Source organism: Martes martes (genome assembly GCF_963455335.1).
Source record: "Martes martes genome assembly, chromosome: 4".
NCBI lineage: Eukaryota > Metazoa > Chordata > Mammalia > Carnivora > Mustelidae > Martes > Martes martes.
In genome coordinates this window covers 123,606,904-124,183,619 of record NC_137891.1, presented here as the reverse complement: position 1 = coordinate 124,183,619, position 576,716 = coordinate 123,606,904, and the positions used below count along the sequence as shown (strand labels likewise).

Sequence of the window (576,716 nt, the reverse complement as noted above, 5' to 3'; positions counted from 1 at the left end):
TAAATAATTGTTCATTTCTAGAAGGTATCGAATCTAGATGAAGGTACGTACAGGATCTTTGATATCACCTACAGCGAAGTGGTGAGAAGCCTGAGCTTCAGAGCCAACCCAAATTCAAATTGCGGTTCTGCCATTTGCTGGCTATGATACAGTGGGCTTCTATTTTCTTAGTGACAAAGTGGGGGAAACCATAATACTCGCTTCCAAGAGCTGTGGCATAGTATAAACAAACGAGTAAACACAAAACATTTGAAATATTGCCTAGCACCTAGTAAACACTAAATTTACTGCTTAATGAAAGGGGTTTCATTCTACCTCCTCATTTTGTTTCAGCTTCTTAATTTTCCTGTCCAGAAACTTGGTGGTTGTGGGAATTACTAAGGGAAGCAAACTCCCAATTCCCTCTTAGCAGCCTTTCTCCTAAAGGAGATATATTATACCTTTCATGTAAATGCCAGGAAGGGAAATAATTGGCATCCCATTGCCCTTTGAATGGGTCCCTGGCTAGCCGTAGGTGGTGTGACGTGTAAAGTGACCTGAAGGCAAGGTGCCTGTCAGCTCACCAGCGCCAGCACGGTGGAGTGAGAGAATCAGTTAGAAGACTCACAGCCATTTCAGAAACATGCAAACATCAACTGGCATAGAGTTTCAGGAAGCAGAATAAAAAGGGATCTACAAAACAAAAAGCCTTTCAAAGGGATGGAGGCACCTTCTTTCAAATCACAAACGGATGATTATGATCACCATTAGAGCTTAATGAGCCTATATATGGCTAATGACTACATCTCTCCAGTAGATCTGCCAGTAGTCTGTGTTTCCACTAGTATCCATCCTTCTCTTCTAATAAACGTAACCATCCTGCTAGTTGGTCAGAACAAGTCATTGGATTTCTTCCTCCTCCATGAGCAAGAGCATGTTTCTAAAATCTACCATCCCCCTGTTTCAGGACTGAAAGGAACAGAACACAGAAAAGAAAATAAATAACATCAGCGTATGGTTTATGGAACCCTGGAGCACCTAGCTTCAGTTCTGGGTCAGTAACTGCTCTCTGACCTAGTTTTCTCAGCTCCAAAATGCAATTGATCACTATCCCATTTCTGAAGATAACTTGAAAAATGCAAATATGTGCAATTGATCTTTTAACACACATAGGGGAGATGGTTTATTTAACATAATTTATATATGTCTTACAAATGCCATCATTGATTATGGCTATATTTTTATTTTAATGACCATATGTAGAAAATGGTAATTATAAGTTTTAAACAAGTTATCTGCTGAACCATTTAGACTATTAATTTGAAAAAGAAGGAAGACCTGAACTGAAGTTAGAATCTTCTTTTAATTAATCACACTATTACAATAGTTCACAGTGATACTTAGTGTTAAATCATTTAAGTGGGCAACATTTGGCAAAGTAGAAATAACAAGGTATCTTTTAAAGAATAGATATTAATAATAGGCAGTCTATTGGAAGAGAAAATTTCTTGTAAAAATAATAGAGACCATTCCGCATCATGATTTTTACTCATATGTTGGTATGAATAGTTTTTTCATTTTCCTATTTTCAAAATATACCCAATAAATACAGTAGATCTCAATCTAGTCTTGAATAATGACCACACACATATTATTGTCTTAACATGGTCTTGAAAAAGATCACATCACTATAATATTGAAAGTAAGGCAAGTGACAGTTATGGTGGAAGCAATAATATTAAGACAATGCTTTAGTGTAACACTTCAGAAACTTTAAATTGTTTTATCTTAAAATATTCCAGCATAATTTTGGGGGGTCTTTATGTTACAAATAAAGATTGATTGCTATGGTGATGTAAGAGACATGAGTGGATAATGTCTATTCCCTGTAACCAGCATTTCAGGTAAGTGTCATTGTGAAATCTACATGGCTGGGATAGCATTTTTTAGTTCTAGTCCCAAATCTTCTACTGAATTTCCCGAGTGATCTTGAACAATTAACAATGATCTAACAAAAATTTTTAATATGAAATTTGAAAAAATAAATAAAGGAGTTTCAAAAGTGAAGGCTGATTTTTTCCCCAAGGATTTTATTTATTTATTTGACAGAGAGAGAAAGAGACAGCAAGAGAGGGAACACAAGAAGAGAGAGTGGGAGAGGGAGAAGCAGGCTTCTGAGTGAGCAGGGAGCCCGATGTGGGGCTCCATCCCAGGACCCTGTAGTCATGACCTGAGCCGAAGGCAGCGGCTTAATGACTGAGCCACCCAGGCGCCCCTGAAGCTGATTTTTAAGAAAAACTTTCAAGCAACAAAACTGTTTAGTGAATTCTAACAGGCACCAAATCCACATTCTGTTCTCGGGCTTTCCTTCAACCTCTCTGCCCTTTCCTTTTGCGCCCGGATCCCATCATTTCAAGTATGAAAGGGTTAGTTTAAAATGAACCCTGTCCACATTCATTAGAAACCTTAAAATCACAACAAGTACAAGCTAAATGTATTATTGTAGTCTCACTGGCTGGATGTTTAGAAACTGCTTTTTTAAAGTAATTTAACTGATTTTATTGAGGGTCTCTAACATCTCCTCAACTGCCCCACAAGGGAGTACAAAAAGAGTATAAAGTGTGATCGTTGCTTTCTCCAGTGTATTGATAAGAGTAAAATCAACATATACAAAATAAATATATCATCACAAAAAAATATATGTATGTGTTCATCCCAGTATTATAAATGATAAATTCTGTAGGAGTTATGATGGAAGAGGTGGGATCCAAGATGGGGATTTTAATAATGAATAGAGCTTGGAGACGTAGTTCTTCTCAGGGCCAAATAACCAGTGGTCCTATATTTACATTATCCAGGGTCTATATAATGAGCTACTTGACCCCTAAAAACAAGGCAAATGAGTAGTCAGATGAAGGGGCTGATTAATTCACCATGAAAGCCGGGTAAATCCAGAAAACAGGTCTTTCTTTCACTCACCCGTGCCCAGTGAAATTGAGAGCGGACATCCTACCAAAATCCCAAGCTTACCTGGACTATGAGACATGCCCATCACATTGCAACTGCAAAGATCCAATTGGGTAGAAAGAATTCCTTCCCCTCAGGAAGAACTACAGCTATTGTAGCTGAGTTCAAGTCTTTAAGACCCAAATGTTGGGCTTGGGTGTAAAGCTTACTGAGTAACCCCATCTATTCAAAATAAAAACGCGGGGTCTCAGAGGCTTATCAAGCATAAACATTCTCTCCCTGAGGACTCATTCTCCTCAGCTGTCCCTGCTGGCCCATCAGCTGCTCTCTTTGGGTTTCTGACCAGCCCCAAAAGGAACCGATTGAGAAAGAGAAAGCTAATACCATTATTGACATTCATAGAGAAAGACTGGAGAATACGGAAGATGAGTCCCTGAATTAGTTCTATGTATTAACCATTTGCCATCTAAGGAAAAAATGAGAACATTTATATTAATAATCCAAAACTTGGCTCACACAAAAGAAATTAAAATTAGATACTGTTCTTGAAACTCCAAGTTGCATTGTGTTGTGAAAGTAAACTGTGAGTATGTTGACGGCAGTGATATTTATAGCTACTGTGGATAGAGTGTTTATTGCATAAAGCATTCTGTCATATGCTTTAATTTATGTGTATCTCATTTAATCCTCACAAAATTTATATACAGGAAGAAGGTATTGTCCCTGTTTTAAAGATAAGAAATGAGGCTCAAAAATTTAATTTGATCAGATTTAACAAGGAGCAAGCAGCAGAGTCAGGACTCGAACCCATGTCTATCTGAGGTCAAAGGGCATGCTCTTTCCATTATGTGTACTATCTCTCAGACAGTGCTGCCTCACTGTCTAATGCTGCTTTTCTTATATACTCAGGTATACCAGGAAGATGACTAAGTTGACAGTTTTATTGCATGTATGTACATTAACATCAACCAATACTTATTATTTAGTCCCATGAAGTCAATGAATGTTTCACAAGCAGATACGCTACAGATTCAGAAAAATCAATGAGTATTTGACTAAGCAAGTGAATTATGAAGAGTAAAAGCATCATATGTGCTTTTTCTTGGAAGTAAAGGGAAAGCTACAATGTTAATAAACTGGGCCCAATGCTAGTAACTTCAAGTCCCTCTTCCCCAGTAGAAATCAATCTAACTCTAAGGTTGATTTTGCTCATTCCATAGGCTTATTTCCCAATGGAGTTCCTTAATTTTGACATTCAAAATACAGAGTCCTGTTGTGGCTCTTTACTTTCAGATTCAAGGCCAGTTTACTTCCTAATCTCATCTCATTTATTATTCACTTTCATATAAAGCTCACTTTGTCTTGTTTTCACATTCTTCATGTTCTTACCCACTCTCTAACCAGCAGTTCCCACTGTCTGGAAGATCTTCCATTGATCTTACCTTTTCTTCTCGTGTCTCTTAAGTCTTCACAGTATTCAGTTTCCAGGATCAGTAGTTCTGATTTTGCCTAAAGCTTTCCCAACTAATTAGTTATAAAACACTGTAATCCTTTTATGGAAATCATCTTTCCTCTATAGCCAAAAGCATTACCAGTGGTAAAATGCATTCATTTTGTATATAACAGTAATTTCAACCACAAGATTGTGATTTCCATTGATCTATTTTTTTCTGGGTAAAATAGAAGTGCTATTGTTGAAGATTTATAAATTTCAAAACATACGAGGAAGAAAATAAAAGTCATTGTTTGTGCCAACACCTCAAGAAAAACACGGTTAACATTTTGTTATATTTCTTTCCAGTTTTTTTTTCAACACATTTGTTTATACTTTATCTTATTTTTTAGATTTTATTTATTTATTTGACAGACAGAGATCACAAGTAGGCAGAGAGGCAGGCAGGGAGAGAAGAGGAAGCAGGCTCCCCGCTGAGCAGAGAGTCAGATGCGGGGCTCCATCCCAGAACCCTGAGACCATGACCTGAGCCGAAGGCAGAGGCTTTAACCCACTGAGCCACCCAGGTGCCCCTCATTTCGTTATATTTTAACTTCAATTTTCCCTGCCTTAATATATTTTTATCCTGCTTTGTTTCTCCTAAAATTAGAGCCTCTAAGATTTGGATTCATAAAAGCCAAGTGACCAGTCGGAGGGTTGACCCTTAATGCCTAGTGAAGCATTGATACGTAGAGGTCAAGAAGTAGTCCTAATTCCAAACTTGTTTACAAAGATCAGATCTTATGTGAAACTCCTGGATAATTCTCTTTGCTTCCATTATGTGTTAACCTTCTGTTAAGTAAAACTACTCTTGTTTTATTGCACAGAAACTAGAAAAATATATTAATATTAGATTATATAAGACATGGTATTATAGGGGTGCCTGGGTGGCTCAGAGGGTTAAGCCTCTGCCTTCAGCTTAGGTCATGATCTCAGGGTCCTGGGATCAAGCCCCGCATCATGCTCCCGGTGCCCCTCGCCTGCCTCTCTGCCTACTTGTGATCTCTGTCTGTCAAATAAATAAATAAAATCTTTAAAAAAAAAGACATGGTATTATAAAATAATACATTGGTCTTCTTGATTTCTAAATTAAATTAAAGATCTAAAAAACTATTTTGTGTTCATCTAATGTTGTAAATGTTCTCTGTGGGTTTTATCTCCTGCCTGTAGGCCCATCTTAACTACATGGAAAATGAAATTTTCTTGTTCAGATATCTAGCCTTTTTATCATCTCAGCTCATTTTATCAAGAGTGATTCATCGTTTTTTTTTTTATCTGGTGAGCAGACATTGTCTGAAAACTTAACTTTTTCCATGCAACTTACCTGCCCAAGTTTTTGGGTTCAAATTTTTATCCTTTAGACAGTTAGGAAGGACTTTGCCCTTACGTAATTGCTAAGCATCTCATTTCTTCCACCTATTAAAAATAATATTTGATTATTCTCCCCAGGTGTAGACACTTATCCAATTTGGGTTTTTTTGGTAACTAAATTTGTAAGGACACTAACCAACATTTCCCCAAAAAGCATTAAGATGTGACCTCATAGGAGAAACAGCTTTTCAGTCTTACTGAATACCTTCCTCACAATTCCCCTGCTATTATAAGGTGTATCCTTAGCAACTAGCATGAATTATACCATCATCAACTATTTGTAAACAAATAGCTTTGAAGCAAATGCTTTTCAAGGCATCAAAACCCATCCCCAAGCTAACAGGACAAAGGTTATGAAGGCTAAAAGTTTCCATGGCTTGCAAAATCTTTTTGTTCTAAAAACTACTTCCTCAAATGTTACCTATAAGCCTCTTGTCCTTGAGAATAGCATTTCTCACCCTTCTCCCACCCCTCACACCACCTAAAAGAGATAAGAGGGACTATTCAACCTAAATCCTGAGTCTAAAAGTATTGAGAAACAGCTAAGTATATTATTGATGGTTCTGTAGTGTAGATTCTACAGACAATAAAGTATCTTCCCCAAGATGGCCCCATTTTCCCCATGGATGAGGCTGAGAACTGAACAGGTCTGGGTGCTGAGGTTCCCCAGGCAATGGGGGTTCAAGGGCACTATCATGAGTTGTCAGAATAATCAAGACACCACAATATTTTAATCTGCACACGTTCGACATCAGAGCAGATACTGCCTGCAAGAGGTCTGTGTTTTATTAAAATCTAAACTAATTCCCCTTGTTTTATGCTACTGAATGGTTCATTTGCTGTGGGACCCTCAGGGGGTAAACAAATTAAGTCAAAACTGCAAAGACTTGTTAAGACTACACAAGATATATCTAGCTCTCTTATTGTTACATGATATGTTGGGAGAAAAAAAAAAAATGAATCTGTGGGAAACCCACCCTGACTGATCAAGGCAACCTTTGAAACCTGCAAGAACACTGAGAAAACCATACATAGTACACAATAGCACAAAAAAATCATTGTTTCACTTTCTGGAAATGGTGCTGGCACTAGGATGAGACGTGGATGAAAAAATTCCAAGAAAAGCAAAGACATCTCTCAGTAAATCAGTAAGTTTATTGGTTAATGAAGAGCCAGGCTTTGCTCTTTAAGACTTGATGCTCAGTGGCTATGAGCAGGTCTTTCCATAAGGGTTGCCACTGACGAGTGCTAATGAGGGACTCGTATATGTGCCTGGAGAAAGAAGGAAATAGAAACATTTATGACTTTTGCACCACCCAACATACACAAAAACACACCCTCACCTAATCCCTGTCTATAAAAGTTTATTTATGTAGTTGTAAATTGGAAAATCTCAAGCATAAAACTCTATATCTATTAAATATACAGTGGTTTAGTGTACTGGAGACAGGGCAGCCTTGCTTATTTGTGCTTTTTCTGTCAGTGATGACATGAGATCATAGGGAATCCATATCTCTAAAGCCGTAGAATAGCTCCCAGTCATTTGTGGCTTCATTAGCAACGTTGTGATGTCCCTTAAGGACAAAACACATAAATGTTCTCCTGTCACTTACAATTGTGTCAAGGAGAAAACCAAAATGAACTTGCAAAGTCATGCACCAGCTCAATTTTGGAAGGAAAAAAAAATCTTCTTTGAAGGAAACGAAATCAATCCCCAGTTCAAATTAAATTTGGACTATTCTGTGAAGCTCCAATATGTAGCTCCAATAACAATCAGTACTTATGGACTTAAAATGCAGGCAAATAATGTTTCATTTAAAAGAAATTGAATGAGGATTACTGACAGAGAAAGTTTTAATGCTATTTTATCATTAGTTAAAGTTAAATCATGCCATTATTGGCTCAGTCCTGAACATCTCAATCCCCACTCCTTCCCCCCCCCCCCCAAATGTTACTAGAAGCCCTTTGCCTGGTTGGGCTTGTGTTTTCATCTTATTAAAACCTTGTCATGCGAATGTATCATAAGTGTAGCCTGAAGACTTCTGTCTCATGCAAAATTTAGCTTAAATTCTACTGGCATGAGATACTTTGTTATGCACAAACCTTCTGTTTGGTTTGCTGACATTCTTCTTAGTCTGCTCTCATGGTGATTCATTATCTTGTGATATAGATTTCCAAGTATCATCTTTGTATTGATTTTTATATCTTTAATAACCACTCCACAGAAGATGGCTCCACTGGTGTCATTGATCGCATCAAAAATTCAAGGCTTACAGAAATACTAGAGGGCTAATTGGTAGCAGAACATTTCAGACTTAATCTTAATGCAGTCTTAATCTTCTGCATTAAACCTACCTGAAGGTTTCCTTTTGGAGTCAACGAGGGGAAGTTTAGTGCTTCGTTGAAAAACACCTGGTGAGAGCCTGCCAGAACAGAGCAATAATAAATGGACTACAGACTTGGGAATGTCACTTCACAAACACTCCGAAATTAAGAGCACTCCCTTCATCTGGGGCCTTCATCATCAGAATGCTTTTTGCTTTCCCTTTCCCTCCGTAGAGCCAGGTTTGCTCATACGTTTCTGTAGCAGAAAAGTCGCCATGATTCTGAAGTACTTGTGCCTCTGGGATTTGAGAATTTCCCAGTTTACCAAGAGAAGGGCTTCCTCTGCAGAATGGAATGAATATCCTGTTTGTGTAAATGACTTTAAACAAGAAATTTAGGACTGCTGGTATGGGTCTGTTAGTCTGGAGTCCCCGTATATGACCAGGTATATATCATACTCTTAACTTCCTTCTCGAACCCCGTGCGTAGAGCATGCAGATCTGTTTGAGGTAACAAGAAACTGAAACAGAAGATGTAGGAGCCTTCCGCAAAGCTTAAGGGTAGCTTGATTATAAAGCTGGAACTGGGTTTACTGTATTCTTGCCAAAAAAATTTTTGCGAACCTCCTCCGTGACCATCTCTATACCAAAGCACAGCTGAGTATAACCTGATAGCGGCCCTAGAGAACTTTAGCTTCAGAAGCCTATAGGTGGAAGATGGAGGCTGACTGAGACATATGCGATAGCGACCTAGAAGGCGGAATATATAAAGATGTGGCTTTGTAACTGGCCACACCTAAATTCTATTCCACCTCCAACACTGTGTTGTGTGACACTCGCTGTCTCCCTGAAAAAGGGGTGAGAGTTAAAAGTTCCTTTCTTGTGAGAATTAAAAGTGACAGTGCATCCGATGTGGATTAGGAGGGACATCATCCAGGCACCTCAAAGGCATGTTACTTATTAGAAAATGATAAAAGAAGAACCCAGGTGTTGTTGTTTTACCCTTTGTGTGGGGATTGGAGAAGTCCTTTAAGAGCAGGTGGAAAAGAGACCATTTCAAAAAATTGTATATATTCTTCTCTTTTGACGAAGTTTAGAAGAAAGAACTAAACGTATGTGTATACATAATTTCAGCACTATGGATGTAGCATCCAACACTGAAGAATAGAATTTTTAAGACTTTTGAAATTTGAGTCAAGCCTTTAGAAAGGCTGGGAAGGAAAAGAGATGAATTAAGAATGGAGACCATCGTGAGATTTCCCTAAAGTCATGGTGTGTTTTTGGTGTGTAGCACTCAGGTACTTGAACCTTGAATTCAAATAACTTTTAAACCACCAGATACTACAGTCACAAATTTCAAAGTTTCTCATTTTCAGAATGAGCTGTAAAAATCTCATAAACAAAAGAGTAAATGTAAAGTTTTGCAGGCGAGATAAACACAACACCAGGCGAGGTAGGCACAAGGCAAGATTTATTAAAGGCACTCTCTGGCGAAGTTTCAGGGCTCAGGAGAAGGGGAGCCAGGAAAGTTGGGCCGGGAGGAGGTGGGCACCCTGGGGCGAGGTTCCTTGACTCCGGAGAGGGGCGTGGGGGAAGTCGCACTGGGAGGGAGTTGGCGGGGGTCTTTCATCCGGCCAAGGTAGGCCGTGGGCTCACATCCATATTTGGTGATTGGAAGTATGGGGTGAGGGCGGTCCGCGATGGGCAGTTCCCAGTTTGGAAGCTCCTGGGTGGAGAGTCTCAGTCTCCTGACGGTGACACGGAGGCCGCAGTGAGGGTGGCGGAAGGTCCGCCATCTTGGAGAGGGTTGGCGGGAAGATCCGCCATTTTGGAGCCCCGGTTTCCCAGCAGGCCCATCAGGAAATATATAAGGGTCTAAGCAATTGATTTCAGTGTCGACGTACTGGTAGAACTTATTGCTGAGATTATCTTCAAAGTATTACATTTACAATGTAAGTGTGGATTTCAAGTAATTTACCTAGGACGTGACACATAAAGAAATAGCAGATGCTTGTATGATACAAATTATTTTCCTATTCCAATCATTATTCACGTTGTGTAGGTTATTTGCCTCACAGAATTGAGTTGTGCCCCTGGTCCAAAAATACTCATTTGTTGATGAAACTCAGTTGGCACTTGCGTGGCACCCTCTTTCCCAAATAAGGAACAACTTTTAACCTAGGACAGTAAAACATTTTCAAGTGGCTTCTTTATGGATGTTTTTATTTCGTTGTTGTGTATCTGCCTTTCAAGTTGCCTTCCCACAAAATAGTTCCTAATTTTATAGTTTCCCAAAGAATTTATCCCACTTGCTGCCTCCTTCTTTTGCCTTTTATTTTCTTCCTTTTTGCTCCCTTCTTCTCCTTTCCTTCTTTGCTACCATTATTTTTTCTGTTACAACTGCTTTTCTCCACTTCACTTCCCTTCCTCTGCTCCCTTCCTCCCTTCCTCTTGCCCTTAGTACATTATTACTTGAACTGAAACCCAATGCACAGAACTGTAAGTTTGACTCACACTTTATTTATCCTTTCATTATTTTATTTTTTAAAGATTTATTTAGGGGGTGTGTGGGTGGCTCGGTCATTAAGTGTCTGTTTTTGGCTCAGGTCATGATCCCAGGGTCCCGGGATGGAACCCCACCTCCGGCTCCATACTCAATGGAGTGTCTGCCTCTCCCTCTCCTTCTCCCTCTGCTCCCTCTCCCACTCATGCTCTCTCCCTCTCATGCTTTCTCTCTCTCAAATAAATAAAATATTAAAAAAAAAAAAAAGATTTGTTTAGAGAGGAGAGTATGTGCAGGAGCGTGCAAGACCTAGGGGAGGGGCAGAGGGAGAGGGAGAGGGAATCTCAAGCAGACCCCTGCTGAGTGTGGAGCAGGACATGGGGCTGAGATCATGACCTGAGCTGAAATCACGAGTCAGATGCTTATCCAGCTGAGCCACCCAGGTGCCCCATCGTTTGGATATTTTAAATAACAATCCAAGGAGACCCCCAGTGTGGTGCTAAATTCATTTTCCATCTATCACAAGAAAGGATTGATACAAGAAGGGGAACAAGAATTCTACCAAACTCATAAGCCGCAAAATGCAGTAAGGATAATTTCTTTTTTCCTTACCCTTTACCTTTTTTTTTTCCTTCAGTGTAACAAAAATTCAAGGTCTTCGAGTCTTCAGTGCAGACAAAAAAAGCTTTTACTCAATAGTAAGTTAATATGGAATACGAACAGTAATTTTCCATTCTCTATTCTTAAAAACATCAAAATATTACAGAAGGAAAACATAGGTCTCTACTTTAAATACGCTAGAAAAAAAAAGATATTAACCAGCCTTTTCTGAAAGTTTTTTTTTTAAATAGTTTTATTCCTTACCATTGTCAGGGAATTAAGTTTTTGTTTATTAATAAAATATACTGTTAACAGTATTTGATTCTTGAGCAATAATCAAAAGATTGGAATACAGTAAAATATCACTGACAAAAAATATATTTGTAATTCTTCCTTTTTATTACTTTCCTTTGTTAATAATTATAAAAAAATTAAAAAAAAACTTATGAAACAGACTTAACAGAGATTTCCAGCCAAGTGAATTTTTTAAAAAATATTGGGCTTATATATAAAATGGCCCAGAGGTGAAATAAAAAAGTTTTGACACTTTCAAAGTGTTTCCTTTTAAGGGCTTTCTTCTTCTGATCACAGCTCAGTACTGGTTACAGTCTCCAAATGGAGGCCCTGTATCATTCCACAATGGGAGCCACCTTTGCGATCATTATTGACCCTGGGCCTGAAAGCATACCACACATGCCTTTCAATTTGCCACCGTGGAGCTGATGGAACTTCAAATTATAAATTGAATGCCCGATGGACAAAACTGGCTTCCTAACTTTTAGTCACATAGTAACAATAACTGCCACCTTTTAAGCGACCATGATGCTTTTACTTGCATTATATTGAATTCTAACAAAGACCCGATATGAGAAATAGTATTGCCTTTATTTTACAGATGAGAAAACTATGAATCAGATACATAAACCAATGTCTTCCAGTTGCACACAATCAATAACAATCCTGCATAAACTTTCGGTTCTATGTGGCAAACAGCCATGTCCCGCAAGATTGCAGTTGGCCAACAATTAGTGAATGGCGTGGTCTCATTGGTTTCATTATTGCAGTAAGAGCATTTAACATGACATCTGGCCTCTTGACATATCTTTACGTGCATAATACAACAAGAGGCACAGTGTTGCACAGTAGACCTCCAGAATTTACTCTTCCCCCTAAACTGCATCTTAGGCAGCGCGATTGCTCTCTTCAACATGTCTCCCCCTACACAGGGTGGATTTCCCTTAGGGGATTGAAGAATCACTCCTTTCACTTTATAAATGATGAACAAAATGGTCCAAGGTGGGGCTCAAAACATTTTCTCTCCTGGGTCCTGCGACTTTCCTCTGAACGCCATTCTAACCAGGTAAAAGACCGATCCGGACACAAGCTTTTCGACACATTTCCATGGCTTCAGTCTTCCTGCGAAACTGCTGGAGCTTTCGCGGCTTTGGGACCATCTATCTTGCACGCCTCAGTCAGGTGTACATTTTATGTCCAATTCAAGAGGCAATAGCAGTACTTCCACAGATGTATGACAGCATATGGTCAGGATTTAGATGAGTGAATACTTGCACCTGGAAATCAAATACGAGCACAGGCAGCCCCCTCCCGCTTGCCCAGGGCAGCAGCCACCTAATCGGGAGAGAGCCGTCGGATCAAACGCAATCCAGATGTCTATCCCGTCTCCTCCTCATCCCACACAGCCTTCCATTGTTTCCCTTGTCCTTTGGCAATATTTCTAATTTTCTAAAGGAATCAAAGGGCCCAGAAAATCAGAAGAAATATGAGTGTAAAGCCGAACAGACACACCACCCATCGTGCAGTGAAGGCGTTTTTGAAAAATAAGTTGTTTCAGCTTTTTAAAAGGTTTGTTTTCATCATCTTTTCCAAAACCATCCGATTTTTGTTGCAGTCTTTGGTCAAAGATTTAGAAGAAGAGTATCCTTAGCTTAATTTTCAGATTGCTAAGGCAACTTTTGTGAATGTGCCATTTTGGATGTCACTGGAGTCAATAATGGCCCAGCCACCCGCCCGGATTCTGATGTTTGCATATTGCTAACTGCCCGTTTATTGCATTTTACTCGGAAATCTAGTGTGTTTCTTGGGGTTGCCCTCCAGGGAAGGACCTTGTTTTATCTTTTCAAACACTTGTTGTTGTTGGTTTTCTCCTGAGTCTTGCCATGTACCCTCTTTGTACTTTAATATCTCTATTTATACTTCAGAGAGATAAAAAAGTGAAATATTGTAAATGTGTTGAGAGCTTCTGATCACTCCGAAGCTAATTAACCATTCAAAATCTCTGATGTAAAGATAGATAGCTTTATAAAACGGGCCAAAACAGGGTGGGGGGAGGGTGGACGTGCCCCAGAAAAGGAATAAATAAAACTAGCCAGTAAATGTGAATTCTTCAGAGCATAGCCTTGCCCAAGAACGGAAGAAGAAGGAAAGGGGAGGAGGAGGAAGGGGTGGGGGGAGAGGAAGAGGAAGAGGAAGAAGCAGAAAGTAGAGAAGAGGAAGAGAGAGAAAGGAATGAAGAAAGGGAGGGAGGAAAGGAGGAAGGAAAGGGGAGAGGAGCATGCAAGCAAGGAAATGTCATCTTTCTTAGTCCATGACTGCCCTTCACAGTATGTGGACAAAATGCCCACTTAGAAGCAGACTTCAAGTAATGAGAGGTGGCAGCTCCTGGTGATTAATTTTTTCCCTGTGTGATCTACAAATGTGGCATTTGACTTAGAGTTATCAGGTAGAGTAGTCTGTCTAATTCTTACTCAATTATTCTGTTGCTAGAAATAGGCCTTGTTCATATTAGCACCTCGCTCCTGGATTAACTGTTTAAATATTTGATTTTATGACTTTCTGGTTAGTCAAGATCTAAGAAAGCTATATTCTCAAAAAAAGCCAGACTCTTCTATTTATTCTGTAGAAAATGATTACGTGGTGGGAGGGCAAAGAAAATTCATGTAGAAAAACAAAACAAATTGTATCAACTGTTATAAAATTTTAGTAACCATTGTCTCCAGGATGAGGATGTAGCAGGGGGAGAGTTGGTGTGGACAGACATAGATTGATTTCTTAACCTGCTCCTTCACTAGCTGCACTGTTGGTCTCTCTGAGGCTTGATTTTGTCCTCGGTAAAATGGTAAAATGGATATAAAATTTTTGTGTAGGTTCGATCAAGCAGGAGAACACAAACTGCTTGGTACTTGGTTCACTCCTGTTAAACGTCATTTCTCTTTACTAATTTTTTTTTCTTCAAAATATTTCTGTATGTTAGAAACATGGTTCCCCAAACTAAGAACTTTTATTACAAAGTTGTTCCAAAGACAGCCCTGGGAGCCCCAACCAGCAGCTGTTGTGTGATTTCAAAATGAACAGAGGTTCTCCTCCAGCTTCGTTCCCCACCTCGCCGAGCAAGGAGGGGTGTTGGGAAGAGCTGAGTCTTGTTTTTATTTGTCATGGATTCTCTTTTTGTGAGATAGTTACCTAAATTAGCCCGTAAAATATACAGCCAGCAAATGAACCAGAAATGCAATAATCCCCTGTCCAATCAGCCCCGAGCTACTTCATGAGGTGGCACGGAGACTGTAGCAGGAGATTGATGTGTGTGAAAACAGTTTAAGTTCTTTGCGGGAAAGTGTCCTCCGTGTCACTATTTATTACTAGCAGGAATGAAAATATCACTAATGCTCTCATTAAAGAACTTTGCATTGAAGCCCACTTTAAACCTGTTTCTTGGATTTGTCCTGATATCGTGGAATTGGGGGGAAAAGGTTTTTGTTTTTTTTTCTTTTCTTCCTTTGCGCTCTCTCTCTTTTTAATACAAGCATACCTAAATAAACCCTATTAGTGCTCCCATATCCAAAGGAAAAGAATTGCACACATGCGTGCTCCTAAACACACACACACACACACACACACTCATATTGGTAGTAGTTCCCATCAGGAAATCTTAAACTGATTGATATTTAAAGTGTTATCATCTCAGGTGGAAGCTCCTATCAAGTACACATTTATACAACAATTGCATTTTTTTCCTTTCTCTTTCTTTTCCGCAAACCTGCTAGCCAGCTTTCTTTTTTCTCTATTCATTGCCTTCCTCTTCTCCCCTCTCCCCTCATTACGCAGCCCCAATTTGTACACACACTCCGTCCTGCCCCACCCCCACCCCCATCTCTAGTGGTGTGAAAATAGAAAAGCATCTGAGTATCTGGGCAGCCTATCAGTTTGCTAAGGTTCATTTTAGCTAATCCAGACATCCCGCACAGCAGGGGGAAAACTGCTGTATCTAGTGAAACAAGAGCATGAATAATTAAAACTCTGTTATTAATGAACTTCCAGTCGTTATGTAAATGAAACTGATTTCAAGTCTAATTTGTCAGCCTGAATTCTTTTTCTGTTCTCCCTTTGTCTAGGACAAGAACTCATCATAATGGACTTGATAATAAAACACTAGTAGACAAGCTGTGTGTAGTGCCCATCTGAGTTAGAGCTTTTAGCCTGCTTAATTGATACAGTTACTCCAGAACAAGTCTATAAGGCATTTTGTATGGCTCTACGTTTAAAAGCCGCTCTTTTTCCCTTTGACAGGGCTGCCTATTATTCGCACATACCTCATTATCATTTACCTTTACACGAGGGGTGGCATATAATTACTGCCTAGTAAATAGTTTCTTTTGCAATATCCATGATGTTCAAAGACAGCAGAGTTCAAAAAGGTCCAGGGGAAGGGAAGTCTGTAGTCTTCGGAGAATAACAAATAGCCACCAGGGAGAGAAAATAAAAGGAAAGAAAAAGGAATACTTGACAAAGCTCGAGACCATTAAGTACCAGTGGCCCAGTGTTCCACCGTCAAGTGTCACTCATGCTATTGGTGGCATTGTCCAAGTGATACCCCGATGTCTGTGGCTACATATTTCAGCGGCATTGTTTAGGTCCACCGTATTGTTTGTGAAACCGTTCGCTATTAGGGAGACAGCTTCAAATTCTACGATCTGACTTCCCAGAGTTACAAATATTTTACACAACATAAAAGCAATCATTATTTTGACAGAGAGCTACCGGGCAGTGTCGACTCATTGAGAATTTCCTGAGCCAGAGTCTTTACATTCGAATTTGGAAAATACTCCTATATTATTTTTAGGGAAATGTGTAAGTTAGATATCAGAATTATAGTTTGGATAATTGGCAGCTGAGTTTATTTCTATAAGGCACTGTGTAAGTAGGATAACAGGAATTAACTCCTATTTTGTATACCTGTTCCCCTAAAATAATCAGTTTTGGTCCATGTTTAGAAGGAGGGAAAAATTCATTCTAAAAAATCCTAAATCTTTTAACCTGCAGATGCTAATGGCTACCATGATTCTTGCTAATCCAGTAGATTTTTCATTAATGGAATCCTAGTTCACAAGAATATGAAGAACTCAAAAACTTCTTTAGTCCCTCCAAATATTGACTTCCTAGCTCCTAGCGAGTTTTGCATGCCCACACCAACATCTGCAGCTCTTTGGCACCAGTGAAATTAGAGAAGTATCGAAGGCATTGTTTACTTCTGCTATCTTCTGTTATTTTGTAACATTGCTTTGTTTATACACCAAAGAATAAATATTATCCTAATTGCTTTTGTCCAAACAAAGAAAAAACGGACATCTCAGCATCTGCCCAAATGATGTAATCAGTCCTTCAGGAATCAGAGACTCACAACACACATTTTCAGTCCCCTAAAATATGCCAGACACAGGGCTAAGCAATGGAATCAAAAATATGAAAAGGGAACAATTGTTTTCAAAAAGGGGGAGAAAAGTCGGTTAACCCATATTTATTACTTGTTGTGAAAGGTAATACACATATACGCACACACACACATATATATGGTATGTATATATATACGGTATGTATACATATATGGTATGTATACATAGGTATATATGTATACATATGAATATATAGTGTATAAAGAATGTGTAAATTGTCAGAGAAACCAAAAGTAATTTAATTCCCTGGGAAGAGAGGAGACTCGATGCTTCAGAGAATACCATTCTCTCTACTTAGCCTAGTCTCAAAATTTTATCTAGTCCAAGCTGCTGTCAGTGTTGTTAAATGCAAGGTCTGGCTTCATTTGATTCCTTTTCTTCTAGATGCATTACATAGCGAACTATGCCTCAATTTTCCAGCCAGCAAAAGACATACAGTTATTCCAAAACAAGTCTGATTTTCACAATGTCAAAATATAAGTCGATGGTCCCCTGCAATTTCACAGGGACGTGACTAGAGCTGTGTCATCACAACAGGAATGGCACAATTTAAGGCCTGATGGCACCCAGCTCCACCCTGATCAAGGGACTGTCCCACAACATAGGTCAGGCTTGCCTGCAGGCGATCTTGTTCCCATCGTGCCAATGCCGGACCTGGCTAAAACCACTGATCACTTTGAAATTTTGATAAACCTTGAAATTCCTCTGAGGCCATCTAAACCTAAATGAGTACCTACATGAAAAGACAAAAGCAACCCAGTGATGAGCACAAGATGTGTGATGACATACGACATGCGAGAGTGCACATGCACGCACATGGGCACACACGTCTCTGCCTGCCTTCAATGGGTAATACGGCTCAGGGGGCTAGCAACTCTATTCATCCCTAGCCAACTCCAGAAGAAGTCATAAAAATACGTAATCTGGAATTAAAGTCAATTAAAGTACGTTGCTTCTTCGGAAAGTTAAAAGGAAAACACACATAAGTAATAGAAATCAATTATTGTATATTCCCAGGCCTATTCTTATAAGCCGGAGAGGTAATCAATCACTCTAGAGATTTCTACAAGGTAATTACTGTTTATTCTTTAATGATACTACCGTCTTCCTCTTCTTTCTTCACACCAGCCCCCTGCAGCTGCCACCTCCCAGAAAGCAAATAAGCTGCAGTTAAAAAAAGAGAGAGAGAGAGAGAGAGGCTGAAAGAAAGTTGGTGTTCTGCATAATGTGGACAGTAAGCCTGCCGACCTTCATCCCTCTCTGTGACCCGAGGCTACAATACTTTATGGCCCACGCAGTATGTACACATCATAACTGCTTTTTAGTAATAAATGTGGCCATGGCGTTGAGAGAACACTGCTGCACAGGGAGAATTAATGGGAAATATCTTTCTTGTGGATGTCTAGTCACTCCAAAGAACGAGATGTCAAAATAATGAGCAGCTGAATAAGAACGTGGACCAATTAAGAATTTAAAACAACTAGCTTCCAACTGAGACTCTTTCCCCCTCTCTAAAAAGAAGAGGAGAAGGGGCACCTGGATGGCTCAGTGGTTAAGCGTTTGCCTTCGGCTCGGTTCGTGATCCCAGCTTTCTGGGATCGAGTCCCGCATCAGGCTCCCTGCTCAGCGGGCAGCCTGCTTCTCCCTTGCGCACTCTCCCTGCTTGTGTTCCCTCTCTCCCCGTGTCTCTGTCAAATAAATAAATAAAATCTTAAAAAATAAAGAGGGGGAAAAAATAAAGAGTAAAAATAAATGCTTCTGCTATTATCAAGGGCCAGAAACACTAACCAAGAGGTTTCCCAGTGCTTCAGTCAGAGCTAGGCTAATGAATATAAGTTACCTTTGCTGGTTTTAGCTGACTTTGAAATTAAAGTTCCAAACCCTTGCATGCAGGGAGAGCTGGATTTGAGCAAAATGGACTTAATAAACTCCATTGTGCGGTTAGATCCCTAGTGAGATTTCCTGCCCATCCATGACCAATCGGTATTATTTTTCAGTGACTGGTACTTTTGTGAGCAAGATTGGGGTTTCTGGGAGTGATTAGCACTTTTCACCATTGATTGACAGGTTCAAACAGAAATGAGACAATAGGAGGAGTCATTAGGAATTCAAATGTAAGGTTAGTGTTTGCAGGCTTTGCGATTGATTTTAATAGGAAGAAAAAACCCTGTATGTAAGGAAAGGAATTAATGTTTAAAATGTTAACTTAGGAAGTATAAATCAATCTGTTCAATTTCAAAAAAATTCAGAACTGAAATTAATAAAAAGGAGAAAATGAAATAGCAATATTATATTTTAGGCATTCTTTCTAGAAATGTCTTATGTTGGCCACAGAAAACTAAAAAACTAAAAACTAAAAAAATTTAGTTTTTTACTGTGGATATTTAAGACCCAAAATCTAAAATCTTAGAGACATTCACAGTAGCAAAGGTTTAGATTTGGTTTTCTCATACATGAAAAATCTTGTAGAAAAAAAAAAAAAAACTGTTTTGCTAAGAAAAGAAAAGTGATGAAGCTTTCCATTATATCCAGGGAAGATTCCTCAGGGAAATAATTACGGTGAATGATTCTAGCATTGACCAGTAATTGATAATTGGCCACAAATAATTAGGGTAGAATATCTTTACTGGTGTAAATTATGCTAATAGCTCAGCCTTGTCCCTAGATGCTGATGTTGGTTTCTTATAAGTAATTTTGTTTTAAATTCACATTATAAATTTAGCATACTATACTTGAAAATTTAATCTTGTTTGGCATCAAAGCAAAGGCAGATAATACAGAATTAAGCAAGCCTAACCAAAGAAGAAAAGTAAGATGCACAACATCATTTTTCAGGATGTTTTGCTAAGGGTTGACTTCTCGTGGGAAAAGAAGTGTTCTATGACAAAAATGCACACAAACTTATGTTTCTAAAAAAGCAAAACCAAATCGGAGCAAACTGTGTGACTTGGAGTCACCTCACAAATTCGGATAGAAGCATTCCCAATACCTTGCAAGTTGTTACTATTTAAAGGACGAACGCATAAATCCAATACCCCATGCTCGAGATAATCACTGCTTCAGATTTTTATGCATATCCTGTGCGCAGCTCAGCATTCAAGCTGCATTTTTTGAATATGTTGTGACTAATTTATGCCAAGTTTTCATCAACCTAGCATTTTTCATTTTTCAATTGACATACAAAGTCCTGTAATTTGTGTGCTCAGTATGTTAATATACTGAGATAGGAAGAGAAAATCCAATGCATCACGATAACAAAAATAAACTGTCAGGGAACCTCGGTAGAAGTGAGAGATCAAGAAAACAAGCACAACCCCGTGAGTGGCTAGTGTTAGGATTTGCGTGGGTCATACTTCATGCACACTTCCATATCATGAGATGATCTTGGTCATTCTTTTTTAACCAATTCACTCACCATCTGCTCTTCAATTTCCCTCCAAAAGTTCAAGGCATGCTCTGTAAATAAGTGGTTTTCATACTTTGCTGCAAATTGGAATCACCTGCTGATCTTTAAAAACTGTAGAGGCGTGGCTCCTACCCCACACGCTCTGATTTCTTGGCGTGGGGCTCCACGGAAGCGTCAGGAGACTTCTCGAAGCTCTCCAGCAGATTCTAATGTGCAGCCAAATTTGGGAAACAGCTGTCAAGGCTTTTCTGCCTCAGTTTTCTCTGATTTGGTCTGAAGAGATGCTGATATCCTCTCTCACACATAGTTTTAAGAAAATGCTTTTCCATCTTGCTGTTGGTTTCAGGCACACAGCTCCTTGATCTGCTGTCTTCTGAGAAGGATCACAGCAGAGTGCTCCCTGCTTCTGGCAAACCTGCTTACAGCCCCTCATCTGCTCTCGACCTCCTTCTTATTTTTCCTTTATACTCTTTCATCCCCAAACTACTACAGATCAACTGCAATCCTCTGAGTTTCCAGTTCTTATCCAATTTCCTGTCTTTAGCTATCTTTGGTACCTCATTGCCAGATTAAGCATGAAAAGGTTTCCTTAGCAGTGTTACCCATTTCTTTCTCGTTATCCGAAAACCCACAGGCGGGCTCTACTCCTGTCTTCAATCTTCACCCAAGATCAAAGTCAAGACTCTTAGTGATTTTTTTATCTCATTAGAGTGAACTTCTCTGTTCCAGACTGTAGTTTTCTATCTGTCTCATCCCCAAATGCTCATTGTTTTCTTGCACAAAACACTACTGTCCGACTTCTTGTCATTTCCCTTGCTCATTATGAACACCTTACCAGTGTGTTTCTTAAACACATCCTATCCAATTTGTCTCCCTATTCTCTTTCCCAGAGCCTCCTTTGGTTTCAAGTTAACCTCAGAATTATAGATCGGGAGGAGTGTCTGCTTTGGGAATTGACAGAAATACTTCCTAAATGCTTGTACACCAAATGGAGGCATACAGAGGACTGTTCCATGACAGAAATGACCAACAGCCTCTCTAGATTTCCTAGAGTTACTGTAAACCTTAGAAATGCAATTGTTCCTCACCCCTGTTCTTCCATTCCTCAACACATTTCATCCAGATTCACACAGCTGACATTGAGCTGGGATCACCCAAAGGGGCAGGAAGGGCTACATTGAACAGAGAGTTATACACATCTATGTCTGGGCGAGGGGACTCAGCCCGAAGTTGCAGCAACCCAGCCTCTGTAGCCACTCTGTTCTGTCTTCAGGATGGTTCCCGTGGCCAAAAATGCTCTAAGTCGTCTCCAACTTCAAAGCATTCAGCAAACAATGGCAAGGCAGAGCTGCCAGAAACAGACACCTGATTTCCATGACAAATATGGTAATGCTGTATTCGCTAATGGAGCCACTTTCTGTGCTGCTGTATGTGCATATACAGCAACACACATTGGAATAGAATGGAACCTGTCCCCTATTAGCAGAGGCACCCCAAAGGCATGGAGACACCAGTAATCAGCCCAGCTGGTGTAATACTGAATTGTTTCAAAACCAATTCAGAATTGATTTCAAGTAGAAGCACTGTGCACCCTTTAAAATAGGGCATGATTGAAGAAATAAAGTACATTTGGAACCTTAAAAAAAAATATATATATATATATATATATATATATACATATACATCTAAGTGTGTGTTCTAGTCTTTGTCAGATTATGCAAATTATACACTTATTTGAAAAACTGTAGAAGGAAGGGGTACCTTTTTGCCTTCCACCTAAGGGCCTGTTTCCCACAAGAGCTGAGTTTTGTAAAATCCATCGCTACTCCGTTTCTGTCCCTCACCGCTGCCGCCCACCATTTCCCTCTCATCAGATTCTACACTCAGCTTCTTCCTGGCCTCCTTCTTCCCTTTCATGTCTCCATTACCCTCTTTCAAGTTTTACACTCTCATTTAGCAGGTCACCACCACCTCGTACTTCTCAACTCCCTCCTGTAAATTTACTTCTTGCCATGACACTTTTCTATGATAGTTTTTCAAAGAAGTCTTCTTTCAGAGAAAAGGAAACAATCTTTTTTTTTTTTTTTTTTTAAGTCCAAGAATCTATACCAGTGAGGAGAACCCTATCTTCTTTCTGGATGCACGGCGTTTCAAAGTTATTCAATGCACACAAGTCAAATGATTATGAATGTCAATCCCGGAGGTAGAAACAAGCTCAAAGTAACACCCCAGAATAATAATGGCTTAAGAATCAATAGGCAAGATTCGGTTGTCACAAAATCACAGAGTGGTTTGTTGGTTTTTTTTTAAAGTGAGTTAAAACAATGAATATGATTATTTTTAACTTGTTCATTTTAAAGGAAGTCATTAGCATGTAGAGTTGGGTATTAATAAAGCATGGTTTCTCTGAGTTTGGACTTGGGAAGGGGATAGATTTGTTTCAAATCCTGATTGCACTTGTGCCTTCAGCAGCAATTTAACCTCTCGTGGTCTGTTTCCTCATTGGTAACCTAAAGGTGTAAATCATATCTCCTCTTCCGAGGGCTAAGTGAGAAAAGATCTGTTAACCGTGTTGCAGGACTGGGACATGCGAGGAGCTCCTGTAATGGTTGTTGACCCCATTACTGTTGATGTACCTTATTACACCTATTACCAAGAATCTACGTGTTTTTCCTATATTTCCTGATCAGCTGTGATAGGATTCTTTTTCAGACCATCCCAGATCCATCCCTAGCTTTTAACATATCAACACAAAGAAATTTTATACTTTCTTACCCATACTTCAGCATTGTTCAGTATTAGGTATACTTTGCCCATTTTTCATTTAAGAACATTTTAAATGGAAAATATTAATACTCCATGAGCTTTCAAAATAGTGTATCTGTTATCAGCCTCTATAACCACTAGATGTCAATACAATGTTTATCTGGGAAGTTTAATAAAGACTCATTAGTATCCTATTTAATGATTAAGTAATGTATTTCTTTTGCAAGATATGTTAATATTGAAGTGTTTCAGAACATTTTGCTGTCATATTTATGGAAATCACTCCACCAACAAATGAAATGCTTTGCCTCATCCCGTCACAAATAGTTGCTGAATAGAAAGAGTTTTAAGCCTGAATCAAATTTAAATCGCTAAGAAAAATGTATATAGGCAGAATATAATTGCCCTAATTGGATTTTCTCCAGGTACTTTACTTGCAGAAACACAATGAGATCTTTATTATTCATAACTGGATAAGACCTACATTTTATATTGCATTTTAAAGGTAGCATCTTAACCTTTCATAGTTACAATAGTAATTCTGAGAGAAGAAATACTAAGGTATTTCTACAACCATTTCCTTCAGGATGTTGGCTATTTTACTATTTGGCTAAAGATCATTTAAATTCCTGTCAAAACTGAGCTTGGGAAGACTTGAGTATTTACTCTTCAATCTTTAACCCTCAAATTATAGTCAACAACTTTTTCCTGAACATACTAAATAACTATTATTTTTTGAAGCCTCTTACTGATGTAGAGAAATGTAATTCAAATTTCCTTTCCTTTGACATTAGAGTGTCATGACTTATATGTAAATTAGAAAAAGTTCTCAAAACAAATAAAAAATAAAAATCAGATAAACAAAGAAGAAAAGAAGCCATATTATCTTTACCTGGGAACACTATTAGATGTATGGTTTTTCCCCCAGTCCCAAATTTTTTGTGTTTTTTCTTTCAATCTGTCATGTACCTTATCTGTTCATTTTAGGGGGGGAAAAAAGGCTAACAAAAAACTTGGAAGATCTACTAACCTAAGACAAATTTTGAGTCTAATCTTTAGTCTCAATATTTCTTATTGTGTATCCTAGTAGTATCCAACATTGCTAACCCCGAGCCTTAAACAAAATTGTATTGTAATAACATTTTAAGACAGGAAATGAAATTTTAGGACAACATTAGGAAGTTTCTATTTTTCCTTGCCTGTCTTTCCCCATCTACACTGCAAGTTGGCAATATTTTACATAAGATTATAACTTAACATGGGGTGCCTGGGTGGCTCAGTTGGTTGAGCGACTGCCTTCAGCTTAGGTCATGATCCCGGACTTCCAGGATCGAGTCCCACATTGGGCTCCCAGCTCTTTGGGAAGTCTGCTTCTCCCTCTGATCTTCTCCTCTCTCATGCTCTCTCTCACTCATTCTCTCTCAAATAAATAAATAAAATTTTAAAAAAAGATTATAACTTAAAATATTAAATATTTTAGAAAGGAAGAAAGAGTAAAAACATTAGGGAGGAAGGGAGGGAGGAAAGTGAGGTCAAGAGGTTCCATCTGAGACCACTCATTAATTTCCCAACCATTTTATGAAAATCCTCTTTACAATGAGGAGCCCAGTGCCTGTTATGTGATGGATCACAGTAAGCTGAGCAGACACAGGGAGAGTAGAGGAGGAGGAGATGTAGATGTGGAACATACAGGGAGTGACAGAGGGAATGGTGTGGTAGGCAGGAAAGATTTGTGTTGCTTCAGAAATTTCAATTGACCTAAGTGCCCCAGAGTTTTGCCTGAGGTTCAAAAGGCAAGAATAAAAAGTGATAGCCTGCTTTTAAGGGAGGGACTAGCCCCTTGTCCGCCATTGTAGGTACTAGGTACATGAACCTATGGAGCACTTGGAATGTGGCTAGTTGAAATGAGATGTGCTGTATTTGAACTGAGATGTGCATACCAGCGTTCAAAGATGTGGATGGAAGAAAGAATATGAACGATCTCATTAATATTTTTGTATTAGTTATGCATTGAAATACAATTTTGGATTTATGTGGATAAATAAAATGTATTAGTAAAATTAATCTCATTTCTTTCTTTTGACTTTTTCACTGTGGCTACCAAAAGATTTAAAATTATGTAAGTGGTTTGCACTGAGTTTGGACTTGGGAAGGGGATGGATTTGGCTTTTTGTTTCATTTTTAAGATTTTATTTATTTATTTGACAGAGAGAGCTCACAAGTAGACAGAGAGGCAGGCAGAGAGAGAGAGGAGGGAAGCAGGCTCCCTGCTGAGCAGAGAACCTGATGCGGGGCTCGATCCCAGGACCCTGGGATCATGAACTGAGCCGAAAGCAGAGGTTTTAACCCACTGAGCCACCCAGGCACCCCGATAGATTTATTTTAAATCCTGATTGCACTTGTGCCTTCAGCAAGCAATTTAACCTCTCATGGTCTGTTTCCTCATTGGTAACCTAGAAGTGTATATCATATCTCCTCTTCCGAGGGCTAAATGAGAAAAGATCTGTTAACCATGCTGCAGGACTGGGACATGGGAGAATCTCTGTAATGGTTGTTGACCCGGTATTTCCACTGGGCAGCAACGCATGACACCATCCAGGAAGGCCTTTCTATCAGATAACAAAAATGATTCTGTCACCTTGTAGCTTTTACCATCACTCACCTCCACCTTAACATCATGAAACTAATTAGGGAAAGTGAAAAATGCTTTGTAAAGGAAAAATTAAGGCCTGTCATCAGGAGTGACATTGTGGCATCTTCCTTCCATGGAGCAAGGGCTGGACTTTCTCCCCACTTCAAGTCAAACAAAGAACTTCAAAAAAGATCCATTTGTTCAGATCAAGATGTAGATCTGAAGAGGAGACCAACTCCTCACTCTAGGGTGCTGAAATGTTTAGGCAGCTCTTTCTCCTGGTACCTGGAACTGAAGGTGGTAAGAGGGCTCTTAGAAAAACCACCCAGGCTTCTTACAGTTGGAGGAAGTCAGAAGCTGAATTAGTGATGGGAGAAAGGAAAACGAAGAGGCAGAAGGAAGAGGCTAGGTCTCCTGTCCCTAGTGGAGGTCCTGGTGTAGGCAGGCTTGAGTTGGGGAAGAGAAAAGAGTTTTGAATTGGATGTGAAAGAAACATTTTGGCTTGCACAGTACTGTACTTTTTAATAGCTGAAAGTGACATGTCTAATACATGTAAAAGCAAAAAAACCTATGGAATATGTCTGAGTTCTAAAGCAGGAAAAGACCTATTATATTTCTTGCCTGTCACTCCATTAGAATTTAAGCTCCAAGAAGGCAGGGTTACTGTGTCTGTTTTGTTTTATTTTCACTTGCATAACCTAAGGGGCCTAAAATAGTATCTGGTCACACAGTAGATATGCAATAAATATGGGTTGGACAGATGAATAAATTGGAGAGAAAATTCTTCCTTTTGTACCTATAGAGTTTTGCACATTCAATAAACTCAACACTTGGGTTAAGAAAAGCAATGCCTGTGTCATTTAATGAGCATGAAGTTGCTGGTGGATAAGGGGAGGGATTGCTGGTCAGTTCAGCAAATGCAGTCCATTTCAGAAATTACAGAGTATAGTCAAATCACTGCGTGATGCTCTATCAAGAACTCTTTAAATTTTCCTTACCAACACTCTCACATTAAGGCTGGTGGTGCTTAAAATATTTCCAGTGTTTTAGAGCTATTGAACTTCTTTCAGTCAGTAAGCTCCTTCGTGAAATTTCTTCTATCATTCATGGCCAATTACCTTTGTTTTTTCAATTACTGGTCGTTTTGTTTGAGATTGAGTTTTGAGTATGATGAACACTTTTCATCATTATTTTATGTAGATTCAAGAAACAGTGAGAAAGACTGTAACTTTGGTGAAGATAGATGCTGCCACCTGCATGCTTCCTAACCTTCTCTAACAAAGCACCTTGTTAGATAGTATGTGATTGTTGCCCTGAGGACCCAGGACCTTAAAGCAATCAGCACCAGCATGCTGGGTTCTTAGGTTTCTAAGACTTTAGTGCTCTACTTCTTTAGTTTTCTGGAACTCATGGACATCAGTTTTTATACTTCAAAGTCAATAAGGGTATGATAAAACATTAAACTTCTAGTTGAAAAAGGTTTGTGCCTGAACAGTTTTGAAAAATATACTTATGGGCATAAAAATATACTCATGTTCTATTCATGGCCATTATATCTCAAAGTATGCCAAAAAATGGTGACGATTGTTTTACCTGGGTGTGGGAACTTACCTAAAAATATGTGTGCACAGTCAGCCCCTACCCCAAGCACAGGTTGACCATCACAGTTTCCATGACTTTGGTCCATGTCCCGATATCACCTTCCTTTTCTTTCTTCATTGCCTGGCAACTTTGTTCAAAGGTAACAACTTGCCTTTAAGCTATATCGATGAGATCTTTCTCCAAAGATTTTAAAAGCATTTATGCATATTTTCAAGTATTTTATGAAATGGAATTAGGATTCTCTATTTTTCTATTTTTTGAAATAAAAATGTGACCAATTTTAGTCTAATTGCTGTCCTCATAGACGGTGGGAAAAGGATGTTGTAATCTTTAATAATTTCAGAAATGATTTCATCTTTCTTAAGGAGAAAAATGACAGGGAGCTTTCACACTAGAAAGGATAATCTATGAGAGGAGATGGGCGGAGTAGTACAGAAGACAAGGACAACAGTAAAAGGATAAAGATTGGAGGACATAGATCAAATGGATAGAAAAGGAGCCAAGTATAAGGATATCAAATTGTTGTCAGCTCAAGCATCAACTTAGAGTAAGAGTGACTTTCCTGGAGCAGGTTGTTTTGAAAATTTTTAAGACTATTACAAGCTGGGTAGGAAAGAGAGTCTGGATCACAGTGCAGGAAGGGGGAGCTGGGTCACAAAATCCATGTACTTCCAGACTCACCGCCAATGTCAAAGAATCCTAAGAACTAGTTCCAAATTTACTTTTTCCATTGAAAAAAGAAAACTCTTCCCACTAGGCATTTAAATTTAAAACAAATCTATGGTTTGGAAAGAACATAAACCAAAAAAAAAAAAAAGATGAAGGAAGAGAAGGAGGGGAAGGCGTGGGGAACGAGGAGGAGAAGGAGAAGAAGAGGAAGAAAAAAGGAGGAGAATAAAATCATTTGACGATTTCAGACTAGTTCACATCTCTGAGGTCTCCATTATTATACTTTAAAGTACTGAGAGAGCTTGAATAGATGGGCCACTGAAAGGAAGAAAGAAAGAAAGAAAAGAGAGAAAGGGAGGGAAGAGGAAAGGAAGAAAAAAGGGGGAGAGAGAGAAGGAGGGGTGGGAGGAGGGAGAGAGAGGAAGGAAGGAAAGAAAGGAGGAGGGAAGGAAGGGAGAGAGAGAGGAAGGAAGGAAGGAAGGAAAGAATGAATGAATTATGGTGGTACAAAAAGTACTATAAATCTAGGTATAAGGCAAATATTCTTTCAGTGCTCAAAAAGAGGAGAAAAAGATGAATTGCATTTACCAGGGAAAACAATGCCCTTTCTCTTCAAAGTGAAGACCTCCACCTGTGCTCCCTCTTGTCATGCCAAGATCCTTCCTTCTTCTCTAACTAAGCAAATTTAATGAAAGAATGGTATGCCCAGTTACCTTCCCTTTTTCATCTTCTAGGACCTCTTAATTCCTTACAATGGATTTCATTTCATTCCACTGGAATCTCACAAAATTCCTACATAAAGAATTGCTAAATGTCCGGTTTGCAGCACACCGTTAAATATCTTTCATTACACTTGCTTTCGGATAACATTTTGTTACTTTAATGTACAAGACCATATGTTTGCCTGTAGTCACCTTGTGTCTTTCTCAAGCTCATCTGGCCCCTCCTGTTCTGACTATAAGTATTTTCTTAGATTCCATCCTCATTCCAAATGTTTGGCCTCAGACACTGTATGTTCATAACAACCATGAATTAAACCATATTTTTATATCACCAATACTCACGTCTACCTGCTTAGTCCAGACCACCTAAATGTTGACGTTGTGTTTCAGCTGCCCACTAGAAAGATCCACGGTTGTCCCACACATACTTCAGTTCAACTTGTCCAAAATCAAATATATCTTCTGTGTTCACAGACCTGCTTTTCCCTTTGTTCTCTAGATTGGTTGACCATTCCTGGTGAACTACTTTTGAACCGATACTTGATACCCACTGTGCATTATGCTAAGGTTTACTTGTGATGTATCATAGAAGAGGCACAACAACCCTCTGAGAGGGATTATGATAACCATTTTACAGATGGGGAAATGGAGGCACTAACTGCGTAAGGAACTTGCCTGAGAAAATACTAGGTTATTATTAGGTTGTAGTGTCAGAATTCCTACCAACAATTACTATCTTGAGGGACAATAACATCGTGTGACCCTGAAGGAAACGTGTATGAGGAGAGGTGGGTTTATTCTGTTTCCACAGAGGGCAGAACTGGAACAATGAATAGAAATTACGTGAATAAGGACTTCAACCAATTTATCAAAGAACTTCTTTAAAAGTGGTATTATAACACAAAGAAAAAAGTTTGTAGGCAAAATAATGGTTCCAGATTTAGCACTATGGGGGGGGGGGAAGTGTTTGGGACAGAGAAGAAATTTAGATCGCACAAACTCCTAAAATTCACTATAAAATCTTGTTTCCTCCCTCCTTTGGATAATAGATTCAATAGTCTGCTTTACTAGTCACATGAAAAACTAAACAGATGCCCATGAACATTTAATAGATATAGTGTATATTGGATAATCAATGTACTGTGTACTCAACAATCTTAATAATTTTAAATAGAAAAAAAGTGATTTTTTTTTTCTTTCTTATTTCAGTGGTTCAGCTGCTTTAGTTCATGTCATGCTCTCTGTCTTTGAAAAGCGGCTCCCACAGGCTGCTGCAAATGTTTCTAAATGCTCCCTCCCTATAACGTAGCTCTGGCTGCAGCATCGCCACGCTGTGTGGTTTCAACAGGAAGAGGGCCGAACAGGGTGAATGGAACAACTCTGAAACTGTGCTGGGAAATTGAAGAGAACATTCCTTGTGTGTTTGGGTATGATTCCTGCCCCCACCCCCCAGGTGCAGTGTATCTGCATTTTATGCAGTTTGGGGTTTCATTTGTTTGTTTTTGTTTTTTTGAGACTTTAATCTAGTTTTTATTGTTTTACTCTCGGCTGGCAGCAAGGGTCTGTGCTTAACACTTCGGATCATGTGATCATTGTTACTCAGGAGAGTAGGTAAATAGGGGGAGGGGCGAGAGGAGTCATCGTCTCCAACTAAAACCATAGCGGGATAAAATAATGAAAGGTAAGGTGCCGGAAGAAAAATGCCGAAATTCACGTGGTTCCCATGGCGCGGCAGGCCGGGCGGGATGCCCAGGGCCTCTGGCTGAGTCCGCGGAGGCCACTGGCAGGTGCCTACAATAAGACTGTTCATCCCCTTTAATTAGCACCTCATCACTTACACCGGCTTGGTGTCACCCAGCTGGCTAGAGCACGACGACACCTCCAGCTTGAACTGGGCTCCATTCCATTTTCTTGGGGCTGATGGAGACATGTGGTGCTTTCTTCAAGTGCAGCTGGTGCTGGCACTTTCATTGTAAATTTAAATCTCTGTTTGGAAAAAGGTGATAAGAACAGTTTGTTTCAAGTCCCTGGTGTTTAAGCCTTAAGCAATTCCCAGCAAATACATTCAAGGCTCCTTCTGGTTTGATCGGCTACAATTTGTAGTCTTATTAATAGTAGCAGTGTCCCGATCCTCCTTAATGATATGCACCCCAAAGGAAGGCTCTACACAGCCATCGCTGTTTCTCTGTGGTTCAAAGTTTGTGCTGATCGCTTTTAGCATTTTTGGTGGTGCTTGTTGATCAGTGCAAGTTATGAGAAAAATGCTGGCATCTACGTGCATTTATTGGAGTTTTTTTTTTTTCTTGTTTCAATGGGACAAAAATGGGAGGCTTTCTAGATGCACTCCATTTCATTGCAGTGCTTCCTAAATAACACAGGTGCTAATATCCAAGACTGCACAATGAGCATATAAGAACTTTAGGTCTTCTATTTTTCTGAACTGTATAGTGCCATCATTCTTCGACTCATTTCTTATAAGTTATCTTGATGTGTATTTCACTTGAAAGTTATTACATAAATAGCATTTTTATCTGTTTTATAATCAGCCTGTATGTCTCTAGGCTTTGGTCCCCAAGACTGGAGTTGTTGATTAAAATATTTGTCTTTTCTTTGATTTCTTTGAAAACCTTTTTGTATGCTCTTGGGGTATCAGGTAATAACTGAACTTTGGAGGTAAAGAATGAAACCACCTAAATAAAACAACTTAATTTTTTATATGATAGTCTAAGCTCCCACCAGATGTCCTTATTTATTATCTCAACTTCACGATCACTCTTTTTGAAATTATCATTCCATGTCATAATGATACCTTAAATTGTATGCCTAGTGTTTTATGGACACTATTTAATTTGGGTCTCATGACAATTCTGAATGTTACGGGTAAGGAAACGGAAATTCTGGCAAGCTGCGTCATGGGATGGGGTCCCCCAGCTGATGACAGAGTTGACAGATCCCAAGTCCGTGCCTGTTCTATAACACAAGGCTAACCCGCTAGGTGGCTCTAAATAGATCTACTTACCTTCATCCAGAATCTCTTGCTTAGTAAACCTCTACCAAGGGCAACGAAATAGAAGCCCTCACGCATTAGGAGGGGCCTCACACATCATCAACCATGTTACCTTGGCCTAGTAATTGAAATTCTCAGACTCTAGCTTAGTATTTGTAAAATAGAGAAAATGCCATACTCATGTAACTAAAGACTAAATAAGGTAAAAGAGCAAATATTCAGCTTGGTAACTGTTTGTTAACTTCATTTCTCTTTTTATACCAAAAACCTAGATGCCCAACCTAATATTACTAGGTGAAACTGAAATTGTCTCAGTTGTTCAGCTAAGAACTGTATGACATTGAACTTGACAATTTGTCCTGAAGCAGTGTGAAATAAAAGTTTTATGTCAAATAGAAGTTTTATTTTAGAACATATAGTGTAAGACCACCCTGCCTCTGTATAAAACAGATGAGAAATATTTTTCTAAAGAGCAGAAGGTATAGGGGCACCTGGGTGGCTCAGTGGGTTAAGCCTCTGCCTTTGGCTCAGGTAATGATCTCAAGGTCCTGGGATCGAGCCCCACATCAGGCTCTCTGCTCAGCGGGGAGCCTGCTTCTCCCTCTCTCTCTGTCTGCTGCTCTGCCTACTTGTGATTCTGTCTCTCTGTCAAATAAATAAAATAAAATCTTAAAAAAAAAAAAGAGCAGAAGGTATAGATAAACATATTGGGGGAAAGGAAGTAAACAGTTTTTAAAGCTTTATATAATTAATAATAATAACGGTAGACTAGTAACAACAGCCAACACTTATTATGTAATCACAAAGTGCTTTTTACGAGCTTATTTTATCCTTCTAACAAAATTACCTGATGTGTAGTTTTTATTAAGCCCCTTTTGCAGATAAGGAAACTGAGGCACAGAGGCAAGGCCATCCAGTGCAGGAATTTACACCAGTCTGTTGATCATGCCCATATATGTCATTATAATATATTGCCTTAAAATAAATAAACTATAACTAATAACTCCTCATCAGCATATAGATTACAGTAATGAAGAGATGTGCTGAACTCTTGTGTTCCCAGATTAGAATTTCAGTGTATTGCAGCATTTATGTCATTTCTTTACTTGTTAACATCAGTCATTGTCAATAGAACTACTCATTAAAGTTGAAAATAGATACAGACTAAAGACATTTAATTTGAACTTTAGATAACACTAAAAATATTTGTTCATTAAATATTTTCCAGTTATTTCTATCATTATCTGGTGACAATTATTTTAAACATACGAAAAATAACTGCAGATATTGGAAAACAATTTGTGACAATAATAAAGGAGCTAATTGAGATTTCTAAACCGAGAAACCCAATAAACTGTCAATAGGGAAATAATTTCACAAAATTCAAGGTATAAGAAACACAACTTTCTTATTCTAATTCTCCAAGATGTAAAATCCCATGAGACATCTTGTCCCCATGGAGGTTACACATGAATTCCATAAAGAGAGAGAAGAAATTTGGAAGAATACAATATTCAACATCACTTTTCAAGCTTCAGCCATCCTTTGAGGTTGTCTCCACTGCCATTGGTGAGGTTGCAGAAGGCACTGTGGCCCTTAGCTCAGAAGCCCCTGGGCAAATGGGCAATTGCCCAGGGCTGAACCAGCTCGGTCAGCCAGGAGACTTCCTCTCCCTGATTTGGAAGAGAACCAAGAGTTGTGTTTTGTTAATCTGGGTAACCTCATTTTCCTCTCATTTAACTAGTGGGAGTTAATTGAACTACCTGCTGAGATCTCTGGCACATAGCTAAATAGGGTGAAATGAGGTTACAATGTTCCCTAACCCAGTTTTGGCCCCATTTACAGCATGGAGTGGTTTTCAAAGAGGGTCAGAAAACACTTTGAAAAAGGCAGATCACATGCAACTACTTCATAGCTACGCCTGTAGAGATCCCTTGTTTTCCTCCTCCTTCACTCCACCCTCCACCCTCAAGGTTGAGTCCTTCCATGTTGCTTCCTTCCCTCTCACCCATGTCCACTTCCCATCTTTCCAAGGCAGTTACTAGTGAATCCTTAAGACCTTCCCACATCTCTGTGTTCCACTGAGGTTTCCAGACACACTGGGTCCAAGACTTATGTTTTCTGCAGCTCTCTGTCTCCCAACAGTCCTTACTAATCCTTCTTTCAGCCTGCAAAGACTGAATCTATACAAGGTTGAATGTTGCCTTGGGGGGTGGGGGGAACCCAACCCACATACTGCTTATATTATTTTAAAAATATCGAACCGTTTGATATTTTAACGGTGTTATGAGTGCATTAATCAATTATCTGGGGTTCAGTAGAAACAGATAGTGGTTCTTTCTTTCTTTTTTTTTTTTTTTTAAGATTTTATTTATTTATTTGTCAGAGAGAGAGTACACACAAGCAGGCAGAGAGGCAGACAGAGGCAGCAAGAGAAGCAGGCTCCCTGCTGAGCAAGGAGCCCGACTCGGGACTCGATCCCAGGACCCCGGGATCATGACCCGAGCTGAAGGCAGCGGCTTAACCAACTGAGCCACCCAGGCGTCCCGATACTGGTTATTTCTGACATAAAGAGCAGAATATAGTTTGTGGTCCCCCCAAAAAGTCTGAATAAGGCATTGCATGTTTCTGCCTTGTTTTCCCTTTGGGAAAGTGCTAATGGATCCATTTCAGTATCTCCTTAAAAATGTATATTCTTCTTTTACTACCCAAGTAATGCATGTTGATCAGAAAAAAATTAATTAAAAAAATACATAATCACTGTCTTTTTTTCTTGTCTTGAACTGGCACATATAAATTATTATAAAGAAGTGAGACTGATAGCCGTTTATACCTTGTTTGAACTGTGTGATTCTGAAGATGAAGCCCAAATACCTGAAATTTCTGGAAATTCCCACTTCATACTGTGAGAAGTCACTGAGTATTCTTCCTCTACTAAAAAAAAAATATATATATATATATTGAAGTATAGTTGACATTCAATGTTATATTAGTTTCGGTTCCTTTACTTTTAACTTGTGTTCCATCACTATCAGTGTTTTTTGCTAGGAGAATAGTAGCAATTGTAAAGCTATTAAAATATATCACTGCATGAATACATCTTTACTTCATACTTATGAACCAGCAGATATTAGCTAGTGTTCTCTTTCTAGATGTAACAAAATTCTTTCTGATGAATGATCATTCTAAGCCTTACGCCTACATTATACACATCCTTACCTTTTATACTGACCACATAGAGATTTATTATATACCACTCTATTTTTGTTTAAACTGGTTACCATCTCCTCCTTGACTCCCCCCTATCTATCTACCTATATTGAATTTGCCCAAATTTGTGGGTTTCCTGTGCTTGTTTGGCTTGTCTCCAAGCTCCCTGTAGAAAGTTGACTACCACATGACACCACAAAGGGAAACAAATTGTCATCCTCAGGACCTAGACTTGCCAATAAAACAACTCTCCATCAGGTGTTTTATGAAACCTGAACTCAAACTAATGGGAATGTCATAGAATTGTTCCTAAAACTACGTCTGTTTCATGCAGCCCACCACGGAACATTCTTTAGACCTTTAAGTTTAAGTTAGGAGTGATCAGTGCCTTGCATATTGCATGTTATTTAACCCATTTAAAAAAGATTCATGGTTGTTACATCCTAGCAAGATAGGACAGATGAAGCCACCAGGAAGAGTAAAGAGCAGCCAAGACAAATGCCCCAGCACTTTTGTGCATTTAGAAGCAAAGAAGTATATTGACAAATAATAGAATATTCCTGGGGCAAATTTAAAGGGCGAGGGAGTTGAGGGAGGAAGCAGAAGAGGGAACAGAACAGTATATATAGAGCCAATCAGTATCTGATAGCTATTTCTGTTTCAGGGTAATTCATTCTTTCACTGATAACCCTAAGTAAAACCCAAGCCTGCATAGGATTATATATTCTTTTCCAGAAGAAAAAAAAAATAAGTCTTAGCCATGTGTAAACAGAATCAAGACGCCAGGCATAGTGGTCTTACCGACATTTCCACACATACTGTCAAGCACAGCATGATTAGAGTATAAAAATAAGAGAGAAGTTGATCAGCCTATTTTTCACATTGGATGTGACTTGAAGTTAGAGTTTAAACAAGGTATTTTCAAACATATTTCCTTTCATAAAACTTTTTAAAGCCATATGGAAAGACACATGTTTAACAATTATAAGATAAGTTCATTTGAAACTCTTTAGAATAAGGCTGAACTTCCCTAAGTCATGGTGTCTCTGATTTTCAAAAAATGAAATCAAATCCCGAAAAGAAAGCAATTGTGATGGAGTTAATTAAGACAACTTTGTGGCTATATTTGATCATTTTTAAAGAGTATAAGTTTCTAAAGGGTATAGGTTTTCATGTTTTAAATTGTGTATGTCTTCAGTATAAAAGGGCCAGTTCCCCTCACCAGATGTTTGTGTATACCCGCCAGGGGCTACTTACACACGGGTAATGTGGGGGACCCAATCCCCTGATGATCTGGCTTTTACAAATTTAAATTTGAAAATAAATTTAAAGATTAATTGAGCAAAATCACACAATGAAATAAAAAAATGCATCTGTGTTTCCTTGTTAAATCTGATTCTTTACAGAACTTTTTTTTTTTTTTTTTTAAAGAACACATTCTTAAATCTTACTCTCTTTCCTAATCCAAAAGACTGATTGGACCACAGAGGAATGAAACAGCTTGCCCATGTCATCAGATCATTTTATTTGGGCTCCAGGTTTCTGAATGAACTTCCACACATGCCCTTGCAGACATCTGAACTGCATAAATCCACAGGTGTTTAAGGAGTCCTAAAGCCTGGGTCAGATAGCAGACATGCTCCACTATGACTCTGTAAGGATTTCGTACTGTGTAAACAACAATTGCAAGGATTTCTCTTTACTGCTGGATAAAGTCAGTAGCAGGAGAGCCATGTTTCGTTTTCTTCCTTAACTATGATGTTGTTCAGTTCAGTTGTATTTCCATTATGAACACTGTAGAGCAGATTATCTTATCCACAGTGTAGGCAGCATTTTCATTCTTTACTTCACAAACAGGATAGCCTGGCACAACACATCTTAAAAGGAAAAAAAAAATAGCCATCTTAGAAGAGAAAATGTATTCTGATGTGCTGATTTTCCATCTTTCCATGCACTATACTAAGAAAACAATTTTGAAATGCCCAAATACCATTTATTTGTTGTTCTTTAACACTGGTAAGTTTGCAAATCTCAGATACCCTTTTCATAACGGAAATTTGAGTAAAGTTAGTGTAAGCAATTGACAGATTATACCCATAAAAATGTCTGAAAAATCTAGTTTTGTTTTGTTTTAGTAATTATGCCTGAAACCAGATTTAGAGGAAAAATTCAGAAGAAAAACAGAGACCTTCATAGAACAATAAATTTACGATATGCCCTGAATGATATAACAAACTATAACATTCAAATGTTGCTCAATATAGCAGTATTAGTTCAGCTTAGACAGAGAAATTGAGTCTAAAGAAGAAAAGCAAGGAATTAAAATGGGGAAAAATATGCTTGAAGAATGAAAATAAGGTTACCTACCTTTGTGACATACAGTAATTAGAAACTAGGGGGGAAAATCAAAATCTTAAGAGGATTTTTAAGATCAGAATAATTTAGAGGGGAAATGATAAATGTCTATAAGAAGAGGTTACATAAAAAGGCATAATTACCTCAAATATAAAGCCTGGAGTGTCCATATCGCTCCTGTTTTAAAATTTTAAATAATTTCAGAAATCTGTTTATGATAAAAATTTTCTGTCATATATTACTTTGAAGTGTATTTTAAATTGAAGCAGAATAAAAACAGGAACATCAAAACGTTCCTCTATATGGTCTAAATGGTATTTCCGTGCTTTGCTTTAAATGCAGTATTTTCTTTTTAAAAAGATGTTTCTAGGATGCCTCAAGAGCAATGAAGTCAGTCTCCTAGGGAAATGATAATTTCTTAGACAGCATCACTGTAGAGTACACACAGGCATCAACAAGTGCCAAAGAGTCTTGTGACCTCTCTGCGAGAGAAGGTTGCCGAGGCACACTGCCCTTGCCTCCATGATGAATACACAAACATTTGGGAAAGAGAGAATCAGATCCACTCAAGTAAACATTGATTAGCAGTCCAGCCTGATTCACCTATCAATGAATCATGTATAAATGATGAATCAAGTGAACAACTAAAGATCAAAGGCCATCAGCACGTACAAGTGAAAACTCAGAGTTAAACTCCACGTGAGATTAGACATCTACTGAGCCAGCACCTCTGCCCTCCGCACACCTTCTTCATGCTTTGTGCCCGTGGGCAGCCTTGATAGCTTTCTAACGCCTTCTATATTTAAGTCACTGTGCTAGCTTTCTTAGGAAAATGTGCCCAAATCTTTCCTTTGAACATCCTCAGCAGGAGGAGGTGGTAATTTCTGAGAGGAGTTTGGTTTTGAAAACAGGCAAGAGTTACTTGTACCCTTGTTTAGGGAATCAGATGAGAAAACAAACCAAACAATGCACATGGGACCAAAACCCCTGTGTGTACGTCCTTGTGTCAGCCTTCACTGTAGCTGATTGATGTCTTCCATTTAAAACATCACTGATATTCCCTCTAGACCATGAACTTCTCAAAGTCAGAAATCAAACTATTGCCATCATTCTGTATCAACTCCTAGCCCATTGCTCATTGGTTGAAAATAACTAATCTGAGGCACCCGTTTGGCTCAGTGGATTAATCCTCTGCCTTTGGATCGGGTCATGATCCCAGGGTCCTGGGATCCTACCCCAAATAGGGCTCTCTGCTCAGCGAGAGTCGGCTTCTCCTTTGGTCCCTCACTTTGCTCGTGCTTGCTCTATCTCTCAAATAAATAAACAAAATCTTAAAAAAAAACAACTGATCTTTTTGTATGGTTCATAAACTGCCTCTGAAGGCGATCCAAAAGAGAATCATAAAACATGAACATCTTTGTAATAAGTATTAACTATTTGGACGAGTAAAACAACACATGTTCTGAAATTTTAAAAGCGAAATCCAATTATTTATAGATCAATGCAGAATATCTACTACAAATTGATAAAATTTCAATAAAATGTATAGTGCTGTTGCAAATTATTTAAAATGCATATCAAGTTCTATATCATTATTTCTTATTTCTCCCCAAGTAGCATGTATAACTCCAAATTCATCTCTTACTTCCAGAGTTATAGAAGTCTTCCTTAAATTGCTTTTTGTTCATTTAGACAACACAGAGATGTAGATGTGTTTCTCATGCTTTGCATATATGAGTTAGAAAACCAACCTCACGTTTGGCAGACTTACAAGTGATAAATTTCTTATTTCGTTTCTAGTTCTTATTTAATTTTTAATTCTAATTTGTGATTATTGATTCAACAGGGAAAAAGTAACCTCATCAAAATGTACACCTCTTTGAAAATATCGTAAGTCTTTTGGGGCACCTGGGGGGCTCAGTTGGTTAAGCATCCAACTCTTGATTTTGGCTAAAGTCATGATCTCAAGGTCATGAGATAGAGCCTGGGGTTCTGTGCTCAGTGCAGAATCTGCTTGGGTCTTCCTCTCTCCCTATCTCACTTTGCCCCTCTCCCCACACTTTCCCTCTCTCAAATAAATAAATAAATAAATCTTTTAAAAAAATTGTCTTAAGACCTTAGAAGGGAGGGGTGCCTGGGTAGAACAGATAGTTAAGCGTCAGATTCTTGGTTTTAGCTCAAGTCCTGATCTCCAAGTCATGAGATCAAGCACCTGGAGGGGTTCCATGCTGAGCCCAAAGTCTGCTCAAGTTTCTCTCTTTTTCCCTCTGCCCCTTGCACCTACACACTCACATTGCACACACTCTCTCTCTAAAATAAATAAAGGTCTTCAAAAAAAAAAAAGACTTTAGAAAGGAGGCTGGAAGTGATAGGGCTACCAGAAAGAAGTAGCAGGGGGAGCTAATGGTTTTATCAATTTAAAGCTGAGTAAACAAATAAATGAAAATAAAAGGGGCCTAATTACATCTGAAGTTCTAGCAATAAAAGTCCATTTAAAGATAAAGTAGAGGAGTGTCTGGGTGGCTCAGTCTTTAAGTGTCTGCCTTCGGCTGGGGTGGTGATCCCAGGGTCCTGGGATCCAGCCCCGAATTAGGCTTCTAGTTCCGCGGGAAACCTGCTTCTCCCTTTCCCACTTCCCCTGTTTGTGTTCCCTCTCTCACTCTCTCTCTCTGTCAAATAAATAAATAAAATCTTTAAAAATGCATTAAATAAAATTTAAAAAAAATAAAGATATGTTAGAAAGTGAGGAATATTGCTGGGGTACAAAGGAGCTGAAGTTGTTTATTCAATAATGCTGTCAACTCCTGTGATCATTCAAGGTTATACTCTAGAGTTTGAGGCAGAGGTTATCTGAATAAACCTTTACTTGAAAAATGGACAGGCTTTAGGAGATACAGAAAAATGTACACAAATGTCAGTCTAAAGTATATTTCCCTCACAAATGCTTAGCTATTGCTGGATTTTTTAGCTACACATGGTAATATCTTTATTCAATTCAGTGAAATAGTTCGGTAAAGAGCACATGCCTTTTGTTTCCAGGAGGATATAAAACCGCAAATCTCCAGTGATATTCCTTCCATCTTTTCCAATAATATTTTGGTTATCTTTACCTAAAAGGCTGACTTTGCATAGGTGGTTTGAACTACTTAAAAAAAGAAAGACAGACAGAAAGAGATGTGGAACATACATAAAGGCATTTTTACATAAATGTCTTTGTAAAATGACCAAAGAAGTGAAGAACACTTTAAATTCTACTCACCTTTTCATATCAATTTTCAAGTAGATTTGTGTATCTTTCATAAGTTCAAAATTCAGTTAAATATAAAGAACTTTATTCTGATAATGACAGTCTATTGACCGAGAGCACATGGGAGTAAGAAATGTAATACGACCTAGAAATACTTAGATTGTTGCTGGAGAAAAATGGGCTATAAATGAGGGATTCTTGGGCCCAGTCGTGCTATAGTATGAATGTGTTTCTAATCATTGAAAATCATCACTGTGCGACATTCAAAGTAAGAATGCTTCGTTTCTAAACTTGGAAAAACTGATTTCATGTGAATAAAATCGTCCTCAAAATTGGATATAATGTTCAATAATCTGTGTTCAGAAAGACATTTTAAACAGCAAGGCATTTAATATTGCCATCCAGACACTGTCCTGATGTGCTGAGAGCAGTGTGCAGAGTGCGCTACTGACGTAGATCCGAAATTTGCTGATGTAGGAACTGGTGAATAGACTTCCTTTCTGGATTTCTTCCTCATCCAGAAACAGAACAGGAAGATCATTTGCGGGGGGTGGGGGGGGAAGGAGGAGGGACACGATAGGGAGGCACAATAGAAGAGTATGTGAAAAGTATAAAATGACTTCTTTGGATTATGATCTCTTCTGACATTGAATATGTAATGCATATTTTTTAATCTAGAAAGAAATATAAAATATATGTAAGTGGTAAACAAAACCTGCAAAAAAATAAAAATCTGTTTTAAACAATATATCTCTCTATGTAAGCCTAGTGCTAGTGAGAAATACCAACATCTAAATGTTATATGCTCTAACCATTACGAGAGGCAAAGTCATTCAACCTCAAGGAGATCTATGAACTATATTTTAGGAGCAAGGAAACAAACAAAATCCTAAAAAAGTAAATGCAATCACTTGATAGCTAAGCAGACACCATATTAGGTTGCCCAGCATGTCACAATTCCAAGACAGTATATTACAGTAACCAAAAGCTAAACTACTAGCAAAAGAATATTTGCTGTCCATCAAACATAGGCCGATGGTTGCAATAAACATTTCTCTCCATATATCACTGGCTACCTGCCTATCTTTAATTTCAGGCCTTTGAAATTTTATCTCATGAAATATTAAGATATGCTTGTGCTCTCCTATTTTTAGTCCTATTTCTCAAAAGCATTCTATTTGTATAATACGTCAAAAAAAGAAGACAGTGGCTCTATGTTTCTTCCCTTTGTTGGGATATGTGGAAGGAAGGGAGTGGAGGTTATTTTGGGCATGAGTTTGTCTCTGGTCAGCCGAAACACATCAGTGAAGTAATTTCTATTTAAGTCTTGGCTTTGCCACTCAGTCTGTAACACGCCAGAACTATCCAACAGAAATCAGGACCCCAATCAGTAATGGTTGCCAGAGAAAACACACAGAATCAGAAGAATTACATGTATAAGGTGGAGGGTGTGGTCAGTGGTCATTCACAGCACAAGCCAGCAGGCTCAGCAGAAGGGAAGGTCGGTGGATGAAATATCCTTATTCAGAAATCTCATAACTGTAAAAGACGGGGGCAGCTGGGTTGTTCCCCATCTCATTCTAGATGGGGAGAGAATAAGAGGTATTATTGGGTGAGGAGGACAAGATTGAGGCGCTTTCTGGAACAATTTTACATTAATAGCTTGCTTCACTTTTAAATGAGCTGAATACAAGAGAGTGTCAACATTCCCAAACTCACGACTCCTTCATGTTTTGACAATGTTCACTGACCTAATAGCATCAAGTTTTGCAAACTCTCTTGCCTAAATGGCAACTCTGCATATTAAGTTGGCTCTGTTTTGCTAGGGGTGTCAGAATCTTGCTGATTTTCTCTCACTGAAGGAGAAGACTTGCTTCTATCAATCAGCAACACCCTTAGCAATTTATCCCTTCCGTGTAAATTGAAGCAAGATATGGTGTCCCATTTTTAAAATTTCATCCATACTCATCATTTTTAAAAGTGTAATCAGGAGGCTCAGAGCCCCTCTTCTGAAGGTGGATGATTTATTTTGAAATGGCTTTTCCCTGGGCAAGATCAAATGCCCATGCGAAAACCAAATCCATAAAGTAACTGTCCCATCATCTGCAGTGTGTTTCATGGGAATAAATAATATGGCCACACAATTTCACTGGTGGAGGGAACCTTAAATATCACCTATGACATTCATTTCATGTCACTGCAGAAGAATATGACATTCATTTCATGTCACCACAGAGGAAACAGAAGCTCCAAGAAATTAAGTAACTTTCCTAAGAGAGAGTAAATCATGCTTTGGTGGTGGGGTAAGGACTGGCACCCAGAAGTCTTCATTCTTAATCTGGACTTGTTGTCTGAATTCCTACAAATGTTATCCTAAAAAGTGTACATTATGACTGCTTTTTTTTTTTTTTTAACAAATTCGCTCTCCTCTCTCTCTCTCTTTTTCTCTCTCTCTCCAGTTGTCCAGTTTCACTTTTTCTTCCCCTTGAGAAGTTTAGAATCAACAATTCTTTTCCTGGAATATTTTGTTTCAACACAAAGTATTACAGTTACCTTTTTATATTTTCAGTGCCTGAGCTCAAGGCCATTAATAATAAAAGTGTTCAAAATGACACATCCCACATGATGAAGCTGCTAACCTACATTACCATTTTTTACTTTAACAAAATTAATCTGCTCATGTAAACCCTGGGTAGGTAAGTTTGCACTCAGAACCCATCAGAGAACCACATTGTGACATAGATAGATAACTATTAACTCCTTTTAAGCTTTCAAATGCCTCTGAATGTAAGAGCAAAGGATCTAAAAACTGCAGATCGTATTCAAATGAATCAGGATAGAGCAGATGGTTGAAGAAGGCATACAAGCAAGAAGGAAATCTCCTGTTCTCCCTTTCTGATTGCTTTGCCCACAGAGGAATAACGATTCAAAGAAAATCAGTAATCATGGCGGATGTCATTAGCATATTCCCAATAAGGGAGCTTACATAAAAATTCCCAGAGAAAAGGAATGACTGCTTGAAGATCAATTGCAAAGAGCACATTTCCAGCTGCCTGCCTTCTTCCGAAACGTGAGCTATTTAAGACTTTTAAAAATTAAAGTTTGTAAAAAGTGTGGGCAAATACTGAAGGTTGTTTAAATTAATAATGATGATGGTTGTAAACAAAATAAAGCAAGTATATTTGCAAGTTGGTCAATGCAATGATTAGAATGCTTTAGTACTTTACCCTTCACATTTCTTGACTAAATTCCATTTGGGGCTGCAGCAAAGTCCAAAGACTTATTAAAATATTGAATATCCCTTTTCTTCTCACCCCTGTGTAATGGAGGATTAAACGAGCTGCAGTGAAGCACCTTCATTGCTTTATCGTGAATCCATGTGGCAAAATGCGTATTCCCCCTCTTGACTGATGAGCAGAAATCATTGAAACGCACATCTACTCTCAATAAAAACTTGCATGAAAAACTTGCATGAAACAATTTTAAAAGGGGAAAAATTCTAATTTAGATAACTATGGATCGAATGTGCCAATATTGAGAAAAAAAACCTTTTGGAGGATATGCCTTTAATGAAATGCTAAGCAAGAAAACAACAGGTGCTTAATTAGAGTCCTATCTTACACACCTGATGAGATCTTGTCATTGGTATACATTCCTTGTTGCTTTCTTGTAGAGTCCCTAGATTTCTAGTTACTGAAGGGATACAAATATCCATGTTTTGTCAAGGGGAATATTTAACCCTCAAAACGAGACTAAAGTATTTCCCCTCTATAGGAAGAACAGCAGTCCCCAAATATATAAACACCTTAATCAATAATAAATCTCCTCATAAATTAACCATGAGACACCATATTGGCAGATCTTCTTGTTGACTGGAGAGGACCTAGGTAATGCTACTATTGATTGGACCAGTGGGAGGTAGATGGTTAAATAACACAATAGGAAATGTCACAATAGTCTTAATTTTATTATTGAAACCCAAACTTTCAATGGCGGTAGACAGATTGCCTTCATTTTTCATCCATAAAACAGCCATCTTGAGCATTTCATCAAAAAGAACTTTTCTTACACTGGCATTGCAACCAATAAAGCCTTTTATGCATGGCAAGTTGGCAGAAACTATTAATAAAATGTCTGTCAACTGCACATCTCTCTTTTTTTCCTTGAGCAAAAAAGGGGGGAAATCATTAATTACAGTTTCTGTCACACACAAAAGACGCAATGATTGTTCTGGTTTCTTAACAGCTTGAATTCACCTAGTGACCACCTCTTCTGTTGCATTTGAAGAGGGACAGGTCCTTATCCATCTAAACAAAAAGCTACAGAGCCATCGGAACACATTGCCTGTGTCTGCCTGGGCAACAAATGTGGTATTTTAGGTTGACTCTGAAAGAGGATTATGAATATGGATAGAATGCAAATACTTCATCTATCTTAATCAGAATACAGGAATTCAAGCTGTTGGGGGAAAAAAAAAAAAAAAAGACCTTAGAATTCCCATACAAGGAAAGAAATTTTATAGTGCTTATTGAATTTAGAAGACAGAGATTAGAAATGAACTTAATGAATCCGTTCATCAGAAGGCAAGCAACAGACTTAGCAACAAGTGTAGCTCAATTACCCTGATGACAAATAAATATAATGAACTTTCAGAGAGGGAAACAACTGTTTAGCACAATTAAAAAAGAAAACGATTTTTTTTCTCTTTGGCACATGTGCTTTGTCCTTGCCTTCCTACCTGACACTAGGTTTTTTTCTTCTGTCCCTCTCCATCCTCCTAAAATGGTGTTTTCTCACACAAGTTTTGCAGTGGAAAACAGAAAGCACAACTATGCGATTTCTGTAACGACATAGAGAACAAAAGGGCCAGGAATGACTTGCAATAGGTTCCTTCTGAATTTGCAACAAGGTTGTAGTAATAACACGGTGTAAAGAGCTGCCAGTTTCTTTATTATTTCAATTTATCTGCTCAGAGTAAGTCAACCAAAAGGTCTAGGTAGCCAGGTTCAACTTGTCTGGGTTCCCTGTTTCCTTCACATTTGATGGATGCATTTGCTCCAGGCACTGGACTATTGAAATGCAAGAGCTTTTTCTTTGTTTTTCCTTTTTTTTTTTAATTAAAGAAACTTTTCAATTTAGTGCACTTCTTAATATAAATACTAATAATTATCAGTCCATGATGCTATAGGCTTTTAAAATATACACTATAATTATTTTATGAATTTTATGCATCAGTCTACAGGTTGGTGACAACTTTATGTTATAACAGATCTGTATTAAATTTCCAGCTCAACTCATTATTAGCTGTGTGACTTTCAGCAAGTCATTTAATCTTTCTGGGCCTCAGTCTCCTCATCTGAAAAGGAGGAAAATACTAGTAGCTACATCATGTAAAGATTAAATGATTTAAGTTATATAAAGTGCTAGAACACTACTGGGACATAGTGTGCCATATAATCATTAGCTATTATTATGAACCAGTCCATTTTCATTTGATCCAAAGCCAACAATGAAAAGATGTGAATTCATTTTAATGATAACAAGATTAGTGCATACACTAAACCTTTTCTCATTCTTGACTATTGACAAATATGTATGTTAAAAATTTGAATAAGAATTTTACAGAATAAAAGTAGGGACCATTCAACTTGAAGGGGATATTGTGAGCAGCTATTACATTGGGAGATTGAAGACAACAGAGGACTATAATATTGGTAATGTTCAAGGATGTGTTGTTTCATTTCTGTTAGAAAAAAAAACAGCTATAAAAACCTATCAGTATCAGAACTGATATTATCTTTTTTTTTAAGATTTTATTTATTTACTTGACAGAGAGAGAGAGATCACAAGTAAGCAGAGAAGCAGGCAGAGAGAGAGGGGGGAGCAGGCGCCTCGCTGAGCGGAGAGCCCAATGTGGGGCTCAATCCCAGGATCCTGAGATCATGACCTGAGCCGAAGGCAGAGGCTTAACCCACTGAGTCACCCAGGTGCCCCTGATATTATCTTCTTTACAAAATTTGAATCCAAGTTAGGAGATGATTGTGCTGTTTCTTGCTCTATCTAATATATGCATAGGTATATATGATACATATATCATGCCTCTATATAGATATATACCTCTTTTTATCTATAGAGAGATATCTATATCTATAGATATAGATATCTATATTTATATCTATAGAGAGATATCTATATCTATAGATATAGATATCTATATTTATATCTATAGAGAGATATCTATATCTATAGATATAGCTATAGATATATCTATAGCTATAGATATATCTATAGCTATAGATATAGATATATCTATATAGCTATATAGATATATATATAGATATATATATCTAGTTCTATTCAATGGAGGTTTTTGAAAAAAGATTATAGAGATGACATATATATATCATGCCTCTATATAGATATATATCTCTATAGATATAGATATATCTATATAGCTATATAGATATATATATAGATATATATATCTATATAGCTATATAGATATATCTATATCTATAGAGATATATATCTATATAGAGGCATGATATATATATGTCATCTCTATAATCTTTTTTCAAAAACCTCCATTGAATAGAACTTTGTTACCACCGGTTAAAAATGTCATATCACAAGAATCTGGCAAGCATTCAGAACAGTTTAATCTTTCATCAAGGTTTAATCAGAAGAGGTTTATATCTCTTTTGTGCATTGTCAAGTGCCCACCACAATTTGTCTCCCCCATACTGGACTGACAGATTGAGTGAATAAGCAAAGAGCCGGAACATTCGAGTATAATTGCAGTGTCAGCACTGTTAACTGTATTTATGAGAAGAGAGTTAACACTATGACATTAATAATTTCATCAGATTACACATGTTTGCTTGACAAACAAGCAAGCTATTCTCTTAAATTATCTGTGACTAGTGCCGTTTTCAGCTGGAGAACAGCCATGAATTCCAGTTTAAAAAGAAAAATAAACTCACCAAAACACCATTCAACTTATTTTGTTATGTTTTGGGAGAAATGAAAAAAAAATTAAGTCTTTAAATATTTGCATTGAGCCAGACTTCATAAATCCTGGTTTCCTGTCAATAAGAAAAAAAAATGGTAGGAACGTACAATAAAAAGGAAGGGCCAGGAAGTATAATAATTGTGTCTAGCTGTACTGTAGTTCAAAAATAGCTTCAGGCAGAGACATGAAGTCTTTTAGTTTGCCTTGACTTTTTAAACCACTAGATGCTCACCTGCAGTGGTTTCTGTGATTTGTGGCAGCTTACCAAAGGCACAGGATAATAAAGACAGTTTGTTACCCTCTAATTTTGGAGGGGCATAACACATGAAGCTTGTACAGCAATCTCTTACCTACATATTTCACTCCATAAGGGGAAACAATAAGAGAGAACATGACATGTATTAGAGAAGTAAATTACAATGTTATACTCTTTGGTCCAATAAACCATTGTGGGCTGTCATGCTCCTGACTACTGAAGTGTTGTTTTATGCTACAGCTTAATCAGCTGGGTGTAGGCTGTGCTTTCATATGCCAGTGCCTTAGGCAGCATAAATGCTATGATTCACACACATGATCGCAGGAGCCTATGTGGTGAGGTCGCAAGACCGGCCATGAAATTATTGGCCAGGGTGATGAATCTCCTTGCACTTAATTTAGAAGAGAGAATGGACTTGAACCTGATTGTGAAAATTATCACAAAACATCAAGCTACCTGTTTGTCTTATTTAATAGGAACATCTTGCTGGTGTTGGTTCTCACAAAGGTCATGTTTCATCATTGAAGTCTAGAATCTATGCCCTTGTGAGAACCTCTCAGGCAGAAAGCATCTGTATTTATGAAGCTTGTGTGAGGCAGCATAATGTTGGCCTGAATGCAAAAAGTTAAAAAGAGATATATTGACTGCATTGCTAGTGAGCCCCAAAACAAAACACAAAAACCCACCGCTTCTACAAATACATACAAAATCAAGTGTCCAAAGAAAGTGTTTGGAGTACCCTTTTTATAATTCTGATAGTAGTTTTATATTCACTTTCATTATTCTTATGCCGGTAAGTATTGATAACATACCAAAAACAACATGGTAGTAATTAATTATATATTTATTAGACACAAATATTACACACACACACACACACACATAAACATAATCCCTGTTACAGACACATAGAATATTATCATGCTGTCTTGAACAAAACTAATAGATCTGGTGAGAAAGAAGGAATAATACATTTTTGGACTGGAAAAAAAAATACTCAATTCAATATCAGTAACTTAGAAATAGTATCACCAGAGTTTTATACAAAATGAAGAAAAATATTTATGAAACACAAAGGTAAAACAAGGTTTCCAACTAAAATGGCTATTATAAAATAACAACAACAACAGAAAACAAGTGGTGGTGAAATTGTGGAGAAATTGAACACATCGTTGATGGGAATGCAAAATGGCGTAGCCACTGCGGAAACAGTATGGTGGACCTCAAAAAACTAACCATAGAATTGTACATATGATCTAGAAATTCCACTTCTCAGTCTATACCCGAGAGAACTGAAGGCAAGAACTTGCATGGATATTTCTACACCAATGTTTATAGTAGCATTATTCACCATAACGAAAAGATGGAAACAAATGTCCATCTACAGAGAAATGGACAAACAAAACGTGGTATATACACAACATGGAGTATTATTCAGCCTTCCAAAAGACTAAAATTCTGACACAAGCTACAACATGGACAAACCTTGAAGACTTTATGCAAAGTGAAATAAGCAAGACACAAAAGGACAAATGTTGTATGATTCCACATATACAATGTAACTTGAAAAATCAATTCATAAAGACAGAAAGTAGAATGGTGGTTACCAGGGGCTGGGAAAAGGGATGAATGAGGAATTATAGTTTAATGAGTGCAACGTTTAAGTTTGGGTTGATGAAAAAAATTCTGGAGATGGGTTGGTGGCAATAGTTGGCAAAACAATGAATGTACTTCATGTCACTGTACACTTAAAAATGGCCAAAGTAGCAAATTTTATGTTGTATGTATTTCACCACAATAAAAAAGTTCGTTTCTTAAATATATAGAGTCCCTACCCCACAAAACTAGTTGATATTGAGAGCTAATAATTTAACTCTATCAGAAAGGAACTCATATAAACGTACTGACTTTAATTATAGTAAAATCTCACAGTTGTGGATTGTCAATTGATGGTAATATGTTCGAACTAGATCAAAAATTCCTTGTTTTGGATTCATACCCTTTGTCCTAGAAACTAAAGGTGCTCTTTAGTACCCTCAGGATTAGTCTCTGCAGTGTTAATTGATTACGGATAGATTTGATGCCCATATTAGAGAAATGCCAGTATGAAAGTATTTATATTTATAAAATTGATTCTGTTCACTTCTTTTAACAAATGCAACATTTTAGCCCTCAAATTATGAGCAAATTTTTATGGGTTTGACTACAGACTTATGATGATTTGTCTAGAAGTCCCTCCTAATAACTTATTGGTTTACCGTTCTGCTATATTTCTGCTATATGATTTTTACTAAGTCTCTGGTCACCTCGTGTGTGTGTTGAGAGTGCAAGGCAAGTTATTTCGGCTGCTATAACTTGACATCTGGCTTCAGTAATAGTTCACTCTCTGTTCTGAGAGTGAACTGTATACCTTATCATGTTTGTATTTTGGTTCGCTCATCTAGGTACAGAGCGTGTCTCTGTTTCAACATGAACATCAATTATAACAGCAGGGTCCTGAAGCCTAGAACTGAGAAACCCTGACTTTTTATTTTCTTTTGTTTTTTTACTTTCTTACATCTACCTCCACTGCTGGTCATTAATAGGGGATCAATATCATTATGCCATTTTCATTAAAATCATTTAGAAAGCACCACATTGTGCACAAGACCTAAATATTGTGCTAAAGATCATTACAGGTACAAAGGGCCCTTTCCTTCTGCCTGGAGGCATTTCCGTTCCTATTCTGAGAAATCCAGGCTGATAAGCTTGCAGAATTATAGGAAATGCAGAAAACAGTAGGGCACAGTAACCAAGACTGTGGCATTTACATCAAATACAGGTTAAGAGTAAACTTCTTTTAGGGTGAAATGCAAGAATATGATGAATCTGGAAAGAGCGGGGCCCCTTTCTAATCAGTACCCTGATTAGAAAGGTACTAATCAGCCCAAGAAAGGCTGTTTCCAAAAATATTAAGAACTTGAAGGGAAGAGGTGAATTTACTCTGGTACAATGTTCATTTACAATTCTGTGAGGTCAATAAATTACCACTTAAGATGACATTTCCCAAAATGTGTTCCACAGAATATTGTTCTACGTGGGGGAAAAAAAGAGTCCCAGGGCCCAGCTGAGCTGTATATTCTATCTCTGTTAGAGATTGACAATGAACATTGAGCTATCAAAGGCCTATTAAGTCCTGCAATAAAGAAGATAGTTGTGTTTTGTTTAATCCAGGCTTTCCCAAACTTCTTGGACCTTCAACCATTCCTTCTCTTCCCCCACCCCCGTTCATCAAAGATAAAATAATTTAGAAAACTGGAAAGTTTACCTTATGGTACCTGGGGACACATCCCACTTTCCATTTCCTTGGTAGAAGAATCTCCTAGTTCATAGAGCGCCTACTCCAACCAGGCAGTGTTCTAGGCTCTGGGGATACAGCAGTGAACAAAAAACAAAGACTTTGCTTTGTCCAACTCTATTATGAGGAGAAGAATGAGACTGAACAAAACAAGTACTGTATATAATGTGTCAGAAAGAGTTAAGTGCAATTGAAAAAAATTTCAGGGAGCAAGGGGAAAGGGTTGCTTGCTTTTTTAGAGAAAGTGGTCAAGGTTGAGAGGACAGGAGACACAGGGGAGATGTGCTGATCTGATCAGTTTCTGGGGGACAAATGGCAGCACACGAGGAATATGGGAACTAAACACTCCCTCTAGAGGAAGCCCCTTCGCACTTTCTCTTCAACAGAGGAGACCTAATTTTGATAAGGAAGTTCTACATGGACACACTAGCTTTAAGCAATTCTATTAAGGGACCAATTTTACCAATGTGGATGGGTAAATGGCTTATCTCCTTGTGGTAAATTAACTATTTGGGGCTTCTAGGGCACTGTTCATTTACTAATTAATCTACGAATTGTTTGTTCCTTGGATTCTAATTAGTGACAGTTTCCTCAGTGACTGCATGTTCTGGAAGCGTGCTTCTTTCAAGTCCTCTATTTCACATTGTACGATGGCCATTCATCTTGCTCCTCACAAAGGAGGTAGCACATAGGAGCCACTGGTCATACATTATTTGTCATAACCAGAAAGGTAGCTATCAAGTTGCTGAGCTGTGTTGAGTGGAACGATGATAGGGCACTGACATGTTTGCTGCCTGAGTTGATTCTTGAGACCAAAAGAAGGGGTTCCATTTACTACTGTTGTGATCAAGATTGAATGACTCCTTCCAAGATAAAATAATTTAGAAAGCTGGAGAGTTTGTCTTATAGTACTTGGGGACACATCCTATTTTCCATTTCCCTGGTAGAAGTATCTCCCAGTTTCAGAGCCAGCCACGTAGTTTGTGGAGTTCTGTGCAAAATTAAAATATGGGCATATTGTTCAGAAAACTGGAGAAAGTGGTAGTAAAGGTCCTAAAATACACAGATTTCTTTTCCTTTTCTCCATAGCCCCATTCTCGTGACTTACATTGGTGTTTATTTGCTATTTCGTGCCATTCTAAGTAAATTTTAAATTAGCATGAATTTTACCACTCAATTTTATATTGTGCAATGCCCATTTTAAATGCATATATAAGAGCATTTAAGTCACATGGAAACACTGAAATCACACAATTCCTATTTTGTAGCTTAGATATGTATATGCATTTTATTTTTACCAGAACAGTGAAAACTAACTCAATTGTTTTCATTTCACTTCTTGATACATGCACGTTCTACAGTCACTCTGTATCTTACTGAAGAGTAGGAAAGGTTGAACAGGAAAAGAGCTACGTGTTGCCCTATAATTTATTTCCTTTCCATGTCATCGTTATCACCAGAACCTCAGTGACAGATGTAACCCCCTTACCTTGTGCTCACTTTTAAATGCACTATTCTCCCACACATTATGGGTCCACTGGAATTCTGTGCCCACTGGGGCACCACAGATGGTCTATGTGCATGGGAGATAAGGAACAACAGACTCACGGACCACATACATCTCCTCTGGTGTTGTTCATGCTCCATCGTTCTAGCGGAGTTCACTTCATACAACACAAGTTCCAAGATAACATTATTATTATTTTTAAAGATTGTATTTATTTATTTGACAGAGAAAGAGAATAAGCAGGGGGAGCAGCAGGCAGAGGGAAAGGGAGAAGTAGGCCCCCTATGGAGCAAGGAGCCCAATGCAGGACTCTATCCCAGGACCCTGGGATCATGACCTGAGCCCAAGGTACATGCTTAACTGACTGAGCCACCCAGGCACCCCCAAAGATACAATTATTAAGAATTTCATACAACAAACTAAAAACTTTCTGCACAGCAAAAGAAACAATTCACAAAATGAAGAGGCAGTAGGAGAAAATATTTGTAAACCATATGTCAGTAAGGGTTTAATATCCAAAATATATAAGGAATTCATAAAACTCAATAACAATCCTCCTCCTCATCATCTGTGTGAAAGATGGACAGGAAATTCAACTAGACATTTTTCCAAAGAAGACACAAATGCCAAGAGTACTTGAAAAAATGTTCAACATCACTAATGATCAGGGAAATGTAAGTCAAAACTGAGATTTTGATTGAGATATCACCTCACACCTATTAGAGTTCTAGACAGTTATCAAAAAACTAGACATAATAAGAGTTCACGAAGTTATAATAAAAGGGCACCCTGGTGCTCTGTCTGTAGGAATCTGAATTTGTATGTATATTATGTAAAACAGTATGGAGGTTCCTCCAAAAAGTAAAAATAGAGCTGCTTTAGGAGCCAGCAATTCCACTTCTGGGTATGTATCTGAAGAAAATAAAATCACTATCTCAAAAAAAAATCTGTGCCCTGTGTCCATGGCAACATTATTCATAAGAACCAAGACATGGAAACAATGTAAATGACAGTGGAAAAAGAAAGTGTGATATCTGTATATATGCTAGATAGATATCATATCTATATAGCTATGAAGATACATATATGGGATACATATTGGAATATTACTCAGCCATAAAAAAGAAGACAATCCTGCCATTTGCAACAACATGGATAGACCTTGAAGGCATGATGTTAAGTGAACTAAGTCAGGCAGAGAAGGACAAATACTGTATGATATCACTTCTATATGGAATCTTAAAAAAAAAATACAAGCTCATAGAAACACAAAATAAAATGGGCTGAATGGACTGTGGGGTGTGGAGAAAATGGGGGGATTTTGGATAAGGGTACAAACTTCCAGTGAGAAGATAAATGAGTTCCAGGGATCTAATACTCAGTGTGGTGACTATTGTTAAGAATACTCTATTATGGGGGTGCCTGGATGGCTCAGTGCGTTAAGCCTCTGCCTTCAGCTCAGGTCATGGTCTCAGGGTCCTGGGATTGAGCCCCACATTGGGCTCTCTGCTTAGCGGGGAACCTGCTTCCCCCTCTCTCTGTGCCTGCCTCTCTGCCTACTTGTGATCTCTGTCTGTCAAATAAATAAATAAAATCTTAAAAAAAGAAAAAGAATACTCTATTATGTACTTAAAAGTTGCTAAGAGGGTAGGTCTTAAATGTTCTTATCACACACAAATAAAGCACAATTATGTGAAGCGATAGATTTCTTTACTAACCTTATTGTGATAATCATTCCACAATATATACATATCAGATCACCACACTGTACATCTTAAATTTAGACAACGTTCTAGAGCAATTATATCTCAGGAAAAATGGAGGACGGAATGAAATTTACAGAAAGAGGCAAAAAAGAAAGCCTAATTAATGGGGAATATGTCCTGATAAATTAAACTGATTCGAATCTTAATAGTCAATTTATTTTTTTAAGATTTTATTTATTTATTTGACAGACAGAGATCACAATTAGGCAGAAGGGCAGGCAGAGAGAGAGAGAGAGGGGGAAGCAGACTCCCTGTTGAGCAGAAAGCCTGATGCAGGGCTCGATCCCAGAACCCTGAGACCATGATGTGAGCCAAAGGCAAAGGCTTAACCTACTGAGCCACCCAGGCGCCCCTTAATAGTCAATTTAAATAATGGAATTGGTTAATAGCATCAAATTTGGATTAAAGAAAGGGAGAAGAAACAAGTTGTTTCGATACAAGTTAATCACTGGCTGATGCCATATTATATCCATCCAATTATACCATTTGTAATAAGGCACAGTCCACAATTATTAAAAAAATTTTTTTTGGATTAAAGAAAGGGAGAAGAAACAAGTTGTTTCGATACAAGTTAATCACTGGCATATTATATCCATCCAATTATACCATTTGTAATAAAGCACAGTCCACAATTATTTAAAAAAAAAAAAAAAGGAATTTCAAGACTGTGACAGCAGAGCATTAAATCCAGAGGCCATGTGCCCAGGTCATATACCCTAGAACCCGGCCCTGCCAACTTTCTCCAGTGCAATGTGGGGACCACAAATGAGGGTATAGACACCTCACAAGAAATGTTGCACACTCCATTCTTTCATTAATTTTCCAGATCTACCTCTGACATAACCTTTAGAAGGTGAAATACTCACCAAGAATATATATTAAATATTAGTTTGAAAATAGCTTCAGGACTTAGTTTGTACAACTAAGCTCAAAACGCTCCCCGCCCATGTGCCCTTTTCCTGGAGGCTCAACTCAAGAAATTTTTGATCCGCTAATGGAGCAATTCTTCCATCTTTTAATGTATGCGATATCATAGCTCCTCTTTCCCTCTTCTTCTGCTAAAATCACATTTTGATTAAAGTCGCCCTTTGCTTCCTCCTTTCTTTCAACCACTGCCACACTCCTTGTGTATCAAATCCCTGTCTTTCAGGATGATTAAAATCTAGAGTAATGGAGTGCCGCAAGTGCCAAAATGAATCGGAGATCAATGCACAAAAACACACAAAGCCAACAAGCCTGCTCGCAACTCTGACACCCCATTAACTGCATCTTAAGGTCTGGTGGCCTCTGCTTCTCTTGGGGGACAACATAGCCCTTGTTCGGCTCAAGGTGTATTGTCTTCCTTTCGTGGGAAATCACTTAGAAAAAAAAATACATCAGTGACACGGCAAAAAAAAAAAAAAAAAGAAAAAGATGCTGCCTCTCTTAGGAACACACAAAAAAGCTGCTTCCCGGCTCTTTCTCCACCACTCTATCTGCCCACCAACACTGTACTGACCTTCTGCCCCGTCCCCATACGTGCTTTGTCACCGAAGCGGAAGACCCAGCATTTTGACAGACAGCTCCCCGCATTTACTGTAAACCTGGGGCCTGCCTGCATCGTGGTAGAAATCAGATTACCAGATTCCTAACAAGAAGGATTATGAGGTTAGAAACTGTTAAAAAAAAAAAAAAAGAATGAAAAAGGACTCCTTCACACGGAGCCCCAAGAACCAGCTCCCGCAACAAAGCCCTATTTTCCATCTTTTATGTAAAGCAAATGGATTAACAACGGGCACGAAGCTGAGCTGCCGCCCCGACTCACTGTGCCAGGCAGGCTCTCTGCGGAATTGTTTGCACCAGCCATGGCTTGTGTGCAAACAGGAGGAACGTGTCCAGGCAGCAGCCAGTCGCCACGGTATGCGAGGAGTTAGCGAACGACATGCCCGGGACGGCTTTCTTCCCCCTGGCCAGTCCGCCCGAGCCAGGGCGTGCCAGGGTGACGACGGATGAAGGCAGACCCCAGGTCTGTCTTGGCACCGACGCTCAAGTCCGGGGGAGAAAGCCGGTGGGGCTCTGGTGTGTATGCAGTTTCTGTTCACTCAACAAACTCCACCGCGAGGAGCAAACCTGAGACGCCTGATGGTAGTAAACGCGCGGGGACGACCCACGGGTGCAAGCATCCTGATACCTCTTTGGAAATCAAAGGAGTTACCCTGCTAATGAGCTAAATTAGACTAACCTAGCATTCGCCTTAATAATTATTACTTACAGAGAGCTAGCTGTGTTCGGCGTGGTAACAATAATGCCAGGGCTGAATATAATGCTATTTCTCAGGTGCATCTCCTCCAGCTGAAAGCCCCCTGGACGAGGACCCGCGCGGCCCACTCCTGCGGACTGGAGGGAAGTTTTTCAGAGTCTGGACGGTAGATGAGGTCCTAGGTGAGCAAGGAAAAGAGGGCTGAAAAACAAAATTCCTTATTAAAACCAGAAGTGTTAACCTGACAAACATACTCATTCAAACTCTTTAATACTATATATGAAATACATATGGTACTCATTTTCCCTTAAAATGAGCCATGATAAAAAACAATTTTATATTCTCAAGGCCAGAACCAGAGAAGATATGCATTGGTGATAATATTGATTTTTTTTTTTTTAATTCTACTGAATGGCTGTTACTAGACATAGGTTATAGTTACAGTGAAAACCAAGAGCTGCTTTTAATCCGCTGGGGGGGGGGGGCAAGTGATGTTGGCTCCTTTTTGTCACTGTCAAGGTGTAGAAAGAATGAAAAATACTTTGGTGGATTTCATTATTAGTACACATGAACAGTCTGAACTCTCCATTATTGGGTTGCCTTTTTTCATAGTCAGTGCCTTTTTCAGGCTCCTTTAAAAAAACTATTTGACAAGGAAAAAAAATAGCCTTCTGGGTTTGATATGTGAGTACCTACAAGTTTTCACAAGTTTTCACGCGAAAGTAAATGAGGAGCAGGTCCTGCAAGCTTAATCATATTAACTCGGAACACAATCAAGCTTCACATCTTAACCAAAGCTCGGTGCTTCATGAGAGTGTGAACAAAGACTGGATGGAGTTCTTTCCTGATCTTGGACAAAAATAATAGTAATAATAATAATTAATAAAAATAAATAAATAAAACAGATCCCTACCTTTAAAGGAAACATTCTAGTAAATCTAAAATAACATGAAATGTCTCAGGTAGCTGCAGCCAAAATGAATAATCATTGGCAATCAGAATGCTACCGGTACCTGGAGAGAGATGTCGTATCCCTTTCGACTAAGGGCGCAACTGAAGAAGACCACAGACTTTTCAGTACACGGACGACTAGGGACTTCATCTCTCGGTCCTCTAAAAACATTACTGTTGATCGGTATCAGTACCCTGCACCTTTTATTTGCTTTGCATTACAGAAAGGGATTTTTTTTTAAATTAGTAATCTCACTTTTTCCATCAAAGTTTAATTGTTTGATACGATTATACTTTCCACATGTTTCTTCTGTGCTGCTTTGTCTTTTAAGGCAGGCAAGGTGAGGCAGAAAGAAAAACATATTTCATGTGAATATTTAACTTTGACACTATTTGGACCAAATTATAGAGAAAACAATGTTCTGGAAATGATTACTTTTTGTTAAACTTATGAAGTGTCGGGATAAGCCTGAGTGAATCAAGCAAGCACATTTTTCAAATTATTTCAGTAAAGGATGGGAGCTGTAAAAACAACTTCTTAAATCTCAACGACTTGGGATAGCTTTTTCCATTTTGGTTATAGAGGAAAAGTTATCTCTTTAATATGGAGGTGTTTGTCCATGATGCACGTCTGTATGAACTCAGTATGGATTTTACCTCATCATGCTAAATGAGTAAACCAAGTGATTTTAAACATGTGAGCCTCCTACATTTTAATATGTGAGTTTCCAGCCTGCTGCGGGTAGTCTCCCACAGTTTATAGTGTGATGTTTCACATCAATTTAAAAAAGATCAGAGAATGGGTTTCTTGAAGAGTTTGTTTCCTTGTAATCAACTGTAAAGAGACCAAGGTCATGTAACAGATTTCTTCTCCTTTCTGTCTTAGCCGGGAAGACTATGTGAATGCAAATTGCTTTATTGGTGAAGGGAATTAAGATTATAAAAAGCTAGGCTTAAAGAAGTGCAAAATCAGGGCTGTGTCAGAGCAGGGACAACATAATTGTGGTATGGATTCCCATATGGGACTAAATTATCTAGATTTTAGTAATGTCAGCAGTTCTGTGGAGTTGCTGGAATGCGGCCAATGTGCCATATTTGCTTCATTTTTTTAAGATGGTTCTGATTCTACACAATTTTAAATATGCACAAAGCTAAAATTGTTTGGGTATTTTGGTGGCACTCCTCAGATATATGTCTGTGCCTGTCAGGAATTTTATTTGACTACGAAACAGGAAGTGACACTGACGTGCCTTTATTTTTCTAAACAAAATGCCGTTTATTGTCATTTCTATCCAGGCTATCAAATCTTCCCAGTAGGGGGGAAAAAATACCCACTTCTGTGAGTACACATCAAGGTTGTCTTCCTTTACCGTGTACCATTCAGTAATACTGTTCTGTAGCAACTCAATAAAGCTGATAGTTTTTCTGGGTAATTACCCACAGCCCCCTGCAGGACAAATTAGCATTCATGACCTGAATAATGCTTACTAGAAAGAGTTCAATGGAATTTACTTAATCAGAATCATTGCTTTCTCTTCACTAATTTTTTTTTTACCTAGTCCCCAATGCCTGGTAACAGCAAATATCTCTCAAACCAGTGCTTGATACCCAATGGGGGTGGGGAGCATGAATCTTTAAATTTGAAATGCAATTGTGGCCTTGGAAAAAAAATGTATATTTGTATATGAATAATTAAAATATCTACCTTCCTTAAAATTTTCTATTGTTTTCTCTTTTTAATGCTTACTGGTTTTTGAAAAAGAGAGGTTTTTTTTTTCATTTTTCTAATTATTCACAACAGTTTTCCCATTTTTGAGAATAAAACTTTACAATTGGTCATGATTTTGGAGTGGATGCTTATATAAGCTCCATATTGCTGGGCATCAAAAATCAGATAATAGCTCAACAAACTATGGGTATTGTTTTTGATGATTTTTTATTCATTTTTTATTATTTATTTGATGATTTGTACCAAAATACCAGGCCATGTGGTTATTAGAATATTCAAAGAAATGAGAAGGAAGAATTAACATTCACTGAGCTTCTACTACGTACAAAACACTGCCAGGTAAACTGTTTTTTCTCTTTCTTATTCTTTTTTTTTTTTATATAAGATTTTATTTATTTATTTGACAGACAGAGATCACAAGCAGGCAGAGAGGCAGGCAGAGAGGACGAAGCAGGCTCCCTGCCTAGCAGAGAGCCAGACTTGGGGCTGGATTCCAGGACCCTGGGATCATGAGCTGAGCCAAAGGCAGAGGCTTTAACCTACTGAGCCACCCAGGCACCCCTCTGTTTCTTATTCTTGAAACAGTGCCGTGAAGGAAGCACTAGTAGGTCCATATTTACAAAGAAGGAAAATGAGCTTCATGATTTAAGGTAATTCTTCCAGTGTTTACACAGAGTTACCAAAATGTGACCCAAGAGCTAACACTTTTTTTGTTTTGCTTTTGTGTTTATGTGTAACGATTTCACATTTTTTGGAAAGTCAAGCAAAAGGCAGTCTTAAACCAATCCCATGTACTGAATCTCTAATTTGGAGATTTCTAACCTGAAGAAGGAGATTTCTGAAATTCTCTTGCAAATCAATGTCTTTGAAGGACAACCGCAGTCCCATAAGGGTAGAAGGGTCCACAGCAGTGCAACGTCCTGCAAAGGCTAACGTCCCGTTAGCCCACTTCTTCTCTCCGTTACCTTTTGTGAGTCCCCTGACCCAGCAGAGCCACAGAAGGATGTGAACTGCTGGAACATGGTTCCTCGATGGAATTTTAGTAAGGGTTGGAAAGCAATGCCCTTAAATCAAGCGAAAGGATTCAGGTCAGAGATAAGAACCAAAATAAAACAAAGCAAAATCAGGGTGGTCGTCAGTGTTTCTCTGTACTTAACTCGGTGGAGACGCAAGAATTTCTGTAGGATCGGGAAACTTGTCTGGAGGCTTGGTTTGTGTAACAACTTTGAAGTTTTTACGTACATGGTATGGTTGTTTGGGTTTACATATTATGTTTGTTTATTGTTTATTTATTGTATGTTTATTGGAGGTGACTTGAGGGGAAGCTGAAGGAGATTATAGGGGGTAGTTAGAGCCCCAGAAAGAAACCTCTTGGCTCTGCCACTGATTAGATTCCATACTTCCAATGTACTAAAACCATTCACTAGAACTGCAAAGGGGGGGTTCACTCATCCGGGCCCCTGTGCCACACAGCGCTGAACTGAATTTGGTACCTAATTAAGTTTCCTGGGGTGCAAAATGGTTATCCCACTTCTAAATCTAAATAAATCAAAATGTTTTTTCAACTTTGGGGGTTTCAGAAAACCCGCAACACATTTCTGCACAGATTTTCCTTCCAAACACTAGAATATTGCAAGGAAAATTCGATCCATATGTTTCAGATTTACTTAGAGATGTATCAGAATCTTGTGTTGCAATTGACATTTGATGTTCCTGAGGTTTTCTGAATGCTTTCTATTTGCCTTTAACTCAAGAACAGAAAGTTGATTTGTCAAGCTTATATGTACCAAACCCCCAAAATATTAAATTTGGGTGGAAGACAACAAACTTTTAAAAATTGGCATAGGGCATAAAATTTAATAAGGCATGTGTCTTGCCGTGTCTCCAGTGTTGGGGACGTGCAGATATGCCTCTCTCTAGCCATATGCTCTCTATAGATACAATTTTGATATTGATCCGGTGAAAAGAAAGTGGGACAAGGAAAAGAAACAAGGTCAAAAAAAAAATTTTTTTTTATTCCGGTACTCCTACCTGATGTAAATATTAACAGAATATTATCTGTAATGGGAGGCAAATGATATATGCAGTGACAGCCTCTCCCTAATTTTCTTCCATCCTTCAGACAATCTCCCCTCAGTCTCTGACCTGCACTGGAGCTCTACCTCTCCCACCCGGATGCGGGAGATGCTAGATTTTCTGGTCGGCAGTGTCCCTCCCCATCACCAGACAGATACCAGTGGAAGGACAGGCAGGAGTGAAAATAAATAATTTAAACTGCAGCATTACTGTCTTAGGGGAGGTAGTATAAAAGAATCTCCATTTGTGGCTGATAGTGCTATTTTAAGGGCTTCTAAAATGATGACTTCCCTTTATTCATGGCTAATAATGTGGTTCTGCCTCTGCTTAGAACATGACAATGGTGCCTTCCAACCAGAAGCCGTTTGGAAAGAGGCATAGTGTTTCCAAGGAGCCAAGTACCTCAGGAAAAAAAGTTTTCTGTTAGCAGAAAGTAAGTCACCATCTTCTGGTGATGGTTGATGGCAGTGTCTACAGACAGTGTGGGAGTGGGCCATTCGCTTTGTTGGTTGTGCAATCTGCATGTGCGCTTTCATTGTTTTCACAATTTTTACTTCCAGTGTGTCCTCTCTTAGAACAAAAATGATATGGAGAAAAATAATTTTTCAGTGTAGAAACAAAATGAATGCAACCAGAAGAAAATAAAAAATCCTGAAACCTCTCTTCCCCAAATAACTGTCACTTATACTTGCCATATATAGGTCTGTCTACCATATTTTCTATACATAAACATGCATGCATTCTGTTTTTTACAGAAATGATATCATATGGGGGCATGGGGAGGAGTGGTCTAGGGGGGCAATAAACCTCTTTCAGGCCACAAAAAAAAAAAAAAGAAAGAAATTATATCATATAGCCCATACCACCTTATTCACTGACTGTACAGAGTCATAGACTATTATGCTATATTTTAAATGTCTCCGTGGTATTCCACTGTTGGAATGAACTATTTAATCATCCAACTATTCAAATATGATTATTCCAATTTAATGATTCAAAATATTAGTTTTCAGGTTGTTCCAATATATTGGCTACTGGTCATATAAATAGCACGACAAATACCATCTTTACTTAAAATCTTTGCCCATGTCAATAATTATTTCTTTAGGATAAATGTCCAGAACTGAGATGACTATTCAAAATGTTAAGGCTTATGAAGTATATTTACAAAAATAGAATGGACTTTTTTTTTTTCTTTCAAAATGACAGTGGATATAGGGGCCTGTCTCCATGACTTCATCTGATCTTTGTCAGGACCAATCACTCGCCTTTGCAAGATGGCCAGAAGGTTGGGAAGGTAGCAGGTGGTGGGTGGTCATCAAGTCCAAAGAGGCTAACACAGTGTAGTTCCAACACTCCCTCTTGATACTTAGAGTCCTGTGCTCCTTCCTTCATCTTCCTGCATTATTATTTTCTTTTATCTTTCTCAAAACCATTATCACTCCTTCAAAGTATTACCTCAACTTTAAGGTCTATTTTAAGCTACCCATGAGTCCCATGGGTTTTCCATGAATGCAGACCATTTTTATAATGAACCCTGATGGTTTGATAAAATAGTAGTTAATTGTAAGGAATGTCTTCATTTCATAAAAATTCTTTTTTGACTTTTTTTTTATATTTTGAAAGAGTTTATTTATTTGAGATAGAGAGAGTACAAGGACGAGGAGGGGCAGAGGGAGAGGCAGAGGGAGACACAGATTCCCCATTCAGCAGGAAGCCCCATGTGGGGCTTGATCCCAGGACCCTGAGTTCATGCATGACCTGAGCATGACCTGAGCTGAAGTCAGACGCTTAACTGACTGAGCCACTAAGGCGCCTTCATAAAAATTCCTTTAAGTCCAGCATTGACCAGCTTCCATGTGGGGGTGTAATCTTCTGTGACATCACTGGGGTGAACTGGAATGAAGTCATCAGGGAATTCAATCACTCTATCCCTGCCTAGGAGACAGGACAGGAGAGCCTTTCAGAAAAAGACCCAGTGTTGACACTGTGTGACTTTAAGCAAAAGGCTCAAGCTATCTGAGCTTCAGCATCCTCTGTCAGAAGCTAATAATATCATCTTCATACCATTATGTAAGAAGTCAGTGGTGCTAGAGAAACACCTTGTATGCAATGAGTGCTTAATCAATAGCAGACCCTTTAGATATATTTAGACAGGGAAAGTGCAAGGTAGTCATCGAAGGCCATTTTAAATGCCTTTAGCCCATTTCAGCCAGAGGTCATATTGATTAAGAATTGTATTCTGCTACAAGTAATAGAAAAATAGTAACTTAAATAAATAAGGGACTTTTTCTTTCCCACATAATTCCACTCTCAGAGGTAGGGCTTGTTGGTGTTGATTAGTGGCTTAAGGATGTCAGAACCAAGCTGTTTGGGATTAATTTAGCCTTTTCCCTCAGCCATCAACATATGGCTGCTGCTGCTGTTTTAATCCCATGTCCTCATTTCTGAAAAGGAGAGGAAAGAAGTGACCAGAAGGGAGGTGAAGCACCCACATGAGAAATCCAGAGCAGACTGTGAATGTCTCATGGGCCATTGCCATTCCTCACTGCAAGGGAGGTTTGGAGAGCTGGCATTGGCTTTCCCAGAGAAAACCAGAGTAATTGTCTGCCTGCCAGAAATGTCTCTTCCCCTCCCCCCACCTCATCCTTTTTTTTTTTTTTTTTTTTTTTCTTTTTGCCATATCTCTTTCTTTTACTTGCTTCCTGTCTGAGACAGAACAGGCTCAGTTGTGTGAGTTGAAGGATATTGCAAATCCCACCCAACAATCTTTCCTCACCCACCAGTTTCTGTGAATGCCCTAAATTTTATCATCTGTGAATTAAACTATCACCCCTATATGTCCAAATGCATTTATCTCTGGAAAGAAAATCAGCACCTTGCTTCATTTCTGTTATTAACACCTTACCTAGTCCATAAGTTCATTGATGAGAACCCTTGGAAGGGAAAACTAATAGAAACTGTGTCTTTAGCCAGAAGGATGTACAGCTTAATTCTGAGCAACAGGCATGAGCCAGGCAGGTACCAAGCAGGGAAGAGAGCAGGTTGGGAGATGTGAAGACCCAGAGGGATTGGAGCTGCTGTAAAACAATAGATAAGCTCATCAAAGACAAGTGCCACCTTCTCCACAGTTGGTCCTAGGGATAGATTGATGCTCTTTTCTCGTCAGTCCTCAACATCTGTGAACATGTGCGATCACACACAAAAGAGAAAAGTAGCCCAACAGGCGTCAGGTATCCCCTTAGCTCCTGCTTCAAGTTCATATGGCTGCATTCAGGCCCCTCTGTCCAGGGGAAGGGAAAGTGTGGGCTCCGCAAGAGGCTACTTAAGTCCAAGTCTTCTGATCTGATGTTAAGGTATTGGGAAAGAGACGTTCATCTTAGCATTTTTTTAAAAACATACGGAAACACTGTAGTATTGTGGCTCAGCCTAGGCTTTCTGGAATCAAACTGCCTCTATTCAAATTAATAGTGACTGTGGGAAAGGTATTTAACATCTTTGCACCAGTTTCTTCATCAAAATGATCATAATAATGGTATTTATCTCCTTAGGGTACTGTGAGGATTAAATGAGGTAATAGCATTGATGTCCTGAGAACTATGTCTGGAAGGTAGAAGTATTTGCTTTATGAAGTTGAAAGCATTCTTCTTCTTTTTTAAATTTCTGACCTTTTCCATAGATACTAAATAATCATCTCTATATCTAGATTCTTTTACAATTTCCAAAGTGTTGCCTTACATATTTAGTCATTGCTGTGTAGGTAGGTAGGCTGGTTCTATCACCCCCATTCTACAGGTGAGTGAATGGAGTCACAGAGATTATGCTCTTGCTCAAACTTACACAGATGGTGACAAGGCAGAAAGTCCAACCCAGAAATCTGAAGACAAGTTTGATGAACTTTCTGTTATGCCACACTGATTTCTACTGATTTCTGCATGGCATGATGAACACATTTTAGGATTGATTCTGTTTGAATGTATTAATGATTCCCAGAAGCTGAATCTTCCTATACGTGTAGCCCAGTATTCTTGCCAAGAAAGTGTAAGGAGTATTTGACTTCCTGATTTCTATGTAATTTTTGTGGTATCTCAGAAGGGCCATAATTTATTCCACCAATATTGAATGACCCAGCATTATACTTCTAGTAGTATACCCAAGAAAACAATGCTAAACAGAGAGAGGGAAAAAAACAGTTGTATAAAAGATATTAATTTTAGGGTTATATGTAATAGCCAAAAAAGCAAAAACTAACCCTAAATATCCTTGGCATAAGATCAGATACATCAACTCAAGGAAATAATAATAATCATGATAACTACTGTATCTTAAGCACCCAGTATGAGCAGCACATTCTACTAGCTCCTTTCAAATAACATCCCTTTTGATTTCCTAGGACTTGGGCATCATTGTCACCCTGTTGCATAGATAATGCCACAAAGTCAAGGTCATACAGCAAGTGTGACAGATGCAGCTAATGACTCATCCTTCAGCCATTCTGTTTATTGTGAATGGAGTGCTGATTTTATTTGAGAAGAAAGTTAAATAACCAGTCCAAACTGATTAGAGTAGTCCCAACCTCCCAACCTCCTTTGCAAGTGGTAAGTCTAGGGATGTGCATATGATATAATCCTAGTCAACGAGATTTAAGAACAAATTTGCTGGGGGCTTCTTGAAAACAGCTTCCTATGACTTTTTTCCCCCTCTTTTCTTTTCTTTCTGCTCCCTTTTGTCTTGTCTTTATACATTTTTATGTAAGTAGATGATGCTAGAGTCTGAAACAGCCATTTGGGGATCATGAAGGGATTAGAGAAAAAAAATGAGAATGATGAAATAAACAAGGAAAATAATCTAGGTTCTTGCCAATTGCAGTGAGCTGCCAAGCCACACTGGTATTGCCTGCCTTTGAGGTTTTTTTGTTAGTTTTGTTTTCTTTTGTTTTTATGGGAACAATATACATCTTTTTGGTGTAAACCACTGTTCATCTGTTATTTGGCACTGAAAGAATTGTATTAGTGAAAATTCAATAAGGCTGCGAGTGACTTAGAACTTGTCCAACTTAACTGGGACTTAAACATGTATAGAAGTCTCTATCAGAAAAGCCCATGGTGGTAGGCAGCCTGGGGTGAATATGGCACTCCACAAAGTCCTCAGAAACCCAAGCTTTTCTAACCTTGCTCCATCCCAGGAGTGAGTTTTGCTACTGGGATCAAGATGGCTGCTTGAACTCCAGCCTTCATACATGCATTCCAGCCAGCAGAAAAGAGGAAGGGGCAAGAAAAAGCATGCTCATCCTTGCTTTTAAGATAAAATCTTACTTTTAAGATAAACTTGAGAAATTTCATACACCATTTCACTCACATCGTATTGGATAGAACTGCTAGCTCTAAGAAAGGGAGAACATGTTATCCTCGTCTTGGGAGGTCATATACTCAGCTAAAAATCAGCAATTCAATCAGTAGGGATAAAGTGTAAAAAATACAGAGGAAGACACATATGGTTGATGAACCCACATCTGTCTGACTCCTAAGCCATGCTATATTCTACTGTCTCTTGTAGCTAATTAGACTGTATAATGATGGAAGGAGTCTGTTATTTTATATACTTTATTTTTAAACTATTTTACCATTCAAGTGTACCATAAAAAGGAAAATGGCTTTAATATGTTATGCAGAATAAAGTTTTATATAGAATATATATGGGTAAAATTATGCTCTCAAAATATTTGAAAGAGAGGTTGCATTTGAATTTAGGAACATGAATGAATCAGGGATTTGTTCCTACACTTCTCTATTTTTAAGTCTTCTTTAATAAGCAAGTAATAATTTTATAATAAAAAGATCTTACACTCATGTATGTGTATATATATATATACCATATTAAAATCATATGAACCACACAGAGAACATTTTTATATAGCCACTAAGCAGAGTGTGTAAGTGTTGAATTTTATGAAGAAGAAAAATGATAAATAGCATGTCATTTGATGCTTCATAATTTTTGGTTTGTAACTTTCTGGGTCACTGATTTCTCAAAGAGTTTTCATTCTTTCCGCACATTAGTTAGGTGATTGAAGAAGGTGTCAGGCTACTGAGACATGGGAAAAGATGATGTGGAGGAATTAAATCCTTCTTTTCTTTTGGCTGAGTATACAAAATGTGCAGTGTGATTTAGTAGTCCTTCCCCTGTGTGTGTTCACCTCTGTCTGCTGCGGGCAGTGTTGAGAAGACATTGTCATTGGCATGAGATACATGCCAATGAGATACATCCTTTTTTTTTTTAAGTCTATGTGCTGATTTAATAAAATCAACGCCAAGACTTGGTGGAATGGTAAGGACCAAGAAACTTGAGAAAATGTTAGAAAAAATTGCTGGTTCATTGTGATTAAGGAGTACGTTGACATAGGAGAAGGAAGAAACATTGGAGGAACACTGTGAATATGCTGGGTCAGCTCAGGAGATCTTCATCTCCATTCAATTAGTGCATGCACAAGGTTGCCCAAGTGGTAGCAGGAGTGGTCACAGCACATATTAAGAAGGAGTAGAATCCCTAGATCGACCTGCCACAAAAGTGATACACACCTTAAAAAGGGTAGGTATGTGTAGTTTAGGCAGTGCTTTTCTTGTCTTCTGTGTTTGCTTGCTTGCTGACTTTTTGAGGAAAAAAGGCACAAAAATTTAACATTTAAAATGATTAAATCAGTGAGCTAACATGTAATTATAAGAAAGATATAATTGATATTTTACCTTGTAAGTTGTAAGGATGATAAAACTAATTCATGTGTGGTTTGTAGCCATTTTCCAGTCCAATAAACAGAATAGAAACTTGACCCAACGAGAAGTCTATGGCTTATTTCTAGTCATTTATTTACATTAAAGGCTCAATAGAAATTTCATCTCTGAACATGTTCTGAGGAAGATGCCCTACTTTTCAATTTTCCAATTATGTCATTCAAAACCTATAAATTGTAGTACAACAAAAGTTTGGCTTCTCAATAGCAACAGAAAAAATCCAAAATATCTGGGAAAAACATTAACCAAAAAAAGAGGCAAACATCATATGATGAAACTTTAAAAGCTACAGAAGAACAGAAATGACTTGAATAAATAAAGAAGCATACAATCTGATGTTCTTCTATAAGAAGACACACATCATGAAGATGTCCATTATCCTGTTTACCTGTAAATATTGATCCTAATATAAAATATTAATCCATGGATCTTTGAAACAAGATAAACAGATACCACAGTTCATGTGAAAAAATACACAAATACAGCCATGAAAAGTCTTTTTAAAAAATATTTATGTATATTTCCATGTATGTATGTAAGCTCTACACCAACCCATGCTTGAACTCACCAACTCAGGACTCTACCAACTGATCCAGGTGCCCCACATTAAAAGTCTTAAAAGGAAAAGTCATGAGGGGGAACTCCATCTTCCAGTTATCAAAATGCCTTATAATGCTTTAATAACTAAAACAGTATAATATTGGCATGCACATGTATACACACACAAATGCGTGAACATGTGCAAGCATAAATAGAACAGTTTTAAAAGTTTAGAAAGATACAAAACCATAGAAGAATTTAACATGTAAAGATGGCATATCAACCTGTGGAGAAAAGAGTGATAGTTAATAAAGGACATTGAAAAAGTACAATAGTCACATGAAAAAAATAATAATTTGGATACATAACTTATCTTTACCATATATCAAGATTTAAGGTGCGCATAGGTCGCTCAGTCGGTTAAGCATCCAACTCTTGACTTCAGCTCAGGTCATGATTTCAGAATTGTGAGATTGAACCCCACATCAGGCTCCATGCCCAGTTTAGGAGTCTCTCTTCTCTCTCTCCCTCGCCCCACACTGGTGTTCTCGCTCTCTCTCTCTCAAAAAAAAAAAAAAATTTATATATATATATATATATATATACACACACACACACACACATACACACACACATACATATATATATATGTATGTATAAGAAAAGAAAGAAAAAGAAAGGAAAAAAGAAAAGATTTAAAAATTTCACAGTAACTATAATGTACAGAAACTTCATAGAAAAGCAAGTACTTTTAAATAAAACGAAAGATGGTCAGTATCACTCATAATCTGGGAAATAAAAATCAAAGTCATCTTGAGATTTTTGTTTTTCCAGGTATAACATTAGCAAAGATCCAAGTTTGGTAATACTGAAACTGAAATTACACTTCTAGGACTTAATCAAGAACGTATTTAAGACTATACATACTCATATGCAAAACCACACATATAAAATGCCATAATGGGAACTTTGTGTGTGTCTAAAAGCAAAAGATAGGAAATAACCTAAACAGGTGCACATCAATAGGAGACAGTTCAGAAATATAATGGGACAGCCATGCTATTTAATATTTATGCAGTTTTTAAAAGGACAAGGAAGTTCTTCCAGACGCCTGGGTGGCTCAGTCAGTTGAGTATCTGCCTTTGGCTCAGGTCATGATCCCAGAGTTCTGGGATCAAGTCGTGCATTGGGCTTCCTGCCCAGTGGGGAGCCTGCTCCTCCCTCTGCCTGCTGCTCCCCCTGCTTGTTCTCTCTCTCTCTCTCTCTGGCAAATAAATAAATAAAATCATTTTTAAAAAAGAAGAAGAAGGAAGCTCTTCATATATAAATGTGAAACATTTATCAGTATGTATTAACAACAAAAGGTGAAAAACAGTATGTATAGTGTGTTACCACTGAAAAATGAAGGAATGGGCTATATACATTTGCATAGAATATTTTTGTGTAGATACACAACACAGATACAGAAACTGACAACATGGTTCATCTCCAGGGAATAAAACTTAGTGGCTAGGATATGGGGGTGATAGACTTCTCACAACTTTTGCATCTTTTGAATCAGAATCTTTTGAATATATTAATATTTAAAAACTAAATTGAAATATGATAAACTTTAAACACCTTAGCCTGTGACTAACAGTTATACCCCATAACCCAGTGAGACTGGTTTCAAGCACATATTTCTTAAAGGGAGAATGGCCCAGTGGTGTGTTGGAACCAGCTCCCTTCAAATAGGTAGACTTGAAATCTACATACCAATTAGAAAGGCAGGGTCTAAAAAGCGTCCAGAAAGAACCTAATATTCTACGCACAGAAAAATGTCAAAATAGACATCCTAAGTATACTTTTTGACATAATTTATAAAATATCTTCCCAACTCAGCACTTCAGTGACACTGATGGACGCATTTATCCCAAGGAAATCAGCAAACACTACAAATCAGGGTACTATTAGCGCGAGGGACAGAGAAATCCAGTGGTTAGACACCTCCCAGCACAGCTTTGACTCAAATGTTCTAACTCTTGCCATGATTTTCTTTGAGACTTTCCGATTACGTGACATTCTTTCCTAATAACTGGGTTGATATCTACTTGATAATGGAGATGATAAGGAAGGATAAGCATGGAGGGCTCATAATTACAAATATATCCCCACCTTGATGCACAAGCAGGGGCACTCATTGAGAAGAATGAGAGTGTGGAGATGCTATTCGCTGTGCCTTCCCAGTTTAAATGTACAGAGAATGCTCTATGTCCTATTTGTAAGCAAGTATATAAAAACTAAAGAGAGAAAATGAAGCAGATTTGCAAGCTTATTTTGTTTCCTTGTATCATATAGTGCATCTCATTTAATATTTGCTTGTTTTATTAATAATTGAAAGCAACTTTGCAACACATAGGCATGCAGAATAACTTTTGACCCTATGGGAATTAATGTCTAGTGACAGTGGTCCAGAAATGATGCAAGTTATGATAATAAAAACCCTGGTCAGCTATTTTGCACTTTATGTACTGTAGATATTTTCCCTACAAGAATGCCCCCTTTCACATGGAATTCGCACAACCAATTTATCTAGATGTAACAGCTTGATAAGCAGCAGACTACTTGTAAAGAGACGGATGCCCATAAAATAAAATTAACCTTTTTAAAATAAATGTGATGAAAGAGAAAGCAAAATGTCCTATACATCTTCAAAGGAAAATTACTTTGAATGTGTAAAAAAAAAGGAAATGTAATGTTTAACATCATCCTGTGTTAAGCTTTTATAAGCCCCAATTAGGAGTCCCTTCTACTGAGGTTTTTCTCTGAAGTAAATACATGTTCAAGAGGGAAAAGATTTTGTTTTGGGTGGATGTTTACTTTTTTCCTGCTTCAAAAACAGCTCCTGCTGATGTAAACATGCCTACCTTGCCATTACCTACAAGAGCACTGTCCAAAGGGCAGTCTATTTCAAATATATAAATTCTCCATATTTGGGAAATAAAAATTAAATTGAACCCATTTCTATTTGTTTGTTACTAAAATTCTGGAGTAAGTTTGCCTAAGGACAAAGCTAATACAAGTTCACCTATTCATACGGCTTAACGTACGTACGTACTTACCTTCTTTGAAAGAGCTGTATTGACTGTTTTGAGACACCTCTGACTCCGACATTTCTTTGGCTCTGGGGTTAAAGGATGTGTTTCTGGGGTATTAAAAAAATCAAAAGCCAATGGTCTTTCAATCACTTCTAGCTGTAAAAGTTGCAAAAGCAAAACCAAAAATCCATTTACAAAAATCCAGATGTTTTTATTCGAGAAATTTGAATTGAGCACTTAACTCTCTCAGGTACTGTTAGCATCACCAAAAACTCTGCTAACCATGGATCTACCCGCCCTTCAGGAACACTCAAAGTAGATCATTTGTCAGCGGCATGAAGCCGATGGAGTCGCGCGGCCACCCTAAACCTCAGTTTCCTCGTCTCAGAGTGATGTTAATGGATAAAATAAGCAACGTGTGTTTTGTACCGAATTAGTGATGCAGCGAGTACTGTGGGGCTTAGAAAGGCGACAACTGAGACTTGTTAGAATAGGAACAGAGCCTTGTTGTCCCCGGTAGTCGAAGGCCTCCGCATGGCGCCTGGCACGTAGCGAGCGCTCAGACTGCTGTGGCAGGTCCAAGCCGTCGGCCATTCATTGCTGGTTGATATAGGAAGAAGATCTATGGGTAAAATAGGATTTTAACTCCATCTTGAAGGATGGGCAGGATCTGTATTGATGAGGAGAATAGGAATGGATATTCTAAGTGGGGGAAATGGCAGAAGCCAAACTCTGGCAAGGAGATGAAGAGCGTGCGTTACAAGAACAATGAGTAATTACGGTTTCCAGACTAGAATGGAGAGCACGTGGAGCTAAATGTAAACGTTCCTCGGAAAGGTGAAAAGAGATTTATGAAGAGCGTTAAAAACCAAGTGGAGGAGTGTGGGCTTTATTGGGTAAGTAAATGAGCAGTGGGGGGAAGACAGGATGAAAACTGCTGTTTCAGGGAGTTAACCTAGCGGTGGAGGTGGGGACGGAATCCAGGAAGGAAGTTGGAGCTGCCAGCCCACCGGGGGAGGTTGGAGCAGCAAAACAGCTGGTGGGGAGGTGAAGGGCAGTGGAAACGACAAGGGAGGAAGAGATTTGGGAGAGATGCTCAAGTAAGAATCCAGAATATTCAGTGACTTGTAATATGAAGCCCAGGGATGAGGAGCCAGGAAGATTGGATGAAAGTGATGCTAATAACGGACCACCACAAGAACAGACAGCACGTTTCAGATGGGCCCTGCGACACTCTTCGAAGAATAACTGCATTATTTGTTACAGCGAACCATCCAGTATATGCTGGACACAATTATGGGTTTATTGGATGATTACCCTTTGTCCAGTCTATACGAGGTGCTATGGGGAACAGCAAGGAAGTGCGCCAATGATGTGGATGACCTCAAGATACTGATGAGGAGGAGTATTAAGAATATTAATAGCCGTGTGGGTTGAGCACACAGTACGGACTAGCTCCATTAAACAGACTGTCTTATTTAATCCTCACAACAACTTTATAAGGAGATACTACAATTAATCTTTGATATACTTATCCAAGGGGGCACCTGTCTGGCTTTGTCGGTAGAGCATAAGACTCTTGATTTCAGGGTTGTGAGTTTGAGTCCCATGTTGGGTATAGAGATAACTTAAGGGGAAAACAATATATATATAATATGTAATATATACATATATATATATGTATACATTTACACAGAAACTGAGTCTTACCGTGGTGGGTTAACTTGCCCAATATAACAAGCTGGAAGATAATAGAGTCGGGAATAAAATCCCAACAGTGTGACCCCAAAACTCTCAATCTCACCATGGATAGAAGTCGTTAATGGATGACAAAAGACTGGATATGATTGAGGAACACCTGAATCATGAATTTTGGTTCAGGACAAGAAGGAGAGAGATAGGGCTTACAAGAGAAGTTACATAAGAAACTACACAGAAAGGAATGAGTGTGGAAAGATTGGCCTGACTGTTGCGTGAGGGTGAGTCATGAGGGGGAGACCGTGGAGGGTATAAATCGGGGCCACATGATGGCTGAGGGCTAACTGCCTGGCACAGAGCTGTGCCTCAGCACACGCTGGAATCCATCGACTCATCGACACTCCCTGGTAACGAGTCATCTTTCCAATGGAGACAGGCCCAGGAGTCCAGGATGAACAGGGCTTCCTTTCCCATTTCCCAGGCTCCCGCTTTTCCTGCACATCAGTGTCGCCTCAGGACACCATCCATCCAGGCACGCGCCTTATTTCAGATCATTTCAAGCTGCTCCTTTCTCCAGATGGCACCAACTCAAAAACGTCCTTGCCATCTTCTTCCTCACACTCAGCCTCATTGCACTCAGCCTTATTTCACTGGAACAAAACCTCTAAAGGCTCTGCGTGACCAGAGGAGAGTGTATTTTCGGTGTATAGAATGGATCGGAGAGGAAAAAGAAGAGCGCGTAGAAGCAGAAGTACCTCGCACTCTATCTGGTGCATACCTGGTATGAAATAAATATTTGCTGAAATAAGAAAAACGAAAGAGATGTATTCTGATAATCAGAGTTTGAAGACACAAGGACTTGTGCTAGCAGAAAAGAGGAATTAGGATTGAATCAGAAGACATTTTACAGGGAAGAATAAACACAAGAGACTAGATATGTGGGGAAAGAAAGAAAAAAGTCATGGATTCCACTAAGGTTTTAAACCTGCCTATTTGAGAGGAGATGATGTAACAAACAGAAATTCCAAGAATTAAAAGTTTCTTTAGAGTAAGTTTATCTCTGTGGTTCTGTGTTGTAATCTAGAAACTAGCAGCATACTTAATACATGCTAGACAGGCAATAAATAATTAGGGCTTTGAATAAATAATATGCAATACGAGTTTTAAGAAGAAAACCATTCTCATATTCTGATGCTGTGAGTTTCGCTTCAGAGCAATGATATTTACTGCCAGGAATTCATGTCTTAATGAATCACTGTCATGGAAAGGACCTTGTTATATCCTTTCATAACTTAGAGCAGAAAAAAACAAAATAATAATAATAATAATAATAATAATAATAATAAGTTGAGGACCGCTGTCCTAAGGCCTAGCACAAATACTTAGAAGTATTGTTGATTTAAGGTTAGGATGAGAATCCTAACAAGAATGAAGGGCCTGGGTGAGGAGTTAGCTGTATTCCTGAAACCAAGTAACTCCAAGATAGATTTATCAGGAAGGTCAATGGATCCCTCACTTGCACAAGCCCCTATATCTAAATTGTTTTAGTTTCTTAAGTTTTTATAGGCTTCAGATCCCACCATACCTGGACCCATCTTTGAACCACAGCCACATATTAGGTTCAGCTGGTGCAAGAAACTGTTTGAATATTTCTGTTGCCATTTCATCATCCCAGATAACTGAAGTTTGCACCCTGGACTTTGGGTTGAGTTAGAACTCAATATGAATTCCAGTTATGCCATTTATGAGCTCCATGGCTTTGGTCGACTATTTCTAATTTCCTCATCTGCAAATGGGAATACTAATAACTGCCCTTCGGGGTTATTATAAAGCTTAAATGTACATAAGAGTTCAATAAATTGTAGCTCTATTATTATTACTAATTAGTCCAGTGATTCTTATCCTCATTTTTCCCATTTCCCATTTAAAATTTTATATATAATTGACATTTTGTTATAAATCCTTAGAAGCCCATTAAATAAGATTACCATAACTTTTCCTTTACTTTTCAAGTTCTCCTGCTAGGAGAGCTTCGGGATATGTTGATTTGCAAGAGCTTTGTATCAAATTCAGAAAGCACATTTCCTTTTCTTAAATTTTTGCAATCTTAACATCCACTGAGTAGAAGTCTGAGCTTAAGCACTAATCTTTTATGAATAATAATTTGGCCTGCAGATTTTACCCTCTCGCCAAACTATTCCAAGGAATTTTCAGACTGAAGGAAAACTAAAATCACAAAATAATTTAGTGCTTACCATCTGGAAACCCCAAAAAGCTATGTGAAATTAATGAATAAAGGAGTAATTTGTATCACAATAATGACCCACTGAAGAGTGATTAGAATTATTTGCATAATCGTCTTTTAAAGAAATGTGGACTACTCACACACCTTTTAAAAAAGATTTATTTATTTATTTGAGAGAGAGAGAAAGTGCAAGCGGGCACACATGAGTGTACAAAGGGGCACAGGGAGAGAGAATCTTCAAGTAAGAGAAGTGAGGTTTAGAGATTAAACAGCTTGTCCAGGTTAGACTAAATTAGTGTTTGAGGCCAATACCTAGTGAGGTCTTCTGATTCTTGAACTCATCAGTTTCTGGCTACACCTCACTGATGCCACTTCTGTCAATCTAGGATTCTAGCAGTCATGTCCCATCTTTACATGGTTTATGCCAGAGAATATTTGGTGTCTGGTAAGAATAGAAAAATGCTGCCATTCTTTAAATTTTTTTCAAAGGTTACAGAATCACATGCAAGTTATTTTTAAAGATTCTTTATTATTTCAGATATTGGGTGAAAGCTGTGATTTTTTTAAAAATTTCAATGACAACAGCATACATTTGAGGAGCTTTCCTTTCTCTCTCTTTCCCTTTTTTTTCTCTTAACCCACAATCAGGACTTGCTGGTTCTAAGCTTTTTGGCATCTCTGAATGAATCTTAGTGATTTGAAATCGCCGCTACTGAGCTGTTGCTTAGTACTTGAGTTCAAGTCTGCTGTAAGTGTGTAGAGCATAGAAAGAGTTCTTTTCTGAGGATTGGGACTCTAAGCTTCGAGAATTGTTGAAGGGTTTTGTTTTCCCAGAGCTGTCAAGTTTCTTTGAAAGAACTGAAAAGAAGCAACAAAGGAAGATGTGAGAGTGATTTTAAAATATTTTAAATATCTCTGGTTTTCCAATCTTTTTCAAATTAAAGATCTGTGATTAACCATTCCATAGCTAAATGTCTCTATCTTTGGAATGTTGCTCTGTAATGACGTACTGTTCTTTACTGTACTTGTGTGTGAGTGTAAGAGTGTGTGTGTTCTGTCCTATCCTTTTGTTTCCTTTTTTTCTTTCAGCATTTTCTCTGAATGTTAAAGTTTTATCAGAGACCAAAAACTTATCTTTGTGAAGAACTGAATTTGTAGTAAAAATGGTTTGATCTAGACACAAAGAGGGAGATGCTGTGAAATATGTAACATTGGAAAAAGAAGAAGAAGAAGAAATAGACAGCAGATCCAAATGGTACAGCAGACCATGTTTAAGTGATTTACTTGGGGTTATGTGTTTTTAAAAGCAACATATAAATGCATAGCAGGGTTTTGGCAGATGAAATTGTGCTGTGTTTACTTTAAGGCACTCGACGATGATAAACAGTTATTTAGTACAAGTAGTATGCCTATGGTGCAAAGAACACTGAATTAGATACAGTTCCTGCAAAATAGGTTTGAAATCTGAAAACAAATTGGAGAGGCAGAGTATAAAATACCCAGAAAAAGCCTAACATTCTACACATGTAAAAACGTCATCGGGGCATTCTAAGTGTACTTTCAGACCTAATTTGTTAAATCCCTTAACCGTACATAGAGACATTGTAAATAGAGTCATACTTACACAGATCTGATATGTGTACAGATGTAAGCACGTGGGTCTCAGATGTGCAACTTAAGGGTGATACATTTAGCTGCTAAATGCAGGCATCTACCTGATAATTGCTGTCTTTACTGCTCATCTACTTTACATTTTTAATTCCTTCCAAATTCTTTTTTAAATTACGAGTTTGCATTAACATGCAAACCTTTGTAGTTTCTGAATAATGTATGTCAAGTAGATACTTGAGTGACATTTACTCTAAATAATTTTAAAATTTTGTATTTCATCTCTGTAGTTGCTGTTTGCTTACTTTATGAAAATTTTTACTTTCTGTTTTAATTGGCAAAATGGAAAATTGAAGAGCTATTGAGAAAAACAAACCAAATTCTTCATGTGAACAATTGTTTCACATTGATGTCTTGAAACAAGAAAGATTTCTGCTATTTATTTACCAGAGATGAGTACAGATAATTTCATTGTGCATCGATTTTCTCTATGGAGGGAGGAAGTGTGGTCAGCTAAAACAAAGCACTGAAATGGGGAATCAGCAACCACGACTTCTATTCTCATCTCTGTCTTCAGAATTTGCTCTCTTAGAAACTCACTTGATTACCAAGATTCCAGTTTTTTTCATTTCTTTCTTTGTTTCCTTTGTTATGTCTCTGTGTTTTTTTAATGGACAAGATCAGACTTATAAATAGAATCGTTTGAGTGAAATAAGTCAATCAGAGAAAGACAATTATCATATGATCTTTCTGATATGAGGAATTTGAGAGGCAGGGTGGGGGGTTTGGGGGTTAGGGAAGGAAAAAATGAAACAAGATGGGATGGGAGGGAGACAAACCATAAGAGACTCTTAATCTCCCAAAACAAACTAAGGGTTGCTGGGGGGAGAGGGTATGAAGAGGGTGGCTGGGTGATGGACATTGGGGAGGGTATGTGCTATGGTGACTGCTGTAAAGTGTGTAAGCCTAATGATTCACAGACCTGTACCCTTGGGGCAAATAATACATTATATATTAATAAAAATAATTAATAAAAAAAATTCTGGGGCTCCTGGGTGGCTCAATGGGTTAAAGCCTCTGCCTTCAGCTCTGCCTTGATCTCAGGGTCCTGGGATCGAGCCTCGAATCTGGGCTGTCTGCTCAGGAGGGAGCCTGCTTCCCCTCTTGTCTCAGCCTGCCTCTCTAACTACTTGTGATCTCTGTCTGTCAAATAAATAAATAAAATAAAATAAAATAAGAATTCTTTGAGTTCTTTTGTTAGAATATTTTAATTGGTCTGTTCTATAATCAACATAATGATAAAATGGGAGCCAATATGATTGTACATCATTCAGGAATAAAATCATTCAACATTCATGTATCCAAATATTTAGTGAGTGCCTACTGAGTGCCAGGCACTGAGCTATGCACTGCATAAATATATTTGGTCCTTAAATCACAACATAATTATGCAACTGTCATTATGTGAAAATATGAGTATCCCAGTAGGCCAATACTATATGAATTAAGGATAATTATCCAAAAAAAAAGATCACTAAATATGAAAGAACTTTATTTGTAAAAAATACTTGTTAAACACTTAAAAAATTCCAAGTCCCTTAACCTGCTTTTATTCTGTTTTCAAATTACTGTTTTTAAATTTGTGAGATTTATCTATTGTATACGTTTGGAAACTTGGCATGGTAGTGTGTCTATTTGGGGATTTGGGATGCTTATTTATGTAGTTACATATGTACATAAATAGAAGCATCATGCTTATGCCTGAAACACATGTGTCTGTACCTTTCTAAATTATGAGTTATAACTCATAGGAACACTATATCTAATTAAGATTATTTTATCCTTATAAGAAGTGAACCTGTTATTTTACCTATTTTCAATTTTTTTATGCCAGTTCCATATTCTTGGTTACAGTGAAAGAAAACATAAATTAATTAATTAAAAATGTCTTTTTTCAAGTTGTTGGTATTATATTTTTGCTGACTTTTTAATTTATCATTGAAAATGTTTCCAGGATTGGATATTTAACAAGAAATTCTATGACTTGTGCTACATTTTACTTATATTTTGCTCTTCATGTCTATATTAGATGAAAATCTACTTAAGCTGTTACAAACAACAAAAAGACCAAAACACAGAGGTTCGAACAATATAAAAATTTGTTCTCTCTCACAGAACAATTTAGATGGGAAGCATATATCGCTTCTCGGCCTTTTGGCTAAGATCAAGTGTAGATGGGCAGCATATGGCTGCTGTGTAGTATCAGGGGCACAGGCTCTCTCTAATGCTCTGCCATCCTCAGCTGTGACTTTTGTCTCCTGACCCAATGTGACTGCTCCAGCTCCAGCTATCACGTCTGCCTTCCACCAACAGGAAAAGAGAAAAGGGTAGAGGAATTCATGCTTTCCTTAGAAGGCATAATCTGAAATTTTCACACATAACTTCTGAAATGATTCATAGCTGGTGTTCAGGTGTAACCACACTAGAAGGCAATATGAAGAAGTGAGATGCTTAAACCAATACAGAGAATCTCTGTGACTACAAGAGCCAGAAGTGCAGCCTCATGCCGTGATATTGAGTTATGTTGAGGCACATTACAGTGGGTGATTTTCTGAAATGGTGTGGCATTCTTAGTTAAGTTTGGAGTAAGATAACACAAGTGCTCCCCTCAATTTATAATGTCTTTGTATTTCTGAAAAAAAATCATGAAGTATGTCATGAGGGATATATAGATAGTTCTTACTGTGTGGGACTTTTCTCTACATTGCAGGATATTTACCATCCCTGGCCTTGACCTCAGAATTCCCTCCTCTATTTATTGTAACAACCCAAAAGAGCGCCACAAATTTCTAAAACATCTCCAAGAGACAGTGCAACTCATATACGCAGCTCTAAAATGACAAGCTGTGTTGACAATTGGTCTAACTTCCCACATATCATAGATAACAATTTTACCAAATATTTTGCTGTGGTCTAATGAAGGGTCGTCAAATTTCTAGCCATGACTATCATTGCCACCCATCACCCAATGCTGCACAATCAAGATTTTTTTTTAGGACACCATGCCACTTACAGGTACCAAATCGTGTACTTGTTATAGAAAGGAGCCCTAAACTGGACAGATGTGTATTTCCCTCTCATGGAAAAGTTTTCCCAGATATTCCAGGACTGATAAGGTGGATTGATAATCTGGGGACCCAGGTTGCTGCTCTCTTTTTGCTCTGCCATTCTCAACATATATGGTTTTCATTTCGTGGATCCAACATGGCTGCTCTAGCTCTAGCCATCACATTTGAATTCCAGCAGTGAAATGGGAAAAGATAAAGAAAAAGGCATAATCCTTCCCTTCAAAGGCAAATCCCCAAAGCCACTCAGACAACTTCTGCTTCCTCAAAACTCAGTAATTTTATTTTTGAGATCCTGAAATTATAGATTGTTGGTAACTCTAAACATCTAGTAGATACTGTTCTACCAGACAAGCGGCATGGTGAAATGAACCCCAAATTAGACACTCTAATTCTGGCCCTGCTGCTAATCAGCTTTGAGATCTCAGGCAGATCATTTTACTTCTGTGATTCGGTTTCTCTTCTGCAAAATGAGGAAAGGGGAGTTGAATAGGTTATTTCAAATTTCCACATTCCAGAGTACACTATAAAGCTTAGGACATCTTTTTTTTTTTTTTTGACAGAGATCACAAGTAGGCAGAGAGCAGAGGCAGGCGGGGGGGGGGGGGGGGGGGAGGCAGACTCCCCGCAGAGCAGAGAGAACGATGCGGGGCCCTATCCCAGGACCCCGGGATCACGACCCAAGCCAAAGGCAGAGGCCTTGACGCACTGAACCACCCAGGCACCCCAAGCTTAGGACATCTTATGACTAAACTCTGTCTTAAAACTTTTTTTTTTCCCTAAAATTTTTCTAGTTCATTCATTGTAGGTTATTGATTTGTATTTTCAAAAGCCATGCCAGTTTTACAAAGTACATTAAGAAACTAGACGTTTTTGTTTTTTTCATGGCCACTGCCCAAGTCTATTTTGATTGGTCAGTATTAGGCTGGAGCAGCTACTAAATATACTTTAATGTCATCACACCTTTGTACCAGATTGTTGCCATTTATGTCCAATAGGGGGCTGTTTTTTGTTTTTTTTTTTTGTTTTCTGGTTTTTGTTTTTTTAAACCTGTTCCCCAACTCAGTCTCATCTCTCCTCAACTACAATCCTAGTTGGAATGGCCACTGTCTCTTTTGTGTATTACTGCATTAATCTCCTATTCAATTTCCTGCTCCTACTTTTGGTTCTTCTTAATTCACACTGCACAAAGTGACCAAATAATCTTTTTTTTTTTTTTTAACCTCCTTCATGCATTTTCCCCACCTCCTCCCTGTCTCTGGCAGTTACAGTTCCATTCTAGCTATCTCTTGGCTTGTTTAGTCCCTGCTGTTGTTTTATTGAAATATACTGGACACAATGTTAACATTAGTTTCATGTATACAACATAGTGATTCCACAAACTTATTCCTCATCCTATGCTCAACACAACTGTAGTTGCCATCTGTCACAATGCAATGCTATTATATTATTGACTTTATTCCCTATGCTGTAATTTTTATCTTAGTGATTTATTCATTCCACAACTGGAAGCCTGTATCTCCCACTTCCCTTCACCCATTTTTTGCCCATTCCCACCACATGTATTCTTTTTTTAGATTCCGCATATAAGTGGGAGCATACAGTATTTGTCTTTCTCTCTCTGACTTATTTCGCTTAGCATAATAACCTTGAGGTCCATCCACATTGTCACAAATGGCAAGATTGTATTCTTTTTATGGCTGAATAATATTCCACTGTGTGTGTGTGTGTGTGTGTGTATTGTATCTTCTTTATCCATTCATCCGTCAACGGACTTGTAGGTTGTTTCTATACCTTGGCTATTGTAAATACTGCTGCAATGAACATGGGGGTGCATATATCTTTTTGAATTAGTGTTTTCATTGTCTTTCGATAAATACCCAGGGGAATTGCTAGAATTATATGGTAATTCAATTTTTAATTTTTTGAGGAATCTCCATACTATTTTCTCTACTGGCAGCACCAATTCACACTCCCACCAAAAAGTGTTCCTTTTTCTCCACATCCTCATCAACACTCGTATTTCTCATCTTTTTGATAACAGCCATTCTAACAGGTATGAGTTAATAGATCATTGTAGTTTTGGTCTGTATTTCCCTGATGATTAATTATGTTAAGCATCTTCTCGTGTACCTGTTAGCCATTTGTATGTCTTGTTGGCAAAAACGTCTATTTGGATCTGCCCATTTTTAAATCAGATTGAATGGTTTTTTGCTTTTGATTTTATGAGTTCTTTATATATTTCAGCCATTAATCCTTATTAGATACATGTTTGGCGCAAGTTTTCTCCCACTCAGTAGGTTGTGTTGATTTTCATTGTGTTGATAGTTGCCTTTTCTATTCAGTTGTAGTTCAGTTTAATGCAGTCTCCTTGTTTATTTCTGCTTTGTTCTCTTCATTTTTTGGTATCAAATTAAAAAAAAAAATCATTACCAAGACCTATGTCAAGGAGTTTATCACCTGCATTTTCTTCTAGGAGTTTCATGGTTTCAGAACTTACATTCAAGTCTTTAATCCATATCGAGTCAATTTCTGTTCAGGGTATAAAATAAAGCCTAGTTTCATTCTTTTGCATGTTGCTGTCCAGTTTTTCCAGCACCATTTGTTGGAGAGACTATCCTTCCCCCACAGTACATTCTGCCTCCCTTGTAGTAAATAAATTCATCATTTATGCATGGGTTTATTTCTGGGAGAAAGACAGAATTTAATGAAAAAAAGATTTACTCTATCTTTGTCATATTTCCTTTAAACAAGTATGTATTGAACACTTACCATATGCCAGACACCGAATTACACACTGGAGATATAATGGTGAGCGAGATTGGCACAATCTCTTCTCCCATACAGATAAACAGACAGAATACAATTGTAGTTTATGGCAAGTGCAATGAAAGAAATGGTTAAATGTCTAAACAAGAGACTAACAGAGGTGACCAGCTTTACATAGGGCAATCACAAAAGACCAAACAGAGACCTTTAGATGAGAAGGAGCTGGCTATGTAAATCGTGGGGATAAGGAGAGCATTCCAGGCATAGAGAACAACCTGTATTAAGGTCCTACAACCTGGGAGGAGGGGATGGGGCTGTGGAAAGAAGGACCGGTGGGGCCACTAGTGAGGGGAAAGGGAGAGGGAAAGTGACTCAAGAGTGGAAAAATAAATAGGGACCAGATCATACTGACACTGATAGGCCCTAGTAAGAAATTTGGATGTATTCTGATTTATTTCCAAGGAAAGGTTAAGACATTGAAGGGATTCAAACAAGGGAATTATGTGAATCAATTTTCTTTTTTCTTTTCTTCCTTTCTTTTTCTTTTTTTTTTTTTCCCCCTGTTTAAAGATTTTATCCATGTATTTGACAGAAAGAGTGCACAAGCATGGGGAACGGCTGGCAGAGGGAGAAGCAGGCTCCTGGGTGAGCAAGGAGCCTGATGTGGGACTCGATTCTAGGACCATGGGATCATGACCTGAGCCAAAAGCAGTCACTTAACGGACTGAGCCAAACAGGCACCCCTCATTTTTGAATTTAATGTCACTTTTGCTTTTGGTGGAAAGGAAACAAAAGAGAAACCAGAGAAATCAATAATCCAGGGAGAAACGGTAGCAATTAAGACAGAGAGGTGGCAATAAGAGAGAGAAAAAAACAAAAACAAAAAAACTTTTACAAAGTATAATTTAAATGCTTAATTATACTTAATACTACATACAACCGACCAACAAATAATCACTTTTTGAGGGCACACCATGTGTCCAGATGGAAATTATATGATGTATTGTGCCTGCCCTCTGAGAACTTATCATTTATTTGGGGGGGGTGGATTAACACATAAAAAACTGTATCAGTAATCTCATAGAACCTCTACCTGACACCTTATGCAAGGTTATTCCTTTAGGTTAACAGGGAAAATATGTAGAAATCTGAAGATAATGTTTTAGGGTTAGGTCACTGCTGTTACTTGTGATATTTGTAGCCTGATTTTCCTGTGCTAGTAACCAGAATGTGAGCAATGTCCAAATAGGCTATTTTGCTATTTCCACCTATCATATTTTTCTTCATTTAGACCAGGTTCTGGACAGGGGGTAGGTCCCAGATTTCAGCAGGCAGTGGAAAGATTAAAAGAACATTGAATTTGGACTTTGCCAGTATATTCCAAGCTCTCACTCACACCTGCCTACAGAGATCCTGAACTCTGGCTTCTTCACAAGACCCACTTTTTGCAAAGACTTCTGCCTAAAGAGGAGACTGATAGCTATTTGCTTTCTAAAATTATAAAAAAAAAAAAAAAGAAAGAAAGAAAAGAAAAAAAAGAAAAAGAAACTGATTTAATTGAAATAAGCAAAGAAGATCAAATGTAGCAAATGATCTCGTTTAAAATAATCGTGAGCCATATTAAGAATACCTTTCAAAGCAATATCTTGAAATAAACTGAGTAACTTGTCTCAGACTTAAAATTCTTAGGACAGAAAGGACTATACTTTGGCTGCTTAAATTATTCCTTGAGGGAAATTTTCAAAAATTACTGACTGACATTGGAGAAATTCTTGTGATAGCCTCACATCAATGGTGTGGGAAACTACCAGACTTTTGCATTCTTCCTGGTAATCCCAGTTCTCGTCCCTGGACTCCATCACGGGTAACTGGAACAAGAGAAAGAAAAAGAAGCCACTTGTGGCCATTACCAGAGTGCCTTTTGCAGGAGAAGGGAATGCAAATTCTGATATCCTGGAAACATTTGAAACTGAGTAATAACACTTTGCCTACTTAAATGCCCCCTGTAGTTTCAATTAGCTGGGTATCATGCTTCTGAACATTCTTTTGCTGTTAGGCGAGGCATGGACACAGCCAGCAAGTGTTGCTTCAGCAGTGAATGAAAGGGTGTTGTCATCTAGAACCAACTTTTCAAACCTGTGCAAGGACAAGGATATCATTTAAACATTTAGGTCCTCATTTGCAAGGACATTTTCAGAACAGTAGGGTCAATAACCCTTGTATAACATTTCTACTCCTAGAAGAGGTATAAAATCCAAGAATAGAGTGGCCTCATATTGTGATTATCAATTCAATAAATGGAATCACGGCATTATTGCTATTGAATGCCTAGTTAATAGCCACATGGTAATACTCCAAAGCTCAAAAAGAAATATGAAGGATATTCATGTCAATGGATTAGTCATATTGGATAGACGGTATCTCTCAGAAAATAATACATGTTATAGAAATCATACTTTTCTAACTCAACATCGCTCTCACAGAAAACCGGTGTCCTTAGAGAGCTTTGTAGAAGTCCATCACAACAGTTTATGTCACTTAACACGTTTGAGATGTGTGCATTAAAACAGTTAAAAGTGCTTTATTTTTGTTTCACAATGCTTTAATAATGTGCTAAGGTTTATTTTGACTCCCAAGAAAGGAGATCGAGTAGATAGGACTGTCTTTCTGCAGTTCATGGGATTCTAGAACCCTGGAACGTATGTTACCATGTCTGGGATATATTTGCACTACTTATTCTCTCTGCTTGGAGGGGTCTTTCCTTGAGGTCCACTGGGTTTGCTCTCATTTCCTTCCAGTCCTTCGCTCCAATGTTACCTTCTCAGTGGGACTGATTCTCACTTACCTATTTAAAATATCAACGTCTGCCTGCACCCTCTTAGGCATTCTGATTCCCCTTATCCTGCTTTACCTTTTGCCCATTGTACTTTATCATCTACATAAGTAAGTAATTTATTATGTTTATTTTCTTACTTCTTCCATTAGGCAGGAATTTTTACTTTTCTTCTACTTTTAGTTCCTAGAATAGGGACTAGCATATACTAGGTTCTCAGTAAATATTTGTTGAATGTTGGAAAAAAGGAATATCTTCCATATGTTTTTAAAATCAAGATGTGTCATATAAATGATATGTTTTCTTTTTTCCTGTTAGAGAATTTATGATGTATGTTAGAGTTATGTCTTAGAATCTAGGAAATATAAATCAGGGGACATTTGCATTGTTCTGAACTCATTGCTGCCAGAGTTAATTTAATATCTGGTAAGAAAGAAACAGCTTAATGTCATTCACGACTTCTCTTTCTCTAATTTTATCACTTGCCTTCCTCCACCTGAAATTAATTTTTGCCAAGTTGCAAAGACCTTCCAACTCTATTTCAGTAATAACTTCCTCATTAATTTCCGTCCCTCCTTCCCTACTAGGAAAGGCACATAGAGGGGGGCAGCTGGCAATCATCCTGAAGAGAAGGCCGGAACCTTAACATAGGTGGTCTTCGAGGCAATTAGACTTTCTCTGGGAAACAATAGAGAACCGCGATCTGGAGAACTTTTAGAAACCTTAGAACTGGTAGAAAGATATCTCTGACAGTGATGTATCAAGTGACCTGGAAGTCAGCATGATTCTCAATTCTTTTTTTTTTTTTAAGATTTTATTTATTTATTTGATAGAGAGAGAGAGAGATCACAAGTAGGCAGAGAGGCAGGCAGAGGGAGAGGGGAAAGCAGGCTCCCTGCGGAGCAGAGAGCCCAATGCGGGACTCGATCCCAGGACCCTGAGACCAAGACCTGAGCTGAAGGCAGAGGATGATTCTTATTTCTAATTCCATACTAACTCTTGGTTTCCCTTCTTGTGATGCTCTTTCCATCAGTTTTGCATCTGCTTTCTCTGAGGTTACTTAATCCCATCCCACGCCTGTTAGTTCTCCAAGAGAGTCTGGATATGCAACAAAGACACAGGCCCAAAGACATCCCTATTACCTCTCTTCCGAGGTCTTCTGGACTTCTTAACCACACCGAACAGAAGACACGGGTCAAGGGAAGTAGGGGAAAGGTGATGAGCTTGGCATATATTTCTTATCATAATCTCTAGACACTCTCACGTAATGTGAGTTAGTCCCACTTTACAAACGAGGGGAAATTAGTTTCAAAAAACTTAAGTATTTTATGCGGTTTCATGTAGGTAGTCAGGTTCAACCCTAAAGCTGCCCTAGAGGATAAACAAATAAGACTGACTGATGAATCCATTCTCAGCTCTAGGTAGTGTGACACCTACTTTCCATGAATTGTCACATTTCACTTCCAACAGCCTCATGAGAAGCTTCAGTTCTTTTCCCCATTTTACAGGAGGCTAAAGTTAGGAAGATTTCCACAATTCGTCTAAGTTCACACAGCCAGGAGACTGTGCCTCTAAGCAGGGCAGCCCATTCCAGCGGACTGAAGTGAGAGGTCCCACGCCCACATTGTCAATAAACTCCACTTCTTTCCACTGTATCATCTTGCCTCCAATGGTATAAAAAGCAAGGACACATGCTAGCTAGCCCTGACCTGCACGATGGTCTGTTGGCCTTGGGTGTCAGTGAGCCCTCTGCTCTCTCTGCTTATCAAATGTCTGGGCAGCCATAGACTCTTCCAGTTGTGGGGGCGGGGGGGGGGGCACGAATAGCTCTGGATGAATCAGTGCCCTGAACATAGAAGGTCCTTTTCCTGTTCCATTTTAATAATTTATATCCCCTCTACCTCCACCATCATCCTTCCTCTACAACTGTGGGGAAGAGACTAAACTCTAAAGGTCAAGGCACAAAAATTAGAGTTGAATTTCAACTGACTATCAAGGCAGAAAGGTCCTCTGCAAACTTAAAAAAATTTACTATTAATTTCCTGTCCGTCACTGTGGATTACACTGGGGCTGGGCATCATTTTATATGGAAACTCAGATACTGGCTTCCCCCTTTTTCTTTCTTCAATATTCATTTGAGGTTGGTTCTATAGTTACAGTTTGGGATAGAGACATCTTAATTAGTGGTTAATCTGTATCAGAGAAGCTGTTACTCAAAATACTCCATGACACAGAGACTGGAGCAAATAAAGACTTAGAAAAAGTCAATTCCCACAGATATAATGATAGAATGCAATAATGATGATGAATCAGAAAAATCAGAAATGTGTTTTCACTATGCTCAGATGTGCAGAGAAATGAGGATTCCTTACTTCTTTTTTAAATGGTTGGATTTTCTCCACAATCCTACACCCACCAGGTAGTTTAGAAAAGTTGTTTTAAATTATCAATTCAGTCATCCTTGGTAATTCAGCCCATCTCTTTATGTAACCCAGTTTCTGCTTAGATGAGTCAGGGAAACACTCGTCAGAGTTTTGCCCTTTCCACCTGCATATCTGTAGGATGACTGAGGTGTTTGTTATCTTAGGGGAGGAGGAGTCCTGGAGTGCACGAGGGATCCTCTTGGTTCTCCTGGTTTGGCCTACTCCCACAGCTGGTAATATCTCAGGAGTGACTTGTGCATACCCTGGGCATTCTGATGCACCCACTGCTAAAAGCTGCTTTTCGAGGTAATGGGTCTTCTTTTGTTCACTCAACTCTGACAATGCTATGGGGCACCATTACCTCTTGGAGATTGGGCTCTGTCTCCACTTTCCCTAACAATGTGTATCCCTGACAGAGGACGGGACTGTGACTCCCAGCTGGACTTCAGTCTGTGGCGGATGGCTTCATTCCCCTTAGGCAATCTCCTTAGGTGAAGTTGCCAGGCAGGTCCTTCAATTACTTTCAGCCAGATCCTTCTAGTTCATTCCGTAGGACGCTCAGGAAATTCTGGATAGCTTCACATCCCACAGGAACTGAGTGAGACTCTAAGAGGCTTAAACTTAGACTTTTCTGTACAAACCTAGGTAAAGCCACTGAATATAATTTGATATAACAGCCCCCAAGTTTAAGCAGAAGCCTGTAGGCAATATCTTCCAGTAGCCTCTTAGAGGGCGGCAGCCACTTTCTCCTCATCATTCCCCTCAGGCTCCCTAGAACAACTCTATACTTCTCCTCTTCCACTGAACCCTCACCTCCAGGAATTTGTGAAGAGTAGAAAAACATGAAGCCATGCTTTCCTACCTCTCTGCCTTCTTCTATCCAGACTCCTGTGGTACCTGAGAAGCCAGGACGTCCCACCTTCTTCCTAATTTACCCTGCCCCCCTCTCAGTTAAGATTCTCCATTGTTGTGTGTCTGGCCAGCTTCTCAGTATGTTAAGGAAGAGGTAAAACAATTTAGAAAATCCTTTTCTTTGTTATAACACAAATTTCATGACTGTTGTTTCCGAAGAGTCAGTTTATGAGATCTAAAACTGATCAATGGCTTCTTTGTTCTAACTTGGGAGAGCCCAGCTTCTTTCCTGGGGCTATATGCTCAGTAGGTAAAAGTTGGTAAGAGATCTTGATGTAAGGGAGAAGTGTGAGTACTTTGATTTATTATTTCAAATGATTCAAACATGATTTTCAAATATAAATTGTACTGAAATAACAACAATATTTGTTTTTCACTATGTCAGACACTGTGCACCAGCATTATTTTGTTTCCTAGTTAACTCTTACAACAACCCTGTTCTATCAGTCTTAGTTCACACCTTTTCAGAGAAGAAAACCGAGGCACAGAATGATACACACAGCTGGTAAGGAGCTCTTGCCCTTATCCTCCGTGGTCTAGAATAGCGTCTCTCAGACTGACTACAATGCCAAGAAGAAAGACAATTTACATCACAGTCAAAATACACACAAGAACCAAAGCAGAATTTCACACAAAACTTAACCATCGCTCTTTTCCTATATTCCATGGGACTGTATTTCTCTCTCTCTTTCTCGCTTTCTGTCCTTCTTTTCTTTTTCATGCCGGGCACAACCAACGAAATCGATTTTACACTGTACTAACGAACTAGAATTGACACCTGAAAAATGCTGCTCCAGCCTCTGCAGTATCAATATTACCGAATTCTAATAGAAATTACATCAAACTATTTAGCCATTTAGAAATAAACGAAGGTAATTTTTTGTGTACATGTTGTAATTGGAGAGCTTGAGTACAAAAGACTTCAAGCAAGTAAAATAGTGAGTAAAATGTCAATTAAATACTGTTAAGTAGCTTTAAAACTACTCAGTAAGAGGAAATCCAGAAGCTGAACAAACATAGATTTGTGGTTTAAACATTTACCACTTTCACAAAGTCTTCTTCAGTTTGGCCTTCAGAACTTCTACCTAGAGATTTTCACCCTTCACTTTGATCTACAGGACTTAATTATTATACCCCAGAATTTTAATTTATCTTCTAAGGATTTAGATGAAAACATAACCTTTGTTCCTTCAATATTGTATTCAAAATCTCAAAATAGCTTCAAAAAAGAAAGGCTTTCCTGAGTTCCAAATTTATAGATGACCAATAATCTGAGTCAACAGACATTCTGCACTTAGAATTAGCAAGGCAAACACAGGACTGAGGATGGCAATGAAGAATTTGCGGACGAATGAGTGATTTTTTCAGGAAACAGAAGGTTCAGAAAATGTTCAAGAATGTCAAGATCATAAAACCTAGAAAAACTCAATAGATTTCTGCCTTTTTCGGCAGAGGATCATTAAAAGGTTGTGTGCTGAAGCACTTTGCTTTAGGCAACTTGCAAGTAAATCAAGAAACGAGGCGTCCCCCATGTTTATTGCACTTTCTAGTTCTCACTAAATTATACCTTTGACCTCTGAGACATTTGCAATGGCACCAGGATGTGGTTACAAATTGGATTAGTATTGCCAAGCAGATCCTCTCTGCAGGCTGGAAGGTCTAATCCTTCGGTGATCTACGGAAGCCCACGGATGACATTCGTAGCTCTCAGGGTTGGGTTTTTTTGAGACGTACACATGTACTTTTGAAAATAGGGAAAACACAGTAAAGGGCCTTGAGTAAACCCTGGAAGACCTGGGTTCTAGCCCTGCAACCACGGCAGCCCAGTTTTGAAAGTCCTCTGGTTGGTGACTTGGCCTTTTAGACTTCAGATTTCCCACCTGTATGATCCCCCATAGCTTATCACCTGTCCATGGTCTCATAGTGACCAAGGTGAGGCCAAATAGTCAGGATCCATTTAGTACCCTCACATGGTACATGAGATCAAAATCACCGCTGCTGAGTCGTTTTTCTCAGTATTTCAGAGAATGCTAGAAATAACCATCTTCCTGGACTCCAGCAAATGGAGAAAAGCCTAGCACTCAGTCCGTTTCAGGAGAGGGTTAAAAAAAAAAAAAAAAAAAACAGCAAAAAGTATCAAGATTGTGTGAGGAGAAACTCATATAGCCTGCAGGGGGCACTAAGTTCCTTTTAGAAAAGGAATTGTGCATGGGCAGAAGTACCTGTTACCCCAAGTGTAAGGAGGCATGGGAGAAGAAAGGAACAGAGAGATACCTTCATTTATCATTCCTCATATGGTTCTGTTACTCCCTGCCTTCTATCTCAAGTAGACCGCCTAGACAGCAACCTGTGATTATAAAAGATAAACTGCTAACTGATAGGAGAAGGAAAAAATTCCAAAAAGAGAAGCCACTTTCTAAGGGTTTGATGGATGAGTCTTTGCTATCTAATAACGTCAGGATTTACCATTTAATCAGGATTAGGAAATCCAAGAAGAAAATGTTCAGTGCTCATGACATACGATTATTGGCAGAGCTGTGTGGTAAATTACAGAGAGAATTCTAGGAGTCTTGATTCTTCCTTTATAGGGTAGGGTCAAAAGGATATCGCAGAAGGAAGACTCCAGTCAAGGCCTTTATATTGCGGGATTGCTTCCCTGGAAGGAATGAATCAGATTAAGAATGATGCCCAGAAATGCCCTTAACGTTTGTATAATACTTAACAATGTGTAAAGCCCTTTTATGTAGAAATTATCTCGGTTGATCCTCATGATGACCATTTTATATTTGAAGGTTTAGGGAGGTTAAGTGGCTTTGCCCAAAGTCATGCAGTAAATTTCAGAGAGGAGTCTTTAATGGAAATACTGATTGCTGGTGATTTTTAACAGATTGTTGGACTGCTCTGCCAACCAAGTGTGTTTTGGGGGACTTATTCACAATGGGAAAATTCTGTTACAAACCCAAGAGATGTCAGTTTATGTTTTAGAGTGAAAATCAAATGGCAGATAGTCACAAAGCAAAATAAGGAAAATTTCTCATCACATGTTTTGGAGTTCCAAGAAGCTAACAGGAGTTTTCACAACATCGTGGAGCCAACACAAACGGCTAATCTTAACAGCACGCTAAATTGGCAGTCATGTCGTCTGCGTGATCAACAAGATGCTACGCTGCTTTAAATTTATCCTGTTGCAAGTCCTCTGGGTAAAGTTATCGTTTCCAAAGGTCCCTCTCAGAAACGAAATAGAATTCTGGTAATAAAAGTTAATAGAAGGAGAACGGTGTACGCCTTCCATTTCCCACCCTCCCCCCAACACCGCACCAAAAAAATTAATTGCTGTCTGTCTTCCAAAGCCCCACAGCCCCAAAGCCAAAGGGAATCAGGAGTCAAAACAGGAAGAACAAGTTTGGGCGTGAACTCCACCTGGAAGTCTCCGGTCTCGGATGAGACATAATGATGTCATGAGCTGAAGGAGGGGCTTTGAAGTAAGACCTGGGGTAGAAATCCAGCTCTCCCCCTTGGAAGTAGTTAGACTTAATGAGCCTCATTTTCATACCTGTGAAATGGAAATAAAATACTGATCCTGCAAAGTCATGTGAGGATCAGAAACAGTACGTATAAATGTATGGCACCTAACAAATCCTTCACGATGGGTAATTAGAATCTTAGGATCCTGGTGCTCGGTGGGAAATGCGGCAGAGAGCAATGTTGAAAGGCCTGAAGACAAGTTTGACCGCCTTCCAAGCCTACCTAAAGCTAGCCCTGACATCAGGTCTTGGGTGGGTCTGCATATTCTCCAGGCCAAGAGCTCTGTCAGTGCCATTTTATGTTCCCAAGTGTAAAGATTTATTGTACTTTGATTTGTACTAGTCCTCCAAGATCAAAGATGGATTCTGAATGTTAGTTGTCAAATGAACGAACGATTGTGGAAATATAAAAGCAAAGCAATTCATGTTGCCTTAGGAATAGCTCATTTGCACAATCTAATATGCTATTACACTGACATAGTTCCTCATTTCATCTATTAAATCTTCCATTTTAACAAAACTAGTTTGTCACAACCAAATGCTACAATTATGTACACTTATGGACACATTGTACGTCTATAGTCTGCCTAAAGTGTCTAACAAATGCTGGGATTTGGGGGAAAAAAAAAAAGGAAATTAAGATCCAAAGATGAATGACAACCTCTGTATCTCAAATATCTTTGAGTGTGGCTACATTTTTAAAAAGTGCTTCCAAAATGTATAGCTTTCTAAAATTTTAGTTCTAGCACATCAATCCACTAAACTAGAAATTGTTCTTAAAAAATTAAATAAATAAAAAGTCCAGCTGGAAAAGCTATGGACGTGGACATCATGAATTGAAATGCCTCAGTTTAAATGCAGCTTTTAAATGGGCACTGCTGTGGGATATGGTCCAGGAGCAAGGGACTCGCTTTCCTGTTCCCGGAGCTTTTGTTCTAATCCTCCAACCAGGACTTGGCCGATTTTATTTGAATTTACTTGCCTGTGGCCTGGGAAAAATGTTTATGTAAAGACTGACCTCTCTCCGGGTCTCTCAGCAGCTTGTTTGTGGTGTGGATGAGGGCGCTCATTCAACCTCCTGTGTTCACTGTTGACTAAGACCTTGAAGGGTTCTTCAGGCTCCACTAGGCCCGAGAAGAGCCTATTGAGACTTTCAGCTTTTTTCTTACTGCCAAGTTACTTTTTTATTAGGCTTTTAAACTCCTGAATTGTTGAAAAGCAGCTGTTCAAAAAAAGATTTAGCTTATTCTTATGGGGTTTCTGGATGTCGGGGAGATAGATTTGTGACTGGGATCCACTGGTCCCCAGCACAGAGCTCTACCACGTCTCCTTCAGACTCTGACAAGGTTTCTGGAATGTGATGGAAACACAGCACCGCTTTTCAGAGAAAGCCGTAGCCACTCAATCACTTTTCTTTCTGTGTCCCATGTCAAGGCAGATATTTCTATATACACGCTAGTCTTTAAAATTAAGATTTCGGTAATTTGGTGTTCACCAGGTGAACGCTAACCAGATAGGGTAAATACAGCTTTGCCAAGAGAAAGAAGGGAAAAGAGAAGGAAAGAGAAGAGAGAGGGTCAGGAGAGGGTTGGGAAGGGAGGACAGGGGAGGGGAGGGGAGGGCAGGAGAGTTAGGGGAGAGAAGGCAGGGAGGGAAGGGCAGGGGAGGGCAGGGGCAGGAGGACAGTGGAGGGAGGAGTAGGGAGGGAAAAAACAAGACAGAAAGCTCAGCCACAGTCACGTGAGTCCTGACTAAGGCTAAGTCTGGTCAGATGCCTGAAAGTCTTTAAACTGTTAATTTTCACATATTGCTCAAGTAAGCAAAACTAAAAGCATTTAATTTTTCTAATAATCTCAGACATGGTTTCCTCCTAATGTACTACACAATCTGTATTGATTACTCTGTCGGCGAGATACGCATTTAATAAACATGTATTCCAAAGTGAAGCGTAAAATCAAAGTTTAAATTACTCTTTTTCCAAGCCACTTTTTTCTCCCAGTGTGTCAAAACAAAATGTAGACTGGTGGGGGCAGGGACAAAGACTTACATTTCAATTGTTTCTTGAGAAACTAATTCATAACAGACATTAATATGAACAGGGCACAAACAGGAAGCAGAGGACCATAGGAATACACTTTATACTTTTTCAAACAAGTTGGATGTAGAGGTGTCGTCCGCGAGGTCTTTTGAGGACAGAAAAGAGCTCAGCTGGAAGTTATAAAAGAAGAATAGACTTTTATGTTTCTGAAAAACAAATAAATTTTTCCAGTAATATTTTAAAATTATTGACTTGATAAAGGTATTTAAATATTGATCTGCTAAATATGCCATTTGTATGCATGTAATAAAGATTAGATTATAAGCTTTTAGCATTATTTACAAAGGGCAGTATTTACATATAAGAGCAATTACTTTGCCAACTTTAAACAACCAGTTTCTGAACTTTTGTATCCCCCCAAAGCAATATATGCAACTATGCAAAAATTTTACACATTTTTAATGCCCTTGAGAAGAGTTCTATAGGAAAGGAAATTGTGAATGTGCAAATTGGTACATAGAAGGGGTGATTAAGAGGAAAAGCAAATTTCTATTTGTAGTAGTGGAGGGTACCGTTGTTTTTGATTTGGTATATGCCTTAATCTGGCTGCTATTTCACCCTTCATGACACACATCAATACCTTCTTTATGTCTGGCTATTACCACTCATTTAAAAATCTATTTTACATGATTCTTTCAGCCAAAAATGGACCATAATGACACAGAATACAGCATGTGCTTCATAAATTCTGTAAGAATCAATACTTTGGCTGGAAATTTGTCAGTCTCTCCAAGTTATGCATCATTAAACTTTACTGTTATTACAGTGGACTCTTCTTCAAAGTTCAGTACCTAGCTCGTATTGGAGAAACACTTTCAGAGCCAAGAAAGGTTGAGAGAAGCAAAAGCTACTCGCGACGGGATAGATACCCAGAGAGGATGCTTAATTTGCAAAATGCAAATAGAACAAAAGCTATTTTGCTTCTGTACGGACTGGGAGTTTAGAAAATTCAGGTTACGTATACATCAAGGTCACAGAGATGATATGCAAACAAGTTTGGAGAAGCTGAAGAATATTCATCTACTGAGCAGATTCTACCTTTCTTCTAATACTCTCACAATTATAGCATACAGGTCAAGAAAGAGATGGCATCTGGATCCTTCAACCATTTTACCCCACTCTCTGACTCACCTGGATATGAGAACGCCTATTGTTTTGTCCTCCGTGAGAGGCCCTTGGTGTTTGTCATGATGACTGGCCTGTGTAGACACCTGCTTTTTAGGCACACCTATAGGGATTCCAGCTGTAATCATGTCACCTACCAACGGCCTCAGGAGCATCACAAACAAATATTGGTGCAGTCGCCTTCCTGAGCTGTCTCCTGCTTGCCTCTCCACTCTCATCAGGCAAGGTCTCACCATACTAACCAGAATGAGATACTGGAAGTTCCCAGAACAGACTGCACTCTTGCTGATGGGTTCAAGGCCTTGGCTCCCGCAGTAAATTTCACCTGACCTGCCCTTTCCCCTCTTAACTATTATTTTCTTTATGATTTAGAATATTTGTCACCTTCTCCGGGAAGTTCTCCTGATCCACTTAGATTGAGTTCAGTACCCCTCTATTCTGGTGAGCACCCCTATATTGCCTTAGACTGTATTTATACCTACTGAAATGTATTTATTTATTGTCTGGCTTCTCCACAACAGTAAAAACTTTGGCAAAAGCTGTATCTTATTTACCTTTGTACTCCCTCAACCAGTCCACCGCCTGACACATAGTAAGTACTCAAAAAATCACCACTTAGTAAATGAATGAAGTCTTCCATGCGTCAAGTGAAAGGGTAATCACTAAAAATCTCAAAGAGGTATAAAACTGAGCTCCTATTCTTGAGGGGCCTCCCATTGCTTGAGGGGCTTACAGCAGGGCAGGGAAAACAGAGTCCAGACATGGATTTTTTTTTTTACAAGAGGGAGAAAAAACTGAGAAGATATTATAAAAAATGATTTTTATCAGCTTCGAGAAAGTCTTACTTTCTTTGTAATGATAGCCCCCAAAGATTATTTCTCACACCAGTCATTTAGAGACTGCATGAATAAGTAAAAAATAAACGGCCATTTGAATGAAGGAATTATGTGAAGCCGCAGCAGCTTTCATAAGCATGTTTTCGCTTATTCCCGTGGCTGAAATGTCTCATCCACTGGTTTGTTGACAATGCCTTCAGGGCCACATTGCTACATGGGAGATTTGGAAGTACAACAACTCCTCTATATTCATTCCTTTACCCAAACTTTCAGCTCCAGCTCTATTTCCAAGTTGGATCTAAGCTCTTAGGATTGCTTCTTAGGAAAACACCAAAACCCCCCCCCCAAACCCCAAAAACCTGATTCTCACTCCTTCTGTGTGAATTTAACAAAGTGCTCATGATAGTATCTGGCACCTCGTTAACTTTCCATATGTGTTTGTTTTTCTCATTTCATACCCCCTGATATCTTCAAATTACCCTTTCAGAAAAAAGGCTCTAAGCTTAGAAGCAATACACATGGGAAAGGAAAGGGATCTAATGAACCTTGAAGCCAATTCTGGGACTATTTTGTGCATTTGAAATTATAGTTCAGAGCTTAGTCATTTGAATTGGCTGCTAAACAATAGAAGGTGCTCCTGGCCTGGGGAGGAGTAAGCAAGCTGGAATCTGGCACAGAGAGGATCCTCACTGGTCCATCATTCTGGCCGTGTGCCCTCTTACTTCCATAATCTTCACCTCTGATTCTTCTATCCCCCTGTAAGGGGCCTGAGAGTAGGTCATCCTCCCGCCATATGCTGAGAGGCAGCCTGCCATGGTGGGCTTGGGAGTCAGAAATTCCTGACTCAACCTGGCCCTACTATTTAGCCTCCCCAAACCTCCTTTTTTTTTTTTTTTTTTTTTTAATTATTTGTGAAGACACAATTAGTAACCAGTCAAACTTCAAAATCTTTTGAAGATAAGTGCTAATTAATATAAAAGTAATGGCATAGGTATGCTCTGATCTTGATGAGAGAAAATCCTCTTCTAAGTAGGTAACTGATTAATGTCAGTTGTGATGGATATAAATACTAGAAAAAGTTGGTATCATGTACAGTTCGATACCATTCTCATGCATAACAGTATACGGTCTGTGGCCAACAGACTATTGTCTGTATTTTTAAAAATATGCTCACCTGGGTACCTGGGTAGCTCAGTCTGTTAAGCATCTGCCTTTGGCTCAGGTCATGATCCCAGGGTGCGGAGTGCTGGGATGGAGCCCCACATAGGGCTCCCTACTCAGCGGGAAACCTGCTTCTCCCTCTCCCATGGCTCCCCCTGCTCTTTCTCACTTTCTCTGTCTTCCAAATAAATAAATAAAATCTTAACAAATATGCCTACCACACAATTTTGCACTTGTTCAAAATTCAACACATGTCTTTTAACTGACTAGAATTGATAAAATAAGAGTTGATTCTCAAAGAATGACAAGAATACACTCCCTAAAACTTTAGTGTCTTATTACCATTCAAATAATAATTTTCAACTTTGGTGAGTTACTGGAGTTCACATGGAAGATTTTGAAAGAGTCTATCAACAAAGCCCCAAAAGGTCTTATAGAAAAGAAATGAGTTTTCTGACCTACTGTGAGTGTTGTATTTTTCATCTCTGGGGAGCAATGTTTTATTTTCTTTCATTTGGCTCATATGATGGTGTCGTGCACACCACCACGGACTTCACTAGGGCATCACATCTAAGGGATAGTATTTACATTGTAAACACCTTTAATATCTTGACTTTCATATATATCCTACCTGTGCACCTGCAAATAAATTTGTGTATCTATTATGACCATTTCTCAGCAATAGCAGTTAGATGCCTTGCTCTTCAAAGATCAGAATATTACAGTAATTTTCCACCAGAAGAAAGTAAAGTGCCTTCAGGAATAGACACATTTTTCTAATTCACACAAAGATATCTTGGAGGCCCGCAGCTGCCCTCTCTCCTCAATGCCTAACAGCACTGAGAAGACAGTAGAGTGGTAATAAATACTTGGTGAATGAACAAGTGGATAAAGAAAACATCTCAAAGAGTATGAGTATTGTGAAGGATTATAACAATAGAAGGCAGTATTGTGAATGGTTAAGATCCTAAACCGTGGAGTCAAAAACACCTGGGAACTTTTAGTTTTGAGAAGTTTTAGCTCTGTAGCTTGCTGTCTGCCGATTTTGGATGGGTTATTTAATCTTCTCATGTTTCATTTTTCTCATCTTTAAAATGAAAAAAAAATAATAGCATCCATTTTATAGGTTGCTGGGAGGACTGAGTGAGATAACACATATAGAACGCTAAGTATTGTATCGTGTTCAAGGGTGGTCCAGAGGACCATATTCTATTGTCAGAGTCAATAGGCTGTACTGCCTGACACACTGTTTTGCACACATTAGGAATCCAACACATATTTTTGGATTGAATAGAAATGATGAGAAGAAGAAGACTCTGGAAATACATTCCTAGAACTTTAGAATCTTATTATTGTTCAAATCAAGACAAGTGTTCAGTAAATAAATGCCTTGGCAATGAAGGTGACCTTGGTGATGGAGGAGGAAGCAGAGGAAAATAAGGTAAGGACAAATATTGGCCAATCAGGAGTCATCCAAAATCAGTCTTCACAATGGCTTACAAGTCCCTCAAGATCCCTTCTCCCCCTCTTTCCTGCCTCCATTCCAGCCATATTCACTTTCTCACTGTTCCTTGAATGCATCACACACATGCTCTTGCCTTAGGGCTTTCACTGAAGTTATTCTCTCTGCTTCAGACATATTTTCTTCAGATATTTGTTGGGATAATTTCCTTCTTTCTTCAAGTCTTTGTTCAAATGTCACATTTTCAGCCTCCTATTAATACCAGCTGGGTCATGCCAACTCTCACCTTGCCCCCATACACACTTCTGTTCCCTGGCTCTACTTTTTCTTTTATCTTTGGCACACCGCACCTTCTAACACATCATATAGTTTATTTGTTATGTGTGTTATTTAGTGTCTCTCTCCCTTCACTCAAGCGCCCCTCTCCCCATGAGAATATAAGCCTAAGAAGGGTGGAGTTTTTTATTGATTTTATTCACTGATATAATCCAAGGACCTGGCACAGTACCTGACTCATAATCAATGTTAAATAAATATTAGTGGCACAATTTCTCATTTTTTAAAAATCCTTTTCCCTCTTGCTATTGTTTTTTCTTGCTGTTTAAATCCAATGAGAATTTTCATTTTGCACGAGTATTACTTTGGTTATAGGATTTCCATGAAACAATTGACACTCTGTATTCTGGCCTAGTTCTAATATGAGCAAAGATCATACACAGCTTGAAAGAGCAAGATTTTGCTTTGCTTTGATTTGTTACGTTCAGCCAAATTTCATGACTTTCTGGGCAAATCACAAAATACAAAAGTTTGTATTACCTATATAAAAACACTCCTGATTCAAATCTTTCTTGAAGAAGCTGAAATAGTTTAAAAATCTTATACCCAGGAAGAAGAACAAGTGCATAAATGGCTTTTCAAGGAACCTAATCAACATTCACAATCATCAATATGTATTTCTGGTTGTAAAGAAAAGTACAATGAATAAATAATAGAAGATACAACAAATATGAATAGATTAGGGAACTTTTAGGAGGCGCTGTTTAGTTAAGATACACAGTTATTTAAAAGTCTTGAGACTCTTAGATAGGTAAGAAGGGTAATTCAATTGGAAGCACCAATGACTTTGTTCTGTATATACATTCTCAAGTGTATGTGTATGTGTGTGTATATATATATATATATATATATATATATATATATATCTCCACTCCACCCACACATATTTTCATTAAAAGACTAGGAAATAATTACACCCAGACTGTGTATGTTTAGTGTACTAAATAACAAAGATTGAGACATTAACCCCTTTTTCCTAATGTGAACGTTTCTCTATATTTACACTTAAATTTTTTCTTGCTCGATAAATGTGAATAAGTTTTGTTTCCACTTAACCCCAAATATTAAATTACACCCTATCAGCTGGAAAATAAAATTTATATAGAGACTTCATTAATTTGCTACTATTTCTTAGTAGATATTTCTATCTAAGAGTTTAGCAAATTTCATTTTTAATTTTTTGTGAACTGAATGAGTTTTTCAGTTTTTTGCTTGTTTTTTAAATATTTATTTATTTATTTTAGAGAGAGAGAGAGCATGAGCAGGAGAGGCACAGGTAGAGGGAAAGGGAATCTCAAGCAGTCTCTGCACTGAGCACAGGGCCCAAGTTGGGTTTCCATCTCAGGACCGTGAGATCACGACTTGAGCCGAAACCATGAGTCAGAGGCTTAACTGACTGTGCCACTCAGGTGCCCCTGTTTGTTTTTTAGACTCCATTTTTAATCTCTACACCCAATGTGGGGCTCAGACTCACAATCCCAAGATCAAGAGTTGCATGCTACAGTCACTGAGCCCAGCCAGGCTCAGTTTTTCAATTTTCAAAAAAATATTTGATACCCTGATTCTGTGAATCTTAGGAAATGTTTTTTAAATTTACTATTTGTCTAGTAGATTTGTTTAGGGAATTGTTTTTTTATTCTGGGTTAACTGTTATTTAGTTTCTAAATCCAAGGGGTTAATGCCTAGAAACTTAACTATTATGAAAGAAAAATGAATATTCAAATTAATATTATTTCTATAATATTTCATACAAACCTATCATCCTGGAAAGCATTTCATTCATTATTCATTCATTCACCCATTCAACAAATATTTCTATATTCCTTTTTACCAAAGCAAAGCTTGACTTTTTGACTTTGATTTGTGGAAGTTCATTGTTAGGTAGATGCTGCATTGTTCAGGAGGCTGTGATATGTTGTATTTAGCTGTCAATATCTATAAACATTTCTCAATATGACCTGTGAATGTTAAGCTGTTTACAGTATTTCCTGCAATTATCTCTTCAGAAATGTGACAGAGGAAATGGGTTCATGTCACCCATAGGATTTGAGAAGCATCTAATGAAAATCATTGTCGTTTGGCTTCTATTTTAAGACATTACATGCCAGTTATTATCATGCACTTACATTATTTTCATGTCTTACAAAATATTTTAGAATGGCTTCATTGTTATTCCTTGACATCCTCCTGGTGTTTAGGACATTATTATTTACATTTTTAGTGGGAGTTTTTGATTACCAGTTTCCTCCTATCTAAAGGAATGGCTTATATGTGTTCACTGATATTTACAAAATGCTTTTGATTGATCCTTTCCATAAGAATAAGAATGTTAGGAATGTAAGACCAAATGGGTAGATGTAGTTAATATCTTTAAATTCAAATTAAGGAATAATTATTATAAAAATAGCTAATACTTTCTGGATGTCTACTAGATGCTAAACATTTTTGTTTTGTTTTCATGATCTAGCTTTATAAAAAGCACTATGAAATAGTATAGACAGATAGTTTTACAAATGAGGAAAGGGAGGATCAGAGATATTAAATAACTTCTCCAGTGTCTCAGAGTAGTAAATGGCAAATCCAGACACAGTCCAGATGTTTCTAATCCCAAAGCAATGATTTTATCCACTGTGCAGTTTTCATAGTTACTGACATCAAATCCATTTCCAGAAGTTATCTGGATAGTAGGATGGGCATTGTGTGCATAAAGGGTAGGAAAAGGAATTCTATTAGTCAGTGCATTTGTTATATATCACTGTGTAGCCAATTCCTTTCACAACCTAGCAGTATGAGGCAACCAATACTTCATCTCACAGTTTCTGGACCAGCAATTGGTGCCCAGCTTAACTGGATCTTCTGGATCAGGTCCTCATAAGTCCACAACCAAAGTGATCCCCAGAGCTGCAGTCACCTCAAGGTTAGATTAGAGACTCACTCTGATGGTTGGTGACAAGACTCAGTTCCTCGTGTGTTGTTGGACTAGAGGCCTCCGTATCTCATGAGCCATTGGCTGGAGCCCCTCTCAGTTCCTTGCCATATAGGCCTCCCCATAGGACAGGCAGCCTGGAGAATGGCAGCTGGCTTCCATCAGGATGAGCAAGCAGAAAAACAATAGATCGAGGATAAGACAGAAATCAGTCTTTTTGTAAACTCACTCCAGAAGTGACACACCATTTCATTTACCATATTTTATTCAACAGAAGTAAGTCACTAGGTCCTTCCTCATTCTCTAGAGGAGGAGATTTTTACATGAGTACTAGGAGAAGGGCATTACTAGGCGCCATCTTAGAAGTGGCCCACCATAGTCAAGAAACGGTTCTCAGAGGATACTGAAGATCAAAGTCTCTGTTGACTCTGGTCTACGTCTAGCTGTAGCAGAACTCCTGAAGCAAATGTCCTTCAACAGCCTCCATCCAAATTCACACAGAGTTTAACGTTATGCAGATTACAGCATATGGACTTCCAGCATACCCTGAGAAACACTGTAGGTCTGCCTAGGAGTCACATGGACCAAAATTCTTCTATTTTTCCAGAACTAAATATTCATTTAAAATATCAGAAAAATAAAACGGTAAGTGTTAAGTAGCCATTTTTGGTATATTATAATGAAAAGCAGACAGCTTCTGGAATCTTCTGTCCATGTTTAAAGATACATCTCTGATATGCCAGCTGTTTGAACACAGGCAACTCCCTTACCCAACAGAGCTTCAGTTTCTGGACTGTGGTTCAAGGACATGCTAACTCTCACAGTGCTACTATGAAGATTAAATAAGATTATCGGTAGGAGATCATTTTGTTAACTGGAAAGTACAACATATAAATACAAATTTTGTCAGTACTCCCCTTAGCTACAGAACAGGACAGATTGTTAAGAACAGCTGCCTGGCATGCTATTTAACTGTCTTATTAGAGCAATAAATATTTCTGGAATATGGATAATAAATGGACTATGTTTTTGCCATATTCAAAATGTACCATTAGTAGCCACATTTGCTGTTGATTTACTAAAGAGAGAGGGGGAAAAAAAAGATTTCTAGCGTTTTTTGCTTCAGAGGCACTTGTGTTTTTAGAACTCACTTGCCTGACCACACTGCAGAGATTTCAAGGCAATGCATAAACTTTCTAGTGTCAAAACAATCCGGCAGCTTGCACTTCCTTCAGCCGCTTTCCTTCATTCTACGCTGCCCCTGCGCTAAAATGTTCCCCTCATGTGTGTGTCTTTGACTTGAGAGAAAACATTTTCCCTTTTCATGTAAGAACTACATGGAGTTTATGCCCCTGATGGACCAGAAGAGTACATTAGCCTTTCTTCTTTAGTGGCCCAGATTGAAATCTCATCTAATGTTTTCCCATTAGAAATGAGATGGCGAGATATTTTCTGGGAAGTGATTTAGGTATACTAAAACAATCTATAAGGATCTATTGATTAGAAGTAGACTTGACTCAAACTTGATTTGTGTGCAGTGAAGTACCTTGGGAGGGGATGTGATTGGCAGTGCAGAATAGATTCGGGCCTGGAATAGTTAAGATACTGCAGCTCTTTATGGGGTACATGGACAGGGCTTATCTGAAAAGAACCAAAATTGAGAAAGAAAACTGAGGGATTTAGAGTACTGAAATATTGCATACGGTGTGGATTTGGTTGCATATATTAATTCAGACAAACAAACAAAAAAGGAATTTGCATACAGAGTTATAAGAGAAAGGAAATTCAAGGGTATTTCAGTGAACTTAAAAAACTATTCCTATTCCCACAAATAGGTATTGGTTGCCATTAGGTTATTCTTTTTTTTTTTTTTTAAGATTTTATTTATTTATTTGACATACAGAGATCACAAGTAGACAGAGAGGCAGGCAGAGAGAGAGGAAGGGAAGCAGGCTCCCTGCTGAGCAGAGAGCCCGATGCCGGGCTCAATCCCAGGACCTTGGGATCATGACCTGAGTCAAAGGCAGAGGCTTTAACCCACTGAGCCACCCAGGCACCCCGCCATTAGGTTATTCTTAACTGGCTTTGACCAATCACATAGTTTTAAAATAACTTTATCATTAGATAATAATGACATTACCCATTTAACTGGAATCAAACAAACAAAAGACCTTAAACTAAATGGTCTGCCCATAATCTTGTAATACAACGTAGTAGAAACTAAAAAAAGATGAAATGATGAATTAAGAAGTTCACAACTAGAGTAAAAGGATAAAATGTATATTAACATAATACTTTAAACCCAGCCAATTATAGAAATACAGGAGTCTGTTGCAAATTTTGTATTCATTCTTTCCTTTCACTCCACAAATTTACTTGAACTCAAGTCATCATGTAAGCAACACTTGAATAATATGATATTATGTATTGCCAGGCATATTTTGCCTGAGACAAAGCTGAAACCAATATTTTACTTTTCCACATAACTAGAAATTAAGATCTCATAGTATTTTATTTATTCTGAAGATAATTCTGAAAACTTGTTTGAAGAAATTTTAAACTAATCATGACATTGAACAAGACAGAAATGCAGTTATGTAAATAAATAATAAATTTGAAACAATTAAATGTAAATTTAATTTTATTTGAGAAGCTCAACTTTTTATAGAAAGCAGTTAAATACATCTTGTAGTGTCTGTATACACAAAGTACCTCAAAAAACAGGCATTCTCCAGCAAATTTAAACCTACAGTGTTTAAACACCCCAAAACAAAAAATTTTAAAAAATTAAAATAACACAAAGGTTGATCTTTTTAGACATTATCTATACAGGAAATAAGAATGGCCGGAGCCACAAATTAAGATAATCAATTGTTGTGGAAATGGCTGTCCTTTCGGAAAATCTGGTCAGAAACGCACTGCTCCCTGCGGTAGGCACGAACAACATGGGGCTATTTAAACTGAAACAAATTAATGTAAGTAAATTCAAAAACCTAGTACCTCACTTGTACTAATCACACTTCAAGTGGGCAAGGGCCACCTGTGGCAGCTGCGTTCTGGGCCAGCACAGCGACAATGCATTCCCACCATCACAGGGTGCAATCAGACAGCACCAAAGTCTACTTCCCATTCTCCATGACCCCACATCTAGTCTGTGTCATGGGTAGAATCAGAAAACAGAAAACTATGAAGAGCACCTTATATTCTGGCCCAAGTGCTGATAATTAGATAGCATATCTCTTCCTTTTTAAAAGTTAATGAACACAAAATACTTCATGGCCCAAGGTGTTCCATTAAACTATGAAAGTCATAACAAAATGAGTGTTGAAAACACATATCGGGTGCAATGAAGCGCTGATACATGCTTATCAAGTCTCCATTTGTCCTCTGTGTTTGGAAAGAAGTTAATGGAAAAGAGCATGTTTGTTAAAATACATTTTACACTAATGAAACAATATTATCAAAGAAAGTCCTTAATGTGTATAAAGATTAGAATGTCACCGAAACAAAATATCTGAGAGAATGGAATCCCGTTCGCTTTACTTGGGGGGAGAAAAGAAAAAGCTTTTTCCTCCTCATATTCCAGTATTTTGTTCTTGTAAGACTTAAACTGAATGTTTTTCAAGGTTCAAAGTCATCAATAATAAGATAAGTCGTAGTATTTTTTTGTATCTGAGCAGTTGCTATCTGAAGATCTCAAAGTAATACATTGTCTTGCTGTAAAACATTTAAAAAAAAAGTCAGCAAGCCCAATTTTTTCCCAGCCTTTGCTGCTGGCTGTGGTGGTAAGTGAAATACAATGGTTTCACAAAGAAAATCAAGAATTCTGAAACCTCAAATTTAACCATTAATATGATGACTTAAAGAGAAGGCAGATTTTTGTCCGAAAAAAAAATACAGTGGTGTTTTTCAGTGTCAAAAAAAGAACAGCTGAGGCAACGACTTTTCTTCGTGTTATGTATTTCTAGAAACAGGGATCATTGTCTCTGAACTTTCTTGACCTTAGCCTGTTCTTTTTTGCTAGTCATTAAAATGATTAGAACCTCAAGGAGGGTTACAGTGTTCTATTCTTTCTTTCTTTTTAACTTATACTGAACTGAATCAACCAGCTTTAAATCCTGCCTACACCCTATTAATCCCATCTAGCTCTTCTGTCTGTCTGGATGAGTTTCTTCAACAGATTCCTTGAATATGCGTTAAAAAACATAAATCACTGGATTAAACTTGTAGAGAATGATGAAAGCTAAATTCGTGTATATACATGTGGTGGGACAAATGGACCCTTTTATTATTTAACCTGAATGAAAGCAATAAATTTGAAACAGGTTTAACTGATGATATTGGTAATCCACAACAGATTTCCTAAGTGTTTTTGAATGAACATCGGTTTTGTTCAATAATCCCCTGAATTAAAGAAGGGTTAGATAACTCAAACAACCTGCAAAGCATCATATTATTTTGCTATTTATCTTTTATTTTTACCAAAAAACATCATGTGTGGTTTATTTTTTAGCAAGTTAGACCAAAAATTTCATTTGTCATTGTGTTTTTTAAAATTTGTGGTCAGGGTTAGACTATAGAATTTTACCTGTTTTCTTGGGTAACAGCCTGTTCTTCATCCTCTGTTGTTTTTGTACATAATATTATGTAGAACTAGTATATATCTTAGTTTTCCAATATAATGACAATGGCCTTTTCTTGTAATTACTTGCTTTACTGACGCCCCCCACCCCATATCTAGTTGAGTTGTTCTAAATCGTATAAACTCTAGGATGTGCGATAAAAGTCCTTTAAAGTTCTACTATGGATTCACTTAGTTGTCAAAAAAACCAAAAAGAGGTTTGAAAGAATTCTTACTTGTAACTTGGAGCCCATTCTAATGGTAATTAAAAGCAAATAATTGCTAACATTTATGCAACAAATACTACCTCCTAGGAAGTCTTTTCACTCATTACCTCATTGAATTCCTCACAACAATTCTATGACATTGATGTAAATTATACCCCCATTTTTCTAGATGAGAAAACTAAGTAACAGAGCTAATAATCTGCCCAAGGTCATGCATTTAGTAAGTGGTAGATCCAGGATTCAAACTCAAGTTGTGTGACGTCAGAGCCCACATTCTCATACACCATGGTAGATTTTAAGATTTTTTTATTTTAGATTTATTTATTTTAGAGAGAAGGAGAGAGCACGCCCTCACATGTATGCAGGTGTGCAAGTGGTGGGGGAGGAGGGCCACAGGGAGAGGGAGAGAATCTCAAGCAGACTCCCCACTAAGCACAGAGCCTGATGTGGGGCTCAGTCCCAGGACCCTGAGATCATGACCTGAGCAGAAACCAAGAGTAAGAGGCTTAATTGACTGAGTCACCCGGGAACTCCCACCATGTTAGTTATCCATTGCTGCATAATGAATTACTCCAAAATTAGTGGCTTTAAAACACTAAACATTGATTATCTCATAGTTCTGAGGGTCAGAAATTCAGGAGTGACTTAGCGGGATGGTTCTGGCTCCAGGTCTCTTAGGAGGTTGTGGTGGAAATGTCAGCAGGAACTGTAGTCATCAAGGCTCAACTGGGACTTGAGGGTATGCTTCTAAGATGGCTCACTCACTGGATGTTCATGGATTGCCTCAGTCTCCTCATTGGCCATTGGCAGATGGCTCAGTTCCTTGTCACATGGAACTTTCCAGGGAGCTGCTTGAGTGTCCTCCAGACATAATAGCTGGTTCTTTCAGAACAAGACAGAAATCACAATGGCTTTTATGACCTAGACTCAGAAGTCACACTCCATAATTTCCACAAGGTCCTATTGATTACACAAGTCAGCCCTATTCCGTGTAGGATGGGATGACACAAGAAAGTGGATATCAGGAAATAGATCACCTTGGAACCTGTCTACAATATGTACTGAAGTATTCTGCCTGCAGAGACAAGTCCTATATTCCCAGCATAGAATATAAAAACTTAGACATAAAATTCAAACATTCTAGTTTTTCATGTCCATACTTAATATCGAACAAAAGAGCAGCAGTGAAATGGAATTCCAACTGCTACTGACTTAGATCTTTAAGAATTTCCAGAATAATATTCTCATCACACTCCAATATAGGAACAAAATATATCCAAAGGGAGATGTTAAATGTATTTTTAGCGATCCACCATTTTGCTCCTACCCAAACTGCCAAGGGTTATCTATGCTACTTCCATAAACGGCCAGATAGTCAATATTTTCAGCTTTGCAGGCCATACAGTCCCTCTTGCAGCTACTCAACTTTCCAGTTGGAGCATGAAAGCAGTCACAGATGGGATGTAAGTGAGTAAGTGTAGCTGTGTCCCAATAAAACTTTACAGATTTGGCCCACGGGACATAGTTTACCAACCAATGGTCAAAACCATTCTTTAAGTGGACTTTTGAACAGTTACTACTTTGACTTAAGGTAACTAAATTTACTTTAAATTTTATGTGACAGAATCACATTACATGGTTTTGTCCTGGCCCATAAAATATTGTGCAATCTCAGGAAAGTTGGCAGCATTGTCAAGATAGAAACAGAGCAAAATAGGTAAGACAAACAATTTACACATGAAATCATCACTCTAAAAATACCAAGCCATTCTCTAGCATGAACTAACTGGAGGGAGGGGATATGAAATTTTGAAAATTCTTAATTCTGTTGATACCTGTCTGATGAATATTTCATATTTTTGTCTGACTTTGAATTGTCTAGACTATACTCTGTGCCCAGCATAGGATAGGCATTCAGTAAATATTCGTCAAATGAATTAAACATCTTACCTCTTTCACCTCTTCTGTACCACACACTCACTCCCACACCTTCACTGTCTTTTCTCTTCTCTTCACTGTGAAGTTTCTCAGAGCATATGATGATACATGAAGTTCACTATGAGTCTGTTTTTAAGAAGTCATTCAACAAAAAGTAAAGGGCAGGTAAAAAAATAGCTATTGGAAGATAATTGAAGATATAAAGACTTAAAAACAAATTGGAAAATTACAGAATAGAATGAACATTGACTTCAAACAGACCGGCTAACAGAAGCAATGAAGCATCAGACAATAGAGTAATTGGTGAGGAATTTACTGGCCTCTGACAAAGCTATTAAAGACCCGTTCAGTTTAGCCATTCTCACTTTTACTTCTGTTACTTTTACTTTGAGGCCAAAATTACATTCTAATGTGGTTATAACCAAAATGTAAAAAAATGTCTACTACAGTGTTCATTTATTCATTCGAACAAATATTCTCTGAGTGCTTACACTGTTCTAAGCACCATGCAAGTTCTCATAGATACAATGGAAAACTAAATATGGACCCTAAAACACTAAGGGGCTGAATACAGAAAAACAGGCATGGTAAACACAAACAGTGACATAAAGTACAAGGTTCATACCCAACTTCAATGAATTGTGCATTAAGCAGATGTATTAAATTTTAATATTCTGGTCCCAAAGTCAACACCAACCGTGTAATTCAGCTATTTTTCTTCTTCAAAACAAAAACAACAACAACAAAATAATAAGTACTAATATTGGAATACACTGCTTTATAACTGTGTTCCAGAAAATGCAAATTATTAACAGTGTTTTAAGGAGAAAAAAAAAGTTTCATAGCCTGTGTGTGTGTGTGTGTGTGTGTGTGTGTGTGTATAAAATGCTGGATTCAACATAAACAGGTTTTGTTTTGTTTTGTTTTGTTTTTTCCCATGCCGGACTTCACAGTGCCTATAATGTGGTAATAAGCATTGTGACTTCCTTAGAGGGCAAATATGGTTTGGAGTCTTACAGTGTTATTTGATGAGAGCATGCTTTTTTTAAGGAAGCATCAAATATCTAGCAGGACATTAGTGTTTCTTAGAACATAGTTTGAGAAACACAACCACATTTAATTTCACAGACTTTAATCAAATCATATTTATTATATTTTAGGACAGCTAATTCTTAAACTGAAATATTAAATAAATCTTTTTGTTAGGTAACAGACTGTTTTTGCAAATTTCTCTAATTCTGCATCTTTCAAATCCAGAATTTGGTTGCTTCGGTCTTTTTAAAAGAAACATTTGCGGGGTGCCTGGGTGGCTTAGTAGGTTAAAGCCTCTGCCTTCGGCTCAGGTCATGATCTCAGGGTTGTGGGATCGAGCCCCACATCGGGCTCTCTGCTCAATGGGGAGCCTGCTTCCTCCTCTCTCTCTGCCTGCTTCTCTGCCTACTTGCGATCTCTGTCTGTCAAATAAATAAATAAAATCTTTAAAAAATAAATTAATTAATTAAAAAAAAGAAACATTTGCCATGGTCCCATTAAAGACGATCAATTTTGCTAATCCTCAGCTAATTATGAAACAGCATTCAGTGGAGTCAAGCTAGGTAGCAGAGGCATTTGTGATCTCAGCCTGCAGAGGATGAGTGAAACAATGAGCTCATCAAGCCAACTGATGGTAGCACTCAACTTCAGCACCCCTTTTCTTTGCCTTCCTCCATTTTTTCTCTCTTCTTATTAACTTCTTTTCTTTCTTTTCCTTTCCTTTTCTTTATTTTTGATTGTGTATTTTGTTTCATTTTGCTTTGGTTCTTCTTCCTTTTACTCACTTCCCTTAGGAATGACAAGTCCATCTATGGCCACCAAAGGTTTAAATTTAATCCTAGGGTGGTCATCACAACAACAATATTTCAACAGCATTTATTTTATTTTATTTTTAAAGATTTTTATTTATTTATTTGACAGACAGAGATCCCAAGTAGGCAGAGAGGCAGGCAGAGAGAGAGAGGAAGGGAAGCAGGCTCCCCGCCGAGCAGAGAGCCCTATGCGGGGCTCAATCCCAGGACCCTGGGATCATGACCTGAGCCGAAGGCAGAGGCTTTAACCCACTGAGCCACCCAGGTGCCCCTCAACAGCATTTTATAATTCATATGTGGGAATGGAAATAGTGAGGTAGGCAGCTCATTCATAGCGATGGAAGGGATAAAGACACTGTCATTATCAGCACAAATGGACATCTGGTTTCCCAATCGGCTCTCTACGGCTCTGTTGGTACTGGCTGAATCTTAACACAAAGTACTTTTGGAAGATAAGACCGCACCATCTCAGTGCATGTGTGTGGAGGGGAACTTTTTTGGGGGATAGGTTTTAACTTATACAACATTTGCCTCCAAATTTGGCACATGATACTTGAGTTGTTTGTATTTTAAGGTGCTTTCTCAAATATTTATTTTGAACCATAAAGCACTGTTTAGAGAAGACACAGAGTTGTAAAGATAACTCAAACAAAAATCATTTCTGAATCGTTAGGGAAGTCTTTAGTTGAACTGGTAAAAATAGGAAACAAAGAAAGCTAATGCAGAAAATATTTCTGGGGAGTCTCGCTTCATAACCGCAAGTGGTAGATAAGGTAAACAAATCTTTATTCAGGTTACTTAAAAAAATATAATAAGTTATTATGAAATTGAGATCAAATGGATACCTGCAAAATGATTTTTTGAAAAAGTTATATGCACTTTTTAAAAAGAAGCCTATGGGAATCCCTACAGGCTTAAGCAGGAAAATCATCTAACATGTGGTGAATACTTATAGAAGGGGGGGGCGGGGGCTATGAAAATGAAAATGGCTTAAGCTAAAGAATGAAGGAAAATCAGGGATTGGTAACTGACCAAAGGAAGCACCTGCTTTCCGGAAATTAAAATCATGTATTAGGCAGCTCTGACTTAATTGCCAAATGGGGTGCAGCCCAGTCTCTAATGTAAAAGGGTCCCAAATTATAATTGGGCATCATGGATTAAAATTCAATACCTGAAAATTTCCTCAGAAATGAATAGGCTACTGGGACAGACTGCAGAGCCCAGTACAATATGCTTCCCGCAGCTGACACTGGCAGGTCACTTTATTTGGCACCAAATAAAGTTCCCAAGTGGTCTTTAAGGGCATTCAGCTGCTGAGTGCTTATTTCATTCATCCCTTATTGTGCTGCCAGTAGCAGATCCAAAGAAGTAGCATGAATCAGCTCTGTGGATGAAATTTTCTCAGGCTGAGGGATGGAGAAGCAACTGGACTAACTTCCCTGCTGTAGCGGGACCTCTGCTAGCCGCAAGCCCAGCCTTGTGGGAAATGCCTTTCACACAATACTGGCCATTCAGGGAGAATTCGGGGAACCGCAAGATAAATGAACTCTAGGATACTTCCAAACACATATTGCTTAGTGAGGAAAAAGTCTTTTTAATGAGAAACTTCATATCAATTTTTTGATGATGATCACGTAACTTAGAAAACTGGGAAACAAGGCTGTGGTCCCCCTTCGTGTGCACCTCCAGACACACGGGAGAGGCTGACCCCTCCCATTTCCTGCTTTAAGACCAGAACTATGGCATTATAGTTAGCGCTTTTTAGCTGTTTCTTTTTAAGGTACCTAGAGGATGAAAAGTCAATCCTCAATATCTGTATTTTTATATGTGCTCATTTCGTAGCATGTACTCAATATGGGAGTGTGTTCCCTTGTTTCTGTCAATTCTGGTAGAATTTTCTAATCATAAAATAGTATTTTGTGTCTTCTCCCATGCCGGCTTAAGAACTGCAGGAGCTACAAGCAATTCCACTGAGGTCATGAACCTGTCTGATGAACTACAGATGAATGTAAAATATTCTTCGAAGCTTAACAGGCCTTATTAATGTGCAATTCCAGTACACATTTTTTTATTTAAATTCATGGAAAGGTTAAAAGGCAGTAGTTTTTATTATTGTTTTGCCTTTGGTTTAGGACAAATTCTGCATGTATCTACAACAGAAACAGTCTGCTAATTATTTCATATAAATCACTGTTAGCAGCAGTATCTAATGGTGCTACTATTACTGAATATTAAGAGTCTTACATTTCCATTAGAATTAGGACCAAGGGCTAATTATTTTAGTTAAAGCTAAATTTGATCTAAACGGGAAGCATATTTGGCATTCAGTCTAGAAACCCAGGGCTGTTATAAAAAGACTGGTTGTAAAAAAAAAAAAAAAAAAAAAAAGACAGGTTGTGAATGTGGAGAGTAGAAAAGTATATACAGATCTTTTGGTTTTTCCATTTTTAGGAGAATAGTATCGTTACAGTGGGATCATTAACATAAATACAGTAATATAATATAATTAATGTAAGATGTTCTGTTCTCCTGTTTATAGCCAAATTTTGCAGCATAAAATGAATTAATTTCCCCAAATAAATTTGTACAAGACCTAAAAGCCTCTCCAAATTAAATTTCTTTTAAATTTTTCTTTTTTAAAAAATATTTATTTATTTATTTGACACAGAGAAAGAGAGCGAGAGAGAACACACAAGTAGGCAAAGCAGCAGGCAGAGGGAGGGGGAGAGGGAGAAGCAGGCTGTCCACCCAGCACAGAGCCTGATGCGGGGCTCGATTCCAGGACGCTGGGATCATGACCCGAGCCAAAGGCAGCAACTCAACCAACTGAGCCACCCAGGCACCACTCTTTTAAATTTTTCTTATGGAAAATTCAAAATTTACACTAAAGTAAATAGAATAGTATCATGAGCCCCGATGTACCCACTATTCAAATTCTTTAATCATCAACACATTACCTTGCTTTCTTTGCACCCCAAACCTTTCCTTACCACATTTTTCCTCTTGAGCAGACAAAATGTGCAAGACAAATAGTAGGGGATCCTACAATTGGTGCAGCTTAGTTTTAAAACTGATGTATTTCAGTTTCAACCATTTTACTTAAAAATATACTTTTTCCCAGTTTACCGAGGAAAGGAGTGGTATATTACACCCACAACATGAAGGGATGGATGAATGGAGATTTAGTAAAATCATACCACAAACACAAGAAATTCGATGATCTGGGTTTTCATTTCCTATGAGTTTTCTAGGTAGTTGATATGATGCGCTTTTTTGCCAGTGGAATTTCTAGTCTTTAAATTATACCGCTCCAAACCTCTCAGCCTTTCCTTTTTTCTCCTTATTTATTTTTGCCTCTCTATAAATCATAGATAATAATAGTTCCCACATCATAGCTTGTTAGATTTTAATGACAGCCTCCAAGGACAGGTGTCAGTTAAATGAAACATATAATTAAAATTTGTGCTATTCTAAAATTGGGTTACTTGGCAATACTCCAGTCAGAGACTAACCCCATTCAGATGACAGGCATGCAGTACTCATCCGGGTTACAGAATCTATGGCAGAGTCCATCGAGGCCTATCTTTTGGTAGGTGCCAAAAAATATGATGGAATGCCCAGTACCACACACCCACATTTCAGGTGTTTCTACCTGGTCCCTAAGTAAGGGTTCTATGCCTTGGGACTTTGGTAACCTGTGCTCTTGTTCTTGATTAACTCAACATTGGAATGAAGCCTATATATGCTTAACAAGCAATTAATTTAGGTGTAGAGATATATGTATGTATGTATGCAATCCCCATACTTGTGCAGTAAGTATGATATTATGAAGTTCTTTAACCTCTAGTACTTCTTCACTAAGAAATAAAGAGGCACGGTCTCGGGATCAGTCTCATACACCCACATCATCTTGCTGGATCCCATGCTTATCATTTTAGGCATGGTTTTCCTTTTCCTACAAGGAATATCTTTTGAAATGTCCCAGCTTCCAATAGCTCCTAAGACTCTTTTGGCATTTGCTCAAAAGTAAGCTCTCTGACTTTGTTACTATCCCTGTTAATTTTGTTCATGTAACTCTTCAGCCTTTCATTGATTTTCTATATCTTTGGGTTTGTCATTTTTGCCCTGTTCCACTCTGCTGAGGGAGAAAGACATAATCTCTAATAAGTGGGAAAAGTCATGATCTTGTTTGTCATCTGTAGCCCTCAACTATTGACACCCTGTATGAATCTGTGCTGGGTTTTCATCCTCTTGGTCCCATTAACCACTGAGATGCATTCCCTTCTACTTATGGATTCCTGGGTCTTCAATCTGTCTGCTACACACGGTTCTCCAACAAGAGTCACCTCTGCCTATACAGTATCTCAGACAATATGCCAGCAGACCGGCAGGTCTTCTAAATATTCTCGCCATGCTCCTTGGTGATACACAGGCTGGCAGACACATCAAGCGGGCTCAGCTCTATTTCGTAGCTGAATCTTGAGTCTCAATGTCTCTGGCTTGCCTTAATTCTTAAGCCTGGGCCTCTACAAATTAGCAGTCAGATTAGGACAAATTCTTTTCCTCAATGAGGTGTCACTTGCAGGATTATCCTGTTAGGAAATTAGCCCCATCTCTATGTTCATGTATGCAGTTTCCCATTTCAAATCCTTCCCTTCTCCCACAGCTCCGGGCAAAAAAATTTTTAGGGGAAAAAAAAATTCAAGTTCCCACTGTTCAACCAGGAACACCTTTATTTTTAAATTATTTGAATGTTCAATCTTTCCTGCCTCACTGTGTGTGGGTTCATTCTAACAAATGCACTATAGAAAAATCTAGATGTATATTTTCTTTGATTTTCTTTTGAATACATCTGGATTTTTTTTTTTTTTTTTTTTTTTTTTTTAACCAGCAAGAAAAGGCACAAACCATTAGGAAAGCATTCAGGGTAGATTAATTGCTTATCAAGTTTTCATTCTCTCTTCAAACTATTTGGAACCACTTGTTTTACATGAATTCCAAAGGCTGCCACTAGCTTTCACTTCAGGAAATAAATGACACAGGGTATTATATTTTAAGGACCATTAAAACTTTGACATTGCACAGTGACTTAAAAAACAACAAGTTTTTTAGCCTGGATAGCTTTGTAATGGTTATACAATGGAGAAATTCATTGTTAAATGACCCTCCCACTCTAACTTCACATACACTGCTTGGCAGGAAGAGGAAGGAGAAAGGAGACTAGCATCCGGGTACACAGGACGTAATGTAAATGGCGGAGGAACATTCTGGGTCTGCGTACTAAATGGCTCGGGGAGAATGTTCCAAGCCTTCCTCAGAATCTTGAGTTCATCGACCCACGGTTGATGATCAGAAACTATTTTTGCCCAGATTAATGAGGCTGTTCGCTGCCGTCGTCATAAATCCAAAGCTCTATACCCGGTTCCAGAAGTTGCTCTCACCTAAATGTAACGTGTTGGAGATAAACAACAGAAAGGAGCTGTAATATTGTTACTGAAACCATTCTGACACATGATTTTGGAATTATAGTAAGTGGCATTTGAATCTGATGCTTCTATTGTCTAATTTATCACCTTTCTAACCTTTTCTTTTACACCTTCATTAGAACACCTAGGAAGGTAATGAAATCTAGCTACCAGATTAAAGGCAGAACATGCCACATCCTAAAATAACAAGAACTCTCGAGAACATAAAGAATTCTTTCCAGCAAAATTACAAACCACCACCAACAATAAACAAGAGCAAACCCCACCTGTTTTTATGATGAAAACCAAACTGCATTTGGGTCTATAAAGAAGCAATAATTGCTTAACTAACCAAAGTGATACAGTTCATTATTTTTCTATTGCACGTTTATGTAGTTTTTCCCCCCTGAAGCACACATACAATTTGGGTGGGTGTTGGGTTTTTTTTTGTTTTTTTGTTTTTTTTTAATATGATCTACATATGGCACTTAAGGAGAGATGCTTTAGAAAACCATAAAGTGTTCTTCCTTGTAAAAGCAATGTCCTTTCTTGTTAATGCCAAGGATGCTTTTCCCCAAGCTCTCATTCCCTGCTCAAGACAGTGTAGCTGCTAATGAGGAAAACACAGCAAGTACCTCAGTTGAATGTTTCCCTTTGTTTATCTACAGGGAGTTCATTCTGCAATGGGAAGAATCCCTTAGTATCAATGAGTCTGAAAGTGCTCAAATTCTGCCAAAAGGAAAGTTATAAAGCTTTGGATACCCACAGTTTAAATTAATCTAAAGCGATGGAAAGGAACTCCATCATCCTAAAGAACATCAGCCACATTGTTTCCATTGTCTCCATTTATAAAATACATTCCTTCTTATTTACTTACATAGGTTCCATTTGGGGTTATAGGGTCACTAGGCTGGCAATATTAGAAGCTGTACAACTAAAATGACAAACGCTGTTACTGGCACTTGCCACTATTAAAGGGATATGATGCTTTTTAGTCTATTGGGGGTTTCCAGAGTAGTTCCAGTTACTGGCAATCAGTCCTTGAAAAAGGACTCTATGCCCAATAATAATGAGCACCTTCAGATGGATTTTTTAAAAAGATGGCATTAATTCAGAATATAAATTAAGAGAACACTTTTGATGGCAAAAAAGTACAAACTTACCCACACATTTTGGTTTCATATATAAAATATAAATAGCATATGAACTCTCCCTCGTGTCCTCAAAGAGAGCTGCAGCTTTTTTTTTCCTTCTGAAGAGTGTTCAAAATATGCTATGTTAAACATAATAATCCATAAATAAAATACAGTGCTTGCCAAAATTATTTTTTCACCCATATATAGGGCCTTTAGACACTGTTCTGAACTGATTTTCTCCTGAGATACAATTTAAAAGCTTAAAAAATGTCTTTAAAAGACTTCCTATGAAATATGCAGAGTTTTTTTTTTTAATTTGTGTTTCTATATGGCCAAATTGCTCTGTTGTTATAAATACTGTATGTAAAATTACCAGATTTCCTGGCATTCCATTTTTACAGGGGATACTGCATCATTAAGCATTGAAAGAATATAATATAACTATTGAAACTGCTTAACATATTTTGTAACCATAAATTATTATCCAAAAATATTTTTCAAGTAGATAAAAAGAGTTGTCAATTCTGCATAGTGAATGCCTCATAAGGGGCTCGTTTGTGGTTGAAAACTGAATAAAAGCAGTAAATTAGGACCAGACTTAACCATAGAGAAGCTGTAATCCACTGCAGATTTCCTTGGTGAATGAAGTATTGTTATGTGGATTTATCCTCTTTGCTTGTACAGTTAACCAGGCACATCTGGGGCCAAAGTGCTGTCTGTGCTCACAGACAATGTGGGTTCACTAACCCCGAGGAGGTAAGCCCACTCTGGTTTGCATTGTACTGATGGGCGCAAAATAAACTTCACAGCCGTTTCACACGGGGGCTGCCTGAGCACAGGCGGAGAGGATATTGAACTGCGCTATTATTAAGGATGAGAGGGGTATTAGAAAATGAGCAGGCCCCAGAAAAACAGCAAGTGACTCTGGGTGTCCAGTTTTCTGATGGGATGGTGTTAGCAGAGGGGGCCAGGATGGAACCGAGAGAAAGGTGGGTGTGAAAGAAGCACCGGGTGCGTCTGGGCTTCCCAAACGCAGGCACAGCGGAGAGCTAACGGAAATATGGTATACATTAAAGAAGCATCACTCATCATAAATATTCAATTTCAAGAATTTAAATAGTTTACAGACATAGAAGCCCTTGATGATTATTTTATCCAGCATTGTTGATTTTCCTCTGTTGTTTGCTGGCAGCCACCATAATTAATGAATAAGACCCTGGAAGTCTTGACAATGAGTCGGTTTAGTCTTAAGTCTGTGTTATTTTTCTTTGTGATTACATGCCAATAACATAACTGATTTGCCTTTTTGTAAATTAAACTAGGGGGAGCCAAATAAGTCATATTTCTGCTATTATTTTTTTTTCCTTTCAGAGCCCAATGTTTCCAAAGGACATTAACTTTGATTTCTCTGATGAAGTCTTTTGCCTGCCTCTCATGCTTTACAAAATACTACTACGTCAGAGCCGAAAAGAAAACCGTAAGTGAATGTTATTTCAAGAAGTTATTTTTCATTATTAAGGAAAAATTTCCCAGATTTCTCTATAATTCATGCCAATAGGCTCACTTGGTAAGAAATGTGGGAAAAGAGGAGAGACAGAGAATGCACACATGAACACACCTTTTTATGCTATTGAGGATTGATATTCAAGAATCATAAGACCCCATTTTTTTAAAAACAGTATTTTATTAATAAGGTCAGCTTTGCAAGGGGGAAAAAAAAAACTTATATTGGAACATAAGCAAGTACTTGTGCCTTACTGTTCGGGTAAAATGTATGTCAAGGATGGACATACTAGGTTATTCCAGGACTTGAATCCTTCAGATCAAGAAAATTTTCTCAGAATTTCTCAAAATTGGAATATTGCTTTTCTTTAAGAAGGAAAATATTTGGCTGATGAAACCTTGAACAGATTCGGTAGTTCTACGAAAGTATAAATAGGTTACCTGTTCCAGGAAAGACCACTGGGACTTAGAGTAACATGAATTTCCTTACATTAGTAAAGAGATCCCAGAAAACATCAACTCTTTCGAATATGTGCTAGATTTGATTTGATTCCTGAAGAATAAGATTTATAATTTCCAGCTCTATTTAATAAAGAAAACCATGACTTGATTACACCCATTACATCTTACAAAGGTGCCTGTTTCTGAGGAAGGCATAATCTTAAACTCCCTAACACCACAGGAGATATACATATTTCATACACGTGTGTGTGTGTGTGTGTGTGTGTGTATACACTCCATCAATAATACTTCTGAAATTTCAAAGCTTTTCCTTCTAGTTAGTGAAAACAGGTGCTGTGCTAGTTGTCTGTAAGTTAGTTCAAATTGCCTGCAAATATTTGTAAGTGCCTGAACCTAAAGATGATGTTTTTAAGTCAAATACCACTGTTTAAATACCCATCCCCTGCCCCCACCCTCACACACACACACCCTGGAAGCCAAAGGGGGAAAACTTCAGTAGAAACTGTTATTAGCAGTAAATTACACTTTGGTGCCTTGGAATTCTATTTTCTAAAATGGTTTCAGCTTGATCAAAAAAATAATGATTTGTTGTTAGACTTTCCCATGGCTTCTGTATACTGCAACAATTTAATAAAGTAACACGACTTCCCCTTAAAAGAAAAGGTGCTCATTAGCGTTTGTAATTCCATGTTGTGTGGCATGGTAAGTGTTGTGAAAAGGTTATGGATCTACTCACTGTAGCATCCAAAGTGTAAAGGTGATAGGTGAGATTCTCTTTGTTGCAAGTGCTGAGAAATAATCATTTAAAGGTCAGTTGCACTCAAAAAAAAGAACATTTGTTTAATAAGTAACTCATTTGGGGATATGCTGCACTTTTAAAGGTTACAGAGTAGACCAATTTGCCAGTGATGTCATCAAGAAGGACTATTAAAGTCATTGGTCCTATTAAAACGATCCTTCGTAAAATTCAGATTGCATGCCTTCTCACATAGCCCAGCACACATCAAAAAAGTGCCTAAGCTGTTTATCATGTAGTTCCAAGGGGACATTGCCTTTTGTACTTCACCTTAAGTACTCATCTCTTAAAAGCAACAAAGGAGTATTAGGTGGGAAAACATGTTAGTGTACACACACACACACACACACACACACACACACCCCACTGCCCATCAGATTCAATTTTGCTTCATTCTTTCAGTTTTATTAATTTCTATGAACATGCCTATGTGTCATGAATGATAAGAATTCTCACTGTGTCATATACCGATAACCATCTTGCTAGAAACTCTTATATAAACGAAATAACTATTGAGTCAGCTATATATATGAAAAACTATTTCTGTCCTTTCCTATTCCAAGAGCAACTTCCCTCCTCAAAAAGACAGAGCATTTGGTTGGGCAATTAAATGGGATATTAATCTCATAGGGAGACAAAAGAGAAGTAACAATAATTACAATATGGGTAAAATTTGTTTAATATCAGAAGAGTTTGTTTGTGTGTGTTTGTTTCTTTTCAAGATCTGAATGAAGGTGGTGGTTTATTCATATAGCTTTTGTACTATTAAAATCTTTGTCTTTAGGGAACTGACACACAAGAAATAAAAGTTATTTGTTATTTTTATATTTAGCATTTTCGAAGTAGTGTTTTAACCTGGCAGTAATTTTCTCTGGAAGGTTAGCTCTTGCCTTGAGATGAGTATATGAATAAAAAAGCTTCAAGAAAAACCTCTGCAGAAAGCAGCCCCTCTGAACACTTGATTGCTTAAGACTTACATTTACTTTTTCACCCATTACATAGGTTGCAAAGCTTCCTAATTGTGTCATTTTGGTGGTGGTGGACAGTGAGTTCTTTATAAAACAGTGAGTTATTTTTAAGATGTTGATTTTTAGCATATACTCAATAAGAAATTAAATTACAGTTTAAAACAATGCATTTTCATACAAACTTCTAAGGTTCGTTATTTAGACCAAAGGGACTAGAAACTTTATAACCTTATCCTAGAGTAAGAACCATCTTTAGGTACAGAAGACATTTGCAATTAGAAGAAAATACGACACTCTTATTTCAAGCAACTTAGCTAAGCATCAAGTTATTCTCTTAATTTGCCTTGCTTTTCATTTGAAAGAGAGCAAAATCTATTTCCTGAGCAATTTTGCAGAGCAAAGATATTAATACGTTGGGGTTTAATTGTATCCTGTGTTTAAATACACTGTGGGTGAAACCCCAGACCTCTGCTTAATTGCTGTGAGAAAATAGCCTGATTTCTCTGAGATTAGGCACACGCTTATGTATACTTTGACCCAAGAGTGCCTCCTTCAGAATTAATCTTCTAAGGTAGAGGGATTTGCTTTTATATGTGCAGCAGGGCCATTCGTGACAAACGGGGCCTAATAAACTACCTTCACCCCCTCAGACCTTGCTTTTGCTGTCAACGTTTTTCTTCATCTATTCATTTCACACATCTCTTGTCCAGTGGCTTATTAGCAAAACGCTAAACAGGGCAGGAGGAATAATTTTTAATGGTGTTTTTAATTAGAGGACTTTCAAATTTAAATAAAATACTTCAGAACTAAAATTGTAAAAAAAAAAACTTTCATTTTTACTAATAAAACATAAAGTGTTCTAAAATAACTCCACTTAGGTAAACATCATAGCCCTGTGAAAAGACAAACAATTCATATTTACTTAAAATTTTGTTCTGCAGCTGTATTTTGTTGGATTCGTCTAAGGCATGAAAGCACTTTTTCTTTCCCATCAGCTACATCAGAATTGTTTTTGTAAGATGTAACAGAATGTTCTGGTTTTTAAATATTTATATTAATCAAAGTTAGGGCTGTTTATATTTTTTGGCAATAGGGCTTTTCTTTAAAAGTGATGCACTTCCATTTAACTAAACAAAAGTGTTGAAATGGCCTGTCATATAAACTTCAACATAGTACAGTTGGTAATAGAAATTCTGAAGACAGGAAGAAAGGGGCACTGGTTTCTAGGCTTCAGGTTAAACACGGATTAATAAAACGTGCAACACTGGTAATTTCCAAGATTTTCCTGAGGAAATGTCATTCATTGCCACTTATAAACTATAGAGTTACCTGGTTGAAAGGTTTGCATTCAAGTTTCTTGTTCTGTTTTCTTGGGGCATTGGTAGTCAAACCTAAAAACTGGCTAAAAACTGACAAACCACTAAAGCTTGGGGCTTAATAAATCATTCAATTCATTTAAAAAAAAAAACACCTCTTTTATATCTTATATATTTCTAAACTATTTTAGTAGTGAAAATTACTTCACATTATTTACCTGCAATCTGCTCTATTCATGAGCAGAAATAGTTCAAACTGAAGCATTCTTCAGGTCAAATCTCCAACTGTTATTATTGCCATAAGGTATGTCTGGTTAATACAGAACAGTGTGGTCTATCTAGACTCTTGTAAGGAAATGGAGTCTTTATTAAAGGCATCTGAACAGCAAACCAACCTGGATGAAATTCATTCATAATTACATATAATTCTTTTGTAGTTCGGACAATCCCAAATATTTTGGAAGCCTAATAAGACAGAGCTTGAAGTTGATTGGTCCAGTAAGGATTTTGTTTTTGTTGTTGTTTTCACTCAGTAGTTGGAATTATATCGATTCACGTCTGTGGACAGCCATCCTAAACAGGAAGAATGGGACCAGAGTACTTAGTTTCTAACTTGAAAGTTATAAAGGCTTTTATGTTCAGGGAGCGCACCTATCAAACAAACAGGAAGTATTATTATGCATCGCAGGCAGAAAGGCTAAAGGTCTCCTGTTCGAACTTTTGGCCCTTCCAGAATCCTGATCCTTCATTATTTTGTTTAACTTGATGTAAGTCTTGACCAGTAGCTGACTCTGAGAAAACATTTCCTGACATCATTTTCACAGGTGATAAGGGATTATTATGCTTTGCCTTTTCATTTTGGGTTGAGAATGAAAAGTCCTACAGTGTTTCTGATTAGTACTTCATACATGGTCTTTTAATTACCAGGTCAGGCTAATTCACTCGTTGGACCTTTAGCACTACAACTTTGTTTTCAAACATTGGTTAAAATAATCAATGTACATACACACACACATTCACAAACACACAAATACATTTCAAGGGGCAAAAATGGGCCATAATGGAATAAAAGAGAAGAGGACTCTTTTTAATTACCTCATTCATAATATAAAGTGGTGAGAGAAGAGCAAAAAAGGTCAGGGTATAATAAATATAAATTTAAATCTCTAAACTAATTTACCTTTTTTTATTATACTGGCTAAAGCCAATGAGAATAAACATGTATTCCACTTGGTCACACCATTATGGATTATTATTAATACCTTGTTTCCAATTTTATGCAATTTTGGTATGACCCAAATCTGTGTATTAGCCTGAGTAGGGGGTTTTCTTGAGGTAATTGACATTACATAGTCCAAAGCACAGAAAGAAGAAAACATATCTATAATCTTTACCCATTTCCAAACAGAGGGGGATAATCAGACCAATTCTTCTATTGTGTGCCCTCCTTCTTCATTCAGAGTTTCTTTTGAAGTCGGAGGGAGCTGGAGAAGCCAAGACTGAGAAATGTGGCTGGAGGAAAAGAATGAAAATTATCAGATCAGATCCTTATAACCAGGTTTTGTGCCACATTAACCATTGAGTTTCCTATAACACAGAGGCTTTTATTATCATATTTACCTTCTTGTTTATTTCAAGATCACTAATACAATTTCTAATCATATACTGGGGATTTTCTTAAGTATATTTATTTAAACTTCCAGCCCCTCAAAGATATAAAGAGATAATGGTTCTTCTAAGAAAACTCTGAAAACTTAAAAAGCACCATTTGCTGTATAAATGGAAATCTAGATGAATCCGAAACACTAGTCAGACAAACTGGCCTCCAGGCTGACTACGGTGTAAAGAAGTTATGAAGTAGGTGGGGGTTATCCTGGTAAAGCAGTGTTCTCTCTGTTCTCCTTTGCGTGCTACCTCTTTCAAGCAGAGATCAAATATAGGATTGCACTTATGTTATCGAGCTAAATTTCAGGCTTGCTCTTGCCCTTTGGAAGTGTATTTCTTGGCCCTGTTTGTTACAAATCACAGGGAACATGAACTTGTGTGAATGTGTACCAGGTAAAGTTACCTAGACTCATACAATAATGGACTGAAGGTGTGAACAGCTATTTGGTTTAAATGAACAGCCAGTTGTCCAAAGACTCCCTTCAATTTCCAAAACTCCAACAAGAGGAAAATGATCAAAGGTAAGAACTAGAATAGAACCGACCAGGGATGCCTGGGTGGCTAAGCTGGTTGAGCGTCTACCTTTGGCTCACGTCATGATCCCAGAGTCCCCGGGATCAAGTCCCACGTCGGGCTCCCTGCTCAGGGGGCAGTCTGCTTCTCCCTCTCTCCTCCCCTCAACCTGCTCTTGTGCTCTCTCTCTGTCTCTCTCTGTCTCTCTCTCCCTCAAATGAATGAGTAAAATCTTAAAAAAAAAAAAAAAGAAACAAAGAAAGAAAGAAAAGAAAAAAACAAGAAGAACTGACCAGCCTGTCCAGCCTGTCAGGTTGAGGAATTATCTAAGAACCAGCCAAATTTTTCTTCATTCATATGTATGTATGTGTGTGTGTGTGTGTGTGTGTGTGTATATGTATATATAATATAAATTTATATTTATTTATATTTATATAACTTATATTTATATATAATTTATATATAAATTTATATTTATAAATATATTTATATATATTTATATAATATATATTATATATGTTATATATTTATATAATATATAATATAATATTATATAATATATATTATACATATAATATATATAACATAATATAATATATAATATATATTATATATGTCATCTGTACTAATGATCACATTGTTTAACATAGTACTCTTAATAGATATATAATATATATGTTATATATTTATATAATATGTATTATATATTTATATATTATATATTTATATAATACATATTATATAAATATATAACATATATAATATATATCTATTAAGAGTACTATGTTAAACAATGTGATCATTAGTACAGATACAAAAACAAATTACATGGCCCTTGAAGAATTTTAATTTATTTGGGGGAGAAAGACATGTTAATGTTTATTAATGTTTAATCACAAAAAATCGGACAAGCATCATAACACAGGTGAGTACTTAATGCTGTAAGAGCACAAAGAAAGGACTTACTAATTCTTCCTCGGGTTTGGAAAAAAGTTTGGAGTTGGTCAATAACAGCTTCACAGAAAAGTTGATAAAAAATCTGTGTCTTAAAGTATAATCAGGCATTCACAAGTAGAAGAGGAAAGAGGAGCCATCCCAGGCAGAGGAATTAGCATGGATTTGAATCAGAGCATTCCTTATTCAGGGAAGAAGACTCTTTTCAGTCTGACTGTAGCATGTGGCATGTGAGCTCTATGGTAGGGGGAAGAGTCTACTACAGTTCAGTTCAAAATTGCAACCCAATAAGCAAAGCCTTGTATGTCATATTAAAGACTTGAGACTTCATCCAGGAAATAGTGTAAGGTCACTAAATGTTTAAAATGTTTAATCAGGGGAGTGACATGATGAGAATGGCATTTTGAAAGATAGTTGACATCAGTGTAGAGAAAGCCTTAGAGAGTAACAAGAATAGAATAATGGTCATCAGTTATAGTAAAGTTGAGAGTTGAAAATGAGTGAGAGCTTTGTCATGTTAATAAATTAAGGGGAGACTTTAAGAGGTCATTTTTTTTAATTGGCAACCTCAATCTATATAACTTTTCATGTGCGTACTACCAAGTTTGAGTCAGAACAAAATGGGTGAAGAAAAGATTGTTCCAGCAGGGTTAATAGTAGAAGATGGTATCTCAAGTCAAAATTCCTAGAAATAGGGCTTGAGATTGAAATACTTCTGAAAATGATTTATCAAGGGAGTGCTCTCAGAAGGGGAGCAGGAGAAGTCAACTAGGCAAAAGCACTTAGCCAAGAAGGATGTGGTCTCTGCTGAAAACCAGCGTTAGCTTAGCCGGGTCCCTCCGGGGACTCTGGAACATAAATTGTACCACAGAGTTAACGCCTCTCATTCCCAGGAAGTGTAATTCTCAGCTGAGTTGGCACTGTTCAGCTGAGGGCAAATCTTTGTGACGAGTAGAGCCATGAGCTGTTAGCAGCCAAACACAGCCGCTGGTGGGTGGAAAAGATGCCAACAACCACCCCTGCAGTCCATCCCTTACGTGGCTCAGACCCACTTGCTTCTCATATCAAGCAAGCTCCTTTCAGGCCCAGCTGCTTAAGGATTCTGGTTAGCCGCATTTACTGGGCTGCCGAATAAGAGAAGAGGTAGCAGAACCAATGAGAGCTTCCCCAGCTGTGGTTTGTTCTAAGGTCCAGTCACGGTCATGATCTCCCTCCTCTATCACCCTTCTAGATGCTCCTCCTTATGGGTTGGTACTTCTGCAGGTCTAAGTAGATTGCGGAAAAGTAAGCCGGATGATCAATTCTGAGGTCTCTGAGCCCTGGGCTATCCTGCCCTAATCAAGCTGTGGTTGCTGTGCTTGCCCTCTACAGTTAAATAAGGTATGGGGACACCAAAATATGTCCCAACAGATCACTTGAGTGACAAGCACTTTGCTCCTTGCCTCTGATGTGTGTCATCCCTGCCACCTTCTCATGATAATCAGGTCAGTTTCTCTGCCAAAATAGTAACTTTTTTGTGGTGCCGGCTTATCTCCTGGCACAAGGAGCCCAAAGTAATGTGGCAATAGTTTTATGTTTACTGAGAATCTTGCTGTATTCCCAGGTGCAAGTTTCCCTGCACTGGGGCCTAGAAGCTCTAGGCTCACAAAACCTAAATTTCCCGAGATGGCTTTCCCGAACTGATAATGAGTTAGGTCCCTTTTATATCTACCCTTTAATTCCTGGATTCATGTATTCTATTGGGGATAGAGCAACATATAATAGCTACTGGTTTAAAGTGTATACAGGGGCTCCTGGGTGGCCCAGTCGGTTAAGTGTCTGACTTTGGCTCAGGTCATGATCTCGGGGTCCTGGCATAGAGTCCTGCATCGGGGAGGGGGGATTCCTTCTCAGAGGGAGTCTGCTTGTCCCTCTCCCCCAGTCTGTCCCCCCGCTCATGCTCTCTCTCTCTCAAATAAATAAAACCTTTTTAAAAAAGATTTTAATATTTTATTTATTTAAGAGAGACAGAGATAGTGACAGAGAACATGAGCCAAGGAAGAGAGGCAAAAGCAGGCTCCCCCCTGAGCAGGGAGCCCAATGCAGGGCTTGATCGCAAGACTCCAGGATCGTGACCTGAGCCTAAGGCAGACACTCAACCAACTGAGCCACCCAGGTGCCCCTCAACTAAATAAAATATTTTAATAAAAAATGGAGTGTGTACAATACCCTGAAAGATGTTACCCATCCTCACAGGATATCATCTCTAAGTCAGTGCCTTTTTTACACCAGAGTATAGTAGGGCCAGTGAACTTTATGCTCACTATGTCCACTTCCGTACTTCCTTTGCCATAAAGTGAGTTCCTCGGTCCAATTAACATGATGTTATCCATATAGTGCACACACATGATGCTCTGCAGAATGTCCAGACAGTTCCAGTTCCTTCAGACTATATTTTGATTAAGCCAAAGAATTAACATAACACTAAGACAAGACCATGACTGCTGTTGTTCATCCATATGAATGCAGGCTGCTTCTGATCCTCCTTCTTGATGGGTATTGAAAATAATGTATTTGCCAGAACAATAACACATACCTCGTATCCAGTTAACTTGCCCCAGTGCATATGTCACATACTGCACGGCAGCTGCAATTGAAACTACCACTTGTTAACTTGGCAGCATTCCACTGTCATCTGCCGTGATCCGTCTAGTTTGTGTATCATCTAGACCATTGAATTGCATGGAGGAATGATGGGGATCCTCACCCCTGCATTCTTTAAATCTAGGAGAATGGTACTAATCTGTGCAATTTTCCCCAGGATGTAATCATTGATTTTGATTTACTAACTTGGCAGACGAGATAGTTTCAAGGACTTCCACATGGCTTTTGCTAATGCAATAGCCAATCAAGAAAACAACAATAGAATTCTTCCAATTTCTAATGGATCGCTTCAATTATGCATTCAAGGACCCTGTAAATGACCACTGGGTGAGCATGTGGACCCAGCTGACCCACCAGGAAATGAATCTGGGGCATGACTCTATTTGCTTCCCAACATTTATGTATTCCCACTTTAACAGGGACCCATGAGGTGCTGTAAACCTCAACTCGTGCCTTGTATCTAATAGTCACTGAAAGGTCAGGGTACTCCTTTTCCCCTAGGGTACAGTTTCCTGAGTAAATAGCTCTCTCCCCTTGGAGGAAGGACTAGGGAGCTACACTTGCCATAATGTTGCAGTTCCTTTCACATGAGACCCAGAATTTCCTTCAGTCAGTGGATTCTGGGTCTTAGAACTGGCTCAGGTCTGAAAACAGAGCAAGAGATTAAGACGTTCATTCAGTTGCCTGACCTCAGCCTTTTGCCAATCTACTTTTTTTTTTTTAATCTCTTGATTATATATACAGATAATACCCTGGTTGGCTGCCCACCCTCTTGCCCCAGCATAAGGTAACCATTTCCATAGGTACTTTGGAACACCTTCCACTCCCACCCACAGGACAGCCATCCCAGGCTTGCTTCCCTTTGTGGTGATTGCACCTACTCTGCTTCTGACAATTCAGTGTTGCCCTATCATCTCTGGTAATCTGGAACCTACCATCCGCATTGCTATTCCATGTACTCCGGTCCCGTAACAGCATCTCTAACTATCCCTGGCCTAAAAAGAATTGTGCTTTTCCAGTGTTGGAATCCCCTTCATCAACAGATTCTTCAGCATGTTAATAAACAGACTGTCCCGCAAGCCCTCCTGAGGAACATAGTCGAATATGGATTTTTCGGTCTTACTTAATGGACCCATTTTTCATGTCTATTTCCTATCTGTTTTTTCCCTTCTTCCACAATCTATTACTGGAGCACTGGGATCCCTAATTCATTTCATGTGAACCATCACTTTTTCCAAGCAACCGAGAGCTCTCCCAGCCTTTATTAGACATATCATCGAGGGCTTTGCCCAGGTGTTAAATTCAGTGTCATGGCGGAGTAAGCCCGTATCAGTGAACAGCCCGTATTGTGCCCACTTCCACCCACATCCCTCAGGGTCCACTTCCAGGCATATGTGTCAGCCAATACCTGGCACTCCCTTGGTATGTAGCTTGACTCCTCCCCTAGTAGGCCATTACTTTCCTAGTCAAGATGCTGAGATACAACCCAAATTATCAGTCTGATTCTTGTGATGGAAAGTACAGACGGATTCTGAAGATTGTCCTGTAAGGAACCTGCCTCATCTGAGACTTCTTTATAGTCTTTAAAACAGAAGGTCCCTTTTCCAACAAGAGAGGAGGGGCTTACTAGTCACTGCTGCCAATCCAGTGTTCAGGAGAACATATAGAGGAAAGGTTCTCAACTCCCCAAATCCTCTTATCCCAAACTTCAAGATGTTACTCCTTTTCTTTCAGGTCTCTGACTTCTGCCTAAGAGACTTGCCAAGGCTGAGAATTAAGCTTTTTTTTTTACTTTTTTTTTTTTTTTTTTAAGTTCTGCCACTTTTACAATTATGATGTGGGCCTTATCTTCAAATGTGTCTGCCCCCTAGGTACAAAAGATGAGTGTCTCCTTAAATGCTTCTAATGAATCTTTCTGACTCCCACAGTTTGCTTTAAAGTCTGAATAATAGATCTGAGCCTATGTGGCAAAGAGACTCTTAGATGGCTCCCAATGAGCCCTGCCTCCTGGCATTTATATCATTGTATAATCTACTCCTTTGGGTATGGTCTGGCCTTGAGACTTGTCTTTAACCAACAGAATATGGCAAAGGTGATGGGATGTCACTTCCATGATTAGACGACATCAGATTGTCACTTCCTTCTTACTAGCATAATCCCTCTCTTGCTGGCTTTGATGAATTAATCTGACATCTTAGAGAGGCCCATGTAACAAGGAACTAAGGATGGCCTTCAGCCAATAGCTCCCAAGGATCTGAATCCTGCCAAAAATCACGGGAGCTTCCAACGGGATGCTTTCCCAGTCAAGCCTTCAGGTGAGACTGTGCCCAAAATGACACAATCATTGTAGCCTTCTAAAAGACCCAATAGCAGAGGACCCAGTAAGCCATCCCCTAACTCCTGATCCACAGAAACAGAGAAATAAGTGTGTATTATTTTAAGCTGCTAAATTTGTAATCATTTATTATACAGCAGTAGTAACTAATAGAGCATGTCCTTTTCTCTCTTTAATGCATCAGTGATACTAACAGTTACCAACTCATAGTTTCAATTTCCTTATACCTTTCAAAGCCAAAGACATTAAACTAGCTACAGCAACCCCTTCTACCTGTATCTCAATCCAACGTACCACCATGAATGAAAACTTTAGCCTGGAGCAATTTTTTTTTTTTTTCTAAAGAGGAACTGATAATTAATATTTTGGGTTTTGCAGGCCATTCGGTGTCTCTCTCAGATACTCAGCTCTACTAATGACACTATACAATACTAAAGACACAATACAATACTAATGAATGTGCGCCACTGAAACTTGATTTACAAAAAGCAGTGAGCTGGATTGAGCCCAAAGATCATAGTTTGCTGACCTCTGATCTTAGTCACACTGCTACAGAGCATATCTACCACCGGTGACATAGAGGACTCATCTCCATCCACCTCCAGGATCCCATCTTAGACTCTGCCTCTTGGGACCACTTCTAGTATAATCCATCTTGGCTTGGGTTCTCTCAAAGCAGAATCTAAGAAAAAGATCCTTACAAAAATGATTTATTGAGGCAGTGCTCTTAGGAGAAGTTGATGGGAGGAGCCAGAGGAGGGCAAGGGAGGAAGCTAAGCAAAGTTGTGTGTTCAGCTGGAAATTGTGAGAGCCTGGTCCTACAGGAAGCCCTAGAGCACCAGAGTTCAATTCACTCTGCAATCCACCTTTTACATTCCATATATATCAGTTAATCGTGGCTGTTGGCTGCCCCCACGGGGGAACATTCCAAGCAAGGCAGCTTCCCTTCTCAGAAAATAAAGGCAGTTGTGAACTTTTAGTAACCACCCCTCCCAGCAGCTGGAGAATGGGTACTTCTCTGTTCCTCCCCTGGGGCAACCTTTACCCCAAAATCTTCTTAATAGCATGGAAACATCTTTCATTAATTTCTAAAGGATAGAAATGAAATGATTATAATACAAAGAATATTAATGATGCTTAAATGTATCCAAAAACATTTCTGTTAGTTTTTGTTATATATTTTATAGTGTTGATTATCACTTTCCTTGGCCTTCTGTCAGACTACAACCAACATAGTCAAAGTGGATAGAATTGAGATGACAGTTTGGGGAGCAATTAAGGAAAACATGGGGAGTACCAAGATGTAAAACAAATAGCTCAAAGTTCTCATATCATCTGGTGTTCACTATCACATAGTATAACAGCAATCACCATGGAAACCAGCTGCTTCAGTTTCTCTCCCACTCAATCCCATACTAGCTGCGTGAACTTGAACAAGTTACCTAAATTTTTATGCCTCCATTTCCCATCTGTAGAATGGCACTAATATCACTATATAGCACCTATGGTCACTGTAGGGGGAAAAATGAATTAATATATGGACTGTTACAATAGTACTTGGTACATAGTACACACTTAGTGAATGTTCACTTTATTATTATTGTTGTTGCTATTATATTTATTGTGATCGCTAACTTTACTGTTATATTTAAGTAACTTTTTCAGTGTACCCTTAATTTCACTGTGCGTTATGAGCCCTATTTCTTAGTCCTGCACTTCAGAATGCTAGAAAAGAGAATTAGATTAGTCTGCTCTCAAGCAAAACTTCAAGTCTCCTTTCTAAACCCCAAGGGAAATTCTGCAAAGAACCATATTCTTGTGTCCCTTTTGTAGAGAAAGCTCTGGAAGTGCACCCATGCTTCTAAGTGAAACCGAGAAAAAAAATTTTTTCTCTATCCACATCTGAGATAATTATGCTTTAGTAATAAAACTTCAAGAGCCTCCAATTTTGGTAAGGTAAAATTATGACTTAATTTTCTGATCCTTATTGTCAGTCTAGCATTTGTACTTCTTCTCTTCATCTTTATAAATCACTACCTCTCTTCATCTTCATAAATCACTGCTCAATAAACAAGAAAATAGGAACCAAGCAACCAGGGAGATTTGGAAGAAAGATCACAATTATTTGACGAGTGAAACATCTGGAAAGGGATCACGGCCTCATTATCTTTCAAAAATAGTTAATGAATCTCTTCTTTTAGTTCACCGAAGAATTGTAAGTGGAAGTGCTTCATCAAACATTAACTAAGAAAATGTATGTCAATGCTTTGGATAAGTCAAGTTGTCATTCTGCTCCATAAATATTTATTCTGCAGATGGTTTTTAAACCAACCAGCTTCCTTTTTATAAGGAAAAGTTAAGTTGGTGTATTTATTTTAGATTATATTACAGAACTTTTCAACAGTTGGGATTTTTAAAAACATTTATTCAATTCCTTTTCCTATTGAAAATCAGTGGCTTGAACTGAACAGGTCATAATGTAGTAGGAATTCTCTAACTTATCAGGTGAAAGATTGGTCTCACCTATTACAGGTCTCACTGTTTCTTTGGCAATGTAAAGATCTCTTTTTTAAAAAAAAATTAGAATCTTTTGAAATCCTGCTCTTCAGAAAGAAAACATTTAAATCAATAAGCCATTGGACACAAACAGCCTTTGAAAGATAATTCAACTAAAGAACTAAATTATTTCAACCTCAATGTGATTATGCCTTTCTGGTTTAAAAATTCATTCTTTTAATAAGGACTTAAGTATAATATAATAGGGAACAACTGGTGTCATGTGAGCCAACAAACACATTAAACTTCAACACACTGCGTTGTGTCTATTTGATTCAATCACCAAACACTTATTGAGCCCCGACTAAATGCCAGGGACTGTGACAGGTGCTAACAATGCAAAAATGAAACAGTGGTTACTGCCTTCAGGGAATTCATAGTCTAATGCAGGCGACAGCCACTGCGGCAACTATCTGTAATCCAGTATGACAAGTGCTGTACTAGCAGCACCAGTTAAATATTATGGGAGCAGGGGCAAGAAAGTGACTGCCCAAATGTGGTTTAAAATCGGGAAATGCAGTAAGAACTTTTTAAGAGCCAAGGATCACCAAAAAAAAAGTGAGTAAATGAACGAAGATTAACAAAAGCTAATCTTTGTTCCTGGGAACAAAGAGGAAAATTCTTCACTGTAACCTCCCAGGGAAAGCAGGAGTAAAAACACTTGAAGAGGGGGCCTGGGTGGCTCACTGGGTTAAGCCTCAGCCTTCGGCTCATGTCATGATCTCAGGGTCCTGGGATTGAGCCCCACATGAGGCTCTCTGCTCAGCAGGAAGTCTGCTTCCCCACCTCTCTCTGACTGCCTACTTGTGATCTCTCTCTGTCAAATAAATACAATCTTTAAAACACACACACACACACACACATACACACACACACAAAGAGCCACCAGATTATGAGCACTGTCCCTACTTTAACATCTCAGGAACGTTTTGATGGGAACTAAATTGTGATTCTAATGACCGACCTCATTCTGTGCAACAGTATCCCTGTAACTATGAACACATTAAATTTCACTAAAATCATTAACAATGACAAAAGATCATTATTTCAACATGGCAGATGACCACATGCTACAAGTAAACTAGCACTGTGGTGTATTCAATTCTGGGATAAATGTGGCCACAATGGATTGATATCAAGAAAGTTACAAAAAGTGACGTGCTCAGCTCTTCATTCAGTTAATAAAACTCATGTAGTTGGCAAGATTTAATTGCACGAACCTGTAATATGAATGTTTTGCTTTGGCATTTGCTTTCATATCTTTGTAGGCTGTTAAATAGATGACCACCAAAGTTCCTTATCTGATTTATCTTCTTCTCCACTTTGCTCACAGAATGCACAGATTTTACTTCTAGATGGGTTTCTAAGCAAGATGGCTAAAGGGTATTAAGCGATGAAAACCTCGGGGTTGACAATTTTTTTTTCCTGAAAAATTTCCCATGCATTTTATTTGGGAGGTAACACACAAGGTTGAATAGTCTTTAATTCTCTGCCTCAATGGTCAACTTGCCTTTTGGTTGATAAGAGGTCACTGCCATCTAAAACCGCAGCTTCTTAAACTCTTCCCTCTGTCTGTCTCCAAACCGTCTGGTTTTGGTCAGTAAGTTTTGTGTGTGTGTGTGTGTTTTTTTAATCTTTCTGAATATTTGAATAACATGATTAACTTTTAAAAGCACTCGACAAAATAAAGATTTAAATACAGTCCCTGCCCCGTGAATTTATAACATAATGAAAAGGCACCTTCCAAACAAAGAAAAGATGGAAAGATATTCTTCCCTAGAAAAGTAAGTGACAATAGGGAAAACCAGTTGTCTCTTTTTTAATCCTTTGTCTTTGACATCTGTCATTTTGGGGAGAGGGTTATGTGGGTGTTGGGTGGTATTACAGTAGTAGTTGAAAAGTTCTCTTCGCCTTATGGTACTAATTCTCTACCCTTTGTCAATAACTTTCTTTCCTACATTATTATTTTCAGATATTTTTCTCTTTAGCTCACGTAAAGATTATATTTTACACACCTGAATTAAAGTTTGAAAAACAATAGCAATGGCAATAATAATGATTAAAATTTTAGTATGAATTTATTTAGAGTTGCACAATTTTCAAAGCGCATATATACACACACACACACACACACACACACACACACACACACACTCAAGGGCAGTATAGTAATTGCCCCTTATCTGAGGAGGATATGTTCCAAGAACCTCAGCAGATGCCTGAAATCATGGTAGTACCGAACCTTATGGAGAATGTTTTCTGCCACGCAACATACCTATGATAAGGTTTAATTTATAAATTAGGCACAGCAAAAGATTAACAACAATAACTGATAATGAAATAAAACGATCATAACAAGATCCTGTAATGAGGGTTATGTGAATATGGTCTTTCCCTCTCAAAAGACTTTATTGTACTCACCCTTCTTGTAAAGAGGTGAGATGAAACACCTCTACGGTGAGCTGATGGGACGTGAGTGGGTAGGCACTGTGGCAGGACGTTAGGCTACTACCGACCTTCTGACAGCCCCGCAGAAGGAGTATCATCTGATTGCCATTGACCGCAGGGGATTGAAGCCATGGAAAGTGAAACCCGGATGAGGTAGGGGGACCGTTGTAATTTATTTGGGAGCTGGTCCCAGGAAACAAGGACAGGGTGTGGGGAATGAGACAGAGAATGGAAGAAAGCCAATAAAAAGTGCATTTTCAAGACACTTCCAATTTGGCAACTGGAGCTTAGTCCTGCTGGGGCCCCCTAAAGGATGGTGTAGAGCACAGTTTAGTATCAACCCAGCCAAGGGGCAAAGAAGCTAGTGTATTTATCTACCAACTCCCCGTCCATCTTTGATTGAAATTGGCCTCTGGAGAAAACAATTCTAGGGCATTTCCGGCTTGCTTTATTTGCAAAGCAAGCTTACTCTCAGAGGAAAAAAAAAAAAGTCCTCCACCCCAGAGTCACAGGTGTTCACAGTAAGTAAGCTGTCCGTCTTCAGGTGCAGAGGTGGATGCTGAGTGAACATGGACAGGGCAGGACGAAGTCTGCTGACCAGCCTCCGCAAGAGTGGGGTTAATCAATCCCCAGCCACACAGTTGGGGTAAGCAAGGCCAGGAAGGGATTCCCCCATACTGTCAAAAAGAGGGCGGTCCTTGTGTTCCAAGTATAGGTTAGGAGAGAGGAGATACTATACTAAAACACGGAAAAGTATTCTTTGCAAAGGTCTTCCAGTAACTGAAAGTTTAGTCACCCTGTACATATAATAAAATTATTCAAAACCTGCAGCTTTCATAGAATGCAAATATCAATATCAATACATGATCCTTTACGTAACCAACATACTAATACTCTGCCAAGATACATTGCCAAGGTTTTCAGTCCATTGGAGGCATTTTGCCAAGGACACTGGAACCAATTTTAGTGTTTACAAGTGCCATAATACGTTTAAAGGACACGTATATTGCAGAAAAATTATGACACACAGGTGGTTAGGCAAACACGTTGTAGACGAGTCACAGCCAACGTATATGTGCCATCGCTTGATGGCCTCTTCACACCGGCAGCACTCGCTCCCCGATAGTAGTGGGTTTTCACAGTTGTGAAATATTTGCATACAGATGTGAAGGTATTCTTGTGGCTTACTCAATAAACCAGAATGGGGCTTTATGCACCCCTGAGTTTTCAATTAATGTTGTTGACAGAATGAATGGCTATTTATGCCCACCAGCCTTTCATGTTCATTCATGGTATACAATACCTAAGTCTTAAAGACCTCATCTAAATGCCTCCCCTCCTAGGAGGGTGCTTATGGATTCCATTGTATATATAGGGTAGCATAAGGTTCAATGATTCTATCTAATCAGCAGAGTGGACCTTACATTTTAGCAAAGCCTGCTGAAGCCTTTGTTCTGCAATGGGGCATTATCCTACAATTTCTACAATAAGTCGAACGTCTGTACAAAGATCTGAGGCAACCAATGCCTGAACTTAACTTTCCCAAGTATAAATACCCCATCCTCACCATCTCCCAGTACTCAGACTTTTGGGGGGGAAAAAAGATACCTACACAGCAAAACTGTTTTCCTATGTGTAGTAAATCCTTAGTCCACCCATCTATCCGACTGTGTGAATAAGGGACGAGAACATAGTTGGCTGAGCACATAGTGGGAGTCCAATAAATGCTTGCCCAACTTAACAAGCAAGTTGCAAGTTGCTTTCTGCAACATGGTACAGTTCTGGGACAGGAAAGGTAAAAGTGAAGACCCTCCTTCACCCCACCCATCCCACAACCTTTTTAAGCATGGAAAGTAATATGGAAATGTGATCTGAGAAAGGTATTCATGGTAGGTGAACGAAATACCACTTTTCTACTTGGGTTAGAAACGTAGAATTCCATTGGGTGTAGTCATTATTCATATGTCAATTAAAATCCAAACAATAATTTTCCTTCTATACAAATTTGTTATTTTAAAAAGCACGTTCACAAATATATGATGTCTTTTTAGTGGTACATCAGCCCTGTGGAGTGACTAAGGACCACTGTCTCTATTCTTCAGATGAGAAAACTAAGTCACTGAGCTTAAGTTATGGCCCCATACTTACATATTTAAGTAGAAGAAAAGTCAGAATTCCATGCAGATGACATCAGAGACTGGGATACTGATGCAAGCTTATCATACATGATCAAAAATAGCACATTTTAGAAGTTCACACTATGTTTCCTAAGTTTCGAGATGCCACATAAAAAATGCAGACATGTTTGTTTACTTCTGCAAAGCAAATTAAATGTGTAGTCCATGCATTATTGATGTCTATTATTTTAATTCCTAAGAAGTATGTGTATCAAATTGCCTTTACCAGAAAAACTGTTAAAACAACTTGTATTTACATGCCTTTTTAGTTTACTCTCAAGTATTTATTTTACTGCTAACTTTAGGACAGTGATATAACGTGACACTATTTTCAATATAACGTGACACTATTTGCAATATCCGATGTGCTGTTTCTGCAGCACAGATCAGTGCTCGCACACCAGGGAACCCCAGCCTGGGATGCGAATATATAGGGCTGGAGGCTCTTCCTTAAGGGTTCATGGGCAACAAGCAAAAGAGTCAGACTACATGGTCACCAAAGGCCTTGAACTGTTACCTAACCTCAGAGGACTTTTTTTAGTCTTCACAACATTTGCCCAACATTTCTAGAAAAATCGCAGTGGTTCTAAGCCATCTCTAACTTCTTCTTTTCAAATATAGTTCATTCCTCTTGAAATCTTTCTCCTGCTTTATGGCCAGCACAGACAAGTAGGGACAGACAGGCCCAACATAGACCCCAGGCCTCTTAGAGCTAATTTAGGGCAAAAGCAGAAAGATGCCTTAGGCAAATATTCACAGGACTCTCAGGAACTCCAACAGCAGGAGAAATCACTGCCGGATTTACAGTTATACACTATTGACTACCAGAATTTCAACATGAAAGAGAAATTAGAGATTACTTAAAATAATATACTCGTTGACTAGATTAGGAAACAGGTCTCTGAGAACATCTATGACTTGCCCAAGTCCATGGTAAAGCTAGAGATAAAACACACCACTCAGGGTGAAATAAAATATATCTATTTCCTTAAAAACAGAAAACATAATCAAGATAGACCAGTGGGGAAGCTGGTGGACCAGACTAAAGAGCACAAGATTTCCCAGTAAATCTTGATTTACTTAGAAGCCTTGAGACAGAATACAGCAAGTCGGTTTGGCCTCCCTGCCTAAATAATGAGGTTAATATTTATTTCTGAAAAGGCTTAGATCTATCATCTCAAGCCTTAAATCATATCCATTCAATGCCAGGCTTAAGCATCATAGTAATGAAAAGGAACATCCAGTCTGAAACACAGAGGCTGGTGATAGATGCTAAAATAATGAGTATGCTTCCACCCTGTGCATAGGTGATCATCGGTGAGGGAAGGGCATGACTAGCAACCGCTTTCTCCTTGGTGCCATGTAGAGTCGAGCGGGATGATTTATAAACCTCAACACAGTGAAGACCAAAAAAATAAATCATTAAGTAGCATGGCTCATGATTCAACGTGCTTTCTTTTTTTTTTTCCTAACATGGGTAATAAATTGTGTGGGCTTTAATAATTTATAGGAGATGTTGTTATAATGTGAGAATATTAACTTTGGTGGGTCTTTTAATTTGCTTGTGATGTCAATAGTGGGCTTCTTCGGCACGACGGCAATGCCACTGGTGCACAATTGTATTTTGACACTTCCGTCAGAGGCTCCCAGGGACTAGATGAGACAGTTCACTTTAGCACTGAGCTTATCAATTTGGTGCACGTCCCTCAGGAATTACATGCCACAAAGAGAATTAAACAGAATGGTTTGAAAGCACTTAGAATCGTATTAACACATTCACATACAACCCTTCCCACCCCCCCGCCATGTCCTTGTGGAAGCACAACCTTACAAAGGCCATTTTATCTCTGCCCAGGACTATTCCTCGTGTTTGCAAGGAAAAAAATGGATAAAAGAGAAAATTTAAAAACTAACAGAATGCAATACCAGGAAAGCCATTGAAATGTTCTAGATTCATCTGGAAATGTGGCCAATCTCTTTCCAGTGAATAATGTACTTCACAGATTCCCTCAGATGTGTGAGAATAGTGACCCTCTTTTACTTCAGACATCATTCCTCACTGTCCTGCCTATGTTTTCGGTCTGGAAGGGAAGAGCCATGTAACCATTTAGTGAACATCAGAGCCAGAAAAACATACACACAGAGGAAAAAAGAGGCAGAAGGAGAGAAAAAGGAAGAGGAAACAGTTCAAGAGTTAACCTATGAGAAAAGAGAGTGTCTGGACAGTGACAGGACTGAAGAGGCTGACAGAGCCTGTTCCCAAATTCGAACTTTAATCTCGAAGCCACGCCATATAAATAAAGACCTACATCACTTCCTAGTCAAATCTACTTCTCTTGATATATAGACCTGAGAGATTAAAAATGAGGAAGAAACCAGAAAAATGACCAGCACAGGAAGCCTTGGTGGTGAAGTGAGGAAGGCTGGTGTTACAATATCATGAAGGTTTCAACACCACATGATGGTAGGAGGTTAGTACGCAAATGGAAAAATGAACAGAATCAATGCCTTACACCTGGGTGCTTCCACTCTTTTATGTTCCTAAGGGCTATTCCCGTGTCTTTGAATTTTCATTAGAATATTTTTTCTTTGACCTGAAATATTTAGTTTCTCTTTCCTAAACTGAACCTAACCTGAATTTAGGCTTTTCTCTCGTAACTTAACCCCAAGAAATTCTCACCAATCTCAGTTGGCTATTTGTTCTTCCATCTCAGCACTTTGTCCTGCTTTCTTTGTAGGGTCCAGCTTAAGGTTTGGTTCTTTCCAAAGATGGGGCATGTGACTGTGTGTGTATGTGTGAGTAATGATAAATGCATTACAATATGGTTACTTGTTTTCCAGAAAATATAGATGCATTATCTATGCAATAAATCCCTTTCATAACTATAATGACATTATAGTTATGTGATTATAGTAATCACAACCTATAATAACACTAGGTTTCCCTGCCAACAGCCGGGCTGACCCACAGGATAACATATATTTCTGACACATTAAGGAAAACTTTGAAACTGCAAGTTTTTAAAACTGTTTTCTCATACTTGACAGTCCTATCCCTTAATGAATCCCCGACATCCTGAAGAATGCTCACAGTGGACTGTTACATGGTAACCTCTGCCATCAGAGAGAAAGGGAAAGATGCTCAGGAAGAGGGGACATTTGGAGAAAATATTTTACTAATTGCCAACATTTGACTACTAATGCACTATTTTTTTTATACCCAACAAAAGAAAAGGGAAAAGCAAAGGTCCTCCTATCAAAGGCTAGTCCTACTCCTTCCCTTTTCTTAAAGGCCAGTCTGGATTATTTATTAAAGTCTAAATAAAGTTAGCAACTTAATTAGGTCTATGGTTCTTAAACTTTGTTTAAGGAACATCTTTTTTTTTTAAATTTTACTTTTAAGTAAACTCTGTACCTAATGTGGGGCTCGAACTCACAACACCAAGATCAAGAGTTGCATGCTGAACCAACTGAGCCATCCAGGTGCCCCTAAGAAACTTCTTTTTGCTAGTCAATGTAATATAGAACCCAATATCTTACACAGAATGTGGAGGAGCTACATTGGTTGAAATGGTGAGAGGAAATCTGGAGCTCTCAGTACCTGACTTCCTGTGGGCAGTGCTCTCCATGGACTCCTGGAGTGCAGTGGGGTATAGTCTGAAAACCCTCAGGTTAGAACCCAGCACAAAGGTAAGCATAAGTTGGGTTCCAGCAGAATCAAATTAGTAGGTAAGGTCAAAGCAGGTTGTCAAAGCAACAGGCAAGAGTGCCAACTGCAAGCAACCACCTCACACTGGTCAGTTTTCTTGAGCAAGCGCTAAGAAATGAGAAGCAATCAAGCCCCGAACTGTGGGGTTTGGGAATGAAAAATTTTCACTGCTAAAACTGGGACTGTCTTGGGCAAATCAAGACAGTTGGTCCCCCTACCGAAGGGATCCTCTATGAGGGTCCAGATAACAAGTCAACTCATGTCTTTCGATGTTGAGAGGGTAGAAACAGCAAGATTTTACCACAGAGAACACAGCCCATTAGGATTCCTCTGAGCCATGTGTGGTTGGCATTAGAGAGCTCTAGATTCTTTGATAGGGAAATGTGGGTGGGGGGGGACACAATGAAAAGGTACCCCTGTTATAAACCACAGCAGAGACGGCAGGTATACAAACACGCTCACACACTTTGAGAAAGTCTTAATGCGTTTATTCTTATCACCAATTGGTTCTTCCTGAAACAGATAAATGTGTTGTTATGCACACATCATTACACATGCGCGCCCACGGGCGCGCACGAGCGTGCGTGTGCACACACACACACACACACACACCCCAAAGACCAACTGGAGACCTTTTCACTCCAAATTTAGTGCCCAGTGTCCTACTAACCACATAATGTGGAGATGTGATTTAGGGTCACTGATGAGAACGGTGTAGGGGCAGCAATTCCCTCAGATGCTAGAATGTCTGCCATCCAAGGTCAACACAAAGAGCCCTTCCCCAGGCTGCAAATCCTTTTGTATCAGCCCTGCCTGAGGAGACTGGGCTCTGCTTAATTACAAGGCTGAATTCTAAACGTGCTTGGTGTTTGTCAAGTCAGGAAGAGAGAAAACTATCGTGTCTGTGATTTATGTGTGCCCCATGACAAACTAGATTATTCAAGTGAGAAGAGCAGATGGCCTCAAAACAAGACAGTTATGGCCCACAATTATAATAATTATAGCACCCAATGGATCTCCAGGATATCAAGAGAGCAAGGAATCTAACAGTCACCCCAAAGACACTTAAAGGAAAAGGAGTTTAAACTAAGCCACAACTAATAAAACATGTCGAGACCCTTCTTCATCAAGATGAAAAGGTTTATCTCCTCACAGTAGAAGACAGCACCACAGGGAGACTCAGCCACGAGTAGACCATGGCCCCAGGCAGGACTTGCAGTTTCTCTGGGAATGTCATCAGCTACTTCTGTGAACATCAACTTTGTGAGCAAGGACATTGCGCTGATTTGGGTTATCTTGGGAGAAACCTAACTTCTCAAGGGCTGATTTACATCAGTCATTTTTGTCCCTTATTTCCATTGCCGACAGTCTGGTTCTATTGTCTGTGACGATTAGATTTTGCAGTCTTGAAAATAGCCATGCAAATTACCAAAATGTTTTCCATTTGAGACCTTATACATATTTGAATAAAATCAACTCTAAGCTGTTAAATGGAATTAAATGAAATAGGCTAAATCCGATGACTGAAATTTTAAAACTTCTGCAAGCGGCTCCCCCATCCCAACCCGTTTATTAATGGCCAATTGTAAATGACTTTTGCAAATGGAAACACCATTTGTCACTTTTTTTTTTAAACAAGTATTGCTCTGTACTGTCTCAACTCCCCCCACCCCCACTCAATTTAAGCATCAAGATTTATAGCTCATCGTGAGCTCCTCTGTCTTTCTGTTCCTTCTTTGTACCTCTCCAAATGCTCAAGCAGCTTTTTTTAGAATGAAGTGAAGATAGTTTGTACTGCACTCACACTGAGCATTCTGAGACTTGACTTTCAAAAATTTGTATTCTCCTCCGCAATGTAGTTTGTGCTCCTTCTCTCCTGCCCCGGCATCATCGTATTCTATACAAGCCTATGTTTTCTTTCAAAGTTCCCACTCTGTATATTCTTGGGTTTTGTTCTGGGGTTTTTGCTACTTTGAAACCATTCTGTGTGTACAATCGTGATTGGCCAGTAAAGATTTACTTGTCACATAGCAACCAGTTACAGTAAAAATTCCATACTATTCTATTTCACTTCATCTTTCTGCAAGGTGTGACCACATTCTGGTCATCAGCAAATTGCTTTAGTATTTATTTTATTTGTACAGAGGAGAATTTTATCAAAGATTACAGACTTCTTTTTTTTTTTTTTTAGATTTTATTTATTTGTCAGAGAGAGCGAGCACAGGCAGACTGAGTGGCAGGCAGAGGCAGAGGGAGAAGCAGGCTCCCTGTCGAGCAAGGAGCCCAATGTGGGACTCGATCCCAGGAAGCTGGGATCACTACCCGAGCCGAAGGCAGCTGCTTAACCAACTGAGCCACCCAGGCGTCCCAAGGATTACAGACTTCTGATACAAAGTGTGCATAAGCTAATGAACACAGTGCGTTACCAAGAAAAGGCTCCTACATACATAAACAAACACACACACACACACACACACACACAACATACCTGAGGCTTTAGTTTAGCTTGTCTCAATCAAGTATCAGTTTTATTTCATTTAGTTAATGTATTTATACCAGGAACCCAGAATTCGGCTACGAACCCAAGTTTTGCTCTTTCTGCCTGCCTCTTTATTTTACCTTTCTTTATTTCTTCCCTCTTTTCTCTTTCTTTTCTCCCTCTCTATACACCCTAATATAGCCATGCAAACCCACATGTAAACAAAGGTCTCAAGAAAAAGAACGTGTGTGTATGTAACCTAGATCGTTCATCTGTTTATTTATTTATTCTGTAGCTTTCACATAAGTATGTGACATCTATAGTCATGTGACTACAAAATCACAGAGCAGACTGTACATTTCAATGAAGCAAACATCTTAAACAATGAAATACTCTCAATCATCTAACTTAAACTTTATAACCAAAAACAATGGTTTCATGAAGTGCATCAATTTCTACAAACTTGAGAAACTCAAGATTACTTTAAGAACGTCATCTCTTAAGTTTTTAATTTCTAATTTCCATAATTCTTAAACTAAGCTTTTCTTTGAATTCTGGTTAAATTACCCTGGAGCTGGGGCGCCTGGGTGGCTCAGTGGGTTAAAGCCTCTGCATTCAGCTCAGGTCATGATCCCAGGGTCCTGGAATCAAGCCCCGCATCAGGCTCTCTGCTCAGCGGGGAGCCTGCTTCCTCCTCTCTCTCTCTCTGCCTGCTTCTCGGCCTACTTGTGATCTCTGTCTGTCAAATAAATAAATAAAATATTTTTAAAAATAAATAAATAAGTAAATTACCCTGGAGCTAATCCCAGGAATATATCTTTTTCTGCTGGCCAGTAGATATATGAACAAGGAATTCATATTTATTCTGCTGTAAGTTTCCCCAAATGCAATTTTGGATATCAAAATGTACCTTATATTCTAGTTAAACAAAAACTATAGAATCAACCAATTTATTAAGCATCTATTTTCTGCCAGACAATTCATTAGGCTCTGGGTACTAACCAATGAATGAGATATATGTGGTCCCTGACATTTTGGAGTTTATAATCTAGCAGTGAGTGGGCAATTAAATACACAACCAAATGTGATAAGGGAAGTTACAATGGAGACATCTGACCAGGTTCTTCCAGACTTGATGGCTGGCTCAGGAAAGACTTGTCAAAGTAAATGTTATCAAAACTGCAGACTGAACGATGAATGGTAATTAGTGAGACAAAGACAAGACCAAAGAGCTCCAAGTGGAAAGAAAAGCTCATGTGAAGTTTGGGGCCCAAGAAAGAGCACATTATTTTATTATTGTTTCACCTTTCCACACATTCATATGTCCCTGGTGTTATTCAAACATTTAATGGTTTAGTCATATACCTTTTGGAGTATTCATGTTTTAGGAATCTCTCCCAAAATATATTTCCTTAATTCTCTGACTTGATTTGATTTTTAGTTAACTATAGATCATAAGAGAAGGAAAATAGTCATCTCTTTTTGGCACTTACTGAGTCTAGAAAATTTAATTCAAATGTTTTAATTGCAATATTATGGAAAAGAGATAGAGACAAAATCCATTAAAAGTGATTTTTCTTTTCCTCTCTCTCAATCCCTAGAGTTTATTCTCAAGGGCATTCTCAAGGCCATAAACTCATGAACCCTACTAAAGTGAAACACCTTCATAATATTTCTCCTAGGGCCAAGAAGAGGAAGCATTGAGCATGTGTGAGCATTAGGCTGATCTTTAAAAGGATGTCGTAAGTGGGTTTCACTGTACTGGCAACTCTCATGGGTTCATTTTTTCTGCTACACTGGGTAGCACGTTCATATCTGATTTTCAGTGCATGGTTGCTCTTAGTTATCTCTCCGTATTCCTGCTTCGGGAAGGTTCAGCCATTCAGCCCATCTTCCTTTCTCTGGGTGAAGGGTGGGTCAGAAGGCAGAAGTAGACTGAGAGTTGCTTCCCTGGCTGCTTCAGAACCCAGTTGCTGATGCCCTCCATGCCTGAGGCATGTGGGAAGGGAAGGTTAGACCCTTGCCCCAGAACTAGCTTCACAGGATAATGAAAGCACTGGTATTTTCTTTGCCAGTTCCCTATCTACCACCTTTATGTTTCTCTAAAGCCCTTTTCAGAGTTTGTTAATAAATGTCACAGAGGAAAAAAGAACCCCATGTTCAAATAAGTTTGAGAAATGCAGGGTAAAACAAAGTTAACAAGGTGTTTTGGTGTGTATATATGCCTGTGTATGTGTGTGTGTGCCTGTGTTCCCTAAAATGCCTCTCGGAGCCATTAATATGCTAATGTGCACTTGTGGATATTTGAGGGAATGATTTATGTAGCCCTTATCAATCTTATTGATCTACTCAATATGTTTTTCCTCATAGCATCTCACAGAGCCAGTATTCCAAGAAACGCATGTTTTTCCTCATAGCATCTCACAGAGCCAGTATTCCAAGAAACGCATGTTTTTCCTCATAGTATCTCACAGAGCCAGTATTCCAAGAAACGCGTGTTGGAACCCTGGCTCTACCACTTTTCTCCATTGCCTATTTAAGACTAGGGACACTTTTGTCCTCTCCATACGTCTATTCTTCATTCTTCTCTCCAGTTTCCCTTACCCTTGTTTCTCTGTTCTATTCCCCTTTTTTTTTTTTTTTTTTTTTTTTTTTAAGAGAGAGAAAGAAAAAGAGAATGTGAACAAGTGGGGTTGGGAGGTCCTGGTATGGGCAAAGGGAAAGGAAGAGAGAGAATCCCATGCAGTCTTCATGCCCAGGTGCAGAGTCCAACTCAAGACTCAATCTCATGACTCTGAGATCATGACCCGAGTAGAAATCAAGAGTTGGATGCTTAAGCCACTGAGCCACCCTAGCACCCCTCTGTTCTGTTCTTTTCACTTTCCTTCTCCCTTCCCTTTATTCTATTTTTGGAAATCTAAAATAGCCACTGAGTGACTGAAATAGTGACTTGGGTTCCAGGTTCTTGTCAAGGCTCTGGGAAGAGATCACCTAAGACCTCTGCTCTTGGGAGATTTACACTGGAGTCAGGGGTGCAGCGAGGAGATACTTAACAAGTAAACAAACATGCAAGTGAATTTTACCTACTAATTCTTATAAACCAGGCCAAAGTCCATTTGGGATGCCCAAGTGTTGGGTTCTTTTTGATAGATAGCAATTACCATCATAAGCTTTGAGATACATAAGGGCGAGCTACTCCCTCTACAACCTTGCCGTTAGGTTATAAACAAAAGCAAGATTCACACTAACTCCTACCACACACTAAGAACTTTATTAAATAAAATGGATTAGCAAACAGGCTTCCCACAGTTAATGAAACCTGTTCTGTGGCTTGATGGTGTGCCACCTCTCTGTCCTTCAGATATTCCCATCACCATCTTCCACGAAAGGTTTCCTCAAGATGGATGTGACAACATCCCAGAAGTAGGATTCTGGTACCCTCATGATTTGCAGCAGGCACTCAAGTCTTCTAAACCAAAAGCTAGACGTGGGAGATTTCAAGATCAAGTTCTGCATTCCAATTCCAAAAAGAAAGTGTTTTCTAGTTTTCTAGGCCTTGTGCATGCCAGATTGGGAGATATAACCAAAACGTTTTTGATACATCCACCTTTAATTTTACCAGAGTCTATCTCTAGCATTCATCGTGTTAATTAACAAGGCACTAATTTCACAAAAAAAAAAAAAAAAAAAATCCAGTTCTTGGGGCCCCTGGGTGGCTCAGTCGGTTAAGTGTCTGCCTTCAGGTCAGGTCATGATTCCAGGGTCCTGGGATTAAGTCCGTCTCTCTGCTCAGTGGGCAGCCTGCTTCTCCCCCTCTCATTCCCCCTGTTTTTGCTCTCTCTCTCTCTGTGTGTGTCAAATAAATAAATAAAATCTTTTTTAAAAATCCACTTCTTAGATTTACAATCTTAATTAGCAGAACATTTTTAGCGTGAAGATAGTGAAGTGCTGGGAGTAGCCTCCTCTGGAGTGTGGCCTTTTTGAACAGTGTTAGCTAACAGCCTCCCACCCTCCTCTGGGAGTGTGAATTCCTGATGAGAGTGCTGTCTGCACCTGGAGTGTAGCTTCGACTAACTCACTGTTAGATCACAACACATAATCAAATACATTTTGTGTAAATTACAGTGTGACCTCTCTCAGTCCTAGAAAGAAAACAAAACAACTTAGGTACTTGGAGTTTATTTGAGAAGGTTCCTGGGAGGAGAACAGGTGATATCTAAAGATACTTAAATAATTATTTGAAGGAGAGCAGCTAGACTTAAGAACATCTTGGGGAAGTGCATTCCAAGCAGAGGAGAGAGAGTACAGAGTTTCCCACGCAAAAGGAAGCCTGATGTGTTCAGAGCTGAAACAAGTTCCATGTGACTAGCATGGAGAGATGCCATTGGGAATGAGGGGAGATGAGGGGAGAAGGACCAGGAGAACCTGGACTGCGGAAGGACACATGTTAAGGAGTTTGGATTTTATTCCAAATGTAATGGGAATTCATCGCAGAGTTGTAAGCAGGGAATGACATGGGATTTACATTGTAAAAGAGGTCTCTCAGCTAAGTGAGGAGAATGGACTGGGGTGGGGGGGCGGCGGCAAGAGAGGAATCTGAGAGCCCTCTGTAGGCAGCCCAGGCAACTTATGGAAGAGATTATGGGGGTCTAATTTGAAGAGGAGGTAAGAGAGGAAGGTAGAGAGAAATGGAAAAATGTAGGATATATTTGGACCTAGAGCCAATTGGACTTAGTGATTTACAAGAATTAGGAAACAGAGTAAGGGTAAAATGAGTAAGAACCTCAGTTTGGACTGTCCAGCTAGACTGCTTGTGGTTCCATTTGCTAAAATGGGGAGGACTGAGGGACAAATACAATCTTTCAGGGAGCAGATAGGAAGCAGAATCTAGAACGAGATCTTCAACATGTAGATCAGGATCTGCCTGTGGGGCCACAAATGCTAAACCAGTGGTTCTCAAGACAGTTTCATCCAATGAGCCTGGCAGATTTTTTTCAGGTTTGTGGAAATTGCTAGAGGTATACAAAAGCCTTCAGCAGCATTATGCCATCCACTCCGTTCAGCAGTCTTGCAATAAAAAATCCTACCCTTCTTATCTAAAAATCTAAAAGCTTTGTGAAAATGAAATGTAGTTGCCTTTCATATAAAGACTGCACGTTCTACTGTGACAGTCATAGACCACAAGGCAGTTATTGAGGGACTGAATATGTCATGGCCTTGGGACTCAGGAGACATGAGATCAAATTCTGGCAAAGCTCCTGATTCACACTGTGACTTTGGACAAGTCCGGCCGCCTCAGTTCTCTCATCTGTAAAAAGGAAATAATCGGTGACGTGAACATGAATAAAATAATATATGCGAAAAATTTTAAACTTGGTAAAACTTCTATGTAATATTAGCCATCAGTTGTATTATTATAAAAAAGAACATTCCACATAACACAGAACTCCTTTGTGACTGTAATAAATATGAAACTCGTTCATTGAGCCTACTACATCTAAAGCCCTCATTTTACAAGTCTTTGCCATGAATAAGTTACCAATTTTAACAAAAATACATTCTCCTGAGCCTCCAAGAAGTGAGCCTGGATAATAAATGACATTCTCTCTTGACTAAAGTCATTTCAGTGGTATACAGAAATTCACTACAGCAAATCACCTGGAGAGATTTCAAACGCGCTTGCCCTAAAACTGCAGAATCTGACTCTGTGAATGGAACCCAGGAATCAATATTTATCAAATTCTCCCCTGGCGATGGTGATACAGCTAGCCCACAATCCAACACGTGGGAAGCCAGTTTATCGGTGAGATAACTAAAATGAAGAGAAGTAAGTTGACTGACCCAATTACACGTTTGGATTGAGAGCCTTGTTTTCTAGTCTAGACCAACATGACTCCCATTGCGTGTCAGGGGCACCATCCAGGGCCTGGGTCTTGCTGATCCTTCTAAATGAAAAAACCTTGAGAGGTAACAATAGTAAGAGCCAATCCTCTATGGTACACAAATCTCTCTGTTTCATTTAATCACAAAAATAAGCAGGGACCCATGAGATTAAAGCTGAAAGTGAATCGGAATGGGCTCGAGTAAAGTAGATCAACAGGCCCAATGAAAGTTAGAGAGCTTGCCCATGTTTATGCATATATTTGGTCTCTGTCTTGCATTTAAGTTGGGGTTCATTGACAATTGCTGGAGAATCCTACAGACATTTTATGCCTATTTGCTGTCAGAGGAGAATGCAAAAGGTACCTCAAAAAGAGTGGGGGCTGGAGAGACAGATCTGTATAATCTTAAAAAGTTTTCTCAACACTCTAAGCCCCAGGTTCCTCAATATAAGCTAAAAATGATTTTACCTGCTCTGCAATGTTTGTGAATAATGTGCACAAAAATACATGCAAATTCCTAAGCACACAATCAGCACTCATTAAATATTAATTATCCTTGTCCTTGTTGTTGTTGTTGTTGTTACTATTATTATTATCAAGCTGTGTGTACCATGCAAAGTACTGTAGATGTTAGGTGATTATGACACAGTCCCTAGCCTCAAGAAGTTTACACTAGTAGGGGAGACAGACAAGGAAACACATTTTTTAAGACTTATTTATTTGGGAAAAAAAAAAAAGATTTATTTATTTGTGAGTGAGAGAATGAGAGGGGAAAGGGACAGAGGAAAACGGAGAGATACCTCAAATAGACTCTCCACTAAGTGCAAGCACAGACTGACACAGGCTCGACCTCACTACCCTGAGATCACGACCTGACCCGAAATCAAGAGTCGGACATTTAACCAACTGAGCCACCCAGGAGCCCCAAGGAAACAAATTATTATAAGAGTATAATTTTTTAAAATATGGACTCTGGAAGCAGTTTGAATCCCAGCTCTGCCACTTACTGGCTTGGAAATTTTGGGCAAGTTACTTAACCAAATGTGTAATTTTCTTATATATGGAACAGGTGATTATATTCATCTCCTAAGATTGTTGTGATGGTTACAAAGACAATGCATGAAAATACATAGCACTGACTCTGGAACATAATTAAGTGCTCAATAAGCATGGCCATCGTGATGGTCAACCGGTTATGTTAGAGGTGGGCAGTGTGTGTGATGGCAGTGCCAAAGAACCAAACCAAACTTGGGGCTGGGGCTGGTTTATGTGTACAAAAGCCCATGAAAGAGGAGAGGCCAACACTGAATCTTGAAGGTCATATGGAATAACCCAGAAAAGAGAAAGGAGTGGCACATTAAGCAGATGGTGTGGTTAGTAATAAGGTGGGATGCAATCAGGGAGCTACAAATAATTCTGCCTGGATGCAGTAAGGAGTTCAGAGCAGACAGATATGTGAAAGAGGCCAGGAAGATGGACAAAAATAGCAAAGGAAAGGTTTCCTATAGCCCTAAGGAGCTTGGATTCCATCCTGTAGAAAACCCAGAGCCTTTCAAAGATTTTAATCAGAGGAATGACATGATCAGATTTGTATTTTAAATGCTAAAAATAAACAATATAATCCAGTGGAATAAAAATAGCTGGGAGTGGGGAGGGGTTAGCACTTATAAATGTGAGCAATGTCTATGAACATTTTCTGAGCTAAATGACTTTTAAAACAATTTCCATTGCTGATTTAAGATACTTTGCACAGATGTGAAAGCGCATTTTTTTTCTGATGGAATCTCATTTCTGTTCTAAATTCTTTATATCCTTTTGTTTGCCCTCATTTGTGTTTACACCACCTGTCAATTTAGTATAATCTGTGATTTTAATGTGTTTTCTCCCTCTCCCAGATCATTATTAAATGCGCTAAATAAAACCAGACCCATCACTGCCCCTGGCACTTCCTTCCCTGAGCACTTCCACCTAGTTCAATATGCTGATTGCTACTGACATAATACTTCTAAACTCCTTGAAATTTGCTTAGTACACTCTAGTCCGTATCTATGAACTAGATAGATTTCACTAGGCAAGACCAGGGCTCTCTCTAGGTTGGTCCTATGAGATCTGGTCATCTTGATTTAATCTCAAACAAGGGCACATATATGAAGTCCAAAAAAGATGTTACTTGATGATGCATATGTAAATCAATGTCTTGCTCCGTGTCTTCGATGCAAATGTCCTAATGGATAGACCTAATCAGTATCTTTACCCCATAGTACAGTGATTGAGGAGTGTGTGTGTGTGTGTGTGTGTGTTTTGGGGATATGAGCTTCCAAAGCCAGATTTTATGGCATCAAAATCTCTTCTTTGCAGAAAAGACAGCTTTCTCCTCAGTGGCCCAGATATTTTTTTTTTTTTAAATTTTTTTTTCTTAGGTGAGTCTGGAAATGCATGAGTAAGTCACAGACAGCTTCTCTAGCATTCCAGTCACTGCTGCCTCTCCATCTCTCACCTCCACCTCCAGTTCTACTCCTAGATTCCAGCTCTTTAGGAAGTCAAAGCCGCCGGTGTTTATGGGCATACTGGAAGGGCATAAGAAATGATGTAAGAAAAGAGGGGAGGCTGTCTGCATTGCAAGAGGCAATTCTCAAAATAGGTATCAGTAAGGCGGTAAACATAAACACCGAATACTGCAGGCCATTCTAATCTTGACTGCTCGATTTGACCTTCCCATTCATCCCTTCAACAAATACTTTTTGAGGCCCAGTCTAAGGGTTAGGCCTAGTGTGTGCTCTAGGAAACCCCCAAAAATTCAAAAATCAAGATTGAAAAATGAAGACTAGCTGGTCTCTAGCTTCAGGAAGCTAAATCTAGTTGGGAGGAATAAATGGGGAAAGCAATCCAGAGCTTATATTTTTGAGCGTTTTAATTTTTTCCCATAATCAAAATGTCTCTATTTTGGACATGCTTTCGCCTAGGGGAGTTGGGAGTTTCAAAGCAGACAGCTTCAGATCGCCTATGCCAATCATTCATTCCACCATGCCAATACCTTATCTTTTTGCATACCCATACCTAATAATTTCCCACTTCTGACCAAAGTCAACACCTTATACAGTCAACCTTGCTCACTGGTGCCCTAGTCAACTACAGAGCCATCCCCAGAAGCATTTGGAGCCTGAACATCTCAACCAGTCCAGGGCTGACCCCAAATCATCAAATGTAAGAGGAAGCCACGCTGTACACAACTCCTGCAGGCTCCCTAAGAAACTTTTGTAACTGAATTTTAATGAAGCTCAGAAAGGAGGAATCAGGTATAATGCGCCCTCTTTTCCACATCTCTCTTCCAACAGACAACAAGCACAGGACACAGAGAAGTCGCCTCAGTTGTCCAAAACAAGAGGCAGGTCTGATCACCCGAGTTCACCTACTATATTTGGAATTTTGCAAAGTCTGACTGTTTTTGTCTGTAGTTGCCTATTTTTCTCTTTTTGCCTACAGTTTCTCTTTTCAGGTCCTCCCCCTTCACATTCACCTCAGGGAGGGTAGAGCAGTTTTTCAGAGAAATGGTGCTTTCGTGGTTGTTGACTCCTTAAGGTCAATTTGCCTCAAGTATTCTATTTTATAATGTTACTGCTTCTAAGTCTTTAGCACTGTGAGCCCTTTCACTTTGTGAGGATGCCTACACATTAGTACACAATACTAGTTTTCAAAGAGGTCAAACACTTACTACCGTGGGCAAGTTCATTGAACATCAGTCTATAGGACTACTGGAGGGACAGCAGGCAATACCACTCTCAGGCATCTTCCTCCTGGGTTACCTATTGCCAATGTCCCAGATGACCCCCAGAGCAGCTTTCTTTATTGGCTTTGGTAATCATCTCAGTTTTTCATTTCCCATTTTGCTTTTAAGTACTTCATCTCCACCTGGGATGTGAACAGCCATGGGTTTACAATTGTGTCATGGATTTACAACTATGTTATTGATATGGGGCTCACAGTCCACACAAAGAACATTTTCCTTTTCAAGAACAAACTTAACTTCTTAGTTGTCCCAGAAAGGTAGCAGAGCTCAGATGCTATGTCAATGTTTCTTTAAATGGTGTTTTTGTTGCAAGCTCCATTCCTGTAGCATAATCTAAAATAGTCCCTGTGGAGTTACCTCCACAAACAAACACACTTCAGTAAGTAGCCCTTTGCCAGGGTCATTGCAACTAAAATGAACACAAAAATTCCACCCACTCTTATTTCTGATGGCGACCTAATATTACCCTTGAAATGTGGAAGGAGCAACACCCCAGAGCATAACCTTAGTTGGTTATGGATTCCCCCTCTGTTATATCACTCCTTTATTTTCAATTGCTGAATTTTTACAGCCACATAACAAAAAGCTTTATGGTTAAAGGCCACATTGCCTGTTTTCCCTTCCAATTATAAAGACTATATCTTTGTCTTTGTAGCATAGGAAAAGTAGAGAGAGGAAAAGAGCATTAAGTAGGTATAGTAAGTGATTTATTTTTATCATAGGTAGTTTGGATTATGGCACTTGACATTGACATTTGACTATATCAAAGCATCCAGAAACAAAGCTTAAATAGTAAAGTTTTAGTAGAAAAATCAGTTCTTGGTCACCATATAATAGTTTTGTGGATCCCTTGCCCCTGAATCCCTTGCCATCACTCATAATACACTGTTCCCAGTCCACTCAGAGGCTACTGTCTAAACAAGATTGACTATTACAAAAGGAAGAACAGAAAGTTTCCCATGTAATGTCGCCAATTTTTTTTTACATTCTGAGAATCCTTCCCCAGGCACCAGCACAGTTTTAAAGGCAGAAAGGTGACCATATATTTATGACAGGTTTTTTTTTTTTTTTTCCCTTGGTCTGAGGTTGGAGCACAAGAACAAAATAGCTCTTTTTGTTCATTGTACCAAGAAATTCCCTCCTGGATCTATCAAGTGTGACTGTTCACCTAGCAAATAGCTTGGACATATCCAGACATAAACACCATATGAATAAAACATGTTGCAATTGTTGGATATAGTTATGTTTTTACAAAGACAAGGTGTTCTGCTCTACCCGATCTGCAGAAGTTCAGGGTAATCATTCTCAACTGTGACATTTTGTCTTATTAGCTGAATAAAAATACTTTTAATTATCTCAGTTAACTCTGTTTATTGTGACAGTATATGCATCATTAATTTGGAAAAGTTTTTTTTTTTTTTTTAAACTGTTACTATAACATAATGACATTCTGGGTTGGGTTCTGAATTCGTTCTTTTAAAAGGCTGAACATTTGGTTTCCACATTTCCACTCAGATGTTTATTTATATATTTTCTTTTCTGTTAACTTGAAATGAAGTCCTTTAAAATGAAAACTGTTTGGAGGGGAAGGATCATTAATTAGTCATACCTTGATGTTTTACTGATAATCAAAAGGTCCGGAAAATAAACAATTCTGTCTAATCCGAATTGCTGTACCATATCTAAAGAAAATATAATCCCTAAAAGAAAACTAATCTGGGCCACACAGCGATGTACAGGCTGAGATCTGCGTCTTCATTTGCTTGACCAGGCTGAAGAAGCCAGAGTGTATCACCATTTATGAGTGGACTGCCAGAGCCCAGCACAGTTGTGGATTTTTTTTTTTTTTTTTTAAGTCTGCCTTCAAACCACCTGCAGTGCCTTTAGTACCTCATTGCCCTGGGCACTGACCCAGTGGAGATTTCCCTATTCACCAACGATCTAAAGCAATTTGCACTTATTGACACCATAGCAACTAATTGGTCTTCATGACCTGCAAACTTTCAGGAAGGTCAATTTAAGCCACCTTTGTTGTGTCAGGGATCAATGTAAAATTCCTCAAATCAGATGCACTTCTGCTCTCTAACCCCCCTGGAAAGTTGTCTGAAGTTGTTTTAGTTGCCTCCAGGAGAAGGCAACAGACGTATCCAGTCTGAGGCTTAAAGACTGATATAACACATTTTGTGATCCCTACATAAGGATGAAACAAAATATACCAATCTATCTTCTAGAAAGATCACTAAATTGTACTGAATTCTTTCTATAAATTAGGTCTGGTGCTAGGTAAGGGGTGTGTGTGTGTGTGTGTGTGTTGTATTTTGCTTTGCATGTAATCTTCATAATATCGGATTAAACCAGGGAAAGTAGTGCATGAAGTAGTTAAGGGAACTTCCTCTGGAGTCATACTGTCTGGGTTCAAATCCCGGATCCCTGCTTAGCAGGTGTGTGACCTTGAACAAGTTACCTAACTTCTCTGGGCCTTCATTTCCTTGTCTGAAAAAACAAAATGGATAATGACATAGGATTGTTTGGCGGATTTAATAAATGAATATATATAAAACACTTAGAGATTTACCAGGCACCTAATGTTTAAGGATAAACACTAATTGTTACTACTATTGTCCTTATCCTATATTTTACTGGCTCAGAGAGCTAAGATCTAGAGCAGATAGAGCCCTATTATGAGACTAGAAGTGTTCTGCACTGTGCAAGTAATACCCCACAGGTTCGAAAAGCACTGTTGGTGGTATGGGAAACATCTGTAGGTGGTACATGAATGATACTTTATTTCAATATTAAGTACTTTCCTGGGAAGTTGAAAATATAAAATGTGTAAGTAGCATATGAAGTACATGGCTTCAATGTTTAGATTAAGGTCAAGTAATTAAAATATTATTTAAAGAAAAATAGTATTTAAAATGTAGCATAAGATAAACACAAATATGGTCCCCAAATTAACTCACTATCCACGAATATCTAGAGTTCAGGAATACTCCACTGGAACATACTGTTACATTCTCCTCAGAAACAATAGTCTTCTGAATTCGAGGTAAGTACCACTAGGGAAGTGTTCCATCCCTATTTTCTGAGTTTAGCCAATTAATGAAACTAAATTATGCACTTGTGATATACTCAGAAATCTGGTTTGTGATAATGTAAGAACTCTGTCCTTGAAGAAGGAATACTTCAATTGAGGAGAAAGACCCAAAAGAAGTGAAAGGGAACTTACAAGCTGACTAACCTGCGAGGTAGTATTATTCATCAGTCAATCTTCAAATAGAGAAGTTCAGGGTAGGGAGACATTAGCATGTTCTGGAATAATCGGAAAAGGCTTCATGTGAACACAGAAGCAGAGTGGGGCTTGTAGAGGCTCTAAATATGTAAGGCTGAACGCAGGTGGCAAGGTTTTCCACGTTAGGAAGCACGGAGAAGCTCACCAGTACTCACTGTGGAACTTTGAAAAAATGGAAATACCAAGGTTGTACTTTTACGTCAGAATCTCCCAAGGTGTGCAGTGGGATGTTGTGTGTCTTTTTTTCCTATGCGCTGGTGGTTTTGTTGTAGATATAGCTATTCTTTTCTTGTTATTCCTGCTTTCTGAAGGCTGAAGAGCTTCTTCTCTTTGGCTCCCAAGGAGAGCAACCCCTACCTGAGAAGGCCTGAGGAGGGAAGGGACTGGCGTTGGGGTGAAGTCCATTTGGCTGCTCCTTCTCTTAGTGTTTCTCAGAGACTCGCAGTGTGCTTTGGTTTGTGCAGTAGGCAGAACTCCAAGGTGGTTCCCTGATCTCCGTGCTCTGGTGTTATGATCTAACTCTCCTTGAGTGTGGGCAGGACTCTGCCTTGCTTCTAGCTAATAAAATATGTAAACATGATGGCATGCCACACCTCTCTAACATTCTGCCTTAGCAGATTGGAAAAAGAGGTTTTCCTAGAAGCCTTAGAGAAGCAGACAGCCATGTGTCTGCTCCCTGTGGAGAGAGCCAATGTGGCAGGGGACCGCAGGCGACACCTAAGGCCCGAGGGCACCCAGCTGACAGCTCGTGAGAAGCCAAGGCCCTGGGTCATACAGCTGCAAGGAAATGAATTTTTCCAACAACCTAAATGAAACTGGAGTAGGTTCTCCTTTAACTGAGCCTCCAGATCAGAATGCAGCCTAGCCAACACCCCAATTAAAGAGTAGTGAGACCCTCAGAAGAGAACCCCAGTAAACTATGCCTGGACTCTTAATCTACAGATAACCTACAGATATATGAAATAAGAGATGTCTGTACTGTCTTAAGCCTCAGAGTTTGTGGTGATTTGTTATGCAGCAACAGGAAATTAACACTCTGACTTTAGCCTGAACAGAGAGACAAATGACACCGGTATCTGAATCTAAGACAGCACTAGACTCCCTCACTCTCTCCTCTGCAACCAGTTGCAATTCACCATTCACTGGCATTTTTCCTTTGATGATGCAAGAACGAGTAATTCTGGGGTGCATGGCTGGTTCAGTCGATAGAGTGTGCCACTCTTGATCTTGAGGTCATGAGTTTGAGTCCCACATTGGGTGTAGAGTTACTTAAAAAAAAGAAAGAAAGAAAGAAAAAAGAATGCATAGTTCTACCATAGGTCAAAATCGTCTTCAAGGTGTCTTCAATTACCATTTTAAAATCCATTTCATTCCCAATATGCAAATAAACCTTAAAAAGCAGAGAAACATACATTTATATAGTTAGGATTTTTGATAACTTCCTTTCTCGTTATGACAGAACACATATGTGATCATTGAAAGAAGTAAATCATAACAGGAAAGGAGTCATCTAAAACAGCAGCATGAAAAAAATGTCCACTGTTAACATTATCCAATATTCATTAGTCTTTTTATATATATCTGTACTCAAAATTGGCACCATGTATCCTTTAGAACTAGCATTTTTAAATTAGCAATACACCATGCATATTTTCCAAGTTATTAAACAATCTTTGACATCATTGTTAGTTTTGTAATATTTTTTATATGACATTCCATTTTACATATTTTATTTAACTTATTTAACCAATCTAGATAGAGGTAGATTTGAAAGGACTTTAAAATTTTCCAAGGGCACCCGGCTGGCTTAGTCAGAAGACCATATGATTCTTGACCTGGGGCTCATGAGTTTGAGCACCACATTGGGTATAGAGATTACTAAAAAATGAAAAATAAAAAACGAGCTTAAAAAATAAAATTTTTCGGGGCGCCTGGGTGTCTCAGTGGGTTAAAGCCTCTGCCTTCGGCTCAGGTCATGATCCCAGGGTCGTGGGATCGAGCCCCGCGTCGGGCTCTCTGCTCAGCAGGAAGCCTGCTTCCTCCTCTCTGCCTGCCTCTCTGCCTACTTGTGATCTCTGTCTGTCGAATAAATAGATAAAATCTTAAAAAAATAAAAAAATAAAAAAATAAAATTTTTCAACAAGAAAGACATTGGAAAACTATTAAATGGATATCAATTTTGTCCTAACCTACTTCAAGTTTGTCAGACTCTAAAAGAACTTCACTTGGTGATCTCATCAAAATGCAGATTCTAATTTAGAATCAGAATCAGGTCTAGGTAGGGCCCAAATTCTTATTTCTACCAAGCATGTAGCTGAAACTAATGCTCCCAATCCTTGAATTACACTTTGGGTAGCAAAGGACTAGGTAAGGGAGAGGCTAGAATCAATAACTAACTTGGAATCAAAGGCCTGGCCCAGGACAGACACAGCACAACAGACAGTAAAAGAAATTGATGAAGATGGCAAAAGAACAAACAATGTAGCCTTATGACAAAGTGAATCTAGAGCATAAGAGTGGTAGAAGCATCCTAATCATGTGTTTCTTGTTCCCAAACACTTCAAGATTAGTGATACCATTCCACAGAAATGAAGACAATCTCAAAAGACTGTGGTGAAGTTCATTTCTTGATATGGCATAAAAGTAGGTTACTGTGATGGGTTGAATTGTGTTCACCCAAAAGATATGATGAGGTCTTAACTTCAGGTACCTGTGCAAATGATCTTATTTTGAATGTGGACTTTGCAGATGTAGCCAAGTTAAGATGAGATCATACCAGATCAGAGTGGGTCTAAAATCCAATGACAGGTGTCTTTCTAAGGAGACTGAGATTTAGAGACATGTATATACACAGGGAAGTAGGTCATGTGATGACAGAGCCAAAGACTGGAGTGATAGAAGGTGCGAGCCAAGGGATGCCGAGGATTGCCGGCAACAGTCAGAAGCTAGGAAGATGCAAAGAAAAATGTCTTCCCAGACACTTCAGAGGGAGTGCTGCCCTACCGACACCTTGATTTCAGACTTCTACCTACAGAACCACGAAAGAATAAATTTCTGTTGTCTTAAGCCATGGAGTTTGTGATATTTACCGTGGCAGCTCTAGGAAACTAATATGGTTATCTAACTGTTAAGGTGTGAAAACAAATAGAAGTATGAGATTGAAGAACACACTTGTCGGAGATAGTGGTGCCAATTTTAGAAACTTCAGAATGGAGACTATAGTTCAAGTTTAAATAGTTCAAGCCACTAAGAAAAGAAGTATATACAAAGAATTGACAACCTAGTCTTGAAAATCACTCACAGTTGAGGAAACTGAGCAGGGAAGTATAGTACCCCAAAAAGTGATTTAATGTCTCTATCCCACTATCCAATTCTGTATTTAAAAAAAATAATAATAATAAAGGCTGAATTCAACAGCCTTTAGTTCTTTTGCAGCTCTGTTATTTTACACTCCTCATTAAACTACCGCTTTGGCTAGACACTGGGAAAATAAGAAGCAATAAGAAGGAGTACAGAGTATGTTTGGTGATAATGACAACAATAGGAATCCTTTGTATTGTGTCTTTCCGGGAAGTTCAAAACATTTTTATCTGTAATATACTATTAGTCCTAACACCTTCACTATGAAACAGAACAAGCATTATCATCATTTAAAGGATAAAGAAACCGAGACACAGGAGAGTTAAATGAAAAAGAGTCTTCGGTGTAATATATTGTATGAATGAGGCAGGATGCTTATCAGGAGAAAAACTAATGACAATATAAAGAGCATAGAAATACTGTTAGAGAACGCATCACAATCCCCCACCTTCCCTCCCTCCTCTCCTCTCCTCTCCCCTTCTTCTCCCTCCTCCCTCCCTCTCTCCTCTAAATTACCTTGCCCCTATTTGTAAAAATAGATTTTTTGTTACAGAATTATTTGACACTCCACAAAAGAGAAATAATTGACATGTTGGGTGATCAGGAAAATAGGTATTTTTCTTCCTGGTTATTTCAAAGGTTCTCCTTCTTAGGGTTAATGAATAAAGAATAGGTATGTTAGATACTCTATCATTTCTGTAAAGCTGTCAGTTTTTTCCAGTCTTTAAGGACTAGAGCAGCTATCAGTGGTTCTTTACTTATGGAAAGAAACTACAGAGCTGCCAAATCTATGTCGTGAGAGTTGGGCCTCATTTTGTGCTTAGAAAAAGTCAATTCCTAGGCTGTCTCACCCCTTCAAAAGAGACATTCCTGATGTGCTTCCACAAATATTAAAATTGCATCCTTTCTTATTATAGTTGCATTCTTTGGGGTGCTGCTACCGAAAAGTTGAAAAACAACAACAACCAACATCAAACAATTCTTATGAAAACACACAGGCCATCAGCAACCACAACTTCCTATTGGAAGAACCATCTTAAGAGTAAATTACACATAAAAATAATGGCATGGTTTGCATGAGCTAAATTTGGACTAGATATAGTTAAAAGTTCTTTGTTTAAAAAACTGTCAGAGAAGAATTTCCTTCTTTCGTTTGCCTTTGAAGAGAGACTAGCCTGCAGCAATTTCAGCTCTATTTTTCCCACTATGACACAATAAAAATCCCAAGTGATACACCCCCCCAAATGATTGGAAATTGGGTTAGGCTGCAGGAACTTGAGACCCAAAACCCAATGGCTTAAACATCCTGCCACAGAACCCCGTCAGTGATGGATGGCTTCCTAATGTAGTTTTCTAGTGGTGCTTCCCTGGAAGAACTCCATTCTTTTCCACCTCTTGACTAGTAAATGCCAATGACCAATAAACACCACCAAAGACCAAGGTAGTGGTGTTGTCACCAATCAGTGAACTGTTGTGTCAGTGACGTCCTTCACTTTCATAAAAGCTATAAAATAAGACAAATGTTATCATCATTTAAGACATGTAAAAACTGACACATGGGAAATTTGTGTGAGAAGATTCTTCACTCTAACTTAATGAACTGGCCAGAGGAGTGGACCTAGTAGACATCCCAAGGCCTCTGAACTAGAGGGTGCAATAAGGAATATTTCACTTCAGTTTTTTGACCAGTCCCTCTGAGAATGCATTTAATAAATATGTGCTGGTGTGGAAGTGAAAGCATTTGTATCTATACTTTATCAGAAGGAAGAGAAAATTGGCAGTTACACAGTTTAATGATGCCTTACACCCTCATGAACTGGAATAGGGAAGGGCATGGTGGGTGGAGAGGCAGGGAGAGCTGAGTTAAGGATGGGGGAAGGGATGGCGCTGCTCTTTTTGCTTTGATATTGTATTCATTACAGTGATGTCAAACCAGATATACATACTACTTGGAGGGTTTTTATAGTACCCTTAGTAATTATCAGTAAATGTTAGCTATTATTCTTATTACTGTTATTATTATTCTAGAAGTGGGTAATGGGTTCAGAAGTCATGAAAACCGAATCCATCTTTCCATAGCAAATGTGACTATAAAGGCACATGACCATTTAAAAAAAGTACTTGAATGTATATATCCAATTTATCCAACCAGTGTGGTGCCCTTAATGTCTTTCTCTTCTCCCACGGTATGAACTCAGAACACTCTACAAAAGGTTTCTTACCCAATTAACAGTTGTCGAGGATCCCGTTTTTTGATAAATATGCCTCTAATTGAGCTGGGCTTCCTAGGCATTGAGCTGGGCACAGAGGTAGATGGGGTTGCTCTGAATAATAGTAATAGTAATAGTAATAATAATAATGATCTTTATAATCTATTAAGAGTTTACTATGTGCCAGGTGTCCCATTGCCCACTGTATTTTCATTATCTTATGTAACCTCACAACCACCCTCCTGGAATGCATTATTACTACTTTCACTTTCCATAAGGAATCTGAGGTTCAAAAAAGTTCAACAGCTTTTCCCGTGATCATCATGGACCTGTCTCGTTCCGAGTAAAAGCAGACTCTGAGATGCAAGGGCAAATTTAAAACAGTAAGACAGAGAGCTTGAACCGGGCGAGAACTGTAAAACCAGCTATATCTTAGCTAAGACAAATTCTGAGCGGGGACCCTTGAGAGGTCCCTTAAAGCTCTAGATTTATACAAGCTCCCAAGCCTCACGCTCTAAGCTCTTGGCCTCAGTACACCACAAGATTTCAGAGCCTGGCTCTGACCTGCAGCTGGGGTATGACCCTGAGCAGCTGGGAACTGTCCTTGGCTTAGTGTTGAGGATCACCTGCAGTCGTTTTTATCTCTTCTTCTTTTTTTTTTTTTTAAGATTTTATTTATTTGACAGAGATCACAAGTAGGCAGAGAGGCAGGCAGAGAGAGAGGAGGAAGCAGGCTCCCCGCGGAGCAGAAAGCCCGATGTGGGGCTCGATCCCAGGACCCTGGGATCATGACCTGAGCTGAAGGCAGAGGCTTTAACCCACTGAGCCACCCAGGTGCCCTTATCTCTACTTCTTGACAAGCCAAGCTGATCACCTAACGATCTTGTTACTCGCAGAGAATCAGAGTATTTTTCAGAGTTCCTCTTTCCATGTTGCCCTCAGATCCTGTATCATAATTTTTTTCCCAATGACTTAACCTTTTAAGGTTGAATTGGACTTTCAGAACCATGTAAACTCATTGAGATCTAAGTCTGATGAGAAAGGTACAGCTGGATAAATACTGAATAACATCACTAATAAAATGTGACTATAAAGTAAGACTTCCTCTGAAGGCAACTCCCGAAGTGGAGTTTTGAAGATGTTTGGAGGGAGAACATCATGACTGGGCTCTACGAGTGGCATCTCAGAGCTACTGTTTGGATACAGAAGTCTCAGTGGGTATGTTAAACAATCAGAGAATTTTCTTATGGTTTCTATGACTTCTTTTACCATGCGAGCTAAATGTCCTCTCTTGATGCATCTTGATTGATGTAGATTAACATTTACTGAGTGTCTACTGAGTGATAATGAGCAAGACATTCAACTTACCATCGTATATTTTTCTCAAAATAACCCTGCGAAGTTAGCATCATTATCCCATTTTACAGAGAAGGAAACTACAGTTCATAAGCAAGCCCTATGCCACACACTTCTTTGGTAGAATTAATATTTAAATCCAGGTCACGCTTGGGAGGGTGCTTTCTTTCCACCATTCACAACGGCTTCGGCCTTGGCCTTTCTAAGTCCCTCTCCAGGAAGAATTATTTGTAGAAGTTACAAAACTTCATCATTTCTCAATCAATCAAGTGCAAACATATGTCATAACCTCTTCTCAAGAAGAAAATGATTTTTTCAAAAACTGAAGTTCTTTTGCTTCACAAATATTTATGGCCTATATTAGATATCTTTACTTCTCAAAGAAATAACAAGAAATACTGTGATTTATTTTAGATAAGGTTTTAAAATTGTTTAAAAGCTTTTACATTTAGAGGATAATACCTGAATCACAGATTGTATATTATTCCCAGGTCTCATTAGAGTTTTCAAGGAGAAAGTCATCCTTATATCTACCAGCCAGTAGAGTATCTGCCAATAGAATTTATAGTGCAAGAGTGACCATTAACACCTACTGCTTTAAAGCACATTTTCTCTTAGAGACCTTGACAGTTTAGACATAGAGCAAAAGCCCCATTTATTGACTTCTAGTTGAAGAAGATGAAAAGGGTATTTTGAAAAGAAATACTAATAAAAATAAAGGTTGAATCATATAAGCTTTCAAGAAAGAAGATAATAATACCATGCATATGTCAGTTACATATTTTTCCTCCATATTAAGTGTTATATCATATTAAATGCCTGAAGGTATTAACAAAAACATCCTTAAGCCTTATAAAATCAGGCTTGACACTATCTAAGGCAATATTTTTAAACTAATGGTTACAAGTCTCAAGCACATTGTTAAATCAATTTAGTGGATCATGAACAGCATTTTTTTTTAAAGGAAGAGACACAATAGAGTATAAAAGAAAATATTAGAGTAGAATACAGTATATCAGCCTACAGATTTAACATGGTAAAGTTAAGTCTTGTGCTACAAATGTAAACTCCATTTTTACTGCTATTTCCCCATCAAATAGAACAGAGAACAGGGTTTGGCACATAATAGGAAATAGATATACATTTGTTGCTAAATGAATGAATATGTATGTGCAGGTATATAGATTTGTATTAACCTTCTATACTGGATCAAAATGTAAAATGGACTTCTTAACCTAGGGCAGGATAAAAATTTTAAAAATTTTGTGTGTTATATACCCACACATACATATACTTGCATATATACACACATATTTTTATGTATGTGTACATACATACATAAAATATATGATAGTCATGCATACAGTGTCTCAGATCAGATTTCCCAGAAGCAGAGTCTGAGACAGGAGATCCTGGGCAAATGATATACGGAGAGCGTTTTTAGGAGACACCTCTAAGGAAGGAGGATGAGGAGAACAAGAAAGTGGAGAGAAAATAAGGCAAAGCTATGGTTTCAGAAGTCTAGCCTCCCAGTTTTCTCTAGGAAAGTTCCCATCAGCCAAGGGCATCCCCCTTCCAGAGAAGGAGGCAGTGACAAGCTGATAATTATCCATTCATTTATTCAACACATACTTACTAAGCACCTACTCCATGCCAAGAATGGTGTTAACTTTTGAATCTGATCTCACCTCATTGAGATTATAGTTTAGTAGGTCAGTGCCCAACTGTAATTTTTGAAAACATAGACTACATATGATAAAATACTTTATAATAGAAAAAGGGGCCATTTACATTGCAAATCAGATTCCTTAGATAATCCTTACCTTTCTCTCCTTCCTTAGTTTTCCTGCATTTTCCTCACCCTTCACAGTGAAACTAGCACATGCATTTAGAATGAGGTGACACGAATGTGAAGGTATATATTAAGCTTGATTAGCAGCCTAGAGGAATTTCTGAATATACCAATACTTTCTTAAAATATGTAAAATGTGTTACAACTTTAAAGTTTGCAATTGTAAGAATAGTTATATGAAGTGGCAAAAAAAAAAAAAAGTCAACTATGCTATTGACATGGAAATAATAAGTTATATTTCTGAAGAAAGGAATTTAGCAGCATCTTAACAAAGCTAACCAAGCAAAACAATTTCTAATCTACTGTTGGTTTCTACATGTTCTCCTAATTTTAGGTGATTTTTTAATATTTGGATGATTAAAATAATAAGCTACACAATCTAATTCTGAGACTTGTGGACATACTGTAATATTGAAGAATAGTGAAAAAATTACTACTTATTCTCATTCTTTTACTATCTTTATCTCAATATTGTCTTTTTTTTCAGGAGAGCATCAAGAATTTCTACCTAGTCAATCTGAATCTAAAATATCGATTCAATCATGTCACTCACCAGCTCCAACACCATCACTATCTGTGGCTCTTTTACATTCTGGAACCAACATATCTTTCCAATGCCATCTCCAACCAGTTGTCTCACACTGCATTTAAACCTTGCCTAGATCCCTGTTCTTTTAACTGACCTCTTCTAGGGCTAAGACCATTTGTTTCCATTTGAATGACCCCTAACCCCACCCCCACTCCCAGGCTCTGGAACTAACTCTTACCAAATCAGAAAGCAGAGTGAACATAGTGGGTTTATGGTCCTCTAATTCACCTCAGGGACTTGAGGATTAATGACCTTATCTCCTGCCTAGTTCTGACCTTGTGGTCTATATTAGTGCTTCTCAAATTTCAGTGTGCACCTCCAGTTAAAAATGCAGATTCTTATTCAAGTACAGAGGGATGGAGCCTTCAATTCTGCATTTCTAACAAGTTTCAGATAATGCTAGAGGTACCAGTCTGGGGACCAAAATTTGAAGAGCAACCACAAGTTTACTGCTCCTCAAATTTGTCTGCACCTTGAAATTGCTCACTGGACCTGCGTCCTATCCCTAGATATCCTGACTTTAATGGTATGGGGTGAAACCTCATGATGGAGGGTTTTAAAAGTTGTCTAGTAGATTCTAATGGACAAGAAAGTCTGAGACACTAATATTTACCCTAGTTCTGATAATTAGGTCTTTGATTGTTCTACTTTGCCTGAGATCTAGTTTCAACAGTCCATACAACATTATTATTACCATTCTTTATTTTTTAAGATTTATTTATTTATTTTTTAGAGAGAGAGAGTGCGAGCAGGGGGAGGAGCAGAGGGAGAGGGAAAGAGAATCCTTAAGCAGACTCCCCGCTGCCCAAAGTGGGGCTCCATCCCAGGACCCTGAGATCATGACCTGAGCCAAAACCAAGAGCTGGCCACTTAACCAACCAAGCCACCCAGGCGACCATGATTATTATCATTCTAACCTCTACCCCTGAATCAGACACTGGAGCTCTTTCCCTGAATGGCTAGTGGCAACTCACTAAATTTTGAGAGATTTCCTTCCTGATTATAGGGCTGGCCTGCCTGCCTAGATCTTTGAATCTAGGCTCTGAGATTTCCTATGAAAGCAGATTTCTCCTACCCATCAAATATTTTTATGTGGATTTCTATAACATTCCATAGTCACATAAGAAATATTTGATGATATAAACTTCAAAAGAATCATTTTTTCATTTATTTATTCAATTAAATCCTTACCAAGTATATTTCATGTGCCAGGCAATTTTCCAGGATCTGAAGATACAGCATTAAACAAAATAGACCAAATAAAGTCCCTAGCATATTGGTGCTTACATACTAAAAAGAAAGACAGGCAATAAGCAAATAGATACATAAACTAAATTCAAGTGGTGATAAAAATTATGAAGAATAAACAGAGTAAATGGAAAAACAATGACAGAGTCTGATATTTCACATTGAATGGTCCAAGGACCATCTCCTATGGTGGAAATATTTTAGTAAGACCAGAATATTTGAGCAAGGCTAGGGGAAAAGCTACACACATATCTGGGAGGAAGAATGCAGTGGGAAGTAATTAGGGCAAAGGGGAGTGGGCAACTTGGAGAGTTTAAGGCAGTTAGGAGACTAGTGTAGGTATAACTGAGTGAGGAAGGGAGCTGTGCTAGAAAAGGGTATAGGTGGGCAGGGATCAAGGGTGGAGACAATCAGATCATATATAGTCAGGACTTTTATTTAAATAAGATGGGAAGGCTCTGGAGGTATTCACGCAGAGGATTTAAAAAGGACTGACTTGGGGTACCTGGCTAGCTCAGTTGGGGGAGCCTGCAACTCTTGATTTTGGGATTGAGACTGAGTCCCACCTTGGGTGTAGAGATTACATACATACATACATAAACAACAACAACAACAAAACCTTAAATAAATAAATAAATAAATAGGACTGACCTGACTATCATAGATTTTTTTTTTTTTCATCAAAATGTCTTTAATAAGGATACCCTACTGTTTTGGGTGGCTAACCTGCCTGTGAACATTTTAGGATATATGTATGGGAATGTTTTTCAGCCCATACCATCTTCTCCTCTTTCCCAAGGGTTTAATGGTTAGACAACTATTCAGTTCTGCAGTCCCAATATACAGAGAGAAACAGAGAGTCTTTATTTTAAATCTTTGTAAAACTCTTATTTAGCTTTAAATTTTTTTTTTTCCCAGAATTACTCGTTTTTGAGAGAGAGAACATGCAAACACACACACTGGGGTGGGATTGAAGGGGTGAAGGGAGAGGGAGAGAGAGAATCTCAAGCAAACTCCCCCACAGAGCACAGAGCCCGACATGAGGCTTGATCTCACAACCCTGCGATCATAACCAGAGCTGAAATCAAGAATCAGCTGCTCACCCAACTGAGCTACCCAGGTGTCCCCTCATTTAGCTTTTTAAATATAACTGTGGGTGATGGAGCCTCTCCTTTAGATGGAGCACCCCAATACCTCACACATCCTATTGGATACTTAATAGGCATCTCACACTTAATGCAGTCAAAACAGAACCATTGATTTTTCTCTGACAAATCTACTCCTTTCCATTTCAGTAAATAACACTATTGCATATCCAGTTGTTCGGGCCAAAACTAAGTTGCCGTCTTAGATTCCTCCTGGTGCTCATATCTAATCCATCATTAAGACTTGTGGGCTATTCCTCCAAAATATTTCACGAGCCAACCACTTTCACCACCTCAACTGCTATAACCTTAAGCCCTACCACCACTTGCAGGGCCGAGGAGAATCAAGGGTTCCGTTTTGTTTTGTTTTGTTTTTTTAAAGATTTATTTATTTATTAGAGAGAGAGACAGATCACAAGTAGGCAGAGAGGCAGGCAGAGGGGTGGGGGAGCAGGCTCCCCACTGAGCAGAGCCTGATGCGGGGCTCGATCCCAGGACCCTGAGATCAGGACCTGAGCTGAAGGCAGAGGCTTAACCCACGGAGCCACCCAGGTGCCCCAAGGGTTCCGTTTTTAACATGTTAGGTTTGAGGGGTCAGTCAGACCCCCAAATGGCAATGAAGCTGGTAGTGACATAAATGACTCTGGAGTTCAAGACAGAGGTCTGGTCTATAGATATACTTTTGAAAGACTTATGGGAGCCAGTTTAAAGACTTCCCAGTATTTAAAGCTAGAAAACTGCCTGAGATCACCCGGGGAGTATATAAAGATACAGAAAAATGTCCCAGAACTGAGTCCTGAAACACTCCAAGAAAGGAGACTGAGGAAGACTCCCAAAGAAGTGGTAGAAGAACCCAGAGAAAATGGTGTTCCAGAAGCTAAGGCAAGAAAGTATTTCAAAAGGAAGTGATCAATTATGTCAAATACTGTTTATAGATTGAATAAAAGGAAGACTAATAATCTACCACTGAACCCAACGGACTATGACACTTGCCTGGACTACTGCAGTGGCTTCCTAATCCATCTTCCTGCCTCTTGCCTTGCTTCCTTATAGGCCATCGTCCACAAAAACAAACAAACAAACAAACAAAAACCCGCAGCTATCGCTCTAAAGCTTGATCTTATCAGATCATTTCCCCACTTCAGATCCTCCAATACTACTCCTTGCACATAGACTTAAAACTGGCAAATTTTAGACATATCTGACATCTGCCTACCTCTCTGAACTCATTTCCCTTCATATTCTCCCACTATGCTATGACCAAGTGAGCCTTGACTCATACTCCGTGAATGACAGGCGTTGTTAGTGGCCTGCCTCATCCTCGCTGCAGCTGAAGAGTTCTCAGCACACTGACAGTTTCCTATCTTTGGCACCCATGTTTCCTTTTATTTGCCTGAGGACTTTCTCTAGTTCTTTAGGAGTTTGCTTGACCTCCTCAGGTGCAACCTAAAAATGCAAGAGAACGAACACCCTGAGGTTAATACTCAGTCAGTAGGAAATGGGAGAAGGCAGATACATGGCTCAGCCTCCCAGCCCTCTGGTTAGGATGATTGTGGGGTGAGTTCCAAATGATTTCTCTAAAGGGCTCCACCCCAGGGGAAATAAGCCCCCATTATGCATAGCAATGAACCTCGGCTAACATAGCCCCTATTGGTTTTTCTCTCTCTTTGCCTATATTCTCCATTTCCTCTTTGGTGCTTCCTGGGGTGACCTCCCAAATAAACTTGTACCCTGTCCTTATCTCAGGGTCCACTGTGAGAAACCCAAGCTAAAACACAAATCAAGCCACTTCTCATCCTCTGGCTTTTGCAAGTTGTTCTGCCTTCAACTTAAAAATCTCTTCACTCAGGGGCGCCTGGGTGGCTCAGTGGGTTAAAGCCTCTGCCTTCAGCTCAGGTCATAATCCAAGGGTCCTGGGATCGAGCCCTGCATTGGGCTCTCTGCTCAGCAGGGAGCCTGCTTCCCCCTCTATCTCTGCCTGCCTCTCTGCCTCCTTGTGATCTCTCTCTGTGTCAAATAAATAAATAAAATCTTAAAAAAAAAAAAAATCTCTTCACTCAAACCTTTGCGTGGCATCCTTATCAGTGGGCTCCAACCTGAATGCTTCATCCTCAAAGAGCTTTCCTGACTGTTTAGCTCAAATTAACTTCCACCAATCACTCCATCACTGTCATATCTTCTTTATAACATTAAAAAATAAAAGTTATCTTATTTATCATTTTGTGAGTTTATTGGCAGTCTCACTTCTCCCCTCCTCAAGTTCAGCACACAACTCACCCCAACCCATGCATCCACGACACAAAAAGCTATAAGAATTCCTTAAAGGCACAAACTCCTTCTGCCTCCTTGCTCAGCTGCAAAAACAGTACCCAGACTAGAGATAGCAGTCTGACTGGCTGACTTAAGGCCTTCCTTCTCACCCTGGAGTACATGCTTCATATTATACAGGGATTCTGTGTTTATATACCCAATAAGCATGAAATATAACACATCATCCAGGAATATGAATTAAATCAGAAAAAAGTACATGTATGTATATGTGTAGGAAAGCACTAAATCATTTACTTTTCAATAATTAATATTTTTATTTTTTTATTTAAAAAAACAGATACCTTATGAAGTAACATGGGAGATTCTCATGGGTTTTCATGATAAAATGAGTGTTCAATGTCCCTTGCTTTAGGGGTACTTAGATGGGAAAGTCTGAAAACCTTCCTCTAAGGGACCCATAATCTAATTGGAAAAAGAAAGGAAACTCTAATGGGAAAGGACTGTGACACAAGCTATCCCTATTTTTTTTTCTAAGCTTTTCCCCTGTTCTTAGGAGCCTTAAAGCCATTACCCATACTTCCCCATTTTCTGGCCCAGTTTTCCCCAAACTGAGTTCCCCAGAACCATTAACTTACGTTCTCTAGAGATTAAAGAAAATCTGTGCTCAAAGAAGATTGGAAAACAACACATTAAGTCTCCTTAGAACCTTTAATATACTAATGTGCATTTTCTTATCCCAAAGAGAGGGACCAAGTATGTGGTCTTCACCCAAACTTACTTGACTCTGAAATCCTTTTTAGAGTTTTTCGAAATGAGGTTGGGAAATACTATGCTGACCCACAAGGAAGAAGATGGTATTTCAAATCCTGAGCACATTTCCTAGTCAGGTACCATGCTAAATGCTTTTCAAAGGAATTTGTATACCTATAAGGTAAATGAGTGACTATTTCTCTTTCCGTTAATCCTAGGGGGAAAAAAAAAAAACCTTCCAGGTAGAAATTATAATTTTCAATTTCTGAAGAGAAAATTGGGAAGTAAAATAATTTGACCCAGCTAGAAAGTAGTGGGGAAAGAATTTGAAACCATGTTGGTCTGGTTCCAAGGGCCCTTTTTTCAATTTAACACAGTTGAAAAAGACCTAGAAGGAGCATCTATTGAAGATAAAGAATAGGATTGCCAGATGTCCCCCTCAAAAATAAGAGACTTGGCAAAGGGGAGGTGGTGAATAAAAAATTTAATATTTTAAAACTATTGCTTATTTCAGTTGATATTTTTATTTGCTGTTTGTAAAATATTTGCTTATGCTATGTTCTTCCTAAAAATAATTATTTTCAACAATTTCATAGAATTTTGAAGAAAAGTCAAAATTTCAGTTTGAATTTATTTTATATAATCAGTCCACACATGGTTTGTACATTGAAAATTGAATTTTTCCCCCATGGAAGCATGTAAGAGTGAAATCATTAAGATTTCTAAAGTAATTAATTAAATATTAACTTAAAATTAAACATACAGTGTTACTAGTGTAGGGCACAAGGGCAGTTCACCCCAAGATGGGCCACTTTGGCATGAATATTATTTTGAGTTAAAAGAAATCAAAACTTAGCAGATTCAGGAGAAGTTCTTTACCTCCCCCTCAACTACCTACCTATATTAAAAAAAGAGCTATTAACAGAAATTTCTCTTTATTTAATAAATTTATCCACATAATAGGGCAACCTATGTTTTCCAAACATCTCCTCTCCTCTTTCCACGAATGGTCTTTCTTCCTTTCGTATCCTCAGATCTCTACTCCTCTCCTTAGCTCATTTAAGCATCATGTTATCATAGTGTCTTTAGAATTTCCCTGTCTGGGGGCACCTGGGTGGCTCAGTGGGTTAAGCCTCTGCCTTCAGCTCAGGTCATGATCCCAGGGTCCTGGGATTGAGCCCCGCGTCGGGCTCTCTGCTCATCAGGGAACCTGCTTCCCCCTCCCCCCCCCACCTTTCTCTCTGCCTGCCTCTCTGCCTACCTGTGATCTCTGTCTGTCAAATAAATAATAAGAAAAAAAAAGAATTTCCCTGTCTGTGTGGATTCCATTAAGCTTGATTTTTCTCCTGTTAGTCTGTCACACATCAACTTGATTCTTAGTCCTGCTAGAAGGACCTTGAATGATAGAGGAAATTCTTCCTCCACAACAGTAGTGAATGCATTTTGTTGGCCTAAGGAAGAACTTTATGAAAGGTACCACATTTGTCTACATACCAAAGTTATTATCATATACAGGTTTTTAATTCAAATTTTTGAAAAGTCTAAATCATTTTTTTTAAAGATTTTATTTATTTATTTGACAGACAGATCACAAGTAGGCAGAGAGGTAGGCAGAGAGAAAGAGGGAGGAAGCAGGCTCCCCGCTGAGCAGAGAGCCCGATGCGGGGCTCGATCCCAGGACTCTGAGATCATGACCTGAGCCGAAGGCAGCGGCTTTAACCCACTGAGCCACCCAGGCGCCCCCTAAATCATTTTTTAAAACTTGACATGCTCTGTATTTTTTTTTTCATTTTACCAGAAAAAAGCTAAAATACAGGACTGTAAAATTCTAGTTACTGAACATCTGGCAACCCTACTGAGAAAAATTAATTGTTTGTTGTTGTTGTTTTTTTAAATATGAAGAGCAGTTTTCTGGTGGTAGAATAAGCTAGGTGGCTTCACTGAATCAGCCCAAGTTCCATTTCCAAGTCTTTAACTTTTCTTCTTCCACTCCTATTTTTAACCAGGAGACCTTGAGATAGATATATCCCTGTCCCTATTGGTAGTAAGAGCTGTAGGTCAATTTGATGAGCTAACAAACAGTTAAGGAGTTGATAGCACATTGTTGGGGTAAACCATAAAATCCTCCCCCTCACTGAGCAGCCATTTATACACAGTTTCTCAGTAGATTATTTTCTGGCATCCTTTTGGGAAGCAAATAGGATGGCTACATTCTTACTTTCAAAAGAACCCATCACTAAACTTCCTGAAAAATAAAGCAACTGAATGAAACCATGGAGACCTCCCTATCTCCAACTGAGTGACTTTAGGCAAGTCATCGAACCTCTCAGGCTCCCCATTTCCTTATTTGTAGAAGGAGGCTGTTGGAATCACTAAAAATGTATCTAAATTTCTGTAAGTTCCAAAATTCTATGATTCTTTGTCTCAGTTCTCCAAAGTGTGCTACAGCATCTCTGTTATCCTCTCTGTATCTCATCTTCCTCTTTGTTTTTAATTTGCAGAAGTTCTCACACAAGAGTACTGAGGAATAGCATAATAGAGTTCAATTCAACAAGAATTTATTGTGCACTTTTATCAATGTGGCAGCTATTGTCAAACATTTTATCATATTTATTTTTACCAGCAACCTGGATAAGAAAATATCATTCTTCCTATACTATATTCAGATTTTTCATGCAACTTTTAAGGGGCAAACTGGGATATAACCCAGATTTCTTTATCTGGAATGCACTTTCCACTACATTACCATTGAATGTCTTTTAGCTCTTTAATTAAACAAAATTTAATAAATTTTCTTTGCAAAAGCCATTTTCATTTTGTTGCTATCAGAGCTTAGGCTGGTATTATTAAAGTGGAAAAGCCACAAAGAAGACATCTAAGAGCCATTCTTTGCCTTAATCTCCCACACTTCTCAGTAGTCCCTGCTCTTATAGTTGAGAATTTAAAAGTAAGGTATAAAATAGACTCTTCTAACCAGTCTGAAAGTGTGTGAATCAGGTTGTCAGCTTTTGTCCTTGAAGTCACCCTTTCTCACAAGTTGTCCCTGCCCTAACCCCTCACCTTATATCCATAAGAGTAATAGCATCTTGCATTTGCACAGCAGGGGATTTTAGCAAGATGTACTGGCATCCTAAGAGTGAGCCCCAGATTGTAGAAGAGGTGCTAGAACCAAAGTCAGGAGATCCAAGATAGCACTCCATTTGAAGCACTAATAAGCAGTGTGACCTTCAGCAAATTCTTCATACTTAAGAAAGGGGTAGCTTGTGCTTAAAACCTTTTGAGCCCCTTGTAGCTCTCACATTCAATGATTCACTTTTGATTTTTCAGAGTGCCTATCAATTAGGTGTTAATACATGTACAGTGCATTCCTTCTTTTTTAATATGTGAGTACATTCTAATAGAAAAATCAAACATTACAGTTCTAAAATCTCCCTCAACTACTACTCCCCAATCTTAGACCTAGAGTCATCACTTTTATCTATTTTAAGTATGTCTTCTAGTATATTTCTGTGCATTTCCATACACTTATAGATATATAGATATAGATATATAGATATAGTAGGATTTAAGGGAGAGATACCATTTTTTTTAAATTTCACAATGTGTATTAACTCTCTTTCCATATCAGTATATACTGATTGTCTTTATTCTCTACAACTACTACTTAGTATGTCATAATGTGAATGTGCTCTATCCCATGAAATTATCTTCCTTTGCTGGACAGTTAGACTGTTCCTTTTCTCTTTTCCTATAATAAAAAATGCTGCAGGGATGCCTGGGTGGCTCAGCCAGTTGGGCATCTGCCATCCTGGGACTGAGCCCCACGTTGGGCTCCCTGCTCAGCAAAATGTTTGCTTCTCCCTCAGCCCCTTTCCCCCATTTGTGCTCTCTCTGTCTCTCACAAATAAATAAATAATTTTTTTTAAATGATATATTGGACATCTTAGCATGTGTGACTTTGGTCATATGTATAATATTCCTTTGGTTAGATATTAAGATGAAATTTATTTTTAATATACTGTCAATTCATCCTCAGAAGTCACTGAACCCGTTCACTCTTCTCACTAGCAAAGTCTGAAAGAACCCCACATCCTAACCAGTATCTGATGTTATCAAATAAGTCAAACTAAGAGGTAAAAATGTTATCTCATCCTTGATTTCAACCATTCTTTTCTGTACTAGACCTTCCCATCAGTTTCTGGTCTCTATCCCTCCCAACTCCCCTGAAGAAGTTTGGTTAGTTCCCTTTTAGCAAATTTTTCCTCAGGAAAGAATCTGGTATCACTTGCCTTCTTACAAATGTAAGTCAATTAGCTACTATTCTGATAGATATTTGCATTCCAAACTTCATATCTAATTGCAAAATAAAAGACTGTGGAGTAATTTTAAAAATTATATAAGAGGAGAATTATTTCTTGGATGAGGGGTTTTTCATAGCTCCGGAAATCACACTATTAAAGGTCTTAGACAAGATCCACTAAGAGTGACTTATTGATGTGTGGAAAATCATGATGTTCTGGTTAGAAAACACTTGTTTATGCCGATTGCTATTCAGATCATCTCAGTATCAGAGAATTTTTCAAGTAGCAAATGCACTAAATTCTTTTCTAAAAGGCAACACGGTATGACTATTGAGGAAAGATGAGATGCTAGAATTCTGCAACAAAATCCATTTGTATTAACAGGAACCCTGTTGAGGTGTGGTTGTATATTTATAGATCAGAAATATTTTCTCCAAGTTTATAAGAGGAGACAAACATTTCAACCACTGAGCAGGTCCATTCTTGGATTTATTAATAAAGTTCTTCCAGGGCTTTATTATCTGTGCCTGACTGGCTCAGACAGTACAACATGCAACTCTTGATCTCAGGGTTGTGAGTTCAAGCCCCACTCTGGGTGCAAAGATTGCTTAAAAATAAAATATTTTAATAAATAAATAAATAAATAAATAAATAAAACCTTAAAAATAAATAAAGCTTTTCTGAATCTTTTGTTAGCAAATATGCTACCTCTGAGGACTGCCTTTGGGTCAAGGATTCAGTTTGAAGAAATGTCTGACTCCAATCACTCTGGACCTCAAATTTCTCTTAAATGAAGGTAAAATGCCTTATCAGCCCACAAGGTGGTAAGAAATTGAAATGTCGTGCAATATGCAAAAGTACTTTTATCAACTATAGATAGGGGCTGCAATTATTATTAAATAAATAAACAAATAAAACAATATTTTTGAATATCCACACAGACCTGAGAGTCATATTTATATTCACAAAGATCCTGTGAGGTAAATATTATTGTTCGCAAGAGAATGTGGAAGCTCAGGGAGATTGAATATCATATTTAAGGTAAACTTAGCACCAACAACAAAATTTACATAAAATCTTTGAGTCTAAAATCTAGATTCTATCCTGCACGTACTCCGCCTTCATCATTTTACAGTATATCACACCTAATAAGTTGAATAACTGTATTTTAAGTGAATACATAAAGGAAAGTTTAATGTGTTTAAATGCAGAACTCTGAATGCCATGAGATTTCACTTTATTTAAATATGCAAGTATCTAAGTTATAACATTAGTCGTATCAATATCCCTCACAGCGTGTAAGTTTCAAGGTTCACTCCCAACAAAATGGCATCTATCGATAGGTAAGGTACTGGAATTTGGACTCACGAAATGGATGGTCGGCCTGACAGAGCAACGAGAAAGTTGCTATTCCACACAATTTCCCCAGGCTGGTGCCAGTACACTTTCTGGGGAGACGCGATAACAGCACATTTTACATCTTCGTGTGTTGAAACCAATAAATCTTAGTCCTTGCAGAAGCACAGCCCTGCTCTGGGGTGAAATTGCAGCCACTGATCTACAGTTCGGCTATGACTTCACTTTCTGCCTTTTGTCATGCCACCTCCACCGATTTAGATGTGGGTCACTGGGTGGCAAAATGCAGAGCACACTAAACGTGGGGGATGATAAGAGCAGTCAGTAAGTTAGCAGGTGGGGATTTCGGCTTCTAAATAGAGACTGAAAGAGAGGGATTTCAGAGCAAATGCTTGTTATATGCCAGAACCTGCAGTGAGATAAGAATCAAGGGGCTGTGCCCCTAATTTAAAGCGGAACTGGGAACCACCTTGATAGCTATGGATGACTGGGTCTTGCCAACTCAGAGGATTCAAACTACAGACCAATCGAATCCGACACCTTCATTTTATAGATCAGGTAGCTGAAGTCCAGATAGGAGACACAGCTGGGGGGATTCAAACCCAGAACTCTGGGCTCAGTTCAGGGATCTCTGCCCCACAGTGCCGTTTTCAGCCACCCACCTCGCTCTTAGCTGTGGCTTCGCACCACCGATGTTGGAACCTAACACTTTATAAATCATTTCTGTTTGCTGAGGCAAAACAAAAGAAAACCACATCTTCTTCCTCCCAAAAGAATGGGCACAAGATCTCGCATAAATGCTATGGTTAATTGCAGTTAAAATGTAATGTCATCGAGAAGGATTGCAGTAGATGGGAAGAGGGGAATGAAGAGTTAATAAGCTCTAAAGAGAACCTAATTTCTGATCTTCCTTGAATGATGGGTTAGCAGAGGGCTTCCCGCAGCTCTTAGGATACATGTTACATAGTGACATTTCCATAAGCCTCCAGTTTCGTTCTAACCAAAGCTTTTAGTAGTAGTGGGCAGTGGGTATTCCTGGGTTTCCTAGCTTGACATATTTCAGAGAAGATATGTAAAAGTATAATTTAAATAATGAATGCAAGCAGGTTTCAGGGAGAAAATCAGTTCTGCATTCCCCAGGATTCTGATTGTCCTACTGGACAAGTGTCTGTCTGCACAGTCCTTGGAGTCCTTGGACACTTGGGACCAGGGTGTTGGGCTATACCGGAGGGTTTGCTCTGACCAAGTATCCCAGCTCAGGCATCAGCACCATGGCAGCAGTGCCAAAGGGAAGACAGGAGATGATTGTTACTGACCAAGCAGTTAACAATCCCAACCTCAATTGCAAAACAAAGGAAGTTTATTTTGAGCTCTCCCACATTTTCCAGATTCTTCTTCCCTCCTTTGGAATGCCCCGCCTCATATCACCAAGCACCTGGGGCCCTCAGGCTTCCACCATCCTGGCCAGAAGCATTCTACCTTCTATTCAGTTCTCTCTCTTCTAGATCGACCCTACCCAAAGTGCAGAAAAACCCTCTTCCTTCTCCTTGTTGTGCAGGAGATCTCAAATAAGATATTATTTGATTAAAATAATTTATAACAGACCGATCACTGACCAACACTATCCCTTTGCTCCTCCTACTCTCAAAGATCTGCATGTTAAAACATCTGTTGATTTATCCTAAAGGAATCTCTCAAAGGGTTAAAAAGGTATTTTTGTGCTGAGATTCCAGATTTCCTTGGATACCCCTACTACTCCCAACACTTGTTCTGACCAGGAAGATGCACTAAGTGGTGAATTTCCATTTCTCTTTTCCTAGAACATCTCATTTCTTTTAAGAATTCCACTCACCTGGGGCGCCTAGGTGGCTCAGTGGGTTGGGCCGCTGCCTTCGGCTCAGGCCATGATCCCAGTGTCCTGGGATCGAGCCCCGCATCGGGCTCTCTGCTCGGCAGGAAGCCTGCTTCTCCTTCTCCCTCTGCTTCCTGCTCCCCCTAATTGTGCTCTGTCTTTCTCTGTAAAATAAAATAAATTTAAAAAATCTTTAAAAAAAAAAAAAGAAAAGTGATTTACAAAATGGTACCAATTTCTCACAGATGTAAATATGGTGCCTATTCTTCTTCTTCTTCTTTTTTAATCACCTCTCCCCAAAGGAATTTTTTCTATGTTTATGCGAATTCTACACCAGATGAACTTGGAACATTGAGGAAGATGCACACTGGGACCCTCTCTGTCTTGTTCTTCACTCAAGCTCTTCACTCAACAAATACTGGTTAAATAAGGGAATAACTGATTCTTGCATGGAAAACAAAAGAGGAGCATGACAGGTGAAGGGAGAAGGTTTTCTTAATTGAGAAATTGTCACTGGTATAAGGAAACGCTATTGACTTTTACGGAGCCCTATGTCACTAAGTAGTAATAAGATACACTCTGATATCACATTAAAATGAATGAGATCTTGTGTTAGTTTTTAACAAATCGACAGGGTTTTCAAGGTTTGACTTGTAGCCCTACTTTGACCTGTGTTTAGCCCCATTTAGGCTTGCTAAAGCTACCTTAATCCTACTTGAACTTCTGTACCCCATTTCCCAGTGATTTGCAAGTCTTTAAAAATATGGCTGTATGGAGAGTGTGTTTGTTTAGTCCAGTTCCTTTCCCCACCCCCACTCCATTTGCTATTTTCGGCTTTCACCCTCCCTTCTTGTACCTGGCATGTTTCCCAAGAAGTGCTTCAGTGGCAAAGAAGGAAAATACTGACAGTGCATAATTTAAATGAGAGAGATGTGCCATGCCACATTTTCATTAAAATTACAGAAAAATCCAAGCTGTGTGGAGTTTAAGGGAGATCAGAATAGAGTCCAAAGTGCTATCATTACATTTTGTAGTGTTTTTTTAGCTCAATAAAGCAGCTGTCCTATATTTGCAAAATAGCTTAGAGATTGTTGGTCGTGGAAAAGGGAAGATGCACACTGGGTTGTTGGGTTTTTTTCCTTTCTTTCTTCATTTCAGTTTAGAGTTCTCTACTAGTTACCAGAGTTAGGAAAAAAAAAAAAATCCAACTGCACAATTCCTACCATCTCTGTTAGCATCTAAATATCAAACCAAGAATATGTTGAAAACAGTTTGTAAATGTGGCTTGGGACAGAGCTTTGCTAACAGATTAACAAATTCTTACTCTCAAATCAAATACTCCTCTGGTCAATAAGCTTAATAAAACTTGTTTATGGGGCACCTGGGTGGCTCAGTGGGTTAAAGCCTCTGCCTTAGGCTCAGGTCTTGATCCTGGGGTCCTGGGATCAAGCCCCGCATCAGGCTCTCTGCTCAGGAGGGAGCCTGCTTCCTCCCACCCCACCCCGCCTGCTTCTCTGCCTACTTGTGATCTGTATCTCTCTTTGTCAAATAAATAAATAACATCTTAAAAAAAAAAAAAAACTTGTTTATAACAGTGTTTCAGGAAGCAAAATTTTCTGTGAACTTAGGCAAAGCAACCAAATAAAGATGTGATTTGAAAGACCTGAAGCAAATGTGGAGAATAAAGAATACTGAAACAATACCTATTTCCTCCGTCATGGTGAAATTCCCCCACTCTTGAACCCAATCATCCTTTAGATCTGAAGGTTCATTATATTAGGCATCAGTTTGTCATCTTTTGGAATTAGTTTGAATAACTGAATTTATCAGCCAGTAGATTTTCATCTCAATAGTTAGTAACTTTCCCGTATAGGGCTAATGCCCATTTTGTCATACTATCTTAGGGTCTAGACCCAAAGACCAAAGATATCAAATAATTAAAAAACAAAACAAACAAAAAAAAACTCTCTGAGCTATTTGGGAATCCAACAGAAAGAAAAAAAAAAAAAAAGCAAGACTGCTTAGGATTGGGAGAGAAAGGAAACTTACAAGCTTGTTCATTCCACTGATTCTGCAATAAGCTATGTTTCTATGGTTTCCTAACTGAAAATATGTAATAATGTGACACTGGACACATGTCCTTATAAATATAAATCCATCTTCAGCTTTATTCATTCATAAGTGGGATTGCCACTCAACATACATCTAGAACTTCCATTCTGCCAAATCATGCCCTGTGTTCTATGTTTCAATATTTCATCTTTTAATGTTATATTTAACTACACAGATAGCACATGAATACATTACTGTGAAAAGAACAAACAACATGGAAAGTGAAATTTATCACTCACTCAAATGGTTCCTTAAATATTATAATATTTAAGTGTTGCCATTTTTCCATTTTTGAAGTCTCTTTAATCATAACTCCCTTCCAGCTCTCTCTCACTCTTTTTATTATTGTAATTTGTTGAGTAAAATAAATAATGTAATCATTTGTCCTAAACAGATCCCCCCCGCCCAAATTTGGATTTTACTGATTGCATTCCTGGTGTTATACAATATAACTGTTCACTGTAATTTCTATAAATTGGTAGTTGATCTAGAGGCTTACTCAGATTCAATGTCATGCCAAATATATGTATAGTATATTTGTATATGTAAATAAATGTATTACTCATTCAGAATTCTTTATAAGTTATGGGGTACTCTTCATCAAGACATTGTCTTTCTTGGGGCACCTGGGTGGCTCGGCTGGTTGGGCGTCTGACCCTTCGTCTTGGCTCAGGTCTTGATCTCATGGGTTCAGGGCCATGTTGGGCCCATAAGTCTACTTGTGGAGACTATTAAATTAAAAAAAAAGACCTTGTCTTTCTTGCAACTTATTTTTTTACTTAATATGTCTTGCAGATTCTTACCTCCTCAATACATGTTGGTTTACCTTCATTCTTTATTCCATAAAATGATTTATCATAATTTGTATTATCTTCTTCCTGTTAGACCTTATTTTCACTTTTATCAACAATGCTACATTGAACATCCTATCTACACACCTCTGTGCACATAAGTGAGAGTTTTATACGGCAATGAGGTCTTTAGTGCTTTTCCTTCTGAGAGCACTAAGAGACTCTGAAAAGAGAAATTTTCATTCATAGGAGAAGAAATAGTTTTGTTCATTTGTTCATTTAGTTCAATGCAAATGCATTCAAGTTCCTTCCCAACACTGGAAAGGGGTCAAAGATATTGCAGTGGTCTCTAAAATGAGGAATATGCCTGTCATAGGGTATTCAAAAACATCCCTCTGTTTGGGGGCATAGGAAAAATATTGGGGCATAGGAAAAATATTGGAATTCTATTATTTTCAATATGCATCTTTTATAATGTACAATAGTATATGCAAAGAATTTATCAATAAATATATACAAATTATAGATGTGTAACACATATATACAGATATACACATATGTATATATATGTATACACTATGTATGTATGTGTATATAAAGCAAGTATGTGCTCAAGATATTTAATTGAAAAGGATGTCCTGAGGAAAAAAGTTTAGATACTGTTGTATGTTTATCATATGGAGCTGAGTTTCTGCAAAGCTGATTGCCTTCTGTGTATCTCCACCCAAATTATTTGTCATCACCTCAAACTCTGTGAAAAAAAGCAATCATCATTTTCTCCATCAAGGTCCAGTTTCTCCCTCTGATAGGTTTCTGCTGATGACGTCAGTCGCTGCTCCCTGTCACCCAGCCTGGAAACCTCGAGTCATGTTTCCTTGGCTGCACTTACCTCAGTGGCTGCAATAGCTTTTACAACTCTGTTTCCTCCTTCCTTCCCCACTTTTTCAGGCCTACTTAAGCACTGTGGCAATAAATGTCTAATTGCTCTACACTCATTCTCTCTTGTTTTAAGCTAATATGCCCTAAAAGGTTCATTTTTCTGAATCATGTTTCCGATCACATCACAAGCTTGTTGCAACTCCCTATATAATTAAAAACTGTGAACTGGAATATGTCAAAAACAATCCCCAAGTATGGCATTCAAGAGCCTTCCTGTGCCTTGGCTTCAAACTCCCTGTCTCCTTTTCTATGCTATGATTTATTCAATTGAACCCTTACCCGGTACCTGACACATTGCTAGCGTAGGGGAAGAAGAATAGTCCTCGATCCTCTTAGGGTCTCTGTCTGGGTCTGAAAATTAAACTGACAGAAACAGATTAACAAGAGAAAAGTGCATCATTTATTTAATATATAAGTTTCACAGAACATGGGAACCCTCATAAGGAAATAAAGACCTAGGGAAACAGACCTGAGTACATTTATGCTATGTTTGATGAACAGTCAGCGTTGTGTTCAAATATGATAGTTTAAGGAGAATGAAGTAAGTGTAATAGCAAGACCTAATTGTCAGGTTCTTCCTGGCATTTCTTTGCCTTATGAGATAAGGTTGTAGCTTCCCTCTGGGCAAAGGGAGGGCCCCTCCCCTATGAGGATTTTATGACCTGTTTCAGGAGAAAAAGGGAGACAGGGGGGACGCTGACCTTCCTGCTTCTGCCATTTTCTCGAGCTCCTTCAGCTTAATATATTCAGTTTGGGGGTAGCATGTCCTGACCCCATCACTGGGACTATTATAGGTGTTAATCTCATTTAATTCTTGCCATACTGTGTGAGGTAAATGGCTGAACTTCTAATAATGAGAGGGATCCCAGAACCAGAATCCCTGGATTCCAATCCTTATCTTATCAACTGTGTGACAAATGACTTGCTAGACAAGTTTGTTAACCTCTCTTGCCTCAGTCTCCTCACCTGCAAAATATGGCAGTGATTGCATTTACCTCAGAGGATTGTTGTGAACTGTGTTAAACACCTTTAAAATATTCAGACCCAAGCCTATGGTGCTCAATACAGGTTACTGTGTCCATTTACTCCTATCACGACTGTTATTAATACTAATATCTCCATCTTCCGGAAGAGGACACGGGGCTCCTAGATGCTAGGTCAGTTGCCCCCGCTCACACAACTGCTGATTGTCAGAACAGGAACTCTCAGCTACACCTGTCTGGCTCCACAACCATGTCTTCACACAATGTGTCACCGCCCCCGGTTTCCAGACCCATCTCTCCTACTTCCTGCACATCTGTGCTCATGGCCCCAGTTGAGTCAGCTTACTCACATGTCTCAAAGATGCTTTGTACTTTTTCCTTTCCCTTTCCTTCTTTTCATGGCTTGCCTTTCCTCCTGAAACGTTTCTATTGAAATGCATTTCATTCCTCTCCTTCCTCTTCAGTGGTGATCTCAACCTCTTAAAATCCTGCCCATTCCTGTGAAAGGCCACCTTTCCTCTGATACCATCACTGACCCTCTTCTGCCCTTTTCCATGAAACAAGCAACTGTGTGATCTCAATCTCTGTCTGAACCGAACTATAGGCTCTGGTTGTTACCATATTCATGCCTTTCAGCACAGATATTTGTGCACCTACAATGGAAACCTGGATTTTATGTCTGAAAATCCCCCAGAGATCGTCTTGCCTGATGACAGTTTTCAGGGTCTCAGGGTTCAAAGGAGGTTCACAGGACGATGGTCCAGGACGGCCGAAGGTGGCTGGGAAAGCCTGAGTGGGCGGACATGTGTGACCTTACACACACCCACAGCCTTTCACACAGAGTGTCCCCTTTTTATCTGTTCCACAGTTTGGGGTAAACGTCTAAACACCTCCTATAATAACTTACTGTCTTCTCTCTCCCACTGCATCTCCAACACTTTGTGGGAGGAGAGAGTCTTATGGAGAGTGTGTCTCCAACAGCAACTAGCTCGGGGCCGTGACAGACTGCTCATTCAAGACAGGTCCACAGACAGAAGACACTGTGCTCAGCACTTTAGCATGGTCTGTCTCAAATATTAAACCTCCGGACAGTCGTGCAATGTAGGCTTTCTCTCCATTTTCAAAATATGTAAATGGAGACCAGCCTCACCAAAGTTAAGAAATCTGCCCATGTTCACACAGCTAGTGAGTGATGGAGGAGATTTCAAACCAAGATCTGTCTGGCTCAGATTCTGAATTTGGATGGACCAAGATTCAAATCCCTGTCTGTCTCTAGCTAGCTCTGTGATCTTGACAAAGTATTTGATGTTCCTGAATCTCATCTTTACAACAGGCAGAACCATACCTCTACATACTGTTTCTAGGATTAGATTCTGTGTGCCAGATGTCTGGCTTTTAACCAAAGTTGGCTAATGTTATTTCACTATACCATCTACTGTAACATTTTCCGGGAAAACACTAGGTACCTTAGTCTCTGAATCTTCTTCAACAGGTACTAAAGAGCCGCATTCTGAGACAGTTTACCATGGGCCCCATGTAATTTTAAAATGTTGAGAGAGTCATGCAGTGTCTATCAGGGTGAGCCAGCAATTCAAGACTCCAATATAAACCAGTGATACAGCGAGTTCTGTTTTACGACACAGCTTGAAGTCTGGTGAATCTGGTCTGCTAACGTAATTCCCTCATGGTTAAAATATCCTAAGAAAAGTAGCACTTGTGCTCTCTTCCTACTAAGCCCCTAGGTATCCAAATTTCAACTCTCTCGCCAGGAGGAGCAGTCAATTGTGAGAAATGTGTGTGTGCGTGCACTTGTGTGTGTGTGTGTGTGTGACCTCAGTGCATGTGTATCTTTATTTCTCTGTTGTGAGGATGGGTAAGTTACTTATAAAGCATAAAAATAGAAAGAATGGCAAGACAACAGGCCTAGCTGTACCTGGCAGAATGTTCTTGATAGGTTCATAGAGTTTTAACACATATTCTATAGCACATTAATTAACGTTTAATCATATCATTATTTATTTATATACACAAACACTGGCTGGGTTTTTCTAGTATAGTTAACACACAATATTACATTGTTAAAGATTGTCTATTTTTAAATGTTTGCTTTTCTATTTCTTGAAATTCCATTAGTTAACATATAATGGATTATTAGTTTCAGAGGTAGAGTTCAGTGATTCATCAGTCTTATATAATACCCAGTGCTCATTACATCATGTGCCCTCCTTATAAATGCTTGCTTCTAATATGAAATTTGCTTCATTAAATGCTTATTAGTTGTAATTTTGAGAAGAGAGTGATGATTGTTTGTTGTACCTGTCCCAAAAAGAACATGCAATAAGAATGAAAGAAGTACACCTTTAACTAAAAGGGAACTAGGAACTATTCTGCAGAAGAATTTAGTATAAAGTTTTTTTCCTGTCTAAGTCTTCCAATCCTAGAATATGGCTTCTCCACCTACCTGAGAATCCAGTAAAAATAGTGGGTTCCTTTTATCGACCTTCCCAGAGAATATGTTCATTTTAAAAATGGATTGACTGGCAATAAAAAAGGAAATTTTTAAAAAATGACTGACTGGGTGCCTGAGTGGCTCAGTCAGTTGGGCGTCTGACTCTTGATTTCAGCTCAGGTCATGATCTTAGGGTCATGGGATCAAGCCCTGCAATGAGCTTCCTGCTCAGCACAGAGTCTGCTTGTCCCCCTCCCTCTTCTCCTCCCCCTGTTCATGCTCTCTCTTTCTCTCTCTCTCTCTCTTTCAAATAAATAAAGAAAATCTTTAAAAAATAAATAAATAAAAATAAAAATGGATTGGCCACAGGATGAACAACATCTATGACCCTAGAACATTGCCGTGAGTGAAGAGCTCTTAAAAAGTATAATTTCCTATTGCTGAATGACTAACAGATGGCCATTACATGTCACCATTAGCTTTTTCATCACGGTTTCTTTTAGAGCATCCAACTGGTTTACCACATTTTGGGAGAAATTCCTATAACTGGGGTGACTGGGTGGCTCAATTGGTTTAGCGCCCAACTCTGGACTTTGGCTCAGGTCATGATCTCAGGGTCATGGGATCAAGGCCACATAGGGCTCTCCCCTTGGGGTGGGGTCTGCTTCTCTCCCTATTCCTCTGTCCTTTCCCCTGCTGACACATGTGTATGCGGGAGTTCTCACTCATTCTCTCAAATAAATAAACAAATCTTAAGAAGAAGAAGAAGGAGAAGGAGAAGAAGAAGAAGAAGAAGAAGAAGAAGAAGAAGAAGAAGAAGTAGTTGTTGTTACCATAACTGAATTTAACAGAATGTATCAAAAATATTTCTAAATTATTTTCTTTTTCTGGCATTAATTTACGTAGTGAGCCATGAATCAATGTTTATTAGAAAAACAGAACTTCACATACAATGAGAATGTGCTTTTGTGTGTGGGAAAGCACATTTTTGCAAAGAAAACCATTATTTCAATATACAAATATTTTCAGAATCTATCATCGTGCAAATGCTTAATATGATCCCTACAAATGATTTTCAGATTGATTTTTGCCATTTTGACAGTCTATTATCAATATCACGTGACCATCTTTCCTTCCTACCAAGCACAGAGTCCAGTAATGAACTGGATGTATTCTCAGAATTTGGATTTAAAGTTTCCTTCACAATATGCCCGTTTTGGAATTGTAGTCTAAAGGGGATATATGACAAAGGGACACTTCTTAAATTGGCACTTGTTTGATGGGTTCAATTTTTTTTTAGCCTTCTGCAAAGTAAGAAAGTGTTATCTTTTATGTACCAGATCTGCCATCAGCTGTTTGTTTTCCAAACTGTTAATAGGGTTGTTCTGAGTAATCTGCACTCTCTTTGTGACCCAAGAGAACTCACTGAGCTTGGAGGTACAATCTGTGACTCTGGGGCAGTTTCTCTCTGTGTAAAGCTAATAAAACCTGCACCCTTACCCTTATTAGTGCTGTCCTCTCACCAACTGAGCTAACACCTCTAAAAGCAAATAGATGATTTGCACAGAGCCATATTCACATCCAATTTCCAAACCAGCTCTTCCTGTGTCGCAGTGGAGAGGTACCCTACAGTGAAAATTTATAGAACTTTTAGTAGCTTTTATAAGCTTCCTTTTCCAGGTTTAGTGGAGAGGGGATTGTTGAAAAAAGTTGAACATAAAATTCAAAAGAAAAGAGAACCTGCCAGAAACCTAAGAGAGAGTATTAATATTCAAATAGAGGTATCTTACTCTGTCTTCCTAAGTTTGTCACCAACATGAATATATTTGGTAAAAAAATATTTATTGAGTATCCACTTCGGGTGAGACATTGTAATTTAATGACAGATAAAGCATAGTTGGGTCTTGCAAAACATATAGTCTAATTGGGAACATAAATAACGATAACAATTAAGTGCTATAAGGGAATTCAGGGGGAAGTTACAGGATTCTGAGAAGGTTTTCTGAAAGTGTTAGCAAATCATCAAATGTTGAAAGTTTTCCAGTTGGAAAGACGCACTTTTCTTCCATTTTATTTAAATATATTTCTCTGTACCCTTTTAAACACTACATTTAATTCTGTATTCTAAGACTCTTTACTTCTCCTCTTTTGCCTTCTTTATTGTTACAAAGCTCTTGAAAGTAAGATATTTAAACTTAAACCTCTTAGATGTTTTTTGTTTTGTTTTTTTTAAAGACTTTTTTTTTTTTTTTTTTTTTTTGACAGAGAGAGAGGGATCACAAGTAGGCAGAGAGGCAGGCAGAGAGAGAGGGGGAAGCAGGCTCCCTGCTGAGCAGAGAGCCTAATGTGCGGCTCAAATCCAGGACCCTGAGATCATGACCTGAGCTGAAGGCAGAGGCTTAACCCACTGAGCCACCCAGGTGCCCCTCTCTTATGTGTTTTTAAAGTATTTCCATAAGCCCTCCCCAGGAAACTAACAAGTGAGGCTATTACGATTATAGCAATGAGAAAACTAAAGGTACAGTGAAGGTAGGTCCTACTTGGTGCTGGTTTTAAAATCAGAACAATATTCCCGGTTCCTTTACTCATAGTCTAATGGTCTCTCTGTTTATCTTCAAGTTTCTACATCTTGCTTGTTAACCATCATAAGTTTTTGGTTGCCCAGGAAATTGTATTACTATAAGAGTTTTAGATGATAAAAGCTTTTAGAAAAATAAAAGTGAAAAATCCTGAAATAGTCTTTTTTAAAAAGTATGTAAATACTGTTATTTAAACCAGAGAAGATACAGAGGAGCAAGATGTTTTGAGTCAATGACATGATTTTCAAAGACAAGCTAATCAATTATGTGGTCCTAACTTTAAAAGCCTTACTTAAAAATTTTAAAAAAATAAAAAATAATAAAAACCCTTACTTTACACAGATTGTATACAACTAACTTCACCAGTCTGTCCCAACTAATTTTAAATTGTCTGATTAAGGCTAATTATTCATAGGCTGGTCATACATCCCAGTTTGCCTGGGATAATCCCAGTTTAGACCAATTGTCATAATTGAAAATAACATCCTCTCTCACTTGAGAAGTACTGAGTTTCAATAATAAACCACATGATCACCCTAGTTATTCACCATATTCTGGCCAAATGGGTTGGAAACTACAGGCATATGCCTCCCCAACCCACGCCAGCTCTCCACTGCCTATCTTCGTATTGTCTGTGTATAATTTTGATACTTTCCAGGTAAGTACTACCTAGTTGTGATAGAGTATAGGAGGAAAAAGAAGGAATGCAGTCTGCTTAAATGTTCTTCAAGTATTGGTGGCAAAATTACTTCCAAGTCGTTTGGTAATAGTACACTTGTCTAATTCTTTTAAGCATTGTATTTTGGTTGCTTTGTTAAGTTAGTCCTGATTGATTGCAAGAGGGTGTGGGCAGGTGGTGAGCATTTGGCCATTTGGTCTTGCTGTTTGTAGGGTACAGACATTTGCTAACCATATTAATTGTTAAAGTCAAGTTTAGGGAACCTGGGTGGCTCAGTGGGTTAAAGCCTCTGCTTTCGGCTCAGGTCATGATCCCAGGGTCCTGGGATCGAGTCCTACATCGGGCTCTCTGCTCAGCAGGGAGCCTGCTTCCTCCTCTCTCTCTGCCTGCCTGCCTACTTGTGATCTCTGTCTGTCAAATAAATAAATAAAATTTAAAAAAAAAAGTCAAGTTTAGATGCATAAAAAGGGAAGAGAATATGTTCTTTAAGACTTGGCTCCTTATTCTCATAGTACTTCCTCTATGTGATTTATAGGGTGTTTGTTTTTTTTTTAAGTATGGCAAGAAAAATTTGTTAGATAAAAGTTAAAAATAAAATATTTAAACTTAATTATTACTATGGTTTTTATTTTTGAAGGGGGAAGGAAGGATGTCCATCTTAGGATTTCGGTAATCATATGTTCACAAAGCTAAAAGGATCATTGGTAAATTGTGTATCTTGCTACCCTAAAGCATGACCACAGATTATAAAATATCTCAACTGTCAGAGGAAAATACTGTATCTAAAGAAGTATTTTTTTTCTTTTTATTAAACCATTCTATTTTGTATTTGTATTTCTAAATTATCCATATCTAGGAAATCTTCACATTTTCAGTGCCCAGCATAACATCTTATAACTAATACTTGAAGAAATACTTATCAAGTGAACAAATGAAAGGATTCTTCACATCTTAACAGACACCTCAGATTTCATATATATATGTGTATATATATACACATATGTATATATATACACATATATATATGATAAACTATCCTAGATTTAAAATAAAAATATTTTCTTACATTTTCATAATTCAAGGGTATGTTAACATCTGCATGTATATGTTCCTTCTTCTCATAAAAGCAGTAAAAAATTTTCCAGCATAAAAACCTATAATTCCCTTCTGGTTCCACTATAGTAATGCTGATGTGCTTCCTTCTGAAATGATCAGATCCTTTAAACAACAAAAACAAGTAGTGATTCGAGTATGCATTCCACAAATGGTACCAAAGCTTTTTGTGAATCAAATACTTTCAATTCTCAAAAGTTTTCCTAACCAGGCATAGATTCAAGATATTTCTCAGTGATTGCCTTGCTTATTAGAGAACGATTGAAAAAGAACATATAGTAAGCTTCCAAATTCTGACAAGCTTTTCAAGGGCACAAATAATTGAGACAATTTAAGAAACCACTTGTACTGGGGCTCCTGGGTGGGCTACACACTCTGTGCGGAACCTGTTTGTCTCCCTCCATCTGCTCCTCCACCCTCCCCCACTGACTCATAATCTCTCTCCCTCTAAAATAACTAACTAACTAAATAAATAAAATCTTAAAAAAAAAAAGAAGCTATTTTCATTTCGGTCCATGCATGAGAGTATCGCATTATCATTTTCTTCTCTCTGTCCCTCTATAGTCCTACGGTATCCATAAATATTTTGTCTTTGCCTAAGCTCATTTAATTTGTTTATTATATTTATCTGGGTAGAACTTTAGTCTGAAACAGATTTGATATATGTGATGCTCAGGCCACATTCATTTATTTTATATGTATTTATTGAGTCACTATGTTGTACCAGGTACTGAAGTTGATGTGAGAATACAATAAAAAATGAATCTGACATTGGCCCTCTCATAAGTATATCATAGTCAGAGAGGGGAGGAATGTCAATAAATAATTAAAATAAATGCTGTAGCTCAGACACTAAGAAAGAGTTGATCAAGGCACAGTGATGACACAGAGAAGAAAGTGATTCCGAATGAGCTTTGTGTGAAATTTTAAAATAAATTTTCAGAGATAGATGGGTAAGCTGAATCTTTAAGAATTAGTACAGTGAGCCAAGTAAACATAGTTCATGAAAGCATTCCAAGTAGTGGACATGCAAATGTAACTTATAGAAAGATCCTAAGTATTTGGAAATCACAGAGGAAGTATCCTAGTATATAAGTAGCCTTTTCCTTTAAAAATTTATGTCTTACGTGCTTTCTATGCAAATGATAAAATAAGTTGATCCCTTTTGACCATTATCTTTAAATAAAGTAATATCTAAGCTGAGAGGCACTTCACTTCTTACTTGCCAGTAGAGGCAATAAATTCTCATGAAGAAATTACTAATCCCAATTCCAATTTTAAAATGTCATTTTTCATACAATTACATTTGTCTGCAAAATGAGTAGCCAGAATGGATACTGGGTCTTCCACCCTTATGAGTCTTAGTCTACAAAATGGAGGTTGAACTTCCTTTGACAAACATGTTTCATAAATATCATACTGACTCTGAATAGGAACTTCTAGATGTTATAAATCGTCAACCTCTGAATGAGTTATCATACCTAAAAACCCCCAATATTAACAACAGTGCAGGTATCCCTCTACACGGAGATGTTTAAAGTTCCTCCCATTTCTAGAACTTAAGACTAATTGCCTTAGAACCTGTGGAGGGTCTAGTTTACATCAATAACCTCCAGGATACCCCATGATACTCTGAGTGATCAAAATAACATTTCTTATGACACCTCATGAAGTCAGCTGAACTAAAAGGAAAGAACTCCTGTGAATAATGACTTCACCTGTTAGCTCATGGATTTCCTTCTAGTTAGAAAACAGTTTCCTGCCTGAAGCTGAATGGCCGGGCTCAGTCAGGCAGGGCTGTAGAAAATCCCTAAACAGACAAAGAAGCAAGCCCAACCAAGGAGAGCTACTGCCCGGCCAAACTGTAATGTGTCTTTTTAAATCAATCTTGAAATCAGACTCTCAAGAAAAGGAAATGTTACTGCATGTCACAACATCTGCTAAAGTGCATTTACTTCCAACAGAAACAATAGGACAACTCCATGTGGCACTTAGCTTATTGAAAAAGGCCGAATTGCTAAAAATAAAATAAAATAAGATAAAATAAAATAAAATAAAATTGTGATATCCTAAGTAGACACGGGAAAGGTTTGTCAACTCCAGTGAAGTGGTTTCTGTGGACTGTGTGCTTTTCTGTGCCCCCTGCATCTCCTCATTCTATAATAAGTAAGTAAGTAAGAAAATAAACAAAACTACTAAAATGAGGGAGCCTGAATATAACCTTTTCAGCAAAAGATAAAAACATATTGATTGGTGCGTGCTGAAGGACATCATTAAACTCTCGATGTTTGATTTCATTTCTTCTTCTCTTATTTTATTTATTTATTTATTATTTGGTCGCCTGCAGGCATCTCTGTACTGACTGACCCTGCTAGTTCAACTATTAAAGAATTTCCCTCTCCAAGGAGGCCTGATGTAAACATGGTAATCTGTTTGGCGGCTCCTATGATGGTCCATGAATAAAACATATGACAACCCAGTTGGAGTTCAAGCAGTTCACTATTTGTTACCAAAGAGAATGTTTGGAAGCTCATGGAAAGCTTCACCATGCTTAATCCCAGAGGCCTGGAATCCCATTCTTGGTTCAGACTAAGCCACAAGAATTGTGACTTAAATATTGGCCTTATGGTCAACCACCCTACAATATCTTAATAAACAGACCGAATGCCAGGGATTGGATTTGAATGTGCCTCTAATTGTGGCAGAAAGCAAGTCTCTGCTTTTAGAAAGTATATGCTGTATCCTTGACAACAAAAGAAAATGTTGACTAGGTGAGATTTGGAAAGAGAAGTCACCAAAATGAAAGAGGTTGAAAGCAGCTCTATTATATTCAAGAATGCACACACTGAAATCAGAAGGCAAAAATACCTACATGGGTCTTTATAACATTACAAAGAAGTGATTGGGTATTTTTTGCCCTTGATTATCTATACAACTATAAAAAGAAAGGGTTGTGCTATAATCACTACACTAGCGAATCAAAGAGGCAAAAACCTGTCCCTGTTTGGGTGGATGCTGTTGGTTGGATAAAATCAGAGAGGAATTATTTAATGTGACCTTTCCCACACAACAAGAGAACAATTGTTGTTATAATTCAGGTTTGTTTTTAAAGCATAGTCATTAAAAAACTGCTTATAACACATTTTTTTCCTGGAAATCTCTCCCTTTGCGCATTGTCTCTAGCCATTAATTCTCTAATTATGTTCCTGCATATATTTAATTTTTGATCTCCTATAGAAGGAACCATAAAGTGAACATTTTATATAAAGACAGTTTTATATTGCAATGTAACAGCTGCTATTGATGAAACAACTTTCCTGGGACTGTCTTTTGTCTGTCAACAAGTTCTCCTTATCATCTCTGACATAGTTTGTACTTTTTACATGGTTGTCACTATTCCTTATTTCAAGAAAAAAATTAAATGCAATTCTGGATACTAACAACAGTTGGAAATTTAAAATACACTTTTGCATTCATGGTATACTTTAAAGTAAGTGTGATTTTGAGGGTGTATGTGAGTGTGTATAGTTTTTGTAAAATTCGGCATTCTATAAGAGCACTGCCAACATACAGGGGCATAATTAATGTAAAATTATAAATTAATGTCCCGGACACACCTACTTTTAAAATATTATAAATAATAAAATTTGCATCTACTACATATGTATAAGATCTATTCTATATTATTTATGCATCTCTGTTGTAAGATTTAGGTGACTTAATTTAAATATACTGCCTAACTCTCATTAAATCATTATTGGAAAAAAAGTTGGATATTAAAGCTTTTTGAAATCACAGTGAAATCTCTTTCCAACAATTCTTTGAAAAAATTAACATCTAAATACTCATGATATTCAGTGAGAAGGAGCACCTGGCTGGCTCAGTAGGTTGAGCATCGGACTCTTGGTTTCCGCCCAGGTCATGATCTCAGGGTCCTGGGATCAAGCCTCGCCTGGAGCCCCACATGAGGCTCCATATTCAGCGCAGAGTCTACTTGTCCTTCTCCCTTTCCCTCTGCTCCTCCCTCTACCTCATGCTCTCTCTCAAGTAAATAAATAAAACATTTAAATAATAATAAATAAATAAATAATAATATTTGGTGAGAAAATTGTAGTAATGCCTAATTTATCAGCTTCACCCTGGAATATGATGTACCACACAAACAAATTTTTCTGACAGTTGCAGTTTAGCCCCTCCTTTTTCCATTAAAATCAAGTGAGATAAAATATAGAAAAGTGCTCTATAAACTTTAAAATGCATTATAATGGATACTATTATTTTTATTATGCTACAAACTTGTTTTCAGATAATTTATTTCTAAAAAAGTTACCAAAATATTTACTTTCCTGCTTTCTTAAGCAACATAACATGGAATACAATTTTTCCTATATTTTTTAATGGGGATGGATAATTATCACAGTAATCGTGGGATTATGACATTTTACAAAGGTACCCTCTGCAATATCTTGCCCCTGACAATGGCTCCACATTGATATATTCTTTTTGTTGTTGTTGTGATGTTTTTTCAGTTCTTTTATCTGTAGTGTTCTGTCCTCTTACTCTGTGAAACTGTCCATCAAGTTGGCTTTTTTCACCCCCTCTTCGCCCTTTTTTTCTTTCTAGTTGACTACTTGGGTCTGTTGTAATTTAGGAAATCGGGTAAACAATCCCCTTGGTTCTGTCTTTTCAGTAAATTGGTCTGGGTGAGGGTCCAGTAGGTTCCTCTAAATTTTGGTGGATGTGTTTTATATATGATTCTTTGGAGTCTACATTCAGGCTATTAAATGTGGACTTATGTAACAAGTATATATTGAGTAGCCTGTGTGTTTCAGGTATATAATTATTCAGACGTAGCCTTTGTCTTCAGGAAGCTTACAGTCTACTGGGAGAGATAAACATAAAGCACATGATTAGCCAATTATTTAATTGGACTGGATCGGTGCTGTGGAGGAGAAATGCAGGAGGAGAAAAGCACACTTACAAGAGGGCAACTAAACTAATCTACGATGTCTTCCCATTTTAGCTGAGTACCAGAGGAGGGGTAGAATTAAGAGTGCCACATAAGGAAAATGAGCAGTGCTTAGAAAATGTTTACTTCCAGAATCTTCTAACTAGGTAAAATGGCTCATTTTAAGGACCTCCTAATAAACTGTTAGCTTACTACGTAATTTCTTTCACGGAATTTAAAAAATTCCTTTGATGATTGGCTGTATCGTAACTTACTTTCACTTGCTTTTCCTTCTAAAACTTGGGGGATTTCTTCTCTAAATTCTCAGTGCATTTGCTACTTAACTGTGACGTTTGGCTCTTCTGGAACCAGCCACCCAATGCTGCCTCACCTTGAGGACAAATTTCCAATTCTAGACTGTCCTCAGCTCTTGATCGGATTGTAGAACTCCCACTGATGGCAGCGGGAGCTGTGCCCGTATATCTAGGAAAATACACTGCCCTCTGTGTCACTGTCAGCCTCCTCTGGCACAGAGCCTGGAAGCCCAAGCGTACACGTGAGTCTCTAAGGAAACGTTGCTCTCGGCGGTGCCACACTAGCAAGAGTGTGAATGGAAGCAGAGAAAATAGATGAAAAGGAAGGACATGGCATCAGGACTAGCACCTGTGATCCTGCCAACCAGGGCAGTAGGAGGAGGGGTGGAAGAAATTGCAAGCATATATGTGTATGTGTGTGTGTATGTGTGTGTATGTGTGTGTGTATATATATATATATATATATTTTTTTTTTAAGACTAGACTCTCTATTTCATAAAATCGTCAACTTACAGTCACAGATTGATTTTCAATAATTACCATACTCCCTAACATCTGCAAGTCCTGCCAGGCAAGAGTACAAATGGAGGGCTGAACCGGGGACCAGCCTTACCGCCTCCCACCCCCTTCTGTTCAGGACCACAAGGGGACTACCAAGTGCCTGTCCAGCCTCCGTCTCTTACCTGTCCCGACTCCAGACAGCCACACCTTTAGGAGGACTGACCCAGGGAAGAGGCCCAAATTGGCCGTGGAAGCAGGCTTCAGGCTATTTGGACAGGGAATTTCTGGAAACACTTGCTCTTAAGCACTCACTGAAGTGTACTGCCCTTCAATAATGGGGAAATTCATAATTGCTTGGAACTGAAGATCCATGGGTTTTAAGTACGAGAGGGCTGTGCAACTTTTTAAAACTTGCTTTTAGGTCAGTGCTTCTCAAACTTAATGTGCATGAGAACAATCCAGATATCTTGTAAAAATGCAGATTCTGAAGTCAGTAAGTCTGGGGTGGCACTCCAGATTCTGCATTTCTAATAAGCTCCCAGGTCACATCTGTCTATAGCCCACACTCTGGGTAGCAAGTCCCATGAGACTATTGGTGGTTTCTGTTGTGTATGGGTGTGTTTGTGTGTGAACATGCTGCTACTTGGGGATGGGAAGTTTTAATACTGAGTGTAAAAAGAAAAATCACACGGTAGCAAGAGTTTAAAAGACATAGATTTTAGATTTATCATTATTAAGAGTCTTGTCTCTGAAGATGTCCCAGACAACAGCCTCTCATACCTACTTAATCCTCCTCCCGATTAATCAGATATCAGTGATGTCACCGGTCTTATCTTTGAACCGGGCTCTCAGGTATAGCTGTAGCAGCTTTCCAAAACCTTACAAATTTCTAAGATACATATTAGAGCCCATGGAAGACTAAATGTCTCTTGGTGTAGCAAAGAAATTTTGATTAGAATTAAACAGCTGTCGTCTCTGAAATTTCCCATTCCAATTCATTTCCTACTCTCAACAAGCTCTTGTATGTTACTTTCTTGGATGGATGCTGCTCTTGGTACACTTCTATCTACTCATGTTAACTGGGACCTGTGGCATGGAACTGAGAGATATTTAAGAACATCTTCACAGCAAAAAAAGCACTTGGCTTAGAGAGATTTTACTCTGGTATCTTCTTTTCTATAATAACTATATTTCCTTGGATTGAGCAAAATTCAATTACATGAAGAAGGACAATGATACCACAGGTTGCACTGCAAAAAGCAGGTTTGAAGCCATCACAAAAGTTGCCATTTTCATTTTACTTAGATGAAGTGGGATCTGAAATACGTATGTTTTCGAAAGCAACTTAATGTCAGTGATCAAGTTCCCCAGACTGGGAAGACATGGCGATTTAACAAGTTCACATTAATGAAGATTACATAATGGAAAATTGACTAACGTTTTAGGGGGTAAATATATTTCTAGATTGTGTTCTACATTTTTTAAAATAAAATGTGAAATATTCTGCTGGGTAGTGGACTAAAACCTCCCCCTGAGAATTTGTAGATTATTAACTGAAATGGCAGTTTTCTTGTTAGCCATGATCAAAGAGATTTGGGAATGTCTAAAAACATGTGAAAGTTGATTACACATTTTATTACTGGGACCACATTGACTGGCCACCCATATGATGGAGCAATTGTGACTGTGGATTAGTTCCAACTAGCCTCGGGGAAAGAGCACACTGAGTTGAGACCTTTAGAAAGCATTTATTTGCCTGCCTCATTTAATCAAGTGACTTTTATAATTTTCCAGCTTTTACCCTTATTTATTTCACATAATGAGAAAGAAAAAAATACCTTATTTCTGGCCTTTAAACGAAAGATATCCACCCTTTAAGATTTCATTTCAAGACACAAATACCTATCTTTTTCAAGAAGTGTATCTGCTTTGTTTTTCAATGAGACAAAGCCATCCTTAAACAAAGGAATTCTACTTGATCTTAAAGTACCCATTATTGTCTTCAGAGTCACATTTACCTCTTAAAATCCTACCCATGTTTTGAAGATCAGTAATATCCCTTCTCTTCCAGATCTGTATTCCTCCAGTCAGAATTAGTCTCTCACTCTTTTGTATTCTGAAAGTAGAATTTATGCACAGGTAATATTAAGTCCTTCATATAATCCTTGTGGAGTGCAACTAGATATGTTTGGTACTAGAAGGTGAGCTCCTGGGGAACAAAAGTCATTATTTATTACTTATTTCTTATTTAAAGTATTTAATTTATTTAAATTTAAAAACATTTATTTAAATGTATTTTTACTGTTATTTTTCCAAAAGAGCATAACCCAGTGCTTTCTCATAATAAAGGTATAGTGTATAATGCTTGAATTAAACCTTTTTAATTGTCAATGACTATGGATGAGTGCACTGTGAATGAATTTATTAAGATCACCCAATCATCATATTGACTTTCTAAGAAGCAACCTAGTAAATGATTACTATAAAGTAATAGAGCCCTGGCAATATTTCAAAATTTAATATTTAAATACAATTTGGATAAGAGAAAATCAGTTTAAAATACTGCTTTGTGTCTAATAAATCTCTTTAATATGGAAGTTTCAATCATTTTAATGGTGTTTTTCTTATTTTTAAAAATTCATGGAACAATTACCTCTCTTGTCTTGAAAATAAATAGAATCATGTATACTCAATGTATAGCTCATAGGATAGCTGATATGTCAAGATACATCCATGTGCATTCCAAATAGTATTTGTAGTTTGCAAAATAGTGTACTACTCAAGTGAACACATAAATAAAAACACACCCAATGATCATTTCTGTATGCTGTTTACTACTGTAGGAAACCAAATAGGACAGGCCAATAGAGAATTAGGGCCAATTTTAATGCTTAACCCCTGGCTCATTTTTAACTTCCATTTATTGCAATAAAATATATAAGTTTATATACTTTCTTTTCTGCTTTCCTTTTTCTTTTAATGGGTGACTTTGGCAACTCTTCCATTTTCCCTATTTTTAGAAAATTGTTAACAAGTCCACCGGCATCAGAGGAAATACACTCTCTGGAGTGTTAGAACTCAAGAAATAGTATAATGACAATCTACTCCTCCAATTCAGAGAACTCCTTGGCAATGGCATGAAGAACCCTTCAGATGAAAAAATATATAAATTAATCATTTAAATTCAGGCACTGAAATGAGAAAAACTTGGGTTTACCAACGCATTCTCTCACTTACTAGTTGAATGACCTTGAGAAAGGTACTTCATGCCCTCTAGGTTCAATTCCCTAATCCGAAACAATGGAGGAGATAACAAGACCTATGTAGGTTGGTTGGAGGATTCTAATGCATGCAAAGCACTTAACCACCCTGCCTAGTGGAGAGCCCATCCTGAAATTGAGGTGACATTGTGTGCTGGGAAGATCTCGTCCCCGACAGTCAGACCTGGCCATCCATCAATTAGTCAGGCACGTGAACGCCTGAGCCTATTTGTCTCTTCACTGTTTCTGTTTTTGTTTACTCCCCAGCAAAAGGGGACACCACACTGTAGCAATTAGAAGAGAAAGTGAGAGCATTCAAAGTCAGAGAAAGAAAATCAAAGCAAAGACTTAGTCACTAAATCTTCCAGAAGGAAGGAGAAAGAGGAGCTAAAGCTTGATGGATTACATTCTGAATGCAGTTTCTTAAAAGGAATTTTTTGTGGTAAGGGACAATGGAAAGATACCAAGTTACAATACAAACCCAAGGGCAAGCCTCATGGAAATCAAAGAAAGTGACACTACAGGCACATTGTAGAATAAGGGAATGTTTGAAAAGAGAGGGCTATGTATTTACCATTTTGCTTGATCTACATATCAAAAGCATCCTCCAACTGTATATAGAAGATCCTTGCAGGAAAATGTTTCATATGAAAAATAAAAAAATAAATAAAAGAAAGTAAAAAAGAAAGAAAGAAGAAAGTGCTGGAGGCCATGTCATTTTTTTCATCCTATTCTCTTTCACAGATCTCAGGCCAGGTGCGACTAGCTCATGCAAACGAATACCTTCCCACTCACCACAAAAGCAAAAGAAGATACTGGGAAATACAGCATCCACTGTACTTAGAATGAGATAACTTAACTGAGAAATGGAAACGACAGGAAAATGAAGTGGCCTCAGCATGAAAAAGCACAGCTTTTTTTTTTTCCCCCCATCTAATAACCTATTATGTAATAAATAAAAGCCCACTGTGCTCGTTAGGAAAAAAGAAACTTTTGCTCAGCTAACTATAGAAATATTTATATTTGATAATATATTTTCTTAAGTATTTTGAATCAGTAATATTGAAATACTGAAAGCCAAATCTCCAATGAGTTGAAATCAAGTGATTAGCTATTTGAAAACCCATTATTCTACCGATGTATTAGGCCTCATCTCTATAGCAGAACACTTCATGGAAGAAATTTTTCCTTAGCAAAGAGATGTCAATTTTTTTTTACTACAAACCAGTTAATGGGAGTTTAAGTTTGTTTTCTGTTATGTTTTTGTTTAGCAGGAAAAAAAAAATCTAAAAATTTTTAAACATTAAGAAAATGATAATAAAATAGTCTAGTTCTAGAGAAAAGAAGTAATTTCCCTCAAAATGAAGGCCTTAAATATGTCATAATACTCATTAGTCAAATTTGTGATTTATTTTGACTCAAAACTCATATCAGGGTTTTAACAAGGAAATTTCATTAATGCTACCAGCAGGTTTCCAGAAAAGTATGGAGAACATGCAGAAGATACAGATTCCAACCCTGACTCTATTGTGTTCTTGTTGGAATATGGGCAACTTTCTTGCCCATCCTGAGTTTCATACAAAATTCTGATAAAACTCCCTATTGTTTATGTCACATTGTTATTGTGAGATATGAATAAACTAACATATGGAAATAACTCATTACAGTTCCTGAAATATTTGGAAGACAAGGAAGTGTTAATATTTCCCCATAGGAGCACCACTATCTAGACAACTGTTCAAGCTAACCTCCCTCTCCCACATATTGTATTAATTGTTAGTTATCAAGTCCTTCATTTATACCTCCTTTCTCTCTAATTGCATCTTTTTAATCTTCGCTTATACCTCCTAAGGAAATACCCTCATTGCCTTATACCTTGACTAATAGGATGACCATGTAATTAACCCTTACTTACAGACTCAACTACTGCCAACCCATTCTTTATGCAGAATTCTTTCTAGTAGAATAAATATAATTATATTATTTTCTGCTTAAAGCTCTTCATGATTTCCTGATGCCCATAAAACAGAATTTAATTTCCCTAGAGTGATAAAGAGAAAAAGGCATTTATCATTAGGTAGTTTGACATCATCTTCTACTTATCATATACACTATGTAATAAATGCACTAGACTATCCTTTCCCATGGATTTCTATCTTTGCACTTGCTGTTTTTTGCCTATGATGTATTTCCCACCCTCTGACAGTGGACAACGATTCGTCTTTAAGACACAGCTGAAATGTCATCTCCCACATGTCACCTTCTTAGAGCACCCAGGAAGAATTTATCATTCCTGTAGGACTTATTTCTATTATACCACACCATATTTTATTAATTGCTTGTTTACATGTCTCTCTCTACACAATACTATGAGCGCCACTGCATGGCATAGAGCCAAGAATATGGTAGGTAGTGTTTGAAAAATATTTGCTGAATTAGTGATTGGGAAAAACAATAAAAAATCAATGATGTTACCATAGGTCTGCTCATGAATTAATGTCCCAAATTGGCAAGTACCTTCCTATTTTTACTGTATATTTGTAACCTCTTTCCATACAGGGGACCAAAAGAAATGGAATTGAGATCATTTTTTAGGGAAATCTAAAACAAAACAAAATAGGACAAAAAAACCTTTTGAGTCAATTATATTGCTATTACAAACAAATATATCTTTGGCCTAAATTGTCTCACATTGAAATGTTCCAATTTACTCTGCTTGTTTAGACACAGCATGAACTCAGAGGTATTTTTTATTATTCTTAGAAAACACAAATTTGAGATAGTCTATTCTTTTTTTTTTTAGAACTCAATGTATAATCTCATTTTAATGAAAATATTAACATGTCCCTTGAAATAAATTTGGACAATATACACTGAAATTTAGACACTGATCATCACTGGTATGGTTTTCATTTCAAAATTATTTATTTCTATAGTGTTTTAATATTTTGCACTCATCTCATTTTCTTTTTATTTCAATTTATGATTTTTAATATTTAAAATTTTGCCTCTTTTAATTTTTTATTTATTAATTATTTTTATTAACATATAATATATTATTTGTCCCAGGGGTACAGGTCTCTGAATCATCAGGCTTACGCACTTCACAGCACTCACCATAGCATATACCCTCCCCAATGTGCATAACCCAACTGAGATAGTCTATTCCTTCCCTTTGCGGGCAACCACAAAAAAATAGGACATGCGTGCAACAGCAAACTGGTGTTTACATATGACTTTATCAGTGAGTCTTCCAGTTCTCATTCAGCACACTTTGCACCTTGGTTCCTCTTTCTACAAAAAATACCTATGTCCTGAAGTCCATTGATCTGAACAGTGACCTTGAATTTCTCTATCCACACAGGTTACAAATTAGTGAGGGATGGCCAGTGTGTGATCACATGCACCAGCCGCTGGGTATTTGAGGGATGAGCATTAGCATGCCTTGAGGTTTTGAGTGCTGAAGTGCTGAAGGATGGTGATCGGCAGTGTGGAGTTTTACAGTCAGTCACAGCAACAGCTCAGCCCCCATGGAGGCTGTTTTCCTGGAGAATGGTCAGCCATGCTGGGGCAGGGATAGAATGTGGAGTTCCAAGGACCAATGGCCACCATCCATTTGGACTGACAACCTAGGCTTCCAACAGCTGGTATGGTTGTGCTGAGGTTCGGCTTAGAAGCCATTCTTACCAACAATAGAGCCAACAAATGTGTTTGGAACCTTTTTCTAGGATCCAGGCACTCTTGGTGACATTAAATTCATGAGTCTTCTAGCATTGACCCTTGGCCAAAGGGAGTTTCTCTACTTCTTAATATTGTATAAATTTGTTCTGTTGCATGAAGGTTTGAGTCCTTTAAGCCTGAAACAGAATTCTTTCCCAAATTAATATTTCCATGCAATTACCATAAACATTAAAAAAAAAAAAGAAAGAAGTAGCTGTATCTTTAGGATGCTGTGGATTTTAATGAGAAGATTCAATGGCAATTTTTTTTTTTTAATCAAGAAAATCAGAGAGAAAAGTAAAACATCTTGGAGCCCGGCTTCAGTAATTAACTTCATTTAGTGCCTAGCATAGTGCTGACAGTGAATAAATGTTCCTTGCTGGTGATGAAATACTAAACATAAGAACCTGTGTTTCCGGTTCTGCACTGTCTTAAAGCTGCTATTATTCAGCATTTATTAGGTATCCACAGCGTATGAGGCATAAACATGACAAGTAGAAAACACACAGTCCCTAACCTCTAAATTACAAAAGACAGATGCACAGGAAAGTAGGTGGACCTCAAAATTGTTTCCAAATGGCTGTTTGTAGGAGGATTTAGAGAGTAGGAAAACTGAAGGGCAGCAGGGTGCGGTGGATTGGATGCAATGTCAGGAAATGGGACGAGTAAGAGGAGTTAGTGTTTTCATAAAAGGATCAGAGTAGGAAATCAGCCAATTTCCAGAAGTGTAAGAGTAAACAGGGGAGATTCACTGATGATACTGAAGAACCCAAAGGAACAATGAAGGAAGAGTTTTTTCTATTGTCTTTCCATGTTCCCTTTGCTGGTAGGGACTCTTCCTCTAGCCTCTCTGATTGGCAGGAAGAGAAGCAGCATGATTATTTTTGAAGTAAGACATTCCCATGCTAAATGAATGGGTTTGTCATTTACTGGCCTCAGTTCCCTCATCTTTAAAATGGAACAATAACACTTCAAAGACTTGACCTAAGAAGATGAAACACGTACATGGCCCGCACTGGTGCCTTGTGCATCCTTCGGGAAGCAAATCCAGAGCCCCTGGAAACTTACGATAGTGTTCTCATCTGTGACATCCCACTTTCCTGCTTTGTTTGCTTTCTCCTTCTTCTCTTTGTCAAAAGGAGTAAGATATCTTCTACAAGGACAAGATCAAGTTTAAACAAGCAGTATTGGTTAGTAAATATATAGACGGGATTTATGTTAATGCTAGGCTCATTTCTAACTGAATTCAAAGCCAGTGAGATTTTTAACCTAGTTAGTAATTTCTTCTTGCCCATCAGATCGAAACCAGAAAAAAAAAAAGAAAAAAAAAAAACAACCAGTGGGAGCCTTGTAAAATGGCTCCTGGGGCCCTCAAGGGCATTTCTCTCAGTCTTTTCATCAACAGAGCTGGTCTATATCATACGTCTTATTTATAAGGAGGCTTTCAGGCAATTTCACACTGCTTTTCTCTGATGCAGCCCCCAAAACATGTAAACCCAAGGGATTAGTAGCAACTTAAAGGGAAAATAGTGTAAAGTTACACCATGAACTGAGGCAGTGTGGCTGCCTTGATGCACTATTCCCTTGGGCTCCTACAGTGAATGAAACTTATCTAAGTGGCCCAGTCCATTCCCACACTGCCAGACCCGGAGCCCTTTGTCACAACGTGCGTGAGAATTGCTCAATCTCAGGGGGACAGCCGAGTCGGTAATGACCTGTATTGTAGAAACACACAGGAGTTCACTATCTAGGAATGAAAACTTAAATCTCCTTTTATATTCCTTTGTTGACAGTTGCAAGCAGGGCCGTGTAGTAAACAAAATGTTTATTCTGGCAGTGTTGCTTTCATAGGCGGTTCAGATACATTTATTGAATAGGGCAGCGGCCTGAAATGGAAATGAAATGGGAGTATCATCTGAGGACCATGGAGAAGTCCTGAAAAAGGCTGAGTATTCCCCAAATGCAACCATCGTGAGGCTGGCATACTTACATTGATGATCTCATCCAACCAATAATTAATAAGCGTGAATTAGGCTAATGAAATCAGATAGGGTAATGAAAGGCAGCCTCCTGCTTGTTAGCATTGCTATTTTCTTCATTATTTAATCTCTGACAGAAACCGAATTTGCTGCTCGAGGTCTAATTGGGCCTATTTGACTTCGAAACAATTTTTTAAAGTGTTCCAAAGAGCATTTACGAAGGTATAATTGTGAAAATATTAAGAATCTATAGGATAACATGCAACATCGGGAACATAGATCAAATCAGAACAACTGTAGGCATTTCCTGATCCTTTGATAAGACTAAATTGCAAGTAAAGGAAACGAAGCAGAATTTTTTTTCAAGCCTGGGATTTTTAAAAGGCAAAGATCCTCCATCCCCAAAAGACAGCTTCTTTAATTTTGCACACGCACAGTTTAGTAAATAATTAACTTGTAACATCTCTCTCTCTCTCTCTCTGAGGGTAAGCACTATGGTATGATTTGGAAAAGTAGTGGGGATCAAAACTGAGTCCTTTGGTCTATAGAATGGAGTGGTGAAGACTTGACCTGGAAATGGAATGGGGAGACCACCTCCTCTGGTGAGAATGTTTGAATACCCACTGTATCTTAAATCTGGAAGAAAAGGATGACTGTGAGTCTGATGTGATTTGGTTCTGATTTGAGGCTTCTCTTCCAAAGAAAGCTTGAGAATCTGCAAAAGGAATCAAGGGCATTCTTCTTCTCATTAGCCACATGTGGATAAGGGGAGCCCCATGCTAAATGGAACTGTCTGCAGACCATTCCTGTGACTTCACTTTTTCTCATGTCTTCCGTTTGAGCACAAGTGCCAAAAAGGAGACAGGAAGTTAGCATTTGTGAGTAAGGGGTTAAACCCGGCAGGATGTGCGATAAAATTACAGTATATTTCCTATTTGATAATATTGGATCTATTTTGAGATTACTTATCAGTTGGTTATTGTGCTAATAATTGCCATTAAAATTAATACTACATTTTGGGAATTAGGCAAAGAGCTAACAAGTTTGCTTTTACACAGAGCTTTCCAAAAGCAATCTGGGTAACTTGTTTCTGGAATGCAGCTGTGTAAGTTTTCATTAACATCTTGCAGGTGGAGCCTAATTTTAGTTCAGCCTTGAGAAGGGGGAATTGTTTTCCTCATGATAGGCACAGCACCACAACAGCAGCAAAGCAGGTGGGGCTTCACCAAGCACTTGTTTACTTTCCTGTTTTTAAAAAACCGATGATTCATGTGGTTAATCATACAGTTTCTATTTGATTTTAACATGTCTTTAACAGAAGATCTGGAGTACGTTTGACCTACAGTTACTCAAATGTGAAACAAAAGCAATGAAATGGAAAATGATAAGAAAATGAGCATTGAATCCTAAATATAGTGGAGGAGAAGCCAGTGAATGAAGTGAAGTAAAATTTAGAAATACATCTGTTTGGCTACAAAAGCATCTCAAAAAGCAACCTTCCAGATTCTAGTTTGGCAATCTGAAGTTGGCTCAGTTAGGAAGTTCAGTGTTTTTTCTTTCTGCCATTACAAGGAGGAAACTATTAGAGGAAGGAAGCAGTTACTGGGGAGAGGGGAGACAAGGGGTCAGAAAGGACACTTGAGATGCCGATTGTTTTCTCTTTTAAGTTTCTCCCCACAACCCCTTCCTTTGCATCTCAGGGAATGGCTGGTAATCAGCTTAAATTTTAGGTCCAAGGAAAAAATATTTTAAGGATTCAGAGAGTGATTAATGACAGTAATTTCTCTTTTGATTTAAGAAATATCTTAAACTCATGTTAGACTTCCAGGGCACAGACCCCCATATCTCCGCTTGGCTTAATGTGTTTGAGCACAGTGGACCTACTGTGTGTGACTCTTTGGATGTGACTACCGTGTGATATGGCCACAATACTGTTGCACATCTCCTGGTCTTCTGGCCCAAGCACCTTTGAATTCTTCTGCCCTGTGAGGTGTGCATGAAAATTCCATTACCTCCCAGAAAGGGGGCAGCTCTGTGTGCATATTTGTTTCATTCAGTTCAGTCTCTTGGAATGGATGGAATTTGTGATTATGTTGTATAGGAGTCTACTGTTCTAAACCTTGAAATAAAACTTTTTTTTTTCTTTTTTCCTTGAAAGCCCTCTTCTGAACCTTTCAGGTCACTGTTCAAGGGCTTTGCCTTTATAAAAGTTCTTAACCTGGGATACAGGTTTGTCCATGAATGAGTTTCAGGGTACTTGGGAACAAAGTTTCTCGTGGTTTTATTTCTTTAAAAGATTTTTTTGAATGTGAGTTTTCATCTCAGGAGAGAGTCCATAGCTTTTCGTGGATTCCAAAAAAGAATTTATAACCCCCCAAATCTTAAGACCCATTGCCTACGCAGAATGCTTTCAAGTGAATATAAATACTTATTTAACATAAAGGAAATATAGTAGCTAACTTGGACTAATGATTTTAACTAAAATATAGTGCTTGTCAGCCTTCCTCATGTAATGAATCTCAGTTTGAATTAGACCTAAGATCACAGTGTAAGTCTGCCTAGTTCCCTCCCCTGGGATATCATCATTCTTCCCTTATCTTGAACCTGTAACTATGCTAAATGAGCATCTAAGAGGCTATTAAATTTTTAGATGTGTTTCTTTATTCAACATATATTTGTGAAGCACCTATTATATCGAAGGTACTTCTAGATTTCAGAACTACCTGAGAGTCTCTCTTTTTAGGGTCCCAGACCTGTGGCAAAAACCATAAACTAGGAAAAGAAACTTAACTGACTGATCTGTTTGTAAAAGGGGAAAACATAATGTGAGGCTTCAGATTTTGAAAACATGCTGTACATCCTTCTTTTGAGAGACATACATACAAAGGTTAAAAACAAATGACTGTGACCCTTTGACAAGAGCCATACCACACCCAAACCTGTTTGTTCTGCCATCCCATTCCACCCACCCGCAGACTTGGCAGGAGAGGGGGCTGTGTGGGTGACAGAAGGGAGGAATGGACCTTTAGAAGTGGCTCCCATGAGTGGAATGGGAGGAAAGGTCATCAAAAGGCAAGGAGGAACCAGTTTGTTGGAGATTTAGTCTAAGTAACTATTTTTGACTGATCTGATCTCGCAGATTGCCTAAAATTCCATCGGATGGTGATTTTGCAACTGTCTTGAGGATAGTGCTACTGGAGACTTCACACACACAGAGGCCCTTCCATTTTCTCGATAAGACCCTGTCTTTGGATGAGATCTAGCTCTCCTGGACACCTGAAACTCAGGCTTTGTTGCTGTTTCTTCCATTCCCCAACATCTGAAGCTCTTCTCACTCTGTCCCTAATTTTTCTTTGACTCCGATGTATCCGCAGGAGTAGGAAGACAAAGAAAAAGAGAAAGAAGTTGACAGGAAGTAGGAATGGAGTACTGCCAATTCTCTCTTGTGATGACCCAGACTACCAAGAGCAGATTCTGTAGGTTTGATCTTCTCAATATCAAGTTTGCTTTTAGCCTCATTCAGAATGTAAAATTCAGTACCCAACTTCTATTCATCATGAAATCCAGGGCGATGTTGGAGAGGATGGAATGGAGTTGCAGCCCTATTTCCAAAAACTATAAAAGTTGTTTTGGCTATCTATACAGAGGGCTCAGTTTTTGAACATTCCTAGTTAAAAATCATAGAATTGGCAAGCTGCCTTCCTCATTTCTAGGTTTTTCATTTCTTTGTAAATTTTTCCTACACTTCTCTCTAGGCAAACCTACACTTTTCCTGCTGAGATTCCTTAAGTCATAGAGTAAAATGTCACCTCCAGGAAACATGTGATTCATTTCACTCTTGCTGGTAGGTACATTCAGGATTCGACTTCAAGAGGGTTATTTCCCGTTTTTAATCTAAACCTTATTGTGCTGCCTGCGGTGGAAGCCTCGACCACAGCTGCTGAAATAAAGTCTTTATACAAACACTTAAAGAAGACCTGCTTGTTCTGGTGCTGCTTCTGAAGAAGTTCCAATCAGCAGCAGGGTCAAATTTATGGGATGCTTATGAGATTTTTGGTTTCTTAAAAGAGCACACATGCCACAGAGAATCTGAATACATTCTACGAAAATTGTACAGACCTCTCAACCAGCACAAGGACATGCACAGAAAATTGGAAAGGTCACTGTTTGGCAGGACCACACTCAAATCATCCTAGACAAATGAGACAAATCCTGTTTAAAGACTTCAAGTCAGAGAAAGGGAATCTGCAACTTCAACTGGGGAGCCTTGCCAGCATCTAAGTGTTATCTTTAGTTCTAAGACCCCGTCTTTAGCATTTATTGGTGTCAGCCAAGCTTATTAATTTTTTTAGCCTACAAATTGGGTAAGGATAAATGAAACTTTGTCCCAAATCTCTGTAAGTACATGAGAATCTCTACTTTGGAGAAAAGAAATAATAATTTAAAAACAGAGTCTATTTTGATAGTTCATACCAGTATGTTTGGGTAAAGTCTACTCTCAGTTTTCTTTTTTAGACTTTTGATAATCTGGGGTTATGAGTTTGAGACAAAATGGCTTATATATATATATATATATATATATATACACACACACACATATATACCCATTTATAGTGTCATCGAATTTGTTGATACATTCTAAAAGTGTTTTTACCACCCTATAGCCGAAGGAGCCGATGCTCAACTAACTCGAATCAGGTGGGATAACACACGTGCCAACCCATCTTCACTCAGCAGTGAGCAGTGTTGGATTCATTCCTCTGACGTCAGGCTTTCACGTGCCATGCTCCTTTTTGGATTATTGTTAGATAAAAATAAAGATGGGATAGAGTAAAGTGAGACACTGATTGGCTTGTTTAAAATATAAGAATCGGTTGGGACACCTGAGTGGCTCAGTTGGTTAAGTGTCTGCCTTTGGCTCAGGTCATAATCCCGGGGTCCTGGGATTGAGTCCCGCATCAGGCTCTTTGCTCAGTGGGGAGTCTCGTTCTCTCTCTGCCTGTCACTCCCCATGCTTGTGCCGTCTCTCCCTCTCTGACAAGGAAATAAATAAAATCTTTTTTTAAAAATGAGAATTGCTGGGCACCTGGGTGGCTCAGTGGGTTGAGCCTCTGCCTTCGGCTCGGGTCATGATCTCAGGGTCCTGGGATCGAGTTCCACATCAGGCTCTCTGCTCAGCAGGGAGCCTGCTTCCCCACCCCCTCTCTGCCTGCCTCTCTGCCTACTTGTGATCTCTCTGTGTTAAATAAATAAAATATTATAAAAAAATGAGAATTGCTGGCATTGATAATAATATAAGTGATATTTTAATTGTTACAGCACATTATAATTTTCTAAATTTTTATCTACAAGGTGATTTGGTCTTTCTAATACTCTTTTGAGAAATATTGGGCAAGTATTGTCAATTCACTTCATAGACTAGAAAGCTTACATCAGGACCTACAGAATGGTAATAGGCATTACTTTTGCCACTATAATATTTTAAAAACTTCAAACTAGTCGTCCATACTTTAAAAATTGGAGATTTCACAAAACAACAATAACAAAACTGGATAGCTGACTTATCTGGGATAGTTGGAAGCTCTGCTCCCAGTGGCTACCACATGCCCCATGGCAACTCAGTACACTACTTCCTGTTGCCTTATTCCCAGTCTCCCTACTCATTAACTGTTACTTAGTAGGCCTTTTTAGACATTTGCTTTTTGCACCCATAGTGTAAAAAGATTTTTATAAGTCCAACTCTTGAAGTCCTGACAGAGGCAGGCCTCCAGTACAGGTCTACTGCTACATTTTTTTAAACATAAAATGTTCTGCTGGACCATGTGGCTAACACTTTCTTCCCTACTCCAAGAAACTTCTGCTCCACTGAACTTCTCACAGTTACCCAAGAGGACCTGTGCGCCTGTGTCCCCATGTGGTTGATGCTCTTCCTTATATTTTTCATACTGCCTGCTTTCCACTGTCTCCTCTTTTTTTTTTTTTAAGATTGATTGATTGATTGATTGATTGATTTATAGAGGAGGAGAGGGGCAGAGAGAGAGAGAATCTAAAGCAGACTCCCCACTGAGCACAGAGTCCGACTGGGGGCTCAATCTCAGGACCCTGAGATCATGACCTGAGCTGAAATCTAGAGTCAGATACTTAACCCACTGAGCCATGTAGGCACCCCAGTCATTCTCCCCTCTTTTAACTAAATTTTATTCTAGTGCTCCACTCAGAGGTCTCCTGCTCTCTGCAGCCATCTCAGAGCCCGCCTACAGCTTCCCACCCCTCTTCCTGTCATTTATTCATCCTCTCATCTATTCAATAAATGTCAGATGAGTGGATAAAAACAAGCAAAGAGTAGTATCATGCCAATGCACTAGTCTACACTTGACTTTCTCTTCTCCCCGGGTCTCTGTTGGGGTGAAAACATTATAATTTCCTTCTCTGTTTCAACTATGGGTCACTTTACTTTATAATAAAGAGTCTTGGGAAGAATAATATGGAGCCTCATCTATCACAGGCACAATAGTCAAATTTTAGGCAACTTCTCTTTGGGGTAGTCCAACACCAAGCTTGTTGATTCAGTATTTTTCATATATTTATCAAGAGTACTGCTAGTTTGAGCAGAGAAACTCATGTTACCTTACCACTTTAGTTTAGTCAACAGGAAAAACATTAATTCAAAGTGTAGAGAAGGCAGTACTCTGCTCTCCCCCAGCAGGACACAAATTAGTGCCTGGCAGGGAAAATTATGTGTCAAAAAATGATGCAGAAAAGATAAGGGCTACCCCAGTTATTGATTCATTACACAAAGTTTGTTAACAGCTATTGCATTTCAACACCAAGGTAGGCCCCTCAGATAAGTAGATATGTAAATAAATAAGAGCCATGGATATTTTGGGTGTATACAGGCATCTGAACAGGGCACTGGGGATTCAAGGGAGACAGCAGTCAGCTCTGCTCTATGAAATCAACAAAATCCATAAATAACTTGACACTTGAGCTAGCCTTAACAGATAAAGTGTATTTTACATTCACTTTGAATAGGATATATTTTTTAAGATTTTATTTATTTATTTGTCAGAGAAAGAGAGAGAGTACAAGAGGGGGAGCAGCAGGCAGAGGGAAAAGCAGGCTCCCAGCTGAGCAAGGAGTCCTATGCAGGACTCAATCCCAGGACCCTGGGATCATGACCTGAGCCGAGGGCAAATGCTTAACCAACTGAGGCATCCCTTGAATAGGATATTAAGAACTGGTTAGCATTACAAAATAACTTAGAATGATGGATTTTTCCTTCCTGAGGGTATACAGCATATGAAAACACTTAAGAACATAGCAGGTACATAAAGATAGCACACAGTAGATGCAAAATAAATGAGCAGTGTACAGTCTCCACATTCTACATGAGTTTTGCTCAATTATTTGCTAACAATGTGACCTTGGACAAATTGCTTAACTTCTCTGTGTTTCAGTTGCTCCTGCTTTTAAAAGGAGATGATAATATTATCTACTTCATAAATTGCAGCAATAAAAAAGATAATGTACTTGACGTGTTTAGCACAATACCTGGCACATAGTAAGAAAAAAGTTAGCTATTAGAATTATTATAATATAATACAGTAGAAGCCTATATAATATGTTGATTTGAAATAGGCAGCATCAAAGAAAAGATCATATATTTCAAAGCACTTATTAATGAAAACTTAGATAATTAAAACAAAAAAGAAATCTAATACCTAATATGCTTTGCATCATTTATGTTTCAGTTTTGCATTTTATTCTCACTCATCTTGGGTAATGAAACCAGACCAGGTCTCATAATTGCCCTTCTGCAACTAACTGTTCAGTATTCAGTTTCTTGAATTTTTCAGCGAGGTTCATCTTCCAGCTGTAATGCATTAGCATAATACTACTGTGCTGATGCTTCCAATACTGCATATTACCAAAGAGAAACATTCTCAGCAACAAATTTTTACTTTCGAGCTGATTAAAAATTGTGACTCGTTTTTTGCCACACACCTACACATATATCTTTTAATAATATAATATATAAATTATTGATACTCTCCATCAGAATTAGTTTTATTATTAAACACTTGTTTTATTAAGAATATTTTAGGAATATTGAAAATAATATTATATGTGTATGCACACACATACACTGTTCTTCTGGAGGAAAAATGGTCTTAAAAAGTCTTTTACTTCCTGACAGTTTTTTGGTTATTTCTGTGAAATTCATATTAAAATGATGCTTTAGTCTTTTCTAGCTAGAGTAAAATAACATTTTAAAGAGTCTTTCATATCGGAGGACTTGACATTCTCTGGATGATATACCTTCCTTTCATTCTCTGCTTACCTACCAGAAATAATCTTGGACTTTTCTATGTAATAAAAATATATACTACTCCATGAAAGAATTAATGCAACTCTTCAAAATACAGTGTAATAAAAGTACAATTAGGGAAAATTATATCAATAGACCATTATAGAATATAAGAGCTTTATTATTTTCTAATATCCACCCAAACTGGAATAATTAATGTTACCCCAGAGAAGGTCTTTCCTCGTTCAAAGGCATTTTTTCACTTTATAAAATTGGGATCATCCCCTGTTGTGAAGAAAAGGACTCTGTCCTCTATTATCATTTCCGAGTCCCCTCTTGGGCCAGCACAGCCATGTTTTGAGATTTGTGTGTAAGCAGCTTCAGAAGTCCTCCCTGTCCGTATTCCTCTGTTGTGTTCTGGGCTTTCTGCCATTCTTGGGAAGCCTCTCACACCACCACACTTTCCTATCTCTTCCCTTCTGCCCATGTCCAAGTCCCATTTCCCAGACTGACAAATTATTCATCATTTATTATAGGGAAACTTAGCCCTCCTGTTAGCTAATGTTGCCATCAGGCTATGCCCAAAAGGACCTTGACTTTCTCACCTTGAATATCTCATACAGATTTCTCTAGTTGTTTTTTTTTTCCTTAACAAAAGAACCATTTATGTGTGATATTAATGTTGCTCCTCCCAAGAAGGCAAAAAATAGGGGCCTTTTTTCTTTTATATAAAACAAGATTGTAGAGCTTTTTTTCCCTCTCCACTATGTCAATTTTTTTTCAACAAATATTTAAAAGTGTGTTCGACATATAAAAGTTGGTGCAGAACAATTCAGTCTTTACTTTTAAGAGCTCACTTTCAGGAAATGAACCCCAAGAAGGTGAAATAGATAGCTATATAAATACATTCTGGTGTGCTCAGGAAAGAAAGAATTTCAAATGTGTTCATGGAACCTCTACCGATTATTTCCGAGGTATCATGGAGAATAGGGAAGAATCAAGAAAACTGAAGATGAGTTTATACTCATCTGATTTTAGTAGAAAGGAAAGATTGATTCTGTGAACTGCAAACCAGTGAGTTCGACATCACTCTCTAGCAAAATTTGGACAAAATTATTAAAGTAAAAGTGAGGATTTTGAGACAATGTCAGTGACTATTGAGAATCAGTGTACCTGGGGCACCTGGGTGGCTCAGTGGGTTAAGCCTCTGCCTTTGGCTCAGGTCATGGTCTCAGGGTCCTAGGATCGAGCCCCACATCGGGCTCTCTGCTCGGCAGGGAGCCTGCTTCCCCCTCTCTCTGTCTGCCTCTCTGCCTACTCATGATCTCTCTCTTTAAAAAAAAAAAAAAAAAATCGGTGTACCTGATTGGCTCAGTCAGTTGGACGTCTGCCTACCACTAAGGTCATGATCTCAGGGTCCTGGGATCAAGTCTGCTTTTCCTTCTCCCTCTACCTGCCGCTCCTCCTGCTTGTGCTCTCTCTCTCTCTCTCTCTGTCAAACAAATAAAAATCTTAAAAAATAAAATCTTAAAAAATAAAATCTTAAAAAAAAAAAAAAGAATCAATATGGGTTCATTAAGAACAAAATAGCTCCGGGTAAAATATATTACTTTTACTCTTTAGGAAAAAAAGTATAACTGAATTTTGGCAAGTCTTTTAATCAAAATTCTCATGCATTCTTAGAAGATAAGTTAGATTAGTTTGTAATATAGTTAGAAAGTTTCCAAGAATGACAGAATTACCTCTTTAAGAGTGATGAGGAATGAAATTCAGAGTCATGGAGGCTTGGCGGTTCAAAGTAAAGCCCTGCAATTTACCAGCTATGTCAATTTGTGCAAGTTGCATAAACTTTCTGAGCCTGAATCTTCTCAACTGTAGTGAGAGATTAAAGCTATCTACATCCTAAAGATGCTGTGCTTTTTAAAAAATATAATGTACATGAAGTGCTTTTTACCTATCCTTACACAAGTGCTCAATAAAAGTGATAGGTGTTAACATTTTATTCTCATGAGCTAAGGGTGATTGAGTGTTGTCAATATGAAGAGAGATCTCTGAGAATTGTACTATCATTTTTTTTTTTGCTAGTGATTAAAAAAAAAACATGGAAGGCATAATAATTATATTAGCAGTGTCCTTGCTTTGCTGTGAGCTTTCTCAGGAAAGTGACCATGTCTCCTCGCCTTTGGTATCATCACTGCCTGACATACTGCCTGACCCATAGTAGCCACGCAGATGTCTTTTCAAAAATGACACAACATAAAATATAGTAACTAAGACATCAGGTAGCAAAATCGGGATTCAAAAATGCCTCAAGGAATTAGAACAATGGCTGGTACCAAATGTGAGCTCTAGTATAGATGGATATAAAGTCCTCTATTTCCATCCAGAGTTCAACGGCAGTTAAGAACACGTCCCGAGAGGCTGGAATAGAAAGAATTCGGTATGAAAATATTTAAACTTTTTCGTTTTTTTGAAAGTTCAAGAACTAAGAGTATGATAATGACTCCAACCCCTCCTCAGACTGCATTTCCTGCCTTCATAAAATCCTAAATTATTAGAAATAGAAGGCAGAGCAAGGCAGGCATCAATATCCATGTACTTTGCATAATTAGATGATGTCTCAAGTAATGCATTCGGTTCTGATGCCACATTTAGAAGAGACATGGACAAACTGGAATCTGTCCAATATGGTGAGAAACCTTAAAAGCTATCTCATATTAGAATGATTAAAGGAATGTTCGACTGAAAAAAGAGTAGACTTAGGGAAAAATGATAGCCATTTTTCAAATAGTTGAATAACTTTCATGTGGAATAGGGATTAAATTTATCCTCAAAGCTTCATGAAGCCTCAGAAAAAAATCATACCGAAGAATAGACAATTCAGGAAGATATTGGTCAAAATAAGGAAGATCTCTATCTAAAATCAGAATGGATCATCTTAGACTTACTAATGTATTCTCATCAAAGTTATTTAATTTCAGTTTATTTAGAGAATGATTACCATTCACGTTTATATGCAAACCTTGCATAAGCCCCCTACAAGAAGGAAACCTTCAAGAGTCTGCAGGTTAGTTGATTTATATCATTTACAATGTCCACATACACAGTTTTAAATGTACCACTAACTATTTACTTAGCAAAAATCTGTTAAATATCATTATGTACCTGTCAGTTTTGTACTAGCTGGTGGGCAGGTTGAAGAAAATGCAAAATTACATAAGAAATGTTTGCTTTGGGTAGGATATTGGGCCATACTTTGATATTTGAATTTAGATCAGTTCCCCCCAATCCCCAAATGAAAAGGAAAAAGTTTTCTTGATTTAAATGTCACTGAGGAATTGAGTAGTCTAAAAAAATTAATAGCCCACCACTTTCAGAGCACACTGATAAAATGGGTAGAAACTGTAATTCAAAGACATGCCATTTACATCTATTGAGCTCCTTATTTTCTAGACTTTGTTGTGATCATGTTATACTTACAATGATTAATAAAACATATAACGCTGTCAAGTTTCTAAAATCTTATCTAGTCACTTGCAAACCTGAATTCCATTTATACATATACCTAAAGGAGATGTGTAGTCAATCAACTTTTTAAAAATACCACCGGTAATTAAAAAAACTTTTTTGAGTACCAGCTGTCTATTATTCCTTAAGATGTAAAGGATTCCCTTTTCTTACGAGGTTTACAGAACATTTCTCCTATTATCCTTCTCCCATAAGAAGTTAAAGAATGATAACTAACAAATGTATTTAATTTGCTATCAGAAAGTTTAAGAGCAGAAAGTACAACATATGCGGTCATGTTCATTTTAATTGTTTGGGGAACTCTAATTTTCTTTGCCTTTTGTTTTGCATGTGCTTGCTTTTAAAAAAAAGGTTAAAATATAGTAATTCTCTATGCTTATAAAAGCTATATTTTTAGGGAATGAACATCAAAAAGAATCTATTTTTGCTAAATGGTTAATTAGAAGAGGATGGTTTCTAAAAAGGAAACAAACAGAAAGCGGTAGAACTGCCTAGTCCTGCTCAGTGCAGCCCAATCCTGATTCAGCAAATAGGTATTTGCCAGTAGCAATGAGCATTGTGTACTACAATGACAGTGCTGCTTAACTCGATACTGTTCCCACACCTCTGTTAGTCGGACCCAGTGCGTGGGTAACTCATGAAGTCACCGAAGACCTGAGCGAAATTTTGAAAGCATGGAGGTGATGAGGGTTTAGAGACAGGTGGAACTGGCTACATGATCACGGCCACGCCCACCTCTTAAACTGCACTTGGCAACGAAATTCATGCCAATATGACACCTGTCTGCGTAGGAAATTCATGACAAGACAGAAGGGCAGGCTTCGGATCACAATAATAGTGACTGTGATCTCCCCAGAAGCCTCTCCGGGAGAAACTCAATGCTCCTTTCTCACCTGTATGCCAACTGGAATTTGAAGGGAACTTGCTAACTGATGTTCTATGTGGACCCAGAAGTACTACCGATAAGGTAAGGGCAATTATATCTCCTGGTTTGATCACTAGAGATTGATTATAAAGGATTTCCCTGCTTGATCTTTCCTTTCAAATGTAGATTACTAGGGCAATCTTCTTGGCAGTGTATTTCAGGGTCTTGAACTTGAGGGACAGAACTGTTTGGTGCCTGCTCTAAAAAGAGACATCCAGCCCCGGCGTATAGTTATCTGTGCGGTTTCTGGCTAATGGGATACAGAGGAATGAGGATGATGGTGAGCCCTAGTTGAGTATTAAGGAGTGATTTCAGAGGAATGTGTCAAAGCAGCTCATCTCCCCGGCCCTACATGATAGCGTTTTTTAGTAGCCACCTGTATTCAGAGATTTAAATTTATGAAGAGAGACTCGTAATGATATCTTAATTGCTCTAAGGATGTCTTTTCAAAGCAATTGTCACAGAAACAGTTCCTTCTGAGGAACTGAGAAACCGAAGGGTGATGGCTTTATTATGGAAGAGCTGAGGAAAGCCCGTGCCCTAGAAGGTAACGTTTATGGATCTCTTTGGCAAATAATAGTCTCTGTTGCAATACTGCTGTGTTTGATGAGGATTCAGAAAGTCTTAATCAAATCTAGCAGTCATTTCTGCTTCTTTCTCTCCTAATCTTCCTGATCCTGAATTATGAGATCCTTATCTATGAAAATAAAACACCATTTGTTAAAGCCTTTTCAAAATTAAGACAAAAGCCATCAAAACTAATTGTTTGCTACTATCAAACAAACAGATTTTTTAAGTTTGATGAATTGTTTGTAAGCACTAATCAAGTGGGTGGAGTCATAAAAGAGGGAGGGAACCGACTGAAACAATATATGTAATTTGTTTGCATTATTATTTGAGATAATTACAAAGCAGGCGTTCAAAAGCTGTTCTTTATCTTTATACCAGAAGGGAGAAAAATAGGGAGGAGAGGAAAAGCACAAGAACACCCAGCCATTGTCAGCTGCAATCTAAAATATTGCCGGATTCACAGTTGTCGAACATTAGCATTACTGAGAATGCCAGGGACAGAAGTGTCACGTTGAATGTAGAGTGATGACTTCATAGGAAGGCAAAGCTGAGGATATGACCAGTTTGCAGTCACAGAGAAATCAGCTTTAATTAATTTGAGTGCCAGCTCTGTGTATAATTACACAGCATGAGAGTTTGCATGCAAATGCGGAAATGCTGATTGTTCAAATACTTGCACTTGCTCATTAATACGTTGGGACTAAGCAGGGCTGGCAAGCAGACAGGGTACGGCACACACGGTGCCTGCAGGCTAATTTGTATTATACTGTAGTTAGCAAACAGATTTCAGATGTTTCCCCTTTCTTTAAATAATAAGCACAAAAATATGTGTGTCATTTTCATCTGTGACATACCTTGTTTTCTTCTTGATTAAAATAAAATGTTTTGGGTTTTAAAAAAAACTGTTGAGGGTACACTAAACATTGCTGAAAGGCCGATTTATAACTATTTGATGGCAGTAACATTTATACCAGTTATAGGCTATTTCTATTTGACATTTATGTAATTATCCAAAGAGGTCATTTTTCATAATTGGCGAAACTATCTTCAAGAAAGGTACATTGGTAATTAAATCCCGGGAGGAATAAAGCAGTGGTCACAGTTGAATTATCTGCTTGTCTACCAAATCTAGTATCTTATGGCCAGCTTCAGCTAGGGCTAGAGCCTTTAAGAAAAGGACTGCTTTCTTTAGGAGAGCATCTAACCCTTAAATGTACTAAGGTGAGATTTTCCAATCCGACCGCTGAATCTCTTAGTAGAGATCAGTTTCTACCAATTCCTAACTTCCTTGACAATACCTCAGGGAAAAATCTTAAGTCACAACCCCAGGAATATGTGATACTTTCTTCAGAAAATAATATAAGAAAATAAGAAATTTGCCTAAGTCCCCAAAACCTAGTACTACTATCAAGTGCTACCTATTTCTTTGGCCACATTCCAATTCTACAAATATTTAGGGAGAACCTCTTTCTGTCAGAGGACACAAAGTAAGCAAGATAGACACGGTCCCTGCCTTTGCCTTCTCTCTTCTCTCGGGAGTTGTACAAAGGAACCGAACTCCGTTTCCCTGGGAAATACATGCTATTAGCAGTTATTACCTCAGAGAAGCCCACATTACTGAAACTTGAATCTATGGCCTTCCATAAAGAGAGTTCTCATGGCCTTTCTGGGAGACTAACTCCCTCTCTGACTTTTCTTTGACCCTATTGTGTTAGATAAAGGGAGCTGCCTCTGCCCCCAGGGCTGAATGGACACTGTGAGAGACTTGTCAAACAGTCCATCAGGCAAGCCCCATAGTCCATCTGTAGAAGAATAGATTGAAGACGAAGGCTGTCAATATCTTTTTCTGAAAGCCCATATCCGTAAGAATAGTCATTTCTCAAGGAGGCAAGTAGGACACATCCTGTGGATGGATATAGGATGCTTCACACCATTTGATCTGACCAAAAGTAAGCAGTCATCTACGTGTCTTCATCTACATGCCAGGGATAGAGTATTCACTAACATGACCGAAGTCCTTCCTAAAAAGCATGTTCAAACATCCCATGGCCAAAGATTTCCTACAGATATGAGATATGTATATGTATAAAGAAAAAAGGGGACAATGAAAACATCCATATACATCACGGAAGCTCCCACTTCACTTTTGGGGCAATCCTAACCCTTTCACCCTACATATAAAAAATATGCAAGGAAGGAAGCAGAAAATCCAGAGTAGTGCAAGAATTCAAGGGTGTCTCCATGATGTGTACACGGTAATTTGAAAACAGCAGTTTTCAAAAGGCTAACTATGAATCCCAAGTACCATGAGCTGAAACAACTTTTCCTCAAAGCTCTATGACAATCAGACACCCATAAATCAGAAAGGAAAAACAAAAATAAGCCAAAAATAAATTCCCAAAATATGTCTGCTTCTCTGGCTGGGATGAAAATATTTTATACACACACACACACACACACACACACATTTGGGATGTAGATATATTGGTATCTTTACCAAGGAGATCCAAAAAATCTTAGAGGATGTTGTCTGCAGAAAATGACTTCTAGTGTGGGGTTGTGATGATTTAAGAAAAGACCTCTATTCATAGATGATAGAAGTGATTCCTTGCAATCATTATGGGGTCAGAAGGAAAGAGAATAAATGTGTAGAGAAGAAGGAAGAGGACTTATTATGGAGATGGAAGGTGTTCAGGAGATCTGAGGAAGCTCTAGCTTGGAAGAGTTATGAAAAAAAGCTTGTAACACAACCAGGATGATTCAGAAGGGTCTGCCGTAAAGATTATTACAGAGTGAGAACCATAGATGGGCTAGCAGCAGCAAATGACTCAGCAAGAGTTAGGTCAACAAGAACTGTTTCCAAAGATTCATGGATGCAGAATACGTCCTTCAAGGGCATGAGAAAAATGAAGGTGATAATAACTAGAAATAGAAAATGTGTGGAATCTTTTTTTCGTTTTAAGATTTTATTTATTTATTTGACAGAGAGAGAAATCATAAGTAGGCAGAGAGGCAAGTGGGGGGGGGCAGGCGGGGAGCACGTTCCCTGCTGAGCAGAGAGCCCAATGCGGGGCTCGATCCCAGGACCCTGAGATCATGATCTGAGCAAAAGGCAATGGTTTAACCCATTGATCCACCCAGGCGCCCCGATGTGTGGAATCTTTATTCAAAAGGTGAAACGAGGGGCGCCTGGGTGGCTCAGTTGGTTAGGCAGCTGCCTTCGGCTCAGGTCATGATTCTGGAGTCCCAGGATCGAATCCCACATCGGGCTCCCTGCTTGGCAGTGAGTCTGCTCTCCCTCTGAGCTCTCCTGTCTCACCCTGTCTCTCAAATAAATAAAAATGTTTAAAAAAAAAAAAAGTGAAAGGAAAGAAGTAAAGCAAGAAAAATTTTTTTTTTAGGAAAGTGGAGATTTGACCATGAGAAGAGCTCTGGAGCAGGAACAATTTGGAGTATAGGAGGAAATGTGTCCTTAATGGGGCAGGAACTGGAGAGAGTCCAGCTTATAATGCTAGCTAAAGAAACTTGTTTTAAAAAAATTTGTTTTACTCCAAGTAAAAAGAGGAAAAGAATATGGTGACAGAAAAAATCTGGAGTAAAGATGAGGGAAGTTTTGAGACTATGTGCCAGATGCCTCTGATCCTAGTGAAGATGGTATTGAGATCATCCCCTGGGAAGGTATAGGAAAGGATGGACATGACAAGGAGATAACAATGAATTTACTTTCTTACTGGGAAAAAAAAAAGAGTACAGCAAAATAAATGACAATGAAATTGCGTGAAGAAATGAGGGACAATGGAGAAATGGAAATGGGTTACTATAAAAGGTTCACTTAGACATGGACTCGCCCCCAGGTAAAGTGAGTAACAGGACTGGACTTGTAATTACCTAATGGTCTGTAAGTTTACATTCTCCACTATCAGTACACTTAAAGTAGTTGTTTCCAGTGTAGCACTCTTGTATTCCACAGTGACAGAGGAGCTCTGGGGAAGACATGTGCCCATGAAATAGAAGACACATTCAATGCACAAAGGAGCTTCATCTTTGGGAGAAAACCTACCATCTCTCTGGAGCTTCCCTTTCCCTCTGCTCTCCTGCATCCTTGCTGGTGACAGTCAATGTATTTCTTTAACAAAGGAGAAAGCTGTATGGTACTGCCCAAGTCTCCCTTTATCATAATACTTTCTTCCCACAGAACCCAAATTCCTGTTGACTCATACCCCCTGGGTTAGGCACCAACAGCAGGGCAGCCTCTTCTGACAAACCAGAGTTTGATACAGTGCCCATGGATCATTTGGCAGAGAGAAGGCCCCAAAAGTCTAACTCTCTACTTGATATGTCTGGAATTACCATTAGCATTTCAGGACAGGTGCATTCGTAGGGTTAGCTGGCTCTTCCGGTTTTCCTGCCGGAAGACAGGAGCACAGCACGTCAATCACTGCGTGGTCGCCGACAGACACAGGGCATCCCCTGGGAGTGGCAGGCCTGGGTGTGGTGTAACAGGGGCACTGAGCATTCCGTGATTCCTGGAGAGATTGGTGGTTGTGGTATGTGCACGTCTGGGCCCCCAAGGATCAGGCCACACTCAGTAGGCAAAAGAACAATACAAATATTATCTGAGAATGCTTCCAGCTGCCACTTGCTGGGCTTCTCTCAATTTCCTTTTTGTCTGGGCCTCTTCCCCTGCCTTGGACTATCCTCTTGCCAAGCTTTCCCAGATCCCAAATCAAAGGGTCTGACTGACCAGGTAAAAGTTCGTGGGGTATAACAAATAGGGGATGTTGAAGGTTTCTAAACAAATGAATGATACTAAACCCAACCCCAAGAGCACCTGGGTGGCTCAGTTGGTTAACCCACTGCCTTCAGTTCAGGTCATGATCCCAGAGTCCTGGGATCGAGTCCCACATTGGGCTCCCAGCTCTGCGGGGAGTCTGCTTCTCCCTCTGACCTTCTCCCCTCTCATGCTCTCTCTCAATCTCTCAAATAAATAAATAAAATCTTTAAAAAAAATAAAATAAACCCAACCCCCAAGTCAAAGATTTCGTGAGGGTCTACCTTATGTCAGTCACTACAGGGTATGTTAGAGATTTGAAGTAGACATATCAGGCCCTTTACTGATAGAGCTCACTAACAAATGAGTCTATCCTGTTAGATTAGAATACTTAATGATATAAAGGCACCAACAAGAGAGAGATTTCTTCTGTAGGAAAAGGAAAATACTAGCAAAGCAAATGACTGAAGCAAATGCATTTAGGTAAGACAATATACATTAACATGAAAAAACTCTGTTGGGGTGCCTGGGTGGCTCAGTGGGTTAGGCCACTGCCTTCAGCTCAGGTCATGATCTCAGGGTCCTAGGATCGAGTCCCGCATCAGGCTCTCTGCTCAGCGGGGAGCCTGCTTCCCTCTTTCTCTCGCTCTGTCTGCCTCTCTGCCTACTTGTGATCTCTGTCAAATAAATAAAATCTTTAAAAAAAAAAAACAACTCTGTTTTAAAGAGATTTTTCTGGGATGCCTGGGTGGCTCTGTCTGTTCAGTGTCTGCCTTCAGCTCAGGTCATGATCCCAGGGTCCCTGGATCAAGTCCCACATGGGGCTTTTCCTTGCTCAGTGGGGAGCCTGTTTCTCCCTCTGCCTGCCACTCCCCTTGCTTGTGCTCTCTTTCTCTCTCATTCTCTGACAAATAAACAAATAAAATCTTTAAAAAAAAATAGAGATTTTTCTGGCAGCAACATATAAAGTGGTTTGGATGCCGAAGAACCTAAAGAACATTTATGAGGTTATTGGGAAATCTATAGAATGGCTGGAAAGAAGATATAAATCACAGCAATATCTCAGAGGAAGTATTGACAGGGTTTCATAAATTATTGTGGAAATTACCAAGAAAGTGGTCATACTTGACTTTGAGATTTCAAACATTGGCGATGACATTTTTTAAAAAATAGGAAACATGAGGAGATAGAAATGTGAAAATTCAGTTTGGATATACTGGATAAATTCAGTTTGGATATACTGAGTTTTTCGAGGTGCCAGAGCCTATCTTCATAGAGAAGTATACAGGTAGACACCTGTATCCAGCCCTCTGAGAGAATGACAGAACTATGGGGGTCACTTGTACTCAAGGCCCAACTAGTAGATGAGATTGTTAGGAAAGAGAGAGAACAGGCAAGAAGAGGGTTGAGGAACAAACTTTAAGATCACACATATGAACGTGTGAAGAGGAAGGAGACAAAAGCTTCAGTCACACAGTTAGAAAGAAAACTGGGAGAGGCGCCTGGGTGTCTCAGTTGGTTAAGCATCCAACTCTTGGTTTCCTCTCAGTTCATGATCTCAGTGTTGTGAGATCAAGCCCCACATCAGGCTCCATACCCTGCTTAGGATTCTCTCTTTCCCTCTCCCTCTGCCCCTCCCCCAGTGAAAGAAAGAAAGAGAGAGAGGGAGAGAGGGAGATGGAGAGGGAGGGAGGGAGAAAGGAAGAAAGGGAGAAAGGAGGGAAGAGAAGGGAGGAGAAGGGAGGATAGGGGAGGGGAGGGGAAGGGAGGGGAGGAGAAAGAAAACGGGGAATGTCCATAGAGAGGAAGGGTGGAGAGTTTCTAAAAGAAAGGACTGGTCAGCTGAAAAGGAGAATACAGAGACAAGGAAGATGAAACATGAAAACACTGGATGTCCCAATGAGTTAGTCATTGAGATCAATAGGCGAAAGATTTCACTGAAATTATGGGAAGAGAAATCATATTGCTAAGTGATAAATCTTTACCAAATATCTTCAGTGTATTTGAATATTGAAAGTAAAGCAAAGCATTAAGCTTTCTAGGAGTTTGGTCTTAAATGAGAGGAAGAAGAGATAAGGATAAGAACTACCTCAAAGAGTGAGGCAAGTGACACCAGTTTAACTTGGTTGGCTGCTCCATTTTACCCAACCAGAGGCCTGTTGTAATTCTAGTTTCTCTCAAGCTTTTATTTCCTGTTGTTAGGGGAATGTGGGTGGCAGTTAATGGGGAAAAGTTGATGATGTTCAAAGATGACTAAGACTGTAAAAGACAATCGGGCTCTTCCTACAATTCATGTTTAGGAATTAAAAGAATCTCCCCCCCGCCTCACCCCCCACCTTCCAGAAAGTCATCTCTACTCCACCCACTATCCTTGGCTTATTTTATCTTTTTTTTTTTCTTTTTTAAAGATTTTATTTATTTATTTATTTGATAGACAGAGAACACAAGTAGGCAGAGAGGCAGGCAGTGGGGTTGGGGGAGCAGGCTCCCTGCCCAGCAGAGAGCCTGATGTGGGGCTCGATCCCAGGACCCTGAGCTCATGACCTGAGCTGAAGGCAGAGGCTTTATAACCCACTGAGCCACCCCGGCGCCCCTTATTTTATCTTTTTGAGCACAATTTAACTTATAGATGTGGGTAATTGTCTTCCGGGGCAAGACCATTTGAAAATACCTTGATAAAACAACCATTTCATTTAAAGGTGTGTTCTTCAGCTCCTAGTAATTTCTAAAGACTACAGAATTCTTGGAATAACTTGACTATCTAAGCAGCAAACTCAGTGGTCAGTCTCCCTACCTTATTATGCTGCTTTTAAGAAATGAGGTAATCTAGAAAATCTTAAGCAAATAACATCTTTCCAAAGCTTTTGCTTTGTTGTATCCACATGTTGTAGTGCTCAGTACTCAGACCTACACAAAGCAATCAGATAACAGTGCCATGGGAGTAGAAAATTATTTTTAGGGCACCTGGGTGGCTCAGTCGTTGACCTACTACCTTTGGCTCAGGTCATGATCTCGGGAGTCCGGGAATTGAGTCCCGAATCAGGCTCATGGCTCAGCGGGAAGTCTGTTTCTCCCTCTGACCCTCTCCCCTCTTATGCTCTCTCTCACTCTCTCTTCCTCTCGAGTAAATAAACAAAATCTTTTTAAAAAAAGGAAAAGAAAATTATTTTTACCTGGGAGTAGAAAATTATTTCTTGCCCTATTCAAACACTTTTAGTATCAGACACCTACAAATCCTCTCAACTATATATAGATGCCTGTTTAAGTGTACCGCTGACGTGAAGTATCTAGACTGTTGGGAGGGAATAAAATTATGTGGTTACTTATGTAATACTCTCTGTTACCAAAGAGTTATGTATGGGAAAGATGAATTATTTGTGTGCCATATTATCATAGTGTTCCATTGCATATCGTTTGTGTTCTTTTCAAGATACTAGTAGCTATATGATATGTCTAGGCTTTTTCTATATTTAATTTTAGTTGCAGGAAGATATCTGTCTCAAATAATTCTACAGGATTTTTCTTTTTCTATATATGTATATACACACACATGCGTGCATGTGCACACGCACACATGCACACACTGTCAAGCACTCAGGGAGGCACCTTCATAAACTTGCCCTGCATGGTTGTTGGTTTATCTGTCAAAGAAATTCATTACCAAGAGAATGACTTACTTTATACGCTTCCTAAATTTTTAAAAAATGTTTTTCATTATATTTATGCAAATGTACCTTGGCTAGCTCATAATTTACCAAATGCGAGCATTTGTCAGGGTTATTTCCAATCACTCAGAAAAATGTGCCTTTGTGTATTTTGATTATTTAAAGCAATTGTGTTTCCATTATGCGTCTGTGCGGCCAGAAAAGCATGACTGTCTTGACTGAGGAAGTGGGAATGCTCATAATTTTCATACGTGCATCTGCAGAAGTACTTTTGATTGTTTAACCAATGTACAGATAGTGACGTGGCATAAATGCTTTTGCACACATTTATTTTCCTTGACACTTCAGAAGAAAAGGGTAATGCAAAGTGAAATTACATATGTTGTTGTTTTGCATAAAGACATATATAATCAGTTGTAAGCTGGGAATATGTTTAATATTTGGTAACATAAAAATTAGGATACACTATATAGAAATCTCTGCCTTGTGATCACATCTTATTTATACATTAGCTAAACATCTGGAATTTTTTTCCCTTTGGGCCTGTGCAAACTTTATACCAAACTCTGAAGTTCTCTGGGATCAAATAGTGTCATTCAAATTTGCTTACCTTGCCTTGAAGAAAATCAGCTTATTTGCTCATTAGATGAAAAAATAGTGGTATTTTCCAATGAGACAGGAAAGGGAAATAGAACCAATTCAAGGCATTAAGGACCACTATCCTGATTACGGTGTCACCATATGACTGTAGAATCAAGTCTTACGGAGTTTTCTGAGAAACTATGTCTCTTTGAATTTAAAATGCTATCAATAGTAAGATGCACCAATATTTTATATTGTACAAAGAAAATCCAAAACTATGCCAATGAAACTGTGATATATCGTTGATTGAATAGCCTTATCCCAATTTCAGAAATGTTAAAACAAGGGGAGAAAATGGATCTCACAATGGATAAAAAAGCATATGAGAAATAATTACAGAGTTTAGATCTTGGATATAGTATACTAAGTCCATCAGCACAACTGAAAGGCATTCCTTTCTTGGCAAGAGAAGATTTATTATCTCCTTCGTTCAGTGGGACTAAAAATATGTACTGTGTATTCCAAACTCTTTCTACCTTTTCTCATTCATAAGAGTTACCAAGAAGATATTCTCCCTTTTGAAAGATTTTGACTTTTTTCCCCAGCTTTATTAAGTTATAATTGACAAATAAAATTGTAAGCTATTAAAGCAGACATTGTGATGATTTGATATATGTATAGTGACAGGACTTCTCCCATTGACTTATTTAACCCATCCATCCCTACATATATTTACTTTTTCTTTCCCTTCCTTTTCTTCCTCTCCCCCTCTTCTTCCCCTTCCTCCTCCTCCTTCTCTCTCTTTTTCTTTCTTTTTTTTTTTTTTTGGTGAGGACAGAGTTGACTCTGTCTTGAAGGACGGAAAATAGTATATACAAAGAGAAAAAAAAAACCTTACAATTTAGAATTTAAGTTCTGACTTGATTCATGTGAGACTTTAGCCTGTAAATTCATCTAGTTGAGACTCTGTGTCCCCACTCACTCTATCCCCTCAGGTTTCTGTTTTTCTGCCCATCAAAACTCCCCCGCCAACGCAGTCTGGGACTAATAGGTATTCAAGCTTTTATGACAGGAAACTCGAAAAGAGGTGGGTACTAAATATTCCTTACAGCATAATGATAAAGCAATATAAAAAACAGTCAACAAAAACTTGTAAAAATCTTCAAAAGGTGTTAAAACTATTTTATCCCAAACATGTTTGTTGTAAAATATACAAACAAGTAAATTCTTTGATTTGGCTGTCAAGTAATGAACTTTAAGAAAAATAAACTATTTCATTGTCCCTCTCATCACCACCTATATCCACCTAGAGTCAGGCAAATAGTATTTTCCCAGTAGATGTCTCTAGAGTGATTTAATTAAATGATGAATTTTGACCAAAGAGTCCTTTTCCTTATCTCAGTTTTGGAGACAGGCATTATGAGGCAAGAAACAATGATAGACAAATAATAATAATAATAATAATATAATAATAATAAACTGCATTGTAATTGATTCCTTATATATTGCCTATCAAGATATCTTGTATCATAGTAAAGACTTGTGCAGCATTGTATACAATATTCAGTTATTTTATCAACCATCCATCTCTTAAATATATAAAGCACCTAATGAATAACAGACATTTTGGATAGAAAGATGAATGGCACTGCCCTCTGAAGCAGTGATTTTTCCATTTTTTGATCTTGGTACCCATTTCCATCCTCAAAAATTATTGAGGATCCCCAAAGCTTTTTTTGTGGATTATAGCTCTTGATATTTTTCATATTAGAATATTGAAAAATTTTAATATTTATTTATTCAATTAAAAATAGCAATAATAAACTCATTGCACTTTGGCATAAAAACACATTTTGGGGGCACATGGGTGGCTCAGTCAGTTGAGCATCCAACTCTTGGTTTCTGCTCAGGTCATGATTATCAGTGACTTAAGATCAATTCCAACCTCAGGCTCACTGCTTAGCGAGGAGTCTGCTTGAGATTCTCTCTCTCTCCCACTCTGCCCCTACCCCTGTTTGCATTCCCTCTCTTTCTCTCTAAAATAAATAAATCTTTTTTTTAAACCACATTTTTATGAAAATGAACTAAAATTTTGAAAACAAAAATGTAGTCTGAAAATTGGCATCATTTACATTTTTTTTGCAAAGTCTTTAATATCTGTGTTAAAAGAGGACATCCAAATTCTCACATCTACTTGTATATCTAGTGCAATGTATTGTTTTGTTTGAAGTATATGAAAAAATCAGCTTTACAGATATTAAGGGAGAATTGTTTTAATAGCCTTTTCAGATAAATGTGATATTCTTCTTTGGTACTAAACCAAACTTCAACAATAATAGTTCTTTAAAGGTCATTTGCAAGGTGGAATCTGAAAGCATATCAAAGAACATTTTAAAATCTGTCGCATTAAAACACATTGGTTTATCTTACACTTTTTTTTTTAAAGATTTTATTTATTTATTGACAGAGAGAGAGAGAGATCACAAGTAGGCAGAGAGACAGGCAGAGAGAGAGGGGAAGCAGGCTCCCTGCTGAGCAGAGAGCCCGATGCGGGACTTGATCCCAGAACCCTGAGATCATGACCTGAGCTGAAGGCAGAGGCTCAACCCACTGAGCCACCCAGGCACCCTATCTTACACTTTTAAAAAGTAATCTCTATGACTAACATGGGGCTCAAACTCACAAACCCAAGATCAAGAGTCACATGCTCTACCAACTGAACCAACCAGGCGCCCTGGTTTATCTCATATTTTGAATAGATCTTTTACACATGCATTACTTGCATGATTTTATAACATGATGGAAAATACCATTTTACTGGATTATGCAGATTTCCCAAAAGTTGACATATGTCATAAAACTTATTTTTTTAACCACCACTGTTAATATCACCACCAAGCTTATCAGAAAAGTATTGGGAAGTTGTCAAGTCCACAGTGGCAGATACAAATTGTTCTTTAAATTATAATTTTGGTATGAATGTTTGAATTTTATCATTGGCAATAAATATCATTGGTTGTTTTCCTTGAATTGACTTGCTTGCTTTCATTCATCTTTTGAAAAATATCTGTGAAGTACCCAACTCTGAATAACCATGATTTGTCTGTCAGTTGCTTTTTAAAGTAAAAATGGTATTCCATGAAAAGAGAAGCTATTTCAGCTTGCAACCCAAACATTTATCTCACAAGTGCTTGACAATCATCATCCTTCGGGTACAGTGCGAGTGCTTTTTATATACATCCCATTTGGCAGAATATTTTGGCAGAATATTAAATATGTGTATTCAGGAATTTGGACTTTATCAAATGAATGTTAATTTTCATTGTTTTTAAAGGGGCATTCTTAATTGAAATTGGTATGTTACTTTTCGTTCTTTGTTTGGTGTTATTTTGCTTTTCTGTTATTGCAAGGGTTAGGTGATAAGGCAAGTTTGGTGCCACTTGCCTTAATTCAAAATTTTAGCAGTTTTATACACCAGTGCTTTTCGGTACATATGTCCATAAAGTGAAAACGACAAGTAATGTCTTAGTATTATTTTGAAAGTAAATTTGACTTTGCAAATCCCCCTAAAAGGGTCTCAGAGACCTTGAGGAGTCTGCTGATTTCACTTTGAGAACGGTTACGCTAGAGATTGAAAGGTTAAGGGAGCAGGCACATAAATGAACATTTTTCTATGGCTTGTGATAAGTACAGTGATAAAGGAAAGCACAGGGTCTTTGAGGAACATTCCCCCCCAAAAAATGTGTCTGACTGGGATCCTGAAGGACTACTAGGTATCAACCAGGTAAAGGATGGAGTCTGGCGGATTCCATCTGGTGGATTGAATCCTGTACCTCACAACATTGTTTCTGTTTTCATTTTACTAATGCTCTTTGTAAAGTCTAAAGAGATCTCAACCATATGGTTCCTATATGGCAACTGGATTCCAAAAAACGTGCATGCCTAGTCAAGTAAGGTCATTAATAAGCTATTACCACTCAAAGCTGAGTTACTATGGGAATTTGAAAGAGAGAACCTGGATAGTTGCATGAGGCTCCGTGTTGTGTTGCACAGACATTTTTATGTGTTAAGCCAGATGTCATCTATTTTATGTGTTTTGGGGCTCTGTGTCCCAACAGAAATAAATTCAAATTGGTCCTCATCAGCGTGACCTGGTTAGGTATCATTAACCATATTAACTAACACAAAAAAGAATTTAAAATAACCGACATGGATTGAATTCCTAATATGTGAGTTAGTAGGCTTACAGGCATGATCACATTTCATTATCAAACAATTCGATGGGTACTTATAGTAGCTCCATTTTTAAGATCAGGAGACTGAGGTTCAGAGGAATTCAGTAGTATGCCAAAGGCCACAAAGTACATAAAATGCAGAACTGGGTTCTAAGCCAGCGGTACCAATGAGGGGGTCTCTGTTCTTTCTCAAACTGGGGTAGAGGTAACCTGGAAGCAGACAGAAGTGTATTGGGAGATGGAGAGCATTAGGAGCACACACTACCCATCTCACTGCAGCCCACAGAGTGGCCTTGGTGGCAAATTTTTAAAACATTCTAAAATTCAAAACAAAAACAGGTATGTAATGAAATAAAGTGGAAACCACTTGAATAATAAAGAGTTAGATGGAGACATCTAAGAAATTTTCTCTCAGGAGGGGAGAATCAGGCACTTTCCCAGATTGTCCAAAAGTCAGAGTTCATTCTGCTCTGCTTAGAGGGGACTTTCGAGATGCACTCTGAGATACTCATTCCTGCATCAAAGCAAACCAATGTGTCAACCCAGGAACTAGACCAAATGCTGCCCGGGTAGTGTTCAACACAGTCCCAGTCTAAAGTGCTAGGAAAGTGCTCCTAATTCCTGAATGTTTTGGGGATATCTTCCACAGATGTGACATGAGTACTGGAAAAGATGACTTTAGAAGGAGAGAAGCAATTAGCTCTAATATTTACTTACAACCAGCCACTAATGCCAAATGATAATGATAATTATGAGAACGAGTGTGACGAAAACTATATTTTTGTGTATCTACCATGTGCCAGGCACTATGCATAAATTCATCATTTTAAGTTAACTGCACAACAATCTTATAAGGTGATCTTATTATCCCCATTTGTGTATGTACTCAGACATAATACTATCACATTCATGTTATCCCAACAAGTCTATGAGCTATTATTATCCATATGCTGTTGACGACAAAATTGGTCTCAGAGTAGATAAGTAATTGCCCGAGTATACACAGTAAGTAAATGAAGAAAATATACACAGACCCCCATGGGCTTGTCTCAAATGCCTCAGATCTTTTCATGCCATGCTGCCTTGATACTAGGTAGGGGTGACTGTATAATTTTGATATAAACTTGGATGCCTTTGGGAGTAAAAGAGATGTTATTAATAATTGTGCCAGAGCAAAAGACACAAATTGGGACTGCCCAGATAAATGGTTACTTATTGTTAGGCAAACATGGGGACTATATGGTATTAAACGTCTTTAAAAAATGCATTTTGATATTTCTTTGTTTTATAGTATTTACTAATCATTTTACCTTAAGCAAATTTTTGTAACCTAAGGGTAAACACTTTTGTGTATGCTTGATAGCTGAGAAATAATTTTTACCTAGCAATTTAAAAAATGACAGTATAGTTTTAAAAATATGCATAATTTTTGATACGTTTTTATACACAATGAAACAGAAGTCAGGTATAAAACTCTAAAGGGGATAAAGAAGATTTAGGAAACTCTAACTCAGTATTAGAGTTTAATGAATGTGGCACTTGCTGTGTTCTGAAATGCTATAACTTACTGATTGAGGAGAGAAAATTCTGGGAAGCATGTTGCATACTTGAGTATTTTCCTATTTCAGAAATAATCCTGTAACAATAACTTGAGATAGTTTTATATAATTGTGGCAGGTAGCTACTCCACCTTGAACCAAATACAGGTTTGGGCATGTTTTTTTTTTCTTCTTCTTCTTTTATAGTTGCTTCTACTCCAATGTATCATAGGTGCAAGTCTTAATTTCTTTCCAGTAAAAGAAGAATAGCTTATAATTTCTTTTGTTTCTTTTTCTTTGATGCAAGAGTTCTCTCCTCCCAGTTTTTAACCTGCTTTGTTCAGTGTCTTTTTTTCTGCTCTCATTTTTTTCCTCCTCTGTAGATTTACATAAAGTTAAATGACTTAAGCTATTTATAATATTATTTTTGGATTTTACTGCTTCTTGCTTTGACTGTTCCGATCATATCCAGATTTATTTCCTAGAAGAAGCTAATTTGGTAAGATCTTTTGTTTTGGGGGGGTTGTTTTGTTTTTTGTAAAGTACTATAAACTTTCAACTGAACAGGCCACTCAAAAATACAGATTTGTTAGCAAACAGATGTTATTCTTTTTTCTTTTTTTTTGTTTTTATTTATTTATTTTTAAAGGTTTTATTTATTTAACAGAGAGAGACAGTGAGAGAGGGAACACAAGCAGGGGGAGTGGGAGAGGGAGAAGCAGGCTTCCCACTGAGCAGGGAGCCCAATGAGGGGCTCGATCCTAGGACCCTGGGATCATGACCTGAGCTGAAGGGAGAGGCTTGACAACTGAGCCACCCAGGCTCCCTTCTTTTTTCTTTTTTTAATTCTGAAGAGACGTACATATATTCTTGAGTGACACAATATGTACCCGCTTTGAACAAACATTTTATGCAGACATCAGGTCTAAACAAAAGAAAGAGCAACAACTCAGCGTCTTTTACCACCGTGAGATTTTGCTGTCTCTCTCTCTCTGTGTATCTTGTAAATTTTTGTGCTTAGAGTAGCCTCTCAATCTTTTTAAATCATCCTTATGAATCTTTTCAGTTGGCTGGACATAAGAAAAGAAGGCTTTTCTCTTGAACGAATACGAGAATTATTATGTTAAGCGTTGAGTAAGAGTGTGCTGAGTACTTAATGCAACTTGACATGCATGGTACCCCCCCACAAGCCTACCTTCAAAAGGGGAAGACAGAGATAAATACAGATCTGCATACATGTCAAATTGCCAAGTGCTGGGAGAACTATCTCTTATCCCCCCTGCTTTCTCTTTTATTGTTTCTTTGTGAGACCAGGGACACATAACATAATGAGGAACAGAAGTCAAAGGAAGCAGAGTTCTTAGGTCCAGGGTACACATTAGTAGAATCTGATATTATAATTAAAAGCTAAGATTTTGAGGCCAACTAGATCAAGGTAGGCAAGGCATCCTGTTCCCATAGACACTAGTAAGCTTGGCACTTCTAGCGTTAGGGATGGTTTGTTTCCTCCCTTGACTTAGGACAATCGCTGCCAGACACCCAAAACCACAATATCACAATTGCTCAAAGTACTGAAATACATAATATCATTTCACGTAAAAATGGGACAAGAGTGGACAGAAGGAAGATGCAAGTGATAAGAAGGGAAGAAAGAAAGGCAGTTACACTACTGTATCTTATGCTAATGATCTTCACTCTTTGTCTCTAACAGAACCTGTCAGATCCTAAAAGTTTATTTCTAGCCTAAAACAAAGTAGCTTGGAGGAGTTAATATTCCTGGATATGGAAAGCACAAGGTCCAATGTGTTGGATCAGTTCTGCTACAGACTTTTTTTTTTTTTAAGATTTTTATTATTTATTCACTTGATAGACAGAGATCATGAGTAGGCAGAGAGGCAGGCAGAGAGAGAGAGGAGGAAGCAGGCTCCCCGCAGAGCAGAGAGCCCGATGTGGGGCTTGATCCCAGGACCCGGAGATCATGACCTGAGCCGAAGGCAGAGGCTTAACCCACTGAGCCACCCAGGTGCCCCCTGCTACAGACTTTTTATAATCTTAAACAAGTTCTTTAAATTGTTTGAGCTCCATTTCGTTATCTGTAAAGTGGTCACAATAATAGTTACTCCACAGTGTTGCGTGAGTGTTGAATGAGTTTCTACACCCAAAGCACCTAGCATAGGGCCTGATATGAGTGAGCATAGATTCATTGGCTGCTTTTATTGTCGTTAAAAATATAATTATATTCCCAGAAATTACATTTTGTTACTGTTAGAGTCATATAGACCAACAACAAAGAGAGGAATCTCTATTTTCTCTTCCACATATGGTCACCAATTTTAAAGAAAAAATCTCTTAGAGGGAAATAAGAGCAGAACCAACTGTAATTGGCCGGGGTCGTACAAAAAGCTGCACGCTACCACCACCACCAACGAAATCTTAATCTAAGACCTGAATTAAACCAGGTTAAAAACCATCAAAAGCAGCATAAAAGAATAAAACTACAAAAACCAATGTATACCCCCAAAAAGTACATATAAAGGGCAAATTATTTTCTTGGTGTTGGTGGTGGTGATTGTGTTGGGGAGGATTGAAGGGAAAGACAGTATTTAGAGTGGTTAAGAATGTTTAAAATCCAACTCTACTACAGAGCATTTGATTTTCAGAAAAATTAGAGTGCTATATGGTTTTAATCCTCAATCTTCTCATCTGTAAAATAGGGACAATAATAGACCTACTTTATAAGACTGTGCAAGGCTTATATGGGATAATGCATATAAAGCAATCAGTATAAGCTCAAGTAAGCACTCAATATTCTTACCAGTGCTTGTGGGCCTTTTGCCTCTGTTTAGCATGGTCACTTCCCCATTTTTTTAAAAAATCTGGCTGTTTCTCTTAAGTCGTCAGGACTTCCTAAAGTATAGTCCTGGACTATTTACTTCCAGAACACCTGAGTGCATTTGAGAGCTCCATGACAGTGAAACATTTTAAAATGTAAATTATGAGCCAGTCATATAGGATTCTCTGCATAGCCCCACAGAAACCTGAGGCTGGGTTTCTCTTTGGAGAAGGGCATTGCACGGTTCCCAAAAGACTAACTACAAGCCAAAGGTCATGCATCATGTTTTGACATCTCACCATCAAAAATCATCTATCAGTGAGACTCAGTTCATATGACTAATCTTGTTTGACTTGGCAATGAGGTGAAATGTCAATAGGCTTCCTATTTTGACTGAAATTGTTGAATATACCAAAGGGAATATTGCATGTGTGTTAGTCATCCCAGAATAAAGATGAGTATACTTTCCTAAAAAGTTCAGCTACACTAATGGGATAATGGATCACCAGAATGCTTTATATTTGAAATGGGTACTTTGTCCACGTTCTTGCTTTACTTGGAAAATTGTGTCATTGTTGCCAAAGTCTTAAGTTTCTTTTACCCCATGCCTGGCTTCTCCATTGACACTAATGGGAATTTCACCTTCGAGCACAGACAGTATATGGAACTAAAATGACAATAGCAGAAGGTAAAGAATACATTTTATACATCGTGCTACATAATATCTTTCTTGACTATTTCTGTTATAGTCATTGACTATTGCTAAAAAGATCCATTTGGAAATCTGAAAACATATTGTCTCTAGGGGCTAGTCTTTTGAAAACACACTTTTACCCATACATGTCATCACAAATTATATAAAAGAATAATTATAGATCAATCTACATAATTTTAATTTTGTGGTTTGTTAATTACAAAAGCATATCCCTCTGGCACTGCCATTAGTCTATAAGGTATGTATGCTTTTTTTTTCAGTCTAAAGTAATGACATTTGGGGGGAAAAATTGTCCCTATTTTTTTAAGAAAACATAATGCAAAATTTGCCACTTGCTGAAATTTAAAGTACGATGAACTCTTTGTAGTTCATGTTCACACATTAGCAATAACCTGTAGAGCTATGAGCTGTTAGAATGTAGCATTAAAAAAGAAAACTTATATGAAAAAAGAAATATAAAGCCCATTTTTATGAGTGACCAAATGTCAAAAATGTATTAAAGCAGTTTACAGGCTATCCTGTTCATTATTTTGCTGACTTAGAAACCTTGAAGTGTTTTGTATCCATTTCATTATCTGCAAAAGTATGAACTGTAATGGAATTTACATAAAAATCCTGCTAGAGAGTGGGGACTTTACTGCATAGTCAGCTTTGCCTCCTAATCCAATCTTCCCCAATGCAGTTGGTAAGGCAGTTGCCAAATTCAAACAGCAGGATCTCTTTTATAAAGAAAAGTATGAATTTGAGCTGTAAAATGAGCACAACTATTTTTCTATTACTCTGGATGCTTCCTCTTGCTGAGTTTACATAAGAAGTCTAGCAGGAGGTGTTATTAAATAGCCTCAGAAATTAGCCCCAAAACAATTATCTTGGTTTAGCCATGGAAAAAGACACAAGAGGCTTAATAAAAAGAGCATTTAAATTTTTGTGATTGAATATCTGTTGGACACCTCTGTAGTTATTAACCCTTATGGGCAGCATTTCAGATTTTTTATTATTTTTAATTGAATTGTTTTTGGAAAACTGCAGATTAAAAACTGTTTTCTCCCCTATGTTAGTCAGAGATCCCAGGGCAAATTGTGTAATAATGGGTTCTTTAAAAGTTTGGTTTAAGCCTCACTGCGTGGCAAGGAATATACCCTTGTTCAATATAAATTTGAATTTACATATTATAGTAGATTTGTAGAAATACTAAGGGAAAACGTCTCCAGTCGTATCACCCACCACCCATTCCTTACAATCATCTTCCAACACCCATGACTTTCTTTGTAGTTAGTAGTAAATTTGCCATGAGTTAAGGCTTCCTACAGTCTCCTCAAGAGAATTATTTCCAAAGTTACTATTTGTGTTTGTTTGTTTTTCATTTTCCCCCACATAGCCAGAATTTTGGATTTCTCAGTATTGCTTACTTTCCTGTGTTTTTTTGCCATTCCAAATAATTTCTCTGTCTCAATAGTATTTGCTATTTTAAAATATTTGTTGGCTCTTATCATGTCAGATCTTAAAAGTTACTTGATCAGTTGCTTTAATCTTTCCTCCCAAGCCCCCTCCCAACCTCACCTCCCCAGTCACTTCATCATTTTTTTTCCTCTTAACTCTCTCCAATCTTCTACATATTTCTGGAATTGAGTTTATCCAAACTGAACGCACTTTTCCAGGTGCATCATATATCATTCCCTAAGTCTGGGGATGTGATGGCTTTTTGTATACAGCCCAAATGCTAGTGGAGTTTGTGGAGTTTGTTCTTTTTTTCCTGATCACTGTCAGCATGTTGACTCAGAGAGTTTTTTGAATATTTCCCACCTATTCCTGAGGGAGCCCTTCTGAAAATGGGCTGTCTTCTACCTGGTTAGTCTGTTTAAGAGTTGTGAAATGGAAGAAAATGTAATTTTGTAAACTGTGTTAGAAGACACGTCCCGTTACCCCACCCAATCCCCTGCCATTTTTAGAAACACATCTATTTTCTTGGCATTTCATCTTTGTTAACTATATTTCATTATGAAAATGGAATGGAACTATGGGCAAACAAATTGCTGTGAAAGCCATCAGAGCGAAAGTGGAGAACTCAGCTCAACTTAGGACACGATGATTCTCCTAGCTGTATTACAGATATTTAAAAGAGAAAACAAACAAACAAAATACTTGACAAGAACTGCACTTAAATTAAAGCATTCTTTATTTAATGATAACAAGCTGGGTCTTTACATTTTCCTCACCTATGCTTTACAGTTCATTTTAACTACTTTTTTGGACCTTCAAAGCCAGTGATAGTAGGTATAAATTAGGGGAGAGAAATAAGAGAAAAGAAATATAAAATTAAATATGGTACACCAAAATGTTAGCAATAAATTACACAAATTTCTTTCTGTATCATCATAAGAACTATGACTAAATATGAAAAGACTATGTATCCAATTATTGGATAGAAGAAGGCTACACCAAAATGAAACACAAGCCACTTCAAGCAGTACACAAAAGGTCATAAACATGGATACACCAGTAAAGCAAGTCGAAGAATGTATGAGTTGATGAATATGGGGGGAAAATTATTGTCCTCCCAAAGTTTTCTATATTCACATGAATATGTATCATGTTCATAGATTCTAAGAGGCTATCAATTATATGAATCTACTCCCACTGATTTGGTAACAGCTTTTCAGAGAAGAAATGACATGAAATTTACACATAAGAGTTCTGTTTGTTAATTGGCAACAGCTTACATATATCTATATAATTATATATCACTCTTGTATTTGAATTACAAAGTTTGACTCAAAATCTTTTTTGTATCCTTGGAGTCATTTTCGAATGTTGCTGGTGGAATCAAAGAGACAACTACGATGCTTTTCAGTTAATTCACCTTCAATTATATATCTCAGTCAATACTTCTTCAGTTACATAACTAAACAACCAAACAGCCCCCAAATGATCTTGAGCAAAAAGGAAAATTATTGGCTTTTGTAACTTAAAAATCTGTAAATAGCCTTCAGTCACTGCCAGTTCATAGACTCAAGAAACATCACCATGATCTCATTTCTCTCTTCTATGCAGTTTCCGTATTCAGCAGATTTGTCCCTTGTGGAAACTGCACTAGCTCCAATTTCATATCCTTCCCCCCCCACCCCCAATAGAGTCATGAGAACTTCTCTCTTTCAACCCTTACAAAAGTTCTGGTCCTGGCTCTCACTAACCTGATTGGATCATGTGTCCTCTGAACACATCACTATGGCCAGTCACATGGGATTTCCCAAGTTACTTAATTCCACAGCACAATTCAAAAGAACTTCCTGTGATGATGGAAATGTCTATAATTTGCACTGTCCAAAATGGTAGCCACTTGTCATGTGTGGCTATTGGTTACCTGAAATATGCCTGATGCAACTGAGGAACAAAATTTTAAATTCTATTTTAAGCAATTTAGATTTAAAATAATAGCCACTATGACATTGAATAGCATAGCTATAGAGTTTGGTTTGTGGGCCAAAACTACATGGATGACATGAGTGGAGAGGGGGTTCCCCAAAGGAAAAGTTTTTGTAGAAAGCAGGTCCTATCTTCCAGAGTGGGAAATACAGATGCCAAGGGGTAAAAACAACAGGTGTTCACTGTAATGTATCCTAAAACTTGAACTTTTTATTAACACCTTTTAGACTGACAGTTTTTTTTTTTTTAAGATTTTATTCATTTATTTATTTGACAGACAGAAATCACAAGTAGGCAGAGAGGAAGGCAGAGAGAGAGGAGGAAGCAGGCCCCCTGCCGAGCAGAGAGCCCGATGTGGGGCTCGATCCCGGGACCCTGGGATCATGACCTGAACCGAAGGCAGAGGCTTTAACCCACTGAGCCATTCAGGCGCCCTAGACTGACAGTTTAATTTCATATTATACAGCTTGCATTATATTACTTACAGTTTTTCTATTTTCTATTGTTTTGTTTTCCTTAATTAAAATGCATACAATGGAAACTTTGGACACAGAGCTGTTCAGGCTTGAATGAGAAGTTATTGTTAGGGACCCACTAGCTTTAATTAAATTGTCTTTTAGGTACACTGTGCTCATCTTCTCAAAGGACACTTTAAACTATATATATGGATCCAAACAAGTTAAAATTCATGTGGCATTTTAGAAACAAATAGCTTAACTGGAGGGACAAAAGTATTAATCAGCTTATAGGCATCATTAATGTTAAACATGCACAGTGACAATTGTACTACAATGTACTCCTTTGCCTAAAGTATGGATGCTTTCTTTTTGACACTAACACATTCATTGATTCAACTAAGCCTCCAACACAGACAGATTCCTGCCCACATTGAACTCATAATTCTCAATCTTAAAAATACAAAAATGTGAAACATCATATATCTTATACTTGAGGCAAAAGATACCAAACTATTACAAGTTTATTACAGAAAATCTAGAGACATGATATGAGCAAAATGAAAATTATTTATAATCTTATCATAAAGGCAACTACCATTACTGTTTTCATATATATTTCTTTTGATTTAAAAAACATATGTGTGTGAGTACTCATCTCACTATTAAACTATTTGAACTATTTTTCATAAGGATGAGAAACTACTGTAGTTACTCCTTTGTAACCTAATACTTAACCTAACATTATATTCTTTAAAAACATGTGTTTAAGTGCAACATAGTATTTCACTGTGTGGAAAAAATACATATACATATATCTAGAAACTACCACTTTTAGGTTAAAAGGATATGTACAGTTTTAAACTTTTTGAAAAATATGTAAGTTCCATGCAGGCAGATTTTTGTCTGTTTTGTTCACTGCTAAACTTCAGTGCCTAGAACAGTGTTTGACACTGAGAATGCATTCAATAAATATTTGCTGAATGAATGAGTGTTGGTGTATTTCCTATTGTAATTCAAATACCCAAGTGTGAGATGGCCCGTTTCCTTAAACCCTCATCAACTCTAGGTTTTGGGTTTTTGGTTTTTTTTTTTTTCAGTTTTATAGACAAAAGATGGCATCTTATTACAGTTTTTCTTCTAACATCTGTATTTCTACCAGAAGTACAAATTGTGTCACATCAGGCTTACTTAGGCAAAAACACGTTATGTAGAGGAAGAACTTCAGCCTAATTTTGGGTAACTGTTTCAAAATCTTAAAGTTTTGATTAAGTAAAACCTGATAGGAGAATTATGTGATCAGAAATTATATTCCAGTCCACTAAGAAACCATAAGACCTGGAGAAGTTACTAAGCCTACTTATTTCATTATTGTGTGTTAACATACAGAGTCTATAAATGCAGGTATCATGTTTTAATAAATTACCAAATAGAGTAACTTAAAAGAAAAAAAATGTTATGATTCTGCCTCATATTTAGCTCTCCCCCCTAACCTCTGCAAAACCTTACCTTTCCTCCATGCCCTAAATTTAACTCATAGCCTAATCCTTAAGCAAATTGAAGATTATCATAAAAGCTATGGGAAAAGATCTCAGAAACCCAGATTGGGGACCAATCAAAGCTCATGTGAAACTGTAGCCATATAGAACAACAGAAAGATTCATGGGGCTGTCTCTCACTGCGTATCTGCTTTTCTCTTAAACATCCCTTCTCCCTTTCTTGCTTTTGTCCCTCGGTCTCTCTCTCTCTCTCTCTCTCTCTCTGCATCTCTTTCTTCCTCCCTTTCTCTCAGGTGACTTTCTCTGCTTCTGCACATGCACATGCCCAAACATAACCCTGAACTGGCTGCCCATTATTTTCCTATTCCAGCCCTTAATTAACTGTGCTTCAGCTTCCAGTTCTCTAGAGAATCAGCTCTACCTATCTTAGGGAAGATCTCTTTCACTCTGTCCTCAGTCCTATCTGCTATGATGACAGGGAAGGACCACCTCGTTCAAATTTGGGACCTAGCATCCACTACAGAAATGGGACTAGTTTTTGAAGAAGAGGGTTAAGACTAGTAAACATCTCAAAAGGAATACATCATATGTGCTTTCACTTATTAGATGCTGGGCTTATAAATGTAAGCAGAACGTGGCCCTTATTATGTAAAAATTCACTAATCTAACTTGAATATATAATTTTAAAATATCTTCTGAACTTTACCATTTTAAAAAAATTATTTATGATAATCAGGGTTTTGTTTTGTTTTCAATCTAGTTTTAATTCTATGTCTAAGCTTCTTTACTTTTCTTTTTCAACTTAAGGGTTTTGCCATTCGTCCCTGCTAGAGATTTTTGATATCCTGAAACAAAACTTTTTTTTTTTTCAAGTTTATTTTTTGTTCTACCAAGGATAGCTTCCTATTTGTAACTATTTTTAACTGAGATGCTGTGTCTAGCAATTTTGGTACCTTCTACAGTACTGTTTTTCTCAAAATTATCTGACTTTGCGAAAAAATTTTAAAAATGAACAGAACTACCTTTTGCAATGCCATATTTCAAGCTTTTTTGGAGATAATCCATTATCAACTGTGCTCTCTATACTAAGCAAAATGATTCGTCTGAACTAATGACTTGATGATGTGTGTATTTCTTCCATATTTTCATTTTCTTTGTATTTCATAATTTTTATATTTTTCTCCTTCAATTCTGATCTAATTCAAATCTGTTATGGGATAAACTAAATCATTTTCTCTTTCTTAGTTAAGTAATTTCTGACAGTTAATCTTCCCAGTCTTAACCATGGTTACTTTGAGGAAAAAGGAAATAAATTACACTTAAGTTATACCTGTGGACAATAAACTATTTAAATTAAGTCATCTCCATTATTAATATCCATCACCCTGGCCATTGACTCTAGATCTTGTAACATGTGATAAATGCTTAAATTTACGGAATTGGCCATGTTGCAGTTTCATTGCTTTCACTATTCAGACATGTCCTCAAATTATGGCAATATGCGTGAAATGACAGCCTTCCTTAATGACTGATGGGGAGAGTCTCATCATCGTTCTGGCTACTGCGATGAGCATCAATCACAAAGACAGCCAAAGATGTCAAATCTGCTGAGATGCTCTTTAATCCTGTGATCCTAGAAAGTCACAACTGTCAGCACAGATCCAAGCAATTGTCTAGCTCGATGGTCCCTAACCTTTTCCAGTTAGAAGAATGTATTATACCAGAAAACATTGTTGAAGAATTCCACTTTTCGTTTTGTTTAAAAAAGCATACAATGGCCCAAACCAGGAATGTTGTAACAAATACCCTTTGACACATTTTGCACTGCCTTAACCAACCCCTCTTCTCTGAGAACTGCTCCTGTATCAACAGAAATGGTACTTTGTGCTATATTTGAAGTCAGAAATATTTGTAAATGAAATTTTGATTTTCTTAGTATCATAACACTTATACTTATTCCCAAAAAGGTGTGAAACGTGTTATTTATTCAGTCAACAGCTACTGCTTATCTTGGTTTAAACAGGATGAGAACCACTGATCTAGAAAATGTACTCTTTATAAAACCCACTCTTACCTTAATGATTCAGGTAATAGAGGGAGAAGTTTTGTTTTATCATTTTATTCTTTACTCAACATTATTGATTGATTTGATTCTCTAATTCACCTATACAGCCAAAGCCTGTGATTTTATAGAAAATCATGTCTAAGGTATCACAGTTACTCTCCCATGATTCAGGTAGGGTAAAATTATGAGTGTGGTTCCCTAAGGTGCAGTAAAATCGTTTATTTATTACCACTTCCTCAATGTCTCACTCACAGGTGGTTAGATTTTGAAAGATTATTAACTAGGCTTGTGTAGGCAAGTACAACAATCTGACTTCAGGAGGCCATTATCTGAGCCAGCCTCCCTTCTGCTGGGGCCCAGGGATATTATTTACAGAAATGAACCATTGCAGTATGCTTAATACATTCTTAGAACATTTCTACATATATATATCAAGTTTTCCTATTTCTCTGTCATATGAGTTCATTAAAAAATTTGCCCACATTATTCTGTCCTTTAATTCCATTAGGCTTTTCAAGTTTCTACCGTAGCTTCCTAATCTATCAATTTTGCACTTCTTACCAAATGAGAGCTCACACTTCCTTCAAAACTGGACTGCAAATTTATTTCCTCCCAGAACTTTTCACAATATTTTCCATTTGATTTTGCATTTCCTCTAGAGACTTCCTAAGATTTCAAATGTCCTATCACTGGTGTGGGGGGGGGGGGTGGCGGCTGGGAAGGTAAATGCATAGACACCATGTTTATATATTCTGTTTGAACTGCTTGATGGGTTATGAGATATATGTAATTGCTGTTGCTTCCTTACTTCACAGATGTGTGTCTGTGTTTGCTCCTCTCTCTGCATCTTGATAATGCTTTGCTTGAGCCTGAGGCAAAGTGGCCTATGTGTTTTTTGGTTTTTGTTTTAATTTTGCCAGATGGAGCTCAGTACCATTTATCACTGTTGACTAAGCAACTGATAATATTTTTCCTAATGAAGAGTGGTGATATATTTTTCAGTTTGCTCATTCACTAATTTACCCATTAAAAATTATTTATTGATCACCTCCTGGGTGCCTGGCACTTTGCTGAGGACCTGGGAAACAATGACAAAAGTGAGAAACTGTTCTAGACCAAAGAGTCTATTCAAAGCACTTGAATCCTGATGCTTTCCAGTATCATTCCAACACTCAGATGTTAGCCATAGAGATTAGAGTATCAGTAGCCTTGTCTCCCTTGCTTTTTTCAGTAACCTATTTATTCATGCTAACACAGTGAAGAAACATGTAGATTACAGTAACAGTGAGAAATCCATGAATTTTCAGAGGGAACGCAGTGGTGGATCGCATATTCATTGTCTTGACCTTGGAGCAGGTCAGAATAAACACAGAGGAAAGGAATGCTACCTGCTGCCAACTATTGTTAAGAGAGTACAATGTGAGATCCACCCTCAGAGTACTGGTTGATGTATTGCCCTAAAACCTCTAGGTATGCCAGTCATAAGTAATACGCCAGATAAATATCTCAACAATAAATATATTTGAAACGATACTTGTCAGAGAAAACCTTAAGAGAACTATATATGCTTCTTTAACTTAATCATTCTGCCTTTCTGTTTTAGAGGTTGACAATATCATTATTAATATTTACTGTTAATTGCTTATGTATATTATTTGAATGCCAACATAGGCTTACAGATGTGCTGTTTTTAATGACAAAGATAATGATAACTGAATTGGTGATTAAAAATACACTATAAGCTTAGCACCTTCATAAAACTCCCAAAGCTCTTTACAAAAGCAATAAAACAATGAACTAAAATAACAGCTATGCTAATCATAAGCTAGTTAAAAAAGATAACACTTAGGAGTTTAGGGTTTTTTCAAGCCCATAAATTAAAAGATGCAAAGTTTCATGCTCATGAAGGCTATTTTTAGAATTTGCAAATGGAGCATGATTGAATAGGTAACTTAATATACAAGTGAAATGGCTCTTAAGTTGAAATGGGGTAAAATATCATGTATATGTCTTAAGAATTTTATTTTTACTTTAATAACCAAAATTGTCAATTAACCAGATTCTTTTTTAACATTCAGTTTGCAAAAGGAAAAGGTAGATCACAAGAAAACAAACTGTCATTTTTAATCTAAATCCTCTATACCTTTTAGATTTCATAATAACCATACTATTCATTATGATGGTCTGAGATACTACAGAATTTTAATCATCAGGAACTTGACTATATTCACTGTATTTCACTTAATTTAGCTACAAAATCAAGCAGGATTTCAGTAAAGTGGCACTACCTACTGTATTAATTAGTATCTGAGCAGGAGGAAGTGAGCTTCCTCATTGTAAGGCAACTGCAAATAAGGGATTCATGAGCACATGGTAAGAAGACAGATTCCAAATGATGAATCCCTAAATTCTCCCTCTGAAACTAGTAATACAATGTAAGTTAATATGAAAAAATAAATAATATGAAAAAATAAAAAATGGTGAAAAACAGAAAAAGAAAAGTCAGTTTCTTTGTGTAAACTGCTAGACCCCTAAAGAAACAAAAAAAAGGAGGGCACCTGGTGGCTCCTTCGGTTGAGTTTCTGCCTTCAGCTCAGGTCGTGATCCCAAGGTCCTGGGAGAGAGCGCTGGGTGGGGCACCCTCCTCAGCAGGAAGTCTGTTTCTCCCTCTTCCTTTTCCCCTTCCCCCTGCTTCTGCTTGCGTGCTCTCTCTCTCTCTCTGATTAAATAAATAAATAAATATTTTAAAAAAAAGTAAAGAAAACAGGCCACTCATTAATTTTATGTATTATATTAGTTTATGAGGGCAGCCTAACAAAATATCACAGACTAAGTGGCTTAAACAATAGAAATTTATTTTCTCAGAGTTCTAGAGGCTGCAGCTGCAAGCTAAGGTGTCAGAAGGTTGGTCTTCTGAAGTCTTTTTCCTTGGCTTCACAAATAGCCACTTTTTACTACGTCCTCACACAGAGCATACTTTCCTCTATGCATGTGCATTCCTGGTGTCTCTCGTTGTGTCCAAATTTCCTGTTATAAAAACACAAGTCAGACTAGATTAGGGCTCACACTAATGGCCTCATTTTAATGTGATTACCTCTTTAAAGGCCCTACCTACCAAATGCAGTCACATTCTGAGGTATTGGGGTTTAGAGTTTCAACATATGAACATGGAGGGGTACGATTCAGCTAACCACATATTTTATAGTAGAGCAAACTATGTTCCTTCAATAGATATGTCCACTTGGAACCTTTCAGTGTGACCTTATTTGGAATAAGGATCTTTGCAAATGTAATTAAGGGAAAGATCTCCAAATGAGATCATTCTGAATTAGGTTGGGCCCCAAAGCCAATGACATATGTCCTTATAAGTAACAGAAGAGGAGAAGACACACAGAGACACAGAAAGGAAGTCCACATGAAAACAGAGGCAGGGACTGGAGTGTTGTGTCTACAGGTCAGTGATTACCAAAGATTGCTGGCAGCCATAAAAGCGAGGAGAGAAACATGGAAAGGATTCTCCCCAAGAGTCTCCAAAAGAAACCAGCCATGCCGACAGCTTAATTCTGGATTTTTTTTTTTTACCTCCAGAACTGTGAAAGAATAAATTTCTGTTGTTTGAAGCCACTCAGCTTGCGAAAATCTGTTGCAACAGCCACGGGAAATGAATACAGCTATTGGTATAGGGAAATAATAAAATTACCATGTACTGATGACTTCCATGTGCAAGGCCCTATCCTATGTACATATCATCCCTTAAATCCTCTTTTTTTTTTTAATTTATTTTTTTCCCCTTAAATCCTCTTATCATCTATGTGAGATAGGTACAATTTCACCCATTTTACAGTGAAGACACTGAGGCTTAAAGAGGTGTAAGTAAACTTCTCAGGGAGGCACAGACAGTAAATGTCAAACCCAGAATTTAAACTGATAATGGTTTGACTCGGTCTTGTGGTCATTCCATTATGGTGCATCAAACTGACAGATTAAAAGTAACTTGGAGCTATAGTGAATTAAAGATTTTGTGCTGAAAGGGCTCAATTTATTGAGTTTAGGCAGTGACCCATGGAGGCAGTTACAGAGAAAGGCAAGATGCAGGCAGAAGAGATATCATAGGGAATTGATATTGATAGGGACTATTGTAGGGAAAGCCTTGTCCCAGCATCATCCCAAAACTAAGGTAGAGGAATGAGGTCCCCTTCTCTTCCAACTGTGCTATGTCAGTTGGGGTTCCTATGCTTTATTATCTCCCTCAAGGCTCTGCTAAACTCAGTATCACCTGCAGTTCACTGTTGGGCAGGAATGGGCTCTTCCTTGATATGGCCATATTCAGTTTGCCATCTTGACTTTCTCTTTATACCCAGATCTCTGTGCTTAGTAACCTCCGTCTGATTCCTAGCTGTTTCTTCAGTTTTCGGGACTCTGCATATCATGAACAGAGTAGAAGTGGTCACTGAGGACAAATTTATCAGGAATAAAGATTGAGATAGCAGCTGGAGTTTTATGTGAGCATTCTTGCCCCACCCATTTATAAGATTTTGTTCTTCTCCGGGCGCCTGGGTGGCTCAGTGGGTTAAAGCCTCTGCCTTCGGCTCAGGTCATGATCCCAGGGTCCTGGGATCGAGTCCCGCATCGGGCTCTCTGCTCGGCAGGGAGCCTGCTTCCCTCTCTCTCTCTGCCTGCCTCTCCGCCTACTTGTGATCTCTGTCAAATAAATAAATAAAATCTTTAAAAAAAAAAAAAGATTTTGTTCTTCTCCAATAATATCCTGGAGAAAACTCCCTCAATCCCCATCCCTCACCCAGGTTCCAGCTGATGACTTCTGTCATGTTGATGGAGCTCAGTTTTTCTAATTTGTAAGTCTGAACCATTAAACAGGAAATATTTCTGTGGCTCAGATATTTTCATGTATTTACATACTTTGAGTCCATAGAATACGTTTATGTTCCATTTCTTCGAGAGTGTGTGATACTGTAAGGATGATCTGAACAAATAGAAACCAGAAGTTGACTAAACAACAAGCAGGATACTAGCCATTGAGCTTCTACAGTCATCCTGGCAAGCGGAAACTTACACGTGTAGCCTTTAAAATTAAAACAATGTATATCTGTTTGTATTTATAGTTGCAAAACTAGATGTCCAAATTCCACAACCCCAAATATGTTTACCCTGTAAAATATCATTGTTCAAATTATCAAACTATCCTTTGATTCACTGGATATAACTAAAGCCTTGAGAACAAACTGAAACCCAGGTTAGAATTCAAAATTTGAAACTGTCTGATAAGACAGATCATGGTGGCCTCAGAACGAATTATAAATAAATAGTGATGTCATAAACAAGCTCTGTGTATCCTACAATGCAGGAAATGTATCAGTGTTGCCAAAGTTTGTCCTTAGGGTGTCATACAATTTAGCAGGATCTGGATTTAGGTCAAGATTGAATGCTAAGCTACATTACAAACAATATATCAACCAATGTCTCCCTTAACCAGCCAAGACCCTAATTCTCAGGACTAGAAGAATGACAGATTCTCTGAGCTAGCCTTCATTCTTCTATAGTAGTTTCTAGTATGAGAGTCAGCAGCTGTTGAAGAAGCTGTTCAGTCTCAGTCTGGTTCTCCATCAAAAGCGATGGCCCAACACAAGGAAGGTCAATGAAAATGCAGAGTGGTGGGGCGCTTGGGTGGCTCAGTGGTTTCAGCCTCTGCCTTCGGCTCAGGTCATGATCTCAGGGTCCTGGGATCAAGCTCCGCATCGGGCTCTCTGCTCAGCAGGAGCCTGCTTCCCCCTCTCTCTGTCTGCCTCTCTGCCTAGCTCTGATTTCTCTCTGTCAAATAAATAAAATCTTTAAAAAAAAAAAAAAAGAAAATGCAGAGTGGAAAATGAAACCTTTCCACACATTCCTAGACGTAATTCTACAAGTTTAGGGACCTAGAACTAAACGTGAGAGATTAGTGTTCACCATCAGAACCATAGAGAAAAAGTAGATAGGCTAGGCACAAAGGGGTTGCCATAGTAGCTACAGATGCAAAAGGGACCCCACCAAGTGCAGTGGACTATGCTTGCTCTGTTATCTATCAGTTTGACCTTTCCCCATTCTACACAGTGAGCCTGAGCTGTGGTATGTCTTCTCTACCCCTGTTTTCCTGATGCAGTCTGGTATTCTAACACCTGTGTTTTTGACCTCATTTTCCTCGTGCTCTCTTGCCTTACCTCAGGCCCTGACCTCTGTGTTCTTTAGCTAGCACCTTTAACCTGGTGACCTAAGTGATCATTTCTCTAGATTCTATCTTCACAACAATTAACCTGGTTAGAGAGCTGTAGCCAGCAGGACTTACGGCTACTGCTGTCACGTCTTCCACTGGGTGCTTTTCTATACCTGCTGCCCCAGGGACCAGTGGCCTAGTGTCCTCCTGATAATGCTGGTGTTTTACTTCTGGAATAATCAAACCAAGAGAAAGAGCTTCACCCAAAAACAAGAAAACAAAACAACAACAAAAGCTCTTGTGCTGGCAACTATAGACAAGGCAGTCTATTCAGCATGATTCAACCTGGCAAAGTAAGCCTGGCAGACAGAAAACAAAACAAAACAAAACCACAACTTCATACAACAAGAGTTGAATTAATTAACTCAGTTACCCTAGGACAAACTTACTTGCTGAGAGGGCAGGCTCTCAAGTCAGGGTTCCATCCCTGGCTCTCCCACTTGCTGCATAAGCTTAGACAATTTTTTTAACTGATTAGTGCCTCAGTTTACCCATCCATCTGTGAAATGAGGATAGATGTGTTGGGAGCCTGAAAATGAAATCATTTATGTAAATACTTCAAAAGTGCTGGCACATACCTAGTGCTCAAAAAATTATGAATGCTTTGATAGAGTCCATCGAACTATTTCCTCTACCTTAGACACAAAACCATCAGCTCACTCGAGAAAATGCCCTGGCCTGAAATATTGAGAAGGAGACAGCATAAGGCCTTGTTAACTGTTTATATTAGGACAGAATATAAACTAATTTCTTTCTACCCCAGCCCAGCCCTGTGGGCTGAGAAAAATCGAAAAAGAGCCTAAATTGTTCATGATGAACAATAAATATTGATTGATAAATAAAGCAGGTAAGTGAAGTGGGGGATACACACCTCAACAGGGGCCCTATAAATATCAAGCTTAGACTCACCCACCTGCCTACCAAGCAAATCTCCATGACACTACCAGTGTTTCTTAACAGGGGAACTCTTGGGGTGAAGTCACTTTAAAGAAAAGAGTGTAGTTCATGTGTTTTTCTTCCAAATAATTTTCTCACAAAATTCTTATTATGCAGTTTCCATCCATTTAAACAAGGGTTTATTAAATGCTACTGAATACATAGCACTCTTGGATACATATCCACTTTAAAGGGTTATTTGAATCAGAACAAAGCACAGTGAGTTTCTGGCATCCTTGAATATGATTTCTAGTCTATTTAATAGCCACATCTGAAGTGGCATCTTATTTTTGAGCTCTGAGTAGTTGTCATTCACACAATATAGCTTAAAAATGTTTTTCTTTTCTTTTTTCACTTTTTGTTATTTTGTGAGCCTAAGTCAAACTCTTTGGCTTGGCAGTATTTCTTTTACAACTTCAATGCCTTTTGGTCTGAATGACTGCACTGAATAATCCTAACAAAGTTGAGACAAGCGTATGATTATTCAGACACAGATATGGAGTCCAGACATACACAGGGAAATAATTCTAAAGTTTTGAGCCCCCATAGTGCTTACTGTTCGTACTGTACAGACTTGCCACATGGCACTCCAGCCAACATTCACATTTAATATTTGAAAGTAAAACCACTTGGTGGGCTTTCTCCTCTATATCCCCTCCCTGGATGAGCTATCTAGAGGATCAGCTGCCATGAACAGAAGTAGGGAGCTTTTGAGAGGAGACAGGCATGCAATATAGCAAAAGGGATGAAAGAGGTTCAGATCTCAAAGACAGTAATAGAGAAGGAGGGTCAAAACCTGCAAGTTGAGTGTGGAGAAGCAGAGTGATGGATTATAGAACAGAATGGAGAAAGACATGGGTAAAGGTTTCTATTACCACAGAAAGAAAGCCTTCAAATGGGAAAAAAATATATTATAAACTGGAGTGTTATGTTTTCGGTACACGGAATGGTCTTACCCCCCTTTTGTGTATTATAGGCTAGAGGCTAATCTCAGGTGAAGATGAGACAAGGGAGTTCTAAGAGAAGTGACAGGTTATAGGATCAGGGTAAAGAAAATTACAGTGAAATGAAGAGTGAAGCCAAAATAGATACAGGAAATGGGGGAAAAAAAGGAATCAGTGATAAAGAAAAGCATATTATAAGGAAAAGAAAAGCATACAAAAATAATTTTACACTTTCCTTTGAATTTACAGTCATCTTACTTTTAGAAAACAGACCTTCGGGGCAGTATATTTTAGCAATTTTGAGTACTAACCACTAAGATACTGAAACTTGATCCAGGGAGATGTAGTCTTTGAGTTTCAAGATCCATATCCTTACAGCAACTTTAACATAGTAATGATCATACTCAGAATACGATAATTACATACATTTAATTAAATTTCATTGAGAACTACCCTTACTTCTCACAAGACTTGGGATCTTTTACATTTAAAATTTAAAGGTGCATGTGACGTATTGCATGGAGCACTGGGTGTGGTGCATCAACAATGAATTTTGGAACACTGGAGAAAAAATAAAATGAAATAGTTTGAGAAGAAAAAAAAGGAAATAAATAAATAAATAAAGGTGAGGGTGCCTGGGTGGCTCAGTGGGTTAAGCCGCTGCCTTTGGCTCAGGTCATGATCCCGGGGTCCTGGGATCGAGTTCCGCATCGGGCTCTCTGCTTCGGCGGGGAGCCTGCTTCCCCCTCTCTCTCTGTGCCTGCCTCTCTGCCTACTAGTGCTCTCTGTCTGTCAAAAAAAGAAAAAAAAAAAAAAAGTCTTAAAAATAAATAAATAAATAAATGTGTATGTGAAGTCTACACAAACCTACCCACATTTTTTCTGAAAGCTAACACACTAATGCCCCTAACTGAATTCTCCTTAGAAGCTGCATTTTTCTAAGTAAGAGAAATCAACTGACGACAATTTTAAATATATCTAACCAAGAAGACTGCAATATTCAATCAAGTTAATATTATCAGTGTGGTGATTATTTGAATATCTTTGATATCAGAGCCATGCTTCAGAATTTCCAGATTCACTTCACTTTGAAAAATCAAAGTAAACATGCTTTTTTCCTACTGTAATATAAAATATGTATATTAAAATTTTATCAAAAAGTTGAACACACAAAAGGAAAGTGCACACTTTACCAAGGATTTTGATAAAAACTTGTTTTCAGGTATCTTATTATCTATGAAATATATAAAACATAAGCTAACTGTGAATGTGGTGTATACTTTACTATTTGTATGACAAAAGACTGCCAGTATACATTAGCATGGGCATTTTTAAAAGACAGAAGTATATATAATAATAAAAAAAAATCAAACCAGGATCTGGGAAACCTATGTTTTAGCCTCAATCCTGCTTTTGTCTATAAGCTATGTCACTTGTTTAACTTTTCTTTCTCTTTTTTCTGTGACAAGTATCTTTTTTTGTTGTTAATTATTTTTTTATTGAAATATAGTTGACATACAACTTTTTCTCTCTTAAACTGGGAATAATATGTTCCTTACCTAGTTTGTTGAACATAGAAATGTAGTTTTAAACAAAATCTATAAAAACATATGAAACATAATTTCATTATTTAAGTGTAATTTCCTTAGGGGTCATAAACAACTTCACTCACTAAACATTTGTTATCCAACATATGGCTCTCTCTCTTTTCTTCAAATTATCACATCTTGGACTTTTCTTCTACTGGGAGAAAAGGCAAGAAAGGGGAGGAAGAGATGAAAACATTTTACTTTTCCAATGCATCACTTACTTAAATTATTACCATAATTTAAACTATTCTAGGTGAAGCTTTTGAGGGAAATGATATTGAATTCAATACTTAAAAGCATGTGTTTGATGTCATATGTGTATCTTTTGACTTTGAATGGTATCATGTGAAGAGTGAAGAATGAAAGCAAAGAATGCAACAAAAAATAGCTTATTCCATAAATGAATATGCCAGGAAGTAGATATTTTACTGTGTGGATCATTATTATCATCCCAGGCTCTAGTGTAGTAGAGAATCTGGGATATTTATTATATGAATGAATGTCTCTATCTTTGCAAGAAAAAAAATAATTCCTATTCTTCATATACCTAATTATTTGCCATGGAATCATTCTTACCACAAATTTTTCTCTGTCCCCACGTAATTGCTTTTCGCAGGGTTTCTAAATTAGGATTCGTTGGCATTTTATCAAATGTAGGACCTGTAGTCATCCCTTAACTTGTTTGGCAAGTTCAGTGGTAACACATTTCTTCTACGTAATCAGGAGGTGAAGTTTCCAGAAGCATCTCAAAGATAGAAGGACAAGACTTAAGAGAACTTTAAAAAAAAAAAAGGCACTGTCCTTGCAAAGAGTGGTGTAAGAGGTAAGGAGGTTAAGAGACAAAACTGAACAAATGAGTTTGGGGAGAAACCTAGCCTTTCATAGTGTAAAAGGAAACAGAAGTACTTTCAGCCAGCCTAATGAAGGGTTTTGAAATTGAGGGTCCTTAGAGGAAACCTGGAATTAGAACAAGTTAAAAAAGTAAAGAATGTAGGGAGTGAATGGAGAGGGCTTGTTTGTCTAGAGTTGGTGCCTTAATAGAAAAACGGCAGGCCAGCAGAATTGCTACAGCTGATAAATTGGCATGTATAAGAATGGGGACAGGAAAGCATGGTGCTAATGACAGTTAGAGATTTTTTTTTTTTTTTTTTTTAAGGAGCACATGAACTAATCCAAAGGAGTTACTTAAAATTACAGTTTGCTCTTTTCTCTCTCTCTCTCTCAGAATTGTTTAAAGAGAAGAGGGAGAGGAAAAGGAAAGGTGTAATTTATAGGATGTACCTTAGGAACTATTATTAGAAGAATAAAAAAGAGAACTACTGGCAAATGTAAGTGCATTAAAAATGCAGTAATTAAAAGGTTCTACAAGAAAAAAGGAAAATCAGAGCTAACAGTCTTCTATTAACCTACTGTGATTTATAACTCACATTCTACTTTTTTCTTCTAGTACAAGTTCTCTGTTACTGTGTATAATAGCCACAGCAATTTTCTGTTGTGGTAACCCATATTGGTTGTAGTGAGTGGATCTTAATTTGTTTTTAATGTGCCTCTAGTTCATCAGCTTCAATTTCAGGGGGAAATTTCTCTGTGCTTCAAATAGCACCCAGTGTAGCTACTGTGTATTTGCAACTGATGTCTATTTTGGTAATACAGCAGTTATCAGTAAATAAGAAGAAACAGTGAAATGTGTTACAACATTGAAGGAAAGGACAAGGATAGATATAACTGATGATGAAGTGTATTTATTCTGGGAAAACCAAGGTGGTATGTAAATGTTGGGAAGTGGGAAAAGATACATTAAAGATAAATCTAGAAAATAACATGAGAATAAGATAAATGCAAGGAGTGTGATGAATCATTTCCTAAGGAAATCAACCTAAATTCCTGATGGATGGTTAAGCATTCTCTGAACACATGAAAGCACTTGTGTTTCTAAATGTTAAATTAAGATATGCTCAAAATTTCATGAGAAATCAATACCAATTAAAATGCTGAGCATGTCTGGCAATGTTCTAAAGATTACGAGCATTATCCCACTCAAACTACTTCCAAATAATATAGGTAGGAACGAATATATACCCTATGAAAAACTGATGTACAGAAATATGAAGCTTGCTCAAAGTCACACAAGAAGTTAAGTGGCAGAGATTTCAAATGCAGGTGGAATCTGGTTTCATACACAGGTTGACTCCTGAGTTAGGCACTGGTAGTCACTACACCCTCTGTGTCCAAGACAACCATAAAGATACACTGTTACTGTTGCAGCTGAAATTTTTACAAGGAAACCACTAATGGAATTGAAGTACTTCATTGGACTAGCACACCTAGCACATGATGCTAAGAAAGATCTTCATGTTCTCTCTGCCAAGGCTGAAGATGGTGTCTCCTAGCCTCATTGCAGTGCACCAAATGCAGCTCAAATGTTGTCAAAGTGCCTAGCTTATTACAAGAGCATTGACAAAAGTAGAGCAGAAGAGAAAAAAAAAATCATAAGAAGAAGAAGAACAACCTGATGTCTCTACTTAGATTCTTCTTTCTTCTGTCATGTATGCTTTCTAAAATGTCCCTCGTTCCAGCTCAAATTAAATCCCTTGAAATTTTGTTTGAAGTTTATTGTGTGCTACTTGAGAAATGATAATGTTTCATGAATGTTTTTATGTTATCTCCAATAGCCCTTGCACTTCATCTGTCCCAAGGACATTATGGAAAATAATTTGAGGACAAACCAAAGTACTTTCGCACCTTAATCATTTGGCATTGAGTTGATAACAGAAAGGGCAGGATGGATGACTGCAGTCACCCTGTCGTTTTGGAGGGGAAACATCTCAGAGGAGAGTAAATATGAGAGCTTTTTTATCTTGAAACCAAACCAAAGGCATCATTTCCTTATAATCCTTGGTGATGGGAGAATGAAAGACCCAATATGACAGTAGGAAGAGAAGAGTTTATATTAACAGCAGAAATAGTTTAACATTTTTAACAATATGAAATTTACAAAGTGCATAAGCAGATATAATCTTTTTTTATCTAAATCCCTGAGAGGCAGGTAGCTGTGTATCCACAGAAAAGTTGCTTGTTCTTTCTTAAATATCAGCTTCCTCAATTGTAAAGCGAGAAAAACAATGATTCTCCTTGGGCAAGTTACTTAACCCCTCTGTTCCTCAGTTTCTTCATTTGTAACATGAAACGATAGGATGAGGTTGAAATATAATTCTGCAGATATTCAACTGTTTTTCATCTACAGAAATGGCAATTTCATATGCTTCAACCTAATATTTGTAGTGTTGTTGTAAAAAGATGAATACACTTAAAACAGGGCCAAGATCTTAGTACACACTCAGTGTTAATTTTATAAATATGATCTCACTTCATTCTTAAAACAATCCTGTGACAGGTAATTGGGTTCCACCTTTGGGTATAAATTTATGTGAAAAAACATATACTCTTTATGGATTTATAAGGGGGGGAATGTAGCTTTACAACAAATACCACTGCAACATAACCCTTTGTCCTGTACTTTCTAGGCTCCCCAATGTATATATATTGTATCAGCCAGCTAACAAGGTCTCTGAGCTGCTTTTCCCTCCCATCCAAATTTGCCATCCACTGGATACGTCACTAGTTTTGTAGTTGAGGTTTTAACAAATACTCGTGTGACTTTATTTACCTTATAAAATGGCTTAAGGCCAAAAAAATGAGTAACTTTATGCTCATCAACTTAGATAGGGGTGTAAAAGCATGTCAGAGGAAACTTTTTAGTGGATTCAGGTACTGCTTGATTAAAAAAAATAAAGTGGAATTTATATAATATAATGTACAGGAAGAAATAAAATCAAAGTTCAGAGTTATTTGTTTGTATATTCTGATTATTTTCTGGAAAGTTTTTACATTTTGGTTTTAATTACTAAAATATCAGTCATAGTACATATACTAAAAGTTGGAATGATACAGAGAACATTAGCTTGGCACCTGCACAAAGGATGCCATACAAATTCGTGAAGTATCCCATATAAAAAAATTAAAAAATAAAATAAATAAAATAAAATACAAATTGTAAGGTCCTTGCCAGTGAACATTGTGCCTTTGCACATATACATATAATATGTATACAATATGCATTATACATATGCAAGTAAATATATAATATGTATACTCAATTGGTACATATTAAAAAGGAATAATTCATTAAAATTGAAAGTATAGGATGCTAAATATTATGGAGAGAAAATGAGTAAAAGAAATACATTTTTGAAACTGTTTAATCTGTATTTTATAAAATGCCTTTGAAAATGAACCAGAAAAATCACATGCATATTTCGTAAAGTATTCTCTACTGTGAATTAACATACTATATAAAAGTCAAGGTATTATTATAGTGAACAAAACTTATTATTGGATTTTTTCCAATAATTTTAATAGTACAATAGTTATTTTGGGTCCCTTTCTCTCTGAGAATGAGTAAACTAATTCAACCTTGTACACTATTATTTATTTGAGAAATAACATAAAATACATCAGGAATTTTTTCATAAAATGTATTTTTGCACATATGCAACGTCTAAATGATTGAGATGGAGACGTCTTTTGTGAACCCAACTGAAAAACAAACATCAAAAGAGAAATACAATGTAGCTATTTCTCCTATCCTTCTTTTTTCTCAAATATAATCATTCGAGAGGGTTATTATAATTTTTGAAAGAATCGAAACTAACAGAACAGTAATCTTAGTGAATAGGAATTTTAATAATTTGAGTATTCAACATATTCTCTTATTTGACTGAAAAATAATTTTTCTTTTAGTACAGTATGTGTGTATAGTGTGAGAAAGTGCATGTGTCAAAACACATGAGGCTGGTATTTTTTCATTGGGTTTGCTGGTTTTACCTCTAGGATTTTGTTTCTAAAATGGTGACTTTAGACATGAACTGACGTCATTTTCATTATGCCAAAAAGAAGACAAGATAAGAAAATAGGATTTGTTTGCTCAAAGTTACCTAACTAGAACTAGGAAGAGTTCAGATCAGGTCTCAAAATTCCTGTCCAGTGCTCTTTCTTTCACATATGGATGCTACTTACTTCTATTTACTAATCTATTCTAGAATTTAATCACTTTCATTTTCTTATTTTTCTTTCCGTTAAACTGATATTATCAATTCTTTAAATTTATAACAGTACCATTGGAGTAGACAGAAATCTGCTGAGCTAAGAAATAAGATACCAAATTTTGCTTGAGAATAATAGAAGGGTTTTGAGCTGTATCCATAATTTAAATTATTAAAGTAGAGTCACCATTTATAGGAGTTAGTAAAACATACATACCTTGAAAGTGGCTGATGAACAATAGAAAGATTTACAGATTTTTGTCTATCTTAATGACTTCATTTTCCATTCATTCTTATTCAGGATACATAAGCTCTATCAGCATATTATTTGAAGTAGAATTCAGCTAGTGTGAAAGTATTTTTTAACAAAAATAGTTTTTAAACATCATGAAGATATCATAACTCACATAGAAAACCTAAGCAACATGAAGAAGTTTCTTTTTTAATTTAAAAATCCACTCAAACTTCTTCCTCAAGTGACTCTTCCTTTCCCTTTTACCTTCCCCAATTTGCTATCTTGATTAATATCTGCCTAGTCTGTTCAAAATGATTTAGATACAACTAAGAGTTTACTATAAATTTAACCCAAACATACTAAAGAAATCCAGCAAACAAATATGAGAACAATGTATTTCTCACCTTGAGAAGGAAAATCTCATTGGATAAATGACAAACTGATGGCAAGGAAAACTAAACTAACCATCTGTCTAAGGCAGCTCCCCTAGCTTTCTTTATTTTTCTTCTTGCACTTATAATACCTGGAATAGCACAAATTGCCTGTTTATTGACTTTTTCCCCCCCACTAAGATGCTAAACTCCATCAAAACAGGAACTTCAATAGATTTTCTTAAACAGTGCCTGACACATATAAATGCTTCCTAAATATTTGTAGAATGAATAAATAAATGAGAAATTGTTTTATGGTTAACAGAATAAAACAATATTTGTTGAAAATATTTCTAACATGTCTGTAATGACCATGGCAGTATTTACATTGTGATTGAGTTTCATATTCCCTTTCAGGGTCATATTCCTGAATATCACTTCTTATTATATAGTATAATACATAAGTCGTGAGAATTACAGTAAAATCCATACTGACTTTATGACTGACCTTGTTTGGAATAAATCTTCAATTTGGATGTGATTTCTTATAATGGGCTAATTTCCCTGAAAAGCAAGTAAGTAAAATATATTGATTAATTGAGAACCATAGTTAATTGGGTTTTTACTAAAATTTATTTTTACTGGCACAGAGTAGGTACTTCATAAATATTTGTCAAATATGTGAAGTTTAGTTAGTTAAAGTAGACTTGTTATTTTGTTTTTAGTTACTCAATAAAAAGAGAATTTTTCAATTAAATATTTAATATGCAATGACATTAGAATCCACATAACAGACAAATAAGCAATTTAAAAATATTACAAGTTCTTCTCATTCTCTTCTTTTTCATCTTCCTTTCCATCTTCCCTTCTCTTTCCTTATCTTTCTTTCCTGAATAATTTAGTCCCAAACTCATTAGATGGGGACAAGTAAGGTTAGCATCCATAGAGAGTATAGGTGGGGAGAACTCAGCAGCCTGAAGAGCAGTGTTGGAGCTCAAGAAGGATGAGAAGAGCATCTGGTGGGGGGAGGGAGGACTCGGATGTTCAGCAGCAATAGGATAATATACATGAGGAAATCGATCAAATAAATATGTTAAGCATAATTGGGAGATAGGGTTTCCACTGCTGTAGAAAGAAGTTACAAATATGAAAAGAAAGAAACTATGTTGGGTCCTGTGGTGTTGGCTTAAAAATGCACATATCAGTGTGAATTCCTAGTGTATGGATATAGATATAAGATATATGTTAATATGTGTATATATGGAAAAATAGGTAAATAGACGGATAGATGAATTTTTCCTACATATATTTTCTTAGTTCCAAATCCTGAGAACAATGACACACCCAAAACAATGGGCACACCTACCTCCCAAATCTTGGTTTCTAAATACCATTTCTGAATAAAAGAAACTAGGACTGCTTCGAGAAGTAGCTGTTTGCACAGCTGGGGCATGAGAAAGACGAAAAGAGCCTCTCTTATTGTACAAAAATGTGGAAGTACTCAAAAAAATACCAGGGACATGTCAAAGAAAGAAGAAGTCAGATTAAAGAAGATCACACTGCCCATATCTGAGACTATTAGAAGATCAAAGTGAATAATAATAAAAGCAGATGATAACCCATTGGATAAATGGATATCCATGAGCTCACACTTATATTAGTAAGTCAGTAAGTTGAAAGTTAATGTACTTCTCCATAATAAACTTACCAAAAAAGTCTTTTACAGTGATCACCTTAATCATGAATTAATACTAACTTCACCAGTAATGTACCAAATGATAGAATACTATGAGATGAACAACAAAATCCCTTTCATGATTCTTCAAAGACAGACAATTTAAATCCAGTAATAGGAAAGTAGAAGATAAACCTCAAACAAGGAGCATTTTGCAAAATAAGTATGTTGTAATTTTTTAAAATGTCAAATCCATGAAAATTATGGGGAAATTGAGGAAATGTAGATTAAAAGAGACTAAAAGGCATAATAATGAAATGCACTGCTTGATTCTGGACTGGATCCTTTTGCTATCAAGAGTATTATTGAAACAAGCAGCAAAACTTAAATGCAGTCTGAGGATTATATGGTAGTGTGTATCAATTTTCTGAATTTAGTGGCTGCATTTCATTTATAAAGAGATGTCCATGTTTGTGGGGAAAATATGTTCAAGTGTTCAGTTGTTACTACTCTCAAATTATCATAATTCTCAGATCATTCAGGAACAATATTATTTGTACTGCAGTTACAACATTTTTGTAACTTGGAATTGTTTCAAAGTAAGAAAATAACTTAGAAAATTCAAATTCAACATCTTCCATAAAATTTTGTCATAATCCTAAAATAGTGTTTAGGTTGTAGAAAAGTCATGTATATTTCGTGAATTTGTACAGTACAATCTGAGGTGTAAACTGCAGGCCCCCCCTTTTAAAATAAGGTAGGTAAATAACAAAAAAAGAACAATATGCTTTGTGGGGTTTCCACTGAAAACAATTAAGATTTCTCAGATGTTTGGTACTAATGGTTATAGTGATGGTTTTCTGTTTTCTTTTGTTTAAATGTGAAAGGTCTTTTTATTTAATTTAGTAGGAAGGAGTCAAATCTCTGATAGGTATTAAAACATCAATGAATATTATCTAAATGGGAAATTATGAGGGGCACCTGGGAGGCTCAGTTAGTTACTCATCTACCTTTGGTCAAGTCATGATCCCAGGGTCCTGGGATCAAGCCCCATGGTGTGAGCCTGCTTCTCTCTCTCCCTCTACCTGCCACTCCCCCTGCTTGTGCACTCCTTCTCTCTCTCTCTCTGACAAATAAATAACTAATCTTTAAAATGAAGTTATGATTCTTCCCGAGGGGCAGAAAACTTAGCAGAAATAATATGTGGATAGATAACATTTTTATATTTACCCACATCACTCTAATACAACCATTTTTAAATAGTATGGCAAATAATAGAAGGCAGAGGCTTAACCCACTGAGCCACCAGGTACCCCAATAAATAAAATCTTTTTAAAAAATTGAAAATTACGATATTAACTTTGTGTGGCATAAAATATTCTACTTGTATTTGAATGCTTGTTTAGTTGGTCAATCAAGTAATACTTTTTATCATATCTGGTATTTAAAATAGCTGAAAGATTATCTAATTAACCTAACAAGGGATTACAGAGGTTGACTATATTTTCCTAAAGGCAAAAAATGTTTAAAGGAGACTATCCTTCGAATATTCTTTTCCCCTGTTTTGGGGAATACTCATTCTTATGCGGAATTGAGTTGTGGGTATGAGGGGTTTGGAGTATGACTGGAGAAGTTAGGGGTATGGGGGCCCCAGGATATCTGAAATTTGCTATGCTTTCATAGAAAAAAAAAATTTCCCCATGTCTAAATGTCTGCCAGTCTTGGGGAATTCCTCCTAGTAAGGCATTGTGATGTACTAATAGAAGCAAAAATATAACAATAAGACCTCTTACATTTCATGGACTCTTTCTTAACTTGTGAGAAAATTAACTTTTCACAAATATGATTTGAAGAAATTTATGGTGTTCACTTAAGAAAAGAGAACTCTATATTACTAAAAATAAGTTAGGCTAAGATCAGTAACATGGTATAGAGGGTTCAAACTATAATTCTGCTCTATAAATATGGAAACAGACAAATTATTTAATCTCTTTGTGCCTCATTTTCTTCATATGTAAAACAAGTGTAATAATTTAGGTAATAATTACACCTAAATTGTGGGATTATTATGAGCATTAAATGAGACAGCACATGTAAATTGCTTAAAGTAGTACCTAGGACATAAGAAACACTCACAAATTCCTATCTCTTATTATAATTATTTGAGATCAAATTTGCTATCAAGCAAAAATGGAAGCTACACTAAGAAACCAGGATTTCTGGGGTGCGTGGGTGGCTCAGTGGGCTAAAGCCTCTGCCTTCAGCTCGGGTCATGATCTCAGGGTCCTGGGATCAAGCCCCACATCAGGCTCTCTGCTCAGCAGGGGGCCTGCTTCCCCCTCTCTCTCTGCCTGCTGTCTGCCTACTTGTGATCTCTCTCTGTCAAATAAATAAATAAAATCTTTAAAAAATGTTAAAAAAATAATAATAATAAAAAAGAAAGAAACCAGGATTTCTTAGAACACATCTTGACTGATCATTCTCTGAATGTATGATAATGTATTATATTAACATATAGTGTATTATTTGCTTCAGGGGTACAGGTCTGTGCATCATCAGTCTTACACAATTCACAGCACTTACCATAGCACATACCCTTCCCAATGTCCATAACCCAGCCACCCTATCCCTACCCCTCCACCCCCCAGCAGCACTCAGTTTGTTTCCTAAGGTTAAGAGTTTCTTTTGCTTTGTCTCCCTCCCCAGTCCCATCTTGTTTCATTTTTTTCCCTCCCTAACCCCCATGACCTTCTGCCCTTCCTCTCAAATTCCTCATATCAGAAAGATCATATGATAATTATCTTTCTCTAATTGACTTATTTTGCTTAGCATGATACACTCTAGTTCCATCCATGTTATTGCAAATGGCAGGAGTTCGGGTTTTTTAATGGCTGCATAGTATTCCATTTTCTCTATATACCACATCTTCTTTATCTATTCATCTGTTGATGGACATCTAGGTTCCTTCCATAGTTTGGCTATTGTGGACACTGCTGCTATAAACATTAGGGTACACATGACCCTTCAGATCACTACATTTGTATGTTTAGGGTAAATAGCCAGTGGTGTGATTGCTGGGTCATAGGGTAGATCTATTTTCAACTTTTTGAAGAACCCCCAAATTGTTTTCCAGAGTGGCTGCACCAGTTTGCATTCCCATCAAAAATGTAGGAGGGTTCCCCTTTCTTTGCATCCTTGCCAACACCTGTCATTTCCTGACTTGTTAATTTTGGCCATTCTGAGTGGTGTGAGGTGGTATCTCATTGTGGTTTTGTTTTGTATTTCCCTGATGCCAAGTAATGTTGAGCACTTTTTCATGTGTCTGTTGGCCATTTGGGTGTCTGTTTTGCAGAAATGTCCATGTCTTCTGCCCATTTCTTGATTGGATTATTTGTTCCTCGGGTGTTGAGTTTGAAAAATTCTTTATAGATTTGGATACTAGCCCTTTATCTGATCTCATTTGCAAATATCATCTTCCATTCTGTTGGCTATCTTTTGGTTTTGTTGACTGTTTCCTTTGTTGTGAAAAAGCTTTTGATCTTGATGAAATCCCAATAGTTCATTTTTGCCCTTGCTTCACTTGCCTTTTACAATGTTTCTAGAAAGAAGTTGCTGTGCCTGAGGTCGAAGAGGTTGCTGCCTGTGTTCTTCTCAAGGATTTTGAAGGATTCCTGTCTCACATTGAGGTCTTTCATCCATTTGGAGTCTATTTTTGTGTGTGGTGTAAGGAAAAGGTCCAGTTTCGTTTTTCTGCATGTGTCTGTCCAATCTTCCCAACACCATTTGTTGAAGAGACTGTCTTTTTTCTTTCTTTCTTTCTTAAAAAGATTTTATTTATTTATTTATTTGACAGACAGAGATCACAAGTAAGCAGAGAGGCAGGCTGAGGGTGAGGGGGAAGCGGGCTCTCCACTGAGCAGAGAGCCAGATGCAGGGCTCGATCTCAGGACCCTGAGATCATGACCTGTGCCAAAGGCAGAGGTTTAGCCCACTGAGCCACCCAGGTGCCCAGAGACTCTCTGGTTTCCACTGGACATTCTTTCCTGCTTTGTTGAGGATTAGTTGACCATAGAGTTGAGGGTCTCTTTCTGGGCTCTCTATTCTGTTCCATTGATCTATGTGTCTGTTTTTGTGCCAGTACCATACTGTCTTGATGATTACAGCTTTGTAATAGAGCTTGAAGTCTGGAATTATAATGCCACCAACTTTGGCTTTATTTTTCAACATTCCTCTGCCTATTCAGGGTCTTTTCTGGTTCCATATAAATTTTGGGATTATTTGTCCATTTCTTTGAAAAAATTGATGGTATTTTGATAAAGATTGCATTAAATGTGTAGATTGCCTTAGGTAGCATAGACATTTTCACAATATTTGTTCTTCCAATCCATAAGCATGGAACGCTTTTCCACTTCTTTGTGTCTTCCTCAATCTCTTTCATGAGTACTTTATAGTTTCCTGAGTATAGATTCTTTGCCTTTTTTGGTTAGGTTCATTCCTAGGTATCTTATGGTTTTGGGTGCAATTGAAAATGGAATTGACTCCTTAATTTCTCTTTCTTCTGTCTTGCTGTTGGTGTATAGAAATGCAACTGATTTCTGTGCATTGATTTTATACCCTGATGCTTTACTGAATTCCTATATAAGTTCTAGCACTTTTGGAGTAGTCTTTGGATTTTCCACACAAAGTATCGTATCATCCGCAAAGAGTGAGAGTTTGACTTCTTCTTTGTCAATCCAAATGCCTTTTATTTCTTTTTGTTGTCTGGTTGCTGAGACTCGGACTTCTAGTACTATGTGGAATAGCAGTGGTGATAGTGGACAGCCCTGCCCTGTTCCTTACCTTGGGGAAAAGCTCTCAGTTTTTCCCCCATTGAGAATGATATTTGCTGTCGGTTTTTCATAGATGGCTTTGATGATATTGACGTATGTATCCTCTATGCCTACACTGTGAAGAGTTTTGATCAAGAAAGGATGCTGTACTTTGTCAAATGCTTTTTCAGCATCTACTGAGAGTATTATATGGTTTTTGTTCTTTCTTTTATTAAAGTTTTGTATCACATTGATTGATTTGTGGATGTTGAATCAACCTTGCAGCCAGGTATCAACCTTGCACCACTTCGTCGTGGTGAATAATCCTTTTAATGGATTGGCTAGTATTTTGGTGAGAATTTTTGCAACAATGTTCATCAAGAATATTGGTCTCTAATTCTCCTTTTTGGTGGGGTCTTTGTCTGGTTTGGGGATCAAGGTAATACTGGCCTCATAAAATGAGTTTGGAAGTTTTCCTTCCATTTCTATTTTCTGGAAGAGTTTCAGAAGAATGGGTATTAATTCTTCTTTAAATGTTTGGTAGAATTCCCCTGGGAAGCCATCTGGCCCTGGGCTCTTGTTTGTTGGGAGATTTTTAATGCTTCAATCTCCTTACTGATTATGTTCAGGTTTTCTATTTCTTCCTAGTTCAGTTTTAGTAGTTTATACTTATCTAGGAATGCATCCATTTCTTCCAGATTGTCTAATTTGCTGGTGTTTAGTTTCTCATAATATGTTCTTATAATTGTATTTCTTTGGTATTGGTTGTGATCTCTCCTCTTTCATTCATGATTTATTAAATTGGGTCCTTTCTCTTTTCTTTTTGTAAGTCTGGCCATATCAATCTTATTAATTCTTCCAAAGAACCAGCTCCTAGTTTCATTGATTTGTTCTACTGTTCTTTTGGTTTCTATTTCATTGATTTCTGCTCCAATCTTTATGATTCCTCTTCTCCTGCTGGGTTTAGGCTTTCTTTGCTGTTCTTTCTCCACCTCCTTTAGGTGTAGGGTTAGGTTGTATACTTGAGGCCTTCTTGTTTCTTGAGAAAAGCTTGTATTGCTATATACTTTCCTCTCAAGACCGCCTTTACTGTGTTCAAGATTTTAAACAGTTGTGTTTTCATTTCCCATTTGTTTCCATGAATTTTTTCAATTCTTTTTTAATTTCCTGGTTGATCCATTCATTCTTTAGTAGGATGCTCTTTAGCCCCCGTCTATTTGAGTTCTTTCCAACTTTCCTCTTATGGTTGAGTTCTAGTTTCAAAACATGATGGTCTGAAAATATGCAGAGAATGATCCCAGTCTTTTGGTACTGGTTGAGACCTGATTCGTGACCCAGGATATGATCTAGTCTGGAGAATGTTCCATGCTCACTGGAGAAGAATGTGCATTCTGTTGCTTTGGGATGGAATGTTCTAAATACATCTGCAATGTCCATCTGGTCCAGGGTGTCATTTAAAGCCTTTGTTTCCTTGTTGATCTTTTGCTTAGATGATCTGTCCATTTCATTGGTGGGGAGGATGTTAAAGTCCCCTACTATTATTGTATTATTGTTGATGTGTTTCTTTGATTTGTTATTAATTGGTTTACATAATTGGCTGCTCCCATGTTAGGGGCATAGATATTTAAAATTGTTAGATCTTCTTGTTGGACAGACACTTTGAGTATGATATAGTGTCCTTCCTCATCTCTTATTATAGTCTTTGGCCTAAAATCTAATTTATCTGATATAAGGATTGCCACCCCAGCTTTCTTTTGATGTCCCTTAGCATGGTAAATTGTTTTCCACCCCCTCACTTTAAATATGGAGGTGTCTTTGGGTCTAAAATGAGTTTCTTGTAGACAGCATATCGATGGGTTTGTTTTTTTATCCATTCTGATTCTCTGTGTTTTTGATTGGGGCATTTAGCCCATTTACGTTCAGGGTAACTAATGAAAGATATGAATGTCATGCCATTGTATCGCCTGTAAGGTGACTGTTATTGTATGTTGTCTCTTTTCTTTCTGGTTTGTTACTTTTAGGCTCTCTCTTTGCTTAGAGGACCCCTTTCAGTATTTGCTACAGGGCTGATTTGGTGTTTGCAAATTCTTTTAGCTTTTATTTGTCTTGAAAGCTTTTTATCTCTCTTTCTGTTTTCAATGACAACCTAGCTGGATATAGTATTCTTGGCTGCATATTTTTCTCCTTTAGTGCTCTCCTTTAGTGCTCTGAATATATGCGAGTCCTTTCTGACCTGCCAGGTCTCAGTGGATAGGTCTGCTGCCAATCTAATATTTCTACCATTGAATGTTACAGACCTCTTGTCCTGAGCTGCTTTCAGGATTTTCTATTTGTCTCTGAGACTTGTAAGTTTTACTATTAGATGATGGGGTGTGGGCCTATTTTTATTGATTTTGAGGGGGGTTCTCTGTGCCTACTGGATATTGATGCTTGTTCCCATTGCCAAATTAGGGAAAGTCTATGGTATAATTTGCTCCAATATACCTTCTGCCCCCCTCTCTCTTTCTTCTTCTTCTGAGGTCCCAATTATTCTAATATTGTTAAATCTTATGGTATTATTTACCTCTCGAATTCTCCCCTTGTGGTCCAGTAGTTGTTTGTCTCTTTTTTGCTCAGCTTCTTTATTCTCCATCATTTGGTCTTCAATATCACTAATTCTCTATTCTGCCTCATTTATCCTAGTAGTAAGAGCCTCCATTCTTTATTATACCTCATTAATAGCTTTTTTGATTTCAGCTTGGTTAGATTTTAGTTCTTTTATTTCTCCAGAAAGGGTTCTCTAGTATCTTCTGTGCTTTTTTCTCTAGTAGATTCTCTAGTATCTTCTGTGCTTTTCTCAAGCCCAGTTAGCACCTTGATAGTTGTCCTTCTGAACTCTAGTTCTGACATATTACTAATGTCTGTATTGATTAGGTCCCTAGCCATTAGTACTGCCTCTTGTTCTTTTTTTTTTTTTTTTTTTTGATGTGAGTTTTTCCACCTTGTGCTTTATCCAAATAATAATAGATGAATGAGAGAACAAAATACTAAAAGGGTAACAATGACCCCAGAAAAATATAGAGTAACCAAGTCAGAAGAGATACAAAACTGGGGTGGGGGGGTGTGAAAGGAAGGAAATATATAGGAAATATATATATATATAGAGAGAGAGAGAGAGAGAGACTACAACAGAGCCACACACTTGATTTTGGGTGTATTTTGGTCTGTTAGAAGAAACTATCTCCCATGATTTTAAATAAAGAAAAATTTTCTTTCTTTAAATAAGGTTAAACATGATGAAGGGATGGAATATGCCTGTAAACATGAAAAATTAAAGAAAGATTCTAAAAAAGGAATTGATAAGATAAAAAGTTGTTTAAAAAAAGGGAGGGAAAGAATGTTATCAGACTGGAGACTAGAACAAAATGCTAGATTTAGGGTATATTTTGATCTGTTAGAAGAAACTGTATCCCAAAATTTTAAAGAAAGAAAAACCTATATGTTAAAAAAAGAAAATAAGATTAAATACAATGAAGGGATACAATATGACTATAACAATGAAAATTTATAACAATGAAAATTTTAAAAGATTTTTAAAAAGGTATTGATAAGATAAAATAGTTAAAAATTGTTAGAAGGGGAAAAAGGAAAAATTTAAAAAGTAGAATAAGAAAAAAAAATCTGAAAACTTTAACTTTGAAAAACTAAAGAATCATGGGAAAAAGCCATGAATTCTATGTGCTGTATTCCTGTAGCTCTGAAGTGTTGCAGTTCTCATTGATCGGTAAACTTGGTCTTGGCTAAATGTTCTTGTTGATCTTCTGGGGGAGGGGCCTGTTAAAGTGATTCTTAAATGTCTTTACCAGAGGCAGAATGGCACCGCCCTTGCCAGGGGCCAGGTTAAGCAATCTGCTTTTTTTTGCTTTAAGTAGCTTTTTTTCCCTGAATGCTTTCCATAGAGCTTTGGAGGACAGGAATGAAAATGTTGACCTCCCAATCCCTGGCCCTGTAAAGCCGAGAGCTCAGGGCTGCAGTACTCAGTGTGCCCTCAGAGAAAAGCAGTCAACCTCTCCCATCTCCCTGGTCTCTGGCCACACTCTGAGCTCACACAGCCTGTAACCAAGCATTTCTATGTCTGGTCATGGCCCTGTTTGGAGTCTCCAAACCCAGCGGATTCCTGCAACATGCTCCCGCACCACCTCTCACAGTGGAGGAAGGAGGCAGTCTACCCGGATCTGCCACTCGAAGAGCGGTGGCCTGATCATGCCTTGGATAACAGTTTAAAGTAACCTCGAGCTGAGAGCCCACTCCTTGGCTCCATCTCTGCAGCCAGCTTCCCCACTCTGATATCTGTTAGCTCTGCCACATCAGACACCCCTGGTCTTTTTGTGACCTGATGGGTTCTAAGACCACACTGTCCGCATGAGGGCTCCACCCACAGCTTAGCCTCTGGAGCAACGTCCCTCAGTGGAGCAGACTTCTAAAACTTCTGATTTTGTGCTTCGATGCTCTGGCACTTGCCAGGAGCTGGCCCCTCCTCCTGAAGTATCTTTTCCTGTATATCACCTCAGATTCACTTCTCCGCACATCCTACCTTCCAGAAAGTGGTCACTTTTCTGTTCCTAGAATTGCTGCTCTTTTTTGCTTCGATCTCCAGTTGAGTTTGTAGGTGTTCAGAATGGTTTAATAACTATAGCTGAACTCCTGGGACCCGATGATATTAGGTTTCCTACTCCTCCGCCATCTTGCTCCGGACAGAAAGGACTCTTAAAACTAGTTTGGGAACATCGATCAATCAAGATCACTTCCTGATTGGTTCAGTGGCTACACATCTGCTCTGGCTTCCCCAGCTGCTGCTCCTTCATGCCAGGCTGAGCTAGTTCTCTTCCTTCCAGTGCTGGCCTATGGGAAGGGCATCTCATCTAGCACACAGCTAGACACCCCCATGCCGAGCACACTTTCTTTGCACTCTGAATAAATATATGTATTGGCCTGTAGCTAACGCCGTATTAAGGCATGCAAGTATTCTTTTTTTCCCCCATCTGTAGAAATGGCGATGATAATAGCAGTGTTCCTCACAGCATTGTTATAAGGATTTAATGATAAAACTTAGCAATTTGCCTGGCAGTCAAAAAACACAAGTTGTATTACTATTGTTTTTTATTATTATTATTATTATTATTATCTATATGATAAAATAAGATCATAGTCTGAGACATACATGTGAGGGTACACTTACAATTTTGTGCTATGATAAGAACAGAAGAGCTAATATTTCAACTATTTTTAAGAAGGAATGCAGTTTTTCCAGATGGAGAGGAAGGGAAGAGCATTCATGAATTCCCCATGTGTTTTATCTAAACTTGACTTGTTTTCAAAAAGTCAGTGGGCCCACAGTTATTCCACTGAGAAAGTACTTTTGAATTGACCATGTCCACACAAACTAATCAATCAACAAGTAATTGAAAACCAAATCTGTGAAATATGCAGATAAAGTGTAAGACAGCCTCCCAGCTGGTTTTCCTATATCCACATTCTTTCTTCCTTAGCATAAGGAACCTTATATTCATAAGGTTGACACACTAATCTTCTTAAATGCAGTTTTCATCATGCCAAAACTGCTGGAGAACATGGAGCAATTTTCAAATAACTGCTGTATCAAGCCCATATGACTGTGTCTAGCTTCAAGAATCATCCATAGTCTTGCAATTCAGAATACAGTACCAGCACCAACATCACCTGGGAACTTGTTAGAAATAGATAATCTCATACTTCAATCCAGACCTACTAAATTAGAGTCTGCAGTTTAACAAAATCCCCATGAATGCAAACTAAAGGTTGAGAGAAACTACTACACAACATCCATTAATCTAAACCAAACAAAATCACTATCCCATTACACAACCCATGGTCCCATCAAAAAGAATGAAGCCCTTTCATTAATATCTCTGCATCTAAACAATCCCTTTGTTCACAATCTTAACACCACTAGAAATGCTTTATTTCCTTTCCCCCTTTATCTAAATCCTATCTGTTTCTGAAGGCCCCATGGAAAACGTCCTATACCTTCCATGAAACCAACACCATTTCAAGCCACACTAACCTTGCTGAACATTCCTGCATTTAGGTCAGTACCATTTCATTCCTCTTATTTATTATTCATGTATTATTCATTGAATAATCATTTTCTAAGTGTTTAGTATTGTTTACTGGTCACTGTTGCATTGGCCAGAATGCAAACAAAAACACAGACTTTCCCTGCCTTCCTTAAGCTCACAAATGGAGAAGAAACAGTTCAGCAGAGATGCCTTATGCTCCACAGACATATAGGGCAAATGGGTAGATGTGGAGGTGCAGGGCCATACGGGGTAAAGCAACATGATTTGTGTTTTTTGGTGTAAAAACTACCTAAATGAAGGGAGTAGTGCTGTTGAAAGACATTAAAACTTTCTGTGGCATCAAATAGATTAAACATTTTAACCGATAGAGATAAGACAGAGATACTGTGCTTGGTTTCATGTTAATTCTATGATCTTATAGATGATTAAGGTTTTTTTAATAGGATGGCAATATGCCTTTCTTTGTTCAACAAATAGCAGAATTTTAAAATAGCTCTTATTTGTCCTTTTCTGACTCTTTAGGCTTCAGACATGGTATGCACTAAATAAATACTTGTTGATGGAAGACAGTCTTTGATCTCGAGTCAGGGACTAGGTTTACACACATGGAACAACCATTGCACAAATGCAGCCCTTTCCTCCTACCGCTTTTCATGACATAAGGAAATGTTCAAGAATTTGCAATGACAGTTTGGTTTACTAGTAGTGTCTTTTGGATCAAAAAGTTCCTCCAGGGTGCCATGGAAGTTTCTGTTTCTCTGTAGCTAATGTTTTTGTTCACCAGAGACTGTTTTGGAGTATAGCCAACCAAATGGAACTGGCTAGTAAAAGCTTTTGTGGGTGAGTAGTTTGGAAACAAGTTTCAAGACCATTTGCCAGCTAAACCTCAGCAGGTAGAATTTTAAACAACATAAGTTAATATAAAGGCTTCAGTTGAAAAAGCCTGGAGGAGCAACGAGAGAGAAAATGAAGTAGGTAACATCCCATATCCTTTGAGGGTAAAAATCAAAGTTAGCTTTTCTTATAGTAGCAAAACTACCCATCGGCTCTTCGGATAGAAACGGATGCTTCTGGAAGACAGTCACCCTTCAAAAGGTTGCATGCTCCAAACAACAGCACTAGAGTACATTAAGGTTAGATATTACGCAAGACCTTTTGTGAGCCTCCTGTTTTCTTCAGTGTGATTCGAGAGCAGGATCACACAAGGAAATTTCAAAACCAAACTGAGTAAAAAGACTATAAATAACATAAACTAGAATGTTATAGGATCTGGTATTAAACAAAAAGTACCCATCGCTTTGGTTAAAGAACCAGCAATTTCCTTTTATTTATCATCTTCAAATTAGTTACAACCTTCCCTTATCTTCTTCAGCAATCTTGGGGAAGGTGAGTATTCCCACATCTTGTGCAATTTTCTCTTCAACTTTTAATTTCTCTGGGTGCAGGAAAAAAAAAAAAAAAAGCTCTGGACCCTTAATTGAGCAATTATTATTTCTTAAGTGAATGTAGAGTTTGAGGATAGTGCCAACATCTCCCTTTCATCCAGAGAACAAGTCTGACACAGTCAGCGGCATACATTGTCTGGCAACACCCCAGCTTTAGGTAGAAGAGCCAAGCAAAGACTGAAAGGGAAACTCATTCTTCACCCCTAGTCACTCCCTGGCATCTACTGAGGTTCTTGAAAGAATGCCAATTAGGACCGATTTACATGTCTCCTTGGAGGTTTTAGATAACTCTTCACTAAGAACTGTTTGTTTTTCTCATTTAGACCATTTCTCCAGAGTAGGATTTGCAAACTTGCTGCTGAATATGCTGTTTGCAGATCATTGCTTGGTTTCCATACTGACATAAAGCACTGGTACTTGAAAAATTCATTAAGAAGTGACTCATCTGAACTCCCAGATCTCAATCTGTGGAGTGATCTTACCACGTTTTCTACAGTGTTGTTCCAGAATCCAAACAGCAGAAAATAGAGTCCGTATGCGAACAACTTATAAAATATGCCTAGATGAGGAACTTACTGCTTCATAGCTTGAGCCATTGTTTGAGCAATTCTAATTGTTTTAAAATTTTCTTTATATAGAGCTGGAATCCACTTCTCTGAAACTTCTGCCATTTCTCTTGGTTTTCTAGATACTCACTGTCTCCTTTATATAAAAAGCCCTTTGAATATTTAAAGATAGTTTCCATGCTTCTCTTCCTCTGCAGGTTTCTCTTTAATTACACTACTCTTCCTTCAGCTACTCCTAAGGTTATATGGCATCCAAACTTCATCATTAATGAGCAGATTTTGAATATAGTCTGTTAATAATCGGCTCAATTAAAATTAAAAATATGTACAACTGATACCTTAAATAATCTTTTTTATGTTTGGTTAAGTTTTGATTGAATACTATATTTAATGGTCTACAGTACCTAAAATACAATCTAGAAATTCCTATTAAAATGTCAGACTAGGGGGCACCTGGCTGGCCCAGTGGGTTAAGCCGCTGCCTTCAGCTCAGGTCATGATCTCAGGGTTCTGGGATCGAGCCCCACATCGGGCTGTCTGCTCAGCAGGAAGCCTGCTTCCCCCTCTCTCTCTGCCTGCCTATCTGCCTACTTATGATCTCTCTCTCTGTCAAATAAATAAATAAAATCTTAAAAAAAAAAAAGTCAGACTAGTAGACCCAGCTATAGAAAGCATCTTTTTGGTTGCTTCTGTTAATGAAAATTTTACTAGACACTACTGAGAGGTGATTGAAAAATCATGCTGAAATATTACTGTTATCTACTAGTGTAAAATTTCTCACCAGAGAACTATGAGAACTTTGGGATTAAATGTTTGCTATCTAAATACAAATTTTAGCAGCCCCTAAAATTGTTAGGAACACCTTAGAACACTTTGCTTCTTAATTACAGTTTCCCCAAAAATTTATTATACAGTATCAAATTAAAATATAGTTACTATTTGAGAAATTTCAAGCATTTATGAAAATATAATGAGCTAACCCTTTAAATCAGACTTGAAGATAGTTTGAATATTCCTTATATGCCTACAAAAGTTGCTCTAGTCTTTTGCAAAACGCTAACATGATTATATTTGTCCAACAATGTAGGTGGTTAATATTCACCCAAGTGACATCAACAATTTAATGCATCATGCTTTTTCTTCTCATTAAAATTGCTATTACTGAAGCTCGACTAAATTTTCTTCATGCTTGGCCCTCTGGATAAGTCTGATACCCTACAGTTTTCCTCCTATACCATCACGTTTTGCTTTGTCTTCAGTTATTTTTCTTCTTTCTCTTACCTGCTTTCAAGAAAAAGAAAGAGGTTCTTTGATGTGCCAATTCCAAGTATATTCAGATAAAATGCAAATAAATCAATAGGCTTCTTCAGGAAAGTTTACATTTGAATGTGAGAGGCTGTTTCCCTTACTCCTTGGCTCTCCCACTGAGGTTAGATGACCCATTGTAGCGACTTGCTGGAGTGAGTTTCGAATTGGTAAAAAAACTCCTAATAAAGGAATGGTGGCAGAAAGAGAGAAAAAAAAATCAATGAAATAGGAAAGTCCAAATGTATATTCTTATCAAGTCTTATACTTGTCCAACAGTTACAAGCCTCTCTGAAAATATTTATATGTGTGGGTGGAGGCAAGTTGCCCATTAAATTGTAGGAAGTGTTATCAGATTCATCAGGACTTGGTTGTAAATTTGACTACACAGTTTTGGCTCATAGAGAAATAAGGAGGAAATATCTGATTAAAGTGTGCGTTGCTGCTGAGGCAACTGAATGTTGCCATAGCAATTGAGATGAAATGTGCAATAAGTGAGATAATTAAATCTAACCCCTTTAGTAGTTTTGACAGTCAATGCACTGCCAATAGGAAAAGTTATCTACAGTATTAAGATAAAACACATTCCTCATGGAAAGTCTCCTTACTAGTATTTTGTTGTTCCCTTTCTAAATACATTGCTTTAGGTGTCTAATTTGAATGTTCTCTTTTAATAATCAAATACAGTTTTGACCTTGGTCTACAGCTGCCTAGAATTTCTGCTAGTTTATTGTATCATGGGAGCAGACATCTATAAAAAATATCCACTTTTTTTCCCCTCAAGTTCTTTAAAAAAGTATACTAAAGCCAAAGCTGTCATATTTGAGCTTAGAATTCAATAATATCTAGAACGTGCTGCCCTCTTCAGGAGCTGGTGCTTAAAAATACTTTTTTTTTTTTTAGCAGTTTAGAAATTATAAATATGAATTATAATATCAAATATTGTATTGATAATTATTTGGGAATAAGCATGACATCAGTAAAATATTTCTAAGTTAAATAATTTTTTCCATTAAAATATTTCAAGAAAAATCAATAAATACAAATTTTGAAATAAATATTAATATTTACAATTAAGTACAAAAATAGTTCTCTTAAAAGAAACTACACTCATTGGCAGAATTCCTGAATCACTACAGAATTTCAGAGTTCTATATTTTCTACCCAAATATTTCTTTAAGAATACAAATGTCTAAAAAAGATATCTTCGATGTCAAAATCTAAGTAGGACACACTTCAAATCTTAATTTTATTCTTTAGGAAAAAGCAAATTTTGTGAACACCAATATTTGTCATTTAAGGGCACCTGGCTGGCTCAGTCATTAGTGCATGCAACTCCTGATCTCAGAGTCATAAGTTCAAGCCCTACGTTGGGCATAGAGCTTACTTAAAAATATGTATTTGCCATTTGAAATTTTAGCTAGTTTTCATTTGTAGAAACATTATCTTTTTTGGAAATAATGATTCAGATTACATTAACACATGGTAAATTTTTATTCAAATTTACTTCATTCAAAAATAATCCTGAAAGGTCTGAAATATCATTATTCAAAAATTCAAGTAAAACCCCTTTTCTGAGTATGTTATGTATTAAAATTTCCTTAGCCATCATCTAGTTTTGATAGAGGGGTTAAGGGAGATGAACTCATTGTGTTTTTCTCTAAGTTAAGTTTATGATATTTAAAAAATAATTAAGTAAAGGAATGGAAAATGACCAATATGTAGTAACATTATCAGGATATGAGAAAAGCATTTTTTCTCACATCTGGACATGTTTCTTTATATTAGAACTATTGACATTAAGAAAGTTTTTTTTTTTTTTTTTTACTAATTATTAAATGTGAAAATGTTGATTAAAAATCTTTAAAGAACACAATAGGGGCACCTGGGTGGCTCAGCGGGTTAAGCCTCTGCCTTCGGCTCGGGTCATGGTCCCAGGGTCCTGGGATCGAGCCCCGTAACGGGCTCTCTGCTCATCGAGGAGCCTGCTTCCTCCTCTCTCTCTGCCTGCCTCTCTGCCTGCTTGTGATCTCTGCCTGTCAAATAAATAAATAAAGTCTTTAAGAGAAAAAAAAAATAAGGAACACAATAAATTCAAGAGTAAATAGCTTTTTAAAATATGATTTTGCTCTAATTTTTATGTGATGCAATTTAAAACCTTATTTTTAATCAATAGAAAACAATACAAATATATAAATAATGCTTTATTATCATTTATTTAGTATGAAAAAGTAGAAGTTTGGACTCTTAAATTTGTTTCTCAGTTTCTACATCAGATTTCCAGTTCAGGATTCCAAACAGGAAACTAATTTACATTTTTTTTATAAATAGTCATTAATGTTGATTTCAAGAAAGTAGAATGACCCTCAGTTTTCCCTTAAAGAGTTTTAACCATAGCTGTCCCATCTGTATCATTGAAAGATTCAACTGAGCGAAAGGGGAGAAGAATAAACAGTTAATTGGCAATATTTTCTTAATCCTATAATATTTGTTTGGGGAAAATAAAATGTTTTATTTCTGACCTTGAAATTACTTATCACAACAACTGCTTAGTCTTAAAGTAGCTCTGTCCAAAGGCGTGCAATACATGTTCAATAATTCTTAGAACACTGATTCATGCTTTCTGCAATAGATTTACTTCATTTTTGTTTTGCTGCTGATGCATTACATTTGGCAGTTAGAACCCCTGTGGATGGAGGTATAATAAATAACAATATTTTCTTTGCTTTCCAGGGTATTTATGGCATAATGATAAATTTCATCTTTCCCAGAATGGTAAGTAAAGAGCTCTTTCTATATATGATAGTACTCAACACAAACAAGAAAAAGTGAACTGTTATAATAAAAGTGGAGTGGCACTTGCTAAATATATTGAATGATCTGATAATTATAAGATAGCTTATACTCTTGAAATAAATGGATGCTGCATTCAAATTCTATAAGCATTCCAAAATTCTCACCATATATGCTACAGGCTCTTTGAAGGGAATATAAGGTTTCTGTTTTCTTTGTTGTACGGAATTTGAACACAGTGGAGTCAACATTTTGTTTTCTGGGGGTAATTTATTTTAAAATATACACAGATACAGAAATAAATGTGGTTTATATTCTATGAACATAAAGAAAAAGCATATCTGTGATACATATTGAGAGTGGGTGAATAAGAGTCCTTTGGAATTTTTACTGTTACATAAAAACTGATTGTAATTTATGTTTGACCAGGGCTTTGCAGCATCTGTGAATTTAAAAGTGTTTGTTTTTTAAGAGTATATATCATAACTTCTCCTAGGCAAGCTAGCTACTGTATGATTTTGTTTAAACACGTAGTTTTCTTGCCTTTACATTTTTATGATGCAAAAAGGTAATATTCAGTTTTAGTCTTAATCATAACCTCTTTACAATTCAAATAACAATAAAAATTAATTTTATTGAATGGGAAATGTCAATGTAAAGTGATATTTCTCAGGAAGTTATTACTGTCTCCTATGAAGTTTTTTTTTCCCCCAGTGGTCTTGGATAGTCCCTATAAAAAGTAGGAATTTCCCACGGTAGAAAAAATCTCTTTGAAATAAACCAATTATCAAAAGTGCTATTAAGTGAAAAAGTAAGGCACATAATACATATATTATATGTTGTGTACACGTGTGCATGTGTATCCAATGGAGAGAGAATTGAAAGCATACTGGTGGTAAGCTTAGAAAAAGTTTCACAAAAGGTGCACAAAACAGTGGGAATATGGGTGGTTTAATAGTCTTCACTCCATCTTCATTCCATATAATAAATATGTATTATGGGGTGCCTGGGTGGCTCAGTTGCTTAAACATCTGCTTTCGGCTCAGGTCATGATCCCAGGGTCCTGGGATCAAGTCCTGTGTTGGGCTCCTAGCACAGTAGAGAACCTGTTTCTCCCTCTTTCTCTGCCCCCCTCCACGCCCCTTACTTGTGTTCTTGCTTGCTCACTCACTCTCACTCTATCTCAAATAAATAAATAAAATCTTTTAAAAATATATGTATTATTTTTGTAATCAGAATTAAAGTATTATTTCAATAGTTAAAACAGTATATTTATTATTAATGAAATATGGATACATATAATAGAGGAAATACCACTTGTGCCAATTGCATAATCAAAATGATCTTATACAATTTTAAAAAAGCAAAAAACAAAAACAAAAAAACCCTTTCACCTAATCACAGAAGGAACCAAAAACAGAAATTGAAGATTACTTGGATTTAAAAAAAAAAAAAAAAAGGGTGCCTGGGTGGCTCAGTGGGTTAAAGCCTCTGGCTTCAGCTCAGGTCATGATCCCAGGGTCCTGGTATTGAGACCTGCATCGGGCTCTCTGCTCAGCAGGGAGCCTGCTTTCTCCTCTCTCTCTGCCTGCCTCTCCGTCTACTTGTGATCTCTATCAAATAAATAAAATCTTAAAAAAAATAAAAATAAATGTGCCTAAAAATTTAACCTGAAAATTTTCACTGTGCTTTAAATAACACTGTAAATAATGTGAAGGAAAAATCTAGCATCAGTCTTTTCTAAAGAACAGGAAGCCAAATTCATACCTATCTGTATATGGAAATACATATTTCTCTTTTTTTAAAGATTTTATTTTTTTATTTGACAGAGAGAGAGACAGTGAGAGAGGGAACACAAGCAGGGGGGACTGGGAGAGGAAGAAGCAGTATTCCCACCCAGCAGGAAGCCCGAAGTGGGGCTTGATCCCAGGACTCTGGAATCATGACCTGAGCCAAAGGCAGACACTTAACAACTGAGCCTCCCAGGCGCCCCTGGAAATGTATATTTTGAATAGGTTTATTCTGCCAAGATGCTAGTTTGATGTATTGGGCAATCAAAATTTTAATTCATAATTCTCTTTTTGCATCTACTCTATCTTTAGTACAACTGACATATCATGACATTTTAGGGAAAAATAAATAAATTTTCCTCCATAACCTAGATCGGTTCAATGTAACAAATTATTGGATAACTAGGGCGCCTGGGTGGCTCAGTGGGTTAAAGCCTCTGCCTTCGGCTCAGATCATGATCCCAGGGTCCTGGAATTAAGCCCATCGGGCTCTCTGCTCAGTGGGGAGCCTGCTTCCCCCTCTAACTCTCTGCCTGCCTCTCTGCTACTTGTGATCTCTGTCAAATAAATAAATAAAATCTTTAAAAAAATATATTGGATAACTAAAACAGCTCCTCATTTCAATTATTTCTTTCTGATTTGTAACTATGCAAATTTAAGCAAGCCACTCGTTTTCTGAATTATTACACAAACTGAATTGAAATGTAAATATATATTTTGTTTGACATGTATCTATTCAAACTAACTTTAAAATAAAATAAATCTTCGGGGCACCTGGGTGGCTCAGCGGGTTAAGACTCTGCCTTCAGCTCAGGTAATGATCTCAGGGTCCTGGGATCAAGCCCCACATCGGGCTCTCTGCTCAGCAGGGAGCCTGCTTCCCCCTCTCTGCCTACTTGTGATCTCTCTCTGTCAAATAAATAAATAAAATCTTAAAAAATAAAATAAAATAAATCTTCAGCATTAACAAGTTTTTCTAGTAGATTAGAGATAAATGCCAACTATTTAAATAAAGCAAATTTCACAGTGTAATTAATCTGTACTTCAACAAAATAGATCTTTCCTCTCATTCCCAATTCTGACTTAATGAACAAAGATTGAATGCATATTTCTGTGAATAGTCACAGCATCTAGTCTTCAATGAATAATAAAATATATTTTATTTCTGAGAACATTAATAAAAATTTGTTACTTATTTCATTAATGACAAAAATTTCATATTGCAGTTAACTATAGCCAATAGTCATTTTGCCATTTATCTTTTAAAATTCCACAACAGTTTCTAATACATCAAATGTCAATTTTTAGGTCAGATGTAGCAATAGTAAAGAATTGTTAATTGGCCAACAGGTTGATTGGTTTTAAGATATTGAAAAAAGCAAAGATTAAAAACAGTTCTCTCCGTTTCCTTCAATTAAAATTGCATGCAATTATTCTTGTAGATTATAGATCTCTTTTGGGATTTCTGGTTTCATATAACTTTTTGGTTCATTTCACAGGAATAATATTCATCTTAATTAGCAAAAAACAGTTGATGAGTTTTTATAAGAGGGAGTTCACTCCATGCACTGATTACTGCCACTAGATTATTCTGTTTAATAATAATAATAATAATAATAAAGCTCTGCTTTTAGAGCAGTTAAATATGTTATCTGTTAATAGCCATTTTCTTTGAAGACAGGATGTCTTTTTTGATAGGTGATTAATCCATTTTGTTTTAAACTCAGGACATTCCTAAGCAATATCCTAAATTGGCTTAAGAATGATTTATTACCGTATCTGTTAAAACATACAAAAAAAAATTTTAAATAAATAAACATTTCTCATGTGTTATTGCAATACTTTTCAAAATTTATAAGGTGAAAATACTTGCTTCCTTTTAAAAAATTTTAAATATTTAGTAGCCAAAAAATTTTTTTCCAGTACATATATAAGAAATATATCATGAATACCTGTGTCACCTGTGACCTTTCAAGCTCTCTTTGTGCCTTTCTATAATTCCTTAACTTTCTTCTTCAATTAGAACTAAAAGTTATCCTAAATTTTCTGTATCCCTTATTTTTCTTGTAATTTTATTTCATGTGTTTGCACCCTTAAACATATTATTGTTTGGTTGACATATTTACAATGATATGTAAATGAAAATATATATGTATCTGTCTGTGACTTTTCCATTCAACATTAAGTTCTCCAGTTTCAAACATTTGCAGCACATAACTGTAGTTCATTAGTTCACACTGTTGTATAGTATTCCCTTGTGTGACATAATTTATTTGGCTTTAACATTGATAGATATTTGGGTTGCTTCCAGTTTTTTGGTTTTGTTTTTTACTCTTTACATAGTGCTGCTATGAACATTTTTGAACATGTATAAAGGGATATGTACAAAGATTTCTCTAGGGCAAGCTGTTCTTAACCTGGAGTGATTTTGCCTTCATGTAATATCTGGCACTATGTGGAAATTTTTGGTTGTCATAACTTGACAGTCAGGATTCTACTGGTTTCTTGTAGATAAAGGCCAGGGATGCTTTAAACACCCTGTAAGACATAAAACAGTCCCACACAAAGAATTTTCTGGACTAAAATGCCAATAGTGTGAAGTTGTGAAACTCTGCTCTAGAATACACACTTGAAAAAGAAATAGCTGAGCCACTGAGTATGAAGATTTCAAATTTATTAGAGAATTCCTAACTTGCTCAATGTATCAATTTTACATTCCTGCCAATAGTGTAAAGATAAATGTCCCAATGGTTTCAACCAATTTTTAAAAATTGAATTGTAGGGGCACCTGGCTGGCTCAGTCGGTGGCACATGTGACTCTTGATTTTGGGGTTGTTAAGTTCAAGCCCCACCTTGGGTAGAGATTATACTAAAAATAAAATCTTTTAAAATTTTTTTAAAAAATTTAATTGTAGGGACGCCTGGGTGGCTCAGCTGTTAGGTGTCTGCCTTAGGCTCAGGTCATGATCCCAGAGTCCTGGGATCAAGACTTGCATCAGGCTCCCTGCTCAGCGGGAAGCCTGCATCACCCTCTCCTTCTGCCCCTGCTTGTGTTCCCTCTCTCTCTGTGTCTCTCTTTGTCAAATAAGTAAATAAAATATTTTTTTTAAAAATTGAATTGTAGGCAATATCTTTACTAATTCATTGTTCTTTATTTGTGTAATAAATATCTTTTTCTAGTTGTGGATTACCTTTCCCCCCCCCTTTTTTTTAAAGAGCATATCTGAAAAAAAAAAGTATATTTCACCAAATATTGATTCAAAAAGAGCAGCAACAAACCGGAAGTGGTTGGGTGATCCCCATCTTTTCACTTTATTAAGTTCCCCTTTTATAAACAGAACTCTGAATCTTAAAGCAGTTAAATTTAACAAAGTTTTCTTTTTTGCTTGTATCTTACATTTCCTACATAAGAAATTTTTCCCTTGATCGTTTAAGTATTTTAACATTTTATTTTTATATTTAAGCCTTTAATCCTTCTGAAACTTTTGTGTATGGTATGAAGTAGAAATATTTTTTTTTAAATAGAAATTATAGTCTTTATACCATGTACTGAAGAGTTTATATTTTCCCTAATGATCTTCAAAGCCAGCTTTTTCTTATATTTTATCTAGTTTTTAGCTTTCTGTTTTACTCATTTGTCTATCTCTTCACCAATATTATACTGCTAACTTAAAAATCTGGTAAGTTCCTCTCTTTGTTCTTCCTCAAGAGTATCTTGGCTCCTAGTCCCTTTTCTTTTCTGTGCAACTCTTAGATTATACATATATTATATTTATATAATATATATAATATAATGTTTCAAAAAGGTTTTATTTTTACCGTAAGTTTGTTAGATATAGCTCTAAATGTTATTTTATAATTTATTTTAATTACTTACTTTTAATGATTTTTTAAAAGATTTTATCTATTTTGAGCGAGAGAGCAGGAGTGGTGGGGAGAGGCAGAAGGAGAAGCAGACTCCCCACTGAGTGGGGAGCCCAAAGTGGGGGTCAATCCCAGGAGCGCAGGACCCTAGGGCCCCCGAATCACGACCTGAGCCAAAAGCAAATGCTTAACTGACTGAGCCATCCAGGTGCCCCAGTGATTTCTCTTTTAAAGTGGTAGTTTCTAATGTTTGCTTCTGATATATGGAAACACAATTTTTTATATTTTTATTTTATCTAGCAAATCAAGTATCTTTTTTTTTTTTTTTTTTTTTTTTATTTTTTTTTTTTAAAGATTTTATTTATTTATTTGACAGACAGAGATCACAAGTAGGCAGAGAGGCAGGCAGAGAGAGAGGAGGAAGCAGGCTCCCTGCTGAGCAGAGAGCCCGATGCGGGGCTCGATCCCAGGACCCTGAGATCATGACCTGAGCCGAAGGCAGAGGCCTTAACCCACTGAGCCACCCAGGCGCCCCGCAAATCAAGTATCTTAACTTTCTTATTAATTCTCATAATTTATCTGTATTTTCTCTTATATTTCCCATGAAAACAATGATTTCTTCTGTGAGTAATTTCAGATTTATTTCTTCTAGTTCTTATAACATTTTGTTTTTGTGTATTCCACCAAGTCAACTTCTAGCCCAGTATTACACAGAAATAGTGATAGTATGGAACTTTGTTTTTTCCTGAATTTTAAAAGAAAATGTTATGAAAATTTCACCATTAAATTGTATGGGTTTTGCAGATATCTCCTATGAAGTTAAGAAATTTTCCTTTTTTTTTTTTTTTAATCTTTGATGGGTATGAAATTTATCATGTTTTTCTACAGTAATTTAGAGGACAACACAATTTTTCTCACAAATGGTTGTTTAACACTGAAGTACTTCTTACCTTAAGGACATTTACTGAATGAGGTGAGCAAGAATTTTACTTTTCATGTTCTTGCTGGTACTAGAAAAAGTGACAAAGCCGAAGGCTTAGTGCTAGGATCCAAAATGGATATATCCTCATCATTAACCTGGTCTACAAATAAATCCATCCCATAAAGGACTGCAAGAAAAACTGTGAGTCTTAAATGTTTAACTAAAGAGAAAAAAATTCTCTGAAAATTCGTAATCATAAACCAGCCTTACTTTGTTTCTAGCAAAAATTCACATAATCTCAGTGGTCTAAATACTCAAGATAAGAATTTAAGCTGGTCCCTACTTGTGCCTTTTGAGCTCGATAAAATCAAAAGAAAATCCACTCTAGAGAGCCCATCTTTATGCCATTACTCCAAGAATTTTAACAGATAAAATTCCATTAGTATAAGCCCACAGACAGAAATCACAAACACACTATTTTTAAAAAAGGAGGGCGAGGTGGGGAACAAATGATCAAGAATCAGGTGAAAAAAGATAAAAAGCAGAATCAGACCCACAAAGATTTCAAATATCGGAATTACCATTTTCATTCTTTTCTGTCTTTTTAATTCTCATTTATTGTTGCACATAAAACTAAATTCAAAAATATTTTTCTAGCATTTAATTTCCTCATGAATAACACATAAACTTTCCTTTCTATAATGTTATAAATTAGTAATATAGTCAAGTTTAACTTGTAAGCTAAGCCTGGTTATACTGAAATGGAATTTGATTACATTTATTTACCAAGCTATAAGAATTCTGGAAAACAAAAAAGGAGTAGAAATAAGAATAGGTACTTTTCTGTTCAGCTTAAACAAACCAGTAAGATGGTAAATACTGTATTAGGATAAAAATACCAAAACATATATTGGTGGCTATTATAAAAAAATCTACTTTTCAAGCTTTTTTTTTTTTTTTTAGACAGATTCCATTTAGTTACTTAAAATAGGGATATTCTAAATTCTTAGAATATCCTTTATTTGTGTAGCATGTTATTTTCACCTAAAATCTCAAGGATTTTCAAATATTTTTACATTTGTCTTTTGAAATTTTCTACAAAGGAATTGTATTCTCACTTGACCTTGAACTCCTGATTGGTCTTATGGTGCCCACTGGCCAAAGCTGAGCCAATCATGATCTGTCCTTGTAATTTTTTTAACTGGAATCATGGAGCCGATTTGTAGGCAAAGGGAGAATACATGGGTTTATGGATCCCAAGGAAGGCTGATTTTGAGACTTAATTCCAGTTATTAAACTTTCTAGGGATCCATGAACCAGTAAATTGCTTTGCTGAAGCTTGTTTGAGTTATTTCTATAACTTGCAACGAAAATGGTCCTGATAACTACACTTATATAAAGAAAATTAAATCCTGAGATGGTTTCACTGCATGCTGATAGTCATAGAAGGCAATGGATGAATAATACTTTTAATACCTTTTCCACCACAAGGGAAGGGACTTGGAAAGAATGCTGGGTAAGTTCTTTTGAAGCCCCGCCTTGACCAGAATGTACTTCTTCCCTCTGATTTATTCTTGAGTCAGGTCAAAGTTAAAAGGATTACCTAAGATTATTCTTTATAGTAAGGTTTAGGATCCTTATTATTTTGACAATTAGAGATTTTTACATGGCCTGAAGAAGAAGGGCTGAAATTTAAGGGAAGAATGTAATATTTATTGAGCATATGACACTATATTAAAGACCTGGTTGGTCCATTTTAATTCCTTTCCTCGTTGGATGTTATGAGCTGAATTGTGCCCCCCACCATCCATGTGTTAAAATCCAAGACTCCAGAGATGTCTGGCTGACTCTGTCAGTGGAGCATGTGACTCTTGATCTTGTGGTCATGAGTTTAAGCCCCATGTTGGAAATAGTGATTACTTAAAAAAAATCCAAAAATTCCAGTACCTCAGAATATGGCTGTATTTGCAAAGACAATCTTTGAAGAGGTTATTAAGATTAAATGAGGTCACATGGATGAGCCCTAATCCAATATGATGGTATCCCTATAAAAAGAGATTAAGACACAGACACACACAGAAGAAGACCATGTGAAGACCCAGGGAGAGGACCGCCATCTACAAGCCAAGGAGAGTTCTCAGAAGAAATAACCCTGCCTGTCAAATCTACTCATAAAATGTGTTGCAGAAATGTCTGCTCTACTCTCTGTTCCCACAGTTATTGCCTTAGTTTAGGCTCTTGTTTTTCTTACTTGAAATATTCCAGCAGCCACCAGCTTCTCATTGTTCTAATTTAAACATTCATTGTCATGCTGGCAAACCCACTTAGTGAGAACAAGTTCTGCTCTGTGGTCTCTTCTTATCCCTAGGGTAAAGCCCATGGTTCCTGAACCTGGCTGTGCATCAGAATTTTGGGTGGCATTCTTTTAATTATAGATTTTCAGGCCCCAGACAATTTCTACTGATTCAAAATCTATGGGCATGTGGTCTAGAAAATGGCATTTTTAATATTTTCCCAAGTTGATCTTATGAATAACGGAATCTATTAAATTTATTTGCCTATCTTTTTATTAATGATCATATGACCGCTTCCTCCAAACTTCTGACCTCAGCCTTTTGAATATATATTTCTTACTACGCCTTCCATGATCACAGTGTTTCTTGAATACTAAATCTAGTTACACCTTTTTGAAGTAAACTGGTGATTCTTTTACATTAACAATGCAATTTCAGAAATTTTCTTGTTAAAGGTCTATACCTATTGTAGGTTACAATATGTCTGTCTCCTGAGAAGCTACAAAAAAAGTCATAAAGATACTTTAATATGTAGAATAGTAAAAATATATGAAGCCTATCTAGTTTGTTCACTGTAAAACCCTTCACCACTGCCTCCAACTATGTAAAAGGACTGGCAGAAACAATTACTTCTCTTGCAGTTAGTTATTCTTTGGCCTGGCCCTATTCATAGTGACACAAATTGTGTGGTGGGACCACACATGAATGCAGGTTTAGAGTTCACCTTCGAAAAGGAAGAAAGACCTCAAACCCTAATGTTGTCTTCTGTATTATAAACTCGATTTATGTACTTATCATTTGGCAAAAATTGACAGCTTTATGCTCTGAGAAGAAAAATCATATTACTCTTCTTACCTTAAAAAAAAAATACTTTTGGGGTGTCTGGGTGGCTTAGTGAGTTGGGCAGCTGCCTTCGGCTCAGGTCATGATCCCACATTGGGCTCCCTGCTCAGCAGACAGCCTGCTTCTCCCTCTCTCTCTGCCTCCTGCTCTGCCTACTTGTGTTCTCTCTCTACCTCTCTGTCAGATAAATAAATGAAGTCTTTTAAAAAATTGGTTTAAAAAAAAGTTTCAAGGCTGAAGCTGTGGGTTTTTGTATCTACCCATAGATAGGAAACATGACTCTTAAAAAGAAAGATAACAAATAATGGCAATACTTAAAAGTAAACTACATTACCTACACTTGAAATCAAAAGCACTTTTTCCCCCACCATAATTAGATAACAAAAGAAACACTTGCTGCATATACATGCCAAGCCATTAATTTATGTGTTTTGTGTCTATGATATCAAGCATTATATAATATAGAAATAACAGAATAGATACTGTTTCTTGATTTTGTGGAACTTTCAGTTTAGTTAATGGAAGTCCTGGCTTTGGAAAAAAAAAATAGTATGCTTACAGGAGCCTGGAACAGGGGCAGGGAAGGAGAGTGTGTATGACGTGTATCATGCCCATGTGTATCATGCCCAAATGATACTTCCTGGAGGGACCACTTACTTTGTACTCAGATGTCAACAGCCAGGAGTACTTTAAAACTTGAATAAACAAATGAGCATGCCCTCTTTCAGTACAGTCTTTGCTATCTGTGCACACTTTGTAAAAAGTCTGGTACAAAAACTAAATATTATCCATGGTCTACTTTTCCTATTCTGAATGTATACATTCATGTATTCATTACACAAATATTTTATTACAAGTACCTATAAAATAAGGCTTCTTAAGCAGACTGAAAGGCCTCGGTATGAAGCGACATATTAACAACTACCTTGTCCTTGGTTTACTTTTTCCTGGCTCATATATCTAACATGGTTGATCCTTCAAATTATAATCTTAACCACATAGAACAATAAAATTGTACTGTTTCTAGACTTGGGTTAGCATCTCCAGAAACAGAAAGATCACTATTTCTACAATCAAGATACTGCATCTCTGAAAAAGTCTGACTGTAAGTGGTTCTGTTTTTAAACTGAATCATGCCTCATTATACCTTGCAGCATCTTAATTCAGCATCTTGGGACATTCAGAATTAAGCTAATCTCACTTTCACATAATAATGCCTTTAATTCAAAAAATATTGGTGAGACTTTCATGAAATTAGGATAGGCTTAATCATGAAAATTTGGAAATTAAAAGAAGTGGATAAAAGAAGGAACTAGCCATATCCCCATTACCCAAGACATCCACATTTAAAATATCGGTGTCTCATTTCCAGGCTTTTTACTGTAAATAGTTTGGATTCTCTCTCGTTTAACATAATTTTATCACCACATATGTAAACACACACGTACAATACGTAATTGAGTTTCCATCTAGTGGGAGAAATCTACCATAGAAGATACATGGACAGGCACTGGAGAAAGACCTAGATTCAAGGTCAAGCACTATCTTGCTAGCTTTTATAACCTGTTACTTAATCTCTCTCAATCTCAATTTTCTACTCTATAACTAGAACCTACTTCTTGAGTTTGTGACTAGCATTAATTAACACAGTATTTTAACACAGTATCTAGCAAACAGTAAATGCTGAATAATGATTAGAATTATTATGTTTATATTTATACTATTCTAATAAAGCCATCAAATTTAATAACTTTCAGGCTAAAAGTTCCTTGATTCTTTTAAGCTTTTCTCATGTGAGATAGTTTTAAGTCCCCTTAACCATGAAGGCTGCTAAATACCGGAAGTTTTGTAACTTTTCGATTCGTATCTTCCTTAAAATGTTGCTCTGAGATCTGATTTTGGTAATCTGAAGAGCTTGAAATATAATCAGATTATGTCCTCCATTATTCTATGCACTCCTAAATTTATTAATGCAGTTGAAATTATTTCTTCTTCATCTTTTTCTTTCTCTCCTCCTTCTCTTCCCCCACCTTCTTCCTTGTACTTCTTCTGTAACCATATTATACCATTGATTCACTGCCAAGTAAAGCTCTTCTTTTTTTCCCTCTTAATACTGTTAGTAAATCTCATATCCTTCAAATTGAATTTAGGCAGTTGGTGTTTTGTCCCAAGGCAGAACGTCACAATTATTCCAACCAAGTTATATATTGTTAGATTTTGCCGATTTTTTAGTTAAGAACTTTTAGAGCTTGATCTTATAATCTAATGTATATACTACTCACTCTTCCTATCTCATGTAACCAATTTTTGACAAGTATGCCTTCTTACAGCTTTATCTCAGTCATTGATAAATACGTTTACATCAGACAAAGCCAAGGCCAAGACTTGTGGTATACCACTTGAAAAACCTTCCTCCAGGCTGACACAGATTCCTTAAAATTACCATTGGGTGCAATCATTCAGCCAGTTATGAAAACACATAATAGTACTATTCCTAAACCTATATTTCTCTATCTGGTCCACAAGGATATAAAGAAAACCTTATTAAATGACTTGCTGGAATCCAGATGTCTATTTCTATTGCCCTAATATACTGGTTTATCAATTTTATAGAAAAGAATATGTAAGATTGAGCTGAATTACTTATTCTTGTTGAATTTATACTTTCTCCTAATAGCCACTTAAAAAATGCTCACAAAATTGTCATTTGTGATTGTGATTTGTAATTGTCTTTCATAAATATAACCCAGGCTATTCTCTTCCAAGCAACATTAGTTTCATGGATTCGAAGTTTCCAGATGCTGCCATTTTTTTTTTTAACATAAAGTATTCTCTTTTTCTCTTCATTCTGTTTCTCAAAGGTAACTAGCTAAACACTCCATAATCTCACTTAGAAGGCCTCCGATAATAATTCAGAGGGGTCCAGAAACATATTGGCACCTAGACCAATCAGGTTCTCCAAGTATAGCATATAGGTGAAGGGCTCAAACAATGGGCTTAACTCTTGGCTCAAATCCTAGCTTTACATCTCTCTAGTTGTATCATTTGGGACAAATTATTCAACCTGATAATGACGCATGCTTTATAGCTAGGATGATTAAATGAAAAAATGCAAATCGGGGCTTCTGGGTGGCTCAGTGGGTTAAAGTCTCTGCCTTTGGCTCGGGTCGTGATTTCAGGGTCCTGGGATCGAGCCCCACATCGGGCTCTCTGCTCTGCGGGAGCCTGTTTCCTCCTCTTTCTCTCTCTGCCTGCCTCTCTGCCTACTTGTGATCTCTGCCAAATAAATAAATAAATGCAAATCAATACATAGTGTATGACACCTACTGGGTCCTCAATAAATTTTATTTACATTAGAATCACTTCAGCTGTTTTGTCTTTCAATTTTTGGCCAATGGCTAATGGCCTTGACTTCATTCATTCAACAAATATTTATGGAGTTGTACTGGGTACATACAAGGTGCTCAAGATACTGTACTGAACAAATCCAAACTTCTTGCACTCAGAGAGCTTACATTCTAGTACAGGAGAAGAAAAACACCAAAGTATTTGAAATAATGGCAGTCAGTGATTGGAAGAATGAAAAGTTTAAGAATCAGAGGATGTCAGAATTATTTTATAAAGGGTGGTCAGGGTCCGCTCTGAAGAGATGGCATGTGAGCAGAGATACGAATGAACTTAACAGGGAAGAAACATAGAGGAGTAAAGATGCTTTCCTTTCTTTTTCATGAATAAATGTTACGTCTTCAATGTAAAAAGAAAAGGGGGGGGGCTTATTCCTGTATTGCTCTTCTTCTTCATTTCATGCTAAGGAAATAATTTTTGTTCTCCTTGGCATCTTTCACAAGCCCCAGCTCTTTTTGTGCTTTAGTGTTGTTGATGTTATTTTTATAGGTCTATGTGCTACCTTCCCATATTTGTGCTTGATTCTGTGCCCCTTTTTACCATCTTTTGCACATGCTGTTTTAAATTCAGAGCCTGTCAGTTGGTGCCTGTGCTGCACACCGGTTTCTTTCGTTTCCTCCCCATTTTCTTGCTCATTAGAATCATTTGTGTTTGCATAGGCAGAGCACTGCTTAAATCAAACTCTTGAGAGTGCATGGTTGCTTTTCCCCAAGGTTTCCATCATTTCCGTCTTACCTACTGGTTTCTGTCAGAATTGGGTTTAGAGTAGGAGTTCCCCTTACTGCTTACTTTGCCGTCTGGGAAATGAAATTATCAGCAAGGTTGGTTAAGAAATTGTCAGTGTTTTGCTTTCTGAGGAATGAAAGTTTCTGCAGATACTTTGAGATAGAAATCCCTAACGCTAAGATATCTTGCTGCCCTGATAATTTTGTGGTCAGCACTAGAAAAACACCTTTCTCTACAGGAAGTCGGTGGTGCAGTCACATAGTGCTATCACTTCTTTGTGTCTTATTTATATTCATCCAGATTTTTCTTTTTTTTTTTTTTTTAAAGATTTTATTTATTTATTTGACAGACAGATCACAAGTAGGCAGAGAGGCAGGCAGAGAGAAGGGAGGAAGCAGGCTCCCTGCTGAGCAGAGAGCCAGATGCGGGGCTCGATCCCAGGACGCTGGGATCATGACCTGAGCTGAAGGCAGCGGCTTTAACCCACTGAGCCACCCAGGCGCCCCATCATCCAGATTTTTCTCCAGTGTTCCCCCACCAACAGGTTCTTGACTTTTCACGTGCCTTCACAACTTCTAACCAGTCAGGACAATTCACCTATTTTTTCAATTAGTTTGGTCTAATTATAATTAAAAATAGATTAGAAATTAAATTGAACATGACCAAATTGTATGCCTAGGAAACCAGGAAGTTTCCCTACAGCTTAATATAAACAAGCAGCACGAAATCATAGAAGGCTTTGGAATAGAAGGTAGATTCTATTCTTGACCAAGCCATATAGTATCTTGCTGATGTCAGAACTGAAAGTCCCTTAACTGAAGGACGAAAGATCTGGACTCTGCTTTTACTGAGAAGCAAACAGTCACCTAACATGGTTAGTTGGCTTGTCCACAGTCTCACAACTAGTTAGAGAGAGTGGTTGCAAGATAAGGTGTTATTCCCTTAGGCCAGTAAATTTCCCCCAACCAGGCTGCTTTCCATGAATGGCCCAGAGACTTACTTCCCCTCAGTAAAAGCCAAATACTGCCTGCCCCTTCCTACCTCACAGAGTTGTTGAAAGGGAAGGAGCTAATAGGTGTGTAATGACAGTAGCAGTATAAAGCGGTATTATTATGATAATGATTTAATCTGTTGGTTTCTGTGCGCTTTTCCCCCCTTCTTGTTTGAGATTTGCATTTTAAATTTAAATCTGTAGTGAAATGTGCTTACGTTGTTAAAGATTTACAACAAATTGCAGGCTGCATCTTACAGAAGAGAATCTGGGTTTTGGCACCCCTGGGACCAGGATGATAATCCTTATTCTGTCACTCAGGGGATGCATGACAATACAACATCCTCTTAACTTCTCTGATTTTAGTTTTCTCATCTGTTAAAGAGCTAAACATTCCTATCTCTTGAAGTTGTGAGAACTGATATTGAAAGTCTCAATATTGGTGGTTGTTTTTATTTGTTTGTTTGTTAATTTATTTTTCCTGTATATTTCTCTTCCCTCAGATTATGAGCTTCTTGATGGCAGACAGTATTTATTTATCTTCATATTCCAAGAGTCTGGCACTCAATAGCTACACAGTATGTTTGTTGAGTAAATTATTTACCAAGGTGAACAAGAGTGGGTCTGAGGGCAGCAGTATTTTGGAAGTCATTGTTTTTCCAACTTGACTCTTAAGAGCACTATGTTAAGTTTCACAGAGGTACTTTGGGCACTGCTCAAAGTAGAGAAGGCGGAGCTGAGTGTGAACTCTTGGGCTTCATCTTGCTATAATCAGAGCATACATTAATTGTTCATTTACAGATTGGTTGCTATGTAAGATTGTTTTTAGAGAAAAATGTTTTTCAGCTAAGAGAAGTTGAAACAAGATGTGTATGCTTTAGAGTCTCAGAGACACATCTAATACGTATTTTACTGTTAGCACCTCAGACAAAGTAACCTTCCTTTGTCACAATTTCCTCACTTACCATAGAATTTATAGCATTTCAGGTTGGTTATAGATGGACTGGAAGATATCACATACACACCTGCCATTTCCCAATATTTAGCCAAGAATACCAAAGTGGATTCCACTTGGATGCAGGTGGCCGTTTGTATCAGAGGCAGGTGGATGCCGACACAGTATACCTTGGCTTTGCTTTTCTCTTCCTCTGGTTCCCTATGGGCCACACAGCTGCTAGAGACACTACTGCCAGGGTTGAAAAACACAATTTTTTAAACTCAAACTTTCTATTCTAGAAGGATTTATACCCTAGGCACTTCCATGTAAGAAAATGCTTACTGATAAACGTTCTCCCAGTTCTAGAGCCAAACTAGCACAAGGGAAAAAACCTCCTCTGGGCAGGATGGGGAGGAGCAGGCAAAGCCGGGGTCAGGGGCCCCTGAATAGTATCTCTGCCTGGAGCTTCCTGTGTTCCTGTCTCCCTGGAGGTTTATCTTGAAGATTAAATAAAGTAAGGGTAACACTAAGATATTTAGCAATGTGTAAATGGTTGAGCTTGGGCACTAATAGATCCGAACAGATGCTGGTCATAAACTACCAGCAAGCCTTGCTCATGCTTGCCAGATGAATGCCAGCCTTAAAACAAAATAACATTAAAATGTCCTCATGCTATCTGACACATAGAGATGGTGTTTGATTAATGTTAATCTCCTACCCTGCTTCACAACTTCCTTTTGAACAAACTCCAGTGAAAGCAAAAAAGCAATTCCAAGAAGACATAGCCTCAGATAACCAGACAAGTCAAGTTTATTATTTTATGAATATGGGATATTAATGGAGATCATTTCTCTTCACACCAATAATATCAAAATTCATTCTGTGCTCTACAGTAAAATGGATATACTTTAAAATGGATACACTTTAAAAAATATTAATTGTAAACTATTCCCTCAGTTAGAACCCAGCTGTTAACTAGTACTATATCTTAGTTATACCCAGTGGGACCATTGTCTCTCTCCTCAGAGTTTATAATTTCCCTACTAGGAAGGGTTAATTCCTTAAATTTACTTAGATTCTATAGTTCTTTAAGGCAATGTTTCCCAGGGGTTGGCAGTGGAAATGGGGAACACTCCACCAAAACCACCTCCCCAAAGTCCTTCCAGAGATTTTGATGCCTTCCTTTCTATTATGAGTCTTCCAGAATGACTATTTATTCAGAGTTTGCTATAGCAGATAGTCACTAAGACTTGCATTTGGCACACTGGAGGTCAGGCTGGGGAGTGGGGATGCTTTATAATGAAAAAAGGGGAAGGCTTCAAGTAAGCACTGATTGGAGGCTGTTGGCATGGGGGGATAGAGGTGGGTTAACTTGAAGTGAGAATCTCCTGTGATGGTTTGGGAAATACATTTGTCTTTTTCTGGTTGTCTTGAGTTAGAAGCAGGATCAAAAAAACAGCAGGGCTGGCTGTAGTTGATGTAGTTTGATCATTCTGGGTTGATTGCTATAGAGGTTGTGGGTCAGAGTTCTACTCTCATGTTTGGTCTGTCTATTGCTTATTTGTATATTCAGTTTCTCAGACAACATGAACATATATGTAGAAAATTGGGAAGAATCTATTAAAAAGCTCTAGAAATAATGAGTATAGCAAGGTCTCATGATATAAGGTCAATACATAAAAATTAATTCTATAGGCAAATCCACAGAGATAGAAATAGATTAGTGGTTGCCAGGGGCTGTAGGAGGGGAAATGCAGAGTGACTGCTAATGGGTATGGGGCTTCTTTTTGGGGTGCTGAAGATGTTATAAAATTAGATTGTGGTGGTGATTGCACAGGCTTCTCAATATACTAAAACCACTAAATTATATTCTTTAAAAGGGTGAATTTTATTCTATGTGAATTATATCTCAATAAAAGCATTAATTTTACTTGTGTTAACCAGCAAAAAGTGATTGAAATTGAAAATGTAAAAAAGTACTTATAGGAACATTAAAAGATTTGAAATATTAAGGGATCAATTTAACAAAATATGTGCAAGACCTGTGCACTGAAAACTGCAAAATATCTCTGAGAGAGAAATTAAAGAAGACCTAAATCAATGGAGAAATACTCTATTACAAGAAAAGAACCTGCCAGAATGAACCAATGGAATTATGTATAGGATTCCCTAAGTAACTTGGCTTAAAAAAAAGTGCTGAACTAGCCTTTGGGGAGTTTCTGTTGTTATTGGAACAATAGAGGAAAGAAGGAAGGACACCTTTGTAAGCAAAGGCAAAACTGGACTGTAAACTTCGGTAGTGGAAAAGACAGCATGGAGGGATGGACCAGAAGTAGAGACAGGATGGAAGAATAAGTAACTGATGAATATCAGTTTAGTCAGGGTCCTCTCGGGTCTCACCATCAGGTCATGCATTTGCTGGGCATTGGGAAACTTGTAACAGCCCTTCTCTTTGTGTAGCTCTTAGACTAAAGGCAAATATTAAAGCTGGTGTGCATATAAGCATACCTTGCCTGTACTTATTTTCCTGCATTTTACTTTCCAATCTTTACTTTGTCTTTGCCTTGTCATTCTTAGTTGCTCTTATTACTTGTATTTCTATTTATTTTTAAATATCCTTAAATTTATTTTATTTCATTTTTTCAGTGTTCCAAGATTCATTGTTTATGCACCACACCCAGTGCTCCAAACAAAATGTGCCCCCCTTAATACCCACCACCAGGCTTAAATTCTTCTTGGAATATGAAGGATTATAAATTAATAAATAAAACTTAGAGTGCTTCACAGAGAATTGTCATCAATTGTGTTTAGCTATTTCGGAGTATAATAAGCTTAAGCAGATATTCTTCTAATGTTATGGACTTATGAAAAAACTAAGCATTTTTTTAATATATAGAGAAAAAAAGAGTGCATGTGCATAAGCAGGGGGGAGGGGCAGAGAGAGGGGGAGAAAATCAAGCTAAGCAGGTTCCACAGTCAGTGCAGAGCTAGATGAAGATTCAGGGCTCAATCTCATGACCTCAAGATCATGACCTGAGCTGAAATCAAGTCAGTCACTCAACTGACTGAGCCAAATAAGTGCCCCCAAATGAAGCACTTTTGAATAAAAAAGAATGAAAATCATAAGCTGTGAACATAACTAAGAGTGAGCAGTTTCTTCAAATTGTTAGCTTAAAGTAATCAAAACTACCAATTCGTGCGACAAAAAATTTTCATTTAGTCAACGTAAAGCTCTATGTTTAAAAAGTCCTTCTAAAATCTTCTTCTATAATACAGCCCAATATGTGAGAATATATAGGAATGTTCAAAATTGTTTCACATTAGCTCATACAGTTTTAGGCATTTATGAAGCAACACATTTTGAAGAGCTGTCAACTGTTTTATGCTATTAATGTACCAAAATAATAGTAAATATTTGAGAACTGACTTACTATGTGCTAAGGACTACCTGTATTAATTTATATAACCCTCATGACAACATTATAAAATACACATAATTATGATCTCCATTTTAGAAACAAGGAAAGAAAGAAAGAGTTAATTTAAAGACGAGCCTCCTGGGACACCTGGGTGGCTCAGTCGTTTAAGTGACTGCCTTCAGGTCAGGTCATGAGCCCAGGGTCCTGAAATCGAGTCCAGCATTGGGCTCCTTGCTCAGCGGGGAGCCTGCTTCTCCCTCTGCCTGCCACTCTGCCTGCTTATGCTCTCTCTTTCTGACAAACAACTAAATTTTAAAAAATCTAAAAAAAATTGAAGTAAAATAAAGATAAGCCTCCATAACTTGAGCAAGTTGTGGAAGCCTGAACATGGTAGAGCTGAAACTACTGGTGTTCTGGTCCAAATTCAAAGCTTTTAGCTTGTGTTGCTTTTCTAAACACTTTTTTCAAATATCTTAAAATTAACATTCACCAAATTAAGTAAATTTATACTTTATGAAGCCCTTTACAGATCTTTTTCAAGATAAGGTAGAAGAAAAGGTTAATCTTCAATATAATATTTATGTTAAAAAAGTAAGTCTGTGGGTTTTTTTTTTTGAAGTATATGTCAAATGCTTCAATGGTGGTGTTTCAAAAACTTTTGCAGAGCAAAGTGATTTCAAATGGTATTTACCAAATTCTTGACTGTACCAAAACATAGAATTTTAAGTAAGAAGTGAATATAAATGATTTAAGCTAGGTATAGCTTCATGGGATGCTTATTAAGCATTAAGAAAAGAAATTCTACTCCTCAATGTATGTATTCTGTTAAGAGTCAAAAACAATAATAAAAATGTTTCATACTCTTTAGTATGACACAGATTAAGTTAATTGGTCAAATTAATTATCCAATTTTATGAATGGAATATATCTTTTGTCTTACAATTTGGCAGGAAAAGTGAAAAGGGAGAGAAGACAAAATTTTTGAAATTAAATACTATGATTACTAGAAACAATTTTACTTTTGTTATTATAGAAGAGCTTTGCTTAGTGAAAAAAAAATTGAAAATTTCTAATATGAAAAGGATCCAATCATATATGCCAATATGTTTCTATTTTGCATGGGAAATTTGAGGTTTTTTTTTTTTAATAGTGTCTGTCTCAACAATTGACATATATAATTGTTATAATAATTTTTTTTAAAAGATTTACTTATTTATTTGAGAGGGGAGAGGCAGAGTGAGTCTTTTAAGCAGACTCCCTACTGAGTGTGGAACCTGATGCTGGGCTCCATCTCAGGATCCTGAGATCAGTAACTGAGCCAAAATCAAGAGCTGGGCGCTTAACCTACTAAACCACCCAGTTGCCCCTAAAATTTTACGAAATTTAAATAAGGACAGCAGTATTTCAGTAAAACTACTACAATGAGCACAAAAGGCTCTTTTCAGAAAGTGTGTATTAGGATTTTTTACTGATACAAAGGATAATATGCAAACTATAACTTATAGGAATTTTTAAAAACTGGTATTTTTTTTAAAAGATTTTATTTATTTATTTGACAAAGAGAGATCACAAGTAGGCAGAGATGCAGGCAGAGAGAGAGGAGGAGGAAGCAGGCTACCTGCTGAGCAGAGAGCCCGATGCGGGGCTCGATCCCAGGACCCTGAGATCATGACCTGAGCTGAAGGCAGAGGCTTTAACCCACTGAGCCACCCAGGCACCCCAAAACTGGTATATTTAATATAGGTGATTCTCACTTTGTGGAGTTAATTCATTATGATCATATTTTCCAGTTGATATACTTACAAAAAATTGAGTTACATTCATATGGGAAAATGTTTTGACCTGTAATCATAAGAAAATTTTTATATATGAAAATACAAATTATAAAATAAAATTAGGAATTATTATAATAGTACTAATAATACTCATAAATAAGGAACATAACAAACTTGGGATAATAAAATAGAAATGTTCCTGACTCAGGTTCAGTAAATAATCATTATTCTTGGTAAATTCTCTCTTTGAAAAATACACCCTAAACACATAATATTTTTTAAACATATCTGAGGCAATCAATTGCCTCTAGTATTTTTTAGTAAAGGCTTAGCTTGTTTGCCTTAAAGCATTTTGTGGTTAGCTTTTTCTGCTGTATTAGTGTGTCTTAATTGTTTTAACTGTTAAGTCTTTTAAACCCTGTGAATTAATACTCAAAGGGTATTTGCTTCCATTTGTTTGTTTGGTTGGAAAAGACTGATTCCTTTCATGTGTCCTGCCTTGGTGAACTACACTTATGGGATATTAGGTAATTCAAAAGTAATCAAAACCATCATTTGTTATTGTCAAGTTAACTCGCCACGTAGGGGGAAACTGAACAGATCACAGAAAGAAAAGAATATGTAAGAGTAAACATTAGTGAAAGAGTGCTAGAAAGTGTTGTCAAGTGAGGAGAAAAAGAGACAACTGATGAATGTAGATATAAGTACAGAGAGGATTGAGCTAATTGGTGGCAATGGGGGGTGCAGCATTATAACTTCAATATCTAGCTGTGCAGTAAGTACACAGATGAGTTAGTATATATACATACCCTTTGAATACAGCAAAGCACCATTACTACTATACAATACATTTCTTCATATCTTTCAATATATATTGACAGCATAATTCATGCATTCACTCACATATAAGTTTTTGACCACTGGAGCTAAAAAATTAAAATGTTTATTGGAATAAGAAAGAAAAAGTGAGGGTCCCTGGGTGGCTCAGTGGGTTAAAGCCTCTGCCTTCGGCTCGGGTCATGATCTCAGGGTCCTGGAATCGAGCCCCATATCAGGCTCTCTGCTCGGCGGGGAGCCTGCTTCCTCTTCTCTCTCTCTGCCTGCCTCTCTGCCTACTTCTGATCTCTGTCTGTAAATAAATAAATAAAATCTTTAAAAAAAAAAAGAAAGAAAGAAAGAAAAAGTGAGAGAAGGGCAGTTAGGTTAAACATATAGTTCTCTAAATCTATCTTGTTATTTCTCACTTTCCAAAGATATGGGTGAAGGCAGGCCTGGCTGGTTCAGTTGGAGAAATATTGGGCTCTTGATCTTGGGTTCATGAGTTCAAGCCCCATGTTGGGTGTAGAGATTACTTAATAAATTAATTAAAAAACAAAACAAAAACAAAGATGTGGGTGAAGATATATTTCACTTTCCTTTAATGACACTTAAAGTAGAACACAAAACATTATCAATGATTAGATGATTCATGGCGTAAGATACTTCTTAAAAAAATTTTATTTATTTGACAGAGAGAGACACAGTGAGGGAACATGAGCAGGGGAAGTGGGAGAGGGAGAAGCAGGCTTCCTGCTGAGCAGGGAGCCTGGTGGGGACCTGGCTGAATCCCAGGACCCTGGGATCATGACCTAAGCCAAAGGCAGAAGCTTTAACAACTGAGCCACCCAGGCACCTTAGCACAAGATACTTTGCCTCGATTTTAAGGAGGTCATAGGGAATGGTGGAGAATGTGGTACATGTTTTCATTAAAAGGGAAGGCTTTAGGGCACTTGGGTGGCTCAGTTGTTAAGCATCTGCCTTTGGCTCAGGTCATGATCTGGAGTCTTGGCATTGAGCTGCATTGGGCTCCTTGCTCAGTGGGAGGCCTGCTTCTCCTCTCCCACTCCCTCTGCTTGTGTTCCCTCTCTCTGTGTCTCTCTCTGTCAAATAAATAAATAAAATCTTAAAAAAAAAAAAAAAAAGGAAGGCCTCTCCTGCTGAATGCTACTATGAACTAATATCCACCCAAAGTTATTAGACCTTTCCTTTTTTTTTTTCACCCAGAAGCTGGAAATCCATGTTTTGATCAAAACCTCCTAAATTATAAAACTTGACAACTAACTGTTTAAAAACAAACAAACAAAATACTATGTAATCCAAGATCTATGGAGCCAATAAGTTACATTTGTTGGCTAGATTTTATACAGGGCAGCAGTTCATGACCTCTGTTGTATGCTGTGCTGAGAGCTGGCATAGAGAGTTTAGTGAGATTTTAAGGAGCTAACTGTCTAGTGCGAGGGGAGTAAATCAATAAATACAATGATGTGTAATAAGAGCTATGATAATCAATGTTCATTTTTATGGTTCTTCAACACTCAAAAATTGCATGTCATCAAAGAAAGATAAAAATAATATTCACTATGATTTTCTTAGATAGCAAAGTACTATACTAATATATTTTGAAAAGATTTTTTAAGTTTTTAAACTTAAAAGTTTAAAAGTTTAAACTTTTTAAAGTTTTTTTAAAAACTAGGAATATAAACAAAAAGAAATAGAATGCAAAGTGTCAGCAGAAAATGAGATCTTCCTTAGAAATTTTAATTAATTTACTCCTTAAAACAATATTAATAGAATTTACAAGTGATTTGGCAGGAAAAAAAATGGTTAAAATGTTTTTTGGGTCTTGGATGTAGGGTTCCAGTCCTTGCTTAATAATCATAAGTGAACTAAGATGGAAGTATGATACTTTTATCATAATGCATAAAATATCAGATGTTTTGTGTTTGAATAAAACCAAAGTACTAGGATACAATATAAAACCCTTGAAATGCTTCATCTAAGTCTCATTGATTCTAATTTCTGAAGCTCCTTAGATGCATCGTTACATTATATAAATTGTTAGGAGAGAACAGTAGAAGGGAGAAAGCTTGTTCTAGGTAATATAGAACAGACAGCCAACTTTTCAACTTCTCTGAATTAAAAAAACTCAAACATATTAATTCCTGCCTTCCTTGAACTATTTCCCATCTCTCCAACACACATACATACACACACACACGAAGATAATAGTGCTATATACTCCCTGAACAATTTTGTCTGTATTTATGATTCTCTTTACTTACAAGCACACTCACACACAAATACTGTCATTAAATTAATTTTTAGGAAAACATTCAAATTTTCATTGTAATCACCAATTTGTAAAGATAGTAAAATATTTACAGATGGTCCATAGAAATATTTCAATAAATTGACTAAACAAATGTGTTAAGTAAATTTATGTATGTGTGTTTATATGTACACTTGTGATAAGTATGTTTGTATAAGATTTCTAGGTTATTTGACTTGTAATATCCATATCAGCAAAGCAATGCTACAATATTTGGATAAGAAGTAGCCTTATTATTGAACTAAATATTATAGTAGTATTCATGATTATAGGCTTCTGACTCATATATTCTATAAATACTTTTCAATAACCAACTATAGCTCAGGTCCTTTGCTAGACACTAAAGGGACCACTCTTCTTCAAAAATCTGAGAGTAGGGGGTGCCTGAGTGGCTCACTGGTTTAAACATCTGCCTTCAGCTCAGGTCATGATCCTGGGGTCCTGGGATCGAGCCCCACATTGGGCTCTCTGCTCGGCGGGGAGCCTGCTTCCCCCTCTCTCTCTGCCTGCCTCTCTGCCTACTTGTGATCTCTGTCTGTCAAATAAATAAATAAAATCTTTAAAAAAAAATCTGAGAGTAGATAAAGTGTTGAAAAAATTACTTCACACGATTGGTGTGTACTTGTGATTTTAGAAAGAAAGTTCCAAATAGGAGTTTTAGGCATGTAATGAATTTTCGAAAAACTGTTGTCTCCCCAGGAGTTCATGATGCTACATTGGTATAACAAGCAACTTTAATAGTTGTATCAGTCCACTGAGAGCTTTTTATACCTGCTTACTAAGGTTTGAGTATTGTGGGTAATGGGTATAAAACTGTATTGTGTAATAACAGGGTTTATGGATTGTTGGGTAAGGGAGAAAAGGACTGGAGAAAACAGAAGCTTCAAAATTTTACTAAATGTCACAAACATAGATTGAGATTTTAATATGCATTAAATTAGGACCTCTCTGGTAAATCAAGCTAAAAGGAATTTGTTGAAAGGATGGGTCACAAAATTGAAATAAAACCTGAATGAACCCACCAAAACTTAATTGAATGGACAGGGGTATAGCATCACGAAGGAAAAACTGGATGGAATTTCCAAAAGAAAGTAAAAACACAACATCCATTCATCCATCCATCCATCCATCCATCCATCCATCCATCTATTTATCCATCTATCTATCTCCTATTTTGTTCTGTGTAGGAGATACTTAGGTGAAAGCTTATTTTCTTGCATGTTTAAAACTAAAATTGGGGAGAACCTTTCATAAATGTATTCTATAACCTTACCAAAGCTGGGGAAATATTTCATCATTTTCATTATTTTTATAAGTAAAAATGGATCTTCACGGAAAGAAGAACAATAAGATCTATTTGAGATAAAATTTTGTGAAGTAATAGTCTGTGAAGAAATAGTATATAACTAAAATTCCTAAATGCCATGCACATTAAGCATATCATATAAATCTTTATGGACTAGTTAGTTTTGTGTATTTGTTTATAAATTTTTGTGTATATTCTTACTTATTTTCCATGTATATTTGCCCTTTGCTTCCACACATGATTTATTTCTCTGGGGAGGGAGTGTTTACCACTTCCCACTAGCACCTAGAGCCCTGAATTGAGGAAAGCAAGTTTTCCATGAGTGTTGAATAATTGCCTTTATTATTCTTACATTTTGGAAAATATATGTCAGCCTGCAATCTCAGTAAAAATGCAAAATTAAAAATGAGTATAAAAAATAATGTGCACATTTCTCTGACATTAAACCACCCTGTTGTGCCAAATGTAGCACAAATGGCCCTCTAACAGGGGTCCTACGCAAACAGTGGGTGATCAAAGAACACTTTGCAGAAACAACAAGTCACACTGGTGGTGTCAAGGACAATGTATTCTGAATTTCTATTTCGTATTTCTTCTGTGATATTGTACCAGAACACAAATATATAGACACAGATATATACATATATATGTGCATATATATTTTACAGAATTTAAATAATTCATTCAAATAAATTATTTAAATGATTTAAAAATTCCTTTGTCAAACAGATTAATGGAACCTTGTTATTCAAAAGATAAATCATTTTATATGAAGTGGCAAAGACTTCAAGGGCTAATAAAGGTTTTATGAGAGATAAACTTTTAATGAATTAGTACTTTTGCATGTACTTATTTTCTATATACATAAATATACACATGGATGCTTACAATACTTATATCAACATTTCTGACTGACTTTTAAGGAAATAGTATTCATAGTGTTGAAAATAAAGTGTTTTTATAGCTCTGATTTTTAGGAGCTGATGGATTATAATTCACCAAGCTAAGTAGAAGAAGGTTTAAATAATAGTGCTATGAATGTTATAATCTGTGTAATGAGATAAAAGAGGATTTTTTTCTGTATGTAATTTATATGAGTCATTAATCCTGAACAATTTTATATATGTCATTTTTTAGGGTTTGGAATTTATTTAGCACTTATGCCCTTTTGCTGCACAGGTCTTCATCAAAAAGATGCTTTGCTCTAGAAAATTACGGTGAACTACTATTTGTATAACAAGACCGTAAGACCCTGGGAAAAAATTTTAAGGATTTTTATGAAGCTCAGTACACATTCTTCAGCCAAATTTTGGCACAGTTTCAATCTGAGACTCCAGTGAAATTCAACTGGTTTATTTTATAATTAAAAACAAGGAAATCATAGTAACAAAATTATATAATGTATAGTATTCATGTTTATAATAGAAATATCCATAAAGAAAGAAACATGTTCTAACTTTTCTCATTACTCCAAAGAGAATTGCATCTTTAATCACACAAAGCACAACTGCTTTCTAATTTTGTTTAAAGTGTTTCAATACTTACAAAACCCAGATCAGGTTATTATAAATCTAGAGCAAATTAGAATCATTGGCCTCTGCTCAGCTCTATGTAAGGGTTCTATGTAAATCATAAATTTAATGGCATACTAAGACACACATCTGTTTCAGTTTTGTAGAGTTAATAATCTAACTATAGAGTATTTAAACACTTCTTTCATTAACTGGAAAACTGAGGCAAAGATAGACTTTTCTTAGTTATAAGGTATAATATTTTATCTACAAATTTTGGTAAGCTATAAACTTACCTAAGTAGTTAAAGGTAGTTTTCTAAATATTCAATCTAATATTTATTTTTGACATTACATGATTCTCTCCTATATAGAAATATTCATTATAAACAATCAGGCTAGCATTATCATCTCAAATCTACACCTGTATAAAACACTTTGATTTATATATATCGTATCTTTGCAATAGGTTATTGGAGAGAAAGTAAATATTGAGTAATTATATGAAATGTCAAAATTCATCCTTTTAAATATTTTTCAGATTCTTTATTTGATTACCTATAGCTTTTTTTAAAAATGATAAATGATCATCTTCTGGGGATCCATATTATTTAAAAATGGTTTATATTCTTGAATACTCAAACATTTACATTTTATACCTAACATTCTTACTCAACATTTCTCTAATTTTATTTTATTTTTAAATATTTTTCATCTTATCTCCATGACCTATTTCTTTGAGACATGTTACTTCATATATAGATGTAATCCAGTATTATAATGAATTATTGTGTTTCAATTATCATTAGATAATAAACAGGAAATTAGTTTTTCTTGTAGTGTATTCTGCATTGTCTGAACAATGAAATATATGTGGTTTGAATTTGGGTCATTAATTCAGGTAGTAAGGACATAGTTCTAATTAAATTGGTGTCATAAATTACATTCCCATAATGAAGGGGGGCACTCTTTTAATGCACTGAAAGAGTTATTTGTAGATATGTGATTTTGGTAACCAGGACAGCTGGATAAGAGGGTGGATGGTTCAGTGCAACACATCTCCACCACTGAAACAAAACCATTCAAAGAATATATTGTTCAAGTGACAGTTCAGCAACTTGTTTTTTAATGTAGAATAGCTAAAGAGGTTATGTGTTTTTATTTTTTAACCTAAAACAAAAATTTTTCATTGAATGTAGTTCCACAAAACCTTATCATTTCCAAATCATTTCAGTAATCCTTTGAGATATAAATGACGTTTTAGCATGATTCTAAATTTGGATGCTTATTTTAAAGAAAACAAATTCTTTTCTAATGCAGTTTTCCTTATCAAAAAACATATGCCCATTACATCATTGTTTGGTCTAGGTCCTAAGTGATTGATTTCATAGTGACCTTAAGAATGCACTGTAATGAGCTACAATAAATTGAAACTTAATTATAAAGATTTAAATTATTCTTGAAAATAGAGATGGCAACATTCTATTATCTTATCAAGAAACTATGATGAGAGCTAGGCTTGGGAGAAAAATCTTTGCAAATTGCTTTTCTATTTTCCACATGCTCAGACAAATTTATGGTTACTGAAATATACATAACAAAGAAAGGTCCTTAAAAAATAAAGTAGTTAAGTGGAGTTAAAAAATAACTATCATATTAGAGAACAAAATAGTGAAAAGTGTTAGCAATAGGTTATTTATATGATCAGAAGGATCAACCAAAGCCAAGGTCAAACATCTCGCTTTATACAGTTGTACACTATATTTTCAAAACTGCAACGAAATAATTTTTTGTTGAAAAAAATACTGAGGTCATAGATTACAATTATGATTTTATTATTCTATGCTTATCATTAAGAAAATAATAACATTTTCTAATATGAAAATATTAACAGTGTTATATAATTATACCTTTGACTCACTATCTAAGGTGCAGGAGGCTTTTGACAGTTTGTTTTCTTACTTTTAAAAGCCTTTTGCAAGTTTGCTGTGCTACAATGAACCATGACATGAATAATCAAAATCATTCACAGAGACACTAAAAATTCTATTTGGACTTCTCTGAAATTGGTCTTTGGTTATCTTTGAGGGTTTAGATTCAATAGAGTGGAGTTGCCTCTACTATTAACCATTGACTTGCTTTTGTTCTCATCCAAGCTATACATGTTTGCTTTACGAAGAATTGCCCATCCAAATATTTTATATTTAAAACAAAGAGTTGTGATTTAGGCTACTCTTAATTTAGATTCAAAATTTTTTTAAAAATTAAGGAAATTTTATCTCTATTGTTGATACAGGTTTTCTGAATATTTTAAAAAGGCACGAGGAGACCTATTTTTAAACTATGGACTTTAATAAAATATTTGGTTGTGAGTACAATGAACAAAAAATTACCAAAAGAAGTTATAGACAGCTTTGTATAAAATAAGTGTTATTATAGTTATACTTCATGGTTTGACAGAAACATTGATAGTAAAAGATCTCTAAGACCCAATTATAAAAAATCCTCAAAGTGCAGAGATTAACAAGAGTTATGGGAACAATCTATGGGAAAGAAAGACTAATTTAGAGTTGTATAAGACTCAGTGGAACAATGATTATGTAGAACCTCTTTTTTAATTTGCTTACTTTTGAGTATCATAATGGCAATGGTATAAAATTTTTATAATTTTTTATATATATTTATACATATAAACACTCTAAGTGCACAGTCATGCTACCAGTTGTATTGGTGAATTTTTTAAAAAAGTATTAATTAAAAAATGATAGGTATATAATAATATATGTGGTGATTATATACTTCTAAACAATATCATTAAGTACAGTTCACCATAATCATATGTATACTGTTGTTTAAATGTCATTACTTTTGGAGACTGCATCTCTACATTTTAGATGGAGTTTGGCTTTCTTGGACAAAGATTTACTCTGCCTGAAGAGAGCCGGGAGAATAGTTAAATTTATTGGCTTTGCCAAATGCTTTCATATGTTTCTACTCTCATGGAAAATGAGTTTTGATTTCTTCTCAGCCTCCATGCATGGCAAAGCTAAAATGAAAAACAAAGCTAGCAACTTTCAACCAGTTCTAGTTAAGTTTGGTATTCACACATTGCTTTGATCTGCTCCAGAGCTTTACAACACTTACTTTCTAGAGTAGGGAAAGCTAGTTTCAGCACTAAGCATCACTGAATAGTAATGATGAAGAAATGGGAACTGGTTAACTTTAGGGTAAAATCTAGTGAATTTTATTTCTGTTTGTGTATTAGAAACCAGACCAGTTTCACCTGGTATTTGTTTACTTGTCTGTTTTATTTTAGAACTCACATCACTCTCGTCACAGGCAAAAATATACTCCCCATAATGAATACAGCCTACTCTCCTTAACAGTTCTCTACAGCTGCATAGCTCAAACTTAGAATTTTTGGCCCTGTATCAAGTCCCAAATCTCCCCACTCCACCCCAGCCCACCTCCATGTAGCCCCTTTTAGAACTGTCTTATCTATATCCGAGTTTGGCAGAGTGGGGCAGTGAAGAAGTTACTTACTGTTCTACTGGCTTGTACTAATCATAATATTTTAATGCCCATTTTCCTACTTCTTCAGATTCTTTAATTTGGTACCCAAACTATTGTTATTCATACTTGTATTTTGACAAGTACCTCATCACTTTCCGTTAAACAAAGGTGCTTAGATGGTAATAGCTTCAAAAATTAGCATAATTTCTGTATCAGAAATATGTGAACCCACAGAATAAGATAATCTAGTTTCTTAAAGTTGCTTAAATTAAAAACATGAGTTTCTACAGTTGGAAAAAACATATATGGTTAAAATGTTTGAAGCCCATCAATCTCTCTAACCACATAAGCTAACGAGTACCTTCTGTTTTCTCTGAATGAAATCACCATGAGTGGTTAGATGTTGATTTAACATAAAACAAATGGAAATGGGTGTTTCCTTTGTCCTTTGCAGAATTTATTTTTAAAAACAATTAGCAAGTATTATGAATAAGTCAATGATTTTGCCATTACTTAAATAATAATACAGATTGAGTAGTTAATTTGATTGGATTTTAGGGAATGCATAATATACTCCAACTCCCCTTAACTTGCTAACATCTGCAGACATTATTAAGCTTCTCATTTCATTTTTTTCCCTGCCATAACACCTGTATTGTTATAAATTATGTTTTGAATTGTCATGAAGTGTCAGGCAAATTATGTTTTCTGGTGTGTATGTGTCATTTAAAGGTTCCTTTGTAATGGCAGGTTTGTGGCTAACAGCTTAATCTTTAATATATCAGTGCAATTAAAAGCTCTTTTCAATTCCTTTTTGTGGACACAGAGAAGGTTGAACCATTATTATGGGTAAAGTGCAAGGAAAGAATTAAAAATTCTTTAATATTTAAAACATTCTAGAGAAGGAATACATTTAGCTGTAATTTTAAAAACATAGCAAGCTTATTATATCCTTTGCAAAAAAAGCTTTGAACGCTTTGAACTCTATAAAATACACATCCTATTGAATTAAAATTAAAAACTTGTATGACGCATTTTCCACTCCCTATAGTTTTAACCCACTTCTGACAATTCTTTTCAGGAACATAGTGGGGAGTGACTCACTTAGGTCCAGAGCATCAGAGAATGTCAGACCTATGAAATGTAGACAGTGGGCTCTTCCAGAGATTCTTTCTGAGAGTTAAATAAATAAATAAGTGAGCCAACATATGGCCTGCTTAATTCAGTCAAAAATTTCTATTGATTACTTACTAAGCTCACTAAATAAAAACTTCAGCCCAGGTTTTGCCTCCCAAAAGAAAACAGGATTAGACTGATCTATGCACTCATTGGGGCTTCTTGTGAATCATGCCCAGATGAGTGAAAAACCTTCAAAGATGAACAAAGGAAAGGGCTAAAATTTTTCAGTAAATGTAGATTATTATTTGACATATTTTGGTTTAATCTTGAATAAAACAATTTTAAATTCTAGAAGAGACCAAGATATAAATAACCTCTGAGGTCTGAGAATCTCATAATTTTACCTCTTTTCAACTAAAGAAGTCTGATTTAATTTTCCTAGGTAGATCTGTTGTATGTATAATTTTGACAGATTTAAAAACCTTAGGTACATAGTAAGGTTTCATACCACCTCTGCATACGTGGTTTTTTTTTTTTTTTTCCCAGATGACGCTTGTGTCCTGTATCGATAATATTTGAATTATGTTATCTATGAAATTCCAAATGGGAGTGTTTATGTAGTTTAAAGCACAAATGCTCTGAGTGGCTCTTCTTATCTTTTGGAATGGTGAGAATATTAAAACATCAGTACATTAAGTACAAAGAAATCTGATCATCAAGGATTCTTGATTTGAGAAGTATAATGGATCAACCAAAAGAGTATGTTTTGGTTATTTGCACATGTGTACTTTTAACTTATGATTTTTTACAAGTTGGGAACAAACTTGACCAATAGCTGGATTTACTTTAGTACCACAGATGCCTGGCTCTGTGACAAAATACTGATAGGTATTTAGAGGCTTCAAGTCTTTTAACAGTCTGCTGTTGACATTTTAATAACATTGTTGTTTGAAATGATTCCTGAAGTATGATGACTACAACATACCCGCAGCAACAAAAAGTGCATAGTTTCTGAAAGCAAAGCAGCTCAAGTTTCATCCTATTTTCTAAAGGTTTTAAACCTTGATGAATCGGTTTTTCTTGAAAACCAATGCATACATGCTTCTTTAATTGAGGGCTGCATTCATTAGTAGTATTAGTGATTGAGAAATACGTCTGAAAACTTAGGGACTTTCGGCTTAGAGATTTTGTAATTAAAAAAAAAAATCCAGTTTTGACCTTCCTCGTATACAGAGGACACTTAAACTGGCTTTAAAATATTTTTCAAGCGTAATTTGTCCCGTCGTGGTCTGCTCTCTTCAGCTCAGGTTCATCGCTGGCGCTGCCTGGCTGTTTACTGACACTAGCATCAGAGAGGTGGCAAGGAAGTGTGGTCAGAGGACAAGAGCAAAAGCAGTTTCAATGTAAGGAAATGAGGGAAACAGACCTAACAGCACGATGAATGCACTTGCGAGTAAAGAGAGCCTTGTAGTCTCCTTTCCTTCCTTTGCTTATCCTGGTGGGTTTAATCAAAAACAAACAAAACGCTCTTGTGAAATACAGTCAATAAAGTCAAAGTTTGGCGAGGTCTCTGTAACTACAAAGAAAAAGTCACCGCAATTTTAAAAAATATAACTTTCATTAACGAGCGCGCCGGAAATCTCAGGTATCAAAGACGCATTAACCCTGGAGCGTCCCCCGCGCGCCGCAGCCGGACGGAGGCAACCGCGGCGAACAGACGTTCTTTTCTCCTCGGAGCAGTCACACAAAAGAAGGGCTGCGGAAACTAAAAGTTTCTAAGCCTCTGGCTCGCTGCGTGGAGAAAAGAGAAAACCTGGAGACGGGGTGGGTAAAAGACGCATCCTGGGCGCCTCTCCGAAGTGCAGGCAAGGAGAAAGCTCCTGGGCCTGGAAGGAAGAGGGGAGGGGGCCCCCCCACGCGAGCCGCTGGCCAGTCCCCTGCGCCCCGCCTCGGAGGCCCGAGCGCCGCACTCCGCCGTGCTCTCCCAAATACCCTTCACCCCGTTCCAGAAATAAAATAAATGTTTTTAAAGTGCGTGTGTGTGGACAGGATGGAGAGCGCGCGCCGGAGGAGCGCGCGGAGGACCTCGCGCGCAGTGAGTGGAGTTTAGGGGTGGGGGTCGGGGTGGAAGGGGTGTGTTGATGGTGGGAGGGGGGAGGCTGGATGCGAAGCCCTGGGACTGAACGGGGGGTGGCGAGCGGACGGGGAGGCAGAGGAGGGGCGCCAGCCGCCGCAGGCCGCCTCCGGGGCGCGTTCCGAGGCCGAGTGCGCGCATCCCTCGCCGCCGCTGCCCGGACAGCCCTGCGGCCGCCCCGCCGGCGGAGCCGGGGCCGGCCTGTCCTAGGGCGGTTGCTCGGCCACCGCCACCGCCACTCGAACTGCTCGAGCCCGTAAGTGTCCCCTTTCGCTCCCCTCCCCCCTGCTCGGGCGCACCGCCGCCGCAGCTGCTCAAATGGAGTGGAAAATGGCCATTGGGCGGCAATGAGTTATAGATTATCTGCTCCACGTTTTGTACTTAGCTGCCTGTAATCTTCTTTTGAGTTTGCCTGAGCCCCTTGCTGGAAAAATCAGAAGGGAGAGATTTGTCCTTTGCCGCTGTACACGCTAATATGTTTATATGATTAGTCGAACTCGGGAAGGGGGGTGGGTAGGTGGGGATTTGGGGAGGAGGAGGAGGCGGCTGGAGGTGACTCCAGTTCAGACCTCGCCGAGAGTCTGTGTCAGGACTTCGCACTCCCCCATCTCTCTCCCTCTCTCCCTCTCTCTCTCTCCCTCTCACTCTCTCTCCGCTCACACACACACTCGCAGAGGTGCCGGAGCGAAATCGGGAGCTTACCGGAGAATTCCTTGGGATTGTTGGGGGCATCTCCCCTCCGTAGCTGTGCGTGGCGTGGCTCTTCTGTGCACCTCCCAGCTTTCCCGGGCCAGTGTCCTCGCCTTCAGCCTTTTGCGGGGCAGCGGCCACCGCTCAGCTTCGGCCCGGAGCCCCGAAATGTGAGGAGGGGCCGCCGCTGTCTCCCGCCCCAGGCCGCAGGGTCGGCGCGAGGGATGCCAGTCCGGCCGGCGCAGACCGCGGGCTGAGGGGCTTCGCCTGACAAACTGAGTTGGCCTCGCGCCGCTGGCGTCTGCCCGCCCCTCCCGCGGCCGCCGCTCCGAGGGGACTCCCAAGTCTGCGCACCTCTGTCGGGCTTTTACGTCTGCCACCCCTTTCGCTCTGATTCCCGAAATTTTGATTTTTCTAAGGGATCGTGAGGTCTGGGGGTGTGCACGCGCGTATAAAAGATCCCTCTCCGAAGCGGCGTGTGGGAAACTGCGGGAAAATGTTGACCTAACCCCAGGAGCCGCCCGGCGCTGGCTGCTTGGCTGGAGGAGGCGGCGGCGGCGGCGGCCGAGCAGGAGGACGCGCCGAGCAGCGGCGCCGTGTCCCGCCGGCGAGCCGCGGCGCTGCCTGCGGCGCGGACTCGGCGGCCGGCGACCCGCGTGCGGCCGGCCTCGGCCCTCACCGGCCCGGGTCGCCGCTGCCCTCTGCTCCTCTTCCCGCGCGGCCCCCGCGCCAGACGGCCCGCCCCCGGGGTGCGCTCGCAGACCGAGGTAAGATCCGCAGGAGCGAACAATGTGCCTCTGTGCCGGGCTTCGGAGACCTGTTTGCTTTGCCCCTCCTGCCCGGGGGTGGATGCTGGAGGTGGAGGGAGCCGCGGGTGAGTTGGGGCTCGCCTGTTTGTTTATGTTCGGCCGGGCCGAGGGAGAGACCCGCGCTGGCTCTTGCTGCGCCCCCTCCCCCCACCTCCACTGCTCAGAAATCGTTACGCAGAACTCCAGTCCCTTCCAGCCAGCTTCTTCTTTTCTCGGGGAGCTGTTGTAACGCTCTTTAGGCATCAGTCTGTTTGCAGGGGGCGTGGGGAGTACGATTGGGTTAGCGTTTTTTGATTTCCTGAAAGCTTGGGTCGGAAGGTGCCTCTCTCCCTTTTACAGCCCGTCTAGGGAGGGGGATGTGAGACGCGCCCTCCGTGGGCCCGCTCTGCTTGGGGTGCGGGGCCCTCCCGCCCCCCTCTGCAGACCTGTCCCGGGCTGTAAGTGGAGCAGGGAGGCCGGGCTCCGGGAGCGAATTCGGGGGAAGTGGGCGGTGGGGGGGGGGGGCTTGGGTGAGTTGTTGCGGGTTGTTGTTTTTTCTTGTCGGTGGTTAGGTGGTGTGGAGTGGCAAGGATGACAGCAAAGCGCAGCCAGATGTGGCCAGGCCGGCGCGGGGGCTGGCAACGATTAGGGGCGGCCCCACGGGGCGGGCTGGCGGCGGAGCCGGGCACCGGGCGGGCCCTGGGGAGGGCAGAGAGCCTCCCGGACCCGCAGTGAGAGGGCAGCAGCGGGCCGCGCTGGGCCTGCGGGAGAAGTTACCAACCGTGGGCTCCTGGGGTGGCTGTGGGGCAGGGAACCGTGGGAAGTCTGGTTTGTAGGATGGGGGTGCCGGGTGAGGATCCACGGGGAGGTAAAGGCGTGGGAGGAGCGCGAGGAAAGGCGAGACCCCCGGGCTAACCGAGCGTAGGCTCCTTGATTGGCTGGGGCGAGCCGAACCCCTCCGGTAGGGAGGCGAGGGCGGGCGAAGCGACAAAAGCGTCTTAGCAGTGGGGAGGCACGCTTGCAGGACTCCTTCACTTGGGATCAGTAAAGTTTGTACCTTTCGCCAAACTACCGGGCTTAGCGTAGGGGAAATCGCTGGAAGCTTTACGTTGTACCCAAAGTGTCGCTGATCGGAGGCTAAGAAACGTATGCCATATATATATGTATGTATATATATATACATACATATATATATGCATTTTTTCCCTCAATCTCTCTCTTTCTATATATATATATAGATATATGTATATATATCTATATATATATCTCCTCTCCGTATATTTATCTTCTCTTCATTCCGTCCTCTAAAAACGTAGTTGGAGGGGAAAAAAAAAAGTCTTCTTTCCTAGTCTTTTACGGACTCCTCCCCCCTCATCATTCCCCTCTTCCCGGGCCCTCTCATTCCGTTCTTCCTGATGCAAACTGTGTTGTCTCGGATTCAGACCGAGGAAATGTTTTCCTCCTGTTTCTTGAAAGGTGTCAGGCTGCTTAGCAGCTCCTCCAAGCAGCCTGGGAGCGTCTGAGCCGCAGCCACCAACCATATGGTTCCCGTTACAAAAGGCCGGGTTCTAAGGCACTCTCCTCCCCCCCCCCCCATCTTAAATTTTCTTCTGCAGCCTTTACAGTATGTGTACTTCTCTCGTTCCCTTTCCAGAGGCGTAGATTTAACGGACGCTGTTGTTTCATTCATTTCCCTGTCAGTGTTTGTATCTGGAACGGGCCCCACCGAGTTTGTTCTTTGCTCAACTCGAGTTGCACAATGAAGAAAAGTCACATCCGTTTGGTAAATAATTTCCTGTCGGATGTCTCTTACTAAATCAAGTTAGATCTTGGGCAGACCTTAAAAATTGGATACTAAGGAGGCAATGTGCGTCCACAACAGAAAAAATATAATAGTTTGTGTAGTGTGTTTAGTACTTTAGAAAAGTTGTTATGGGACTCTTGACCTAAGAGGTAACTAAAGGTAACTTGATAACTTTAAATTTAGTATGTTTCTAATATTTGGAAAACGTTATATAAGAAAATCTACTTCTGTTCAGGTGTGTTGTGGAACTTTTTGTTGTCCCTCCCTCCGCCCTCCAGGAAATTTATGCATGATAGAGAGAATACTGCAGAACAAATGTTCTGTTGTTTAGTTCCTTCAGACATTCCGATTCTCTCCTTTTGTTGCTTGCCTCTAAAAGAGGTGCCATTTCACATCATTCTGCACAAATTGTTTGAATTAATGCAAGTGTGAATTCTTACCGTTTGAAGGGGACTATTAGCATATCAAAGGTTTCTTAGCTTCAGCTCAATTGAGAAAACTTCAGCCTGTCTTCCATTTGCTTCCAAGCAGAGGCCCAAAGGGCAATGAGAATTGTAAAGGGTAAAAATAGGGAGGTGGATTCAGGCTGTGTTTCTGAACTTTCACTGTTTTGTAATTATGTGAGCGAAAAACATTGTCTATTGCTGTGGAGCCCTTGCAAATGGCAAGACAATTATTTTCTATTGATAAATGGTTTGTTCCTAGAAAAAGGGTGACCTTTTATTTTATGATAGTCACTGTTGCCTGTCTTTTGGGGTCCCTTCAGTGGAAGAGAATGAGAAAGCTTTTCCTTCCAACTTAATAGTTTTCTAGGGCCTACACTTCATTATGTTATTAAAATGGGTAGGAAAGACTTTTAATTAGAGTATAAAACAATAGAAATCTTGTGATAAAGGGACACTCATTTTTACACCTAGGAAACTTATTTTTAATACACTTGCTAAATTAAGGGGGAAAAATCAAAGGAGGGTTTGAATATTAAAAACTCAGCATGAACTTTGTTAATGTAACTTTTGTAGGTGTAAATTTGAAAAAAAATCTAGGTGATACTCAGGTTATTTGTGAATTCTATTTAGTAGTAATTCTTTCTGAGTATTGATTGTTTTGTTTCAAAAGTTTTGTATTTTTTAAACACCGTAAACTGGAGAATTCAGCTTACATTTGGTTTATTTTTCCTAGTACTTATAGCATATTCGTTAATGCTTTTTTTACATTTGCAGAGAGATAAGTTCTTTGAATTTCTTTTAACAACTCAGTACCCATTAGTGGAGAAATAAGAACAAGTACTTGGGTCATTTGGGTCATTTCATGGCAAGCAGATGGGTCAAGGGAGAACTTTTTTCTTCAACTTCTGGGGAAGTGTTGGTTTTATTTATTTAGCTTAAGATTTCCTAAAATCTAGTTTTAAGATGAAAACGAACCTCAGAGAAGATTTTGGAACCTATATTTTTTATAGTTTTACCTTTGATGGTTAGTTGATTTTGAGCAGGAGTTTATATTCTTTCATTAGAAGAGGACTTTTTTTTTTTTTTATAATGTTCGGAATTCCTTGGTTTTATTCTAATATTGAAACTTAACTCAGTTTTGGTTGGATAAATATCATTACATTAATTGCCTAACATTTTGAGTTTTTAGTTTAATAAGATACTTTATTTAGGCTAAGAAAATTTTTTTTTAGTGGCATTCCTATTGTATATCATTCCCCTGAAATCATTTTATTATAGTTCATTTATCTGGTCCCTTCGGTTATCTAGGAAGTACTTTTGAGGTAAAAATGCCCACATTGATGTAATTGCTATTATTGCACTTAAGCTGCTGTTAACTAGTCTGCTTTGAATGCAGAGTGCTATAAAGAAAACATTATCCTTTAGAGCTATTAGTGATAATCTAAAAATTGTCTTGAAAACATTGTTCTTCATTTTATATGAGGGTGATCCTGAATTCAGCAAATCTCTGAAGGTGTAAAATGCAGTGAAAAGATTTTTCAACATCTCAATGACAAAATTGGACTACTTAGAGAAAAATTAATGTGTTGTAGAAGCACTTCAGCTGCCATTTTCAATCATTGTGGGTTACTATGTGTTGGCAACAAAAAATGAATTTAGAAATACAGATAGTTCTGGGACCAGGTAGCTGGAGAATCAGAATATTAAGTAATGTGAAGTACAACAAACAATTACTTCTGGTTTTGATTTGAGAATTTCCAATAAATATAATTTTTTAAGGCTTTTGACTCTGCTCTATTAATGGACTAATATCAAAGCAGACAACAAAACTTCCAAATGTTATAAAAACTAATATTAAATATACGGATCTCACATGGAGTAGTACTACAGGTCTTAATTTAAGACAAGCAGTTGGAGTTTTTATTGCTGCAATTTTCACAATCAGCAGAAACGTTAACACCAAGCTTCTGGGCGTTTCCTTTCCTAAAATAAGCAAGAGGAGAGCTTTAAAACCAAGGTTTACTTAAGGTTGGATCTTTATTTGATCATTATTGAAGCTTTTTGTGTTTTAGCAAAAAATCTGACATAGTATTTTAATGTCTTAAGTACTATAGGAATATGTGAGCTAAGATTGAGAAGTTGGGAAGGTCAAGAGGTAACTGGAAATCTGTACACCATAGTAATAAAATGTTATTGCTGTATTTTCTATCAAAATATTTATTTGACCTAACTTTTGTGCATAAATACTCAAATCACGCTTAGTTTATTGACAGATGTAGTATGAGATGAAGAGAGCATTACAATTTAGATATGGGCTATACGCACTATACTTACCTGAGAGAAATCTGTTCTCGTTTTAATAAGAATCCATACCACTTGCTCAATTGCTAATATTTAAGAGCGCAGATTAACTGTGTTTAGATTAGGAATGAAATACAGTCTTGGAAATATGAAGAATTCAGTGATTGAAGAATTCAGGATTGCTATTTTTATGAAAAGTCTCAAAGACTGTACACTTTGCCTCTTCATGTCCACTGTATCTGATTTTGAGTGTTGGAGAGGTACACATTTGACATCTCTGCTTTTCTGTGGAAAAGGTTCATGTAAAATTATGGTGGAATTATTTTCAGACTAATGAATTCTAGAAATAAAGTGCATGATTATGAAGAAAGGTTCATCAAATTATTTGCAAGAATACTTAGCTAAAAATTTTTGCAAATTAATGGTTTTGATCAAGTGTTAAAAATAACAACTTTAGCTCCTAGTCCTGAAAAGGCCTTGAAATCCTATTTATGTTTTGGTCATACCAGTTCTTAAGGTAATTTGTTTAAATATCAGCTCATATTACCTAAATAGATAACTGTTTTGTAACTATTTTCAAGAAAGTTTAAAACATTTCTATTTTAAAGATAGATTAAAATCATAGCTTAGTTAACGTCTCTCTTACATAACACTAATTAGTCTATAGCCTCACCTAAATATTCATCTCTTCAAATAATTCTTGATTGAAGGTTGAAAGGTTGAAAAGTATTTAATCACCCCGATTACTGTAATTAGACTTGATGTTATCAGAAAAATTGAGACTATTCTCTGAAATCTTTTTGCCACTCAAGATTGGTCAAGTAGTGATTTTTTTTAATGCTTTAAGAAAAATGCTTAAGAAATGGGTTAATATAGAGATAGTTAATGATTGGAATTAGAGAATTAGAATCCTGAAATGATGACATTTTTCTTGACCTAAGTGTGAATAACTTTTAAAGGAGAAACTATATAACTGGAGGTCTGTAATTTCTAAATTTTTTTCAGGATGTCAGTGTGGCATTTTGACTTTATAGATTTTGTTATATGTATGCTAGAAACAATGAAAATCTCTTAATGGTGTTTTGACATAAGTAGGTATTTTTTTAAGTGGATCACTGTGTCATAAAAGGTCTTAAAAATACTTAAAAATCTTTTTACATCACTTATCTGATAGACTAAATGTAAGCAATAATTTGCAGATATTTTCTAATATATTCTTATGCAATGATTTTTAAAAAGTTATTTCTTAAGAAGAAAATAACCTCCCATGTATTGCCAATAAAAATTATCTTTAAAAAAGGTGGATGGAGTGAAGGAACCTAGCGCTTAACACCTGCAAGTAAAGTGCAGCTTACAACAAAACACTATTGATTGTTTGGAAGCACAGAGCAAGTTTAAATACAATTTGTTTAATTACAACAAAAATGCAGTTTTATGAAGTAATATAGTTTGTCTTCATAGAGAATTTTATGCATTGTGTGGTGGTAAGTAAAATCCCATCACACTTGTATAAATTTGTTCAATTACCAGAATGGCTAAAAGAAAAAAAAAATCAATTTACGTTGAAAAGCAACAGAAATTAGATTACCTTGGTTAGTAGGACCTTGCCAGCAATGTCTAAATTGCTTAATAATATCAAAAGCTACCATGTTTCACACTATAAGGATATTGTGCCTGTTTTAATATGCATATATCTTGTTTACTTGGTGACTTCTGCTATGTGAACCTTTTTTCTTTTTATTTTCCATTTTTTGGAAGCTGTTACATTTCATGCAAGGAACCATTTCCACTTGCATATTCTAATTTTTTTAGAGATTTACTTTTTGTAATTGCTTTTCTGGGTTCATAGTATTTGTAATCAGCTGATATTTCAGATGAATGTAGTGAAATATCAGATGTAATTTTAGGCATCAAAAGAGATCTATCCCATCAGTATAGATAGCTAGGTTATTATCAACAACAGAAACATATTTTAGAAATTTTTACTACTGACTCTAGAGTTATAAGGAATTTTAAGTCTTAAATTCTTGTAGCAATAAGGTGACATGGGATTCATCATAGCGGATAGCCGGGCACCTGTTTTATTACCACCTTGATTGATTCTGGCACCCAGATTTACCGAAGTGCAAGAACAGGCCACAACTGCTGCTCACAGCCACCCAGCTGTTTTTAGGTCATGAAGTCAACTTCCTGGAATTTCTGGGGAAACCAGTTGAAAAGGGAGGACAAATGTCACTTTAAATAGAGATGTTTAAATCAGATTTCTGCCTGAGGGTAAAATTTAGGTCTGTTTTAGCCCGGATGTAATGTCTCCCTCTACAGAGCACAGCATTAATCACTACCTGACAAGAAAACCTATGCTGAGCAAAACGGGCCCCTGTTGGTCTTGTCATTGATTTTTCCAATCTGTGAGGAGTACGTTATAAACATTAAAATTCACACACAGGGATTACACCTTAATCTCTGAATTTCAGTATTGAAATTAGTTGCCTTAAAAGAAGCCTCCTTAAAGCTAAGAAAGAAAAAAAAAGCTTTGGCAGACGTTTTATAAGGATAAATTCAGTATTTTCATAAAAATAGAAATATTTAAAAGCAGGCAGGTTAAGCAGAAATTAACGTCTTAAATAATGACTTAATTTTGTTCAAGATGCGTTAAGTAACTTCAAAAATGTGTGGGTTTTTGTTGTTGTTGTTTTAATAAATCTGATACTAGAAAAAAGAAAGAGATAAAAATGAACTATTAGTTCTTGGCCATGACAGATGAAAGATGTTGAAAAGATGTTAACTTCAGACCTAGATCAGTTCAAAGACTTGTTATTTTGTTAGAACAAAACCGGATAAATCTATTTCTAGATGAGTAATAAAATCTTTAGCCATTATGGCAGTGAAAAATGCACCATGAAGTTCCTCATAAAAGAAGAAGGGTTAGTTTTGCTCTTTCAATTATTAGGTAATACTCTTTAGCTCCTTTCTTGATCAAATAAGTATATACACACGTGTACATACATAAGTATGGAATTCATATTCTGTTCCTTTGTATCTATCAGTATTTATGACTTTAATTGACTAAACATTTTTGCAAATGTAAGTTTAAAATGTAAAATATCTACGATTGAAATAACTTTTTAAACTGATTTTGAAAATGATATGACTTAGTTAATCTCTGTTTCGTTCTCAAAGGTATTTACTACTTTTGGATCACAAAATGCTTGTACTGCCCATGCTTTGCAACATTATGTAGGTACTTTACATCAGCCCATGCCTCAAACAGATTGTTGCCCTGTATTTAGATGACAAAATAATCTAACCCCAATTATTGTAGAAAATGGTTCTAGGCTGCTAAGGGTGGGCTCGGGGACCTTGCTTTTGACTAATGCTTTCTTTTGTAGAGTACGGTAAATAGTGTCGATAAAGAGAGCAAAAGAGAATTCTGGTTTGTTTATAAAGTAAGTTCTAATTTTAATCATTTATTCTTAAAATAGAATACTGTGACAGCAGTTCTTCATATAATGAGGGAATCATTACAAAATTTTAGAAAAGGTCTTTAGTTGATATATTTCTCTTTTATGTAGATATATTTACTTAATCGGTTCTCAACTACAATTTACATCAAAAAATCATGTCGAAAATTATTTCCCTTTTCTGTACTTTGAGACAAATTATTTCTTTTTTTTTTTTTTAAAGATTTTATTTATTTATTTGACAGAGAGAGAGATCACAAGTAGGCAGAGAGGCAGGCAGAGAGAGGGGAGAAAGCAGGCTCCCTGCTGAGCAGAGAGCCGGATGCGGGGCTGGATCCCAGGACCCTGAGACCATGACCTGAGCCGAAGGCAGAGGCTTTACCCACTGAGCCACCCAGGCGTCCCTGAGACAAATTATTTCTATTTGGAATTATTATTTTTTTATTCCACAGGCACTTTCCATACAGAAATTTATTCTTCTGCCTTAAAAGCCAACCATTTTTTCAGTGGTTATTACTGTGGTTTTTGATTAGAACTTACAGAACACATGTTTTTATACAATATTTTCTCCACTCATTTTTGTATTCTTAATCTTGTGATGCTTATGGTGTTTTAATTCTTAAAATTCCTCGTCTTCCTGCGGTTAATGTCCAAGACAGTTTGGGAAACATTAAATTTGGTGATGTAAGTTTATACATCTGTATCCCAGTGATTATGCATGTATGTATAGAATTTGACAAAGCTTTAATGTATTAAATGAAGAATTGAAGCACTTTATGTATCTAGTCTTACATTCAAAAAAGGTAGATCTAATTCTGAAATGTTTCATTTCATTTCATACATCAACAGATAAAAATTATACTAAAATTTGATGGTCTAGACTTCATTTCATTTTTATTAAGGGTGTTTAACTGTTTCTGTCCTTTCAAAGTTCTGTGAATGTCATGAGAAAGATAGTATTGGGATATTGGTTGCTTCCTCTGGATAGCCCTATAGATGAGCAATAGAGATGTCTCCCCCATCTTTGTTTTTTCTGCTGGGAATGCTGTGATACTTACAGGCTTCATGGAAGTCACTTTTCATATTATCATTGGTTTTAAACTAGGTCTGCAGCCTGAATATTTAAAAATATAAGTGAAACAAAATTTTATTTTTCTCTAAAGTGAAAAACTCACTACAAGTGCTGCTTATTACAAGTTGCCTTCCCCCTTAACCTTGTTTTCTTTGTTTAAGTAGAAAAATTTAACTGGTATCTCTGTATGATATTTTTGTATGTTTAGCATGAAAGTGAGCAAATCTTTTATAATTTACAGGTGTTTAATAAAGATCTTAGTTTAAAAAAAAATCACTTTCTAAGGCTGTCAGTTCATTTATAGCTGAGTCAAATGGAATGCCTCAAATTTCTAGTCACTGCTTACATGCTATAAAGTGGTGCATACATGTTTGAAGGGAAAAATCAGGGGAACATCAAATTGCCCAGTAATAATTTCTAGTAACACATTGCCCCCAAGACCTTGCAAATTTTCTTAACTTGGCTTTTTATTCCCATGCACCCTTGTCAGAGATGCACCTTGTATCTGTGTATACACGGAGAAAGGAATATGGTGAGGAGAGTGTGCAAACACAAATCTAAAACTGACTCTGAAAAAAATATGATGGAGGGGTAAAGGGCATTTTGTAAATCAAATCAGTTTTTCTTTTCGTAATTAGTGAAAATAAATTTATGTTCAAAAGCAAATACTTCCAAGTTTACATTTCAGAATTTTTTAAAATAAGAAAATATGGTAGTTACTGCATTTATTTAAAATTCATCTTTTATCTTTCACCGTAAGTCGATCCTAAAATACCACCTTTGATTGTGTACTTTGGGATCAGAAGATGCATCAGATAAACGGGTTGAACAGCTTTGTTTTGGGTGGTCTATCATTTCAGGCTGGTGCTGTGTAAGCAAGGTAATGTTTTCTTTTCCTTGAAATACACTTTGTAAGAGTGGCTCTTGGGTGACTTTGAAAACTTTGTATATTCTTCCTGCTCAAGCCGCATTCTTAACCAAGCTGAAGGACAAGAATAATCATGTTGAACCACAAATTTTCAAAAGCAGTTATTTTAATCGGATAATTGGTAAGGAGGAGACTCTAGATAATACTATTTTCATACAATGGTGACCTGCATCTTTACCAGGCAACTGCCTACTTGTTTCAGATATTTTTGCTAACCCTTGTTATTACCTGCAGAGGGAGCTTGTATATGGGATAAAATAATCAAGGCAATATCAATTGGAATTGCATTTTTGAAAATTGTATTTTTTAATGTATTTTTAAATTTTGTTTGAGAAAAATTGTTCTAAGGAATATAAGGCATTTGGGATTAGCCAAATTATAGTGAAATTTAATATACTAAGTGTCCAAGTATTTATCATTTCATGTATTCACAGCTTACGAATATGCCTTTTACCTTTCCTTAATTAGTAAAAATAACTTGAAAGGTAATGAAGATAATGAATCAGTTTTATTTTGAGATGCTAGCTATTTTTATGATCAGGCAACACTCTGGATGACTAGAACTGTGTCTTGTTTAAATATCGAATAATCGTTAAAAGAGAGGTCGGATTTTTTAGAAAATTTTCCAGATTATGTGAAATATTATAAAGTGATCACTGAACAATAAGTAGTACATTACATTCTTCTGTATTTAATTAATAGATCAAAGTAGATGAGTTGCATATGCTCTTTTCTAAAAACAAAAATGATCACTTTGGATTAATGACTTTTGCTTGCAATAACGGACTGATTAGTGAAGTGACACTTAAAAACAGGGAAACCACCAGCAAAGATCTAATATTAAATGGTTTAGAAAATTGCTGAGTAACTTGGAAAAACACGAATGCAGGTAAGATAGGCAGTACTTAATTAAAAAATGGAATTATATTTATGAATACTGTGTCAACTAAATTTCTAAGGAATTATAAGCCAGATACTCAGAAATACTTGAGAGTTTTCCGATCAGGTGTTTTGGTAATCAGTGTTAAAAGCCTTTAGGAGGATTTGGTTCTTTTCAGTTAGCAAAATTTTTCACATCATATGCGTAATTGTGCCAGGAAATTTAGGGTAAGATGTTATATTAAATTATACTAAAAATGAACTTTTTAATTTTTATTTTTACATTTTAGTATAAAAATGTTATTTCAGAATTTGCTTGTTGGAAAAAAAAAGAAAGTTTATCCTTTAATGCATCCTTGAAAAGAGATATAATTGTTCATTTTCTTTCCTTTAGTTTACCAAGGAATGATATGACAAGTAAAAATAACTCATTTTGTATTTTAAGAGGCCTTGTTTCTTAATGAAATTCATTGTCATAGACTTACTGTTTTATTAGCTAAGCTTCACTAATGTGAAAAATCAGATTGTTACTGTTACACAGAATGACCCTCTGAGTAAGAAAACTGTTGTCTAATAAAGAGATTCATGGTACTGGCATGGGCTTTTATATAAGTATTAACCTCTCAGCATGGTAATGTATTATCTTAACAAGTCTATGCTACATTTATGCAGAGCATTTTCATACCAGGGTAAGAATATTAGCAACAGCAATTACACTTCAATAGGATTATGATGGTATGTTTTTACAAAAGTATATAAATGCTCCTTTTCGGTAGAATTATTGATAGGCATCCTGTACTGCCAACTTTATTGTCTTAAATAATATGATAAAAAAGATTTCTTATCATTGTTGATGCTAACTATGATCAGCCCTGGAAAATAGAATCTGATATTACAGTTCATTACCCTTTTCCCTCGAATATCACACCTCCCTTCACAGAGAGGTAAGGGTTACTAGAGAATTCATTCCAGGAAAATTGTTACGTGAGGAACAGTAACTGTCACAGAGTGCATAACTTCTGTGAGGTTATTGGAAAGGCACAGCTAGGGTAAGTTCTACTTGTTTTGTCTTAAATTTGGAGGTTAACTACTGAGTGTTTTTTAAAGTAGTGAAATTTGAATCCATTGCAAAAATCTGTTTTGTTGACAAGTTAATTAAGTTATTGTAAAAGTGTTATTGGTATTATACTGGGGATGTTATGACAAGGAAGTTAATTGGCAGTGCTCTTCAGTTTAAAATAACTGACATTCTTTGTAAGTTAATAAAGTCAAATATTCTTGAATGAATAATAAAAATATTAATTATGATATAATATCTTCTGGTCATTTGTATATATGTTGAGTGAATGTGTATGTATTAAATTGTTTCTACATCTGTTTAAGCCGATTGGCTTTAAAAAAAAAATAAGCTGCATTATGAGTAGAATAAAATATGAGGAATAATTCTCGAGATAAGAGTAGTGTATGTTATGAATGTTTACTTGAAATAATCTTTTTTAATATACATCTTATAAAAGTGGAAGTTTCTATTAAAAAACTTGCTATGTTTTATTCTCTTTGAACCAAGTCAAATATTTTAACAGGTTAACATTTTAAATGGAAGTTAATAAAACATGTAAAAAAAAACCCCTAAATAATATTTATTCAAAATTTATGTGTACCTATATGAAGAGTCTGGAATTCAAAACTATGAATCTCCATGTTTTAATAACTGTTGGAAAAATATTTTTTATATTGCCTTATTAACAGAATTAATTTAAAATTTAAAGACTCTTTCATTTTAATTATAATAATAAATAAATAATATTAGTTCCTTTTTGCTTTTAAATTTTTCGGAAGCATAGATTTCATCAAGTTGAAATCTAACAAAGGTTTAAAAGACTACTTTTTATTATGTACATTTTATGTAATACGATTCTATGGCATTCACAGGTTATTGCTAATTCAAAGCTGCACTGAAGTGTGGAAATGTTAAAATCTTAGAATATCAAAATTCTATTCATTTTTAAAAAGAATCAATTATAAGATAGTATATATTTTTCTCCAGTAATTTAAACATGATTGCATGTTTAAATTGATTGCATAAGAATAAACACAAGACCTAAGGATATAACTGAAAATCAAAATAAAAATATTGATACTTTCTATTCACGAATAATCTTCTCATATTTGATTGGTTTTCTTACTTTAATACAAATATGATTTTAATATAAATTTAAATAATCTTTTTGAGACATAATTAAGCCATTTACTCATTGAATTTTTATTTTTATGTAATATATAATGTTATATGTAATGTTTTTTAAAAATTAGTTTATATTCAGTGCTCTTTAAATCAGAATACTGATTTGAAAGGCATTTTTGTTTTGACCAAATAACCAGTCGAAGCAGAAAAGTAGTTGTTATTACTCATATCAGAGTCCTGAAGGTTCAAGGAAATAGCTTAGCCCAGTATTTTATTACTTGTCAGAACATCATAAGGGATGCTTTGTTATCTCTTAGTAGTAATTACTGGCTTGTAGTAGCTGTTGGCAGATGCAAAAATAAGTACCTGGACCTTTGAAATTATTCAAATTACATTCAGGAAAATCTTTGTTTTAGATCTTTGCTACATGGGACTCAGATAACAGCTGCAATATGTTAAGGTATTTAAGAGTACACTCTAAAAGCACTTTTCTTTGTCCTCTTCTTAGGAATTTTGGGTTGATTAGTGCTTATAAAATATTTTGTCAAATTATGGTGACATAAAATTATAATGAACTTGATGGTCAAACATAACTTTTATACTTTGCCTATTTTAATAGTGTAGTCACTCACTCACACCTCCCATTTGTTTTGCTGTTGTTTTTTTACTAATATTCTTGTATTGTGTTATTGATATGTTAAGTGCAAAGTTCCCTTGACATTTCAGCCTGAAACCTATAGTTGGTTTCATTACATGAGAAAAGATATTCTTCAAAGCATTTATTATTCAGTCACTAATATTACATGATTAAAAAATTGAAGAACAAATCTTAGGTATCTTAGAATTCACATTTTCCAGAGTTGGCTTTTTTAAAAAAAAAATTTAGATTTTATTTTTAATAGCTTAAGAGTGTTCTTAAAAAATTAGAATAAGAACGCTTTGGAACAATACTAAATTGAATAGCCTTTAGTACAACCATTGCTTAAGTATTTGAAGAATATTGAGAATTTTATAGATTAGGTACACTAATAATTTCACTCTCTGTATTGCCTGTTAAATCTTGGAAAATCAAGAACATTACCAACAAAGTTACAATTAAATCACCACAATGTTAATGCTTAATTGAAAATAAATTAAAATATAGGCTTAATTTGTTAGCTTACTTTATTAAAATTGATTTTGTCTGTTTATGAAGAATAACTCACCAACTCCTGTGTATTTGTGAAATTGGTATTTTCTGATGTTTTTATGTTTAACACTTGTGTTTTGTATATTGCTTTATAATATTTTTGATATTTCCTCTGATAGAATGTTTTCATCCTTAATAATTTGATATTCATTTCTGAATTGATGGCTGAGGGTCTCATTTCTTTTTTAAAAAAATTAAATCACATTTTTATTCATTTGACTTCCCAAGTAACATGCTATTTGACCTCTGAAAAAGACCAAGGTGTAAATTTAGTGATTAGTATTAATGTATAAGTTTTTTATTTAATGTGGAATCATGTGGTGGTGGTCTTTAGATTGTTTCCATAAGACTGAAGGTGTATGTGTATATATGTATATATATACACATACATACCTTCATTTTTGGCATTTATTTAACTCCTGTAAATTTTTTTTTAATCTTTGTTCTGATAATCCATCTTTTATCATGATATATGAGTGATATTTTAATACTTGCTTATTGTTGTTCAACCTACAGAATAAAAACTTCAGTCCATGTACTTTTTTCTCAAAGAAAATAATGAAAATTTTTATTGAAGCATCTTAAATTACAGTTTGAAGAATGTATATATTTTGCCATTCTTTAATTTGTGTTATGAATAAAATGATTTTATTTTATTATTTTTTAAAGATTTTATTTATTTATTTATTTGACAGACAAAGATCACAAGTAGGCAGAGAGGCAGGCAGAGAGAGAGAGAGGAGGAAGCAGGCTCTCCGCTGAGCAGAAAGCCTGATGCAGGGCTCGATCCCAGGACCCTGAGATCAAGACCCGAGCGGAAGGCAGAGGCTTTAAACCACTGAGCCACCCAGGTGCCCCAATAAAATGATTTTAAAAGAAAAAAAAATGTTTGTCTATAAAGAAGGATTTGTGTGGGAATTGATGTCTTTGATTGGCCTGCCATCGTACTTTATTTTTATTTATATTTGCTTCAACCAAAATATAGTAAGGCAAATATATGTTTATGTTAGTGGCCAAGGATTCAGCATTGTCTTGATCTCATTTTTGGCTGAAGATTAGGCTGTCTGTTCTCTAAACTTAAAAATTTTTGCATTATATCTAAGACCTAAGTATCTATTAATTTTCTCCTGTTAGAACCTAAGAAACCCTTTATAAGGGTAGGTGTTTAGATAAGGAACTGTATATAACACGGAGGAATAACTCAAGTAGTTAGAAAGTTAAACTAAAAATCTTAGGAAGGATTCCGGGAAACAATATATAATTTTGACTAAATAGTTAAGATTTTCATTGACACTGCTTATAAAGCTTAGCTTTTGGAGAGAATTCACAACTATACCATTCAGAATTTATAAAGCTCCACTTATTTATTTGAAAATTAATTCCTTACTTATTAAATTGACTTCTTAATGCTAAGTACTCATTAAAACTTTAATATTTTACATCATTTTAACATACAATCAAAAGTTGTTAAAATTGAAGTGTTTAACATCCAGGTTAAAATGGTTTGAAATCACCTGTCATGGTGGTGTAGAAACTGCTTTAAAAGTAGTACTTAAATCCGTTTTTTTTTTATTATTGCAAAATTTGTAAATAGGTTGAAAAAATTTTAATGAACAATTCAGTACAAATTAAAAGCTCTCTATCTCTAGTAATAAGCTTTCTTTATATGGACTTTGAGTTTTATTGATTTTATGCAACAGATAAAGAATTGAATTATCTAGAATAGCAGTTTTGGTTTAATGTATGTAAATATGACAAATTTAAAAAATTGAAAATTGCTCTTAGTTCTAAGTATTGTAGAATTTCATTTTTATCTTTCAGAATATAGTGCATTTGGTGTATTTAGCTGTTTAGGCGAAAGGCAGATTTTCCATCTTTGGAATTTTATTCAAGACTATATTCGTCTAATTAAAACTCCTTAAGCCAACTTTTCATTATAGGGACATTTATAAGGCTACTGCTAAGATCATAAAGGTAAATTTGATGAGGTAAATCTTAATTTTTGGTGGCCTTGTCACCCTTCCATGTTGTGCAATTTATAGTTTTCTCAAGGCCGGAGGGTTTTACCAAGCCAGAGTGATTAAGTTGTTGCCACTATCCTACTTTTCACTCCCAATATTGATTAAATTAAGTAGTATTAAGATGCACAGTACTAGAGATTTCTTACTATATAAAAATTTTTTAAGAGCCCAATTAAAATAAAAGTCAGACCCAAATTACCCTTTGAAAAGTCTGATATTTCATATGTGGGTACATTCTCTTAAAGTCCCTTATGCTTCTATAGTTCAGAGCAGTCATTCTTGATAATGTTGCATGTGTTATAAGTGATAGGTGAGGGCTTGGATTTACTTTAATAATTCACAGTATTTATAATATTTTGGATTTTACTTTCAAGATGTTATTTTTGGTTTCCTGCAATGCCACAGAGGTTATTATGGCAGCACATGTGGTTTTAAAAATGTGAGAACTCCTACTACTGAGTTAGCCAAAATTGCCAGACCAAAAGTATGCATTTGCTTGAATTGGTCTTCAAGTCTGTGTTTACAATATTGATTGTATTTTATCCTTTACAAGAACAGTTTTATCTATAAGTGCATTTCATTTAGTTATCCATCAACTTCTGGGCTTTAATTTTATTCATTTTGAGACAACAGCCATTTATTAAGGTCCTGCCTAGAAAAATATGCTGTGTAAGGACTGCTCTATAAAAGGCACTTAAAATCTTATGAGAGAAACAGGTATTTCAACAAATAATTATAATATAAGGCATAGTATAGCGACATGTCAAAATAAAGAGTAAAGTCTGTGGGATGTTGGGTGGGGTTAATTCAAAATCACAAGTATGGAAAAAAGAAACTCCATTGAGGTAGACTCAAAGGCAGAGGATGATTTTAGCAGGTTCAGGCTTTTTGAGAGGTGGACAGGTCAGAGGTAAAGGCACTGGAAAACAAAGGAAGAAATATGGTACCTTCAGGAGAATGTGTATGGAGGGTATGAGTCGTACAGAAAATGGAAGGAGATGAAAATAAGATGTTAGTTTGGGACCTGATTATAAAGAGCCTACTCCACTAAAATTAGACTTTACATTTGGGCCATAAAAAGCTGTTAATATTTTTGATTGAGAATGTGTTATATTTTTTAATTGCTAACTTTCAAGATGGTGTAAGCAGTGAACCACAACAGGGAAATAATGGAGGAAATAGAACTTTAGAAGGTGTGGATGACAGTCCAGGTGCGAAGCAATGGCTATAGATGGGAAAACTTTTTGTAATGATGGGGGAGAATTTGGTAATTGAATGTGGGGTAGAAAGAGAGCTAGAAATCAAACGCAGGTTTGAAACGTCATTCATTCCTGCCATTAGCTTGCTTGAAAGCAAGGAGAAAGAATGAGTCCATTTTCTTCCCCGTACTTTGAGGTGCATGCATTATGCCTAAATAATACCAGTGGTCGAAAAAAAATGCTTCAAGTTGATATGCATATTTTAAATGTTATATTTGTGAAAAAATAGTAATTATGCTTCCTTTACAGATGTTCCTAGAAATATTCTTGAGTATGTACCTATATATGTTTTAAATGATACTCATGTTTCTTCAACTGCTGATTAAAATGAAAAATTTTATTATGTGGATTTAAGGCTATAAGATTTAGGTTTTTGGTTTATTTGTATTTCGTGTGAAGTTTCTTCTAAGGTAATCAAGACTTACAAAAGTCAGTTATTAAAATCTGGTTAGAGAGAAATCTTTTATTTTGTGAAAGAAGACTTTTGGCTTTGTTGAGGGCCATTTTATTAACGTTCTTAACAGCTCTTTCACAAACTAATTTGATATTCTTAGGTTTCCTTAGATACAAGTCTTGTCCCTTTTTGGAAAGCTTTTGGAATTTCTATGCCCTCAAAGATCTTTTTTGGTAATTCATTACAATTTATTGTGGCTTTCTCTTTTTGTTAGCATGAACTTACTTATTTATTCTCTTGGCACCTAGAAAATTTCCTAGCTACATCTTATTCATTATTAAGAATAATGCAATTATTTCCTCAATAGCTTTTCAGTTCTTTAGACCCAGTAATAACTTTTAGGTTTTATAGCTGGTTAATTATGGGTGACAAGGCTGAACAACCACCACAGGCACCTATCAGCACCTATCAGCTATTAATTCAGAGTAGGCTCTCAATATGTTTTTGAATAAATAGTTGTCATTTATGATAATAAAGATCACAGTAAATTGGGCTAGAACCTAACCAGTTTCAGATTCCTGTCATAGATATAAGAATGATAATGGTAGTAATAAAGAGTTAGTACTGATAATCTGAGCATATTCTTACTTACATATAATAGAGAAATGTGCGATACACTTATCAGAGTTTAATAGAGCTTCATACGTGGAAAGCTCACAGTAAACACTATTTATCATTATTTAATCCATCATTATTGATGTGGATTAAATTTGGTTCACATATTTAAGTGGCTCCTGTTGTTTGGGATCCACTTTCACTCTTTAGATTTGTTTTATTTTTTCCTCATTTTTGTTGGGAGATTCTCTCTTCCTCCTTTTTTAAGTTCTGCTCGGAGTTTTGTGTTTTTGTCAGTGTCTTCTTTAGGTGATAAATCAGTGATTGACCTGATTTGCCTTTATCAAAATTGATGTTCTGAGACTGAAAACAAATGTTGATGCCTACCCACCCACCTAAAAACATCTGCTTCCACTTTTACTGTGTGATTAAAGAAAAAAAGATGGATAATTTTCCTCATTTTATTATAATCTGACATCTGATTGAATTACCATATGGAAAATATGCAAGTAGGACTCTTTTTTTGTAGTTCTTCCCCCTGACCTACAATCACAGTTTCAAAATCCCTGCCCCCAAATCATCACAAAGATTAGGATCCTCCCATGTATTAACAGTTTTAAAAGGAAGTCAGTAGAGCCTGCTTGTCAGAACTGTGCCCTGGTATGAAGCTGACTTCTTTTTTCTCCTGGTTGACCAGTTATACTGAAGATAGATTTGCATAAGGTAATCAACAGGAAATAAAGGGAGGCTAACTAAACGTGGGTATTGATATTCTAGTGTGAATTTTAGTTTTTTAATTGGTAAAGGAAACCATAAGAATAATAGAAATGTTTAAAGAAATATTTTAATGGTCGTGAGATAAAATATATAAAGAAAAATTGTGACAAAATATTTTAACAAATCCATGTTTTAACCATCTAGGCATTTAGCAAACCATGAAAAAATAGCATTTAATATCTCATATAAGTTTCTAGTAAGGGTAGCCTAAATCTGAGTTTTAGAAACATTTTCTGGTATGAAAGGAGCCATTCTTCCACAATTCCTTTCCTCCGTGGGTATCAGAGGTGGATAATTTTTATCTTTTAACTGTTAAATGATAGCTTTTCTGGAGGGTGGTCGTGGTGGTTGTTACCTTCCAAAATGTGTTTTAGTGACTAACAGTAGATTCTGATTAAAATCTCATTGTGTTCTTGCACTTACAGCAGAAGACTACTATAAATTGCATTATATGAAACTGAATAATAACTATGATTTAATTTAAAGTATTAATAAATTCTAAATTTGCACATTGTAGCTGTAGGGTTTCAAGATTCTAATTTAGTGAAATGCCAGAGCAATTTCTTATATTCATTTTGACGAGTGTTATGTGAGAAGTGCATCTTCCCAAATTAGGACAGACATATATATATTATAAAACTTACAGAGTCTTATTATTAAAACCTGTTAAATTTCATATTTAATATTCAGATATCTTTCTGCAAACAAGCTGCTCAGATTTATTATCAGTGGTTGATTCATATATTAAAGTTGATTAAATTGCAAATTTTGGTTTGAGGAAGGGTAGAAAGTTAGGATTTGGAAATTGCTTTGGTTCAACAGCCTCAGCAAAACATAATACCAAAAAGAAATAACCTACAATGCCACATGCTTTATAGGCAATATCGGGTAACTTAATTGCAAAGTAAGGCTGAAGTGTAATTCCCATTGTGAAATGTATTGTCTTTTCATTTAGAGGTGCGGTATAAGCCCTCAAATTGGCATTGAATTGGAGTGCTAAGGTCAGTCTCATAATTTTGGGAGAGAAAAGAGGTGTGGATTTTAATTTTTCCATTCTTTGTTCTGAATAGTGATAAAAGTGTGTTGTATCCATGTGTTGCTCTCTATTTAAAAACTTTCACTTTTAAGGGAACTTTTACAATTAAAAAAAAATTACTGATATGGAAATAGCATTTCTCCAAATTCCAAGTATTGCTGGGCCAATGTGTAGGTGTGAAGCCTACCTTGTCAAAAAGTTTTGCAAGAAAAAAATTTCTTGTATTTTTTGGTGTACTTTGAAAATCAGTGTCTATTTTTTTTAGTATACCCAGTCTTATTTTTATTTAAAAGTTATTTATCAGGCATTTCTAACAATTTCATAGAGCTTCATATTTCATAATCTTGAAGTTTTAAATTATTTAAAATATTTAAAATTAACAAATTGTTTTCATAGATTCTATTAAATTTTCAAGTATTTTATTTTACTTTTACTTTTTTTTATTTTAGAAAGTGAGAAAGAGAACAGGGAGTTGCGGGGAAAGGTAGAGGGAAAAGGAGAGAGTCTCAAGCAGACTGTCTGCTGAGCACGGAGCCAGACGCAGGGCTTGATCCCAGGACCCTGAGCTGAAACCAAGAGTTAGGTGCTTAACTGACTGCACCACATAGGCACCTCAGATTTTCAAGTATTTTAAAGAAAAACTTCCATCAAGAGATGATTTTTCTGTAGTTTGGTTTTGGTTAGAGCTGATGTGTAGGTTTAGTTTCCCCATTAATTGTGACCTTCCGGTTTTGCTTTTATAATAAGGAGGCTCAGTTTTTTTGGCTTCTATAAGGGATTAAAATGTTAAAGTATTTTATGCCAAACAATGGCAAATTAAGCTTTCTGAAAAACATTCATTTTTTATTTTGTCTTTTAAATAAGCATTCTCAATATTTAAACATTTAATTAAAAATAGTCTTGTATAGGAAGAAGAATCCTTGAAAAACCCTATTCTAGAAGATTTTACATTTGTTTCTACTTTTAAAATATTACAGGGGCGCCTGGGTGGCTCAGAGGGTTAAGCCTCTGCCTTCAGTTCGGGTCATGGTCTCAGGGTCCTGAGATCGAACCCCGCATCAGGCTCTCTGCTCGGCGGGGAGCCTGCTTTCCCCTATCTCTCTGCCTGCCTCTCTGCCTGCTTGTGATCGCTCTCTGTCAAATACATAAATAAACAAATCTTTAAAAAAATACTATGTTTCTTTCACACATTAGTTTCTGGATTCCATTCACTTTTCTTTATTCTTTCCACCATTCATGGTCTTTGCTTTGCATCTGTAGTTCAGTTTATTTGTTCACAGCTTTCTCCTTTCTTCCCTATTTTCCTTTCTTTCTGTCAAAAGCATTTGTTACGTGCTATTTGCCAAGCATTAGGCAAGGCTGCCTAGCACTGAGATTATAGATGTGAAAGCCATGGGTTCTGTTTTCAGTTAGCTTACAATAATTTGAGATGATATTTTGTGATATAGTAGGTTGTGCTATGGACACAAATGGTAGTGCTCTTTTGTTGTGTGTGCTAAGGTTTAGGGGAAGGAGGGAGTTAGTTTAGTCACAGGCCTAAACTGAGTATTGGAAAAAGAATAGTCGTTGGCTAGGGAACAAGTGGCAGGAGGGGATTTCGGACAGGAGGAACACCGTAAGTATGCCAAGAAAGGTACAGAGGTGAGGGCAAGCCTCCTTTGGTCCAAAAACTGAATCTTGATAATTTTTAAAGAGGAAGAAAAGGAAATGAATGAATGATGGTCATTCTCAAGCTTAGGTGTTAGCTAAAAAGGGAAATCCATTAAAAAATGGTGATTTCCAGAAGCATGTTTAATTTATTGTGTATTCACTGTTAATCACCAGGATGTTATGCTACATACCAGACTCCATTAAAGTGAGGACCACTTACTCTTCTTAATTACATTGAAGTAATTTGTAGTTATTTGTGTCTTTGTTTCATTTCCTTATCTTCTGCATCCTTGTATTGCTTGTAGTATCGGCCTCAGTGTTTTGAACAAAGTATGCATGTTGGCAACCAAACCTTTGGTTTGGTTTGAAGAGACTTTATATTGAAGAAAGATAAATATGAGACATTTGGACAAAAGAGGTTTTTAAAAGTAGTTTAAAAGCTTAATTGAAAGGGAGTCCTAAGATAACCCAAGATCACCTACCATACAAATGATACAGATGATGACTATAGGAATTTGTGGAAGGAAAGATTTTTCCACCTTGAGGCGGTCAGGTTGGCTTTATGGTTTAGGTGGTTTTTAAACTTATGAAATCCGTATAAATTTCCTTAGGTGGAAAGGAGGGTGATGCTTTGTATATGGGTATCTTGGTAAAAATCAGTTCCAAGGGCATATTCAGAATTACTGAGCAAATAAATTTGACAGAAGCAGAGCATTTAAGTATTTTTGAGATTAGATTTATTTGGATTTTATTCCTAGTTCTGCTTTTTGCCACTTTTTATTAAACTTTCCATTTACTACTCCTTCAGCCCCCAGTTGTAATTTCCCTGTTGTTAAAATAGAGATACTAGATTTGTTGTGATAATTGAATTACAGCAAGACAATATATGTAACTTAACGGGAAATTTAAAAAACAGCAGTTCTGCGATCTGCCTTTGTCAACTCAAAACCCCAAGTCTTTTCTTTGTCATATGTATGAAGTGATCTCTGGGATTGGTTCCAGTTTTACACATTTTTATGTTGTTGAGTGAAATTAGGAAGATTACTCCTGTGGAGATTAGCAAGTTGGATGGAGGGTGAAGAATCACCTATGAGGTTTTTACACAACTTTAGAGAGAAGGTGTTAGGGCCCTGCGAATGAAATCAGTGATAGGGGATTAAGACATTTCAGAGAGAGTCAGCTGTGAGTGAATGTGTGCCACCTTACATTGAAGTACCTTTTATATTTACAGAACATTGGCTTACTGAAATTTACAATGAGTAATGTTAACGAGGATTTTTGGTTTTAAAAACTATTAGAGACTGAGCTAATTTCATTTGTGTGTATATATCTGCACATGCACACTCAAATACATTTAGTTAAGTTTGGTTCAAAAAAACCCTGTTACTTCACAGAGAATGCAATTTTTTCTTTTACCATTTCATACTAATGCATCTCTTTGTTGTTATAAGTCACCAATTGAGGGATATATGTATAATTCATGCTAAATCAGTATATTGGTCTAGAAGGTTTTTTAGGAGACTAATAATGGAGTAGAGGCTTCTTTAATACATATGACTATATAAAACATTATTAATGTTAACAGATGTTGCACTTTAATCCCCTAGAATGATTGTTTGCTACCAGCAGGAGATTTATTAAGCCTGAATTGTGTGAAATTATGTGTGCATAAGCTGCTACTTAGATTGTAAAAACGCTATTGAAAACTGTTAAAAAGTTTTAGCTATAATTGGCAGAGAAGTATTAACTGTGCTAAAAGAAGTATGTGTGTATGGTTGGCCCGTGCGCCTTAACCTTTTTATCATTTATCTTCTTGTATTAATGTCACTGAATTATTAATTCATGAGCCAGAGTGGAAAGGGTGAAGGCACCATTTAAATGTGTGGCAAATTTATCCTTATCGCTAGAGACATGAAAAAAAGTCATTTTGTGTTATCTGTAAAATGGAAAGGACATTTTAAAATTTCATTTACAGTAATCCACTTCACTTTCAGTAAAACACCTAGATTATTACTACCATAATATAATGCTCTTATTAAAAATTTGTAACCTTTTCTACTCTTTTGTCTTATATATAATATTGACAGAAAAGTTTAGCCTTCATGTATTTTAATGATACCTATTAATTGTAGCTTAGAAATGTTATTCATACTCTTATGATATGTTACAGGATGGCTGTTCAATTTTAAGAAACATTAGGTTGCAGAAAATAAAAATATTTACTGTATTAGTAACACTTAAAATATTTTTATTGGGGAGAATCTAGATACAGGGAATTGGAAAGCTGTAAAAATACTTATGTTCCAAAAGAAGTGTGTGTATTTATTGTGACTTAATAATTTTTTGGAATTAAGATTGGTGATCCTGGCCTTGTAGAATTTTTAGCTTTCTAGCAGAAATTCAGCAAATTAGAATTTAGCAGTTTCCTGTTGAATACAATGTGGAACTGGGGTTTATCCAGTATTTCATATGGGTGAGTAACAATGGTGACAGAAATTTCAGGAGTCTGAAGCCACTTTTACCAACAGCTATTTGAAACCATCATGCTAATGGTAGAATACCTCAGGGGTCTTGTCCAAACCTCATTACTTTTCAGTCTTCCATTACTTACTGTTTTGATTGGTTTTACATTCTCTTCTGCCAAACAAAGTAGCAAGATAGGTTACTGTGGTAATGTCCTTTATTTTCTTTTCTGGAGTTTCTCCCCAGACACTGTAAGCTGTACATAATGGCTTTGTTATACACACACAGTGAAACACTCATTTGTTTTGGTCAGTATAATGTTGCTTTGTTTTATTTTTCTCATTCCAGCATGCTTAATTTACCTTTACATTAACATTTAAATTAATTTCTTGAAATAACAGACTAAAATTGGTTTGATTATGTTGGCAGACATTGATAGTTACTGGTCAGTTCATTACTTGACTGAACTGCATTTAGTTATCTTCTTCCTGCCAGTTCATCTACAGCTGGGGTTGGCAAACTGTTGCTGGGTGACTGTTTTTTCTGGTAGTTTATTGGCCCACAGCCATGCTCATTCATTATTATGCATTGTCTATGGCAGGTTTCATACTATAATGGCAGAGACTATAGAGTCCTTTAAGCCTACAATATTTACCATTTGGTCATTTGTAAAAAATGTTTCCTGATACCTGCTCTGTAACATCAGTCTACACAATCCCTTGCTTCTAATCTTTACAAACATAATGGGATACTATTGATAATTTTTAGCTTATGAGATTTGAAGACTCGCTAGTTATCAGTGGTAGTTACTAAGAACAGCTTTTTGCTTTTCTTTACATACGGCCTAGTAACAATATATTTTCCTCAAAGTTTTCTGAATTGGAAGTTTTTAAAAATTTGTTGAAATATTACAAAATGCATTAGTTATTTATTAACTAAGAGAGTCTTGGGGCACCTGGGTGGCTCACTCAGTTAAGCCATCTACCTTTGTCTCAGGTCATGATCTCAGGGTCCTGGGATCGAGTCCTGTGCATTGGGCTTCCTGCTCAGCGGGGAGTCTGCCTCTCCCTCTGCCTCCTGATTCCTCTTCCCCCTCCAACTCATGCTTTCTCTCTCAAATAAATAAAATCTAAAAAAAAAAAAAAAAAAAAAAAAAGAGTCTTGGCAAGTTAATTCAAGCTTCTAGTCAGTTTTTCTCAGCTGTTTATAACCTATATTTTCTATTAAACATCATTCTTTTATTACCACTTTGAAATTTTAATAGAGGCTATAAAATTATATTTTAAAGTTGCAAATCCCTTTTCTAAAAACCACATACTTCCCCCCACTCCATGATTGAGTAGTTAAGAAGCACTAACACATACAACCTGATTTCAACTTTTTAATGAACTAGAGTTTTTATTTTTTGTGTGTGTGTATTTAACAACCATTTAGAATAACCCAGTCCATTACTACTTCTTAATAGTTTGTCCATGACTATTTTTCTTGCCTTCCCATCTAAGTCCTAATGTTTTTTAGAGGAGTCAGCCATACCAACTATACAGAATGTGTTTAACAATAAAGTAAGAGTCTGTTCTGTTCTTACACTTAGGCTACAACTTGAATAGTGTTAATTAATTTTCAGAAATAACTGATAACATATTTTTTACAGCTCAGTAAAATGCTGTTGTCTTGAGTTTTACTTGTACACACAGATTTATATGGTATGGAACATAGGGTTTGATGGAAAGCAACCCTGGCTAAGGCAAAACATTTGCTTTTTCTGGAAGAAGTCCCTGATGTCATCTTGCTTTTAGATCATGTGTAATTTTCCAATGAAGTCAGAGTGTGAAATATGTGAGCTGAGTAACTTAGGTTATTATTATTATGGCTGCCAATGTGATCATGTATAAGTAGGTTTCAAAAAATGTTTTTCTGAAATAGCAACTCCTTTAGATATATTTAGAATGTGAATTATTAGAATAATCGCTGAGACATATTTTGAGAGATGGGACAAGCCCTTAGTGAAACATATTGCAATAACCCCTAAAATTCTTCTCTAAGATTACTTAAAATGGAATCAGGACCATAAATGTAAAATTGGGATAATTGGGAAAATAATGAAATAGTAGATTTATTGTCTATTCCTACACTCATATATAGTTAGTGGACTTCGGGACTACATGTTTGTGAATTGTATCAACTTTCACAGTGGTAGGTTAAGTCTGGATTCCAGAGTTTGCTCCTGATCTCAATTTTGGACTCTTGCTGTCTAGATGATGTTGGTTGATCTAGGTACACATCTCAGGAGAAACACAGGTCCAGAAACTCCTTTTATTTCTCTTCTCTCTCACTATTTTGGTATGAAATACATTTATTACCATAGAGTTTGGGGGAATTATAACAATTATTAACTAATGCTAGTTTGGGTCTTAGGTATTCTCTTCAATTTCTAATTCTCCTTAGAAGATTATTAACTTTTTGAAGGTGGCAACTATCTCTTATTCTGTATTAAAATTCCTTTTGAACCTAACACAGGACCAACTAATAACATGTTAAGGTAAAAATAATTAACAAATAAGTAACATTCCTTCCAGTACTCAATATCAGAAATACCTAGAATGTAATCACTAGGTATTCATTGACCTAAACTGATGAACATGCGATTATATTGTTAATATAATCTACTTTATTTTAGAAGTGAAAATTATAAGTTTATATGACACTATATATTGACATAGCTTGCAAATGAGTTGTATTGTTTATTGATTACATAAGGCAATGTGCTATGCTTCACAAAATTTTCTTCAGCTTCTTACTCTGTATTCATAATTTTTCATATTTATTTTTAAGATCATTTGACATACTTTACTCAGATTACCTAATTATCTCTAAGAAACCTCTGATGGTGATATTGATGATCTAATATACAACAGATCCTGGGTCATTATTATTTCACTTAGTGGTTATATATATAGACCAAGAGGGAATCTGAATATTGATTTAGGGAATGACTAGTAACAATTATTTATGAACAAAGGATCCAGTGCAGTGAGCCAAACATAAGATTGAATCTCATGAGCAACATTAGATTTTTTCTTTTTTGTTTGCCTGAACAATGAATGATTAGTCCATAATATTGTAGATATTAATGTGAAAACATTCTTTCTAGGACTGTTAGGATTTATTATTAATTATAATTGTTGGAAATACTTAAGTTTATTGTTCGACTTGTAAGCAACTTCACAGGTATTTTGGCTGATAACATTTATTAGTTAAGAATAGTTTGTTAATTTAAATAGCACTGTAAATGAATGAAATTAAGATAGCTTGACTAGAAATAATAAAAATTAAGTTAACATTTAGCTATCATTACCTAAGGGATGTTAGTTTTACAAATGTAAATATTTTGAAAATCAACTCATTATTCTTTTGGTATTTTGTCATTTTCCCAATCCCAAAATGCCTTTGTTTTACTTCTGTTTTTTTATTCTAAAGGGGAAGATGATAAAACATAAAGTAAGTTTATCTGAACTACTTAATTAGTGGCAATAATGGTTTTAGAACATGGGTTTATATCCCAACACTGGTATTTACTTACCGTCCTTGAACAGATTATGTGATTAATTTACGGCAAAATATCTATTTCTTCAAGTTGTGAAGATTTCATGAAGTCTTGTGAATAAACTATTAGGTCTAATTGTGTACCAGACACTTTGAGCTTTTTTTTGGGAAGGGTTATTTTTGAGCTGGAATGTAATCTCCCAAGAGTAAGGAGTTTTATCTCTTTTGTTCCTTAGTACCCACCACGTAATAGGTGCTCAGTAAATATTTGTTGAATGAATAATGTAGTGACTAGCAGAAAGAATGGATTTCTAATTAGCCTTAATTAGAATTCAAGCTCTGCTACTTGCTAGCTGAATAACTTTAATCGAGTTAAACTTTTCCTCTTTGAGGCTCAGATTTCTGATCTTTATAATATTGATCTCATGAAGAATACATATTCTTCATGAATATGTGATTTATAATATAGTGTTTTGCCCATAGTCGGCATCCAGGAAATAATTTTAGGCTGTAGTACCCATAATTTGTATTTAACTTAAAAAATTGCATAAGAATTCTGGACTATTAGAAAGTTATGAGGAAATAGAATGTCTTAAAGTTGGAGAGGACTGCCATTTAAAAATACCTTTCCCAGGGTGTCTGGGTGGCTCAATGGTTGGGTGTCTGCCTGTGGCTGGGGTTATGGTCCTGGGACTGAGCCCTGCGTGTGGCTTCCTGCTCAGCTGGGAGCCTGCTTCTCCCCCTGTTTGTGCTCTCTGTCTGTAAAATAAATAAATAAAATTAAAAAAGAATAAAGACAAAAATACCTTTCCCTTTCCCCCAAATGGGGAAAAAACTAACTTCTTGTATTGTAAGTGGATTATAATTTAACAATAAATACAAAATATTTTCAACAAACAGATTTAATGATTTTATTATTTATTTATTTATTTATTTATTGGTAGAAAAGTTGAGGAAGCCAACTCTTTATGATATAGGTGATATTTTGAACTGGGCATGTAACTTCTTTTTTTTTGTTTGTTTGTTTTTTTTTTTCTTTTGAGACTTAATTTGCAAGTTTGTTCCGTCATAAAATGTCCCCTACATTGATTTGAAAATGACAGCAATTTGTTTTTATTATTTCAACTGGAAGGATTTTAATGAAGAGAATGGCAGACTGCCCTGCACTGTGCCTCCAGTGTCCACAGCTACAAGGCTCTTTTGCATGCTCAGCATGGCTGGTTGATGTTATAGCGGATTGCTGATGTAATTTTCTAGGAGCATTCCTGAGCTCTTCCCCTCTCTGCTCTAAGACCTAGAAGAATTTATTCCCTCGCAGTGCAGAAGTTTCAGTAAAGGGTAAGACCAGTAATGAATGTTAAGGGGACTTAAGCATAAATAGTTTAATTAAAGTACTCTGGACTTGATACCAGTGTCCACAGAAATGAAATGGAGAAAGAGGGTGGCGACTTGTGGTTTGCCATGTGGTTTTAAAATCTCTATCAGCATTCCCAGCCTCATACTATCTTTGTGAAAGGAAAGAAAATAAACTGAAACACAAAAGAACGTTGAATGTCTGGAGCTAAAATAAGCTCACTGATTACCAATAGCAAGGGTTTTACTTAGACAACTTACTGAAAGAAAACTCCCAAGAGTGTCAGTGTTTTCTACGATATTAACAAGAAGGGGGAGTTCTGGCCTATCAAGCCCACACATAAGATATTTCTGGAAAGTGAACACCCCAAATGAGATTTAGATTGAAATTAAACTAATTTATTTTTCATTTTCTAAGACTTTGCTTGGGGGCATAATGGGGTCAGTATTATCCATTTTTGTTGTTTGTATGGGCAAAATATAGAATAGCAGCTCTCTTTTGCTAGTAAGTTCCATTTCATAATTATAATTTTATAGTGCAAATAAGATTAGAAAGACTGATTTTGTATATAGCTTCTTTGGCTTTCATTTAATGCTGACATACATATAGGGCATAGAATGAAGCATTGATGTTTCCTTTTACACAGCATTAGTGTATAATAACAAGGATGGGTGACTTTGGTAGGTCTCATACTTAGATGGAGCTTTTCTTTCCCTGTTCTCATGCTTTTAGTTGTTTTGGGTTTATCATCCAGTGGTCTTAGTACCTCAGTGTCTGTAAGTAGAAATCAAAGACAAAGCTTTGGATATGAATCTTTATGTTGGCTTTACCCCTAATAGAATATCAACCTTAGTTAAGCTGTGTTAGAAAACCTTAAATTATCTTTTCCTTTTATTAATTTGAAGAATGGTCTAGTCTGCCTCTTTCATTGATACTTAAAAACAAACAGGTTTTTGTTTTGGGGTTTTTGGTTTTTTTTGTTTGTTTTTTGTTTTGTTTTTGTTTTCTATTTTTGCTGAACAGGCACGTTGCATATGAGGTTAAATGTGATTTCCTGGTAATATAACATAAACACCTGAATGCTAAAACTGGTTAGTAATATTTTCCTAATTTTGCTGACAGTTTAAAGCATGGGATGTTTGATGGAGCTAATAAATATAAGCAGGTTGCTGTTTGAAGGACTACACCTGACTGTACATTGTAAGTATATAAAACATCAAGGAGTATAAGCAGTGCTGAGGTGTATTCCTGGAAGTCATTTTTCAGCTTTGGAAGATTTAGTAGTAAGGATGCATTAATTGACATTCTAAGATGTGTAGATCTAAAAAAAAAATCTTGACTGAGGTTTGGTAGAACTAAGACTAGGATAAAATTGTTTGAATTTGGGGCGCCTGGGTGGATCAGTGGGTTAAAGCCTCTGCCTTCGGCCTAGGTCATGATCTCAGGGTGTTGGGATCGAACCCCAGATCGGGCTCTCTGCTCGGCGGGGAGCCTGCTTCCTCCTCTCTCTCTGCCTGCCTCTTTGCCTACTTGTGATCTCTGTCTGTCAAATAAATAAATAAAATCTTAAAAAAAATTGTTTGAATTTTATCTTCTTATTTGAAGGATGAAAACAAGCTTGTACATTAGAAGTGGGTTGGGATTTTAAAAACCATGGTCATTTATAGTTTAAGTAGAAGTGTTTCTGATGTTATTAAGAAATGAACCTTTACTTAGCATTAAGAGGAGTTTGATCTGTATCCTGTGCCTTTATAGTCACAGTTCTTTCCTCATCAAAGTTTTTGGAAAGAGGTTTTCCAAAATTTAAGGACAAATTGGTTATTAGTATGGAGAGTTACTTAATCTTTTCTGTTCATTGAAAGGAAATTTAATAGCTTCTTTTCTGATCTCTTCCTTGATTTTGTTTTGCGTTATGAGAAGATTTTGCTGAGCTTCATTTTGCAGGTACAATATTTCGAGGAGTCTGTTAGCTAGCTACATTTATGCCTGGAAGTGTCCTTTGGCTCCACTTTGGTTAGGAGCAATGTTTTCCTAAGATTAGTTTCACCATGTTTGATTATTTATTCATTCTATCTTTAACTGATAGTGGTTTGTTAAGTATTTCAATTTTCGTTGACTTTTTTTTTTTAAGATTTTATTTATTTATTTGACAGAGATCACAAACAGGCAGAGAGGCAGGCAGAGAGAGAGAGAGAGAGGAGGAAGCAGGCTCCCTGCTGAGCAGAGAGCCCGACACCGGGCTGGATCCCAGGACTCAGATCATGACCTGAGCCGAAGGCAGAGGCTTAACCCACTGAGCCACCCAGGCGCCCCTTTCATTGACTTTTTTTAATAGAAGGTTGTTCTTCATTTGGATCACAGCGATAAAATCTTTGGACTTTAGTTTTCAAAATTGCATTTAAAGCTTGAATTTTCATACATAATTCTGTTTGATGTAAAGATGATTGGATATAGATTGTAGGGTGAGAAAAATAAATTTGATATTCTTTTTGCTTATTGCACAGATGGACGTAAGCTTTATTTGCATAAAGAAAACCATGATTTTATTACATTCCAGAACTTGTTTCTATTTGTTAGAAATAATCATCTATACTAAGTGTCATAATTGACTACAGTGTAATTTTAAAATTGTGTTTCACATTCTCAAACCTTAAAATTGTGTTTCACATTAAGATACTTAAGAATACCCTTAAATTTTTAGTATGGTTAGAATCAGCTCATGAAATATCTGCCTTGGCCAACGACCACAAAAGAGGTCTTGGTTGTGCGGTTTCCTCCTCATTTTCCCTTTACTAACAGAGGTTTTCCTATCTTGGCAGCTGTTTCCTACAAAGCAGTCATCAGTCTCTGATTTCTTCCTTCCCTTTCTCCCCGCAAACAAGGACTCTTTCAAATAGCAGATGACCGAAGACAGACTAAACTTGGATCGATTTAAGAATGTAGAAATGTGTTCAAGAGTTGTGTGCATGTGGGCAGGCAGCCTGTATGCATGTCATTGAAAGGAAAATACTCCTTACAAGCAGAACTTGGACTTGCTCAAACCAGGAGCAGTCCAGAGGCTGGTTTAATTTCATGTGTCCTAATTAATGTGCCTCATCCATACATTAAAATTATTCTGATTGCTTGGTCAGATCCTTGAACAATATGGAGGATATAAGAAGTTGTTTCTTGGGGCGCAGGGGTGGCTCAGTCCTTAAGCGTCTGCCTTCTGCTCAGGTCATGATCCCAGGGGTGCTGGGATCAAGCCCCGAATAGGGCTCCCTGCTTGGTGGGAAGCCTGCTTCTGCCTCCCCCATGCCTCCTGCTTGTGCTGTGCTCTCTATCTGGCTTTGTCTCTCTCTGTCAAATAAATAAATAAAATCTTAAAAAAAAAAAAAAAGTTGTTTCTTGATTAGCCTTTCCAGTCTGATAGGTCATGAAATTATCGGACTTTTCTTTATGCTTTATATAAAATGGCTCACAGTTTTAAGGCAAGTACTTGACCACAGCACTCATAAACTGCAGGTTCATTTGGGTTTTGTCCTTTGAATGGTCTTTGGGAGTTCAGTGTGAAAAAAGAACAGAGATTGCTGATTCTACAAGGTTTGTGTGCCATGTTTCCCCATCAGATTAATTTTTGATATATCATTTTAAAAATATTTTTGGTATTCAGGAGAGGAAGTTTGCTCTTTTTGTCTTATTTCTCTGGGCACAGAATCATCTGAAATGTTCTCAGAACTGGGTAATAACATTTCTGACCCCCTTCATCATGATACCTAGATGTCTTCAGTAGTTTCAGAGACAGCTAAAAGTTCTGGGTCATGGAGGGATGTATAGGGAAGCAGTTTCATCCCTGAAACTATAGGCATGATAAAACAAACTGCGTATTATGGAAATATCTTGCTAGTTTCATTTGTGATTTTTATGGATCTTTATATTTAAACACTGGGTAATAGCTTCAGATTAATTTTTTACATTCTTTTTGGTGTGGTTGTTGGTGAAGCAAGATAGCGACTTTATAGGGTAATAAGTGTTCCAAACTATTTAGAATCTCACTGCTTTTCCATGGAAGTTACATCATAGTCAACTGATAATAGAATACAGTGAACTGATAATAGGATATAGTAAACTACTAATAGAATCACATGATACATGACGCATGTAGCAAATGCAGAGTAGCTCAGATAATGTGAAAGAACTACAGGGTTATCTAGGAACTTTTTTCTAAAAGTTTTTATGCTTTTGTGACAAGATCTAAACTATATGAGTTCCTTTTTTTTAGATACAGCTTCAGAATGGGGGATATTCCCCTCATTCCCCCACTTTAAGCAACTCTTTATCTGCAGCAGATTAAGGGTAGATTGAGAGAACTTGGTAAGAGTATTATTTAGAAGAAAATTTCAGAAGTTAGTATGAAGAAACCGTCAGGATATCCCTTTAAAGGAAAATTTTGTCAATTTTCTACCCTCAAGGCTAGACCAGGAGGCTGGATGTATTTGAGAATTGTCTGCATTTATGTGTATTGTAGGGCTAGTCTTTACTCTGATTCCTCATGTTAATCTAGGAGGAAGTGAAACACTTCGGTAGAACCCAGCAAATAACCTGTTCTTATGTCCTAGGAACTGAGAATTCTGATGAAGTCATGCTTCTGAAGTTTTTGTAGCCTCTCCAGTTGAAGAACTGGATTCTTAAGGGCTAGTCAGAATTAGACTTGGCTCCAGGTTTTATATTCTTTAGTCTTCTCCCAGTTTTTAGAAGAATAGTGTTACAACCTTGGAGAAACAATCATCATAGTCTTGGGGTTTTATTTGGGTCTAGTGGATGGACCAACCTGCTCAAGTATACAAGTTTAATCTTACTAAGTTATACTTTGCTATAAAAAACCCCCAATATATGAAAATCTGAAACTTTAAAATGAAATAGTTAAGAGACCCTTTATTAAACTGCTCCAACTATGAATAACAGTAATAATAGCAATTTGATATATGGTGTTTAGGAATGTGATGTTTTTAGAATGTCATTATTATATAAATTACATACACCCGTGTGTCAAAAATTGTACATCCTTGTATAGAAAAATAAACTGCTTAATTTATCTCTAATCTGTCCTACAAGATAACAGGATAAAATAGTAGATAATATTACTGTTACAATCACTAGAAACAAACCAAAAAATTACAGGTATTTATAAAATTTTTTATACTATATATACTATATATATTACATATATGTATTTAAAATATACTAAAGCTAGTAATTTGATAGACTGATGTGTGGCATAGAGAGATGTATTGTTCTCGAATGACTTCCTAAGCTTTTCAAAGAAAAAAATCATTAGGGATTTATATAGCTGTTCTACGAATTCATATGTCATGGTTCTCTATAAATGTTTTTCGAGCTTTGATTGTTTTCTTTATATTCTTTTAAGGCTCAGATATCCAGTATGTAGGAGCAGCTCTCATATTGGATATAGAGTCAAAATACATACCATTTTAAAATAAAATTTTATACTTAGGAGATGGATTGAGGCAGGGAAGGAGAGAGAGACTTGTTATTATTTTTGCATTTCTTTTGTGACGTAACAGGACCATAAGAGTAAATGATGGATTTGTTTGTTTTTCAGATATGAGGATCAATGATGCAGACTGCTGGGTTCGATGAAGCTGGGCATTTATAACTAGATTCATTAAGGAATACAAAGAAAATATTTAAAGTGATCAATAATGGTGTCTTCTGGTTGCAGAATGCGAAGTCTGTGGTTTGTCATTATAATCAGCTTCTTACCGAATACAGAAGGTAAGATGCAATTTAAATTTTATTTTTTAAATCTGGGTGAACTTGGTTTAAACTATGCAGTATTCTCTATACAGAAGTGGCTAGAATGAGTTTTATTTTAAAAAGTAGCTGTTAAGAAGATTTCCCGACTGTCAAATTCTTTTTTTGGTGGTTGAATTTATTTTCATTACACACAACTATAGTAGTGAAGAAAGTGCTAGAAATCTGAATTTATGTTTCACATAAATTTGTAAAATATTATTGTTAATATCCCGAGAGAAGTAAACGAAAACTTTGCTTTGGTATATATTTTACACTTATCAACTAAATTTATTCCAGTAAAATTGAAAGTATTTCATGTCAGTGTTTTTACTTCTTCAGTTTGCTTGCTTCGTAAGTGGAGTCATAGTTTAGTTCTAAAACTCCTAAATAACGTTTTTTCATATCTTCTGGAAAATGTTGGGTTTTTTTATTTGTATTGCTTCCTTTTGAATGTTATTTATATCTTTTTGAAGATGGACCTGCCTTTTAAAGAAATAAATACTTTTGAGGCTTAGTGAAATAATAGAAACCATCATTTATCAATTACTGTATGATTTTCTTAGTATCTGTTATTTCTTTAGTCTTACATATTATTTCCATGTGAAAATAACATCCTTTCAGGTGCTTTTTATAGAGCAGGTCAGAAGTTAATATGGAGCTAAGATATGTTAATTTTATAGCTACTTGATAGTGGTAGTTATGTATTCAGTGTGAAACTATATTAATCCTGTAAAATCTGTGAAGAATACAAAATCTCTGAGAAACTCATGGATTTTATTTGTCCCAATTAAATATTCTTGAAGAAAATACTTTAGAATTTTAAAATTGATTTTATATGTATTTTTAAGTGACCCTATTTATACCTAGTAACAAAATGATAGGTGGAGGTAATAGGCAGCTCTCTACTAATAGAAGCTTATTATTCCAGTATCTTTGTAATAAGCTTCAGTGTTAACATTTTAATTTTGCTGAAAGAATTTTATTTGAATTGCTGTCCCAAAATTATATTTCATCATAATCTTCTTATCTTCCCAGTCCCCTCCTTTCAGTATTGACATAACTTAATAATTCAAATAAATGACAAATTAGGAATACTTTTAAAATAAATTTTGTATTTAGAAGGTAAATAATGTTCACCTGGATTTAAGTCAAGCTTGAAAGTTACAAATGGGTTAATATTCTGTTTTTAGAAGATAATGCTCTTCGCATCAGGACTGAAAGATACATCAAATCTAACAGTAAAATGCAGCATGTCTGAATGAATAGTACCATAATGATAAACAACAAACAGAAACTGAGTTTAAGAATATGAATCTCTGGGTTGGATTGTTCAGAAAATCTTGGGTATAATCTATAATTTTGCATCTTTTTTTGGGGGGGGGGAGTGGAAACTAACTGAATTCCTGCTGTTATGTTTGAATGTTTTTTATACATTTAAAAAAGATTCCAGGTGTGGACCAATGGCTCATTAGTCCACATAATAAAAAATTTCCAATCAAGATAGAGACCACTTTGCTGGCACAGTAGCTTAACTCAGCGGGGTGGGGGGGGGGGCTGGCAAACAGAGACTTTTTCATGAGATACTGCAGTTTTATTTCTCGTGTCACCTATCAGGTCAGGATTCATATCTGCTGTTAAGAGAAATTTCATTTTTGGCGCATCAGGCCAGGGGGTGTTGCTTTTGAAGCAGCTCCCTCCTACCGGTAAAAAGAACCTGGGAGGAATCCACACTGCTAGCTGTGAGAGTAGACACAGTTAATGCACACTGTTGGAATACTGATCCAGCATCATGTGGCTTTGTCTTAGTAAAGTTTTACATGACATGATAGTCCTTTATTGCCAGAAAGCAGATAATGTTCTGTGAACACCTGTAGAGAAAACCAATCAAAGTTAGGTGTGAGAACACAGGAAAGGAGTTATAAATTTAACCATTCAGCCCATTAAGTTTCTTCAGAGCCCCTGCATGATGGTTACCTTTTCAAATCTCACAGAGATGAGCACTTTTTGTATTAGTTTCTGGATTCTTACAGTTATGACTTAGATAAAGTTTCCTAGGTGGTTTCTTCCTTTCTCATTTATTGAGTGACTAAATTGAGCCAGGTGCTTAGGATTCTGAAATGCACAAGGCACAGTTTCTGCTTCTTGAGGAGTTCATGGTCCTGTGCAGGGGCAGAAACCTCAGGTACTTACTGCTGCCAAGCAGGCAGAGTTAACTTCAGGGCAGCAGGCCAGTGAAGGTCTGCAGTAGGCAGGGAAATGCTTGCCAGAGGACCCGTGATTGCCATGCCAGAATTTAGCCTGGTTTTGCCAGTCTTCTGACTTTTCCGTGGAAATCAAATGTGGATTTTAAGTAATAGTAGCTAATTAAGATCAAAATAAAACAGAACAAGCGTGTATTATATTTAGTGATGGACTTGCGTTTTTCAGAGCTTTTATTTTTCCTCCTCTTTGCAGTAGTGTTTCACTTTAGTATATTATTTTAAAGGCCAGACATAATTTTAGAGTTATTTTACATCTATACTTATGAGAGGTAAATTTCCACATTTGCAAGGACTTAACCTGTTTTATGTTCAGATGAATATTATAAATATGTCATGTTTTGGGTACACAGTAAAGAGCAAACTACAAAACAGTTTTTAAACTTTTTAACCACAGTAAAATCTAATTTCATAAAGATTTAACTGTTAGAATTAGCTTCTCTCCCTTTATCTCTAACTTTGTCAGCTACTATTGAACAATCAAGTCTCACCCCTTAAATTTACTTGTTTTTGCAAAATAAGAACAATGTTTTATTTATTCTTAGTCTTTTTTCCCCTGTGTATTTTGGAAAATTGTTTAGAATTTCCAAATAAAAATGATTATGAAAGATCAGACTTTCAAAATACTTTGTAAGTTTTTCTTCGAATCGATTTTACTCCTACAGAACTAATCTCAAGCCCTTCAAAAATCAGTTTTGTTGAGAAACTGGTGTGCTTTGATTTTTTTGGCCAGTTTTTATAAGCAGAGTAACCACTGTGGTATCATGTATCAGTAAGTAAGAAAGTAAATTGAATTTTTGTGTCCTAGAGAATTAAATTATGCTATATAATGGAGCCCTGGCAAGCATAAGTCAGGCATGTGAAGGCTTGCTCAAGTGACAAGTTACAAATAATAGCAGTTCTTCAGCAAAGTCGGTTTTAAAATGGGTTTCAGGTTGACTTCTTTATGCAGTGAGTATTTAATTAGATTTCATTAGTCAAAATTTTAATTAGTTCAAATTACATTGTTGTTTATCCATATTTCAAAAAAGAATGTTATGTCCATATAAATGCCAACTATGCAAGATACAGCTTTACCTATTAGTTTTACATACATCCAGAAATTTTAAGAATATCGGTGTAGAAAGTGTCTTAACCAGTTTTAAATGTACTTTTAAATTCTCTAAGCATATTTTACAATAATTTTTGTATTAATGATATCTTACTGAAAAATGATGTTTGGCTGTAGGGTCTTTTTGCTAGTTGAGTGACAGAAAAAAGTAGGTCTAGGAGTTAAGTATGAATTAAAAAACTGTTTTAGTCATATACGTATTTCCTTCAGACTGGTCTATAATTTGGAAGGAGTAGTAGCTTTTTTTTTTTTTTATGATTTTATTTATTTATTTGACAGAGAGAAATCACAAGTAGGCAGAGAGGCAGGCAGAGAGAGAGGGGGAAGCAGGCTCCCTGCTGAGCAAAGAGCCCGATGTGGGACTTGATTCCAAGACCCTGAGATCATGACCTGAGCCGAAGGCAGAGGCTTTAACCCACTGAGCCACCCAGGCGCCCCAGGAGTAGTAGCTTTTTATCCAAGGTTAAACTTAAGAAGGATTACAAGAATTCAGACCTGTCTGTATTCATTCTTTCTTTTATTTACATACACATATAAGAAAATGTATAGAATATATATTCATACACACACTATGTCAGCATCACAAGGGCAACAGTTGTTTTTGTTTCTTTATTTCATCAGTGTGTCCAAGTGCCTAGAACAATGCCTGGCTTATAGTAAGTACTCATTTTTTATCCATCAAATAAAAAAACCGAAATTTTTGAGAGGTTAATAAACCGTTGTAATACCAGGGTAGTAAGTGCCATGATGATGATACTCATTGGGATGAAGGGGAGGAGGTGGCTGGATATATATCAGGAAAGGCTTCCGGCTGAAGTGATCATGATGCTTGAGCTGACTCAATATGAGTTGACCAAGCTATGTAAAGGCAGTGGTGAGCATGGGGGTGGAGACAAAAAAGTCAATGGAGAACAGCATGGTGTGGAATAAAAACACTGTAGTGATTCTTAAGAGCATAAGAATTAGCTAGAAGGCCCAGGGTTTTCTGACAGATTTGAGGGATGACACTGGTGTCCCTCAGCATCACACTTGACCATTGTAGTATTGTATGTGTGTGAGTAGTTGAGCTGAGGTGCAGAGATGAGTGGATATGGATATAAAGTTACTTTTTTGAAAGGGTTTTTGAAAAGAAATTATGATTTAATTCACTGTGATCCCAGAATAGTAACCAGTTGATTACTAGGAGTTACTATCTGTATCTTTTCATATGGTGTTTTACTCCTCTGATCACACTTCTTGGTCATAATTTTAGGCTCTAAAAAGGGATTTTTTCCCCTCTTTCTTGACAATGTATTGAGAAGGAAAAAAAAATGGAAAACTTGGCTTCAGATTGTAAAAAAAAAGGACATACTTTCTGTTAAGAATAATTGTTACATTTTCAGAGCTCCTAAACCCTTGCTTCAATTTGTCTCTTCATTGTGATAACCTTGTTCTTTTTCTTGGGAATAACTATATGGCCGTTGCTGTGAAAATGCTGAATTGACTTACTATAGGGACTTTAGATTTCCCAATCTAGCAAAATTGACTACTTTTGTTCATTTCAGTATATTTTTGATTAGTTGAAAGCTAGCAAGTAAATTTTCAGCAAAGTATTTGGAGATTTGGCCGTATGACTCCTATTAAACTTAATGGGAGTCACAACTCCCATTAAATTAATAGGAATTGTACAGCGTATCTATGTTGGCAGCATAGCAAATGTAACCTTATTTTTTAAATTCACAAATTATGTAAATTAACACTGGTTTAAAACAAAGCATTTTTTAAAATAATGATTTTATTTATATGTTTAGTGCAGATCAATGTGATTTAACTCCTTGAGAAAGTACCCAACTATATTGCTCTTAGGACATTTTATTGTATTATATGAGTGTAATGTAATTTGATTGCAGCAGCTTTCCTCTGCATAGGTAGTGATGTAATTCAGTTTTAAACATATAAATATTAATGCCATTTACAAATTATATAATGTTGCTTTTTATCTTGTAAAAACCAAAATGTGTTATTGTATTACTACCAGGATTTAAGAATAAGGTTTATTTGTTAAGAGTATGACTCAAAATTGAAAAAAATTAAGACTAAACTTACTAGGAGACATGACCATCTTTTAAAAAGATAGTTTAGAACATACATTTGTCATCTTATGTACCAATATTCAGTGTCAAAATATGCCATATTTCATATATTGAAGATTAAATTCCAGTGTTTGATTTCCCACTTTCTTCCCATTCTCTACCCCCTCTTTTCCCATGTTAGAAAAGGGTTGTTTATCCACACTCTATGTTGATTCACAGGTAGGTCTGTTGCTGGTGGAAAAGTGTTATAAATCAGTGTGTCACACACAACAGCCACCCAGCAGATCTCAATAACAGTGTATTGTGTGGCTGTTCAATTTTTACAAGCCTCCGTTTTCTGATGGAAAAGACTGCATCAAATGCTAAATAAATAAATCTGTTGTTATGAAACAATACTTTGCTAAAAGTAAAGAGGTTATGAACTTGTCCATATCAGAGTAACTATTTGAAGTATTGATTTTACATCCATATTGGGAATTTATCACAGTTGTTATATTTTTTGAAAGAACAGTGTTATTAAAGGTAGCTTAATTAAAAGCATAGGAAGCATGTAACGCATCTTAATTTTGCCAAACAGTAATTGTGTTAATTACTCCTTACTGAGTAATTTCAGTTTTGATGAATCTTTTGTTTCATTTTCTGAATTAATATACCTTTTCAGTTTTTTATATGTTATATACTTAGACTATGGTATTAAAGAATACGATAATACAAATGACTGAGCACTTCGGAGTATTAACGTAGAACTGGTATGTCTCCAAGAACCTATTTATCTGCCGCATTACTAAGGGAGTGTTTTACTGAAACATATGCTTGGTACCCTATGGTACTCTTTATTTTCTTTTCACCTCTTGCATGACAGAGAATGACATATGACAGCCGTGCGGTCTACATGTATTAGACATCAATGTGGATTAGTGAATATCTCATGACATCTTTCAACCCTATTCTTGAACTCCTTTTGTCAACTTGACAGAAGTGATTCCAGGAGAATACCTAGCGCCGGCCCTGGAATCTCTTGGCTAAAATGTAAGGCTGAGAAGGGAATTCCATATCAGAGCTTCAGGAAGCAAAAACAACATTTATAATCCCTCCTTATCAGCATGGGACTCTATTGAGTTTGACTTTTATGTCTGCCATTATTCTTGTTTGAAGGGCTTTTTTTTTTCCCCTGAAAGTACTTTTTCCCCCTTCTGATTTTGAATGTAATACATTCTCATGAGAAAAGATAAAAAATTAGGAAGTTGAAATAAGCATTTAAAACTGTTCATAATTGTAGGACTTTGACATAACCACGGCACTTTTCTTTTTCTTTCACAACATACCTGATTTTTTAAAAAAAGATTTTATTTATTTATTTGAGAGATATTGCAAATGCCTGCACACACACAAGAGAGAGAGAAAGGGAGAATGAGCCGGGGGAGGAGGGGCAGAGGGAAAAGGAGAAGCAGGCTTCCAGTTGAGCAGGGAGCCTGATGTGGGGCTTGGTCCCAGAACCCTGGGATTATGGCCTCAGCCCAAGGCAGATAGCTTAATCGATTGAGCCACCTAGGTGCCCCACCAACTTGCTTGATATTACAGCTAAAACAAAATTATGATGTGTGAAACAAAATTAGGTTCTTCATTTCCATATACTTTTATATTCTGATTTTTCATTTATATTATCATAACTTGTATTACCATGTCATTATATATTTAGATAATGTATTTTAACACCTGCTTGGTTATTTATCATTTATATGTCAAAAATGATATAAAATCCTCTGTCTGTAATTGTTGACCATTTGAACTTAATTTCTTTCAAGTATAAGTAAAATAAATATATATGTAACTGTTTTTTCTTCGTATCTCATTATTTCCTGAGACTGGAATTCTAAAATTCTGATGTTGTGGACGTCTAGATGATGTGGACGTCTTCCAGACTGGTTTTTCTGAATGATTATACCACTGTTCATTTTGATCTCCAGTGTCTGAAAGTATCAATCTTACATACTTTTCCATCATTGATTTTATTTTATTTTTTATTTTTTTTTTAAAGGGAAAGCTATGGAGATTCTTTTTTTTTTTTTTTTTTTATTAAAGATCCTATTCATTTATTTGACATATAGAGATCACAAGTATGCCGAGAGGCAGGCAGAGACAGAGAGGAGGAAGCAGGCTCCCTGCTGAGCAGAGAGCCCTATGATGCAGGGCTCAATCCCAGCACTCTGGGATCATGACCTGAGCGGAAGGCAAAGGCTTTAACCCACTGAGCCACCCAGGCACCCCCATCATTGATTTTAAATTTTTAGAAGAAGTGACACTTTGATGGGAGAAAAAGGGTATCTGTAAGTTAAATTTATAATTTGTGGGCTAATTGTGAGGAAAAATTAGTTTTCATGGATTTATTTATTGACTAGTTGTAATTTTAATGTGCATTTTTTTGTGCACTACCTTTGTCAACTTTTCTGTTTAGCTTATTCTTGTTTTTAAATTTTGATAATATCTTTTTGTCATTTTTTGTTGTAAAAATCATAATTTGTTTGCCTTATAATTCATTTCATTCGTTTAATTTTTTTAAAAAAGATTTTATTTATTTATTTGACAGACAGAGATCACAAGTAGGCAGAGAGAGAGGCAGGGATGCAAGCTCCCCGCTGAGCAGAGAGCCCAATACGAGGCTCGATCCCAGGACCCTGAGATCATGACCTGAGCTGAAGGCAGAGGCTTTAACCCACTGAGCCACCCAGGCGCCCCATTCTGTTTAATTTTTTAATGAAAATTTCAAATAAGAAAAATTTATAAAATAACAACAATCACAGATTTAAAATTATCAACATTTCATTTGCTCTTATTTATCTTTTTCTTTTCTTGCTTTTTGATGTATTGCTCTTTTCTTTTGTGAGATCTTCCATTATTTTTATCTTAAAAGTTCTTATCTTGAGATTGGTTAAATATTTATTCACTTGCATTTCCCTGTAGCTCTTAAATGTTTTTATTTTAATTTTTAATCCATTAGGAGTTAATTTTGTTACTAGGTGAGAGCTCTCAGCTCTCATTCAGTTGATTTGAAATGAAGTTTTGGTGTGAATCAGATTTTAACTAACAAAAGAAGATAAAATTGGGACATTACCCATATAAAAAAAGGATAATGGATAACAAGAAAAAAAAGAAAAAGCAATGAACACAATTTTATATCTATACAGATTGAATTATGGGTGAAATGTCACTGTTCTGATTTCAGTAATAGTGCTCTTCTCAGCTTAAATGGGTTTTTTTAATCTAGTCTGTTTAATAAATTTTATTTTATTTTTTAAAGATTTTATTTATTTATTTGACATATAGAAATCACAAGTAGGCAGAGAGGCAGGCAGAGAGAGAGGAGGAAGCAGGCTCCCTGCTGAGCAGATAGCCGGATGTGGGACTCGATCCCAGGACCCTGAGATCATGACCTGAGCCAAAGGCAGAGGCTTAACCCACTGAGCCACCCAGGCGCCCCAATAAATTTTTTTTTAACAGAATTTTTTTGTGAGAGTGAGAAAAATGAATAAAAAGCATGACAACAGTAGTTAAAACACCTCATAGTAAAAAAAGAGCTTGCATTTTAGGAATTCTGGAGTGTCAAGAAACAAAAGAAATTTCTGGAAAAATAGAGAAATTTGGAGACAGCAGAGTTTTGTTTGGCATCGAGGTTTAATCTAAAAGAGATCAAGTAAAATTCTCATTCATTTTGCTGGTTATTTATAGAATGCTTCTGACTCCTGTCTCTTTGTGTGTGTGTATGTGTATGTGTGTGTGTTAATCATTAGTTCTTTCTCCTCTTTATTTTTTCTTTGTGGTTTTAAAATCTAAACCATGAGGTAGACATAACTAATATTTAGCTTTCGATTAGAGGCAATATGCTTATGAGTCAGGGACTTCATAACTTAGTCAAACATAATAGTCAAACACCATAGGAAGGATGACTGGGTTGTTCCTGGGGGTAGTAGGGAGAGAGCTGTCTGGGATTTTAAGAGAAACACTTTTACATGGCAGAATGCTGTGCGGAGGTGATGGTGGCAGGGGTTCTCTAAAGTAAAGGAGAGATAGGTGGTATTTCAGTATACTCCATTGTTTAAGGAAAGTACTTTTTACAATTTTCTTTTTTAGTTGTTTTAGTAGATAGGTTGGGTATCTGAATTTATTTCCAGGCAGAAAGGGAATGGGATCCAGTGCAAGGACAGAAAGGCTCCTCATCTAGGAAGAGAATATGTATTATGATCCAAGAAGGGGAAAAGTCAGGAAGAGATGTGTATGGGAGAAGAAGAAATTTAAGACAGACATGCTGGATGCTTTTAATCTTCTTGTTTATCTAGAACAATGCCCCTCAAAATTTAATGCACACATAAATCACTTGGGGATCTTGTTAAAATGTAGATTCTGACTCAGTAATCCAGGATGGGCCTCCAGAGTCTGCATTTCTAATAAGCTCCCAGGTGATGCTGAGGTTTCTGGTCTGTGAGAGGACATCTGTATCAAGGAGTTTGGTTATTAAAATGTTTAGTCTAGAAAATCAGATTTTGCTTGACAGTGATTTCTACCAGTGCAAATCAAGTTTTTTTCTAACCTTAATAACATAGTTGAAATACAGAAAAAATATCACTTTCAGTTTTGTGATTCGTTTTATTTTAAAAAGGAGCTAAGCTATCTTGAAACGTTACTGAACATTTTTACATTTTGTTGCACTTGTAACCCAATTTTATATGCTTTCTATTGACCTTTTATCTGATGATTTGTTTTAAAGATCCCTGAGTAACAATGCAGCCTGACCCTTACTCCCTAATATTTCCTTCTATTCCCCATTGATCTGTCCTATTTTCATTCTGTGTTGTGGAAACGTTATTTTTAATAACATTTTACTACCAATGCATTTATAATGCATTTATAATGTTAAAGTAACATTATAAAATCATGTATGCAGGTTGTATATTTTCTTAACCTATCTGGAAAAACTTTATATTTTACTAATTATTCAAAGTCCATGTATTTTAAAAAAACAACAACAACTAATAATTGTCACTTTCACTTCAATATTAACACCCTGACATGTTAGCCCCATAAGAGAGTGAGGATGAGTACTGGAATGTAAACTGGTTATCAAAAACAGCTTAAAGATTTTTTATTTGCTTAAGATTATTTAATGATTTTTCTACTTTGTTATACATAATCAAGGAATTTATTCATTTTTGGTAGTGGACATAATCTCCCTCTACTTTTCCTGTCAGATATGTAGATTACTATTATTATTTACTTTAGATTTATGATAATACAAATCACAAATTACATTTATTTCGTCATGAAGTTTATTAGATTCTTCTGCTTTTTAAAGCCATCTGAAAAGTAACTAAAAAGCAAATTTTAGACAAAGAGAGTTTTACGTGGGTATCTTAGAGGTCAAAATATTTTTGTTTTGTTTTGTTTTGTTTTGTTTTGTTTTGGGGGATAGATTGAAGAATTATAGACTTAGTACCACAACTTGAGATTAGTACTTAGAAGTTTTCAGTTTATGGATGAAGAAACTAAGAAATGTCTGCAGAGCTCAACCCTCTGCTAAGCTCTATTTACTGCCAGTCCCTTTTTCTTTCTGGAGAACCTGATAAATAGCCTCAGGTGATTGGTATGTTTTCCTACCTCATGAGGCTGTCACTCAGGAGTATTTAAGATATACTTCAAAGTATATTGCTTAACATTGTTTAACTTAATGGTTGTGATCGAAAAAAAATCCTCTATTTCAGTTTTCTTAAACTGTATTAGCTAACTCTGCAGATTAAAAACAGTATTAGCTAACTCTGCAAGTTTCCAATGATCTTGAGAAGTTATACAGCCACAAGGCATGTATTTTTTTCAAAAATCAGTTTTTCTTTGGAAGTACAAACTATTGCTAAGAACAATTCACTGCCACAACACTGGAAAACTGAAATATGATAACAGTAATTTTTACTTTTACTATATTTAGTTTATCAGTTCACACTGATTGGCAGTCACCGTTGAAATAGTTGAAGGCAAACCTTTGGAGCCCCTCCGCGTATGGGGTTTAGACATTATCTTTTTTCTTTTGTTTGCTTACAACAGGAAGTTGATTTAATCCTTTGCTTTGTTTTAGAGTTTAGGCAAATAGAGACCATCCTTGTTAGCTTTCAAAAGCTCTTACTTTTCCTGCATTAATGGCACTCAGGGTACATTCTGTGATCCCTCTTTATTTACCAGAAAGCTTGTCTTTGAGAGCTGTCACTCTCTTCTTTCATCCGTGTTGTTAATTGACTGATAGCGAAAATTGTGTGGAAAACCGTCAGTGACGAAGACTGGGTATAGGTGTTACTCCAATCTAAAGACTGGTGAATCGTTGCTTCTTGATCCCATTTCTATTTGTATTAAAATACTAAATATAGACTAGAAGAACAAAGTACATTTAAAAGCATTCAGAAATGTTAAGCAACAATAAAACTCCGTAACCATTTAAATGACAGCAGCTGACTGTTTGAATTAACTTTGTGTTTGGCTTAATTTGGGGCCCTAATTATTCCTAACTTACGTGAGTAGATTTCAATTATAGTATCCTGCAGGGATTTGTAGCTAAGGCAACTAAAAGAATCATTTTACATAAAGTACTTTTGTTCAACTGATTAGGCAAGTTAAAACGTAATGATGTAAAATTGAAACCCTTCTGACAAGGTCCAAACAAATGTTTCTAGTAATTTTGCTTTAAAAGAAAAAAAAAAAATAAAGGATTGAACTGAGTTTAATTTTAAATAATATTTTGGTCTCTTGGGAAGATTGACTTCCTGATGATATTGATAAATATATGTGTCTTAAGATCACGTGTTTTAATAGAGTAGTAAAACATTATGTCACAGTGGAGGCCTTTGTAAGCAATGTCTGCTTTATAAATCTTGATACATGGTTTTTGACAAATTCAAATACGTAGCTTTAGAAGAGAAGGATAAATTAATAATTTGAATGACTAGCACTTCTGTGTTTTGGACTGCACTTCAGTTGAACACAGATCAGAGACTCATTTATAGATTTGATGCCAATAAGCTATATACCAATAAGCCCAAGGACACAAGATAGGGTGACCCTGTGCCATAGTCTGTGCCATAGTCAGTAGACAACTCGAAATTTAACACAGCCTTCCTAAATACTCTTCCTCTGCACTACAAGATTCCACCATAATTTTGAACACCTTTACCAAAGTAAACTTTCTTCATGGCTGTTTGTGGTGGATGCCACTTTGGTTCCTTACCAATCTGTGTGCTGGAGCAAAGTATAAAAGAAACACTTGCAGGCATCAGTAGACCATTCTGAGACTTAACTGTAACATTTCAGTACAGTCTTATAGCTGTTTAATACTAGTTTAACATAGTGAACGAAGTTAAAAGCCAGCAGTTCTGTTCTCTTTCTTATTAGCAACTTTTTGGTCCTCTTTGTCCTCTTCCTCTCTCCTGACAATTTTTACAACTTTAACACTAAGTCTTTAATATATGCATTATATCCTTTAATCATGTCAATTCTATGAGAAGTTTTCCACTGAATAAAACCCAACTAAAAGGCATAGCATAAAATTCAAAGACCTGAACTTTGATTTCAAAGTGAGATTTTCCTCCCATTGCTCCAGCCCAGCTTTGTTACTACGTGTTCCTTAAAAACAATGCCAAGCTTAAGGGTAGGAAACAAACTGAGGGTTGCTAGAGGGCAAGGGGATGGGGCATGGAGTGACTGGGTGATAGATATTGGAGAGGGTATGTGTTGTAATGAGCATTTGGTGTAATGTAAGAGTGATGAATCACAGACCTGTAACCCCTGAAACAATTAATACATTGTATGTTAATTAGTTGAATTTAAATTTAAAAAATAAATTAAAAAAGAAGGAAAAAAAAACGCCAAGAAATCTACCCTCCCACCTGTTCAGTTCCTATTTGTTCCTTAGGATCCTTTTCAAAAACTAGTACCTTTGTGAAGCTTTTTCTCATATAAACAGGAATCATTTGAATTTACATAGCAGCAGTACAATAGAGTCAGTCACTAGTCACCAGTGGTTATGGAGCACTTGAACTATGGCGAATATGATTGAACACATACGTTTTAATTTTATATTAATTATTTTAAATTTAAGTAGCCACAATGGCTAGTAGCTACAGTAATGGACAGAACAGTTTGTAGGCACTTTAGTTTTCTTTGTTCACTTAACCCCCACCCCTCTTTTTTGGTCCGTTATTGTCTTTTATTTGTCTTAGTGAATTCCTTGAAGTCGGGGAAAATGTTTTACTTATTTCTATACTTTTCATTGTGCTGTGGTGCTTAGAAAAATATTTCAGTTAGTTGAGAAATGCATTTAAGGTGTGTTAGTACCAAAACAGTGGTTTAAATACATACTTCATTCATGGTAGAGCAGTTTCACTATCAGTGAAAGCAATGTGTTGTGTTTGTGAATTTAAAAAGCACATGTAGCCGTATGCATAGTATGTAGCTTGAAGGAATGGAGTCTTTGGGATTAACAGCTGAGTTTAAATATACTTTTAGATGTAATGGTAGCAAACCCTAGTTGCTGACTGCAGCCTCAGTTTGTACATGATTTTGATAGGTCTTTAAATTATCTGGATGGTAATAACCTACTCTAAGTTAGCTAATGTTGATTTCTGTTCCCTAATAGAGCTTCTTTCTTGAAATCCAATGATGAACTCAGCTGATGCTGCCATTTGCTTTTGATAGTTTGAGAAAATGCTTTAGAGGATAAGTAATTATGAAGGCATCAGCTTAAAAATGATGAGTAATGTAGTCATTTAAGAAATTCTCATGATCTTGGCTTGTGAATTTCTTCTTCTAGCAATTAGAAAATTCCTTAATTTTAGCTTAGCTTTAAGACAGAGGGAATTTTATTTTTATTATAGATAATGGCATTTAATTATAATGATGTTTTACATAAACTTATACATCACATTTGAAAATTATTACTATTTTGTTTAATATGTTCATAATGACTATTATTAAAGTGTTTATAGCTTATAATATTAGAATTGATGGCTTTGCTGAGGAAAGATTCATAAAATGTCTTTTAATTATGTATATAATATACACATATTTATGTATATATGTGTATGTATATCTTTATATATATATATACACACATGTGCATATATATGTGTTTGCATATGTATACCATCATTCAAATTTCTTTTTAAATTTTTTTCCCAGTTTTATTGAAAAATAATTGATAATATATATTGCTTACAAGTTTAAGGTGTACAGCTTGGTGGTTTGATTACCATATGTTGTGAAATGATTACCACAATAGTTTTAGTTAACACCCATCTTCCCATATAGGTGGTTTTATAAAGAACAGAAAAGAAGAAGAAAAAAGGAAAAAAGATTGTGATGAGAACTCTTAGGATTTACTCTCAACAACTTCCCTATGTATTATACAGCAGTGTTAGCTATAGTCATGAGTGTTGTACATTACCAAAATTTCTTATTCTCTTTATTTAAATAGCATTTGCAAATGGATGTCTGATTTAACATGCTGTCTGTTTCTGCCTACCTATTTCTGTCTCTAATGTAGGAAAATGACAAATTCTCTAGTAGCTAAATGCACAGTGCAACTTTTGCAGAAGAAAGTAATTTACTTATATTGGTGATTTAAAAAATACTTTATTCTGGACTTCTAACTATTCTAGCCTTAAATACTTCGTAATTAAAAGCTTTGCTCAGAGAACTTAAGAAGTTTCATTAACGTGCTCAGCATTGATTTGAGGTTTCTGGAGTGCTGGTTTATGAGCCCCACATCTAATAGTTCATTACCACTTCTTGCTTTATAACCATAATGGTGTCTCTCAGATCGAAGCATTATTTTATCAGCTTCACTTCTGCATGATTTATATTTATTTTAGCAAGTCAGTTCATTCTTAAAATGAATATTTGGTATCACTGAAAGTAATTGAAAAGAATGTGTTGCTATTTCATACAGCAGATGTAAGAGGAGAGTTCCAGAAATTCTTGAGCCATGGCTGTGATAATAGAACAAATGAGTAAACCTCCAGGTGACTTATTATGAAGAGATATTTTTTATTATTATGGGGAGAGATTTTTTTAATATTATCTCATATACGTGTGGAAAAAAAACACAAATAGTAGTACTTTAAAGGTATAGTTCATGTGTTTGCCTTTTAAATATGAAGAGAATAGAAAGTCTAAAATTTATAATTTCCTGAATGTAACATTTGACTTCATTATCTTTATATAGTAATTTTTCAAACTATGATCATATGAAAGTATCTGGAAAATAAACCTGCATGGATTTAGGTTCTAATTTTTCTTTATTTTTTATTTAGCATTTGCAGATAAATATTCGATTACCATGCTGTCTCTGTGTGTCTTTCTTGCTTGCTTTTGTTCTCTTTATGTCAATTTAGAAAAAAAGATATTGTGTAAAAAAGTATTGTGTATCTTTCACAAAAGATACTGTGAAAAAAAGTACATTGTGTATTTAGTAGAAATATGTACTTTCATGTTTTTTGGCAGCTGAGCAATAATACTGCACTATATAAATTAAGATATACTTAGTGAATTTTTTACAACTACATTAAGTTATTTTTCTTAACTATACTTAAGGACGTTTTATTGGTATTTTTTCTGCATGAAGATCTGATACTTTAAATTCGCTCTATAAATTTCAATTTTTTGTTGTTGGTGTACTTAAAAAAGTACCCAACTGTCAGTCCATTCCAAGAGTGAAGAAGGCAGATGCAGCTGGTCCAGAGGAGAGAGGGTCTAGTTGGTGCATAAAAAATTCATGTCAGCATTTCGACACTGCATTCTTTTGGGGTATCTGTTATCACTGAATAGGAAACTGTTTCAAATTGACAGGCAGACAGAATGTTGTGCTGAATGTGTAAATTGGAATTATCACATCTAGCAGTTCCCTTCACCAGGTGCCGGCTTGAAGCTCCATTCTGCACTAATGTCGAGAGAGTGCCAGGAATAGTTCTATTTGCTAATTATCCCTCATCTTTTTCAATGTCTAGTTTTTTTAGTAAACAGCTTGCCCAGGTGTTTTTAGGAATGCCTAGCAGGACAATGCGAGACTGCAGGTGCTTATGTGGCAAGAAGATGCCATACAGAACACTGAAAACATCTATATCCATCTGTGTAGAAAAGATTATTGCTTTCAAGGGTTTTACTCTCTAATGTACTGAAAACAATAGTTGTCAGTACTTTGTTGGCCCTGAGATACTCTGCGGGCAAAAATGTGGGGGTTAGTATTTTTAGGAATGCTGGAACATTTAATTAGGTTTTATTCTGAGTCTCTTAAAAAAAACAAAAACAAAAAACAAAAAGAAAAACTTCATGATATGCAACCTACGTGGATGAGCAGTGAAATTTTCAAAGATTGTAAAAAATGAAGGCAAATCAACTATTAGGGAATATTAAAGATGATTTTTTTTGTTCCTTCAAACTTTTTGATCTTACTTCACTATTACATGGTATAATTGTGTTTTTTTCTTACCTTTTTTAAAAGAAATTCTTGTGCAATATATTACTATGATGTTTCAAAACGAAATTTAGAATTATTACGCTTTATGAATTTATATCACAAGTTGTTGCTAATATTGCTCAAATTAATTTGTGCTTGAAGCATTTATAATAGTTACTTTTTTTTGAAGTTTAGTAACTTGAATCACAAAACTACCCTTTAATTAGTTCTGTTAGTTGTGTTTTCTTGACTGTCATAAACATTTTTCTTAAGAGTTTGTGATCTATCTTTTGCCTGTCCTGTGGGCACTGAGTTTTCTTCTCCATTGTAGATTGCTTTTTCATTTTCTTTTTTTCTAATCATTTTTCCATTATGGTAAGATAATGAAGTGCTAAGTGCTCAAAGTATGAAGATTTTATGAAGTTTCCTCTAGTTTGCCTAGGACTGTGAAAGTTGTCATGGCATTTTGACAGCCAGTCACATTTCAGTGATACTGCTGAACATTTCACAGGATTTATCCTGTCAGCTTTGATTTAGGATTAGACATTATTGTCTTTTGTATTGACTTGGTCTCTGTTTCCTTTCACTGACATATCCTGTAGTGAAATTACATTTATACCAGAGTTTCCCATGGGAGTGAAAAAGAGTATATATTCAAAGGCAGCAACTTTTGGTTTAAAGTCCACTGGTTCATATTCTGACTCTTACTTACCAGCTATGGGAACTTGTGCAAATTATTTAACTTGAGTCTGCATTTTCTTATTTACTGTAGAGTTGGGAAAACGCCTACTTTTTAGAACTGTTGATGCTTAGAAATGAGATGTTTAAAAAATCATTTATTCATCAGTAATTATTGAACACCTGCCAAGTGCTAGGACTGTGCTGTGTGGTAGGCACGGGTTCTGCCTTTAATGAATTTAACAGCAATTATGGTACGTTACAACACCTACAAGGAACCAGGGAGACGTGCATAGGTGTCAAAGGCAGCTGAAACTGGATATGTCAAGAAACACTTTCTGGCAGAGATATCTGGATGAGTAAGAACTGGGCAGCTGAAGAAGAATGAGGCATTCCAGGAGAGGAACCAGAGTGTGCAAAAACATTGTCACTAAAAACTGCAGGGAATTGTAGGTGGTCAAATGCATGTGTAAGGTGGCAGGGGTCGGGGACAGGGGGTGGTGACAAAAGATAGCAATGGATGGAGAATATAGGATACGTCATATGAAAGAGTTTAAGGTGTATCTTGTAAGTGACAGGATAATTACTGCATAATTTCAAAGGTGATTATAGATTTTTATGCTGGACGCATTTATTTGCATTGGATGGGATTGACTATTGAAAGCATAGAGAGAGATGGGATTGACTATTGAAAGCATAGAGAGAGAATGTTGAACCGGTTCCTGTGGGGCCAGGCAATTAACATAGGAAAGTGAAACAGGCAGAGTATAAAGAAATGAACAAAACTGGCATGCTTGTCTAAAGTAGACAATTGCTACTCAGCTCCAGGTGATTATTTTCAATGCGTGTTGTCAGTTGATCTGATTTATTTTTCCCAACAGAAGTCAGAAACTGATTTTTTGGTAAGATCTTATTTTTAAGTAATTTCTACACCCATCATGGGGCTCAAACCTGTGTCCTGAGATCGAGTCTCCTCTGCTCTTTTGACTGAGCCAGACAGGCACCCCAGAAATTGATTTTGAATGATGTATTTCCACAGTTTGAAACATTGGCAGGTAATTCAGTATATGTGCTGCCGAAGCGAGCACTGGCAGGTAATTCAAAACACAAATTCAAATACGGTGGGGGTGCCAAATGAATTATACCTATGAGTAGGCATCATCCTGTTGTCTGCCCATTTAAACTCTTTTTCTTAAGACTTTTGCAGTAATCTAGGTGAGAAAGAATGAGAAAAAAGTTGCAATGAGATTAGATAAAAAGGAATGAATAGATGAGATTTCAGAGGTAGAATAAAAAGTTGAATTGACTTGCTAAATCATTGATGAGGGATAAGGTGATTTATTCAAGTTTATTGGTAGTAAGGATGTGAAATTAATGAATGTTTGGGAGTAAAATAAACTGGACTCTCCCAGGGAGTCATACTGCCTGGTTTGTCCTGTGGAGGTTGAAAGATGTAAGGAAACTGGTCATATCCAGCACCTATCCAAGATCAGGAGCAGCAGGGGTTTTGGGGACTCTCTTTACTTGCTGTGGGTTCCCTTGGCATCCACTTACTCTTCTCCCAGAATCCAGGATACCAGTTGGCTTTTCCTTTTCTCTTCTGTCTTCTTATCTTTTTTCCCCTTTGCCTTACCCATGATTTCTCCTCCCTTATAGTTTTATCTTAAGATGACTTTAGTATACTCCATCCAGCCTTGTTCCACCTTGACAGCTTTAGCTCTTTCTTTCTTTCTTTCTTTTTTTAAATTTATTTTTATTGACATATAATGTATTATTTGCCCCCGTGGTGCAGGTCTGTGAGTCATCGGGCTTACATATTTCACAGCACTCACCATAGCACATACCCTGCCCAATGTCCATCACCCAGCCACCCTATCCCTAGCTTTAGCACTTTCTTTTAATTCTGGAATTGCCCCAGTTTTCCTAATCGAGATTCTTGAGAAATAGAGAAATCCATGGGCCTCACTCCTTTTGTATGAAGTCACATCATACATTTCTGTTGGGATTACCGACTGTTCCTGCATTGAGGAACCGTCTTTTTCAATCAGCTGTGTCTGGTTGCTGATAGGATCTCATAGTCAGATTGGCTTTGTCTTCTCGGCAGTGCTAATAAGCAGAGCATTTTTAGTTAAAATGAACTGAGTGCTGGCAAAAATGGCAATTAATATTTAGATATAGTAAATGATGAATGTGGGGAGTCACATTGAATCGTGAATTCACTAAGATGAGAAATATAAAAAGAGAAGTGGATTTGATGGGTAATTTGTGTGGTCAGTTTAATGAAGTTGCTGATGTGGGAAACAAAGGCAGAAGAAAAATTATTAAATGTCCTTACTACTTACAGCCCATTGACAAGTCCTTGAAACAGGCAGAGTGACATTCCTCTAGGAACTCAGCTGCCTGGATGTTAATACTTGCTAAGGGCAAAAGGCCTGACCCTCAGGATCCTGTAAAACTACTTTAACATATAAAAATTCCTTCGGAAACTTCCTTTATCTCTGTCCCCCAAAATACATGTTGGTAATTATCCTCCAAGCATGTGACCCACTTATATACATCGGAAAGGTCTCAGGACTGAGTCTTTACTAACAGTAACAAATGACCTTTTCCTAACAATAGCTAACCCCCTCAAGGTCCTGGAAACCTGTTTCCAAAATACCTGGGAGGCTTACACTATCCATAATCCCTCCCAAATGGAAAGTATGTGATGGGCCACTTCTCATGACCCCAGGGCAGCTCTTTCTGCCCCTGGGACCTGTCTTCCTGCTTTATAAAACCACCTTTTTGCACCAAAGGTGTCAAGAATTCTTTCTTGGCCATTGGCTTCGAACCCTAACATCTTTCCTACATCAGTTGCTAGAAGCATAATAATAGTAAGTTCAGACTCAGACACACGTGTAAGTGGGGCATACATACAGAATTAAAAATAGATTATTAGCGTCTTAATATTCCACAATTTATAATGATATAATATGAAACTTGCCTTAATCATTAAATAATACATATGAGTAAAGTTTTGAAACTTTTATTCTAAGTATACAGAGACAACTAGTTTTTAATTACTCTAGTTTGTGCTTTTAATTTAAATCTAAAAACAAGGGCTGTCCTGGGATCCTACTAGATATCAGAGACTACAAGATTCTTTTCTTCATTGTGCTGGATAATGTTTTCAACAGCTCTGTGGGGTTGGTGTTATTTTCTCAATTTCGTCCGTGAGGAAACTCACAGGCGACTTAGGCAGCATTAAATCAATAATAAATGCAGAGAGGAGATTCATTGTCCACCAAGACTGTGACACAACATTCTTGATGATTTTTAATTTTTAATTTGTGTTATAATGAAAATCCACTTTCATTTTCAGTTTTGGAATGTTTCTAGATGTATATTGTGTGGTGCTTACAATTAAGCCATTTGTATTTTAAGCAATGCATATGGATAAAAAGGAAATGACTTTTCAAAGGTTCATTGATGTACATGCACTGTTCAGACTCAGGCTAGGTCTGTTGGACACCAGAAAGCCTATTGAGAAAGTGGAAGATGTAGGCGTTCAACATATGCTTTTTGTCTCTGGTGCCAGACATCCTACTTAGCTTTATTTTTTTACTTCGTTGACTACATATTTTGGCATTGTGTTGACACATCAGTAGAAAAGCCTCTATCAGCCCACAGATGGTTCCTTCTGGTGGCAGTTCTCTCAAGTGCACCATCCATTGACAGCTTCTATTCAGAGAGGGTTCTGTTCCTCATCGATAAATACACAATTGGGTGATTATGTTGTGATTTGAATGTAACACTATTTTTTTTAATTTTAAATTTGTGGGTTCTTGGTATAGGATTTAAATAAGTAATTGAAAAAAGCAATGCAATTTTTAAAACCCATTTTATCACTTTAGATGGAATATTATTGGCGGTATAGCATTGATAGAACCATTTATGGACCTCTTAGAAGAATTATTTTTGTGCTTATATAGCAGTTAATCTTTACTCTCACAACTGTCATTTAAATCTTTACTGTGATCATTTGAGAAGTGACCCTTGAAAATGTACAGGAATGGTAAAACATTTGATCTCAAATGGAAAATTAAAATTAGCTGTTAGTTTGCACTAGGGAAATAAGGAAATGTAAAGATAAAGATTGACTACATTTGGACTTATGGAGATGAAACTGGATCAGGGAGGATGAAAGTTAAATATTATAATACTCTAACTCTCCGAGGTATAAGCAGTTAGTTCTCGCCATTGAAACCTGCAGTTACTCTCCTAGGTTCAAGCAGTGTTGGTTTAAGTGAGGCTACATGTAGAAAGTCTGAAAGTCTATACATGGTACCTTAGACAGGAGAAAGCCAGACCCAATACATTTAGGACAGAGCTAATGCCATTGAGCCAATAGTACTACTACTCCTTGATTGTATTTATTCCTGGAGTCATTTGTCAGATCATTCAGCAAATGATACATTTATTGAGGACTTACTTTGTGCAGGTTTTTTTTTTGCGATTGGTGGCGTGAGGAACTGAAACCAAGAAGAATGAACATCATTTTACCTATTCCCATAAACTTTCTCTTCAGGCAAGAACAAACGTATTATGAAACTATTTAGAGCTAAGACCTAATGCAGGATTTTCCTGATCTTATCTTTGCTGTCTTTTGAAGCAGGACATGTTCTCACCTCTTTAGAGATTGAGCTTGAATTAGAACAGGGTCAGTATTTGATTTAGCATTTTACTTCCCAAATTATAAGAATTTAGGATGATTACTTAGATGAGGGCCAGATTAAATTTTAGCCCCCTTTAAAAATGATAGCAAATGGAGAAAAACCTGAAGAAAAATCATTTACAAAACCTAAGACACATGAATGAACTGTACACACATCACCCCCACCCCCACGTAATAAAGAGTAAGTGTGGTGTCTGTAATTTAGAGTGCTTACTTTCTATTGACTATGGGTGACTTTCAGCCTGCTATGGAGTTTTTACTTTAACATGCCATGGACTTCATAGTCCTGTAATGTGTATTGTCATTTGTTTCTTTAACGTTGGAAATGTTGATTGAATAAATAGTTTTGCTGGGTACCTCTATGAAGTTAATTGTGCAGAATTTAAGTAACTATTGAGAAGATACTACCAATACAAGCTGTAAATAACTGACATAGTTTAAGACAGGAAGTAAATTATAGTAACTGAGTTTTATAATATTTTAACGATTTGAGCATTGTACGATTTTAAAACATTTGCCACTCTAATTCTGATATGATTGTGTATAAATGTTCTTTAATTTTTATGGAAGAAATTGTGTTGTTGAAATCATTTGGATCAATTCAGTAGTATTAATTTATTTCTACTGTGTAGCATTTTTTAAATGTTTCATTCTTCAACCTCTACATGATTTGAAATTCTCTTAAGTAAAAATGACCAAAAAATAATTTAAATATTCTTTGAAATATTATTTGATAAATGCTCACTTTTGTGTGTGTGCATATGTGTATATGAGGTTTTTTTTTGTTTTTTGTTTTTTTGGTCATTTGGACTGTCATACTGTGTGAGGCTTTTTAAAGATATGAAGTATTTTGAATTATTTAATATTTAAAAATATTTGAAATATTTTAATATTTTTAAGTATTTTAAGCAAATTTAGATGTCAAAAAAAGTAGGGAAAAAAAGGATTTGAAATCCTGGTATCAACAAACTTGATGTTTTCTTGAAACATCTGTTGGTGAATTTTTTTAAATTAAAAAAAAAAAAAACTTGTTGGGGCCCCTGGGTGGCTCAGTTGTTAAGTGTCTGTCTTGGACTTAGTTCATGATCCCAGGGTCCTGGGACCCTGCTCAGGGTCCTGGTCCCTGCTAGATGGTTGGCCTGCTTCTCCCTCCTCCCACTCCCCCTGTTGTGTTCCCTCTCTCATTGTCTGTCTCTCTCAGTGTCAAATAAATGAATAAAATCTTAAAAAAAAAAGGCACTAAAAAAACCCTTCTTTTTCTTTTTTAAAAAGATTTTATTTATTTATTTGACACAGAGATAGAGAACACAAGCAGGGGGAGAGCAGCAGAGGGAGAGGGAGAAGCAGACTCCTCACTGAGCCTGACTTGGGGCTTGATCCCAGGACCCTGGGGTTGTCACCTGAGCCAAAGGCAGATGCTTAACTGACTGAGCCACCTAGCTGACCCATATACTTCAGTGTTCTATATTTTAAAAAACAAAATGATATGTTCTTACCTTAGATTTTTTATAGTGTACGTAACATGTTAAATGTATAACTATCTCTAGCAAATTTTATAATCACATATTGTATGGTTTCAGTTACATAGGTCTCTGTGTTAGCTGGAAGAATGTCCCATAGTAACATGACACAAGAGATGCTTTAGAGGAAAAAAAAAATGCCTGGGAATCCAAAATTTTGGTTCTTGGTCTAACTTGGAGTGTAGTTAAACAATTTCTCTGGTCCAAATTTCCTAATACCAAAAGTTAAGAAATTAAATTGGGAGGGGGCCAGTATCTATGCTGACTCTAAACTTTGAAATAAAGTTAAGTCTATTAGAGCAATATATTTCTTTTTAACTTAAAAAACGTGTTTGCCTCATTAATTTTAGAACATGTGCACATTTGACTGACATTTTAATAGGATGATAAAGTATTTTATCATAGTTAATTTTGCAAAGATTTTAATGTTTTCAGTAATATTAAATCAGTTAAGAAACTTATCTACCACTTGTTAAGAGATGTTAGAATGTCATGGCCAGGGGGCCCCTGGGGTGGTTACATGTTAAGCATCTGCCTTCAGCTCCTGTCATGATCCCAGCCCAGGGTCCTGGGATTCTCTGGGGTGGGGGCGGGGTGGGGGGAGTGCTGCTTCTCCTTCTCCCACTCCCCCTGCTTGTGTTCCCTCTCTCACTCTCTCTCTGTCAAATAAATAAATAAAATCTTAAACAAAACAAAACAAAACAAACAAAAAGAATGTCATGGCCAGTTCTACATGTTGGCTTAAAGGTGCTGCTATGCACTGTTGACCAGAGAAATATAAATTTCATTGATTTATATGTTATATATTATATTTTATGGACTCTAGCAGTATCACTTCAAAAATGCCCTTTAACATTTGATATTGTTCTTTACTAACAAATCCATGAATGTGTTTACTATAGACCTTGAACATATTCTGTGTGGTATTTTGTTATAAAAGAATTTAGTATTTTTGTCTTATATCAGTGTGTTTATGTACAGTTTTGTCATTATAGAGTACAGCAGAAGTCAGTTTGTGAACAAAGAAATCCTATATTTATCCTCGAACTTTATTTCACTTGCCAAAGTTAAAACTAGCAAAGTTTGTAAATTAAGAGAAAATTAATATGTTCTCATCATACTATAGTATCAAGGAATTTTTTTGTTAAAGGAGTCTGAGGGGATGAGAGAAAAAACCTTAAGTTTTGAAAAGTAGATTTTTTTTTAGAATACATTAACCATGTTTTTACATGATCCCTGTCGGTAACTGCACTAGAAAAAACCATAATGAGCCAACACCTTTAGCAACTCTTGCTTCCCTTCTAGTTTGTCACTAATTTTTTAACTTTCTTTTAGCCACCTAGTAGCTCCTATCTTTTTTTTTTTTTTAATCTCCCTCTGGACTTCACTATTCCTCTCTGACAGTAATGAGGTAACTACAGTCTTTTCATGTGATAAATGGATCTAGATTGAAAGGTAGTTTTACTTAGCTTTATTCTATGGGAAGGCAGGGATCATGTCGTTTGCCCGTGTGATTCTCAGACCTCAGGAAAGAGCAAGGCACAACAAATACATTTTAAATGAATAAATATTTGGTGAATGAGTGACTAGATGAATGAATGAATGACTATATTAACAGAGCTGAGTAAGCCTTTTTCTGGACTGGATTCACATTTTATAAACTCTAGAGAAAAGATAACAGTTTTTCATAGCACTTTTGCACCTATCACTTCTTACACCTACTAATGTCTACTGTGCAGCCAAAGCAGTGTATGACCTAGAGAAGATACTAAATAAATATTTGTTTGTAGGATGAGTAAATGAATAATCCCTTCTCTATTCACACTATTGTTGAAATGGAAAAAAAAAAAAAAAAAAAAAAGAGAGAAAGAGAGAAAGAAAGACAGAAAAGACCAGACCTTGTTTTGGTGGAAAAAAACTTTCCATGAAATCAGATGACATAAAAACCATCCTGGTCTGTAAGTACTCAGTCACAGAGAAACATAAGCAAGCACGGAAGACTGGGAATATGATTTTTAGTGTCATATTTATACTTTCTTATAGACAATATTCTGTATAGATTTTACAAAAGCAAGGGGCCTCCATTTTATGGGAGTTTAACAGTGCAGTTAATTTAGGTGATTTGTTTGTGACCAGTTAGAGATAACTGGTGTCAGAACAAGAATTAGAAATTGGTTTGTATGATTCTCAGGCTATTGATCTTTGCTCTGTATGGTTGTTTCCGTTATGGCTTTGGGCCCTGTTCATTTGAATTGAAGGTGGACAGCTCACGTTGGTCTTCATATTGTATTGCATGCTTTCGAAGTACCCGCCCCACAGTACCCATTGAATGTGACTCAGGGTTGCTCAGTCATAGTATTTTCCTGTTGTCTTCTAATGCTTTATGCCCAAGAAGCCTGGGGTTTTAAATGATAGTCCCAGGAAGAATCTTCTCCTAGAAACTGAAAAAATCATCTAAAACCATGTTTGACAATCCTTTTCCTCCACTTGTGCCCGCCCCACCACCCCTTTGAAGAATGTGACACTTCGCCCTAAACAACAGTGGCTCTCTCCTGTGATGATTCTTAAGTTGCCAGTAGTGGATTGTAATGAACAGATGAAAAGATAGCTGTTTGGGTGGGGTGGGGGTATCTCAGTCTCTTGCTGTTATTTACATTTGATTTAGTGTAAAGTGAGATTTAATTGTTTATATTAGGGCCAGTTAATGGGGAAACCCAAGAAACCTGGTATCATATATTGAGAGCCTGATAAAGAATGAAGGAGCATGTTTTCTCACACAAAAAGATTGGAGGTAGTATTATATACATTGTATATAAAATAAATAATGATGTTGTCTGAAAAAATTAGAAGTTAATATATTTGACCCAAACTTACTGAATTATGTGTCACAAGTATTAAATTACCTCCAGACTTTTGTAGTCCCTTAGTACTGGGAATTGAATTTATCTGGATAGCAGCAGATACTTTGTTTTTAAACTGCTTTAGGTATTTATAGAAAAAAATGTTAGAAAGCAATTGTAATTTTCTGATATATGTAGCAATCTATCGTGGAGGAAGAGCTAAAAATTCTGGAATTAAATTTTTCTTTATTATATGTCACTAAAACTGTGAAAACTTACATTTTTAGCATTTTGGGACTTTTAATTTCATACTTTAGTATGCACTTATTTACTGTAAGTATGGGTCATACTTGACTGAGTATGGGTCAACAACGATATGGCAACGGTCACATGCATTCCAAAATAGTAACTCATCACATATATTTCATGGCTTAATTCCATATATCCTTCTAACAGTAAAGTACTCAGTGTGAGCCTCAGAACTATCAAGCATGAAAATTTTTTTGTATGCAAAATGAATTGCCAAGTGATGTGTCTGAAGGCAGCATATCACTTGGCAAATGTGTACATATTTAGTGAGGACCTCCTTCTGATTTGGAAAAAAATCAGTGTGTTTGCTATAGCACTGAGACAATGCTTCGAAGAATTCTTTTTCCTTTTCCTCCAAATAGCAGCCATTGACATAGGTACCATATTGCACAAGTGAATGAATTGGCAAGTGGCTTATTAAGATTAAAATTACATATGTGTATATATCGTTACATGATTATTGCATGTTTTCTATTTAATTTGACAGCCTAATTTGCATTTTTGTTAGTATGAAAGTTTCAGTCACTATAAATATATTTACAGTGAAGTAGGAAAATTAGATTTTCTCATCTCCCTGGATTTGACCATCCATTTTACTTTATTTCTGAAACTTGAGAAAGCTCACATACACTGCTTTGCAGGTAGCAAATTCTCCATATGTGCTAGTATCTCCATCCTTTTTCTCTATTTACTATCACTCTAAACAAAGAGGCTTAACTACCTTAAAGGGATAATTTAGATTAAATCCTCCATTGTCTTTCAGCTTCCTAGATATATTTCTAAAACTGTAGCCTTTTTTGTTTATCGAAAATTTAATTTAGTTTCAACTGGTAGACAAAACCAGTTGTGGAGCACTGGACAACATTTTTTTTTTTCAGTTACTTTCTTGCCATGTTTCAGTTCTGACTTACTAGCTAAAATACAATGATATTGGTGAGTCAGCCGAATCATTCCCTAATTAGACTTTTACTAATATAAAGATAAATGTGAAGTATTGAAACTGGAAGCATTTTATCAGCCTCACTACATTGTAGCTATTTTTTATCACTTTTATTTGGGAATATGGAACGTTCCCATCTTATCTACTTTGATGATTATAATTTATTCAATTTTCCTTTCTTCCTTCCAATATAAAGAGATCACTTTCCTCTGAACACTGTAGATTAGGAACTACCTGTTCTAGGAAGTAATCTCTAATTCTTCCTAGCTTCTTAGAATCCTCAAATGTGGGATAAGTAGTTTTAGCTACTGGTTTTGAGCCAGTAGTTTGTTTCTTCTAAGAAGTACCCAGGGAAGTGTAGTGGCCTTTGTAAGTAACCTTTGTTGTATGCCCCACAGACAGTGCTGAGAACAGAACTCCCAGGGAGATAGTTCCTCACCCTAAAGGGAGGGAGAAAGGTTTACATCATCACTTTCCATGAAAACTTAATTATTTTGAAGGGCATTGAAAAATTTGTTTGAAATATTTTTATTTAAAATGTTCTGTACAGATTGTGAAATTTTAAAAAAAATTGTTTAAAGTTCAGAAAGATAAAAGTGATACCACTTTTGGAAAAAGGAACAGTTTATTGGGCATTTTTGTTTCTGGAAGATTTTTTATGTTAATGGTCATAAAATATGGATCTTATTTTCTGTACAGTGTAGATTAGGGATAAATGGTCTAAGTATTTTGGTAATTTACTGTCCAAGATCACATAATTTTTAAGTTAGTACAACTGAGATTCAGATCCAAACTTTGCTCCAGAGTCCATGTTCTTACTGTTAAAGCACGCTGAACTTAGACAAATAGGGAAGAAATGTTAACATTTTCGTACACTTGCCTTCCTTCTGTTTCTGGAACATGCCAGACTTTTTTTTGCGCCTGGAACTCATTCCTTGGGTTGTCACATCACTGATTTTTTCTCATCCTTTAGGTTTTGGCTCTAATTAATGTCAACCCCCAGAGAGACTATTCATAACTATCTTATGGAAAGCACCTCCCAAGTTACATCATCCTATTTATTTTCTTCTTTAAACAGTTCTAGTATCTGTAAGTACTTTTATTTGTATGTCCCACTATAAGCTCTATGAGGACAAGGATATGTCATTTTTCCCTTTTGTTTCCTCAAGTTTTATTTCGCATAACAGTACTTGGCTCGCATTAGCATGTTCAGTAGCTATTAGTTCAGTGAACAAATACAGCTGTTTATATATCTTGTTCCCTTTTAAATATGTAGAGATAAAGAAGTCCTATTTTCTCAAAAAGTTTTAAAGAAATCATTAAAACTGCACTTCAGTGTTAATTTCCAGTTGTTAGTATGGTAGTCAGAAGATATTTTAGGGGCGCCTGGGTGGCTCTGTGAGTTAAGCCTCTGCCTTCAGCTCAGGTCATGATCTCAGGGTCCTGGGATCGAGCCCCGCATCGGGTTCTCTGCTCAGCAGGGAGCCTGCTTCCCCCTCTCTCTCTGCCTGCCTCTCAGCGTACTTGTGATCTCTGTCAAATAAATAAATAAAATCTTTTTTTTTTAAGGAAGATATTTTAAAGAAATAATAAGCTATATGTAAATTTCCATGAAAATTATTGGAAATTCTTACTGAAGCTATGTTTTACTGATATAAGACATTTTGTAATCTTGCATTCATTTTCCACACAAGATCCACTTCTGCAGGTGTTTTTTAATTACTGAGTTGTTAACTTGATTGTATATCTCACACAAAAGAAAGTAATCTTTCACGGATATTTGGGATTTATGTGATTTCAGTTTTTGCATGAAATAGGTACTCTGGAGACCTTGTATTTAGCATCAGAATCTTACACACGTCTTAACAAACATTAACCAAGGGTGAACTCAAAATGATAAGTGGCAAGTAAATGCTTTCATTGCTAGAATGCAAGTTGCTACCTTTGGTTACAAATAAAGTATATTAAGCTATTTAAGGACTGCATTGTGCTTCTAGACAAAAGAATTTGAGATCTTTGTTACATAGAATAGTGATTTCTTTTTAAACTATGGAGAGTAGGAAAAAACTCCACTAATTTAAGTAGTTTTTCTTAAGTAAATTTAATAGGAGTGATTCCTTTCTAGTCTAATTGGACAAGATAAATGAGAGATTAACCTCGTAAAATATTTCTAGTAATCTTATAGTAGCCAATTGATTCTGCTTTAAAAATTGCAATATTTTCATATCTCAAAATTCTTATGCATCTTACTTGATTTTGACAAAAGGCTACTATTATGATTAGTGTTTGGTGATTGCCACACTCTCAATGTTTTGAAATGTCTACTTCTCAAAAATAACAAAACATAGCTTGGATATCATAGTGTTTTGTGAAACTAGAGTGGACAAGGTAATGTTGTTGCTAAGCCCCATGGGAAGAGGGGAGTGCTATTTTGGGTGTCTATAAAAACAAACCAAGCTCCTTCCCTGGAGTGTTCTGACTTCCTTTGCTATGTGGACATGGGCCTATATCATTTAGCTCTTTTTAGATACGTACCAGAAAGTCAGAGATTAGGAGATATCTCTACTAATGTACAAGAGAGAAAACAAAATTGACGCTGGTGAGTGAGTTTTGTATTTAATTCTGTACTTTAAAGAAACTTGTCAAATAACTGTAAAACAATATCTGATTATCTATAGATTCATACTTATACACAAACATTGAAAAAAAGTATGATTGTGCACTGATTTTCCTTCCTTGGAATTGCTAATAAATGAAGTACCAAAATGAAATACAATTATAAAGGAAAACCAAATAATTGCAGAGTCAAGAAAGTAATGTTTTTAAAAATTTTAATTCATATGGTATCTGCACTTCATTTGAGTATCAGATATTAATTTATGCATCTGTGAAGAACTTAGATTCTATTCACTGTTCTATTTTAGATTGTTCTATGTCCTATGACAACTCTACCTTCTAGATTTATGGTGAGATATAGGCTTCAGTGGTACTTAAAATTTTGGAGCTTATAGACCCCCTGGAGAATTTGCTAAAAGCTAGACAACAACTCCCAGGTAAATAAGTAAATAATACTTTGTATCTGTGTGACAGACACAAAGTATTATACCCTTAGAATCTACTTAATAATGAAATTCCACTTTGAATAGATGTGTGTGTGTGTGTGTGTGTGTGTGTGTGTGTGTGTGTGTTATAAAAATTTTACTTACTTTTTCTTTTTGTCTTTAAGGCTTTCATTGATTATATCCATCTTTGCCACTTGCTATATCCCAGACACTGGTGATATTGTTGAAGAAAAACCAGACAAGTTTTAACTTACACTTAGTTAAAATCTGGGGGAGACCACATTAACTAAATAAATTACAAATGGGGTAGGTTCTGCAGTGATGGTTTCTTGTTGTAGTGGCCACTTTCATCTGAGTCCTCCCACCCCCACTCCCTTTCCCCTGCTCTTTCTCCGTTTATTCTCCACAGATTAGCAAAAATGAGCTCTATAAAACATAATTTAAGTCACTTTCTTTCCATATTCAAAATTCTTTGATGTCCTCAATTGGTGTAAACCGCTCCGTGATGTAACATGTTTTTCCTCTCTGGCTTTCCACGAAGCCACTCTTGGATAGACTGCCTTGTCTTCAGGCTTACCAGTCTTATTTTAGTTCCTATAAACCTCTGAAGGCCTTTACACCTGTGGTTTCTTTGCCCAGAATTCCTTTCCCCTCCCCTACTTTTAGATTAAAATTCAAATATTCTTACCTCAGAGAAGCTACCTGCCCAGTTAAAATATCCTCTTCTCCTACAACCTCCAGACATACAACACTTTAACCCCTCATCTATTTCTTTATTAGTACCTTCTGCAGCATGAATGTGTGTTTATTTTACATCTTTTGAGAGGTAGGTAGGTACACATTATTTGCACTAATTTTGGCTCCATGTGGCTGGGAATCCTGTCTTTGTTTTAGCCAGCTCCTTGTACATTCATTGTATGCTCTCATCCTCTAATAACTAAGAAGAAGAGTTGGAATGTAGGTGGGAATATTTGACCGACTTAGGGGAGCCGTGTTATTCTTCTGTGAAGAATTGAAAGGTGCTTGGCACATTTGACTAATGGAAGTAAAATGTACTGTGTGAGCTGAGAGATCTTGTGTTCAGATCAAGTGGGACCCTATGGCCTATGTTCAGGATTTTCATCTTTATGCTAAGAGCTGGTCATAACCAGGAGCTTGGCCTGATTAGATTGTGTTTGGAAAGGTCATTGTTGCTGTGAGGAGAAAGATTGTGAGGTAGGGATTTGAGAAGATGTTATGAGAGCTCAGGAATCAGAAAATCAGTAAGTGGATTATCTTCCTGAAAGTAGAGACAAAGAAAAGGAAAGGCATGAAAACAACAACAACAACAACAAAAAACCCAAACATTAAAACCAGCCAGAGTTTGAGGTGGGGGCTTGTGCAACCTGTGTGGGTGTTTTCGACTTATACAAGAAGACCACATTGTTGTCCAGGTACAGGTACAAATCTGTTTCTTGTGTTTTTCTCCAGGTCTCTTTTTTCTTTCATTTTCCTCTTCAAGGTATGTTTTCCAGTATTTTCAAAGACTGTAGAAGTAGTATTAGATCGCTCTGTATAATGACTTCCAACCATGGTAAATACACTTGAGCATACATATAAAAGTACTATAATAGAAAATCAGTAACATATAGGTATACTTTCAATACTTCAACTATTCTCTCAACAGTTTATAAAGAAGTATAATTTCTCACTGTTGTGTAGAGAGGAAGGATGAATGTCAGATTGGTCTTGAAAACCATTGATTTATTAAATGTTTATGAAATATAAAATATAGTGACTTCTTAAAATTGGATAAGATCCATTAAATGTTCAGATCATACTTTCTGTTTACTTAGATTGACATGTTAGCTTTTTTTGCTTGTTTCTAAAGGCAGATTTAAATGGACTCTTCATGAGGTCACATTTAATTTTGAATTCTTTTGTATTTATTTATTAAGTGTCCATATCTTTGTAAGACAACTTGTTAGTCATTTGAGCTACACTGGCAAATATTACAGCTACAAATCTTGAAAACAGTAGAGTTACACCATGTTGAAATTGAACAGTAGGAAATGCACATTTTCCTGTATGGAGCAAAAACACAAAATTGGTAACATTCATTATGAGAGTTGTATGAAATTAAAAGACTTGGTTTGTGCCAGACAATTATTCAGAGTTAATTTCATACATATTGTGTATCTGCACATAAAAACTTTTTATACATATTCATGAGAGTTTTTATGAAAGGAGAATAAAATGTGGTTAATTTATTAAAAATACATTTTTTGATAACCTAACATTTGTTGAAGCTTATGACTTGTACAAAAACTTTAACTTTAATTACCTAAATTGGAATAATTAGATTCCTTAGATCTTATTTAGTACATCTACTCAGTCTAAAAACAAGAAATTACCAGTAAAAACAAGAAATTACCAGTGTTCTTTTCCCCTTAGTACTTGAAATGCTCTAATAAAAAGTAACTACTCTGTTTATCCTTTCTTGCAACATCTTCATATATATTAACACAAAGTAACACTTTATAAGGTAACATTTCTAATTGCAAGAATCAGTTTTCAAGTAAAACAGGTAGGCATAGGGACTTTTCTCTTTGTCAATTTTAAGTAATGGCCTCATATTTTGAAAGTACCCATAATGATAATTTAATTGGGCTATGAAATTATTTTCAAGATATAGGAATATAAACTACATTTTAAGTTGTCAGAATAGCTAGTCCTAATGGAAACATTTTTACATTTGCAGGCAATATTATGAAGGATCAAGGTTCTGGTTTTTATCGATGTTATACTGTCAAAAATAGTTTTGGTTTGTACTATATTCATTTACATGTTAACATAGTTAAAACACCCAAAACCATACTTTTTTTTTTTTTTTTTTAGGTTTTCTATTTTTCTGCTCGAGAATACTTTCATACGCTTACATTTGTTGGTACTTATATGAAACTACTTTTAAAAAACAAGTTGTCCCATTTTACCTAAAGTTATTACCTAATCATTAGTAAATGATAATCTTTTTAACCTCTTTTGGATACAATATTTTTATCGTCTGGTTCTGAACTATATACATAATTTTAAGTGACTGTGTTATTGGTGGAAAATGAAAAGTAAAACTACTTTTCAAGTCAAGTGTTTTAATAAGTCTTACTTCATTTCTCATTGATTTTAAGTATTTGTCACTAGACATGGATAGGCAGAGAGATTAAAATTGTTTAGAAATCAAATCTAGCATCTTTCTTATTTTATTTACTTATTTTTTATTTCATTTTATTTGTTTATTTTTTGTTAGAGAGAGAGAGAGAGACAGCGAGAGAGGAAACACAAGCAGGGGCAGAGGGAGAGGGAGAAGCAGACTTCCCGCTGAGCAGGGAGCCCAATGAGGGCCTCCCATCCCAGCACCCTGGGTTCATGAGCTGAGCGGAAGGCAGATGCCCAAGGACTGAGCCATCCAGGCACCCCTTGGCATGTTTTTTAAAAGATGAGGATTTAGATTGATTTGCTCCCTACCTATTTTGTATTCTCAAGGAAATGCACAGGACCAAAGTAGTAATGAAAATCTTAAAAGTCAGGCCACAACTTTCTGAGTTGTAAGGTTTCATGGATATGGAGACAGAGTTTCTTAGAAATACTGACTCTAGTGTGAAAGACTTCAAGTAGTAGAATCACCTCCCTTACCTCGAAGGATTCTTACCAGTTTTTTACACTATGTAGTTTAAATCTTTCATATTTATTTATTTATTTATTTTAAAGATTTTATTTATTTATTTGACAGACAGAGATCACAAGTAGGCAGAGAGGCAGGTAGAGAGAGAGGAAGGGAAGCAGGCTCCCTGCAGATGCAGGGCTCCATCCCAGGACCCTAGGATCATGACCTGAGCCGAAGGCAGAGGCTTTAACCCACTCAGCCGCCCAGGGGCCCCTCATATTTTTATTTTGAAGGTCCTTATGCTGCTAATTTGAATGTTCCCTGTAACCTTTTTGTATTGACATATTCTTTTCACAAAGATTTATTTATTTACCCTGTTAAGTACTGATACTAACAGACTTTTGTGTTTTAATCTGGCTCTCCTAATACTCATTTCAGATTAAGAAGAAGGAGGCATATGTCTTTAGACATTTTATTAAATGTTTTGTACTTTGGTTTCTGAAAAATCATTGCCAATAGATGACACTAAGATATTTTATAAATACCTATATAGGTATATTCTGGATATCTTAGGGCTAGTACGTAGTCTATATAATCATGTTTTTCCTGTTGTGTTGGTGTCAAAATAGTTTTTTATTTTGAAAAAAATGTTTTACAGTCCTTTTTTTAAAAAGATTTTTAAGAGAGCAAGAGGGAGAGTGCATGAGTGGGGAGAGGGGCAGAGGGAGAGGGACAGGCAGACTCCTTGCTTAGCAGGGAACCCCCAGCATGACCTGAGCCTAAGTCGATGCTTAACTGACTGAGCTACCCAGGCACCCCTAAAAATGTTTTTTTTTTTTTAATGTTCATCAGTAAAAAGGAATGCTGGCAAGTCTATAGTGTACAAAAATAAATAAAATAAGACTATCAGAAACACTTGTAATTTACTACTAGATCATTTTGTTTGTTTTGTTAGCTTAAATGCTTAACTCTTTGGGGAACGTGAAGAATTAAAATGAGCAAATGTATGGTATGAAACCAGAATGTGGAATGTAGATTAAAATAAGAACAAACTAAGTACTGTGTTTATTCTGTATTACTGCATCTTGTAGAGAAAATAATGAAGTTAAAGCTCAAGTTTATTTTTAATTCAGGGTCTTGACTGAAATGTAAAGGCATTTTAAGCACCTACCTATTTCAGAGATGGTATGGATAGACCACCTGCTGTTAACACACTGTAAGGAAAATGGAGGGATGTAAATGAGTTTTGGTGATTTGCCTGCCTCTGAATATAAATGAAGCTGAAAATCTTCTGTCCTGTGCTCTCAGTAGTGAACTACTAGGCTGTTCAAATCTTTGTGCAATAGTGAAGGCTGTTATAAGGGATTACCATTAGCTCTTTTTTTTTATTATGCGAATACTTGTTAACACTGGATAATCAAATATAATTTGGTTATAATACTCTTTAATATGTCTTTAAATATGGTACTTGGTGAGGGTGCTTTGACATATTCTGACTGAAATGTAGGAAAAAACATTTTATTTGAATACCATAAATGATAGATCAGAGTTACGGCTAAGAATGAGAAAAAATGGAGTAGCCTTTACGAGGTATACAAAGTCAGCCTAGCTAAGGTAGTAAAAACACTTTTAGAGTTCAGGTGCCTTCCACATGAGACAAGACTGGTAAAATTTGCTGAGTATATTAGACGGCAGGAGGCTGGGAATTTTTTGAAAACTTGTATATTCTATGAATAGTATTGTAATATTTGAGTAGAAAATGAAGGAACTTGAGATAATCACATGATTCTTAATTTTCTCCTTGATATGGAAATACCTAATTTTTTTTTAAAGATTTTATTTATTTATCTGACAGACAGAGATCACAAGTAGGCAGAGAGGCAGGCAGAGAGAGTGGGGAAGCGGGCTCCCTGCCGAGCAGAAAGCCCGATTGGGGGCTCGATCCCAGGACCCCGGGATCATGACCCGAGCCGAAGGCAGAGGCTTTTAACCTACTGAGCCACCCAGGCGCCCCGGAAATAGCTAATTTTCACCAGTGAACACATCCAAAGTGTGCCGGTGTTGCTGAAAAGAATTTCAGTTTTAGTTATTGATTGATAAAGTTTACTGTAGGTTCACATTCCTTCTGATGGTTATATATTAAGATGAGAAAAATGTACAAAGCTGTCTAATTTTAGATATAGGTAAAAAGATGGAATAGTGAGAAATTATATTTGTGAATAATTCTTTATCTCCAGGTTTCTGTGAGACATTTGGGTGGTTTTATCTTAAGAATCCATAAAGAGTTTCCTAGATCTTTTCCCACTCATAGACTTTCAAAACCACAAAACCATGATTCATTTTGGATGAGTCGCTGCTCCAACATGCCCTTTTTATGCTCATCCATGACCTCAAAAACCTGCCATTCCACTCTTTCTGCATGCCTCTCTTTGGAAACAACTTAATTGTATGATAGTGTCATAATGTAGCTTTAAGTCCTTCTGAAGATCATAGGTCAAGGTGAAAATTAAAGGTGAGCCTTGCTTTATAGTGTCAATTATGCCTTTTGGAACATTGGTGGAATATTGATCAAACATTTTAATAATCAGTTTGAGTGTGGATTAATTTATATAATGTGTAAAGTTCATTAAAGGTAACAATCAACATGGAAGAAACTGAAATTTTTGATCCTGGAGGTCTTTCCTTATTACTTTAAATGAAATTTTTATTGAAATTTGAAATAAAAGAACGTATAGGATTATATTCTCCAGTTTTCCATAAATATTTCTCCAGTTGCTGTTTTCCAGATGAACTCCCATTGTAAGACAGCAGAGGGATAACATCTTAGCATTTATTAACATGTGCTTGTAAATATTATTTTGCGATTGTATTTTATACAACTGTCATGTAAATTTAAAGGAAAGAGAACTTACAGAAAAGTCTTAATTTGTGATATAGCTCTAGGTTTTTGAAATTAGTATTAAAGGAGAAATGTTTGACCTCCTCAATGGCCAGAAAACTTTCCCTTTGGTTGTGATTTGCTCATGCTACCAAAGGAAAAATACCTGGCTTGCTTATGTCCTAAACTCTTAATTCTATAGGTTGCACATCCTTTCTTCACAAAATCCCTTCAGCAAGTGACCTTGTCAAACAAAAGTGGGGAATAATGGGAGGCAGCCCTGGGATAGTGGCTCATTTACAAGCAGCTGTTTGCTACTGTCAGAACAAAGGCAAATCAGAGTTGCATTAAGGGGATGTGACAGGCAGAGTGAACAACTGTCCAACTGCCAGCCCACTTCCCTAATAATAATTATCTTTTACTGTTTGGTTGAAAAAGTCACTGACTTAAGTAGTTTTTCATAAGGGGATGGGGTGAAAATGGATAAGAAAATAAAGATCCATTTCTATCCTTTAAAAAAAAATAGAGAATTATGGATTAAAATTGGTTAAAGCACCTGTATAATGCTTTTGAGTGACAGAAACATTATGAATACATTCCATTCCATAGACTTTTAATTGCATTGTTTCTTGTTACATAGCACTTGAACTATGATACATTTGAATCTTTAGTATTGTACCATGTTGTGATTAGATCCTTGATGTACTTTATAAACTTGGAACAACAGTTAAATCTTATTCCTTAAAAGAGTAATTGAGTGCAGCACCCTTCCTACCATGTTCACATGGAAAAAGATTTGCCTTTTATTTGTGTCCTGATACATACTTTCCCTTTTTGTTACTACTTTTGGAGGGGGACTTTGGTTTTATTGTGACTTATGTGCTGATGTGAAATGGAGAGCTTTGCCTGTATCCAGCATTTGCATTTTTAAAATACTGCTTTTAAAATGTTCCAGAGGGGTACATTTTCTTCCACCCTGCCTCTTTAATGCACAGTAGTAATATGTCCTTCACTTGAACTTCTCCCCCATAAATCAATTATGCATTTGTGATAGTAGTTCAACTTTTTAAAGTACATAAAGGAGAATACTGTATATCAAGGGCTTGTGAAATAAGTCTTTATTCATTTGAATAAGAATCTAGACCTTGAAAATTTTCACATTTGTGTGTCTTTCACTGAATGGCGTAGGTAGTTTAAAAAGTTGACATTTTCTAAAAATTAGCATATTTGAGCTAATTTTTAAAATATTGAAAGCTAAACTATCAAAATGCTTTTCACATATGTATATGTATACAATATAAGTGAAATCAAAAGTATAAAAAGTATAAAAAGTTTTAATGCCTAGCCAAAGAGGAACTGGGGTTGGTTTTATCATATGCTTTGAATATGATCTTGAAATCTCTTTTAAAGCAGATACAGGTCTCTTTTCTCATTTACTCCTGTCATAGCTTCGTATTCTACCTTAAAATAATATTTAAGAATTCCAACATTTGTTAAGGCTATACCTTTGTATATTGTTTTCCATTATTTTGTTACAAAGCTCTTAATGATACTAAATGGACAACATGTGATCTTTTACACTAATGCATATGTACTACAAAGTGAGTTTTTTCCATTGATTCTGTTAGACCATTTTGGACCACAAAAGAAATCCTTGATTTACACTTAACAGACCATTCATGTAATAACAAGTAGAGTCACCTGACTATCAATAAATGCTTGTTTAACTTGAATGACAAAGATAAAGACTGTGGAATTTAAAAAAGGACTTCAAAGATAATTTAAATCCAACCCCTTCATTTTTTACTTGAGAAATATTTTTTGAGTTGATATTTGTTCAAGATAGCAGTAAGTTAGTAGCAGATTCAAGGTGACTCAAACCCTCAGACTGAGAGAAAAAAATATTTAAAAATTCTTGACTTTCATTGTTATTCTCTGCCTTGATTTTTACACAGCTAAATCTACTAATGAAAGCTCAACTTCAAAAACTCAGTCACAGTTTCTAAACTGTGGACTGCTGCGGTTATGTATCATCAAGCTCAGTCTCTTCTGTAGTGGAATGGAAAGTCGAGTTGATTCCTTTTCTGAAACAAGATTCCCTGGGTGCTCATCTTTTTTTTTTTTTTTTAAGATATTTATTTATTTGACAGAGATCACAAGTACGCAGAGAGGCAGGCAGAAAGTGAGGAGGAAGCAGGCTCCCTGCTGAGCAGAGAGCCGGATGTGGGGCTTGATCCTAGGCCCCTGGGATCATGGCCTGAGCCCAAGGCAGATGCTTTAATCCACTGAGCCACCCAGGCGCCCCCCTGGGTGCTCCTCTTAACCACTCCTGCTCAGCCCCTCATTCTACAATATCGAGTCTTAATTCCTATGCCTGTCTCCCTAATCACCCTTTTTTATAGTTCTTATTTGTTTGTTTTGAGTGCCAGTGAAGTAACAACATTTGTTGTGATAGATATTCTCACTTTAAGATGATGTGGATTCTCCAGACTGACTTTCAAACTGAAAAGTGTTTGCCTTTATCGCTATGCATTAGAATTTATTGCTGTAATTGACATGACTAAGGTGGCATGACACAGCGCTTAAGAGCATAGTCTGGGTCTGGAATCAGCCTTTTCAGTCTTAAAAAGGAGTACTCTCCTGCACATGACCTTGGGCTGCTTACTTAACCTCTCTATGTCTGGTTTTACTTATCTTTACATGAGGGTTGATTACAATAGCACTGTTAGGAGGTTTCAAGAAATGAATATTTATAAAGCACTAAGACACTTTGTTTTAAAAGAAAAACTTGGTATTTTGGGAAAAGAGGTTTGAGGTGGATCTTAAAAGAAATTTTGCCACCAGCTTAAACAGATAGGTATCGGAATACCTTGCTGTTAGAAGTTACTGAGTACAGTGTAGCTACTTAATAGCCATCAGAACCATTTGAAATGTTTACCAGGTTTTAATCACGAGTCAGGCTTGACAAAGGAAGTTTAATTGTGTTTGAAAGAAAGAAAAATCTCTGTAAATCATGTTTACAGATTTTAAAAAAAAGCTACGTGGGAGTGTTTATAAAAATCTATAATTTTCCATTTGTTTTACTATATTAGAATATTATGTAGTTTTAATGAATAAGCATTTATAGTTCCTGGTCCTGAAATTGTACTACAGTAATGGTTGAGGTTTATTCTCCTCTGGTAAGCTTCCATAGAGATTCAGGGGATCCATAGTTTTCCAAGTGAGTAAATCTCTTGTGCTCAAAGGCAATCCGTTAGGCATAGGAAGGCTAGATAGTGACCTGCCCTGCTCTTCTTCCCTAACTTAACCTGAGATGACACAGTTTCTCATAAGGTACCCAGGTCCCATATCACACATACATAGAAATTACTGTAATAGAGATCAGAAGTCTAGTTATTAATTGATTTGACATTCTTACAATTATTTATAAATAGACATTACTTTATTCCACTCATTGAATACTGATGACACATTTTTGGAAAATGTTTCAAAATGCATGAAAATGTAGCAACATATAAAATCTAAGTTATTATGTATATATTTTTAAAATTATATGATATTTATGTTGGGGACATAGCCTAACTATGTATGAATAGATGGTGAAAACATCACATGAAAAGAAATGATAGGAAGCTTAATTTTTAGTTGTTTGTTTTGTTAATATATTCTTTACTTAAAGTAAAAAATAGATTTTGGGAGATTTATTTATACTTTTTATTAAAGCATGCATTTAAAAATCATTCTTTTGTTTAGAAACTAAATAATGAAAAATGCTTTTTACATGGCACTGAATCAATCTGTTAGTCATACTTCTTTTTCTGTATTTCAGTTTAATGGTCCCCTTCTCACGGCAGAGGAGGACATTTATTCATTACTTTGCTGAATAGTACTAACACACTAGCAGATGGTATCTTTCCAAGGAGTTTGTCTTCAAAAAAGAAATTAAAATATTGTAATACCAGAGAGAGATGTTGTAATGTGTCCCTTTTAAATTAACAACTTATTCTTTCCAACTCTTTTATAATCATGAACTGGCTCAATGTCACATAAAAGGCTAAAAACTAGAGTAAGTGGCACCATGGGACACTTGAAATAAATACAGCTTATAGTTGTATTCTTGAACACACTAGGATGTATTTTCTTAAAAAGATAACATGTTATATACTATAATTGATTCATATAAAAAATTAGCAGTTTTAAAATATAAATACACATTCTGAAAGATGATACTTCCCCTAAAACCATTTAATTAAAACAAATTTGTTGAGGAGCCTGGGTGGCTCTGCCTTTGGCTCAGGTCATGATCACAGGGTCCTGGGATTGAGCCCTGCAATGGGCTCTCTGCTCAGCAGAGAGCCTGCTTCCCTTCCTCTCTCTCTCTCTCTCTCTCCCTGACTGCCTTTCTGCCTACTTGTGGTCTCTGTCTGTCAAATAAATAAATAAAATCTTAAACAAACAAACAAAAAAAGAGCAAAAAACAAATGTGTTAACCTAACTGACATAAAATATGAAAGTAATTTTTCTGTTTCTTCCTTTTACTCTTACTGGACCCTTTCAAGAAATGATCTGTATGTCTGCTTGACTTTGAAACCGTTGAGTCATTTCCAGTGTAGGACCACACTGTGGGAATCTGTAGCACTCTGGAGTTAGAAATGCATCATATGGATAAGTAGATTCAGAGTCTGTGTGATTAGGAAATATCTAGAGAAAGAGAACTGTTCTTAAAACATAGAGTTATCATTGAAGAGACTTGGGAAAAATCTCAAAATACTTATAACTAAATGTTTGAAAAGCTAGAATCATCACAGTTGAAAGTAAATCATTTGTTTTGACCTTTCCCTGCCACTAATCTGCCACTAAACATATCCTTGGGTAGAGACTTATTATTTATGGACTATTGTTTCCTTATCTGAAACATTGCCCAATTGGATTAGACATGTTTTTTTAAAGCTTTATAACTACTTGATTGGTGATTATTTACTCAACCAAAATAAAATATTTAAAATGAATTTGCCCAAGTGAGGAAGGTGTATCTGCAATGAAATGTAAGGGAACTCTTACAGTGACTATTCTTCATACTTGTGGTAAAAAAAATCAAATGTTATGGAAGCTAAAATATAAAACAACCGAATTTGATTTCCAGTTCTAATTTCTAGTACTGTGAACAAAAATAGCCCTTTAAATGTGCTGAGATTTGTTTCCTCTTCTGAACACTGAAGATAATAATACTTCAGGTTAAAAAAATATATAATACTTCAGTTTGCCTCACTGTGTCTTCTTTTAAAGAAATTCCTTGATTTTTTTTTTCCTTTTTCAAAGCGTGATCACTTGCACATATTGTGGGCGCCCTTGTTAGAATGCTTTCTGTCTTATTACTTAAACCTCAGATACTGTCAGGGGAGTTTTTTTCCTCAAGTACTTGGACATTTCCTGTCCCTCTGAGTAAAGGACATGAAACAACCTTCTCTGATTGTTTTAGATAGAAGATTAAGTTCTTTGGGCATTGAAAGTTTTTTGTAGAAAACAATTTTAAGATCTCTTAGTCTTACCCCTTCAAACCCTGAATTTAACCAATAGCATCTTTCAGTTTTTAACATTGTGGTGGTACGACTCCCCTAGCCCCCAACTTCATTTCTTCATATATTTCTTTGAAATACCAGTGTACTCAAATTCTAAATTATGGGATTAAATAGGTTTATATGTTAAGTGGAAAATTATATTGTTATGAAACTGTATGGGGATTGGTGGATATGGCTCTCAAAATAATGAGTAATAGAACTTTTTTTTGGTAAGGTATTAATTCCTCTGTATTTTAGATATTAATCCCATGCTAATGTTTACATTGTTCCTGTCAAATCACATTTGTTATTTTCATATTGTTACAAACAGCACATAAGAAAGACAGACAGACATAAGAATAAGAGGGAGGGAAGGATGGGGGGGGGGGACGAAGGAAGGAAGGAAGGAACCTACTTTTTTTTTTTTTTTAAGATTATATTCATTTATTTGACAGAGAGAGAGAGATCACAAGTAGACAGAGAGGCAGGCAGAAGCAGGCCCCTGCTGATCGGAGAGCCTGTTGTGGGGCAGGATCCCAGGACCTTGAGGTCATGGCCTGAGCAGAAGGCAGAGGCTTAACCCACTGAGCCACCCAGGCGCCCCAGGAAGGAACCTACTCTTAAGATTGTTCTTAACTTCTGGTTGTCATCCTTTCTGTATTGTCTCTCTGTTCATCCTTCAAGGTTAAAAAGAGTTTTCCCTTCCTTCATAACATCTTATTTCACTGTACTAGTGCTCATTAATATTTCTTTACTTCCATTTTTTACACCGTACAGTCTGTGCTGCATAATTGAATGGATGTGTGTGTGTGTGTGTGTGTGTGTGTGTATTCTTTGTATAGATCTGTTTCTTTGCTCCCCAGGTTATCCAAGGTGAAGAAAATGTCTTGTCTTAATCTTGCCTTAAATCTGCCTCAGACTGTGTGCTAAAGCAGCTAAGTGGCGGTCAGTGAATACTTGATTGATGCACGTTTTCTTTCAGTGAGGGTGAGAATTGTTTAGAGACCTACCCCTTTTTACCTGAGTCTGCCATTAGAACTGACTTCCCTGCTTCTCTGATACGGCAACATAGATAGATGTACTGTAGAAGCCTTGAGGTTATACAAAATTTGTGCAATTTGTTTTCTGATTTTAGGTATTAGGAAAAATGATTCTAACCAGAAATGAGAAAGGTGATCAAGCAACCAAAAATTAGGTTGGTGCTAAATAGGTGGAGATGGTTTTTCCCCCATAATCCTTGTGGTTTGTGAGTTTCCTGGTTTCTATCATATAGGTAAGAGAATGCTTTTTAGCAAATCTATGGAAGGACTTTGGTTATGCCAAATATATTACCAATAATTAAAATGTCCTACATATTTTCTTGGCCCTTTTAGTATTTATCAGAATGGAAGTTAATTTTATCTACAAGAAATTATAGTAAAAATTTTTTTTACAGTAAGAATCTAAGCTTCCTATAAAAACATGTTCAAATAACTAGAGTTGTTTATATGGGTAATGACATAGTAAACAAATGTGAAAGCGGTTGGAAAATTAGAACATTGTAAACATACAAACTAGCTTTATGGTTAGAAGATACACCTGAAGGAAAAGTTAACTGTAGCCTTTTGTAATTGTAACATCTTTTAAATTTAAAAATAAAAATATGGAGTCTGTTATTATAGTTTTTAAGGAGGATGCTCTATTTACCCCTTTCAGTCTATTCTGGTAGATAATTAAGATCTAACACATCCATCATATGTAATGAATCAACTTCTTTCTATACTTAGAATAGCAAAATTGGGGGAAAAGACTCTCAATCATTTTAGGTAGGGCTTTATTCTCTTGTGGAATCCTAGCTGAGAAAAGCTAAAAAAAATTTAAAAATCTCTTTTAACCTTCTTTTGCATAAAATATTTCCCCACAAATATGTTTCTTTGAGCTTTTCCCTTCTAGATGATTCTTATCTGACCCATCTAGGTCGTGATTAAGATGTATTGATGGATGGTCTATTCCAAATCCGGTTGACCTTAATTGTAAAAGTTTTAAATGTTGTAGCCATGTTTTATTGACAGCATTTTTTCTATTTAATTTTGTCTTTTGTTGACAGCTCAGACTGTTTCTGTTTACTCTTATTTAGAATACAGCTGGCAACAGCAGTTTGTTTGTGAAACCAAAGCACGTAATTAACTGATTCAGTTAAGGTATGGTGTGTTTCCGTGGGACAGAGAGGATTTCATAGGGTATGTTGCTTTAGCCTGAGATGTTATGCAGTTCATTTTCGGGATGGTGTATTTTATATGAGAGAACTTAAGCAGAGAATAAGAATCATGTGTAGCATTCTAACACTACTTGAGTACTTAAGTACTATAGAAAGTACTTATTTTACATTTATCAGTTGCATCAAGAAAATCAAATACCAGTATTCAATGTAACGTTGAATTAACATGGTGGAGCCAATAGGAATGTGTGGGATCATGTTCTTTTCGCATCTAGTTGCATGATTAATTAAACTTTGATTATATTGCTTTGATGCAGATTTTTGAAGAAATGTAAATACCCTCTTGCTCCTCCTATTTTCAGGGACATTTTGTAGTTACTAATTCTAAAAGAAGATAAGTAGATCCATTAATTCGAAATAAGATAAAAATGGGGAGAAAATATTTAAGCATTAAGTTTCATATTGCGTGATTTTTTTTACATCCTGGCTACTTGCCCTCAGTTTCTCTTGATACTGTACCAAACTTTGATTCCAGATCCTTTTCTTCCAGGTATTAGCTATTTTAACTTTATTATTTTTCCATTTCTAAAGCTCTGCCTGAGTTCCCATAATTATTACACTTTATTAGTTTTATTTAACTAGTTACTTTCCATGCTTAGGCAAGACAAGGTTTTCTTTCTTCCTTTGTTTTTTTCCTCTCTTTCTTTCTCTCTCTCTCTCTCTCTCCCCCCCTTTTCTTTCTTCCTCCCTCCCTCTCTCTCTTTCTCCCTCCCTCCCTCTCTTTCTCTCTTTTTTTTTCCTTTTTTAAGATCTTATTTTTAAATAATCTCTATACCCAATATGGGGTTCGAATTTACAACCCCAAGATGAGAGTAGAATGCTCTACCAGTTGAGCCAACCAGGTACCTCTACTTGTCTGGTATTTTAGTTTTGAACTGAAAACGGGGAAATTCCTATTGATGTTGAAAGCTAAAATTTATTGAATGCTTTCTGACTAAACAGGCATTGAACAGAACTAAACACTATGTATGCATTCTTTCCTATGACACTCAGAAACTTTTAAGACTTATAAGATAGTCAGTTTTATTATCTTTATTGCTAGATAAGTAACGAGCTCTAGAGAAACACACTGAGTTTAAGTAAATAAGAAGAAAGATTGAGGACACTGAATCATGGCAGTTGTCCTCCTGGCGAAGATCATTTTGATTTTCATTGTAGACTGATAGAATCTGAAGATAGAATGGTTATATTGCTTTTTACTATTTAGTGGTTGAAATGAGTAGAGAGAACCTCAAAATTTGAAAATGAATAGAATTGTATTAGAAAACAAATACTTTTAAGGAAGTAAAAATAATAGAAAACCGTGGAAGCAATGTATGGAATTTGGGACATAAAACTGCCAATTTACTTTAGGATTTTATTTTAAAATAGTTATTTTAAAAACATGACCAATATAAAAGAAAATAGGAGAGATGAGTAAAGGAAACCATTCTGAGCTGGTAATACCTATTTGGCACTGTTTTTACTGCTTTACTAAAAGTATTTGGTTTACCATTATTAAATGTACTGTTTTGATATATTTGTGTTTATTTTACATACGTCTCTTTCAGAGTTATAATGATCTTTATTTTCAGAGCAATCAAAAAAATGATATTTAACTTTAAGATATTAATGATTGCTGGTTCACAAACAGGTCTTCTGATAATAAATTAGTAAATTAGTGAAAACTTCCTGTAAACACAGCTGTTAAGACCTGCCAAGGCGCCTTGGTCCCATTTCCTATCTAAAGCTTGATAGAAATATACTGCTGCTCACTAGTTAATTACTGTCTCTAAATAGAAAAGGAAAGGCCTTGAATTCAGCGTTTGTATGGTCGCATGGCCCTGTTCAGTCAAGCTCAATGCATGTTACATGATTGCCTAAAAGGAATAGAAAAGCTACTTTCTCAGTCTCTGACCAGAATGCATGATAAGGCTTGGTGTCAAAAAGGGCAAGATGGGGATCACAGCAATTATGGCAGAGGCAAAGTAGTTTCCTTGACAACCAGATTGAGGATTCATTGTGATTTATTATTTACTACTTCAAAACCTCATTCTGTGATTTAATTAAGCATTGGGATTTCCATAAATTCTGTCTTTTCCAAATTTGAATATCCTGTTACTATTGTTAAAATATACATTGAGACAATTCCAAATTGTTGTTACTCTAAAACAGGGGCAAATTAGGCTTAGCCTGTAGCTTTGTGAGAATCTAGGCAGGTCACTTAGATAAGAGTTAACTGAAATTAAATGGATCTTATATTAGTTGATGTTAATCAACACTCACTAATAACTTAGTAATGACCTCCCTGGAAATATACAGTGCAGCATGGTTGCAACAAGTGAATTTTATCTTATTTTTCTTGAAAGCAGTTTTAAATAGTTTGTACATGATTTGTATTTCAGTATATCATTTTAAAGGTAAACTGCACATTACTTCTTTGCCGTTACAATCATAATTATACACCTTTCATATTGTTCAAATTGCAGGTTTTTTAATTTGGTAGTAATCAGATGATTTTTCACCAGAAAGCAGAAGTTCAGCTTCTTAGAACAAGTTAACCATAATTTTCCATTTCCCAAATATTTCTTAGATTCCCAAATATTCCTTATTATCTTTACAGATGAAGCTCTTAGTTGACCACTTATTCTGCATCATTAATAATCAAATGCAATAAGCTTTTTAACACGTGGTTTTTATTTAAACAAAACCTGCCAAATAAAAATAATTTTAAATCTTCATTGAATTCCTATGCAAAATGAAATATTTGCATGTACTCTTTTTAGTTAAAATAGCATCTGCTTAGCTCGTTTACATTCTTTCTGTCAGAATTTCTGCCTGAGGATTCTATATATAATTAATGTAAGAAAAACAAGACGGTAATCCCTTGATAGAAAACTGGTAATGGATTAAAAGACCAAAGCTCTGAAATTCCAGGAATGTGACACACTTTCTCAGAAAGATGCACTTAGTCCTAAAGTCTAGAGATTTTGAAAAGTGCCCCCTAGTGTAATTAGCCAGAGATAGACATTGTGAGTATGTATATACTGTTGTATGTTCAATAGGGATTGTTATAAGTAAATTTATAACTGCTATAAAATATGATTTGAAGAGAATCATTACTATGTCAGAGTAGAGCTTTAAGTATTCATTGGAAGCCTCAGATTTCTTACTGAACCAAGTGATGGAATACACAGATATGCATACTAAGAATATACAGAACAGATGCCTAGGTTAGTATGACCAGTGTCTTGGAATATAGTGTCTAACATTAACTGGTTCAGGAACCTCAGGGAATTCATATAACGACCCTGAGTTTCACTTCTTAATTTAAGGATTTAGACTAGATCGGTGCTTTTCAGGTTGTAGGTTGCCATTTAGTAACAGACTGTGAATACAGTATTTAGTGGGTATGATCAGCACTTGAGTGAAAGAGAATAGTGAATAGAATATATATGAAGAATATTTTTCATGAAATTTGTAATATTAATTGTATGTGAACATAAGTATATTACGTCTTGATACTATCAATGTATACATATGAAGAAATAGTGGGCTGAGGGGTTCCAAAGGTCTGTCCCAGTTCCAGCATCCCCAAATGAAATTTTAATTGTTTAGGCTTTCCTGGGATTGCATTTTTATTTTTATTTTTTTAGATCTTATTTATTTATTTATTGTGTGTGTGTGAGAGAGAGCACAAGAAGGGGGAGCAGCAGGCAGAGGGAGAAGCAGGCTCCCCACTGAGCAAGGAGTCCAAGGTGGGACTCAATCCCAGGATACTGGGATCCTGACCTGAGCCAAAGGCAGACACCTAACCGACTGAGCCACCTAGTGTCCTATGAGACTGCATTTTTTAAAAATAAAACTTACCACAAGCAGATACTTTTAGGAATAAAAAGATAAGATATAACAGTTGATATTCTGAAAGAGTAAAACCTATGTAAGTTGTAATTATTCCTAATCTCTAAGTGTGATAATTTAGGCCTGTATGAAAGCTATAAGAGCATAAAGAACAAGTGATTAGTTGTGATTGTCAGGCTCAGAAAATACTTCATGACATTAGAGTATATCCTTGAAAGATGAGTATGATTAGATTCATTTTAGATAGAGAATTGAGAGAGATGAGTCTGGACACTTTGAATGTGGCTAGAAAGTCAAGAGGCATTGCATGCCATACTTAGGCATGTGAAGTTTATTGTGAAGACCAGGGAGAGCGCCAAACCTATTAAGCCTGCTAGAATTAGATCTGCTTTTAAGAAAGAAAAAGGTAGCAGAGTGGTGGTTGAACTGAAGTAGAGAAGGATCAAAGTGTAGAGATGATGAGCTGTGGGAGAATTTCAGAAGGGCCATTCATGAATTGACGAGAGTGGGGGCTGTAGACAGTGAGAAACTCCTTTTCTGATAAACAATAAAATTGATAAATTTTAGTCTTTATACAACACACTAATTGATTATATTGAGTTTCCCAGCACATTGAGTTTTATTTATTTCATTTATTTTTAAAGATTTTATTTATTTATTTGAGAGAGAGAACATGAGCAGGGGAAGGAGCAGAGGCAGAGGGAGAAGCAGGCTTCCCACTGGGCAGGGACACTGGGATCATGACCTGAGCTGAAGGCAGACGCTTAATCCACTGAGTCCCCTAGGTGCCTGAGTTTTATTTTAGTATTTTGGAAATACTGGAGCAGTTTTCTATACTTTTGCAAAATACCCAAGCAAACATGAAATCTTGAGTGACAAATGACCACCTTTGTTGATTAAACAAAAAATACAGTGAGAAAAACTTAGTATTAATAGGTTGAAAATGAACTTGATGTGGTCTTTCTCTCATTTCATTTCTGGCTAGATCCTTACCTGTTTGAGTTTGCGTATTGTTGATACTGGGGTTTTTAAAACATTGTTTTCCCTGAGGAACCTTCCTTGATGTCCCTTCTGTCAAGACAGTTCTCTTTCATGAAGTCATTCACCTTTCTCTCACTGTATGTGCTCCTGCTTCGTACTTTTAAGACTGAGCTGCTTAAAACTAGAAACTGCAAAATTCGTTTTAGTATATTGTGTCTCACGTGTATGGTATATTATATGTACCACATTTATGTACATGTATATGGTGACCACTCTGTAAATGTGAATGAGCTAGCAAAACTGAAATATGCAAGTTAAGGGAATAAATAGGGCATTGAGTTTAAAAGATTAAAAATAGAATTATCTCAGGGAACCTGGGTGGCTCAGTGGGTTGAACCTCTGCCTTCAGCTCAGGTCATGATCTTAGGGTACTGGGATCAAGCCCCACATTGGGCTCTCTGCTCGGTAGGGAGCCTGTCCCTGCCCCCCCTCTGCCCTGCCTCTCTGCCTACCTGTGATCTCTCTGTCAGATAAATAAATAAAAATCTGAAAAAAAAAATAGAATTATCTCAAGGAATTAAACTTTAAAATTTGGTCTGATAACATTTGGACATATGATGGTTGCTCTTGGCATGCTGACATGGATTTAGTAAGTATCCACCCACCCACCTTACAGGTGCTGTGATTATGACTGAATGGAACAGAAACTACATATACATTCCTATAGACGTGCCTTTTCATCTTTAGTCAGAGAGCATGTGAATGCAAATTACAGCATGATGGACACTGAGAAAATGTCATAAAAATTCCTAATTATACTTGAGAAAATATTGGAGTTGCTTATTAAAGGTAGTTCTATAATTTCTGTTGTAGCAGTTACTGACATTAGACGTTTATCGCCACAGTATCGACTGTTTCTGCAGACCATGTTCACATTTAACATATTAAGTCTGAAAAAGTGAATGGTAAGACTGTTCAGAAATAGGGAGTGCCATATGATTATTTTGGTTCAGGTAAAATTGTTAGTGAAATTGGAGATTGAGATATAGGGGTTGAGGCATGATGACAATGCCTCTATAATAATATAAGCACATATTTTCCAGCTCCAGAAAGCATACTCCTCTTAAAGCTCTCTATGGTTTAGGAAAACTTATCTGGGCTTCCTGTATAGAATGATCTCTTTCTTTTTCATATCCACAGAGGGTATATCTATATAGACTTTCAGTATATACTTTCTACAAAGTAATGTGTAGGCAAGCATATTTCCTCAGAAATAATGAAATAGATTTTTAGTAAGATGATTAATTTATTCAATAAACTAACTTTGTGCTAGACACCATGAAAGCAAAGGTGACCAAGGCAATAGACCAAGATATATAGAACCTTTTAGTCTATTTCCTTTGAATCCTGTAAAGTCTTTATGCTCTTTGATCATTTGGTTTGGGTAATAAGAGATCCTGGCATCTGAATGCTCAGAAAAAAAATGGTAGTAATGTTATGTGTTATGAAGTTTTCATCATTATGTTTGTTACTAACGTTTGGATGACTTTGAGATTTTGCCTATCAGATTTCCAAATAAATATTCTACTTGTATAATACACAGAAGTGTTACAAGGTGAGAGAATTATATATTCAAACACAGTTTACAGAACAGCTTTAATATAACCTTTGGAAAATCTGGAAAAAGAAAGTTCAGTATGTCCCTTTAATGTGTATTTGATGGATTTAATTTAAAAGTCTGGGGAAGATTTTGAGAAACTTCTTAGGATTGCAATGATGCCCATGGTAAAATAGGCTAAAAGAGTGTTGAAAGAAAGTGGTTTGGAATCTCAGAAAGTAAGTATTGACAGTTGGACTTGACAAGGTATGATGGTATATAGTGAGAGGAGCCTTAAAGCCGGTCTTCAGATTTCCTTTGCAGTAATGTGACCATAGATCAATACCCCAGAGCCTCCATTTTCTCAGCTCTAAGGTTAATATCATATCTATATTAAGTGTTTACTATAACCAGGCAATCTGCTAGATGCTTGGGGTAAAAATAGGAATAAGTAGTCCTGCCTCCAAGGAAGTTTTAGTCTTAAAGGAGTAACACATGACTAGTTAACCTTGAAGCCATGTGATAATTGCAGAGAAGGTCCATGGATGCTTGGTCAGATTATGATACATTTTAGGAGATGAATGGGATAGCATGGTTAGATGGTCAGAATAGATTTCTCCTATCTCTAATGTTAAAAAGGTATGAGTAAAAATTTACTATGCAGGAAGTGTATTCTGTGGATGCAGCCAGGGTTATTGTGATAATTAAGTGAGATAATGTACTCTGTGTCTAGCCTTCTTCCTGACCTGTCTACCAGTGTACTCTGTGCACACACAGAGTTGGTCACACATGCAGTTGAACCCGCACATGCACACACAGACCCAATTAGCAAGTGAACTTTGTGCCCTCAAAGAAACTATTGGGAAGAGAAATGGGAACGACACAGGCTGGCTTATTTCTAATTACCTATAATTAAATATAATCTGCAAATTATCTACGTGTAATGAGTTATTCAATTATATCTGGTTTGTAATTTACCAGTTATGCTGTTTCCTTAGTTTATTGGAGGTGGAACCCAGAACCTATGACCAGATATTGTGCATGAATCACTTTTAAGAAAAGTCTGTTGGCAAAATTGAGCACTTAGAGTTGCCATGCACTGTTTTTCAATACTTTACATGTAGTAACTTATTTAGTTAGCACAAAACCCTATGAAGCATAAGAGCTATTATTATCTCAATTTTACAGATAGGGAGACTGAAGTACAGACTTTTCCATCTGAATAACATCACTCAGCTAATGAACAGAGGAGCCTAGGTTCAAATCTACACGGTCTGTGCTGGACAGTGTTCATCTGTAAAATAGCATGTGATTAAGAAGGTCCTAGAAATAAGCATTCTTGTGCCAGAAGACTAAGACATTCAAGATAAATGTGCAACCAGTAACTAAGTTTCAAGGCACATAGGAAACAAGCAAATTAGTTTGTGGAATATAAGTGGATACTTTTCCTACAAGATAATGTGGCTGACAAGCTTGCAGAATACTGTTGCAAAGCTGAAACTGGAAGTCAAAATTCTCCGTCATCAGGGTAGCTGGAGAGAGCATCTCACTAAAGGGGAGTATTGGTTCTTTGTCTCTGCATTCTTGGGGAATCCTGAGGGATATGGATGTGCTGGCTGTACTCTTCACCTTCTCAGTAAGTAAGACTCTCTGTACAGAGTGGTGAATGTGGGTCACTCTGATACCCGGTGATGACCCCTCCTTGAATGCTCTTGTTCCTTTGGCAATAAATTCTCTTTGAAAAACCTACCATTTATTAGTGTGATTTTGGGGAGTCTTGTGATTATAATTGGTATAAATGCAAGACTTGCTATCCCATCTCTGAATCAAGTGTACCTTCTGTTCGCTTCTGATGGTTTTATTCTGTATCTTCTCCTAGACTTTTAGAAGAGGGAAAGGAGGGGGTGGCCGGGAAACTGAGCATATAGGATGGAATTCCAAGCAAGGAGAGTTGTATGAAAAAAGTTACAAAGTCAGGAATGCATCTACTAGATTTTAGATGATAAATACATTATTTAAGATTCAATTCCATAGTGTAAACAGATTAACTTTGTACATTTTAATACATTATATGGAATACATAAATTATAGAATTTTCTGCATAACACCTTGATGTCTCAAGTACCATTTGCTTCTTTCTTTTACATAAATAGTTAATTCCATAAAAATAGATTATTCATCTACCTTTCAGCATGTAAAAGTTAACACAAACAACAACAGAGTTGCCTCCCTGGGATGTACTTGGAGGAAGTCTGGATTAAGTGGCAAGAAATTTGGAACAAACAGTGAGAAGAAAGTATGAGTTGGGAGGGGTGGGCAGTAGGAAAAACCCATGGAGTCTATAGGAGACAGGCCCCTGCATGAGCAAAATATTTCTTATGGAATAAGTGTGTTTCGGCATAGATTATCCAAGAAATATGTATCCCAGTTGCAGTGAGGGAATTGTGATGTAGGAAGGATGGATATATGTCGCTTTGGAAAAACCACCAGGATCTCCCATGTCCACAGAGGCATCTGTTACACAAAGGCTGGAACACAGAACCAGGAAAGTCAGGGAAGCACCTCAATTCTCAAGCTGAGATATGGTATATTTTCAGATTGTTCCTGGAAAGGAAACAGGATTTCTGTTATCTTCCCAGGCTGAGTGTTTTTTCGTTCACTTGCTCACTTTAACCTGAGTACTGTTTCTTGGTATCTCAGGGTTGGTGGCCGGTTTTCTTCAGCTCCCAGCTGGTTACCATAATGGTCACTGCTATGCCAAAAAGAGTTTCCACTTCTGGGTTTTTTTCCCTCTAGGCATGTATCTGTCTGTCTGTCTATCTATCTATGTGTCTGTATTGAAGTACATATATAATTCTTTTGTACAATTTTCTGGGAATACATTCCCAAGTTATTATTATTTATAACATTTACTATATTCTTGATTAGGTTTGTATCATATTCTATTTTATCAGTCTACTTTTAAATCATTTGCCTAATTGGGATCTTGAGTTTGTCTCAAATTTTTCATTATTACAAATATTCAAATCTTTGGCAAATTTTTGGCTTCTTTTTAGAATGTATTCTTACAGAAGGAATTTGATAAGGTTATTTTAGAAAGATTGTACTAACCTGTAAGGCCTCAGAAATATATGAGGCTGTTTGTTTTATAATACTCCCAATAAATTTTTGGTAATTTATAGGAGAAAATTTGACCAAATTTTTATTTTTTGCCTTCTTTTTGTTCTTACCAGTTAAACTAAGCATTGTGTATGTTTATTTGTTACTTACATTTATTTCATTTTTCCTTTATTTTTCTTTACCTACTTTGAAATTAATACCAGGATTTGTAAGCACTGCTTGTATAAAGTATTTAGCCTTTGATTATTTGTTTAGACAGTTTATCTTGGGATATGTAATTTTCTGAAACATTCCTGTTGTCATTATAAATCAGATTCACCTAAATTTACTCTCATTTTCTGATAAGAAACACTGCTTGTTTTTGAGATTCTTATCAAGCTCTTCTTCTTCTTCTTCTTTTTTTTTTTTTTTTTTGCCTTGAACAGTAAGGTGTTTTTTTTTTTTTTTAATCTGGTAAACTACAGCTTCATGAGGGTGAAATAACAAGTATTTGAGGTTGCAAAGGGAAAGAAACATTTTTCTTTTTTTAAGAGTTTATTTATTTGAGAGAGCACAGGCAGAGGGAGGGGTAGAGGTAGAGGGAGAAGCAGACTCCCCACTAAGTGTGGAGCCCATCGCCGGGGGAGGAATGGAATGGGGGGGGATTCCATTCCAGGATCCGGAGATCATGACCTGAGCTGAAGTCAGATGCACTTAACCGACTGAGCCACCCAGGTGGTCCCAAGGGAAATAAACATTTTAAGTACCAGGGAAGCAGCATTAGAGTAGTACACTAGGTTATAGCAACACTGGTTCAAACAGGATTTCTTAGAGCCTTTTTCCTGCCATTCCTTATAATTCGTTAGAATGTCTGAGTCCAGAAGTTGGAACTGCTCTGTTGTCTCTGCACTGTTGGTACCTGTAGGGAGCGAGTATGAAAGACAACAATGGGCTATATATGTAGGGGCAGGGCCTGTGCTTTTGGATCTGCTACCATGCTGTTTCTTAGTTCCCTTGATGTTTAGTTTGGCAGTTAAATATGAGAGAGGATATAATTTTTAACTCTGCAGAAAAGTAGTGGTGTTTCTTTTTTAAGGCAGCATTTTGTAACTTTACAATGTCACGTTAAACTTATTTCTTTCTCTCTCTCTCTCCCCGCCTCCTTGCTTCCCTCCCGGAATGTTCTGGTGACACATATTTGAGAATAGTTTGTGTGTTCTTGGAAATCTCATCTTTCATTAAAAATTGAACAACCCTCAACAGCCCAACACAAAAATAATAACAGCAAAACTAACCATGAACTCGGTGATATGGTCATTTAAGGAATTATTTGACAACCTTCATAGCATTTTGGGAAGCTGTTTCTGTTTTAACTCACAGTATCACAGTTAGTAGAGGAGTGAGTACTTCTGTAAGTCATCTCTTTACTGCAGGGAGGATTTTTACCACTGTGTGGGCTTTCTGTAGCTTGGAGAAGTAGTGAAATGGTCTCCAACCTGAGAGTTGTTAGTTTCTTTGGCTTATTCCAAAATAGCCTGTGGAGGAATTCAAACGTGCTACAGAGACAAGTACATAATGGATGGTTGGATGAATGAGCAATAAAGTGTTTGGGTGAGGCTGCCAAAGGTGTTAGTAAGAGATAACATTACAGATGCTATTTTCATTTAGTGGTGGTTTGGGTTATTTTGAGTTTGTATTTTGAAGTAAAGTTCACAAAATGGGCTCACTGCTGCGTTTAGTTTCACTCATTTTGTCATTTTGCAGTTTTTAATTTGTCCAGGAATATTCATTGAAAAAAGTAATAGCATAATAGTACAGTGGAGTAATTTTGTTTCCTGTAGATGGTATTAGTCACGTGATTAGTTATTTCCATAAGCTCCATGTATCTTTTAGGAATTTATCTTTCCAAATTTTTCATGGGATAAAAATAACCTTCAGCTTTAAAGGAAGTTTTATATGTTAGGAATGATAGTCCAGAGTTTGGGCTAGAAAAAAATTCATGTAGGGGCACCTGGATGCTCAGTCGTTTAAGCGTGTGGCTGGATTTTGGCTCAGGTCATGATTTCAGGGTCCTGGGATCAAACCCTGCATCAGAGGGAGTCAGCTTGTGCTTCTCCTTCTGCTCCTCCCCCATGTGTGAGTGCATTTTCTCTCTCTAAAATAAGTAAATACATAAAATCTTAAAAAAAGAAATTCATGTATATAGCATAATTTAGAATCAAATTTTAAGCATTATTTAAGAGAAAAAAGGTAGGAAATTTTAAAAATCAACTTTGGTGTCCTGAGTAGCTTTTTTGAGGTGGGACGGTACTCCCGTAAGCATTTTTCACCCTAGAATCTTAGTGGAAGATGCTTTCTCACTCCTGTAACAGAAGAGCCTTTCTGTCACCTTTCATAGTATTATTGTGAGTAAAAAAAACAAAAAACAAAAAAACAACAAAAAACTAACTTTCAGGAGTCCTTTGAGGTTTTAGGGAAAGAAGAGTACCTTTTACAGCATGTAGAGGAAAGACATGAAATTTCTCCCCTCTTCAGTAGGAGAAAGGTTAAATGGCTGGCACTTTTTATTTAAATGATTGAAGTGTTAGTGTACGTGACAGTTTGTGAAAAGTCAGGATAACAGTTGAGACTGGTTTCAGGCTACATTAATCTTTCCTACCTGAAGTGAGAAATAAATACTTCATAGAAATGTATATGGAGATATAATGTCTTTTCCTTCTAGGACACTTGTTTGAGTCACTGTGGTTGAATGTGATTACCTTTGGATTGCTGTTTGGGATTGAGAGAAATGAGTGGGTGGTTTCAGTGCAGTTTCAATGTAGTTAACTCAAATAAGTTTTAGAATTAGTATTAATTTGGCCCCCTTATTAGATACCTTTAATGAGGAACCCACTTGTTACACAGGTAACTTCTTTACGACTTTTTATATAGAGTTTATTGTTGTCAAATAAATGTAATTGACCTGGAAATCTTAAATTCATGTACCTTGTTTTCCCTTTTTGAGTCTACTTAAATGTACCTTTTGAAGAATGAAATAATGGCTAGTAGTTTTGGGGGGGGTTGGGGGGCATTTAAAAAATATTGGTTATTTTAAATACACATGGCACTAACAAAAAGACTCAGAATCCAAATTTTGACTCTCTTTGACCTGGGAGACCTGTCTCAGGAGTACTTTAAATGAGGGCTCTGTATCTAACTAGTTTTATTTGTCAGACTAATAATACAGTGACAGGAAAGGAATAGAATCTTAGCTAGTATGTTTTGGGGTAAGTCACTGGATGAGGGAACAAATCACAGTTTTCCATTTTTGCTTTTTGTTTAACTGCTTTTGAGAACAAACACTCTTGAGCTGGCTGGGATTGGGAGTTGTTAATGGAATTTATAACAGAATAGTAAAAGAAAGAAAATCGTTAGAAAGTTGTGTTAATCAATGTGGAAGTAGAAATAAATTGTTGTACCTGAGGAGATGATGGAATTGTTGTTTTGTTACTTATTCTGTGATTGTTACCTCTGGGTTTTTTGATGTCAATGAATAAATTATACAGAATTAGTTAAGACTTTTAATTGAATAATCCAATGTGACTGACTTGAGAAATTGCATTTCTGATAGTAACTTCATAGTGTTAAACTGGTTTTAACTAGTTTTAAGAAATAATAAATGTAAAGAGTGTTTCCTATTTAGTGGGGTAGAGAAAACAGGGGTAAAGTTGTTATTCTGGTTTTTGTAATGTTTTTACATGGATTCCTGGATGATTGTGAAGTCCAGCAGACAGTTGGTTATTTAGGGGTGCATTTCATTGCTGAGGCCCACTGATTTGGGAACTCCAGTGAAGATGTCATCTTTGTTACATTTGTATTCTTTATTTCCTGATATCTGGATTTTATTTTAATTTTTAAAACATTTTAATATATAGGTAAAAAGATAGAATTGTGGTTTTGTTTTTTTCCCTTGTAAAAACATCTTCATTTTATGTTCCTGGGTGTATTTGACATCTTTTTGTATAAGGAATTAAGGTATAAAATACAGCACAAAATAAAATTAAGTAAAAATTGAATGCCTATTGTGCGTTATGCATTGTGCCGGAAACCAAGGATACAAAAGTAAATAGGATTCACTTTTTTCTGTTGAGTAGCTCAGAGTTCAGTAGGGGAGGAATATTAAGTAAGGAGACTGTTAGAAGCATGTTGCCTCCTCTGTGAGAGGAGCTCATAATTGTCCATTCAGTTAGTTCTTTTGCACATCCATTTATTTAATATATCTTTATTTCATGCCTTCTATAAAGAGAGCACCGTCAACTAACTGTTAGGTTTTGGCATTGTAATCGTGAACTAGATAGATGTGATACCTTACCTCAAGGAGAACTCACTACCCATGTAAATTACCTAGGCACAGGGGTCATTGTCATGTTTGTTCACTGTTAATAACCTCTGTGCCTAGAAAAGTGCTAGACACATAGTAGGGGTGCAGTAAATATTATTGGAAGAAAAAAAATAGATGACCCAAAACCTGAGCTCAGATTCTTTTCCTCTTTGCTGGAGAAGGCTTGATAGGATTTGGAGAGTAATTGTTGCCTAAGAGAAAAATGAGTAGAATATTCTACACAGAGGGGCCTAGTTTAAACATAGGCAGGATAATATTGAGGCTTAATACAAAATTCACTAATTTCTTTTAGAAGTAGATCAGAATTAAAGTATCCTATATTTCTGAACTTTGAAGAAGTTATAGCTTTTACTGAAACAATTAAAAGCACCTCTTCATGTGGCATGTAATATTTTAGTAGACATGCTTATCAGGAATTTTTCTTTTCTAAGAGAATTAATATTAATTAATTAATATTAAGAATTAGTATTAAACTGATAGTATTATATCACTAAGTTGCTGTATTTTAGTGGCACTTGTGATTTAATAATGAGTGGAAGATAATTTACAGATTTTTAAGTGATGATCAATTTCTTTCTAATAAGAAATTTAATCCCAAAATGTTTTGAAGGACTTATACTGTGTACTTTCTTCTTAAAATATCCAGAGGCTTTTCTCAAGTGGTAATAATTGAACCTAATAGCTGATGGCATTAGAAAAGTACTTTTACCTCGAGCATACAAAAAGTCCAGAATTTTGTCACTCTTAGCAAGTCTCAAAGAGGGAGGTCTCCTTTCCCTTTTGTTGTTTGTATAATTGAATTTAATTAAGTATTATTTTTTTATTCCTACATTTACTTGTTAAGATTTTTTGTGCGTTCCAATGTAAATCATAGTGTTTTTGACATAAGTTTCTTCAATAAGAAAACTATAAGTATACTTCTTAAAAATTTTTTACTTGAAATGTCTCAAAACTTAAAATATATCCAAAATAAAAAAAACAAACAAACTTGTAAGACAAAATGACACAAGAAGCTAAGGCATTTCATTTATAAATGGTCAGATGATTATTTGGTTGTTTCATGATCTTAACTTATTTGAACACTTTCTTTTACAAGAACTTCATTTTTCTGTAAGGATTTGATTTGTGTTCTATTCTAACCAAGTTTACTTACAAAAAAATTGCTACGTTTTCAAGGCCAATGTGCTTATGTTAGAATATGACACTGCATTGCTTTATTTTCTTCATTCTTGGAATGAAAACAAGTTCAAAGGTGAAAGGTTTTTTTACTCTCTGCATGGCATAGTTTTAGTTTCCTCACATAAGACTGATAGGTTAAAAGGACTATATTTTAGTGAACATAAAAATATTAGATGTTTTAGGAGTTGATTGATGAAAGATATTTCTTAAATGAACTAATAGGATTACTAAAACAATAGAGTGACAATCCATAAACTTAGGTGAAGTGAATTTTTAATGCACTACCTTCTCATATACAAAGAAGTTTTTTTTTTTTTTTTTTTTTTTTTAAAGATTTTATTTATTTATTTGACAGAGAGAGATCCCAAGTAGGCAGAGAGGCAGGCAGAGAGAGAGAGAGAGGGAAGCAGGCTCCCTGCCGAGCAGAAAGCCCGATGCGGGACTCGATCCCAGGACCCTGAGATCATGACCCGAGCCGAAGGCAGCGGCTTAACCCACTGAGCCACCCAGGCGCCCCTACAAAGAAGTTTTAAAATTTTTTTTATTTTTTATTTTTTTTAAAGATTTTATTTATTTATTTGACAGAGAGAGATCACAAGTAGGCAGAAGCAGGCAGAGAGAGGAAGGGAAGCAGGCTCCCTGCTGAGAAGAGAGCCCAATGCAGGGCTCATCCCAGAACCCTGGGATCATGACCTGAGCTGAAGGCAGAGGCTATAACCCACTGAGCCACCCAGGCGCCCTTAAATTTTATTTATTTTTAAGGTAAACTCTCCACCCAACATCAAGCTTTGAACTTATGACCCTGAGATCAAGAGTCACATGTTCTACCAATTGAGCCAGTCATGTTCCCCTGCCAACAAAAGCTTTTTTATACATCCTTGAATTTTAACATTGTCTTGATGACATCATGAATATTCAGAAAGAAATAAAAATGTTGAACCAATAGTGAAGTGAATGATCTTTTAGGCTTATTTTTAACATTTTCTCTTCATCTTAACGAAAATGAAGTGGAAAAAAAGTTTTCTGGAAGCCTGTAGGCTGTAGGTCAGCCTGGTTGAAATCATGTCCCCTCCTATTAAGTAGTTTTCTCATTAACATTTTGGGGAAAAAAATCATTAACATATATAAACAGAAGTAAATCAGATTTCAATATGCCAGCACTTGTAGTAGACTGTGGCTTGCGTTAATGTTTCAGTAGAGCTTGAAGTCACAGCCTCAGTTCCATAGAGGTCCCTGATAATCAAAAGACATGGTGCTTACCAGAACCCCAGACAGCAAGAGCAGTAGCATCCATGACAGGGTTTAGTTCAAAGTAATTAAGAAAAAACGGTACCAGAAAAGTTGATGTTTTTATATTATAGCTTAATAAGACTTATATAGGAATGTATGATTTTGCAGAAATCTATATAAAGAGCAGACTGAATGGAGACAATGTCAGAAAAGTAAAGTTTCTATAATCAAGTGCCTAAAGTTTATCACAAGTGTAAGCTTATGGCAGAGTATACTGTCGCCAGAGTAGCATCGATTCTTGCAAAAATGCTCATATGATGCAAAATCCTATGACAGTTCCGATTCCGATCTTACAAATTCCCACCTCAAAGAAGTGCATCTGTTTATTAGGAGTTATCCTCTGAATGTGAATGATTTCAGTCCTAAGTCACTGCACCTGTTGCCGGGAGATATTTATTCCAATCACTAGCCTAAAGCACAGAGAGTTATTGCTTGACATTTTATAGCTTGGGGGAAAAAAACCTGTCTTTTCAAAATCATTTGTTCAGAGTGGAGAAAATGGAGCAAAACAGTTCATTTTACTCTAAGCACCGCTATTTGGAGATATTCACATTTGCACAGCACAAAGCTGCAATATTGATTTTTTTGCTCACAGGGTCTCCCACAAGTTTTTTTTCTTGGATTGTCAGGGTTGCAAGATGGATTGGATTATATTTTGTTTGCTGGGATGCTCCCCCACCCCCCACGCCTTGTTGAAATAGAAATAGATTGAAAATACAACTTAGAATAAATGTCGTAGTAATAGTATAATTAAAGGGCTTTAATTTGGGAATTTCTTTATGTCGATTATGTTGATTGGACAGTTTCAGTGTAAGCTTAACAATCAAACACACTATTATTTCCTTTCCTTCTCTTCTTCCCCTAAGACTGGAAAGCACCCAGTACATCCTACTAACTATGTCCTCTGCCTCCAGGGTCTGCAGACCTGCTTCTAAGAGGCATTAAAGTAACATTTAAGGATATGAACTTGGGAACTGCATTAATGTATTTCAAACCTTGATTTCATTCTTACTGGATGATATGATGATGGAAAAAGTCATTTTTCTGTGCCTCAGTTTCTTCCTCTGTAAAATGGTGATAATAGTAATATCACCTACCCCATATAGTTTTGAGCATTTTACTCAGTAAATATTCATAAAGTCCTTAGAGGAGTTTCTGGAGATGTTGGGGATGAAGAGGGTGGCAAATCCGCTCCCAAGACAAGTATAAATCTGAACAAAATTGTGAACCACAACAATTTAAGGCTGTGGAAATGAACCAGAGCCAAATAAGAAATTGGGAAGCATTTATTTATGAAAAGCTGTACAACTTCTGGTATGAACAATGGAAGTTCAAAGCCTTCTAGCCTGGGGCTGCTCCTACCCTCCACTCTTTACTAAGTCTTTGTGCTAGTTTCATTAGGGCAAGGCTGGCCTTGAAAGTCAGTGACTGCTGCCAGAGAGACTTGGCTTGATTTGGAGTGGATGATGGAAACCCATGCCCAGCAGTGTTGCCAATGAAAGTAGTAAACACTGTGGAAAACAGATGGGAAAGACTCACAGCTCTGCTAGCCTGAGGTTGTAGTCCCTATTGGGGAGACTGGAGGGCTAGTCTGAAACAAACCCAGGGAATCTTTGAAATGAAAAGAGCCAAAGTTCTCTATGCATTCTTGACTAAGTGGGAAGCTACACACACATGCCAAAGAGATGTGAGAGGAGTTGGCAGAAAGTAAATAACTGAGGCTGACTTGAAAACTGCCTGAACTTTGCACACTCTCCCTAACACACACTCAGATCAGTCAGCAGAGGGTAGAGACCTTGTTATGTGTTCATGGTGTTTAAGGTAAAGACTCTGCCCAATCACTGGCCCATCACTAAGCTATGCAGAGACAGGTATGATCCCTAGGAAGCCAGGCTAGAAAATAAAAATAGGAATTAAAATAACAATAGTGAGCAGAGACAGCAGTGGAAGATGGAGGGGACAGATTCCTTAGCTTAAATCCAGTCAAGATTCTAAAGAGAAAACATTACAGTAGCAGCAATTCTCTGGGGAAGAAAATCTGAATCCGCAGTTGCTGACAGAATATTTTTTTATAATGTCTAGTTTCCAACAACAAAAAAATTTCAATATATGCAGAGAAACAAGGAAATTGACCCATACTCAGGAGAAAAAGCATCCCGTAGAAACTGTGTCTGATGTAGGCCCAGATGTTAGATTTAGCAGATAAAAATTTCAAAGTGGCTATTATGAATATGTTCAAAGATTAAAGTAAAACTACATCTATATTAGAAAATTAAGAGGAAATATGATGGCAATGACTTAATAAATATGTAATCTCAATAGAGAAATAAAAACTATTTTAAAAAGGCCTTGGAGAAATTCTTGGCACATATTAGTTATTATATCATTGTGTTGCAAATAAATTAACATTTTCCTTCCCTAATACAGATACCCAGCTTTATCTGAACCCAGAAATTGTGATTCAGTAGGTCTGGATTAGGGCTTGAAGATCTTTTTAAAAACATTTACCAGATGACTCTGATGCAAAATCATGTTTGGGAATCACTTATATAGTCCTGGCAAGTGACTTAAAAAAAAAGTCCTAAAAATACCCATTTTAAACAGTTAAGAATTACATCATATACAAAGGAAGAAAGTGTTAAGAAAGTGTGGTTAAGAAACAGCCATACCTGTGATGTTTTATTTCTGTGACTCAATATAGTAAGTCATTAATGTGTTCTAAATAAAGGAGTAAATTAATGTATTTGGGAATAAGATCTGTTCTGTTTTTTTTTTTCCCATCACATTTTCGTAGTGAAAATGTTGAATTAAAAAAATTAATAACAATGGCAGCAGTTTTAAGACTTTTCCAAAGTTCCTCCTGTGTACAATTGTTGAAGAGATTGAACCCACTCCTTGAAGTTTTTAGGGAAAATAGTGTGAAGTAGATGAAGAAGGCACAGCCATTTACATTTTACTAAGAAATTAATGTAAATTTTTCCTGTGATCCTATGTTGGCCTATGTTTATTTTATCCCTTTGACTGTCTTTGATTAAAATAGTTAATCCAGGATAATGTCTGCTTATGATTTGTGTGAACCCTGGCTGCCTAGTCATCACATGTGCTTTGATTACCTGGACAGTACTGTATAAGCTACACGGTTGTTCTATAACACATCCATGTTAGCCTTCTCATGTATGTTTATATTTTTAAAAAACAGAGCAAGTAATTTATTACTCAGTTACCGCTTGAGAATGTTAGAATAACATGTGTTACCTGATAAAAAGGAACTTGCCTACTTAGAATCACAGATTGGTGAAATTTGATGCAACTTCAAAATGACTTTAATTCTTCAGAAAAAGAAATTAAAACCCAGAAATGTAAAATGCCTTTGCCAAACCCACAAGCCTCACCCAGACACATGTGTTTTAGTATCCCATATTCTTGCCATGAATATATATTTGAAGAGCATAGACTATGCTCTCTTTATATTTGTGGCACACTACGTTTCCAAAAATAAAATTTTCATTATTATCTGTATGTTCTGTGAACCTTTCCCATAATTTTGTTCTGTCAAATTTACTAATATTCATTGGTGGATTTCAGATTGTGTGAAAATTTATAAAATTATTATCAATAAGGTGGCTTGAGAAGTCACAATACTCTTCTGTTTATGGCCAATAAGAAAAGCATGAGCTCAGAAGTCTGAGAACCTGTGTGCATTATAGACAAGCTTGTATTAATCCTTGAGACGCTGAACTTTATGCCTTAGTTTCATACTCTGTAAAACTGGTATTATAATAGTAACCTATTCCGTTGTTTTCCGTTGTTGATCTTGATGTTGGTTAGCATTAAAAAAGTGATCCATATAAAGCATTTAGCACAGTGCCAGAACATAATAATTAGTGTGTAAATGTTAGCTATTATAACAAGTTTTCTGTGTTCCTATTTGAATTTCTGTGTTTCTGATTGGAAAAACAGGGTTTAAATAAATGAAAGCTCATAAACATGTTACTCACCTGTCTTTATGTTAAACACTAATGAACCCCAGCAGTACCTAGAAAATAATAAATTGGCAGAATTTTTTTTTCTTTTTTGAGGATGGCATATCATTTTCACTGATTATAAGTGATTTATCTGTTTCTAAATGCTTTTATTTCCATGACCAAAGGAAATAGGTATTATAAAGGGGAAAGATTGTAATTATTTATGGTTTTAACAAACACCAGTTCAGTTTAGCTTTGGTTTGATAATACTTGTTGGAATTACGTGTCACGTACCCACCTAGGCGTTGGAATTATAAGAACTCTATCATCATAGTCTAGCAGGGAAGATATAAATTAAAAATGAATATGCATAGTACTGTGTGGTAACAAAAAGCACTTTAGTGAAGAAGTATAAAGTTCAATGGAAGCAGAGGGGAGAGAGTAAGAATTTATAAAGAACACTTGTGATTCAAAACAATAGACATTGTAGCATTTAATAAAGCAATATTCACTATTAAGAACTCATTTAGTTCTCTGCAAAGCGTAAGCACCATGATCTCTCTTCTCCAGAAGATTCTACATTAGAAATCTAAATTAGTAAAGTATGCAGATCTTTCTGTCTCCTTTTCCTTCTTTTTTTTTTTTTTTTCTTCCTTTACCTGTTTGGATGACTATAACTAAGGTTTAAAAATCCTTTCTCTGAATTACCAAAACAGCAGGACACTCAACAATGCAATTTCTTAAATATCTTTTAAAAGCAGAGAAAAATTAACTTAGAACCTTAATAACTGTAATCCTGCATACTATCAACAGCAACAAAAATTAAGGGCTTATTTTAAAAACCACAATGCTTCATAGTCAATCCTATATATTTTTTTTTAAATTTTTTATTTATTTTCAGCGTAACAGTATTTACTGTTTTTTTACCACACCCAGTGCTCCATGCAATCTGTGCCCTCCCTAATACCCACCACCTGGTTCCCCCAACCTCCCACCCCCGCCCCTTCAAAACCCTCAGGTGGTTTTTCAGAGTCCATAGTCTCTCTCAATCCTATATTTTTGACAAGTAGTGGAAGTTGTGAGTTATAGCTCCAAGCCAGTCTTCTAATGTGTTCTAAAATTCACAGTATTTTCTAGTAATATGATTTATTCTCATTTATTAAGGAGTTATAATTACAAAATATCTCTGCCTTTAAAATACTCTGTGCTTCAAAATTTTGTATGTTGCTTGTTTGAATTTCCACAAAGCTTTAGCCATTGCAGTAAGTGAAGCTCTAAAGCATTTATTTTTTAAGATTTTATTTATTTATTTATTTATTTGAGAGAGAGAGGAAGCGAAGAGGGGAGGAGCAAAGGGAGAAGCAGATTCCCTGCTGAGCAGGGAGCAGGGGGCTTGGGACTCCAGGATCTTGACCTGAGCCAAAGGCAGGCACTTAACTGACTGAGTCACCCAACCGCCCCTAAAAGCATATTTTCTATGAAAAACAAATATAAGAATACTAGTTTAAAAAAAGAAAAAAAGAATACTAGTTTAAGTTGAATTAGAGAGGCAGTACAGTATCGGAAAACAGAAAAAAGCAGTAAAAAACATGTGAAACTTTCATTATGAGGTTTCACAATAAACTTTTCGAAAGGTTGGCCTATTTACTATCTGTCTTGACATTTGTTAAGCTCCATTTCTTTTTTTCTTTTTTTTAAAGATTTTATTTACTTATTTGAGCGAGACTGTGAGTCAGGGGCACAGAGGGAGAGGAAAAAGCAGACTCCCCACAGAGTGCGAAGCCTGACGTAGGGCTCAATCCCAGGATCCCCTGAGATCATGACCTGAGCTGGAAGTCGGACCTCCCAGGAGCTCCTGTCTAGCTCCATTTCTCTATTCCTTCTTCATTGATAATGCACCTCTCCACATATTTGTAGTAATCTCATAAGACCATAAGCCTTCTTAGTAAAATCTCCCAAGGTTGGGGTGGGCTGCAATCCTCTGAAGATTTCTGTGCTCCAAATTGCATCCTTTTTTGCTCTCATCATTCCAATTACACCTTTAGTTTTCTCAGTAGAACCAAGAGCTCAGTCAAGTCTGAGAATTGGTGATTTTTTATTTTGAAGATTTTATTTATTTATTTATTTATTTGAGAGAGAGAGAGAGAGAGTGAGAGAGAGACAGAGAGAGAATGGGAGAGTACCAAACAGTCAGGGAGAAGCAGACTCCCCGCTGAGCAGGGAGCCCAACGTGGGACCTGGTCCTGGGATTCCAGGATCATGACCTGAGCTGAAGGCAGTCGCTTAACCACCTGAGCCACCAGGGACCCCAGAATTGGTGATTTTTAAGTCCTATCAAAGTGTGACCCAGTTACCCTTCTGGAGGATTATTTACCTGTTAGGAAGAAGGTACATGTTTTACCAGGTGACTTTTTTCATTGAATTAGTATACAATACAGTTAAAAGAGATCAAGTTTTGACATTGGATTGACCTGGACATAACCTAGTTTTGAACTTGAAGTTCTTAAGTTGGAACCGTTTACTTCTGAATGTCAGGTTTTCTTCCTATAAAAAGAGACATAAAGGATAATTTACGTGATGCGGGATAATTAAAAGGATAGAGATAAGAAAAAATACTAAAATTAATGCTAGTCTTTTATAACAGGAATGTTTGAGATGGTGACAGGTTAGAAAATTGAAATACAAAATTGAGGCAATGCTGGAGAAGTGTTTGATAGTGGTAGCAAACCATAGGTAGAACACCAGCATAGTGAAGATGGACTTCACTCACACATCTGGCTTTCTCTGGGTTTACCCTTTGTCCTACGCTGTGTTACTACTTCATGGGTCCCTGGTTGGCAACTTAAAATCCTAATCTTTTATTCCATCTGCAGATCTTTTTCAGCACTCATGAACAGAAGGTGTCTGTACTCGTTCTAATACACCACACTTACATTCATATAACATTTTTAATTGAGCACAGTTAATGTACATGATCTTATCTTAGAGTCACCCAGGTAGGAAAAGTCACATCACAGGTGTTTCATCTCCGTTCTGTAGATGACAAAAGTGACTCTTAGACAAATTTTGCCCTTCCTGGGTTTTTTTCATCTTGTCAGACGAGGTGTTGACGCCTTTGAATGCCCAGCTGCTGCATGCGTCCATTGATGTCACTTTTAAATAAAGTGTCTATAAATTGACATAAGCTAATGTGCCATAAGTATGTTGTTGTCATAGTATCTTCGGTTTTTTTTTGGAGGGGGTGCAAAACTGCTAAGACAAAAGTATTTTTTAAGATAATGCTACTAACAGCAATTAATATGTCTACATTAAATGAGAAAGTAAAGTCATTATATACAGAGATTTTATTCCACTGCCTAAAGGAAGATTGTTTCTTGATTAGTTGTTCCAGTCTGTATTTGTAAAACATCATTATTTATAAATCCATTGATTAAATTGGTCATTTTTCTTTGGATTGACTCAAAAAGAGTCATTTAGTTTCTGCTTGTGATTAGTTTATACAGAAAATATTTTGTTTGAGTAATTTTAAATTATGCAGGTGAATAGTTCAGCTAAAGATACATATTTAAAAAACTAAAAAATTCTTGACATAAGGAGTCAAGGAATTATTTAATGTGTGAATGGATGACTTAAAAAACATACTTTTCGTGACACCTCTTGAATGTAGACATGAATCATATTACTTGAAATGCCTTGTTAAAATAATATATTTCATAAATGTGTTGATTTTAATTTCTTTTTTCTTTTTTTTTTTTTTCTTTTATTTTTAAGGTTTCAGCAGAGCAGCTTTACCATTCGGGTTAGTTAGGCGAGAATTATCCTGTGAAGGTTATTCTATAGATCTGCGATGTCCAGGCAGTGATGTCATCATGATTGAGAGCGCTAACTATGGTCGGACAGATGACAAGATTTGTGATGCTGACCCATTTCAGATGGAGAATACAGACTGCTACCTCCCAGATGCCTTCAAAATTATGACTCAAAGGTAAATACTTATGTGTTAATATCCCATTTTAGCTACTGCATCCAAACTGGTAAAATTATTATAATAATTCCAAAGTAGATGAATAGAGTCCATATCTCAGCCCAAAAACTGAATGAGGCTTTTACCTACTAATGTTGATTTCTCCTTTTAAGCTTACATTTAAATCTCTATATCATTTTTATATAGTTTGACATATCAGAAGGAATATGTAATACCTTTCTTTGATTTTTATATATCATAAAATACAGAGTAAGAATGATATTCCAAATGTAATCTTTTTTTTAGGTCTGCAGAATTTTGGAATTTTTTTTGTAACATTAAGAATGTATAACTCTCTGGGTCTTTGGCATAATTGGTCCTTAATTTTTTTTTTTAAAGATTTTATTTATTTGAGAGAGAGAGAGGGAGAATGAGAGAAGAGAGGTCAGCGGGAGAACCCGCCGACTCCCTGCTGAGCAGGGAGGCTGATGTGGGACTTGATCCTGGGACTCTAGGATCATACCTGGGCTAAAGGCAATCCGTTTAACCGACTGAGCCACCCAGGCGCCCTCATCCTTAATTTTTTAAAAAAGATTTATTTAGGGTCATCTGGGTGGCTCAGTTGGGTAAGTGTTTGCCTTTCAGTGCAGGTCACGATCCCCGGTCCTGGGACAGAGTCCCTCATCAGACTCCCTATTCAGTGAGGAGTCTGCTTCTCCCTTTGCCTTTGCCTTCCCCCTGTTCGTGCTCTCTTGCTCACACTTTCCTTTTCTTTCACATAAATAAATAAAATGTTTAAAAAATTTTTTAATTTATTATTTTAGAGCAGGGAGGGGCAGGGTCAAAAGGAAAGAAAGATTCCTCAACCCTAGTCCCTGCTGAGCATGGAGCCTGACATGGGGCTCGATCTCATAATAGTGAGATCAACACTTGAACCAAAATCAAGAGTTGGTCGCTTAACTGACTGACCCACCCAGGCACCCCAGTCCTTAATTTTTTGATTAATATTTTTTACAACAAAAATGAGCAGAGGAAGTAGAGTTACCATACTTCTATTGCAATAGACACAACCTCCCCAGTTGCTGACGTACTGTGTTGGAGTGGCTCAGTTGTTATAATAGATGAACCCACATTGATGCCTCATTATCATCCAAAGTCCATAGTTTATGTGAAGGTTTATCCTTGGTGTTGAGTATTCTATGGGTTGTGACAAATTTATAATGGTGGCATGTGTCCACCATTGTAGTATCATACAATGTAATTTTGCCCTTTTAATAGGTATGTGGTGATGTGTCATAGCTCTGATTTGCATTCCCAGTGACATGTCATATTGACCATTTTTTAATATGCTTACTTGCCATCATATATGTTCATTGGTGAGTTGTCTTTCGGGTCTTTTGCCCATTTTTTAGTCAATTGTTCATTTAAGAGTTCTTTATATATTTTGGGTAACAATTCTTTATCAGATAGGGCTGTTGGCAAATATTTCCTATCAGCCTGTGGTTTGTCTTCTCATTCTCTTGAAACAGCTTTCAAAAAAAAAACAAACAAAACCAGCAAGTTCAGGTTAAGAAAACAAATAGTGTGCTTTCTGTCTTTCTCTCCTTCCATATATTTATCTCATTGATTAATATTATGTTTTTTAAAATGGTGTGTTGGAGTGGCTCCCTAAGTTGAGTGTCTTGACTTGTTTTCAGCTCAGGTCATGATCTCAGGGATGTGAGATCAAGCCCGGAGTCTGGTTCTGAGCTCTCTCCCTCTCCCTCTGCCCCTCCTGTTACCCTCTCTCTCTCATTCTCTCTCTCAAATCTTTAAAAACAAAAAAAGATTTCTGAAAATGATGTGTGTTGGAAGGTGTGTTATAAAATTTAAAATAGATAAATGATATCTCTTAAGGGGATAATTACCTTCCTTCATATAGATAGAATACCAAAAAAACTGCTAAGAATGGATATTGCTTTTTCTCGGCCTTACTACAGAGCACCTAACTCCTGACCTCTTTTTTTTTTTTTTTCTCTTTTCTCAATTTTGCTACACTTGGCATCTTAATTAAAATTTTCTTATGTATAAGATATTAAAATCGTGGTTAGTTATGGTCAAACGATACAATAATATCCAGCAGTTGTAGTTATTTGGAACACAGAAACTCTCTGAAGGAACATTTAAATATCACAGAGTTTATTATACATTATTGCTTTTGTATTTTGTTTACTAGGAAAATCCTTCATCTTTCTTTCAAAGCCTTCACCCTCTTCTCCTGCTTCTTTCCCTCCACTAGACACAATATTTTGTCTAACTTTTTAGCTTATTTATTAGTGTACCTTAAAGTAGAATAGCAAAATTTCTAGACTGGGGTCTGGTTAGTGTAAGCAAAATGAAAACATCAGAAGGTGCTAAGAAGCAATGAAGAAAAAAAGTAGAAAAACTGTTTTTTAAAAAATCCATGCCAGGGGCACCTGGGTGGCTCAATGGGTTAAAGCCTCTGCCTTCGGCTCAGGTTGTGATCCCAGGGTCCTGGGATCGAGCCCTGCATCGGGCTCTCTGCTCTGCAGGGAGCTTGCTTCCCTTCCTCTCTCTCTGCCTGTCTTTCTGCCTTCTTATGATCTCTGTCTGTCAAATAAATAAATATAATCTTTAAAAAAAATCCATGTCATAAGAATATGGGTACAAATTGCTGTAAAATCTCTGATTTCATAAAGAATATGTATTGGCCATATTATAAGTAGCACATTATAAATAGTTTTTCTTTAATGTTAATACTGGTCAAAATTTTTTTAAGAAACCAGAGAACAGATTTCATCAGATTTTTATTTTGGTTTCCATCAGAACCAAAGTTTTTCCATCAAAATGATTTAATTCTGGGGGCACCTGCCTGGCTCAGTCAGTAGAACATGTGACTCTTGATGTCAAGATTGTGAGTTGGAGCCCTACACTGGATGTACAGATTACTTGAAAAAAATAAGATCTTTTTAGAAAATGTTTTAATTTTAGTTCTTAAGGTTTCATTATTAAAAAGTTAAGACAAAATCTTATTTGCATAAATGGTACTTGAGAAAGGTTTTTAAAATTTAAAACAGAAGTTCACTATTGTGTACCATTTGGAATCTGGCCTGTGAAATAAACCGTAAAAAATAACTTACCTTCTTTGGAAGAATGGATCCTGTGCTCCAGTAAATTGTAATAGAACAATTTGCACATAGTGTTTCAAAATTGGGGAACTGCCCGTGCTAGAGAGACAGTAAAGGCAGCCGCTAATAATGGACCATTTATCCATTCTTTACATGTTGAACTGTTTAATAATTGAACAATTTAATTTGATTGGTATTAGATGAGCATTCAGAAGTAGGCCAGAGAGAAGTGGGAAGTAGAGAAATATGTGCAATTATCTGTTTTTACAAAATTGACAAGCAAAGATCAGAGGAGTTGGTACAAAGAAAGGGTTTGGAAGAGTTGGCTTTGAGGGGACTGTACATTGTAGGTAACTTATCGTTGTTTGTGGATGTCTACAGTTAAATACATAGTTCAATATCTAACAAAATGCATAGGTCTACATCACATTTGTATCTATTAAATATAATTACATAGGACATGTACAAGCTGTTATTTTCATTGTTTCATGTTATAAAAGCAGGACTGCATTTTTTATAATACTTTAAAAGGAACTAGAATTTTGGGAGTATTTAAATTCTTTGGAAGCACACAGTTGTTCACTGTACCCTTACTATCAAAAGTTTTGAACAATTTGGGGCACCTGGGTGGCTCAGTGGGTTAAAGCCTCTGCCTTCGGCTCAGGTCATGATCCCAAGGTCCTGGGATCGAGTCCCGCATCAGGCTCTCTGCTCAGCAGGAAGCCTGCTTCCTCCCTCTCTCTCTGCCTGCCTCTCTGCCTACCTGTGATCTTTGTCTGTCAAATAAATAAATAAAATATTAAAAAAAAAAGTTTTGAACGATTTATGATGTACTAGTGCAAATAAGGGGTTAATTCCAAAACTAGCTGTAGGACCCCCATTTTTAAATTGTTGTATTATACTGGTGGCTTATAATTATTTAGTCAGCACAATAACAGTTTAAACAAGAACACTTTAGTGAGGAAGACGATGTTAAGAGGACTTAAAAATGAGATTCATAGTAGTAGCTTGTAAGTACTTCATTCTGTCTTTGTCAAAATGTAAACCTTTAGTCTATCATATTTGACCAGTATGAAGTTTCAAAAAACTGAAGAAAATATGTAGACAACATTTTTGCAGCTGAATTAATTACTGAATAATAATTGAGTGCCCTGGGGTTTTTGTTTTTATTTTTGTTTTTTAAGTAAGCTTTCTGCCCAATGTGGGCCTTATACTCACAACCTGGACATCAAGAGTTTTATACATCACCGACTGAGCCAGACAGGCACCCCATTGTTTAAGTATATGCCTGTTTTTTTCATCGAAAAATACTTTCAGTGTTTACAGATAAAAGTAAGAGTTATTTTTACCAAATTTCTAATAATTTAGCAAATTTTCTATTTATAATTGTCAGAAAATGTGGCATTTGATAATGTAGGAAAGAGACATTTTTTGCTCTGAGATAAGATAAATTCTCTATAGAAAACTCTAATAAAAGCACTTGAAGTTTTCTATTAAATTTCTAAACTATAATGATGGAGATAAACACTAATTTCAATACTACTGAGATTAAAATATGTTTGTATTGTATTTCAAGGTTTTTTCACCCCTGAATGGAGGGTGAAATGGAGGTGAAATGGAGGTACTTTCTCCATTGTCATCACTTCAACAGTTGAAAGCCAAGTAAATAAATACTCATAATTTTGGCTGTAGTGGTGGTAAAAATATTAATAATTGTTCTTCATTCCACTTTCTACTTCCTATTCATTCAAAAGTGTGAAACGAAGGCTCTATATGAAACTGATAGTACATTTGTCTTATAAGTACAACAAATGGCTCATCTGAGCAAGTGAGAATTGAAATTTGTCCCTAAAATGCTATGTATTTTAATAAACTTAATAAATTCATTAAAAATCAGGATGTGCTTTCTCTCTCTGACAAATAAATAAATAAAATCTTAATTAAAAAAAAAAAAAAGGGACTCCTGGGTTGCTTAGTCCGTTGAGTGTCTGCCTTCGGCTCAGGTCATGATCCCAGGGTCCTGGGATTGAGTCCCTGCGTGGGGCTCCCTGCTCAGTGGGGAGTCTGCTTCTCCCTCTGCCTGTTTGTCCCTTGCTTGTGCTTTCTTTCTCTCTGTCTCTGCCTCTCTCTCTCTCTCTCTCTGACAAGTAAATAAAATCTTTAAAAAATATATAATAAATTAATGACCATTAAAGATAAAGTTTTTAGCACTTTTTGAAGATAATTATCGTGAGATACCTTAAAAAATTGTACAACAGTTTCCGCTCTTTGCTTTCATTAAAGCAACAGAAGCAAAAAACCTTACTACTGCTCTGAAGTATTTGACTAATAAGGAAATTAGAATTTCCCAATAAAATCGGGTTCCTGCGACCCTCAGGTACAATCTAGTTTCTAAAGTGATGTGCTGAATTGTATCTGTGATCATCATCTAGTGTCATTTATGGCTGTCCCTCTGTTCATGTTCTTCACTCTGAGAGCCTGCCCATTCTGATCAAGGGAGTTTCCTGCCTTAAACGATGTTTTGTAATGTGCCCTTAAGTTTTTAGCACTTTGTTTTAGAGATCTGAAAGTAAATATGTACTTTTTTCAATATTTAGTGTTAGTTGAATGGGCATGGGTAGGTGAGGTTTTTACATCAGATGAGTTATAGATTTAACTCATGCTACCAGATATGCGTCATTGTACTTCTATCAATGCAAAGAGGTTCTGAAATTAATATGTATTCCCTTCAAGAAGATAGAAAGGATACATGCCTTAGTTTTATCTTACTGTAGGAAAGGTTTATGTTGTGTAATTGATTAAAAAATAGGCTGTTGTCATTTTGGAATTGCCCAAGGAGAATAAAGGACTGCCCTAGACATGGAGAACTAGTCTGGCTCCTCTAAAGCTTCTGGCCAAAATTTTAGCCCCCAGGTAGACCCAACTGGCTAGAACCTCATAGCATAACTGCATGATGTTTCTTATTAAATAAAGGTCAGTGTATTTTTGGTTGTTGTGCTACCCATTTAAGTTTCTTTTGGGAGCAAGTTTGCATATAAATAAATAGTTCAGCAAGCAGTTGTTTATATAGAATTGGCACTCACAAGACTAGTGAAAGAACATATAGATGAAGCAAACATAAACACAAAGTTGACAGTTGCTGGTGAAAGGATGATGTCATGCACAGAGGTTCTGTAGTTAGAGCATGCAAACTCTAGAGAACACCGAAATGTAAGGGAAGGAGGTAAAGTTGCCATCAAAGGAACCGGGACAGGCACAAGAAGATAATGTCTCATAAAGCCAATAGCAAAGTTAATAGTCATAGCAATAGTAAAATAATAATAGTAAAGTATAAAAGATGTACACTTTTTTCTTTTTTTAAGATTTTATTTGTTTATTTGACAGAAGAGAGCGAGAGAGCACAAGCAGTGGGAGCAGCAGAGGGAAAGGGCAAAACAGGCTCTCCGCTGAGCAGGGAGCCCGATGCAGGGCTTGTTCCCCAGACCCTGGGATCATGACCTGAGGCAAAGGCAGATGCTCAACCATCTGAGCCACCCAGGTGCCCCACCAAGATGTACACTTTCTTCTTATTGGTGTTGAAGATCTTTATTCTTTCTAGACAGCCCATATAAAAGAATACATAGGGTTTTCATGGTAGAGTTTCAGAACAGAAATCAAGAAAATGGCATTCAGCCTTGCCTAGACTAGAAGAATTAGGTATTTCCCTAGTCACAGAGCCCTCAATGAATAAATACACGACCTAGATTTTTAAAGTAGGGGTACAATTCAGGGACTTTTGTCTTAAAGGGAAAAGATCTGCTTCTAGAATTTGGGTACAATTTCATTAAATGAAGCTAAATATGTAGATGACAAAACTTATTTCAGAGCCTAGATCTTTTCCACATTGGTTGGGGTGATGGAGATAAGCTCAAATATCTAGGAACCAGGTTAATCCCTTCCCGTCCTATATCCCATTCAGTAACTTTTGTATCCTCGAATTTCCCTTTTCTAAACCTATCAGTGTCCCAGCCTATTATCACCAAGCATAATTACATTTTATTTAACATGTCAATCCAACAGCAACTCAAGTGGTGACAGTTCCTTGCATGTATGAGGATTCGAAGGAACGTGTTATTATATATGTAGGTGCATTACCTATTCTGTTCCATGCCTTGTTCCATTGTAGTGAATGCAGAGTGAGTTTCGGAAATTTAGTGCATATTCTCAGCATGTAGTTAGAAGGCTCCATGGAAAGGACCAGCATACCTTAGTGTGGAATAAGCACAAGAATCTTTCCTCTGCCTTTCCACCTCCCATTCTTGCTACCAGTCAAGGCACATAACGAGAGACTCTCTGTGCGGGTCAGTGGTGGAGACATATGTGATTGTTTCTATTTTAAGAGAGTTATTGAATAACATTGTTAGAACTGCTGAGGAACTTGGGACTCATCATATTCTAGTTCCCTTTCATTACATCAGGGAATCAACTGTCATTGCATTCAGTACATTTTGTCCACACTGCAGCATGTATTTTCTCCTCACTTATTTTAAAAATATACTTGGGAAGGTGTGACAACATGATATCCCTCTTTTCACTTTGTGAACCTTCAGAAAGGTTGAGTGCTTTGCAATAGGGACTGAAACTTCAATTCGTCTATACTTAGAATCTTATTAGCTAATATCTTAATGGCATGAGAATTTATTATTAGTGATAACTAGTCTTAAATAATCATTCTGTTACCTAGGTTTTAAAAACGTGTTTCTGCTATTTTCAAGTACACTGGTAAGATATTAAGTATGTGTAAAATATTTAAAAGAGATACTTAAATACACACATATACATACAAAATTTTCCTATGAGAACTGATGGAGATTGGAAGCTTCTCACAATTTAACCAAGAAAATCCATTGGAATGCAGTCACAGTTCTGCCAGTATTCTCTGGGAGACTTCATGATTATAGATTTCAGTATGGGTATATTTTCCTTGACATACAACCCTCTCAACTTTTATATTGATCATTCAGTCTTTGTAAAGAAGCTTTGTATCCAAGTCAGAGCTGTATGAGAGTTTAATTATTTTTTCTGTTTTCTGGTCTCTCTTTATAGTTATCAATACATTTAAAACCTGTGCTTCTAAATATTCATATCCCTCTTATTAATGGAACTTTTTTAGAAGGAAAAAAATACGCCAATCTACCTTTCCCCTAATTTGATATTTTGTAATATTTGGGAGTTTTGTGTATTTTCTTCTTGCATTATTGTAAATACTGGTCAGGGATACTTTTCTCTTGTTTAGTGTTTTTATTCATTGAACCTATTCCTTCTCATAGGATTTAAGCCTGCCATTTCTGAAGAACTACATTCTTACCTTTGTGCTGTTTATCTCAAGTGCTTTTATCTATCTGTGGTGTCAGATTTATCAGCCATTTGTCCATTAAGGTGAAATGTATCTGGGGAAAATGAACAACTCAGATGCTACTAACTCATCATCTCTCTGCAATATATTAGGTTATTTTCTGTTAGGTGATGCATTTCCACTAATTCTTTTACTCTTGGCCAAGCTGTTTTAAGACTGCTAACTGAATTACAAGCATCTCTCTTTGGCCAAGGATTGGGAGGTTACTAGTATAGACTCTTGAACCTTAGTATAGGAATAAATAACCATTAAAGCTCTAATTGGTCTATCTAATTGGACACACACTTTGCATGTCACTTACTGATGGGTATTTAAACCAAAGCATTCATTGTAGGAAGGGGAGACTGTTGGCAGTAATAAACATGAAACATATTAAACATTCACATTTACTGTGCAAGAAAGACTAATAAATTGTAAAATGGCTTAGAAGACAAATAATCTAACTATCCCTTACGATATCAAATGTAGAAGAAAGAAACAATGTCACATCAAAGATTCTGCCCTACAGGGTCCTCTGTTTCTCCTTTTAAAATGAAAATTAGTGAAACAATTCTACTGGTTAATGAGGACTGAGAGAATAAGTGTGAATTGCCCATTTTCTCTGGTACTTCTAGCTAATATGTGGGTTTTTAACCTTTTATCTTATGTCTTTTGGTCAAGGAAGCCAGGACTAATTTTCCTTAGGACAAAACATTACTAACCTCAGTATTTCCTAAGGCTTATTCAGTGAAGTAAGAGGTCTGAATAATACTTTAAAAGTTTGAATTTGATTTTTGTTTTGGATTCTGGTCAGATGAGAGAAAAGGGAAGTTAGTTGAAATTAGTTCTCAAAAGGAAAGACATCACATTTCAACTGGTAATTTTGCTTCAGTTTTTATTTTTAGAAGTTGTCTTTATTTTTGAAAACCAAAGTGGAGAGGTAAAGAAATAAAATAAGAGCAAATGTGAACATTGTTTTGACATACAAATTTCAGTATTATTGTAAATAATCTGTTCATAATGCTTTTCATAGTTTTCAGTATTATTTACTCCTGCTTTCTCATTTGAAAGATGTTTCAGATGAGTTTACAATGGTATCTCAATAGCACATATAATGTCATATACCTTGTAGTTTTTACTCAGAACATTCCTGACTTCATCACACTAAAATATTGCTTTCTATTTACAAAGTCAGTTAAAACATTAATTATGTTAACTGAGAGAAACAAAGTTCAATTTAGTGTTATATTACCTAAATGTACTACATAATCAATGTTAAATAACTAAATGAAAGCACACTGTATCTGCTTACATTAGACTAGCTTCAAATACCCGATGAGTACTTTGTTTTATATTGAAGTGTGATTTCTTTTTCGTGTTTAGCTGTTCTCTGATGGCATATTACTAGTGTCATATATAAATATGCTTAGAAGCGTCTTTTAAAAAAGTTATACTTTAAACAAAAAATAGATTCTTGTTCAATTATAGAGAATAGAAATGATATTTTACTAGATTTTCAAATCAAGACATATTCACTATTTTTTTCTTTTTTTCTTTGGCTTTCTCTTCCCACTCCCTACCAAAAAGTCATAGCCAAATGCTACTGAAGTGCAATGTAATATGTATTTTCTATCATTATAAAAATAAACTGTGAATTTTAACTTCACTTAAGAATTTGGAGTTGTTTTTTATCTGTACTGCAACTTCTTAACAGCATGTTTATTACCAGGAAATTAATACATGTATTCATAAAGACTTTGACAAAAATTCACTGCCTGAAAATACACTGTTGATTATTTAATATATTTTATTATGCAATAAATGAGAATAAAATATAATTTTGAGTGAAAATGAGAATCTTCCATTCTAACTTTCTTTTTTATTTTATTCAGATTCCTAAGTAAGAAATAAAGAAAAACTTACATGTTATTTGGTAGAGAAAAAAAATCCTTAGTCTTTTTTTTATTCATCTCCTACTAAGAAAATGAAGTAAGGATTCTTAGTAGGAGATGAGGAATTCTGCTTTGCCACTCAAAAGCAGGTAGCAATTGTGAATCAATATCATTTATAATATATTCTAATGGCTAATTTTATCAAATGTAGAGAGAAAAATATTTGATATTAAATTATTTCAGCAGAGCTCAGCTGTCATTTATTATGGGCTTACTAATTTTTCTATATATCATATCATGAAATTATACCTGGACCATATTAGCAATAGCAGTGGTACCAAAAAACACTAAGTATCAATATACTACTCTGTATGTAGTCTAAAGATAATTATTGTGGTTAATTAGGTTTCTGATAGCATTATGGATTTATCTGTCTTACAGGTTTTAAAGACCTGTTCTTTTTACTTTGCTATGTATTTTCTTGAAAAATACATAGCAAATAAAGCAATTTAGTTATAGTTCTTAATGCTGCTTGCTATTCCACAGTAGGTTTGGACCCAATATTTCTGGTGTTTCTAGGAAAAATCAGGTTTTGAAGAAATGAAGTGAGTGATTCTGTAGTCTTGATATTTATTTCATATAAATCAGTCAAGTGTATTGTTTAATACATTTCCCCATTTTCCCAATATTCTTCACGCCATATACAGCCAACACAGACATGATTTTAGAACTCACATAAACACACTCCCCAGGCCTTAAATAGAGTGTCTGAAATGATAGTCACTCTGTATAAGCTGTCTTGAGATTATAGCAGTGGTCTTTCTTTTATTTATTTATTTTTTTAAGATTTATTTATTTATTTGAGAGTGAGAGGAAGGGGCAGAGAGAATCTCAAGCATACTCCGCTCTGAGTGCAGAGCCTGATAAGGGCTTGATTCCACAACCCCAAGATCCTGACCTGAGCCGAAACTAAGAGCTGGACGATCAACCAACTGAGCCACCCTGGTGCCCAAGCAGTGGTTTTTCTGTTCATTTTTTTCAGACCAGAGATCTGTCATTGTTATTGAACTCACCTGTAATTTGTGAAAATAGTACCGTTCCTAAAATTGGATTTACCATGAAGCTAAAACATCTTAAATGTTAGAGCCATTCAGTTGCCAGGCTCTTCTGAGACACTGCTGGGGCCCCTACCAGTGTGCTCAAAGGATCATATGTTTTTGTAAAGTTTGCTGAATTATGATATTTAAACACAATCTTTTAAGGCTTTGATTTCATTCTCTGACTTCTTCTCTGTTACACTTCTCCTCATTTATGGTCACTTAGGAGTAGCCAAGAGCTACGGGGATTCTGCTAAGTAGAGGTTCAGTTGGTGATAAGTTCAGTTTGGATTCAGTGAGGTATTTTTATGTTTCTGCAGACACTCGTGTACAGTTTAGTTATTGCTAGCTGTTCTGGAGAAGAAACGGCCTCTAGAATTACGCCTATTATTCATTATATTGCCTTACTGATTGTGACATAAATATGCAAGGCCAGATGTCATATTACAATTTGAATGTGTCCGATGGCACCTGAAATATGTGGCAAGTGGAGAAGAGATAATGTTTGAAATGTAGGGAGCCAGAAGCTAGTCTGTGGAATCTTTTCAGTTATTAATTGTGTTAAACAGTAAGTGGGGGATTTGGTTCTCATATATAACTAATCAAAACAGAAGTTCTCTCCTATGTATTCTTGGGGGAGTACATGGACAACATTTCAGGTATAGCACTTAAAATTATAAAACAACATATTGTTCTGTTTTTCAGTGAGTAGCAGATAAAATAGAATTTACCAGGAAACCTGTATTCATGGGGCATAGGCTGTAGCAGTTCAACAAACACAAGCACCTGTGACATTGTAGGCATTCACTTTATGTTTCCAAACCATCAGTAATAAACAACAAATTCTGAGCAGCTGTTCTAGAGGAAAACCAAAATTATAGAAAGTGACACTGTGAAATTGTTATATATGAGACAATGGTAGGATTTGTGGTGAAAAAATTATTAAGGAAAATGTCATAAAGGAATGCTGGCAATTAATTTATTAAAATGTTATTTCAGGTCTCTGGATTTTGTTGCTTATGATACACGGTTGTTTTTAAAAATGTGTTGTTCATTGTGATTATTTTTTTCCTAAATAACTATTCACTTTGGTACCTAATTTTCTACTTGTAATTTTTCTGTTTGTTTGTTTTGTTAAAGTGGTACCCTTTAATTTGAGCTTTGGACCTCACAAAACTTGAATCTACCCCTATCATTTTTTATTTATAATATGTCGATTTTGAGAAATTGGCAGTGTTCTACTTGACATTCACAGCTTGATGTACGCATTTCAGGACATTTCATTGTATCTTTTTTTATTTTATTTCATTGTGTCTACATTATAGTCTGAAGATTTAGAATTTGGGATGACAATGTGAAAAATTAAAAACTTAACAAATTTATTAAGGGATATTAAGTAGATAAGATAATAAAACATTATTTATTAAATAAAAGATTTAAGATAAATCTATTTTTCACAGTTTACATTAAATGTTTTATATAAAACCTTTCTATTATGATATAGGCTAAATGAAGAGCATTTTAAACTAAATGTGGTTTAAACAAATTTTAAAGAAATTGTACTAATAGGCTTTGCTTTTATACTTTTCTCCATTCTCCCTATTCCCCATTTTTGGAAGTTTCCTTTGCCCTCATCCCACAGTCCTATTATAGCCTTTATATGGAGAAAAAATATATATATATTTTTAAGTACTTTTCTTCAGTAATTATTTCATGGGTTTCTGTAAGATCCATAATCAAAAAATGTTTTAGTAAATCAAACCTTTTTATTTTTCTTATTAGTCTTGGAACTTGCCAAAACAATGTAGCAAGAAGAGGCAAGAGAAAGTATGCCGATTTTGCTAGGATATGTTTTAATTTGTGGGATTTTTTCCATACATTAAATTATCTTATGACAGTTCTAAGATGTTCTCATTGTTAATTCATGGATTTCTGTAGATATAATTTAAAAAATGTTTATAAGTAACTTTTGAAATCTGTTTGTGAGTTGTTAGGTGAATGAGACTATGCTATTTGAAAATGTGTATAAACAGGTATGTTAGACAGAAAGATAAATAGTGGTCATTACAAATACATTATCTGATAAGTTGATTTGAGACCTTTATATGTGCATTGCCATTTATTTCAACCCTTGACGAGTAGACCTTTATTAAGCTGTGATGATTACTGAATATGAAGTGTAACCAAGATTATTTTTTATTCAAATATAATTTAAATATTCATCAAAGAGAAGTTATGCTTGAGACTGACAGAGACTATTAACATCAAAAAATATAATTAACTGCATTGGGTATCACGAAGCAGAGTTAGCCAAATAGCCGAGAGGTCTAATTGCTCTAGAGTTTGAGAAGCAATGGTTTTATTTTATGCGGTAGCTGTGGAATTAATAGTAATGCGGTTGCCTATGTGGGCCAATTAAAAGCTGCCTGTTAAGGTTCATTGCTCTATAGGAAACCCATTGAATATCGCTTAGTAAACAGGATTGACATGTCAGTGTGTACAAGAAGATGAAATGCAATAAAATCTGTGAAAATGAGAAGTATCATTAACAGAACTGTTTTTGAAAACAATTCATTAAACTCTTTACAATAACGGTGTGGTAGTGGATGTTGTGGTGTGCCCTCAGATTCCCCATTCAGGACCGGCCACTCTTTCCCTCAGCCTGCTGTTGGGCTCCCAGTGAGTCCCCGTCCAAGCCTGCCTTGGGCTAAAGGGATCTGAAACCCTTCTCCCCAGAGGCAGCCCTCACTGATTGCCAGAGTACAAAGGCTCGGCCTCCTCATCCTTTGCTTCATTTTGAGACAGCTCTGAAGGGCACTCTCCTAACTCCAGAGCTCCCTCCCTAAGGAATTTGTGGCGCCTTTGTTGCAGCCACATTAGACTTCTACGCAATTCTGCTTCCCTGATAGTTCCAAGAGTGCAGTAAGCCTTCCAGAGATCTGGGCCTCCAGTTGTGCTTCCCATGTTACCTAAGAAAGGTACTACTAATAAATATAAAAACAAGTCCTGTCAGTGGGACCTGCTACACACATTGTAGGAATACAGCAATTAAAAACTAAAATAGTTTTACCCCCCTCAACTCCCTCAACCCCCACCCCACCCATTGTCCAGTTCTGGTCTACAGATGGCATTTTATCTTTGTCATGTGATCCTTTTTCTTTAATAAAGGCAATATTCTGACCTTTGTGGTATTATTATGCTTTTTAGCTGAATACAGAAAGAAAGCACTCCTGATTGAACTCAAAAGATTTTGCCTTGCCCAGGCTGTAGAGATTTAAAAGTGGGCCAACATTCTCATGGCATTTTGACATTAATGAGGTTGTTGAAATGGAAAAGTTGAAGGGTCAAAGATAAGAATAGTAGCAAGCTCTTCTAGTGTTTCTTTTTCTTAATAGTGATATATCAAATACACTTAATAAATTGACTATGATTCCTAACATAAAATCTGTAATGTTATGTGTTAAGTGTAGAACTTTAAGGATTAGAATTTTTTTTTGCAAATAAAAATAATTCTAACACTCCCTAGCTATGAATTACACAACCTCAAATACAGTTTACTAAATTAAGATAATATTACATATCTCTGTAACTTTTATAAGATGTGTAACAAAATTTAAATAGCTTCATAGATCTTAATATGTACAACGTAATAAGGTATACATTGTGTCTTTAGTCTGCAGTGATAAAGATGGTTTCCTAGACATTCATTATTGAATATGCTCCCCTGTTTATATCTGTGGCCTAAGACGGCATGTCAGCTTTCAGAGGCATGATGTTGCTGCTTCACAGCACACAGCCCTGTACTCCCAAGCCTGTACATGGTGTTAGTGGTATTAAAAGCTCTTGAGTCTAACATTTTATGGGTCACGATGAACTGAGCCTTTCAGACAAGTTACTGATATGAAGCTAATTCAGCTAGGAGTATAACATGGAATGGAAGCGTCTGCCTTCTTTGTTTTTAAAAACCTACCCAGACCATGTAAATCAGGAAAGTTTTAATTTGGTTTTTGTCATATGGGTGTGGAACTATACTTGACTTCTGAAAATTATATTTTATCTTTCATTCATTGACTGATGCTCCCAAATAATTCCTGAGCTATATGATGTACAAGCGAATGTGCCAAACTCTGTAATGGTATTTATGAACAACTGGTAAGGATATATATTTGTAAATCTACAAATATATTTTGTAGTTTATGTTTATGGAGTTAATAAATTGTGGAATAAGTCACAGCATTATGCACTGCATGTTTTCAGAGATTCTTAAAGCAGGCATGAGCCCCTTAAAGATGTAGTCTCATGATGAAGATGAGATGTGTGCAGAAATAAGTATCATACCAAATCTCTCAGCACAATAAACTACTAAAACCTGATGGAGAAGGGAAAGTGATGGTAATGTCCTGAGGTAGGAAGATGTACTATATGTTGAGGGAATGCTGAGTAAGGTCTGTTTTAGGGAATTATTCAACTTCTGACCTCACCCTTTCAAACTTCCTATACCATGAAGCATCTCATAGCTTTCTTCTTTTTGGGCACTATAAATTCTTTTCTTGTACTTAGGCCAAGGAGGGAAGGATCTTTCAAAGACTGTGTTCTTCATGTTTCTCAAAATTCTATAAAATATATTTTAAAAATTATTTTTAACCTTGTAATGTGAACATGGAAAATGACACTAGGGCTTTAGATTCTTTATTAATTCAGCAAGTGAGTTCGCCCTTTTTATGGCAGAGAACTGTAATGCATAATTTCATACTCATTTGTTAATTTCCTTCTGCATATTGTTTGGATGTGGTATATTTAAGGTGTTTCTATACTTTGAAAATTGTAGGTATTTCTATATCTAGACTATAGCAGCATATGTCTTATATTGCTGTTTCTAGTGCCAGAATCACAGGTGGATATAAAATTTTCATTTCCTTCCTCCCCTTCTCTCTCCTTCCCTCCCTCCCTCCATTCCTTCCTTCCTATTTGTCTACTTTCTATCTCTATCTGTCATCTGTCTATTGTTTGATAATTTCTTTCCTTTGAGACTGAGATGTAGCAAGAGGACACTTCCCTTGATCTGTGCTTTTTTCTTTTTTTTAAAGAGCTCTTTGGGTTAATATGCTGAAGACTGAATGCTTATGAGTAGGTGTTCAGTTATCGAGAATGCCATGAGCAATGCCTTGTTGCTTTCTTATCAGCTACTTCCTGCTGTCAGCTTGGCACGTATTTCAATAGAAAAGGATTTGCATCAAATGTAATGCCTTATTATATACAGCTAACATGGGGTTTTTAATTGTGCAAACACATGAGACTCCTGCAGTGATAGTCAATTTGATAAAAGGATTAGATTATGAATATTTTGTCATGATTAAAGATGACTTCTGATTTATCATAAGTAAGCCAGTGAAATTTGCCATATTATTTGTCAGTCAGGTGAGACTGCATTAATTTTGAGAGTGTATGAACCACACAGTATCCACCTCTTTATGAAGAGCCTCTAATGAATTTGATTATTTATATTCAGATTATAGATATTAAGCATTGTTTTTAACTTTCTACACCTGCTCTACTGCTGACAGTAACCCAAGATTCTATGGTTCCAGCTTTTTGTCTTTATTATTTTTCATCTCTTGTCTTACAGAAAGTTAAGTAAACATCTGTACAAAATTCCCACCTTCTTTATTAAAGAAATGACAAGTGATATCTATCAATAGGATATTTTGAGTTGTCTCTTTGATTTAAAAAAAAAAACCTTAATAAAATAATAGAGGAACGAGAATTCTGATATAGAAAGTATTTATTGAGTGAGTACTTTCTGCTGTTAACAGGACTAGGCATTCTGATGGATTTAAAAGAAGCTAGAGAGCTAATACTAGGGCCCTACAACTAAAGGCATTGAACGAGACCTGGAGACTTGATGCAAATAAGTGCCCGGCACTCTTGGGGGGGGGGGCGGTGTATGAGAAAGAATGTCAACAAGAACATAAGGAGTTTACCAGTTAATTCGAAACATGGAACGTACTTGCTGAGTTAAATAAAAGCTAAAATGCAAAATATACAAGAGATGCCACAAAGCAGAATATGATTAATTGCCAAATTAGTTACATAGACAATTCCTGCTGTAGGGAGAGAGACAAAGATCACTTCAGGTTCCGTTAATCAGGGATGAATATAATACTGTTGGCCTGCATCGTTGATGTGTTGGCTTTCTTTACACCTCCACCTTAGGTGATACTTCCTGCAAATGTGTGTGCCTCCCTCACACCTAAGTACATGGCAATGACTTGCATAGAGGGCACCACTGTAAGATGGAAAACAAAAGTTCAGCAAACAAGTAGCCTGTTGTCCTCAGTTCTAGAAATGTTCTACCTCAGAGACTTAAGGTCCTTCTAATGGTCTTCTTGTTAAGAAGAAAATAGTTCAAAGAAGTATACACAGATAGTTATTTCTGTGAGAATTCTGTTCTGATGCATCTTTCTAGATGAGCAAGAACAAAATAAAGAAAACACAGATAACAGTTTTTATGGGCTGCAAAATTAAAACGAGATAACTAATAGAAGCATATTCATAACTTTTAGACTAATTATGTAGCACTTTTTTTTTTTTTAAGATTTTATTTATTTGTCAGAGAGAGAGAGAGAGCGCGCGCGCGGAGCACAGGCAGACAGAGTGGCAGGCAGAGGCTGAGGGAGAAGCAGGCTCCCCGCTGAGCAAGGAGCCCGATGTGGGACTCGATCCCAGGATGCTGGGATCATGACCTGAGCCGAAGGCAGCTGTTTAACCAACTGAGCCACCCAGGCGTCCGTATGTAGCACTTTTTTAAAAAATATTTTATTTATTCATTTGACAGAGAGAGACTGCAAGTAGGCAGAACAATAGACAGACAGAGAGGGGGAAGCAGGCTCCCTGCTGAATAGAGAGCCCCATGTGGGGCTCGATCCCAAGACCCTGGGATCATGACCTGAGCCGAAGGCAGAGGCTTAACCCACTAAGCCACCCAGGCGCCCCAGCACTTTATTTTTGGAATGAGAGTGTTTTCACTTTCTTGACCCTTTGGGGAAATGTTGACTACATATTTTCCCTGAATTAATTTATTAGTCTATTAATTTATTGATTTATTAATTCAAATCCTATTATAAGACACTGCCCACTCATGCTTTTGCATCCCCTTTTATGCAAGGCCCTCCTATATTTTTGTTTATAAACTATACCATATATTTAATTACCAAGTATTTCATAAGTTGCATGAGGAAAATAAATTAATATAAAAGCTATATAAGAAAAGTGTATTTAATTGAAAATTTTTGATGAGAAAATAATAGTAGTGAAATATGTAAAAGATTTTATGCCAAAAGAATTCACTTGGGGTAAAGAATAGCAGTGCTTTCTTGCCTCTTGATTAAAAAAACAAAACCCAGGCACGTAGAGTAGAATATGGTCATTTTAATAAAAAATGAAATACTTCTCCTGAGTCATTTAAATACTTCAGCAAAAAGTTGTATTTAGTCTTAAGTTTTTTATAGATGGAAATTTTTTAAAAGTCATGCTATCACGTCTTATGATTTTATTTCTTTGCTTGCCGTTTGATTTGTATAGGAGTTCTGTGAACATTTGTTGTCTGTGCTGTAATCAAAGTGAGGTCTGTAAAAGCCGAAATTATATTAGCCATCAATTAGATTAGATACTCCTTTATTTTATATGCAGAGATCTATAGTGCTGACCAAATGATGCCCCATCAAACATCTTGGGAGGCAGAAAAATGTATTTATGGCATAATTTTCTTGTTTTTCAAAATCATATCCAAACCAAGGGAATAATCTTTTAAGGTGAATTTAAAATTGCAATGACAAAAATCTAGTTTACTCAGTGTTGTCCTCTAAAACTCCTTTTAGTTGCAGGTTCTTTTGCATTATTTCAAACTCTAATCCGCTGAGCGGGTAATTAACGGACCAGAAAAGCCATTTGTGAAAAAGAAGAGCCATAAGGGTGGAAATATTTCTTCACTGAATGATCTTTAAGAAGTAAATAATTACAAAAGAAAAAGATTTGGGATGACCAGTCTAAATCTGAGGATAATTAGAAGGAATAGAGTATGAAAATCGAAATGCTTGGCATGTACAACAATTCTCATATCATAACAAGACTAATTAAATATTTAGAAACCAAAAATCCCCTCACAATTTGAAGAAATATAACCCACGACAAAAGGGTCTGCAACTTTGCAGATAATTAGCAAGGGTTATAGGAAGGAAAAACATCACAGATTGGCTCCAAGGCTCTGCAAGGTCATGTCTTATTATGCTGTGTCTTTTATATGGTCTGGTAACAAGTTTCTTGCTAATTTAATCTAACTAGGGCATCCCAAAGTGATTTCCCATTCCCTTGTTAAAAATGTGATAGTTTCTGCAAATGCAAACTGTAGTAGGTTAACATTTTTATAAATAATTGCTCTTAATTGATACAGGTCATAATAATTTTTTGAATTATTAAAAGCAGAGGTCTTGAAAATTTGGACACAGAAGCTATATTTTTTAAGTATTCCAAAATTTTATAGTTTTTATCCTGACTTAAATTATCTTATTCCTTTCATTAAGTAGTTAGACCTGATGACCCTGTGAATGAAACTTAGTCTCAGTGGCATGCTTTGTAAATAAATACTTCTTATTTTGCTAATAAAAGCAAGCACATTTATGTTGAATGTGCATTTCTGCAAACAAGAGATTTTGTACTGGATTAATAAGGCTCTGAATGAGTCAAGCCTAATTTGCATTAAACTGACCCCAAGGTCCAGTAAAAACTGCAAGGAATTTCAGAAGTTTCTAAAACATAGTAAGTTGTTTTTAGCAAATCAGCATTGCCATTTCAAATGCTTATTTTAGTAATTAATGTGGAATTTTTGAAGATTATTAAGTTTCTCAGATGCACATTTAACTTGCAAATATTAAAGTATGCAAACTGGTTATAATTCCTAACAAAATGATTATGGAAGGTATCACTTTTATGTTATTTCCTGTTTTTAACATACTGAAAAACGGAATGACAATATTTTAGACATGGGCTTAAACAGGATTTGACTGTCAAAGCTTTTGTTCACTTGCTGTGGGTTATCTGATATTTATTTATTTTGACTTTCTATTTCTGTTGTGTACTGTACACATTTTCAGCCAACTAGATTTACGTTTACGTATTGATAGTACTAAAAGAACTTTATTTTGTGTTTTTGCTCTTGGTTACTTAATTTATCAATTGCCTTTTTCTATACCTTTTTCTTTTAAATACAGTTGCAGAGATGTAATCACAGTTAGTTTTTGGGAATCAGATTTGTATTTAAAAATTTTGAAAACACCAGCATATTGGAAACTGAATGGAACAGAAATTGTTATTTTTTCCAAATTATGTATTCATGTCGTGAACCAATATTCAAGAATATTTTCATAGAGATTCTACTAGTAACTTTATTTCTGTAATTCAGCTTCATTTCAGTGATTTCAAAATACTTCAAACAACACATATTCTGTAATGCTTTGAGTATAATGTCTTAACATGCCTAAGAATTAAATACTATATGATGGATTGAAATCTACTAGAATGCACAAGTTACTAAATAAATTATGAGAACATAGTTATATGACAAATGGGAACATTACTATAGAACACCTCTTCTTTTTCCATAATAATTACACACCATTTAGCTTCCTAATGTTATGTTTACCTAGCAATTAGTTAGGCTCACAAATCATCATTAATAAATATTTAAAGAAAGCGGGACCCACTTTTCTTAGCTCTACAGAATAGAAGTTTAGATACTAAAAAAGCATCATACAATAAGAAAATAAGAGGTTTGATGTGATATTCGCCTCAGTTTCCCTCTTTGATTTGTGAGGATCATTGTCACCTTTTATCTTGGAACATAGCTTCTTTTTATCCCCTCGGTTTATTTGATTACTTTCCTTGAATAAATCTAGTCTCATTAGAACTTACCTATTCGTATTTTAAGGTCATCTGCTATATGTGTAAAAATTTATTCTTAATTTGGACTCAGAAGGTCATGAGTCCTAGTGCCTAGAGTACTGTACATTCGTTCCTTGGTCATTTGGAATTGTTAGTGTTTGAAGTGATTTGGAAGTTTAAAGGGTACTTTTTTTCCCTGTCTTTAAATAGTCTCTCTTCTAAGTGCTGTATCATTGGCTTTCATGATACAAAATTATGTCCAAATTGACAGAATCCTCTGAGAATCAGGTACAACTGATTGAAGCAGAATTGGATGTCTGATATTTATTTTCTACTAACTGTGTTTATTTATAAGCAGAAATAGCCAGGCTAACTATTCATCATTTATTTCATTCATTCAAAAACAATTACTGAATCTCTGTTATGTGCCAGGCGTATAATCACCTCCAGTAAAAATGTAGAGGTTGACAATATCCTTTTTCTTTCGTTTCTTTTTATGTTTTGCCCTTTGAGGTAACTTTTCTAATTTTTTTTAAACTGGTTTACTTGAGTAGAATAAAATTTACTTACAGACATACAATAGGTTTGTTTTGTTTTTGTTTTAGTAATTGAGACTCAGGAATGACTATTCCTATTTATTATGAGAGAATAGATTCAGTTGCAGTAATTCAACTGTAGATGTTGGGTTCATTAAGAAGAAATAATCCCCCATGTGTATGTGGTTTAAACTCTTCCAGGGTACTCTTGTGAATGTTCTGCTTATATATGGCACTTTGGAAAGGAGTGTCATGACATTATACCCTGGTACCTTGAAAAGATGTTGTTTGTTTCCAAAAAAGTGAGCAGTTTTAACTAAGGTAGAAGATTACTCAGGAAAGAAAACAGACCTGTTATTGATAGTATTTTATAATTGAATTTTAAAAGTAACAGATGCCATGAAGAAACTGAAATTGTGGAAGCAATCTTCACTGAACCTACAGGCTCAATAAAGAATTGGACTAATTCTAGAGGGTGACTCCAAATTTCCGCAAACATTAATTTTTAGTTTCTGTCATGATGTACTGAGCTTTTCTGTTGAATGCTGGAGTATTTGTTCAAGTCGGTAGATTTTGCATTTTTAATCTTCCTTAGAACTGTGGTGAATAATGGCCCCTGGCAGGAGATAATGAAATTTTCTTAATTTATATTTTCAAGCAGAAGCTTCAATTGAAAATGGCGTCCTATGGCCTGGAGACATAGCTGTAGTGCAAGTTTCAGGGGAGATGCAATAATAATGCAGTGCCATCGAGACAGGGAATGATGGGACAGTGAAGAAGTAATTTAAGGAAGAAAAGAGAATGTACCAAAGCTTTATTGTAGCATATCTAATGATCTGCTGAAGATTCCCAATGGTTTTTGGAGCATGACTGGAGAAACTAATGTTATCTTCCCAAAACAGAAGCCCCTGCTTAATCAGCAGAACAAGACTATTGATTAAAACACCTCTCACAATAGATTACACATGGAATCTCATCTCCATACTTTGCACTTGGTAAAGTGTAATAATGAGCATAAGATAATCAGAAGAAGAGTAAAAGCAATTTGTTAGGCCTTGTACAATTCAAGGTTAAGGTTGGAAAGGAAACAAATTTGCATGAATAGTTGGCCTGGTTTTAAAGCCGTACACAGGAAATCATATGCACAGGATAGGAACTACTCTGGAACAATAAAAGATATTCTGCCCCTAGTCAGATCCCCCTAAGGTTTGCAAATTTATGTCCATCTTATGTAAGGGAGTACTTATTATTGATATTTTTGGTATTTCATTTTTGTTGAATTGTGCGAAGAGTTTGCCTGCATTATCCCATCTAACCTTAAAGATAAACTTCGAAAGAAGGCTGTAAGCTTTAATGCATTACTTAGGGGCTCATAGTAAAGGCAACAGACAAACTGGAATAGAAACCCCAGTTTTTTCTGACTCTAAAGTGTCTGCTTTTAAACACTGATTTTCCCAAATAGCAAATGATTTTGCTTCTGAACAAAGTCAAATGGTACTCTATATTGTTGATTCTTATACAGTTTATTTTCAGATTATAAGTAATGTGTGCATTGAGCTTTCTTTCATTTACACTTTTAAAAGATTAAGGAAAAGCAACATATTAATAGTTTGTTTGCATTATTAATATTTCATTAGTGATGAATCAGTACTGTCCCCAAAATAAAAAAAGATAATGTTTCTTCAAAGTACTGCTAATTTGTGCACGACAATTTCTAAGGTAATTTCCATATACGTATGTAAATTAATGATAATACACATTTATAAAATGCCTTTTCATCAATTATACATTTTGGTGGCAACGTTTAACTTAATTTCAAAAATGACTGTGGATGACTTGAAAGTTAATATTGAAACCTGAGAATATTGATTACATCTGGAAGGTAAATACACAGTTTTAATAATTTTAACTTTTACTGTATGCTAATTGTGATTGTTAAGAGATTCATTAATATTTTGTAAAGTATTTTTCTATTATATACTATGCACAAACCTAGACATTATTAATGACTTTAAATATCATACTTTGAATTTTGCTGAGAGACAAAGATATTGTCATTCCCTTATGCATAGGAAGCAAACCAATAGGTATTAATCTCCAAAATTATGTGGTTTTATTCTCATCAGCTCTTGAGTTGTACATTTGGTTTCATTCCTTAGTAGAATATATTTTTCCATTTAAAGTAGAAAGACTTGCATAAATTAGTTTTAAACTAATTTTTAAAATTCAGGTTTTTTGCTCCATTTAAAGCAGCTTTTTGACCTATAAAGTAGGATTTAGGATTTTCATCATTGTAGATGATTGGGTTTTATGATTAAAATGTAAGTTTTACGAATATTAATATCAGAAATAATACTTTTCTTCTGGTGTTTGAATTTGATAATGTTACAAAGCATTTATTACTGGATTTATTTTAGTTAACATGCGGAATTCTCAGGATGAGTGTTGTACTCTGTATATTTTAGATTAGTAAGAAAATCAGTAGAAAAAATATTTAAAATGATAGAAAGTTACAACCTAGAAATAATACATAGGTGATATTTTTAACAGCGGTTTTAACACAGTGATGTGAAATAATAAGCCTTTTGTCTGTACATGCCAACTTTTGGAAATTTTTGGAAATGTGCTTAAATATTAAAAATGATTAAATGCTTAGACTTTGAGACTGAGTGCTTATTAGGTACTTCTACATTTATCTACCAGTTGGTGTGAAAGCATACATTATACCCCTGAGATTGCTTAGACATTATTTGCAAGGGTTGCCTTTATGCCCTCGAGTTCTAAAAACGATTATTTTCTTCCTGTAGTTGAACCACCTTATTAAAATTTGTTTTAATAAAGAAGTCGGAGGTTGAATATAGAAAAATTTACAGTGATTAGAGTGGATGTTTTTGTTGTTACTATTTTTAATGACGTTCTCCTAGGAAGCATGGTATAATTTCACAGATTGTCAAAAATTTTATTTCCAGATTTATTTAGTGTTAGAAATTTTCATTAGCTAGCAAATATTTAGGAAAAGATTGTATCTTCCTTCTGTTGTTAAAAATGGGTGTAAATGAGATGCACCTATTTTTAAAAACCCTATTCTTCTGCCTTGTTTTCATTCATACTTAATTTTTTATATTTAACGTTTAAGAAAAGTGTAGATTTTTAACAATGAATCCATATAATATTACCAAAATATACTAATAATCTAATAGTTAATAGAAGCCATGCCTTTCCTGATAAATCTTTTTCTGTGGGGGAAGAGGAAGAAAATCAAGCCAGAAACTATGCCCAGGACTGAGAATACAAGCAACTGAAGGCCTTCTTTTCTTGGCTTAGTTGTACCTTTTCATTTTCATTAGAATGAAAACTTGAAGCAGAGCAGTTGGTGAGAATTTACTTTGCTTCTGTGGCTAATTGCTTTCTCTTTCCCTATCTTCTTAAATGAGAGCAATTTATAGTTTTACAATCTTACTAACAATACACTGGTTAAGGAATTTTCAGATTTTTCTCAGTCCTAATAGCTCACATTTGGTATTTTCTTTCCCCTTGTGTTCCCACACTTACTGAATTTGAAAACTTCAGGCTCTCACTTCTTCATTCATAAATGAATGTACATAATTGTATTTTATTTCCATCACTTGGTTCTCCAAAAGCTTAGGTATTCTTTCCCATGATACTGGTATGCAAATCTGATAGTCTTATTCTTCTTACAATTGCATTTCTCTTCTTGCCGATCCTTTTCTCTTTAAGCCCCCTAATTCCATTTTTTTCTCAAGTTCAATTTCTAGTATTTCCAATATATAAAAAGAATATTTTTGACATCTTGGGAAGCTTTGAATTCTAGAAATGTTTATAATTTTTTTTCAGGAACTCCATTAAGTCTCCTTACCTTCATTTTACTTAAGATTCTAACCCTGTAACACTTCCTGCTTTCATAAAGTAAATGTTTTGTACAATGTGATATTAAGAGAAATAAAAATCATATGGTTGATATAAACTGTGGTAATTGCTTTTGACATTCATTTGAACTTGTATTTGTGGACAGATGACTAATGCAAAAAAGTTCAGAGAAAGTAAAATGAATAGTTATTCTTCATTTTATGGTGTTGGTCTCTCAAAATGTAATGGAAGAAGGAATACTTATCCTTTGTATACCTCTTGCAAACATCCTGTGGCATTGAAAAGTATGAAATAAAAGATATTTTTTTAAAGAGTTTGTTTAATTTTTTTGAGAGAGAGAACGAGAGAGAAAGAGAGCATGAGCAGGGGGAAAGGGCAGAGGGAGAGGGAGAAGCAGACTCCCTGCTGAGCAGAGAACCCTATGTGGGATCATGACCTGAGCCAAAGGCAGATGCTCAACCAACTGAGGCACCCAGGTGCCCCAAATAAAAGATATTTTTGATCCCATATTATATTCATATTTATTTATCTGATCATCTGGGGGAAAATGGATAATTGTCAATATATTCTTTATTTTTTAAAAGATGTATTTATTTATTTTAGAGAGAGAGAGAAAGAACATATGCGTGGGTGTGGGGAGCAGAGGGAGAGGGAGAGAGAGTCTTAAGCAGATTCTGTGCTGAGTGTGGAGTCTGACATGGGGCTCCATCTCAGCACCCTGAGATCAGACCTGAGTCAGAGGCTTAACCGACTGCACCACCGGGTGTCCCAATATATACTTTTTTTTTTTTTTTTAATGATATAAATTCCTAAATCCTTTGGGCTATATCCTCTTTCACCCTGGTCCAAAATCCTTCACAGTCTTGGTCCATTTCAACCGTGAGTGCAACTCCCTTACTCTGGCCATGTTTTCCCGAAAAAAGGTTTTGTCGAGTAGCTGTAAAAGGCACACTAAGGGAATATATAACAGGGATGTCACATCATAGGAGTTTAGATTTGCTTGTTTCTGATAGGTATGGGAGTGAGAAAATGGGAGGATCCTTGCAGGTGTAAGTCAGTATAAGGAAGGAAAGGATCAGGTAGTGGTTGAGGATTCCTGGAAGATGAAGAAACTCTAACAAAGTGGTGAACTCTCTTATTGTTGTAAAATTTAAGAAAGAAGAAAATATGAAATATTAGATACTGATCTATTGACAAATCTTAAATTCATCAGCTGTTTAAAATTTTAAGATGAAATTGGTTATGTGATTCACGTTAAAATACTTCATTTACACTAAATGGAAAACCACTGGCAAATTTCTTCAAATGATTGAATCAGTTTGAGAGAAATGCAGATAATGGAAGTAAAACGTGATGTTGCCTAAGAATGTGACACTGCACCATTTCCATTGTCTGTGCTTTTGAAAATTATTCTATATGGTATGGTTTTAAAAATAAATAGCATAAAGTATTCTAGATAAATTGTGATAAAAGTTATCATTAGTTTAATATCTGTGCAAGCAGTATTACAGTTTATGTAATATTTAGGACTTTTGTTTGAAGTTTATTGTATATACTTTGACCTATAAAACTTACCTGTTTGATCCTGTAGGAGTTTTCAGGTCTTGCTGCTCTTCAAGGACGAATCTGCTTGGTTTGAGTTGAAATGGCTGCAAGGGTGCATGACTTAACATACCTACCCCTCTTTAATGCATGTCTCCTTCCACTGTCTTCGTTAGTCGTCATGCTAAAAAAAGACGGAGCTGGGTTGTTGGTTTTTTTTTTTTTTTTCATTCTTTATCTGCCATTTTATAGTCGAGTTATTTTATGCACTCTAAGAATATTTGGTATTCAGATTGTTAAATAAATTTTGTTATAATGCTCTTGTTCTGCTTGCTTTGGCTTCTTAATTTATGCACTATCTGAAAATATAATAAAACCCTGCAAACATTACATTCCGTTGAGTTGTAATCAGGGCGAATTATAAAGGGAAATGGTTCTTGCCTTTATAAAGCTTATAAAAAGATCATTTTGAAAAATTCATAGAACTTAAATAAATATCATCTTACCTAAAATTCTACCTTAATCCTAATAATCTTGATGAGTAAGTGACACCATAAAAATAAAATACTTAATAAATAGGACATCTTAGACATCATGTTAGTGCCCTTCTCTTTAACATTCTATTTCAGAGAGTATTAATTTAGAAGAACCTAGGTTCACAGTCATGTTGTATTTAGTATAAGCATGTGGGGACCAATGAACCTGACAGGAATAGGAACAGTCTTAGACACAATATGTGCCAGGCACTGTGCTCACTGCTCTAAATGTGTTCTGTCATTGATCAAGCCAGGGCACTGAAGGTGTAATCTGTCAGCTTGGTATCTGTTATGGAAGAGTGCAGAAAGTCCCTGTAATAGAAAACGTTAACACAAACTGGATTTAATGGATAAACCTAAAAACCTGGCTGCTTCTTTGTTTTAATGTGTTCTCAGAACTTACTTCCAAGCTATTCAATTTCTGACTGTTTCTGTTTAACCATAGTATCATTTTTAATTGTTATTTTAGTTCTTAAACATGCCAAGTATACTTTTTTCTTAGTACATGTTGAAATTGCTAAGAATTCCAATTAGATGTGTAGTAGAATAATAGAGAACTGTTACTTTCTTTTTACTTTGAGTGAAAATTTAGTGTGGCCCATGATACAGAAATAGTACAATATAAAATAGGATTTTTATGGCTCTGTATTTAATAATGTGGAGCAACCTAATATCAGTTGAATTTTTTGTTTTGCAGTACTAGTTGCTTAAAGAAAATATGAATCAGTTCTGTATTAGATTTCTTTATTAAAAACAAACTAATGATTATGTTACACAAGTTTGGTTTGTTTTGTTTTCTAGGTGCAACAATCGAACACAGTGTATAGTAGTTACTGGGTCAGATGTATTTCCTGATCCCTGTCCTGGAACATACAAATATCTTGAAGTCCAGTATGAATGTGTTCCTTACAGTAAGTATGAAGTTTGTGATGTTCACTTTCTCCAGCATTCCTCGTTGATGCTGAAAGACTACACATGTGAAAGAAGCATATGTTTATGGCCTACAAAACCATTATGCATGCAGAGCACTAACAGACTCGGGCCTCCAATTAGCTTCATGAAGTGTGGAAGGAAGCCACAGTGTGATGCTGGCCAAGTGTCTGTCTGTGTTCTTAAGTGTTTGGCTTTTAAGACTAGTGTTTTTCCAGAAAACAAACTTGAATTAGCTATTCAGTAGGGCAGATAGAAATCTGTACTTTTGCCCAATACCAGTTGCTGACAAATTGGTTTGGCTCACAGTTTTCTAAAGAAGGAATTGACTTCGGTTTTAATCGTGAGCTACTTGAATGGCTACCTGCTGTTGTGGTAACTTTAGGACCCGGTAAAAGCTACCATTGTAGTAACTGAGGCAAGTGCTTTCCTTTTTTTGTTTCCTTGTCCTTACAGGAACATTTCTTTTACCAGATTCAGTGTTAGAATCTTAAGAGTAAATAAAATAGATAGAACAAAACCTTGCATATGCATCTATTTTTAATTTGACAACATCCATTAGATCCTGTAGAGGGATATTTAAAATTCAGGTGGAAGTTTCATAAGTAGTCTTAAGCTCCTGCTCTAATTCTGTGTAGTTTTCCTCCTAACCTCAGAATTCATACTGCTGAATTGTATTCTGCCCTTTTGGTAGAAAAAAGCATTTTAGACAACCAAAAGTTTCAGTATGTTAGGTAATTTTCATAAGCTAGTTTGTTTAATAGTGTTCTTTACTCTTTCAAATAAAAAAAAGATGTATCCTATAACCTTGATTCATGGGCATTTGAATTGAAGTTCTTTAGCAGCAATTATCTTTAGCAGCAATGATCTGAGAAAGTTTTACACACTTCCCTCTTTTAAAAAGATGGATTTAAACTAAATAATGAAATTGCCTTTTCCAGAACCTCAAAAGCTAGATCACTATTCCCGATAGATTTCTATGTCCAAACTATCAATATTTTTAAAACCAAAGGACTGAATTCAGATAAATATATGTCCAATATGCTAGTAATACATTCTAACATGTCCTGTGGAAGGTGCAGGCTCTCTCCTCTCTGCCCACAGTTTCGATAAATTGTTTTTTTTGTGGGTATCAGTTAAAGGCCAAACACAGATTATCTTTTCTTTTCATCCCTGCTCTGTGTTCCTGTGTTACTGTGAAATGGATGCTTTTTATGTTTTCAGTATTTTCTATACCATTTGTAGGATTGGAAGCCTACTGAGTGCACTGATCTTTATATTACTTCTCTTGTGTGTAGTGTTGGTGGCTTACGTAATCATTCTCCTGTGCCACTAGAGGAACATTGTATTCTTTTGAGCTAACCAAAATTTTGTTCCGTAAAGTCACTTTCATTTGAATTTATCATGGTTTCTGTCCTCAAATTAGAAAAGGAATACAGCATCCATTCCCAAACAGTGGAATCAGTCAGAGCTGCCAAGAATTGTCTTTCTGGAGCCAGTTCCTGTAACCTAGTCTATAGACCAAGAACAGTGTTAAGCAAATATTGTTTTCAGACTCTTAAGTTATTTCTTGTGCTGTTTTAGAAAGGAAAATGTGGATATCTTCTGGAACATCTAACTTTCAAAATTTTACTTTTTCAGTTCTCCAGAAGTATTGTATATTGTGCACTAAACTTGCAAATAGCTATACTCAGAGAAGTATTTGTTCTTTTTAGTTTTTGTCCTTAAAAAACAAACAAACAAACCAGTAATTAATTTGCTGTTACCTTTCTAGATGTTTGCACGAGGCAGAAATAAGTCTGGCTTTTTTTTTTTCTCCAAATTATTCCATGCTAAAGAATAGAATTACAATTCCTATATACTGTACAGTAGTGACACACTATCTATTACATGATTTTCACTAATACTGAAATTTAATGCAAAGAATCATTTGAATTGTTTTGACATTAGGTATGATTGTGTATTTCCTTATCTCTTTTCCTTATTTTCCTCTCCTTTTGTTTCTTTATGTTTCTGTTATACCCATTCCTTATACTTTCATTTTAAGCCTGTATTTTTCCCTTCCCTTTGTTTTTCTTTTTTTTAAAGATTTTATTTATTTATCTGACACAGAGAGACAGCGAGGAAGGGAACAAAAGCAGGGGGAGTGGGCGAGGGAGAAGCAGGCTTCCCACTGAGCAGGGAGCCCAATGTGGGTCTCTATCCCAGTATCCTGAGATCATGACCTGAGCTCAAGGCGGGTGCTTAACCGACTGAGCCACCCAGATACCCCTCCTCCATGTTTTAGTACTTTGTATCATTTGCATACCCCTTTCATACTTTATATAGTAGATAAAAATTGTCACTGTAACATTAATTATATGTCTTTTACCATCTGGCTTTATGCCATTTTCTATCCAGAGCAAATTCTTGAGCAGTTTACACATCTAAATACATTCCCTCCTTTTTAAAAAAAATTCCAGAAATTTTGTGTGATTTTTGAAAATTTTATTATAAATTTACTCAACAGAATTTATTAGAAATGTCATTGTTTGTTTTGCTTTTTAGGTTTATAGACAGACACATGTAATCTTACATGTGACATTTATACTACCCAGATAATGCCTGTGTCAAAAATGTATGTGTCCCGCTTATCCTTTATCATTAACAGAAATGTTAGTAATTGAATGTATATGTGTTTAAAAGAAATCATAAAGATCTTACAGGCTAAAGGAAAATAATTATTAGAATTTCGTACCTTATAGGCAAGATTGGTTTTGATATTTGTGCCCTCTTTTTCAAATTATCATTAAATTATACAAATTATACCATAATTTTAGCTATGTTTTGTCTGAGAAAATAACCATTACTATTAATTAAATTTTTTAATGAATCAATGTGAGATTATTCAAAATGAAATAGTGTGTCACTTCAGATACAGAGTATGTAGGCTTAAGTTTGTTTGGGGTAATTTTGTTTCTTGCATATCCATCTAGTCCTCCACTTATGTTAGTGGGTTGTGGATTTATGTTTGGTCTATAGAATAGCAAATGTATTGTTATGAATTAATTCATACAGTCTTTTAAAACAAGTTGCAATACACATTTGGCATGTGATGAAGAATGCTAATTTCATTAATGTTATTGTATTTTTATATTCTTCTGGGTTGATGAAGTTTTGGCTGGTTTGACAGATCTCTGTCCTTTGGGTTTTCATAAAAATCATAATGTAAGGACGTTTGTTTTCAATATCCATATCTTACATGATTCATCAATCATCAAAGTTTTATTTAATTATTTTTTATTTTTACATTTGGGTGTTACTTCTGTTTTCATCAGTTTTAAATTATGTACAACTTCTATACATTTTCTTTTCTTCAAGTGATTAGTTAAATCACAAAGGAAGACTTCCCTATTTAATATTGTGCTAAGCAAATGCACGGTCATTTTAGTGTATCACATAATAAAGCCTAGCCATTTTCAATGAATGGAAAACAAATATATTTTTATACATTCCTTAATGAACTTGTTTTAAGTTCTGTTTTAAATATGTAACATATTTTAAAATGTATTATTCCCATCCTTTACATTTAATTGATTGACTCAGTAAAATCATTCTTTCCTGAAAAAAAGAATATGACTGTATATAAATATAGTCTGAGAAGTCACAAGACTAATAATTTCTCTTATCCTCATTTTCCCACCACGCCCTTCCGTTATTGATTCTAAACAGGTATAATATTGCTCTTCGTTGAGGAGTAGTTTTAGGCCTACTGGTTTATAAAAAAGAACTGTTTTATATCAGTAATGCTGAACTTACTTTTCCTGGATATAGTCAGAATTACACATTATAGGGCAAGTATGTTTCCTGAAAGTGGTCAAATAGACCAAGTTGGATGGGGAGGTGGTATTGCTTAATGAGAGGGTTATATGCTACTCCTGTAGCAAAATATTTGTATGGCATTTCTCCCTGAGGTATTTCAGGAGGTCACTATTTAATCTTGATGAATTATTGTAATTTTTAAAAATTAATCAAGCTAAGACAACTTAATGAAATGTGCAACTACAGTGTCTTTGAGTAATCAATTTGGAGATAGAATATTAGCACACCCTAATACATTTTAATAAGGAAAGAGGGAGAATCACAGACATTAATCTGGTCACTTTATGAAATTCAGGCAACATACTTCAGAGCCTACATACAATCTAAAATAGTGTTTTATGGTTTGTAATTATTAGACTTCTATTTACCAACAAGAATCTTATATAGCACCCTTCCTAACTGTATAATCCGTTTCTTTAGACTTCTTGGAGGGAGGATTTTTTTCTCTCATAAAACTGTACTAATCAGGTTTGTTTTATGAAAGCATTTACCTTTTATGGGGTCTGTGGAGTCAAGGTATTTGCTTTGAATGCTTGGTATGATTGTCGTTGCATGCCAGCTTGCTTTCTGTGTAAATTGATGATGGTAGACAATGTCATAATAAGCTAACCATAATTCTTTCTTCCTTTTTCTCCTTGCCTACTGTGCTTGCTTTTTCCTTGTATGTATTTTGCTTACTTTTTTTTAAAAAAAAAATAGACTTAATATAACAAGTTTGAGATATGTAATATAGGGAATTTAGTAAGAATTTTATTTTGTAAAGTATATATAAACCTAAATAAGTAAATTTACTAATTCTTGGTGGGAAAGAAAGACACTATGTTACCCCACCCTTCAGAATCCTTATTGGGGTAGCAGGGGAGATTTATATATTCTGCAAAGGAGGCATTTTTTTTCTTATGATTAAGATGGATTTTTCTAGAAATAGAAAGTAATAAAGAGACATTAGAAAGTACTAAGATGCATAATTATATATTTATTCTTACATAAATGTCTTTGGGAAAGTGTTAAAATATAACCATATCAATATTCATTAATTTTGACCTAAGCTCCAAAATTGAGTTTCGTTTTTTTTATGATATATTTTCTTGTTGTTATGCTTACCTGATTTTAGTCAATTTAATAATGAGCTCATATGATAAGATAGATAGGGATGATACACTTTTGCATGCATTTGTGTCTGTAGCATACGTATATAAAGTAAAACTGGATAAAAATGCTGAGTGACTTTAGAAAGGCAAGAGTATATATACCATGCATTAGTGAAGAGTTTCATTATTTATTCAGGTACACCAAGTGAAGCAACATGCCAACATATTTGTATTGCCTCCTTAATCTACTAAAATGATTGATTCATGTTCTTTTATGTAACTTTAGAATCTTTCTCCTGCTAGGTTTTCCTGTTGTGTGTTTCTCTTTATCCAAAGTAGTACAGCTCTTATTCTTCCTATATTTAGCATCTATTACGAATTCAGTCTTAGACTAATAGTCAATTTATTTTAATCTTTTTTCTTTTTTCCTCGCACTTTTTTTTTTCTTCCGATGCTTAAAATAGAAGTGGAGCAAAAAGGTAAATAACGTATACAGTCTGAACCCCAGCTCCCTGTTATGTGCCTTATGGATGTCACCCCTCCCTTCCCTCCCTCCACAACACTCCTGACATTAAAATAATCAGCAGGATCTCATAAATGTACCTCATAAAGAAGTCGACTGTTTACGATGAAATTATATGACTGCTAAATCTGGTGATGGGGTAAAAATTCTGAAGTCGGCGAGGGGGAGCTGCTCCTTTCTGGGTTTCTTTTTCACCCTTTATCTCTTTTTTCTGACACCCCTGGATATTTTATTATTAAAGTGTCATCCTGCCTGGCTTCCAGAACCCTCTCCATAGCATGCCATGGTTACAGGGTCTCCCGGTCGTTTCATCACTGCTTTCCTTGTATTTACTTTTCTCTGTTCCTAATTACATTTCCTGAATATTTATGTTTCTTCAATTGAAGCACCTTTGTTTTCAGTCTGACTTCTATAAAAGTTCTAAATAAGCCTTCACATTGGGTTTTTGTTTTATTTCCTTTATTTTAGTGTTTTGCTTTTGGGGGTTTGTAAGTAGGATAGGGGAGGGAAGGGGACAAAGTTGGGACTAAAATAAAGTACTTTGTACACTGTTACACACAAAGCTCAAAGTTTTGAAATATTAATTACCAAATTATAAGATTAAAAACTTGTAACAAAAATGCACATTGTTAGCTCAGTTATGAATGGTCTTAAACTTAGGCTTGTATGTGTGAAAATAAACCCCAGCTACTTTGTATGCTTGGTACATTGATTATTTTAACTTGAGGAAAGAAGGGTGGTACTGTATTAAGTATAAATTTTGGTTAAATCTAATGTTAATAAAACACTTTTTTTTCTCTTCTGATTTGTGATCATTAAAATTGTGTTTGCCTGTTTCATTTTTTAACTTGGCTTAATTGTTGTCTTTTCTCTGTGACTGTTAGTTTTTGTGTGCCCTGGGACCTTGAAAGCAATTGTGGATTCACCATGTATATATGAAGCTGAACAAAAGGCAGGTGCTTGGTGCAAGGACCCTCTTCAGGCTGCAGATAAAATTTATTTCATGCCCTGGACTCCCTATCGTACTGATACTTTAATAGAATATGCTTCTTTAGAAGATTTCCAAAATAGTCGCCAAACAACGACATATAAACTTCCAAATCGAGTAGATGGTACTGGATTTGTGGTATATGATGGTGCTGTCTTCTTTAACAAAGAGAGAACCAGGAACATTGTGAAATTTGACTTGAGGACTAGAATTAAGAGTGGAGAGGCCATAATTAACTATGCCAACTATCATGATACCTCACCATATAGATGGGGAGGGAAGACTGATATCGACCTAGCAGTTGATGAAAATGGCTTATGGGTCATTTACGCCACTGAACAGAACAATGGAATGATAGTTATTAGCCAACTAAATCCATATACTCTTCGATTTGAAGCAACGTGGGAGACTGTGTATGACAAACGTGCTGCATCAAATGCTTTTATGATCTGCGGAGTCCTCTATGTGGTCAGGTCAGTTTATCAAGACAATGAGAGTGAAACAGGCAAGAATGCAATCGATTACATTTACAATACCCGATTAAACCGAGGAGAATATGTAGATGTTCCCTTCCCCAACCAATACCAGTATATTGCTGCAGTGGATTACAATCCTAGAGATAACCAACTCTACGTGTGGAACAATAACTTCATTTTACGATATTCTCTGGAGTTTGGTCCACCTGATCCTGCCCAAGGTAAGAATGTTTGCTTGCTAATGCTTTTGGCTTTAAGCTTATTTTTTAAAAGCCTTGGAAGTTTTTTTCCTGTCTGTTTCCTTCTCCTTTTCATAGTCAAAGCTCAAAGTATTTCATGCTGTCACATAGTGGGTACATTTTAGCCCTAGTTTGGCCTGTTTTCTTTCTCTAGATTTTTTCATTTAAATGTCGACGACAGAAAATTGTAGCATCATTGGTCAGTTCAGTTTTTCATTGCTAAAAATAAAATACCAGCTACAAACCTGTTAGCTTTGTGTTCTGTTTTGTTTTTTTTTTTTTCTTCCCTACCTGACTTCTGAATTGATTACAATCTATGTGTAGACCTTTTAACTTCTTGGCGCCAGTGGTTAAGGGAAATGTGTGTTAGGAAGTCCCAGGAGAATTGCTAGGCTTGATGTACAATGTCAGGCATAAATGTTCTGAAGTTTTGGTATCTGCTGTCTTGATAGGAGAGGGAGTCATCCAACATCCTCCTAGTAAAATTACACATTTTTATTTCCTGATAAATTAGTGATGGCTTTAAATAAATATTTCTTTGACTTTAACTGTCACACATAGACTAAGCATTAAATGATCCCACGTGATGACTTATGAAGATGGATCAGCTAACATTTTCGATTTGTGTTCTCTTTAGGTATCTTTGTGGAGGATCATTATTTTAGAAAGTAATGTAAAATCTTGGGAAATATATTTTAGTTGATCAACTGAATTCAGTTCTGTGGGAAACAATTTATGAGGGTAAATTAAATGAATATATCATTAAAACAAGATTACCTTATACTCATGATAAAAGTAACCTATTCATATGTTGTTACAGAGCTTGTACTCATAAGTCTTTTCTATTTGAACAGTAATATTTGTGTTTTAAAGTTTTGAATATTTCAATATACTCAGTTATTTGGAATTTTCCAATTATTAAGTTACTTGAAAATTTTAGGAACCAAGAAGTTCTTTGGAGTGACTAAATCAATCTCTTCCACAAGGTGAAAAAGAAATTAGTATATCTTTCTGTCAAAGCAATACATACACTCTACACACTTAAACATAATTACATGTACCTAAACATATTTTAAGATATACTGTTACTAAGTTCTAAATATTGTAATAAAGTCAGGAAGGACCTTAAAAGCAAAAGTCACAACTTTTTATAGTTGACTTCCTAATTTGAATCATTATAGTATACCAAAATATGTGATTTTTTTCTTTAAAAAGTAAGAGAATAATGACAAATTGACTTAACGCAAGACCCCTTTTATTCTAATTCACGTATGGCTGGAATTTTTTTGCATTAAATTTATAGTAGCAATGTCCATTGTTAAATTTTCAGCAATTAAATCTTCAAGGATAATATCATAGCATCATTTACTTTTTAAAATTTTTTAAAAGATTTATTTATTTATTTGAGAGAGAGAGAGAGAACATGAGCCGAATGGGCAGAGATGGAGAGGGAGAGAGAATCTCAATCAGACTGTGTGCTGGGCGCAGAGCCTGACGTGGGGTTCCATCTCAGGCCTCTGAGATCACTACCTGAGCTAAAACAAGAGTCGGAGACTTAACCAACCAACTGTGCAAGCCAGCGGCCGCAGAATCATTTACTTTTTTTTTTTTTTTTTAAGATTTTATTTATTTATTTGACAGAGAGAAAGAGATCACAAGTAGGCAGAGAAGGGGAGAAGCAGGCTCCCTGCTGAGCAGAGAGCCTGATGTGGGGCTTGATCCCAGGACCCTGGGATCATGACCTGAGCCGAAGGCAGAGGCTTTAACCCACTGAGCCACCCAGACACCCCCGAATCATTTACTTTTAAATTTAGACATATCTTTTTCTCATAAGGCCAGCAATTTGGGACATTTTCTGTATCTCAGCTGTTTTTCTTTTTCTTTCCTTTTTTAATTAACATATAATGTATTATTTGTTTCAGGGGTACAGGTCCGTGATTCATCAGTCTTACACAATTCGCAGCACTCACCATAATCCCCAGTGTCTCGGATGTTTTTCTAAAAGCTAGTACCAACCTTCTCCTTTATCCTATAGGTTTGTCAAAGGCAGAATTCAGGAATTGACAAAATCTGACATTGTATATTGATCGCTGCGTTAATCTTTTTTGTAACCTGTGTTACTCTCACAGCTGTTACATTTGTTTGGGGCGACAATAAATCTCTTGCCCCTCCATTAGGAAAAAGAGAAATAAAATACTTTTAAAAATGCAAATTCATAATCAGGCAACACCTGAAAGATTGTGAATAAATTGAGTACAAACTCAATTCAACAAAGAATCATTGCCCCATCTACTTGTCACAAAGTACTTTGTGAATGCAAGATGAGTAGTGATGTAATTTTCCATTTGTGGCTTATATTCTAGTAAATAATTTGATCCATTTCAGATGAAAAAGTCTTCAGTAATTTAGATATTTTTTGAAAACCAGTTATCAGCTTTGAAAATGGGAAACTTGGGCATATTTGGTAGTTGTGTTCCCACAACTGGTTTTTGTTACCCAATATAGTTAGCTATTCTTAAATATTCCCAGAAAGTAAAAATTCGTATTGGCCCCATATTAAACCCTTAGTGATACCAAGTTTTATATGACCTAAATCTCTCTTGCTCCTGATTGAAACATATTCTCTTTTCTCTCTGTTGTGATTTATCTTCACATGCTTTTAGAGACTCCTGTCTCTTTCAGATGGGCTGATATCTATATGCATGTAGATGGGGCCTTGCAGAACTATTCTGGCCCATCAATTTAGGTCAAATCAATAAGCCACTGTCAGCTTTTCTGAAGCAAGATCCACAAAACTGAAAAGACAGAGCAATCAGAGAATTCAGGTCTTTAGTTGTCATAAAACAATGATTGACTGGTTTGGCTGTAATTTAGCCTTACGTACTAGATTTGCTACTGTGTATGTTTTGAAGGTATACAGCATGCTGTAAAATTCCTTTCAATTTTTGTTGTGGACTGTTTCATAGTCTATTAGCTTCAAAACGTTTCCCCTTTTATAAACCCAAGCCTTTTCCCTCCTATTAGGGCAAGTATATTATTTCTTTGCCCTAATCATGCTTTTCAGATACATGGGTTTTTTTTTCCTTTGAATTTTTAACCTTATGTTATCTCTACATAGTTCAGTTGCTCCATTTCTCTAAACTAGCTCTTTATTTCCTTTCACCTTCTCCCCCCTCTAAAGTGGGCTTAGGAAAAACCCTTTCAGTCCTATTTTAACTCTGTTTCTTAATCTGAATTGCTTTATATTTACTTTGTCTGCAAATTTGATGTCCCAAATGTTATTTTTCTTAAAGATTTTATTTCTTTATTTGAGAGAGCGAGCACGCACAAGCTGTGGGGAGTAGAGAGGGAGAAGGAGGCTCCCTGCTGAGCAGAGAGCTGACATGGGGCCCAAGCCCAGGGCCCTGGAATCATGACCTGAGCCGAAGACAGACACTTAACTGACTGAGCCACCCAGGCGTCCCTCCCAAATATTGAAAAAATTTTGTGTCTTGGATTTTGGCAGTTCCTGGATATTTGTCTCAGAGTAATTATGAAGTAAGACACTTCAATAGTATGAGGGAAAATTTTTTATCAAGAGAACTAGTTAGGTCTATTTGTTTAGGAAGTGTTTAGCATAGAATATACATTTCTTGAAACATCTGTCCACTAATAATGATTGCTCAATAAAAGATGATCGTTATTTTTAGACATTGAATAAAGGTAAATTCAATGAATACACATTTCTGCCTTTCCAGGCGACAGGCTCATTGTAACTAGAGTTCATTCAGTGAACAATGAGTTGAGTTCGTGGACCCCGGTGAGGGAAGCACTACCCTTAAGATAAATGGATGCTGGTGTTAGTAAGCACTACCACAGTAAATTGAGGCATTCTGTATATGTTTGTTGAAATTTTCGAGGGTAGTTCTTAAATATGTTTATGAACATTTTATTAGTACTGGTTTTGGGTCTCTATACCCAAATGACAAAAGTAAGCAGAGTGCTAAGTCACTTAATCTGGATGCTTGATATAACACTCTGATAACTCTGGGACAGAACTTTGGAAAATAAGGTTTAGATTTGAGATATAATTCTACTGTGAATTGCCATGTTTTCTATTATGATTTATAGGACATTCTTGAGTTTTGAAACTTTTGCCACATAAGTTACATTATGAAACTTTTTATCATCTGTTGCTCTAGTATTTTATATTATCTTCCCACATCTTTTCTTGTTTTAGAGATTTACACAGAAAAATATCAGTTAAATGCTCCAGAATAAGGGCAGATTACTTTGTGGGATGCCATACTTTTCCAGAATCTATGAAAATCTTTTGCCTAGAAAAGTAAGATCATAACATTCAAGAGTATGTCCAGGTGACCTTAAGCAAATTGCCTAACCTTCACCATGGCTCAATTTTATCATTTGTAAAAGGAAGATAATCATAGTGGCTACTTCATGGGGTTGTGTGGTAAGGACTAAATAAGATGATCTGATGATCCATGAATGGTGATTAAAATAGCATCTGGTACATAAATGCTGAATAAGTGCCGGCTTTTATCACTATCAGATGCCCTGTTGGGACCTGTCTTTACTTATGGAAGAAATGTTAATTTTTAGAAACAACCTCTGCACTTATGGCTTCATCATTAGAAAAAAATTGCTTTCTGTAAAGTTGCAAAACTTCAGCTTTGCAAAATTCCAGAAATTCTGATGGCCTTTCAAAAGGGTTTAATTTTGCCACTTAAAAGTTTACTTTTAGGTTTTTCATGATGTCCCAATAGTTCTTTGATTTATCTTTGAAGATTGATTTCCTTTAAACTTTTGATGAACAAAAGGTGAAAATGTATGAAATTTATTGTCAAAAACACATGCAAACCACAGTATCAACCACAAGCACTACTTCACATGTTGCAAGAAATTTTGTGCATTTGCCAGAGGTCATTTTATTACCTACCTTGACTCAGTTATCATGATTCTTTTCTGATGCTTAGCTAACAGATCACTAATTGTAGTATTGTTAAGACATATTTCCATGACTAAATACATACTAATTAGTGCAGTGTCAAGGGATACATAAGGTGGTGTGGCACTAAACCATTTTCCTCTGTCCTTTTCGTTTATGCTCCGATTTCCTACTACTCTTTAAGATTTGATTCAGAGGCAGTCATTTGACACTTGTGTAAAAGAGTGTGATGCTTTTGACAAATGTTAATTGAGAAAGCACTGAAAGCCTGGCTGCATTGTAATCAAAAGAAAATTACAGAGGTTTAACAAGATGTCAGGCAAGTGCTTTACAGAAAAAGATAGACAGGTTTGAATCGGTTTCTGCAGCAGCTGGCTAGACATGATGTTTGATACAGCATCTCTCATATGGTCAACAAATTATGCCCTGGAAATAAAACACATGATTAAAAAATTTCTCTTGATGGAAGGAAAAAAGGTGTAGAAAGTGTGTATGCCTGTTTTGACAAGAAGTTTCTCACTCTTCAAGAACTATTAACAAGTACGCATTACTTTTTGTGATGGACTTAGAAGATTCTGTCAATAGTATCCATACTATATAAACAACTACTTTTGAACCAGAACTTAAAATAATGAACATATTAGTGATAAGATGAACTTGTTTTTTAAGTTTTAATATTCTAGTTTGTTTCTTACATTATAGAGAAAGCATTAAAAAAGTTAATGTTTAAAAAATAGTTTTTTAACTTGTTATACTCTATTAAAAGCATCATACGTATAAGGTTTCAAGAGCCAGTTATCTGTAAATGTTGATGAAACTTTAGTGTGATCACCTAGTAGATTTTAAATGATAGCATTAAAGTTTTACTGACAGAATTTTAGTTGTTAAAACTAATTAAATGGCAATCAATGAAGGAAACATTAAGCTCCATTTTTTTTTTTAACCTGGTAGATTAAACAGTTTGAAAGTGATGCTGGAAATAAAAAATAACCTTTTACAATAGTTTCAAATGTGTAACTGTAGTTCCTTTTACACTCTGTATTAAGTGTCAGCATGGTATGTAGGGTTGGTTTCAAATTAGGCATAATTTGATCTAACCTGTTATCCTGATAAGAGATTGCATCGTAACCTCTGACCAGAACTAGTTGCTTTTTCTACCTATGTTTTCAAATGTAAATATGCTTAATGAAGCCTCAGATGTTTCCTTACTAACACAGCACAAGCATGCCAAGCCTATCTTCTGTTTGGACCTAATCAGGCATGCTCAAAAATCTCTCAAGCAAGAATGGCTGCTGGGTGGAAAGATGTCACAGTATTTATTTCCTGCAAGATGTAGAGTGGGTGACTAAATTTTCTGTTGTCCTAATTATATGTAATTGTCAGATTTTTATTGATGCTTTGAATTTGATTACTTATAGGGTATGGGCTTATATAAAAAAAGAATTTTTCTATATTGTTTCGTAGTAACGTATACCTGGTCTAGACACTAAAACTGTCCTTCAGTTTCTGCTGGATGCTAAATGATGAAGTATACTTAAGCTGTATTATCAAATATTTCATTTAGAAGTAGACTTCAGACAATTAGAGTCATACAGAAAAATCCATAGTAAAGTCCAAACTACCATTACTTAGCCAACAATATGAATAAATTGGAATAAATGAGGGGATTTATTCTTTCTCCAACCTTACTGGTGTTCCCACTAATTTTCATTTTATTGGTTTTGGGATAGTTGGATGGGAGGGGTTTTGTGTTGTGTGTGCATATACACATTCACGTGTGTGCCTGTATATGAGTGCGAGTGTGTGTGAGATTAATATACTCATCTTTTTTCCGTAGTGCCTACCACAGCTGTGACAATAACTTCTTCAGCTGAGCTGTTCAAAACCACAGTATCAACCACAAGCACTACTTCACAGAAAGGCCCCATGAGCACAACTGTAGCTGGATCACAGGAAGGAAGCAAAGGGACAAAACCACCTCCAGCAGTTTCTACAACCAAAATTCCTCCTGTAACAAATATTTTTCCCCTGCCAGAGAGATTCTGCGAAGCATTAGACGCGAGGGGGATAAAGTGGCCTCAGACACAAAGGGGAATGATGGTTGAACGGCCATGTCCCAAGGGAACAAGAGGTAGTTCTTGTAAAATGCCAAATTTATATTTTTAAATTTAGTGAGTAGGTTCTGAATTACACTGAAGTGATTTCAAGGAAAGAGAGACGTTTATGGTAGCTTATTTTTTTTTGCTATTTTTATTAACTTTGGTAATAGAGCATTGGTAGATAACTTACAGGCTCGTGAATGGTAAAAGTTATTTAAGGTCAGGCCCGAATTACCTCTCTCCCTCTTGAAGACCTCTAGGGGTCAAGCCTGACATTTTTTTGCCCATGGACTCCAGGGAGGCTTCCTTAACCGCTGCCTTTCTCATTGCAAGTATCGTTTTGGATAAGTCCCAAGAAAATCAAGGGCTCTTTGTTTGTTTGCTGTAAACGTCTGATATTTCTATGCTGACTTTATATTTACTGTTTATAATCTGCATTATACCCTATTCTTTTTCAGTTACTGTCAACCAATTCCATTGGTGTTTATTCAAAATTTAACATGTAGTGTAGTATCATCGTAGCTGATTTCCTGAATGCATGCAGAAAAATGGTTTCAATTTCACTGCTGTTTTCTACATCTGTTGTAGGAACTGCCTCCTATCTCTGCATGGTTTCCACTGGAACATGGAACCCTAAGGGCCCCGATCTTAGCAACTGTACCTCACACTGGGTAAATCAGCTGGCTCAGAAGGTTGGTTGGAATCTTTTAATATGATACACATTGGTGATTAAGGGTGTTAACGTTTAACGTAAATAATTTAGCTTTGTATGTTGAAACTGGCTTCATCGTTCTTTGTTCAGTAGAAAAATAAGAAAATCATGTATAGTTTTGTCTGTAAACTATTTATTCAAAGTTACATATGTTTGGGGGCATGCCGTTTTCTAAGTTAAGCTTTTTAATGAGTAGATACTTGCTTGATTTCATTTATATTCAGTTTGTTCTGTTTCTTTTGATGTTTGTAAGACGAATAGCCCATCAGCCTAATAAATCAAATACCATTAAGTTTGCAACTGAATCCACAGAATGCAAGCAGATGTTTATATCACAGATGATTATGATAGAATAAGTAAAACGACTTTAAAAGGCATTAGTAACTTTAATATTACAATGCAATGCGGTGACATTTTAGTTTCCCCTTCGTCATCTACCTTTCTGAAATGCAAGCAAAGAGTAGATAATAACTCCCAGTATCGTACTGATTACATTCTAATTTAAATTTCTGGATCATTGGAATAAATAAATAAGATTTTTAAACAGCAGTTTACAAATGGTGGCAGTGAAATGAGAAAGCTATCTGAAAAACTTAAAAAGAGATTTCTGGTTTTCTTTTTTTCCTTTCATTCCTTTTAAAGGTCTGGTTAAGAATTTCTTTTGTGTGTTGAGGATCTAAGAACCTTTAATCATATGAAATGAGGAGAAAGTTATTGGCCTCAATTAGTTGCAGATTTTGACATATTTGCAAATATTTCTCTCACCACAACAGAGATACTCAGGAAAAGAACAAGAAGCCGCAAACAGAGCAAGAAATCATACTGAGATAATATAAATTGTCATTTCAGATCAGAAGTGGAGAAAATGCTGCTAGTCTTGCCAATGAACTGGCTAAACATACCAAAGGGCCAGTGTTTGCTGGGGATGTGAGTTCTTCAGTGAGATTGATGGAGCAGTTGGTGGACATTCTTGATGCACAGCTGCAGGAACTGAAACCTAGTGAAAAGGATTCCGCCGGACGGAGTTATAACAAGGTAGGTAGGAATTTCCTGTTATTTAATCAGACATTTTATATGGCAGCTCTTGATTCCTCTAGCACTGGACTGCCAAACCTCTGGCCCCCTTGACATATACTCAGAAATAAAATTTCTCATTTTTATGTAATTACATTTTATGTAATTCTTTCTCTTTCCCAAGAAAGAATTACAGTTGAAAAAGGAACAACATGGGGGGAAAAAAAAGGTAAAATTTCTAGGGAGATTTTAGTTGGTGGCAGACATTGCCTGATTGTGGCCAGTACTCCCACTTAAGAATGCATTATCTGCACTTGGAGAGAGTATGTATTCTACGTCTGATATACTCTGTACACTAATACATGCAGCTTTTGTGGTTGCACTAAAATTGTAATGCACAGAGGAATGTTATCCACTACAATACTGCTTTCAATTGCAGGTTTTGGGAGAAGGGCACGTTTCCCTCTCTAGGAGGATAGTATATTAATGCCATTAATTTTTTCTAATATGACCAAAAATTGGTAGTTATTTTAACCATACTACCAAACAAGCATAGGAGATTCATATTAAGCCAAAATCTGTGGGTAATATGGTGTTACAGGGTTAAAAAACAGACATTTTTGTTCTGGTTTTATCGTGATACTTTGGATTAGTACACTTAACAAAATGCAGCTATGAACTATAAATACGCAGATTTAGCAATCAGTGTAAACTCACAAAAATCCAGAGGACCACCGTGCATAACAAACTTTGAAATCAGGAACACCAGCCTAAGTTTTGAGGATTTCTTTTTTTCCTCATTTTCAACAGACAAAATCTAACCTCTGATTTTCTTTTCTTTCACTAAAAAGCTCCAAAAACGAGAGAAGACATGCAGGGCTTACCTTAAGGTATCTCTCCTGTGCTGTCACCCTGCTTTCTCCCTTCTTCAGCTACCTGCCACGCTTTATCATCTTGCTGCATGATCCAATGTATTTCAGTCTTTGATAATTATATAATGTGCCCCATATCAGCTGTACAAATGTTGACTCTTCTCAGGTATATTACTCTCAGAATAAGCAAATAATTTACCTTTATAATTTTTGCTTTTTTTCCATTCATCCAAACATACAAGAATTTAAATGAAATATCCTGTGAATTGGAAAGTAATCCTATAGTCTCTTTGTTTCCTGTTGTCATCTCTGTGGATTAAAAAACAACTTGAGTAAAACAGCTATGATATATTCTTGGCAGTTTATCATATCAAAGACTGTATAGTCATAATGTATGTGCATGAAAAAGTCACTGCTTTCTTATCTCTGTGGTGTACTCTTAAATAAAATAGGCTTTGTCCTGAAATTTTTAGGAGTCCTTTCTAGAATCAGGTTGATACGGGGATGGGTTACTAGAAATGGAATATAAATAATGTGACAGAGTTATCAATGTATGTTCTATGTTAGTTTTTATCAGGCTAATAGAAACAGAAAGCCACTGTTTGGCTCAGAATCCTTGTTCACTCCAGCAGGTTTTTCTCCCTGGTATATCCAAGTAATAGGAAGCATGCTGAGGCTGACGGTAGACTATGCCATTCTAGTTCTGTGTGATAGATCAGAATAACATTACCAGCTTGCATTTGGTTTTATTATGTGAATTTTAGATGTTTCTTTTAGGGGGATGGTTATTTTCTAATCGTACTCATCTGAGGACCATATCCTTAGTAAATCAAACCTTAAGAAATAACCCATATGCGTATGACCACAAAACAAAAGAAGCTTGTAGTTTTGTAGAGTAGAGGTTATTCAAAAGCTATGACTACCAGTTTCGGTCAGCAAGATCTAGAAGGAAAAAAAAAAAAAAAAAGAACGAAAGAACAAAGGCATGTCACTAGTTTGCAAATAGACATTGTTGGACTCGAGAACCTGACAAGAAAAGGTGGTGGGAAAGTCTGTTTTTAGGTAGTAATATTCTGAATATCCTTTTTAGCCTGTTTAATGGGGGCAAAGAAAAAACTGCTGAAGTGCATAGAATTTGTCATACTGAAATTTTCAGTTCACCTTTAAGGTATTAGTTAATGTATGAAATGTAATAATTGGTATGTTGCCCAGGACATATATCTCAGTGGCAGAAGAATAGCTTTTTCTCTTTGGCAGGGAGAGACTACTTAAGGAATATGATTAGGCTAATGATCGTTTTTGATTCTGCTAGAAAAGTACAAATGGTAATAAATAAAGAGTGTTTCAAATTAATAAAAGCATGTCATCAGCGAATTATGTGTGTATGTAGTAAGTTTCAGCATGACCTTAATTTCTGACCAGTGTCATTTTCAGTATCTCTCAAATGAGCTTCTCTGCTCAGATAAGACTAATAAAACTCCTTAAATTACAAATCAGAAGCTGACTTACACTATGCAAATGAAGCGAGTTCCCACTTTGTGACAGAGGATTCATTTGTAACTTAGATTAGAGACTCCAGTCTGTATTTCTTGGTGACTAATGAATCTGGCCTCGGCAGACCAATTTCTGTTCCACTCTAGTTAATGGCTGCGGCAGTATCACTGTGCGCATTTTGACTATTCTGTCTCCCATTAGAGAGAGGGAAGAAAAGCCTTTAACGCCAGTTGGAAGTATCTTCCACCTGCCAGGAAGGTTGTGGGAGCTCACAAGGCAGACAGAACGAGGATATTAAGATTGATTAAGCTAATTACTCTTACTCTGACAGTAGCTTCACACAACTTTTCCCCCTGGTTATTTCAATATCGTACCTCAAACTAGCAAGTTTTGTTGTTGTTCTTTGCACAATGTATGTTCTTTTCCCTCAGTGATTACCAATAGATTAAAACAATTTATGTATGGTCTTAATGACATGTTTTGACTGGGTAAATGGGGTAGAGTAAGTAAACTTAGTGGTTTCAGCTATTCAAGCCATGGTCAGTATATAGCTATAGTAAGTATCAGTACAAAGGCCTGTCTTCAGTTGCTTAGCTGACTGGGTTTTATTTTTTATTTGTTATTTTGCATGGTAATAAATTAAACCTACAAATACGAACATGTACAACCTGGATGTTTATGAAGACCTTATTCTATTTTTCTTAATATTACATTAAGATTTTTCATTAAACTATTAGTTTTCATTAAATTATTCGAATAGGCTTTAAATATTTTGATCTCTTGATTCTTCTATAAAAACAGATCATTGTTTATCAACTAAGGTGTACTCTCAAGTGTTTTCTAGCTGGACAGAGAATTGGAAAAGTGAAATATTCACAGATAATACATGAACTTTGAAATCATCTTTGGTTTTTCCCCCAGTGGTGTAATAAGTAGACAATGTTCTAAGGCACGATTTTGGCTATTACTTTAGTTCAGGTTCCAAAAAACAGTATGGTGTAACTTTCAAGCATAAATAAAAGGCTATTCCAGAGATATCAGTGTTTTCTATCTAGAATATTTAAACCTTGAGGTTATAAATAGGAGTGACCGTGCATGTACCAGTAATACCTCAGGTTAAGAGCTGACATTGGTTGGGCTTCTCTTTGACAATGGAGATAATGTTAAGTAAGTATCCACAAGCCATCTTTTCACATTTACCCTTTATAATCAAATAGCAATCTACTAATCTTCAGTTAGTTTTATTTTGAGATGGTAAGATAATCAGCCAGGTGTATGTTGTTCAGGTGTTCTTCCATCTTGAAGTAAGAGTAAATCATCATAACAGATAAATACTACAATTGTCACTAGTCAGTGATTGAAAATCACCTTGGTACTAGAAGCAGTCAGAACTAATGGTGGTTTTCTAATGGATGCAGGCAATTGTGGACACAGTGGACAATCTTCTGAGACCTGAAGCTTTGGAATCCTGGAAACACATGAATTCTTCTGAACAAGCTCACACAGCAACAATGTTACTTGACACATTGGAAGAAGGAGCTTTTGTCCTGGCTGACAATCTTGTAGAACCAACGAGGGTCTCGATGCCTACAGAAAATATCGGTAAGTGAATACATTGTCAGGATTAATTTTGATTTAGAAGATAAATGTTTAAGAGAACCATGCTTCCTTTCTGAATCTGTTCTTTCCCAGGGCCAGACTTCTCTTTCATCAAATTATTATTGATCACACTTCATAAAATTAATGCAAAAGCCAAAATCTGTCTATATCTTCTAAAAGTTGGTTTTATGTAGGGTTTCTGCCCACCCCACCCCCAACTGAAAAATCATTAAAGGAAAGAAGCTTAGAGTACTTAAATGCCAGAATATGGATTGCGTAAGTAATGAAAGTACTTGCTACGGAACTGTGGCAAATGCTTTTCCATTTTATGTAATATGTTCCTAATGAATTTAAATTGCTTTCTGGAATGTGTTCTCCAAATCAAATATTTTAGGCACACAGAATTTGAGCCAAATGTTTATACTAAACACAACCGCCTTCAGGTGAAAATGTGGTCAGTGAACTACATCTCCCATAATGCAGACTATCCATGCTTCATAGATTGCAAAATAGCTGCAGATAGTTTCGAAGCATTTAAATTTGGCATTTAAATGCTGTCCATGAGAGGTGGGAATTCACTTTTGATATTTGAAAAATTACAGTAAGTACAGTAAAATTATATTCATTTAGGCTTGGCTGATTTAGAATTGTTGGTTATTCAGAGAGGTTGAACTCAAGTGATATTTATAATATCTTTTAGTAAAGTAAAAGAGTTTCCCATGCAGTCAAGTGAAAAAAAAAGAAAAAAAAGCCAGAAGAGAACACAGACAACTCTTGCAGCAAAAGAGTGCATTGGCACAACAGGTACTGAATGAGGTATTGCCCTGTGGGACGCCCTATCTCATTGCCTAATTGTGCCTGCTTAAGTCATGGGAATTTGTATTCTAAAATGCAGAAAATAAAGGTGTATAGAATCAAATCACAATAACTGAATTTAAATTTAAAACCTCAAGTTTATTTTAAGTAGCTGAATTTTTAGAAAGAAAAAAACATTATGAAAATCATGTTTTTATGTACTATGAGCTTTAGGGATGATAAATAACTCAGTAACTTCAAATTAAATGAAGTCAAGATATGTAATTTGTCTGGCCATGATCTGGGATACCAGTCATAGGGAAAGTGGCACTCTACCATAGCTTTAGTAGTAATACAAAATGAAGAAAGCTCTCTCTTTCTGTCTAAACCTTTCATTATATTTGGCTAATTTATTAGCTGGTCTCATAAAATCTCTAGGATGTGCATTGAGCAATTCTTCTCAAATTTTCCCAGCAATGTACCTGTACGGATAAAAGAGTGTAAACTTGATCATCTTAGAGAGTGAATCATAGAAAATATTGTTTGAAGTGACATTTGTTTTCAAAATCTTCCAATCACTATCTTTTTAAACACCACCTGTTATTTCCCTCCTACACCCTCTCAAAGAGTGCAAGAATATTTGATGGGCCAGCGTGACGTGCTGTGCTCCCATGAGCTTCACATATACAGGATGTGCTGTTCTTCAATCTCTGAGATATTTCTACAGCAGCGTGAGACAGAGTCTGAAAATTTTAATGCCCACGAATATATTTTTTCTAATGCCTGTTTTTCAGAATTCTAAGGGATTAATCTTCACTCTGTTTTTTTAAAAAAATTTTAATTAAAACGGATTGGGTGCCCGGCTAGGTCAGTCAATAGAGCATGTGACTCTTGATCTTGGGGTTGTGAGTTTAAGCCCCACATTGGGTGTAGAGATTGCTTATAAAACTAAAATATCTTTACAAAAATTAAAAAAAAAACATTGTGGGTAAAGACTCTTATAGAATGTAGTACACATGTTACTGACTTCTCAAAAATAATGGCCTGAATTTACCATATGCGTGTAGATTACCCAAGAATTATCGGTATGAAAGTCATTTTACATTCTCTTGCATAGTTAGGTCTTTTTTGTTTGTTTGTTGCTAAAATATAATTTTGTGGCAAATACAGTCCATGATTTAGTATGAGGAAAGCATTTACCTTTTACCTAGGAATTGTTCTTTTTTTAGACATGAGGACTAAAATAGCTTATTATTCCTTTATATCCTCACTTTCCTGAAGTTCTTATCTAAATTTAGGGCATGGCTACACTATCTTAGGTTATTAAGACAATTTGATTTACTCCTTAGTGATTTCTGCTCGAATCCTTAGTTTAACTTCATTGTGTGATTTATCCTTAGAATACATGACCTCATAAAAATGGTACGATTATATCTGTCATAAATATATCTGATTATAGCTTTTTTAAGTCAACTTGGAGATAAAATCTATATATAATACAAGCAGTTGTCATATGTGTATAGTTGATGAGTTCCAACAAATGCACACTATGTGACCGACAGCATGGTCAACATTCTGTCACCTCAGAAGGGCCCTTTATTCTTCTCTAGCAGTAGATCTGCTCAAACCCCAGCCCCAGGTGACCACTGATCTGTTTTCTGTCACCATAATTTATTTTTGCCTTCTCTGAACCATTAGTTGAATGGCATCATATAATATGTACTCTTTTTGATCGTGCATTTTTACACAGAGTAGTGTTTTTGAGATTTGTCTGTGTTGGTAGGAGCATCTGTAGTTCAGTCCTTTTTGTTGCTGAGTAGTATTCCATTATAAGGAAACACCACTCTTTGTGTTTTCATTCTCTTATTAGGGGTTTACATTGTTTCCCCTTTTTCACTGTTACTTGTAAAGCTGCAGTTTTCCCAAGTCATTGTACCATTTCATACTCCTGACTGCTATGAGACTTTCCTCACTAACATTTAGGATTGTCAGTCCTTTTAATTTTAGCCATTCAAGTGGTTTGTAGTGTCATCTCATCTTAGTTCTATTTTGCATTTATAGACTCGCTGTGGTGCTTAGGGCTGATAACTATTCAACTCTTAAATGCTTATGGGTCGGTCATGCATGTATTTTTTGTTAAAGTGTCCATATAGTTTCCCCATTTCCTTCTTTTTTTTTTTTTTTAAAGACTTTATTTATTTATTTGACAGAGAGAGAGATCACAAGTAGGCAGAGAGGCAGGCAGAGAGAGAGAGGGGGAAGCAGGCTCCCTGCCGAGCAGAGAGCCTGATGCGGGGCTCGATCCCAGGACCCTGGAATCATGACCTGAGCTGAAAACAGAGGCTTTAACCCACTGAGCTACTCAGGTGCCCCAATTTCCCCATTTCTATTTGGGCTGTTTTTCTTCTTAATAGTGAGTTATGAAGATTCATAATATATCCCTTATATAGTAAGTCTTGCTGACTGTATGAACTGTGAATATTTACCCTCAGCATGTGACTTTTCTTTTTATTTTCTTAATGATGTCTTAAGAGGAGCAGAAGTTTCTCATGTTGCTAAAAAGTTATGCACCTTCCACAGCGTCTGGTTAATCCTATTTCACTTTTCCTCTCACCACTGTTTTTTAAAGCAAATTTTAACATCATATTATTACTCTAAATACCTTAATATGCATCCCATGCTTAAAAAACAGTAATGTCATTTTCACACATTTAAAGATTAACAAAAATAGGTTCAAAAGATAACAAAAATATGTCTAAATTTACTTCATTTTTGTAAATTTGTTAATACTTAATTTGTTTTGACCAGGATACAGACAAGTCCATGTAGTACATTTGATACATTGCTTGAGTCATTTCTCTCTACATCTTTTTTACCAACTTTTATCCTTTTTTTTGAAGAAATTGAGCAGATGATTTGTACTATGGAATTTCCCACATCCTGTATTTGGCTGTTTTCATCCCCATGTTACCATTTTACATGATTGATATGTACTGTAATTGGATCTAGAGGCTTGATCAGGTCAGGTTTAAGTTTGTTTCTTTGTTTATTTTCTCGAAATTTCTGTTGCATCCTGCAAAAGAGGCACATGTTAGGTTGTCTTTCTTTGTGATCCTATGATTGATTAGGTGATTTAGGTGTTACCAGCCTAATTCATTTATTATAAAATTCCATATCATTTATTTTCCCAGTGGGCTTAGCAGCCAATATGATTGTCAATTTAGGCTTAGTTATATTGTGGTAACAAAACCCCCAAAGTCACAGCATCTTTCAAGTGTGAAGGCTTATACTGCATGCTGCATCGCCACTGAGGTTTGGTTCCGGCTGTGCGACTGTCATCTTTAGTCAGCACCATATTGTTTGTACCTTGGATTCAGGCTGATGGAGCCTAGAATGCTGCAGGTCTTCTGGCAGACATCATAGATTTTCCTGTATGTTCTCTTTTCTTCCCCTCTTCTCTCATTGGAGCCATTACTCAGAAATGAATCTGAAAAGTACAAGGATAGAAAAATATATTAAAATACTATCTAAAGCATTGGTTGTGAGGGAGGCTTTCCTATCAATGAAGTGTATTCAGTGTCAGGAAATCTGTGGTACAAGGCATATATTATTTTAAGCATACAGAATATATAGATACAGAAAATATCATAAATAATTTGTATTCTAGTCACCCAATTGAACCACATCTTAGTATTGTACCATATTCGCTTCACATTTTGGGGAAAATAAGTAGTTATCGATAATGTGTAAATCCTCTGGGTCCCCTCTTTCTTGATCAGACCAAGAAGGGTGTAACCTTTCCTTAATAAGCTCCCCCCCCCAACTTGGTCTACAACTATGTACATTTAACAGTCGCTTTTTGCACTTTTAACATTAATGATTTCACACTATAGATGTGGTTGTATCATTGTTCCTTGTCATTATATTTTTATTCTTATGCATGTTAATATGTTCATCTCTAGTTAATTCTTTCGTTTGATCTAAGGTACATCACATTTATTTAACTATGCCAATGATAGGTTTTTTAGTGGCTTATGCTTTTTTGCTAATAATAAGGAAAACAGTGAAGGTTTTTGTATGTCTTTGTTCTCATGTGTATGTGCCTTTCTAGACATATATGGATATACACACCTAGAAATAGAATTTTTGAATGATGGAGCATGCCCATCTCCAACTTTATTAAATACTGCCAAGTTGCTCTCTAATATTGTTTAACAATTTACATCCTCACCTGTTAACGCCATTGTTCTCTCCCCATCAATCTCTTTGCTAAATAACACTTTGTTATTGACATAAATGTTATCGTTCTAATGGGTTAGAATTGATCACATTATTGTTTTAATTTGCAGTTCTCAGATTACTTAATGCCTTTATTGGTTATTTTAGACTTCTCTCCTGTGAATTTGTTCTCCACGACTTTGACGTATGCATCTGTTTCTTTGTAGTTCATGTGTTCTGGACACTAATTCTTTGCAGGCTGTATAGTTTGAAAATATTTATTCTGTGCATGCTTTCTCTTTTTTACTTTGTTTATGGTATCTTTTGTTTTACAGAATAATGAAGTCAAATTTATCAGTCTGTTCTCTTAGGGTAGGTGCTTTTGGGGTGTTATTAAGAAAGTTTCCTTTTTGGTGTCCTCAAGAAAATTTCTGTAACTTTTTAAATGATCTTATATAAGATTTCAGAAATGATAATATTTTGCCTTTTTATAATTGTGTTTTAATATATCTGGAAAGGAGTTTTGTTTGTGGTATGAAGGAAGAAATTAATTTGGTTTTTGTTTTCTGGGGTTTTTTGGGGATGATACATTGTTTCAGTACTTTTATTTTATAATTCTTTCCTTTTCCTAGTGGTTTGTAAGGCTATCTCTGTTGTTTCTATACATGTTAGAAGTGTGTTATGCATTGCTCCTTTTGTTTTTGTTTTAATAATATTGCTATCTGGTGAGTTCTTTCATTTCTGTTCCTGGAGGAATTGCCTTAGCTGCTTTTGGCATGTCTTCTCCATAAAGTCAGTCATCAAGTTCCACAATCTCAAAAAAATCTTTTTTTTTCTTACAAAAAGTGTTGTTGGAATTTTTATTAGAATTAGGCTGAAGAGAGGGAAACAAACTGTAAGAGACTCTTAACTATAGGGAACAAACTGAGGGTTGCTGGAGGAGAGGTGGGTGGGGGGTGAGTTAAATATGGATGATGGTCATTAAAGAGGACACTTGTGATTAGCCCTGGGTGTTTTATGTAAGTGATAAATCACTAAATTCTACTCTTGAAACCAGTATCACACTGTATGTTAACTAACTGGAATTTAAATAAAAATTTGAAGAAATTAAAAATAAAATAATATGTTAAAAAAAGAATTAGGCTGAGTTTGTAGGTTGATTTTGAAAGAAGTTTCACAGATTTATTTATCTGTTGAAGTCTCCCAAATAAGATCTCTTATAATTCTCCATTTGTTGTTAGGTCTTCTAATGACGTTCTGTATTTCTCATTAATGTCTTGCACTTATAAAAATCAGGTTTATTCTTAGATAACTCGCACTATTTGTTTTTATTGTAAAGTATCTTTTTTAAGGTTACATATTCTAATTGTCTGTTGCTCAGTGTATAGGATCACAGTTGTTTTTGCTGATTGCACCCTTGCTAAATTCTTTTACTTCCAATCATATGGAGGCTCTCTCAAAATTACTATGTAGTTAATTATATCTTCTGTAAATAAAAAGTTTGCTTTTTTCTTCAGTCTTTACACCTTTTTTTTCCTTTTTTCTTAAAAAAGAATTTTATTTATTTATTTGTGAGAGAGGACTAACAAAAGAGCATGAGCCCTCAAGGGTAGGAGTAGAGGCAGAGGGAGAAGCAGGTTCCCTGCTGAGCAGGGAGCCCAATAGGGGGCTCTATTCCAGGGCCCAGAGATCATCACCTGGGCTGAAGGCACACTTAACTGACACCTAATGCCACCCAGGTGTCATACAACTTTTTTCTTGAATTACTGCATTAGTTAGGTCTTCTAGTACAATGCTAATAAATAAAACCCCTAATAGGAAACTTCCTGACTTTAGAAAGAATGCTTCTTGATTTTTTTTACCATTGTTTGCCTGTAGATTTGGATAGATAAACTTCATCTGATAACAATACCTTTCCCCGGGCAAGAATTTTTTCTTTTCTTTTATTATTTTGTAAATTGTTTTTTAATTGAATTGGTTTTGAAGTTTGTTGAATTCTTTTGGTTAATAATTTTATTGTGTGCTTATTTCTTATTGTGTGCTATTTCTTAATTTGGTGAATTACATTAATATATTTTCTAATGCCCTTTAGACTTAAACTCAGTTTGTTAAAGATATTATACTTAGTGTCCGTATAATTTGTTAAATATTTTTACAACCTTTTAATAAGAGAATATTCTGTAATTTTTTCCTTATGCTGTCTTATGCATCAGGATTATACAAGTCTTATGAAATGAGTTGAAAAGCATTCTTTCTGTATTCTGGAACAGTTTTTTAAGATTGAGTATATATTTAGCTATTATTTTATTTTCTGTAATGGTGATAAACTGTTAGGGTTTTTCTTTTTTTTTCAGTTTTTTGTTTCTTGGAAGTTTTCCCTTTTGTCTGTTTTTAAATTTAGTTATTTATTGATATAAATTTATTGATTAATATGAAGTTGATTACTGATTCTCTACAATGATCTGTATTAATGATCCTTTTAAAATTCAAATTATTACTTTTTTTTGCTATAGATTTGATTTTTAAGCTTATGTAAATATACGTTGAATGAAATTAAAGTTTGATCAGAAATATTTGTTGAATGCAATTAACTCTTTGGGGGCACCTGGGTGGTTCAGTCAGTTCAGCATCTGTCTTTGACTCAGGTCATGATCTCAGGATCCTGGGATAGAGCCCCCACATCAGCTCCCTGCTCAGTGCAAAGTCTGCTTCTCCCTCTCCCTCTTGTTCTCAAATTAATAAATAAAATCTTTAAAAAGAAATTAACTCTTTGTACGTGTATGTCTATATTTGGAACTTTTCATGAAAACTCAAAAGATTTCAGTCTTTTACCCTGTCTTGTGTCTTGCTTTAAGAAAAGTTAGTAATTGGGAAAAAAAGAGAAAAGTTAATAACTGAGAGTTATTATTATTACACTCTTTCAGTGTAAAAAGAGTGAGGCATACATTAGATGTATATTTTTCTCTTTTCTTCCCCTACTTTTCCTTCTTCCCACACACATGGGGTCTGATACGATGAGTGGAGATCACCTACCTACCCACCTGCTTAATATTTCTAAGCGTAAACCAATAAAAAAAATATTTTAACCAGCTTCTGCAGCTTATAGAATTCTAAGATTTGTATAACTCTCATTATAAATTTGTATTTTAGGTGCTTGACATATGAAAATCTTACAATGTTGTGATTTCATAGATACAAAGAAATCTATGTGTAGTTTACACAACAAATTTATGAAAGATTTAGAAGGATAAATTATTATCCAAAAATTATTATAATAATATAAGTTCATATCTGTAAAAAGAAAGGGGGTGGATGAATTAATCATATCTCTGTGTGTGTGTGTGTGTGTGTGTGTGTGTACAAACACATATACACATATTTGTCTATGTATGGAAATAGCTATACAAAAATATATACCAGTAGAGTGAAGTTCAGAGAAAAATGTATGAACCGTATGTATTGAATTATTTAAAAAGTGTGTGTTACTTTAAAAATTCTAATATATGAAACTAATGAATTTTGTATATAATTCTTCTCATTTCATCAATAAAATGGCATAATCTTATTACTAATATAAAATAGTTGACTTTAGCAGAAACAATAGTACTTTTCCATTCTTTTAAAATATTATGTGAATATGATGAATATTGGTTAAAGTATTATAATCTTTATTGGAATTATAGTAGACATGTTTATGTTAATGTCTGTTAAATTATATGTGTGTGTGTGTGTGTGTGTGTGTGTGTATGTGTATGGAAAAAAAAGTCTAACAACATTCGTCTTGTTGATTAGGTAAATGTTCTTAGTGTTATATGTCACCTTGTTTCCCTTTCCATGAATTTTTGAACTTTGGAATAAAGTACAGTGGTTGATAAACTTTTGCTATAAAGGCCCAAATAATATATATCCTAGGCAACTACACCACATGGTCTGAGTTGCAAATGCTTACTGACATTGTAGCACCTAAGCAGCCATAAACAATGTGTAAATGAGCATACATGGATGTATTTTAGTAAAACTTTATTTACAAGAAAAGATGACAGGCCAGATTTGGCACACAGGGCCTGTTTTGCCCAACTTAAATATGTAAGCGTTTATAGTAGCTAGTGAGAATTAATGGGAGGTTTTAACATAATGCCAGACATTTTCTCATAAATTGTTGTGCTGTGCTGGTCTCACCATGTTTAGAAATTAGAGAAAATCAAGTATTGCAAAATTGAGCTATGCAATCTCATTATCTATTAAAATGTATCCTATGCAAAGAAATAAATGTATACATGTAATAAAGGCACTCAGATTTATGCTTCATATTTCGTTTTGTTATTGTCAAGGAGTGTTTATTGAAAAGTTATTTAATGTACAGAGCCAAAAAACTCATTTTGAAATAGGTTTGTTTATTTTCTATATAAATGAAACTTTGAAAGGTGTGCGCTTTCAGCTCATACACCATTTGTATTCCTAGGGTAAGTGTCTGGAATTAGTTGATGACAAAAGATACAAAACTATGAAAAAATGTTAAAATTATTATCTAAAAATTTTTAGAGTGGTCAAGGTTTTAGACCTCCTCAAGTAATTTAGTTCATGATTTTATTGAAATGTAACAGTAAAGTTTTGTAAGTAGAGAAAAAAGAAGCAGTGGTTTTCATGCAATTATCATTTGCCTCTTTGTAGTTTAAAGAATGCCCTTTTCTCCTTCCCCTCATCCAGTTCTGGAAGTTGCAGTACTCAGTACAGAAGGACAGGTCCAAGACTTTAAATTTCCTCTGGGCATCAAAGGCGCAGGCAGCTCAATCCAGCTCTCTGCAAATACTGTCAAACAGAACAGCAGGAATGGTAAGACGGAGCAGTCTTTTAAAAATTGACAGGTTTTTTGTTCATTTAAATCTATTAATCCTAAAATGCCAACTATTTGACTCCTAATGTAACAATGCTGCTTACCATTTAAAAGCAGATTTAAAATAATGCTTTACTCTTTCCCAAGAAACTTAATCTATTCAGAGCCCATAAGGACTTTTTTCCCTCTTATTCTTACTTGAATGTATTTTATTTTATTCATAAGCATATTTCCTGGAAAGGCATATGACTATTTTTACCTTCCTAGGGCTTGCAAAGTTGGTGTTCATCATTTACCGGAGTTTGGGACAGTTTCTTAGTACAGAAAATGCAACCATAAAACTGGGTGCTGACTTTATTGGTCGGAATAGCACGATTGCAGTGAATTCCCACGTCATTTCCGTTTCAATCAATAAAGAATCCAGCCGAGTCTACTTGACAGATCCTGTGCTTTTTACCCTGCCACACATTGATGTAAGTCATATGTGCTAATGAAATAGTGGAAGGTTATAAAGCCAGTGAGGAAGGAACGCAAAACTTGACATGCTGGGGATGGGGAGAGAGGGAATGGGGAGATGGCAGACAGGAGAGGAAAGACCTTTCCATTTGAATTTCAAATGTTGGATTAGGTCAGACATAAGTTTATTTAAGTCTGTGAACATAAAATTAAATGAGCCTGGTTCAGTGATTATTAGAACTTAAGTGTATTCTTAATGAAAGCTAATTCAGTAATCAACAGGAAAATGTAAATGACTGTAATTTGTTTTAGAATGAAAATTAACTCTTACCTTAACAGCAGGATAACCGAATGTTAACTGTTAGGACTCTGCCTTTTTAGTGTGGCAGACCTTTTGTTTTTGTTTTTGTTCTTTTTGACTTTACTGATCCTGTGTGACACAATTGTTATCAAGCATTAGGTTTTTAAAAAACTAGGCTTGAAGGCATGTGATTTCTTGGCCATGCCTTAGAATGAAGTTGGTAGTTAAATTACTGCACTGTGTTGGAAGATTGCAGAATTTTGGTTTCCATTGTAAGCAGAATGAATAAGTGCCTGCAGATAGCCAAGTGTATCTCCAGAATCGGCAAAGGAAAATAAATTCGTGCGGCCATTCTCTTATATCTGCTGCAGTTGGTTCACTCTCTTAAAAACCCTGGTGTTGCTAACATGTCACTTAGAATAAAAATGAGCCCCAAATCGATTTTAAAACACTTGATCCTTACAGAATTTTCTCAGGACAAATTCATGGGTCTCATTTTGTCAAAAAAGAAAAAAAAAATGATTCCAATGTACCATCAGTATGTAAAATCATAAGATGGAAATTGTAATTGTGTAAAATGGGTCTTTGGTAATTTGGAGTACACTTTAGAATGTTTCGGACTATAAAACCCCTTTTAAGTTAGATATCTGCCTTGTATAACATAGTCTACAATTTTGCTGATGAAAAACTTTATAGTCCGAAACATGCAAAGTTTAATCTAAATTACCTTTTACACATATTAAACAATTGCTATTGCCATCTTAGAGTGTAAAATCCTAATTTTATCTTGTCATTTTATTTCCCAGCCTGACAATTATTTCAATGCAAACTGCTCCTTCTGGAACTACTCAGAAAGAACTATGATGGGATATTGGTCTACACAGGGCTGCAAGCTGGTTGACACTAATAAAACCCGTACAACGTGTGCATGCAGCCACCTAACCAATTTTGCAATTCTCATGGCCCACAGGGAAATTGCAGTAAGTATTTGCACTTCTAATTAGTAGCAGAGAAAAACCTCAGGAGATTCAAAACAGCTTTATAATAGTCCCTTCTTTGGGTGCTTATCGTAACTAAAAAGCAAACAAAGTAGTGTGGATTTCTAAATGTCATTACACTGTCCGTATATTTTTTGAACGTCTTGGCACTCTATTTATTGCTACTTCTCAAAATCATGTGCTTTACAGACTCATTCTAAATTTTTCTCCTTTGGGCAGGTGTTTAGCAGAGGCAGTCGGGGGTTTAAAAAATGAATAGCGATGGGTCCTACAAAAGAGAGACTGAGGGCTCTAAAGTTTAACACGCTCTCTTCATCTGGAATGTTTGAATCTTGTTTTACAGCTTTTGTTTTAAGTTTTTCTCATAACTTTGCACAATGTGCAGAACTGCAGATTTTAAAGGTCAGGATAGTTTCTGGGATGTTTCTTCATATTCCTTTCTGTGATGAAGGGAATGATAGCCAGAAGATAAAAACATTTTAAGAAATAGAGCACGAAAACTCACAGGTCTGCTGTGTATTTGACTCTTAATATGTAAATAAATATCAAAACTCAAGGGGGAAATGAAAACTTAAAATTTTTTTGTTAGCCAGGAAAGTCATCAAGATATCAATTATTTTTAATCATAACTGAATATCCTTTATCCTATTATATAAATATCTGGATTTACGTAGTTAATTATTTCAGCCATTATTTTGAAATGATTGGATTCTTGCATTATTTTCCAGGTAAGATCTTCCACTTTCTTAGGTCATTCTTTGGATATAAGATAAGATAAGATTAATCTGTTATGTGATCAAGTTTTCATTTTAGCTTTGAGCCCTGTTTGAACACATAAGAATATTCATAGAGTTTGGTATTGAAAGATGAGCTACCATGTGTGAAAGCTATCTTAACCTTTAGTTGAAGCTATGCAGGAATACTAATGTTCCTCATACTATTTTTGTTTCAGTACAAAGATGGAGTTCACGAATTACTCCTTACAGTCATCACCTGGGTGGGAATTGTCATTTCCCTTGTTTGCCTGGCTATATGCATCTTCACCTTCTGCTTTTTCCGTGGTCTGCAGAGTGACCGCAATACTATTCACAAGAACCTTTGTATCAACCTTTTCATTGCGGAATTTATTTTCCTAATAGGCATTGACAAGACAAAATACATGGTAAGCACCCCTTCAGTTTATCGTCCTTGGATCTCTGACAATTACTATAACAGGTGTGAATCCACACACGATGCCTATATAGATATTTGATCTTGTAACAATAAAGTTGACAATGGCGATCTTGGCAGATAATTTGTAATAAAAGAGTAATCGTTAGGTATTATTATTATGAGCGAACTCATTTCTTGCATCAAGGTGTTTTGCATTTTTCTGGGTTTTTATTAAGACACGTAATTTGAATAGAAGAGTGCCTGGGACACTGAAATGAAAAGATCCTATTTTTACAGTTTTCATTTTGCTTACATAGTCATTCTGGTCAGTGACCATTTCTTCATCTTCTGAGCAATTTGTTCATCATCAGGAGGTCTCCGTGTCAGAAATAGTACTTAATCAGTAGTTAATGCTTTACCCTGTATTCATCTGCACCGGGATGAATTTTAAGAATGCTCTGCATATGACAGGAAAAGAATGTTAGGAATTAGATCCAGGGTATTCATCACTAAAGTGAATTTTTAAATTCTGTTACTGAAAAAATAAAAATAATATATTTGGAAACAATTGTTCTAAAGACATATGGAGCAAATAATCTATAAGTAGAATATTCAGATTTAATAGTGGGTCATTTTAGAAAAGAAATTAACGTATATTTTCTTATTTACACTTAATTTCACTAAAAATAGTTGGGTCTCACAGTGATGAAATTTCTAGGACACCTGCCATTATACTCTATTAAGCATTAAACTCTTCAAATTTGTCAGTGTTTAGAACTCATTTCCATTTGTTAAAAAAATTTTTTTTAAGAAACAGTTTACTCTAAATAATGTTGTATTTTAAAGACAATCATGAGCACTGTCAGTGAATATTGCATCATTTTGGGGTACTCTGCTTGTATTCATGTGTTCTCTCGGGTTTTTTGTTCTTTTCCTTTCTAGATTGCTTGTCCAATATTTGCAGGACTTTTACACTTTTTCTTTTTGGCCGCTTTTGCTTGGATGTGTCTAGAAGGTGTACAGCTCTACCTGATGTTGGTTGAAGTGTTTGAAAGTGAATATTCAAGGAAGAAATATTATTATGTCGCTGGTTACTTGTTTCCTGCCACCGTGGTTGGGGTTTCAGCTGCTATTGACTATAAGAGCTATGGAACAGAAAAAGCGTAAGTAATTGCAAGCGACCTGAGTGTTTTTCAAGTGAATAATTTTTTAAAGCCTGTTAGCTGTCAGTGAGGGTCCCTGACAGACTAAAATAGCATCTGAAAGCTTTATTGGTAAGAGAATGGGCATGCCGTGCACAAATTACAATCAAGTCTTTTGTAATTTTCTAGGTTCAGAGGATTTGTACTCTGGCGAGGCAGATTCTAAATTATGGACTTTTTTTTTTAACACAAAAGGTTGACCTGAAACAAATTGAAAAAGTAAATAACTTTTTGGCCTTAGAAAGATATTAAGTAAAAATTCTTCTGAACTTAAAGCATCTGACAGGTTTAACTACTCAGTTTTAACCTAATGCTTCATTAGCTCTCTTTGTGCAGCCGACCCTCTAGCTAACTCTCATTCTGAGTTGTGACAGTAGCACATTCCATCCCATATGTTCTACTTTGATAATATTTTGTCAGGCAGTTTAAAAGGATTAAAATAAGTCACTGTCTTTCATTTATAAAAAATATAGATATTTATGGAAAATGACAGAAGGTAGACATAGCCGTATTTGTAAGGCTTTTATTTGCTAGGAGCATGAATTTGCCTCCCAATTCTGCTTATATTTGCCTTTGATAAAATTAGTTATATAAAGATTCCTTGGACTAAAGAAAGCTTTTTGACTAAACAGATGATGAAAGACAAATAAAAAAAAAATCAGTGGGGATTCAATGTTATATGAAAAATGAACCACTAAGTAAAATCTGTCTTAATAAGTTTATGCATCATTTACTCTAATACTATATGAGTGCTATGCTTTTATTTTTTTTATCTCGTATTCATCCATTCCCAGTTGAGGTATTATATTTATGCTGTGCTGTTTTGAAACAGGCATAACAGCTGAATATTTTGTCTGTTTTGTTTCATAGGATTAAACACTGTCGCTCAGATATAGATCTGAAAGGTGAATTTTGAAGATAAGAACTTTAAAATGATGAGACCATTTGGAATATTGAGTTTCAAGTTTTCCTTAATATAGTCAGAGGTCTTAAGAATTAGGGATTGGGGTGTGGTGGGGTTTATTGTTTATCCCATACGAGCAGAATAATGAATGCCTTTACCAAATTTAAAATGAAATGAAAAACAGTAAGCTGAAGTAAATAATTACTACTCTTTACATCAAAGCCAACTCAGAATTATTAAAATTATTCTTACCCATGACAAATGAATTTTCAAAGGCAGATATAAAGATAATTTTGTTAGATTTTTAAGAATTCTATATTTTTGGTAATGTTGAGGATCCATTGAAGCTACTTAATACATACTCTTCTTTTCATAATAGTTGCTGGCTTCATGTTGATAACTATTTTATATGGAGTTTCATTGGACCAGTTACCTTCATTATTCTGGTAAGCAGACTCTGTTTTCCCTTCATTTTTAGCTTGCTGCTTTTGCAGTGCCACTGAAACAAAGATAACTGGTTTTATTTTTAATTTATATATGCATTCAAGGGTTTATAAACTTGTCTAACCTACAGGATAAAACTGCGTGTATACCTTAAATGTTATACCGTTATTGAGAGTTTATGTACTTGCTGATAGGTACTATTTCAAAAATACTTTTTCCTCTAAAAAATACTTTTCCTTGTCTAATTTAGTTTGCTACAATGCATGTCATAATCTAAAAAAAATGTGTAAACTATGTTTAGATTGCATGATTTGGGCCTAGTTTAATAATTAGAAAGGAATAACTGAAATGTATAGTGTATTTTGTTTATGGGTAGTGGAGTTTTTTGCTAAGAGTTGTAGTTCAGGAGTTTTGTCTCCAAAATCTGTAATATTAGCCCTGTATCAAGTTATGTGGCATTTATAAATTAAACGAATGCTTTGTGGAATTGAAAGAACATTAGCTTAATACTTATTATATTAATTTCCACATAATAATTTAGTGCTTTTAAATAAATGTCCACACCCTAAACTTTTTAGAACACAAAAAATTTTTTTAAGCTTAGATTAATAACTGAGTCTTAAATCAATTTTAAACTCATAAGAAATAAAGTTACTTTTCAAATGCCAAATAAAAATATTGGTCTTCAAGAAATCTTTTAAAAATAAATTGGTTGCCCATTAAATATAGTGACATAACGTGACATAAGGTGTTTTTTAACTGCTTACGTTACCATTAGTCAAATATTTGAAATATAGTTGAAATAAAAGGATGTAGCTAAAATATTTGGTTTTAGGTATTTAAAACTTTTCACTGAGTTTTAGCATTATGCTGTTATAGATAGATGCTACTGACCATTATAAGATTGAAAGGGAAACATAAGCAAGTTTAAATATTGCCTATATCTTTTAAATACCTATTTTAAGGACTTTTTTTTAAAGAAGTGATACATGTGAACTTATTAGGTTATTTCTGTATTTAACTAGTGTTTCATAAAATTGAGGGGAAAAAATGTAGTAGTTCAAGGAAACTTAAAACCACTTCAAATGTATGTACTTTTGTCCTTAAAATGAATTATACACTTACACAAAGCAAAATGAAAATTTGAGGTGAATGCCTGTATGAATCAAGCCAGTAAATCATTCTCAAGTCTTCCGAGGAAAGCTTATTTCTCATCAGAATTACTCAATCCAAATGATTACTCTAGTTTAGTTCTTGGTTTATTTAAGTTAACATAGCCTAAACCACTCTCAAATTAAATGGTAAACAGCTGAATTGAAGTGGCATGATCCTTAAAGACACACGTTTCTTTTTTTCCCCCTGAACCGTTAGCTAATCATATTGATAACTTTGAAAATTATAAAGACCATTTCAGAGATAATCTAGTCTAGAAAAGTATGTGTTAACTTCTGTTGTACTAGTTTTGTTTATTTCCATCTAAAAATAAATACTGACTTTAGAGTATTAAAATTTTTTTCACTTCTTTAGAGTATTAAAATTTCTTTCACTTGGAAAAAAAACATTAATGTTCACTCACATATACTCAGCTTCTAGTAAGAAAAGAAGTGAAGGACATTATATTGCCCATTTACAGTGTGAACCCTACTGTTATTTATTAGTTTTGTCATCATTGTTATCCTGTACACAATCATTTAGGTTGAAATGTGAAGGGCTTTAAAGAATAGTGTTCCCAACTTTAAGGGGGGGGAAAAAAAACAGCAAAAACCAAACCCAGCAAGTAGCTGTTTTGACAGTATAGATCCTAGGAGTCATTGTCCTGCAACTGCTTTGTCCTCTAATTTTCCCAACGCAGAGAGGCAAAGAGTGGTATAGAGGTATAAAACATCATGCATAACCTAAATTGAGATATATGATTGTTCAGCATGTTTGTTGAATGTTAATATATTTATAACACATACATCCTTGGGATGAGAAAGGATATTTAAAAGTCAATACAAACACAAATCTTAGTAATATAAATTCCATTATATACTACCCTTTTAAGGAGTACTCTTAAAACAAAAAGTACTCACTACAATTCCTGGAAAGGGATTGTGTTCCTTTTGGAATTTTGCATTTCCAACTTTTCTGAATTGAAGCCATTTAACTTAGTAACGTTAAGTAAGTGTATGTTTTTCATAACGTTCTATGAAGAAAAATAACATGCTATGGAAGATAAAACTTCTTGCTTCTGTATTTCTATAGACTGTCTTGCCTACAGGCACTAGAGTTATTATATCTATGAGAAAAGTGCTTGTAAGTAATGAGCAGTGGGAAACCATTAGTATGCCTGAAATGGTTTAATGAAAGCTTGGATCATGACACGTCAGGAGCTGTTCTTATCATTTGGACAGCTCCATCTGCATCGTTAATAATTAATTCAGTTCAGTAAGAGTTCAGCTCACACACTCATTTAGAAGTCTTCTTCAGAGAACACCTCTCTGGCTGCTAGTCCCAGGGAGAAATAGGCTTCTGCTCGGCTAACAGGAAAGATCTGGCGATACAAGTGCAGTTTAGAGTTGCATTTGCTAGGTAGCAAAAGCTCCAGGGAGGACAAAAAGGGTCAGAACATGTGCAGTTCAGTTAGGTTACTTCAGAGCGGTGTTTCTGTTCTTCTGTCTTATCATATCCATGTCAGCACTGCGAGCTGTGGAATGAATTTTAAGCTGCTAAGCTCAGACGGATGTGATTCAATTGAGCAGGTTGATGACTCTAAAACAAACGGTGTGCTTCCGCAATCGCTGGTTCCCTCTGCTTGTCTCCAAGTCCTTTGTATTTTCGTGTCCCCGGTATGGGTGGGTAGTTGGCTATGCCCTGTCATCAAGCAGCAAATTATACTGGCAGATTATCTATACTAGAACTCATGAAATTATTATTTTGAGATAAGTGAAAGAGTCTTATTTGTCATTACAAGAGAAGGAGTGCCCCATTTGGCAATTAGCTCTACTTAGCTGAATAGGAAAATCTGTTTCTTCTGAATTTGCCGTCTCTCTCACATAGAATTCTATTAAGAGATGCCTGTCTACCTATTTACCTATGTGTACACACATAAACACACACACAGCAGAAATAAAATCTGATTAATTCCTGGATGAGTTGCTTCATCTCTAAATTAATCATCAGTGTGGGCGTTAAGCTTGGTGGGTTGATATTTCGTATATAACAGTCCTACAGTTGTACTTACTAGTGACTTCTCTGTGAGTGATTGAGTCATGACATGCACTTTCCAGGTTCTTTGTATACAGAGTTGTAATTCCGTCTTTTTCCTTTCTCACTGATGCGTAAGACCTTCCAACCTATCCCCAAATATGTACTCTGTTTAAGGGTACTGGTATTTATGTTGGAAAGAAAGAAACAAAAAAACAACTGGCCAAAACGTGGTTGCATTGGAATTTGAGGGGAGAAGAGCAGCACTTGGATGATAGAGACATTCTTCTCTCCCTGGCTTTTTGCCTGCTTTCCAGGAAGAAATAGGAGAAATTCCTTTGATGGTTGGGATTTCTTTTATTTTTTAAATGCATACCAAATGCAGGAAAATAAATTGAGAGGAAATAAAAGTGAGGAGAAAGAGATCACTTACTCTAATTAGAAAGGAAAAAAAAAAGAAGCAGCAGCAGCAGCCCAGAAGTTTATGGCTGGAAAGAGCCATTTATGTTATGGTGAAAATGCAAAGAAGGAACAACTCAGATTTGCAGTCAGTAATTCATTTGAAACTAACTTCTTTTTGCCTGTAAGTGACTGTTTGGAATGATAGATTTAATCAAAGATATTTCTGTTTGCCCTTCAGTTTCTTGTTCTGATTCCCTTAGTTACATTTTAAGAGAACGGCAAAGAAGAAGAGAGGGAAGAAAATATTTTACTCTACAGAATCATGACTCTTATGAAGTGTATCACCTCCTGAAAAAGATCACAGCCAACAATATTTTTTCTATGAAAATATATATATATATTTTTAGCACTGGAGAGAAAGAAAGAACTCTAAAACTTCCTTTTAAAAATTTATTTACATTTCAGGATTTGTTCTATTTAATTCCAGAAAGCATTTTACTGTCATACATATTGGTGATAATATATTAAAATGTTCAATACCTAAATGACATAAGTATCTTTTTCATTTTTTTAGTAAGACTAATAAACACATTATCAGTGAAATTTTTAATGTGGATTTGGGGAAAAGAAAAGTACCTTGTGTTTAGCTTTTTATTTATTTATTTATTTTTTGCTGCTGTGTTTTATGGTTTATAGTATGTCTGGTGTACTTTTTTGCATAATTAGTTTTTCTTGAAATGATGGTATTTTTGTCCTGTTGAAGACACCATTGCTTCATTATTTGTATATTTTCAAGTTGTATTTCCAAGTCTAAATTAGTATAGGATTTAACTATAAATTTCTTGGCAACTTAAATTTTAGTGTGCTAATTACAATTCTTCTGTTCGGTTTTTTAAATTGGAGAAATCACAGATTTTCGTGAAACAATTTGAGTGCAAAAATCTTTCTGTGGTTTTATGATTATTTTTCTACTATTTTTAATTGTTTTTTAAAAGATTCTCTTTTAAAACATCTTTTGAAACATTCAATTCTACTATGTTAGAAACGACAGTCCTTTTTTGGACTCAATTATGAGTTTGTGTGATGTTTAGTTATGTGAGTGGAACACAAACAGGTTTGAGAAAACAGAACTAACTGTTAAACATACTGTTTGCCTACTGGGAGTAGGAGTGTGTGGACATTTTAGTCATTTGCTGATCATGGGATGGTAGTGTTTAACAAAGAAATAGAGAATTAGTTATTCTAGCAAGTCAGTCAGGTAGAAGTCATTTGAAGAGCACATCCCTTATGTTCAGAATTTCCTTGAGGCTGTATTTTATATATGAATTTATTATTTATCTTCAACTCACTCATCATCTCTGAGTGATTTCTAAAATGGATGACTCTTTCTAGACGTAGAATCTTTTTTTTTTTTTTTTTAATAAAAACTAGTATGTTTTTGCTTTGCTAGGAGAGACTCTTACTTTTCTCACCAGAATAAACCGGTTAATTCTATCTGTAAATTTGCTGGGCTATGGAGCCATCACAAAGCATATTGAATCCCAGCACTAATATTATAGCAGCCAAGTAATCTCTGGCAAGGTACTTAACATCTTAGAATGTAAACTGACTCTCCAAGTGCTTCCTGTTACCTCTGGACATAGGATTATTATAAGTGAACGTACTATATTTGTAACTAGAAGGAAGCACTAAACACATATATAATGTTAACAATTCCCAGTAGAGTGATAGGAGAGGAAGGAGAGAAGAGGTATCTATCTACCAGTCTGTTTGTTAAGGATTAAATAAGATAGGCTTTCTGTGTCGCATTCGACTTGGTTAATTCTCAGTCTTAAAAAAAGAAAGAAAGAAAGAAAGAATTTATTTATCATATTTATCATATTTATTAATTTTATTTATCATATTTAAATTTAATTCTATTTATATTTAAATTTAATTCTGTTCTTCAGTGGGTAGACTCCATTTTCATTTCAGCTTTATTAGAAAATGTGTTAATTCTGAAGTAACTATTTTACTTCAGAATTTTAACGTGGTCGTCTTCATTGAAAAATGTTGGTATGTGTTCATCCTCAAGATTTCACGTTTTGTACTCCTTTTCTTTTCATAACATGATACCTTATACATCCACATTTTTCCAAATTTGCTTTCTTTATTTTCTTGTAGTTTTTACATTATACAATTTTACAAAGAAGTTGTATAACTTTTTTCCTTCCTGGAGTGTACTACCACTACTATTTATTCCTGAGGGGTTAATTAATATGCTTAGAAAGTGATGAACACCAAATTGTGGCCCTATATGTTTTACGAAATTGTGTAAGAAAAGGAAGGGGAAAGAAATAACCCAAGGTCCAGAATTACGGAATGAAAGAAAGAAATGGTTATATTATGACATTCAAAAAGAAGGGTCCAGAAGTTTAAAGGATTTTAACTCTGAATGTACAAGGCAGCTTTTTTTTCTTAAGAGTTGCATCAGCGTGTTTATTTGCATTTTGTTTTGTTTGTTTTTAGGATATTTGGAGTTCTTATTTGTAACCATTCTCTAATTTTACTAGTTAAGACCTACTGTTGCATAAAATAAAAAGTAAAAACACTGTTGACTTTTCCTTTAAAAAATTAGAGATGTACTGTACCATCATCTTTAGAAACTAAGTCAGCTATTTACTGTCCTATCAGAAGGATCTCCCTAACTTTTCAAAGGTAGAAATTGTATCTTATGTGCAATACAATAGGCACATTCTTGTATGGAGCAGTAACGTCAATACATATTTGTTGAATGAATTGCATTATATTGTAATATCTCTGAAAATGTAAAAATTTTATTTTATGTGACCACCTGGAATAATCATTAGGATATAAAGCTAGTGTTTCCACATATTTGTTTGCTTTTTCTCTGGACAAGTATTTTAATAAGTTAATTTTTAAGTAGGTGTTTTAAACAGAGAGTTTCTTTTGTTAATATTAAGTAATTAACATGGAACGATAGAATGCTATCTGCCAACACTTGCAAATTATACCCATTGACCTCATTTTATCCCTTAAGAGGAAATTCTACATCTAAGAGAAATAATAAGGCACAATTGACAAAATGAGTAATAAACAGCTTAGATGAAAGCCTTCACTGTGTTCCTAAACTCATCATTAGGAACGACTTGGAAATTTTATTTATTGCCCTATGTAATTTTTCCTAATTACAAAATCAGAAGTAGTGATGAATGAGTAAAACAGCATTATCACTTTATCAGATGGTATTGTGACTCAGTAAAAATGACGTCTTATTATAACAAAATTATGTTGAGTGTTTACCACCAAGGAATTGCTCTTGTCCCCATTTGTCCTTTCCTGAATACACCATTGGGGCTTGCACTGTCTAAGCCAAGTAAAGCTCACAAAATATAATTTTGTTTTGTCTTTTTAAAAGTAATAATCTGAAGTAAATAAAATGTCAAAGAAATCCAGGAGTGATCAGGCTTAGTTCTGTTTTTAGAACGTAAAAATGGAGCTGCCTTCCCTCTGTCCAGCATTCTGCTAGGTTTCTGTACAAGCAAATGTAAAATTGCAAACATTATCTCTCTTCAGTCAAAACATGTCTTTTCTTCTCAGTTCATGTTGACCTCCCAAGCTCATGTTGACTCATGTTGACCTCCCAAGCCTGCCTTCCTTATCTGGTTCCATCTTCCCTCTTTTTTGCTTTTGTTTGCACCTAGATTCTTTACACAGCTCAGTGTTTAGAGGGACTCAAAGCAGCCTTTCTTCAGAATTTACCTATGCCCATTCAACAGAGAGGCATAAGAACAAAAGGACTGATGGCTTTTAACAGTTTAGTAGCAAATATATACATATTTTAAAAGTTTGTCTTTCTGGAACTAATAAATATTTTTCATATATTTTTTCATAATTTTTCATATATTTTATTTCATTTGATTCTCACAATTACCTTACAAATAGATCATACAAATGTGATTATCCTTCTCTAATCAGTCAAAATCAAAAGCTAGACTCTCAGCTAAGTCTTAAGGTCCCAAATCCCGCAATTCTTGTAAGCTACATGATGTAAATGTCCCTTCTGAAGAATTCACTTCAGTGTTTCCCTTAGATGGCTTTTAGGCCCTGGAGTACCTCTAGCTAAAGAAACTAATTTGGATTTTCTAATTTATTTAATCATCACCACATGATGCTGATTTAATGAGGTTGTAATTTCATGTCAAATGATCTATTAAAAAAATCGATCATACATAGCTGGAGTATTTTTTATTTAGACTCAACTTGATCCTTGCCTATTAAAACTGAGTCAGTGAATGTCTACTATATACCCATGTCATTGGTATTTAGCTGCATTAACTCATTAAGTGTATTTGCAAAACTTGCTCATTTTTTTACTCTGTGGTTACAGTGGTCTAATTCTTTATTTGTTGTAACAGCTAAATATTATCTTCCTGGTGATCACCTTATGCAAAATGGTGAAGCACTCAAACACTTTGAAACCAGATTCTAGCAGGTTGGAAAACATTAAGTAAGTATATAGTATTTTAATTTTAGTGCTTGACAAACTAAGTGAAAGATACTCTCCACAGAGAATACATAAATGCTTTCCTTCAACTGTAGAAATTATTCAGAATGAAGTTTTACTGATCAAGGTTGAGTCTCACTGTTAACCATGTCACAGACATTGGTCAAAAATTAGATAATGATTTCTGTCTTGATCTAGAGCCAAGAAATTGTTTCAGTGGCTTTGTGGAAATTCCATATCACTGTAGCAATTTCATTTAAATTTAAAATGCAGTTCAAAGTGATGTTGCTGTTTGCATGGCTGATATGATGATATTAAGTTTGTTTTGTTAAATGACTTTTTTGATTTAAGGATTCTGAGCAGTTTCTACTTCTAATCTTGTTTTCCTAAGATAATTTACTCTATTACTATTGTTAATTGGAGATTATCTATTGTTTTTCATGATAATTAAAGAAATGTTTACTTTATTTCAATATTGAATAAAAACTACAATATCCTATCAATGGAAAATGCTATCTAATTAAATAATTGATAGCTGTTGATTCATTAAGTCATTTATGGAAGGATTTTCAGAGTTATCTTTTAGATATGAGTTAATTTAAAATTTGAGGAGGTATTATTCAAGTTGGTTATAATGGGATTGTGAAAAATATTTGTAATGTAAAAAATGGCAGATCTATAGTAAGGGTAATTTTTCTTTTAAAAAATTAGATGTTTTAGATAGGTTAGTGCCAGCTTCATTGCATGTTGCATGGTAAGAGAGAGAGCTAATCTTTAGCATCTCTCTCTTTTCTTCCTTTTCCTCTTTCTGTCTTCTCATCTACACCAGTAATTACCGTGTTTGTGATGGCTACTATAATACGGACTTACCTGGGTAAGGTAGAACCCTACATTAACAAATTTATGGCATGATTTATATTTTTTACAAATCCGTCAATATCATGAATTGCCCTTAATTTTTATAGTTATTTTGGAATATCTAATTTGCTATAGTATTTTAAAACTATAATATGCCTTTATTTTTTAATTGCTTGCCTCTGCATTTTGACTTTCTTAATTTTGACTAATTTATAAAATATATAAATGCTTTCTTATTACTTTCTATTTTAATTCTGTCTAATAATTTTGTTTCTCTTTTCTGCTTATAATGCTTTCTAGCTATGAAGATAATAAGCCATTTATCAAGTAAGATCATTAGTTAGACATGGAATGCACTGACTTTAAATCCTTTCCATTCCGTCCTATTTTCTACAGTTCTTTTCTCCTTAAGCTATTCATGATGAAATCTCTCCAAAATTATTTTATTTTGAAGTTGTTCTCATATTTTTGTCCCATTTCAGCGAGGCTTCTTCATGCTTTAGTTAAAATACCTTAGGCTCACCTAAGATCAGTTTATTAGAATCTACAGTTTAGGTGTGAAATGATTATCTGCCATTTAACCTTTCTGTATGTGTCACATTATTCAGTGTCATGAGTGCACCACAGGGATAAAAAGACAGGAGTAAACTAATTAAGGACTCCTTAATTTCTTTGACTAAAATGCACATAAAAGACAATAAAGTCATGGGGGATGTTTTACACCTTGTATTTTAATATAGTTCTGATACCTTGTTAATGCTGGAGTAAGAAAAGGTCATACCTGCTGTTGCTGTTTTCACTGGAGGCTGCAGTACTAAATGCTATTGTTCTTTCTCTAATCAATGAAAGGTTAAAGCCAAAATGCTGTTGAATTTGAATGTGAACATAGAGAAAGTCAACTGCTACTACTGATATGTTAATATTTAAGTGTGATGTGGTGTTTTCTCATTGAACTTGTTAATAAAATTCACTTTATTTTTTCAGGTCTTGGGTGCTTGGCGCTTTTGCTCTTCTATGTCTTCTTGGCCTAACCTGGTCATTTGGGTTGCTTTTTATTAATGAGGAGACTATTGTGATGGCATATCTCTTCACCATCTTTAATGCTTTCCAGGGAGTGTTCATTTTCATCTTTCACTGTGCTCTCCAAAAGAAAGTAAGTGAAGACACCTACAGACTCTAGTTGCTTGTTCTTTGGTTTGAAAATCAGAGATGAAATGGAGAAGATTTTACAATTTTACAGCTGACATATTACTAAACAGAATCATTTTTAATCATTAATTGTCATGCATGTCTGGAAATTCAGGCTTCACATATAAAATAAGTCAATACCAATCATCTTTTTGGATCTCACTTTGAAAATATTAGACACTGATGTTAAGATTTCTTCTTTGCTAGTGGGGTCTACAAACATGCTTTGTGCAAACGGTATATAAGATAGGGGCCCCTGGGTGGCTCAGTGGCTCAGTTGATTAAGTGTCTGCCTTCGGCTCAGGTCATGATCCCAGGGTCCTGGGATCGAGTCCTGTATCAGGCTCCCAGCTCTACAGAGAGCATGCTTCTCCTTCTGCCTCTGCCTCTCTCTCTCTGTCTCTGTCTCTCATGAAAAAATAACTAAAATCTTAAAAAAAAAAAAAAAGTATACAAGATTTTTTAAAAAGGTTAAATAATCTAATTTTTTGCTTGGTAAAGGGAATGCAGTGTTCCAAAACGAAATTGAACATAAGGATAAATGACCTTGGTTTTAAAAGCACCAGACATACAAAAATTTAATATTAATGTTACCTTTTGAATCGTTGTGAAAAATCTAAAACCCAGTAATTTAATATCTCACATCTTACTATTTTGTCCTGATTTTATGTTAACTGGAGTCAGCAAAAATGATTCAAAAATTAAAGTTAAAGATGAAAAACTTGCAGGAAGATGTAAACCTTAAGAGAATAGCTTAGCTGCCTTTTAACTAGGTATCATCTTTTCTCTGCCTGCATATCTAATATAGTCTTTTTATTCTGTTATTACTAGTTGGTCACTAAATTGAACAGCGAAATAGAATTTTGAAAGTGAAAACTATTATGTTTTCAGTCCTGACAAGATGATAGTGTTGTTACTTCCATCAGTTGTTGAGTAAGCTATAATTTTGAGATAATGACAGTGGGATGTGCAATACTGACAGATAATGTACATTCACAGCAATATAGGCATTAGGCAAAACCAACACTGGAGGGTATTATTTGGATAAAATACCATTTTGATTGCCATAGGCTTGGTCATACAGCATTTCAGAGCAGTTAAGAGCCATGAAATGTACAAAAAAAATTTTTGTGAGGTATCAGGTGTTATTTAATAACACTGAACTTTAATTTTCTAAACATTATACAGGTATAATCTTGTAATTACTTTGGTTTTTACTTTACCTTACACAAATGAGCCTTTTGTATACATGTATAGGATCACATATCATAATTTCTTCCCAAAGTTTTTAACATAAAGCATAAATTATTTCCTCGTACAGGTTATGTGTATTAATTGAACAAAGATTTTACTGTGCTTTTTTAAAATTTTTTTATAAAGATTTTTATTTATTTATTTGACAGGCAGAGATCACAAGTAGGCAGAGAGGCAGGCAGAGAGAGAGGAGGGGAAGCAGACTCCTGCTGAGCAGAGGGCCCCATGTGGGGCTCGATCCCAGAACCCTGGGATCATGACCTGAGCCGAAGGCAGAGGCTTTAACCCACTGAGCCACCCAGGCATCCCATTGCTGTGCTTTTTGATTAAAAATCACATTTTTTGAACAATGTGTTAGGCTTCCCTTTGAACACGTTCTACCTAGTCTTGGGTATGTCCTGTTGGGTGCTGCCAGTATGAATCGCTAAGAATATGATACAAAATGAGTTAGTTAAAATCATGCTTCATACTGCTTAAGTGAGCATATTTAGGCCAAGAAAATGCTTTGAAAGTTCAAGCCCATTGTTATTTGTTCTAATAGGTGTAGTTAAATAAGGCTAACAGGATGAAAATGCAGGTGCACTTGGGTTTAAAAAGTCATCTAGCAACTTTAATTCTGTAATTTTTCAAGGAATAAGTGTCGAAGTCCTGCGTCTGCAGGCAGATACTGAGAATAGAACGGTGTTGGGCAGGGAGGGGGGGGGCGCGGCGGGGGGGGGGAGGAGTCTATTTGAGTGTTTTTGGCAACCTACTGGAAAGTAATTTCTTTGGGGCGCCTGGGTGGCTCGGTGGGTTAGATCCTCTGCCTTCGGCTTGGGTCATGATCCCAGGGTCCTGGGGTTGAGCCCCACATTGGGCTCCCTGCTCAGCAGGGAACCTTCTTCCTCCTCTCTTCTCTGCCTGCCTCTCTGCCTACTTGTGATCTCTGTCTATCAAATAAATAAATTAAAAAAAAAGAAAGAAAGAAAGTAATTTCTTACGCAGAGTCTCCTTGTCTGTTCTAATTTCAGTCTGGCTCTAAGCCAGAGCAGAACTTGTTCATAGGCCAATAGAGCTGCACAAAATCCAGCCCTCTTCTCCACTCCTCCCAATTCTGCACCACCTTTGTAGGTGGGGCTCTATTCTTTACAATTGTATGGACTTCAATTTTTAAAGTTGACTTTAAACTTTCTTTAGGCCTAACAGCTTTCCTATCTATTCATATATCCTAGCTTCAGGGGAAAAGGGAAATTACATGGGTAACACATTAATGTGAATGGAAATTGCATAAAGAGTTCCCTTGTGCGCTAATGAAGTGAATAGGCATCTTAGACTCTCTACACTAAATGTTAAAGCTAGACACATCAGAAAATGAAGAATACATTCCATCCTAATTAATAGCATATGTATCAAAGTCCTTTTCTTCTTTATTCATGTGCCGAAGTAGTCTTGTCATTATAAAGAGGTTACCCGCGAAAGTGTGCAATCTGGTAAAAGAAGTTTATGTATTGACCTACCTAAAAGGACATGAAGCGTATGAAACTTAAATGACTGGATTATGAGTGATTAAATGTAATTAAGCAAGGAAAGTTCTAATTTTTTGTCCTTTTTTTAGCATAAAATGTAAAATCGGGGTTGCTAAGTATATAGATAAGGCTTCAAAACATTATTATGTATGTATTAATAACATTTGTGTAACAATAAGGCATAAAACATTTTCACATATTACATCACATTTCGAAGCTCCTACTAGCCAGTCTGGTAGGCAAAGATATTTTTCTGATTACTATTTCAGCATTTTCAGTTGAACTTGATTTTAGAAATTCAATTTATTCGCTCCACAGAAAAGTGTTAGTGAACTTATTCTTCTCAGTTGTTTCCACTGCTCATTTAATGAGAGCGACAGAGAGAAGCAAGTATGTTTGTGTTAATCTCTCGGTCTCGTGGTTATTCAATGCAGGTACGAAAAGAATATGGCAAGTGCTTCAGACACTCCTATTGCTGCGGGGGCCTCCCAACTGAGAGCCCCCACAGTTCAGTGAAGGCATCAACCACCAGAACGAGTGCTCGGTATTCCTCTGGCACACAGGTAACAAAGAATTTGACAACATCTTTAATTAACCTTCTTTATAGAAAGCCTACCGAGACATGTTCTGTTCAGATGCACTAATTGTCTCCTCATTATAACGATCTAGGTAGCAGATACTTGCTTTTTTAGTTTTTTGGTCTTAATTTCTTCTGAAGTATTTATTCAAGGTGTTTCTTTAGGTGTGAGCATCATTTTTGAGAAGTGTAACTTCTTTAAGATGTATATGATCATTTTTGGGATACCCTGAGGTCACATAGCACGGTACTCATTGTGGGCACTCACTAAACGTTTGTTAAATAATCAGTCATCTCCACGAAGAGTGGAAGATTAAATATTCATTCTTCAGTTCTAGACTTCCTTAGTTTTAGACCAGAATCAACACACATTTCTTTTTAACAGGCACCAGATAATCCTACACAGATTGTTTAGGGTAGATCTTTATATGTCTTTAATAAGGTGAGCTTGGGGAAACTAACATAACATATGTCTTGCTATTTTATATTAATAGAGTCGTATAAGAAGGATGTGGAATGACACTGTGAGAAAACAGTCTGAATCTTCTTTTATCTCAGGTGACATCAATAGCACTTCAACACTTAATCAAGGTCAGTTACTAGGAAAATTTGAGTTTACAATATAAATTTTGTACCTTTTGCCAATTTACAATAACTCTAGAGAAACTACTGATTTTTTTCCTCTCAAATGGGTTTATATCACAAGCTATTAAACCTGTTGAGTCAACTTTTATCCTTTATGAAAGTACACATAAATTCGTCTTACTCAATAATGTAATGCAAAAAGTAGAATTTTATACTCCACAGTAACAGAATAAGGCTGAAAAAAGTAATTACTAAGAACATATTTTGCCACAGATTAAAAATATTTTTCTTTAGTGAATACAAATTTATCTTTTCTGAGACATTTGTGAGAGTTTTCTTTTTAAAACATTAATATAGTTAGAATAACTACTATTCACATTAAACGGCCAATTTTATGGTGAAAATTCTTATTTGTAAAATTATTTTACTTTACACTTCTTTCCAAAAGTAAAAAAGTGTCAAAAACATTTATAGTAATTTTCATAAACAACTAATTAAATACATGAGAATCTATAAAGCAGTTTTTTCTATTTGAATTACTATTTTTAATGTGCTTCCAATTTTAAACTTACATAAATGATGAATTATTACTTAAAATAAGCTGGCAAATATAATAATTAAGCAGGATAAGGACACAAGTGCACGTAGACACACATAATCCTGAGTGCAAGCTTAGTAAATTTGAATTTGGTATGAAAAAAATAATGTTATTGTGTCTATATCTATATCTATATCTATATATATATATATACACATCCTTAAAAAGGTAATCTATCCAGGTAATTTGTTTTGATATACTGATTTGTAATATAATAGAACATGTTCTATTTTATCACAAATATTAGAGACATTTTTCACTGTTGACATTGTTCTGATGAGATTCTGGTTTAAAATGAAGAAAGGAGTATGTATGGCATCAAAACCAACTTGAATTTTAAAGTATTTTTAGCCAAATTACATTAGCTATGCAAAACATATGTTTGATAAGTATTGAAAGGTTTGTAATTTGTCAATTAGAATGAGTGAAATGTGTGTTTATTCCATTGCTCTGATGTTTTACCTAATTCTGTTAAGATGACTATCAAAAAGGAAATGAATTATTCAATGATTCATTTTTGAAACCTGGCAAATAAGATTACGGAATGAAAATTCTTACTATATGGAGTTTGTGAATGGTCTAATAATTCATTATACACACAGTCTCTTTCTTCCCCCTTGGCATGTGTGCTCTCTCGCATTTACTAAGAGAAGCTTTGTGCAATGTGTCGTACTTTTTACTTGTTTGTGAAAGTTGTTTTCCTCTTGCTTGTGTCAAAGTTGATATTAACACAGATGTTTTCATGAGGGATAATCCCACACCTGTAAATCTGAAAGTTTGAGATTCCCTCTTCTGGGCCTCAGTGGTTAGGTTTTTAATATTAAGCAGTAACATCTTGAAACATAATGTTGATCTCTGTGCATTTAATTGCCATTTTTGTTTAAAAGTGATTTTGTATAAATTAGTAAATGTCATCCTCAGCAGGTGTTTACTTGGGGGACTTAGAAAGCACCTGTGAATTACTGAAATTTAACTTCCCTCTCCCCTTTCTCCTTCAAATTAGTAGTTCAAATACAGTCAGAAAATTTCAGCAGATAATCCATTGCCAACTTGTCTGCTACCCTTGATGAATACAAAAAGTACTTTACTGCAACTGTAACACAAAAATAAGAGAACTGATGTATTTTTTTCTGTTTCTTTGCTTTAGGAATGACTGGCAATTACCTACTAACAAACCCTCTTCTTCGACCCCACGGCACTAACAACCCCTATAACACATTGCTCGCTGAAACAGTTGTATGTAATGCCCCTTCAGCTCCTGTATTTAACTCACCAGGTGTGCTTATACTTACGAATAAAACTACCTTTCTTTGCTGCTAAACAGAGCTCTGATCTTTGCCCCTTTTCTAGAGTACTCAAGTTGCCATATATTTATTATTACATCTTTAATTTCTCAGTTTAAAGAATTATGGTATTGCCCATGCCAGGCTTCTAAAACTGCACTATATTATAGTAAAAATTCAGTCATGATAGTATTTACCAATAATTATCCATGTTTTTAACACAGGTGGCATAAATCTTAATATATTATTACAGGACTGACATCACATGGTCCGAGAGCCCATCTTCAAGATTTATATCATTTAGAGGTATCCTATCTATGTAATATACTGTTCAGTTTACCCTAAAGCTTGCAGACAGAATTTGCTTCTGGAATGAATTAGCTAATAAAGATAATTTGGATGCCTAGGTATAGAAAACTACATCCAGCATTATCAATGTAACCAAACTATAGTATAGTGCAGCTTTATGGTAGTGGTTTTTTGTTTGTTTGTTTGTTTGTTTTTTCCTTAAAAAAAAACTTTGAGAATGAAGTTACTATTAGTCAGTTTATACCTTTAGTTGTTTATTGGGGGAGGGGGAGAGATTGTCACTAACCCATCCTGTATTACTATGTTTTCTAATAGCTTATTAAAATAAAAAGCATTTAATATTAACACAGTTTGCAAGACTTCAGTAAAAGTTATCACATAATTATTGCTAGCACGTAATATTTATTTGTGATTGATATTTGCCACTAAATTAAACAAAGAACTTTGTTTCCGTTTTTTTTTTTTTCTTAAATTCTTTTTTAACGTAACTGCAGTTTCTCTTTTCATTCTCTTGTTTTTCTTACTTTCCTTATGCTTTCCTCTAGCAACCTACAGAGAGACAAGTATGGGAGTCAAACTTAACTTTGCCTATCAAATGTAAATTTTTTCAGCATGATTTTTAACCGGCACAATTAAAACATAACTAGCAGTCATGAAGTAGACTCAGCGGGCAAGTGGTTCACAATTTCCAACTAAACTGGTACCAAATTCAAACAGTACATCTGTCTGTACTGCCTTTTGTCAGTAATAGAGGTCTGTAGCAAATGCTGTCCATACTTAAGTATATGCAATGCTGAAATAATTTGCTCTTTAAAGCCTGAGGTGCTGTCAACCAGAAAGCTTAATAATTGACTTATCATCTCTGCATTCCCACAGTAATCTTGCTACAGGCTGTGGAAAGTCTTCAAGTGAATTACCTGAACTTGGGCAGAAAAAGTTGCCTCTTCAAAACCAGTCAAAGATGTGCTTAAATCTGCAGTATATCATAGAAAACACCTTTTGCATTACCCAGTATATATTTTTATATTTATTAAGCAATGGTAAAAGGAAAGAAAAATGGGAAGATCGAACCTCGATAGAGGAAACAGATGCTAGCAAGTGATCTGTGTGTCACCTAGAACTTAAACACCAAATGTTTTCTAAATAAAGATGGTGGCACATGCATGAATTAAGAAGCTAGACAGTTATGTCAATCAAACTAAAGGAAGCCTTACAGATACTATTGTAATAACTTCATTTATATGTGGAGTCTGGTAAAAATGAAATTGTCTGTTTTTCCAATGTAGACGTTGGATCAGAGTTTTTTAAAATAAAACGAGTCACCAACAGGTATACCCCCCCACACACACACTTACTCATTTTCTGCTAACGAGAAGTTATTGAACAGTTCCCACATATTTGTTGGTCGTTAAATCGAGTTTTCTAGGATAATCTGCAGCTTTAAGAGTGGAGTCAGCACTAAAAAGGGAAATTTCCTATTTTTTCCAAGAATGAAATTTTTCCTCGACTCCTCCAAGCCTTGCATACAATGCAGCAGCCTCACAGTGGCCAGTGTCATTCAGTAACATCATTTCATTCTTTTTTTTTTCCAGACCTATCTGTAAACAAGTGATTTTTTTTTTTCTCTAGGATTTTGAGAATGAATAACCTAACTTACCATGGTGCAGATCATTTAATTTTCTCTAAAACTTTTTTTTTCATTTGCCTGAGAAGCACTGTGATGTCTCAGTTTACATGTTTATGTGTCTGTAGAAAATACAACTTCTGATTCCAAGAGAGCATGTTACCATCTTTTTTTTCCTTCTAAACCTCTTTTCATATCTTCAGCAGACTTATCCAGTCTTTCATTCCTTTAGAGATAAATATATATTAGCCAAGGCTGACACCCTTTTCCCATTCCATAGTTAATATCTATTATTGGTTTGATTTCTGTGACCCATACTTAAGAAATCTCTAACATTTCTGCGTCTAACCTCCATGCCCATGGTGTCTGTGGGCCAGTCTCGTACAGTAGACTCTGCTGGTTCATTCGGTACTGTCACTGTGGCTGATGCAACTGCAGGGCTGCAGGCAAACTTTGACCATTAGGAGCCTGGGGCCATTACGATTAGAGAGTATTAGTACCAAAAGGAAACCAAAAAATCAAAACGATAACTATTAAATGAAAAAGCAAAAGGCTGCTATTGCTGGTAATCTAATTTGTTGAACCCTTGCTCTGACTAAGTTGCTGAGAAGCTTAGAAATTCTTCATCATGTTACAATAAATCATTTTACTTTCTTTTATATATCAGCTACTCTTAGGCCAGATAGCCTGAGCAGACAGACATGATGTGAGTTGTCCAAAGTGAGTCATTCCACCTGCTGTCTATCGTGTTGTCGGATGGTGCTTGTGGGCCCTTGGTCCCGTCAGTGTGAGAGATGGCTGTCTTCGTTGAACATGATTCTTTGTATCTGTCCATTTTTTTCATTCTTTTTTTTACTCCATCTCCAGAAAAAGGAAATGTTAGAATGTTGTTTAAAAAGTTGCTTGCCAGTTATGTGGGTTTATGTTGTACATTTGCCTTTGGTTTTTGTATGTGACTTATTCCTTTTTTAATTTAGTGTTGTTTAGGACAAATTCTGTTAATTTTATTTTTATAAACCATAGTCTCGTACTTTAAAATGTAAATGTCACTAATGAATTGCTTTGCATTAACTATGCAAGGGCATGGAGTGAAGTCTTCCTTGAAAGAGTGTCAGAGATTTGACCAAAAATCAATTGATAACTACTGTCTCCCTGAAATTGATCAAATAATATTCTGTATGCCATCTTCCCTCCCTGGAAAACAGTATTATTCTTTCACACTTCTTCCTATTATCTAAGGGGTTGCAACTGTTTACCGTTGGGAATGCGGGAAAGCCTGGCACTGTTCAAGTGTTAGCTTTCAAATACAACTTTGTCCTGAACGACATTAAAAAAGTTTTGTACGAAAGAAGTAAAGATGCTTTGGGAAGGAACAGCGGCAGTAACGGAAACCCCCCCCCCTTTCCCGTTTCAGGACATTCACTGAACAATGCCAGGGATACAAGTGCCATGGATACTCTACCGCTAAATGGTAACTTTAACAACAGCTACTCACTGCGCAAGGGGGACTATAATGACAGCGTGCAAGTCGTGGACTGTGGACTAAGTCTGAATGATACCGCTTTCGAGAAAATGATCATTTCAGAGTTAGTGCACAACAACCTGCGGGGCAGCAGCAAGACTCACAACCTCGAGCTCACGCTGCCAGTCAAACCTGTGATCGGCGGCAGCAGCAGCGAAGATGACGCGATCGTGGCCGACGCTTCCTCTTTGATGCACGGCGACAACCCGGGGCTAGAGCTCCACCACAAGGAGCTTGAGGCACCGCTCATTCCTCAGCGGACTCACTCTCTTCTGTACCAGCCCCAGAAGAAGGTGAAGCCCGAGGGGACTGACAGCTACGTCTCCCAGCTGACCGCTGAGGCCGAGGACCACCTCCAGTCCCCCAACAGAGACTCTCTTTATACAAGCATGCCCAACCTTAGAGACTCTCCCTACCAGGAGAGCAGCCCTGACATGGAAGAGGACCTCTCTCCCTCCAGGAGGAGTGAGAATGAGGACATTTACTATAAAAGCATGCCAAATCTTGGAGCTGGCCATCAGCTTCAGATGTGTTACCAGATCAGCAGGGGCAATAGTGATGGTTACATAATCCCCATTAACAAGGAAGGGTGTATTCCCGAAGGAGACGTTAGAGAAGGACAAATGCAGCTGGTCACGAGTCTTTAATAGAGCAGCTAAGGAATTCCAGGGGCCACAGGCAAGTATTAATAAAGACTCCGCTGGCCCAGTGCAGCTCCCTCAGACTCTGCTCGGAGAGATGGCTCTGTTGACCTGTGGTTCTCCAGTGTAAAAAGATGACTGAACCTTGAAGTTCTGTGAATTTTTATAGAACGTACAGAAACTTTGTATATACACAGAGTATACTAAAATGATTATTTGTTACAAAGAAAAGAGATGCCAACCAGGTATTTTAAGATTCTGCTGCTGTTTAGAGAAATTGTGAAGCAAGCAAAACAAAACTTTTCCAGCCATTCTACTGCAGCAGTCTGTGAACTAAATCTGTAAATATGGCTGCACCGTTTTTGTAGGCCTGCATTGTATTATATACAAGACGTAGGCTTTAAAATCCTGTGGGACAAATTTACTGTACCTTACTGTTCCTGACAAGACTTGGAAAAGCAGGAGAGCCATTCTGCGTCAGTTTGCAGTTCGTTCGCTGCAAATCTTTTACATTAAGGCAAAGATTGAAAACATGTTTAACCACTAGCAATCAAGCCACAGGCCTTATTTCATATGTTTCCTCAACTGTACAATGAACTATTCTCATGAAAAATGGCTAAAGAAATTATATTTTGTTCTATTGCTAGGGTAAAATAAATACATTTGTGTCCAACTGAAATATAATTGTCATTAAAATAATTTTAAAGAGTTTGAAGAAAATATTGTGAAAAGCTCTTGGTTGCACATATGTTATGAAATGTTTTTTCTTACACTCTGTCATGGTAAGTTCTACCCATTTTCACTTATTTTCCACTGTACACAGTGTTCTGCTTTGACCAGTTAGTCTTTATTCTTACATTTAAATTTCTTATTGCCAAAAGAACGCGTTTTATGGGGGAAAAAACTCTTCGAAGCCAGTTACGCCATGCCTTGCACAAATGTGGTGAAATCTAGAAAAGAGTGTGTGTTCCCCTCTGTTTATTCTTGAACGGAGGGCAATGAGGGCACTGGGCACTTCTCACAAACTTTCTAGTGAACAAAAGGTGCCTATTCTTTTTTAAAAAATAAAATAAAACATAAATATTACTCTTCCATATTCCTTCTGCCTATATTTAGTAATTAATTTATTTTATGATAAAGTTCTAATGAAATGTAAATTGTTTCCGCAAAATTCTGCTTTTCTTTTCATCCCTTTGTGTAAACCTGTTAATAATGAGCCCATCACTAATATCCAGTGTAAAGTTTAACACGGTTTGACAGTAAATAAATGTGAATTTTTTCAAGTAGTTATAACGTGCACTTTTATGTATGAGACATAATTGGCTTTAACACACTGGTCCTTTCCCACCCCACCCCTCCCCCATGGTATATGTGGGTCCCTTCGTAATAATAACCCACAGGTATGAGAAAGAATACACTTAAGCTGCTTTGATGGTTCTGGGTGTTGTTGGGAATATGTTTGTATTCAAATTGCCCATTACCCACATACAGGATCTGGCAGAAAAGTTTCAATAGAGAAATCTACTGAAAGTACTTTTTTCTTGTTGCATTGCGTCAGAACTAAAACAAAAATTACAAAAAGAAGAAGGGTAGGAAATTCTACAAATTTCGGCATCGTAAAAAAATTGATTTTTCAGCAGAATAGAGAAGACATTCCTAAAGCATACTTTTACAATTTGAGGATTTTAACTATCCCTATAGGCTGCCGTGAATGACAATATTTGTTATCAGGGAAAGGTTCAAAAATCATATAATTGAATCTCAACAAATAGATTTTTCCTGTCTACATCATAAACATTTATACCAGATTCTTCTAAAGGGTAGTGGCTCTCAAGTGCTTCCACTAAGTTAGAAATAACTTGATTTTTTAATGTGGACACAGTTCGTCATGCGTATTGAATTTAAAAAGAATAATGAGAAAACTTTTTTCAAGTATATATTCGTGTATCTAAATGCAGATATAGTAAGGCAGGCACTATATGATATAGTATCCATATTTTAATAATAGGGTAACAATAGAGGTGTGTATTCACACATAGTTAATATTTAGGTGGGAGACTGACTATAAGAAGTTGTATTAATATTCAAACAGATTTGATAATTCTCTGAGAAGGGTATTTTTATTTCTTTGGCTAAAATCCTTAAGGAATTTACAAAACTTTATTTGGGAGCATTATATAATCAAACATTTTTAATTTTCTATTTTGTTACACTTTTTTCCTATCAAACTTACAGTGTTGTATGATATTACTTCTCAGTATATAATCCAACTAGGGCTGGGCTGGTTCAGTAATGAATTACCCCTCCCCCTCCCCCAAAAAGGCACTGATTATTCAGTTAGTACTCATTTCGTTCTCTTGAAACAGTTCTTAAAACTGGTATGATGTGAACAGGTACATAAGTACATAGTACCTACACGGTTACTGTTCTCTTTAGAAAGTATAATTTATTATGAGTCTATATTAGAGAATACGGTCTGGAAGCTATCTTACATCTTTGTCACCAAAAGAAGAATCATTTTAAAAATGGATTTCTTTTTAAAAGTACATAAATGTTGCCTTAAAATCCATTCAGGATGTCCCCTAGTACAAATTAATTTACGTTTAAAATTATTAATCTATTGACTCACACATTAGTCTGTTTATTAACCCAATGGTTTCTTTGGATGTTCTCAGACTTCACCTGCATATAGAATTTCCACATCCTTGATTGTTTCTCTTTGCAATAGTCGCAATTGTAAACTTGTTCACATTTGTGTACCTGGTCTCAGGGACCGATACAACTGGTCTACTAGTAATAAGGATTTTTTTTTTGCCATTTACTTTAGACGCAGCTTGATACAGGTTAATTCAGATTGACCTTTATTTTATTTTAAAACATAGGCTCGGTTTTGTTCTTTTATACACGCGCGTACACACACACACAGGTTATTTGTCTTACAGGTTTTTAAAAATCACTTAGGAATAAGGAAGACAATCCATACAAATCTATAAATTACTTAAATAGTTGTCAATTCAAACTCCTCCACATTCATTTGAGGGTAGCTATATATAATATTTTAACCAGTAAAACAGCTGCACATATTTGACAAAATCACCATGACTATCCTCTTTCCACAAAGGCATTATGCACAAATTCATTAACAAATTTCAAAAACAAATCCATGTGCACTTACTAAAGGGGTGTATTCGGATGTCTGCTTTATTTATTTAAATAAGAAAGGAGAAAATGTATGTTTCCATCAATTCAACTTCAAATTTCAGACTTAAAACTGACCTTCAACATATTCTTGTAGGATAGAGTGTCTTGTAAAGAATTTTAACTCAGAAAATTTTTATTGCAGTTTTAACCTAACTAGAAAAGCTTGAATGAATGCATACAAGTTGAATTTCTGCAGTGAGAACAGCTCTTCATATTTGGTTGATATTGAAATTTTCTTTAAAGACACTAATCCCTGCAGAGTTTTTCAAGTAAAACTCAGTACCGAGTGTCCACACAGTCCTGTGTTCCACATACTTCTCTTTCCATGAAATTGTTGCATTTAATCTCGCACATTAGTATGAAGAGTTACGAGCATGTTGAATACAGATGAGGACTGCTTCACAGGGTAATCAAATTAGTGTACTTTTTGGTGAAAATGATGTATCTCTTGCTTCCTGCTGGTAAGCACCATGTTGATTTTGAGTAGTCCTTAAATAGTATGCACTGGCAGACTGGAAGCACTGGTGATTTGCAGATTAATTCATGGCAGTCTTAATTATCATTTGAATGGTATGGAATGAGGATTTTCTGTTATGTCACTTTGGGTTTTTTCCAAATGGTCACAGAAACACATTATATTAGCTAAATGCACCAAACAGAAAACCTGAATGTTTAGGAGAGCACACACTTAACCAACGTGTACCTTGTGCATATTACTGGTATTTCGTTCCAAAATGTTTGGGACTGGTGGAAATTCCTGCACATTATCCAAGTTCATTTCAAGGCACTGTGGCCACTGAGCTTTCAAGGCCAGGGTAAAATATCTGTCAGAGTGTATTAATAGTAAGCTGTAGGTGCACCATATAATGAGGCTCACTAAATCTACTACAAACATTATAGATCATTCCCTGTTGTCTTAATAAAGTTTCTCTGGGGGGTTCCTGGGTGGCTCAGTGGGTTAAAGCCTCTGCCTTCAGCTCAGGTCATGATCCCGGGGTCCTGGGATCGAGCCCCGCATGGGCGCTCTGCTCAGCAGGGATCCTGCTTCCTCCTCTCTCCTTGCCTGCCCCTCTGCCTACTAGTGATCTCTGTCTGTCCAATAAATAAATAAAATCTTAAAAAAAAAAAAAAGTTTTCTCTGGAATCCTCCTCCTTTTCCTCATGGCTTTAGTGTTTACTGAGTGTGCAGGTTCTGAGAAAGAAGTCTTCAGAGGTCAGTTTGATTTTTAAAGCCTAACGTTTTAACTGGTAAGATTTTTCTGAATTAATAGATTGTGAATCTTTCAGGTATCCTAATATTTAACGTTCGAGACCACTGTATGAAATAAGAAACAAAACAGATAACCCAGTACAACTGAGCTGACCAAAGTCTACCTGCTACGGGGGGGGGGGGGGGGGGGGCGCTACTGCCTGTTAATCTTTCACATATTTCTCCTATTTGCTTATTGAAACTCTAAGACCAAAATGCCTTAGAAATGTTTAAAAGACATAGTTAGTCTTAAGCAAACCAATGTTGTCTGAGCCTAAGAGACCAGTGATGAATGATCAAGGTTTGAATAGTTTTCTGAATGTTTTTCACAAGCATTTTAAAGTCCTATGTCAGAACTAAGCTTTTTAAAAAGCATTTTGGCAGTCACAACAACATGGCTTTGTTGTCTGATTTTATTAGGCATAAAATGACCAACCCTTTGATACTCTTAGAAAGGCTGACAGCTACTATATAGAACACCCAGGAATAATAATGATAGGTATCAGAGATATTGATTAGATGAAAGATTCATTTATGTTTTTCTGCTGAAATATCAATCCTAATAGATAGTTTTTACACCAAAACATAGCACTAGCTCATAGTAAATTCTTTTAACGGTATAATGAAGGATCTATAAGAATCACTGTAATTTTTTTTTTTTTAGATTTTTTTACTTATTTCACAGACAGAGATCACAAGTAGGCAGAGAGGCAGGCAGAGAAAGAGGGGGAAGCAGGCTCCCTGCCGAGCAGAGAGCCCAATGTGGGGCTCCATCCCAGGACCCTGAGACCATGACCCGAGCCAAAGGCAGATGCTTAACCCACTGAGCCACCCAGGTGCCCCAAGAATCACTGTGTAATTTTTAAAAGATGTCTCAGAGTAAATGATGTTGTCCCATTTACTAATTTTACATATTACAACAATAAAAGTGCTAGTGCCTACCAGCCTACATTTAGTAGATGCGTCACATGTGCCAGGCTCTGTGCTAAATGTTACCTGGTCCATTGCACTCTATCCTCTCAACAGTCCTCTGAGAAGGGTACTCCTTATCCACGTTTGCCAAAGAAGATAAATAATTTGCTTAAGGTCTCACAGCTGGTGGGTGGCCAGACTTGAGCTGGCGAGATGTTTGTTTGGCTACAGAGTCAGGATTTAGCCAACATAGGTCACCTCTGGTTTAACTTGGAGTTCCAAGAATATTCTTTATACTTCCCGGACTCTGTCTCTGGTGGTAGTCAGAGGGGGTTGGCTGGTTGGTTGGTTGGCTTTGGGTTTCTAGGGCTGTAAAGGAAAATGAAGTAAAGAAGTCAGTTAATTAAGTCAAAGTGTTCAGAAGAAGATAGCCAGCTAAAAGACCACTTATTTACCTCAAATTTTAGCAGAAGTGGGCATATTATCTAAGTGGTAGTCTACTGAAAAGTTTACTGTTATTAATTTACCATTTCCCTTGGAAATAAAAGGTCATCATGAGGGAGTTGTGATAGGAAAAAGCAGCAAAAGACTTTGATTAAGGATGTCGAATTTCTAGTCCTCACCTGACCATTAGAATAATGCTCGCTCATTCAGTCAACAACCACAAAAAATGCAAAACAGTTTAGTCAAGTACATGCTTTTTCTTTTCCTTCACAATCAAGTCATAATAACACTGAAAAAACAATGTGAGAAAATCAAATTATTTGAGTTTCCTTAACTCTTAATACTGTTTTAAATTTAAATGGTGTGTAACGTGAGGTGTGTGGATGTGTGTGTGTGTGTGTGTGTGTGTGTGTGTGTGTGTGTTTAGGGCTTTTCAAGTTCAGAATGTAGCACTGTCTTTAACGTTCGGCCAGCAACCTATTCTTTTCTTTTGAAAAATGAAGGTTTGTTGGAAATGTAGTCTACTGAGGCAGGTATTATACGAAGCTTTCTGATTTATTGCATTAATTCTCACAACTGTTGAAGGTAAATATTCTTTCAAGTGAGGAAACTGAGTTACCTAAGTACATCAACTTAGCCAACCACAAGCAGTGTGTGGGAACCAGAACTTAGCTTCATGCCTGAGCCCAGGCACTTAAACACTGTCTGGGGACGGTCAGTCCGCCTCGAGCCATCCCCCACCTCCATCCCAGCAGTCGGGTAGTACCAAAAAGCCACGTGCACTGACTTTTCTGCTCATTAAGTAGCTGGTCCTGGGGTGACAGAGGAAAGGGAAGAATAGACAAGGGATCTGAGACTTTGTCCTGCGGGCTCCCGTCCACTTAAACACTGTCCCTTCCCTGCTTCCCCCAATCCCCCACCACCCCCCACGCCTGACCACCACACCTGAGGGCTGTCTGAATGGCCTTCTTGGTGCTGTTCCCACTGCCGGCTCCTGCCTGCCTCCCTTGGTGCCTTATTCTCCCTCCTCCATTTTCTCTTCAAGCTTTTTGGTTTTGGTTTTTGGTGGTGGTGGTATTTATTTTATGAGGAAAAACTATTTTAGTTCTTAATCATACCTACTTTTATATATCATCTTTTCATTTAATGGATTTTAGCCCGTTTTCTTACTAGAGCATATATTTTAGTGTGTGGATTTCCTCTTTAATCTCACCATCTTCTAGCTTCATATACGTTTTTAAAAATCTCGTAATTTTGTATTATTTTTAGTATTAACTTTATTGGAAATAAATTGCTTACTTTAAATTTCTTTTTAATTTTACTTTTTAATTTCTTTCTAATTTTCTTTGTGCCCTTCACATTCCTTAAAAAAGAAAAAAAGACCCTCTGTTTCTTTTTAATTTCTTTTTTGTTAACTTTCTCTTCCAGTAGTCAGCCAGAGTTACCGCCACAAAGATGGCTACATTGAAAAACAGTCTCCAGCATGTCAGTCCTACTTGTAATTCTTATATATTTATCCCAATTTTAGTGTTTATTTTATACAAGATACTCACATAAATAATTTAATCAAATAGAGGTATAATGGTTATGGAAACTTGAGATTCACATAGACATAGGTTTAACTTTGCTCTCTCTTGGGCAAATTGCTTAACCTCTCTCAAATTGTTTCCGCCTCCGTAAAATTGGAATCAGCCTACCTTGCCAAGGGTTGCTGTGCGGATTAGAAGTAATGTATGTAAAGTGCCTTAGCGCAGCGTCTGGCACGTGATAGGCACTCAATAGACAGTAGCTTTTTTCCTTAGGAAGATATTGTGAGTAGCATAAACATCTCCTGACTCTAAGTTTTATGAAAATAATCAGTCATCAGGACTTCAACTGGATTGTCATTATCTGCCTCAAGCCATGTGGCTAGGAAGTATCAGTAACACTTTAGGAACTAGGCACCGGCTCCTGCCTATGAGAGATGGGTGACTCTAGGGAATGCTCAGCTCCCTGCAGTGATCTGGGTTAATGAGAGCAAAGGGGACCAGGTCTCTCAGTCTCCTTCTGGAATATTAATTTAGCTAATTAAAAAAATATTTATCTTATGCAGAGAAGTGTGTCACTCAGTTTTCCACTTCTATACTTTTTTCCTTCCCTTTGCCTTCTTGTTCTTGCCTACAAAGCAGTAGACAAATCTCTTGCTTTACTGATTGCCTCTTTCTTTAATGATATTGAGTATCTACTATGTGTTTTATAAAAGTTGGTGGCAGAACACAGAAATGAAGGATGTCTCCCCTTCAATTAATAATGGTACTAACACTGATCACCTACTGTTTGCTAAATTCTGTATTTAAACCCTTCATGAATATTATTTCATTTAAAAATTCTAATTTTTGTAACATTCCTATAGAAACTATTATCACCTACATTCTTGTAAGCGAGGAAATGGAAGCTTAGCAAGGTGAAACAACTTGCTGAAGATTAAAAATCTAGTCACTGGAGAACCTGAGAACCTAAGAGACCTTGTTATGATACAACTTACACAGCTTGAAACCAAAACATATTTGAAAGGATAATTGCAACATAAGATAAAGGCTTAACTATTGTGAGAGCACAAGGAAGAGAGTGATTGACTGAAAGGAATCCCAAGAAAGGCTTTATTGAGGAGACAGTGTTGGAGCTGGGCTTTGAAGAATAAGTAGGAGCCTGCTAGGTGACCAAAATAGAGCAGGAGTATCCTAGGTAGATGGAAAATCATGTGAAAAGCACACAAGTGTGAAAAAACATGAGCCGATTTGAGGGAGAAGTTCTGTGTGGCCAGAACATTATAATGTGTCTGATGCAGGTGTGGTGACCAAAAATCTGGGGACATAGATGGAGACCAGATTAAAAGGGACTTGAATGCCCCTGAGGCACTGGAAATGATGTCTGTTGTTTGATAACCATATTGGAAGAAGGGAAGGGAATTAGTGTTTAGTAAGATCTCTATGTCCCTTATTTACATTATTTCATTTAGTTCTCACAACCATATAAGGAAGTATGTGATTATTATTATTATTACCTAAAGCATACAAATGATAAGAGTAGATCTTACTAAGTTTTCACAACGTGAGCACACTAACATAGCATGCAGAATGGGAAACAGAATATGGAAGTCCAAAAACTGCCATGTGTCCTCTCTCAGTCATGGCACCCCCAAGAGTAACACTACTTGACTTCTAACACAATAATTTAACCTTGCCTCTTTTGAACTCTGGAAAGTGGAATATGGCAATATATCATATGTTGTGTATGGTTTCTTTTCTTCAATACTGTGTTTGCAAAATCCATTCAGGCAGGCATATGCAGTTGTAGTTCATTCCTTTTCATTGTTGCATAATGTTCCATTGATGACTACATCATAAATTCATTATCTAGACTCAGAATAGCTAATATTAAAATGATAAAACTTGGGGAGGTTAAATAAGGATTTTTTTTTTAAAAAGATGATTTGAGAGAAAGAGATAGGGGGATACAGAGCAAGAGGGACAATCTCAAGCAGACTCCCCACTGAGCATGGAGCCTCATGTGGGGCTCCATCTCTCCACCCTGAGATCATGACCTGAGCCAAAATGAAGAGTCGGCTGCTTAACTGACTGAGCCATCCAGGTGCTCCTAAATAACTAGTTTTAAATCACAGAGTTCGAAAGTACCAGAACAAAGTCTTTGACCCAGGACCATCCCATCCGAAAGCTGGAAGAGCAGTATAACATGGGGTTTGAATCATTGAATCTCTAGTTAACGATACCTTATTGAGTGCATTACATAATAGTTTACTGTGTACTAGGGACCCTTCTAGCTGCTAAGGACATAGTAAGGAATAAAACCCTCCCGATAAATATTTAGGTGAGAAGGTGAGAAGAAGGTAGCATTGGCCACTCACAGTGCTGTGAAGAAGACAGTAAGAAACATGCATACAGTGTGAGTTTGTAGCATGCCCTGTTCTAAGTACTTTGTCTGTATTACTTTGTGTGTTTTTCTAAACAAATCCATGAGATGGGTACAGTAGCTATTCTCGTGATCCTCATTTTACAGATGTTGATGCTGAAGCATGGAGAGGGCAAGTCCTCCCTGGTTTGACCTCCGGTTTGTAAACGGAGGAACCGGAGTTCAAATTCAGACAGTTTGGCTCCAGGGTCTGTGCACATAACCGCAGAGCTAGGAGGGGTACGATGATAAAGAATATAGTGGTGAGAAGCCTGGTCTGGTTAGCATGTAGGGAAAGGCCGCCCGAGGAAGGCATGTCTGAGCTGGAGAACTGAATAGTGAAGAGGAGGCATTTGTTTGAAGATCCGGAGAGAGGACATTCCAGGCACAATGAACATCAGGTAGAAAGGCTCCGAGTCAGGGACGAGCTTGGCATGTTTAAGGTCAGAAAGGAGGACAGTGGAGAGGAAAGCGGCCTTAGCCACGGACACGTTAGAGCTATAGAGACATGGGTTCAAACATCACCTTCAACACCTACCAGAGGCACTTTTCTTTCTACACTGCTCTTTCATAATCCACTGCATTAGTCTTTCTGTGGTGATCTACAGAAAGGCTTAGAACACCCACAAAGCAAGTAATAAGTGCTCACATTTCCGTTTCCTCTTGTTCGTGCTCTCCCCTGCCATCCCTACCTGAGGGATGCCAGCTGCCAGAGGTTGTCAGTAGCTCTCGGGAAAGGTGGTGACAGACCATTTTCTCAGTCTCCTGTCTTTTTCACTACGGAGTGTACATCACCCAGTGGGGCCTCTTGGGTCTGAATCCCAAAGGAGAAGGATGCCGCAAGAGCTGGAGCCTCAGTGAGACCTGCCCGGGACACCTCTGAAGCCCAAGACTGCATTTCGGGGACCGCCAGAAGTCTGTCAGGAAGCATTTCCAATAAGAAAACAGCCTCTGTTTGTGATTAGTTCTTACTTTTGAGAGAGGATGCTCTGCTCTGTTTCAAGGTGAGACAATGTTATGTGCTGATCGTCGGATGAGTCGGTTCTAATTATATGCCTCCTTGATTATTGTTCTGCAGATTGATTAGAACCATATTCAAGACATTTGTAGATCATAGTTCCTGGACACTTCTATATGTTAGCAAATCAAGTATAATTTATCCCTGGAATTATTGGTTAGGGACGGTTTCTTTTTTTCAATGCATGTTCTCTCTAGCTTATAATTTTAATTAGTGCTTGCTCCCAGTTCACACCGAGAATAGGGATGATTGTCACTTCAGCACTGATGCACAGCCTCCGCTTGTAATGCAGCTTTGACTTCTGCATTCGGATTCCTTCATCAGTGCTGGATGGAGGATGAGAGGACGCAGCTGAATTAAAGTTACAGGGCAATAGGTGATGGAATAACCCTGCTGTTCGGGAAGTGAATTTGAATTAGATCACTGATAGGCGCAACTAGATCTGACAATCTGGGTATCCTTAACGACCATGACCAATTTTGAGCGAAGATCATCCTCCTCCTGTGCCCAGACCCAGTCGAGAGGGACTAGAGCCACATGCGGGACAGGGCTCCACGTGCCTGGGGAGACTGCCTCCAGGCATCTTGGTGGCCCGCAGCTTCTTGAGAAAGTGAACTGAGGCTACTATTGCCACGCGATTGGGAAGCTTTTGCTGATCAGATCACCTCGTCAGGTGTCCTTCTGCACAGAGAGACGCCAGATTTTCTCCTCCTTTTCTTTTACATTGAGGGAGGTAAACAGAGGTTTCCCTGCACTCCTTTCTCTTTGGGGCTATAGCAAATGTCTGTACGTGAGGGAAGGACAGTTATATCCTGAAAATGTAAAATAACTGTAAGAAAACCTGCTCTGAATTTCTGATTACCCTCTTTCTACCCAAGATAATATTGTATTGTTTCTTGAAAGATCTAGTATCTTGAACAAGATAATTATATTCCTCCTAATACTCAAGTAGAATTTTCCCTCCGTGAAATACAAGAAAGCTACCTATTTCAGAATGATGTAAGTTTAAATGTAATCACGCTGTCTCTGATCTTCAAGTGAGATTTAATTATCATTGTCTTGACATACACTGACTAATGTACAAACAGTGCCAATGAGTGCAGAAAAGTGGCAGTGTGTGCTGAAGAAAATGAAGAGTTGAGAGGAGTTTGACAGAAGTTTGGAAGTGTCGAGAATACAATCTGATTCAGCAAGTTCAAGCTCTTGCCTTCCTAAAGATGCAACCAGTATTAAAATGCAATATTGCTTGGCAGTGCAAATATGAATATTTAACAGTAACAAGCTGATGCGGTTTAAATGTTCCTGGGCCCCAGTTTAACAGAGTTTTGTGAGGAAGATTTACTTTCATGAAGTGAAAGGAGGTGTTTGCAATGAAGTAGAATATCCTTGAGGATTTTTATCACCCACTAAAGCTTAAGGAAGGCTGTTTCATCATAGAGTTGAGTTTGATCATCAGAAAACTGGTAGAAACGTTGCCCTTAACAAACGGGCTGGGGAAGGAAAGAATTTTCCCAAGGAAAAAATAATTTGATATTTTCTATGTTAGTTAAAGTTCTCCAGAGAAACGGAACCAGTAGGATGTGTCTCTGCATGAAGAAAGAGATGTGTTTCAAGGAATTGGTTCACACTACTGGGGAGGCCAGCAGGTGCAAATTCAGCAGGTTGGCAGAAAATGGGGAGAGCCTGGAGTGACCCAATGCTGCAGCTTAAGTCCAAAGGCTGTCACATCAGGCCACATAATTCGCTTCCGTTCAGAGGAGGTCAAACTTTTGTTCTATTCAGGCCTTCAGGTGGTTGGAGGAAACCCACCCACAATCTGCTTTACGGGAAGTCCACTGATTTCTTTCTTTCTTTATTATTGAGGCATAGTTGACATTCAGTATTACAGTAATTTCATGCCCTTTTTGTGGCCAGAGTCAGGAAGAGCCAGGACCTTGGTACATCTTGCAGACAGCTGCTTTTCATGAACCCTGTCAAACCGAAACAACCGAGGTCTTGGTACTGCCTGGTCTCACTTGGGTATTGCCTGGTCTAGGAGAGCTCTTTCCCAAGAATACATAGTCATTTGGATTTGGGTTAGGAATTATTTATATCAAACTGCCCACAAGCTGAGGATTTCAAGGGATTGCCCCCGGGAAGGCAAAAGACTGGGGCCAATGTCAATCAGAGACCCTTTTGGGTAAATGAAAAAAAACCAAATGGTGCCGTGATAAAATATTATAGCAAAAGGGAAAGAAAATATCAGCCTCCTCTCTTATTGAGAAGGGATGTCAGTTTTGGTGTTTCAAAAAAGTTCTGGAGATGAATGGTGATGATGGTTGCAGAGCAAAGTGAATCTACTTAATGACAGACACCAAACTGTATACTTAAAAAAGGTTAAAGTGGTAAATTTTATGTCACACGTGTTTTGTTATAATTTTAAAACTTATCTGGAGTGTTTTCCCATGTTTAATCTCCTGTTTATTATAAGATATCAATTATTTAATTAAACATTTATTTTACCTATCTACAACTGATTTAAAATAGACCCAGCTACTAATTAAAAATAGTTTGTTTTTTTTTTCCTTTGGTCTATATGAGACCTTAATGTATTAAAAATAATATTTTACTACAGGAAATATTTTACTTTTGGAGAAAAAAGAAATAGAGTCTTACCTGAGGTGACATGCAAAAACAAACAAACAAAATCATGAACATTAATGAGTTAAAAATAAAAGTTGGATGTTTTAAAGTTAAAAAATATGATAGAGAGGCTTAGATATAGAAAGATTTTATAACCATAAGATCAATGAAGGAAAAACTATATACATATGATTAGATCACATGAAACATAAAACTCTCGATAGAAATAATGAAAACAAATATAAAAAGCAATATTTAATAAAAATATTAAAATACATGCAAGTTTACTGTATCAAGCAGACATAAATGTTTACCTGGGAGAACTCATCAGTTAGTAAAATAAGCAAGTCCAACATCACAGCAAAGTATCTAACTGAAGAACCTGAGTTACTAGTCTTACTGAATTTGTCAATAGTGAAACCACGGTTCTTTGCACTGTTTTGACCTTTACAAATTTATGTAGGAAATTCCTAAGCAAGCTCAATGAAGAAGCACATGGATGATTAGATTGTAAGACCTACATAGCAAACTCAAAGAAACTGGTATGTATTAAATCTAAGAAAAAGAATTGCTTAAAACAGTAAAAGTAGAATTATTATTATATCAAAGGGTACTAACTGGATTCACTTCTAGAGAAAAAAGAAAAATAGGAAGTAGTACTCGCAGGATAATTTATATTGCAGTTGAGAATTTTGGATATTCTGAGAAACCAATTTCACAGTAGGTTATGAAAGATGGAAAATCTTTTCAGATGATATTTTAAAACAGAAGAGTTTTTCTTCTATCTCAGGGTGCTTCTGTTTTAGGTTGGAAGCTCTACTAAAAACCTTCTCAAGGACCACTCTGGAGTTGTGATTCCAAATCCAGACCTTATGCAAGATAGCTTTAAAAAGGCATGTTTTAAATAGACCTCGATGCTCAATAAAACCAGCTTTCAGGCTCCAGGCTAAAATATTCTCTACCTTTATAGCTTCCACTTACACATGGTACTTGATTTGTTACAATATCAAGCAAACAGAACAAGTTACCCTCTCCACCGAAAGAACCCTGTGGTTCTATGAAAATTAAATATTCTCTCAGGGTCCACCTGGAGCAGATTAAATAAGGTAACAATGTGAACAATGTGAAAATTGCTCACCCAGAGTCTGATCGTAGCAGTTGCTTCAGCAAATAAAACTTGGTACAGTAGCGAACATACAGTTGAGAATTAGGAAATATATATATATATATACACATACACACACACACACACACTCTCACACACATGTGTGTGTGTGTGAGTGTGTGTATAGTCATTGTTCAAATATTCAAAGCTGGGTTTACATTAGTGCTACAAATAATTATAATATTAATGCAGAGAATGCTTACTATGTGCCAGATACTTAATCCTTCAATAACTCCCTGAAGGAAGCAGTTTAATTTTCTCTTTCTTTTTTCAGATTTATTTATTTAGAGAGACAGAGAGAGCACGTGCAAGTGCAGTGGGGGGAGCTCAAGCAGACTCCATGCCCAGGGCAGAGCTGGATGCAGGGCTCGATCTCATGACCCTGAGGTCATGACCTGAGCCAAAATCAAGAGTCGGCTGGTTAACCAACTGAACCACCCAGGAACCCTTTCTTGTCCTTTTCTGAGATGAAGAAACCAGAACACAGAAGGGTTAAGACAAATGTGGAGATGTGAAGGGCCGTGGAGGACAATCTGGTTGGAAAATAGTCCGAGGGTAGATTGTGGAAAATTTAGGACACTGCGATAGAGGTTTGTATTTTATTCAAGGCAGGCCTTCGTGAGCTTCTGAGGACAGGAATGACCAACCATGGAAGTGTTTACAGCATTGTGTGTAGTTCTTACTCCGGTGGTGAATATGTGCCAGGGTGAGAACTGCAGTCTTGAGGTCTTGAAGTGGCTTAGATACTAGGTGGGGAAGAGAAGAGTGGGGATGGGAAGGAGGTCTTCTTAGTTTGAGACGTTATGGAGAAAGGATATATAGAACTTAATTGCTAACTCTATGTCATGGGAGGGAAAGGAAAGTTGAGGGTATTTTCCTTTTATCAATTTCATAAATAGGTAGGTGAATGTATCTGCACAATGTATCATGAATAGTGTCTGCATATAGTTGACCATAATTTCTGAAATGTGTGAATTCTCCAGGTCATTAACTTTCATAAGTTTTTGATTTGTTTATTCAGATTTTAAGTATCCTGCCAAAACCCAGGTCTCTTAATACGTGCAAAATGAAGCCAAGGATATGTTTGAGTCTGTGACTAAATAACAAAGAGATTTAAATCAACTCAGGCAGTTAAGGGAATAGATGATTTCAGTAAATGTCTCTCAAATGAATGGGTCAAGCAGGTAAGCTGACCTTTTCTCCCAGACCTTTACGGAAAATTGTTCTAAAGTTGAGGATTTTTGGCAACTCACCTGAGTCTAATCAACAGTTCAAACAACGAAATGCCAGTCACAGGATTTGGATGTTCATAACTCCAAGAAAATAGAGGAAGAAAAGAAATTTGAGAAGCAGTACCTCCAATTGTACATGCAAGGAAATAGCACCATGTGTACTGGAGTGTGAGCAGGCTGGTGAGACTCCCTCAAGCCTTCTTCTACTCCTTCTAGTTATTCTTGGCATCTTTTGCCCATTCTTCTCCCTCCTCCCATACTAATCTCCTTACCACTCAGTTCAATTTTCCACCCTTCATTCAGTTTCTGTTCTCCTTCATTCTGGAGACACCTCAATTTTCTTCTAATTGCATACCTTTATGCTTTCCAGCCCCCAGGTCTACAGTGTTTCCCCTTCTTGGATTTGCCAAATACCTTCCCTCACAGTCTCCAAAGATGTCTTTCATTTCCCTTCCCCACTGCAGCCCGTCAAGTCCGAGTGTGTGATAATGAATCTCCCCTTTATTCTCACATGCTACTTGCTCACTCCTCAGAACCCACAACTGCTGAACTCAAAATATAACGTAATACTTGTTTGGAATTGGTTTGCTTTGGCACTAACATTACCCAGGTTGGATAATTCTATTTGACTACAGTAATATAGCGTGGTCTGAAATGTAAGCATGTAGACAACAGGAGTTGATTTTATTTAGCTCGCTTAGAAAAGCATAAGTGTAGCACAACGGGACTCAATGCACTATTAAGAAGTACTGCAGTGGGTACCATTTTGCAGCACTGATCGGAGGAATCAGACTCAGGCTGTGTGCAGAATGGCCATAAGCCGTCTGTGTATATTTGCACTTCATGACACAAGGTTTGAACCTAGAGGTCAGAGACTGGGACAAGAAAACGAAAAAAGAAGATGAAAATCACATGTGTCTTCGGCGAACTCCACCTAACAAGCCTGCCCCCTCACCCCAATGGGAAGGTGTTAGTTCTCCCTGAACCCTGGTTCAGGCTGCTGTTATTATTTTCCTCTCATACACTCTCCCCTCTGCTTCATTAGCTAATCATGGAGCAGGAGCCGTTCCACCAGCATGCACTGTTTCTTCCAACTCTGCAAGTAAAGTTAACACTCACTGCTTAATCACTTCTCTCTCAACAGGTAAGGATAATAAAACAGTGGGGAAAATGACAAAATTTAGTGCACCATTTTCTGTGTTAGGAGTCATGCACTAAGTTTTTCTTTGACATTCAGTCACTTACTGGAGCACAGCGAGAAACACAAGCAGGTGCGACATCAGCATCCTCATTCCTGAAATTGGAATGAGGGGTATCCTCCAGGTCAAATCCTGGGTGGACAGCACCCACAGGACTGACTGCGAGATGGCAGTAGAGGACTTAGCAAAAAGCCTTGGGCAGTCTTTTTATAGCTTATCCTAGGTGCCCAGTGCAACTGAGGCGAAACTTATGAAATGGAAATTCTGGAGGGGACCCTACTCCCAAGTGCTACTTGTAGGTGAAGAAACTAAGGCCCAAGAGGTTGAAGTGACTTTCCCAAGTGACTCTGGATATTGAATAATAATGGGCATTGAGTCATCTGACTTCTGTACAGATTACTGAATTAAGTAGCATCAGTGAACGCTGATAAATATTTCAGATTTGGGTTTATTATGACCCTGGTAAACATATTTTTGAACATAAAACAATGACAAGCAGTAGCTACCTCGGATGTGTAAATTATAAGTAGGTTCTGGTAGATTATAGTCGACAACACCAATACTTTTCAGTATGATGTCTCTTCAGAGGACCACTGAAAGCTACTCTTCAGACTTTCTTACAACTGGGTGGAGACATGACTAAGAGTCATGCTCCCTCTGAGTGGAGGCAATGAACATTTGCATGATTTCTCTAGCTCTCTCTCTCCCCCTTCATTGTCTACAGTAAAGGCAATGGGTTGAGATGGCAGAGCCACAGGATTGAAGCAGCTTGAATCCTTTAGTTATCACATGGATGATTGACTGCAATGGAGAATTGTCTGAAGGAGATAAATAGTTTAGGTTTTCAGGAACGGAGATTTGGGGATGGTTTGTTACTGTGACAAAAGTATAGCCCGCTCTAACTAATAGAGAGATACTGGTGTTTTTATGAGTTTGTTTGCTATTATTCTTTCACATTTTGTTGTGTAGAAAGGATGTACTATTACTTATGTCAGATAAATAGTGATCTGAAAGAAATTTTTCTTGACATATGATTTATCTTTTGTGGCACTCTACCAAATAGATCCTTTGGTTACGATTCTGTGATTCCCTATCTGGTCTGTTCTTGATGGCTTTCTCTCTTAGGATGGGTTTTCTAGAAGACAAAACCGGAAGTGAAAGCTTAAGTATTAGTAGTTTATGGAAGTGGAAACCCGGGGAAGTAGAGGTGAGGCAGAAGGAAGGCAAGGCCAGGAAAGAACAGATATTAAGGTGGTAAATTACAGAGCTGGCCATAACTTTGTGATAAACTGTTTGGTTTCTGGAGATGTCTTCAGAAAAACTGAATGAAGTTACCATGCTTCCAAACAACATGGAGGATAGACAAGAAGAGAGAAAAATATATTATCTCATTTCCATCTCACACTGGTCAACATTTGCCCTATGGGATTTGAGCTCCCAGACATTTCTGATTTGTGTATGCATGCATGTGGCAGAACCTCACGCCTCAGTGGTGACAGGGAAGTCCAGGAGCAACAGAGGAGGCTGCTGGGCTATGAGCAACACATGGGGTGGGGAACACCTGCCACAGCAGACCGCAGAGACTAGCTCCATGATGCCGGAGCAGCCCTCCACATTTGCTTTAGTCTCTCCAGCTAGACAGCATGGCAAACAAGCAGACCTTTGGGGATGCATAAACTGAATCAGTTAGAGTTTTATAACTCTAAAAGACAATAATATTATAGCTTGTTTAAGGCTTAAAAGATATGATGCATACCAAGTGCTTAGCATAGGGCCTGTCACAAACTAACCCGTAATTGGAGCACTCCCCCCCCAACACTCTGGTAATAATATAGCTTGTTAACTGTACATAGGACTTTTACATATTTATTATTTATTGTTCTTTATTACATCCCTGAGTAGAAAGGGTTCTACTATCTTATCCTATCCTATCCATTCCTATCTTACTTGGGGGTGGGAGGTGGGAATAAAGGCAACAGAGGCATTAAATTATTTCCCAAGGCCAGTTGGGCCTGAAAGATCCAAGAATAGAAGCCCAATTTCTTATTACAAATAGGTCCAGTTCTCTTTCTTTTAGACTATTTTAATTCCTAAGTCTTAATTTTCCCTAGAAATTTAATTGAGAACCAAAGGAGCTAGACAAGCAACAAAAACCCAAACATAACTGTTATGCTAGCATTTCATCCTGCACTTGATACCTGGACTTTTAGTAGCTATGAAGAGCTGAATGCTCCTAAAAATAAAGAATTTTTCTGTTCTTTTTATAACTTAAGAAAAGGTGGGCCATTGGGGTGCCTGGGTGGCACAGCTGGTTGAGTATCCAACTCTTGATTTCCACTTGGTCATGATGTCAGGGTCGTGGGATCGAGCACCACACTGGATTCCGTGCTTAGTGTGGAATCTGTTTAAGATTCTCTCTCTCTCTCTCTCTCTCTCTCTACCCCTCTCCCCCAGCTCATGCTCTCTCACTCTCTCTCTCTCAAAAATTAATAAATAAATCTTTTAAAAAATATGTTAAAAGGAAAGTTGGACCATCAATTTACATCTGATCTATAAGGCTGAATTATCTAGAGAGCTTAATTAAGTACATATTGTGGAAAAGTAAAATTAAAATTTATTTTCCAGGGGCACCTGGGTGGCTCAGTGGGTTAAGCCTCTGCCTTCGGCTCGGGTCATGATCCCAGGGTCCTGGGATCGAGCCCTGCATCGGGCTCTCTGCTTGGCAGGAAGCCTGCTTCCTCCTCTCTCTCTCTCTGCCTGCCTCTCTGCCTACTTGTGATCTCTAATTGTCAAATAAAAATAAATAAAATCTTTAAAAAAAATTATTTTCCAATCACTTTTTCATGAAAAAATATGTAAAGAAATCAGTAACTATTGTTTTGAGCAAGTAAGTAAAGGGAAATCTTGGGTAGCTGAGAAAAATGGGTGATGAGGCATTTCTCTGTGGATGTGGACACTTCTAAATAATTTTTTCATAAAATAAATATTTTGGCACTCTGGACATTTCTATGTAATTTTTTCACAAATGTAATTTTTTGCCTGTAAGACATATTATTACATAAGAAAGTAAGCTGAGATAAGCAAGAAGAATTGATAAGCAATCTCAAAAGGCAGAATTAACTTTATTTAAAGATCTCAAAATCAATTTTCCTTCTCATTCTCCCTTCCTTTCTTTCTCTCTCTCTTCTCTCCCTCTTCCCCTCAGTCTCTCCCTCTTTCTTTTCCCTTTTTTCCATATAAAATTATTCTGTCTTAACTGGATTTTTATACTCAACATTATAGACTTTAATAATATTTTGAATTCAAGGGGAAGTTTTATTTCTACAAATTTCTACTGCCTTAGCAATTTTATCTAGTAATCCTCAGAACATTTCTAACTAGAGGATTCCACCTGACAGTCGTACAAGCTACACTCAAAGCTTGTTTTGCTAAAAGTCACGTAAGCTGATATTTTAAGAACTTGGTTGCATTGGCTCAGACAGTGAGAATCATCAGTTCAATTGACTCCCCCATCTGCACTGGGGATTGAGTGATGCAGAGGCACTGGCCCTAGTCACTCACCATTAGGAACCACCCCAGCGATTTATATCCTTCATCATGAACTATCGAGTTGCCCAATCACAGAATTGTAAAATCGCAGGTGTGTTATTTTCAGAATTTCAGAGATTTCAAGGTTACTACTAAAATTGATTGAATAGGCTAATAAAAAAAAAAATCACACCCCAGGAAGATTTGGTTAGTAAGAGTCATCAGCCCTGCAGAATGGAAATCATTCATGGAAAATCCCTGAATTATAAAACAAAACAAAACAAAAGATTCCTAAAATAAATTTGGAATAACACATTGTCTTCACTATGTTTGTAGCCTGTGCCATTCTGTCTGCGGTCTGTGCAGACAAGGAGCATCAGGAGAAAACAGCTCTTACACTGAAAAGGTGCAGAAGTATAATTTATGACACCTTTGCAAACACACTGGGGATTGGGACATCATTTCACTTTCAGCAACTAGCGTGCAGGAAAAGCAAAGGAAAAGTATTAATGTGATACATCATTGCCTTTGGAAATTGGGAGAATAATTAAGTTCCTCCCTGACTCCCATTAACACAGTTTGCCATTTGCTATAACCATCCAGCCCCTACATACACCTTGGAGTGATACTTTCTGAAAGAAACAATGAGAAATCCCAAAACTTGAGGCAAAAATTCTACAAAATGCAACTTGGGAATGCCAATTGTAGCCCAACAACATTTTGGGTGGCCCCCACTACATATCATTTAATGGTTGCAAACTGCAAATGTGAATTGCAACTGGATTTTGTGTCGTTGATTCAGTATATCAACGAGGCCTGTTGTTTAAAAAAAAAAAAGGTAATTTAATTAAATAATGTTGTCAATTCCATCAAAATGAACTAGTTATAAATATAACCACAACCACGGTCATATTTCTTAAGATTCTCCTGCTATGTGTGTTACTTGGAGCAAGGGAAGGCCAATTCCAGAAGCATTTACCAAATGCCTACTACATGTTCGGGCTATGTACAGCTACACCTCAGAGATACTATGAGTTCAGTTCCAGACCACCACAGTAAAGAAAGCATCACAATAAAGCAAATCAAATCATTTTTTTTTGTTTCCCAGTGCATATAAAGTTAGTTTACACTAACTGTAGTCTATTAAGTGTTCAATAACATTATGTCTAAAAAAAATGTAGATACCATAAATAAATAATACTGCCAAAAAATGCTATCATCTGACCTTTCAGCACACTGCAATCACTGATGACCATAACAAATATAATAATAATGAAAAAGTCTGAAGTATTACCAGAGTCTGTAAAATGTGACATAGAGACATGAAATGAGCAAATGCTGTTAGAAGAAGGGGGCTGATAAACTTGCTCAATGCAGAGTTGTCACAAAACTCCCATTTGTAAAAAAAAAAAAACCTCAGAATTTATGAAGTACAACAAAGTCAAGTGCAATAAAATGAATGATACCTGCACTAGTAAGAGAAGTATAGGACAAATTATTTGTCCTTGAGGGGCTTTCAACTGATATTTAACAGTGGTGAAGAGGTTATGAGGGATATAGTGCACACTAGAAGTCCCAGATAGTGGAAATGTTGGAGGAATTTAGAATCTGTTGAGGACTGGCCCTGCGAAGTGGTCAGAAAAACCTCACAAGAAAGTGAGGCCTGGGTGGTTGTTCGGCTGGTCCTTAAATTATGACTGTAGGTCAGAGATGAAAAATAACAGTGGGGAGTGGAAGGTAGAGCAGAAGTCACAAACAGGGGCACCTGGGTGGCTCAGTGGGTTAAAGCCTCTGCCTTCGGCTCGGGTCATGATCCCAGGGTCCTGGGATAGAGCCCCACATCCGGCTCTCTGCTTAGCGGGGAGCCTGCTTCCCCCTCTATCTCTGCCTGCCTCTCTGTCTACTTGTGATCTCTGTCTGTCAAATTAAAAAAAAAAAAAAAAAAAAAAGAAGTCACAAACACACACACACACACACAAAACCATGAAGGAGCAAGGCATTTGTTAGTTTTCCCAATTAATTTGGCAAATATTTATGGAGGGAGGTCTATGTGTCCCACATTCTGCCAGCGGCTCGAGAAACAGACTAATGGGGCAGACATCGTTTTCTTTTCTCGTGGAGATTTCAGGTAACTTAGTGGAAAGCACTCTGGCTGCAGAATAGAATGAGATGAAGTTGGAAGAATATAGTAAGAGTCAGGACAGAACCAGTCCTCTCATAGCATATTTCATCCCCCCACCCACAGCCAGGTAATACATGCCTGGATGGTTTAAAAAGCATTGACACTGGGAACAGACCCACCATGCCAAGGCTCAGTGATGTGTGTATGTAGAATGTATGGCTTAAGGTGGGCAGATAGAGTTATAGTCTCACATGAGCAGGTAGGCCTCCCTTCAGGTCTGCAATGTTGGTGAAGGTGAGGAAAGAAGGGGATTTTTTGACCTACTGTGTCCAAGACACTGTACTGGGTCTCTCATCATCACAGCAATTTAATTAATGTGATTACAATAAAACTATTATTGTCATGATGCAGATGAAGAAACTCGACTTTAGAGAGATTTAGTAGCTTCTCTGAGAACGTATGACTAGTGAAACGGGGGAGCCAAACTTGTAACTCAGATACAATTAATTCCTCTGCTCATTGTCTTATCCACAATTACTATTCTGCTATATTGCTATTGAGAAAAATGAGGGCATTTTAAGAAGGATTATAATGAACTTTAGCAATAGAATTTAGAATCCTATTCTCTGTTCTCAGATATAAACTTCTGGTGTAAGGGATCTGGGTTAATAATAATAGGTATGTAAGAGGAAATAAAAAGAAAAGTAAAGACAACCCTAAGGGTAGTAATAATTAAATTTTAACAAGAAAGGCCTATGTAGACAGAAACCAATTACATTTAGCAAAATATACTTGTGCCTTTTGAAATGATTTCAAAGTATGGTTTTGGCTTTGAACAAAAACCTAGGGAAGTCTACTTCTTTCTTCCATTGGCAAAAGCCATATATGGTAAGCAGACTAATGGTTCCCCAAATATGCCCATGACCTAATTCCCAGAACGTGTAAATATGTTAACTCACCTGCAAAAGAGACTTTGCAGAGTGATTTAAGTACGAATCTTGATATATCTTGGATTGCACAGAGGCTGAATGCAATTACAGGGGCCCTTAGAAGAGGAAGGCAGAAAGTCAACAGTCAGAGAAGTTGTGTGACAATAGAAGCTGAGTGTTGGAGGAGGTCGTAGGGAGGATATAACTACCGTTTACCTGTGAGCTGAACTGGGCACTCACCTCTTCTGTTCTTGGAATGTGCATCCTGCTTGCCTTCCCTGTGTTAGAAGGCACCCCAAGGACACAGCCTTTAGATAGTGAAGTATTGTTGATACCATTTGGACCACACATACGAATGAACCCAGTCAAGGTCTATATATAAACTCTTAAGATTATGGTGGGTAGGTGTAGACACCTACTAGTCTTGTGGTCACCCACGACAGGCCATTGTTAAATTCCCTTGATCAAAACTGCCACCTACCATTCTGGATCAGTCTGCTTCTTTCTCCCATCTCTCTTTGCCTTCCATGTATGGTGCTCAGTTTGCAAAGTAACATGGAGGGGATGAAGGAGATACGATGATATTATAAGGCAAGGAGTGCAGTCCTCTTCTAGAAGCTGGAACAGAAAAGAAAATGCATTCTACCCTAGCACCTCCAGGAGGAATGCAGCACTTTTCAACTCATTTCAGACTTCTAAGTTTACAAACAGTAAGAAGATCACTATATTGTTTTTAGCCATTTAGTCTGTGGTGATTGTGACCAGCAACAATAGGAAACTAATGCACTACACTAAGTACCTAGTAAGTAGTAAGTTTGGGGCTGCAATGGTTTCTGACACCAGCTACTTGGACTTGGGCCAAACTTCACAGTTTAAGGCCATAGTCCTCTATACGATTGCCCCCACTTCAGTCATAAGCCTGGGGTCCACAGGCCACTCTCACTCTGACCAATTAACTGCAGACTCAGGATTTCATACTAACCCTTCAGTTTTGATAATTGCTAGAACAACCTATACAGAACTCAAGGAAGCATTATACTATGACTAGACTTTACTATAGGAAGAGGATACAAATTAGAACCTAAGGGAGAGATGCATAGGGTGAGTCTGAAAGGGTCCCAGATGTGAAGCTTCTGCTGTCTTCTCCCCATAAAGTCAGGATGCATTACCCCTTCAGCACATGGATATGTGACAATAGCAGAGTATTGCCAATCAAGGAAGCTCTCCCAAGCGTCACTGGACACAAACTCAGTGTCCAGAGTTTCTGTTGGAACCTTATTATACAGGCACAGCTGATTAAATCACTGGCTATGTGGTTGACCTTAATCCCCAGTGGTCTTCTTATCCCCAGCAGTTGGGCTAATATCACATGGCTCAAAGCCCCAGTTCTCTAATCATGTGGGTGGCCTTTCTAATATGGCCAGCTCCCATTCTGAGTCATCCTGTTAGCACAAATGATCAAGGGCCAACTCTGAATCATTTCATTAGCATAAATTCAGGTGTGGTCAGGTCCACCATGAATAACACTCTTCCCACTCAGAAAATTCCAAAATTTAGAGGTTACCTCTCAGGAACCAGGGACTAAGTCCAGCCAAATTACTTATATGTAGAAGCTCTGTCTAAAATTTCTTCTGTAATCACTAAGCCTGTATTGACCTGGGGGTGAGACAGATGCTGTGCCTACAGGGTCTGGGACAATGTTGCACATGAGTGATATTATACCTATCTTGAGCATACTGAAACTTGATTTGTTGCAGCAAGATTAATTCTTGAGCTGGGGAGCTCAGTGATCTGCCCACCTTGGCTAGGGTTGGTTAAGGGCTCCGTAAAAAAGAAATGAAAAGTAAAATCTTTGGTAGATATGATGTGCACAGATGGGACTATCCTATCCACTCTCCATCTTACATATCACTCATTAGACATAAATGCCTTTTTGAAAGTGTCCTGAGATTTAAAGTAAAATGCAGTAAAATCATTCAGTAGTAAACTGCACAAGTGAAAATGTTGAATACTCCTTCTTTTGCCTGTTTGGGGCTCATGAAAAATCTCAGTTTGAACAAATGCTGTGGATTTTTTAAAATGTGAGTTTTTTTCTTTGAAGAAGCAATGACAGCACTTTTAAAGGACTTGTCAACATGGAAAAAATGTCCTAGAACAGTGGGGGTTTTCCTGATATCTGAGTGAAGCCCAGACTTATGAAAAAAATTTTTAATAAAAAAAAAAGAAAGAAAAACCTCTCAAACAAACCTAACCTAATAGGAAAAAGATGTATTCAAGACAGATGGGAGGAACAAAAAAGAAGGGACATGATTTCAATAGGTTCTCCTGAAGAATCCTGTAACAAGAGACACATGTACTTGCAAACTGCTAGGTTAAATTTTGCCAAAAGAAGAAACCAGGAGTAATTGATGCCCCAGGACATTAGCAGTCTGACGCTGGGTTTTCTTCAATGAGGCTGTTGCAAACATAAATCAAAAGGTGCACTTCTCAGAGCTCTTTCTTCCCCGGACTCATGGTCACTGTGATTGGGACTTTGCAATGGCATCAGAGATTTGGTGTGTTCTAGCCCCTATCCCTGCAGTGACAGTATTGAATAACCATTTAATGGGGATGAGTGTATGAGTAAAAATCCTTGGCAGGTGACAATAGCAGGTTGACTGGTGGCCTCCCAAAAGATAAGTCTCTGTTCTAACTCCTGGAAACTGTGAATGTGGTCCTATTTGAAAAAGGGGTCTTTGCAAGGTATAATTAAGTTAAAGATGTCAAGATGAGACTGTCCTGCATTATCAGTCAGGGTGCCAAATCCAATGACAAGTATTCCTAGAAAAGACATAGAGAGGAGAGAGGCACAGAGATGAAGGCCACAGGAAGACAGGGGCAAAAATTGGAGTGACCTGGCCATAAGCCAAGGAATGCCCAAAGCCACCAGAAGCTGAGGCGAGGAAGGGCTCTCCTTTAGAGATTTTGAAGGGAGCATGGCCCTGGTGATGGCTTGGTTTCAGACTTCTGCCCCCGAGAACTGTGAGAAAATAAACTGCTGTGGTTTTAAGCCACTAAGTTTGTGCAATTTGTTATGGCAGCTCTAAAATATGGCAGACCTAGCATTAGACCTGAGTAATACAGTGACCATATAAGTACACGAATGCAATGGGTTTTTAAGATATATTCCTCTTATACTATAAAATGTATTAATGAATTTGCTTTCATAGATTTCTGGTGGCAGTTACCCTTTCAGCCCTAACAACTCTTTAGATTATAGTTATTACAAACAGCAACAAGAACACAATGTATTATCAGTAATGAAAAGCCAAAACAGTAAGACAAGATGAATAAATCTATTGTTCAGTCAGCACTACAGAAGATGTTACTTTTATAATATTTTTAAAGAACTTAAAGAGAATCATTAGTAGCTTTGAATTTCCATCTTAAACACGTTTTTAAAGTGTGGAATAAAGGACTAAGGTGTATTTCATATTAGTAATGTATTTATTTTTATACTTTGGAACTGGAAGTAATATTTAAAGCTGATTAAAAATGAAGCTTTAGGGGCACCTGAAGCTTTAGGTGGCTCAGTTGGTTAAGCCGCTGCCTTCAGCTGAAGTCATAATCCCAGGGTCCTGGGATCAAATTCTGCATCGGGCTCCCTGCCTAGAGGGGAGTCCACTTCTCCCTCTCCTTCTGTACCCCCCACTCATGCTCTCTCTCTCAAATAAATCAAATTTTTTTTAAATGGAGCTTTAAAATTCACAATTAATATCAACCATAGATATATAAATAAAAATAAGTATGATTTTGGCCCTTATTCAATAAGCTCAAAGTAAAACTTGAATCTGGATAATTAATGCTACCAGGAATATTTGGGTTATTTTGGTAGCCCAAATTATTCAGATTCATTATCTACTTGAACTACGCTTCTTTTCTGACTTCTAATTTCATGTGTCAATTAATTATTTTTTCTATTTTAACATAAGCAGTAATTTCTTTCCATCTTCTAAATCTTTGTTAAATGTCACAGATAAGGGTTTACCAGCTTTCTTCTAGGGCAGCCTCAGAACATCGCCCTGTTCTATGATATATTGTCCATGTCAGGTCATTCCATGCTATGACAAGTGACAGAAAACTTCAAACCTTATATGCAGAAGAGAAGTAGATTAAATTAGTGGATATTCTTCATTTTCACTTAGTATGAAAAAGAATCCCTCATCTTTAGGTTAATATTATATTTAAAATTTTGAATTTGGAGAAGCTTGTTATAATTTTTGGATGGTGGGTGTACCACTAAATAGAGGCTCAACTGATAGGTTTAGGAAGATGGGCACTTTGGCAATTTTGCCATTGATGATCCAGGTTGCTTTGGGTATATCATCAAACCTTTCTGTATTGTAAAACGACAATAACAGTACCATCTTCCTAGCTTCCATGACTTTGTTTTAAGGCTCAAAGGGTAGAATGAATGTGACAACAATATTAAATATTAGAGATTTTTGTCACTTGACAGCTAATCTGATTGTGTAATTAAAATGCCATGCATTTACCCCCAGAACACTCTCTGCTCAGCTGATTTAGTTCATTCTCAGGTGTGATGATCTTTTGTATTTAATAAGTCATTTGTGGTTCATTTAAGAGCTCATCATAAGCACCTCATTAATTTTCCTGTAAGCTATTGCTGATGTCAGTGAGTGACCAAAATTCTAATAGGGCAAATCAGGCCTTGGATGAAAAGAATCTGTGGTATTTCTGGTTCCTCACTGCCTTTCATAGTCACTCTCACGTTAGAGTCAGTGGGTTTTTCAGGGAAAATCTTGGCTCCCAGAAAAAGTCAAGGCCTTCTCAGTGTCTGGGTCCGGCTCAGATACATGAACCAGAAGAGGCCAACCCAAGTGTCATTGCAGATGCCTTCTATAATCACAGTTGTAGGAAAGGAGAGTGGACCCTGGGGGACTCACTCTGTGCTTTGTGGGTCTTCTTCATAGGGTCTCATTTTCCCCTCTTCCATCTTTTGAACTGTTGTCAGTCTGTCAAGGCTCAGCTGTGACCCTGCATTCCTTGCCCAGGTTTTGCTTGTAAAATAAGGCCCTCATGCCTCTTGGTGTTCACATCCCTTCCCATGGTACCCTGGCAGATCACTTATTCCCTTGGGACGTGATTATAGTGGACTCTTCAACAACACATGAACTGCATGAGTCCACTGAGACCCAGATTTCTTTTCGATACATACAACACAGTACTGTAAATGCATTCTCTCTTATGATTTTCTTAGTAACTTTTTTTCTTTAGCTTACTTTATTGAAAGAATACAGCACATAATACATAGATAAAATATGTGTTAATCAACAGTTTATGTCACTGGGAAGGCTTCTGGTCAATAGTAGGCTATTAGTAGTTAAATTTGGGGGGAGTCCAAAAACTTCACGAAGATATTCAACTGTGTGGGGGTTGGTATCCCTGACCCCCTTATTGCTCAAGGGTTGGCTGTATGTTTTCATTGCTGCCTCTTCCTTTACTCTTGAGCTCAGGGGCTGTGTCTTTTGTTTATATTTCCCCCATAGTGACTCTCCAGGGATGAACTCAATCAAAACTGAATGCTGAATACTTGAATGAATTCCTTCTATTTTTAAAATAGCAATGTGTTAGGGTGAATTTTTGACTTAGGTTTTGTTCAAATTTGTTTAATGAATAGCTAAATGAAAACATTTCACTGGTTTCTGGTATTTTTTAATTAAACTATAACCATGAAGGTAATTTTTCTAAAAATCAATGTAGAACAATGCCCCAAAGTAATGACTTTGATTTCCTGATACTTTAGATTATAGCTTCCAAAATAGCTAATGCAACTCTTTAATTTCTTCAGCCAGGAAGGAAGGTAATTTTTATCCCTGATAAATTGAGAAGACACAAAACAACAAACACTACCATATTATGTTCCCCTAAAGCAAGGTAAGCTTTTATTCCAGCCATGGAAAAATTGTTTGGAGGCTGAGAGTTTGGGCAGTTTTCAGGGCATGTACAGAGCGGAATAATTTTAAACCTGTTGGCAGCCTTGTCACGGGCTTGAGGTCCTGGTAGGCTCCTCTCTGCCTCCCTCCCCCAGTGGCTCTGCTATGCTCAGTGGTTCCATCACTGTTCTGGGATCTGGAAGATCTCTTTTCTCTCCTTCTCTATTAGTCATACCCTGGGTTACTGTCACCATCCATCGATCTTCTCCATTATTCATTTTACCCTGTCCTTCCTGCACCTGCTTCAGGTGCTCGTGCATAGGCACAAAGCTCTCAGTCTTAGGACTGCACCTACCTGGAGGGACACACATCATCTCCCTCCACTTAAGTGGGTGGCTCTGGATGAATCCATGGGTTGACTCAGATGGAGCCAGGGTTCTAAATGAGTTGCATATTTGCTCTCTGAAATACCCCAGTCCACAGAAGACAAGAATATCCTAAGAACCTAACACATTTCTCAAACAGTGGGCACATTTTCCTAAACTTCTGCTGAGCTTACTGGAAATGTGTATAAGCCTGTCTTAAACCATTTGGAACATGCCATTCCTATATCCTAATAGGTTTTTAACTCAATTTTCACATTAGAATGTAAAATATTCTATAGGAAAAAAGGGAGCCTTGCCAATATAATTTCAAGGTGACTGCATCTTTTATGTAACATATGTCTAATGCCCTGGGTATAATAACTACCACTGTGTAACATCCCTTAAATTCCATGGGTAATTAATTGATAACTGCTCTGTGGATGTTATATAAACCCTTTATTAAAACACATAATTCAATAATGAGAGATTTAAGTCCAAATCAAATGAAGGACAGCATTTGGTTTTCTTTACTTTCCTGTGCAGCTAAATTGGAGCTGCCAGGTGAGGACCATTATCCTCTTCAAGGATGGGGTGATCATTCTTGGGGAAAAGAGAGAAACAACCAGCCATCAGCCTTTTCATGTAACAACCTCAAATTAAACTGTGAAAAGTACAGCCAGTCTGGAGGCCTGTCCTCTGGCTGGGGTTAGCCTCTGTGGTTGGCACTAGGAACTTTCTGTAATGAAAGACAAATTAGCACACTGCACTTACAAACAGGGGAATCAATGAGACCAAAAGAAGCTTTCACAGGAAAATAAAAATTAAACGGGAGATAAAGAATGATGTCCTCAAATACTGGAAATACTCCTCACCCAACAAAAGTCTCCTTTGTATTGTTTTGCTAAAGCTGACTGTAATTTCGATGTTTCATAAAAATTTAAGTGGAGATTTTCTTTCCATGGTAGACATAAATCTCCTGGAGGAAAGATTTTATATGTAATTCCAATTTTGTGGTGCTAAGAAAACAAAGAACAGGTGAAGATTTTACTGCAGGTAATTTTGTAAATTATTAAAGAAAAAACCTCCCACAGCCATGCCATAAACACGCTCTCTATCAAAAACTAAAATAGGAAATCAACAATACCTCTTTTAGGTACAAAGCTCAAACCCTAAACTAGAAATAAAACTGCCTATAAATATTTACTGGTGAGATGGCTCTGTGATAATAAATAGCTCTTTCAAACCAATATAGAAAATATTGAAAGACTGAAATATCCTTGTGACTAGATGGGTAAAAGAAGGGCAGCACATACCAATGTGTATGCTAAGGCCTTAGTGAAAACTGCATCTTTGAGATTTTAAATTATTTAAAGGGCATGAAACACCTCATTACACATCTGTTTTTAAGAAAGTACAGAATTAGATATATAATGGGTTCATTCACAAAGTTAGAAGGCAAGTTTAAGAAATTTTTTAATCAATCTTTTTAGCATGGCATGTGCACAGTTCAAGGAAGTTCTTTCCCATGTGTGGGAAACAATATCTACACTTGGCAGTGTGTTAGCTTCCACCTTTCCAAAGAGTAAAAGAACACTTGGCATAAAGAAATACCGCTTAAAAGAAATGGAAAGGCTCTGTGACTGGTTTATCCACATCTTTATCTTTTGACACAAAAATTTATTGCAGTAGATTGTTTATTCCCTCAATTTTTAGAGAGCCATGAAAGGAAATTCTGGTTCAGTCTCATTTTATTGCTAGAAATAGTTTAATTATGAGAGTGTGTGTCCTACTTTGGTCAAGAACCCACAGGCACTTTTCTATGAAATGAAACCATTATTCCAATAACCTAAACCTAAAATATTTTAGAGGATCATGGCAGTAATTCTGGAGAAATTGGAAATACACTGAGAGAGAAAAAAGAATCCGGGGAAGGCAGAGTGATAGAAGACAGCAAGGCAGAAAGGCAGACAGGAAGAGTAGGCAAGGAAGGGCAAGTGATGAAGAGAAATGGAGACAGAGACAGGAGTGGAAAAATCTTCCTGGTGTTCTACCAAGGGTCTAATTGTTGCTTTCAAAGTTAATTTAACAATCCTTGCCAAGGTAGCATGGATTTAATGTAATTGGTGGCCTGATTCCCATTTTTGGTTATCATGTGATTATAAACACATTTTGGGGGCAATTTATTATGTCAGTCTGTTGCTCACCATTTTTCACCTTTGGATTTATCTGCACAGCAGGAATTTAAAAGATCATGGAGAGGTGCCTGGGTGGCTCAGTCCATTAAGCATGTACCTTCAGCTCAGGTCAGCTCAGGTCATGATCCCAGGGTCCTAGGATGGAGCCCTGAATGGAGTTCCCTGTTCAGCAGGGACCCTGCTTCTCCCTCTCCCTCTGCCTGCCTGCCACTCTGCCTATTTTGCTCTCTCTCTCTAATAAATAAAATCTTAAAAAAAAAAAAAACAATGGAAATTTAAATATAACCTCACTCTGCTTTCCCCTGTTACTCCCCGCTCCCCCTCCCCCCGAAAAGAAGCACATCGCTCCGTGTGCTCTAAAATCCGAGAGGCTGAAGCTTATTAATGTGAAATCAATCTAGTGCCTGGTTCACTCAGTCAGGGCCCCAGGGAATCTCATCAGATGTTGGCAGCTATGGTGTTTGAAGAGACTGCTGCAGCTGCTTCTGGTAAGGATCTCATGGAGCTTGGTGCCAACTTGAGTTAATCTGCCTGTTGTTCCCCACAATCTAGGGTTACCTTTGGAGCATCCTAATTGGGGTACTTCACCTCGTTCTTTCTTTCTTCCTGTCACCTGCCAATGCATACGTTAGCCAAAAGGCCAAGAGGAAGTCCCACAGGCTACTCAGGACAATCTTTGTGAAGCTGGCTCTAGAGCACATCACAGAGTAGCTAGTGTTACACTGAAATGGAATTACTCATTGTGCATTTTAGAGGAAGTGGTGCAGAGTCTAGAAATAGGAACTGCTACAGTATATACTGTCCTTCTGCATATTCCCTGATTCCAGTAATATGTTCATAAATTCTAAGTGACACCCTCAAAAGCAACCCAGCCTTTGCTAAAACCTCAGGGTACCCTGGTGCTATAACTAGGGGTGCAGACTATAAGCACAGCCACTAGATTAATTTTCACTATGAGAAGGTAAATCCCGCTCCATGCTTTCCGTATAGACAATGCTTTTTAACTTGATCCTCTGACCAATTTTATTAGAATTGATTTTTTTGTTTGTTTTTGCTTTTTCTCATACAGATTTCACTATTTTATGAATAGGCTACTTTATGTGGGAAAGGCATTTGAAAAATTTCTCAAGTTCCCATCTAAAAAATGGCACCCAAATCCCACACCCTTCTTTGAAACTTGTATTTCTAGAAATTTCTCCTAAATTTAAAATTTCAGGCTAATCTGCCTTTGTCCATACCGCTGTCTCTAAAGCCTTCTCTTCTTGGCCTCTGTGGCCACACCTACTCATGTTTGAAGACTTGGTTTTGGTTTCACCTTTTCCTATCATCTGTTCTGACCAACCTCTTCTCCACTTCTTGCCTGGTAGCATAGACACTTCTACTTCCTACACACTTCCCAGCATGGAGCTCTTGATTTCCCAAGGCTCAGAGTGTTATCTTAGAAGGATTTGCATTCCCCTTATATGACCAGAAACACAGCAGGTGTTCAACAAAATGAATGGATGAATGAAAATAATGGAAAGAGTTTAGGCTTGGTCTTAATCAGATCTGTGTGTGAAAATCTAACTTTATCTCTTATTAGCCATGTAACTTCAGGCAAATTACTTTAGGTTTCTGAGTTTCATTATAAACATTTGTAAAATGGGGCTAATAATAAACATGCTTCCTAATCTTTAGAAGTGAAAATTAAATAAGATAAATATATCAAGTGTCTAGGACATAATAAGCACTAAAGTATAGCCCTCTTTCCCCTGTGAATACATAAATGTGTGAATTTGTGTTTGTGGGACAGATATTGAAATAACCAATCAGTAGGAGGAAGCATCTATAAACCTGGCATTTTGGTCTTTTCTAGAAATCTCTTTCCTATCTTCCCTCTCACCATGGGGGGCTTTTTCTCATTATTTTGTGCAATGTTTGTGTAGTTATTTAAATAAATTTTTGGATTTAGCGACTTATATTATTAATGCTTGAAAGAGGTCTGATTGGCCTTTCCATTTCTAAAATGGTGAGTTAAAAATTAATGTCCTTAACTGTCTTTAGTCATTTATTTCAAGAAGATATCTGACTATTATGTTTTTAATTTTACAAATGTCATGATCAATTTTCTTGACACCTCCACAACTTATTCTTTCATGTGTGGCTTCTGGAAATTTTTATTATTTGACTGACAGTATTTAGCAGGTAATAATAATAAGAAATAACCAGTAATACTCACATTGAAGCCAAAGAGGGAATGCTTTAAAAGTAACAATTAAAAAAGAATCTGAATTTTAAAAATGTTTTATTCAACAACTAAGACATCCAAACTATCTAAGAGATTTAATGGCTCATCTTATAGCTGCTGAGAAGAAAGACATAATCTATTCATATGTGGCCCTGAATACAAAACAGTAAAGACACAAAGTTTTATAATATTTTAAGCATCTTTAGTTTGTGTTCTGGAAGGCAGAGATGGGGCTTTACATTTTTCATCAAGAATGGGATTTTTTTTCTTATTTTTCATTAAAACAATTTTATTTTTTTATTAAAATAATTTTATTCAATTTAATTAAACGAAAAATCCCAATTCACTCTTCTCCCCCAAACCCTGCTCCCTACCTCTTGCAAACACCAATCTGTTTTCTGTATCTATGATCTTGTTTTATTAGATTCCACATATAAGAGAGATCAAACAATATTTGTCTTTCTCTGAGTTATTTCACTTAGCATAATGCCTTTGGGGTCCATGCATGTTGTTGCAATTGGTAAGATGTCATTCTTTTTTTATGGTTGTCTAATAGTCTGTTGTGTGTGTGTGAGATTGTGAAATATATACCTCACAATTTCTTTATCCATCCATCTTTGGATGGATACTTAGGCTGTTTACATATTGTTTTCTTCACTCTGTGACTTCTATTTGGTAGTTTCTTATATTTCCCACCTCGAAGCTCTCATTGTGTTTTTACATTCCTCTCCCCAGTTCAGTGAGGTCTCTTTGCGACCATTACTTAGAACTCTTTATCAGGTAAGCTATTTGTCATTTAAGTGCCCCCGCCCCAGAGTTTTAGTTTTTATCTTGTTCTTTCATTTGGAACATAGTTTTCTGTTTCTTCATTTTGCTTGACTTTCTGTATTGGTTTGCATAGAGTAGATGAAACCACCACTTCTTCCAGTCTTGAATGAATGGCCTCCTGTAGGAGATAAACCTTTTTGTTCAGCCCCACCCCAGCTCTTGATCATTTCTCAAAACTCTGTACATGTCCAAGCAGCCTATTATATTTTTAATAGCTTCCAGTAGTTAAGGATGTGCCAATACCTGTCAGTGTCCCAAAGGGAAGGACCTCAGCACCTAGATTCAGGTTGGACAACAGGCACTCAGGGAGCAACTTTTAAGAGGCTACAAATATATATGTATAGTCCCAAGGGGCTGCAAGTACATCTCACTGGTCATTAGAGCCATGTGATCTGGAAGTTTCCCCTTGAGCTGCAACAATCTGGGCTCTAGATGATCTAGAAGCTCCTTCCTGGGAGATACTGGTGAGCTGCAGCTGGGCACAGGAGAGTGTCAAGATGGCACCCACAGCCTGTGTTCCTTTAGAGCAGCTCCTAGGCCACTAAATGTGTGGCAGACCTGAAGCCTGCTTCTCACTCTGAAGCTCTAGGACAAGCCCAGTGGCAAGACTGTGGGGTGTGCCTCAGTCGGCTATCTATGCAGTGCCCTAGGGGTGCAGCCTACCAACATCAGGCCTCTGATTGCCACCGCTCCATGGAATCGCGCCGCACAAGCCCCTTCATTCACCAGAGACAAGCCATTGAGGGTGTCCCCTGTGAGTCATCCTCAGGTAAGGCTGCCTTCCAGGAGACACTGGCACTGTGGCAGGGCAGAGGACGAGCAAAAGAAAGCGTCCCTCCTCCCAGGTCTCTGGAAAGGACTACTGTCAGCCCTGAGAGGTTTGAAAAAAAACGCCTGCGCCTCAGGTCCCAGCCGTGATAATTAGCTAACAGGTCTCCTTCAAAGGAAGATCAAGCTCCCAGGTCTGTTGCCACCAGGATGGGGGGGTGGGGTGGTGTGTGTGTGTGTGTGTGTGTGTGTGTGTGTGTGTAACAGATTTTTATTTATTTGAGAGAGCGCGTGAGCACAGAGGGAGAGGGAGAAGCAGGCTCCCCACGAAGCAGGGCCCCTGGCCCGAGGCTCGATCCCAGGACCCAGTTAACACGACTGATGTATCACGACCAAGCCCAAGTCGGACGGTCAACATACTGAGCCACCCAGGTGCCCCTCGGGTCTGCTGCCTCTTGCTGCGCCTTGCTGAAGGTGGCTGTTTAAAAACGTTCTCTGCATTGGTTACAATCCTGTGAGGCCCGGGAGCAAATCCCGGGGGCCACGACAGCCAGGCAATGGGGGAGGTGTCCTCCTGCCAGCAGTCACGAGAAGGGGCGCACCACATGGGGTGCTACAAGTTCCTTTCTGGGTGACAGCCATTATTCCAGTGTCCTTACCTGAACGCAAGCTCCCTGGCTTCCGGAGCTGAGCGATCCGGAGGATCCCCTGAGCCGCAGGCGCTGTGGAGTCTCCTGCCTGCCGAGACCCGCGCTCTGAAGCAGGCGCGGGAGCCCCAAGATGGCGCCGGCCGGGCTCGTGTGGAGGGCGTCCCAGCAGCCTCCCAGATGTGTGTGCTGAATGAGACGCCTGTCCTCAGTCCACCGCTTGAAGTCAAGCGGTCAGCCTCTTTCCCTCCCTTTCCAGTGATCAGCTGCCCCTGAGTTGGGCCCTGGGCCCGGTGAGTCCCAGCATGTGAACCGTTTAAAAAAGTTGTTACTCAGGGGCCCCTGGGTGGCTCAGTGGGTTAAAGCCTCTGCCTTCGGCTCAGGTCATGGTCTCAGGGTCCTGGGATCGAGCGCCACATTGGGCTCTCTGCTCAGTGGGGAGCCTGCTTCCCCCTCTCTCTCTCTGCCTGCCTCTCTGCCTACTTGTGATCTCTGTCTGTCAAATAAATAAAAATCTTAAAAAAAAAAAAAAGTTGTTACTCAGATGGCTACCGTGTTGTGGGTCTTGGGATAAGAAACCGAGATCTTCCAAGTTAGATATTTGGGGGGACTTGTTTGTCAAGTGCATGTCTTAAATTTTGGGGTTCTCGGTGTGGGGTTCAAATCTTTTGCTTCTCAGGGAGAAGCTCTGCTTTTTGAGTTTCCTCCCCCGGTGGGTCAGTGCGCCAGAGGTGGCGTGTGTGCTAAGATTTGGGTCTAGCCTCTCCTACCCGCTTAGATGTAGTTTTCTTCTCATATGCTCTATGTGTGGTCATCACTCAGCCAGCATTTAGGGTTTTGTTTTCTTTTAAAGCTTTTATTTATTTATCTGAGAGATCCTGTATGCATACTAGTGGGGAGAGGGACAGAGGGAGAGGAAGAGGGAGATAATCCCATACTGACTTCCCGCTGAACTTGGAGCCCAACCAGGTTGGGCTTGATACCACCACCCTGAGATCATGACCTGAGCCAAAACCAAGAGTCTAAACCTTAACCTACTGAGCCACCCAGGAACCCCAGCATCTAGGTTTTTAAAGAGATAATTTTTCTGTATGTAGCTGTAGACTCAGCGTATCTGTGGGAGGAAGTGAGTTCAGGATCTTCCTACATCACCATCTTAAACTTTGCATCTACAATGGAAAATATTGGAAAATCAGAGTCTGAATAAAAAGTTATTAATAAATTCTTACAATTATAAAGTACCTTTCATTACAACATCCTAAGGAGTTTAGTATTTTTCCCAAAGGCACTGTTTAATGCTCCTCTCATGCAATTGACTTATGGCACACTGACATGGTGAATCAGAGGCAAAATAGCACTTAAGGTTGAAAGATTGAGCCACTGCGGCAAGACCAAACACCAAGCTCATTCTAGTAAACTTTGCTTTTTTTTTTTTCTTTAGGAAGTATCGTTTTTTAGAAGCTAATAAAGCCAGCGAAAGCTTTTAGGCTCTTCCCACAGTCAGTGCTTTGCAACTTGGACTAGCACTTCTTGTTGCCACGATAAGTCAAATCTTTCGTTTTTATGCATAATCATGGCCCTTCTCTTTGCTGGCCCACTGGGACATATATTAATCATTTTTTAATAGCCCATTAGGTGTAGTCATATCCTGTGGCAACCAGGTCTCTATTAATTTCAAAGTCTTTAGCTTTATGCAGCATATCTAATAATACATTTCTCCATCTGCTTGGGTGAAGAATGAGCTTGGAAATAATGGTCAAAACAGTGTTTTTAAAGTTTTCATTAGATCATATGCTTTTTCGGGGGTGGAAGGCAATACCTTAAACTATATGTGTTAACTCTATAGAATATAATAGGATCATTATTGCAAGTCAATGCCAGTAGATTACTCAAATCATAGTGGCTAGGTCACCATCTATGTAATAGATACAAAGTATGAATAAATATACATACATTATATTCCCATTTAGACCTCAGTAAACCTGTTTCTAATAAATAACAGTCTTGCTGCATCTAGATGTCTCCCTTTTTCTGAAACCTGATTCTTAGACTGCCTAATACTTGATATTTGCAAATGGGATATGGAATATATTAAATTTGGGCATGCTAGTAACAATTTGGTTCTAAAGAGATTTGGCATTTATTGAACATCACTGTGCCTGGCACATCATTTCAGATAATTGTCATAATGAGAGGTTGGGATTATTTTCAAAATCTGAGATAAGAAACTTGAGTTTCAGAGCAGCAAATGGTCGAATTGACTGTATGATGTGCCCAAGATTATAAACTAACAAATTAAGACTAGCTGAAATTTTTCTTTGTGGTCAAGAAATTTCCTAACTACTATATTATATTATCTAAAAGCAGTAAAATTTAAGGTGTTTAAACTAATCTAAATTTAAATTACTTTAGACTGGCACTTTGCTATACAACTCGTCTGGAAACTTCAAAATGTCAAGGATTGTGTCTGTCTTATTTATCATTGTATCCAAATGCCTATCCAGTACCTGGCACAGATTAGGTGAATAAGTATCTGTAGAATAAATGAATGCCATCTTTATGCTCATGCCTGTCACTTTGTAAATGACCACACATGTAGATATTTCCTAAGTTGAGTTATGCTTTGATTTTATCCTCTAGGGAGATATAAAGCTCATTTATTATGTTAGAAATATCAGAATAAATCAATCTTCATAAATTTAATGAAACATTGTTGCTCTTTTTGAGAAGGCTTACCATGTTTCTGATGGATTGCACACTAATACAATTTTGATTTCATGAAATCAGCAGATATTGCTTTGTTACCATGCTGGATAGTAGTTACATAAAGATGAATAAAATAGTGGCCCTACCCTCAGTAACTGGCATGACATAATGGAAAAACAATTGAATGCAGGGATCAGAAAACAAAAATAAAACCAAAAAAACCAGCACTAGAAACCTGTGACTTTGGGCATATTATTTAGCTTATTCCAGACTTGGCTTTCCTATTTCTCCTATTAACTCTGTTTTCTTTTCTTACATTTTAGGAATATCTCTCATATTGCATAAATCTGAATTTTCTTTTAATCTGTACGCTAACATTTTTATTTTATTTGGAAAGCTTAGGCAGTCTACATGGGTATATTTGAATTGTTTCTAGTTTTTATTTTGTGTTTTCCATTTGTCCCTTTTTTTCTGTTACTTTTTTAAATTAACACTTTTTTTTTTTTTTAAGAGCAATTTTAGGCTGACAAAAAATTTCAGGGAAAGGTACAAAGATTTCCCACAAAGCCCTTATCTCCACACATGCATTGCTTTTCCTATTATCAACATCCTCTACCAGAGTGGTACATTTGTTATAATTGATGAACTTGCACTGACACATCATAATTACTCGAAGTCCATAGTTTACATTATGATTCACTCTTGCTGTTGTGGATTCTTTGAGTTTGGGTAAATGGATAGTGACAAGTGTCTGTTACTTTTTTCCTGCTCCTATTTTGCCTTAATTTAGTTTGTTTGTTTATGCTGGATGAGTTTCCAGTCAGCCTAGCCCTGCCTTCCCTATTCAACACCCCACACCCCAAGTCTTCCTCTTTTCTTCCTTCTTTAGAAATTGTACAGTTTATATTTATTCCCTTAGTGGTTTTGTTGCTAATTTAAAATGCATACTTAACTAAGTCTAAAATAATTTAATATTTTACCCATTGCTCAAGCAATAAAAGGGTTTTAGAAGGCATTAACTCTTACCAGCTCCTTCCCAATTTAACATGCCTTTATTTGAAGTATTTTCGACTTAGCTTGTTTCTTGATGCTTCCACATTCAGCAAATTAGTCATTATAATTTTTTTTGTATAGTATTTTGTATAGTATTTTATTATCCAGGGTTCCCCAGAAAGCAGAGCCTGAGACAAAAGTTTAAAAGCAAGTAGTTTATCTGGGAGTAAAGTGAAATAGACAGAGGGAGAGACAGTATAAAGATGGGATGTTGAATTAACCACTACTACAGGTAACTGCGTATGCAATCTTTTAAGAGCGTGGGATGAGCCTTATTGAATGAGTCTCAGATTCTGGGGAAGAAGTAGAGGCATTATTTGTTGGTTCCTAGTCCCCGTTGGTCAAAATTTCCATTTATCCTAGGTTAGGCAAGTGTGAGAATTCCCAGGACAGGAAGTGAAAGGTGCAGAGCTGTCAGGCTACAGACGGGTGAAGTTGATTAAGGTTTGCATACAATTGGCTGGTGTAGCTTTGGCTGGAATAAAAGGTTTGACCAAGAGAATTTGAAGAGGTACACAAGAAATGTCCAACTCAGCATTTCTTACTTCTTGGATCATTTCTTTCTGTTTAAAGAAGATCCTTTGCAGTTTCCCTTAGTAAAAACATTTTTCTTGTGGTAAAAACATCAGTTTTTGTTTTTCTAAGAATGTCTTTTTCTCCCTCCTCCTCAGTTCTTGAAAGATTGCTTCCATGTTTCAACATAGATAGAACTCTATGCTGTAAGTTATTTTCTCTCAGAACATCAAAGATACTGTTTTATTGTCTTTAGATTCTGAAGTCAGTTTAATTGCTTTATTTCTTTGTCGATGAGCTATCATTTTTCTCTGGTTGCATTTAGGTTCCCCTTTTAATTTTGTACCCTATAGTTTCATTCTGAGTTACCTAGGTGTGATATTCTAATAATTTCCCATGTGGAATTTTTTTGGAGTTTTCTCTATCTGACTGCTAGTGTTTTTTTCATCAATTCTGAAAAATTCTCAGCCAGTATGTCTTTGAATATTGTCTCTTTCCTATTTTCTCTATTAATTCCATCTGGAACTTTGATTATACTGTCTCATTTTTATTTCTGTGACTCTATGCCCATATTTTCTATTTCTTTGTTTCTCTAGAGTATGTTCTGATAGTTTTTTAAAAATTTATCTCCAGTTCACTAATTCTCTCTGCAGTGCTATCTATTCTTTTGTTTAATGCATCCATTGGTTCCCTTAACTTAAGTAATTGCATTTTTAATTTATAGAAATTCTGTTTTGATTCTTTTTCATATATGTTTGGTCATCCTTTTAATCACTCATTCACTGATCACTTTTCATGTTTTTCTGTCTTTTTAAAAAAATTCAAACACATCCGTTTTTTCATTTCTGTGCTGTATATAAGTGTCAATTTCTGAAGTCCTTATGGTCCTATCTCTTACTTCTGTTATTTCTTTTGATTCCCATTCATTGTGTCTTCTCTTTGGGTATATTTTGTGATGTGATTTTTTGTTTTAATTTGTTTAATTTGTTTTAATTTAATTTAATTTAATTTGTTTAATTTGTTTTAATTTTTACTGTGGGTTATCTATTTTCCTTACATATTCAGTTATATTTTTCAAAGACCAGGTTGAATTTTAATTCTTTTAAGGAGGATTTATATTTGCTTTTAGCAGTCATTTGTGGCACTAACAACTCTGGATCACTTTATGCTAAATTACCCACTTTGATATTTTATGATCATATAGATAAACACAAATTTGGATCACTAACCTCTTTGTGGGACAATTGCATTTATAAATGGTGAGGAGAAATCTATTTTCTCCACACAGAACCAAGGCCCTGGCAGGAAAGTCTCTTTGTTAATCACCACTGTACAGCATATTTCATTTCAAGTTTCTTACACTGAGGATAGAGATCTTTGGGATTCCACCAATGCAGGTATCTTCTACTAGATCATTCTAGTATCAATGCAGGTATCTTCTACTAGATCATTCACCTTGAACCCTCTCCAATTTTATTTCCTGTCTGCTGCTCACACTGTGTCTGTCTAAGATGAAGAACTCTTGGGGGCAAAGCCAACTTTACTCCAGGGTCCTGTTACTTTGTTTTTAGTTCTCTGGTTTTTAAAAAATATTATGTTTACTTAATAATATATTAAAATAATATTATTTTATATTTTAGCTAGCATCTTAGTTGTTTTAATTAGGAAAATTTAGAAATAGGAATATATTCTTCTTATTGTTGTAAATAGTTGTTTTCCCATTTTTTTCCTTTAAATGTATCTTTTGTTTAAACTCAGTTTGAACACCCCCATTCTCTCCTTTCTGGTTCCTTTTCTTCTTCAGGTTGTTCTTTCTTTCTTTCCCTTCTTCGATTTCCCTGCTTTTTATTATCCTTTTTCTTCCCCAGTAAAACAAAAATTGAAAAGAATCTAGTGTCAACAATTTACACTTGGTGATTGATTGATTACATTTTAGTGTGGTTTTAATCTTTCAATCACTTACCTTTTACATATCCCTTTCTGTTATATAAAGAAAAGACTTTCTTCCTCTTGTTTGCTGACATTTAAAATTCTTTTAATAGGAGACAAATTGCTTTTGGACCTGAATACTACTAAATCTCATTTTCCACAAGTCTGTGCTGATGGTAAATGTAATTTAATATTTTAGTTATAATAATAGGTCCCTTTTATTGAACACTTGGTATTTGCTGGGAACCATGTTAAATGCTTTACCTACATATTCTCAAATTTTCAAATCACATGGTAAATTAAACACCTTTATTTTATTGATAAGGAGGACTAAGGCTCCAGTAGGTGAGGTAATTTAGCCAAGTTTAGACAGTAAGATTCTCATTCTGGCCTATCTGGTCTGTAAGCCTGTTTTCTCTTTCCACTGTCTCTCACTGTCTCTCTTTACTAGTTGGATTTACAAAAACGGCCTCATGATTCTCTCCTCTTGGATGACTGCTAACTTTTATAGGAAAAATGAGAAGGTGTAGTTGTAGTTGTTTCTGGGTGACTTATTTCTGGGTTCTGAGTAGAGCCCAGAAGTTTTGAGATGAGGATATTGGGCCATATATATTTTAGCTATACATGTTTCTTCCAATAACTGGAATCCTATATAATTTTTCTGTTTTTAGACTTCCTCAAACCCAAATTTTGCCCTCCTTTTGCCATAAGATCTTTGAATCATAATTTTATGTTCTAGAACATGTGATATTATTTCTGTTAGTGTTGATGATATGATCAGACCATAATTGGGTCCTTTACTGACATACCAATTTATATCCCTAATGCCTCATATATTTTGAGCTCTGCTAATAAAGTTTCTGACAATAAAGTGTGCCATTTGAGCATAACTTCTTCATTAATAGAGGTATTACTCTGCTTCCCTAACAAAACCCTTTTTGAATGAAAGCCAAGATGGACCAGCCCTGTGCTGAAATCTGCTATATTCACTCCAGAGTGGTTCCAGAGCACTGCTGTTTTTTAACTCAGTCACTGACTCACTGGCTCTGTCTTCCCCTCACGCAAATGAGGGCAATACTTTGCCTCTCCTGTCCTGTGATGATGAGGGTGTGAAGAGGGTAGACGGGAAAGCCAATTCAATGCTTTGTATTTTTAAGACAAACTATCACAAGCCAAGCTACCCTGGTTATAAAGAAGTTTATTGCATTTTGCAAAGAACGCATTTAAATAAAGAGTAGAAATTAAATTTAGCATGCATAGTTTATATAAATGCAGTATTAAACTATGTGTATATAAATATCTATATAGTAGAACATATTATATGGTTGCAACTCCCTTGTTTTAGAATAACATCTTTTAAGCTGCTTACCCACTTAAGCTATTTTCTGCCTTCTAAGGAAAGTGAGAAGAATCAAAGGTAGGAAAATTTGAAATTAAGCAACAGGAGAGCATTCTCTGAGGGGCCTTACATGTGCTGTTTTGTGTTTTCAGCAATCACGTGTGAGAGTATTGGTACAACTCTCAGGACAAGCAGTGATTAGCTGAAATGGCAAATTTGGCTCTAGAATATTGTGGTTGTCCAAGATGTATGTTATTCATTAATTTGGGAAGAATTAATGGTGTACCTATTCTGTCTTGGCAGCTGGGGATTCAAAGATGATTAAGATGCCATTGTTATGAAGGAAGCGATATGGCACTAAGTTACAGTGAATGTGGGGGTAAGCTCTTCACTAAACTGTGGACAAGGACTCGAGACAGGGTTGAAGGGAAAATTCTATCCAGGGATATTAGGGAAGGTGAATGCAGATTACTATGAGTGAAAGTGTACTGTAATACTAAAATCAAATCCCCTGCTGTTTGTACAACTGGGTGTTGTGCCTAGCAATAAATCCACGTTTAATCCCCTTAATTTCAATGCAGGAACACAAAGGAAACAAAATCAGCTATAACTAAAAACCATCAAAATTCAAACCCAATGTGTGTGTTTGAAAGGAGGAGGAAAACTCAGTTTTCTCCAGCCCTCAAACCTCTTAAAGGAGTTCGGTCTTCACAAAGAGGTTAAAGTGTGGCACAAGTGACACTTGCTCTAAACATAGACCCAGTGACCAGGCTGTGAAAGCAAGCATTGCAGGCATTTGACTCATTAATGGCATGCTTTCTCCACTGTGTTTCCACAAGGCAGGTCTTCTCATAAAGGTTACATCCACCCACATCAAAGGTGTAAACAAAGTCCTTGACTCTTCACACATCTTCCTGAAGGACATCTCCTCTTTTCTCTTCCCTTTCTCAGTTCTGCTGAGCTAGGGGAAGCCTTGCTTCACTGACCAGAATTCCTCAGTTTGGTGGATCATATGAGCTTTTCTCCATTCAGATGTCTGTCAGGAAATGCATTAAGCTGGACTTCATGGGAAGTCTGCCAAAAATACCTTTTTTTAGTGTAGGGATATTTCAGAGAGGAATTGAAGCTGCTAATTTTAGCCCATTTCCACGTGAACATGTTTGCATGGTCCAGGGTGATGGCCCTAGATGTCTCTTTATAAAGCAAAAGCAAGGGGCTGTTAGTGGTCTGAGTGTCAGGGTTTTGCTGTACTTGTGTTGTGGCTCATGCTGGGGGGCTGTCTTTCCTTAGATGGAATTGATACAATGTCTTGTATCTCTGACTGGAGGAGACCTGAACAGGAAAGGACATTAGAGGATATAAATAAAGGGCCACTTATCAGATATTTATTTTTGAGAGGGACCCTTAAGACAGTTTATTGCTTGTCTCCAGAGTCCTGGTGTCTTCTTTCAGCAAAAGCTGGGTGTTTGGATGAACTTTAAAGCTTGCTGAGTTTTGATGCAGTGCTGAAACAGAAGCTTTGATTCTTCAAGCTGCTGACTGCAGAGGAAATGCAGGGTTTAAAGCTTATCAGCAGATGTACTGAACATAGACTATCCAGAAAATTTTCTCCCCATAGTAGAAGCACTGGGGATTCCATAGTTTCCACGATTACAAAGGGCAGACTAAATATGTTGCACTGAGTATTCAAGGGCTGGGCTCTGACTCCCTATTGTGCCTTGGCTCTCTGCTTTCCCCTCCTCTACACTAGGGTTTTCACCACGCTGAGCTCAAACTAGCCATGGGACATGTTTTATATTAAGGCATTTGCCTCTTTGATTTTCCTTACCTGAATGCTCCTTTATTTTTTTGTTGCTGTTGTTTGGTTTGGTTTTTGGTTTTTGGTTTTTTTGCCCTGGCATCTTAGTTTCATAGGGCTGCTTTAACAAAGTACTGCAGATTGTATGGCTTAAAACAACAGAACTCTATTTTCCCACACTTTTAGAGACGAGAAGTCTGAAATCAGGGTGTTGGCAGGGCCCTGTTCCCTCTGAAACCTGTATGTAGGGGAATTCTTTGCCTCTTCCTAGCTTCTTGTAGTTTGTTGGCAGTCTTTGGTGTTTCTTGGTTTATAGATGCATCATATATAGATGCATCCATCTTCCCATGGTGTTCTCTCTCAGTGTCTACACATCACTTCCCTGTGTGCCCATCTGTCTCTTTGTCCAAACCGTCCCAGTCACATTGGATAAGGGTCTACTCTAATGATCTACTTTTAATTTGATTATCTGTATACTCTCTAACCAAATAAGGTAAAATTCTGAGGTATTGGGAGTTAGGACTCTAACATATCTTTCTTTCTTTCTTTTTTTTTTTTTAAAGATTTTATTTATTTATTTGATAGAGAGAGACAGCAAGAAGGGAACACAGGCAGAGGGGGAGTGGGAGAGGGAGAAGCAGGCTCCCTGCAGAACAGGGATCCAAACGCAGGGCTCAGTCCCAGGACCCTGGGTGACCTGATATGAAGGCAGACGCTTAATGACTGAACCACCCAGGTGCCCCCCAACATATCTTTCTTAGGGGGACACTGTTTGACCATAATAGCTGGCTGGTATCTTCTGTGAGAACTCAGCTTTTAAGCAGTCTTTGTGATCCTCCAAGCTGAGGTTAAATATCCTTTCTGTGAATGTAAAGTGCTTGGTATTTCCAATATGATGGGACTTAGTATATTTTATTGTCTGCTTAATTGTTTGTCTTCTACAGTAAAGGGTCAACTGCTGTAAGCTGAGGACTCTGTTTTGTACCTCTAATTGTACAGTGCTGAGCACATAGGGAGCACTCACTCAATTCACACCAACATATGAAGTGAGAAAAAATTTCTACACATGTGAGTTGGCAAAATATTTAGCATTTACAGTGATATTTAGTATTAAATAAGAAAACAGCCTGCCAATTTACTAACTAGATTATTTGATCTGAATATGACTTAGTGAATATAACTGGGAAGGAGACTTTGCAATGAGTCAGAGTCAAATTTGAGAAGTGAAAGGGGTAGTTTGAGTGTTTCCACAGCCTGTGTTGTAGAAGATGAATTGGACAGGGCTCTGGGACAAGTGTCTCTGTAATAATGGGGTGTGTGGGAATGAATGTTGTTGAGGTGATTAGAGCATAGGGCAGCTAGTCCAAACAGCTGGCTTCTATTCTTAACTCACCCTGGATTCGCTGTGACCTCTGGCAAATCACTTACCTTCTGACGCTCTTTTAAGTGAGCTTTAAAATTAGGATGGCAATTGTGACCATATAAACATATGGGCTGTGATGAGAACTAATTTTTAGGTTAGGGTTTAAAAAGATTTTCCTGAAAGCTATTTACTTTAAATGTTATGAGTAGTATGAACGAGCAAACTGGTAATGTTAGCTAAAATTTCAAAAGGTAAGCTAATTTGAATGAGTAGATTCAACTTCAGCGAGTTTAGAATCAAGTGTCCTTCTTCCCTTCCACGCCCCCCTCCCCCTGTAAATAAAGCCAAATGTATAGAAGGCAAACTGTTTTACAGAAAAAAAAAATAATAATGATTCATCCCAAACTTACTTTTTTTCTCTTGATCTGTTTTGTTTCTTCTATAACATGTTAACTGGAAAGTTGATCCTTGAAGAGAGGTTGGTTGGGAACCAAAATAGCAGAAGTGGGGAGTAAGGGAAATGGAGTTGACTTCACCAGTCCCTGGAGGATTTTGACCCTGAAAATAGAAGCAGAAACCACATTTTATTATCTGAATGGATTTCAGAGGAAAGTAGCAGAAGCAGCCCCACGATTTCTGTCTGTGAGGCTCAGTGGTGGTACTGCTGTTGGAAGGGGTGCTGGTGGCCTGGATGCTTGAAGTTGTGCTTATGGGGAAATTTATGTTAAACTAGAAAATTCAGGTTAGACATTTCAGATGATAGTGGGGTGGAACTGATAGAGATTATAGAAATGTCTGTAAAGCCTTTATTTCTCTCCTTAGACATCCTATAAGCTGCCAGTAGGTAGTAGGACCCGTAAAAGGAATACATGCAATAGAAACCTACAAGTAGGCATGCAGATACATTCCAGCTGGGAATGATGCTTACTCCTTTCTTTTGGAGGCTTTTGAAGGACATATACTCCTGAATTTCTCCAACAAGGTTGCTGATTTCCTCTTGACCTATGAATCTAGTAATCTGACCCATACATCTGAATGTAGGCATTGACCAACTCCTATTTCTCTACAGTGTGTTGAGTGGTTGTGGGGCTATTCAAGAAGGGAAGAGTAAGAAAGTATGAGACATTATATCTGCTATCAAATTGTTCGTAGTTGGTTAATTGAGACTAGCTGCAATGGAAAGAAACAGTTGTCAGATAATACAGGAAATATAAATTCTGTGATGAATTCTGAGACAGTAATAAATGTTGTAGCTGGTTATGAAAGGAAAGACCTTATGGAGAGACCTTTCTAGAGTCAAGAAAATTATGGAAAATGTGGAACTTCAGCTGAACCTTGAGGGATATTTGAGTTAGCAGAGGGAAGGGGGTAGGCCAGGGATGGCAAATGCATGTTCTTTGCACAATTACTGTCTCCTCCTTTGTCCATGGAAGACGTTGTTAATCAGTCATCCCATGACAGGTCTGTCTTTCCTTAGAGAACTATTTGTGTGCTGCTTTCTTAGATTAAGGCATTGGTTAATTTTCTTATCACACTATAGTCTAGTGTAAAGTTTAAGCCTTGTTTATCTCTGGATCTGAGTTAGGGACATGGAAGAGGGTCATTTCAGGCATCTAGAGGTGCACTGCTGGGTCTGACCTCAAGAAAGAACTTCCCCTTCAGCTGTGAGGAATAGTTAGCTGATACTTTCCAGTTGCAGTGGCTTGGGGATCTACCTCCATGGACTGCAGCATTTGAGCCAAGGCTAAGCTCGTTTTGTGCAGCCCCCAGCCACTGAGCATGGTGAGGGTGCTGGGGCTGCTCATCCACTTCTGCTCTTTGCAGGACACCTATAAAGGGCAGTGTTTGCTCTGGAGCTCCCCATTAGGTTAGGCTGGCTGAGTGTCAGGTCTCCAATGCAGTCTGAGACTCTCTGCCCAAGTCCTGCTTCCTCCCCCTTTATCTTTCACAGGCAGTATCTGCCAGTTAACCTCTTGCACTCCTAATGCAGTTTCAGTGTCTGCTGGCAGAAGGATTTGCATCGACTCTGCAAAAGTCTATGGGATTGAATGGAGCTGGTGATAGTAGATCAACCATTTTGTTCCATCTAGTTCCCAGTCGAGACTCACTGTTCCATTTTACAAACATACATGTTGGAAATTCAGAGATGACTAAGGGTGATCCCTATCTTTGACAAAACAGATTTGTGTGTGTAAGAAACTGAGACTTAAAAGATGAGTAGTTTGTTCAAGACCAGTCTCCTAACTGGCCACTTGAGTTTTTAATCCAAAAATGGGTTTTGGTTCTAAAGTATGAATCTGTAACAGATACAAGAGAACTGGTACAGTTAAATGCACTATATTACTTTGTCCCCATTCAGTGTGCCAACGAATTCCCTATGGGAATTGGAAGACTAATCCCTCAGGTGTGTTTCATGGAAGAAACATGTTAAATATATTAAAATGGGTTTCTCGATTGCAGTTTAGGGGACTCTTTTGTGTTTTAAGGTACATTGGAAGAGCGTTTGTAAGAGCAGGTCAAGTGGCCAAGGTTTCCAAATTTATTTGGTTCAGGAGTTGTTTTACAGTATACCTTTGAGGAACACTATCCTACATCAGTTGATGGGTTACTACTGACTACCAGCACAAGCTAAGATCCATTCAATATTTTCTATCTGCTAGCCACTGCAGTTCTGTGAAGGAGGCATTATTACTGATGCCATTTTTCAAATGAGGGATCTGAGGCAACAGAGGCTTAAGTCACTTGCCTCATAGATGGGCAGCAGAGTCATGCCCTGTCCCACTACCCGACACTCTCCTGCTTCCCAGTGGCTTTGATGTGTGGAGACCAGTGAGCCTGCCCCTTTCAGAGGGAAGGGGTCATATGTCAGAAATTTACTAAGGACATAGAAAAGCGTGTGAAAGAATTACAACCTCTTTGCCCATTCATAGGCACCGTGAGTTTTGGACAATTCAGTGAGACATATGCACGAAAGTTCTGAAAAGGTTGGTTTGGATGATGTTTAGTGGGAGGGCTGAGCAGGCAAGCATTAATGCTTCCATCTGGCAGTCTGGCAAAGAGGGCTTCTCCCTTCTGAGGGCATGTCTAGTGCTCTCCAGTGCCCCTCCACCACCTTTTTCATCCTCTCTTCTGTTTTCCAGTGCCCCAGCCCTCTGTTCCTTGTACCCCAACACATACTATCAGATAGAAGCTGATAGATGGAGCAAGAGCAGGGGCTTTACAGTTAGACACCTGGTTTTAGATCTTCACTGTATCACTTGTCAATTGTTCAAGTTACTTAATCTTCCTAAGCCTCAGTTTTTGCAAGTAACAAGGTGCTAAAAAAATGTCTACATCATGAGATTATTGTAATGATTCAGGAAAATAATGTATGTAAAATACTTAGTACATAGTGGCACTTAATAAATGGTATTGGCTGTAAAGTCTTATCTCTCTAGCTTTCTGGAATTAAATAGTGACCTCTTAAACTGAATATCCTTCCAAATGTAAGAGGGGGAAAAAATCTAATTTCAGGCATCATGCAGTTAGTAGGGAAAGGAGGGAATATTTTGCAAGGGAGTGGGTGGCTTTTAGAGGCCTGACAAATAAACTGCCTACATGCATGATTACTGCATGTACCCCTCACCTGTAAAAGAGAGCACAGCTTTGGTTTACTTTGTGATGACTTGAGGCACCACAGGACCAGGTCATCTGCATATGCTTGTGGGTTTGCTGGTCCTTGGCTTGTGTTTTCTTAAGGTTTTCTACTGTTACCTCAATACCTTGCTGGTAATTTGAGTCTTTGAAGAGGCAGACAATGAGGGTTTTAGTTAGCTCTGATGTCTATTCTGTGGCTTTATTTGCCTCTTTCCCAGAGATTGAGCATTTGTGTCTATGGGTATAAGATCGATTACTGCATTGTGTGGTAGAAATGAAAAGGAAACATTCTTTCTTTCCTCTCGAGCTCTGCCGGGCATTGGCTGCAGCCAGCGGCCTTGTCTGAGCAGGCACATGCCACGAACGCATGGACATGGCAACTATAATTGTACACTTATCTCGGAGACAAGAAATAAATGAAGTTGCTATCGAATTTATTCAGATGGCTCTCCAAATGCAGCATTTCATGTACAGATTTGATGTCCAGGAACTAGAAAGTAACTGTGAATGCTTTGTTAGGGAAATTACTTCAGCACAAAATGAATCCTCTTTTTTTTTTTTTTTTTTTTTAAACCCAGCCACAGTAACCAATAGCTTAAGATATAAGATAAAAATAACGTATTTTGTAATTAATATTTTAATTTACTAAGAAGGGAGCTAAATGGTGACTAGACTGCTCTTCCCCTTGATAATAATGAACCCAGGCAATTTCAAAGAAGGAGAGCAGCCAGGAGTTTAATACCTTTGATTAAGAACATGTTTCCACAGTGGCTATTATGTTCCTATTTAAAAGAGCAAAACAAAACTCTGGCTTATTTTATTTTGGAACTGCAGGGGGTCTTATGGCATCAAAAGAAGAGGAGAAAATGTTTAAAGATAATTAAAGGCAATTTGCCTCATCAGGCCTTTTTCCTCCTCCTTTTTCCTCTTCTCCCCACAATACTTGCTAATTGCTGCTTCAGTGACCTGAAGATTTTTTTTTTTTTTTTTCCCTTCAAGTAACTTGCCTATTTGGCTGTTGCCCACACTTATAATTGACTGCATAAATCAATGAATCTCCATTAGTTCATTAAAAAAAAAAAAACAAAAAAAAAACAAAAAAAACAGAACATGAGTTACTCCCTGTCTTATCATGCAGTCTAGTTAGACATCAGGAAAGCCAAAGGCAAGAAATGAATTACATGTGTTAATTCATTTAAACTCTGAAAGAATGCCATGAAGTCCCTGAGATAGACTGGGAAGCCAGAGCAGCTTGCTTAGGGTCCCACTGCTTAGGGTGAGATTGGAACCCTAAGCTTTGTTTTTACTTTATTACCTTCTTAAGTTAAGCTCTCTGTTTCTGTGTTCATTTAAAAACTTTCCGTTTAGAATTTTCATTGGTTCCTTCAATTTGAATGCCCCTGGCATGCATTAGGTTGCAAAAAATGAACTTGGCGACTCTCAGAAAAGGCATTGTGGAAAGTCATTCACAGCAGCTTCCCCTGAGACTGAGAAAACTCAGTCACCTCCAGGAAATTTTTAGCTAAAGTTTTAAAATAACAGAACCCAGGGTAGGAACTGAGCTCCTAAAATGCAAAGTGTTTTAATTTGGGATTATGTTTTCAACTTTGAAAATGGTTAGAAAATGGCATCACACTCCCAGATCAAGTGACCTTCTGGGAAAAAGAGTTGTCCACAAACTTTTGACCTCAGAGTTAGCACAGGTTTTCTTTGAACTCAGGTGAATTGAATGGTGTGGACTCAAGTATCACACACTAAATAAATGCTAGAAAAATACGGATTTAAGTAATGGGTTAAGTTGAGTTATAGTAGAAAAACCCACAATGGCCATGAGTCCAGAATAGGGTGGTTGAACTGCTGCTTTGGGGAAGGGCGGCATAGGAAACATGGGGGGAAAAATAATGGTTGCATATTAATTCTTCAGCTAGATAGAATTTGAAAAAAAGGGGGGGTGGAATCTGAGTCTGATCAAATAAATGTGTAAGCTTCGCAGAAAAAAGAAATAATATAATTCCTCCTTCTGGTTTGTTTTCTGCCATCTTCAAATATCCAGCCACACCAACTTCTGACCAATGGATGTACAGAGGTTTCAGGGTTTTCTACTTTTGTTTTTATAGCTTTTATTTTCAACTGCATTTACACACATAAACAGCCAACTATTTGCATATAAAGCACATCTACTCTAAATTCTAATTTAAAATAACTTAACAGAGAATATTAGAGATAAAGAAAGGTTTTGGGTAATAAAATAGACAAGAAGCCTGAAGAAATTCCTAGAATGCCCTGGGGTAACCTCTCCTTCTTAGATTTTAGGAGTAAGGAGGTAGGGCATAACTAAATTTAAGCTTTAATTAACATCCTTAGAGAGAAAGCAGAGCAAACCAGATCCTAGCTCTGGTTCCTCTACCATTCTTTCTTGTATGCCCTAGGAGATGTTTTCAATTGCCACAATCCTGTAAAATGTGTTTTATCTACTTAGTTTCTGACTGGTTGGATCAAAGTTAACACAACCATATTTTGAGGATATATTCAAGACACTGGGATTAGTTAGAATTATAGGTAAACTTGTGGATTGGGAAGTTAAGATACTCTTTGAATGATAAACTGGAAATGAAATAAAAAATTTAAGATTGCATTAATTCTGAAGTCCCATGCATCCTGTTTCATGTGGTTTTGGAGGAAAGTATCTTTATGCAGAGTGGTGAATCCATTCCTGCAGACTGGGTGTTTTCTGTTCCCCCCCTACCCCCCAACCCCATTGCCTATGATTCATCTTTTTACTCACATCCAGTCCCATTGGCTATCTTTCTCTTCCTCCAACATGCCAGGCTCCTTCACACCCAGCTCCTTCACACTGTGTCCTTAGCCTAGGACAAAGGCTCTGTGTCCTCTGAGTCCCTGCAATTCTCTGTTAGGATGAATTTGTGCTCATCTGTTAGGGGACTAATTAAAATGTTCCTTGTTTTGTTCTTATACCTTTTCTATGTTTCTTTACAGGACATACAAACATAGTTGAAAATCACTTGTGCAATTGCTGTTTTCATGTCAGTCTCTCATGTCAGATTACGAGAGTCATGAGAATAGAGGCTGTAATTATATTGTTGACTGTTATATAGTACTTCTAGGCCATAGCCGGTCTTGGTAAATCATTATTGCGTGAATTAATGTATGACTGGTATTGGACTTGAAGAATAAGATAAAAACTGCATAAGGCACCATCTCACACCAGTCAGAATGGCTAAAATTAACAAGTCAGGAGATGACAGATGCTGGCGAGGATGCGGAGAAAGGGGAACCCTCCTACACTGTTGATGGGAAGGCAAGCTGGTGAAACCACTCTGGAAAACAGTATGGAGGTTCCTCAAGAAGTTGAAAATAGAGCTACCCTATGACCCAGCAATTGCACTACTGGATATTTACCCTAAAGATACAAACGTAGTGATCAGAAGAGACACATGCACCCAAATGTTTATAGCAGCAGTGTCCACAATAGCCAAACTATGGAAAGAACCTAGATGTCCATCAACAGATGAATGGATAAAGAAGATGTGGCATATATATACAATGGAATAATATTCAGCCATCAAAAGAAATGAAATCTTGCCATTTGTGATGACGTGGATGGAACTAGAGGGTATTATGTTTAGCGAAATAAGTCAATCAGAGAAAGACAACTATCATATGATCTCCCTGATATGAGGAAGTGGAGATGCAACATGGGAGGGTTTGGGGGTTAGGAAAAGAGTAAATGAAACAAGATGGGATCAGGAGGGAGACAAACCATAAGAGACTCTTAATCTCACAAAACAAACTGAGGGTTGCTGGGGGGGGGAGGGGGATTGGGAGAGGAGGGTGGGGTTATGGACATTGGGGAGGGTATGTGCTATGGTGAGTGCTGTGAAGTGTGTAAACCTGGCGATTCACAGACCTGTACCCCTGGGGCTAATAATACATTACATGTTTATAAAAAAATTTAAAAAAGACAAACAAAGCCTGCCTAAGGTGACTGACATGGAAGCCACATCTCAGTATTGATGATGAAGGAGATTTTAGGAATGTAAATGCTAAAAGTAGAGGACCTGGATGTTGATCATAGATTTTATAGTGAGGAGTGCTGGGGAGACAGAAAACAAGCAATGCTGACTTTGATATTTTTGGCAGAGAACAAAGACTGTTTACCTAAGATCATTGCTGGAAGGTAATGGGAGGGGACTGGTGGGCTAAATCAGCTTAATGCTAGGTTGTTGAAAGCCTCTGGTATCAACTATACTATTCATGGTGACCCAAGTCTGTCAGTGAAGTAATTTCTTGACCGTCTCTCAAGGCCGGGAGCTATGGATTCACAGTTATTTGTCCATACACATAGAATGCAGTACTTCTCATCCTTCTGGATTTCTCTGATACCTAACATTCTGTAACCTTTTCTGGGAAATTTTCTGAGTCATTTCCCCTTTCTTTGTATCCCCAAATATCTATAATTGCATGTTACTGTCTATTTGTTTCCTCTACTAGACTATAAGCTTCTTAATGGTAGTGAGTTTCTTATTTGCCTATTTTTCATGACTAGCTTAGTGCCTAGCATTAGATACCCGAGTAATGTTTGGCAGACTGAATGGAATTAAACTAATTTTAGTTAAATAATTGTTTCCTTTTGCCAAGTAAATACTTGGTTGGGAAATGGTTAAATATTTATTCATATAAGGGTGCCTAGCAGAGCAGGTCTTGTAGTCAAACTTAATAAAGTTTGTTGTTGGACTGCTTTTTGCCACAGATCCTTTGGTTTGATTAAAAAAAAAAAAAATCACCTCATCATTATGATGTGTTTTTGCAGCATCTCACATCAAGAGTCTCTACTCAATCCTTGAATCTTGGCTGGTTTTAGAATTTGCTTTGGCTAGTAAAATGTGACAAAAATGATGGTATGTCAGTTCCAAGCCTCTATCTTCCCTCTGCTCTCTTGCTTTGTGAACAAGTCTAGGCAGCCGTTCCAGCTGAGGTCATCCTGGACCAACTGGTTCCCAGCTGACCTGGCAGCTGAGTACAGATGCATTGACTGAGTCCAGCCAAGGCCAGAACTGCACAGCAGCTATGCTTAGCCCAAACTGCTGACCTGCAGAATTGTGAGCTAAATAAATGGTTTTTTAAAACTATTAAATTTGGGGGTTACTATGCTGTAGAAGTTAATTATTATAGATACATTACTTTTTAAATTTGCTAAATTAAAATAGCTGCTGCTACATTTTGCTAAGATGATAGGTGGTGAGATCTGACATGCACATAGGGCGTTTCTTTAAAAGGAGAGTCCTAGATGGAATGACCTGGGCAGTGGAAAACTTGAGACATTTGATACCTTCAGTAGGAGTTGGAAAGTGACAGAAGAAAGTATCTTCTTTAGGGAATGAACAGTGGCTAACAAACAGAACTCATGATGCATTTTATACAGAGTGCAAGCTTCCTCAGGATTAGGGGTGATTTCAGGGGACAGAAGAACTAAACAGATGAACTGACTGATGACATTCAGGGTAGTAAGCAAGCCATTGTATATACACAATGTGGGAGGGAACCTGCATGAGTTAGTGATAATTGCAGTCTGTCGATATTTGGGAAGAATAAACATCATAAGCAAATAATTACAAGCCATGGGATAAAAGTTGGGCATGATTTTAAGAAGAGACTTAAGAAACAGCATTTAGAAGGATGAAGAATGTAAATAGCACTTTCAAGGTGGAGTGTGGAGGTCTGAACCTGTTTTATATCATAAGCACTATTTGGCTTTAAGAAAGTGGGCCTTGGATTCTTCAAATGGAAATTTGGTTCCTGTAACTACTTCATAGAGAAAGTCAAATAAAATAAACAGGAACACATCTAATTAATTTTAGAGAGCTAGAACAATGGTTCTTAATGTCTAAGGTTGATATTGGAAACTATAACTAGGTAATTTTGAATGAATGATCAGCTCATGGACAGTCATATAGGATTTTTTTTTTTTTTTTGATTTTTAATTCAAGGCATCTGTCTTTATGTCAACCTCTCCCATTGTCCTTCCTCTCACCTCCAGAACAGCCTTGCTTATTGCAGAGACTGGCAAATCCTTCTTTTTGCTGAAGTTGGACGTTCACTCACCCCAGAATCAGGGTGATGATAAAGCTTCACCTGTTTGAAAACGTTTTTGCTTTTATATTCCTGTGACATGCTTTAGGCCACAGGATTGCAAAGGTATGTTAGAGATCAGAAGTACTCAGTGTCATTTTGTTACCCAATCTTTTGGAATTAATTTTCTTTTAAAAAAGATTTTATTTGTTTATTTGACAGAGAGAGCAACAGCGAGAGAGGGAACACAAGCAGGTGGAGTGGGAGAGGGAGAAACAGGCTGCCAGCTGAGCAGAGAGCCTGACGCGGGGCTCAATCCCAGGACCCTGGGATCATGACCTGAACTGAAGGCAGAGGCTTAACTGATTTAGCCACCCAGGTGCCCCTAGAATTAATTTTCTTTTTAAAATTTTGGGGCAAAGAAGACATGATTTTGAAACTTCCTCTTCTGTATTTTTAATTCCCTTTAGTTCATTGGCTTTATAGTTCTGTCCATTGAATCATGATATCCATTGCTTCAGGGGGAGGGCAGGACTCAGCCAAGAACAAAGGAAACAATGTTCAGTTTTTGAATTCCAAAACATGCTCTTGAAGCTAATTTCAGAGACAATAGTTGTGAAAAGCCAAGGCATTCACTTGCAATACCTGGATTTGTTGAAAGAGAAATCAGAAGCTTTGCTTTAAATATTAACTATTCCTTTAAAATATTAAGAAGTTACAGGATTGAAGGAAGAAAGATTTACTATAAGCCACAGAATACAAAATATGCAGAATGTAACACAAAGTTCATTTTCCAATCCCTGAAAAGAAACAAAGCAAAACAAAACTGATGGGGAAGAGTCTGGAGAGAAAGAATAAGAGGAAAGCAAGAATGTGGAGTCCCGAATTGGGTCGGATTCCTGGCCCTGGGTGAGTCAGAGACCCGACAGGACTTTAACATTACTGATTAAAGGGAGCTTGGTCCTCACATCTTGCCTGGAACGCTAAATGGAGGTGATTTCCTTAAAAGGGGTTTCCTCGGTAGAGCAGAAATTAAGGTGTTATGTGTGTGTAAGATGATCAGGCCTGAGCTGGCCCATTCTTAAGCTGTCCCTCAGATTCAGAGACGAGATCCAGGAAAGTTCCTAAAATTCTTAAAATTTGGAGCAAAGGACAATATTTGAGACTTAGAAAATTGCATGTCCGCCAGGAGGCTGCCACAATTTAAATTGGAAACTGCAGATTGGATAGTCCAAAGCAGGGGCCCCATGTGGATGGATGTATAGCTAAATCTCAGAATGTTAGTTGTGGATGTTAGTGCTGAGGTGAGAGATTGAGGCTGTTGTCAGAGAAACTGAGTTACCTGAAAGCTATCACCTCTGTGCTAGGGAATCAGACCACAGGTATTGTCGTCATACAGTTTGGTGCAGTGATAGATGTGGTTGGTTCTTAGATACCAAGCAAGAGCTAGATATTCTTTCTCTAATGACAGGACAGTTTTTTGTTTGTTTGTTTTTTTAAAGATTTATTTATTTATTTGATGGGGCAGGCTGGGGATTAGCACAAGCAGGGGGAGTGGGAGGCAGAGGGAGAGGGAGAAGCAGGCTCCCCACTGAGCAAGAAGTCCAAAGCCAGAGGACATGGGGCTCGATCCCAGAACCGTGGGATCATGACCTGAGCTGAAGGCAGACACTTAACCGACTGAGCCACCACATACCCCAAATGACAAGACAATTAATAAGCCCCTTAGGGATAGGAGAATGATGGGGGAAAACCTGGAATTTGGCTATCCAGAAGAGATTAAGCTTAAAAAAGAAGGGTCTAAATTACTTTGAAAGGGAAAAATCTGGTTTTTGCTTCTGTCATCAATGAAGCCTTATAGGTACGATGAGTCTAATTTTGTAACATATATAAGTTTTGATGCCACAGTGCCATTATTTCCAGGTGTTTGGGTTCATGTATCAGTTTGGCTCCCTGATACAGGTTAATGCCTTCTTTCTAAAACCACTCTCTACGTGGCATTATGTGTGAATATATCTGTCTCCACAACTTGATTATAATCTTTATAGTGGCAGGGACCACACCTCATTCCTTTTTATATTCTCAGCTGCTGGCACTGGGTCTGGCATGTAGTTATCTCTGAGAAGTATCTGTTGATTAAATCCATAAGTCCATGAGGACAAACCAATCAGGTAAATTGTGAACATTTTTACAAAAAACTATCTGTAAGATTTTAGAAAGTCTGGTGATTCTTGCTTTAGTTTATCAGAATCAACTGTTTTGTGTGTGCTGTGAAAATATATCCCATTTATTAATTATGAAATGCCTACTATGTGTATTACTCTAAGCACCTTTCATGTAAAAATTTTTTAATATTCCCAAGGATCCTATGATGTTAGACTTCCTATCCTCATTTTATTGATGAGGAGACTGAAACCTGTAGAGTTTAAGAAACTGACTCAAGATTCCATGGCCATTAAGTGGGCCAGCCAGGATATTAGTCTGGCTCTAGCCTGTGTTTTCAGTTACTACATATATATGTCTCTAAGTGCATATGAGTGTTCTTATATAGAAGTGGTTAGAAAATTTGTACAGATGATCCCCAACTTAATGATGTCTGACTTATGATTTCTTGACTTTATGATGCAAAGGCTATATGCATTCAGTAGAAACTGTACTTCAAAGTTTGAATTGTAATCCTCTCCTGAGATAGTGATAACACAGTATGATACTGTCTCATGCTGCTGGGCAGGGGTGATGAGTCATAGCTCCACTGAGCCATGAGATCATGAGGGTAAACAGCCAATATACATATTTATACCCATTCTGTACCCATGTGACTGTTTTATATTTTGCTTTCAATACAGTATTAAATAAATTACATGAGGTATTCAATACTGTATTATAAAATAGGCTCTGTCTTAGATGATTTTGCCCAACTATAGGCTAATGTAAGTGTTCTGTGCACATTTAAGGTAGGTTAGGCTAAGCTACGATGTTAGGTAGGTTAGGTGTCTTAAATGCATTTTTGACTTAAGATATTTTCAACCTATGTGGGCTTACTGGGATATAACCCCTCTGTAAGTAGGGTTACACTGTAAAATCTGTATTAGTAAACAGTGACAGTATAACATTCCCCTGTACAGTGCATATGATTTCATGAATGTGTACACTCAAAGCATTGTATTAGTGTTTCAACAAATGATAAGAGTTCTCCCCAGCAGTAGGAAAGGACTGCCTCTGTATTTCTTTGAGATAATAAGTACTACCAGGATACAATGGACCAGATGATCCTAATAGATATGTTTAGAACATTCCATCCAAAACCAGCAGAATACTCATTCTTTGGAAGTACACATGGAACATTCTTTGGAATAGATCATATGTTAGGCCACAAAACAAGTCCCAATAAATGCAAAAAGATTGAAATTGTATCATGCGTCTTATCCAACTATGGTGATATGAAACTAGAATTCAGTCAAATTCCACAAAAAACATATGGAAAGAACACAAATACATGGGGGCTAAATAACATGCTACTAAACAATGAATGGGTCAAACAGGAAGTCAAGGTGGAAAGTAAAAAAATATATAGAGAGACAAGTGAAAATGAACAATAGTCCAACATATTTGACGTGCAATAAAAGCTGTTCTAAGAAGGAATATTATAGTAATAGAGGCCTACCTCAAGAAAAAAAAAAAATCTCAAACAACCTAACCTTACACCTAAAGGGACCAGAAAAAAGAAGAACAAAGCCCAATCAGAAGAGAAAGGAAATAATAAATATTAGAGCAGAAGTAAGTTAACTAGAGCCTAAAACAACAATGGAACAGATCAATGAAACCAGGAGCTGGTTATTTGAAAAGATAAACAAAACCGATAAACCTTTAGCCAGATTCATTAAGGAAAAAAGAGTGAAGATTCAAGTAAATAAAATAATAAATGAAGGAGAAAAAAAAAACCAACACCACAGAAATACAAAGGATTATAAGAGAATATTAGGAAAAATTATATTCCAGAAAATGGAATAAAAGAAATGCATAAATTCCTGGAAACATATAACCTTCCAAAACTGAATCAGGAAGAAATAGAAAATTTGAACAGACTGATTACTAGCAATGAAATTGAATCAGTAATCAAAAAACTCCCCCAAAACAGAAGTCCAGGACCAGATGGCATCACAAGTGAATTCTACAAAACACTCAAAGAAGAGTTAATACCCTGTTCTTCTCAAACTATTCAAAAAAATAGAAGAGAAAGGAAAGCACCCAAATTCATTCTATGATTACCCTGATACCAAAGCCAGATAAAACATAACAAATAAAGGAGCTACAGGCCAATATCTCTGATGAACATAGAAATCCTCAACAAAATATTAGCAAACTGAATCCAACAATACATTAGAAAAAATCATGCATTACAGTCAAGTGGGATTTATTCCAGGATTGCAAGAGTGGTTCAGTATTCACCAGTCAACATGATATGCTACATTAGCAAGAAAAGGGATAAAAACCATATGACCATTTCAATAAGTACAGAAAATTCATTTGACAAAGTACAACATCTATTCATGATAAAAAGCCTCAATGAAGGTGTAGAGGGAACGTACCTCAACATAATAAAGGCCATGTATAAAAACCCCACAGCTAACATCAAGTTCACTGGTGAAAACCTGAGCACTTTTCCTCTAAGATTGGGTAACAAGGCAAGGATGTCCACTCATCACTTTTTTCAATGTAGTACGAGAAGACCTAGCCACAGCAATCAGACAAGGAAAAAAAAATAATCAAAGGCATCCAGATTGTTAAGGAAGAAGTAAAACTTTCACTCCTTGCAGGTGACATAGCAGCATATATAGAAAACCCTAAAGACTGCACCAAAAAACTGCTAAAACTGAATAAATTAATTTAGTGAAGACTCAGGATACAAAGTTAATATACAGAAATCTGTTGAATTTTTTCACACTAATAATGAAGCAGCAGTAAGGGAAATTAAGAAAACATTCCATTTACAGTTGCACCAAAAATAATAAAGTACTTATAAATAAACGTAACTAAGGAGGTGAAAGACCTATCCTGCAAAAACTATAAAACACTGATGAAAAAAACTGAACATGACACAGATGGAAAGATATTCCATGCTCATGAATTAGAAGAATGAATATTGTTAATATGTCTGTATGAACCAAAACAATTTACAGATTTAATGAAGTCCCTATCAAATACCAACCTTTTTTATGGAAGTAGGGCAAATAATGCTAAAATTTGTATGGAACAACAAAAAAAACCCCAAAAGCCAAAGCAATCCTGAGAAATAAGAATAAAACTGCAGATATCACAATCCCAGATTTCAACATCTACTACAAAGTTGTAGTAATCAAAACAATATGGTACTGGCGCAAAAATAGACCCATAGATCTAACACAGAATAGAGAGCCCAGAAATAAACCCACAATTATATGGTCAATTAATCTATGACTAAGTTGGGAAGAATATACAATGGGGAAAAGACTGTCTTTTCCATAAATGGTTCTGGGAAAACTGGACAGCTAAATGTAAAAGAATGAAACTTTCTGACACCATGCATGAAAATAAACTCAAAATAGATTAAAGACCTAAATGTGAAACTTGAAACCATAACACTCCTGAAAGAAAACATAGACAGTAATTTCTTTGACACCAACCATAGAAATGTTTTTTCCAGATATGTCTCCTTAAGAAAGAGAAACAAAAGCAAAATTAAACTATTGGGACTCTACCAAAATAAAAAGCTTTTGATAGTGAAGGAAACCATCAATAAAACAAAAAGGCAACCTAGTGAATGTAAGAAGATATTTGCAAATGGTATATCCAATATGCAGTTAATATCTAAAAATAGAAAGAACTCATATAACTCAATAGCCAAAACACAAATAATCCAATTAAAAATGGGCAGAGAACCTGAGTAAACATTTTTCCAAAGAAGACATATAGATGGCTAATAGACACCAGAGAAGATGTTCAACATCATTTATCATCAGGGAAATGCAAATTAAAACCACAGTGAAATATCACCTTACACCTGTAAGAATGGCTAGAATCAAAATCACAGGAAATAACAAGTGTTTACAAGAATGTGGGGAAAAAGGAACCCACATGCAGTTAGTGGGAATGCATACTGTTGCAGATAACTGTGGAAAACAATATGGACATTCCCCCCAAAATTAAAAATAGAATTATCATATGATCTAGGAATTCTATTACCAGGTATTTACCCAAAGAAAACAAAGGCACTGATTTAAAAAGATGTGTGGGACACTTGGGTGTCTCAGTTGGTTAAGTGTCTGCCTTCAGTTCAGGTCATGATCCTAGGGTCCTGGGATCCTGCCCCGCATTGGGCTCCTTATTCAGCGAAGAGTCTGCCCATCCCTCTGTCCCTCCCCTGCCCTGCTCCTTCTTTATCTCTCTAAAATAAATAAATATAATCTTAAAAAAAAAAAAAAGACATATGCAGCCCTGTGTTTATTGCAGCATTATTTACAATAGCCAAGGTATGGAAGCAACCCGTTAGCTATTAGTAGATGAATGGATAAAGATGAAGATATATATCTATATCTTCTATCAATCTATCTATCTATATATACACACACACACACATATGTGTATATATATATGGATCCCTTATATATAATGATCCCTTTCCAGAGATATGTATATACACATATATATGTATATATGTGTGTGTGTGTAAATACACACACATATATATAGATTTTATATATATGTGTGTGTGTGTGTGTGTGTGTGTGTGTGTGTGTGTATACACACACTCTCATATATAGAGAGCAAACTGGTGGTTGCCAAGAGTGGAGGTGGATTGAAGGTGGGGTCAGATAAGAAAAGGAGGTCAAGAGTACACTTACCCTGATGAACACTGAGTAATGTTGAATCATTCTATTGTACGTCTGAAACATATAACGTTGTGTATTAATTATAATTTAAAAAAGTAAAAAGTACTAAAATTAAACAACAAAAAAAGAGTACTACTAGGATCAGTGTCAGGGTTGGCTTGTTTGTTCTTTCAGAATTAGAATGTCTTAGTGAGGTCAGACGGGGTATTGAGCCTGTCCTATGGTTCCTTCTGTGAGTTTCCTCTTGCCCAAAAAGTGGCTGTGGGCTCCTACACCTCCACTATTCTGGGAAAATCCCCGGCTTTCTGTTCATTTAGTAGGACCCTATTAAGAGAGAAAGAAGGAGTGGGGAACCCAATTCCACAGGTGGCACAGTGGAATTGGGTTGCCTGCTCCTGCCCCAGTTCCTTCTGGGAATGTACCTATGCAAAGAGAGGGGCTCAGAGTGGGGCTGGGCACTTCGATCTTCTGACTTCTTTGCTCCTTAGCAGAATATGGAGTGGAGTGAATATCTTTCTCTCTGGATAAATCTGGGGGTAGCCTGTCATTTTGAGGGACTGTTCTGCTTTTGTGCATGTTGAGTTTGACTGGGACAATGTACGGTGGCCCCAGGCTTGGGAATCCATGCAGTGAAGGACTAGAGGGGCCTTCAGCAAATTTATGAGATGATTCTGGAAAACTAAACCAGCTCCTTGATTTATCCCAGTACAAAGTAGAAAAATGGTCTTTAGTATTTGGGGGTTACCTCAGTAGGACTTTAGGCTGTGCCATGCCAATAGGACCAGTGTGGGTATAGTTGATTTTTATGTGGTTTGATTGGTCTGTGTGGGTGCCACATTGGCTGTTTCATAATGGTGAATGTCACATCACCCCTGGAATCCCTGGCCTTAGGAGAAGAAAGAATGTTGCCAAAACAGAACTACGTAGAACTTCTATGAGAATATATTGAGACACAGTCTTTGTTTTGCTTCTAATTTTTTTTTTTTTTCAAATTTTTCTAGCTTCACTGTAGGAAGGTAATAAACATCAAAGCTGGTATAGTCAATGATCCCTTTCCAGAGATATGACCAGACAAGCCTCCTTTCATTGGGCTCTTGGGGAAAGTGCATTCCCAGAAGGGGAGAGGAACATTAAACCATGTGTCACTCATTCTGCAGGAATGGAAATGTTGGTTTTTCCGGTTGTAATAATTTAGAGATTAAATGTTGAACATGTGACTGCAGGAAGGCTGTGATTTGTTTTTTAAATAATAAATCTCATTTCTATTTCTAATCCTGTATGCATCTCCTTTGGAAAGCCATGTAACTTGTCCAGTGTGTCATTGTATGGCATTGTGTCAGCAAGTTTGTGGTTCTCTCCATAAATCATGTCATGTAGAGACTATTTTCATAAGCCAATCCCCCACCTGGCCACAATGCTCTGAAAAAAGAATGTGCTTTGTTACATGTGATTGCAAGTTTCTAAACTGGTCTTGGCTATTTTCTATTACTTAGGTCCTTCTACCTTTCCCTTAGCTATTACAGAAAAGTTGTCTTTACCAGGCTCACCTGGATCTGGTGCCCTGAAACTTTATCACGGGGAATACTCACTAATCATTTTCAATTGTGTGAAGGTTTGGGGCCTGACTTCCGATAACCTGCAATACTCAGTACTACAACCCCCTTTTATTTTCCTGCCTACTTGTCACATCCTACTTGTTGGAACATAATATTTGTGGCTTGCAGAATCCCAAACCTAACCAAGTGATGGATGTACTGTTGATGATTAATCCACATCTCTATGTAGTTTTGAGTCTATTGCTTTTCGATTGATTTGTGCTGAGGTTTAAACAACTAACGGAATGACTGCTAAGGTTTGATTCTTAACTCTAATACTTTTCCTAGGTGTTTGGGTCTAAATTCTCTTGAACCTGGTGGTGGTCAGATGGGGTATTATAGACAAAACCAAACCAAACCCACATAAACTGAGAATATACTGTCTAGTTAAACATGTCATAGCCAGAGAGTGCTACCTTTCTCTCTCTCTTCCTCTGCTTCTTCCCCACCCCCATCTCAGATGCTGTCTAATTATACTCCTTGGTTTCTAGCAGACAAACCAGCATCTGTTTGGTGTAGAGAATCTCTCTTACTTGTTTCAACTTTATTCCCTTTTATCTCTACCCCACCCATTCTCCTTAGAGAACAGGCAGCTAGAATGGAAGAGTTTGCAAAGCCTTAGTTTGGGCATTTTAGCTCTCACAATTCTGGGCCATCAAAGATGGCACACAAGGTAATCTGAATGGGATTCAGCAAATTCTTGTACTATTTGGATAGTTTGTTGAAAGGTATTAGTTCCATTACCATAGGCAACTACTTTCTAGTGCATCTTTTTGTTTCAGATTGTGTTTGTTTTGTATATACATACTTGTAATTTATGAAAATGATACTGGATGATGTTCTTTCATTCTGTTTTTCTTTATTCTTTTTTTTTTTTTTTGATCTATCCATGTTACCTTGACCAAATCTCATTTGTTTTTTCTGTTTGCCACATCATGCTCCATATTGTGCATTCAGCACCTTGGTTCATCCATTTTTCCAGTGATGGACACAGGGTGCTTCCGGGATCCCCTTCCCATCATACCTATCACTGCAATAAGTGACCAAAGTAAATATGTATACCAGTTAACTGATAGGTTTTCTTCTTTAATGTGTCTTTCTTATGTTTATAAAAAACTGAATTTATGAGATAAATTTTAGTTTTTGTTTCAGTTCCTTTTTAGCCTTTAAAAAAATCGTTTAATATTTTACATAATGCTCCATAGTTTAAAGGTTACTTATAGATTAGTCGTGCCCTTTGCTCAAAATTGATCTGTTTTCTCTTCTTGCTTAAATTCACAATTATCATAGTTTTCTGTTGTGCTCACTGGGTGACCTACATGTTTGAGAGAATAACTCAGTTTGCATTTTTGTCATGGTAACAGTACCATTTCTGTAATAATTCAAAATGTAAATTAACAAAATCCAATACTACAACAAATAGTGACAATCTGTAGAAGGTTGTAGGTGCCAGTAAAAAAATCTAGGAAAAAATTCTGTGCATAACAGAGGTAAAATGGCTAGAAGATGTGTGTCTTCATGTTTTTCTTTGTCTTGAAAATCCCATCTGTTAGCTATGCCATGGGTGGCTAACCCTACAGTTCAATATTTTCCTACTCTCTAGAATACTAAGCCAACAGTAAACTGAAAATAATGAATGCAGCTCTATTCATGGAAAACACATTCACAATACTATTTTGGAGAAGAATCTATGAAACTGTGAGATTTTGTCTCACCCAAAGCTGCCTTCTGAGCTAAGCTGCCAGAGGTGAGTTATGGGGCACAAAGTTTCATTAAGACCTTCCGTAAGTCTGGTTGTGGCAGGCTGTATTAGGATTATGTGTCTGACCAAGGCAATCATGAGCAGGTTGGCTTGTGATCTACGAAGGGACCCCATTTGAGAATTTAGTTCTAAAGAGGTGCTGCAGTTCCAAAGAGGTGCTAACTGGATCCAATTAGATCGTCTGTATAGTGGTTCTTAAGCCACAGAGAGAGACACTGATAATGGAATAAAAAGAAGCAGCTGATAGAGAAATAAAGTAGTTTAAAAAAGAGAATAATAGGTTGATTTAATTTCTGTGGCATCCTAAAAAAGATTCCAGCTTTCTTCAGACCTATTAGAATATTGAGGCAGTTTTTTTTCTGTGTGATTCTATACTTAGAACATACATTAAAAAAAAAAAAAAAGCGAAACACATTCCAAATAACAACATACAAGAAGCCAAAACCCAAGTTGAAAGTGGTAGTGAGAACAAAGTAGATTCTAATTTTAGTAAATTATATTTTAAGTATAACTAAATAAAGAGGTTATTGAACTAATGAAAATATATTGGAACTCTTGAGTGGCTGTAAAGGGAATGACATATTCAGCTCTGATTATGTCCATGTGTTGAAAATGGAAGGAATGATTCACAACCAATTTTTCAAATACAGCAGCGATTGAATGCCGCACTTGGGACACTGTAGTCTGCTGATGGAAGGTGAGGGTGTTGACCAAGTTTGAAAAGTTTGAAAGTGGTAGAAATGTGTTTTACAGGCAATAATACTAACCAAATAGTTATGTACTTAACTATATTTTATAGCCTCCTTGTAATTAGTTTACATATGAGCTCTAATCAGTGGCCTGTGGATGGATGTGAGATGTGTCATCTCCAGACACTGATAGTCATGATCAGTTGGGAATGCTTTCTGCTTTCTCTTTGCCCGTCTTGGAGATCCCAGAAGCTGTGCGGCGAGATGATGAAGTCACAAAATAGATCTTGGGAAGTCAGCTTCCTTGGAGAATATCTAAGATTGTAGAGAGTTTGTGAAAATGCATAATAAACTTTTGTAAGCAACTGAGGTTCTTGAGGTTGCTTATTGCTTACTACCAGGCTCATACTGAGTAGGATTTGAATCCTGGGCAATCTATTTTACTAGAAATGTTATGTTCTTCCTAGTGCATTGAATTAGCTTTAACAAAGTGAAAAGCTCTGAGATAGATGTGTTTCAGCTTTGTCATATCAAAAAAATATGGGGAAAATGAACTGTACCCAATAGGAGTGTTATAAAAGCTAAATGAGGTAACTTTTAAAGTGTAGATTTTATTTTTATTCATATATGGTGGGGTCAATAGGTTAGGATCTGCCATTGAAAAGATACTTTGTTGCTTACAGTTCCCAAGAGGAGCAGGTGCACACCGTGTAAGGCCTCATGGGGAAACACCAGTCTTGGTCAAGCAGCAGAGGGAAGAGGCTTTATTTACAGGGTGTACTATCAATCTAATCTACCTCTATAATGAAAAGAGATTCTTTAAAAATGTGTTGTTGATTATGTTCATTTCTCTTTTTTAAAGCCCTAAATTATTTTATGCTCTTCTCCCTGTTTGCCTCACTCTAACCTCCATATTTATGAGAATTAGTCCTATTTATTTTATAAGTCTCGGTGAATGACATCTCTTCTGGGAGATGCTTCCTTAGTCTCACCCATCTCATCCCCACTCTGTGCCTCTTCCCCCTCAGGCCCGTGTGGAGGGCCTCCTATGCACCCACACATCACTGTTGACATGAATCATACCTGGTGTTAGATTTCATATTTGTCTGTACACACTCATTAGCCAGGAAGCCACATGGACATGGAGATATTTTGAGAACTCCCTCCTCTAGCCAACATTAATTCCCCTACTATAAGTTCTCTCGGCACCTATATTTCTCCTTTTTAACTCTGACAGTTTTTTTTTCATGATAATTCATTCAGTGTTTGTCCTGTTTTCAACTTTTGGCTCCAAAAGAGTCCATCTTTTTTATTGCTACAATTCTAGCACCACAACACATGGTCCGTGCTCCATGCATGTTTGTGGAATGTCTGACAGGCAGGACTTGAATTTGTCTTATTCTTCATAGTGCTTGAGGCTTTAAAACAATGCCTGGCCCATTACAGATGCACAGGAAAATGTGTTTGAATAAAAGCAAGTATAAATCTTCATAAAAATCCTGTAAGGCACATTTCGTTATAAGAACTTCTAAGGGTGATCAAATAGGTACTCAGGAAATGAAGACTTACCTGCCTAAGATGCTCAACAAGCTGGAAGCATAGTTGGGACTCGTACTGAATTCTTCCGACTCCAGTGCTTGTTTTCCCTCTGATGATGCTCAGTCTTAATTAGCAGGTTGATTTGACAGCAGTGGGAGCATTTCAATGGTTGTTGGACTTTAATGTGCATAGAAGTCATCGGAGAATCTTGATCAGATGCAGATTCTGAGTTAGTAGACGTCATTCTGAGATGGCATCTGAGATTCTGCATTTCTAACAAGCTCTCCCCGGGTGATGCCCATGCTGCTGGTACAGTGACCACATTTTGAGTAGCGAGGATAAAGATTACCTTGATTAATTTTCCTATCATACATGCTTATAACTTCAACAGAGAGGATAAGAAATAAAGAAAAAATTAATCAGTGTAGAGGCTTCTTATTAAGGGAAAGAGTATTCAAGCAAGATTAGTTGTCTAAATTGATAAAATTCAAAAGACAATTGTTCAACTTTATCTAATTTTGCTGCTTGAGAAGAGAGGGTGTATAATTTTAAAACCAGGCCCTTGTTTTTGTTTCATCTTCAATAAGAAGTTGAAAATAACACAATTTCAGTTAAAGTGAACTCTAAGATTTATAGTGGGCTTCTCATGTGTTGGTACAGTTTCATTGCCTTAGGATGGGTGCCCTGGAAAATACACTTTGAGGCAGAGATTTGCCTGGAGGAGGTTTACTCGGGAGCAAGGGAAGCAGGATGAGTATGGGGAGAATTTGAGCAGAATGTATTTGCAGCAGAGCCCTGGCTGATCCTATGGGCAGCTCTGGAAATGAAATGGCTCTCTCAGCTGTCCCAAATCACAGCAGGAGAGCTGGGTCTTCACACCCCCTCTGAACCAGCCTTTGGGTGCAGACTGCCACCCCAGGAGGGGAGTGAGGTGGCTTTGACAAAGAGTGATGCACAGAAAAGGACTCAGAGAGGGCAGTCAGCCGCCCTCACATCTAGAAACAGAATGGGAGCCTCAGCACAGAGGGGGTCCCACAGCACCATACATTGTTTCTGGTACTTAGGCAGTTCTAACAGATATCTTACAGTACCATTTCGGGGTTCTGTAAACATTGTTCTGCAGACTCTCCAGAGAAACAGATTTTTTTTGATGGAAAGAACTGGAGGTTACTAGAAAAGAGTGGGGCCAGGGAGAATGAGTTAGACAGCGGTATTCTACTACTTAGATCTATTGTTATTTATATTCAGAGCTCTTTGAAATAATTACTATTACAAAAATTTCATTAAACTCACACTATGTCTGTTGGATCCACCCACATGTCTGCCTGTTATATTTTTCTAACTTTCCCTTCTCGGTTTCTCCATTATAAAATGTGGACTCTCAAACAGATGATCTATAAAATCCCAGACAGTTTTAATAAAATTCTGATTATATAACTCTTTCTCCTTCTAAATCCCTGCCCTTATCAACTGGCTCAGAGAACAGAAACTTGGCTTAATCCAAAAATGTTTTTTTGCCCACAAACATCTATTCCAAGAAATACCTAAAAAAGAAAAGAACAATTGGAATAAGTATGGGTTCTTTTATATCACACATCTCTTTTAAACTGAAAAAGCAGGTCAAAATGTATTTTGACTTCATAGAAAATTTGGAATATAGAGAAAACAAAACGATCTTCACTAGTCTTTTAATACTTAATTGTGTTTTCTCTTTCTACTTTCTATATACTTTAATCATAAAGATGCAATTTTGTATCCTGTTTTTTTTTTTCATTTAACATTGAATATCCAAAGAATTCCCATATGTACTGAATGTTTTTGTGAATAACTTTTAAAAATAATTTAGAATTTACTTAGAACTTCTAATTTGGGAGAGTTCTTGTATTTTTTAATTTGTTTTAATGGATATGTTTTTTGAAAATTTTATTTATTTGTTTTTAGATTTTTAAAATAATTAACATAGAATATATTATTTGTTTCAGGGGTACAGGTGTGTGATTCATCAGTCTCACACAATTCATAGCACTCACCATAGCACATACCCTTCCCAATCTCCATCCCCCCTAACCATCCTATCCCTCCCACTCCCCTCCCCTCTAGCAACCTTCAGTTTATTTCCTGAGTTTAAGAGTCTCTTATGGTTTGTCTCCCTCTCCGGTTTTATCTTGTTTCATTTTCCCCTCCCTTCCCTTATGATCCTCTGTTTTGTTTCTCAAATTAATGGATATAGCTTTATTCACAACTTTTCCCTCAAATTTGGATGATGTCTTAGGATAGAATCCCAGAAGTAGAAAATGAGTCAGGTTTTGAGGTTGAGGGAAAGCAGTTAAGATGAGCAGACCAACAGAAGAGATCAGGCCCCAAAGTATGTTATTTTATCAACAGGGTCTGCCTTCTCCTCTCTCTCAGTTTGAGGACGATATTTATTAATGACCAGACCACAATCTGATTATTTTACATGGTCCAAGAATGGCAGTAAACATCATAAAACCTAATAGAGAAGAAAAGGAAAGAAGGAAGGGAGGAAGAAGTTACAAAAGAGTGAACAAATCTCGATTATCCTTACACATTTATGGGTTTTGTAAATTGATCTTCCACTTTCCCCTTAACTAAATGACACTTACCTCATTTGGGGGAACATAATCAAACAATATTGCTTTGTTCTCTACTTATGCAAAAGTCTTTGTGTGGTGAACAAGGGGGCGGATTATGGGAGTCATTCTACACCTCAGGCAGAATATTATTATTCTAATATGTGGTTTGGAACTGGGGTGTGAAATTCTCCTTCTTTGGAGACTTAGAGGAGAATGGAATGTTATTTCTCATTTGGGAACACAGTTTTGGAAGAAGAATGATCAACTTCTCAAAACAAAGCCTCTTCCACTTCTAAAAATGAAAAAAAAAATTAAAGCAAAAGGGCAAACTCTTAGATTTCATCTTGTATTTTCCTTTTTTTCTCTTATCAAAACTGCCTTGTGTTCTACTAAACATCTTCCCTCTCCCCCAAGAATGTCTGTGTCCCTATTTCTCAGTTCCCTCATTTCTCTCCCTCTTCTTTTTTCTATTTGCCAAAGGTGACCAGCAATAGCAGTTAACCTTTGAAAATAGCCTGGGAAAATTTCCAAGGTGCCTAGCCATAGATAATGTAATGAATTCCCTCTACCTACCTGGTAGAAATAACAGGTTAACCCCAGGAGTACTGGGTAAGGTCTAATTGCTTTTTGGCATAGCTCAACCAAAGCATGAACACTGTTAGTAGAATTCGGACTTGGTATTCATAGATAAACGGTTTCTTGTTTATAAATATTCTCAATTCAGGTCAATGCAAGTCAACCCAGAGAAGTAAAGTTAGTATCGGGGGAAAATATATAAATGAATGAATGAATGAATGAAAAGTGTCAACTATTGCAGTTAGTGATCATCCTACCATTGACTCTTATCATTCTGTGGCTTTTAGGGGAATAGTAGGCTCAGGAGAGCTAAGAAAAGCAGGGAGCATGATTGTGAGTTCTTTTTCAGTAACTGCAGATAACTTCCTTTGAGCAGAGCACTGAAGCCCTTAGAGTTTCAGTTTATGGCTGTGTAAAAATGAGTCCAACAATACTAACTGACCTCTGAAATGATTTTGTGCGGTACTAATAAAAA

The 576,716-nt window shown here is 36.7% G+C and overlaps 1 protein-coding gene across 1 annotated transcript; it reads left to right on the top strand.

Moving 5' to 3' along the window:
* Positions 1–218,737: 218,737 nt before the first annotated feature.
* ADGRL2 (adhesion G protein-coupled receptor L2) lies at positions 218,738–504,940 on the top strand. Its single transcript, XM_080801458.1, has 23 exons — positions 218,738–219,134; positions 279,516–279,557; positions 349,729–349,901; positions 419,348–419,561; positions 448,271–448,380; positions 454,759–455,559; positions 462,360–462,653; positions 463,210–463,313; positions 464,183–464,368; positions 465,199–465,237; positions 468,132–468,315; positions 478,033–478,158; positions 478,427–478,632; positions 479,723–479,896; positions 480,867–481,076; positions 482,009–482,229; positions 483,552–483,618; positions 491,623–491,714; positions 493,554–493,722; positions 496,951–497,079; positions 497,588–497,684; positions 499,424–499,552; positions 502,907–504,940. The coding sequence occupies exons 3-23, from the start codon at positions 349,829–349,831 to the stop codon at positions 503,659–503,661; spliced, it is 4,380 nt and encodes a 1,459-aa protein (XP_080657584.1). The 5' UTR covers positions 218,738–219,134; positions 279,516–279,557; positions 349,729–349,828; the 3' UTR covers positions 503,662–504,940.
* Positions 504,941–576,716: the final 71,776 nt, after the last annotated feature.

Coding starts and splice junctions, on each gene's coding strand:
- ADGRL2 (XM_080801458.1), top strand. CDS start 349,829: ATGGTGTCTTCTGGTTGCAGAATGCGAAGTCTGTGGTTTGTCATTATA. Junction 419,562..448,270: donor TTCAAAATTATGACTCAAAG/GTAAATACTTAT, acceptor TTTGTTTTCTAG/GTGCAACAATCGAACACAGT. Junction 493,723..496,950: donor ACTGTGCTCTCCAAAAGAAA/GTAAGTGAAGAC, acceptor TATTCAATGCAG/GTACGAAAAGAATATGGCAA.